The sequence below is a fragment of the Dromaius novaehollandiae genome, chromosome 14 (assembly GCF_036370855.1).
Source record: "Dromaius novaehollandiae isolate bDroNov1 chromosome 14, bDroNov1.hap1, whole genome shotgun sequence".
Classification (NCBI taxonomy): Eukaryota; Metazoa; Chordata; class Aves; order Casuariiformes; family Dromaiidae; genus Dromaius; species Dromaius novaehollandiae.
In genome coordinates this window covers 18,709,887-19,200,438 of record NC_088111.1, presented here as the reverse complement: position 1 = coordinate 19,200,438, position 490,552 = coordinate 18,709,887, and the positions used below count along the sequence as shown (strand labels likewise).

Genomic DNA, 490,552 nt, shown 5'->3' with positions numbered 1-490,552 from the left:
GCCCAGCGCCTCCCACCGCCACAGCCAGCACCCCCAGTGCGGCCCCAGCGCAACCCAGAGCCTCCCACCGCCACAGCCAGCGGCCCCAGTGTTGCCACAGTGCATCCCAGTGCCCCACACCACCACAGCCCACAGCCCCAGTGCATCCCAGTGCCTTCCACCACCACAGTCAGCGGCCCCAGTGCAGCCCAGTGCCTCACACCACTGTCCCAGTGCAGCCCAGTGCCTCCCACCACCATGGTCAGCGGCCCCAGTGTGGCCCCAGTGCATCCCAGTGCCTCCCACTGCCACAGCCAGCGGCCCCAGCACAGCCCAGTGCCCCCAGTGCCTCACACCACCGCAGCCAGCATCCTCTAGCTCAGCCCACTGCCCCAGCGCAGCCCAGCACCCCCAGTTCAGCCCGGCACCTCACACCCATAGCCAGTGTCCCCAGCTTGTCCCCGGCCAACACCTGGTGACCACAGGGCCGGGGTTTCCAGCTCCCCTGCCCCGCCAGGCACACGGGACTTGCACCCAGGTTTGCTGTCTACAAACAACGCGCTCCCCCCGGTTTTGTACGGGAAGGAGCTTCACTCACGCATCTCCCCATGTGCCCACATGCCCCTTAATTTCTTTCATGTCCCCTGGCCTCTTTCAGTCCCTTTTACTCATTCAGTCATTTCAGTCATTATGATCTGACAACTTTACTAAATGCTGGTGGTAAATAGGGCAGAGTCACCCAGGGAGTGTCCCTAATGGCAGGGCTTGTTATTCACTCACAATTTAGACATTAAAGGATCCCCTCGGGAGGCACGCTTTGGAAATCAGGCCTCTCTGCTTCCCGTGCTTGTGGAAAGCCCTGTTTGATCTTGTTTCTCACGTTCCCTCTATGATCTCCGGGCACTTTATGGCCACAGTGTGCGTCACTGATACAATTTGCCATGTGAGCCCTGCAAATTTACACCTTCCTCTGGATTACTAGGTGAAACATTGCTTCCTCTGGCAGCTGTCTCGGTGCATTCGTCTTACCATTCGTCTTTTGTGTTAAACCGAGATCAGAAAGTTATCAGCAATTATTTTAGAGAATGGCCTGGGTTTTGCATGTGAGTTCTTCTGTATTTGATTGCAATACGTAGATATTTGAACACTCTGCACTATCCCTTGTACTCTGCAAGATTCCCATCCCAGGCCTCGCGCGGAGAAACGGGCAGTCAAAGAGCAAAAGGGAGATGAGCACCTGCAGGCAGCTCCGGGCGTAATCCGCACTGCCACGCTCCGCAAGGCAGATAACAATTGAAGCAAAAGTAGGTGTCATTGTGGTGAGAGAGTTGTTTGTTTGAGGGTGATTAAAGAGAAGTCCCATTATCACAGCAGAGCATTCTTCATGTGCCAGCACTGGGCAGCTGTGTTAAAATTTCCCAGTGTGTCCTCTTTGAAGCATAATTTTCATTTTTTAAATAATAAATTACACACACATTTGTCATTTGAAGCTCTAGGAGGCTGTAGCTTAATTAAAACAAAGTTTTGCAAGCCCCTTGAGCACTGGCAGGAAACTAAAGAATAAAACCAGGGTTTAGATTCTCCTTTCAAGATTTACAAAACTCCATCTGCCCCAAATTCTTCAGAGTTAGAGTAAACATATGTGCCACCGTTATACGTTGAAATCACCTTCGAGAGGGAGGCAGTCCCCATGCAGAAGCAGGCACCAGAGGAATGTTATCCTTGAGCTCAGAGAGAGACTGCCATTAACTCAATCACTGGATTTACAGTCAGGGCTCAAGGGAATTATAATCCCATTTTTATAATGAGCAAACATGTCTTTTGCTCGCTTCTGCCCTTTAAAACAAGAGATAAAATCCATTTGTGCCTCTTACAGCCTGAATCTTGAGCAGGAATAGAAAAGACCTATGTTAATACTAAAAATCGCTTTTCTCACATGCCATCTATTTGGGTTGTTCTTCCAGGAGCAGGATGTGGGCGGCCGGAGGGACCTGTGGCCGAGCTGCTGTTCAGGATGCCAATACCCGTGCCAGCCTGGCCTGCTGCTCTTTGCCAGGACTGGCAACATTTTGCAGACTGGTGACAAAGGTTAATTATCTGCCCAAAGGTGCACATCCTGCTACCGATTTATGAATAATAATTCTGAAAAGCAGCAGAAAAAGAGGGAGGCAAGTCAGGTGCATTCTCCCGGAGGACACAGCTTTATAGTCGCTCCCGCAGGCAGAGGAATGACAGTGATCGGGCTGTCCAAGTTACCCCATGGGGCAGCTGGAACCTCAGGGCAGAGGGACTTTGCAGAGAGGCCCGTGTAAGGACAGAAGGGTGACCGTCGCCCTCCCACGTCATGTTGCAGCACGTGGCCATAGGTCTTGCTTCTCCCACAGGCATATTCTTGAAGAGCTCCCACAACTGTCTCCAGTGCAGCGCTGGTCCTAGCCAAGCGGTGAGCTCCTTCTCACAAGCGGCTGTTGCCTTTTGGTTGCTCTGGCTTTTGTGATAGTGCGAGAGTAAGTCTGTGGAGATGAATTAAAATTCAATAAAGATTTCAGAGATGAGCAATCAGATACGAACTAACAGGCCTTCTGTGTGGACATCACTGTGATCCTCGTGCTTGCGCAGACTTTAATCCTCCAGTCACATGGAATCAATGTCCAGGCTAAACAGGGGGCAGCAAAACGGGGAGGAAGGTCCCTGCCTCCTGCCTGGCTGCGTCAGGATCACGGTGACTTCCCTCGGGAGCCGACCGAGTGACCTCTGCTTGAAAGCGCCGTCACTGAGCAGAACTTGGAGCGTAGCCCCGCAGCGGGCAATGCAAGGGGGAGCACTCTGTGGGGGGATGAGGCAAAGACATGTATTTCACAGCAGCAAGATTATTTTCAAGGTAATTTTTCTATGGGAAAATGTAAGTTTTTTACAAACTTTAAGTGCTCAGCTTTACAAATGCAGTTTTTGCAAACTTTAAGTAGCAAGGGGTGATGAGTGCAGTCTCCCTTGACACCTCCGTCCATTTAAGCTGTTTAAACTGCATATTACTTTTTCCTGTGCCCTGGCTGAAGGATTGCTGCCAGCTATCAGAGGTAACTTTTAATTGGAGACTGCTCTGAACCACACCCATGTAGCTGAGCAGAATTAGCTCTGGGTTTTTGGTGGACCACAAGCTCATCTTAATGTGGACATGCACAGCACATATGCTACCCTAGTCTGGACATACTCCAGTCCACACATGATCCAATTCCCTAGAAGGGCTTTCTTCTAAGCAGGATGACCATGTCTGGGGAACATCTTCTGTTGCTGTTGGCAGCATTTGGCGTGAAATGAAGGCACGTCTTGGTGAGGAATCTGGCTTACATGTATCAACCTTCTCAGCACAAACCTGTGGGACTGGGCAGAGAACGCTATCTGACCTCTCTGATTGCACCAGCCAGCTCTCCACGCACCGCTGCCAGCACGCAATGGTGTGTTGCTTCTGTAATTTATCAGGGTGGCAAAGAGATTTACTGGAGCCTGGGCTACATGTGCTGGCAGCAGCGACCATCTCCAAACGGGTATTTCTTTGGCACTTTGCCCAGTTATCTGTGATTACAGACCTATGCTGGTCTTTCCTTTTCCTGTTTGGTTCTTCACCCACCAAGTGTGCCCTGAAGCTGCAAGTCTTTTAGGCTAGGACCAGGTTTTCCCATGCATGTCCAGCATGTAGCACAGTGCACCCCAGCACTGTCTACGTTGCGGGGGACTATTTTACAGCACAAGGGGTCAGTAAGAATTATACAGCTAGAAATGGAAGACTTGCAGTATCAGACATATAGCGATGAAACTTCAGGGAGAGCTCTGTACAAGTGAACTATAGATTTAGGAAACAAATTGCTAGGAAACATCTATGTTGCTATCTGAGGAAGCGACCTGCTCTCAATGCTTCAAGATCTATGGACAGCAGGAAAGCCCACGTGTCTGGCTCGGCTTTCTCACATGCACGTCTATTTTTCTAGGACCATGCTCAATTTCATAAGCTCAGTCTGCATGTATCCATATGAATCATTACTACTGGTGGTGTTATAAGCAAAATTGATTGTGGAATGAGTCCCTAATTCTTTGCAAGAAGCTGGCAAAATGAAGTCCTGGCAGTGCTGAAATGAATGTCAAAATCTCCACTGCTTTGTGCAAAATCAGGGTCTCACTCTGTCAGAGTCCAATACTCTGACCAGGTTGTTTTAGATATTCCACAGGCTGATGTGGAGGGTGTAATGTTTAATATCAGATTTACTTATTTGAAGATATTTGATGCTACACAGGATGCTGATGTAACAGTGATACAGCAAAATACTGAAATTACAATACAAGTGTAAGTTACACCTAGCAAATTACAGCCATTGCAATATACAGTTCAATTACAATGCAAATGTAATTCCCATTACCAGTCTCTATAATACGCTCACCATCATGACGCTGGGCATCCCCAGGCGCTGGGAAGGAATACGTGGGTTGAAACCAGCTCAAGCCCACTGTTCTCTTCAAAGCTGTTTTGTTAGTTGCTCAGTTTTTGTACTCTATGATGGGATAAGCCACATATATGCTCCCCCTGTGCTGCTCTGGCTGACTCACAGAGACATTCATACTCTTTTGATGAACTTGAGAAAAATATTTACACCACCAGTTGATTCACTCAACTGTGATATAGCCAGTTGACCCGTTCAACTGACATAGCCGTTTACCTAAAACACAGGCCACCCTCTGGTCCCCTTTGTGTTGAGATAAATCGAGCTTTCTTTGCAACAGCTGTGGTCAGTCACTTCCTATATTCTGTTAGGAGCCTTACAGGCACATCGCCTTTGCCCATCTCCTCTGAACCTTCTTCCATTGTGGACATTTATTGGTCCATCACACACTCCCGCTCTGAACTACACTGAGCACCTCCCAGCCTGACCCTGGTGCTACCTAGGAATCATTTTGTATGAGTATTGGGCCATGCTGCTGCCACGTGTACTGGAAGTGTATGACCTGCCACTGCAAAACCCAGGGGCCTTGTGTACGCATTTCTGAAGCAAGGAGGCAAACGGAGATTTTTCTGCAAACTTCTCAGTACGTTTGAAATCCACACACTCCTCAGCTTAGTGATGTGTCCTAATACTCTGTCACTGGAATTTTCCAGCATTATCTCGCTGTTCATGTATCAATATGTGTCCAGACAATTTCTTCGGGCCACACAGCCATTACGTTAAGAAGCAAGAAGCTGATAACACCAGCAAACGAGGAGGCCAGTGCACTGACCCTTGCCGAAATAGACGTTGTTTCACAGGGAGATAAGAGTCTCCCACGTCCATGGGTGGGCCTCAGGAGTGACCAATGAGCGTGAACAGCTGCCAAGGTCCGCTCTCCTCTTCCTCTTTATAACCAGGGCTGCGAGGGCAGTTAGCACAAACCTGCTCTGAGCGTTCACTGCAGGGAGCCTGAGACCGCACTCGTTGCACAATGACGCTGACTCAAGCTGAGAAGGCCGCCGTGGTCACCATCTGGGCAAAGGTGGCTCCCCAAGCTGATGCCATTGGGGCAGAATCGCTGGAGAGGTAAGTCACCCAGCATCCCTCCGAAGAGGGTCCCTCATCTAACTTTGCTGTTAAGATGTTTCTTGTGTAAAACTTATACGAATGAGATCACACCGGGAGTTGTGTGAATTAGATTCTGTAAACATCTTAACCACCTCCTTACATGTGCTCAGCCTCTCCGGCAGTGGGGAGCTGACCGGCTCTGCCGACGGTGTGCAGAGCCCTGCGGGATAAGGGCCAAGGCTGCCTGGCTACTGAGCATGTGGTATCAGTGGATTTTGGGCCGCACCATCAGATACTGATGAGGAAGGACCTAGATAAGTCTTGGAGAACAAGCGTTAGGGCAAGTCCTTTAGAATTCAGCAATTGTACAGAAATTGCTGATGAACTCTATGTTATTTAGTATGTAATTTACTGGAATTACATCTTTGCTACTAAATTCTAATAGATAGCCCCAAAGTCTTATGGCAAACCATAATTTTCTATTCAATTCTACAGGTTTCTTTCCCATTATAGCAATTTAGAAGAATTCGTAGCCAGGAGCACTGAGGAGGAATTCAAAGTCATTCATACTCAGTGTCCTGAAATAGGGTTACCACTACTAGGAAATGAACTTAAAGTGGTTTATTGTATGAGTGATGCAATTCCTGTTGCCATATAATCAGCATTAATAGAGGATAGCTGTCCAATGAATTCATCGGATAGTCATGTTTCATTGACCCAGTCGATATATAACAGACCATTAGGAAACAACACAGCTGGACTCTGCATGGAGTATATCACAGAAACAGAATGGGTACAGAAAGAAGCCACTCTAAATACAATAGCTTCTTATTATCACAAGAGGAATGTCCCTTTCAAATCAGCCAAGCTGCTTTTAAGACTATGGAAGTCTCTACTTCTTCCAAAAAAAGTTCACCCAAATTAAGCAAGCTGGCACAAAAGGGAGAATAGTCTGTAAATTGTTCTGAAGCAATTAAGTTAACCAAAGTTATTCAGATGTTATTTATAGATCAATCTAAAGTACTGTGATGCTCTTTCAGAGACTCAGAGTACCACTCATATTGATTCTGGTTCATTCAGCTCAGATTAGTTTGCAGATCCTGCTAACTGGCTGACAGTGTAATACAAGAAATGTAGGTGACAATTTGGGTGCATTATTTATTAATAAAACATTACATTTAAAAAACTTTAGACCGCTGGCTATTCTGTACATACTACAGAAGTGTTTTAAGAGCAAAAACATCGCAGGTCTTAATGCAAGCTTCAAGCCTCCGAAGCTCTGTTACAACAGCTGAATGAGTGTACTGCTGCAACTGGTGGGTTTACAGCATACTTGTCCTGAAGTTCAGGTCCTCCATGCAATTTACACTGCTGAATTTAATTCTCTTGCTCTCCTCCAGGCTTTTCTCCAGCTACCCCCAGACGAAAACCTACTTCCCTCATTTCGATCTGAGCCAAGGTTCTGCTCAGCTTCGTGGTCATGGCTCCAAGGTCCTGAATGCTATTGGGGAAGCTGTGAAGAACATTGATGACATTAGAGGTGCTTTGGCCAAACTCAGCGAGCTGCATGCTTACATCCTTCGGGTGGACCCCGTGAACTTCAAGGTGAGCGAACTCAGACACTTTTAGCGGTGAAAACCGCCAGTCACAAAATTAGAGACCAGAGATCATTTCAGCTAATGGCAGCTCGATCCCTGACTGCACTGTACAGCCTTGTCAACTCATGTTGCTGCTTCACCACCTGGTTATTAACCTGAGATTGGACCCTTTCATGAAAGATCTGGTCTAGCTCAAGCAAAGAACTATTCAGGGAGCTCTTGTGGTCTGTGTTAGACAGACCTGAGCCCCTGCTGCCTTTGTGGTAGTTTATGAATCTTCCTCACAAGTCAGATTATAATATCGCCTTTCTTGAACAAAACCTTAGTAAATTCTAGACAACATTTCCACTTTTCTTGCATTTCCCTTTGGTGAAGGAGGAAGGGACATTTGGAAAGAGGGAGTGGTATCAAGCAATGCCTTTTTCCCTGTGCAAAAGGCAACTCTGCTTCTTCACACTTTAGCATAAGGCAGCAGTGTTAACTGCCTGGGACACGTGTTTGTCATCCCAGAGCAGGCTGGGAGTAAGGTTTGTTACAGATCCCTAGACTGAGGTCTATAACTGATTACAATGGATTTTGTCCTGTTTTCTCTTACAGCTGCTTTCCCACTGTATCCTGTGTTCTGTGGCTGCCCGCTATCCCAGTGAGTTCACCCCAGAAGTTCATGCTGCATGGGACAAATTCCTGTCCAGTGTTTCCTCTGTTCTGACTGAGAAGTACAGATAAATGGCCTTCACAGAGGGTGAGGGATGCTTGTCCATGGCATGCCACAGCTGCCAGGCTTTGGGGTATTCATTCTTCCTACACAGTCCTCTCAAGCCCTCTGTGTAGGGGTTCAGTCATCTGCAAAACCCAATAAATAATTCAACTGTGCACTTTGGTCTCTGTGCTTTCATCTTCACTTGTTCCACCTACACCTCACTGTTCAGCCAGGGGTATTTTGACATCCGTACAAAAGGTGGAGGGGAAAATGCTAAGCTGTGTAAGTTCATGTGCATAGTGGGAGTGACATACCATTGAGAAGAAGCCCAGAACAAGCTAGAGCCCTGTGACTGCTTCTGCTCACTGTGCAGAAGGTGGGTTCACCAGGGATAAGGCTGACCAGGAATCAGTCTTTTACCCTTTTGGGATATTGAATGAATCCAGGCTTTTCATTTGGCCTATCTGGAAAACAGGAGTAAAGTGTATGTTTCCTGTGCTGCTGTCACCTGGAGCTGTCAGTGGGCACTTTGGAAAACCCAGACCAGCCTAACTTGAACATAACCTGCATTGCCATGTGTTGTGATGTGCCCAGAGCCAGGCTGGGTCATCGTTCCTCTAACTGCCCTGGTGCATGCTCCACAGGGTCTAGAGTAGGTAGTTGATATGGTACTTGACATTTTTATTTTTCATGAAAATCTTGGGCTATCATACCTGGTAGAGAGGTTTGGTAAGGGGAAGTCCCCCCTCAGCTTGACATTTCCTAGTTTTATACTGGAACTATGCACGCATTTGAAATTTAGGAATAGTGTTGGCCACTGAAGGTCTCTGTTGATGACATCTGGAAGACCTGAATTCCCAGGGTTTCTCCGGAGAGGGGCAACAGTGAAAAATACAGAACTGAGGGTCACCCTGGGGGGAGCAGAGGGATTGTCCTCAGAACCACAACCGTGATTAATTGGCCAAGGCCCTCCTGTCAACAGCCTGGCTGTCAGCTGATAAAAGCTGTGTGAGCTGTTTCATTCACATCCTTGCTTCCTCTTCCAAAGTTTTTCCAAGACTCTACAGTGATCCATTGTTTCTCCAAGAAAAACACAGTGATTTTTAGAACAGTTTGAAAATGGAAAACCTCTTTGTTTGGGGGTGTGTTCACTACTTAAGTGACCCACATGCTGTGTGCAGGCCAAAGACTGCATTTCTAGGCAAGTTCCCCACACATGTGCAACAAACTGAATGCTCAAGGCAGCTTAGGAGGGATCGATGTCTAAGGACTGAGTGACTCCTATTTCTTTTACTGAGCTATATCCCTGTAGTGAGATATTTTTCAAGTTACATTCATTGCCCATGTGTGTCTTAGAGGACTTTTTCACATGAAAAGGTGGGTGCAAAGTCTTAGACAAGCTTTGATCAACGAGCCCAAATTGGCATTGCATGTTTCTGTCGTCCTCTTAGTTACAAAATACTAATTTTGAGAGCTATATTCATACACAGTTCCTGGAATGCTGAAAAATTTAGGTGCTGTATTTGGGCAGAGGGAAAATACTGCAGCTCTGAAGCTGCCAAATTACTCCCAAACTGTTACAGAAAGTCTACCCCAGCGCTTGCTGGGGCCAACAACTTTCTAATACGTTGTATGTTTGTGGGGTTTCAGGTAACCTGAATGTTTAAATCAACAACTTATATGGCAGGTCAGCATATGATATGTCCCTGATCAAATAACCAAAGGTATACCAGTGACTTCATCCTGGGCCTTAATGAGGAGTGTAACAGCCACCAACCACCACATGCCCTGTGGGATGTCCCTGTGTTTATGGAGAGGCAGGAGCACACCCTGGGATGGGAACAAGGCAACAGATCACGGCTTGGTAAGCGCTGCAGGTGCACACTTGGAAAAAACCACATGCCGAGAAAGGAGGTTCTTCCCCACCCCAGTTTCCCTGGGCTGCTGGAGAAATGGTCTTTCCCATGGCAGATCCCCGGCAGTATCTGAGAGGGCTTGCCACCAGCTTGTCCGCAGCTCCTACTCTGAGGCGCTGGGAACGCGCTGTGGGCAAAGGCAGCCCGTGGCAGGGAGGAGGCCTGAGGACATGCTGGAGGCTGGAGGGCACAAGGGCCAGGGCCACATGTGGGATCCACCGCGACGTGGGTGGCGAGGAGCCACGGAGGGCCTGGGCCCAGCGAAGGCGGAAATGGCAGATCCGCACAGGGATGTCTGAGAAGGGGGCAGCCGGGCCGTGACCACAGCAGTCCTTCGGCACCCACGGCAGGTGCCCGTGCTTGCTGACCCACTGCTGGGGGCAGCGCTGCCAGGCAGCTTCCTCCCACTCCCAGGGCCAGCAGGGCCCTGGTCGGACCCCTCACGGCAGGAGCCAGCCAGGCTGCTGCGGAGGCTCGCAGGCCATGTGCCCCCGGGGCCCTCAGGACTAGGCCGAGCCCCCTCAGGGCTCCTGCAGGGCTGGGCCAGGTCCCCCCAGGCCCCTCAGAGCTGGGCTGGGGCCACCAGGGTCCCCACGGGGCCAGGCCGGGCCACCACAGGGTCCCCTCAGAGCCGGGCCGGGTCCCGCCGGGCCCCTTCAGGGCCAGGCTGGGTCACCACAGGGCCCCCACAAGGCTGGGCCAGGTCCCCCCCAGGCCCCTCAGAGCTGGGCCAGGCCCACCCGGGGCCCCACAGGGCTGGGCCAGGTCCCCCCCAGGCCCCTCAGAGCCGGGCCAGGCCCACCAGGGTCCCCACAGGGCTGGGCCAGGTCCCCTCCAGGCCCCTCAGGGCTGGGCTGGGCCACCACAGGGTTGGGTCAGGTCCCCCCCAGGCCCCTCAGAGCTGGGCTGGGGCCACCAGGGTCCCCACGGGGCTGGGCCGGGCCACCACAAGGTCCGTCTGGGCCCCCTCAGGACGAGGCTGGGCCACCACAGGGCCCCCGCAGCACTGTGCAGCTGCTCCCTGGGCCAGGCGCTGTGGGGCCGCAGCCCCCCGCAGATAAGATAAGGCTGGAGCGGCAGTGGGGCTGGGGGAGGGCGCAGGGTACCGGCCTGGTGCTATAAGGGGGCGGCCCAACGGGCACCTCCACCACAGAGCCCCACACAGCCGCCACACCGCCCTGCCCCGCCAGCCGCCACCATGCTGACCGCTGACGACAGGAAGGTCATCCCGCAGGTCTGGGAGAGGGTGATGGGACACCAGGAAGCCTTTGGAGCCAAGACCCTGGAGAGGTGTGGGCTGCGACCGGTGGCCGGGAGCCCCATGGCAGGCCAGGCTGGGGGAATGCAGACCCACGGGGGGGAAGGGCCAGGGCATGTGGGCCTGGGACCCCCGTGGGGGACGCAGGCCGGGGGCCAGGGGATGCAGAGCCCCCCACGGGTGATACGGGCCCGGCCTCTGCCGGGGGGGATGTGGGCTGGGAGGTGCCATCGCTCTGACCGGCCTCGCTCCGGTAGGATGTTCATGGTCTACCCCCAGACCAAGACCTACTTCCCCCACTTTGACCTGCACCATGGCTCTGACCAGATCCGCAGCCACGGCAAGAAGGTGATGAACGCCCTGGGCAACGCCGTGAAGAACCTGGACAACCTCAGCCAGGCCATGTCCGAGCTCAGCAACCTGCATGCCTACAACCTGCATGTGGATCCCGTCAACTTCAAGGCGAGCCAGGGGCCAGGGCGGGCCAGGGGCCGGGCCGGGGGCCATAGCGGCGGTGCTGAGCCCTGCGTTTGCCTTGCAGCTGCTGTCACAGTGCTTCCAGGTGGTGCTGGCTGTGCACCTGGGCAAGGACTACACCCCCGAGGTCCACTCCGCCTTCGACAAGTTCTTGGCAGCCGTGGCCTCCGTGCCTCCGTGCTGGCTGAGAAGTACAGATGAGGCCCCCGTGCCGCCCGTGCCCACATGCTCAATAAAGATGCCTTTGCCACACCACCGTGTCCGTGTGTGCTGGGGCAGCGCTGGCCGGGGTGGGGGGAGCCCTCGGCAGGTGCCCCAAGCAGGGCCCGGGGGTGGTGCTGGCTGGGGGCTGTCTCCCACCCACCCTGGGGCCCTGTCCGCCTCGTTCTACGGTTGAGGAAGGAGGGGGGCCCTGCCTGGGGCCTGTCCTGCGCCGAACCTGCTCCATCCTGGCCCTGTCCTCAGGCTGGTGGCAGCACCTCAGTGACAGTGGGATGGACCCCAGGCTGTCACCTCGTCATGCCCGTGTCCCGTTGGGGAATGGGAGAGATGAAGGATACGCAAAGCCCAGTTTTGTTCTTGGCAGTCCCTGGATCTTGTTGGTGCTGTTTACCTGGGGGTAGGCTTAGCCCCTCTTGGCCCCAGCTTTTGCAATGAGTGGTTAGGACTTGATTCAGATGCTGTGGGAGCCGAGTGCCTGCATGAGCTCCAAAAGCAATCGGACAAATTCATGCAGCAAAAAAAATGCACCACAGACCATCAAGCACAAATAATACTGTCTCTGGCTCCAGTCCCTGAGCCACAAATCCCTCGTGATTGGCAGGGAAGTGCCCCCCACACCCACCCTGGGTGTCTGCCCTTCCCAGGGCTCCTGGGGTGGGTGGGACCAGGGACAGGCGGAGTCTGCCGCAGGGGCCGCTGGTTTCATGTTTCTGGAGCCTGAATCAAAAAACTCATTGCCTTTAGATCACCGGGAGGTGACGGGTTGTAAGATCCTAAAGCAGCTTTCAGTTTGCTCTAGGCTGTGACAACAGAGAGAGATGAGATAAGAGTTTAAGAGTGAGTGTAAGAGAAGGTGGGTCGGAACAGCACCTATGGGGTCCCGAGCACAGACAGTGGGTGCCGGCTGTCCTGGGACCTCGTGCGCACAGAAGCACAGGCTTGGGGAACTCCTGGGCCATGCTGGCCTCTGCCCTCGCAAGTACACCCATGAATCCACCGTGCTCTTCCTCCATGCTCAGAAGCATCATCTGAGTCCCAGCATATTCATGTACATTTATATCCATTTATTCTTATGCCTTCGGTTTGGAGGGCTCTGCACTTCTGCAGTTTGCCCCACTGATGTTGTCACGCACAGCAAACACGCTGCCCCTGCCGCTGTTTCACCGGCCCAGCTTCTTGGAAGACCAGCCCCCCCCCCCGCCCCGTGCTCTGAACCGGTGCCAGGTTGGGTTGTGCTAATCTCCCCTAAACACAAACGATAAGAACCGTCGGCCCCATGGAGAAAACACAGCGTGAACTGTCCCCCCGCCCGCGCGTGCCAGCTCTAGAAACGACTGGAAGCACTGCAGCCCTCCTCGCCCTCCTCGCCTTCCCCGTCTCCTCGCCTCCCTGACCCTCCTCACTGGGGGCACATGGCTCCCCAAAACCCACCGCGGCCGAGCGCGCCTCCCTTCCCCAGCCTCGAGCTCCTGCTGCAGGCCAGTGTCTGGGTCGGTGCCCAGCACTGCCGTATGTCCCCCGCTCCCGGAGTCGGGGACATCAGCCTCTCTGCAGGGAGCATGTGGTGGTGTGTGCAGGGGCGAGGGCTGGGGCCGTGCCGGACGGCAGCGCGGACAGGCGCAGCGTGTGTGTGCAGGGACAGCGTGTGTGCACAGGGGCTGTGCTGGATGGCAGTGCGGACAGGCGCAGCGTATGTGTACAGGCACAGCGTGTGTGTGCGGGGATGGCGTGTGTGTACAGGGGCTGTGCTGGATGGCAGCGTGGACAAGTGCAGCATGTGTGTACAGGGACAGCGTGTGCACAGGGGCTGTGCGGGATGGCAGTGCAGACAGGCACAGTGTGTGCGTACAGGTGCAGCATGCGTGTGCAGGGACGGTGTGTGCACAGGGGCTGTGCTGGATGGCAGCGTGGACAGGCGCAGTGTGTGTGTGCAGGGACAGCGTGTGTGCACAGGGGCCGTGTGGGATGGCAGTGCAGACAGGCGCAGCGTGTGTGTACAGGCGCAGCGTGTGTGTGCAGGGACAGGGGCTGTGCTGGATGGCAGCGTGGACAGGTGCAGCGTGTGTGTACAGGTGCAGTGTGTGTGCACAGGGGCTGTGCTGGATGGCAGCACGTACAGGCGCAGCGTGTGTGTACAGGCAAAGCGTGTGTGTGCAGGGACATTGTATGTCCACAGGGGCCATGCAGGATGGCAGTGCGTACAGGCGCAGTGTGCGTGTACGAGGACAGCGTGTGTGCACAGGGGCTGTGCTGGATGGCAGCGTGTACAGGCGCAGCGTGTGTGTACAGGTGCAGCGTGTGTGTGCAGGGACAGCATATGTGCACAGGGGCTATGCGGGGTGGCAGTAGGTACAGGCGCAGCGTGTGTGTACAGGCACAGCATGTGTGTGCAGGGACAGCGTGTGTGCACAGGGGCTGTGCTGGATGGCAGCGCGTACAGGCGCAGCGTGTGTGTACAGGCGCAGCACGTGTGTGCAGGGACGGCATATGTGCACAGGGGCCATGCGGGGTGGCAGTAGGTACAGGCGCAGCATGTGTGTACAGGCGCAGCGGGTGTGCACAGGGGCTGTGCAGGACGGCAGTGCGTACAGGCGCAGGGCGGGTGTGCAGGCCGCTGTGCCCCCCGCTCGCAGCGCGGTGCCGGTGCCGAGCGCCGGGAGCTGGCGGCTGCTCTGCCGCCCCGGCCCCGCTCCGGCAGGACACCCCGCCGCGCCGGCGCCGCAGACCCGGGCCCTCCTCCTGCCCCCGGCCCTGCCGGCGGGTCGGGCGCCGCGGCCGGGGCCGGGGCCGGGGCCGGGGCCGGGGCCGGGGCCGGTGGCGACGTCGCCTGGCCGCGGTCCAGCGCCGCCGGGGCGGGCGGGGCCGGGCCGGGGCGGGGGGGGGGGGCCGGGAGGCGGGCGGGGCCCCGGCACTGCATATAAGGGCGGCAGCGGCGGTGGGGGGCACCCGTGCTGGGGGCTGCCAACGCGGAGCTGCAACCATGGTGCTGTCTGCGGCTGACAAGACCAACACGAAGAGCGTCTTCGCCAAGATCGGCCCCCATGCCGAGGAGTATGGAGCTGAGACCCTGGAAAGGCAAGTGTCCGTCCCCGTCTCTGGCTGTCCCCATCCTGCCTGTCCCCGTTTCTGTCCCGTCTGCCCCCATCCTCTCCCGAGCTGCACCTGCCCGTGTCCTAGCCATGCCTGTCCTCACCCCTGCCTTTTCTGTCCCCCTCCCCATCAGCCCTGCTGGTCCTGTCCCACCAGCCCTCACCTTCTCTGCCCTGCAGGCTGTTCACCACCTACCCCCAGACCAAGACCTACTTCCCCCACTTCGACCTGCACCATGGCTCTGCTCAAGTCAAGGCGCATGGCAAGAAGGTGGCAGCTGCCCTGGTTGAGGCTGCCAACCACATTGATGACATCTCTACGGCCCTCTCCAAGCTCAGCGACCTCCATGCCCAAAAGCTCCGCGTGGACCCTGTGAACTTCAAAGTGAGTGTCCGAGAAGGGGCAACCCAGCCTGGTTCTCCTCCAGTCCCATCTCTGTGCTGTCTGACTGCACCCTCCCCTGACTTGCTTGCTCACAATCTCCCTTTGCCTTTCAGCTGCTGGGCCAGTGCTTCCTGGTGGTGGTGGCCATCCATCACCCCTCTCTCCTGACCCCAGAGGTCCACGCCTCCCTGGACAAGTTCCTGTGTGCTGTGGCTAACGTGCTGACTGCCAAATACCGTTAGACAGCACTGCGTCTGGAGCTGGACCCGACTTACCACCAGCCCTCTGACAGCGAGCAGCCAAATGATCTGAAATAAAATCGATTGCATTTGTGCTCCAGCTCTGGTGTCTTGCTCTGATCACTGCCTGTGGGGAAGGACTGAGGACTGGGACGGTTCTGCTCCAGGGCTCTGTGCCTGCCTGCACCCAAACTACTGGTTCCCCCCATGCCAGGTGGGGACACGGAGCAAAGAGGCTCCCAGGCTCTGGGTTTCCTGCCTCGGTGTTGGGGGGGGGGGGGTGTCCGGTAGGTGCACATCTCTTTGCAAGCTGTGGGGTTCCAGGCACAAGCGGAAGGGCATCTCCGGACACTGGCACACGGGAAAGCCTCAGGGAGAGGGGCCAGAGTCTGACGCTTGGCAAGTCCCTACAGCCCCATCCTGCCGAGGCCTTTTCGTCAGAACACCCATCTCAACCTTGGCATCTCTTTTCTGTGGGGGTGGAGAGCCCTGTGCACCTCTTGCCCCCGCTCAGGCTAAATTGCATTCTGAAAGATGGGTCTTGTCCTGCAAGTGCTCGTGGGAGACCATGGGGCACAGGTGACTCCTGGCATCTGTGACCAGCTGCATGGTGGCACAGCAAGGACTCCTGTGAATGCTGAGTCCTGAAGACCTTGCAGTGCAAGGGCAGCTTTCCGAGCATCTCCACAACAACTAGAGAACAGGGCTGTGTGGCACATGTCGAATTTCTTCTCTGTTTCCATCTAACACCGTGTTGCCAGAGTACTGCTCTGGCAGGGGGTCTGGGGTGCTTGCGGAGGGGGCTAGCAGGCCGGGGAGACCAGCGGGCACAGTTTGCCCCAAGGGGAGCCCTCAGGTGCACCTGGCCCAGCCCCAGATCCTGCTCTTTGGACCACGAATCTCAGCTGGGAAGGTAGCGTCAGGGCAGGAAGGAGAGAGCAGGACGCGACGTGGTGCTGGGGTCCGAAAAGCATGCGTGCTCCGCGCAGCCCTCCGCCCTTATCGCGGCCAGCAGCGGGGCTGACCGGCAGCCAGGGCCAGGGGCTGGGGGGGCTGCGGGCAGCTGATAAAGGAGCTGGATGGGCTCCCCTCCAGCCTCGGGGTGTGGTAAGAGACCTCAGCAACAGAGAGTCTCCGGAGGCCAAAAGCCGTCAGGTGCTGAGTAACTGCGCTGTCTCTGCCAGGGCTGGGAGGTGCTCGGCACCGAGGGGAAGGTTCGCGAAAGCCCTCGGGCGGCTGATACAGTGAGCGGGGCGGAGGTTGCCCCGGGCCCCTTCGCTCCCTGGCACACGCATGCTGCAAGGGTCGGCTCCCGTATGAGGCTGGATGGTTGCTCCAGCCCCGTGGCCTCCAGCCCCCCGTCAGCAAAAACACCAGAGGCGGGAGAAGCCAGAACTGACTCTGGAGGGAGACAGGCCTCCAGTCCCCAGGGCCCCCCTGCAAAGCACCAGCCTCAGGCTGTGGGCCCGCACCAGGGGCAAGGCAGAGCCTACTGCACGTGGGCACGGTGAGGAGGGGGAGCAGAGGCTGTTTGGCGCGTCAATGACCAACCTGAACTGCCTGTGTGCTGGGCCTGCTTGGAGCAGCAGCTTGGACTCTAGCGGTCCCTTGCAGCCAATATTATTCACTGAGAGCTGTAGGCACAACTCTGCTTGGCAAAGGGCCTCTGGTGCCTGCGGAGCATGGGGGGAGCAGGCGTGTGATGGGGAAATAGGGCACGCAGGTGTGCCCGGCAGCGGGGACTGGTGCCTAAAGTACCAGTATGAGCCAGCTTCAAACCCGGCGCAGACCTGAGCTGCTCCAGACCCGGCTGCGCAGGACTCTCGCAGTCCTGGGCACGGCAAAGCCACTGCGCGTGTGAGAGCCCGTGTGCGGGGGAGTATATGTGCAAAGAAAGGGATGTGCGTCAGCCCGGACGGGCAGTGTGTGTGTGCACACACGGTGCAAGCGCACAACCGAGCGTGTGCACGCATGCACGGGAGCAGCAGTGCACGTGCCTCGTTTTGTCCTTGGGCAGGGGGAGGCAGTGTGACACAGTGGCCGTGCCCTGGGCCCCAGTGCTTTCCTAGCTGCCATCCGGAAAGCGCAGGGCTCAGACGCCTCCCGGGCTGCGACAAACCTGGCGGAGGAAAGGCCGAGCTCCAAGCAGCGGGGACGCGTTTCGGCACAGACATTTGTCCCTGCCGCCACAAGAGGGAGGCCTCAAGCCGCGGTGTTTTTATCAGGGCCGGGCAGGGGGAGCAGAGCCGTGGGAGCACGGGCAACCCTCAGTGACCAGGGTTTTGCGTGCCCCGGGACACGGTGAGCCAGAGGGGCCAGACATGCTGGGACAGACTGCTGGGAGCTGGCGGAAGGGTTGGCTGCCACGGGGCTGGGCTGATGGCTGGGCAGGTAGGGACGGCGGGGCCCTGCACAGCACTAGCAGCATTAACCATGACCCTCCTGCTGTGGAAACGCACCAAGGGGTTGTCCAGAAGGTTGCCATCCGTAGGAACCGTCCTGAAGTGCCGCTTCACACCAGGAAGTTCTGCAAGGAACCTGTATCAGGAAAAGGTGGTTAGCAGTGCTGGAAAATCAGAAAGCAACCAAAAAAATCCAGCAGGGGCCAACTGCTTCACACGCACGCAAGCACAGGCAGTAAAAACTGTGCAAACGAAGGTCGTCTCCAGCCACATGAAGAAATCAAAGGGTGTTCTTGAAAATGATCCTTTCAGCTTTGATTGAAGTGGGATTTTCAGTTCTCCTCCCTCCTCTAGTGTGTCAGAAGGGTATGCAGTAACTTAGGGTTTTGCTTGTACGTAGAGTTGGACCGGGCAGAGTACATGCTCACCTGGGGTATGGCCTCTGCTCCAGAGCAACCTGTAAAATCTACCAGAAGACTTCATGCACACACAAGCATAAGATGTACACATTCACCTTTTTCCAAGCAAAGAAGCCAAAGGGCATTCAGGTGGTCTGTGGACATCAGTATCTCAATCAAGTTACTTTCTCTTCCGTTTTCTGGATGTGTCAAACATGGGACCAAAAAGTCCTCTCGTCAGCTAGTGTTTGCAGCACAGCCACATCAGCAGAAGTCGTCTCCCTCCTGTGCCCCCAGCGTTTGCTCTTACACAGGTGCTGTCATATTCTTCCACTTCCAGCTGTGCAAAACACACAGCCTGGCACTGTGAGCTAGAACAGGGAGCTGGTCTCATGTAAAGCCCTCTGTTTCCACAGGGCTGGGAGCTCTTTTATGCCACTGCTGCCACAAGGGATCTTGAGCCCCCATAAATAGGCAAGTCATTTTGTTTTCCTTAATAAATATCACTTTGTCCAGCATACCAGTTGGAGGGTGGGAAGACTGTTCTGCGTCTCCAGTTCTAACCTTCCCCTCCATATACTGACAGCATGGACAGTTTAGAGCCCACCGCAGGTGAAGTAGGTGTGGACTCTCCTGCCCCTTGTGTGTCCCTGTTTGCTTTGGGGACACCCCACCCTGTTGGCAGAGGCTTTTGGCTGAAACCAGGGTCTGGAGGTATAAGGCTGATGGGGTGGTCCTCAATGTTCTGCCTTCAGGCCAGAGGACCTGTGCTCTCCTACGAGTGCAGCTCACACGGGCTCTCCCAGGGGTGTAGCTCTACGACCACAGCTCATTGGCTTGCTTTTCCTCCTGGCAGTACTCAGGATTTGGCAATCTTGACATTTTCTAAGCATAGGTCAGGTGACTGTGGCACACGGACGCTGCCCATGCGCAGCAAGATCCTGCAGGAGAAGGTGCATGATTTGCCTTGAAGGCAGGTTTGGGATCGGTAGTCCCACAAGCATTATCACATCGACATAGGATGGGATCTCCACTAAGAGCCAGTGGACTGCATGTACTGAATGCAGTCTGAGGGTGGTATCGGGTGGGTTTGGCAAGTTAGAAGTTTATCTAAAATATCGAGGCTTAGTGGATGGAGACGTTTCCAATGAATGGACTCACTGCAGGGTGGAAAAGAGTGGGATGGGACACTCAGCTTCAGCAAGTCAAGACCACAGAAGGAGCAGAGCAGGATAGTCCCTCCCATGAGAGAGGTCAACACACAAGTGGGAAGAGATGTTTCAACATGGGCTGATGCTCCCCAGCTGGTACATTTAGACCATCGCAGGAGTCTATCTGTTCCAATTTCACTCTAATAACCACCATCGTAAAGCGCTTACAGCACTAAGATGCCCAAACAAGCTGTCAGCAACCATCCAGGAGAACATAGTCCCTAAGTTCACTGCGAGGGTGTAGTCTGTGGCTTTCTGTAGCTCGTTTGTCCCTGAGCTAGTTCTACCTGCCTAGCTGCTTTGGGACATGTAGTCAGGGCAGCACTGGTTGGCTGAAACAGTTCAGGTTAAATATTTACCCCACTTCTTGCCCAGGTTGTTTTTGCAGCATGTTTTGCTGCAGCTCCAGCGTCAGAGGGAGGCAGGGGAGGCAATCTCTGCACTGCCACAGCCGTGGCAGGCTGCAATAGCACCACGCTACACGGGGAAGGTGGACTTTGAGGGCAGAGCCCCCATGACCCAGGCCAGTGCACTGCCCAAGAGGAAGAGAGTTACAGGAGGAAATTTCAGGGGAAGAAGAAAGATGAACATCTTCAGGTGAAGCAAAAGTCCGCTCTGATGTCTCCACTATCTGGAGGCCTTTTCTCTGGAGTAACTGGCATTTCTTGTAAAAGCACAAAACATCTACCTTTAAAAGAGGCCCACAGAACAACCTGATATATTCTTATATGATAGTCACAGAAGAAAGCAGTATCCTAGAGCTTATTTTTACTGAAAGTGGAATTAAAATGACATCAGAAAACAAATTTGACAGTTTTGACTTACCTGATTGCAACAGTTTTGCCAGTCTCTTGAGGGTTCGCAAACAGTTTTGTCCAGGTGGCTTGGATATTACTCATATCAGCATCTGATAAAAAAGTCATGGTCCCTAGGGAATGCTTTTCTGGAAAAGGAGAAGTACAAGTGTGGTTATAAGCTGCTGTCCTTACTTTTGGGGGAAGCCAAGCATCCTAGAGGAGTTTACCAAGCACTTCCCTTTCAAAATGCACCTTGCCATGTAGCAGAGAATGAAGGGGAAGATACAGGATTCATTTCTTGTTGAAAGCTGGTCTCAGGACACCAGCGGAGACATCCTCTAGTTGGAGAAAGATGAAGGAAAATGTCACCTGTTCTGCAAACCATTCTTCTGCATATACATCCCGTATCAGCATCCAATATGCCAATAGCATAACACGTTTGGTACAACCTATCGGCCCTTTGCTGAAAAATGGCTACCCAAGCAGTTTGTCTTTGCACAGTTGGTTATTCTGTCCTGAATGTCAGATCTTCTGTAGTGAACTGATCTTTCCAATTTGTCTAGATGCCTCTGCATTTTAACCAGTACACCGAAGTGCTTGCAGCCCTTCCAACTCAGCCGCATCTGGGAATTTAACTAGCGTATTCTCTAGTATAACGTGTAAGTCATTGATGAAGCAACAGTGAAAAATACTGTTGGATCAAGGACTAGACTTTGTCACAGAAGGAAAATAAACTAATTTGACATGATTTGTTCTTGGCAATAGTAATGGTTGTTGCTCATCTTTTTCTTTGATTGACTGTCCCACCCTTTTTTGTGAATTGAAGTTGGATGTTTTATAGTTCCTTAGTTTCTTCCTTTTATCCTGCTAATGATAATAGACATTATTACCTTGCTTCTGCAGCCCCACCATCCTCCACCACTTCTCAAATATATTGATTGTTTGGAGATGATTTCAATCAGTTATTGAGGTAATGGGGAATTTTTTCAGGCAAACAGTTTGAAAATACAGGAATGAATTAAGTATGTTTTAATCCACTCTTTTCAGAATCTACACACTTTCTCCAATGATTGTTTTGCCAGTTGTGTTAAGGGTTCCATTAAAATCGAAATTTTAGTGAGAGGTGACTCTGTTTTCTGTGACTACTTCTCCTTTCCCCACTGAATCGATGCTTTCCTTGTGGGAAGCCGTTGATGGTTTTCTTTTGGGCTTTTAAGACCCTTGTGAGTTACATCTTGCTTTGTGCCTTGTTCTTTTGACTGCGTGCCTACGTGCTTGTGGGTTTTTTTTAATATTTGTTGTTAATCGGTTTACCTCATCTCCAGTCTGCGGTTCCCTTTTTGTGCCTGAGAGCATAGGATAGTTCCTTCCTGCTCTTCCTCTGCTCTGCTATAGGTTATATTCGGGCCCTTATGTCTTCCTTTCACATAATTTTTACCAGCTCTCAGTTTTTACCAGCTGTGTGAGATGTTTCTTATAGGATCTCACACATCAGACTACTGAACTTGCTGAACTTTGTTTCTTTGAAGTCCAATGCTTTTATTCTGTTGTTCTCTCTCCTTCCTTTTCCAAAAGCCAGGACTGCTCCCAGCTGAGCAGTCACATCAGACACCAGCAACTGCACAGCTGCACAAGTCCCTCCAGACAGAGTAGAACTGATTCAACATTTTTTTTCCTAAAGTAAAAACAAGCAGTAGAGAAACTTAAAACATTGTCTGCTCTCCTTTGCCATCACAAAAAGTTTAGCATGACAAGCAATAGCTTAGAAATACTCGTTGCTGGTCCCCCTCAAAGTTGACCCATTAGGAATCCAGGTCTCCTTCTGCAAGCTCCCGTGACTGGCAAGCCATGAAGTGTGATGAATCTCCTTTCCTCAGAGATGTTCAGGACAGAATCCAGGTCTTGGATCTTATATCTGAGATGAGAAGGAGCAGATCTGTGGTGACGTAATGTTGGTGACAGACTCCTTTCCAGGGCCATCACTGCTATTTTAGAGCCACTCATCAGCTAAGCAGCAGTAAACTTTCCACAACTGCTCTGCACTGCTTTCCTACTTCCTTTGTGTGGCCAACAATGTCTTTTTTTAGTAACTAGATCTAGCCAGATTTCCACTGAGATTGTAACACTAGCAACCCCTTTCATTAAGATGATGATGTTTTTCCATCAGGTCTGCTTGATGCTGTCTCCTGGGAATTGATTAGATTTTTCAATACAGACATGGGAGCTGACTGGAAATGGAAACATTTCTTTCCTGCTAGTTATCCCATCTTCCTACTACCCACCAGCCACCTGAGAAGGTCTGAATGTGGTTAGGGATGAGGAGATGGAGAACACAAATACTGGGTCAGATTATTGGTCCATCTCACCCCATGTTGTCTGCAGCAATAAGATGTGCTATTTAGGGCAGTTGTGCATTCCCCTTGTGCTTCCCCAGCATTCACAGCAGCAGTAATAGCAATTTCAGAGAGTATGTTCCTGCCTATTCCCTCCAGCATCTGTTTATGGACCTGCTGTCCACGAATTTGCTAATCCCTTTATAAACCTGCTGATCCTGTTTATTTCCACAGCGTCCTGTGGCAGCAGGTTCCAGAAGTTCATCCTCCCACATCCTGTAGAAAGTCCCTTTTATCCATTTTAAACTAGTTTCATCAATGCACTGTATCACGAGTATTGCAGGATCTGATGAGCATCAGGTCCACATTCACCTTACCTGCCACTTTCATGATTTTGTAAACTTTGTCCTTTCAGTTCCCTCCTCTCCAGGCTGAAAAATCCCAGCCTTCCCAGGCCCTCCTCATAAGGCAGCTGTCCCGTCCCCTGGATCATCTCAGCTGCCCTTCTCAGGACTCTCTCTAAGTCCACTATGTCCTTAGATTCGAAGGCCAGAACTGCACAGATGTGGGTGCACCAAGCTTTTACAAAGCAGCCAAATGATACCCTCTGTCTTGTCTTCAGAGCCCTTCCTGATGATGTCACCATGCTTTGCTGGCTTTTTGGACTACTTCTGCACTTCAAACATACAATTTTGGTGAATCGTCAATGAGGACTCTAGGATCTCTTTCCTGAGCTGTAACAGCCAGTTCAAGTTCAGCATCTCCTGGTTTAGATCATATTTCCCTAGGTGTGTCACCTTACGTCTGTCTACACTGAAGCTGACCAGCCACTTATTTTTCCATTCATGAATAACATTGAAAGCTGCATGGAGCAGACTTGGGACTGAGAATTAGAAAGCTGTATTTATTTTGCTGCAGATTCTCCAGTTTATATCACTCTCTTTATTGGACTGCATTGAGGGACTATATGGAAGAGCACAGCCGCTCCTAGGAACCAGCTGGTGTCTGGCTTGCTCTATACGGGGCAAGGCAGGGAAGGAGACCCTGCAGTGACTGCCAAATGGGGAGCCGATGGGTGGGAAGGCACCTGAGCCACTGAAAGCACTTCTGTATCATGTTGCTCCATGAATTACAACAGAAAGCCTTTCATCAGTCTCCTGCAGTGATGGCGCAACATCTCACATTTCTGTCTAAAGTTATAGCATGCAATTTTAACTGCAGATTTTTGATCCATCCTCCCAGAACATAGTGCTCTGTTGTACTCTTCCCTTCCAGAACCCTAGCCACAGGGACATCAAGTAGGCAGTGAGCTGCAAGTTAAACACCACTCATCTAGGATCTAGCTGGAGTTGGCCAAAACTTAGGGCTTTCTACCCAGTGACCCCTTTCACGCCTTGTACCAGGACCAGATAAACAGAGGTATGGGAGCAAACTATGCCAGCTCTGTGCTCACCAGAGACCTTTCCATGCAGTCAAGAGGATCACAGCTATCGATTTATGGAAAGGAATGTAGCACAATGTGCATTGCAGATGCTCAGCCAGGAAGCTTTTGTACCTCCTTCAATGGTTGTTTGAGTAGCTGAGTGTCTTTATTGGTAGCAGAAATACATTTATCGAAATTCATGGGTCAGCACTGTCAGCTCTGAGGTCAGTTCTGCAGATCCAGCTTGGACACATCATTGTTACTTATTTTTCCAGATTGTAGATTCAAATGGGGATGCTTTGTAGATGTAGATGCAAATGTAGATGCAAAATGGGGATGCATAGCCCAAATTTCCCTCCAGGTGTGTTTGCAGTCTTGTCAAAAATACACCTTCAAGAGCAAGGTGCTCTCTGCTCCACTTGCGTTTGACTTCCCAAGGAGGGGATGAGTTTGAAGACTCAAAGACCAAATGGCAATAAGCAGAGGTGAATAGCCCTAACCATTACACGGGCTGGCCTGCTGGCACAGGCACCTGCAGTATATCCAGGGTCAGTTGTGTAATCAAATGTTGCAAGACTGCTAGACGGAAACCCTGGTCCCAGTATAGCCATACTCCCTTTGATTTCAGTGTAGACAGAAGGAGCGTTTTAAACGCTGCAGTTTGTGTTGCCACCACAGGAGAAGGCAGATGTCACTGTGGCTGGATTTGCTGTCTGGTTGCAGGTCTCACAGTGATCCATGGGTTGCTATACGCATCCACCAGCCACAGGATATGGAAGCGACCATGCCTGTAGAAGTGGTGGAAACTTCAGCTCCAGCAAGAAGGGTCTACTCTGGAGCGAAGGGAGACTCTCTCTGTGGAAAAGAATATTTCACCCTTCCTGGTTCAAGCTCATCCTTTATTCCAAGACTGCAAGGCCATTTAGCCAAAGGGGAGAGAAAAGAGAGCAGCCCACAGAGCTGCTAAGCCAATGTCAACATTTTAATAATCTCATGTGTTTGTAGCAGCTATGAGTCCAGAGGCAACATGTCCTGTAGCATCCACCACCCCAGACAGTGGTGGAATGCTTTCCTAAGGGAATAGGAGCAGGTCTAAGGAACCCAAGCTGTGGGAAAACAGATATCGTAACATGTTGGTGACCTGATTCTGCATTACATCAGATGAGTTTCAGTTGTCCTTGGGTCTCTCAGTCCTTGACTTTGAATCCCATTGTTAGTCCTCGAGAAGAATAATTATAGGTAGTGACAGTGTTGCAAGAAAGCTATTCATAAGGACTGAGTGATGATGAGCTGATGCCTTTGAAATTGAGTTGAATGCTAAATTAATGTAGAGTGGGAATAAGAGATTTTGTTTGTTCTTATTCCAGAAAAGCAATCTTTGAGCAACATTAGAATTAATTGGAAGAACTCAAGCTTGATGTGGAAGTAGCTTGCCATTCCTTAGAGCAGAAGTTGCAAAATTACTTGACGTTGTTCCAGAGGAATAATAATATCAAAAGGATATTGGGAATAACAAGCTTATGAAAAATGGTGAGGAGAAGGACTAATCAATAAAGAAAGCTTCATGTTCATGAAATGTGTGAGTGAAGTAAGAATAGATAAATCCACCAAGCTGGAGGTAAGCGGATGTTGTAGAATTTAAAAATACCAAATACAGTATCTGTATTTAAAAGAGAGGAGGGAGGAAGTGGAGCAGGTTGCCACAGATCCTTAGCCTCATATCAGTAATATGCAGGGCTTTAGAATAAGATTTTTGAGAAAGGAATGATCAAAGAGATGGTGGTAAATTAGACAACGTGTGTTGGAGGGTTAGCAAAGACAGATCATGCCGCAGGAATTTGATACCTTTCTTTGACAAGAATATGTGGTGGGTCTGTACTTCTCAGTACCAATAAAGAATTGCCATAAAGACATCTGGGGTTCTTGCCCCAGAATTTGTATCTAGGTCAAGATCTCAAAGCTCAGTCATGAGCATATGTTATGACAGCATCAGGTGGTGGTGGGAACATGTGATTTGAACTGAAGAAAATACAAATTAGCAATGAAGTGGGCTTGGGGGAACTTACTGATGGAATCTGACCCTGGAAGTGGTCTTGGAGTTTTTATTAATGACCACATGTGAAAAAAGATGTGGGCACTGTCACAACAGAGGAGGATCAGTATATTACAGGATACCTGTGTGGCCTCAGCAATCAGCATGGTAGAAATGGGATGATATCCTCACCCACAAGAATAAAGGTGAGGAGGAAGCTGATTTTGTCTTTATGGAGTACACATCCCAGAAGGAAAACCTTGAACATCCAAGGATAGTACTGCACAGGAACAAATGGAAATAAACAGGAAGTGAACAAATGTAGGCTCGGAATTAGAAGAATAGCTCCTTCCAATCCTATGCTGCATGTTGTCCAGCTTCTGGGCTGACTTCAATGAAGTCTTCTCATAAATTAGATCAGGAAAGCTATTGATTGCCTAAACTGCTCTGACTGGGCTTCTGGTGATGTCAGAACCCTTAGAAAATGAGTGTGCTCTCAACAGCTCTTCCCCAGGGGATTTTCTTCCAATATTTATTGTATTTACCACAGGTATATCAGGCTTGTGAGAGAAAGAAACAAAGATTTGGGGCTCCTGAAGTCCATTTTCAGTGAGTTTGTGATTGAAACAGGTCTGAACTCCTCGAACAACCAGACTGATCGGGAGATGAGTAGGGTTTTTTTCTGGGAAAGGACTCCAAGACTGTGCTCAGACTGCATGATTCTCCTGGAAAACGCATATACGTCAGAAGGTATCCCAAAGAAAAGATGCGTAAGAGGGAAGATCCCTTTGGAAAAGACCTTGACTCTTCTGAAGACAACCAGAAAAACAGAAAATGAGTCAACTGTTCATATAAAAGCCCCATCTTCTGTAAGTCCTATGAACATAGCAGATGTATAGAACTGAGAAGGTAATGACATATGTAACACGATTTGGACAATCCCTTGTTGGCAGTAAAATGACTTTCTAAAGACAGGTATAAAAACACCTTTCAGACTGAAGAGCTGAGCGTCCTCTTACCCTCTGTCTACTAGTTTACAGCTTCTATGGGAGGATCTCCGCTAGTTTTCTTCTCCTGAATAGGGAGAGCCGGGTCTTTCACTGAACATAATTAAAATCTGTTGATGTTTGGAAATGGACAGTTAAGTGACCCCCAACAATTTAAATTCTGAGCTATAGTACAGTGGGCTGCTACTGTTCAGTTATGCCTGATACCTGTTAATGTTTGTGATTTCACATTAAACCGATCTGTAATTTATATCTTGCTAACTTTCTCTTCACATCATTAAGAAGTAAAAATACAAGGCTACTGTATTCTGTGACAGCAACCTGGTTGCAGCACCGACGATAGAAAAGTGCTTTTCTTTGAAACAAATAGCCTAAAGAATGACATTATTCCATCACCTCTGCTAGAGAAAAACACAGCAAAAATGACCAGGAATTCCACAGAATTGCCAAATAGTGGGGTTACTACGAATAGCTCGTGATTACTAACCACACAAACAAGCAAACTTCAGATGTAGCCCACACAAGGGATGTCCAGGAGTTTTAATGATACACCTGAGAATGGAGAATGTCTCCTGGCCCATTGAAAAAATGAATTTTCTTGTGAATTCTTGACATTCTTTCCTAGACAGAGTGAATGTGAGGGCATATCCTCAATTTAAAGACTAAACCTACCTGTGATAACGGAACAGCAGTGCTTCCACACAGTACATGCTAAGAAAGACATGGAGGCACTGGCCTCAGATCTAGAAAACACAGCCTATAAGGTGTGATTGAGCTGAGGTTGTTCAGTTGGAAAAAACGGGAATCCTCAGTCTTTGTATACGTAAAAAATAACCGCCAAGAGGAGAATAATCCATTTTCCATGCCCATAGTAGCTGGAGCAAGAAATAATGTTCTTAAATTGTATCAGGGAATTAAGGACTAAGAAAAACCTTGTCATGGTTAGGTATGAATCATCAGGAGGTTCCCTGGGGATGTTGGCAGTTTCAGTCATCGAGGGACAGACAAATAGGTGCCACAAGTGACAGCGGTGGAGCTGGTACATTCCTCGGGTGGGGGGAGACATCAGATGCCCCCTGTGGCCTCCTGCCCTGCCTGCTCCCCCAGCTGCTCTGGCGATGGGGCTGCTCCCGGCAGACAGGGCAGAGCGGAGCAGGCAGGGGCTGTCAGGGGCGAGGGGGGTCGGCGTGGAGCAGAGGGGGTTTCACACACCAAGCCTCCGGCACATGAGATTGCAGCTTGCGCTGGGGACAGTAGAGGAGGAAGCATCCTTGCTTCATACTCAGAGGCAACAGGAAACTGCATCTCAGAGAGGAGGAAGGGGTGAACCACAGACAGGTTGCACTGACCAAAGCAGAGCTGCTGCAAGGCAGAGGGGATCACCGCACCGCGCCGGCACCCCCAGCCAGGGATGTGGCAAGCTTCAAACCTTTGGGTTTTTCCAGCATTGCTCCCCTGCCAGGCTGCTCCACCGCCCCAGGGGTGCACGCAGATCCGTGCGGAGGTGCGGGTCAGAGGGATGGGAGCTCTCGCTGCCCTCGCGGCGGCTCAAGCTGGCCTGCGTGTGCGTGGGAAGGTGTCACGAGGATGAACTGGACCTGTGCCTGCATCGGCCTGCGAATGGGCCGGTCTCGCAGGAGCACAGGGCTGCCCCATCCCGGCCCCAGGGCACCGCGGGGGGTCCCCAGGCTGCTGGCAGGTCTCTGTGTCCCAGGGCTCCTCCAGGGCTTGGGAGAGGCCCAGGGTGCTCCCAGGGGGTCTCATGGACCTCCCGGGGTCCTGGGGTGCCAGGGGGGTCTCAGGGCCCTCTCAGGATCCTGTGGAGTCTCTAGGTCTCAGGGACCCTGGGGCCATCCCATGCTCTCGGGGGGCTGCGCAGGCTCCAGGGCTGCCCCACGACCGGGAGGGTCCCAGGCCCTAGACTTGTCCTGGGGCCCTGAGGACCACGGGGGTCCCCAGGCCGCTCCCCCAGGGCCCCGGGGGTCCCTAGGCCGTTCCCGGGTCCCCAGGGCTCCCCCCGGCGCGGCCGCAGCCCCCACGGCTGCCGCAGGGCCCCGGGGCCGGGCGGGCGGGGAGGGACCGGAGCTGCGGGCGCCGGGGCGGGCGGCGGCGGCGCGGGGCGGGGCGGCGGTGGCGGAAGCGGCGGCGGCGGCGGCGGCGATGGGGCTGCGGGGCGGGCGGCGGCGGGCAGCGATGCCGGGATAGGGCGGGCGGGCGGCCATGGCGCGGGGAGCCGGCCCGGCGCCGCGGCTGCTGCTCGCCCTGCTGCCGCCGCTGCTGCAGCTCCTCGCGCTCCCCGCCGGCCGCGGCAACCGCCCCGGCGCCGGTGAGTCCCGGCCGGGCGGGGGAGGGGGGAGCGCTGCGGCGGTCGGGCCGGGAGCCGCCGCGCGGCCGGGGGCTGCGGCGGAGCCGCTGAGGGGGCGCGGAGCGGGCAGGGCCCCCCGAGGCGGGCTCGCTGCCGCCCCGGCCCTCCGCGGTGGCTCGGGCCGCGCGTGGCGGGGCCTCGCCGGGGGGCCGAGGCCTCGCCGGTGGCTCGGGGCAGCCCGGGGGGCTGAAGCAGCGCGTCCCGCCGGGGAAGGTCACCTTCCCGCGGGAGGGCCGGGGCTGCTCGGCCGGGACCCGGCGGCCCTCGGTGCACACGGGCCTGAGGGACCGGCCGGAGCGGCCGGCCAGGCCCGGCGTGGCCTCGTCCCGCTCGGCGCCCGGCTCGCGTGGCAGGCGTCAGCCCGGCGTGGCGGTGCCGCGCTCACTCCGCGGCGATGCGTCGGGACGCGAGCGAGCTTCGTCGGAGGCGCCGAAGGGAGGACGGCGCGTGGAGACGTCTCGGTGCTCCGCCACGCTTCGCCTGGCGCCTGTAAACCCGGCCTGTAAACCCGGCGCTCGGGGCTAGGAGAAAGTGCCTGGGGGGCTGCGGGGGACGCGCAAGGGACGGGGCCGGTGAGGGGGCACTTCTGAAAGCAGGAGCCGGGCTAGGATGGGGCTGCTGGAAACCAGGAGGTGACATCCCCAGGACTGCCGGCTTCCCCAGGACTGCCGGCTTCCCCAGGAGGACGAAGATGTCTGTGGAAAATTCCACAAATTATTGTGGAGGGAGCAGAAACTTCTGCCCGAAGCATGGGCCTGAGAGCTGCTTTAAAACTCTCAGCTCAGTACCAGCGATTGCTTTGAGCTGATGATCTTGATGACCTCTGGAGTAATTTGATGCATAGGGGCTCTATAACTTAAACGTCCTCCCCGCTGTGGCAGAGCGGTGCTCCGGTCCAGCTGTATTAGGTGCTGCAGAGCTACGAAGGAGAGACGTGGCTCGTTCTCCCAGCGAGATCAGGACCTGCACCCGGGCAGAACTTCTGCCCTGTTTGGGGTGATGGTGGTGGCTGTTTTTTGTCTTCAGGATACTTGGAGTATATCAAGGTGCTTGGGCAAGAGCAGACTCCCAAGCGGGCGGGGAGAGGGTCTGTTTGTTTTAATGGAGTGGGGGGCCGCTGTTTGCCATGGTGTGCCCAGAGCTCTGCTGGCGATGTGGCAGAAGCTGTGCTGGGGACCTGTCCAAGGGACATGCCTCCCCCTTGTGAGACCCAGCAGCTGTTTTGACACAGGCTAAAGGAGTGTGGCTTCTGTTCTATTGTAAATGGCCAAACAACCTGCCACATAGCTATGTCTTGTCTTGAGCCAAACTGATCGCTGTCCATGTAGCTTGTCATAGGAGTTTTCATATGCTATATAAGTATCTTTAAAGTTGCTTCTTGGCCTAATCTCTGCACAAGGTTGAGCCTGCTGGGTTTGGAAGTGTTGGCTCTCCCCCTTAATTCCGAAACTCCAGAGAGATCCGAATCTGCTTTTAAATGGGGGCCTCATCCATTTTATGGGAAGCCCAGAAACCAGTGATCAAGGTAGCATTTCTAAAACTACCATGAGGTTAATTTTTGGATGAATGAGTCCAAGCTATTGTAGGTAGTTCTTTATTCTGAAATTCAAAGAATGTGTCTCCTCTGTGCATCTATGTTTCTACCCTGGTCTGTTTGTTTCCTTAAAAAGGCTTCAGTTTTTTGGACAATGTGTTTGGGACTTGCTTGCTCACAGGAGGAGGATATTGTTAAATGTCAAATGGGTATTGTTTCCATTCTCTCCCACTGAGATCTCACCACTCCATTTTTCAATTTTGAAGGCTTATTTAACGTTGTCAGACAGTCAAGTGTGACTTTCCAAGTGGTGCGGTCCTTGAGCACACTGAACAGGGTAGAGACTGAAACACGTACAGAGCACAGCAAATACTACCAAACACTCCCTTAATGCAAACAGGCTGCAGGAACACATGCCTCTCTTCCAGTGACCTGTCTTTCTGGCTTGTCTCTACTGATGTGCAGTTTTATCTCCCTGTAGTATCTCCTTGCCAACCCAGGCTGAAGGTGCTCTGGGAATGAACTTCTCTATTGTCTGGATGCAGGTCTGAAGTGCCAAGCATAGCAAAGCCTGTGAGCAGGGGCTTGACAGATCATCTCTAAGTCAAGCTGTTTGTGACTGGACTTTGTCCACACTGGTATTTTGTTGGTATAACCACAGCTGTTGTGCTAATCTAGTCAACTGCTACAGGGTGTGGTTTATCATGCTCATCAGGAGTGATCAGCACTCCTGATCAGCACTCCTCATCACTTGGCTTCTTTAACTTTGCAGTCTGCCTGCCCTCTTTTTCCCAGAAAGAAATACTTCAGCTTCCTCTGGTGTTTCAGCCTGACCCTTTGAGGGGAGACCTTCTGGATGGGTGCTAACTCTGCATATTGGCCATGCAGAGCCTGACAGCCGGTGGGAGCAGAGCAGGTTGTGTCACGGGCAGGCACTGGCAGAAAAGCTTATCCCTGCTCAGGTTGTCTGATACAACCCTCCCTGAGCAGTGCCAGTGCTTTCCCGACTCTAATCAGTCTTTGTGTCTGTATCTGCCTTTCTCTTGTGCCTGTGGCTTTCCAGAAGCGAACATGCATGCAGTGTGCATGCGGAGCACAGCTGAGTGTATAGAAGGTGCTGGTTAAAAACTGCAGTTCTTTGCTGTCTCCGCTCTTGTCTGTGGTATCCCACACACTGCACTGGCATTACAGCCAAACAGCGTTTGCTTGAAAAGCCCCTGTTGTAGTATCTGCTCTTTGCTGGCGTGGATAGACTTGGGGACCACAGCTGGACTGCTGTTGTCACTGTGTAAGGACTCTGCCCGCATGTTGTGCTTTGCCCTGTAAGTAGACTTCTTGCTGTCCCACACTGGGGGTTCAGCCTTCCTGTGTGACCTCCTGCAGCTCTAAGCACTGCTCTGTCTGCTGGACCCCGTGGATGTGGGGCTGAAGCAGTACATGCACCAAGGGGGCTCTGGCGTTCTGCAGGCATGTGCTTTTCCTCAAAGAGTGAATTCTCCTATTGCCTTGTATATTGGCAGCAGAGAAGACTCTGTGGCTGGTATTTCTTGCTTGTCTGCTTCCTCCTTTCTTTGTTAGGTTTGCAACATGCCTGGAGGCTTTAGCTTGGTAATTTGCCAGGAAATTAAACCCATTATTACCCTTCCTGTCTCTTTGCAGTGCCCTGGGTACAGGCCACCATGCTTCCTGCTTTGGGGCACAAATCATAGTTCTTGCTAGGATTAGCTTCCTCTTGGCACCAAAAGTGCCTCCCAAGGCACACGCTCTGATCCTGCCTGAGGACTGTTTTCCCCCCTGCTCTGGCACCCTACTCCAACTCAGTTGGGTCCTGCGCGTTTCCACACAACCTTGAGCAGTATCAGATGGAGGGAAGTTAAACAGCGCTGGCTGGTCAAAATGAGGAATCTGAATTTGAAAGCTACCAGACTTTCTCCCTGTTGGGGGGATTGTAGAGTAGAAAGGAGCATCTGTAGGGACTGGGTAGAGATGCAAAGACGTATTCTCCCATCTCCTTGCTGAGTGTTGGGAGCTATGTCTTCTGGTGGGCAGAATGGCTTAGGCTCCACTGTCTCACTTAATTTAGTGCAATTTTGCCCCCTTCCTAAGCCTGGCATGATGTTTCTTTTCTCTCCCTGACTTGTAGTCTGGTTGGTTTCTTGCTGACACCAAATGACACTACTATAATTTTGCAAGTGAAATTATGTGGAGGCTGGGGCTGATCTGTAGGTACAGCTGGGGACAGGGATGGATGGAGGGTCTAGTTAGTCCTGATGGTACTTTGTTTGAATGACCGTTGTCCTCTTGCATGAGCTTGCAGCCTACCCTAGGCCTGTTGTCACCATTCAAATGGCCTTCCTTCCACGGAGGAAAATCTTCAAACTTTGGAAGGTGCACCTGAAAACTAAGTTAGGTTTGCAGCATGTGGGTTTTTGTCATCTTGCATGTCACAGAAAGACAGTGTGTTGCGCAATACCTGTGTCCCGAGCCACATAAAAGTGATAACATCAGCCCATGCCCCCAGCAGAAAGGAACAGGACACAGCTCTTGTCTATCAGCACCATAAACTGCTGGTGAATTCCCCATGTGGAGCCCAAAGGCCTGTGCACCCTCCTCGTCCCACCCCAGCCACCTGCCATGTGCTACTAGGGCCCCAGGTTCTGGGACTGTGCTGCTGCTTTCTCCACCATGTTTTCTTGTGCCATCAACTTTTCCTCCTGGTGTTTTTCTCCTCCCCAGTCTCTCAGGGTGACCTGTCATCTTCAGAGCACATCTCAGAGAGTGTAGCTGAGGCAGTTTTTCATGCTCTCTGGCTCCGAGTGACAGTTTGGCAGTAGGAATGTGGACAGTTCTGGCTGCTCTGTCCTAACTTGTTGCTCAGGAGAAACACAGACAATCACAAGTATTTAGTGGGATTGGGATGAGAAATCAGAGACACAAAAGGGCTCCTCTCCAGTGACTTAAAACTTCTGTGTGCTTCTGTAGGTGGATTTAGCCCTGTGACCTGCCCCCTGCAGTCACCCCAGCTATTGCTGTGCTCTCTGCTTTTCAGACTCGCTGTATGTCTCTGAGTACTTCTCTCAGAGCGCACAGAAGCTGTCCTTCTACAGCTGGTATGGGAATGCCAAGCTCTTCCACTTCCACGTGCCAGAAGACACTGTGCTGCTTCGCTGGCTCCTGCAAGCATCCAGGGGGAAAGGACCTGAGTGTACCAGCATGGAGGTCACAGTGTACGTATATCTCTGCCCTTGCTTGCACAGGTGGCCTTTCCTGCCCTTCTCTGGTCCTTTGTTGCTCACCATTGCAGATATTTCTTTGGAGGAGGCTATGTGTCTGCTCCCCAGTTGCGGCAGGCATCGTTTCTTAGTGTCGTACTAGCATTAGATCCCTGGATTTAAACAAGTAGGAGCGTTTCATGTTCATGTTACTGTTGGATCTGGGGGATGTCGATCAGATGTGATGTCTAAGAGATTCCTTAGAAACGCTGCAGAGAGCTTCACAATGAGACTAGTGTTGCTGGTCCTGAGCAAAGGTGGTTTTGGCCCTTCCTGTCTCTGATAGGATCCTGTGCATGGTGCCAGAGGATGTGGCAGAATGGCAAGGGGCTTGAGAGGTCCCAGGCTGACCAGAGACAGGGATAAACTCCCCTGTGCAGAGTTGCCAGAGAGACTGGGAGCATTCCTTTGAGGAGTGTGAACTGTGTGCACAGCAGAGATAAGAAAGGAATGCTGAGTCCTAGTGACACAAGAACATTAGAAGGTGGCAAATTCAATGCCAGTGAATCAAACGTTGCCCAAAGCAGTAATTGAGTTGTTGGAGCCTTTGAGACCAAGAACTTACAAGGGTGGGAGGGTGAATGCTGATGTGGAGAGTGAGACTTTGAGCTGTATCTTGTGAGGGTTCCAAGTTTCCTGGGAAGGTCATTTCCTTGGAGATACTTTGATCTTTTGGAGAACTTGTGGGTTTGGGACCTGCTACGCAGGGGTCTTGAGAGCAGCTGAACTTTGCTGGTTGGCTTGTGCTTCAGCTGGTCTTTCCTGGGTACAGCCCTATGCTCTTTGCTGCTCCAGATCAGCCTGGAACAGATCTGCTTCCCGGAAGCATTGCCAATAGTTTGGAGATGTGAGGAACGAGGCAAGAGCTAAATGATAACGTAAGAAAATATTGCGAAGATCAGTCCAGCTAAGTTCAGGTGGGTTATTAACACATCACCTGTAATGTTTGCTTGCTGGACCTGTTATGTCCCTTGTTCTGTTGCAGCACTCTAGTCACCTGGAAATGGAACAAATTACATACCAAATTGGCTGCCCAAATAAATATCCCCTGTATTGCTTAGCTAACTGCTTTTCTAGTATTTTCGGGCTGCTTGTCTTGAGAGCAGAAGTACCTGTGTATTAAAGTCGGTCCCATGAGCCTTCCATGGTAAGTGTCTTTTTAGACCGTCTGCCCTCCTTAAGGGAGGAAATGGCAGAGATGCAGATCTTAGCTATAAAAAGAAAGCTCTTAATTGACGGTTTAGCCTAGCTGGCTATATGGGGAATTTGTTGATGGCTTAAAGGAGGAAGAAAAAAAGTCTTGCGACTGGAGATTAACCTTAGTAAGCACTGTGGAAGTTTGCTTTCAGGCTTGATGGAACCATGTAAATCCTTATCTTAATAAGCAGGCAAGTTAAACAAATCTCTAAATAAATCCAAAATAAACTAATACCAGCCAGTTCTCTCAGTTTTCAGATGAAAATGATGGTCTGTGCTCCACTTGAAAATGTGGGTTGTTCCCAACCTGCTCCCTTTCTCACCTCAGACCAGCCTGGCTGTCCACTGATGAATTTGTATCCCAGTTTATTTTGCAGGAGGTATTTGCATCCCTTGATTTACTTGCATCCTGGTTTCTCTGCAGGCACTTTCGCTATGGAGCCCCACCTGTCATTAATCCACTGAGCACTCGTTTTCCTGCCAATGCAACCGTCCGTCCTTCCTATAACATAAGCATGACTCTGAGCAGTGCTGTGCAGAACAACACCTTCGTGAACATTACCGCTCCTGCTGCAGGAGACTGGTTCATCGCTGCGCATCTCCCTGAGGCTGCTGGCAGAATTGAAGTGAAGGTGAGGGCCATGGCGTGGGTCTCGGTCAGCGTACTCTGTCTGGTGTTGTCTCGTCATACCTGACCACTCTGTTCTCCCCTCTTGCAGGGTTTCTCCACCCCATGCACCTATATGTTTCAGCCAGATATGTTTGTGCTTAGACTCATTGATATGCCTGTTCTGGAGCCTGGTGTTGCCATGCCACAAACCGTCGTCTCACCTGCTAAACCACTGCATGTCAAGTGAGTGAGAGCAGCGGCTGGAAGGGCTTGGGGCCAGAGGTGGGGGTCAGATTTCCTGCTGGTGCTGTTTAGGATAAGCCACTGTTTCTGCCCTAGGCTGGACTGTGCTCTGGAGCTCAGGTCTCTGAAACTCTTTAACAAGCTCTTTGCAGTAGAGGGATAGGGTTTGTATGGGGACACATGAGAGGGCGCTGCTCTGACTCCTTCCGGGTAGTCTTAGAGGTTTAACTGCAGGAATGTATTTGTTGTTAAAGACACTACCCTTGGGCAGGATTTTGACAACACAAACCAGGGCAATCTAGTTCTTGCCACAAAGCCCCTGGGACTCTGTGGTGGGTCGTGGCTGGCTTGTGTTCACAGTATGAGTTGTGTAAGTTGCTGGTTCCTCTTCCTGCAGGGTCTTTGTTCCCAAGTACACCGCCAGGATGTGGTTTGAGCTGCGGAGCTGCGTGACAAGTGAGCAGAAAGTAGGCACTGTGCGGGTAGTGCTGGGCTCAATCACACTGCCACAGTCTTTCCAGAGGATCCTTACCTGCACAGGGAATGTAAACTGCAGCCTGGGCCTGGATTCACCCCCCTGGGAGAAGTGGCTGCAGATCATGGTGGAGAACCTTGGCACTGCCAATGCCGATGCATCTGTGGAGATGGTGGCTTCTTTCACAGGTAGGTTTCTACTTTCTGCAGCCCCATGGGAAGGACCGCAGGGAGCTTTATGCCTCTCTTGGGCCTTTGGGTGGTTGTCATCTGTGACTTGCATTCCCCAGCATGCTGGTTGTCTGGGCATAACCTTCAGGGCTGGGGTCTAGTTGTTGCTTTGGGATCAAATGTGTAGCTTCCAATATTCATTGAAGAGGGATAGTCCCTGGAGCTGCCTGTTTTGGAAATTCCCTAAAAAGTTCAGGCTCTCTGAGCCACTGATATTTTCCAAAGGCTGTTTGGGTAGCAGTGGCTGGCTTAAAATTTGGTAGGGAAAATAGTTTTGGGTAGAAGTGCCAGACTCTATTGATGTGTTGACTATTGATTGGCTTGTCAGTAAGTGGGCTGCAGGCTGGAAACCATCTCTTGGAGGTTTAGTTGGGGTTATGTCTTGGGCTGTAGTGAGGGAATGGCACCATTTCATATGCCTCAGGAGCTCACAAGGTCCTTGTGGCCATGGTAGCCACCTTTGCATCCTCTTATATGGATTTTATCATGATCCCTGTTTGACTTTTGGAGATTTACATTTGTGAAATTGTGCTGACCTGTGGAATCTCACCAACTAGGTAAATCTTTAGAAGTTTTCTTCTGCTAGGGGTTCTGCTATCTCCCCCTCCAAGCAGAGCCTCATCCCTGGCCTAGCAGTAGCAGTGGAGATGTTAGAGGGGAGGACGCATCAGTGGCAGAGGCATTAGAGCCTCTGAGAGTGCTGGGCAGGCTCCAGCAGTGGGACTCCAAGTGTCACATCTGGCTTCAGTGGTCACGGTTTTATGGTTTGTGCCAATAGCTGGTGTCAAGTTAGTTCACCTCTTCTGCTCAGCCTTGCGTACCCAGGTCTGGTGAACTGCTGGAGCCTTTTATGGAGCCGCTGGTTATGGGACAGTAGGTGCTGAGCCCTCACACTGTTAGTGGCTAGTGAGTATTCCCTGCCTGCTGGGTATGCTGATGTTATGATGCAGTGTTCAGCCCTTCTCTTGTTCTCCTTCTGCTTCCCAGTTGCTTTTCTGCAGCTTCAGGTTGTTTCCACCCACTGTAGCAGTTCTCTGGCTCTTATCAGTGTTCTGGGCTGTGGATGGTGATGCTAGAGTTTGCCTGCAAAGATGGTACCCTTTGGGGGCTATTGCCAGTACTGCAATGCCTGAGCCAGCTGAAATAGCCCCCAGTTTGCACTGTCACTTGGAGGTCTGGAGTCGCTGCGGCCTTGCCCAGATGAGATTGAGTTGTGCCTTTTCTTAACCAAGCAAGACGCTCCGGCACAGCAAGTTTCTGGGAGCTGGGATGGTGCTTCCCCTTACAGCTCCGTGAGCTGGGGCCCAGCAGGGCTGCAGTTTGCAGGAGCACCTTGTCTCTCGGCTCACCCTGCCTCTGAGCAGTGCCAGTCCTGGCTGCGCTGACTCCTCTTTTTTCTTTCTTTTTTTTTTTTTTTTCCCCCTCCCTCCCCTCACAGCTTGCAGACCGGGAAGTACCAGCTCATTCCTCAACTTCAGCAGTCTGAACCAGACCCAGACTGGTCCCAGACCAGGTAAAACAGGAACAGCAGGGAGCCCCGCTCTGCCCGCAGGAGAGGCTTCACGCAACACATCCAACCAGAGGAGTTTCTGTCTCCAGAATCAGCCTGTCGTTCGTGAGGACCTGGACGTTGTGTCTGTGCGATACAGGCTCTTGAATGGTCCCAGCGTGCCTGTGTACTCCATCTTCCCCACCCTCCTCCTCCTCGGTTTGAATACTGGCATGGACAGCGGAGGTTCCCTTGTGGTGAATCTCCTGCTTAACAAGGTGCAGTAGGCTTATTTATATGACTTCCTTCTCTTAGTGGGGCTGGTGTCTGTCCCTGCTCTCAGCTAGCTTGTCAGCAAATTACGGGGCTTGTAGGTACCAGTGGGGCTATTTCCCTTTCCTTTCTGCTGTCAAAAAGCACTCTGGGCTTTTTCTAGCCATATCTAGCATGTCCCACTTGCCAGTTCTGATTCAAATGCCGTAGCTCACTGGCATGTCATGGTGATGATGCAGAGGAGAGGAACTGGAAAGCAGCCATCTCACCATCTCCTCCATCAGAGCCTGGAGCCTTGCCACCAGGAGAGGAGACTGATCAGGGAAACCCAGGGACGTTGCTGCCTGAGTCACTGATACTCAGACTCCTTCAGTGACATGTGGAAATTAGTTTCCCTGAAATCCTGACTAATGAAGTTTACCACATGAGATAGGTAGTGCTTCCCTGAGGGCCGGAGCAGGGTCACCATGTGCTTGTGCAGAAGCAGTGAGCTAGTGTGAACACCCCGGCTGGGGGCACATCTGCCCACGCAGTCCCACCGGGAGAATGTCTCTCCCTGCCTTTCAGCAAGCACGTAATGCAGTGATGGCGCAGGCTGAGGTGGGTGCGGGTTTGCCCAGAAAGAGCTGGCGAGTTGTTGGTTGACCTTGATCTGCAGGATTTAATGCCACCTGCTGCTTCTGTAGGGCCTGGATAGCAATGGAGATGAGGGGTGTGGAGGGGGGGGTGATGCTGAGGCACTCTTTGACCTGGGATGCTTTTCTCTTTGCACAGACGTCTCTGAGCCTGGCCAATGCCACTGTGTTAGCGTGTGTGAGCGCTGCTTCACCAGTGCTGTCCCTCAATACCACGCAGAACTGCAGCACAGGTATGAGAGCCACTGGCACCCACTGCCAGCCCGGCTATACTGTGTCAGGACTTTGCTTTCAGGTTTCACAAGCTGTTAGCTGGCTCAGGTCCCTTGGGAGGGTGTCCAGGTGAGGCTGATTTTTGGCATAAGTCCTCCTGAGATCTTGACCACTCAGTTCTGGTACCTCTGCAGGAGTTGCTGGCATGCAGATGCTAGTCTGGGACCAGGAGTCAGCCTCCACCAAAGGAAGGTCTGGTTCCCAACTCTGGTTTGAGATGGTCAAGGCCTTGCTGGTGTGCAGAGAAGCTGAACTCTGTTGGAGGACTAAACCAGCAAACAGTGGCTGTTCCATGTGCTTTATGCGCTCGTGGGCTTTCTAGACAGGTACTGAGTGCTGAGCTGACAGGAAGAACAAGGGTCTCTGAGAGCAGGGATCCTCTCCATCACCCTCAGTGCCTTGCAGGGATGAGAGCAAGGGGCTGTAGGAGTACCCAGTCCCTTTGGAGCTGGTTCGGCCTGGGATTGCCGCAGGTCCTTCTCCCCCTGTCCTGGCATATAACAATACCTTCTTTTCTTGAAGCTTTTTTCCAGGGTTACCCTCTGAGCGTGAGCTCGTCCTCCTCGGAAGCGATGCTGATCGTTCTTTACCCAGAGACCAATGACTGGTTCCTTTCTCTGCAGCTTATCTGCCCAAAGGGCCAGGGGTGAGTCTCATGTGTCATTTGGTCTTGGAGCTGGCTCAGAGCACTCTACCTCCAGGTCCTGCTGCCCTTGACTAACGTGAGCAAAACCAAACCCCTGTCCCTGGTGTCCTGCCTTGTGCTATGGGGTCCTTTCACCTGGCAGCAGCGAAGCTGTGGCTGCAGAGCTAGACCTTGGGGGGAAGCAAGCAGGTGAGAGTGCCAACTTGCTTTCCTGTGGCCCTCAAGCAGCTTTTCTGGTGCTGAGCTGGCATTTCTCATGCTGACTGCATGTGGGTGACAGAGCCTGTCACTTGCCTGGATGAGTTCCCACTTATCCAGATGGATTTTGAGGTGATAAATTGGAAAGAGCTGTACTGTAAATGAAAATGCTGCTGATACATTTCAAAGACTTCTTGAAGGAGTAGGTAGCTGTGCTCATGGTCCAGCAGTCTGTCTTCCTTGTGACGCTTCTGTGTAAGCGGCTAAGTGTGCTCTGTAAAACAGCACTTGCAAACGCTGGGTCTGAGGAGCAGTCATGGTTACCTGAGTCTGTTTTGGGGGTCTGAGGAAGAGCTAGGGTCTGTCTGCATACAGGTTTGGCCCGCTGAGTGGAGAGGGAGCCGACTCTGTGTCTTAGCTCTGCCTCCAGCCTCTCAGGAGGGATGAAGCAGATCCACTGCTGGCTGTAGTGAGAGGATCCCTATGCCAAAATGGCAGGAAGCTTTTGTGCACGTGAGTGGCTTGACTGCAGGGCACAGCAAGGCCAGGCAGTCTCAGACCCTCCAGAGCAGAGCGTTCCCTCAGCACAAGGCTGCCCGTGCAGGCCAGGTACCAACACGGCCTCCTCTTGTTGCAGTGAATGTAACAACGCAGAAGCCAAAGTGACCATCTTAGCATACCTCACCCCCTGCTTCAATGACTGTGGGCTATATGGACAGTGCAGTCTTCTGAGAAGACATGGCTACCTCTATGCTGGCTGCAGCTGTAAAGCTGGTGAGTGCATTTTCCTAGGAGCCCTTGGCATTTGCTCCAAGGGGAGGCCACGTCCTTCTGTGCTGTAGTGCAGGTGGGGAACCCTGGGACCTGCCCTGGCTGCCAGGCGCAGCGTGGAGTTGCGGCTCCAGCCCCAAGAGCCCTCCGCAGCCATGGTGCTCGCAGCCCTTTGTGGGCAGGCAGCGTTGATTGTTTCACATCCAACTTTGAGTCCCGTGGGGCTTGGAGAGGTGCTTTTGAGCATCCCTGAAGAGGTCAGGAGGCCAGCACGGTTGCCTGAAAGTGTCAGAGCAAGGGCCTTTCAGGGCAATTTATTACATAGGGTCCTGCTGCAGGATGTGGTGAAGCTGGGCTGGCAGTCCCTGTGTGTGCTTTGCTGTGGTGCTTTGTCTCCTGCCACAAGCCAATACACAAACCAACCCTTGTATTCGGAGATACCCCTGAAGGAGGAATGTCTGTGTTAGCTGCTAATTGTATTAGTGGAATGAGAAGACTGCGGGGGGGGGGGGGGGGGCGGGGGTCACTAGCATAGGGGAGATGATAGCTGCACTGAGCTCGGACGGGTACTTGCACCTCTTCTCGGCAGAAGGGCAAGGCCAGTGTGGTTCTCCGTTGCTTTGGTCTCAATCCAGGATGTCACTGCGGTCTGCTGCAGTCCTGTGCCTGGGCTGGTAGTGAGATAGAGAACAGCATCTGATTTCCCCGAGGTGTGTCAGGTTCTGGGAAGCACAGAGCAGCCCAGGGGAAAAGGTGAATGAGGCTGAGGACAGCTTTCTGCTGAATCACTGAGAGCAAAATGCCCTGCCTCTGTATCCGTGACCCAGAAATACACTGGGAGAGCAGTCTGCTGTGGGCTCTGCCTGGCAGAGAGCAAGAAGAGGAGAGACAGAGCTGTTAGGTATCCAGCTGTTGTTTTCAGCAGCACTGTAACAGGATGGATGCTACTTTTAACTGGGCTTGTTGAATGCAGAGTGTCTGCACCAAAAAAAAGGGAAAAAAGCTTTGTGCCTATAGAAGACTGTCTCAGCTCAGTCCCTGGTATCCAGTCAACAGGCTAAGAACTGGCCCTACTGTCAAGGCTCATGCATTACCCTCTAGGAAGTTTTCACTTCCACCTGTCCTGTGCAGACCTGAATGTCACTCTGATGGATTGTTACTCTTCTGAGAAGTCCTCCAGATGTCTCCTGTGTAGATCTAAGCAGATGTAGGTACTTCCCCAAGTGCCCCAAGAGCAGGGTCCTGTCAGGATTAGGAGCGCTAAGGAACTCCCAATCACTAATTCTTCTCCTAGAATTGGCTACAGAGTGGGAACATCATCCACATTGTGTGAGTAAGTGCAAGGGGTCAGTACTGAGGCCGATACCATTCAGCTTCTCCAATGACCAACACATTCATGGATGACACCAAATGGGGGAGTTGATTGCTGTGGCAGAGGGCAGGCCTGACGTTCAGCAGGACCTCAACAGACTGAAGAAAGGGCCTGCCAAAAACCTTATCTATTTCATCAAATTCCTACATCTGGGACAGAACAACACTGCATCAGCACAGGCTGAGGAAAGGCCAGCTGGGAGTAGCTCTGCAGAAAAGGACCTCTTAATGGTCAACAGCAGGTTTGGTACAAGTCGGCAGAGTGTCTACGGCCCCTGTGGCCGCGAAGGTCAGCTTGCACCCTGAGCTGCTTTGGCCAAGGCATAGCCAGAAGGCTGAGGGAAGTGATTACTCAGCACTCATGAGGCTCTGTCTGGGACTTTTGGGGCCCCCCTGTACAAGAGAAATATTGACAAACTGGAGAGCCCAGCAAAGGGCTGCTGCAGTGGTTGGGGCCAGAGCCCAGGGCCTGGGAGGAGAGGCTGAGGTAGCTGGTTTGGTCACCTTGCAGAAGAGGAGGTGGAGGACAGCACCTTGTGCTGCCCACAGGGATTACAGGGACTCTGGAGCCAGGCTCTTCTCAGATGGCCATGGGGAAAAGGCAGGAGGCCATGGACACAGGCTGCCACAAGGAAAACTTCAGCCAAATATAAGGAAATGGATTTTCCCCATCAGAGTTGGTCAGTTTTGCACATTATCCAGAGAGGTGATAGGAGCTCCATCCTTAGATATTTTGAAAACTCAGCTGCTCAAGGCCTGGAATAACCTGATCTGGCTTTGCAGTCAGCCCTGCTCAGAGCAAGAGGTGGGACAGGAGGCCAGTGACTTCCTCCATGTTGTGGATCATTCTCTCCTTGGTTCCTGGGATCTGTAGGGATCTTCCCCTGCAGTATCTTGCACCCAGCTTAGAGCATTATCCCAAGTAGCTGAGTCCCAAACACTTGATGCCAGCAAGTAGCATGTGTGTGTTGAGTTATTACGGGGGTGGAAAGCAAGTGCTAGCCTGGGCAGGCCCATGTTGTACATTCAATGGCCTCTGCTACATGGGAATTACCTGGAAGACTTTCTCAGATCTTGGACTGGGCTCTGCAGGGGTTCCCTCAAGGTTTAGGAGTCTGGGCCAGTGACTTTCTGCAGCAGAGCATGCAGTGGGTAACAAGAGTGTCCTGAGGACAGGAGTGTGAGTGGCTGATGGAGCAGATGGGCAAGAGGGGCTGTGGCACCAGAGCTCATTAGTCAGTGAGAGCAAACGGCAAAGCTATTAAAATTGCCTGCTCTGTATAGATACAGGTTGGGTTATTGGGGAAGATGAATGCTTGTGGGTGAACTGCCCTGAACATTGGACCCTTGGTGGGCTCCCAAGGTGGTAGGCGAGTCCATCCTTCCTTGTTCTAGTGTGCTGCCTTCTGGAGCAGGGGAAGGGAGGCCTGGGCATAGTCCTGTGATGTGATTTGCTGCTTGTGAGGAGTCCCAGCTTCTGCTGGGTGCTGTGGGAGGACAAGCAGGGCATGCAACACACACAGGCCTCTCTGCTCTGCAGGTTGGAGTGGGTGGAGCTGCACGGATGATACCAAGGCCCAGTCTGTCAGTGTGCAAAACCTGGCCACCCTTCTGCTCACACTGAGTAACCTTATGTTCCTGCCAGCAATCATGGTTGCTGTCTATCGCTACTGCCTGGTGGAGGCCTCCGTCTACACCTACACCATGTTCTTCTCCACGGTAGGAATTGCCTTTTGTCAGTTCCCCTGACAGCACCAACTGCGCTCTCCCCTGAGTGTCAGGAAGCGAGTCCTGCCTGCTTGGACTGAGGTCCTTGGTGGAGTGGTCCCATCCTGGAGCTCTATGAGGAGCTTCTGGGATCACTGAGTGAGCACCCCTATGGATATGTCCTGCGCCTGTCCTGCTCCTGCTCAACAGGAGTGTTATTTTCACTGGGCTCTTCCTGCTTCTGCTGTGGGTGCTTGCATTTGGGGTCAGGCCTCTGGGGAGCTGAGATGGGGTTGGAGCTCTATGCACCTTCATTGCTCCACGCTCTAATGCGTGTAGCATTCTCTGGGACCCAGGATTGCACCCAGGCAGCTGCATTGGCTGGAGCACACTGCCCTCTCTTCCTGAACGGGAGTGAGCTGCTGTCTGTGGGACCCTGGATATACCCAGGGGCTCCTTGTCACATTAGACATATATGGCGTTGCTGACTCCTCAGAGGACCAGGATTGAGCTGAGGGATGCTGTCCTAGGAGCTCTCAGCCTGCTGCTGTGAGGGTGCAGGTTGATGGTTGCTCTCCAGCTGCTTTCCACAGTGCTGTGGTAGTTTGAAGCTTTATGGAGACACTTCCAGGAGGGATCCTGGCTACCGTGGGCTTAGCTCTTCTGCATCTCCTTCCTGGAAAGCTGTGTGGTGCTGCTGGATTCATGCTAGCCTTTGCTCTTGTTCCTGGCTCTAGTTCTACCATGCGTGTGACCAGCCGGGCGTTGCTGTGTTGTGCATTATGGACTATGACACACTACAGTACTGTGACTTCTTGGGTTCCGTGGTGTCCATCTGGGTGACGATCCTGTGCATGTCCCGGGTGAAGAAGATTCTGAAATACGTGAGTGGTGGGTCTTTGCCGCAGGTAACCCGGAGCTGCAGGGCCGCCCAGGCCTGAGCCAGCCAAGCCGCAGGCAGCTCTGCTGTGCCCTCTCGTGGCAGCACTTCCATAGCACAGTCTGTACAGTGGCTCCTCCTGTGCTGCCTCCAAGGTAGCCCTGCTCCCTAGGCAGCCCTCCTTGCCTTCCAAACACTGTTTGTCACCTAGTGCTGCCCTGATTTTTAAACCGGAGGGTTGTTTTGTCCCAAGACTTTGGCCCACAGCCTGCATGCTTGCTGGGACTGGGCCTAAAGAGGGTGAGGGGGAAGATTTGTGGGTCCTCCAGTTTCTCATGCTGAAGGTGCTGCTCCTGAGCCATGCAGGCAGGGCTGGGCAGCTGGGAGATGAGGTTCTGCCTACCTTAAGCCTTTGGCATCGCTGGCTGTGCTCTGGCAGCAGATCAGATCCTGATGTTAGTGGTGCTGTCTCACCTGCAGGTCCTTTTCATCTTGGGGACTCTCTTCATTGCCATGTCTCTGCAGCTGGACCGCAGAGGAGTGTGGAACATGATGGGTCCCTGCCTCTTTGCCCTCATCATCATGATTGCAGCGTGGGTGAGTAACGGGAGCCAAGCAGGACCTGCTGCCCCTTATTCCCCCTCCAGAGAACAGCGGTCACAGAGTGGGCCCCAGACACCAGCCCATCCATATCCATGGGTTGATCTCCTTGGAATGCCCCAGTGGAGGAAGAGCAGGGCAAGGAATTTACCTTCCATCTCTCTGGTAGCTGAGAAAAACCCTGGTTACAAGTCTCAGCAGGGTCCAGCTGCTGCAGCTCCCATTCAATGTGCACCTGTGGCTATAGTGTCATGCCGGAGTGGTTGGCTGTTGACTATGGCATCAGCGTTGCCCTCTGTGCTGGGCATTGGTGCCACAGCTGGATATGGGGCCTTGCGCACAAGAGATGGGCCCAAGGCAGGGGGAAGGCTGAATTTCCCTGGAGATAGCAAGCATACCTTCTTGCTGTGAGGACTGGCTGGTTGACAGGTGCTCCGAGGTCAAGCAGCGCTGCCTATTTCCCCAACGTAAGCTTGTGGCTGGCTGCTTTTACCCTTCTCTACTCTCACACCTTCAGGTTTACCATGGAGTGAAGCGCAGACACTGCTACCCCTCCTCGTGGAAGCGCTGGGTTTTCTACCTCCTACCAGGGATCACCTTGGCTTTCATCGCCATCTCAGTATATGCATTCATGGAAACCAATGAAAACTATTACTACACCCACAGCATTTGGCATATGCTGGTGGCCAGCAGTGTCGCCTTCCTGCTCCCACCTCGGGACAAGCATAAGAAGCCCTGGGCCTGGTCACAGAAGCTCACCTGCCGCTATCAGATCTGCCAGAACGACCGCGAGGAGCTGTATGCTGTGACCTGAGCTGCTTGGCTCCAGGTCACAGAGACGAAGGGTTAGTCAGGTTGCTCTTTGCCTGACCAGCCTGGGCTGCCCCTCCGTCGCACTTTGGCAATCCTGTCACATGCTCGTTCACTGGCCAGGACAGTGCAGTAGCTGGACTTGGATTTAAAGAGGCAGAAGGTGGGCTTGTCTTATGAAGACAAGTTGGAGCTCTCTGCTTTTCTGCTGAGACTGAACAGGCTCTTCATGGTTCTAAATGAAGGAATGGTCTGTCCCCCACCTCTCCTGTGGCCCTGGGGGGACTTGCCACCCCTTCTTCCCCTCGTGCTGTGTCTGCGAGGCTGAGGCATGGCCTGCTCTGCGCTGGAGCCAGGACTTTGGCCGTTGGGCTCTTCCCTGCACCTGCTCTCCTGGCAGAGGGCTGTGGGACAGGGATTTCTCCTGCTGTCCTTCTCTCAGAATTTGCTTTGCTAAGGGAACAGGTTTCCCCTGTGCCTGACCTGGAGGCAAATGCTGCCGAGTACCCTTGGTGCTGATGGGGATGGGTGGGAGCTGGTTTCAGTATGCACTGAAAACATTGCTGTCTCCGATGTGAGACTGGAGCCTCTCCTGAAACAGGTGGTGCTGCTCTTACCTAGCCCTGATTCTGGAGGGGATTCATAAGGCTGGGACTTGGGCCTGGATTCAGGATCAGACTTGATAGGAATGTGGGGGTGGGGGGGGATGAAGCATGGGCATGTGCAAGAGGCATTGGCAGCATCTGTCCCAGACCTGCAAAATATGCAGCAGTGCAGGGTTTAAATTAAGTTTTATTTCGGCCCTCTTAGCTCATCTGGAGGGAACCAGGCTGCTGCCCTGTGCCCCTTTTCTTGATGTTCAGGTACTCGTTGTCTTCCTTCCTTCCCTGGCTTAGGCAAATGTGCAGCTCTGCCGCAGCAACGTAGGTGGCAAAATCGCTCAGGACTCCAGCCAGGTTGATAATGTGCTGCGGCACTTCTCTTGCAAGGGAAGTGGATAAAGCTGCCCCTGACTCCTGCCTCTTTGGACAGCAGCAGCTCGCTGTATGCCCACGTTTGGCGGAGATCAGGCTGGGCAGACTTGGAATCTGGGGCCCTGGAGCAGCTCTGGCCTCAAGGCATGCAACAAATCTTGCAATAGTCTGAACACGGCGTGGTCTTACAGTGGATTTGTTAATGTGCGCTTCAAACCTGTGCTTCACCCCAGCATATCCCCTGTGCTTTGCATCCAGCATCACATCCAAGCTGTGCGTCCGCTGCTCTCAAGCTGCTGTGGCTCACAGGCATGGGATCTCTGTGCTCCCTGCTTGTTCCACGCTGACTGTGAAGCTGGTGCCTGGCACAGCCGAAGGTCTGTGGTGAGATGAGCACTGTGGATGCATGCAACGGCGAACGTGGGGCTGCTGGACACACCCACACCTGGCAGTGGGGAATTCTGTGTGGTTAGGCTGACTTGAAGGATTTAGAGCAAGTGCCTGTTGCCGTGTCTGTGACTCTTTTGGGAAGGATTGTTTGCAAGCTCTTCCTGATCCTCCATGCTTATGTGGGTGAAGTCCGAGCAGACCACCCTGCAGGGCCCAGGAAGGAGGGGGAATCTCTATAGACCATGACGAACCAGTGTCTAAACGAACGTGAGTGCCTTGCATGGAGGCTGGATGTGCTGTGGATTTGGGGCTGATCTCAGGCCATTGCAGTGTCCCAGTCAAGCAAAGAGCATCTCCACTGGCTCCTGAGGTAGCTCTAGTCTCCTTTGGGGCATCTGTCTCACCTTGGCCTTACTGGAGGGCGCACAGACATACATGATGCTGTATGCAAAGCACAGGGAATGCACTTGGGATAGTAGTCTTTGCCCATCCTCATTATATAGATAAGGGCTCAAATGCATTGCTCCTTGCTTGTTTATTCTGGCTGTGGTGGGTAGTCGAGGGAGGACAGCTTAGGCCTGGAGGAAGCTCTCCTTGCTAGGCCAGAGCTGAGATGCTGGTGTCCTACCTCCAGCTGTATCCTCCCGTTACAGCTCTCAGCCTGACTCTCATTGCAGGCTGACTCATTTCCACATAACCGTGACCCCAGTCATTGCTGCAGAGCCTCCTACTTTGGGATCAGAAACTTGGTAGCAAATACTGCATGTGTGTCTTCTGGCTATGAGAGTAAAAGCCAGGGTTTGCACCTTTAGCTGCGAGGGGAGTGTTTTGGATGTGAATAACAGTGCTTAATCTCTTTCCTTGGGGAGAGTGACTGTTCACCCCAGCAAAGCGCAGTATATTGCTCGTATACAGTCTAGCCTGTGCTGCTGCTAGCTTGTCCGTGGAGCCCCTGCTCAGATTGCTTTTGGGAGGAAAGAGCTATTAATGAAGGAGATGCCTCCTAGTTTATAGGAAATGGACTTACTTCTCTGCTTTGAAAAATGTCCAGCATTCTGCTCCGCTCTGCGCTTTAACCTTGTCTTGCAGTTAATCCAACCTCTGCCTAATTTGAAGTTTTCCTCAAACTACAGGCTGCAGGCACTCAGGGCCGTGTCTTCTCTGTCTCCCTCTGCTTCCTCTACGCACCCGTGTTTTGGTTTTTTTTAATTGGATGCAAGAGGAGCGAACGGCACTTGCTTGCACCCAGCCGAAGGCTCGTTCCCTTGTGTATCTGTCACTGTGAGGCACGGCGCGATGCCAGGAAGGGGTGGCGGCAGCTCGCGCCTCCGTTGTTCCCCGCAGTGCGGAGACGGGGGGTTTATACGGAGATGGTGTCTTGTCACCCGGTGGCTTTTTCCACTGGGTTTCGTTTTGCTGCTAGTGGTCGAGGGCCGTGACTCCGGCGGCGCGGCTCGCCCCGGTTGGGTTTGGACCACGGGAGGGGTGGACGTGGCGCACTCTGGGATTCCTTGAACTTTTATCACTTTTAGGCACTTTTCCCCGTTGGGTTTGAACCAAGCACTTTGGCCTTTGGCGGATGACAGTAAAACACTCGCAACGGTGTCGTCCACGCCGTGCTGCAGTTAGAGCCAGGGTGCTGCGTATCGACTAACTAAAGCAATAATTAGTCCTCAGGCCTTTTCCCATCCGGTTTTCAATACTGTGAAGCAGACGAAGCTTTGGGATAATACATCCCTATAACTTGACTATTTCTGTTTGTTTAAATTCTGCTTTTAATTCCCCATGCTACGATTGGACATAATTTTAGCGGGGGAGGGGGGGAGATTTTTGTGAATTACTGCAGGTTAAAATCGGAGCAAATGCCAGCGTCCTAAAAAGGGTTTGTTTTTCTTTGCTGTTAATACTTTGTGATTATTTTATACAGTCAATTTTAAAGCTTACGATTTTATAATTTAATAAATGTAATAGTATTTAAGGGCAAGCTCAGATTGTGCTCTTAGGGTGCTTGGATTTTATTTTTATAGAGTCAGGGCCCAGAAAGCAAATAAAAAGCTAACGCAGGCTCTGGTCTCTCGGCTCTGTGGGGCGGCGGCGGGGGAGGCGAACGCGCGCTCGGCGCGGCCCCTGTCGGCCGCCGTCGCGACGGCGTCTCCGCCAGCCAATGCAGAGGCGGCTCTGGGTCGCCTTCCGGCCGCGGCGGCCGCCGGGAGCGGAAGCGGAAGCGGCCGGGGCGGCGGGGCGGGCGATGCCGCTGCACGCCGTCCCGCCGCGGCTCTGGGCCGCGCTGCGGCTGCGCGAGGGCATCTGCGCGCGGCTGCCCGCGCACTACCTGGCAGCGCTGCAGGACGACACGCCGCCCACGCCCGTGCACTGGCGGCCGCTGGGCGTGCGCTACCGGCGGCACCCGCGCACCGGGCAGCGCGAGCGCGTGCAGGACGTGCCGGTGCCGGTGCACCTGCCGCGCGCCGCCCACGAGGGGCTCTGGGGCGGCGAGGGCTGGATCCGCGGCTTCCGCTACGCCCGCAACGACAAGGTGAGCGCCCCTCCCCCTCCCCGCCGCGCTGCGGGGCTGAGCCCTGGCTCGGCCCCAGGGCTGCCCGGTCTGGCGGCGCCGGTGCCGTGACCGGCCGTTCCCGCCCAGCTCTCTACCCGACTGCCGAAGACGTGGAAGCCGCAGCTCTTCAGCCGCCAGTTCTACAGCGAGATCCTCGACACCACGATGACCATCACCGTCACCATGCGGACGCTGGACCTCATCGACGAGGCTTTCGGCTTTGACTTCTACATCCTGAAGGCAAGAGCGTGCCGCGGGGCGCCCCGGGGCCCCCTGGCCGGCTCACGGGGCTGCCGGCAGCGCTCCGTGCCTCGGGTCGGCAAACGTCGCCCTGGCTCGGCACACACGGGCGTCTGCTGCCATCGGTGTATTAGTGCAGCCCTAAAGTTTCCAGCCTTTAATACATTCTTAATTTAAGCAGCTCAGCATTACAGATCAGAATCGCGGTCAATTAGCTGCAAAAAAAAAATCTGGGGGATCTTTTCCCCCTTAAAGCGTGGATAGATTGCGTGCGTTGTCTCCGTGCTGGTAGGCTCTTGGCTGCCTAGCAGCTGGCCTGTTAGAGATGCATGTCAACAGCAGACTTTATCCCTCCAGACCCCAAAGGCAGATATGGGCTCAAAGCTCGGTATGGATCTGAAGCGAACAATGTTGCTGCGACTTGCGCGGAAGGATCCTAAGCTGCATCCTGATGACCCAGCCAGAAGAGAGGCGATTTATCATAAGTATCGGGTGGGTAGCTGACCTGCGGTTCGGGCTCCGGTATGTATGCCGATCTTAGCCGGCTGTCCGGATTGATTATGTCCTATTCGTCCTGTGCAAGCTTCATGCTCCTGTTCTTAGGGTTAAGGGTGTTGGTGGAGAAGACCTGAAAGTTACTTGTCAGGTTTTTGTTTCTCTGTGGGCTGCAGATTTCACTACTGATCAGTTAGGAAGACAAAAGCTCCTCTTTTTGGTGTGAACCAGGTCACTGAGGGTCTGCAATAAGCATTAGTAAGAGCTGGCCCTCCCAATAGCAGGGGGCATTTCTAGTGACACTGCAGTGAGAAGGCCCGATTGCTTTTATGTGATTGTTTAATTTTGTGCATCTGCTGAAACAAGCATAGAAACAAGGTTAGCATCCACAGCCTGCAGGGTCGTGCAGAGAAGCTGCCACAGAGCTATAAAAAGAAGAGGAATAGCAACATACACGAATGATCAGAGAAAGGAAGGCCCTTGCAAAGAGAAAAAGAGAAAAGTGAACTTTGGCTGCCAAAAAATGGGATAAGCAAGGAAACAGTGTTTAAGTCTTTTGGCTGTAGTGCTCTTCCTACTTGATCCTGTGTCTGTGTGATTTGGTCCTAGAGAAGATGTGTGTGTTAGTCACCTGGAGAGATTAAACAACCAGTTTCTTCTTCTGTCACAGGAATTTGTGATTCCAGAAGAGGAAGCTGAATGGGTTGGCCTGAGTTTAGAAGAAGCGATAGAAAAACAGAGGCTTTTAGAAAAAAAGGTGAGTTTCTGAGGCAGTGCTTGTCCTGTGGACACAGCAGTGTTCTTAGTTGCATCAGGCTGCGTATCCAGTTGATCTTCTAAGCTGCCCAAGCACTCCTTATCAACAGATGCAGTGCTCCAGAATCCCTGAGCTGCCTCAGGAATTTGAGCATGTGAAACACAGGCTGGGTTAAAGTGCATTGTAAAGCCAGATCTCCCAAAGGGGGGAGGGATTTTTAGTGGGGGTGGCTCATACTTTTTCCCCTGTTGCATGACCATCTTTGTGTTTGGTTGCCTTCTGTTTTACTGCTTGTGCTTTGGGACACAGGGATGCAAGTTCAGGGCTCACTGCTGCTCGCTAGCTGGTGAGAAGCAGTAATGCCGAGCAGAGAGCACGCCAGGTGGCTGCTGAGGCAAAAGGGCTTCCTGACAGGGACAGGGTCCCTTGGTGATGCTCCCCCTCGTCTTTTAGCTCTTATTGCAGCTGCAGCAGGAACAGAGATCAGGATTGCCAAATGCATGAGGTGACGCCGGGCACCTGAACCTTGTGGGGCTCCAGCTTCTCGAAGGAGTGTATTCTCCCTGTGTGCCTCAATACAGCTCTGATGTAGTGCAACGTGAGAAGGGAGGCAAGCCTTTTTAGATGGAAAGGGATTACTGGGAGTCGTTGCTGATTCTCATCTACAGGCAACACTGGGTAAAACTGATCAAAGTCCCAAGCAGATTCCTATAATCTTTGAAATTACAGGCTGGTCAGCAGCTGTATATGCAGGAGTAGCACAGCATGTTGCTTTGTTCAGCCACTGAAACAACCTGGCCCCTCTTCCTCTGAGTTTGACTGTCAGCACCCTGTGGCGCTGGCTCCCTGGGCTGACTGCGTGCAGGGGAAAGGGCTCTTGTCTTGAGAGGAGCAAAGATGTTTGTGAGTCTCACCGGCATCGGAGACCACAGACAGGGTCCCAGGGGTGCTCTTTCTTCCCACCCTTGTAACTGGTACTTCCCATTAGCCCTTACCAGGCTGTAGACTGGTTGAGCGATATGTGCTTTAGTAGTGCAGGTGTGTGAGTATGGGTTGTTGCAGTCGGGACACCCTGCTATCTTTATTCACTACTAGACTTTATACCTTGCTGCTGCTCAAGTTCAGTCCTTTCAACTAGCTTATCCTCCACTTTCTTCCAGGACCCTGTCCCACTCTTTAAAGTGTATGCTGAAGAGCTTGTCAACCAACTGAAAGAAGAGGCACTTCAGAAGAAGTAGAAGAAAAGAAATCTTTGAAGCAACACTCCGCTGCAGATCAAGCTGTGGGGTTCAGTGAGTCTTCTGTTGGAGCCATGCTTGTGTGGAGAGGGCCGCATTGATGCATGTGCTCCCAGGAGCGTGTTGCAGTTATCAAAGTCCAACAGTAGCAGCTTTTATTCAATGAGGTACCGTTCCTGTTGGTTGAGAAAAGAATTTCTGCCCTGTGGCTTCTGAAGGTGTTCGTATAAGACTGACTTAATGTGGTTCTTCCTGCCTGTGCAAATAGTTGACTGCTGTTTAGAGCTTGATCCCTGATATAAAACAAAATATGAATATTTGGAATACCAGTAAACTTTCCTCTGTTATTCACTGCTCATTATATATGTTACAGCACGGGCTGCAAGACTTAGTGGTGGTGTAACTTAGCTCAGGGCCCCAGGCCCCCTTCCGCAGGAGAGAGATTGTTCTGCCTTGAAAGCACGGCCCCGAACCGCTGGCCACAGGCAGGTGCCTGCCGGCAGGTGGGGCTGAGCTCCCCGCTCACAGCCGCAGCCTGTGTACAGCTCGCTCTAACCCCTCGCGTTCCAGTTCTGTTCCTGTTTCAAGTTCATGATTTTTAAACCCTGTACTGATAAAAATTTAATTGAGATGGGCATTCAAGCCTTTGCTCTTGTTTGGCAACAAGAGACCGAAGAGCTCAAAGAGCACTTACCATAATTACATGCGGGTGAACAGCACTGTGAATCTTTCTGGCGTCTTCTGTAAAGCTCCATGGTCCTCTCTGCAGTGGGTTTCAGGGTGGAGAGAAAGCAGGCTGTGCTCCCTTTCCCTTCAGTGCAGGGTCAGGGAAAAGCGCAGCACTTGCAGGATGTGCCTTGTGTAAGCCTCCTCTCTCTGGACTGCTGCTGGCTCCCAAAGGAGACTTCTTAACAATGTCTTGGGGGGAGACATGCTTCCCCTCTCCAGCATGTAAGACTGAAAGTACCATCTTGTTTTTTCAGCCAAAAGATCCGTGATGAGAGAGGACCTGAGCTTGTAGAGCAGCATGTGGCTGGTCTGCTCTGCAGTGAAATGTGGGATCACAGGGGAGCAGAAATTCTCTGCATTTATTCTGCCTTAAAGGTTTGGGAGAGGTGTGCTGCAGAGAGGTGACTGCTGGGTAGGCACAGAGCGGCTGTAGGGCAGTGCTAGATGTTGGGGAGGAGGGAGGTGGTAGAGGGGGACACTACTTAAATGGTGGCATTTCATGAAGAACAGGAGACTTCTCTGCAGCTGTCTGGTCTCGGAGCAGGATGGAGCCCTGGCAAGAGGTGTTTGAGCCAGCAGGTGAGTGTGGCACGGCTGTGCAGTGCCTGACCGGCAGCGGTGGTGTGCTGGGGGCTGCCAGACTGGGGCTGTGTTGTCTCTTCCTGCAGCCCAGAACGTGGGCACAGAAGGCTCAGCGCTGCAGGAGAGAAGCAGGGTGGCAGAAGCTGGGGTGTTTCCAGCCTGCCTGCGTGTCCAAGCTCTGGCAAGTCAAGGTTCCCAAGAGCAAACTTGCACAGAAGGTCACATTTGCCTAATTAATGATTCTTAGCTGGGCCAACAGAATGACATTTGGTTACCTTCTCACTCTTCTGCAGCTGAGCTGAGTGGGAAGCTGCTGCCCAGCTCCTCAGGGATCCTGACACTCTGCCCTGGTTAGAGATAATTAGCTGGGACAAGCTCCTTGTTGACAGCTCTGCTCATCATTAGGGCTAGCACAGCTCATGCATTTTAATGCAGCTTTGAGCGAAGCTCCAGACTGTGGCTCTGCCCCGGCCCCTTTCTGTAGCTTTACTAGAATCTGCCAGTTCTGCTGCCTGTGTGGGTCTGACCTCTTTGTGCAGCTATAGCAGTGCATATTTGACCCCTGCCTGGATCCTGGCATCTCAACCCTATTGGGGACCCCCTAGTGCCTCACAGCTCCATGTTGGGGGGGGGGGGGGACTGTTTGGGATGGCTGAGAGGGTGATTATCAGCTCCTCCTTCTCTTTGCTCAGGGCTATACCCTAGCTGTGAAATATTCTCCTCCAGTTCTGTGCTGCCTCTGTCTCTTGGGGGAGAGCTTCAGCTGCATGACTTCCCCAGCTGGAGTGCTGGCTCTTGCCTGCTCTCGAAGTTGGCTCCGTTCATCAGTGCTTCTCATTATGTGTGCCTGTTCTGCAGGATTTGTTGGCTTAGGAAGGTTTAGTAGGTAGCAAAGGAGAGGGGATAAAGGATGCGAGATCAAACCAGGCTGCAGTGAGGCCCAGGTGGCTTTCAAGAAGACCTGTGCCCCAGGAAGGGGGCAGTGATCCTGTCTGCTGGGGCCGAGGGCTAGTGCAGGGCTAGCAAAGTGCACTCTGCAAAAGTGCAATAGGCGCTGCGGGAGCGATGGGTGCTGTGGGGAAGGGATTGAGCACATGGTTAATCCTTTTTCTCCCTGGCTTTTGACTGAGAAGGGTCCCCTCCATCCTCTCATCCTGCCTTCACTGTGAAACCTCCTTGCTCCTTTCCCTACACCCAAGTCTGATGCAGCTGGGAGCTTCCCCTGAGTCCTCCTTCTCCTGGGGTGGGCCAGTTTTGGGAACCTCATCTTCAGCCTTGGCACACTCTGGCTCTCCCTGCAACTGAGGTCCAGAGGTTTGACCTCCCAAAGGGACAGCAGGGCTGTGCCAGCATGGGCTGGCATGGGGGCTGGTGTGCTCTGCCCTTGTGTTTGGCCAGGACAGAGCTCCTGGGGCTTGGCAGGCTGAGGATGGAGGGTTACTCCGAGTCTGAGCAATGCTGCTGAGCACACAACATGGAGATACTCTCTCCTAACTTGAAGAAGGATGGAAACTCTACTTGCAACAGCAGGAATGTTGCAGCTTCAGAGAAGTCAAGTCCATGGTTACAGAGCCACGACCATGCAGGGCTGGCTCACACTTTTGCCAGGCAGAATAGCAAATATCCTGGGGCTAGGGAAGGAGCCCCTCTCCAGGCTTTCGTGTATTGTGGTCAATGACACTCACAGTTTTGAGGTTGTGGAGGGGTAGCTCAAGGCCCAATGTTCGCCTTGTTCTGGTTTTATGCTTGTTTTGCAGCTCTGAGCCCAAATCAAGAGCTTGGCTCTGCTTGGCTGGAGAGACCATGGTGGTTTGTTTTGTCTGTCTAGGGGGGGCTCAGTCTGGCAGATCAAGTTTTTTCACTGCTTTAAGAGGGGGAATTGGAGGAGCTGGTAATCTGTCATGTCAGCAATGTGTCTTGTGGCTGCAAGATCCCAGGAAGCTGCAAATGCCTCGGAACCCTTCCCAAGGTCGCCTTGAATTTGGCAGCTTAAGACAAGGCTGAGGGAGCAGAGGAGGCAGCTTCTGGTGTCCCCAGAGTACCTATTGATGGCACTTTGAAATTGGAAGGTGTCTCTTGCCTCATGGAGCTGGGGGTCTTTGTGGGTGGCACAAAGAGAGGGGATGGTGGCTGTGGTGTCTCCAGGTCCTGAGGAGCACCGTTTCCTTGAGCCTGGTCTCCTTCCCTGTGAGAGCAGCAGCTGCCCCCTTGCTTCCCTGCTGCTACCCATGCTCTTCACGGTGTCCCCGAAGGACTGCTCTCTCTGGCCAGCCAGAGCCATGGGGTACGCCAGCGAGCCGCGGGCCAGGCAGGGCTGTCACGGTTCATTGTGATCTCTCAGACTTGCAGGACAGCGTACTGCATGAAACAAGCTATTTTTAAAAGCTCATTAGATTTTAAAAAAACAAAAAAAAAAAAAAGCAAACAAGGCGTTAATCCCTTCTCTATAGACCAGCCTAAATTGTTAATTCTCTAGTTCCTTCATTCACTAATTTTCTAATTTGTGTGCTCATAAGCGAAATAGTTACCTAAGCAGTGGTGAGGGTGCCCATCGTTCCTCCTTTGTCGCGATGGGGGTGTCCCCTGAATTGCACTGGGAAGCATGAGTGCTGGAGCAGCCACCTGCTGCTGGATCTGCTTCAAAGGCTGTTTGGGTGAGCTGATGTATTTGTACCTTCCAGCTCAGAAGTTTGCTCTATGCCATCCCTCTTGGTCATTTCAGTTACTGGAGAACTTTCTTAAGACCAAAACTCTTTGGAATTATCAGGTGTTAACAAGCAGCTCCTTACAAAACTGCAAGGATAGTAGACCTCGTTATTTCTGTCCTTGAGTGTCTGGCGTACGTGTTGCTCTTGCTTCAGCCTAGCAGCGTTGCTCCCAGCAGACACCAGGCCTTAGCATGAGCTGTGTGTTAGTCCCAAAGCCTGAGCAGGAGTCGAGTGAGCACAAGGGCTCACACACTGAACATCTCGTGAGCCTCCAAGCACAGTGCAGCTCAGTCATGGCACGTGCCTCTGGCCCATGCCTGCTGCCTCCAGCCACTGCTTTGGGACAGGCTGAGCTCACGGCCTTCCATGTGGCTGGTGTCCTGATCTCTGTTGTGCTGGGGCTGCTGTGATCCTGCAGCCAGCCAGTCCAGAGAGTGGAGATGGCAGAAGGGACAAGCACAGACCTCAACGTCAGGGAGGGGAGCGTTTACATGCTGACGGGACCATGACAGCTCAAATACAGCCCTTCTTTGGATCAGTTTTCCAAAGCTGCCAGTGGTTGAACCTCTTTGCAGGGCTGCTTCTGTAGCAGCTGGCATGTCTTTCAGCGTTTTGGTGTCTGTAGCAAGGATGCTGGCCAGAATTTGGCTCTCCTGGGTGCTGAGCGCCTTACAGCAACAGCAGACCTGGAGCAGAATGGGCTGGGAACCAGGCTCCAGGGTGCCACTGCCTGCCTGACTGGACCTTGCTTGCTCTGCAACTCTAACCACTATTTTTGTTTTTTCATGAGCTTTTGTTGGCCAAAGCCACTCCAGAAGGTTTTGCATGGGAGACCGAGGCATAGCAGGGATCTACTTTTCAGAAGGGGGAGCAGCAAAAATGATTTTGGCAAAGCAGAAGTAAATGGAAAAACCTCAAGGCAAACTGGGGGGAGGAGTGGGGGGAAAGCTTTGTGCCAGTGCAATTCCTGGGCAAGACAGCTGCTAGCTGGCATCTTGACTGCATAATCACTGGTTCATTTTATTTTTCTGTGCAGCGATTGCAGCCAGCACTGGGCGGATTTATGGCAAAGCAGGAAAATGAGGCTAGTCATCCAAACCAAACCCCAGCGCTCTGCCTGAGGCTTGCCTGCGAGCCTGGCGTTCAGTCAGCCATTGCGGATAAGCATTGCTCAGCAGTGGATCTGTAAGCACCAAAAAGGGAAGGTGTTGGGGCTACCTTTGCACCGGGGCTCCCGATGCTCTGCAAGGACACGCGCTGCAGCTCTGCCAGGCCGACAGAGGGACTTGGTGACATCCCGAGGGCTGCTGGCCTTGCAGAATCGCTGCTGGGGGAGGCCAGCTTGAAGGCCTTCTGCCACAAGTGCATCCGATGCTGACAGCCCTTCCCAGACCAGCCCTCCAGTGCCACCTCAGCTCAGAGGAAGGCACAAAGCGGTATGTCCCCCACCCAAAGCAGGGCAGCCCGGGAAGGGGCGACCCCCATCCCCAGTTCCCTGGCCAAGTGGAGCCAGCCAACTGCCCAGCCCAGCCGAGCCAACGTGGTTCAAATGCAGAAGCAGGGAAGTGGTAGTGGCAGATGATAGAACAAATGACAACGGCTAGAAGTTGGGGCCTGAGAAGCTCAGGTTGGACATCAGAAAGATCTTCCCCCAGAGGGTGCTGCAGCCCAGGGACAGGTCAGCTGAGAGGGGGATCTCTGGTCTTGGAGGCTTTAAAGGTGCAGCTGGGCAAAGCCATATCACCCTGATCTACCGTTGGGAAGAGCCCTGCTCCAAGTGGGGCATTGGAGTAGTGACCTCCAGGGTCCCTGTACCAGCTCTGTAGGCACCTCTAAGTGCCCCTTGCATTAGCAGGAGACAGAAGCACTCATGGGATGCGGAGGTGCCCAGCTCAGCTGGCCCTGCTGCCAGGGTGTTGTGTGTTCTGCATTGGAGACTGTGCTGGGGAAAAGCGGTGCTCAGAAGTCACTGCGCAGAAAATAGTTACAGAAAACAGCCTCCAAATGTTAGCAGTGGCCACGGAGATGCACACGGATGGATATCAGCCACCATCACTGGGAATTCAGAAGGTCATTCTGCTGCTGAACAGTTCCTGTTGAATTTATTCCTAAGGTAACGTAACATGCAGTTTTCTTTAATAGTCCCAGAAAAGCCCCCGCTGCAAACATGAAGATGCTCCATGAAATGTAAGTATGAAATTTAGCCCCATGTACTGATTATCAAGAGGGCTAGGTATTAGATGGCTGGAGTAATCATCCTCAAAACCAACCCTGCAAAACCCAATAATGCAGAGAAAAAGATTAACTGGGTAAAGCCCCCAAACTGGAAAAGCCTGGGTTAAGGTGGTTGAACTAACTCTGCCTTTTAGCAATACCAGGAAACATGCCCAGGCTTTGCAGTTGTGAATTCCCAAATTAGTTTAAGCTGGTACCTTAAAGCAACTTTACATTTTTCTTTGTCTCTCTTGTGACTCCTAGCAAGCTGTGTCACTTACCCGAAGGATAGCTTGAGGTTAAGGCCACATTTCTTAACAAAGTTGTTCTCTTACCCATTTTAATTCCTGAATTAAACAGTATTTTACTTGCAAACTTCCAACAAACCCATCTGTACTCCAAGACTAAAATGTTTTGCAAGCATTAACAAAAACAGCACATCCCTGCCTTTCTCAAAGGTCTCAAAGGTGAGCCTGTGTTTTCACTCCTGGCTTTGAGGCTCTCACTTTGGAGTATCCACTGGTGGTACTGCAAAGGGACTTGAGTTTCAGGAGTGCTGTGAAGCTGTTCTCTGGACATGCCTCCTTTCTGTATGACTGATTGTGAGCCCAGAGTCAGCGTGGGTGAAAATGTAGCCTGAAAGTCATCCCTCATCCCATGGTGTTTATCAAAAACAGAGGAGATTTAGAAACTTACTGGGCAATTCCAGCAAACTCGCTTCAAGTATTGCCGTCTTGTTTGCTTTCAAATTAACAGGGCCATTGTTCAGACTAAATTCCCACCCAAAAGCTGGCCCTGGATGCCAAGGCCTCTTTGTTGTGGCTAAGGGGAATGTGGACTGTGCCGACCCTGACAGCTTTGCATTCTGCTTGGGATTTGCGTCATAGCGTTTAGATGGATACGCCAGCAAACGTGGATGTGGCTGAGCTTGTGAGTAGCCTCTATGATGAATCGCTCTGGATTTTCAGGATCAAGATGGCCTAGGGGGAGAGGCTGAGGGTGCGGGTTTGGTCGCCCTGCAGAAAAGGAGGCAGAGTGGGATCGAACCGCATCTTGTGCTGCCCACGGGGTTACAAGGTTGGACATCAGAGACGGGCTCATCGCAGAGGGAAGGGCAAGAGGCCATGGGCAGCAACAAGGGAAACCCTGGTTGGACATAAAGAAAGGACTCCTCCCCGGGAGAGCGGTGCAGACAGGGACAGGGTCTGGAGAGGTGGTGGGACCTCCATCCTTGGAGATTTCTGGAACTCGACTGGGCAAGGCCCTGAGCAACCTGTTCTAGCTTTGCAGTCAGCCCAGCTCAGAGCAGGAGGTTGGACTGAAGACCTCCAGAGGTCCTTTCAACCTAAACTTTTCTGTGATTTGGTCCCTTGAGCTCATCCACCTGTGAAGCTCCCTGTAAAACCGTCATCAGCCTGAGAAGGGGTTTAACAGTAAAGAAATGGGGAAGACCAGCTAGCCTGTGCTGGCTGGAGGGGAAGGTCCCTGTTTGGGAAGGAGGAGAGGGAGCTTGTAGCAGCCCTGCTCAGTCCCCTCCTACAGGGTCTGGGAGGGCTGCCGTCCTGCTTGAATCTTCTGCAGGCATGTGCTGTGCTCCTTCTCCCACCTACCCAAGGAAATGGTTCACGTGGCCAAACCACTGCCTCTAGGAGAAGTGGCTGCAGGCAGGGATGGCTGGATGGACATGTTGACCACAGGCTGGATCACCAGGAGCCTGAAGCAGTGGAGGCTGCTGGACAAATCTGTCCAGCCCTGGGTATGCCCGTGGCCCTGCTGGCATCACCAAATTAAGTCTGCGCTGATCGACGTGGCTGTCTGCCCTCCCACTGCTCCAGCGTGTGCCATCTGTCTGCACTTGTCATCTCTGCTGCTCCTACCACCATGGGCTGAGCTGGACCCGGGATGCTGGGCGTGCGGAGCTGGAGTGGCTACATGGAGCTGTCCCGATCCACGACTCCTGCTGCATGTAACGAGCCCAAGCTGGACTCCTCGGCTGCGAGGAGGAAGGGCCGGAGGGGTGCGAGGGGCAGCCCCGTGCTAGCCAGGAACCAGCCGCAGGCACCTTTGCTTGAGTGGACTCTGCCGTTCTGTGCGCATTTTTATTGCAGGCGTTTGCTAGGCAGCTGTCACCATGGTAACACTTAAAATGGTGCCGTTTCAGTCCAGTTAGAGCACTGACAAATGCAGAAACAGCATTTCTGAGATGGGAGTAGGGCTCGGCCGACAGACAGACGTGGCACCCAGAGATGCGGCTGCTGGTGAAAGGTCCTCACAAGAGCCAGTACCCCTGGGGATTCCCGAGGCGGCATGGAGGTGGCGTAGGGAGCTCACGGGATGGGAAGTGCTAGGGGAAAAGGAGCAGCTGCAAAGAGGACTTTTCCAGCAGTGCTCCTAGCATGGATGGGGCTGGGACAGCAGAGCTTGGGGATCAGGCCAGCAAGCACGGTCAAGGTGTAAGTCATCTAGGGATCAAGGAGACCAAGAGTCCCTGGAATGGGCTGTGCAAAGCCGGCGTCCATGTCTGCAGGCCGACCTCAGGGTCTGAGGAAGCTCAGGGCAGTACGACAGATGAGGCATGGATGGCCTGACCTGGCGTGGGGTGGTGCCAGAAAATGGGGCAGGCATCTTGTGGACCTGCATTTTTGCCATTGCCTGTATTTGGCCACCTACGCTGCAGAGCCATCCAGGGCCACGCTGGTGTTCTGTAGCTATTGATGGATTATTCTTCCATGAAAGCAGCAGTCTGTTTCTTTTTGTAAGGGCAACTCTCTGTTGTGAACCTAAATCCTTTTCCCGGTACTAACAGCTGGTTCAGGGCCCAGCAGGGGCTCTGTGTACAGTTAGGCTGGATTTTTCCCATGTCCTTTACTCTGCCTTTATGAAGGCTGAATTTTACCTACTGTTTAATCCTCCAGGCAGTACTGTGGGATCCTTTTGAAGCTCTTCCTAGCCAGCCCTCATCTTCTTGCCCTCAGCAAGCTGGTATCTTCAGCAAGCTTTATCAACTTGCCACCAACCACCTGAGGAGCACAGGGCTAAGTGCTTGGCACTTAGCACAAAGCGCTAACCCCCTTCGGGGCTTCCCTGGGGACTTCAGGTCGCAGAAAAATGTGCTCTCTTTGTTTTAACCAATTATTGATTCCCGTGGGAAGTTGCCTCTCAGCTCAAGAAAACAGTTTTCTTAAGCCCTGTTTGATGAACAGCCATCACAAATGTGACTGGAGACTCGGGAAGACCTTACCAGCTGCCTCTTGCCTGCCCAGCAGAGAAGTCCTGTGAGTCGAGAGACCTGCCCTCCCTTTACAAAAGCCATCTGACTTACAAGCCATCACAATCTATGTGTCTGCTCATTTTAATCTTTAGGGTATTGTCCATCAGACTCCTTGGTAGGAACTCCTGACTTGCTGGTCTCTACCTCTTCTGGGGCTCTAAAAAACAGGTGCCACAAAAGCCGCTGCGTTGTCCTGTGCTACAAGGACAGTTTTAAGCTAGAGGCTCCCTACAGCATTTTGACTATATCATCTGTGTGCTCCTCTGTGCCCTTGGGCGGACACCATCTGATCCGGGAGACTTGTTACTGCTCATCCAGTTAATTTGTACTTCATGTGTCTCCACACAACCTTTGCAGCTCACATCTGCTGGGTCTGCGAAGGACTCTGGCTGGCTTTCTGCCCCGGGGTGTTTGAAAGAGGAGTTACTGTTAGCTCTCACGTATACCTCTGGATATTTGCCCTAGGAGATTCCTGTTGCTTAGAGGCAGAAGGGAGTGTAACATGATTTAGTATAAGCCTTCTTCATGAAGCCAAAGGCCTGTAGCTATTTTTGAGACTGGTTGATAACTTGAGTTTGGTTAAAGCCTTCCTTCTGGAAAGCCATTCATGGATTTGGGGGCACTTTGGAGCATTTCAAATGATGGAAAGTCTTTATTCCTAACTTTAATCTGCCTTACTCTGACTCCAGGAATTAGTCTTGCCACGCTTTGGCTGCCAGAGTACGGCCTCTCAGTAGCTGATATTTTCTCCTGTTTTTCGTGTTGCAACCTCTCAGTCTATTTGGCAGCTACACTGAATTTCACGTCTCGCTGCAAGTCTGTGATTTTTTTTTTTTCTTTTCATTAGTTTTTCTACTGCTAGTTTTAAAAAGTGGGACCAGAACTATGGGTGAAGACGGCTACGGGTGGAGTTGCCTCCCGGACTGCTGGGTGTCAGCATGGACCTGCTGCTCAGGCAAGCTGGACCGTCCTGCAAGGCTCCCCATCTCCCTCATGATTTACCACTTCACAAAGCTGGTGTTCAAGTTTACCTTGAGCTGCTGTTAGCGTTGTTGGCCCGCTACCTCTGTTGCAGAATCAGATGAAAAAATATCACTGTTTTTCATACTTGCCAGTGGTAACATGTTTGGGAGACCGGGCAGTGAACCAGGTTTGGTCCCTTTAATGTCTGCTCCGTTCATTTTGTACAGAGGTGTTTTTAGATCAAATTGGAGTTCAGTACAATGTCAAACACTGATGAAAGCAAAGCATGTCTGTGTGTGAAAGTGGTGGTCTAACAGTACCCCAGGAGCGCTGGGCGGAAGGGACCCGGGAGGTCTCCAGTCCAGCCTCCCGCTTGGGACAGGACTGCCACCACCACTGGCTCAGGATGGTCGTGGTTTTGTCTAACCAAGTCCTTGCCTACAGCCACAGCATGAGCCCTCTTCAACAGCATCTCCCCTTCAGGGTCAGTGTATCGGGGAGCTCTGACGCCAGCTTCCTTAGGACTTGCCCGTGCAAATTATCTGGACCGTCAGCAGGTTTAGGGGTGTTCCTCCTCGCTAGTGCATGGCAGTGCATTTCTTTATCCTCCTGTGATATGAACGCTCTGTCTCAATTCTTTAGAGAACAGATAGACTGATTATTTCTGGGGGGAGGGTTGTGTCATTATTAATGCCTTTTTTCCATCTTTATCCAGGAACAGACCTAAATCACTATGCACATTCCTTTTACTGTAGAGACTCCTCCTTTTTCTCAGTTGGATTTTCCATGGTGCCTTTATTTTCCCACATCTATTTATAGTGCATCAGGTTTCCCTTGATGGTGGCCTGATTCAGCTCTCATTCCTCAGTGGTGACCCCAGTGCCATTCCCCGCAGCCAGTCCAGAGCCAGTTTTGCACCCAGGCCAGAGCCGGGTGCTCCAGCTGTGGGTGCTCCTCCCTGGGGAAGCTGCCCAACACGGCACAAGGAGGCAGAAGTCCGGCCGGGACAGGCGGTGGCTGCGTAACCAGCTCCAGGCACAGGCTTTCCCTGCAGTTTTGGCCTCACTTGAGTCTGGCCCTTTCTCTGGGAGGAGCTCCACTGAGCTCAGCTGCAGAGAGATGAACGTCATCCTGCATTTTCATTTTCCACTGATGCACAAGAATTTGTTGGCTTTCTGCAGAGGTGAAGGGAGGTTTGCAGCAGAGGACGGTGATGCTGTTAGAGCTCTGTGGAGCTGGGAGATCCTTGGGCTGAGGTGAGGCAAGCCACATTTGCTGGGCAGTGGGTAAGAAATCCAGTGTCCCCAGTCTCAGATCTGGGAAAAAGATAATTCCTTTATTTCTCTCCTGACTCTACCGGAGATTTCAAAGTCAGATCTGATTGTTGGGCCACAGCGTGAGCCATTTGCTTATAACCCCTGAGAGCGTGTAAATGCAAGAAGGCCTAGCAGATAAAGTATCTGCCTTCTGTCTTTAATTAATTGTGTTTTGATGTGTAAGCAATTTTGAAACAGATTTCCAAAGGCCGTCTTTCAGGTCTGACTGGTTGTAAGAGTAGCCAGGGAAACAGAGACTTAGCTAGTGAAAAAGCACCTTTGCAACAGCCTTTGGGGTCTGGATCCTCTAACAGGTCTTAATCACCCCGACCCGAGGCCTCCCCATGCACCCTCTAACGCTTCTAGCCCAGCACCCCGGCTCCAAATAATCTCACTCGGGGAAATCAAGAACAAGCTAACAGCACGCGTGCACCAGGCAGGGCAGGGAAGCGCTGTCGCCGCAGACCTCTGTTTCTCTCCACGCAGAGATAGCAACGTTGGACGCCAACCCAGCTATTGCTTCCCTCGTGGCTGGGGATCTGCTGTGTTGCCTTTGGGCACCTCGGAGGAGGAGAGGGAGCAAATGGGGCACATCGCCTATGTGACTACCTCTAAAAGATTGGTTAAAACCTGGGGGAATGTAGGTGCTGGGCTAACTGGCTTCCCGGGGTGACGAAAGCCCAGCCGAGCAGTCTTTGGGATGCTCAGAGCTAGGCTTCACTGCAGTACAGAGTGGGAAATGTCTGTAAAAGACCCATTTCTCCTGCTCAGCTCCCCGCCCTCTATTAATACTACGTTCCTCCCACCCATTATGAAGTTGTCCTTGTTTTCTGCAGGATGTACTGTAGTAAAAGGAGAATTAGGGCCTACTTGGGACTCCAGGGAAGGTGCTTCACCTTCCTGGGGCGGGCTTGCTTGTGTGGTGAGGCATTTCTCCGCAATGGTGTGCGAGGGGGAGAAGGTGCACAGGTCCCTTGCGGGGCTGGGACCAGACCCCGGAGGTCCCCGCAGCAGAGGCAGCCCCAAGGGCAGGATGCGCGGCAGGGTCCCAAGCGGCGCGCGGCAGGGGATGACGGCAGCTCGCGGCCATCCGGGCGGCCAGGGAGGTGCACGGGTGCTGGGAGTCGCCTGGAGGGGAAAGGGAAGGCGCGTGGTGGGACACGGAGATGAGGGTGTGCAAATGGGCACGGTGAGCTGCAGCGGCAGCAGATGCAGAGCAGGGCCAGGGCTGGCACGTTGCGCGAGGCTAAAACCATGACGGCTCCCATCCTCGGAGCTGGGAAGTTGCCATGGGAACAGACAGAGGATGCTTGGGAAGCAGGACAGGCGGCGGTGCCGGGAGGTCAGCGGCGGCTCTGCCAGCGCGGCGCTAATGGCGTCGGCGCGTGCGGCTGGGTCTCTGCATGGTGCTGGGCTGAGCAGCTCCAAACGCAGGCGGACGGCGCTCTGCGACGGGTGCAGGAGCTGGGGGAGCCCCCAGGCCACACAGTTGCCTGGAAAGGACCGACTTGCTTTCATCAGAAAGACTTGAGTGAGAAATCCTGTTTCATCCAAGCCCCAAAGCACTGCATGTAGAAACTGCATTTAAAATAGAGGAAGAGGGAGAAGGTGGAAGTCAGAAAGCAGCTGCTGATGTGAGCGGAGTGCGTGCAGACCCGCAGCAAGAGGCCGTGCAGACCCGCAGCAAGAGGCCGGGCTGGGTCACGCGGAGGCTGCCAGCTCCAGGGGTCTCAGCATCTGTGCGGCGCTGCCGAAACTGCGCTTTGCAGAGCCAGAGAGGTCTGCTCCCTGCTCCAGAGAGTGCCCAGCCGTGACGCAGCGAGTGGATTTAAAGGAGGCCTGGGCAGTAATACCGCTTAGTGTGTTCGTGTGTGTGGAGGACCCAGTGCCCCCTTAGCTCCCCTTGCCTTTCCCGGGGCTGAGCCGTGTGCTTAAGCGCTCTGCTGAGCTGGGGCCAAGAGGTGCCGTGCGCGCAGCTGGACGGCGTGTTTGTTTAAGCCAACCCTCCCGGGCTGCCTGTTTACCCTGGTGTGGGTGGCAGGAGTCCTGACGTCAATGCCTCCTTTCATCTCCCCACGCTCCCCGCGAAGTGCGTGCTCCAGGTGCGCTCGCCCACACCCACGAGGCAGCCTCTTTCCCCGGCAGGCCTGCCTGGCTCGCCAGGAGCCCGGACAAGCAGTCCCGGCTGCGGCTGCTCCCTGCAGCGTCCTGGAGCTCGCTGCGGACCGGGGCTGGCGGCAGGGGTGGCACGCAGCTCCTGATCTGCAGGGCGTCCCTCTCAACCCTGCTTTCCTTGTGGTTCTTTGCCCTCGTCCCTTGCCCGCCTGGCAGGTTGGATTGTCTCTTGCTCTCTTCTGGGGGTGCTTCTCCAGGGACTCGTTCTCGGGGCAGGGAGAGCATCTGTGGCTCATGGGCATTTTAGAAACCGTCTGCACTGGTTGCTTGTTAGCATTGCTCATCCTTTGGGCCGTGTTCTCGGGAAGCCCCTCTTCCCTGCTCTGCCCGGCTGGGGCAAAACTGGAGAAGCTCTCTGAGTCCAGCTGAGAGAGGGGCCAGGAAAGGCCAGCTCCAGGCTGGTGCTGCTGCCCAGTCCTGCCATTCCCCATCCTCCTCACCCATTTCTCAATGGATACCCCACGCTAGCTGAGCACCAGCAAGCTCTTTCGCAGGAGGACACAGTCTTCTCTGCACGCGCTGGGAGGGGAGATACAGTACAGGTACAGGTTTGGGAGCAGGTGACTTCCCAGTGGCACTGTGTCCTAGCCACAGCTCCCAGCCATGGCCCCTGTCTGAGCCAAGGAGATGCTGCTCAGGGCAGTGGGTGTCCAGGACATGGCAGAGCATTTCTGTCTGGTGATTCTGATACAATCGGGTTTCAAAAATGAGCCAAAATTCTCATTATTCCTTGGCCACAGTTCAAAAAAACGGCAGCAGCTTCCCCACCCAGGCTCCCGGCTGCACTGCGTGCTGCCTCAGACCTCGCCGGCGGGTCCTCGTGTGGCCACACGTCCCCCGTGGCCGGGGAGCTACCTCCTCTCTGCTCTTTGGCCCATGCCTGGCACGGACCGTCCTTATGCCCTTCTCTGCGGTGTTCTCCTGGCCTCCCCTAACCACGCCTGACGTTCAGTTTGCTTTTGGGCCAGGCCTGAGCACTCCATGGAGCTGCCTGTTGCAGCTCCCGCGGTAGCTCAGGGCTGGATGGAAACAGCTCAGAGCCCAGTGTTTCACATGTGAAGCTAGGACTGTTTTTCCCCGCAAGCATCGCTTTTCATTTATCTGCAGTGAATTTTGCTGGCCCGCTTATTGCCCAGTCCCTCTGCATCGTGTGGTCCTTCCGCAGTTCTTCACAGCCGACCTCATCCTTCAACCCTGAGTAGCTCAGTATCACCAACAAACTTTCTCGCCTCCTTCTCCCACCCCATTCCAGGGCACCCACAAACGTGTTGAACAGGGCAAGTCCTAAACAGCTCCTGGGCACTCTCTGGTGAGCTCTCTCCACTGTGAGAACTGGCTGCTTCCCTCTCCTCTCTGAGCACTACCATCTACCACTGTCTTATGAGAGGATCACCCTTTTTCCCAGAAGCTGCCTCATTTACCTGCAAGCCTTTGATGATGATATTGTCACAAGCCTTTTGCAAACCCAAGATGGCTGTATTGCCTCTATCACCCTTACCTGTGTTGCTGCTGATTCCTTCAAAGAAGTCAACCACTCTTAGGAGACAGGACTTTGCTTTACAAGTCATCCGATTTTTCCCAGATACGTCATATTTCCTTGGGTGTCCATTAATTCTGTTTTTCAGTAGCATTTCTGCTAACTTGCTGGTACAGATGTCAGATTTAGTGGCCTGCAGCTCCCTGGATCTTCCTTTAAAAGGAAAATTGGCATTGTGTTTGCCAGGCTCCAACCCACAGTTTCTAGGGAGAGGGCATATGTGACTGTTCCTAGGTCAGTTGGTTTATCCTCCAGTTCCTTCAGAAGCGTTGGTGACACTGTCTGGCCCTGTGACTCCTTACTGCTTACTCTCCAGCTTGTTTCACAGCAGTTCCCCACGGAGCAGTGCAGGAATCCCTCTGGTTTCTTCCACCAAAGCAAGGAATTCATGCAGCATCTCTGCTAACCTCTGAGTGCTCCTTTCATAGCCTGAGCTTCCCTTCATCCTACAGACTCCCTGATGGACTTCTTGCCCTGGATGACTTTAAAGGAGGATTTTGCAGATGATCTTGGATTCCTTTTCCTAGCTCTTTGCCTCAAAATACTTTTTTTTTTTTTTTTTTTTTTTTTTTTTTTTGCCTCACTATTATGTATTTAAATTTAATCTGTCCTGGCTCCTCATTTATAAATACACAATGCACCACATGAACCCAGCTGAATCGCTTTAGTGAGTGCTGGGAGCTGTGAGAGCGCTGTCTGGGGCTGCCAGAAGACCTCTCTTTCTGCCTTCGCTGCTGTTACGGGGAAGGGAGCTCTCTGGTTGTAGCCCAGAGCCCTGCAGCATGGGCAGCGTGACCTCTGGGGACCGCGGGGAGAGAGCGGAGCCGACTTGTCAGGCAGCACAGGGGACCTGCCCAGATTTGCCAGCTGGGGCCCGGCCTGGAGCCAAGGCTGAATCTCAGTGGGCAAAATACTTTGGATGCCAGGTCTCAGCTCAGCGCGTGCCTGGCTGCAGGCTGAGCGCCTGCGGGAGCTGGAGAGCTGCTCATTCAGTGCGAAAGGCTGGGAATTTATTCCTGCTGAGACCTCATCACTGCGCACAGAGAAGCCAGTTTAACGTGTTTTGCACGTATGTACAGCCAATTGCAGAGAAATCCTGGTGATACGAGGGAGACTGAAAGATGCAGTAGGTGCAGCCTGGTCTGTGTGGGAAGTTTGACAGTGTGCCTAGGGTCCTAGATGGAGAGAGATACAACCCACAGCTGGAAACAGATTTTCCCTGTAGTTGACCCATGTAGCTTCTCTTTTTGATTCTCAGTGAGATGATTAGCTCTTCTCCCTCTATGCTGTACACAGAGATTATTATATAGCTTATCAGAAAAAAATGGCATGTGAAAGAGGAAAGGAGCACTTCTTCTGGACAAAAAACACACTAGAGTAATTCCTTGTCATTGCACAGCAGTAACACTGTGGTTGCTCCTTTGGCTATAGCTAATACAGCTCAGAAAAGGAGGAGAGCTGCAGTTCTTCAGGTTTTACCATCTCTCTTCTGCAATGCAAAGGCCACATGCAGCCTCTTGTACCTGATCTCTGCCAAAGCAGCAGTGCCAGTCGCTCGCACACTGCACGGCACTGACAGCTCCTCCCATGCCTTCTCTTGGATGATGCTGTGGCACTTTATGGATCTGGGATGATGCTCGCTGGCTACGGAGATCCCCTCGTTGTCGTCCTGCAAGGCCTCTGCGGATGGCTCAGCAGGTCGTGAACATGGGAGCGTCGCAGAGGCCTCTCCGCTGGAGTCTGCCTTCTGCTCCATGTCCAGTCCGCGTTCAGCCCACCCTGCTCCTGCCTTGCACTGGTCTTAGCCCTTAATGTTTCCCAGGATCTTTCCAGTGCTTAGATTCTCCCTAAGACCTCTTTTCTCTTTTTTTTTTTTCCCCTCTTGTATTATTTGGATATCAATTATCAGAGGTGCGGGCAGAAAAAAGCTGTGAGCCTCATGCAGGCATCTCAGATGACGAGGCTGAACTAGATGCCAGTTCAGCATTCTTTGGCTGAAGAATCCGTTCCTAGACTGTGAGAGCTGGGCCAGAGCCACGCTCCTGTTTGCCTCTCTTCCCCTCGGGGACCTCTCAGGGTGTTACTTGTGGGACCCACGCAACCACAAGCATGGATCTTGCTCCTCTGCCCCCAAGGCCGTGTGGCCACCTTCATTCCAAGCTCTTGGATCTTGCAACGAGGCTCCTCCACAGCTAATTGCATTGTCTAGCCCTGCTTTCATCAATGCTAAACACCCTCCTGGAGCCACCGTTCCCTACAACCACCGAGGACTACCCAGGAAGAAGCAGCGCCTGATCTGAGCTCAGCCCAAAGGCATTGGTGGGCTCAGAGGCAGACCGGGTGCTCCACCGCAGCCCAACACCTTGACACCCCGGCCTCGAAGGAAGAGCGGTAAGCAAGAAAGACAGAGGTATGAACGGCCCCACACAGCGCCTGCGCTGCTGTTGGGTCGCGCCGAGCTGGGAGAGGGCTGACCGACCCGCTGGCGGCAGTGCCCGCAGCCCCCCGGGAGAGGGGCTGCTCTGCGGCTCGCCGGGCCGGCTCAGTCCCTTCCTGAGCCACGTTTGGGTTCCCTGGGGCGAGCGACAGCTTCCCCACCCAGAGAGGAGCTGTGCGAAGGGCCAGGCTGGCGGCTGGGCAGAAACCCAACGCAAGGTGGATATGAATTGCTAATACCAGCAGCAGCCGTGGGGAAGGAGGGCGGAGGCGGTGGGGGAAGCATTTGGCCCCGTCCTCTTTCTCCAGACGAGCTGGTGTGAAATCCACATGAAAGGCAAAGGCGCCTGCTTGCAGCCTCGCAACAAGAGCCCGCCGTGCCCAGACCCTCCTCCCGCCCCAGCCGCCGGCCTCCCGGCCCCGCGCGGCGGCAGGGCGCCTGGCTGCGGGATGCCGCGCGTCCCCCCCGGAGCCAAGCGGCTCCTCGGAGGAGAAGGAGGGTGGCGAGGGCTGTACGATGGTGCGGAAAAGCACCGGCATCGAGTCATTGTGCGACCGGCTGCGGCGGTAGCGGTAGGAGCAGCTAGCGGGGGAAGGCTGGCTGGGGGGAGACAGCCGCTTTCTGCAACAGTGTTCAAAGAGTTTTGCTTAAGTGTTGCTGCTCTTTAGGGCTTCCTCCAAAAAAAGAAAGGAAAGCGAAATCTTTCCGTGCGGGATGAAAGCGGCCTGTCTTGACTATTTACCCAGCAATTATAAGTAAATCGGTGGTGCCTAAAGGGGCTGGTTGCCATAGTTACGATAGGATTGGAAGGACCATCATTTGGTCCTGGCCGCAGCCAATCAGGCTGAGAAGCCAAAGCTGCAATATAAAGTAAAGATTCCCATCTTCCAGCCACACAGTTGCCAAGAAAGGGAAATAGGTTCAAGAGTCTTGGAAAGTGCTCCGGACAGCAAGCAGGGCGGCTGCTCCCGTCATGGCGGACTGCGAACACCCGGCAGGAGCGCGACGCAGCGGGGCAGGCAGGTGAGAAATCCCAACTCTCCCCATCTCCCGCTTATTGTTCTCCTTCGCCACGGCCCCCTCCGCCGCCCCACCCCACCCTCGGCCACCACCGACCCCCTCGCCCCAGCCCCGAAACCCACAATGAAACCCCCTTCGGGCAAGAGACAAAGGGAGCGGTACGGCAAAATGCTCCACCATTCTCCCCAAATTGTTATCGTAGGCCTTTCAAATCAAATTTCGCAAAGCAGCTTCATCAAAGGCCCCCGGCTGAGAGACGCAAGCCCCATATTCCTGCCGCCCACATGGCCCCCCCCGTCCCCGCCACCAGGTCTTGGATGGTGCGACAATCGCACACAAAGTCAGCGCGGCTTGAAAAGTGTGTTTGCAAAAAAAAAAAAAGAAAGGAAGGAAAAAAAAAAAGCAAGCGAGAAAGAGCGGTGCCTAAATTGATCATAGTCTCCAAATCTCATTACTCGAGACTTCTGAGGACGGATATTTCCAAAGGCTGCTATTAAAGACTTGTAAATGGAGCCCCTTTATGAGATCAAAGCCCAAGGGCCAGGACACAGGGGTGTGCGGTTGCTGTTGTGATGGCTAGAGGAGGGGGCGAGCGGCGGCAGAGCCGCAGGATGGTGGGGGGGAGCGTTCCTCCCCTGCTGCTGCTGCCCTCCATGTTTCCGAGTGTCGCTGCTGCCGCTGCGTGACCCATCTTGCAATGGATACTGCGAATGTGATGTCAGGCAGGGACGGCGGCGAGAGCCGAACGCAACCCTGGCGGAGCGGCTGCGACGGAGGCGAGCAACTCCATCGGCTCGCGGCGCTGGGCTGGGGGAAGAGAGAGAGAGAGTTGAGAAACTTGAGTAGCTCCGTTCCAAAATTGGTTATTAATAAATGAGCTTATTCCAGGTGGGACCTCTTAGGACATCTTGAATTGCAGATCAGCTGGCTGCTCTGGTCAGCGGGCTGAGAGATGCTTTCTTAGCGGTTGAGTCTACTCCGTTGGGTTGCTTTTCCTCCCAAAGTTGCGGCATCTCGGAGCCTTGCGGGCCACGAGCAGAAGGGACGAGGACAAAGGGAGGTGAACAGAAGTTGTGCTACTTTCCTCTCCCGCTGCCTCCCTTCAGATACGGGCTTATTTCTGTTGTCAGTGACAAATTCAGCGCTAGGCAGTATTCCCACCACCACCACCACCAGCACACAGGCTCCCCATCATATTCATGGAAAGCAAACTCACAGATGGTAAAATAACAGAGTCGTGTAGGTTTCAAAGAGACCTTCTATGTCAATTGTTATATTATTAGGTAAACTCTAAGAAGAAAATCTTTTAATCCACTGTGGCTAATCCAGTCCACTTTTGTTGGCCAGGACATATTCAGCATCAACAAAAGGCTCTGGCCGACGGACACCGGCATACATAATGTATTTATAACTGCTAGGCAGCAGAAAGAGACACTTCTTGGGCCAGCAGCAGGGGCCGGAGTGGAGGATTTGCCAGACTTTTATCAGTTTTATTTTCATTTCAAAGAATCCGACTGATATTTACACTGTGCCGCTCACCAGGCAAAGCACAAAGAGGGCAGGGAAGTTCCCAGCTCCGGCCCTGCCGCGCTGCCTGGGGAGGGCTCGGCCCGGCTCCCCTTGGGAACCCGTGCCACTCTCCTCCGGTCGGGGCTGTGGCCAACGGTAGCTGCTGGCCACGGCTCGGCTGCGCCGGCGGCAGGCGAGTGGGAGCTACCGCCCGCGAGAGCAAGGGAAGGTGGTGGTGAAATCTGCCAGGCTTCGCCTAGGTGCACGTGGGGCCGAGAGGCCCCCGCACGGCTCGGCCCTGAGGAGCCTGGGCCACCCCAAGAGCTGAGGATGAAGCTCTTGGGACAGAGAGCACCTGCCCTTGCTGGGGAGGGAGCGCTCCAGAAGAAGTAGGAAGGTTTTCTGGTTCCTAAGAAGCTTTTCTGTGCTGATGACTGCACCGTGCTGACGGCAGAGGGGTTGTAAGGGCCGCCTTGCCGCCGTGTCCGGGTTTAGGGTGACCGTTCCCATGGGGGCAGGCTGTGGGAGCAGAGAGGCTGCTGGGAGACGGTGGCTGCCGTAGCCAGGGTGGCTCCCCCCAAGCAGCCACCCGGGGCTCCCAGGGCCGGCTGGGATTTACACGCTGGTTTCACTTTGAAAATGTTGTTACTCTGGGCCTGGGGGGTGACCTTCCCACAGGGACACGGGATATAAGCGAATGTGGGAAAAGAAATGTCCAGCACCACTGATGGCAGGCACGAAACACGGGAAGGCTGAGAGGCCCTTGGAGCCTGTGCGATGCCACTGTGGAAGCCAGCCGAGGTGACGCGAGGTGCATGGACAGAAGTTCAAACCCTGGGGTTCAAACCCTGGGCATTTCAGCAGAGACAAGAGCCAAAGAACCTAAAAAATAAGTACTAATAACAGCAGTGGGGGGCAAGAGGGACATGAGCAGGGACCAAGCAGCCAAAGATACGCCAAATGTGGCTCTTTCAGCATGAGGAAGGTGGGGAGCTGGGCAGAGACTGAGCTGGGCAATGGGACGTGCCAGAGACAGCACACAGGACAAGTCAGTGGTTTGAACGCCAGAGGCAAGAGGGAGATGCTGGTCAGCCAAGACCTTCAGGCCACAGCTATGGACCATCCTGAGAAATGGGCTTCCTGGAGGAGGCGGTGTTAGAGCAGAGTCGCCCAGGCTGAGCAGGGGGCTCCCGCAGGTGCTGAAGGAGCAGAGGCCAACGTGCTGGCAAACGCCACGCCAGCCCCGGCCGGGGCAGCAGTCAGTGTGTCACCGCAAACCTGTTGTGTGGCCCAGAGCTGGGCCCCGTGCCCAGCAGTGCCAATGGGAATCCACTTGCTCCCCTGGGAAACTTGCATCCTTCAGATCCAGGGCTGGAGAGCGGCAGGGCATGGATGCGTAGGGGCGTGCGGTACGTCACTCGCTGCCAAATATGGTCTGACGGGGATGCGTGTTCTGCAGGGCCGGAAGGAAAGCCTCATCACGAGGACAGGTCCATGGGTTGAAACAATAGTTGAAAATGACTGTGAAATGCCTGGCTCAATGGATGTTCCTCAGGGGCCTCCTGGCAGTGGGATGAAGGACAGAGCTGAGAAGAGGACCCCTCTCCTGAGAGTGGACTAGGGGGTCACCGCATCCCCAAATGCTGCCAGAGGTGGGCACAGGGCGTTCAGCCACTGGGGGAGAGACAAGCAGGCTAACACTGATGTGCAATAAGGTTGCTGCGTTCAGCCTTGGTGTGATGAGCGTGAGCCTGGGGTGATGCTGAGGGGCAAGGGGCTCTCCTAGCACCGGTCTGGCGGTGGGGCGGCTCCCAGCCACACGCACTCCTGGTAGCAATAACGACGCCTTACGGCAGTGGACAGGCAGAGCCATGTAACTAGCCCAGGGAGTGGTGGAGCTAAGGAGGTACAGCTTCCCACAGCACTGGGTGTCATTGCTTTGTTACTGCAAGCCCTGACTAAAGTTTTTCCTGAGCCAGCCAGCCACAGCCTTGTCTGTGTGGATCCCCTGGCACGGCCGTTCCCTCACGGGAGGCAGTGACTCTTCTCTCCCCCCATACTCAGCCTTCATGACACTTGTAGGTACTTTGTGTCCCTCAAATCTATAGTCCTCTGTCAAATTTGGTTAAACTAGCCAATGCTCAGAAGTTTTTGCAGGGAACAGAGTAAGAATGACATGAACACATGCATGTAGCATGATTAAGCACACAGCAGCGAGTCCCTGGGCCTGGTAGTCTGTCCTGAGACCCGCGAAGGGAGCTGAGGGGTGGTGTTCAAAGACATGGAGCCCAGCATTGAGAGCAGCTGCTCTTCCAAAGGCCGGAGCGTAACAGCCGCACCTCAGCTTGGTGAGCCTTGCTGCTGAACGTGGCGCTTTGCTCTAACCATCATCGTGGCATCACCAAAACACCTGCCAGCTCTACATAGTATTACCCATAGAGGTCCAACGAGGACGGGATCTTGCCAGGCTGGACTGGTCACTTGGAGCTACTCGGACAAACCAGGCCCATGGCAGCTGCAGGCGAAGGCTGCCACGTGCAGCTCAATGTGCCAAAAGTGCCTTGGGAGGCAGCAACAGTCTTCATGAAGAGACACACAAGGAGCAGAAACCGCCTGGAGGACAAGAGATGAGAATTTGGGCTGACTCATCCGTTTTCCTCAGGCAGAAACTTAACAGCAGGGGCCTCGGGGGTTGCCCAAGGCTCTGGACAGCTATTTAATATGTTGACATTACTATGTTGAATGTGGACTGAGCTAAATAGGCCAAGTTAAGGATGTCTAGTGTTACAGACCTAAAAATACCTCTCCATTCAGGAAAGGGAGACATGGGCCTCTTCTGTAGGCACCTCCACCCAGCGTCCCAGTGGGTGGGCTGGGGGACGGCTTGCAGCATGGGCTGAAGGTGTTGTGGGATGACGCCCCACGGGACAGCCATCTCTAGACACAGCCTGCAGATGCTCACCCTACCTCGCAGTCCTGAGAGTTCAGAAGCACAGGGAGAATAATCAAAGGCCTGACAACTTTCTCTGTGAGACATTCTCCATGGCATGTGCTGGGCCACTGTGGAAGCTGCTGCTGCAGGAAGATACTAAGTACAAGATCTGGCAAGATCAGGTATTGTACGTCCACAACCCCATGATTTCTCATGCTTCATCTAACTTAACTATAAAGGACCAGGATGAAACATAGGAGGACAGATTTGCTCACATTTGCCTGCCGTGGGCTCTCGTATCTTCTCCCGTAGCACCTGAGGCTGGTGATGATGCCAGCCAACACATGTCAGTTGAAGGGCTTCTGGCAGAGGTGAAGCATTAGTGAGAGAAGGCCCACCAGGATGGTCAGAGAGCAGGGAATGTGTCCTCTGAGAGAAGACTAGGAGAGCTAAACTCACCCAGACTAGAAAAGCCAAGGTTGTAAGGGACTGGATTGCTGTCTGCTCCCACCCAGCAGCCACCGCAGAGGGAGAAGAGCTCTGTAGACTGAAGGAAGCTGCTGGCACAAACATGAATGGTGTGAAGTGGCTGCAGATAGTCAAGCTAGAAACTGGAAGGTCGCTCCAGCCCTGCAGAGCAGGGAGGGACTAGAGCAGCCTCCCATCCTGACATGGACAGAAGCCAAAGTGCTAGGAAGCTGGACTACTTTATGGAAGACAGTCCAAATCCTGGTGCCTGCAGGAGGAGAATGAATACATCAGACCAAGAGATGCCTGCCTGTCCTGTCACTTATGGTCTCAGCCAAGCGTTTCTTGTTTTCTCTTCTGGGAGAGAGAAGGAAATGGGATGCTAATGATTGCTAACTCATGCCTCTCCTTGTTACCAACTGTCCTGTCCTAGAGAGGCCTTAACAAGCTCAGGCTCTTGCTTCCTCAGTTGCTCTTGAGCCCCAAGTGGCCCTTCTCTGTTTCTCTTTTGTAATAAAGCTGGAATGGTTTGTTGGGAGCTAGATTTGGAGGTGATGCAAGCTTGGTGAGTTTACCAGCAGCATTCAGACCACTGCATTTCATCTGCCCACCATGGCTTGAGAAGGGAAGGGGATTTTAGGAGTGAGGCAACCTGGGATTTCACATTGGAACGGAGATATGGAGTGGTGAGCGCCAGTGGAAAGGGGCTGTTGGTAGAAGTAGTGCCAGTGGAAGGGAGATCTGGAAGCCTGGCATCTGACATTCTGCGCTGTCACGAGAGTGAGGGCAGTTCAGCCCTGGCTTTGGACCATGTCTTCGACTCCTCCAAGGGTGGAAATCCCCACCACTTCTCTACGTTTCCTCTCAAAGTGACCTATTTTGTGAGCATTGTTTCCTGTTCTGTGTCAGTACAACTCCAACACTCTTCACATTTGTTCACTGGAAGTGAGAAAGCCTTGAGAAGAGTCAATGCCCAGATGATCTCCCTGGAAGAACTGAGATGAGGTTAAGTCCATGGCTTGATCTAAGAGCAGTATTGCATTGGACCTGGGTCTGTGCCACCCTTTGTGAATGGACTCAGAGCTCACCATCTCCCCTGGATGTGACCATGAATGCTGACCAAAATCCAGGAGACTTTTCTCACAGAAACAAATATGCTTTTGGGAAAAAAAGAATTGTAGAGGAGTGTGTGAAAATTTGAGATTTTTTGCCCAACAATATTTTGCCAGAAAATTGCTGGACAGGTGTAGCACAGAGTCGCTGACCATTGATTCCTCTAATCTGCTATATCTTCTTTGCATGAACCTTGGCGACCATGGTGATTGTAGGAGCAATCACCCAGATTGCTGTCCTGACCTCCCACTCCCAGCCCAGGCCGCTCCCAGCACCCACCCTTCCCACTCGACATACAGGCAGAGGTGCCCAGTGCAGCCATTGCCCTGACCACAGACCCTGCTTGAAGGAACTCTTCCACCTACCCCAACCTCAGGTGAGATGAAAGCCAAATTGGAGGCACCATCTCCAATTGCAGCACCCAGTACAGCCCAGAGGAGTTTCACTACCATCTCCTCAGGAAGTTCATGCAAAGGTGGGTGCCCAGGCCTGCGGCAAAGGTAAGACGTGTCACATGAGGAGGCTGTGTTTGAGCTGGGGCAGAGCTGCGAGTGCTTCCTTTGGGACAGATAGTATCCTGCGCACATTAGGAGAGCAGGGACAAAACTGACTCAACTCCCTGCAGCTGCTCACGGCTCAAGAAAGACAGCGCTCAGATGGGGCTGTGGTGCCCAGGTACCTCTGCTAGTCAAGACCCTGAAGAGTGGAGCTAGCACAGCTCAAAGTCCACAGAAAGTAGAGGATGGTCCCCAAAATTCAAGTTCAGCCTGAGCTGGACTTGCACTGGGGCAGGAGCAGGGCATCGGTAAAGCCAGTAAATAAAAGCCAGCACCTTGTGCTGATTTGCACAAGAGACCTCACAGCCCTGCCAGCAGGATGTTGAGCCCTGAGACCCACGGTGCCCGGTGACCAGCCCTCTGTGCTGCCATCCTAGCCAGAGCTGCTGTGGAGGAGGCCACAGCACCTGCCCTGCATATGCAGGGAGCGTGCAGCCAGGCACCCGGGACAGGCGCCGCGGCACGAGCAGCCCGGTATCCAACAGGAGGCTGCGGGGCCAGAGGCAGAGCCGGAGGCACTTCCCAGCCCAGCTGCTGGGCTCGGCACAGGCAGCCACGTGAGCGCCTTCACCTACTTCCATAGATACATGAATAAATGGCAGCTCCTGAGCCCCTGCTGGCATGGGAGAACGCATTCGACTTGCAGACCCCTGAGATGGGGCCAACCCGCAGCGCGGTGGCTGTTTCTAGTGCCCAGTGAAGGAGAGAGCCTACTTCACTGCAAGGTCTGTCTTCAGACCTCCCCCCCACCCAGGCGCCCAGTCCCATGGGTCTCTGCTGGTGCTCCCCTTGTCAGGGCCCCAGAGTGACCCGCTGCTGCCCGCTCAGGCAGCCTCGGCTCACGGCCACCTGGCACACTGGGCCCCTCCGCTGCCCTGATGGTCTGCAAATCTTTAGCCAGGCAGAAAACAACGGGCCTTCTCACCACATCTCTTTGTACTTTCACTCCTCAGCTTTCTCTGCAGAAAGAAGCAGATAATCTCCGTGGTCACTCCTGGGCCAGGGCTGGCCTCACGGCTCCTCAGACTGGGACCTCAGCTGGTGTCCATCAGGGCAGAGCCTTTTCTGTAGCTGCTTCCCAGAGACTTCCGAACAGCCCATGGGATGGTGGCACGTAAGACCTGTCCCTGCTCAGCAGTGGGCCTCTGGCTGGGTGTCCCAGAGCTCTGGCCATCCAGGGAGGTTTATGAGGTTCAGAGTCCTTGTGCTGATATGAAGACTTAAAACTGGCCAGAATGGATGTGGGAGGAGGGACTAAGTGCTTTACTACAACACAAGTAAGTGAGGTGTGGGCTTTGTAGAGGCTGAGCAATACATAATACAGGGTAGGCAAAGTGAAAATGCTCCTGCTCATACAGTCTTGACGTGCTGTGACCTGCTAGAACCTCCTTAGACCAGAAGAAAGGAACATCACAAAAAAGCTTTCCTTTCCTGGAGGGTGGTGCAGCCTTTGGGCTAGCTGCCAGAAGTGGGGGAGCTCCAGCCTTGGAGGCCTTCAAGACTTGTCTGTGCCAAGTCCCGGCTGCCCCGATCAGGTGCCTGTGATGGCCTCGTTGTGAGCAGGCGGCTGTGCCAGCAGCACTGAGGTCCCCTCATCAGCGTGGCTGGGAGGGTCTTCTGATCGCTGGGGAGATGGGCACAAGACGGGTTGCTCTGAGGAAGGGCCACCTCAGAAAAATGGAGGGCAATTCCTGATGGAGGCTGGAACAAGAACTTCGGGGAAGGTTTTGGAGGTGCTGCCGGAAAGCAGAATGTTCAGAAAGCCCAGAAAGGTCTGGTGGAGGCAGGGGATCCCAGCAGGGATAGGGAGAGGCCCCAGGAAGGGCTAGCAGGGCTGTGTTACCAGAGAGCTGTTAGAGCAGGGAGTTCCCAAAAGTGTCCTTGCAGGAGCGGGGTTCCCCCAGCCAGGACTGGCTTGCTTCCCCCAGCCTGGACCCCTCAGCACAGCACATCAGGCCACAGAAGAGCCCAGCAAGTGCTCCTGGTCAGCAGGCCGTGACTTCCCGGGAGCACAGTTGTGCTGCCTGCAGGTAGCTGGCCCCTGGGGAGCCCATTACCAGCAATTAACTGCACATGGCTTCCCAGCCTGGCTCCTGGCTGGCCTGAGTCACTTCTCTGGGTGACCGGCTCTCTCAGAGGAATAGCTGTGGCATTTAATGAAGGACCTGAGGCTCCCACTGCACAGCCCTGCCTGGCCAGAGGGTCCGGAGCCATCAGCACCTTCCCCATCAGTTCCTTCCTCCCAGCCAAAGTCATAACAACATCCTGTGCAAATTAGATCCTTGCTCTGCCCAGGCTTATAGGCATGAGGAAGTGAGGAGTCCCCCTCTGAAGGAGAAATAAGGGGTACCAGGTCTTGCCTGTGGCCTCATCCTGCTCATATGCCATGGGGTGATAGCCCCTCTGCCCAGGTCTACCAGGCCTCAGGACAGTGGGCTGGGAGGGCTTTGTGCTGCCTAGGCCTGGGGTTATTCTCCAGCCGGCACTCCCCAGGGCAGGACAGCCCAATGAGCAGAGCCTGGGGACAGATGTGCCACCCTTGAGCTCAGCTGAAAACTTAGTGCTGCCTGTGGGAAGGGGCAGCCTGGACACGGCTGCAGGGACTGTGAAGCCCCAGTTTACGAGAGCTGCTTGAGGAAGGACCAGGACATGAGCTCTGGTGCATCCCTGTGCAACCAACCAGCACTTCTTCTGGGGGAACTACATTTGTAGGAGGAGCTATGGGAGCAGGGGAGATGGACATCTCCATGGTCACCCCAGGGTCATCACCTGGACAGCCTCATGGGGGCTGTGGTGCTGTCCCTCTGCCAGGACAGTTCTTAAGGCTGGGGATGGTTGCTGTGGCCAAGCAGCTGAGCCAAACATCCTAGGAAAGTGGCAGAGCGCAGACCTGCAACAGCCAGAACAGATCAGTTCTGCCAAACTGCAGTGCTTGAGATACCACCCAGGCCTGCTGCTCAAGGGTTGAAGAAGCCAGGTTATTTTCTTAAGAAAGTGTGACAAACATCTGATATTCTCCTTAATTATGAGGCTGAGAGATTTAAGTTTTCTTTCCCTTTTTCAAGAAGATGATGAGTCTTCTGGCAGTCTTGTCATGGTCCTTGTGCCTCGATGACCTCACCATCCGTTGCCTGGTGGACTGGTTGCACCAGCCAAGGTCTGTGGGACATTTACTGCTTGACACTGGATAGACCCACTACAGACGGACTGAGGAGTCAAGAAGCAAATAGAGACATGCAAAGCCCTGTGAATGCCATGAGTAATACAGACAATGTTATTTCTGCATCCAGTCAAAGGATTTCTAAGGGTGTTCGGCAACCCCATGGAGAACTAGCAACCCAAACCACAGCAGACCTTCCAACCAGCCCCACAGCAATGAAATACTTATTCATGACAGACTTCCAGTATGCATCTACTGCAGACCCTTCCCCAGGCATCTACATGATCAAAACTGGTGGGCACAGCAAGTGCCATTGGGAGATGCTACTCAGCCATGCCCCCGCTCTGCCCTCAACCCTCTGCCGCTGAGCCATCCCACGCCCCTGAGCCAGCTGGTGCCTGCAGGAATGCGGTGCCTTCCCGGAGCAGACAGCCTGGGGACTCCGGATATGATCAGCTTCCAAAGTCCCAGGGGCCTGTGATAGAGCTATCCTCGGGAAGTTTACCAGTCCACTCCGGCCCATTACAAGGCCATTTGCAAGCGAGCACTGCAGAGCTGCAAGGTCACTTGGGATAGATCCAGCTCGGGGCTGAGCTCCAACCTCCGCCTGCAGAAGTGGGTGCAGTCAGGGTGTGCGGCAGACTGAGACAGTGGGGACAGCCTCACTCAGCCCCTCACATGCTCTCCAGCCCCCAGGCTTCCTCGTTTGCTGAAGACCTGCAGGGAAGACCACAAGATGTGATCCCCAAAGCCGCTGAGATGACAGCTGCACCCCCAGCGTGGGATGAGCCTGTGGTTGAGTGGCAATGCGTCTGGGGACGTGCCCATCAGCTCCCCATGCCAGCTGGCACAGAAACGTGCTGTCAGCCACAGCAGGCAGAAACCTGCAGCACTTCCAGATGGCGATGGCTTTTGGCAGACACCTCTCCACCAGGAGCCAGCCTCTCCCACTGCATGGGTCCTCTGCTAAGGGGTCCCATTTCAAAGCCTGCTGTTTGGGTTTCCTCTCCACCAAAGAGCATTTCGTGAGACACGAGACATTGCTCAGTGCATCCTGTTTGCAGGCTGGCTGTCCTTGCTGAGCGCTGTGATGCTCCCAGAAGATGCACTTATCCTCGACATGAGCAAGCACGTGCTCATGGATTGCACAATTGCCACTGTCATTAAACAGCTTGAGAAGTAGACAGGGACAGCACCCACAGAACAGGCTGAGCCTACCGGCCTCACTAGAAGGGAGTAGGGTCTGGGCCTGGTTGACCTTGGCTGACGCTATCGCCTCTGGAGGAAAGGCCATGCCCCTGCGTGAGGCTGGTCAGACAGCAGCATTTGATGTGATCATCTTTGCCCCACTCCACGTGTGGCTATTTTAGACCTGAGTTAACCAGCCACAACTTCAGCTGCCATTGTAACTTTGTGGGCTGGGAGCTCTCCTGGAAAAGGACAACAGCAAGTTCAGACCTGTGTTATACATGTCACAGACACAGGCAGTGTGCACAGATAAAACTATTTCCAGAGTTTGTCCTAGGTGCATTAGTGTTTCTGAGGTTTCCTTGCAAGCCTCACCATATCCATCAAGGCTGACCATAAACCCATGGGATGCTATCTGGACTCACAACAAATCAAAATTGCTTAATACAGAGCTCACTTAGTCTTCTGTATCTCTGGGAAGAACCTTGTCAAAGCAGATGCACTGTCAGCAAGCCTCATGCCAGAGACAGGCAAGACCTGAAGAAATAGCAATGTGCATCCAGCTGGTAATAACTTGGTCACCAGGTACTGGCCAGAAGCAGGCTAAAACATGGTCAGCAGACCTTACTTATTGCAAAAATCTTTTGCTAGCTCCCTGGGAACTGCAGGAGAGCTATTCCTCCAGGATGGGTGAGCCAGGCATACTGGGGACAAGCACTTATTCTCCAAGCTGGACTGCTGATAGTGATCACATGAAAATGTTCAGGCTGAAAATCTCCAAAGGCTGTATGACAGACATCAAGGCACCATTGAACACTCAGCTTCCTTTTGCCAGCCAGCCCAGTGACCACATCTAAGCCAGAAGATCTTGCCCAGTATTGCTGAATAGATCTTCAAGAGCGGAGAAACCAACATTACCAGTAATGCTCTTGACAGCAGCCTCCAGGCCAACTGGTCTGGATCACTGATGGATGGATAAAGGAGATGCACCTCTCTCGCCAAGATCAAACATGCTGAATTAGCATGGACTGCTCTGTGGCAACCATACAGGCAGGGAGCAGCTGTCTGAACCTAGCTGTTGAGGATGTGAGAGCCGCAACCAAGCCGGCAGCCAGACCCCACGTTCCCTCCTGTGGATGATGCCCTCAGTGTGCCCGCCTGGTCCCATCGCAGAGACAGCAGAGTGACAGCCGTGGCAGCAGAGTGAGCAATGCCCTGGAGCAGGTGGGTGAACCCAAGGCACGCAGTGGGGACTTTGGGACCTGGGATAGGAATAGCCTCCCCCATGCTACTGCTTCCTCCCACCCCGAGATGGGGCAAATGCCCCAGCTCTGCGATGTGAGATCATTTCCATAGCGATAACCATTCCAGGGTCCCTGTGCATGGAGACAAGGCAGTCACAGCATGGATCAGGGCTGTGCAGATGCTTCAGGGTAGGCACAGTGGAGAGCTGAGCACCCCAGGTCTGGTGTTCCCAGGATGCCCGGCCTCCCCTGCCAGCCCTCCACGGGATTTGGGGAAGGTGAGCTTGAGCGGCTTCCTGGCACCCCCAGTCTTTGTTGGCCTGGAGACTGGCTGCAAACTGGCTCCAAGCCACGGCCAATACCTTCATGGGACGTGCTTTTTGGGCAGGGGTGCCAGGCCACTTTGCTCCTGTTTAGAGGCAGGAGGCAGAGCAGAGCCTGCTCCGGACATGTCCATCCCATGAAGGACCAAGATCCCAAGTGTATCCTTCAGAGCACTGCTCTTCCCTGGCTGCAAGCCACCGCAAGCTGTCGGAGTGCGGCCCCCTCCCACAAGCAGGGGCTGCAGGGCATCCCTGCATGACCCAGTTCCCTTACAGGTGTCTCCTGGGCAGGGGGGGCCCAGTGGTGTCTGTCCCTGCTCCTGACAGCCACGTCCAGGCGTCCGTGCTCGCAGGGCGAACGGAGCGTGTCCATCTGGCCATCACCAGACGTAGCTCTGCTGCCACCGCTGGGAACTGCAGCCCCAGGACCCGCTGGGGATGAGCTGACACCTCTTCCCTCTGCAGAACGGCACTGCTGGCACACGGATGGATGGCATCCCAGCCCCGGCCACCGGAGAAGAGCGGCGCACCGGCAGCCTGGAGCAGCAGCTGCGGGGGCCAGGCCCGGCGTGGACCCCTAAGGTGGGTGCGAGAAGATGTGTCGGGGTAAGACATTGCCCAGGATTGCCTGCCTTTACCGGCCAGAGCTGTTCCGTACAGTGGCTGTTGTTTGGGATGTCTGGAGGTCAGGAATCCCCGCTGATTATGGGAGAATCTCTAGCAGAGCTGGTCGATCAAACTGGAGGAGTAGGCAGGTCTGCGTATCTCCGGGTGTCCTAGGTCTGGCAAGAGTCTCATAGTCTGTTTCTGTGTCAAACTGGAAAACTCTTCCCAAAAACGCAACACGTAGGGCCACGTGGAGGGGCTGCGGAGGGGTGCCAGAGCACTGCACTCCCCCAGCGCCTGCATCCGCTCATACCCTCCTTTCCTGCGTGACCACTCACGGCTTCTCGCACAGGCTCCGTGCCCTGCTCTGCACCTGGGCACGGCTCGAGCGCGGGTTGCATCCTCCCCCTCTCCCGGCCCACTGCCCGAGGGGCGCAGGGTGCGGGGCGCAGGGTGACGACAGCTGGTCTCATGCTCCCACACTGAGCGAGGTGCCCGAGAAGCTGGATTTGCTCCCAGCTGCGGGAGTTCTGGTCAGGTCTGCAGCAGGACCCACGAGCGAGTGTCTGGGACAGGCAGGTTCGCCTCAACACGGCCAAGTGTACGAGGGTGCTGATCAGGGGTGCGGGCACAGCTGCCGGGGGGATCTTTGGGACTGTCCAAAATTCCCACCTGGAGCCTCCTGCACCAGTGAGTAGGGTTTGTCAGGCGTGGGCTACGGGGTCAGCAAAGCCCGTCGTTTCTAGTAAATCCATCGTCTCAGATCAGTCCGTGCTCTCATCTGGGCAGGGACAAGTTGGCAGGCCCTGGAGCACCACTGGACACCAGCACAGGCTTGATAAAAATCTCACTTGTAGCTTCAGTTCCATAGCTTTTGCCACAGGTTTTATGCAACCTCTAAGACATCGTTAGACACATCATCAATTACGGATGATTTTCTAAAAGAAGGAGACTGCACCTACCCCAAAGCATCATCACTGTGAGAGAGAAATAGTTGATAGGTTATTGATGGGCTGCCATCATCTTCTTTTCGGTGTGAGAAAATGATAGGAATCACCAATAATCCGTAGACATATACTGCTTTATGGGCTCTAGTTTTCCAAACCTGGGCAAAACTGGGATCAAAAATTGAGGGAGAGAAAAACCTTTAGGCAGAAAGATGGGAAGGGAGCCCAGGAGTTACCTGAGACAGCTTATCTGGAAGCTGCAAGGAGACAAACCCATTTGAAGACACTGGGTTTTAATGCAGCCAAAGGTAAAGGAATCAGAGGTGGACAGGTCACTCTAAAGGGGCGTATTAGCCATTACTGGTATTAGCTATTATTTTTGTTACTAAAGGTGCACGAGCAAGCAGAGAAGAGCTGCCAGAGAACTGTTGTGACTCACCCTGGCAGCTAAACCGGAGGAAAATGAGGAGGATCAGGAAAGTTTAGCCCAAAAGTATAGCCCAGAGCCCAGCTATGTCTTGGTGTTTTTAGAGGTTGAAAGTGAGAGAGCGGAGCCTCAGGATGATTTGAAAGCTGGAAAAGAGTCTGGTGGCAAGAAAGTCAAAGGGTGTTAAGTGGTCAGCTACTCTGACGTATGCTCTGAAATGATGTCGTGAGGTTGTCCACAGTCTTTATGGGGGAGAACACCAGGGCTGGGGCCTCCTTAATCCAGCAGAGCAGGACAAGGCAGAGCCAGGGGAAGGATGTAGAAGCTGGGGCAGTCACACAGAGAAATACCGAGCCAGGGATGGCTCCAGAGGCTTGAGGCGAAACAAGACCCCGGGGGAGAGCAGAGCCAGCTGCCAGGACAGGGCAGGGGCTCTGGGTGATGTGCAGCAGGGCTTGCTTAGGCTGACAGTTGCCTTGGGGGGTGATGGTGAACTGGGAAACTGGGATCATTTTGCTGCAGGAGAGGGGGAAGGACCCAGCGCCCCAGGGAAGCCAGGCTGAGGACGCGACTGCCCGCAGCACCCCGCCCTCCCAGCAGGCAGTTCCCAGCTCTCAGCTGCGATGCTCAGGAAGTGCTGACACCATGAACGCGAGGCATGGAGATGCGGTGGGGTCCCAGCATGAAGCTTTCGCCCTCCAGTATGTCCCAGCACTAGCAGGAGTGAAGGCAGGAGGTCGATGTCCTCCGGGATGGGGCAGCATCTCCCACCCTGGCAGGACATCACCTCTGGACGTCCAAGCTGTGACACAGCCCTCGGTGCAGGCAGGGCACCTGCAGCCAGAGGAGCTGGTGCTGTCTCCGTATCAGCTCGGGAGGGAGGCCAGGGACCCCGGTGCGAAGGAGGGGGATGGGGACGGAGGAGGCCCAAGTCCCACGGCCTTCCCACCTGTCTGGCATCGCAGGCTCGTGGGTGGCCTCTATAAACAAGCAGCACGAAAGCAAAAAGGCATAAGCTCTTCTTTTTAAGAAAGGGCTCATAGACAGGGTTTGCTGTTCAGTGAGGCCAGCCCTGTCCAAGAAGGGGTGGCTGCTCTGTATAGTCTTGAATCATCTTGCTCTACCCTTTCACCGTGTTTCTGGTTTTGCGACTGGGAGCCAGACTCTGCACCCAGCTGGAACAAATCTTTATTCTGTTTCACCCTTACGTTTGCCTATCACTGGAGGCAAATTCAAGGCAGGCTGACATGTGTGGGTGCTTTTGTCTCTTCTGAGGCGTTGAATCCAGATCAGGCTCCCAGGGGCCTGCCCCACAAGCCAAGATGCAGGGACTCAGAAAGCAGCTTCTGCTGCATTGCAGATGCCTCCGAAGGACCGGCGCTGCCGGGGCTGGAGACACGTCTTTAGACCAGTGCTTCCTGCAAGAAGGAATGCCACGCATGTTCAAACCAGCATCGCCTGGTTCGCGTACCCTTGCTACCTGCACAGGAGGCTACTCCATCTCTCCGTGCATCCATGCATAGAGGCTGCTTCATCTCTGCCTGCCCTGTGGGGCAGGAGCTGCTTTCCAGCTCCCAGATGGACCATATCCATGGCCACTTCTCAGTGTTTGTTCTCATGCCAGCTGCCTTCTGTGGCTCTGGTGCCGCTGGGTCGCAGATGTCTCCCGCCCAGCTGAGCTCTTCAGGGTGCCCTTGGTTCCCTGAGTCCAGGCTGACTCTGCTGCCCTGCAGCAGCACGGCAGCTGTATCCCAGCTGAGTGCTTCCAAGGTCTTGTGTCACGTCGCTAATACTTTGTTCTTGACTGCTAATACATTTTACTGCTCCTCTTCTGCATGTGTCATCTTGCCTGTGGTTCAGGAAATAGCTATAAGCCACCACTTCCACCCCGGGTCATCCCTTCCTGACACGTGTCCATCTCAACGCTCTCTCTGCCACTGCTGCTCATGTGGCCAACCCTGACATCTGCCCCATAAGTGACTGTACTTCAGGTGTAACAGAAAGATGTGGTAAGCAGGGAGTCCCTCTGAGGGTGAGCTGCTCTTGGCCTTTGCCAGGGATTGGTTTAAGACCTCTGGATTCCTGTCTCTCAAGCTTTCAAGCCACCTGAGTGGCCAGATTTAGGCCCATGGGGGTTTCAGCCCTCTTCATATGACTTCTTGCTTAGAGCCTGTGGTTCTCCCAGGCTTTCTCCATCATGTTTCCTGATGGGACCCATCACGCATCATGCACTGCGCTGAGCAACTCCAGCCCAGCTCACACCTGGCAGCACAGAGGCCCATCACGAACCTGGCTTGGCACTTCTGTCCATGTCACTTCGGATCAGTAGAGCCCAAAAGGGCCCTGAAAAGCTCCGATGGATGGTCTTCATTTTGCATAATGGCAATGTCTGAGTCCATTTCCCAATTCTGGAACATTTCTGGGCAGCTTCTTGTCCTGATTCCCAAACACTCATGCGTTGGTGGGATGCAGACCCAGATAGGGTTGCAGACAGTGTGGGGGAGGAATGTTTGAAGAGAGTTGTTATGCTTAGGTGTCTGTCAAGCAGCTTCAGAGTACTTCTATTTGTCCCCCAGTTTGAAAGAGTTTTGCTTTTATAAAACCTAAATTTGGCACTAGCAATGACCTTGTAGGATCCCTTTAAATTGCAGCCAAAGGTTGAACAGCACCATCTAGTGCACTTCACACTGAAAATGCCCGTGCTGTGGAGGGACACCGGCTCTCCGGCACATTGCAGATTGCACGCCTCTGGGACTAGAAGGGTAGGCTGGATGTTAATGTGCCATTAGCTGTCAAACACAAGCACAGCGTCCAGCCCACCATGCTTTGGGGGAGCCAGGCAGTGGGGGAGATTAAACCCAGGCTCCACAGACACGTGCCTAACGATGTGACATTTGATCCTTGCATCCAGCCCAGCCATGGCTGGTTCTCCCGGGAGGATTTGTGCAACTGCCCAGCACAGTGTGAACTGCTGCCTTAGGGTCACTGTGAAGAACAGATTTATTTGAGGTGAATATTGTCCATGCTGAAGCTGAATTTACTGCTCTCAATCTCTGTAGAAGTGCATCTTGAAAACTTGAGATGCCAAAGCCAACTAGAAGGGAAATAATGATACTACCAGAAAACATCACTGTGCAGCTCAGACGGATCTGAGTTAATGGCTAGCAGTGAGGCTCTATGGATCTCACAGCACAGGCTTTGCGTGTACAGTGTTGGGATGCTGGGATATAACCCCAAGCCCCTTAGAATAAAGCAGGGGTGAAAGCAGCTCCTTATGCATCCCTAGCATTTGCTGAGAGTGAAAGCTTAGCCAGCAGGCAAGATGTGTGGTCCTGCCACTGCACCCCTCTCCCATTCACCCCACAAACTGCTTGCCTGCAGCACTCACAGTTTGTGGCCCTTCACAGCAGAAATTAATGTGTGCCAGGAGCTAGGAAATATATGGCATCTCATGCTTGCATTGGGGCCAGCTGTGGCTGCAGCCTTAAACCAGATCCGTTCATGCTGTATGATTCACCAAAACACTGGTGGTCTCTTGGCCAGTTTCACTTCTAAAGCCCTGTAACAAAAACATCCTTCTGATAAAAGCTGCAGCCTTGCTTGCGTTTGCTGCCAGTACTATCCCCTAGGATGATCAGCAATCCAAAGGTCACTGGCCCAGGACCTGTCGACGGTGCATCCATGATGTTCTCTGTGCAGAAGCTGTTGCTCTGCACCAGGCCTACAGACATTTCACCACTTCAGGGCACGCCGCGGTGACCCAGCCCCAGCAGAGCCCTCCCTGGGATCACTGCTCTCTGCAGGCTGGGGGAACGGTCCATGGGGCCCTGCACTCTAAGGTCCCTTGAGCCCAGAGACCCCCTTGCCTGTTTTTGCCCTGGGTCTTGCTGACATGTTTTCCAGGGCAGGCTCTCTGCTGCTTTGTCTTTGCACAGCCTTTGCTCCCAGGGCCGTACGGAGACTTCAACAAAACAACAAACACAGCGTGCAGTTCTCTGCTTAGTTTCCCTGCCAGTCTGATGCAGTCTTTTGGCTTGGAGAGCTATTTGCTGAGTGGTCACAACACATAACCTGTTTAATCATATAGTGCTTCCCTATTTCCCTCTTTTTCTCTGTCAGTCTCTGCTCTGAGTCAGGCTTCTTCAACCATGCATGGTCGTGGATATCAGCTGGACTCCTCCTCCTGCTAAAACATGCCCATCTCTTCCACCTTCTAGTCCGTGCATCCCCTGTCCTCACCGTGGCTCCACAGCTCTCTCTCACGCTCTGGTTTACAGGCTAGTGTCAACATTTCAGTCCATCTGTTCTGCATTTGGGAAGTTCTCGCTCCCCATTTCGCGGAGGGAGCAGGAAGGGATGAAGTGTCCTGAGGTCTGGCCACTCCCTTGGGTGAAGGTGTCACCTGAGGGGATGACAATTCAGCTTTGTGGTTGGTTACCCTCCCTGGTCTGGCAGAGTTGTGATGTGGCCTTGGCAGCAACTGGTGACTTCCATGTACTGGCTGAAGGTCCATGTGGCATTTCCTTACGACTTTGTAATTCCGCCGATCCCCAATTGCTACAGAGGAGCACTAGCGTTTACTCACTGGAGCACTCCTTCAGCGGGGTTGTGCTCACTAAGCAGGCAGTGTGACACTTAAATGCCCAACAGCGGGCAGAACCTGAGTTTTACCTGCAAACCCAAACAATCCCATCATTAACAGGGTGAAATCACATGAAGTGGAGGAGGAGGTGGTCACCACTGCTACTAGAAAATGCATGCAGGAAAGTATTGATCCCGTTTGACAGAGAAGTTGTAAGGAAAGCTGGCAGATTTAGAAGGGCTTTTGTTTTCATGGACTGGGGATGCTTTCTGGATGCTGTAATCTTGCAGAAGTATGAGGCAGGACCACATTAAAAAGCTGATTAAGACAGGAGAAATGGACAGTTTTGGCTGACTGGCCTTTACCCTTTCAGACAGCAGGGGAAAGCAGAGGAAACACTGAAAGATCTTGCAGTCTGGTTTCTCCTTCCTGTAGCCAGTGACTTTTGATTTGGTTCTTCACTCTTTCGATAGTCACAGATAAATTTGGAAGTAGGGAATGTTGGCCCCAGGCAAAACAAAGGGACTGGGCTCCTTTGTGTGGGTGTATAAATCTGTGAAAAGCAGCAAGGTGACTCCAGAGGGAGCCCATGGCTCTCATCCTTCCCCTGAGGCCAGTTAGAGAAACAGAAAATGAAAGCAGAAGGGGCACAGAGAGGGCTTGACATGAGCATGGAGGGACTTCACCTCTTGCAGCATGCAAAGAGGAGGCTGCCTGGCTGCATCTCACCAGCCTGCATAGGTAGGTGCAGAGGGCCTGATCCAGGTGTGCATGGAAAGCGCTAAATCACCTGGGCTGGGAAGCATCCCCCTCTGAATTTCTGGCTGCTCTCAGAAAAGCAACATCTTGACAAGCTGCACAGCCCTTCCTTCAGCAGTAACTCCCCAGGACAAGCCAAATTCTGCATGATGCCAGCAGAAACCATCTAGCTCCACAGAGACAGGAGACCACTGGGGAGGACGGACCTAGAGGAAATGATAAATTAGGGCTGTGGGGTGATCTAGCCAGAGCACGATGACAGCGTTGTGACCAGAGGAAGCAAGAGGCGTTGAGATGCTGCAGCTGGGTTGTGCAGCCTTCACACTGCCAGGCAAGCCGCCCACTGCCCATGGGGGTGCGAGGCTCCCCACGGTGAAGGGAAATCACTGCCCGTTGGGCCACTGGAGTGCGACTGATTCCTGCCTGTCACAGCGTAGCGCATGCAGAAAGCAGCCTGCAGGCTTTCTTCCAAAGCAGCAGCTGCAGAGACTGTAGCAAAAGCTTTGGTGCAATGGAAGAGCACATCTGAGTGCACAGCACCAACTGTGTGCAATGGAGAGGAAAAGCCTGCGTTTGCTGTCTGCATCTGAAACTGGTGCCTCATTGGAGCAGGGCAGAGCTGGCTGCCGTTTCTAGGGACGTGAGGACTGAGAGCGTGTAGCAATCCTGCACTGCTGAAAGGGACCCGCTGGCAAAAGATTTGGTAGCAAGTGAGAAAGTCACTCTTGCCCAGCAACAAGCCTTCTGCATGGCTATAACCTCCGGGGCCCTGGCTGCCCCTTCTTCTGTGAAGTGTGGGTAAAACCTCCTGCCTGCCCTGCAGCTGCCGTCAGTGCCTCAGAGAACCTCACGGGAGCAGTCGGCAAGCCATCCCCAGCGGGACTGGGATGGTGGAAGTCACCAGATGGGGGAAACATGGCTGGGAGGTGGCTGGTGCAGAGCACATTCCTGCCAGATGGTGCTGTGGGGTCACTGGCCATCCCCATGCCGTCCCCTGGCAGTAAATCAGCATCTGAGGATGAGAATGGAGTCAGAAACAGGCACCTCACCTCCACCCCACGCAGCCCAGCCACGTGCCCTATATGTCGCACAGATGCAGCATCCGGCCAGCTCCAATGTCATTCCCCTCCGACTCTCACACGGCACGTGCCGTCAGCCTCTGGCTAACGAAGTCCTGCCAGCATTTCTCTTGCTACTCCCAGGTCCAGCCAGGCCCCGAGGAGCAGCAGGCAGTGGAGGCTAAGGGGAGGGATGCCAGGACCCAGCATGCATGCCCAGCCCGGGTACCTCAGACACGTGCAGCCTGTTGTATTCAACCTTGTCATCCCCCGCTCGCCACTGCCCTTTGCCTTTGGGAGTCTCTTCCAGTGACGTGCACGGAGAAACCTGGGTATGGTTTCTCATGTGAATTCAGTTCTGGCCAGGAATTCTTGCTGGGCCTTTCTCTGAGAGATGAAAAGCCCTCTAATACCTGATAGTCTCTCACCCATGAAGCTGCTTAAGCACTGTAATCGGGGCACCTCTTAGGCTCCTTTGAACTAGTTAAAGAGGCTGCCTTTCCCAGGCATCTCAGTGCAAAACGTTTTCTCTAGAGACTGGGATCCTTTCTGACTCTTCTCTGCCTGTGCTCTAATTTTTCAGCCTCCTTTCTCAAATACAGACACTGGAACTGGGCAAGCTTTGAGTTCCCATCTCACTGGTGTCCTAGATACCTAAAACCATCCTGCTCCTCACTGCTCCCCCACTTGTACATCCAAGGCTGGCCTGACTCCTTCTGCTGCAGCATCAATCCCCCCATCCTGGTCAGGACTTCCCAGGGGAGCTCCTGCTCCTACGCTTCCCCTCTGTCTCCGAAAGTCTTTTCTGAATCGTTCCTTTCCAGAGTGTGTTTTTCCGTTAGAAGCAGCAGCCTGCATTCTGCGCTCCTAAGAAGTATCATTTTGCGCCTGTGCACATTCAAACACACTTTATTTGCCTGGACTCAGCTCATGAAGTTTTCTACAGCTGGCTTGACCTCGTCCATGTCTCCTGCCCCTCTCGTTTTCCTGGCCCCTGCATTTTTCTCAGCAGGGCTTTTTAATCTATTTCTAGACCATTGATGAAAATGCTGAATAGCATTGGGCTTCACATCAAACTCCGCGGACACCCACTGAGAGTGCTCCCATTCTGCAAGGATTCCCCATTGATGGCTGTTGGTTTGCCAGCTCCCAGTCCCTTTAAGGTGTCTCTCTTGATGTTGTATTGTGCTAATTTTTAATCAGAATACTATATGGATTAAGTCACATGCCTGAACAGAGTCCAGGTCTATTATTCCTATGCCATAACCTTTATCAGCCGAACTTGTAATCTCTTCAAAGGATGACATCAGAGTTTGACAAGAGCTATTTTCCAGAAACCAAGCTGATTGCATTAATTATATTCCCATCCTTTAATTCTTTACCAGCTGAATCCCCCATCAGCTTTTCCATTATTATGCCTAGATCAGTGTTGCACTGTTACATGTAAATCAGCTACTAGCATCATTCACATGAAAGAGCGCAAGGAACGGCACCATCCTGCTGGGCTCTCCTGCAGGGCAGGGGAGGGGAGCACTCCCGGCTGCGGTACATTTTTGTGCATTTCGGAAAGCTGAAAAAAGTGTTGTACGTTCCAGAAAGTGTCCCCTGAAATGCATGAGCACAAAACACAAACGTGAGCAAGTGTAAGGTACACACAGAAGAGTAACGCTGATTAAAGTCAGAAGCCGATCCTTATTGGGAGTCTTTCTGAGCTGCTTCTGCTTTCCAGAGGACTGTCTCGTGGCCTGTTTGCTTGTTTAGCTTCTGGGATCGCACCGAGGGGTCTGCCCTGCTCAGTCCCAGGGCTCTGACTGTATCATCACTTTGCAAGGCAGAAACAGGCTTCGGATTTCCCTGCAGTAGGAGTTCCCTGAACTCTTGTTCACTCTTTGCATGTGGTAATCTCTTTTTTTTCCTTTTTGCAATGCCACCCAGCCCTCCCACACAGGAAAGCGTTGCAGTCTATGTGTTGGGGTATCACTCCTGGCCCAGAGCTCCCTCTAAGCAACCACTTCTGGGGAAGGCAGATCCCCTCCACCTTTTCTCGGGAAGAGTCTCCATGTTGTTCCAGCCATTTCGGTCTGTACAGTGCCACCTCTCGGCGACTTCTCTTGTCTAGCTAGCTGCAGACATGCGGGGCTCCGCAGAGAAGCAGCAGATGCACCAGCTGTTTCCAGCTCAGCTCTAGCTGTTTGACCAGGCAAAAGCCACCCACAGAGCAGTTATCTGCACTCCTCCATCCCTCAGCCCACAGATGCAGGTCTCTTCTAGGAAGACCTCAAATAAAGATTAACCATTAAATCCCACCTCCTAGCAGAAGGGGCCTAGGAGTAGCACGGAGCCAGCTTTGAGGATCACTGCCATTTCCTTTCCAAGATGAACAGAGTTCTTTTGCCAGATGTAGCTGTGCAGCAGAACAGCAGGTCTCCAAAGCGTGAGTCCCTCCCAGGCTGTGTTCTGGTCAGGATGCTTAAAAAAGCTCTCCTGGGCTTATTTTGTCCAGAAAATGCAGAAGAAAAAGGAGGTGTAATTCCATGCTCCTTTCCTGCCTCTGGAGCTGCTCAGCCTTTGAGTAACGCAGCAGCTCAGTTGGGGCTCGCCTGGGCTTTCCCAAGGCAGCAGAGGCCGTGGGCATGCCAGAGTCCCGTCCCCTCTCAGCTACCTGCAGCGGGAAGGAGAAGTTATGCCTGAGGTCACCCTAGCGACACGGGCTGTTCCTGGACTGGGATATCCAGAGGGCACACTGCCACCCTGACCACGTCAGCCTGTCCGTCTCAGTCCACGTGCTGGGCCGTTCACGTGGGCTGTGCCCCGGCGGGGCCTTTGATGTCTCCCATGCCTCCTCGGTCCCCGTCTCGCCCCCTAAAGCAGCACGGCGCAGGGCCTCAAGGAGCGCCGACCCTCCCGGCAGCTCGGCAGGGCTCACGAGGCCAAACCGCCGGGCTGTGCCAGGCACGCCGCCCTCCGCCTTGCCAGCGCGCTTGTCCCCCTGAGCACTGACGGGCGCCCAGACCACGTGCCCTCCCCCCATGGAAAGCTGTTGTGCGTTTCTCCTTGGACACTGATGGTCCCCAGAAACGACCGTGTGGTCGCTGCGGCTTGGTCTGGGGTGGTGAGGCCACCCAGCCTGCCGGGCACACACCGGGCGGCACCCCGGGGACGGCAGGGCTCGGGGACGGGGGGTCAGTGGGCCCCGCACCCCCCAGGGGACAGGAGGGACAGCAGGGCTCAGGGACGGCGGGTCGGCAGGGCCCGGGCGACGGCGAGGCTTGGGGACGGAGGGCCACCAGGCCCCTGCGCGCCGGGGCGACGGCGAGGCTTGGGGACGGAGGGCCACCAGGCCCCTGCGCGCCGGGGCGATGGTGGGCCTGGTGTGGTTGGCGCCCCGGGGGTCACTAGGCCCCACGCGCGCTCTGGGGACGATGCGGACGGCAGGGCTCGCGGACGGCGCGGCCTCGTCGGCTCCCCGAGCAACGGCGGGGAGAGCAGGGCCGTGCGTCCGCCGGCCGCTGGGCCCGCGTGGGCCAGGGTGACGGCCCCGCTCCGCCACGGCAGGCCCCGGCGCGGCCCGGCGCGGCCTCCCGGACAGCGCAGGCAGCCAGCGGGGCCCTGTCACGGGCCCCAGCGGGGCCTGCGCCGGGGGGGCCGCCGCGGCGCCGGGGAGGGCGCGGACAGGCGGCGGGGCCGGGGCCGAGCCCGCGCGGCGCCTCCCCCGCGGCCGGCCGGGCCCGCTCCGCCCTCGCCCCCGCCCCCGCCCCCGCGGCCGGGCGGCGGAGCGCGGCGCGGCGCGGCGCGGCGCGGGCTGGCGGCGCGGCCCAGGCCCGCAGTACCGGGCGGGGGCGCGGGGGGCGCGGCTGAGCCGCTCTCTGCCGGCGCTGCGAGGCAGCGGCGCAGGCGGAGCGGTGCGGGGCTCGCTGCTCTCCGTGTCGCCGCCAGAGCCAGCGGCCGCGGCCATGGGCGTCCCGGGCCGCCCGCTTTGTGCCGCCGCCGCCGAGTCGCCGCCGCCGCCGCCGCCCGCCGCCCCGGGCCGCCGCCGCCGCCGCTGCTGAGCCGCATGGGCCGGGCCCCGCGCCGCCGCCGCCGCTGCTCCGTGCGGGTGAGTGAGCGGAGGGGAGGCGGCCCCGCGCCCAGGCCCTGCGCCGAGGCCGCGCCGGGAGGCCGCCGCCGCTAGGCCGCCGGGGCGCGGGGGGCGGGCGCTGCGGCCGGCGGCCCCTGCTGCCGGCGGCCCCGGGCCGCGCCGCGCGGGGCGGCCGGGAGCGGCGCCGGGGCCGGGGCCGGGGCGGGCGGCAGGCCCCGCCGCTCGCCCGCCGCGAAGTTGCCCGGCGGCGGCCGGTGCGGCGCCGCGCCGCTCGGGGCAGAGCCCTGTCAGCCTCGGGGCTGCGCCCGCCGCCGCGGCGCGCTGCGGGACCCCGCGGGCAGGGCAGCTGGGAGCGGGGCGGCGGGGTGGACGCGGCCGCGGGGCGCCGGCTGCCGCCGCCTCCTCCTCCTCCTCCTCCTCCTCCTCCTCCTCCTCCTCCCCCCGCGCGGCGGCGCGCAACAACGAGCCGCGCGGCCGCGGGGCGGGGAGCGCGCGGCGCCCGCCCGCAGCGCCCGGGCCGCGGAGCCCGCAGCGGCCTGGCCCCGGCGCCCAGGGCAGCGGCCGGGCGGCGCGGAGCGGGGCCTGCCCGGGGCGCCCGCTCGGGCCGGGCGCCGGCGGTGACAGCGGCTGGGGGCGGCGGGGCCGGGGCGCGGGCGGCCCGTGTGACCGCTCCGACGGGGCGTCTCGGTCCTGGCGACAGGCGGGTTGGCTGCGGGGCAGCCGCGGCGCTGCGGAGGGGGCGGCTTTCGGCTCGGCCGAGGAGAGGGAAGGGGGGAAATGGCAAAGCATCCAGAAGATGCGTTCATGTGGGTGGGGTGAGCCCGGAGAGAGGCTGAGCCGAAGCGCGTCTTGGCTGGTGCGTCTGCACGCGCGGCGGAGCGAAGCCGGCGCGGGGAGCGCTCTGCTCTGCAGGCAGCGGAGCCGTGCGGCGCGCGGGGTCTGAGGCCGACGGTGCTCTGCGGAACAAAACTTCTGCTACTGCCTTTAAATGATTAAGTGGCTTTCCCTGGACAGCTACTTTGGCGGCTAGGCAGTGTCCTCCCCGGCTCTTCCTCCTTCCCCCGCCTTCCCTCCTCCATGTTGACTCGTGACTCTTCTTTTTAAAAAGTTACGTTTGGTCGAGTTGCCTGCTTGAGACGGTTTTCTCCTCTTCGTTCGATGGCCTGAAATTTTCTCAGGCGCATAGCACACGACGTTTGCTAGCGCAGATGAACCCTCGCTACGCGGCCTCCCTGTGAAACGCCGTGCCAGAGCTGCGATCCTGTAGGAACATGCCCATTAGAGGCAAGAATGTGGCTCGGATGCCCAGAATATCGGGGTCAACGTTGCGTTCGGATTCCCCTAGCGCTAGACAAGACCATGCAGTGTATCTCCAAAATGCAAGAATTTGAGAGGAATTTCACGTTGTTATGTTGCTTGATTGTATGGAGAGCCACCTGTGCTTGGTCCAGTTATGGACTCGGTTTCAGTACTCTTTGGATATTCTGCCAGAGTATTTTTCACAAGCCTTAAATTTCTGCCTGGCGATGAGAATTTACTAAATTTGTAGGCAGATAAAAAACATATTACCTTAGCGTGACTTACTACAGCTGCTATTCAGATAGACTCTGCAGGTAAAGTTAGTGTCCAGTTTGGGAGGCTCAGAGCTTTGTCATTGACTTTGTTGAAAAAGAAGATTTAATACAGTCATGCAAAGCAAAATTAGCGGCTTGTAACCTTGGAGTGTTTATTTGCAGTAACACTTGATTTTTTTCTCATCTGTTTCAGCAGAACAAACGTGTTCACGTTGGAGCTACAAATATTGGTGTTTTGAGATTGCAGCTCTTCTCCCACGGTTCCTGTGCAAGCAAGTGCCATAAAAATGAATGTCCAGGGGAAAGGCTTCCCTTTGGACCTCGGAGGAAGCTTCACGGAAGATGCTCCGAGGCCACCAGTTCCTGGTGAGGAAGGTGAACTCGTGTCCACAGATCCAAGGCCAATTAGCCATGGTTTCTACTCCAGTAAAAGTGATGTCGTTAGAAATGAGATGTCCACAGCAACGCCAAGGCGCTCGGATTTGGATTTGGGGTACGAGCCGGAGGGGAGTGCTTCGCCAACTCCACCCTACTTGAAGTGGGCCGAGTCGCTGCACTCCTTGCTGGATGATCAAGATGGTATCAATCTCTTCAGGACTTTCCTGAAACAGGAGGACTGTGCAGATCTGCTGGACTTCTGGTTTGCCTGCAGCGGCTTCAGGAAGCTGGAGCCGTGCGTGTCTAATGAGGAGAAAAGACTCAAACTGGCAAAAGCCATTTACAAAAAATACATTCTCGACAACAATGGAATTGTGTCCCGGCAGATCAAGCCAGCCACAAAAAGCTTCATAAAAGACTGTGTCATGAAACTGCAGATTGACCCTGACATGTTTGACCAGGCCCAAACTGAGATTCAGTGCATGATAGAAGACAATACCTACCCTTTATTCCTTAAGTCGGATATTTATTTGGAATACACAAGGACAGGTGGGGAAAGTCCAAAAATCTATAGCGATCCGAGCTCGGGGTCTGGGACAGGGAAAGGGCTGCCTGGTTATCTGCCTACTCTGAACGAGGACGAGGAGTGGAAGTGCGACCAAGACGCGGAGCCGGAGGCCGGCAGAGACTCTGCCCCCTCGAGCAGGCTCACCCAGAAGCTGCTTTTGGAGACCGCGACCCAGCGGGCCACGTCGACTCGGCGGTACAGCGAGGGCAGAGAGTTCAGGTACGTGAGCGCACCGTTTTGTGTGCCGCCTCCGTGGAGCGGATCGGGGAGCTGTTGTGAATTTGGAGGTGCCGGGCCACAGGGGCCGTTCGGCAGTCGCTGATGCTCGGGAGCGGGCAAGCATCGGTGTCGGGACGGGATGACGCTGCGGCGACGCTTTGTTGGAGTGCAGCTTTATTTCGATATGGTCGCAAATTATTTTAAGGTTGTTTTTGCTGTTGCTGTTTGATTCCCGTGAATCTCCCCGGCAGCGCGTTTCCCACCCTCGGATGCCGCTGCTGAGCGCGGTCTGGCTGCGGGGCTTGGTGCGGAGCTATCGGCCGCGGCAGCCCTCCCGCGTGCGCTGGGCGAGCGGAGGAGCTCCGCTTTCCGGCTGGCTTTGAGCCTGCCGTGGCGGGAGGTCAGCGTTCAGTTATAGGAAGGCAGATGAATGCAGCTCGTGGTAAAAGTTCACCCTGTAAATACACAAGGAAATGGTCGGGATGAGCCACAACTGGAGGCTGCCGGAAGCGTGCGGGGAATACCCTAACGTCCGTAATACTCGTACGGGTCAAACGGGGTTCAGAGCGCTCCCTGGGAACGGTGTCGCTTTGCACTCGGGAGAGTCCTGACAGTGAATCCTAGCAGTGTTGAAGCAGGAATTGCTAAATCCAGCTAAAACCTTTCCACTTTAAAGCTTTTCTGTTCATCAAAAGAATAGCTTTTTTTTCCCCCCCCTTGGCTCGATGAGCTGCCGTGTTTTGCAGGCTGTTTTCTCCTGGGTCCCCCACCCACTTGCAGCCACCATGGATTTTGAAACTTGCTGAGAGCTCAGTTAAAATTCCAGACAATTAACTTAGCAGGGAGTTCGCTGGGATCAATAAGTGCATGTGTGTGTGTCTAACCCTCGCTGAATCAACAGGACACGGCCAGGACACATTCCTCCTTTTTAAAAATAAAATCTCCTTGTTTTAAGACCCGCTTAGGCTAAAATCTGACACTCTGCGAAGATTACGAAATGAAGGAGCTGAACTGTCCTCTTCAAAGGCGCCTGTCTCATGAAAAGCATTTCTGTGTTTAATCTCCCTCAGCCGTCCCTTTAGGCTGGCAGCTGGAAACGCATCCCGCCCCGTGCAAGGTCTCGGCACATTGCAGATGGTGAAATGTTTTCGTTTTGATTCTTGTTTTCTTATAGATTTTTGAGAAGGAGATGTTGCATGTGAAACTCTGAAAACAGGGGACTTCATGTGAACTCCTGCTGTTTTAATCAGGAGCCTGAAAAACAAAATCCCGTGGTCCTGGGACTTTCCTGCGGAGTTAATAAAAACCTTGAATGTTTCTTGAAGTGCGTTTTCACTGAGCGATTGGGTAGTTGCTATAAGCGAAGGATTAGGAAAGTCTACGATTTAAGTATCTTTTTATTTAAGCAATAATGGCTTTAAGATGGAAAACGACTTACTTGAGATGGAGTTGTGTTCAGCTTCCTTCCTAAAGCAGGTAGCAGAAACCCTCTTGGAATCCTGTGCTTCTCGGGTCAGATTTCAGGAAAAAATGCAGTTTACCCATTATCTGAGTATGTCGCTGCCAGATTTTAAAATGGTTAAGAAATGAGCTATGAAATAGCAGTATTTTGGAATGCAGTTCCTCAGTTTCAGGCATTTTCATATGAGGTTGGAAAAAGATGAAATAACTCTTCACCCAGGGATGGAGATCAGAAAAAACGTATTGCTGGGGATTCGTTGTGTCCACCAGCCTGTCCTTGCGGCTACAGACCCTCCATCGACCTGTCGGGTAGGGAGGCAGGGAAATGCGTACCGCCGTCACCAGAGCAGGAGTCATTTCCGAGCCTGGAGTAAGCAAAGATAAGCATTTATTTTCTTTTTAACGTTGGTATGTCAACTGTGGTAGCGTCCGGAGCGCGACCATGGAAGATGCTGCTCAATTGTAACGATCGCTGCATTTTTTATTCTAAAAATCTGCTGAGATGCTGATTTAAGAAGCGATTGTTTGTCTTTGTGCAGCAGCTGATGGTTGAACTGCAGCGCTTCCAGGAAATAGCTGGTTTGAATAGGCTGGTTTTTAAACTCTAGCATCTTTATCCTGCAAATATTTTATTTGTTGACTTTCTCGGGTGAGTAAGTGCCTCGGAAGCCAGTGGAGCTACTCGTAGCAAGGAGCAATAGCTGCGTGTAGCGTTTGAAAAGCTGGGTCTCAAGTCATCCTGCAAATTTCCACAAACTTTACTTTTTTGCGTGCACGCATGTAAGAATTTCTCATTTCTTTTCTGGAGGGAATGTTGAAATAAGCTGGTTTGCATTATATCCAAAGGCCTGTTTAATCTTCTCAAGATTTAACTTCTCTTCCTTGGCTTCCATGGAGACTCTAAATAGAGAGGAATCTGAGCACATGCAATAGAAGTATTGCTCTGTTAGCAAACGAGCATCTTGAACCAGCTCCAAATATGTGCAGCAGAAAGTTCATAAATCTCAAAGCGTTCGCTCCGCTCTTATGAGGGTAAATGTAAAAAACTGCTCAGACTGCAGAAGACAACCCATTATTAACGGGGGCTGTTTTGAAGGTGTGCAAATATGCATGTATGTGCGCGAATATCCTGGAGTAAAACCCCATCACTGTTACCCACTGTGTTTTTGTGTGCGTAGGAAAAGGCCAATAGTCATTATAGTTCGGCTCCTGCAAATTAATTGGGCATTGGTTATGGATCAGTGAACTTCAAAGAGGGTAACCCCCAAAGATCTGGCGCATTAACTCGCCGCTTCCGAAACCGATACTAACGTGGCAGCGAGTGCGGCTAAATCTTTCATTAACCTCCTTTGGACACTCGGGCGTTGGATTTTTTGGGGTAGGAAGAGCAGAAATTAAACATGCGCCTCGGAACTACTCTGCAGCCCAAATTTTCTAGCACTCCAGTAAAACATGCTTGCTTTAAAAATGCAGAAATCTGTCACTGGTTTGTGAAAATGTCACATCACAGTTGTTTCTGCGAAGGTCTCCTCTGCCATCTTTTTTGCTTTAGATTGGAGAGGGTTCTGCCTTCCCTCCCCCAAACCTCCACTCAGAGCTTTGAGGGACAGAGCCCACAGGCATTGCCTTGCTTCCTTTCCATGGTGGAAACCAAGAAGCATCTGTGGTGGTGTGTGTGGACAGCTCTGGTTTCTTCTCTTCCAAAAAGCCAAGCTAGTACGTTTTGTTTGGCTCTGCCCGTTATTTTGCTTTTTGACCCCTGCACTTCCACAAAGACAACCTGTTAAGCACAAAAACTGGAGGAGGGTCATGAATGGACACATGGCAGTAGGTGAAGTCTCCAGTCACTGGACAGTGAGGACTGTTGCAGTGGGAGCTGAGAAAAGACAATTTGATAGCCACGGATGGAGAAGCTTCTGAATGGTAGCCGGCTCCCTTGATCTACATCTTCTGCTTTGTTTTCTAAAGGCAGCTGGCTACATGATCTAAGCCTTGGCTTCCACAGTGCTGAGTTGACCACGCTCAGGGCTTTTCAGAAGTGCTGATGGTTCAAAACAGAAGGACAGATAGTGTGGTTCTCCACTGGTGCTTGGGAGGAATCACCAGGATGGTCTTTATGCTTGTGCCCACACACTGGCAGTGTCTTTGGGCACGCACGAAGGTAACTCTCATCCAAACGTACAGCCTGTACCTTTTCATAGCAGGCTCCTCTGCAGAGAGAAAGCAAGGAGAGAAACCACTGAGGGAGGTTTTAGGAGGATGTGACAACCTGTAGCGTGAGACTCGTTTCAAACCTGGCTCAGTGAGAACTGTAACCCTGAGGAGAAATTAGGGAACAGTTCAGGGAAGGTGTGGAATCTCTCCAGTGCTTTGGCAACATAAATGGCCTTGCCACCAGAAATGTCAGAAGTTGGGTTCCCATCAAGAAAAAGCTGAAATTTGTTTGGCAGACCTGATTTTAAAGCTTGCAGTTCACAGTTGAATCCTACGTTGCTCACTTCTTACTGAAAACTATGTAGTGAAGGACTTGGTGTTAATTGTAGCAAACAGGTGGAAACCTGTGGATGCAAAATCACAAAAGCTAGTGCAGGTGCATTCTGAGTTTAGACAATTTAAGGCATGTGTTACTGTCTCATCAGCACTTGCTTAAATTGAAGCAGCAGCCTGTGCTTTGAACTAGGCTATTGGAACTTCAAGAGAAGTCGATTGCTGGAAAAAGCTGTACTAAATACTGTACCTGTAAGCAGAGGGAGAAAGAAGAGACTTTTGGACTCAACTGAGGGAACTTGTGAGGCTGGTGGCGTAGGGCCTGGGTGTAACTGATGTCCTTTTTGTGCCGGGGCAGAAGACCAGAGCGGTGGGTTGTGAGGGACAGTTAGAGCGCGGTGGTGGGAGTTATATCTGACCTTAGCAGCACGGCATTCAAGCACTGTCGTTAATCAGAGTTTGAAAGTTGGAGGTCTGGATCCAAAGGCCATATTTAGAGATACTGTGGAAGAAGCCAGGAGTGCTGTCCACCATCTCAGCCTGTCTGGCATGGCATTTTTCTGTCTTGCCCCTTGTTCCGTCATCTTTTCTTTTGCCTCCTTATTCTGTTGCAGAGCCGTGCTTCATGATCGTTTTGGGAAACGCGACTGATACCCCAGTGGCATTTGCTTGGTCAGAGGTGCGTGCTGCAGGTGGCCTAGGAAACGTGCTTGAGTGTTCGGTTTTTAACGTAGATGAAGTTTCAGTGGCTTGGGAGAAGCCTACCTGAGAAACCATCTCTTTTCCTATCTCGTGCAGTGGCTGGGTTGCTGGAGGTCCTGATGGTAGCGCGTCTTGTGCGTAGCAAGCGGGATGACCAGTGCGTTACGCCGGGTTGAGAAGGCTACGACCTGAAACAGCACGTTTGTGTCTGCTTTCTAGGTGTGCTGGGTCTCGGTTGGTTTTGCTTGGTCTCCGGGAATGGAGGGGCTGATGCAGGGAGCAGTATTTGCATCCATTTAAAATCGTTTTAATACTAGGTTAACAGTTCCTAAACTTTTTTCTTCCAGTTGTGACCCTGCATTTTGGCCAATAATTTTGTGCAGCTTGAAATACTAGCTCATGACTTGGCTTAAATTAAAGCCGCTGGGCCCGTAACACCACTTGTAATCGATACGACCCTATTTGGAGTCCGCTCGGTTTGCAGAGCAGTGGCTATTTCCAAATGAAAATAAGTCGTAATACAGTAGTTTTGGTTCTGCATTGTTCTTGAGAGAAATTACCAGCAGGGTGAGGTAGGCTCTGATGCTAATGGCACTAACTGCTAATTTTGTGGTCCTACGTGGCTTGAGCGCTGCAAGATATACAAGGCAAAGAGTGATGGTGTTTGCGCCCAGAAGTTAGGCCAGTTTTTCTCAAATACATTGTTAAGCCGATGAACTTTCTGCACAGAAATGCTTACATTAACAGTGTAAAGTATTTATGCTGGCGTTTGCCAAGTTTTAAAATGGATTTTATTGGAAGAATACCTTTTGTGCCCATTGCTTTGCCTCTCCACAAATCAAGATGAAGTAGTGGTGTATTTGTTGTTTGGATATGGATCAGTACTTTGGCTTCTTTTTAAAGACAGGTAATTAAGCTTCTAGGGCTTTGATGAATGAGGAGAGTTTCCCCCACCTCCCCCCAGCAAATGACTGCTGTACATTGTTAGAATCAAGGTTTACTTGGATTACAAAACCTGTTCTTTTTAAAGAATGGAATTGCTCTGATCATTGCAAACCAATTTCAGTCTGATTTGGTCATCCTAGCGTCCTTCAGCTCATTAACAGTAATTAAATTCGCGCTTATCACAAATAAGGCACACAGTGTGCTGGGCTCCACCAAGAGTCAAGGGGAGTTGTAGCCCCCTTTTCTTGGTGCTGGTGAGGCCACGCCAGCAATACTGGATCTCCTGCTAGATCCCCAAAAGCGAGAAGGATGTTGAGAAGCTGAAGCGGAGCAGAAGCCAGCAGAGAGCTCCCGAGGTGTCGGTGGGGTAGAGCGCATGGCTTTCCGAGGAGGAGTGAAGGGAGCTGGGCTTGCTTAGTCTGGTGTAACCTAATAGGAGCATCCAGTGATTTAAATGGCAGTTATAAATACGATGGGGCCAAATTCTTCCTAGGAGTCGTAGATGATATAAGAAGCAGCAGCAGCCACAGATTGCAGCTGGGGGTTGGGGAGGGGTCAGGTTGGACGCTGGGGGGAAAAAAGTCTTCTTGAATGTGGTGCAGCCCTGGAAGAGGTCCTCAGCGAGGAGGGAGCACCATCCTTGGAGGGCTTCACAGCTCACTCGGGCAGAGTCATGGCCGATGTGGTGGTGGTGGTCCTCCAAGGAAGAGGGGTCCCTTCCAGCCAACTCTTCAAGGATTCCCCGAATTTCAGAAATCATCAGTGACTGTGCAGCAAACTCCTTGGTAAAGAGAGCCTTGACTTGCATATGTTTTGTGTGGTTTTAAAAATGTAATTTTGCTTTTTCTTGCCTAATTTTATAAATGTTTTAATCCAAACTTTTAGATTTTTTTTATTTAGGTATGTATATTGCAGTGATGACACAAATCATGAAATACAGCATTTTGAAAATCAGGTTGGAAGTCGGGCTGTTTTGAGTTGTGCTCGGTTGGAGGAAGAGCTGGGCACTAAAAAGCCAGATGAGAACTGAGCCCAGCCCAGGAAGCTGCGCTGGGTGGGCCCGGGAGGTGGGCCACGTGATTGCACCTTGGTTTTGGTCTGCAGTTCAGCTTTAACTTTGCTCTGTGTTTTAAGCGTTTCTTTGTTGTAGCTGTAATGGGCTAATCCCTTGAATAGTTAGTTACTATTGGACATTTTAAAAATGACTGCCTCTTGAATTGGTTCTCTTTAATGGTCTCTTAGATCCTGGATTTATTAACAGTTGAGGCAGGCTGCAAAGCCTCGTTGTGCCAGGTTTTCATGGAGGGAAAAGACTGAGAAGGTTGGGGGAGCGGTGGGGGAACATCTAGTACGTGCCGGCCTTGTGCTATAGTCGTTGGCTTCCCACCCACGTCCAAGATACTTAAATAGATGGATCCGTGCTAGTGCGAGGCAGAAGGTCAAGGCCGCACCGAGCCATTAGAGCTGCTGCTTCCTCACTTTACACTTTGGAGCTGGGAAAATGGAGATACCTGAATGTCCTGTGATACTCCAGCCCCTGCTGTCGCCTCTGCTTGGGGTCCCGGCCCGTCCGCCTGCCCCCTTCCCGTGCACCTACGCTGCCGTAGGCCCTGTCTGCTGTGGGGCCGTTCCGGCGGGCGTTTAACCTCCCGTCTCCCTGGGGCCTGCTGTGGGTTTTGTCCGGTTCCCTGCACCTTCCCAAGCCGGGCGGGAAGCGCTCTCCGCCTGCTGCGTTCAACAGCTGCCTGCTGGAGCGTGCTGCAGCCACGGCGCGTCTCTAGGTCCAGGGCTTCGGAAGGTCCCCGACGGGTCACGGCGCTGGGGCTATCCGGTGTGGGGCTAGCCACGCCGTTACCCTGCGTTTAAAAATAAAACACTGGCCTAATTTCATTAGAATCGGTGGAGAAATCTGGTTTCCAAAGTGACTGTATGTGTGGAGCAGAAAATTGCTATTTAAAAAAGCTCAGAAGGGAGATGCTGATACCCTAAATCAGTTCCTGGAAGTATCATTGGATTATTAGGTTCATCCTTAAATCCATTAAGCAAATTACAGTTAATCAGTCAAATAAAAGAAGAAAGATCCGTTCAAGGCCCTGTCTTTTGAGCCACATGTAGAGGCTGTAGTAATATTTTAATTTTCCGTCTGTCAGTGGATGTATTGAATCACTCCACTTCCTTATGTGGAGGATTTGAAATTAGAAACTGAGGTTAATTATCTGCATTAAATGGAATATGCGGACGCCACAAAAGCAAAAACCTTCACAATTTGGTATGGTCTGTTAAGCTAGGCAGCCCGCTTCGGTGCGGAGAGGGGTTATTTTTCCTGGTTTTGTTCCGTTTGAAGGGTTTTAGTCACAGTAATTGAAATGATTAAAAAGTCAAATTGCTCGTGAATATAAATCTGAGCATCCTTCTGAAAAGACCCGACACTTGGTGGGAGCAGCGGCTGGGCTGCGGGACCGCCTTGCTGCGCCGTGCCTTCGGCGCCTGCCTTGTTCTGCGGCTTGCGGGAAAATTTGCACGCGTTTCTCCGCTCTTTGCGCGTGGGTGAGGCCGCTTGTCCTTGGCGGCTTCGTTATCCGTCTCTCCCGTGCCCGGGGACTGCCGTGGCGGCCCTGTTTATTTAGTGGTCGTGATCTGGAAGTGAAACGGTACCGGAGGAGAGCTGCGCTTTTGAGCGTATCAGATACGAAACGAGCCCGACACCAGCAATCCTAACGCCAGTAATTAGCTAATTACTGCCTGCTTAGCTTGAAAGCAGAGCTCTGTCGCTTTGGAGTCTGCAGAAAAGACAAAGCTGTTGTAGATACGCCGGCTCTGCGCAGCGATCGCCGTTTCGGGGATGGTTTCTTGGTCGAACCGTTGGGTTTTGTGCTGCTGCTGCAGTCCGGGTGGCTCGGTTTCGAGCTGCTCTCTGTTGACAAGTAACTTGTCGCCGCACGTGAATCTTTGGAAGCAACAGCAAGAAGCTGTCCAGGGTCTTAGTCAGCACCTTTCGGTGGCTGTTGTTGGTTTGGTTGGGTTTTTTTTTTTTTTTCTGCATGCTTTGAGTGAAATTTGAGAGGAAGAGTCACATGCAGTGAGTTTCATAGGCGTTTTAAAATGTTTTAAGTTACGGAGCAAATTGCTTCTGTCTTGCTGATAAAAGCACCGTACGCTGTTCTCTTAACTTGTCTCCTATCTGGAATTTGTTGCAGCTCTAAGGGTCAAAGAGCTTCGCAAAGTCGGGGGCTGCCGTGTGCGTCGCTGCGCTTTGGGGGCAGAGAGGGCTCTTGGCTGACGCAGTGAGACCCCAGCATAGATCCGAATTCCTGGTTTGTCATCCGGGCTTTTCAGTAAAGGTCCAACCCTTTGGAGATGAACCTCTCCTTCCTCCCCCTTTGCAGTGTCGGGGAGTGAGCTGTGAGCTGGTTTTTCTGAAGTCGCGCTCAGAAATTAGGTTGTAGCAGGTTGTGCAGAAAAGTGGAGCCATCGTTATGCCTGGTCCTCGTCCAAGTTCTTCTCTGTTGTAAGCGAGCGATGGGCGTAAGTGGAGCTGTTGTAGTTTTAAGTCCAGTTATCCCAATTCTTTAAAACCTGTGTGGAAATTGGATTTTACCTTTGAAGACTCCAGAGTACCATTTTGTGGTAAGATTTGGAATTATTTGGTCCTCTGGGCCTGTCCTTTAGGTACCAGCTTTTAGAACATCCTTATCTTATTTTGGTCAAAAACAGCACGGAGGGGGAAAGCCATAGCTAGAGGAAAAGCCATCTTTGACGTGCCCTGCTGAGACCCAATGGTTAGCACCAGGACCTCGTGGTAGTTCCCCGAGCTGCCTCCAGGACTAATGAGCAGAAGGTACCGTGTTTTATTTTTGCTTCTACCCCCACCCTTACATACTCCCAGGCCCATCATGGGGAGGAGAGTCTCAGTCCTCTCCCTCTCCCCATTTTCCTTTTTTGTCTTTCTCTTTTTCTGTAGGTTTAGTTTTTTGGCCTTTTAGCTCTCATGTGTGTTCAGACACGTGCCATTGCTGGAAGAAGGAAACCAGAGTGGGGAGGTGGGACTGCCTTTTTGGTCAGCAGGCCACATTTAGACTGGCTTAGCTGTGCTGGAAAACCATGCCTGTAGTGTTCAGCAGTTTCACCCTTTTGCATCATAAATTTAGCCATTTTCATGGCTGGCAATCAGCTTTTATGACTGGTGGAGACTTATCTGGAGGAGTGGCTTCCTTGTTCTGCCATCGCTGGTAGCCTGGTCCAGGCGGTTACTTTGGGACCTCAGAGCAGCAAACGTGTTCACGTGGGATCGTTTGATAGCTGAGGACCTCTCGGGGCTTTCAGAGGCAAGGTACAAATCAGAGCCAAGTGCGGTAGATTGCGTTGCAGAAAGACTGCTGAAGACTAGCAGGTAGGATCCATATGGATAGGAAGGAGAAAGCTTGGTGAGGCTGTATCCTGCTAGCAGCTTTGCTTAGCTTTGTCCTGGCTCTGCCTCACTGGAGTAGAAGCTGTAAAGCCGTTTGGCAGCAGACATGCGAGCGAGTCCTGGACTGAAGTGACTGTTGCCCTCGAGGATACCAAAAGAGGAATCAACAAATAGAAATTATTCTATTAGCGGGGGCAAAGTTCACAGGTTAACCGTCATGTCAAATCAATGAAATGGAGGCTTGATCTCCTGCACAAGGGCTTTATTGTATATAAATAAGAGGGCCAACGCGAAGGCACCAAGCTCTTGCGCTGTAACATTTGCAGCAGGCTGAAGAAAAGGAAGTTCTGTGCGGATTCCAGCACGAAATGCCTCCGTAGGACATGAGCCTCCTTCCTACTTCAAATGATTATAAAACATGACCTTGAATCCTTGTTCTCCTCCCCCTGGTTCTACCCAGATCAAATTTCTACAGGGCCTTTTTGTTTTGTTTATTTTTATTTTTTTAAATAAAAGGTTAGGGTCCTTTGCTGAGAAGCCTTGTCTTTGCATTTTTAATTCACAGCCCATGTGACTGTCAAAATGTCAGTGGAAATGGGAAGTGTTCCTTCCTGAGCCACCAAATGAAGCCCTCGGGTACGCTTGCAGCCTCAGGTGTGCATAGCGTGTGCCCCCTCAGGTCTGCCAGCGCTCGACTGAGACCGTCACCCCCGAGTCCTCGGTTGCTTGGTCCTGGTCTCTGCCAGGAAGAGACGAGGGCAGAAACCTTCTCCTTTGTGATAGAACTATTTATATTTAATGTGTCTCTGAACGTCAGCACATCCGAGGATGATATTTTGCTTTTTGCTCTTGAGAAAAGCTGCTTTGAAAATGCTTCCTTGACTGTCTTTTCTTCAGCTCTGGCTAACCCTTGAATGAATGGATCAGCTTGAAACAAGATGGAAACGGGCAGCAAAGGACGTGCGCATGTGTCACTGTTGTGTAGGATTTATCACGCCGTAAAATAGTGTCATGTGTTTCCCCTCCAGATATATGCAGTGAAGCATGTAACCTGGGGGCGATTTGAATGCTGCTGGCTGGGAAGATTAGCCCAGCTGGAGGCATTTGAGAAGGCAGGGCTTCCTGCTGCCCACGAGTGGTGGTTCTGGTTCTTCCCCAACATGGGAAAAGCCTATAACAGGCTAGAGGAGATCCATAAACTTTCATTCTTCTGAAGAAAGCAAACTTTCCAAACGCACATGGGAAAAACTTTCCTTTTGTAATCCTTGAGATAACAGGTCACGCAGCTTCACCCAGTGGTTCTTGCACAATGACTTGTGGTCAGGCTGAAGTGTCTATTTTAGAAAGGCATCCAAGGGATGGGAGGTCATGCAGCATTTTTGTTATCTCTTCCGGTGGTTAGCAACTCTCACTGTTAGCAGTTTGTTCCTTGTTGCCTGCTTCCATTTTCTTTCAAGTTTTCTAGCTGCTGGGTTTTCTGATGTCTTTGCTCAGTTAGGGACTCCAAATACCTTTGCATGTTTGAAAAAACCTCCTGAATGGGTGTGAATATTCTCCCAAAGTGGCAGAAGCTTTGTTATGGAAAGCCCTTTGGTTTTATTAGACTTTTCAACCCTCCAGTCGACTGTTAAACAAGCCTTAGCTTGTCATGGTTGACAAACCTTAACTCTGGTCTCAGACTTAACCTACCAGTTTAAAAGGCAGTATTCTTTTGTTGGCAGGTTTCTGGGTGGGGACCATTGGGCTTCTAAGGGAAATTAACTTGTGGCCTCTCTTTCCCCCTCCCACCCCAAATAAATTAAGTGTTATGTTAAGTGTTATGTTAACTGTTCTGTCACTTCTGTACACCAAAAGGAACTCTCAGCCTATGGTTTAGGACCTGGGCTTTCTGCTACCCAAACTACTTTGACAAGCACTGAGAGCCCACGTAGACGGGAATGTGTAATTATGAAAAAAAAACAGCTGCATGATCGGTGTCAGCAACTGAAGATAAAATGTAGAAAGTTTGGAGAGTGATTCATCCGTAATTATTCAAAAAACACATTGAATTTATTCTTAAGCTTTGGAGAAGAATTCTTGCAAGCCTGGCATTTGCCGCCTGTGATGTTTATACACCTGAGCAAATGCCTGTCTCAGCAGTTTGCTCATGTCGAGCGCTGCAGATCTAAATCCCTTCAAAGGTAAACCCAGCACACCTTTGTCTCTGCTGGGGTTTCTTTCTTTAAAGCTTTCGCTGGTGAGGTTCAACCAGTCGTGGCAGTGGCTGAACACTAGGACAGGCAGGACTCTGGCTCACACCGTTTTCATAACTGTTTCGTGCAGATTTTGCTCTGCGTAGATTTAGGCGGCACGACGGCAAGGATTTCAGCAGCCGGCTGATGCAAATGCACTGATACGGCCAGCGGAGAGGTCGTAGTAGTGTGTGGGGAGGGAGAAGCTTCATGTGCCCGCAGCCACTGTAGCCAAGTTATCAGTCATGCCTGCTCTCCTCTTTTTTTTTTTACGTCCTTTCTGCAATGTCTGTTGTTGTGAAGACGGTAGTGGCCAGGGGAGGAAGTTCCCTGTACAGTCTCCATGGGATGCAGCCGCCTGGTCACTATGTTTTATACTGATTTTAGAGGTGTTGGAAGGTACAATGCTTTTCAGCATGGAATATCACTGCAGATGCTGGTGCTTCTTCCCCAGCTGGGCAAAAGTCAGTATTTTAACTTTCAGCCCTCTCGTATTCAAGAGACGCTGGTCTGCCCAGAGAGGCCTTTTTCAAATGCTTCTCTTCGTCTGTGGTTGAAGAGAAGTTGGAAACGTGCTACACTAAACTGGCCGAAAGTTGTTGGCGGTCATTGCTGGTTTTCGTGCTAACGCAGCGCTCCGTCCGACTCGCCAGCCCAGGTGAGCGCTCGGCCGGGCAGGGCGCTTGCCCACGTGGCCGGGGAGGGCAGCTTGCCTTGGATCAGCCCAAAGCACAGTGGGCGTCACTGCCGAGCAACGCCTCGCGGTTTCTCAGATTCGGGGTGCGTTTTTTCTCTAGCAAGATACACGTGTCATCTGCGTGGTGTAGTTTGCACCGGCTTTCAGTTTGTTCCAGTGCAGCAGGGCAAAGAGAGGACCTCCGAGACTGACATCTCGAGTTTTTGGCAGGTGAGAAGGTCCAGTGCTTTGCACTGCAACTAAGGGCCTGGAGAGCAAGAGGATTAACTCTGCATCGGTGTGAGGCAAGTGCCGTCTCACCAGGACGGAGTTTTGGTTCCGGTAACACTTCTCTTCCAGCAACACTTCTCTTCCAGCAACATTTCCTCCTCTTTTGTAGGTCAGCTGACATCCCATCCTTAAAGCCCAAATTGAAGCGGTGCCTCTGTTGGATCCCAGCTCTCGTCAGGAGTAGGAATTACAGAGAAATGGCTAGGAGCAACAGTATGAACTTAAGGAGATGGGAAACACTAGCAGTAAGTGGGAAGGTGTGCATCTCTGACCCAGACATCACCGAGGTGGCCTGACGGGGACTGGGGGCAGTTCACCAGTCAAGCTGCACTGCCCTATCAAGCTTCTCAGCTGGAAGACATGAACAAATTTGGGGAAGGTCTAAACTCCAGGAGCAGCAGTGCATGTTTTAGCCCCTCTCTTGCTAAGCCCTGCAGCCTGCACCTGCACTTGTAGTCAAAAGTTAAAGGAGGCTTTTCTGATCCTGCAGCAGTCCTTGGAGAAAAGTCAGTTGGTCCCATTTTGACATATTTTTCTTTCAGGATACAGAAAGGAAAATTCTGCATTTCTAGAAAGCCAGCTGTCCCTTGCAAACACCTTCGACTTGGGTTTGTTGCTTTCAGCCAGGGTGAGGTGGCTTGTTGGGGCTGTAGTGAGTGAACTGACATCCCACCAGTTCTGTAGTGAAGATACTGGCCTTGCATGCTGGCCTCCAGTGCCTTCCCACAGTGCTTCCACGTGCTCAGAAGGGCAGATGCCTCCTACAGCTGTTTGGATTTGCCTTCCCAGCAATAAGATACATTCGAGAAGCAGCACCAGTGAAGGTCAGAGCATGAGCAGTGGCTTGGACTTACCAAGGTGATCCAGGTTTTGGTCCCTGGTAGGGATGTCCCAGGTCAGCTCTGCAAGGATTGCTGTCTTTCTCACCTTGTGTAGGCTCTTCTGCTTGGAGCTATCAACCACATTGCTAGCAGCCAAGCTACAAGTAACCCTTTCTCCTTGTTAATTGCTCACTGCGGCTTGGCACCAGCAATGTCAGAAACCCTCCCAGGTAGCCCATCTTGGGCTGTGAACTTGGGTGTAGTGCGTTGCCTCAGGTGGTATGGAGTGGGATAATGCTCTCACTTCCCAGCTTTGGAAATCATCCTGGAAGCCTGAGCTGAAGAAAGAGGGTGGGACTGCAGCCAAACCTCTTTTTCCAGATGGGACAGTAGTGGCAGGAACACCTGCTGTCCACAAAGGTGTTGCCAAGCCACAGCAAGCAATTAGCGGGGAAGAAAGATGTGCTTCCTTTAAAATTTGAATTTTATATATGGTTGGGTTTTTTTTAATTAAATATACATATGTTGATATGCCAAGCAGGCAAAATCCGGAAAGAGCAAGCATCTAAAATTAGGTAATTTGGGTAGTTAGCAAGTTAATAATAAAACAGTTTGTTAAATGGGATTATATTCCGTCCTGAGCAACGGCGTTTATAACATCGGGGTACTCTGCCTTTGGCACAGAGAACAAGCAGTGCAGTCTTTGTTGCAACTGAACGGTCGGAAGGTGTTTTTCTAACCATATTGTTTCCTATGCAGTTATGCTGGAAACAGTTTGAAAATACAATTTTCATCCTTTGGAGGGTCAGCTGTTAGTACTGTGAATCTAACCTGTATTAGATTCAACAGCCGACCCTCTGGGCTTCAAAAAGGCTTTCAGAAGCTCTCCCTTTCATGCAGGCAACCCTTCTGCTCCAATTCCCTCCTCTCAGTTGACGTTCCAGCTATGATTTACATTTCTAGTAGCCTGCTGGTTTTCACCGTTTGCTGCCTTGGCACTCGGTGTATCAGTTCCCTGGGTGTCAGGGTTTTCCGAGAGTGAATTTAGAAACAGAGGGGCAGGATTTCAGAAAACCAGCTATTAGAAGGAAACAACTAAACTTGACTAATGTCATTCCAAAATCTAGCGTGGTAATATAAATACTGGCTCTTGAGGCTCTGCACTAATTCTGTTGGCTTCCCCTTCTGAACGTGGTGGAAACCTCTGCCTTTGGGTTTGGAGCATCACAAACTCAAGTCACAGTGCTGGGCTCAGGCTGGGGCAGCGCCTCACGAGAGAGAGAAGACAACATTTCCCTTGTCTTAAAGAGATTACAGCCAAAGTTTTACACCAGAGATGATGGGGCTTGAGGTGCTCATAGGAGATGTTTTCTGCGTTCTGTTAGGAGAACTTTTGGTGGGTCCATCAACTACAGATAGGATAAATGATAGATTAAAAAAATCACCAGGCTCTTTGTGTTAGCCTCTTTCCACTACCTTTGGTCCCTCTATCCTTCTGTCACCTCCTAGCCGATGTTTTGTCATTTGGGCAGGGAGCACACTGGGTCTCGCTACTGTCCATTTATTGGAAACTGCAGCCTGGTCCTTCCTCGCCTTGGCCTCGCGTGGGATTGAGTTCGTATTTGGCCTCTGCCTGGCTAACGCTGACTGCTCACAGGCCTGTCTCTGCACTTCTAATCCTTTCAACATAACGACGTTGACAATTAGTGACCAAAAAAGCCTGCTGGAAAGTAAAGCAGTTTTTATTTACAGCGTGCCTTTGAGAACAAAACCGATTCCTGGGTTTGGACAGGAGGTCTGCTTTGTTGGTTAGGTTCCTCTGAAACCTGCCGTTGCGACGGTTCTCTGGAACCTGTCTGTCCGCATTGGCCGTCCCAACACACAAAACTGCCGACAGGGAGTGCAGAGACGTGCTTATTTGGCTGATTGCCCTGTGCGATTAAGGGAACTTGTGTGCTTGCCTCGCTGACGTGACCCCAGCGCAGTTTTGCGTTGAGCCCCGGGAGCAGCCTTGAGGACAGCCGTGTGTCAGCTGAGGGGCTCCTGGGCCTGTCGCTGTACGTGTTGAGCAGATGTGGGGGCTCCAGGTGTGGCAGGTCCTTTTCCAGTGGTGAGGTGAATGTGGAGGTGTGGAGCATCAGAGTGTAGCACAGTAGTAGCGAAGGAGAGGAGGACGGTGGGCAGATACCACCTATATCTGCTGTTGCAACCTGCAGTGGCTCAGAAGCTGGACAGCGTTAAGCGGAGAGCTGAGAGGCAGCGGTCCTTGGGTGGCTGTGATGAGGTGGGCAGCGTGGGGTTGGAGAGGGGGAACGTGTGGCAGAAGAGCAGGGAGATACTGTCCGGGTTTGAAGAATCAGGAAGAGGTGGTGCTGCTGTTGGCTGGGAGCTTTGATGATCTGCTGACCCTGAGAGCTGGCAGAAACTGGTTAAGGCCTGAGTGCCCTATGAGTTCTTAAGAAGTGCTTTATTAGCTCTGTGCTATTCTTCATATCTCCAGCTTCCCCTGTAGACAGAACAGGCATGCATCGTTCCTTGGAGACAAGTATGTCCCGTTCACTTTCACGTACGTGCTGGCTTTCCTTGCCTTGATCCAGTCCTTCCTTCTTGCTCTTCCCTCGGCCCCTATTACGCTAGATCGACGATCTCATCATGCTTGTATCATAATTTTACCCCTCTCCCCAGATTTTCTTGAAGCACTTATGCTCTCAGTGAATATGTCAGCCACAGCCACCTTGCCTGGTGTTGCCAATAGCCCTGCTTCAAGCAGGAGGTTGAACTGGAGGCCTCCAGAGGTCCCTTCCAACCAGTACTTCTGTGATTTTACAGTTCTTGGTTAAAACTGCACATCTTAAGGATTTTGTCAGCTCTTATGCAATGAGTTCTGCGGAAATTTGTATTCTTATACAGGTGACGACATAATGGCACTGACTGCTAGAGTGATGGTCAGGAGCTAGGGAGCCGTCCTTGGAAAGGATCAGAAAATACAATGTGAAAGCCCTGCTCTAAGATAGTAGCACCGTTCCAGCAGCCCAAGTCACATGAACAAGAAAAAGCATTCAAACAAAATAATTTGCGTTGAATGTGAGGAATGAAGCTGCTATACCATAACAATAATCTGTGCTAAATTGTATCCTTGTCAATCTCTCCTCCTCTCCGTGTATTTTTAAAAATTCCTGTCTAAAAGGTTAAGCTTTAAAAGTGAAAAAGATATGTTTCCTTTCCTTTTTATCATTTCATGGTTTTTAATTTGCTGTTTGATCCTGGTTCTCTCATTTACTGCATGGGTGATACAATATTGGAGAGTAAGTGACTGTTTTTTAAAAACTTTAAGGCTAAAATCAAATTACTTAGCATTGAAATAAAGCATATTTTCAAATAATAGAAATAGAAGAAATGGAAAATTTTGTTGTTTAGACTTGGTATGCAAGTTAGGATCCTCCTGTATCTCTTTAAAAATCTGATATAAAATGTCTTCATCTGGTAGTGAATTTTTCTGTACAGTATGGCAACCAGAGTTTATGAATCTTACCTCTGAGGCCAGCAAAGGTAGGACTGGGCTGAATAAATGCACCATTTTTAGAAATCCGTAGTGATATGTTCCAGGAACTCCTGCAGTTCAGCTCTTCGGAACTGAGTTTGAAGGTTTTAAGCATAGATAGGGAAATATGTCATCTGTGTAAATTACTCTAAATTACCTGCAATTTGTTGGGAGTTGCCATTTCTAAGTGCTTATTGCAACTCTAGATATTTGAGGAAGCTTTTGATTATCCTGAGCTTGTAAAAAGTAATAGGCTCTTTCTTAATTGTTGTCCTCTGTGAAGTATAATTACCTGTAATGTATAGCTTTTTATTTGTCAATGCCGCAAACAGGAAATCAAGAAGGTCTGATTGAGATAAGTTTGGGGACTCCACCATAGCTTGTCATTGCATCAGGTGACTTGCAAGAGTCAAATACCGTATTTATATTGAGATTGGTCTCTGGTATAGTGTGCTGGAGGCCTTCAAAAAATTCTGGAAACCCTCAATATCTGCATGTCTTACTGCACAGAAGAATGGCTTGGGCTTCCCTTAAACACTTTCTCTTTGAACAGCTACCATTTTTGGAGCAAGGTAGTGGCATCTTTTATTCTGGTGTATCGCATGACGTTTCCAGGGGAATAAGCTGAATAGGAATTAACAGCTTAAATGCAGTTGATCAGAAGATGTTGTAGAGCTTGCTGACGTTCATGAACACTGTAGGGGAGAGTAAGTTCTTGAAGGAACTTGAAGGAAGTTGATAGATTTAAAGAATCGCTACTATCACTGGTGTTCGATGATACATGGCTGTGTAGCGTGGACAGAGAATAGGGCTTGAATTTGCCATATCTAGCTGGGTCTGCTGGAGTCCAAAAGTCTGTCTTATCCCAAGCCAATGTAGCACCGGGCTGCTCTTGACCAAACCCCCGTGGCATTGGTCTAGGACCAGGGCATGTGCTGGAAATACGTCTGTTGGGCAGGGCGCTCAGTGCTGAGACTGGCTTTGGTTAGGTGGGTATGTGGCATGGCCAAGGTCTACCTGTAAAACTGCTTCTCACCAGGTTCACGTTGTCCCGCGTGAGCGACGTGTGTGTGGTCACTTGTGCCGAAGCTTTCGTAGCTCTTTCCCAACGAGCTGCGGGAGGATGTGTCTGTCCTCCTTGGGCCATTGCGTGAGGACATCGGAGCTGACTCAAACATCGTCAAGGATTTTTTTGTTGTTCTGGGGTTTTGTTTGTTTGTTTGTTTTGTTTGCTAGAGCAGCAGTGATAGGAATGTCAGGTCGGCTACTTTCACCTCTTTTTGTCTGCAGCCGGGCTTGGCTGTGCTGAGCCAAAGTGTAACTCTGGGGACTTGTGGAGTGACTTGGTAACGTAGATAGACACAGCCATTCAGGGGCTTTACTTTCGGAGAAATGAGTAAGGGGGCAGAGGGGTGTACGGGGAAAGTTAAAAGCCCTCTCACTCTCTGCTGAAGCCCTGGTGGAAGCAGAGCCAGGACAGGCTGTTTTACGAATGGCTCTGCTCCCATTTCTGAAGGTTTCCAGAACATGTTTTTTCTTTGGTTTTCTATACGTGTGTGTGTGTGTGTTTTCCTTAAATGCAGTCTGCAGGTTTAAAAATCCTTCTCCTTGCGTCCCTAGAGCATGAATTAAAAGCAGGAGCTGCAGGAGAGCGACCTGCAGAAAGGCGTGGGCAATTCTGCAGTTCAACAGCAACAGTGCAAGCTTCCTTTGAGGAACATCTTCAGAACAAAACCCCTAAAACACCCCCCCACACACCCTTCGCTGCAAACGTGGAACTGTTAAGGTTTATTTTTGGTGTTTCGGTGCCCTCCCAGAGCGCCGATGCAGACCCGTTCTCGGGAAGGCGGTGAGTCAGCTCGCCCAGCAGCGGCTCTGATAGCTGTACGGAGTGACCTTGGAGTCTGTCTAGTCACTGCTGGGGCTTGGCTGGAGCGCCGGGGGCTCCGCCGGGCAGGCTGCGGCACCTCCTGCCAGCCTCCGAGATCAAACGCTGCGAGTCAGGCCCCAGAAAATCGTGATAGGGCCCAAATTAATTAAAGTTGGGGTTTTTTTTAAAAAAAAAGAAAGGACAACAACAACAGGAAACTGTTTTTTAGTGTGAGAGTGATAAAGATGCAAACACGCAGCCGCGTGCACGGTACCTGCCAGCTCGTGTGTCATTGCAGGCTGACTTTTCACGCAGCTCTCGGGCTGCTCCGGTGGAAATTTTGCTCTGCTCTGCAGCAATGGATCCACCAACTTTCTCTGGTCTCGATATGCCCTCATTTCTCACCTTTCCTTTCTGTGAAACAGAGCTGGAAAACAAACATTCGGCAAACACACCTCACTCTTGCATATCCTACCTTCTGGTTGTTTTTCAATTAAAAATATATGCGAGCCATTCTAAGAGCAATTTTAGTTCGTTTTATTTTTGTGTCATTCTGATCATCCGTCTCTCATATAAGCTAGCCAGCGATACAGGTAGCTGCTTTTTAATCCTTGGCATAATTTTCTGAACGAGTTAAAAGAGCGTTGGTGGTGTAGCCGGCCGGTGGCTTTGCTGTCTCCTGCGTGGGACTTCGCCACCTCCGTGCAGGGCGGCGGAAGGCAAGGGGAGCTGGGAGAGGAGCCGTCGGAGAGGCAGAAGCCTGCAAGGCGGTGCAAAGCGCGGCAATGCCGGGGCGGCGGACCTCCCAATGGCTTTCTCCCAGCTTTTGCCGTCTCCTTTTCCCACGGTGTGGCTTGCACTCCAGAGCAAGGGGAACCACGTCCTTGAAGCCCACCGCTTCCAATGCAGCTTTGCCTAGGAACCAAACCTTGAAAATAGTGGGGATGCGGGACCGCGTCCTCCTAATGCAGGAACTCCTCATGCGGCGCTGATACCCTGTGACGAGGGATGAATTTCTGAGAGCTGGTGCTCGCCCTTGGGCCAGAGAGGGTTACAGCGAGCCCTGGCAGCCTGGACCTTTACTTTGGTCTATTAAACGCAAGTGCCACACACTTTGATACTGCAGGCCATTCCGCCCCGAGCCTTCTCCAGGTGCTTTGGAAACGTGGTATTCGCCTCCCGTCTCACCCGGCACAAGGAGCCAGCCAATTTTCGGCATAACGCACAATCTCAACTATTTTATTGCTTAATTTAGGCCATAAAGTCCCTTTGATGTGTTGTGTAATGCAACGTTCATTCTGAAAAAGTGGGTGGAGTAGCTTTATGGTATTATAAAAATAAATAAAATGCCTGGCAGGATTTTGAAACCACATGGTCATTCCTCCTCTATCCACAGATAAGTTGATTGTTGAGAGAGAAATCTTGCTTAATATCTAACTTTGGGTGATTTATTTCCCCAGAGCCCTTTCATCTCTAGCATGTATTGGGTTATCTGTGACTTCTAATCTGATTGTTTTAAGTGTGATCAAAGAAACCAGGAGAATGCACTTTATTTTCCCACTGTATGAATAGAATGCTGTTTGTACAGTGCATTACATCACCTGTTCCTGCTGTTCCTGAATTGTGCACCAAGTGTTTGTGGTATAAATAGCCTACATAATAGACTTGTCGGGGGTGATGAAATTTGTTCCACTCGCCGAGTAAAACAGAGTTAACTAAATGAATACTCTCTTCACACCCAACTCTACCTCCGCGTGCAGCAGCACGGGCTGGAGATGTTTTAAATAACTTGCCTGTGTGCTGCGTTTAGGTGGAATTGGGCGGCGCGGAGGAGCTGTGCCGAAAACCTCGCGGGAGATTGCAGGCCGGCGGGGAGATTCTTGTCACTGAGATTGCTGGCATTCTTTCCAGGCTATGCAAAGAAAGACTTTTTGGCCTTCTGTAGTAGTAGTGGCGGTGGTGTTATAGCTGTGACGGTCCGAGGGTAGGAGAGAGGCAGGTTGTGCAGGGCGAGGCGATGGCTGTTACTGCACAGCCTCCGTGGTGCCAGGCTCCCCGCCTTTGGGAGGCACTTGCTGCTGTCCCGTCCCGGAGAAATACCTACGTTTGAAGCAGTTTGTGAAAGCCTGGAGGAATTAGGTCCCTGCTCTTTGCCGGGTGCCCGGGGCGGCGGAGCAGCGCGGGGGAGCCTGCCCGGCCGCCGCTGCAGGATGCGAGCTTTGCGTTTCCCACCCATGGCACCTCGGGCTGCAAAGCCTGAGCGTTGTCTGACGGTGGGACAAACGCCGTGCAGCGGCCAGGCTGGCTTTTGGGTGGCTTTTGAGTATCCCGTGATAGTTGGCTAGATGAAAGGGGGCCTAGGCAGCATCGCTGCTTTTGCTCCGAGCCCCTGGCCGCCTCCCAGAAACCGCGCGTGCGAAATCCCGCACGTGCTCGGCGGAGGGAGCTTGTTCAGGGAAAGGACAGAAATAACCAGTTATCAGCGGCTGAATTTGGTTTTGCACAAAATGACGGCTCGCTCTGACCTTTCAGCTCTGGCTCCTAGCGAAGGCCTTGGAGACGAGCCTGGGAATTACACTTCTCACTGCTGCTTTGTCTGAAAAATCATGAATTTAATAAAGTGAATTTTTCTGACACGTTAGTGCTTTACCACCATGTAACCTCAGCGTTTCATGGAGGACACTTGTCTTTCTCTCAGGCAAACTTCACTGCGTCTCCTCTTGCTGACCTCGCTGTGGGTGCGAACCGTCTCTCCCGAATTATCTCCCTGCTTAACACATTCAACGGGAAACATTTGTTCTCAGCCTGTGTTTGACTTTCAGTTTGTTGCTTCTCTTAGGCTTGAAGAAGCGTACGAGGGCGCGAAAGCTTGCTCGCTGGTTTTGCCAAGCTCTATGTATTGGCCTGATAATAATAATAATAAAAAAACAATCTCTCCTTACTGACCTTGTCTTGACACACCTACAGGCCCTGGTGAAAATCCCACCCTGGGTAAATAGCTCCCATTTTTATTCAGAGGAGACCTGCCATGCACCAGAGGGTCAGGTGAAGTCGTTTGGGAGATAAGTGGCCGTTTTATCTTAAGCAATTAGCCCTTAGCGTTCATTTAAATTTTCTAATCGCATTGCAAAGCCGCCTTGTGCAGCGTGTGCTCGCCGTCGGGAATACCAAACTCGCAAAAAATGCCCAAAACCCATCTTGAGCTTGGAGAGTGGCACAAAAAGTGAGGCCAAGGGGACTTTGGGGGCACGGGCGGTGCCCGGTGCCCTGTCCCGTGCCACCGTGGTCGCGGGGAAGCAGAAAGGCAAATCTGAGTTTGCTCCTTGGTGCCGCGCTCATCTCCGTGCGATGCCGGGAGCTCTCTTTATCAGGGTAAAACGAGCCCCGCTGTGACATGTTTACGGGGAATTGCAGGAAAAGGAGTTTGTCTTTCTCCCTTAAAAGCGGTGCAGTGCCAGCATGGGGTCGAGTAAGTCTTTAAAAGTGTCACCGCGGGGTGCTGGACAGTGGGAACAACTGCGCGGTTCACTGGTGGTGTCCTCCTCGCTGCTGGTTGGAGCTGCGACGGGGCATCCTCCCTCTGGAGACCCGGGCTCGGCGGCGCCTCGCTCGCCTCCAGGGCGTGTTGCGAAGGTTGCCTTGGCCGAAACATTTTCCAGCCGTTGAAGAACAGCATCTTTGTTGGTGAAGTTGTAGCTTCAGAGCCAGGAGGAGTCCAGTTAGACTCAATGGGTTGGTAGACACACGGAGCAGCGCTGAAACCAGTGCATCCCTTTGAGTTTTTGGGGTATTATGATTTAAATCTGCGTGCTGCTCCTCCCGAAACAGAAATACTCTGTTTCAGTTTGTTACAGTACTTCTTCCCTCTCTCCCCCCTCAACTGTCTTATGCAAAAGCACTTCACACCTTGCTTCACAAGCGCCCAGCGGTGTGAATTACAGTTGCTGTAATTAATCTGCGTTTGTGGGCCTGGCCCTGGGCAGACAGGCAGAGTTTGCAGGGCTGGCAGTTAGGAAGAGCAAAGGAAGAGCAAAGTCTGATCTGGGAGAAGATTAGGAATTCTTTGACAAAGAAAGCTGGGAACGGTGCCTTATCGGCGCCTTATCGTTTGTAACTGTATCCTGTGGCAAATCTCTGATTTCAGCCATTGGCAGTACATAGATGGTTCCTCATGCTATGTTTAAAGGAGCATCGTCTCTGCTCACCTGCCGAGTTGTTTTTCAAAGCAAAGAGTTAAAACTGGCTTAGGCATAAACCAAGACCAGGGCATCTCCCGATCCTGAAGACTCTGCAGGGATGGCTGTTGCAAGGAGGAGATTAAACACCCAGCGTGCCCTTCTCCACGCTTGTTGCCTGATGTTCTGCTCATCTGCTCCCATCTCTCGGCAAACCGAGCGGCGTAAATACTGCTCCTCACCCAGCCCCTGCTGCAAGTGAAGCGGGGAGGGAGGCAGGAGGCCAAGCAGGCGGCTTCAGAAGCGGGAAGGAAGACCACCTTCCTCTAACGGCAGCTGCCTCGCGGAGCCCCGGGAGCGCCGAGCCCCAGCCCCGCCAGAGCGGGATTTACATCCCGGCGCGCTCAGCCAGCGTGTCGTGGCAGGCTTCCCCGAGCAGCAGCTTCCACTTCCCTCTTTTGGTGCCTATTGCTTTGTGATCTGGGGAGCTGGAATCCGCGCTCAGAGCTGAAGCATGGTTAGCATTCGGTTCTGACACCACGCGTTTGGGTTTTTTATTTCCTTTCGGATAGATTGCTCTGAGTCTGAGCACGTCTTCGCCTGAACGCCTTAAGGGGTCTTCTGCTCTCCTGTGCCCCGCGCACTTGGGCGTTGAGCGGTGCAAGACCGTCCCATTAAGTTTGAATAGAGCTGCAAAGCGCTGGCTGGGGCTGAATCAGGCAGAGAGTCACTTGGTCGCAGGGAGGTTCCCAAAGAAGGGGAGGCTGGCTGAGTGCTGGTGGTTTAGATTGAGCCGTTTAACGAGCAGCATCAGGAATATGTTACGTTCTCAATTATTGTGATTTTAATCTGGTGTGTTAATAACATGAGGCCCTTCAGATGAAAATGTATTTCCAAGTTGCTTTAAGTGTTTGCTGGCGTAGCAAGTTGGGGACATGTGTGAAATAAAGGGCCATCCGATTAACTGCTATTGTTCTCCTAATTCACCCCCCCCATTTGGGCCACTCTGCCTGAATGGCTTTGTGTTTGCTAATAACATCCTGCTCTGTTCCCTGCAACATGTTCGGCCCGTCCCAGCTAGTCAGCAGCAGTAAAACCTTGCTTTATAGGTTTACAGTGTTACCTTCTTGACGATGGCTTCTTTTAGGGGCACCAGCGCTTCCAGGACTGGCCTCAGCACGGCGCGCTTGGGAGCACAGCGGCAGCTTCGAGAACCGCTGTCGTCCCGTGTTTCCGACATGCATATTTGTCCTTTCTTGCGGCGGTTGGGGCTCTTGCTCCCCGCTTGGCTTGCTCACGAGTGTCTGTCTCCTCCCCTGAAGGGTGCCGTGTTAGCGGTGGGGGTATTGGAGAAGGAGCAGAAATGTGCTCCTTGGCGAGGAGGTGGAGGACACAGTCAAGTGAAGTTCGAACAAGCCCGAGCTGCCTCCAGGGCTGGCTCTGAGAGGGCCGGGGCGGCCGCGACACCCGATGGCCTGTTTCTCTGCTGGGCTTTGGGGGACCCAGAGAGGCTGCGGCAAGAGCTCTGCTGGCACTGCCTGAGCCGAGGAGAGCTCCTACCAGCCTGACGGTTTCTTCGGCAGCCCGCAAGACGGAGGGATGAAAAGCAACTTTCTGCCTTAGCGCAGCAGCTCAGAAGGGGCTGCTCTTGGCAGCTGGCTGGCAGTGGTCCTCCAGGAACCACATCCGAGCTGGGGAGGGGGAATCAGTATGCAGAGCCATTGCTCCCCTTCCTTGGCACATTGTTTTTTAAGGGCTGTAGGATGGAGAGGATTAGGCCAAGTTCTTCAGGGGAGGGGAACAGCCAGCAGGGGATGGCTGGTCATTTTTGTTCCTTTTGTGGCGCAAACAATCTCTCCCTTACTTCTCATAGGGGCTCATGAGCCTTTGTAATGTTTATTAGGCTGAAAGATTTGGAGACCTCTGGTCTAGATAGCTCTCCAACTGAGAAGAGGAATTTAGGTACTTGTGACAGTGTAGCCAAAGACATTACAATAAATATTTGGGAGATTTTAGTGTTTGGCATTTGTCAAGAATGGTTTAACAGAATGAAATCTTTAGTGGAAAAGCTGAAAGTCCAGCTGAAATGACAAAGATGTGCCTGGGTTGGCGTTGGCACATCTTCCACACTTCAGGGATTAGAAAGAATTGTGTAATAGCAGTGTAATGATCTGCAGAATTGGCTCATTTAAACTTCAGCTGCTTTTGTTTAGGAGATGGTCTTAAAATCAGAAACTGGGTCAAAATCTTCTCTTGCTCTAGAAGTAAAAGTCCCACACATTTCAAACTTCTGTTTGAACAGATTTCTTTCTTACCTCTGTTCGACCAGCCCTGCTTGGCTGATTTTCAGCCAGGTGGAGGACATTGGCCTGCTTGTATGAGAAAGTGGTATTAATCAGGATCCAAAAAGATTTTGAAGGATCAAAAGGACGACCAACACATTCTCTATCAGTTAATTTATTCTCAAATAGTCAGGACAGTGACAGCCAAGGGATTTTTCAGGTTTTCAGACTAGTGTGACCCTTTCCCTCAAACCAAGTAGCTCTACTTATCTCCTCCTGATTGGCTTACTGTCCCCAAACCTCCCTAGGACTGATGAAAATGTCTCCTCTCTAGGACTAGCAGTTGAGTAGACACCATTCAGGTGGTATATTCACTGCTCTGGATCTTTATCATATTTTCAGTGATGTTCAAAGTCAGAGTTTTATCACTTCATGAAGTTGCCTTGAACTACTGGGGAGACAGCTGTTCCTTGGCAGACGTCTTCCTCAGCAGTGTCGTTTGTCCTGAGCAATGAAACCAGAGTCTTCATGGACAGTGTCCTGAGGAACAGCACAGAGCTCACTTGACAGCTTTTCTGTGCCTGGGACTCTGTCTCCAATAGAGCTGCAGTGGCCACGTATCTCCTCTTTCACAGCAAACAGTAACACCCCATTATTCTGTTTATTCCTCCCTCCCACCCCCACCAATCTTACGTAAGCAAAAGTGTTTTCCAAAGGCTACTCTGCTGTCAGTCCCACATCTGGTATTTTTCTTCCTCCTGTGTTTTCCTTTAGCCAGTCCTTCATTCTTACTCTGTCTTCAAGAGCTTAATCCTCCTGTCCAGAAAAAGTCCACAGAATTAAGTCTCTTCCTCTTGGTGTTCTTCTGCAGGGTTCCTCCAAGACTGGTGTAGGTGAAAGAACCCACTGTTTTATGGGAGCAAAGACGTGGGACTTAGACACCTTATAAAAACGCTGCATCCTTTTGGGTGCCGACTGCATTTGCAACAGTAAATGCAGATGCTTATCGCTGGTCCTAGGGGCTGTTGCTCACCGACGTGAGGCCTCCTGAGCTCCTTGGGTTGGCCCCAGTCAAGGAAATCTGCACGTATTGCTTTGTCCCAACCTGTTCCCTAACCTTTCCCAGAGAATAAACCCTGGGGTTTATTAGCAAGGTTAGTGTCAGGAAATAGCTGCTTGGGAAGGGCCTCCTTGCTACTGTAGAAACAGCCCAATTAATTACTCTGATTGCTCATCTGAACTGAGGTAGGCTTCCAGTGGTGTGGGAGCAATTGCAAAGGTGAAAATTTGGAGGTCAGAACTTCTGGTAAGAGGTTTTGTGCCTGCAGCAGGCAGTCCCACCAGGCAGGCAGCCTGCTGCCCACGGCTGGTGATGAAGCAATCCCACATGTGGAGCATCTCCGTCAGGCGGCCACAGTGGAATTCCTAAGTTCATTTATTGTTTGCTTAAAGCTGCACAGCAAATGCATGTCTGCAGAAAACGTACAGACATCTGCTATTGTCTTAAGCAGCGAAGATGACAGCGTTGAGCAGCTGCCGCAATAGCACCCAGTTGCGTTGTTCACAAACAAAGCAGTCTCTATATCTGCTCGCTTATTCAAGGAATTAATTTTACGTTGTCCTGTGGATATATATGTAGCTCTGAAAGATCAGTCCTAGAGTAAGAACCTCTAGCAATACTGTTCTTCCCTGGTGCGACAAGGTCCCAGCAGCGTAAGGTGGGACACAGGTCTCTCTTCCATCGCATCATGTCATGCAAGAGATTCTCACAACTGTAAATGCAAATTTGCAGGCTCAGACATTGATGTCTTGGGCTCCTGCATGTTTTGATTAATTCAGCCACGTTTTTCACACGCAGGTTTGGGGATGGGTACTTTCATCAACTTTGTGATCAAAATTTATGCCAAGGATGTTATGACTCATGTTACAGACTCACTTGTAGTTTTGAAAGAGAGGAGTTAATAACAATCTTAAAATATCACTCATTTACTATACAGGCAGAGCTGGCCCCAGTGACTGTAGTCATGCTTGCCTAACACTTCCCATTATATAAAACTTTGTTCAGGTGGCTCATATCTTCATCAGACTATGTTGTTCAGTACTCTTCTCCACTGAGATGCTGCCTAAGGCTGAATTCTTTTGGCAAATTCTAGCAAAAACAGAGGGGGAGGAAATTACATTGTGTTGCTCATGTCAGAGTCTCACAATTGGCTTTTCATTGATAACCTTCCAGCTTTCATGCTTCGAAGCAGGCGTGTATCATTTGGCAAGCGGGTTGCTGGGGGTGGGAGGGGCGGTGCTAACGTGAACGTACCTTTTGCTGTCCGTGTGAGAATCTACCCAAGTTTGGCTAATTTATGAGCTTCTGAAAATTGCACAAGCTCTTGGGTAGGTGGTTAGAAGTTGGCAGCCAGAATCTCTGAAAACTCTTTGGTCTGAAGATGCCCATGGCCAAGACTTCAGAGACTGAACGCTGCAATTCCCGTTGCTGCTGCTCCTGATTCTGGAGACGCTCATCGACCCCTGGGTGAGCCGGGTCTCCTCACTAATCGTCTGGAAAAGTCATTCAGCGAAAAAAGGCTTTTTGAGGAAGGGGTAAGGAGAGCAAGATCTTCCTGCAGCAAGCTGCTGACCTTGGGAACCAGCAAGAGGTGAGGCTGTAGAGAGTGTTGCAACTGGAAAGGGGTTTTCACATGCTCTCAGGGATTTTCGGATGCTGTAGCTAAAGCTGCCAGTTCAGCCTTAATTCAGCTCCATTATGCAGAAGAAAAACACTGCTTACGTGGTCTGCTGCATCTGCGTGTCTGTCACTTCGTCTGCATCCTCTCATAAAAAATTGTAACCCACTGACTAGTTTCTGCCAGTTTGATGACAGGGTAAAAATGTGTTTTGTGCAAATGAAGCACAGGTTAGAGGAGAGAAACCCTGTTCCCCACTGAGGGGAAAGCCTCTCAGCTGACCTTAACTGCGCTGCTTGAACCCGTGGAGCTACCCAGCAGAGAGGTCCTGGGAATCGTTTGCCCCTTATTAAAGATGGGGTGGTCCAGGTCTGATGCGTGGTGCTATCACATGGAGTTTCACAGCTTTTTCTACTCTCGCAGCTGCTTTTTGATGTAACTATACACTCTTTTTCTTTATGATTCTCGGTTAGCTCAGCACATGGGATGGCGAGTGCCAGGGGAACTAACAAACATCAGGTAGGAAAGGTGTGCGGGGCACCTGTCTTGCCTCTTGCCTGGTTAAAAAGACTTGCAGTGAGAAGGGCAGAAGAACACAAGCAGAAAAATGCAGGTGCATCCATGCTTATCTCCGCCAGAGAGCTCCTGTAAGGCAGCTTTTCTCAATGGGAGAAAATTATTGTGCATTTCTTGTTTTTTCCATGCTCAGTGTCAGACCCCGGATCGGATTTGCTGATGTGCTGAGCATGCATCAAGGCAGAAGTCTTTAAAAGAAAAAAAAAAAAAAGGCAAGCTGAGTATTTTGCCCAGAGTATTTCAAATTGTGCATCCAAAATTTGAGAAAATTTTGATTATTTCAACGTTGCAGTTGACTTCATATACATAAGAGAATAATAGCATTTCCTTCCTCCAGAGTAACATCGTAAATAAATGATACACTTATGAAAAGTGCCATAAAAAAAATCTCCAGCAAAGTGAATAATGCTGCATTCAGCGTAAGGTTGGGATGATGTAGGCGAGATAAGGTACAAAGAGGGGGAAAAGACAAATACCAACCCGTTTATCCTGTGCCCTGAATAGGCGAAGTTCTGCAGAACTAACGCAGGATGAGTAATAGATAGCACGTAGGTACAGGGGTATGACACAGAGGGGGGGATAGAAGACAATTTTTTCAAAACTGTAGGTTGCTTTTTCCCTGTTGTCTTAAGGAGAAAAGCATTTAAACAGAGAAAACATTATCCTACCCCTGTATGTGCAGTATGGCGCACATGCATTGTGTCGCAGATGGTGTATTGTGTTGCGTGAGTGGGCTCCGGATACAGGCTGTAATTGAAACTTCTTGCTGCAGTTGAGGCATTTAGAAGATCTCTTCTCCATGTAGACTTTTCTGCTGGCTCTTGCCACAGTCTTGCCGTTATTCAGAGCACTTTGAGTCTCTACCCGTCTTCCCGTTTTGGCTAATTGTCACAGTGTCTTCAGGGCCTCTTTCTGCTGTTGAATTTGGTTGAACGACAGCAAATAGCCTGTGCTCAGAAATTTTTGAGGGAGTAAGAAGAGATCAACGGAAGCACACGAAGGTTGATCACCTAGCCTTGTGTCTTTAAAAAACTGAGGTAAGAAATTCAGCTTTTGCCTGAGCAGTGGCTAATTTATTTAGAACAAAAAGCACATCGCTTGCATTGTCACTTATTTTTCTTAAATGGAACCGTCAACTCTTTTTCGTTGCATAAAGATGGATAGGAATGGCAGGAGAGTTCAAGCAGCTCTTTTACAGCGCTTTAAATGGACATTGTACTTCATATATATCCTCACAATAATGTATACCAGATGAAAAGATACTGTGGAATTTGTGTAATAAAGGTAAAAACTCATATATCTGCCTGTTCTAATGGATGAGAACCAAAACAGAAAAATCCTGTAAGGCAAAAATAAAAACAAACCCCAACATAGTTCTTAAAATTAAGTTTCCCTTGCTGTAAAGTGCGCCAAGAAATAACAAGCAGAGGACTTCCCCGATCCCTGAGCTATCGAGGGTAGCCCAGTAACAGGATGGAGCGCGTATAAACCTCCCAACAGCTTCCGTAACTGTCTCGCACCAGCATCGAAGGAATCTCGTCTCCCCTCTGGCCTGCGGTTTAGCTCGACCTTCTGGTATCGCAGTGTCCCAGGAGCTTCCTTGGTAGCGCCTGTGCAGCTCGTGTGTGGGCAGCACTTTTTTTTCCTTGCTTTCTTTAGCCTTTTTTCATGGTATTTTACTGTCTGTTTAAATGAGGTGGACTGGTTCATGCACCGTGACCTGTGCAGTGAATGCCTCCGGAGACGCTGTCCAGTCGAGGAGTGGGGCAAGCCTACCAGGAGCCCTCTAGCTACGGTCAGGGTCTGTGCAGCAAATAAGGATTTCTAAGTCGCGCGCGCGGGCTGGTGTCAGATGTTGGCAGGCTGCAGATCTCGATCTTTCTCGCTGCAGAATCCTTTGCTCGTGATTTGCTGGTCAGCCGATGAGTTTAGACCCCTGTTTGTAGAAGTACAACTGTAAGAAATTGGAAACCGAATCCGCTGGTATTATTCATTTGTAAATCTGATTTTGTATCATCTGAATGCAGGGATGGTTTGGCTTCCAAGTCTTGGCAGAGATGTGGGGTTAGGTGGCTGTCCCAAAACTAGTACTGTGAATGAAGATTTCATTCTGGACTACGTAAAGGAAAGTTACTGTAGTCCTTATTTAAAAGGAAATCTGTCTATAACGTCTTCAGATGATTAACTTCCCTCTATATGCCTATTTTGTGGTGGACAGCAGCAAGTTATTTGCTGTTAATATCTGCTAAACTCTTAAATATATTTCTAGGAAAGGAAAGATCTTTCTAACTGTATCCATCTCCATTAGATCAAATTTCTATGTCATTCATTTCTTCTGGTATTCTTACTATAGCTCTTCTGGGGACTTGTCATTGCTGTCAACCTCTAATGGACCTTGCAAAAAGGGTAGTGTAGCTGAACCCACCTTGATCCCTCCCAACCACTGCATCATATTCGCTACAGCAGTTCCAGTTGAGGAAGATTATGGGCTCCCAATAGAGACCCGAAGACTGGGTTACGATTTGTGTGTTTACTGCAATGCTGACATTTCTTCAGAGTCGAGCAGTAAATGATAGAGCAAGTTTAAAAGCTTTTTGCAGCTTGCCAGTATATTGTTGTCGATCTAACCTACACATGATCCCATAAGTGTCCTTTGTCAAGTACCCTTCGATGACCGCATTTGGGAGCTTGTGAGACTCCAGGGAGCTGCTACAGAAGCTCTACTTCATGGAGATATACATCCAAGACCTACTTACCTGTCATGGTTGCAGACAGCTGATGTTTATGAACTCTTGTTCATTATAAAGGACTGACTGCTTCTGTTGGGGGGACCTTCTTTCCTGCCCCATTTTGGTCTAATGGTCTCTTGACTTTAAACTTAAATGTTTTCCTTAGATGCAATTGAAGTTAAATAAGGCTTTGCAGGAGCTTTTAATGTGAAGGATTGAAACATCTTTGTGAAGGTCCTTTTGGTCTACTGAGTTATTTTTTCATGTGCTGCCAAAATCTGATCCCACTTCTTGACCTTTAATATACACTGAGAGGGAAGATTAGGATGTTTCTAATCAGCTGAATCTTCTCTCTAGGAGAGCTATTAAATTCTGACTCTCTCAGCTTTATCTGTGCCAGGTTTACCAGCCCTCTGTGTTTCTGGTTTTCTTATCAGCTGGGGTCAGAGTTTGGTCACCTCAAAGGTTCTTGTTCAATTGGGGGAATTTCTTGGTTTCTTTCTGTAGGAGTTAAGACACCAGTGAGTGATTGGGCTTTGGTGTGGCAGACCTTATTCAGTGAAATAAGGCCTTTTTTTGGTGTGGGCTTATTGCTAGGAGTTCCTCAGGAATCCCATCTGCTTTTTCATTAGTAGATCTTTGTCACAGCTCTTGGGGACCAAAGCTGGGTTGCTCTGAGGGACTAAGTCAGGTGCCTCATAATGTCCAAAATATTACATCACCCAGTTACTTCCACCACCCAAATTTGTAATTTCATGAAAACAGCAGGTTTGTTGGCAATAAATTGGTAATGATTATTGAGTTTCTTTCCATTGTTTTGATGAGGATTAAAGTAGGACTGCTCAGTCTGTGGTAAGTACCAGCCCAGTGGTACAAGCAAGCAGTTTAATGTCTAATTTGCAGCTCGTCTTTGTAAAACGGGGCCCACTTGAGTTGAATCTCTTCCCCATTGGTTTCAGCCATCAGCTACACCACTGTTCTGGTTTGAGCATCGGAAAATTTATCCCTGAAAGGAATATGGACAACAGATTGCATTTGGGGTTTTTGCCCTCCTGAAAAGTTTTGATGATGTAAGGAAGGACTGAGCTGATACCATCTTAATTCCGCTTTGATTCCAGTGGCTCCTGTTCCCCAGTGTGGGCCACCTACCTGTAGGTGTTCCTACCCACCCCGCATATTCTTGAACACTTGCATAGCGGAGATCAGGTCCCCAGATACCTAGCAGACAGTTAAAGCCTGTATGAGTACATAGGAAGGAGGGGAAATGGGCTGAAGTCATTGGCCAAAGCTGGATGTCGTGTTCCCATCCACAAGCTCATTCTTATCCTGCCCGCCCTGGTCTAAGTTACTGAGCTTGCGGAGAAATCCGCTCATAATTTTTTTTTTTCTCGTAAGCCCTTTCTTGTCGAGCAGGATTTTGGCAAAGCCTAGTTTCGGCACTGGAGAATCCCCAATTAAGCCTGCTTATACCAGGCCTCCTCAGATCTTTCTTTGGAAGGAGCAGGGAAGAGGAAATACTTTCCATTTCGTAGAAGCGTGGACAAACAATGTTACTTCAGACAGTGAAAAAAAAGCAGCAGACAGAATTACAGCACTGAATTCTGCTCGCCAAAAGCATGCGCTCGTCTTTATTCAATAATTCCTGGAACACAGTGTTCTTATTGTATTGCTCTTGCTTTCTGCCTGGGCCCCGAGTCGGACTCAGAGAGGCACTGACTCACTCCGCGTAGCGCCCTGTCCTCCTTCTCCCTGCTCTTTCGTTGCCTGGCCCGAGAGCTCGGACAGCGCATAGCCCGACTGAAATGCTCGTGACTTTGGAATTAAAACAGCCTCAAATGCATCTCGGACTCGCTCCCTCGCGTGACGTTAGGTAAATGTTGCTTTCTTGAAAACCTGGATCCCGTTAGAAAGGTTCCCGCTGTCTGGAAAACAAAGTGCTTGCTTGCCTGGTTTAGTCATTAAGTGAATTTGTGGTTTGGTTGAGACAAAAAATAATGAAGAAAAGCTGTTGAAATCCCAGGATTAATTTGATAGTTTGCAGGCAGTGGTGTTTTTAAGTGGAGTTGCTGTCGTCTTTAGGTTATGAGCAGACCCAGGTATAAGCCCAGGCTTCCCCTTGTTCTTTGAGCCTCAGAGAAGGCCGTTTGGAGTCATTTGTTTCACAAAGGCCCTTTTGGGTCTTGCTGAGCTGCTGGGCCAGATGGGCGATGCTCCGGGGTGGAAGCCGTGCCGGGGGGTGTCTGCGAAGCCTGCCCAGGGCTGCAGGTCTGGGAGATGCTTTCGGCTGTTTATTCCGTCTGCGGAGGAAGCCTCCTCCTCTGAAGCTGAGGTGGGAGGAACGGAGGGACGGCTGCTCTGCTCGCTTGGCGTGGTCTGGAAGGCTTTGAACGTTTGAGGGGTTCGGTGGTATTCTTACATCTGCACCGGCATGGTTGCACGTTGCTCTCCGTTGCCCGTTCTGGGAGGAAATGCTTGCCGTACAACACCTTTACATCTCCTAGCTGCCTTGCATGCGTTCCTGGGGAAGAGAAACCCCTGGGCAAACGCACGGGATCCCCTGCAGAGCCCCCCGTGACTCTCTGTGGAGGGTCTCCTGCCTCTGCCTGTCCTGCATTACCAGAGTATCTGGGAGAATCACCGGGCCGAGCAGAGAAGCGGCAGCAGGCAGTGCTCTCTGAAACGGCTCGTGTGTTTGTTCGTCCACTTAAACACATAGATATCATTTTGCCGTATTAAGCATAAATGTGATTTCACCCCGCAAAGCCAATTAGCGAAGGGGAACTGTCTCACCTATCCAGCTGTTGCAGAATTTTCCTCGGCTCTTGGTTTAAGTTGGGGGAAAGGAGACCATGCCGTATTGTCAGCTTTCTGTGCCTGTGTTGGCTCTTGAGGCAACTTCTTCTGGCATCTTGGGTGTGGATGCTCAGCACGTCCCAGTCTGAGCTCAGTTCTGTCCCTTCCAAGGCAACGTTAAAGACGCTGATGCTCCTATGGCGTGTTGTCTGACAAAGGCCACGGCATGGAGGTGAGCGTTGCTCATCGGTGGGAGCGATACACCCTGGGCATCTGCGATACACATTTGGCATTGCTGGTTATGCTCTGTTTTTAGTAACTTTTTAAGATGCTGCAAAGGCCCTTTTGAAGGATTGATGGAGCCAGGCTGCTCCAAAGCAGTAAGACTCTGTCAAATCACATATTGCCTCATTTTCATGATGGGTCAGATTAAATTAACGCAGGCAAATAACTGTCCTGCATACTTTATAGAAAGCTTCCCAATCAAATGTCAACCTTTCATAATGCACTGGGATTTGTATGAATCATTGCACAGAGGCCTGGTTTTTAGAAAAGCTGAGGGATGGTGTAAGTTCGGACTCGCATGTTGAAATGAGCCTAAGCAGATACCCATTACTGTTAGAAAGATATAGAACAAAATGTTCTGCTACTTTCGCTTTATTCCAGGAAGATGATTTAAGCAGTCCTGGTAAACGATGTGCAGACAGTGTGTTGCCCATAATTTGGCTTTCATTTTAATTCATTTCTTGTGTATTGAATTATTAAGTAAATGAGATTTCTGGTCTGATTCTAGGGAAGATGTGCCTGGTTTTTAGGAAGGACTTGACTTTTGTGGCAGCAAAACTGGATTTTTACAGTTCTGATTTAAAAATATATCTGTAGACAGACTAGGGAATTCTACTGGGGTGGGTAAGACTGTGCACAGCCTTGCCTCCGTCAAAACGAAGGTATTGGTGGGCTCATTTGTAGAAGCATGGTCGGATGAAATCTTGAAGGACTTATTCTCCAGTTTCCACAGATTGCCGTAGTCGCATCCCAGTGTCTGAAAGCCTTTCTTAAGAAAGTTGTATTGGTGGTAATGTCAATACAGCCCAAGTATTTAGTCCATCAAGACTGTATTTGCCTGGCAGGGTTGGACACTGAGTGCTTTGGTGTCAGGGATGCTGTCTGTGGTTACGTAGTTATGCCATAGTGTGGGACCATCCTTTCTGATGACTCGATTCAAGGAGCAGTGGTCAAATGGAAGATTCCTCCAAGGGGAGAATTACTGGAATGGTTCTGAGCTGTTTGGGATTTTCCTTCCTGTATTTCAACTTCCTGCATAGATGCTCACAAAATCTAGGTCATTTTTCTCGCCTACCCTTCTGTATCCTGTGACCTAAATCACTAGTGTCAATGGATGCATCTTCTGTAACCTCAGTCCCGAGGAGCAGTATGTGCTTGGTAAATGCATAGGAGTTAAAAATTGGAAACTCAGATTGGTAGATCCTGTGTTTAGGTTTTGTAACTGTACTTTAATGCTCAGCAATAATTACTGAAGCTCCCCATAAAATAATCTCAGCATACGCCTAAAATGGAATTGAATGCCTTAGAATATAAGAGGATATGAGCCCTTATCTGAACTTTTAGTTAAGTTTTTATTTATTTCAATTCTTCCTCCAGTGTGGGAGGATGAATAAGTACGGAAAAAGATACAGATTTGCAAAGGCAAGGAGTGCTAAAGAGTGTCTTTTTTTTCCTTCTTCAGCTTTCAAAAGCCAGACAGTAATCATAAATTCCCTGATAGCTGGAGCATGCAGAAGTCATCTTTAAGCCTACAAGTGACAAGCTGCTGTTGCTTTTCAAACTTTAGATTTCATTTTCTGTAAGACACAACTTTGATCTGATTTCTTTGTAATGCTCTGCACTACGCTTGGGCTGCTGTGCTCAGACTGCAGAGCTCCAGGTTAACTTTCTTGGAGAGAGCCATCTGGAGACCTCAAAGAACAGATTAACTTGTCCAGAATTTATGTGATCTTTGAAGAAGCTGCCCTTGCCTAGAACACATGTGATTAGCTTGACATTGACAGTGATAAAGTCGAAATGCACAGCAGTGTCTGAGTACCCGGAGTAATTGGGAAGAGTTTTAAGTGGAGCAACCCTGAGGATTTGCAATCAAATTATGAGCTAAATCCCCAATTGTAACCTCTTGACTAGACTCTCTGAGTCTTTAGTGCAGGTTAAATCCAGGAAGGAGTAAAGGTTTTTAGCTTTGCTTCTTCGTAGACATTTCACCCTTAGCTCCAAAACATACCAGTGGCGATTTATTGGAGAATGCTGTGAATGCTTTGGGATATTTCTAATAGTTTTATGCCCAATTCAGTGCAACCTTTGGTGGTGGTTGATGGTACCATGGACCAGAAACTGAAACTTTTCCGATCAGTTGGTAGATTAAGGTAATCACTTCAACTCAGACGTCCCCGTAGATATTATTCTAATCTCTTGTTTAAAGGTGACCCTGCCACTTGGACGTTGTTGTCAGCTAATTGACGGCATGTGCTGTTTAAATATGCTTAGGGGATTTGCTTCAGATCACACATCATAAGCGAACGTGAGTGCTTTTTAATTTGATTGACTGGCTGTGATAATGAAATGCGGTATTGCATGAAGGATGTGACAGTTACCCACTTGTTGGGAGCTGCAAGTATAGCAAGTAAGAGAGCTCTGTTTGAGTGTGTCTTGCCAACCAGAGACTCGGCAAGCCATCGTTTTGAGATCTTGGGGGGGGGCATGGACATAACTTGTTCAATGGAAAAAATTAATTTTTTTCACACTGAATAAATGGGAGATGTTAAAATGATTAGAGGAAAGGATCTCTCAGCATTAGGCTGCATCCTCCCAATCATGAAGGCAAAATGACCAGAGAAACCCAAATAAGTGTAATGCTTGTGCTGGTTTTCTCCTGCAAATGTAGTTCTGGGCAGAGTAATCTTCTTTAGAAACACAGGACTTTAAAAGCTTAAACTGACTTGTTAGAAGTTGGTGTGAGAAAGCAGGGTGGGAACACAGAGGGTCAATAACTGGATCTGACTGAACTGCTGCGCTTCACTGGTGTGTGGTCTCTGGACCCTGCTTTAGGGACAGCTCACCTTGACCTCAGCCCACCAAAAGAGAGAAGTAGGAATTGTATCCCACCATGAGGCTTCCTCAATGATGTGGAGGAAGGAGGGTATCTCAGCAGCTAGACCTGCTGCGAGCTTCTTGTTCGGTGTGATGAGAGTTTGGGGCGTCCTTCCCCCAGACTTACCCCAGTCCCTACTTTTCCTACTGCTCAGAGCTTTTCAAGGCAACTCGTGAGGTGTGGGCGTCCATCAGCTGCCTTGTGGCTCAAGCTGTCTAGAAAGTGGAATTTCCCTCATGTTAAAAAAGAGCTGCTCCCCCAAATAACCGCAAGTTCAAAGTACATCATGGGAGGAAATACTCTGAAAGCACTGTTTAGAGCGAACCTAAGCAGAATGCCTTGGCTTTTTGTGGTTGTCAGCTCTATGAACCATTTTCTCATGGATTTACTAATCTAGTTTCTCAAAACAGCTGCTTCCTTGATTGCACAGGAATTGGGAGGTGCCTAGCCACGCTGCCGAGGAGTTTGGAGATGCACTCCTCTGAGTCAGGCAGGTGGGGGATCTTGGCAGGAGGATGATTGCCAGCCTACCTGGTTTCCATCACAATCACCGTGTTCAATTATTTGAGTCAACATTTTCTTCCAGAAAAGCGTTCTGTCATAAAAATTCAGCTCTAGAGCCAGAGAAGATGGTAGCAATGAAATGAGTTAATTCGATCAGCTTCCCTGCTAGAGTGGGAGCTGCCAGCAGACTTGGGAAGACCGTATTTCACTGGCCTGCAGTTAGAACATTGTGCAGCTTGTTCTCTGCAATGACAGTTTAAATTCTGCAGAATAGAAGTGCTTAGAGGCCTTTTATCTCCAAGGAAGTTTCCTACTTGCTTTAGGTGTTTTATTTCCATGTTTGATTAGAAATATCAGTGAAGAAGATAGGGAGCTGCTGAGAACCGACGGGAGTGCCCTGTGGGTTTGGCACTGCGGACAGGAGCTGTGAAGTCTTTTGTGCAGGGTGGATGGTGATGGTGATGGTGGAACCCTTTCCCAGGTAGCCCTGCCTTTCTTCTCAGAGCCAAGAGTAGCGTGTCTGGCAGAAATTTGCCACTTTGCATCTTTGATTTAAAATCGAAGTAGCCATCCGTGTGGAACTGTGTGAAGGAGAGAGGGGATCCCAGGAAAAATGTCTTCAGGGAATTGCAGCACAGTGGGAATTCTGGCTAGTCTGTGTCTTCTCTCCACTTGCCCTGGCCTCTCTTCTCTCATCTGTTGAAGCTTCAGGGTCTGACAGTGCTAATGTCGTATGTGCTGTTCTGGGTTTGAGAAGTGGGAAATTAAGCTTCATATAGGGATGAAATATAGTTAAGAGAATATGCAAAATAAGCTCTGAGCAGGTAGAAGGAAGCCCTAAGGAGATGTTTCCTCATTTCCTACAACAGTTTTGGCCCTTGTCAGTACTATCAGACTCAACAGTGATCAGTGGAGGGCTTTATCCAAAGTAAAGGCAGCTGGTCAGATTGACTTAGGTCACTATGATCTCTATTATACTTGTTCCATATGCGGTTGTTTTGAGGGCTGAGCAGCTGAGATCCACAGAGAAGAAATGCAGCTTTATTTTTGTGCCATATCCGTGTGAAATGTTCTGTGTTCATTTCAGAAACATGCACTGCACTAGGGGTATAAAAGACATTGCGGAAGTCTGCAGGCATTTGTGTGAAGTCTAACTTTAAATGCTCACCTTTCCTTTTATTGACCTCATCCCCACGTAGAGCCCGGTATGTGAGGTTTTCAGCTGACATTTCAAATCGCTCTGAGTGTCTCTGTATCCCTTTTACAGCCGCCTCCCCTCCCAGATCAGAAGTGACCAGGTTTTTGCTAGACTCCACGTTCCTTTAATGTTTTCTTACTAATAGATGTTGAAAGTGTTCTTCAGAGGCACGGCACAAAACATTCAAATAGTGATATGAGCCAGCTGAAGAGAGTTGTCAGGGAGAGGGAACATTAAGAGAAGGATTGAATACAGATGGATTCCTCAAAAGTAATGTAACCTGTTATGATTGCTTTGAAATCCTATACCCTTTCCCTGTACTTATGCTTACCAAAAGTTTACATTTGCATTGATGCATTAGAGGCAGAGCTAAAATGTAAGTAATCCCTGTTGTATACATGCTTTAAGCGTGTAATTTTAGCTAAATACGACAGTTGTGACCGAAGTCTTTCCTGTGTTCTGGGAGGCAAGTTCACAGCCCTGTGCGGTTCGGTAGGGGAGTTCTTGCATCTCGGATGCTCTGGAAAGGAGAGGAGCCATACGGCTCCCATCTGGTCGGTGTTACCTGGTGAATTCCTTTCGCCATCTCAGGTTCATACCCGGTGAACTCTTAAACTGCTCTGCGACGGTGGCGTGGGGAAAGAACTGCTTTATTTTTTCCCTGTATCAGAACCATGTGTGTCTCAGTTCTGCTTTGGGTTGTTTTCCTAGTGAAAAGCACAGGGATATGGCTCTGATCACCTCCCGGGACTGTTCTTGTGCACACGTGCATCCGATCTTCTGCACCAGACCTTTCGAGCTAGGGTGAGAAAGAGGGGAGGGAATGGGAGGCTGCAAGACCCGACGAGCAAAGGGAGCCTCCCATTCCTTCCCCAGGTCGCTTCATCTTCAGGACTCAAAGTTGGGAAAAGCCATGATGATGTTTCAGAGCTCAGAGTGTGGCAGAATGGGAAATCGCCCCTGGGAGCTCAGCCGGAGCCGCTACCTCCATGCAGGCGTGACACCGCTTGCCTTGCCTTGGTAAAAAGTGCTGGTGCTGCTGGGCTTGGAAGCATGCCCTCACTCCTTCCCTGCTGTCCGAGACCTCCACCGGGGTCTGGCAGGGGAAAGCACTGGACAGCAAGCCTCTCTGAAGGGGAGACGAACAGAGCCATGCTAAGGAACCTTATCTTATGAAGCACATGGTCTTCTGAGGGTTAGGAGGCGATGCCCCCTCCGCGTCCAGGCTGAACACGTCGTGGTGACGTGGCTCGCCAGGGACGCTTCCCTCAGCCAGGAGCTGCTGCTGGAGACTCGGGAGCGTCCTTCGTGCCGCAGGGAGCGTGCTCGGGAAGCACCCGGAGACTCGGGCTGTCGTTCCCCCACACTTGCAAGGTCATCAGGCTGCGAGCTCCAGCTGCGGGCCCAGGCTCCCCGGCCCGGACTGCACGTTCCCACCGCCTGGCCTGCGCTGGTGGGGTGGGGAGCCTGGGACGGACGGTGAGCGGACAAGGCTGACCCAGACGTGAGGGCAGTGATGACGAGCAATTTTCCACCACGCAGGTGCTCCTGAAAAGCTCCAGAAAGCAGGAACAGCAGAGCTTAGTTCCCATGCAGGTGCACTGAACACGGGCTCCAATCTTGCCATTTACAAAAAGTGAAGGTAACAGAGGGTTATAATGATTAAAAATCCCACAAGGTTTTGTTTACTTCTTGAAGCACAGTACATAGGAAGTATTGCCATATCAGCAGGACTAAATCTGGGGAGATTGGAGGTGTTTTCCTTCTCTTCTGCATGATCAGCTGATAAAAATGAGAAATCGATGAGTCTGTGCATTTTCTTCTGTATATTGTAAGTCATCTGCTGTGCTTTATTAATACCCTGCTAGAATAACCCACTCCACTTCCAGAGTGGCCGGGCAAAAGGTCCACTCGAAGGTGGTGTTACATTTTAATTGGGTTATCCAAAAAGCATCCTCTCTTTGCCCGCAGGGAAGGCCTGACCTATCCATCATTCGCACCTCAATTTAAGAGGTTATATCTGCCTCCATCGCGCAACTGTCATATCAAATTTGACAGGAGGGTTACACTGCACAGCGCTCCTTTAATATTCAGAACTGACCATTATGCAAGGGAAGAAGTGGAGAATGGGGTGGTGGTAAGATTTTGACTTATTATACCTTGCTTTTTAGGGCAACCTTGTTCAAATTATTTCCAGCCTTAAATATTTGCCCTAGAAATCTGTTCTGAAATCTGACGGACTATAGAAATGAGGATGCTCCGTCACATGTTTAAAGTAACAGTCGGAAAGTTTGCATGCTGGAAAATGTTCGTGGTAAGAGTCTTTAACCAGTCAACGCTGTATCATACTGGACAGTGGAGAAGCTTCTTAAGACGCCCTTTGCTTATGACAGTAGTGAAAAACCTCAGGTGACTCAGCTTAGGATGCTCTTTACACCACCCTTGCGCTATGCTGAGCTCAATCACGCAAGGAGAAGTAGCTTGGTGCTTTTGCTGTTTTGGGGCAAGTGAAGTATTAGTTTTCTTTTTGTCAGAATAAAAGAGTGCATTTGTTTCTCACTGACCCCCTAATGAACCTAAAGCAACATGATTTTTCATGGTGACCTGTGAGCACGCTGCCTTCTCTTTAGCTTCCATGACCTCTTGTAGTACAAAGAAAATAGTATGTTGTGGTTTCTAGAAGCGTAAGGGCATGGGGAATAGGAGCTACGCAAGCAGTTTATTAGCTGCTGGCTATAGCCTTGCTTAATTCGGTTTTGAAAATACTTTGCTAAACCTCGTCCTTGGGCCCCTAGTTCCATTTCATGAACAGCTTCTGTAAACCTCTGCCTCACGTGGGTTGTCTGCTAATTCCAGCTCATGTAGTGGCTGCTGTGAAGCAATCGGCAGCTGTTATCAGTGGATGGTTATCCCATGTTCATACTCTGTAAAAAATATGATGCCAGTTTTTCCCTTTGCTGGTGTTGTGCCTCTTCCTTATCTCCAGTCCTTCGGTCCGCATGTTTCTCTCGCGTTTCCCCTCATCCTGTCTAAACGTAAACTCCTCAGGGCAGGGACTGTTTTTTAGGTAGGGCTTTGACCGCTGCTCTAGAGCCAGCAAAGCGTTTCAGAGCAGAGCTGAGGAGCACAGATGGCCTGATGCGTCCTCCTCGGAGGTGCGCTTGGCCAGGCTCCATGACGAGCCGTGTGAGCTGGGTGCCAGTTACTGCATTACTAAATATGAGATTACGCTGGTGAGCTGCATGATCTGAATTAAAACAGGATTCCGATTTTCAGAGCCAGTAACAGACCTTGGAAAACACATCAACTCATCAACTTTAAGATGTCTTGCAAGCGTGGATGGCTGCTTTTAATTTCGTCTGTGCTGCTCTTCATGCAGAGGGGTAGTCAGGGAGCGCGTGGGCTTAAATGATGCCGTGTTACTGTGCCAGCGTGAACCTTTCAGCTTGTGCATCTTTCTGGCAAATTACAAAATGATTTGTACTAACAGTAAGATGAAGGTGACTGTGTGGTGCGACTGTGCTGAGGTGTAACAGAGTCAGAGGCGTGTTGGCAGCAGTCGCTTTTCTATGCCAGTGGTAGTGCCAGCATTAAGGAGCCACTTGCCCACTTGTTTCACGAGCTGCTGCACTGTTAATCCAGGTCTCCTTCTGTGCAAGGAGCTGTCTTCCCACGCTAATCCATGCGGGTGGCCTCTCTTCCTGCTGTTTTCTTTAAGAGAAGAAGGTTGGCCTGCTTGCTTATTTACTTGAATAACCTGCCTGCAAGACAAGGTATGTGGTTGTGCACGAAGATCCATGGCCAGATTGTCTGTTGGGAAAAGTTGTGCAATTAGACAGTTCTTGCTGATGGAATTTGCAAGTGTTTCATGTACCCAAGTGTGACGTTTGAGGTCTGCTTTAGATTCTTGGCTGTAAGCAACAACCATTTCTTCCTTTATCTCCCTTGCTTGGCAAACATGCTGGAGCAGGGTGAAGAGGGATAAAAAACCAAGCGTAGAATGGGTAAGCCATGCTACATCCGTCACAATCAGAAAAGTAGAATGAAGCCTGTTTTGACCAGGAAAGATGCTGTCTCATTACCTAGATACTGCTCTTAGATGTCCTGCCTTCCTCATAAAATGACAGTGCTAAGCACTTAGCCAAGGTACAGTAAGTCGTGAACGTGAATTGGATGACTTCTGTATAGGTTTGCACCCTCTCTTTCTTCAACTCTATCAATATCATCTTCATTACTCCATGAATCCCCTTTTGCTTCCGGTTATGAGTAAAACTGTTCGCTTAGTATGAACATAGTCATAGGACAGAGTCGTCCTGCCCAGTGATGCAGAGAACCCAGTCGCAGTAGGGTCAAGGTTGTGTCCTTTTAATTTGACTCTGTTTCCTTTTTCTTCCAGGCATGGGTCATGGAGAGAGCCCGTTAACCCTTACTATGTCAACACGGGATATGCCCTGGCACCGGCCACCAGTGCCAATGACAGCGAGCAGCAGAGCATGTCCAGTGATGCAGATACGATGTCACTGACAGACAGCAGTGTGTAAGTAACTTCGATTTGATGTAACAGTACCTGGGATGTAGACTGCTTCTTTCTTAATGGTGGTGCTGGTTTTGTGTTTGTCCGGGGGAGGCACTGACAGAGACGGTGCTGGGAGAATATCTGACTAGACCAAGGTCGTGGTCATTCTAGCGTTCTTTCTGAGCGCTGTTGCTTTGTCATTGTGCGGGCTGCTCTGACTTGTCGTCTTGGGAACATTTGCAACGTCAAATGCTTTGAGTGGGCTAAAATAAATGATGCTTGGCAGGAGTTCCTGCAGTGTTTCTTGCCAGGTGCAAATGGATGTGAGCTCTCTTTGCGTTCCTCCCCGTCAGGATGAATCAGATGGCAATCCAGTCAAGACTTGTGCTGTTGCTCTTTTCTCTGTCTTTTATCTTTCCAAAGTTCCCACTTGCCCCTGAAAAACACAGTATTTGGGTGGCTGATTACTGAATGAAGGCCGCATGAAGAGTTCCAGTAAGCGCTTTGCTGGAATACAGCTCCGGAAACTTCTCAGACTTCTTATCCAAAGCTGAGGTAGAACTCATCTGCAGTTGTACCTCTGCATTCAGTTATCCTCATTTTGCATGATGGATCACAAGATTAAGCTGGGTTAGGACAGTACCTACGACTGAGGAGACTTGGGCTCACCTCCAGGCCCCTCACAGTAGCGTTCCAGTGTTGCATTAGTTTTTCAGTGCCTCGGGCCTGTCTGGAAATAGCTTTTCCTCCAAAGTGTGCTGTAATGGGGAATGTTACGCAAGGAAATACCAGATTCTTTCTCTTGGTCTGTGTAATAGAAAAGCTAAGTAGATTGAGATGCCTTTGAACGCAGAAGATAATTTGACTAAGCCTCTGTAGCTGCTCTGTAGGATGCCAGTGAAAGTGTATTCAAAAAGAAAAGAACATCAGCCCCCTGGAAGCTGTTCATCCAGAGCTTGCAGAGGGTCCTGCTGACCTGCTGTCACTTCTGTAAGCATGTGCCAGCGTGGACTGTGCTGGGGGAGTGGATGTGCAGCGTGGATGTTCTGGGGATGGGGTGTATAGGTCTTGGGGGTGAGGTAGGATGCTTCAGATGATAATTCCAGTCCAGGCTGTGCTCTGCTGCTTGTTGGCTTGTTATCACAAATCTGGAGATGCACTACCTGTACACATCGTGGCAAGAGGGGATGGTACAGACTGGTGCACTGTCATTTATTCCCATCCAGTTCATCTCCTCAGATGTTTTCCCGCAAGTTCCTACATAACTGAAGCAATTACCTGTGGCCTTAATGGATTCAGAACTGTTCAGGAACTGAACCTGGGGAATCTCCACATCATGCTTAGGCCTATATGTCTGCTGCAGCCTCCTCCCTCTGCCGCAGTTATAGCAGATACCTTGCATCATGGCCCGATGAAAGCTGTAAGACAAGCCAATATGTCCATCCTTTTAGCACTGAAGAAACTAAAATACGCAAGGAGATTCATTCCAGTCTTCCTTTTTGTGGTGCATTAAGTTCCTTCCAAGCTGCTGGAATTGCAAAGCATCCATTCCCTTTCCATGGGCTTGGATTCCTCTCACACCTTGCAGACATTTATGAGACGTAATCACCTGTGACTGCTGTCACAGTGTGGTAGGGGAGCCGAAGTCTCAAGCTGTTTTTACTCTACGTCTGCTGTGAAGGACTCCTTCCTAAGTAGTTTTTTGCTAGTAGCGGTGAACGTGCAACTCTCAACCTATGGAGCCCCCCAGCAGTGTGTTTCCCAGGAAATACGGTGTTTCAGGATTTGTCAGATCACCCCAAAGCTGTTTTAATACCAAGTGAGAGTTCAAGGCATTCTTTCCCAAGTGGGGACCTCTTATTTGGCAAAGCCCTCCTTCTCTGTCATTCACGTGTGTGGAAATGCCCCCTTGGGAATTTTTTGTAACCCTGAAATCTCAAGTGTTAATTTAGATGGAGCATCCAAATTTTAAGCTTTCTACAAATACAAAACCTTGTGCTGCAGTAGAAGCTTTGAATGTATAGAGGTCTTTCAACTCACCCCAGACATCCTAGACAGTGACAACATCTGATGTGCCCCTTCATTTGGTTTGTGCCTGTTCTTTCTTGACAGATGTGGTGTGAAGGTGAGCAGAATTGCACCAGCTTAGAGAAGCTTAAGGGCCTGTTTTTCTGTAACATATAACTTTCCACCTAATTATTAGACTGCTAAGTGAGGAAAAAATACAGCTTCTGCAATTGTCCACCCTGCCTGGAAGTACCTTTGATTCACAGCTACTGTTGCAGCGTAACAGTGCGCACTTGGCACAGCAGGAAACTTCAGAAAGTTCAGCGGTGGTTTGTAGGAGAAGCTGGGGTATCTGTGTCTACCCATACCTGCCTTGTGGGCTCACTGGAAGGTGTTCCCAGCATGATTCCAGTTGGACCTAACTTTAAGGTTGGCCTTGCTTTGTCTGTGGGGGGAGGCTGACTAAAGCCCTCCGGAGGTCTCTTCCAACCTAAATTATTCTATGATTCTTTGAGACTAATACGGCCTTTCCTTGCAGAACTAGGCCTTCTGGGGAGCAATAAGAGGTCATCATCTCACTGTCAGGCAGATGCACACAACTACATAAAAATTCCAGGTCATCTATGTCCGGGTCATATGTCTTGTGTTACCCATCTGCAAAACTCTAGTGGTGCAGAGACTGGGGACAATACGTTTGCCGTATGCTGCATGAATAAACATTCACTTCTATGAGGAAATTACCACATTTTTGAAATCTATATCAGAAATATCTGAAAATCCTGATAGTTTCGTCTCTTGGGAGCCGGCAACTCTAAGTTAGCACAAGAGATTCATCACAGAGCTGGAATTTGCAGGGTAAAGCCATTCATCTGTGCACTACCAGCAGCCATACTCAGTATCCAGACTTCTCTGATGAGCAAAAGCCCCAGATGCCTACAGGGGATCGTCTTTGCAGGACTCTCTGTGCCTTTCTGCTGATTCTCAGGATGACACAGGGATTTTGACAGATGACCTTTCTAAAGATACTGTTTGGCATTCCATCCCTTAAACAATTTCCTATCCGTAACAGCACATAATGTGGGTTAGATACTAGCCTGGCTCTTGCCTGTACAAGTGTCAGTGAAATAAATAGCTCCTGTAAATTCAGGATATTCTTCTGCTGAAGAGGAAGCTACCCATAATTAATAATTAACTCAGTTGAGGAGATTCTCCATATTTGCAGTTTAACAAATTCTCAGTCCAGAAAAACCCCCAGAGGATATCAAGTCACTTTTTCTCATAGGAGAAACTGGTAAATCTCTTCCTTCAGCTATGAAGGCTGCCTTCACCAGAGCACAAGCAACACATACAGCCTATCTTCCTAAGGGCTGCCTGGAATAACTCACTAAGTTCTGTCATGGTCTATGCCCTAGGCATAGCTTGCCACGCCAGAGACCAAAGGTAGAAATACTGTTCTGCACCTGGTGTGGCCAAGTCAATAGGAGCTCTGCGGTCCTTCACCCAAACTTGGCAGTCGTCTTTATGTCAGGGTCCGTTCTGACATACCTGGAGAACAGAAAATGTTGGGCAGCTTTGGAGTAGCTGATTTGGGACAGGGTATCTTCTGGCTTTGCTGAGGTGCTTCTGAATATCACACAGAGCATTTTACTTCCCTGAGTTATTTTCCTCTTGATTTCTTTGCTGCCAAATTCGGCTCAGGCTGCAGTTGTTTCTCAATATGATCAGTGCCTGAGCAGTTCTGTTTCGTGTCTGGTCACCACTGCACTTTTATACAACTGCTACCCAGGAGCCCCCTCCAAACCTTTTTTTGCTTTTTCTAGTTAACACCCTCATGACAGAGCCCTGCATCTCACCCACAAGACAACTTCCTTAAAGATGGTCTGCAGAGAAAGAAAAAAATGGGTTATGGGATTTTTTTTTTTTTTTTTGATGTTGTTGCATCTCTGTGATGAAAAAAGATTTAGGGGAAAATACTCTGTTTGCTCTGCTTTTTAGTAGTGCAAATGCAAAGTGTCTTTCTGTAGAGCAGAAAGCCTTTGATTCTTCAAGCGAAAGATGACAGGTTTACAGAATTAGGAGACCGTTTTATTAACAGCAATGCTGTAAACACGAAGTCCTCCAAGAGGCTCGTTTAGAGTCGTTGTGAATGTCAGGAGCTGTCAGACCTCATGGGAGAAACATTCCACCTGTGTCCTGGGTGTCCTTAATGGGTGCTGCCCAGCACGTTACAGCAGTTCGCCACCTCCCCTTGGTTAATACAGCGAGCTGGTGAATCCCTGATGTGGCTGCAGATATTCAGGAGAGCTGATAGAGCAACCTGTCTGGCCAGTTTTGAGCACTGTTTCTCCTCCGCACAGCGTCCGTGTGCCCGCTCCCTGGTGAGCAGACATGGGCCGGGAGGTCAGGGAGCTCTTGGCCCCCGCAGTACTTGTGCAGCAGGTCTGCCGCTCACGCTCTGTGCCCAGGGCGTAAAGGGTGGTGAATCCCCTCGCTTCAGACCCCTTTTATCCCAAGTCATGCATCTTGGTCCGAGGTGGAGCACTTCTGATATTTCTGTTGCCCTCTCTTACCAGGTTCATAGATAGTTGGGGTGGGATTTTTGGTCTTATAAGTTGTGGTTAATGGCATCCCTTAACTTTCATTAGCTGCACGAAGTGTTTAGTTTTGCCTTGCTCACATGACTTGCCTTGCTAATGAAGACTATGGCCATGCTTCAGAGTCCTCTAACCATTCCTGCCTTCCCAGGAGCTCTAGGCATCCAATACTGCCTTTCCTGTAATGGCCCATCCCTAACACTGGATATTACTGCACAGGAGATTCTTACACTTCATGAGAAAGAACAGTTTGTCAGTCTTACCCTTTTTACCCTTTCGAATTAGGGGTTTTGTTTTTGTTTTTACCACTTCCCAGCTCTGGCTTGCTCAGAAGGTTTCTTTATGAGGCTTGGGTTGGAGGAGGCATTTGCAACCTGCAGTTGTGGATCGGATGTCAGGATGTCACACATACCTTATCCATCTCAGGTTGCAAAATGGAGGCTGCAGACCCTGGCTGAAGTGTCGTGGGAGAAGGAGGATGCCCCTGGGACCGAAAACTGTGGAGAAACACTGATTTAAAGGCTCAGTTTGATACAAATCCAGCTGCCTTGCCAACATCCTTCTGCTATTCTTCATTTTCATCATCTGAGATGGAGCCGCAGTCTGAAGCTAGTAGGGGTCATATAACTTGTTATCAGAGGAGACAGATGCAAGAACTCTTTAAAATCTTCTTAGCTTTTAGTGCTTCCTTTTCCACGGGTCCAGTGGGCTCATGGGGTTGCACTGATAGTTATACCTGTTGTATCTTTTATGCTGAAGTTCTTCATCCTCCCAATTTTTATTTCAGTAGCTGTAATTAATTCCTTTCACAGGCAGAATAATTTCTGTTTGACCATGCTGTGCATTCTTTATTCCTTGCTCCTTTTTCCTTTAGGCGTTTTATCCCTTCTTTGCCCACATAGGCTGCTTCCAGGACTTTAATTACTACTGATATGTGCTCTACCTTCTGCTAATAACTAGCCCAATCTCAGTAGTTCATTTTAACTAAGTCTCAAAAATCATAAGAGTGAACCTGTGATCTTTCTTTTTGTGCATCTCAAACTGGATGCATGCAGATTTATCCCCAAATTATGATTCTGGACATACAGCCTTGACCTTTGGCTCATAAAAACTCTGTCTGCATTCAACATTTGCTCTTCATTATGTTGTTTAAAACTCCAGTACCAGATTTTGTTCCATTTTTACATGGCATTGCTGAACCTATCTGCCTCCTGCGTTTCAAAGGAATTTCTGCAGAATTGCTCAAGGCAGCAAAAATGAAGAACAACCAGACGCAAGTTAAAGAAGGGACTCCTGCTGCTTGACAAGACTTGCATGTCTTAGTGCTTTGAATTTAGGCCTCCTCTAAGGAAAATGGCAATAAAAGCCTCATTTGCTGATGAGCGAGGTTCTTCTCTGTGTACGCTGTTTACATATAGCAGTCAAGCTCAATAATGAAGAAATGTAGCTTCTCGTCAAAGGCAGGGCATGAATGGGGTGTGATTCCGCGGCGGAAACCTCTGTGACCCTCCATCAGAGGAGAACGTTTCCGGACAATGCGGATGCAAACACGGGCTAATTGCGGAGAGCCCCGGAGTGCTTACAGCAAGCTGAGAAAGCACGCGGGCGCACAAAGAGCATGGCTTGATGCGAGCCATGATCTGCTGGTGTTAGCCAGCTCAAGCCGGAGGAGGAGGTAAAAACACGCGAGCGCAGTATTCAGTCGCTTAGACTTTGATACAGTGCAGTTGTCACCAGCACCCTTCCAAGCTCTGGTGGTCTCCTCGTCGTGGCAAAACAGGTTTTGGAAGTGCAGTTCCTCCGCCGGGCTGTGCATATGCGTGGAAAATTGCTAGCAAAAACCTGCACGATGTTTTCGTATCATTTCCTTCTGAGCTAGGGCAAGCGGTGTCAAGAGGACAGGGTTTGCAAACAGCACCCAACCCACCTAAGAGTTTTTGAAAGTCCTTTCTGTGGTACCACGTACAACCACATGAAGGCTAACTTTCAACAGGACGTCTTTCCAGGCACTGGCAAATATTATTTTAATGTGCTGAATTTATGTAACAAGTGTGTTGGTCTCTGTTGCTTGAGGAGTCATGTTTTTGAGTAGCTTAAAAAACACAGCTCTTAAATGCCGCCCTCCACTGCTTATTTTTCAGTCTTCCTGTGTCATACGAATCCCTCTGCCCTTGTAGGCAAAACAGTCCTCTCTGTGGAAAACTGTTTTTATAATCTGAAGAGCAGCTGTGTTGTTTTAGCTGTTGGATGTGGAGGCGAGGTCTAGAGAGGACATCAGGAAACGATGGTAGCCCGCGCTAGCCCTGGTGGGACACGGTGGCCACCGAGGCCTGCAGCCGGTGGCTCGGGTTTTGTGCTCCCCGGTGAGCCCTTGGGATGTGCCTCAGGCTACCAGTGACATTCACTCTGTATCTCTAGGAATCGGAAGCTCCTTGCTTGGAGCACCGTGAAGATCTCTATCTTGTGCCCTTTTAGTGGAAAAAAATCTCCGTACCAGTAGCATCTTTCCTAAGGGGAGGGGACGGGCTGCGGCGCAGGAGGGGAGTGGTTGTCCCAGCAGAGATATCAAGGGAGGCGAAGGCAAATCGAGGTGCGGCGTCGAGGGGCAGAAGTTGAAAGGCCTTAAATCACCGCGTGGATGCTCCCATTCAGAAGCAGAAACGCCTCAAGTGGATATAGCGGCTCTCTTCCGCGAGGGCTCGCAGCGGTAAACAAGAAGCAACGTCTCCTTCTCAGCCCAGGGTTGTAGACCACCTAGATAACCATCCTCCCTCCTCTGTGCGTCCTGGCTCGTCTTTGGCTGGTGGACAGGCGTCAGGAGCCCTCGCTGCGGAAGGCCTCGGTGGGAGCCAGCTCCGGGCCACCGGCGTGGGGCAGTCATTTCGCAGGCCAGAAGGGTCCTTCTTCCTGAAGCCCTTCCCAAGCCCTGGCAGATGGCGTGCGATGCCTCGGCCGTAGCTCGGCTGGGCGGCTTGGCCGTCGTGCCGCCCCGCAGGCGCCAGGCCTCTCGTTGGCCGGGCCGCTTCGCTCGGAGGCACGGGCCGAAAATCGCGGCTTACCCCAGATCCGTTTCCTGCCTTTCCCGCGGCCGGGGATGCGGGATGACCTTGACTCCCGCCGTACTTAAGCAGGTTTAACAGCTTTTTAAGTTAGCAGGGCCCCAACAGCAACGTTCGGCACGGTGGTTGGATTTGGAGGCCTGCGGCAGAGGAGCCCCGAAGGCGCTCGTTAGCAGCGTACAGCCCAACCTCCGTCCGTCCGTCTGTCTGTCCCGTTGCAGGTCAGTGCCAGGAGCAGCGGAAGCCGCTGTGTCCCCAAAATCGCCGCCCGGTGACGTTAGCGTTAAAGAAGTGGTAGAAACTCCCTGGCTCCCCCCGTTGCGTTTCAGCGCCGAGCTCGCTGGCACCAAGCAAAATCACACGGTGAAACGAGTCGATACAGTGCTGCAAAGTTTTATTTTAAAAGCAGATGTGCTCGAAAAAATAGCTTTTTTTTCTTTTATTATTATTTCTCTATCTATTGAAAATATCTCAAAGCAAGTTACCTGACAAAGGAAAACAAAAGTGCGGTATTGGTTTTTCCTACCCCCCCTCGCCCCCCCCCGCCATCTATTGAATAAGGTTTTGTCGGGATAAAATTAAAGTGCTTATCTTTGAATTTGCTTCCTCTGGTTGAGTTGGCACGGCGCATTGAACGGAGGAATGCTCCAAGTTCAGAGGTGGCATTGGGGAATCTAGTTAAAATGACATCAAAGGCAGCACAGCGGGGCTGAACATGTGTTTGAAGCCGGATAGATTAGAGGCCATTATCAGCCTTTCGCTACTGTGCTCTGAACAAAAGTCGCTCTTTCCGCTGGGACGGCGGCTGCAGAGAATTAAAAAAAAATAAAATGAAAAATAAAATAAAAAATAAAAATTGCGCCTTCCCCTAGAAAGCCACTTTTCCGCGGCAATATCTGTGCCGCTTTAATGCGCGAGTGGTGTTCTGCTACCTGGGTTTTTTGTGCGGCGATTAAGCTGAAGTCTTGTTTACCGATTCTCACCAGAAATCACTAAAATCGTGCTGCAGCGAAAGCCTATTCCGTAAAACTTAGCGCTTGTTTGGTTGCCGTCCGTTCTGGGAAAAAGGCTACGTCTTGGCGCGGCAAAACTGTTTAACCGTTGTGACTCCAAGTTATTTTTCAAACGGAGGTTCATCATTAAAGAAAATGAAGCCTCCTAATGAAAGCTATCGTAATCGCCCGTTGTTATGGCAACGCTTTGGAAAATTGCTCTGCTCTTGTAAAGTGTCATTGACTTGGTGCTGCGGAGGTGATGTTCTCCCGTTTGCTCTTCCTCCTCCCACATTACCTGCAGCCCGCAGTCAGAGCTGTAATTAGCCTAATTTTTCTGTTTTGACATTTATTTTCCTGCTGAAAAGCATTTAATCAATCACTTTTTTTATTTTATTATAATGGTACTTGATTTTTGACTGCCTGGGTTACTAGGTGGAATTGCATTCATACGATGTAGTTTGGTCACAAGAGCAACCCGGTGGCAGCTCGGTCCGTGCCCGTCCTGTGAGGGTCATGTTTGCAAAAGAGAACCGATCTCAGATCGGTGTTTGTTAGGCTGGAGGTTTTCAGGCAAAAAAAAACATGGCAAATTGTGTTTTCCTTGCCAAATAGCATGCGAGGCAGATGCTGAAAGTCTGCTAATGTGAGCTGGTTTACCTGTTTTGTTTATGTTATCTAGAAGCAACTGCATGTGTTTGGGTTTTTTTAAGGTGATAAAGACCTTTGGCTTGTGTAAATGTGTCATCGGTGTAAGACGTGGTGGGACTGGATCATTTGCACTATTCAGAACGGTGCAAGGTCGCCTGCTCACTGGGATGAAAAGGCTGGAAGGAGGCAGCGTATATGCATGGAAGATGCTTGGTATTTGCAGCAAACTAAGCCGCTACATTAATTTCCTCAAGTGTCATTGCACAGACTTGCAAAGCAGTTACTTTTACTGAATCGGGAGAATCTGTATAATAAAAAAGGAAAACTGCAAAGCCATAAGCTCCGGGAGGGCATTTGTTTTTGCACTCGTTGATTTTTCTCAAAACAACCCAGTTTCACTAGGATGTGAGCCTGTTTCCTGTATCTCATAACTGAGCTCCACTTCAGTTCATGGGATATAAGCAGTAGGGATGCAATGGTGAAAACAAAAATGTTTTTTCCCTAAAGTTACTCTCAGGCAACAGCGATTTGCCATTGGCAGTGGTTGGCAAAGCCCGATAGCTCCAACCCCTCCAACACTGGCTTGTTGGGAGCCGACACGCACCCAAAAGCCCATAATTTCTGGCTGAGCTAGAGGTTGCCTTAAGAACAGTGGAGTCTGCCCCTTTGCTTTGATAAGCCATTCGAGAAGTTGTCAGGCTCACTTAAAAATATATATACACCTTGTTCCCCGACTGAATTCCCCTTGGTGTAGATGCTCCCGCTCCTCCTCCCCCTCCCAGCCTGCCCTGTGGTTTACTGTGCACATTGCCTTCTCTTTTATAGAGAGCAGCCAAGTATAAAAGGTACCAGGATGCAATCCAAGTCCTCCTCCCTGCCCTGTGCCTCGGGCAGGGGCTGCCGGAGCCCTGCCTCGCGCTGCTCCCGGGGGATGCCGTGTAAGTGCTTCCCCTCGGCGAAAAGCAGAGCGCCGGGACCGCCGCGAGCACCGTTGCCCGCCCCGGTTTCTCGTGCTCCGGTGCGCTTGCCCTGGGTGGGTGAAGCCTTTCTCAAACGCAAAGAGATCTCCTACCTGCCTCTCTGCAGCGTTGAGGCGTAAAGGTACGTTGTGGTCGGAGGCCGCCTGAGGAGAGGCACTAAAGCGGGCTGTGTTGTTGTTTTGTTCTGGCAGAGATGGGATCCCACCGTACAGACTCCGCAAGCAGCATCGCAGAGAGATGCAGGAAAGTGCCAAAGCAAATGGACGTGTGCCACTACCTCACATTCCTGTAAGTAGCAGCATCTCCTTTTGCAAAAGTGAATACGCAGAATCTGTAAGATCCCTATCGTACCTTTGCTGTGCTTGCTCACGCGTCTGTTTAACCTTCCTTAGCCCCGTATTGTCTGGGGATGTTTTAAGACAGAAATCTGCTGCGCTAAGGAAAGGTCTGTAAGAGGGAGGAAGGTTTGGTAGCCTTCTTCCAAACTTTTGGTGTTGACCATCAAGGGATGTCCAAAGCAGGTAACTTTTCTTACCTGGTCGGGCAGGAGTCAGCTGTTTCTCTGGGGTAGATTGGATGTGTCAGCTGGTTCGGGCAGCTGGCGTCTGCCTGCAAGCGGGTTTTATGCCGTTGGGTGAGCTGGAGAGATGTGGGGAAGGTGTAGGAGGCCACCAGGCATGGAGGGTGACGCAGCTTTCAGCCAACGTCAGCTAGGGAGAAATTCGACTGCCCCAAGCCATGCTCGGGGTGGCAGAAGGGAACTGTAACTGGTTCTGGAGGACGCCGCAAAGCCCGCGGGGGAATACGGGGCAGGAAAGCGGAGAAGGTGCAGATACAAGTGTTTCTGGTTGTCTGATCCTGCCTCCTCGGTTGCTTCAGATAAGCAAACTGCTTTTGGGAGATGAGCATGGCCGTTAGGGCTCTGCAGCACCATCTGCAGCTCCACTTATTCTCCTAAGTATTTTTCTTTCTGTGCAAAGCTACAGGTGACATTTAATATCTAGCAGGGAATAAAGGTGCTTCTTTACTCTTTGGACAGCTGGACTGCAGCACAAATCAAATAGAAAAAACACATCCATCTGCTTTTTGCAGAAGTGGCCTCAAACTTGACGCAGCTGTTCTTGTCGTGCCCACTCGAAGCAGCACAATACAAGCAGAAATACACCCTTGTTTTAATCTGATTAAAAAAAAAAAAGCAAAGAACCCCACCAACCTTTGTTTTGCCTTTTAAATTAGATTATTTTCCTTAGATTTAAGAAGGTCTCCTGCGCTTTGATCACTGGGTTGACAATAAAAGCCCTGGCTGTGGACGCTCGCTAGCCATCTTTGCTCAGTCACCTCTCTTTTCACACAGTTGCTTTCACAGTGTGGTTGCTGTCGAAAAGACTGGCTGGGCTCCTTTTTATTCCACTTGATGCAGTTTTCACTGTAAGCATTGCTTTGTTAGAGTTGCAGTTTGAAAGCTTGGCCTTTATTTTTTTGTTGTTGTTGTTGTTGCCGTTACTGAACAGTGGGAACTACTGATTGAATATTCTCTGACTTCAAAGCTTGTCAGTGGCTTTACCTTTTGGATAAAAATAATAGTGGCTTTCTGTTGATGGTGTGTGCTGGCAGTGCCTCAATGAACTGCAGGTTATAAACTCGGCGTATGGAGCATGAAATATGTATAGTGAGCTCTGCTTTAACGAACTTCCATCTGCCAAACATTTCTTTTGTTGGAATGAGTAAGTGTCATTCCAGCAGCAGTTCCTTGCAGCCTAATTAGTTTTACTTAGCATTAAATTTTATCTACTTTTTTGGAAACCGGTTTAAAAAAGGAAAAATAAAAACCACAAGCTTTAAATTGGCCACCTGCTGCTTATAAATGTTTATATTGTCCTACTTATCTACATGGTCTGTTAGAACTACATATTCCTCCTAAACTACACACAGGCGCTTCACAAGGATTTTTGTGTGAAACATCCAGTGTTCCCATTAGATTTTGTGCTGTAAGTTTAAGTCCCAGGGAAGAAGGCATCTTGACGCCTGTTTATATGGGAGCGGAGAACTGAGAAGTCAAGTTACTTCTAGTCTTTCTCCAGGGAATAAAAGTTTGGTTCAGACACTGTGGCACCTCCTGCCAGCCAATTACTGACACAGAATTGGCATCGACTTCAGAGAGCCACTGCTCTGCCCTCGCTTATCAATCAGCCAAGAAAGGGAAGGTAATTAGACAATATGTTTTGACAACACCAGTGTGAAATGTTATAAAGTTAGTCTTTTAAAATCACCTCTAACTGCAAGTTTATTGAATTAAACTTACCCAATTAGCCAGGAGCCATGCAAATGTTTCTTCAAGTGCCACTTCCCAAAGCCAGTTGTTAGCTATGGGCTGCATGATATCCTAGCGCACTATTAGCTGCTTGGACCTGATGATTAGCATATTTTAAAATATGTAGCAATGACCAAACTGTAACCTTTGAGTGAAGGTCTTTACGGACTACATATCTAACTGGTATAGTCAGAGCTGATACTGATAGCGCTTGCAGAATGCGTGGCATATTTTGCTTGTGATAGTGGAGAACCTCCTACTACCAAAAAGTCATTTCAGAAGTCTTTCAGAGAACTTACCGCTCACTTACAAGTGAGTTGTAGGGCTATTATGCAAAATACTGATAGAGCTCATATTGTTTTTAATAGCACTTTTAGTTAGGTGTAGAAGCTATAAACTGTAGTGATTTTATGGTCATAGGAGATTGCCCACTAGTTTCAATGGCCTTGCTGCTTCCGAACAACGAAACCATGCTTTAGTTGTGTCGGATGCCCCGCTGTGCAGCAGTAGGTCTTGGTGCATGGCCAGCGGTATTCTGCAAATTCTACGCAGTATATACAAATGCTGTAAGTTTGGAAAAGTTGTGTTTTTCCAAGTGGCTCCTTGCCCAGGAATGCAGTGGCTGAAGGCCTCCAGCAAGCCAGGAGACCTTCTTTTTGTGCCTCTCCCAGGAATCCTATTAGACAGCAGGCAAATGTTGTTTTTGATGTTCCATCTTGCTCTTGGTTTTGAGCAGACTCTTGGAGCAACCATTATAAGGAAAGAGTAGACGAATTCCCAAAAGAAGAGGGTGAAAGCACAGAGAATGTCAAGGCCTTACCTGTGCTGTTGTACTGTTTTCCCCACTGCTCAGTCCTGAGTGGATGCCCTGCAGCCAGGTAACAGCAGGACTGTGTTAGATGTCTGCCCCTGGACCTGGCATTCATCAGGCTACGTTGGGAAATCAGCACTCCAGCAAAAGTTCCCAGGAAAACTCAAGCTCTTCACCCAGAATGTTGGGGGGGTTTTCTTCAATGACATAAAGAAGCCATTTTGTGATGTTCTTGCTGTAGCTTGATCATCAGCTGGATGCTCTCCTATCCTTCCCTAGAATCGCAGAAGTGGCAGCTCTTTACACTGTTCCTTTATGAGAAGAGAAAAGGTAGAAAAAGCAGAAGAGTCAGTCAGGCTGTTTACTCAACTTTCCCAGAAGGTCTTAGCCAGGATGTCCTGTACGCAGAGATGACTTCCAAAGTGTTCTTCAGTGGAACAGAAAATTTGGAGTCACGGTGCAACGCTGTGAGTGAGTGCTGAACAGGCATTCTGGAAGAGCCTTGGGCTCGTGCTGCCAGGATAACTACAGCTGTATGCACTTTCTGCACCTCTGAGTTGGTAACCTGTTCAGAATTCCCTTCAGCCATTTTATGGCTTTTTTCCGCAAATGCCTTGCAGCAGCAGGACTTCTGGCTAATCCCTGAATGCCATTAGAGGGATGCTGAAATCCAGCTATCCACCAGCTCTGCCACAGGAGTGAGTGGAATGGAAACACTATTTACCCTTTAAAACCAAATGTTGCTTGGAATACGTTAATCTGGGAAATGTAGAGGTTCAGAAGTTCGTTACTCTTGGGCTCCCTAGCTTGCCGCCTCCATTTCATCTGCAAGAATGACTTTTGGTCTAACATCAGCTACTCAAGCAACATGGAGCCATCAAACCTGTAGAAGGAAGAGACCTTTGGGATTTACCAGCACACTCTTCTTTGGCCCAGTCAGATCAGCCAGAAATCATTCAGCCCAATTCATGGATCCCTAAGGCTGATTAGAGACCTCTACCCAATTATAGCATTGGAAAATGTATTGTTTCATCTTAGAACTGAAGTTTATTCTCCCCAAGGGGAACCTACAAGCTGCCGTGAGAGTCTTCCCTTTCAGCCTTTTTAGTTCCAGGTATTATATAGATCATAGTAAAAATGCTGTCCCTGTGACAAGACTGAAGAAATGGCATAAACTAGGTTGGGAAGAAAGGGCGAGGAAGGACAAGGTAACAACAAAGAGCACAAAACATCAAAGGTCCCAGCTTTCAACCTTGCAGACAGACGTGCAGGGCATTGCTTGAGAGCTCATTCTGTTGAACCAGCTTTGAACACTGAGCTTGCAACTTTATTGTGTTCCTTCTCCTCACTATGGAAGAGAGAAACTCACCTGATCCTTCAAGGAAGATAGCTGGACAGACCTAGTTTTCCCAAGGGAGTACATTAGGATGCCAGTGTGTTCTGATGTGGAACTTGCTCCTCAAAGCACAGTTTCTCAGAGAAGATGATACCCATCAAAACCCAAGTCCTGCGTCTGCTTCATGGAGCAAAATCCATGCAATCCCCACTCCATTAGCTCCAAAAAAAGAGGGGGAAAATACAATAGCAGATGCTAAATGGAAGTACTGGAGAGCTTATATATCTAGCATATTTTTAGCAGGCTGCTTCTTCCCAAATGTGCCAGACCTTCAGGCACTTCACATGTCAAGGACAGTGAACCAGAAGAGGCACAATGTTCTGGTAATAGGTGCCCCAAGAAATCCTTCCTCACAGCTGTCACTAGGAAAGATTAGTCCAACCAGACCAGCTCAAGCTGTTTTCTTTCTTGCCAGCCAACGTGGCATTCAGCCTCCCATCCACTGTTCCCTTTAACCTCCCCAACTTGTCGTTTGCTTCTGGACCGACCCCATCTGAATTAGTGGCAGCCTCATTAGATAGAACAACTATTCCTAAAAATGAAGTGATTCCTTTCAAAATTGTTGACCCAGAATGGCCAGAGATCTCACTCTGGTCCAGACAGGAGGGCACGAGTCTTCCAAAAACAGTAGCGAGTGTTGGACCCATCAGCTCTTGGAAAATGCTGCACCCTTTACTTGGAACAAAAGCATTTTGGAGCCATTCTGATTTTAAAACAATAAACAGCTTATTTATGACTTTCTTGGCAGGGCTCAGTATCCCTTCAGGGAGACGAGGGCAGATTCAAAGCACTGAAGTGCTGAAAGATCCTCCTCTGTGCAAAAGCTCAGCCTGGCTGGTTTTTGGTGGAGCAAATCTCCGTTCCTAAGTCAGGCCTGTCATTTGATAAAAGTTTCTCGAGCCATTTGTTGTCTGAAGCCTTCTGAACCAAATCAGTGCGGTCCATGTTTGCTGTCCAAGGATGTCAGAGAGCACTTAGCGGTTATCTCTGTTGTTTGCATGCATTATTCCCCAGTACTACAAGTTTCTTGGGGAGTTCTGTGTAGCTCATCCTTTGAGCTAGGAATTAAGTGAGGCCCATGGAGATACCCCAGTTGCATCCATAATGCACGTTCTGCTTGCCAGAGTCCTGCAAGCCACCGTTACAGATCCACAGCAGAACAACACAGGTTGTGTGTGTCACTCTCCATGGACTAGAGTGAGGTTTATTTCAGTCAGATTGAACTCAAATGGTCAGGGAGACAGTCACGGGGACTGCTTCCTAGCAGGGACTGCACCAGGGAAGAGTTGCACCCTGGGTCTTTCACCCTTGAATGTGCTGCTGTAGGACGTCAGCAAGCTGTTGTGCTGCGTGGAGAGCCCCAAGGGCAGGATAGTGGGATTTGCAGATACAGGGGTTTATCAAAGAGAGGAAGACTAGTTCATCAAAAAGACTCTTAGGCTTGATTTTTTTAATTTCTGTAGTTTAGTTTCTATTACTTACAGCCTTTCAGAGGCTGCGGATAAATGTGCTGAAGTATTTGTTGTGGAAGAGCAAAGTCATGTAGAGCTCCCTAGATATAGTAGTAACCCTGAATGTCTTCAGATGCTTGTTAGGAATGAAGCTGTGCTCCTTAGGCATTGCTGGATCTGGAAGGAGCTGCCTTATTTTAACAGGAATTAAACATGCACATTAACAGACTTAGACCTTTCTACCTGCCGCAGCTGCTGGCTGGGTGCTTGGGATACCCTTTTTATTTTGGGATGTTGCATTGCATCAAAGGCTGTGAAAATAGAGGGAAATTCTTTCCTGGTCCTGCTTTTCCGTGGAAGCTGCAGCAGCAGGTGCCATGGAGAGATTCTGCACGTTGGACTTGCAAAGTTTCTAACGGAGCGGTCCCTGCTCCTGAACAGGTCTTAGTGCTGCTGCCGTATAAACAACCGCAGGGAAAGTTGGCAAGTCTGAGGTGGCAGGAGGCAATGAGCACATCACCCGGCTCGTTGCTACTTGTCAGGTGAGAGATTTCTTTCATCGAGAATTGCTGGCATTACCTCACAAAATAGACAGTGTTCGTGTTTTTGGGCCCGCTTTCTGATGAAAGCAGACTCTCTTAGGCAGAAGAGTCCTTCCTCATGGATATCTGAGGAATGAGGAAATATCACTTGTATCTCAGAAGTCTTCCCAATATATAGCAGTGAGGGGACAGGATCTGTCAGGTCCTACAATGTGACTGCGTGCAGCAGGGGCCCATTCCTGAACTACGCAAAGTCCAGGTGCTGGGATGCTAAGCATGTCACTTTGGTTCTTAATGCCAGTATTTCAAGACTAAACTCCATAAGCTCCATAACTCTTTCTTTCAGTTCTCATTACTGAGCGTTCTTTGCTTGGTGCACGTCCCCCTTCCACGCACACAGCTTCCTCCCCGATTTCCTGCTCTCTAGCATTACTCCCCATCTTTGCTATCGCAGTTATTGCAAATGTTGCTCTTAGTGGCCAGTTCCTCGTTACCTGGTTATTCCTAAGAGCCTTTCTCAGCAGCTTTGTTTGACTATTGAGTTATCGAATGCAAGTCTCTGTTTTCGCTCACAGACTTGCTTTCTATCACTCACCGATTCTCAGCAGCGTTGTGCACGGGAGGCAGGCTCTGCCTCTTCTGACAGTGTTGCCGTGGCACTCGCATGTCCCATGGCGTTTCCAGCCCCCTGATAGTGCCTTGCCTCCCCAAAAGTGAGAGGAGAAAAATGCAAGCGTATCCCAAGCCGTCGTGCACCTCCAGAGTCTGCTCGGTATTTAGGAGGCCTATTTTTAGTCCTTTAAATAAAGGACTAGGAAGGGAGGAAGGGACCTTTTAAGGTTATCCTCAGAGGGCCAGCAAATCAAGATCTCCGCACAGTTGCACTCCGTGATTTTGTATCTTGGGCAGTCGCTTGCCCGGGAAGTACGGCGCGACCCCCCTGCCCGTGAGGCTGCGGTTACCTCTCCGGAAGGGGCAGATGCGGAGAGCGGAACGGTAGGAAAGCGTAATCCGGCCCCAGCTGCGCCCGGCCCTTCTGGATGACTAGGACTGTCTGTTACTTCTCAGCACGTCCAGGCTTGTCCCCTGTTGCTTGTTGAAACAGGGCCTGCTTTGATCTCGAGGGAGGAACGGGCGCCGTGCTGAAACCCAGCCGCAGCGCTCCACGCTCCGCAGCTGCGCCGTGAGACACGCAGAAGTGCAGGGGAACGGCCGTTCCGCGGGGCAGGCGGCGTCACCCTGCCGAAGGGAACGCTGCGCCCTTCGCCGCCCCGGGCCCTCGGCTGGGGCAGATCCCGCATCGTGCAGGACCAGGGCCCTTTACGCTGGCATTTCAGCCACGCTGTCATTAACCTCGTTCGGAAGAGGCTGGTTCCTGTTGCAAAGTGCTGTTTGGAGCTCTGGGTTTGGTGGGACGAACAGCCCGGCTGGAAGCGTTGTGATGAGGGCCCGAGGAGAAAAGTTTGCTGCAGGCGGAGGATGCACGAGAGGATGACTTTTGAAGGAGAACTCCCTTCAAGTGGGCCACGCTTGGAGGACGGGACTGACTTGGAAGCCACATCTTGCAGAGAGCGAGAAGGTCCAGCCAAGCAGGTACAGCTCCAGCCATGGTAGGATGGGAGCTGAAGCAAGCCAGGCTGGTCTTTTGCTGGAGCTCCTGTGACACTGTGGTCCTGATTTTACCTTTGGAGAGCCTGGGTGCTGCAGAGTTGCAGAGCAAGCTGCCGTACAGGAATATCGGCAGGTAGCAAGGAGCGTAAAACCTGGCAGAGGTTCACACATATCTCGTCAGCCTTTCCCAGTGCTTGGTGCACGTAGGGTGATTCTGGCATGCACTTGCCATCCTGCTCTCTCCATGTTGGCCCCAAAAGATCCCTGTCAGCTTGTAGAATTGCTTTGAATCTGTCTTCCAATATTTTTCCTCCCTCGTAATATCTTTCCCATATTTTTGCTTCTACCATCCTTTTCCTCCAAAGGCATCTAACTGCCAACAGTATTTTTCTTGTCTGAGCCCAAACAGGGGTTGGATTTTCTATAGCTCCACAGAGAAATTGTCTTTGTGTCTTGCCCTCGCTCTTGTTATCTGGGTTATTGTCCTCCTAGTTAGCTATGGACACCGCTTCGGACGGGGGGAAGGAGACGGCTTGTTTTGGGCTGTCGCCTTTGGCAGCGGTCCCAGTTCTGTTGGGTTCAGTGCTGACTGGATAACGTCCTATCAAGTGTGGTGTGTCACAGAAGGCTCGGGGCAGACAGGCCTTTCGCCTGCAGAACTACATCATGTCCACAAAAATCCCCCGGGACAATGCAGTCCAGCACCATGCAGGGTGGAAGAGACGATAGCAGCAAGCATTGAAATTGAGATTTGTTGGCAGGGTTTGTTGAATTTTGTTCTCGGTGAACAAAGAAGCATTGCTTTAAGCTGAGACCTCAGCAACTTGGGTGCCATAAAAGATGTCTTCAGCTTCTCGGTGACATAAGTTAGGATGCTTTTTCCATTATTTTTCTTCCCCCTGCCTTCCAGTTGGCAGAGAGAGAAAAACAGTATGACTTGCACGCTTTTGCAAGTTTTGAGGCAGAGCATTATTTTAGTCTTCTGCGCAAGTCTCAGCTGATTCAGGGTTTGCACAAAAAAAGCGATTGGAAAAATCGCATGGTCTCTAATCCTCCTTTAAAGATCCCAAGCTAGATGTCTGTTTCTGGTGCTGCATTTGTTCGTCCGTTATGAATTATCTCGTGTCTTCGTATTTAATTTTATCTCTGGTCGTATAAAGTCTGTATTTCTGTCATGTTGGTATTGAAATATTTGAATGCAGGTTTTTACACTATTAAGTTTTCCATATTTTTTTCTTCTGAAAGAAATTTTTATCTCTGCTGTGTCATTTTAATTTTTCTACTAGCAGAAGCAACAAAATAGTACAGAAAGGATAAAAATGAGGAGAAAAAAAAATACAGTGGCTGTAAGCTTGATGCTTCACTACAGAAACTTCTTGTGCCAGAGTGCAGGAATTTAGGGGCAATGTAACTGAGTGTAAGGAACTGAGAGTGCCCTTGAACTATATAAATTTGTTTGTTCACGCAGAGCAAACAGAAAATTAGTATCTCCATGCTTGTAAGGTTGCCAGAGGTTGCTGTATTGATAAAGCAAGCAGGGAACCTTTGCCTGTCTCTGAAGAAAGCTAGATGCAATCCTGCCGTGGTTGGATATTAGTAAGAGAGGAGGCTTTGTGGGAACAGTCGCCTTTCATGGCTGGGGTAAGCTGGAGCAGAAGCTGGGAGATGGAGGAAAGCAAGATTTCCTGGAAGTGCCAGGGTTTCCACTCCTCTCAGCTGCTGCGGGCTAGCCTCGCAGTGACTGGCAGGCATACACGGCTTCACCTACACTAAGCAGCCTATATTTAAGTAAGAATTCTCTTTTCTATGGAAGTGAAAACATCCCAGCTGTAAGGTCATGATATTTCAGAGGTTTGCCCATATGTCCTTTTCCAGCCCTTTGAAACCGAGACACTTTGTTGACCAGGTATATGTTTTGAGGAAGAAAGGCATATACATTCAAAATTGGATTTTGGTGCTGGAAGACCTTGCTGACTGTGGCTGTAGAAACCTTTTCCCTTACTGAGGTGGTGTATGAGCTGGTGTTGGACACGGGAGCTGGTGGTGGTCCTGGGCTGTACCTCTGTTTGCCGGCCTGTCCACCCTGAGTGCCCTGCTGGAACGGCTGGCATTCCCAGTTATTTAAGAGTCCAAAATAAATGCGTGATTTGCATGCACCCATGTTTTGCTAACCCTGCTCTGTTTTTCCTCCAGCGTACATACCGAATGCCAAAGGATATCCACGTTGAACCAGAGAAGTTTGCTGCGGAGCTGATCAATCGTTTGGAGGAAGTACAAAAGGAACGTGAAGCAGAGGAAAAATTAGAGGAGCGCCTTAAACGCGTTCGAGCGGTTAGTAATCTCCTCGCCTCCCATAGCAGCTTGGAAATCCATTTCCGCACTGTGCCTGTGGGGATCCCTCAGCTGCCGTCCGAGCGCACCGGGGGATCGCTTTGCTGCTGCAGCAGCCGCGTGCATCACCTACGCAGGGGCTCCCGGAGACTCCGCATCCCACCGGGAGCCTCCAGGGCGCCATTCCCACCCATCCGTGCAGGGCTTGTGAGCTCTGTCGCTCCCTCCTTGCTGTAAGACACCAGTTATGGCACAGCAGTGCCCATTTCTGTCACCAGTTAGGGCCCTATGTGCTCCCGTCATCCTCTTTGCCATGGCAAGGGCTCTGTGCACCCTCCTGTTCCCCTCCATCACAGGCTTTGTATGCAGTCCCTCGCACGCAAGGATGGAGTCTGTGTAACACAGCGATTCTCCTGCCCCTCCAGGCTACAATGTATGTTCAGATCACTCCATCTATGGAGATTTTGTGTGATCCCTCTTTCCCCTGCGGTCGGTGAACAGATGGCGAGCGTTGCACTTGGAGGTGTCTGTCTGTGTGTGCCAGCAGGCCATTTCTGCCAAAACCCAAAGGGTTCTTGCCCATCAGTGCCTAGAAAACCTGGAGTTGATCAGGTGTAGCATCCAAAAATCCTCTAGTGCGCAGAGAAATGCAATAACTACATGGGTGGCCAGGGAATCTCAGCCCATGGCACTGCATGGTATACTTGGTAGGTCGGCCAAGGGAGGCCTGCAAGGCCCGAGCTCCTGGCAAGCTCCAAAAGGGAGAGAATGATGTATCGGTCATCTTGTATTACTTGCGCGAGACACCCTGTTCAGCAGTATTCATGCTGTATCTTTTCTTCTGAGACAGTGTCTCACAGAATGTGCGTATCGTGTGCAGGGGAAACAGGAGAGTTTTCTGGGGACATCGCAGTGTTACTGAACATCACAAATGTCAGTGTAATTAGAGCCCTATGTGAAAAGGCTGTGGTCTATCTGTGCTGCCCCAGCCAGGAGGTGAAGGCTCTTGTGCATGTAATCCGCAGCTCGCCCTTCCCGAAGAGGGAGGTGGTTTTGATTATCTCAGCTAGCTCCGTGCTTTTAGAGAAGCTGAGTTTCTGGGGCTGCAGTGCAGACCCTTCAGCCCTGTTGAAACATTTTTAAATGTTCCTCTAGTAGCTGCTTAACCAGTGAAAAGCTGTGGGTTGGAGCGTTGCTTTAAATGGCACTGCAGAGAAGCGGGGAAGGCAGGATAATCTGCAAGCTTTGCTCCAGCTCCAAGCATCACCCAGCAAACTCGCTGCGCTTCTGCGCTCAGGGTCTAGCCAGAGAAGACAAGCTAGGTGCTAGTTTGTGTTTTGATTCCTGTTCTTCTGGAATCGGTCCGTTTTCCTCTGGTACGTAGTGCTTTCTCAACAAAGCCAATCAGACCGGCAGCTTTCCCTGCTGATACGGCCCTGCAGCACTCCTCCTCCTCCTCCTCTTCCTCTTCCTCCTCCTGTGTCTGCATTGCTGCCCCCACCTGTACCAGACAACACTAGCCCAGCCCTCTGCCTCCTTGCAGAAGCTGCCAGTAGCAATACCATAAAATCAGCAAATACCTACGTGCCAGAGAATAAATTTAAGTCTGTTTAAACACATTTTTGTGTGACTTAATCTGTTTTTAAGCCCAGGACTCCCACTAATGCTGTATATTAAACCTCTTTGCTGTCTCCAGAGTATATTTCATTGACTGGCTGGCATGTGGCATTAGCCATTCAGAAAAACCCCGAGTAAGCAATTGTAGCTTTTTTTAGGTCAGCACTTAAGGTGCAGGAGCTGCTGGTATCAGCAGGAGGAGAGCTTGGATCCTGATGCATCGCAGGTTTTTTTCCGTGACCTGAGCACCGGGGCTGCAGGATAACCTCTCACCGCCTTTGCGTGGCTGGCTGAGCAGCGGCACGGGCGAAACCGTGAGGCGTTGGTCACACAAAGCGGTTACCAGCTTAGCAGAGAGGCTGCAGATGTTTTGCGCAAGCTAGGAAAAAAATGGGTTTTCTCCCCCCTACTGAGCTGCCTGCGGGTTCCCTTTCGAGGCTGCGTCGTGCAGTCAAGACAAGAGACGGTTGCTCTGCAGCCAATGATTTTTCCTGAAAAGACTGTCTTTTTGAGAAGACCCAAACTCTGAATTCAGGAATTCCTCTGCGCTCTGGGGGAGAGCTGGGAGGATGCACGTGTTCCCTCACCGTGTTTTCAGCCACTTCAGCCCCGCGTCCGTGCGTGGCAGCTGCAGTATCACATCACACAGATAGTTCTGTCTCGCTCTGAGCTTCGTGATTTTGAAATGAGCCGAGCATATCATCGGGGGAGCAAAGCCAAGCTGGGAATCCCACTGTTTGAGTATAAAGCATGGCCCAGCTAGCGAGGGAGCTTGTTTACGTGATGATTGAAAATGCAGTCGTGTTTAAGGGAGCTGTTTTGGCCCACCAAGAAGTAATAATCTGCTAGGTGGCATTGGCAGGAGGCAGAGCGGGGTTTAAAGCAGGGCATTGCTCACGCGTAGCGTGTTTCAGCCGCCTCATTCACAGGGAAGGCCTTGCCGAAGAGTAAAAATAGCTCGCCAGACAGTCAGCAGAGTTTAGGCGTACATCGTTCGCCGCCTTTGCGAGCCGATGGGAGACGTTGCCGACGATCCGATGTCAACCAAGCACCATCTAGCGGCTGCGGCACCCGCGCTTCCCCGGCGGCGGGGAGGGCCCTGCGGCCGCCTCGGGCACCGTCCTCCCGCCCCGGCTCTGCCACCGCCGCGGATCCCCGTGCGGCTCCCCTGCGTGCCATGCGGCCGTTCCTCGCAGCAGCAGTTTGCAGGTATTTGCCAGGGAAGGAGGCTTGGTGCCTAACCAGCTGCGAAGCCCTGCTCTCATCCTTTGAGCTGGAAACAGTTAGAAATGAGCTTGGTGTAAAAACTCCCCAAACGCCAGGGTCATTTTGTAAAAGCATAGAAAATGTTAGGCAAAACATTAGAAAATAGCTGATTGCAGGCATGCAGCAATGTACTTTGAGCATTTATTTAACCGTTATTCCCTGCCGTGCTAATTTAGGCACCTATTTTTGCAAAAGGTGGTTAGAGATTTTCAGAGGCAGGCGGTGAGCGCAGCGTACTGGTGTTCGTGTGGGCACGCGCCTGCGGCTACGAGAACGCTTCCGTGCAAAAAGTGTGCTCTACGGTCCAGTTTGCAGACACCTGCCCCAAACTCCTCACCCCGTCCGGCGTGGGAAGGCTCCTTCCCCAGCCTGGCATGCTGGCAAACCCAGCAATGCTGCCTTAGGGCGATGCTGTCTCCCCTTTTTTCCAGCTGTGCCAGCCGCAGGCCGTCACCTGCCAGGTGAAACGGCCGGGCGAGCGGAGGGGCTGGGCACAGAGCTTGCTCAGGTTGGTCGGGGCAGGTCGGGCTCGGAGGGGAAGGCTGCTGTGGTATTGCCAGGCGTAGACGCAGATCAAGCGATTTGGGCAAGGAGACTCAAAGGGAGGAGAAGAACCCATCCTGCTTCGGTGCAAGAGTTAACCTCCAAGCTCCTCTTTCTTCTGGATGTCCTAGGCAGGTGGTGACGTCTCTGTCGCATCCCATTAACGGCCTCGTGCAGAAGCGGTGCCTCCTGGTACGAGGCGCCGGGTTGCAGTGCCGTTGCCCGCTTTGTGCCGCAGCCTCTGTGCACTTTGCAGGGCACCAGCCCGTGTGATGGAGCTGAGCCTTGAATCTGCCCAAACCACGGGCCTGTGTTATAATCCCAGCTCGCCCTGACCCTGCCCTGCACACTACCTCATTTTCTCACTGCAGACTAACCAGAGAGGAAAGATTCAGCAGAACTGGTATCTGCAGAAGACTTGAACCGGTAGCTGCTGCCCTGCTGTAGGGGACAGGACAGCTTGGGATGGGCACCTGGTTTCTTCTGTTCAGCTGCCCTTTTCTCACCTCTGTGACTTTCCTGCTCCATGGGAGGCTGCGACATAAAGCCAGCCGCCCCCAGAGCTTCCCTGCGCACCCCCACCCAAGCAGCCCTTGCTCCTGCCTGGGGCCAGCTCTGGGCAGCTCTGCTGGATCTGCGGCTCAGTGACATGCGTGGGCTGAGCCAAGGCAAACAGAGGCAGCCTCTTCTTCCCTTAGCCCACCTTGATCTCAATCCCTGAGCAAATAAGGTCCCCAGTTATTTGCAAAATCAGGTTCTAGGAAGCCAGAGGAGCTCCTAAACCTCCAGCAGCCCTTTGGCCCAACAGTGGCAGGTTTGCCGTGTGCACACGAGTTCTGCCCAGCTGCCGCACCGCAGCGCTGTCCCAGCCCTGCTCTCTGAGCAGACAGTGGACACTGCTCTTCAGGGATATTCGTCAGGATCCAGATCTAGCCCTGCAGGTACTGCTTGATATTTAAACCTAAGAGTTCTCCAGAATGTAGGTACCAGCCCTCAATACCTCCAAAGCGTCGAGCGCGTCATTGGGTTACCATAAACTGCTCATATTCACCCCAGCGTTTCAGATTTAGTCAGTGTGAGATTCACCTTTTCTTTTACCTGAACTACCTGCCCAGGGATGGCATTTGATAGGCTGCAGAGCTGTGGCTGTAGAGGAAAGATACCTCTGAAGGTCTTAGGAGCAATTCATTAGAGTGGTTTGTCCCCTCCAGAAAGGGCCATCATGTCGCAGCTCAAGTCCCACCTCTTGCCCAGCGATGCGATGTCACCTTGGTCAATCACTGGGATCACTGTCCTACTGGATCAGCCTCGTTCCGACTCCTGCCAAAACGGGCCACAAGGCTGAGCTCGTTCCAAGTAGCTGTTGGCCCCTTGAGACAGGTTCATGTTGCACTGGGGCAGGAGAACGTGCAGTTGTCTGTCATGCTCAGCACCTCGTCTCATCTGCTGGGTTCAGTATGTGACCCCATAAGCTGTTCCCCAAAACTGCTTTCCCAGACAGTTGTCAGGCTGGTGGTGATAGCCGTAGAGTCCAAGGGACCGTGGCTGCCGGCTGTGTGCCGGGGAGCGAAGGGCAGTGGAGATGGAGGATGCAGCTGGGAAAGGACCTCAGTGAGGCAGGAGAGGAGCAGCGGGAAGAGGAACGCGGGCTGGGTCAAGGCGAGCGGCGCGCCGGCCGGGAGCAGAGGCCGTGGCTCGCGGCAGCCCCTGAGCCATGCCACCGGCGTACCAACAGGCCCGGGGCGGGCGCGCGGCCGGGTCCCGCAGCTCCTGGCAGCTGGCGGTGCTCCCGCGGGCTGCCCGCCCCATCTCCAAGCCCATCCTAGCGTTTTGCTCTGGGGCTTTGCGGCAGTGCGCCCCAGGGCAGGACTGCTGGCCGCCGGTGCTTGCGGCGCCTCTGCCTGCTCCGCTTTCAGAGGCTGGTGTTACCCCCGCTTCGGTCTGAAACCCCCAGGTGTGCCACTGGGGGGAAATCTGCTGTTTGTTTTCTTGCTCTGCAGTTGGCAGCTGAGACTTTAAAGCTGGTTAGCAAGTGATGGATGATGACATCTGACGGGCAAAGCTGGCGGGAGTCAGTGTTTCCTAGCAGATACATTTATCTGACGGGGCAGAGCTAACCCATCCTGCAAACGATTTCTTTACTGTGCCAAAGGAGGAAAAAAAGAGCAGGATTAAAAGACTTGCTGGAATCCTACTTATGTAATTAAAAAAATAGGAATCCTGACTTCCAATAAAGAAACTTCATAAATATCTGAGTTTACGTTGGAGAGCAAAACAGTTTGTCAGCATCAAAACTGTGGCTGTCAGCATGGAGGAGTTTTATTCTTCCTGGCAAGGACTTAAAAGTCGTTAACAACAGCATGTCCTAGACCGTTGTGAACTACAAGAACAAGCAGTTAGCTACAGTCCATTTCTTTATCTGCGTGAAGTGTTTCATTGTAGCCTTAGCATGCCTGGGAGAAATCAATGTTTGATTTTCAAAGCCACTCAGGCTGCTGTCGACCTTCAGTTGCATATTCCTCTGACAAGCCCGTTGTTTGCCTTGCTTTGTGCAACAGTCGTTCACACGAGAAAATCCCCTGGTCTCTCCCGACTCAAGAGCTGGTTTGCTGCGTAGCCTGTAATTTTGTGCTTTATCTGATGAGCTTTGATGTGATGCCTCACCGAAGGCCTGTAGGAAGTTGCACGGGTAGTGCGGTGAGTTGTGCTTCCTTTGCTGGTTGTTGCAGAACTGTCTTCAAGGGTCTTGGTGAGCTTTTTAGCAAGGCTCTCCCCCTTCATAAATCCAATCAAGTTATTACACTTATCAGAAAGCTACATCTGTAAATCTTGTTGGTGATGCAAGGGCTGCGTGTCAGTGGTTGCCTCACTCTGCTGGTAATTCACTGAGGCCCTGGCTTAGGATGACTTGGCAGGCAGGTACGGAGATGCTGGAGCGCAGCTCTCCTTGGCAGCAGGAAGGCAACAGCCCCGAGCTGGGACTGGGCAGGTTCAGGGTTGACATTAGGAAATAAACTTTCCCCAGGAGGGAGGTGCAGCCTGGGACAGGTCATCAGAGATGGAGGTGAGTCTCCATCCTTGAAGGTTTTCAAGACCTGGCTGGACAAAGCCATCGCTGACCTGTTCTAGAGTTGGTGATGGTCCCGCTGCAAGCAGGAGGTGGGACTGGAGTCCCCCAGAGGCCCCTTCCAGCACACTGCTGCCATTCAATGATTGTCCTCCTGTTTTCTTCCAGGAAGAAGAAGGTGAGGATGCAGATATTTCTTCTGGTCCCTCAGTCATTAGCCACAAGATGCCTTCCGCCCAAACCTTTCATCACTTTGCTCCTCGTTACTCTGAGATGGGCTGTGCTGGGATGCAGATGAGAGATGCGCACGAGGAGAACCCAGAAAGCATCCTCGACGAACATGTACAGCGTGTGATGAAAACGCCAGGCTGTCAGTCTCCAGGACCTGGCCGCCACTCTCCTAAGCCACGGTCCCCAGAAAGCGGCCACTTAGGGAAGCTGTCAGGGACGCTAGGAACGATTCCTCCAGGGCATGGCAAGCATGCAACAAAATCAGGAATGAAACTGGATGCAGCTAATTTATACCACCATAAACACGTCTACCACCACATCCATCACCACAGCGTGATGAAACCAAAAGAGCAGATTGAGGCCGAGGCCACTCAGAGAGTGCAGAACAGCTTTGCGTGGAACGTAGATTCACATAACTATGCAACAAAGTCACGAAACTACACTGAAAACTTGGGCATGGCCCCTGTCCCCATGGACTCTTTAGGCTACAGGTGAGTCAAGGCAGCACCCCACAGGAGTCCCAGAGCTATTGCTTCTGTAGGAAGCTCATTCATAAACAGGCTGTAGCATACAAATGAAACAGGGTTGCTGAACCATGTTTTCTCCTGGAAGTCTATGCTGGGACATGTTTCAAGGGTCTCTCACCACCCTTCCCCTTCAGAAACGAGTATGCCCCCAGTAACCCTTGTAAACTGCTTTCCGTCTCTGTGATCTGGTGCTGAAAAGACATCCTCTAACCGGGATTTTTAATGGCCTTGGTTGTAAGGTAGCTCTTCTGCTCCTTCGAGCAGCAGAAAACTTAGAAATTGCAGGTGCTGGTCTACTGCCCTGTGCGATGGCAGTTGACAAATATAGGGTTGCATCTCAGGGTCTGGGTAACAGAAACCGGTGTCATAAGGTCACATGAGAGGCCAAATTAGGCCTTGCTTCTATTGCAAGGCCTAGTTCATTTGCCAGAATGGTTCCTTTTTCTTCCTAATAAAGTGATAGACACTGTGGTGCTACTGTGGCATACTGTCCCAAGGGGACATTCTCAGTGGCAGGGCTGCATCCATGGCACTCTCTGCCCAGGAAAGAGAGTCCCATGGACACTGTCTCACTGCCTGGTGGGCTTTTGTCAGTCTTTCCTTAGCCATTTGAGTGCCTCTGTCTCCTGTCTTTGTGCTGAGGGGAGAGGGCGAAGCTCATTCTCTGCTGCAGTGGGTTTTGCTCGTTCTGTTATTGAATTACTGCAAAGGTGAGAGCAGCTGCAGAGGCTCAGGGCTACCTTGAGTAATGAATGGTGATGATGAACATATGGAGCAGCTGCAGCGGAGAGATGTGTTCATGTTTGAGCTCAGCTAGCTCCTGAGGGCATGTTATTTTGGGGCCAGGCTTTGCAGTGGGTGGGTATTTTGTGAAGGCAGGGGAGCCAAAGCAAACCACTTCCCAGGCAGGCAGAGGAGGGAAGCACTTACAGCTGCTACGTTTGTACAGGGAAAGGATCGAGATACATGGCTGTGGCCTTCTGAGAAGGGACAGGGAAGCTTCGGTTCCCCAGCAGAGCATTACCATGGCCATGCTGGGTCATCCCAAAGCCCACCTAGGCCTGGGACTTTTCTCCAGCAGTGATTACAGCACAAGCTTAAGGAGAATGTAAGAGGGCATATTCAGAGCTGTCCTTCCTCTGGCACAAACTCCCCGTTCCTGGCAGTCCGCAGGTTAGGAACTTCCTCAGCCTTTTGCATCTGGACAGGCTTGTTCAGCAGGCAGTGGTCTCTTGCAGTGGCTTGTCTTGTTCCTTTTTGAACCCAGCTAGACTGCTGGCCTCCGCAGCACCCCGCCGTTATGCCTGCGGGTTGATGAAGTGCTGTAGAAAAAGGCACCTTTTGTTCGCAGTGAACCTGCTGCTGGAGAATTTTGTTTGATTCCCACTAGTTTCCTGCATGGTGAGAAGCTGAGAATAATTGTTTGCCCTGATTTTTTAGGTCTGTAGTATCTCCCTGGTCAGGCTGTTTCCCAAACTAAATAGTTCTTACCTGCTTAGTCCTCCCTCTACAGAAGTCATCCCACATCTCTGCCCTTGTGGTCTCTGTTCTGAGTCCCGCTGTGGCTGTACGGGGTGCGCTGGCCAGAGCCGCACGCGGTATTCAGGACGAGGGCAAGCACGGGGATAACAGTGTTTCCTCGTTTGTTCTCAGGTAGTTTCGTAGTAATTCTTACCGTTCAGCTTGGCCCACCCTGCTGCACTGGGGTGTTGCTTTCAAAGAACCTGCCAGGAACCTACGGTCTTGTTTCTGCCCAGCAAAGCTGATCTGGGGTCTGTTACTGCCTTTGTGGTGTTAAGGTTGTCCTTCCTGTGTGTGTTAGTTAGCAGGCAGAAGTGACGCAGAGAGGGCCTACAGAGCAGAGCGGGTGGGCGGTGGGGATGTCGGGCTCAGGTGGCTTTGCTGGCTGCAGCAACGGCAGGCCAGCGTGGGCTCCCGCGTGGCCTCGCAGGCACGTGGCTGCCTGGCTGCGCCGCTGGGCATGGAGGTATGTGTCTTGGCAAGGAGAGATGGGTCCTTCTAAGAGCTGTTGTTGCAGCTGTAAACGTAGCCAGAGACTGTCAGCAACTGCCTGATTTCCGTCTATCTGTTGTCTGAGGTGGCTGCATTTCCCAGTGGGCTCAGCTGGGAGCCTGCAGAAGTCAGTGCCCTGCTGCTGATCTTCTACCATGGCTTGAAGCATCAGTTCAAACCATGGCAAGAAGCAAATGCTGGGCATGGCAGAACAGCGGTTTGGGGTACTAGCAAACTGGTGATCTGATCTGGGGCGGGGAATGGAAGGGGCTCAGATGAGAGCAGTGGTCTGATGTGGAGTGGCAGATGATGGATTACGGCACCAGGATGGACCTTACGCCCTGAGCATGTTACCACGTTAGAGCAAATTGTTGAGGGTATAATACAATCCTTCATGTGGCAGGAGATCTGTTGGGCTTTTTACCACGTTGCCATGGCTCATTTGGCCAGCGGAGAAGGTCCCTTTCTCTGCAGGTGACTGGACAGAGACAGCCTGATGTTCCTAGGTCTGGACAGTCTTGCTCTTAGCCTCAGCTGTGGCGTGGTTGGTTTGAGCTGTGGTAGAGCCAGGGCGCATCAGGCCAGGAAGGCTGTAGAAGGCAGCCAGGGCCACGTCTGCGTTGCAGATAGCACCAGATCCCAGCAGGGCTGAGTACGTCTAGAGATAGAGATGTCCATACTCTGCCACAGTCCGTGGTGGTTTGGTTTAGGCAAAGCGCTAATATCTCAAGCTTTGTTCTTGCAGTGGGAAAGCAAGTCTGCTCTCAAAAAGAAATGTTAAGAAGACCGATTCAGGGAAAAGTGATGGTGCCAACTATGAGATGCCAGGATCTCCTGAAGACGTGGAGAGAAACCAGAAGATCCTTCAGTGGATCATAGAAGGAGAGAAGGAGATCAGCAGGCATAAGAAAACAAACCATGGGTAAGGGCTGGCAGAGTAAGGAGTCTTCGCACTGTTTTATTGCATCCCCTGCATAAGGCATGTGTTTCTAGACTGTACAGTGGTCTGCCTTGTTCCTGGAGATCTCGGGAAGACAAGAATCCACCAGGCACGAGGGTTTAGGTCCTTTGGGGACCTGAGAATTGCTCAGGGGCTGTAAGGGTAATAATCAGTTTTTTCTGAAGGCTGAATTGTGGCTGTGGGGGGAGGTTGAAGCCCCAGGAAAAGTTCACAAATTGCTGCTGTGGTTACTAGGTGGATAACATAGCACACGGTAGGCAGTAATTTTGCTTTAGGCATTTGCCGTATGTAAATGCCTGCTACTCCTGCAAGGCGTAGATAGAAACATAGGATCTGCCGCTCTGGAGCCATTGGTCCTGAGTAAGCGGTTTAGCATGGCACAGGCAAGGAGGACCAGGTTGCCCCGAGTTTCGGCTTATTGGGAGCATCCTCTGGGATGGACTTGCCTGCCTAGAGTGAAGCCAAAGACGTGGCTGTCTCAGGAATCTCTCTGTAGTCAAGCAGATCTCCTGTGGGCATGGATCCTTAATCGCAGTCTGGTCAGCTCTCTGGCAAAAAGCAGTGTTTGCCAGGGTGTCGGTGACGAGAGGGATCTGGGTTCTCACTCTAAGTGATGCAGCTACGATAGTGGCTGAAGTGGCTAAGTGGTGAAAGCGCTGTTGGTTTTTTCTTCTGCTCCACGGTAGTGCCCGGGAGAGGTTGCACTGCAGGCAACTGGGGACCGAGTGCCAGGGCCACGGGCAGTGCCAGGCACCCGTGAAATCGCACGGCACCCTCTGCAGCTGGAGCTGGGGAAGGAGGAGCACATCTGTGTAGCATCTGTTTCCCTCAGAGATGTTGAGCTGTAGCTCACTGAGGGGCTTACAGCTTGGGAACGGTGGCATCCCACACTGACGGGTCTTCTGGGGCATCCTGCTGGGTGAATTTTGCAAATATTTGAATTGCCTTTTGTTGGTTTTATTTCTATACATCACGCATTTCATGAGAGTCCTTAAACAAGTGTCTGGTCTTTATGTTGGGTTTGGGTTGGTCACCCTGACATCTCAGCAAAATGCCAGAATAGGCAGTGGCTTGCTGCCTTGAAATCTTCTCTAGAGGTACCGCTGGCTGGATGGTGTTCCCCTCTCTCCCTTGGAAATTGCAGCACATCCATGCTGTAAGAAGCTTCCCAAGGGTGACTGAGTAACCCCGTGTCCAGCTGCAGAAGACCTAGGTCCGTCTAGGAGCGACTGTGCGGGTGTGAAGAGGCTTGGTGGTTCATGAAAAACATTTGTGTTTGTAGCTCTTCAGGTGCTAAGAAGCAGCTGTCCCATGACATGGTCCGACCCCTCTCCATTGAGCGACCTGTTGCTGTGCATCCGTGGGTCAGTGCCCAGCTACGGAACGTCGTCCAGCCTTCTCATCCCTTCATCCAAGATCCTACCATGCCGCCCAATCCAGCCCCCAACCCTCTCACCCAGCTGGAAGAAGCTCGCAGGAGGTTGGAGGAGGAGGAAAAAAGGGCTGGAAAGCTACCCCTTAAACAAAGGTATGGAGATATGGTCTGATTGCTCATGGGAGGCAGGGGGGACACCACTCTGAAGGTGCGGAGCTGGGGGAGATGTCCACCATGCTCTGCTCTGGTTTCCAGCTTCCAGGGCCAACTGGATGTAGGCATGTGCAGAGAGGTGCGAGACATCTTCCCCAGTCCCTCTGACATGGCCTCTCATGATCATGCAAATGCCAGAACCCACCTGGTGGTTGCTGGACAGAGAGGCTAGAAATGCGCCTGTTTGTTGTGCCAAAAGCGTGGAGTAGGGGCTGTTGAGAGCTTCCAAAGGAGCTGGTCAAGTGGAGCCGTCTAGAAGGGGCACCTGATGGGGCAGCTCTCTCCTGCGGTACTGGCCAGCCGCCAGCCTGCTGGAGCTTCCTTGTCCTTCCCTTAGGGCTGACTTGGTTGGTGCAGTGGCAGAGCTTGCGAGGCTGCAGCAAAATGAAGTGCAGAAGAAGAATATGTATTTTGTTCCGTATCTACATCTCCTGCAGTCTGCTGGCAAAGGCTGCTTGTGGCCCCTAGCTAGGAACACTGCGGTCCAGTCCTGCCGTTGCAGAATTGACTCACTTCATGTCCATATCCAAGTCACTTAATCGTTTTGTGACTCAGCTTAATGCCTGTTGCAGAGCTAAGTCTCCTGCTCCTGCATTGCCTTTCAGGGAGGATGGGGAGACCATTCAGTGCTTGCAAGGCACGTGCAGCGCTCAGGTGAAAAGCATTTTGGAAGTGCAAGATAATTAATGTTAACTGCTAAAAGCTCCTTGTTGACTTTGAATACCTTTCACAATGGGAATTGCATGTAGCCACTCCAGCGCTTTATAGCCGTGTTCTGAAAACTTGCAATTTTGGAGTGTGCCACTTAAAAACACAAATGTAATTTTAAAAAGAAGCTCTTTCAATTGCTGAGCTCCAGTTATTTTTGCTTGCACTGACCATATAGCAGACTTCTGCGTACTTATGTCAGAGCATTGATTGAAAGCCAGGTAATTAGAGGGCTCTCCCCAGTCAGGTTAAGCTACATTTATTTGAGCTACCTGTCAGTTGGTGTAATTGGGTTGGAATTATTAGTGAAGTCGTTTATAGTCATATTAAACTCATGTACTCTCCCCAGAAATGTCTAGATGCAGATGCACACTTTGGAAACATTAGCTGGTGCTGTTTGCATATATAATTAATGCTACTAATAATAATTGGGCAAGTGTTGTAGAAACCCTGTGGCATTGCGGTAAGTGCCCTGCGAACCAGCGGGAGAACAGGCTGAGCACTCAGCCGTGCGCCCAGCGCTGGGCTGCTCTGTTCTCGCACTCACGCGGCCTCCTCGCAAGGGCTGGCGGCTTTCCCGATGGCGCAGGGATCCCGCCGACCTGCAAGGGAGCAGCGTTCGGCAGGAGGGAGCTGCTAGGGAAAAGCAAATGTGCCCGTCTCCAGGAGCCCCCGAGACTGGACGCAGCGGTCCCCAGGGAGCCAAGGACCGCTGGACGTTGAAATCGCTCTGCCGCGTTTTGGCAGGATTCGGTGCTGCCGCTGAAGCATGCCTGAGCGAGCACCTTTTTAGAGAGCTCCTGTTGTGGCTAGCGCAGGAGCGTGCCTGAAAATACGCTTCGGGCAGCCCTGTTGTGAGAGGGCCTGCCCAAAGCCGGCTGGGGAGCAAAGGAGAAGCGGAGAGGGGAGCCCACCTGGGAAAAAAAAAGTTTATTTCAGTAGGGAGCTTCTGAGAGCTCTGGGAAATTGGAGTCTGTGCCCAGGTTTGTCAGCAGCCGTGGGGAAGCGAGGAGACCGTCAGCACACTCCCAGCAGCAGGGGAGATGGAGGTGAGCCTGGAGGTGGCCTGGAGGTGGCCTGGAGGCCCAGGGTCACCCTGGCCGCGGGAGGAGGATCCAACAGACCAGCTTTGTGCAGCCCAGCTGGCCTCACCAGCACGTTACCTTGCCCATGAGCTGGCTCTCCCTTGGCCTCAGAGCCCTCTGCAGCAGCGTCCTTCCCCCTGCTTAACTGCTTGCTGCTTTAGACGGGGGTCTCAGCAGCCCCTCTTCCACCTCAGCACTGCCCCATTAGAAATGAAGGAGGCATCTGCAACATCTATATTGGGTGTCATAAATCCTCTTCCAGAAACCACACTTCTGTTGCAGAGCAAGCCCTTCTCTCCCTTTTCCACGGCCTTTGTGGGGGCATTGAGCTTCAAGATATCTACCTAATTGCATGCTAGGAAGTACTGCAAGATTGTGTCGTATACGCAACGACCTGTGGATCCCGTGTGCCTGCTGCATTCGTGGAGACCCCTGTCCCAGTGGCTGTCAGTTTTTTTGGATGCACAGCCAGTTTTTGAGGCAGTTCCTGTAGCCCAGCGGCACAGTTCACCTCTGTTCCCAGCTGCATGGAGTAGTACCAGCTCTTCAAAAAGATTTTTACAAGCAGCAAAAGACTTTTCTAAACTCTCCAGCAAAAAATGTTAGCGTGAACTTGGTTTAGAATTAATTTGGCTGTGCCAAACTTGGAAGAGGAGAAGAGCTGGACACTGGGTTATCTCCCGAGTTAGCCCCTGCCTGTTGTATCTCGGCTTTTCCGAAGCTCTTTAGCCCCAGTGCTGATTTGGGATGAGCCTCCCCTGTGCTGAGCACGTCACCTCTGCATCACAACTGGGTCATATTCAAGCTCTAGCAGTGTGCAGCCAGATTTAGTTTCACGATGACATATCAGCTGCTGCATTATATGGGTAGAGAATCATAAGTGATAGTGAAGTACAGATGCAATAAGTCAAATCAGTACTGCGCTAAACCTCTGTTTTGTTCTCAGATAACATTTCATGCTCGTGACAAATGTAGCAAAGGGAGTTGATCCCAGGATGGGGAATATAGTGTTACTTGTCTGTATTTCTGCAAACAGCCCTAGTGAGGACCCAGGAGACTGGTGCAGGTGGAAGCTTTCAATGAGTATGCTCTGAGGGCAGTTCTGAGGCACATCTCAGACACTATCTGATGAAACAGCGCACTTAACGGTAGCCCATCTGGGTAAGAAATGGTCTCAGGAGATGATGAAAGCAGAGACAGTTGTGTTGTCTTGCTCTCCTGAAAGGAATACTTGAAAAATTACATTTTCAGTGATTCCTTATTCATCAGCCCGTTAGAAATCTGCTGCTGCGGTTCTGGACGCGCGTGTAATTTGTGAATGTGGGATGCTCCTGAGAGACAATGTTCCTTTCTAAAGAAGGCTTTAGCCCTTTAGATCTTGCTCCATCACTAGGTCATGTCCCTTGGGAGCTGCTCCCAGTTGAGTGCTTCGTTATTGTGTGCTTTGAGTAGTCAGAGCCCTCCTCTTGCCACTAGTGAGTTGGAGAAAATGGATCATGCCTGATTCTGCAGCATCCTCTTCTCCAATGTGCCCTGTCCCTTCTGCTGTGTGACAGGAGAAAAGGGAAGGTTGGCAGCTGTGTCCAGCCTCAAGATTGTTCTTCATGCACGTCCAAGAGGTTACCAGCCTGCTGATGCGGTCAGGCTAGCTTTTATTCCAGTGCTGCGTGGTGCCAGCTCTCTTTGGCATGGCTCTTTCTGTGCCACTGCACTTTGTGTCTCCTCTGGGAACTGTGATTTGACCATGGACAGAATCACAGAAGGCCTTTGGTGGGACAGGACCTCTGGAGGTCTCGAGTTCAGCCTCCTGCTCTCAGCAGGGCTGACTGCAAAGCTAGAGCAGGTTGCTCAGGGCCTTGCCCTGTCAAGTTCTGGAGATCTCCAAGGATGGAGGTCCCACCACCTCTCCAGACCCTGTCCCAGGGCTGCACCACTCTCCCAGGGAGGAGTCCTTTCTTTATGTCCAACCAGGGTTTCTTCTGTCGCTGCCTGTGGCTTCCTGCCCTTCCCTCTGAGATGAGCCCAGCTCCGGGGTCCTTGTAACCCCTTGGGCAGCACAAGGTGTGATTCAATCCCCCTCTGCCTCCTTTTCTGCAGGGTGACCCAACCTGCACCCTCAGCCTCTCCTCTCCAGCCCCAGCCATTGCAGCCGCCCTTTGCTGGGCTCCCTGCAGTTCCTCTGCGTCTCCCCTGTACTGCGAGGTCCCAAACCAGCCACACTATGCCAGATGTGGCCTCACGCGTGCCAGGGAGAGGGGGAAGTCGCTTCCCTCGACCCGCTGGCGGTGCTTGTGCTAATGCAGCCCGCGGTGGAGCTGGCCTTCTGCAGAGCACACTGCCGACTCGCGTCCGGCGGAGGTGCTCCCGGGTGCTGCTCCTCGGCCTGCGCTGGTGCACGGCATTTTTCTGCCCCAGGGATTTGGAGGCACAGCATTCATCGCTGCTTTCATTTACGGCAAAAGCAGGAGGATCCATAAACGGGTTTTTGGTTTTAACCCTAGTCCTGTAAGCTGTGCCCCCCCGAGCCTGGGGGAAAGGTGATACATAGGAGCTAGCATTAGCATGTTCGGAAAGGGCCTTTCTTTATTCAATTACGCAGCAGGAGGAGGAAGGCCCTTGGCAGTAGTCCTCCTCTCGCTTCTAACCATGGTGGTACAGCTGCAGGTTTGGGGGGCTCAAGGCATTTGTCGTAGTGGATGGGCATTTGTGACCCCAGAAAAGACCAAGTTCTCTCCGTCTCCTAAAGCGAGCAAGGACTTGCTCACCCAACAGCCCTGTGGGAAAACAGAGCGAGTGTTTCCGTGCCCTGTGTAAGGTGCGTAGTTGTGTCCCCAGGACCCTCTGTGCTAGGTCCCTTGGGCACATAAGCAGCTGTCTCGTAATCGTGACTTGTTTCTAGCAGTATCAAGAGAAGCTTAGGGACTTAGAGGTTTTCCAAACCCCTTCAATTAATTTCTGGCAGATAGGGTTCACAGAACTTGCCTGAATTTATGACCCATTTTTCCTTTAAATGCATGACTTTTTTTCCAAGGATGATTCAATTTCTTAATGTTTTTCTAGCTAAAGGGCATCCTGTGCTTTGATATGGGGATGAGAGAGGTTCTGAAAGCTCTTCTGGCACCAGGAGCGGACCCTCGCGTCGTGGGATGCTGCATCTTCTCCAGAGCTCTCCCTGGCACAGCAGGCACCCACAACGTTGTTCAGTTGAACTTTAGACCTCTCGCAGCTTTAGGAAGCAGTGAAAGGTTTTTCCCTGGTCTTGGTTGCTGATGTTTATGTGGGCATGCCATTAAAAAGGTGCTCTGCCTGCAAGCCAATGTTTAAAGGTTAGGGTCACAGTCATTTCCAAAACTGCGATTAGCTCATGTGCTTGGCAAGCTCTGTTTTTATAGCAACTTTCCAGTCATATAAATACAAAATCATCATTTTTATCCAGTATGGTTTTTTAAATAATTTTTAAAGCTGCCAAATTTGCTTTATGTGATTTTGAAAGAGAAGGCTGCCTCTGGCTAAGACCACACATGCCAAATTACGAATTTGTGTAGGCTGCTCAGATGTTTGTGCAGCATTTACAGTACCCCAGATGAAAGGCACTACAGAAGTGCAAAGTACCATTATTTTTATTATTGCTACTTTTGTCTACCTCTGAAAATGGGGTTAGGACTGGGCTGAGACTTTCAGCCTAGTGATGGCACCACATAGCATGGTGCCACAGTGTGTGGGCTGGAAGCAGAGACTAGACCAAGCATCCCGAGAGTCAGGAAAACACAAGAGAGATTTTAAATCTGTTCACCGTGGTTTTGAGAATGGCATCTGCCTTCCAAAATCCCACACGCAGAATGACCAGGGAGTTTGCTAGCCAGAAGAAGTCTAACCAGGCCTTGCCACCCAGACTGGACAGGATGGGACGGGCAGCGAAGCCTCCAGGACACGTCCCGCCGCTCAGCTGCTCTGCATGGAGATGGGAACACCTTCCTCTCTGCTCCGAATTTGAGGTGTCTCCTGCATTACATAGCAATCAGGAGTCCCTGGAGAGCAGAAACGGTCCTGTCTGCACAGCCCTTCGAATGTAGGTCAACGAAAAGCTGTGCAGAGCTATTTTGACCACCGTGGCAGTAATCCAGAGCCGTCTGAGTCAGAGCTTGCGCTATGGTCTTTCCCGGCTCAGTTATGGCTGTGTCCTGGGGAGCAAATCTGTGGGCGCTGTCAAGAAGCGGTTGCCTTGTTTCACATGAAAGGCAGTTTCTTTTCCCACCTTGTGTCTCAGTGGATACAAAGGCATCCGCTGCAGACCAAACCCACCTCGTTCCCCTGCGAGCAGTTACTGAAACGCTGCCGGGACTGAGGTCCAAGTGGCCAGCCTGGGCTCAGTGGAGCCCCGGATAGTCTGTCTGCACTGGGAGCGGTGCTGATGGTGATGAGGGTTTGCTGCCATGAGCCTGTGCTGCTACTGGAGGGGCTGTCCCCACTCAAAACCTGTCTGGGGGACCAGTTTCTTAAGCATGAGGTGGTTTAACTAGAACTTGTGCCCTCCTGGCAGCTGCGGTCTGGCTCTCAGCCAGGCTTTGCAAGTGCCATTTGCTCTTCCGCCAGCCTTAGTGTGCAGACACATGCCAAGAGAGCGGTGGTCTGAGTAACCGGTGCTTCCTGAGGGCGCTGGATGTGCTTTCGGCACCTCCAGCCAAGGAGCCCCGGGCACTGTGCAGATACAGGCTCTCCAGGCTGCCCACCCGGGCCGGCAGGTCTGCGCATACTGTCAAAGAGGCTCATGGCTCCTTGGATGCGTTCTTCCTCCCTCCCACCAACCGGTTCACTTCACAGCCAGCGCCAGACGCTGGAAGGGACAGGCCAACCCCACCATCCGCCACCGCTGATGGAACCTGAGCTGCGGCCCAACACCCAGAGCAGCATCCAGCACCAGCGATGGTGCTGAGCCGGGTTGAGGGCTGTGCGGTGGCACTGAGCAGGTCACTTGTGTTTTTGCACGGCAGGTTGAAGCCCCAGAAGAGACCAGGCAGCGGCACATCCCAGCCATGCGAGAACATCGTGGTCGCTTACTACTTCTGCGGAGAGCCGATCCCTTACCGCACCCTTGTCAAGGGGCGAGTGGTGACACTGGGACAGTTCAAGGAGCTGCTGACCAAGAAAGGGAACTACAGGTAAGGGTTGTTCCCCACACGCAGCGCGGTACTGGCTGGACCATCGGGGACCTCCAGCAGGTACTGCTGCTGGCCATGATGGAGGTGCTGTGTGGTGGTCGCAGCAGGCAAGCATGGTGGAGGTAGGTCAGCAGGGCTCCTGGAGGTCCAGATGTCCTTCTAGGAAGGCTGCCTCGTGACCCCGGGAGGGCTCCAACATGAATTAGGCACCACAGCGAAGGCACCTGCTTGCTGGGAGAGCTTCCTGCACTTGAGAAAAATAAGTCCAGAAGTGTGCTGGGATCTAATTTTAAATAAGGGCAGGAGCCTTAACTGGAGCAGGAATCCTGCCCGTGTCATGGAAGCAGGCTTGTCTTTGGTTTTGGATGCTGTTTCGGTTGTTGAAGGGGCTGGATACAGGGACATGGGAGATTGGGTTTTATACCAGAAATGTTCTTCATTACAGTTTGGACCTTAAATAGAAGCTGCTGAATTGCTCTGCAGGTCCCCAGTGGGGTCCTGGGCTGGTGATGAGCAGCATCTGTCTGTGCTCAGTGACGCTGGGATTGCCAGAAGAGGATTTAGCAGGGGAGCCCTCACAACTTCCAGAGCCATTCCAGCTCCTCCCAAACTTTCCTCCAGCGAGGATGGGGAGGTTGGGCTCTGCCAGAGTCCCAAAGTGGCCATCTGCATAGCAGCCAGGCATGATGTGTAGCTCTCCAAGTAACCGTTTTCAAGCTGGAGATGCCTTGGGAAGGTCTGCCTAAAAACACTTCAGGGCTCCATCAACATGGTCATCTCCATCCACTGCTTTTGAGAGAGCTGTGAACGCGTTTGCATTTAGGGCTTGTGCTCCTGAATGTGGCAGCATTAATCCTGACCTCTGTGTCTCTGGTTTTACAGGTATTACTTTAAGAAAGTGAGTGATGAGTTCGACTGCGGCGTGGTCTTCGAGGAGGTGCGGGAGGATGACACCATTCTGCCCATCTTCGAAGAGAAGATCATCGGGAAGGTGGAAAAGATCGATTAGGCCCCGAGGCTGCAACGCCGCAAGGAAAGGACTGTGAAAGACTCTGGGACCGGAGGAGCAGGTCGGGGGCGGATGCTGGCGGTGCTACTCCAGCGGCACCGGGCCACCCCGGGGCTCTTCGCGAGGACCTGGGCAAGCTCCATGTTGCCAGTGGAAGTCGTTTCACCCCACGAACCTGCCAGTGGGAGCCCTGTCCCGGGTTCCCTCTCCATACCGAATATAAGTGTAATGTAGCATTGTACAGTGCATTAGAAAGTGTAATATGACCTTGTTTACTAAAGCTGCATATTTTTGATATATTGTAATAAAAGGAAAATATTTCCAATGTCACAGTGCTCTTATGTAAATGTGAAACATACAGGTACTGCAGAACTCGCCCAAAGTGTGCAGCCATCCGTCAAACCCAGCGTGCTCCTCGCTTTCACGTCACCCTTCCCCGTCCCCTCCGCGCGGATGGCTTCTCACCGCCGCTGCTGCGCGCCGGGGCAGAGCGCGCCCTCCCAGCGAGCCGCTGTCCCCCGCGCGGACGTGGAGGTCACCACTCTGCTCCCAAGGGGCCCGCCGCTGCTTCTCCAGCTTGCCTCTGAGGATCCCCGAGCCATTTCGAGAAGTCGGTCTCTCCCGTCGCTGGCAGGCTTGGCTCCTGGACCTGGTAGGATGGTTTTTTTCCTGAGCTTTCTTGCAACCGAGTAAACACTGGAGGGGAAGAAGCATCTCTGCCGGCTCTCTGTGCCCGGGGGCTTCCCATGGTCCCTCTCGCAGAGCCGCGGGGGCCGGCGTGACGGGCAGCCAGCTGTGCAGGGAGCCCCGCGGGTGCAGGCTGCGAGCGGGTCCCGGCTCCTGCTCGGTGCTGCGTGGCCGGGGCGGCAGGCTGAGCGCTGGGCTGTCCCGGGCGCTGCTCCTGGGTGATGGTGGCACCCAGCACGTCAGCATCCCGGGAGGGCCCTGCTGCTCCACGGGGCCCTGGTGTCGGCCTGCTGGTGCTGAGATCAGGCTTCGGTCGGGGGGGGGGGGGGGGGGTCTCTCCAGGAGAAACGTAGTGGGGGAGGGACCCGATGAGACGGGTGTAGTCTGAGGACAAAACCCCTCTTTTTGGCAATCCTGGGGAGCTTCTGTGCCTTGGCGAGGCACCTGGAGGGCCCTGCAGCCCCCCACCCCATGCCCGTGGCAGAGGGAGCTATCGGTGCCACTTCGGGGGGTGTTTGTAGTCACCCAGGCAGCAGGGGTGCACGTGGGACCTGGGACACCTCCCGTGTGCCCTGCCTGCTGTTCCCCCGGCATCCCCGGTCCCCGCCGGCTCGTGCAGGGCCACCAGCCCCTCACCCGCCCATGGGGGCCCCTCACCTCCGCGTTTCGGGGGCTGCCGTGAGGGCCGAGCGGGGTCTCAGCTCAGCCTGTTGTACATGTCACCGAGTGCCTTTTAACCACGGTTCTGTGACCTGCCTGTCACTGCGTGAGGGCCAGCAAAATCTGCAATCGTTTTCAGCCAGGGAGCAGCATTATGAGCGTTTTTCCTCCCTCTTTTTTTATTTTTTTTTTTTTCCCCCCCTCTAGTTCTGATCGTGCCGTGTCCACTGAGGTTGCTAACACGCCCGGGATTTCTGCCTCCCCCTTTTTTCTCGGGGGTCCCCTGTAAATATGTACATTGGCCGAGCGCAGCGTCCTCCGGCAGCCCCGCGGCCCCTCCTGCGCGTTCTCCTGTGCTGGCTTGTACAATGATCTTTTCAAAGGCACTTGGATAAAATGGAATAAAACCCCACATCCCAACGGCTGCTGGTTTCTTCCTTCCCCGCAGCGCAGAGCCCTCCAGGCCGGCGGGAGCTGGGCGAGCGTTTGGGCGGCGGGTGGGTGGGTGGGACGGCTGGGGCTCTGCTGGAGCCTGGGGCTTGGGCACGGGTCCGGCCGCGGGCTCTGCCGAGGGCTGACGCGGGGGTGAACGGGCCGCGCTCAGCCCCGCGGGGCCCCGGGAGGCGGTTGAGCTGCCCCCAGCGTCGTGGTGCGAGGTCTGGGGGCAGCAGGCCCAGGGAGAGGGGCCGGGCAGGGGGGTGCCGGTCCCTTGCAGCCGCCCTGTCACCTGCACCATGACAGCCCAGGCCAGGGTCCCGCCACAGCGCAAGGGCTGGCGCTGGCGTCCGCCTCCCCAGCCGCCCGGTGCGAAGGGCCCTGGGCTCCCCACGGCGCCGGCTGCCCCACAGGGCTGCACCGATGAGAGTCGCAGCAGGGCAGGGCTGCGCTGGCCCCGCACCCGCCGGGAGGCAAAGGGACCCCGGCAGGATCCCCCCATGGCCAGGGCCACGGGCTGGGGTGCGCTGGCGGGTCCCTGGGCCTTGCAGCGCCAGGGCAGGGCAAAGGCAGGGTGCCTGGGTCCTGCTGGGAGCGTGCTGAGCCCCAGGGCCCCCGTGGTGGTCCAAGGCAGCCAGCACCTTAGGACAGGCCTAGGGAGGCTGATGGTGCGGAGCAGAGCGCTGCCACGCCACGGCCCGTCGCCCGCAGCCGCAGGCAGGAGACCTGCTGGGTTCAGCAGACAGCGGGGGCTTTGCCCTGCACCCCCCGATGGGCTGACGCCGCCCCCCAGCACAGCCTGCGGGGACCCAGTGCTGCCAAAACCCCCGAGTACCCTGTGCCCCAGCCCAGCACGCCGTGCCACGTCCCCGAGACGGGTGGGCAGCTCGACAAGTGCCATTAACTGCTGTCCTTCAGGCCGGGCAGCACGGACATGCTGGCTCGCTGGGTGAGTGAGGGCCGCTTGCACAGCTGGAGCCACAGCTGGAGACACAGACCAGAGCTTGCATCGTTTCCAGGTCATTTATAGCATGCACTGAGCAGGGTAGGGCTCACAGCTCGTCTCTGGTCTCGGCCGTGCCCGGAGGACTCGGCTCCTCTGTGTCCGTGGCGTTCTTGGGGGTCTCAGGCACCTGGAGAAGGGGGCAGTGAGACGTGGATGGATGGGTGCCCCATCCCTGTCCCATGGGGCAGAGAAGCAGGGTTCGTTCCCACAGGGACCCACTGGGGACCCTCACTGCTGCCCAGCGGAGGGCTGGCGCTTCCCTGGGGCACATGGGGGTCCCCGGGCCTGGGGCAGGGGAACGCTACTAACCACAGGCGGCTCCTCGGGCAGCGTCCCCCTGTTCTCCAGGAACTTGGAGAAGGTCTCCACATCACGGTTGCTCTTGTACTCGATCATCTGGAGCCACAGGAGAGAAGGGAGGGGAGCGGTGATGCCCGGGTCTGATCCCATCCCCTGGGTGCCAAGAGAGCCGGGTGGCCCTGCAGGGAGCCCTGGCTGGGGCGCCTGGCCCTACCTTCCTGCCCGGCCCAGCGGGGAAGTAGTACAGCCTGGGGTAGCCGCGGATGGCGATGTTCTCCATCTCGTTGGCCGTGGCGTCCATCTCGGCGATGACAATGTCCTCGTGGTCCTTGTAGCGCTCGCCCAGCTCCTCCCAGGCAGCAGCCATCTCCTTGCAGTGGCTGCACCACGGCGCATCTGCAGGACATGGGCAATGCCGGAGGGGGGACGTGGTGCAAGGGGCGGCTCCCCGCCCTGCCCACGCCCTGCAGCACCCTGGCAGCGTCCCACTGGCAAGGGGACAGAGCCAGGCTGGCGAGGAGGGAAGAAGCCCAGCAGCGCTGCCGTGGCCCGCGAGGGCCAGGCCGGCCCCGGGCTGCCGCACCGCCACTTACAGAACTTGACAAAGACGTTCTTGGTCTCGTCAAACGCCACCTGCTCGAAGGTCTTCCCCACGAGGACTTTAACCGGCTTCGTGTCCCAGTCCTCGGGGGGCTCCGCGCTCAGCAGATTGGGCTGCAGGGAGAGACAGGATGGCGGGAGCCGGTGGTGAGCGGTGCAGGGGGCTGGTCGTGGCACAAGCGCTTGGGGGCCAGGGCTGGATGGGGCCTTGGGGCCCTGAGCCTGCAGCCCCATCACAGCCAGGCAGTGCTGGGACCAGGTACCAGACACCTCCACACAGCCCCATGGCACCCAGCCCTGGTGATCGCTTCCATTCTGCCTTTTGGACCACCCCTTCCTCTTCTGCCACCATCCCATCGCTGTGAGTCTCCACATTTCTGATACTTTGGGGGGGGGGGTGTCACCTGGCTCCTTTCCCCTAACAACCCCCCAAGACTCTGGTCTGACCACACAGCTGTTGGTAAGCAGGTGGCTGGGGTTCACTGTGCAGCTGCTCTCATTAGGCTTCAGAGTTAACAGCCCGGGGCTGCCTTGGAAAGCACCCTTCTCACCAGCTGGCACTCAGGACTCCCAGACACCCGGCACAGGACGGCCAGGCCTGAGCAGCAGCATCCTCACCTTCACCTTGCCGTCCAGCACAGCCTGGACGAAGGCGCTCACGGCCGAGGCCGAGAAGGCGTCCTCCTCCATCTGGTACTTCCTGTTGGTCTCCATCTTGACGAAGCGCAGGGTGGGGGCATCGGCCGGCGTCAGGCCAAAGAAGGGCAGCACGCCGGCGCCGTACCCGCTCACGTCGACGAGCACGAAGAGGACCTGCACGGGGCGGCACGGGGGGGAGACGGGCAGCGCTGCAGGGCACCGGGGGTGGCGCGGGCCCCGAGCCCGGCACAGGCAGCAGCTCACCTTGCCCCGGAAAGCGGCGGCGGCCTCCCGGAAAGGGCCCTGCAGCTCCAGCTGCGCCGCCTCCGTCTTGTTGAGGAAGAGCAGCATGTGGTGGGGGATTTTGGCGTCGAAGATCCTGTCGGAGGTCTGCAGGGAGGCAGAGGCCAGTGAGGGGCCGGGGGGGCCAGGGCTGGGGCTGGGCCGGGGCTGGGCCAGGCCGCACCTCGCTGGTGAACTCCATGAGCAGCTCCAGGCTGTGCACGCGGATGAAGCGGGACAGCTCGGCCGCGTCGAGGCCCCGCGCTGGGTCCAGGGGGAAATCGGCCCGCTCCTCATCGAACTGCAGAGGCGGAGGGGCTGGGCGAGGCTGCCCGGGACCCCCGCCACGGCCCTCCGCGTCCCCCCCCGGCCCCACGCACCTTCTTGAACACGCAGACGGTGTCGGCGGCGAGCCCGTAGGCCTCGAAGAGCTCAGGCGCCTCAGCGGCACCGAACGCCACGTCCACCAGGTCACCGGCCAGCTCGTAGAACGCCTGGGCGGCTTCGCCCCGCAGGTCCTGCGCGGCCGCCGTGAGCGCCCCGAGCCGCCGGCGTCCCCCGCCCCGGCTGCCCCCGCGCCGCCCGTGCCCACCTTGAAGAAGCCCACCACGGCCACGTCCTGGGCGGTGACGAAGGCGGCGGCAGCAGCGGTGTCCTGCAGCAGCTCGGCGCTGGGGCCGGCGCGCCGCTGCATCCAGCGCACGATGCCCTGGGCGTCCAGCCGGCCTGGGCACGCGGAGCCGGGCCGCCGGCGTCACCGCCAGCCCCCGCTCCCCATCCCCGCCCGCACCGCTGCGTTGCCACCCACCTCCCCCCACCCAGCCACCCGTCCCAGCAGCCCGCGTCCCCCCCACCGCAGGCGCCGCGGCCCTACCGGTGTAGTTGGCGGGGTGCGTGCGGTTGCCGTCGCGGAAGAGCTTGAGCGTGGGGTAGGCGGTGATGCCGAACTCGCGGCTGAGGGCCGCCTGCGCCGGGGCGTCCACCTTGGCCAGCCGCAGCTCCCCGGACTCGTTCCTCAACGTGGCGGCGGCCTGGGCGAACTGGGGGGCCAGGGCCTGGCAGTGCCTGCACCACCGCGCGTCTGCGGGGCACGGAGGCGGTCGGCCACCGCTCTGTCCCTGATGCCCCAGGGTGCCCGGGTACCGCGCGCCGGGCTGGGGGTGTCCCTGTTGCCAGGCACGGGGGGGGGCGTGTCCCCAAGTCTGGGGGCTCCTTGGCTGGCTGGTGGCCATGGGCATGGTATGGCCACGTGAGCCCTGGTGGGCTCCTGAGCACGGCCTGTGCCCCATGTCCCATGTCCCTGGTCTGTGCCTGGTGCCGCTGCCCCATGTCCCGTGCCCCTGCCCCAAGCCCCTGTGCCATGTCGCATGTCTCTTGTGTCGTGCCCTGTGCCCTGGCCCATGCTCCATGTCCCTGCCCCGTGCCCCTGCACCATGCCATGCCCCTGCCCCATGTCCTGTGCCCCTGTCCCACGCCCCATGGCCCTGGCCCATGGCCCATGCCCTGTGCCCCTGGTCCCTGCCCCACGTCTGATGCCCTGTGTCCCTGCACCATGCCATTCTCCTGCCCCATGTCCCTGTGCGCTTGTCCCATGTCCTGTGCCCCTGTCCGATGCCCCAGCCTCATCTCCCACGCCCTTTGCCTCTGGTCCCTGCCTCATGTCTCATGCCCTGTGGCCCAGCTCATGCTCCGTGCCCCACATCCAATGCCCTGTGTCCCTGCACCATGCTATGCTCCTGCCCCATGTCCTGTACCCTTGTCCCATGTCCTGTGCCCCTGAACCATGCCCTGTGCCCCTGGTCCCTGCCCCGTGTCTCATGCCCTGTGCCCCAGCCCATACTCCATGCCCCACGTCTGATGCCCTGTGCCCCTGTACCGTGCCATGCTCCTGGCCCATGGCCTGTGCCCATCCCTTGCCTTGTGCTCTTGCCCTGTGTCCCATGCCCTGTGCCCTTGTCCTGTGTCCCATGTCCTGTGCCCCTGAACCATGCCCTGTACCTCGTCCCATGCCCCTGCCCCATCCCATGCCCTGTGGCCCTGTCCCTTGTCCCATGCCCTGTGCCGTGGCCCACCCCATGCCCTTGCCCCACGGCCAGTGCCTGTGCTCATACACCACGCTCCTCCCCAGCGTCCCATACGCATGTCCCTGCCCCTCCACTGTGCTCCCGGCACTGTACCCCATGCCCGGCCCCCCCTGCCCATGCCCCTGCCCCAGGACCTAACCCAGCCCCCCTATTCCTGCCCTGCACCCCCTGCCCATGTGTGTGCCCCCACCTGCACCCGTGCCCCAGCCGGTACCCCCATCCGTGCCCCCCCCCCCGTCCGTGCCCCCTGCCCCACACGCCGGCACTCACAAAACTCCACCAGCAGCAGCCGGTGCTCGCGCAGCGCCCGGGCAAAGTTGTGCTCGTGGAGCACCAGGACGCCGTCCTCTTCCCCCAGCTCATCCGAGAGCACTTCCTCCACCTCCTCCTCCTCCGCCACCTCCCCGTCCTCCGCCTCGTCCCCCGGCCCCACGCCGGCCCCCCGCGCCGGGCCCAGCCAGGCCAGCGCCAGCACCAAGAGCCAAAGCCGCCGGGCGCCGGAGCCCCGCATGGCGCTGCCTGGGCCGCGGCGGCGCCGGGGGCAGATAAGGGCCCCGGCGCGGGTGGTGCCGGTGCCCAGGGGCTCGTGGCCCTCCGCTACTGGCTGCCGGCACCGCAGATAAGGCGGCGGGAGCAGGTGGCCCTTTTCCAGCGGCGGCGGCGCGGCCCCGGGGCGCGCGGACACACCAGCAGCAGCCAAGTCTGTACGCTTTAATGGCGGCGGAGGAGCGCGGCCCGCGGCTGGGGGCCGGCGCCGGCCCCGCTGGGCTCCACGGCGGCCTCACGGCGCCGCGGTATTAAAAACAAAAATAAATAAACAGCGATTAAAAATAACTTTGGTTGCAAAGCCCGCGGCGCCCGCCGCCCCCCGGCCGCCGCGCGAGGTGTGGGTCAGCCCTCCCAGTCCCGCTCTATGCGCAGGCCCCACTCCCAGCAGAGGTGCTCCGTCTTGTCGTCGTCGGTGACCAGGGAGCGCACGCGGTAGGCGCCCCGCGCCAGGCGGCCCCGCGGCACCTCCTCGCCCGGCGTCACCACCTCGTACTCCTCGGCCCGCGGCGCGTAGCTGCCCACCATGAAGACGTCGCGGTCCACTGGGCGAGAGGGCGAGAGGGCGGGTGGGTGAGCGGGGCCCCGGCGGCTCGGCGCCGGCCCCCCGCGCCCCCACTCACCCGGCCGGCCCCGGCGGTACGTGAGGTGCAGGCACTTCAGGCCGCAGACGATCTCCCTGTTGACCTGCGGGGCAGAGGGCGGGCGCGTGGCGGGCACCGCGGCATGAAGCCCCCCCCCAAACCCCCACCGTGCTGCCCCAGCACCTGGCAGCTTGGTGAGGACTGGCCACCGAGCAGGGGGACAAGGGCGCCGGAGACACCCAAGGTGGCAGGCACCATAGGGTGGCAGGGGCCTCCAGGTGGCAGAGGCACCACAGGGTGGCATGGACCTCCAGGTAGCATGGACCTCAGGGTGACAAGGACCTCCAGGTGATGGAGGCACCATAGGATGGCATGGACCTCAGGGCGGCATGGACCTCTGGGTGGCAAGGACCTCTGGGTGGCAGAGGCACCATAGGGTGGCAGGGGCCTCCAGGTGGCAGAGGCACCACAGGATGACATGGACCTCAGGGTGGCATGGACCTCTGGGTGGCAGAGGCACCATAGCATGGAATGGACCTCCAGGTGGCAGGGACCCTTGGGGAGCAGAGGCCCAGGGTAGCAGGGACCTCCAAGGAGGCCGGCACCAGGGGTGGCAGGCACTTTGGGGCTGCATCAATGCTGGGGAGGGGGGAGGGTGGCAGGGACCATAAGGTTGGCCAGGACCCCCAGGATGGCAGGGCCCCCCAGGACAGCAGAGACCCTAGAGGGACAGGGACCCTGGGGTGGCAGGGACCATGGGGGTGGCAGGTACTGCAGGGCATCAGGGTGCAGGGATGCTGGGTGAAAGGGACCCCGAGACGTGAGGAGCCGCAGGGTGCTGGGTGAGCAGGGCCAGGCCCAGCTCAGCCCGCAGGCGCAGGGCAGCGGGTGCCTGCCTCACCTTGAAGGACACCTTCACCCTGTAGTCCACCCCCTCCTTCAGCACGAAGGACTGGCTCTGCAGCGCCTCCAGGTCACCTACGCAGGGAGAAAGGACTTGTTAGCCCGGTGTCCCTCCCTCCTCCTCCCCAGCACCCACGGGTGCTCTCCCCGCCGCTCACCTGTCAGGTCCATGATCATGGGCCCCGGCGCCTGCTCGCACACCAGGGTGAGCCTCATCACCTGCACGTTGGGCACGCAGGCATCTAGGTGCAAGCGGGAGGGCACAGACCTCACCCACCTGCGCCCGAGCCTGCAGCCTGCGCTGGCATCACGCGGCCCACGAGCACAGCCATCAGCTCCACACATCGGGGCCGTATAGCACCCATACATCCCTGTAACGGCACGCAGGGCCGGGAAGGGTGGGCACAGCTGCTATGGGGAAAAGTTAGGAGCCAGCGAGTGAGGGTGGCTGAGGCTGCCCAAGGAGCGCGGGATGCCCCCGGGGCAGTGGAGGATGGATGCATGGCTGCAGTGTGGAGAAACCATGCATCTGGCACAACCACTGGGGTATTTCAAGGTCGGCCGCGATGCCTATGCTCTCAGCCCTATGCCGGCAGTCAGAGGGGACCAGCACACTGGAGCAGGGGCATCTCAGGCCAGCCCAAACCTGGGCACCAAATCCTTCAGGGTAAGCCCATGTTTAAAAGGGACCAGCCAGGGAAATCTATGGTGTGCTCCTCCATGGGTTCAGAGAGGTCCAAGAGGCTGAGCCTTGGGGATGGGGCGCAGAAGGCACGTGGCAACAGCGACAGCCCTCGAGGCAGGCACTCGCACAAGCCGTATGTCCGGCATCCGTCCCAGGGACCGAAGACACACACAGTGCTGACACACTCGCACCCTGCCAGCTCCCATTCAACCTGCTGGTCCACCTGCACCCACCATTGCACCCCACTGGCCTGATTGCACCCCGCTGACCCAATTGTACCCCACCAGCCCACAGACACCCCACCAGCCCGCTTGCACCTCACCGGACCAATTGCATCCCACTGGGTCACATGCACCCCACCAGGTCACATGCACCCCACCGGCCCGCACAGGGCGCCCGCCTCCCACACCCCGCCAGCCGGCACGCCGGGTGCAGGGCCCACGGAGCACCTCTGCCTGGCCACGGCCATGCAGACACCAAGGCAGCAACCCCAGTCCTCCGCCACCCGCCAGCGCGAGCCCAGGGCGGCTGCGGCGGGTGCTGCGCCACGCCGCGGGACACCGGCAGCCCTGCCGCCCCGGGCTTGCAAGACCCCCGCAGCCGTTCACTCCATCTCTGTCATCCCAATGAATTTCCCGGTCCCTCCGTAACCGTTCCTATGGAAACGGTGCGGTGATCCCGTAACCAAGGCAACCGGGGTCCCCGGGCAGCCATTACCCGTGTCGGCAGGGGGATGCCGGTGTCTCCATGCTGCGAGGGGCGGGGGAGGGACACAGGCAGCACCCACGGGTGATTCCAGCCAGGCCACAGCCCCCCCATGCCGGGGATGCCCGCGGGGCACTGGCGATGCCCGAGCTGCCAGCAGGGGAGCATCGCCCGCCCTGGCCCGGCCCCGCTGCGGCACGGTGCCCGGGTGCCGGCGGGCAGCGCCCGGCCTTACCCACGGCCATGGGAATGGCCCCCAGCAGCGCCTGCTTGTACTTGCGCAGGCTCTCGTCGCCCGGGTCCAGCTGCTGGAGCTCCTGCAGGCTCTTCTTCGCCGGCGTCCTGTACGCCAGGGCCACGTCGGCATCCTCCTCCTCCAGCGACAGCGTCACCCCCTCCTTGTCCGCCATGACATCTGCGGGGGACAGGCAGTGGCAGCCCCCGGGGGCACCGGCTCCGGCATGGGGCAGGTGCCCAGAGGCACCCCGAGCATGCGGGGCAGCGGCGGGCTGGAGGGGGCGGCAGCCCCACGCCGTCCCCCGGCCTGGGGACACCCCCAGGCTGCGTGGACCTGCACGGCTCAGAGCAGGGGTGCAGGGGCACCACTGGCTGCATTTGCACCTGCTCGCGGAGCAAGAGGGGCTCGTGCCTGTGCAGCGCACAGCCCCCGCGCGCTGTGGTGGCCTGCCGGGGCCCTTTTTGCCCAGTCACCCAGAGAGCCCTTGTCACCTCCTGGCACCCCACAACGCGGTGGGGCAGCTGCCAGCCCCATCTGCCACCCCCCAACCGCCAGCAGCGGCAGTTTTACAGGAAAAAGCCAGGACGGGGGCAGCGGTGCCCGAGACAGCAGCTCCGGTGGGTGCCGGGGTGCTGGGGGGTGCAGGGTGGGTGCCACCCACCCCGCTCCCTCCAGCCTGCTGCCCCGAGGGCAAACGCGGCTCTTCCCGAAGGCCTCCGGGGCGCCACGCTGCGCTGGGCTGGGTGGGCAGCCGGGCCCGGGCGCGAAGCGGAGGCCCCGGCAGGTCGCGGCAGCCGCCTGCAACGGCGGCACGCGGGCTCGGCGCAGCCCACGCGTGGCACCGGGCCACCGCTCGCCACGGAGGGGCCGTCGCCCGGCTGCAGCCGGGCCCTGCGGCCACCGCTCCGCGCGGCTCGGCCCCCCGCATCACGCTCACCCGCCGCCCCGCCGGGCTGTCACGCCGCCCGCGGGCACGCGTGGGGCGACGCTCGGCCCCGGCGCCCGGCGCCCCGCTCACCTCGGTAGCACAGCGCCAGCCAGAGCAGCTCCAGCAGCTGCCCGCCGGCCTCGCACACGTCCAGGCCGAGCATGGCCGCGCCGAGCGCCGCCGGGGCCGCCCCGGTGCCCGCTGCTCCCGCCGGCGCTGCGCTGGGCGCGGGGTGCGCTGCGCTCCCCGGCGCGGCCCGGGCGGGGCGGCGGCGGCGGCTGCCCGCAGACGCGGCGGCTCCGCTGCCCGCCCCCGCCCGCCCCCGCCCCTCGGCGCCGGGCGGCTCCAGCCCCGCCGCTCCTGGGCGGCGAGACTGCAGTGAGCTCATCCGCCGCGCGGCCCCGGCGCAGCGCCCTGCCCGCCCGCCCGCCCGCGCCCTGCTGCGCCCGCCGGCACCCTGCCCCGGCCCTGCCTGCACCCTGCCCGCACGCTGCTGCACCCTGCCCCGGCCCTGCCCCGGCCCTGCCTGCACCCTGCCCCGGCCCTGCTGCACCCTGCCCCGGCCCTGCTGCACCCTGCTGCACCCTGCCCCGGCCCTGCCTGCACCCTGCCCCGGCCCTGCCTGCACCCTGCCCGCACGCTGCTGCACCCTGCCCCGGCCCTGCCCCAGCCCTGCCTGCACCCTGCCCCGGCCCTGCTGCACCCTGCCCCGGCCCTGCTGCACCCTGCTGCACCCTGCCCCGGCCCTGCCCGCACCCTGCCCCGACGCTGCTACACCCTGCCCAAAACCTGCTGCACCCTGCCCCAACCCTGCCCCAGCCCTGCTGCACCCTGCCATGCCCTGCCTGCACCCTGCCCCAGCCCTGCTGCACCCTGCCATGCCCTGCCTGCATCCTGCTGCGCCCCACTGCGCCCCGTTGCACCCTGCCCCAGCCCTGCTGCACCCTGCCTGCACCCTGCCCCAACCCTGCTGCACCCTGCCTGCACCCTGCCCAAATATTACTGCTCCCGACTGCATCCTGCTGCACCTTGCCCCAACCCTGCTGCACCCTGCCCCAGCCCTGCCCCAGCCCTGCCTGCAGCCTGCTGCACCCCGCCTGCGCCTGCCCGTACCCTGCCTGCACCCCGCCTGCCCCCGCCTGCCCCCGTGCGCAGCCGTTCCAGCAGGCACGTCTCTTCCCGCCCCTGCCTGCAGCCTCTGGGGCAGCCGGGACCCGCCAGGGCCACCCCGGCGCCCCTCGGCCACCTCCCAGGCCGGGGTGCTGGCGGCCAGCCCTGCCCTGCAACGCGTCCCGGCAGAGCCCGGTGGAGCCCAGGCCGAGCGCCCAGTGCGTGCGTCCCGGCGCGGGCGGGAGCGGGAGCACGACGGGGCCTCCAGCGCCACCAGGTCCCTGCGCGGCCGGCGGAGAGGAGCACCCCGCGCCTCGGGGCGCGCGAGCGGCTCGGCAGGATGCTCCCCTCGCCCGGCTGAGGCCTCCTCCCGCCCGACGCAGCCTTCCCGGCTCTGTCGGGGCCTTTGCGGGTGCAGCGCAGGGGGGCCGGCCCCGTGTGGGTGCCCGTGGGTGCAGTACTGTCCCCGTGTGGGTGCCCGTGGGTGCAGCGCAGGGGACTGACCCCGTGTGGGTGCCCGTGGGTGTAGTACTGTCCCCGTGTGGGTGCCCGTGGGTGCAGCGCAGGGGACTGTCCCCGTGTGGGTGCCCCTGGGTGCAGTACTGGCCCCGTGTGGGTGCCCGTGGGTGCAGCGCAAGGGACTGTCCCCGTGTGGGTGCCCGTGGGTGCAGTACTGGCCCCGTGTGGGTGCCCGTGGGTGCAGCGCAGGGGACTGGCCCCGTGTGGGTGCCCGTGGGTGCAGTACTGTCCCCGTGTGGGTGCCCGTGGGTGCAGCGCAGGGGACTGGCCCCGTGTGGGTGCCCGTGGGTGCAGTACTGGCCCCGTGTGGGTGCCCGTGGGTGCAGCGCAGGGGACTGACCCCGTGTGGGTGCCCGTGGGTGCAGTACTGTCCCCGTGTGGGTGCCCGTGGGTGCAGCGCAGGGGACTGACCCCGTGTGGGTGCCCCTGGGTGCAGTACTGGCCCCGTGTGGGTGCCCGTGGGTGCAGCGCAGGGGACTGACCCCGTGTGGGTGCCCGTGGGTGCAGTACTGGCCCCGTGTGGGTGCCCGTGGGTGCAGCGCAGGGGACTGGCCCCGTGTGGGTGCCCGTGGGTGCAGTACTGTCCCCGTGTGGGTGCCCGTGGGTGCAGCGCAGGGGACTGGCCCCGTGTGGGTGCCCGTGGGTGCAGTACTGGCCCCGTGTGGGTGCCCGTGGGTGCAGCGCAGGGGACTGACCCCGTGTGGGTGCCCGTGGGTGCAGTACTGTCCCCGTGTGGGTGCCCGTGGGTGCAGCGCAGGGGACTGACCCCGTGTGGGTGCCCCTGGGTGCAGTACTGGCCCCGTGTGGGTGCCCGTGGGTGCAGCGCAGGGGACTGACCCCGTGTGGGTGCCCGTGGGTGCAGTACTGGCCCCGTGTGGGTGCCCGTGGGTGCAGCGCAGGGGACTGGCCCCGTGTGGGTGCCCGTGGGTGCAGTACTGGCCCCGTGTGGGTGCCCGTGGGTGCAGCGCAGGGGACTGACCCCGTGTGGGTGCCCCTGGGTGCAGTACTGTCCCCGTGTGGGTGCCCGTGGGTGCAGCGCGAGGGACGGGCCCCGTGTGGGTGCCGGTGGCCCCAGCACCGGGGCTGCCCCCCAGGGGCCCGGCCCGGCCCGTCGGGCGCTGCTCCCGGGGCGGCCTCGGCCCCGCAGCTCGGAGCCGCCCGGGGCCGGGGGGAGGGCGCGGAGCGGAGCGGAGCGCAGCGGGGCAGAGCGCGGGGCCGGCCCGGCGCGGCCAGCGGCAGCCGCGAGGGGGAGCGCGGCGGGCGGGCGCGGGGCGCGGCGGGGCGGGGCGGGCCGGGCCGGGCAGCCGCGGCCCCGGGCGGAGCGGGGCGGCGCGGGGCGCGCTCCCGCCATGACCATCGGCGGCGGCGGCCCCCGCGGCGGGCACCCCCGCCTCCAGATGCCCTGTCTGCGCAAGGTGAGCCGGCACCGCCGGGCGCCCCGGGGCACCGGCACCGGCACCGGCACCGCGGGGGGACCGGGCACCGGCGCCGCCGGGCACCCTGGGGCACGGGAACCGGCAGCGCCGGGCAGCACGGGGGCACCGGGCATCGGCACCGCGGGGGCGCCGGGCACTGGAGCCGCACCGGGCGCCGCGGGGCAGCAGGTACCGGCATCGCACGGGGCCACCGGGCACCGGCCCAGCCAGGGCCCCCGATACCTGCTCGACCCCTCGGCTCGCTGTGCTCCCCGGGCAGCTCGCTCCCCAAAACCGGGGCACCCCACACCTCGCCGTCACCCACTCCAGCACCCGCGGGTGCTCACCGGGGCCAGGCGCAGGGCGCCCCGTGTCCTGCCGTGGGGCACTGGCCTGTCCCCCGGGGGCTGTGGGGCGCCGGGCCGGGTGCTGCACCCCACGGGCACCCAGCTGAGCGTGCCGCCGGCGCTGCACCCCGCAGATGGAGCGGCTGATCGTCAGCATGCAGGACCCGGACGTGGGCATCAAGATGAGGAACCAGCGCTTGCTCATCACCGTCATCCCGCACGCCATGACAGGTGGGTCCCCGCCGCGGCCCCGCTCGGCACCCCGCAGCCGGGAGGCGAAGGCGCGTGGGCACAGTCGGGCCCCACGTGAGCCTCATACCCAGCTTGGGTGCAAGGAGCCAGCGCCCTGGGTGCTCGCAGTCGCCCCGGCCGGGCACCCGAGTGGCGCAAGGTGCCCTGGGGCTGGGCACCTACCAGCACCCAGCTCTCCAGGGCCTCGGCCCCGAGCCGCTCGCCGCACCGCACTCGCAGGCGCTCGGAAATGCAGCTGGGATCAATTATGCATCAGCTGAGCGGGGCGGGCTGGGGCGCGCGCTCGCCGGGCTGGTGGTGGGGCACAGCCCCCCACGTCCCCCCGCCGGGAGCTGCCGGGCCCCGGAGCCTCCCTGCGCCCGGCACGGCCGGAGCCCGTCCCGCCTCGCTGACGCTGCCTGCGGGTCCCAGGGAACGACATTGTGGAGTGGCTCATCCAGAAGTACGGCATCTCCGAGGAGGGTGAGCGCCGGGGGGCTGCAGCGGGATGCTGCTTGCGGCCAGGGGGGGATCCGGGGGGGCTTGGGGGCCCCCAGCTGCTCTGCAGCCCCTGCTCCCGGCCCGCAGAGTCGCTGCACCTGGGCAACCTCATCGTGAAGCACGGTTACATCTACCCCCTCAAAGACCCCCGCAGCCTCGTGCTGCGGCCGGACGAGTCGCCGTACCGCTTCCAGGTGCGTGGCGGGGGCGCGCGGCCCCGGCGGCCCCCACGGCAGCACAGCTCAGCCCGTCCCCGTCTCTCCCCCCTGCAGACCCCCTACTTCTGGACCAGCACCAAGTGGCCAGCCACGGAGCTGGACTACGGTAGGTAGCGCGGTGCCCGGGAGGGCGGTGTGCCGGGCCCCGGCGCCCCAGCCGGCACGCTGCCGCTCCTCTTCCAGCCATCTACCTGGCCAAGAAGAACATCCGCAAGCAGGGCGACCTCATCGAGCACGAGAAGGTGAGCGGAGGCGAGCTGGGGGGGTCCCGGCTCGCCCAGGCGGCCGCGCGGGCTCGTTCTGCCGCCCGGGAGCCGTGGGCACAGAGCTGTGCCCGGCCATGCAACGCCGCCGCCGCTCCCCAGGACAACTACAACCTCCTGCACAAGAGGATCAACCACACGTGGGACTTCGTGGTCATGCAGGCCCGGGAGCAGCTCCGGTGAGCGCGGCCGGGGAAGGGCAGCGGCGGCGGGCGGGCTCCGGGGGCGCGAGCGGGCCGGGGTGCCAGCGCCCGCCCGGGCCCCGCCGCCTTTGCGTGCGCAGGGCGGCCAAACAGCGGCGGAAGGGCGACCGCATCGTCATCGAGTGCCAGGAGCAGGCGTACTGGCTCGTCAACCGCCCCCCGGTGAGGATGGGGCCCCGCGCGGCGGGGGGGGATGGACATGGGGGGCTGCTGGCATGGTGGCGGGGGGAGCAACCTCGGCACCCTGCCCTCACCACGGGGCCCCAAGGAGCCCCGGTGCCCTGGGTGTGGGGCGGGACGCTGGCGTGGGTGGTGGGGGCCGGGGGCGGCCAGCTTGCAGCTCTCCTTGCAGCCAGGAGCCCCCAACGTGCTGGAGCAGGGCCCCGAGCGCAGGAACGGCCACACCAGCCGGGTGCAGCTGGTGAGTGAGTGGGGCCCGCGTGGCCAGCGCTCTCCGCGCCATGGCCGGGGGGTGGCCGGGGGGGTGGCGGGCCCTCCGCCGGGCGCCCCCAGCCAGCTGCACGGCCACCTCCGTGCTAACTGCCGCGTTTTTCTCTCCTCTGCCCTGCGCCCCGCGCCGCCCGCCCACGTAAGTGTCACCGTGGCGGGCACGCGGGGACGGGACGGGGCAGCCGGGCCTGGTGGGGCTGGGGGGGCTCGCTGTGGCCAGACACTTGGGTCCCTGCCCATGGCAGCGCCGCTGGGGACCTGGCGCCCGCTCACCCGGCGCCCTCCATCTCCGCCAGGCCAAGAACATGGACCACTACAAGCGGGAGGTGAGCGGGGCCGGGGCGGGGGGCGGCGGGGGCCCGGCTGCCCCCGGGGTGCTGACGCCCGCCGCCGGCCCCAGATCGAGTACTGCAGGAAAGCCATGGCCAGGACCAGGGTGAAGTCGTCCATCTGCCTGGAGGGGTGAGTCGCGCCGGGCGCGAGGCGAGCCGGGCACCACGGGGCGTTCGGGGACGCGGCACGAGGCCTCTCGCCGCAGGTACCTCAAGTTCAACGAGCAGTACGTGCCCCACGACCCCATCATGTCCGGCTGCCTGCCCAGCAACCCCTGGATCACGGACGACACCACGTACTGGGCCATGAACGCCGCCACGTAAGCACCGGGGGGGCGGCGGCGGCGGTGCCGGGGCGGCGGTGCGGCCCCACGCTGAGCCGCGGCTCTCACCCGCAGGGCGACGACCCCCACCAAGCTGCGCGTGGAGCGCTGGGCCTTCGGCTTCGGCGAGCTCCTCGCTGACCCACTGGGCCGCGCGCAGTTCCTCGACTTCCTCAAGAAGGAGTTCAGCGGTGAGGCACCCCCGCGTCCCCCCCCGGCCATGCCGGCCCTGGCGGTGGCACCGCGGGGCGGGTTTTGCCTGCCGGCCCTGTCCCAGCCCGCGTCTCCCCCCCCCAGCTGAGAACCTGAGCTTCTGGGAGGCGTGCGAGGAGCTGCGCTACGGCGAGCAGTCCCGCATCGCCGCCATCGTGGCCGCCATCTACGAGTGAGTGCCGCCGGGGCGCGGGGCCGAGGGGGCGGCGCGGCCCAGCACGGAGGCCCTCGGCGCCAGCTCCGACTCCCCAGGCAGTTCCTGGCTCCCGGAGCCACGCGCTGGGTGAACATCGACAGCAAGACCATGGAGCGGACGCTGGAGGGCCTCAAGACGCCCCACCGCTACGTGATGGATGACGCCCAGATGCACATCTACATGCTGATGAAGAAGGTGGGCACGGGCGGCGGCGGGGCCGGGCGGCGGGCCGGGTGCCGCGGCCTGACGCCCTGCTCGCCCAGGACTCCTACCCGCGCTTCCTCAAGTCCGAGCTCTACAGGAACCTCCTGGCCGAGGCCGTCATCCCCCCCGAGACCAAGAAGCGGTGAGCGGCAGGGCGGGGGGCACCCGCATGGCGGCAGCCCAGCCCGGCGCTGAGCCGCCCGCCTCCGCAGGGTCTTCCCCTTCATGCGCAAGCAGCGGCACTCCAGCCCCAGCCCGGCCCTGCTGCTGCCCGCTGGCGACGCCGAGGCCAAGGCGGAGGACAAGCCCCGGGGCCCCGCTGCCGCCCCCGTCCCCGAGGAGGAGGGCTAGGGCCTGCCGCCCCGGCTGCCTGCCCCCGGCGGAGGACTCGCGCCGCGAGCTGCGGTGGCACCCGCCTTGGGCCCCCCGAAGCGCCGGGACCCCTCTGCCCGCGCTCGGCCCCAGCACGTCCTTCCCTGTCACTGGACCCTGCCTGCAGTAGCACCGAAGGAGAGAAGCCATATGCCCCACAGCAGCCCCCCGCCGGGGGGGAGGCCGGCCCCGCTGCCCCACGCCACGGCAGCCGGCCCCGAGGCACCCGCAGCCGGGCCGGCTTGGCATGGGGCCGCTCCGTCCCCCCCGCCCCTCGTGCCAGCTCGGTCCACAGAGACAATAAAGGAGCCCGTGGGCACCGTGCGGCGGCTCGCGTGCTTTCGGGGGGTGGCGGGGAGGCCGTGGCAGAGTGGGCACGGGGTGGGTGGGAGGCCCACGCGGCTGTGGGAGCCCCTCTGCGGGCAGAGCTGGGCCCCCCGCGAGCCCACGCGGACCCACATATGGCACACGGGGAGGGCAGCATGGGTCCTTTCAGGCCGGGCCAGAGAAGCCCCCGGGCCATCAGCCACCGAGCCTGAGGGGCACCAGGGCTGGCGGCGGTGCGCAGGGACCCCCGGCCGGCGGCTGAGCTGCTCTCCCGCCCGCATACCCTTAATCTGAGCAGCGGCTGAGCATCTCCCGGCAGGATTATCCCCCCCCAGCGCAGGACCCCAGCTGCAGGGGATTACCGCTGGCGGTTATATAAGCAAGCCGGTGGCTCGTGCCTCGCCTGCGCTCAGCCCCGAGACGAGCCCCCCTCCCGCGCACAGCCCCGGGGAGAGCTGCGCAAGGCCCGGCCCTCGCACGGCGCTGGGGCCCGGCTGCCACGGGGCAGCGACAGATGGTCCTGCGCGCCAGGGGACACCGCGTGCCGCGCGGCTCCCTCCCGCTCGAGCCAAATCCAAGATCCGGGGTGAGATTTTAAGCCGCTGGATTGCGGCAGGAATCCCGGGTGCAAAACCAGGTCACCGAGCCCCAGGCGGGGGGAAGGGACTGGACGGCCCAGCTTTGCTACCTAACCCCGGCTCCGCTTGGCAAGGTCCCCTCTCCCAGCCTGTCACCTCCGCTGCAGCGGCGCAGAGGCACCTCTGGGTGCCGAACAGACCCACGGACAGGGCCCCAGGCACACGGCAAAGCCACCCCGCAGGAGTTGGCAGTTAGAGAGCGGGAACTACCTCTGCTCCGAGTTCAGAGTGGCCAAAGGCGGAAAGGAGCAGGAGATGACCCACACGCACAGCAGCCCCAGGGGCTGCTCGCCCCGTCTTTCTAGCAGCCTGGTGCTCCGCGGCTGGAAGGGAAGAGCAGCCTCTTCCCGCTACGCTTCAATACAGACAAGCCACGCTCCTGCTCAACGCCCCTGGCTCAACCCCAGTTCAGGCAGCTGGTTCAGAGCGTCCCCGGCGAAGCCTCGTCCAGGGTGAGCACCACCACCATTACAGAGGGGAACATCCCACTTCCATCATTTCCATGACAAAGGGGAGGCGTGCGCTTACTTTCCTAAGACCAAAGACAAGCCGCGAGCAGGGAAGCATCACCAGGACACTTGGATACCTCCCAGCAAGGGGGTTTCCTGCCTTCGGGAACGCGAAGGGCTGCCAAAAATCCCCAACTCTTGCTCAGCTGTTCGTTAGCAGCAACGGCAAAAGCAGGGCACCATTTACAAACAATGCAAAAGAGGATTTATTGAAACCATTATGGTTAGACCAAGTCCTATACAGCACAATTTGCAATAAGTTAAAGAACCAAACCAGTCTTAGTGTTAAAAAAACAACACTAATACATAACACAGTGATATATGCCATCATCACCCATCTGAGTTATTGAATCAAGGCACAAAGTCATTCATTAAATACAGCAAAAAAACAATTACACAGGGAATTAAGATGGAAAAAGGACTTGCTTTGTTAAGAGAGTGCTGATTTGGCACTGATGTTTGTAACTGAGCTGCCACAGGGAGATTTGGGTCTCCAAACAACGTGGAAACATAAATGGGCAACTTAAAGCCAGAGAAGCCCCCCGGAGCTAAGAGTGCAGCTCTCCGGAGGGAACCTGTTCAGTGTACCTACCAGAGAGGGTCAGGTCTGCGGAGCGACCTGAGGAGGGAGAGCGCCGAGACAGTGTCATTATAGTAAGAATACAGTCCAGGTAAGTTGTCCCCTGCAATGGGAATTTCAGTGGGATATAATCTGCATCCAGCATGCAAATCCGATTAGCATGCAAGCGCCGGAGCTTCCCCGCAGAGCTCTCGCCGCCACGCTCCCGGCTCTGCCCCAGCCAGCAACCGTACACGGTGCCCAGCTGCACCCACCGTTCATCCCGGCACAGGCTCGGGGCTGGCAGGGCTGCGACGTTTCAGCCCTTTATCATGCTGAGCAAACAGGCAACCTAAGCTGGGGGACGCGGCAGAGGAGCCTGCCTCCACCCCTAGAATCACTCCAAGGAAAGTCTGGGAAGAGGAACAGCAGGGGAAATGCACCGTTTGCAATGCAGGGCACTTTGGGGCTTCTCCAGTGCTCTCCAGGGAGCTTCTCCCAGCTTCCTCCCCCTCCCGGCACAGCCTGGGTGCCCCAGTGCTCTGCTCTGCCTGCGGCACAGCTCTGCAGAGCCCAGCGGGCCCATCGTGCACAGCTCTGCGTGCAGGCAGAGCCACAGGCCGCAGGAGGCAGCGGGGGCAAGTGCATTACTTAGGCGACTATCGGACCGCCTGGAAGCGGGAGGTAAGCGTCCAGTCGGACCACTGATGCTGCATCTGCAGAGGCCGGCAGCAGATGCCGCAGCTCATTTTGCTGCCAGATTTCAAGATGTGCGCACAGACCGAGGTTACAACAGCTGCCTGCGCCAGGAGCTGCCCAGCAGCAGGTCAAAACTCAGTGGATGCCACAGGAGAGGAACCAGTGCCTGGACCCGCACAGCCCTGCACAGGTTTCTTATCTTACAGTATTTCTACACATGCCCTGATTTGAGATAACTCAAGGGAGGAAGGCACCAACTAAATCCTCTCCAGCACCAGCAAAACTTGAGAGAGGGTTTTTTAGGATGCAAACTCCATCAGGTTAAGCCAACTGTCTTCTGTCTGCCTTCTGCTTGCCAGCCAACGTGACACCCAAGCAGCGTATGAACAGGGGCTGTGTCTCACAGTGCAGCTGGTGTGTGGACAGCAGCTCCAGGACCGAACAGCCTATTCCAACTGTTTTCCAGGCTTTGCACGCTGTTTTTGCAGCATGCGCTGGTGCCCGTCAGGAGCAGGGCAGTGCACACATGCCATGCGGAAGATGTCTCCAGGGGAGACATCATCTTCACACAGCAACCTGTCCTAACCAGCAAGACCCATTCCTTTGGACAGCCAGGCTGAAAACTTGCAGAGATCTGCACCCCAGGGTCCTTACCCAGCATCACTTCCACTCCCTGGAAGGCAGACGGGTGGCACAGGGCTGTCCTTGGAGCGGTGCTGCAGAGAGCTTGTGCCATTCCTCCCAGGGGCTCGTGTCTTACAGCATGCCCACCTCCTGGCAGAGGAGAGTCCTTGGAGAAGGCTCCTCAGCAGCTGCAAGGCTGAACAAGCATTTGCAGGACAGCTGGCATTACCATTTGGGTACGGGGCTCCCATGAGTGACATGCCCAGGTCCCAGGAGAGGCTGAAGTGCAATTCTACTCTCAAAAAAAAAAAAAAAAAAAAAAAAAGAGCATCCTAGAGCCCCCACACCTTGAAAGCAGCAGGAAAGTGTCTATACCAACAGGGATCAGCCAGCCTGAGCTCACGGTGGCTTTTATATCACCTATAACCACCTGGGGCAGGGGGAGGTGTTGATGCATTCATCGGGTAGGTGGGAGTCCAGCTCCCTCCGAGGTGCCAATGCTGCAAAGCCTGACTGGAAAGCCAGCGGCACTAAAGTCAGACACAGGTAGGTTTGTGTGACAGTAGAGTGAGGAACGTGGGGCTGTTCTTAGGAGAAAAGGTCGTTTTCTAAGTAGAATGACACTTTAATGCCCTACTGGCCCGGGTAACACCTAGCCACATTGTCAGTCGTCGCTGGGGTCTTTCACGACATACACCCCACTACTACCAAACCCAGGAAAGGGTGACTGCAAATCAGCCTGTGGCCAGGCACCCCTCCAGTAGTCAGGAAAGCTCACTCAGAAAGGTAATTTAACATCACGCATCGAAGCCCCACATCTCCTCACATAAGCACCCAAGAAACAATCAATTCAGGCATCCCCAGCAAGCACGTGTTTTCCTCCAGATACAGGCTGGGTCAGCCTGGCTCTGTGGACACAGAGGGATTGAGAGGAAAGCCCTCTTCCCTGAACTGACAACACTTCAGTGGAGGCCAAGCACTGAAGTCCCCTCAGCTCCAAGGACGGGTGCTCTGGCAGCTGCTCCCACAGCCTGGGTGTACCCAGACACTGGGGGCACCTTCCCACCAGCTGCACTTTGGTTTGCGGATCAAGAAAGGCAGCTTCTCATTCGAAACCATGATCTGGGTTTGCTAAGTGTGCTGCTGCAGAGGAGAGGCAACTTGGAGGATCCTGGGCCGGGGCAGCCTCTCCTGCTCTCAGCACGCTCACACTCGGCTGTGGAATCGCATCCTGTAGAGGCGGTCCCGGATGTACTGCTCGTTGTCCAGAGCCACCTGGCTCAGCCAGATCACCTTGCTCTCAGAGACATCCTCTTTCAGCTTACGCTTCATGAGAGACACAAACCCCGGTTCCTGGCTGGGCTGAGGCCCCCTCAACAACACGTAGCAGGCGTGACGGCTCCGCTCAAACAGCGCGGCTGTAACACAGAGCAGAGGCTTAATGTTGGACACCCTGCCCAGCCTAAGCAAAGGTCTCTGTATTCAGATGACTGGCTACGAGGCCCGACACTGCACCCACAGAGCTCAGGAGGTACCAGTAGATACCAGAAGGCCAGTGTTCGGGAACACTTCCTTGCTGGAGGGCTGGAAGGAGAGGACTTACCATTGAATGCAATTATTTGGTCTGTACTATTGCGGAGCTCCAAGAGGACATTAGTGTAGGAAGGATGGAAGAGATACAGCTTCTGGAGAGCAGCTTTGGATCTCTGTAACCAACAGGACACTGTCAGGACACAGACCCACACGTACCCCAAACAACAGCACCAGGCTCGCCTATTACTTCACGCTTGACAGACTGCATTCAGTGACACTAACCCATGTCTGCCAAACTCATCCTGCCTGATGCCATCAGCGCCAGCGTTGGGATCTTGCTTACTGGCTGGTACCGACCTCCTCTCTACCCATGCTTCCTGCAAATGGCAGGCCTGTCCGCTACGCGCAGGAGACAGATTTTGCCTTAGGGCTGGCTGAGTGAGCAAGGGAAGCACAGTAAGCTCACTTGGTGCTCAGGCATCCTCGCAGACACCAACTGTCACTAACGCTGCCAGCCCTCAGCCCAGCGAGCTCCATCACACAGCTGAGCTATGCACTCAAGGCTGCCAGATACCGCCTTGGAGCACAGAGGGGATATGCACGTGGCCATGGGAGGACACCCGCTGAGGGATCACTGCGTGCAGTACTGCTGCTGAAAGCTCCAGGCCAAGCAGCAGCAATGTCAGAGGTACCGACCCAGCAGCTTCCCACGGCGCTGTGCCAAGGCAGGGCTCCTGGGCAAGCCAGCGACTTTGCTCACTGAGCCGGTAAGTCCTTGTTCTCCACGTAGCTGAGCTGAGGACAACAAAAGCTGGGAATTTCCACTAACAGGGAAGCGGCCAAGGACATCATGAGGATGCCATATAGACCAGACCATGCGCAGAGGTCAGTCTGCTCCTAAGTCAGAAGCACCCCCCACCCAGTGCAGAGGGCTGCAGTATTAGTGCCACAGACAGGGAAAAGGGGGGAGCTCCATCCAGTTCCGGGGCAAGGTCTGGAACACAGCAGCCATTCAGCAGCACTCACTGTTTCATTTCCTGGTATCTGGTATTCCCCCCAGAAGAGGAAGGTGGACCGGTGATCGGCAGTTGAAAGCGTGGCTGGTCCCGGGCTCTCTGCTCTCGAGTTCAGCTTCAGGTCCCACTGGACTGCTCCAGAGCCAGCCTCAACAATCATGACCTAGCAGGGAAGAAAGAAAAGGAACTCGTACCAAAGAGCTCTGCAAGCCGTGGGAAGAAGTCAGTCAGCTGTCTACCCTACATGGCCTATGGGAAGGAGTATCTGCAACATGGCAAGATGAGGTAAAACTTGAAGCTGAGCATCACAGAATTGTTAGGCCTGAGGTGGGCCATGTCAGAGTAGAGTCACAAATTCTGCAGGCTGTATCAGGGGGTTCAAAGCTCTGTCTTTGAAGTCACTTGCTGAGAAGAGAATTAAAGTGTCTTTAAGAATTTGTTGAAAGAGATTCTTTCCCAACCAAAAACTGCTACAACTAGCTGGAGAGAGAGCACATCCTACCAGGCACACCTCAACTCAATGCCTGTTTGGGCTGGGACAGGCAGAGAAAAGGGAAGCTGAAAGGAAGAACTTGCAAACCTTCTTCTTGTTGGGTCCGATTTCACTCTCAAGGACAATACCAAGAACATCGGGTTTGTAGTAACCAAGCAGCGGCTCACTAAGAGAGAGGGAGAGAATGGACAGATCATAACACACCCTGAGAAAGTAGCACCTCAGATGGCTTGGGTCTACCCTGTTCTTTTAGAGCAGCCTGTATCCTCCCACCAGCTCCCCTAGTAAGAGCCTTGACTGCTATAATGTTAGCTTAACCTGGTACCGCTTCCAAATCCTAGCCCAGGCCTAAGAGAGCCATGCTGCAGCAAACACAGAATGAATCAAAGTTTTGGGCTCCTCCATTTGGAAGCGGCACCTGGTACTTGCTAGCAGAGTACACAAAATGCAAAAAGCATGATCCAGATATGAAAATAGAACAGGCTTTTATGTTTTGGATGAAACAATACAATACCATATTGTTACAATACATTGTATACAATACAATATTGAAACAATACAATACAGTGTTATTTCATCCAGCACAGCAATGCTGCTGGGGAACTGAAGATGCCATATGCTACCCACCACAGCTAGCATTACCTCATAATATGGGACACGTTGAGAGTCCACAAGTTCTGAAGATTTTGTCCATTGATCAGCATAGCCATCTCTGACGTTACAATCAAGATGTTCTCTCCTGACCCACCAGGAATTTTTGCCAGGTAGCGAATGTCCCCAGAGCTAAAAAGAACAGAGAAATGACTGGGCTTTCTTGGCTGGAGATGCTGGCTTGTTCTACACAGTAAAAAGTCAGAGGCTCGAGATAAGAAAAGACAAGCTCAGCTGAGAGGCAAAGCACCAGGCTCTGCAGTTGCCACACATTGGATGAACTGTCTGAGGTAGCCTGCACGCAAATTAGAAACCCCAGGCTGCTTTCTGTGAAGCCCTGACGAGGCCATCGACACCAGCCCTCTCACAGAGGCCTGAATATGCTCTTAGGCCAACAGGGACACAGCCAGGAAAGAGCAAAGTCAAAGCAAGCCATCCCGTCAGGAACACCAGTACCCTCCAGTCCACCAACAGCCACGACATAATGCCATACCCGAGAAGGGGTAAGCGGTGTGTTGTGTGGTCGATGTTCTTCTCCCACTGAGGATCTTGCTCAAGGTTGGGAAGCTTCATTTCCATCCCAGTTGCTGCACTGTAGAGATTTTTCAGGGAGTATCCATAGAGAGAGTTTGCTGTGCAAAGAAAGCAAGAACGATGTAGATAAGTTATCCTGCCCTTGCTCTGTACTCTACAAATTTCCAGACCACATCTGAAATGAATCTGACAGATCAACTGTATTTTTAGGGCTTACATCATAGAGCTGTAGTGGTATTTTGACACTCAGGTTTGCTTTAAATGCCTTTATCATCTTATCTGAGTGTTCCACTTGTGATTTAAATGACTACTTAAAACTTTATTTTTTCAAATAAAATTACTATTTAGTGCTAGTCAAGTATGCAAGAAACCTGAATTTAAGCAGAAGGATCCCCTTCTCTTGGCCTTGAATAGCTCTTTCACTAGTTGAAAGCACAGCATAGCTTTTGAGAACTGCAAAATATTCTTTCAGACTACCGCTTAGTAATGACTGATTTCACAGTTACAATCACTCTTTTTGATTAAAATTTCTAAATTTAAATCACAAACAGATTCACACCTGTATAGAAAAGGTAGTAGTAGGAGTCAGGCTTCAGAGCAAGCCTGATATAACGAGCCTTCCCATCCACGTTCAGGCTTCCAGTGGATCCTATCTGTTTGCCATCTTTTCCTGAATGGATGAATGTCTTAATCTGCATAGGAGGAAGAAGGGAGGGAAAACAAAAAACAAAAAAAAACAAGCATTAAAGTTGCATTGCACTGTTACTGCTCAAACTCAAGGTGGTTTCCAAAGCTTCTGAGCAGCTAGTACTGAACAGCAACTGAGCAGGAACAACATAAGCTGAAGATGCAAAGCCTCTCCCTGTTTTGGGAGGAGTGGGTACAGGTTACATGATCCCTCCACTGTGAATACTTTTGCCTAGAAGCAAGTCTGAAAACCATTTCCAGCACAGCCACTTGCCACAAGATTTTACCACCTCTGCCAGCCACCTGTGATCCAGGCTGGGACAGCAAGCCCCATCATCACTAAGGACAGTGAAGATTGATTCCAGCCTAAAGGTGGAGAGGACCTAAAGGCAGAATCAAAGCACCTGATGGAGTAGGGGGAAATTTGGCTTTTCGTAGCACCTGGCATAGCCTGCTGAAAGCACTGTGCTGCTAGACCAGCTAACACAGCTCTGTTTCTCTCCTTGCAGGCCTGAGAAGGGTTGGGAGGACCCACGTTCTAGGCACGCAGGAGCTCTGCTACATATTTTAAGAGCCCTACTCTACTTCTGCTAAAGCTGACAGGAGTCCACGCAGAATTGAAAAGCCAATGGGTTTCTTTATATTCTTTGTGCAGGCACCAGCGCAACAGCATCCATTGTAAACATTTCAGCTGGGAGAACGAAAACTAAAACTAGGATCAGATTTAAATGAATGAGAAACCGTCATGATCTGGGGAGAGCAATGCACACTGGGCAAAAGAGAAACATCAGACCAAGAGAAACTGCATCCACCAGAGATGCCAAGTCAGGCAGGAACCGAGACCCCTTCCTGTTCCTTGAGAGGGAGAAACCGGGAAACAGAAGAAAATCTGCTCTTCTTGAAGTGAATCCGGAGAGTCTGGTGGGAGAAGAAGGGATTGAGCTTGCTGGGGAGAATGAAGGACACAGCTGGAGAGGTAGAGCAACACATCCACCAGCTCTTCCCAACCTCCTGCACTGGGAGGAGACACACACCATCTCTGGATGAACAGCTTCACCTTCCCTCGCAAGCGCTGGTTCAGCAGTTGCCCCAGGACGGTAGCAGCCAATGATATCCATGTAACAAATGAGGATACACAACACAAATAAACAACACCTTACTCACTGCACTGTTTTATAACTCTACGAGCTGCTACAGGCAATGTGTCCTGAAAAAACACCGTTTTTTTCTGGATGCATTTGTGCTGAAGCTCACCGCAGGCAGGGGTCATTCAGACTCGCAGAAAAACAGCCATCTAAACCTCCTGCTATCCAAGCAGACAGACCCTTCCCCACGGACAGCCCAAAGCTCTGCCATTTCAGGAAACAGCAGTATAATCTAATCAGGAAAATTAATGTTCAACCCAAGCCCTTGTTAGCAACAAAGTTAATTCACTTAAGTACTAACCCTCCCTTCCAACGAGACTGTCTTTTTGCAAGCTGCAAAGCTCCATTCGAGCTGCACACATTTTGTGTGTTCTTTCTCAAAAAAAAAAGTGTACTTTTACTTAAGTTGACAGAGCTCTTGCCAAGTCCTCTGGGAAGGAGGGAGGGCGGAGCAGGAGAGTTTCATACCAAGATAGCTAGAAAAGTTAAATGGGAAACAAACTGTAAGGCAGCCTTACAGAACAGAAACTGCATTCAAACATTTCTTGGTGCCTAAGGAAAAAATAAAGTCTTTAGATAACTGGGATAACAAGTAGCAAAAAGCAACAAGGGAAGAAAACAAAAGAGAAATGTAGGAGTAAGAGAGGACAGAATTTCTGATGACTCTGGCAACAACAATGCCTCGGAGAGCAAAACTGAATCTGCTTACAGGGTGCTCTGGTATGAGAGCACAGGGTTCCCACTCCTCTGATCTGACCTGCAGGGAGCCAAAATTTCTGAATGCGTTATGCAGGACAGATTGTGCATGCAGAAGATGCTGCACCACTCAAACACAGATGCAGAACTATTCGTATAAACACACTGTTAAGCTGCATGACATTTCCCCTCTGAGAAAGGGGATAAGCAATACCGGAATAGAGATAAGGCAACAACTGTATCACTAAATGAACCCTAGTTAGAATTAACCAGCACAGTGACACCAGGAAGCAAAGTGGGCAAAGCAGACCATAGGCTCAGATATGAAAGATATCAAAAAGGCCAATAGTTGTACAAAAGCGCTGGCTGCCAGCACTTTAAGTTAAAGTCCCTACACTTTGATGAGACCTAAACCTGCCAGGATTTGTTCAATTCCATTTTTCTGAGTAGAGCCCCAGAAAACTGCAAGCTCATCTTGCCTGGGCTGACTCCACACACAGCCTACAAGCACGTAGTGAGGAGCACAGACTGAAAAGGGGGAGGGAATCCTATCAGGCTGCTTTTTTTTTTTTTTTTTAAGCCATAAAACACTAGCGTTGATTTGGGAGTATATCTCTGCAGGGTGGGAAAGAGCCTACTCCAAACTCGGAGGCTTCTGGGCAGTCCCTCTTAGATGTTGAGAGTGGAATCAAGTAAACATTCCTGCTGTGCCTAGTGGTCTGGCCACAGGGTTTATCATAGCTTTCGAGTGACATACCTTATCTTCTGCGGCAATAAAGATTATCAGGTCCTGAACGCCGTCACTATCCACATCTGGAATCGCTGACAAGGGAGTCAGCACAGTATAATTAGCTCCAAAGTCACTGGACTGTCTCCATTGAACATCCCCTAGAAGACATTGTTATTGGAAAACGTTCACTAACATGCACTTCAGGTTGAAAGGTTTTTAAATGCCCTTCTCCTCAAAGTACTTCGCAGGAGCGAGTCATTTACAGCCCATTAGCACCATAAGCCAATCAAATTTACACTCAACACGGGGTATTTTGTTGTATTTCTGCATTTCGACTAAGTCCCAATATCTAGGATTTCAGCTGATACTGGAAAGTAATCCCAGTTGCCCACACAAATGCATCCTAACATCCCAGGCAAATTCAATCAGCAGGCCACAAAGAACATCTTGCTTCTCCTGGCTGTAGGCTAACAAGCTTCCCAGCATGTTTGTGGCATGGAGAATCCTTTTTTGTGATCTGAAAAAATGACACTGTGTGCTGAAATTTGTGTAGATGCTCCTTTAAGACCATAAAGAAGTTAAATTCTAATCAGAGTATTCCAGCTCCTCCTGCTAAAATGCTTTCCTGGAACTTGACTCCTGCAGATCTTCCCAGTTGACATGGCCGGTCACAATTCAATTATAATCCCTATGCTCTCCCTTCTTTGGAGAAGGGGCACAGCATGTTCAGACAACCTCTTGGGTCTTTCGTGCTTTTTTGGGGTAAATTCAGGTAGCAGGATTTGGGTTTTTTAAACACTGGGGGAAGGGATCTCTTCAACAACTCAAAGTCAGTTTGAGTGGCTTTACTTGGATAAAATCCACCCTGGGCTGCTGGAGATTTTCCAACCACTGACCACATGCAGTGGAATTTGTTGGGGGCAGGGTGGGGGTGATTTATCAGGGTTTTTCTTTTTAAGGGCGACTGAAGGGACTAACTAGGTGCTCACAGAGGAAACGGTTACCCTCCCCTTTAAGCAGTATCACACACCGCAATCATCACTCCAGGAATGCAAAGAAGCATCTGTTCTTTGTCAGGAAGGCGGTTGCACGGCATGCCAAGGAATTTCTATGCTGCCCGCAATAATTTAAGACAGGTTGCATTTCCAGTATGATTCCTCCACAGCTTTCACTGAAACACTGAAAAAGTACTTGGATTTGTTACTATGACAACAGATGTGAACTAGAAGAGTGCCCCTAGGAAATAAGGGGAAGGCAAAGAATCTTACCCCTGCAAAAGGAAGGAGAGCACATAAGTTTTAAATAATTATATCCTGGCTTCCACACAGTCCAAAGCTACGATAGAAAGATCAGGCTGCTGAAATGCGTATTTAAACGCATGTGCCTCTATTCTTTGTTGGTTAGGCAGTGGAAGCAGTTTTTGGAAGAGTGTCTTACTGTTTCAAAAGGAAGTCTGATCTAACAGGAGGGGGTACCAGTGAGGCGGATTCAAAACAAAACATAGGACTTAAGAAGCTTTCATATTCCTAACACAGTCCTCCCGGAGCACGAATGGTGACTCCAGTCCCATCCTGCTCCGTTAACGGAAGACCTGACTACTCTGTCAGACAACCTAGAGTGCTACTGTGCTTCTTTAGAGTCCAAGATTACAGCAAAAGCAGGGCAACATAAGCCAAGATGGAAAGTAGACATGTACCTAGACAGGAAATCTAATCGGGGGTGAAGGGGGTTTTTGTTTGGTCTGGAAGGAATAATAAAAATCGGGACTTAGATGACTGAGTCCAGCTCTTACTTCAAGCAGCTGCAGAGGATGCGAGATTGCTCGCCTCAGACTCGTGGTGGTCCAGCAGCACGCAGAAATGCTGCGCTTCCCCAGCGGGCAGCCGTCGGCAGCCCACAGGCCACCTGAGCCAAAGGCAGCACCTTTAGTATTCGGTCGTGTTTGACTCTTCTCCCAGGTCCTCGCACACTTGTTTAACTAAACAGATGTAAACTCCTGGCATCCACAAGAGTGGATGTGAAGAAGCATTCCCCTTTCTGTTTTCTCTGAACCTATCCCTTTATAAAAGAACCAGGGAGCAATGAAGAACTGAGACAGTAAATCATTCCCTGTTCCTCTTTTCCTATCACTCACAATTTTATAGACACCTCTCTGCCTGTCACATTCTCCACACTGAAGAGTCCTGCTGTAGTCAGTGATTTCTTGCACAGTAGCAATTTCACACATCAGATCATTGTGGCTCCCTTTCTGCTACACCCCTTACGAGACCAGTGAGGACCTGACCTGCTCGCAGGGTTCACAGTGCAGGCTGCTGGCTGGAGGACAAGGTATCAAGAGAAGGTGTCGCAACACACTTATTCCTGGGCTCTTCCTTGGGACTCTGCTTCTGGCTACGGCCGAGATGTAATACTGAGCTACACAGACCTTTGCTTTGACCTGGAACAGCTCATCTTAAGCTTCTGTGTCCCAGTTTGCTTTTAGGATAAACATGCAGGAATGTTAAATATCCTACACAAACAGAAGAACACAATACCTAGAGTTTCTTTCTTGTTTTCTGAGGCCAGTAATTCTGCCAATAAAGAAAGCAAGGTTTAACACAACTTGAATTAATAGAAAAGCGCTAACTTTATAAGCATCTGAAGATCAAAAATACACGCCAGACACTTTCAGATGATAATCTGCTTACCTCTCCCCTTCAGTCTTCCCACGGGCAGAGGCTAAGCAAGCTAAGATCCCTGGAATCTCACCAATTTTCCACGACAGTGAGTGACAGTGAATCATTAACAGTTAAAGATTGTTCTGGCTACTGTTTTCAGCACAATGTGATGAAACTCAGACCTTGCCACCTTAAATACATCTAACAGAACCGGGGAATTTATTCTGATCTGCCCTCCTAACCTCCAGGTAAAGTCAACTGCACTAAGAAACCTCTTTCAACCTAGTTAAAGCCATAACAAAAAGGTAACAAATAAGTCTGCTTCTGGGTTATTCACTTTTCTGTCTGAAGCAGTTTTTTATCTTTTGCTTTTAACTTATCTATGGAGTGCTTTCTTACCGCACTGTTCCTATGACTCGTGGCTTAGCCTGATTCCTTCCCCATATGCTTGTGCTGTTTCTTTATGGTCATCTTTAGCTAAATGTCTTTGGCTCAGGAGCCACACTTCTGTGTTTTGACCTAAAAGCAACTACTCATTACAAGTCTATAAATAGCCTGTTTGAAAGCCTACTGATGAGGGAAAACTGTGCTAAGATATAAAGCAGTCTAGCTATATCCGTGTGTGTGCATGCATGTTTATGTGTATGTCTGTGTTCATTCCATCTATACAGGAAATAAAAAGCAACAGGAACAGTTTTCCTTCATGTTCATTAAAGCTGTACATCTTGCTATCTCTCCCCCAGTTTTTGGAAAAGAGGGGCTGCAGTATCAGACACAGAAGATGGGATCCTAGGCGTGTTTCCAAGGAAGAATGCACATTGTTCATAGCTTTTGCACAAGCAACTGCAAAAATGGAAATGTATTTCAGTCTTCCTCAGAGAGGCAAGTTCAAGGTGTAATCGATGATCACTGCCCTGTCCCTAGAGAAGTACAAGCACTCTTTACTCTCCTCCTCTAGGCAAGATGATGAAGAATCTTTCCATCTGCAGGCACAGACATAAAGAAAGCTTGCCAGGGAAACCATGAAAAATCCTAGGCTAGGGAAATAGACTGGCAAGTTCTTGGAGTTGGTGGTGGTAACTCAAGTACAAACTTATCCCAAGTGCTCTCCTTGATGACTTTTAGATCTTAAATCCCTAGACTGAGAAGCATCTCAGGTTTCTTTCCAACCTGTAAGTGTATAAAGCAACATGCACAGCTAGCAACAGCTTCTCCTATTTCAAAAGCTGTTGAAAAGTTGTTCTTATAATACTGTAACTGGCACGAAGCACAAGAGTCTGGCCTTCGGAACACGCAGGCGGAGAGGACAGGCACTTCTCAAAGGCCCAGCAAATGGCTCTGGCAAGGTTTTCAAGCTGATAAACACCCTGTGCACATCACTCACGTACCAGCACGTCACGCCGATGTTCCTAGCCTCAAAGGTCTGAAGGGCACTAAGTGAGGAAAGCAAGTAACGCCATCCCCTGTATTCCAGCGGGATCCTGCTCGCCACTCACCTGTCTGCTGGTCAACTGCAGTAAGAGACACCGGCTTCCCCACGACTAGGCAACCTGGGCCCTGAGCCCCACCGAGCTGCTTGATGCCACACTCCATCCATTCAACCTCTTCAGCAGCAGGCCTTTCCCAGAGTACGCTGCCATTCGTGCCAGACACAGCAGCGATGAAGGCACACGGAGAAGGCAGACCTGGAGAGAACACATGTCAAAGGGAGCGCTACCTATGTCTACCTTCGGTGCTCTCCACCAGCCCAGTGCTGTGACTTGTCTTCTTCCTCTCCCCACACAGCTAACCCGGTTTTCTCTCCCATTCCCACTGTCTTTCCCCTCGTCCCCATTTCTCCTGTGGCAGAAGCACACAGTGCCTCTAGCTCTGCAGTACAAAGCAGAACCAAAATGATGTGCAACAATCACACATGAGCACCTAACTCAGGACATTTGCCACAGCAGACTCATTCACCAGAACTAAAAAAGAAGAGCCCTCACCACAAGGCCTTCCGTTTCTGAATCAGTTACCTTCATCCAAACAGGATCTGTTGAAGCTGCTGCTGCCATTGCTAGCTTTGAACACAAAGATGACATCTTGCACTTTGTCCTTGTTCACATCTTCTATAGCCAGAAAGTGGTAGGCCACTGTAAAGGAGATCACAAGCTAGATCCTCGTAAAAACGGCCTGAATCAACAACAGGGCTAACTGGAGCAAAACACAAATTCCTAGAGACCTGCTCCCTGCCTCCCTCTGCGACAGTGTCACATCAGGACAAACTGGCTTCTGTACAAAGAACTGCATGTACATGAGTACTAAGGAGCAGAAGTTAATGCCCAAGGCTTTCCTTCATTTGCCATTCCCCAGAGGATTTGTTTTCCCATAGAGCCAAGCATCCAGAATTCAAAAAATGTCAAACAAAGAACTCTGCTCTTGGTGTGGGGTTGCTATTCCCAAAATATAAATAACCCACAGAACATCAAGCTCCAGATAAACCATCTTCCTCCCTCCCAGCTAAAACCAATCTCCTTTAGCTCAAAGTAGCAGAACTTCAGATTTAGGCATTAAAGCACAGAGCTGAGTCCCTGCTGGTGAGCACTATGTCTGCATTCGTAGCAGACATATGTAGCACAACCACTGCACATGAGACTGAAGAAAAGCATTCACAGAAGTGAACACAGAGCTACCAAGGATCAGTACCCAGGTTAAAGAGTCAATTAAAGCAAGCACAAATTTCTGCAATTCATCTCAAAAAGCAAGATGCATTTCCTCTTTACCCTTCCCTTTTAGCCACAGATAATTTAGAAAGTCATACTGATAGACAAAGAATGCCTAACTGTTCCCACACCCAAGCTCAAACTTCAAGGGAATATTTTATAGACCAAACTTCAATAAAGATTTATTTTCAGATAACCTTCCTCACTTTTTCCAAATGAGGCCAGTCTGCTACCTTGTTAGTGCTTCAAGAGCAGCATCTAATTTCTCTGTTAGATCCTGTAAACACCTCCTGGAAGGCCACTTCAATTATGATGGGCCATTGCATATCCAGGTCAGGCATTCACAGTTCTTGCTCCCAAGGGCAGCATCCCTGCAGGCCTGACTCCAGATCACTTTTAGGGAGAGTTCCACAATCAAAATTTATAACACAAAGGAAAAGGACTGTCGGTAAGTATTTCTTCTGCTACAGCAAGCTCACCTGCATTGTCATAGTTTTGGAACCACGTTCGTTCAGAAACAGGCCTCTCTGGGCAAGGAATGACAAACGAGAAAGCGAACACAATTATCAAACACAGAAATAATGAGATGAAGAAGGCAGCAGTGCGCCAGCGGGACAGCTGAGACAGTCGCGATGACTGCTTGCTGCCAACTCTTCTCTCAACAGAGTTTTCATGGTTCTCTTGAGCTTTTACATCCTCATTCTTCAGAGGGTGGATCTCAGCTTCTGAGTCTTTGTTATCCATCACAGCTCATTCATCAGTATTCAGGCACCCTTTTCCCCCTTCACCTACAACATCGGAAAGAGCAGTTAAAATAGATTTTGGAATAGAGCAAAAATGACAAAATATTCTGTCACTACCTGATATTGAAGCTGGAAACATTTAACAGTCGGTAAGGACACGAGTGCATTGTCATACAGCTGCATACAAAGTGACTGTGGTCCTGGAGTTCTCCCCCACGGAGCAAAGGGGAAAGCCTGTGGGATGCAGAAATACCACTGCTGCTTCGGAGGAGGAGGAAATCAGCACTGCTAAGCCTGGAGCATGGACAAAGAAGGCTACAAACTCTCAAGATCTCTATGCTGAAGGGACTGACGTGGTCTGTAGGTCTCTCTCATGAAAGAGACACCAAAAGCTCATTTCGATGAAAAGACTCCTTGCCACTTCCAGTGTATTTCAGTCTGATTCCTGGCTGGATAGGTGAAAGGAAACATCTCACTTTCATATCCTAACACAAAGAAATTCCCTAGCGTATTGAACACAGGAGCTTCCCCACCGGGAAGAGAGAAAGAGAGAAACACCAAAGTATTCCATTTAGGAACAAAGCAAAGGTATTCAACACCATCTCACATGAGAAACCACTTGATATTGTTTTGCAACCCAGTCCCAAAGAAGGCAAGAGCACCATTACTTACCTCCAGGGAGTAAAAAGAGGGCACGACTTGAGACTAAAATTGGCCAAATTGGATTTCATCAGAATGGAAGAGCTAATAACTGCTATTTTAGTTTCTCCTGCTAGAAACCATTATCTCTAATTACTGAAACTGCACTTGGGGAGGACAATTCCCCCTTCCTCCAAATAATGGAATCATTTTTCTTCAGTTTTTCTGATTAGCGTCTTTCTGACACGATAGGCCAGGCTCCTCTCTCCCACTCTGGAGGGCTGTAGCAAGCACAGCAAAGCGCAGAACCTGCATGCAAGGAGGCCCTTATCCAAGAACTTCCTATTGCAGAATGCACAGCCCCAAAACCTTCATCAGTTGGCCCAAAACAAAACAAAACAAAACAAAACCACCCTGCTCCTGGCACTCACATAGGTGATTTCAAAGCAGCAAACTGACAAGCTCTGTCAGAATACCTTGAGCTGCAGCTACAATAACAGGTTTTATTTGGTTGTTAATTTGTTCTGAGAAGGGAAAAAGAAAAAAAAAAGGCAGTCAGGGACAGAAGTCTACAATTCAATGTCCACAGTAATAATAAAAGTCAAATATGTATTTAGTTTTCAGGCCTCTAACAGTGTTCCATTAAAAAAAGGAAGGAAAGAAATAAGGAATACCACATTCCAGTAGCCTTGGGAAAAGCTGCATGACAGTGTGTCATAAGAAGTCATATCGGAGCAAATAAACATGGCAACCAAGCCAACTTTCCATGCCTGCACCCTAACAGTCACATGCCTAGATTATCTGCCTGCACAATCTGCTTCCCCTGTAGAAAGCCGCTTCAAACTCAATCACCAGTACACAATACAGAGGTTGTGCGTTCCAGTCCAGTAACAACAGTACTCCTTGTATCTCCTGTTTTATGCACAAACTCATTTAAGAAGAGATGAGAGTCACCCTTGGGAGGCCAGGTGCCTCCAGGCAGATGCCATACAACCCAAAGTCCCATCTCTCTGGTCTTCAGGGATTCAGCAAGCGCACTGCTGTGCACGGTGCCTGGCCCTGCATCACAAGAGTCCCCACAGAGAACCAAGCAGCAAAGAGCAACCACTAGAAAGCCCCTTACCTGGGGCTGGCTCACACGTGAGCTCCGTTTTGCACTGGACAGCCAAGTTCAGTGAGAGGAATGGAGAGTCCAGCAGGACTTTGCACAGGCATGCAATAAAAGAGCAATTGCTTGCATGTTGAGGGCATCCCACTCCCACCGTGCGGGAGAGCTACAGAGGCCCCTTCTGGGTACAAATCACCAAAGGGCAGCAAAGCTACAGCAATGCAGAAGGTTGAGTGACTCGGACAGTCTGACATGCTGTCAGTCACCTAGCTAACCACATCGTTTATTGGACTTGTAAGGCTGTATTTATGAAGCACTTACTCCAGACTAAGAACACAGGCATTTCTTCTATGACAGTACATCGAGTACAAGATCTCACTCCAGCCAATTTAATTCAAGCTGCACAACACCATGCAAGTTCAATTAAATCGATAATGTAGGAGCCGTGGCTTCTTCCAGAGATCTGCACTCCAAAGACCTCATCTGCCCTTCGTATCAGCCTACCAGCAACAAGAGGCGCAGCTCCATGAGGCTGGGTATTTCAAAACCAACGGCAGCGCTTGATGGAAACTTGACAAGAAAAGTCAGTGGCAGATTCCAAACATAAAAGATGAGGGGAAAAAGCGTTGTGCGTCCAGCCTTCCCACCCCGACCTGGCCACCGTGCCGGTGCGCTGCTTCGTTGTTACAGCGGGGAGCCAGCAGAGCAGCTCTGAGTAGGACAGCCATCAGGAGGAGCTCCCAGTCCTTGAGAAGGTTCAAAGTTCAAGTCCCCAGTCACAGGCTGAGCAAATAATTTACTGCGGTCAGCAACGATAATAATTAATGGAGTCAGCAACAATAATAATTTACTGGAGTCAGCAACGACAGCCTTCACCATCATAGTAGGAGAGAAAGAAAGCAGGAATCGGTTACATGAGCTCACTCCAGGACTTTTCTTGTGATGAGCCAGATGGCTCATGTTGCTCTGACATACCTGTCTTCACCGTGGCAGAGAGACGGCCCTTCTTGCACACTGTGGTAACTACCCGTCTGCAGCACAGGCCGCGACAGGGCAACCCCGACCGGCCTCCCCAAACGGTCACGCTGGAGTATAAAGCTGGGGAACTTCTAGGACAGAGCTGAGTGCTTCCAGCACCTACATTTCTTCCCGAAAACAGTACAGAGCAGCAAACACAATTCTACTCTCCTGGTTCAAAACTGACACCATCTCAACGTTGTACTGAAGGCCTATTTTTACAGCTCATTATAAATCACGCCACCGTCATTTAGAACGGGATGAGAACAATAAAAAACAGTGGTAATTACACTGACAGCCCCAGCAATTCCCCTTCTTTTGCAGGAATGACCCTAGGAGACACTGCTTACAAAGAGCCCTCAATGCCTTTAAAGCAATTCTTTTCTGTTTTCTTTCAGCATTTGAATAACGCCCTTTGCACTCCTGCCAGAGTATATGGAGTGCCAGAACAATGATCAGAGAGGGCAATGGCAGAGACTCAAACATTGCAGGAAATCCCACTGCCGCAGTTGCCAAAGTACATGCTAGCAGCATGTGAAACAGCCTGATCTTTGAACAGCAAAGAAGCCCGGTAATCAGTTTAATCAAGACAAGCAGAAAACGACAGTGTGCATTTTCAGATGATTTTACCCTCCTCCAGCAGCAGACATTTTGTCTCCCTTTCGCAGGAGACACAAAATAATCCACTAACAAGTTCAAAGCGTCCAAACTCCTTGCAGTGAAATACGCAGCAACGGAATCGCCTGTTCCTGCATTATTAACACACACTGCATACACTTGATATTGTAGCTAGCATCAGCTCTCTGCTCAGCAACAGCAGGCCTCACCAAGAGAAGCCGCGGGAGAGAAACTTCCTAAAAAAGGAAATAATAAAAATCCCCACACAACGTACCCAAACGGGCACTGAACGCACACACTCCAGAGAGCGTTCTAGTATGGAAGGGTTTCGCGTCTCATAAAATTTTATTTGCTGGTATATGCTTCCATCCACAACGCAAACCAGGCGGTCTCCAAGCTCTAAAGGCTATTCGTCCCCATCAGTATTAGAAGCTAGGAGCACCCACTGTTCAGCGTGAAGGAGAAACTAAGACTGTCCCTGTCCCACAGTAGCAACAGTGCTTTCAGGACCAACACACGGCTCCTCAGCATAACTCACCTTCACGGGGCACTCGCTTTCCTCTTCTCCCGAAGCTACAACGGAGATTTACAGATTTCCTCTGATCGACCAATCGAACCAGTGAAACTCCTGCAGCAAGCGGTTGACGCCAAACTGCAGCTAAATCTAAAAGACAAGCTATCATTATCGATCAGCTGGAAGTGCTTCAAAGTAAAGAGAACAGCAGAAAATCACCTGTATGAGAACCAGTGAACTGAAACCATTTAAATATCACTGTGACAGAGGGTTTAGCTCATTTTCCATCCATAAGATACTGAACCACAACATTTCTAATTACAGTAATCTCACAAGATGCCGGTTCTTCTGGGAAAATTTCTGGCAATGTATCATACTAGATTTACTGTTCAACATGTTTATATCTTTCATGGAACAGCGAAGTCAGACCAGGACTGGCCATTTTAGAAACCAAACACAGCGTTTGGGTTTTGTTCCTGTTTTTGCTGTTTCAGACCCCTTACAGCTGAAAGGTCTCCTTTTTGTCAGGCAGAAATTTTTGAAGCCATAATCATAGTTTGCAATCAAAAATGGCAAAACAGCTTCCAAATTCCGCTCCGCACAAGACGCAGCGTTCCCTTCACGGCTGTCTTCCCACAAGGAGGCTGCTCAATTTTGATCCAACGCACCACGCGGCACTGCAGCAAACTCCCTGGGCAGCCACCCGCTGCAACACCACCGGGTCAAACTCTTCCCCTTCCTGCAGCCCCGCTTACAAGAGCGTCTAGGCAACAGGAAACATGCACAAAATTTCCCCAAACTCAGGAGATTTTCCTCTCCAGGTGCACTCAGAGTTCACTCCGTTCCTGAGCCTGTAGTTTTGCTGGGTCACTTGCAGCTTGTGACTCTTTCTTGATAGCACGTCACAGCCGCTGGTTTGCAGGGAGAACGGCCCTGAGGAGACCATCCCCTTCTGGCCGCGGGGTGCCCCCCGCTCCTTCCTGCGTCCTTACAGCTTGTTTGTAACAACACGCTTTGTAACGCAGAGCGCACCGCACAGGCGCACAGCCGAAGGCTCAGAGCTGTATTCTGCTGCTGGAGTTGCCTTTTTTTCTCCTCCCCTCACTCTGCCTATTTTGTCTCCATCATCAAACTTCTCTTGAAAACACCAGCTACTTCTTAAACGACACTTAGCCTTCCAGTGCAGACAACTCATGCCAGAGTGCATTCACAGCAAGCGAATTAGAAAACTCTCCAGGATACAAGTAAATGTCATTTCAGAAAATTATATATCTGACATTTTCTAAAAGTCATCTTTTCCAGGGCAGTTTTCACTACAGTCCAGGGTTCAAGTAGAGAGACTTGATCTGTTTAGTTGAGAAAAAAACATGTTCTACTACTCTTTCTACGAGGGCAATAGAAGAGCAAACTCCTCCGAGACGAAGAACAGGATTAAAGCAGCAAAGCTACCCAGGACTGATTACAGGCTAGGGCAAAAATAATTAACAAACAAAACCACGTATCATATATCACCCCAGAACTTCTAAATTGCACTGGATTACTCACCTTTAGCGATTACTGGAGATCCCTTGCATTAACGTTAAAAAGTACTAGTTAGCAATATATTTGTATCTGTAACAGTGACTGTCAGACACATACCCTGTTTATCCACAGGGCTTCCCAGTTTGCATCAAAAGCACAGTGACTTCTCCACACTTCCAGAGAGTTAACACATCAGCAACTCTGGGGAGATCTCCAGTCACAAAAACTCTTTAGAATAAACTGCAGTCATTTCATATAAGTTCATTAAAAAGACCAAAAAGCACATTTTATAAGGTGAGCACTTGTTTGGCACATCGCCGTTTACTGCAAGGGTCACGGACTCCGTGCCGCCCCCCGGTCCTTGCTGCCACGAGCTCGCGAGGCTTACAGCAGCACGAAGCAGTGGTCGTGTTCCACCTGCTGCTGCCTTGACCAGCCCTCCCCAAGAGATCGCTCTTCTCTCCCCCCCGCAAAATTCGAGAGACTGAATTTTTCTGTTTTCTTTTTCCCCCTTCTACTTTTACATCGCAGAAAGATCGCTGACAGGCCCTTCCACCCCCACACCTAGGACCCAGTCGTGCTGAGCCTCCCAACTCCAGCCTCCACACGCAGCCCCTCACAACAGGGCCTGCTTCTGACCTGGCATACAGGAGGGCCGGCTCAAGTTACGCTAGCTGCACATTTGGCTGCCTCTCCCTTTGAAGTCCGTGACTCTCGGTAGCTACCTAAGAAGTTTTCACTTTCCAAAATAAGGGAAAAAGCGTTGAAAGAGAAATAAAATCACAATTTAACATATTAAAATATTTTTCTTTCTGCAAGAAACCCTTTAATTCATGCCTGCAGAGTAAGTTTGCGACTTGCTGGTGAAAAGAGAAACAGGTGTTTGAGACCCCTCTGCAGAAAGAGCATGGAAAGTTTTGTGCTGGGTTCTGTACAGGTGAAGGGGTTTTGTTTTTTGCTGTTGTTTAAGATATAGACCCTCATTTCCAAGTGCTGTGTGTCTCCTTAGGACTCGTATGTGGCCTGTCAGCCACAAAGCATAAACTAACTCAGGTCAAATGGAGGATCAGAGCAACAAGCTACTTCGGCCCAGTCAAAGGCTTTCTAAAAGGCACTAAATTTGTTCCCAGGCTTCTTGACACGGCTTGGAGCAACTTCTCGGGCTGCTTAGCTCAGACAGCAAACCCTCCCCACCGGGGGAACGCGGGGCGGGATGGGGCGCAGCGGGAAGCGTGCAGCAGCTGTGGTCCTTCACGCACAGCGACTGAGCACCACCGCTGCCCCCCGGCACCCGGCTGAAGGCCGCGGCGGCAGAGGCAGGCGCTGGAACGGACCCTCCTGCCAGCGAGCTCCTACTCATCAGCAGCTGCCGGGCGGTGAGGCTAACCGGGGCGCTCACGTCTCGCTTCGGCTGCGGCCTCCCGTTCCAACCCCGCGCGGTTTCTGTCACCGCGGCGCCCGGTTTGGGATCGTTCCTGCTGAGCTACTTCAGGTTTCCTGCGGCAGCACCGGACGCCGCGGCGGCAGCGCAGGCCGCAGAGGCAGTGCCGGTTTCTCCCCCTGCCCAGGCGGGCAGACGCGCAGCGGCCGGACGCTCACACGCGGCGCTGCGGGACCCGCAACGCTGCTGCGTTTAACGCCGGGAGGCGGAGCGCGCCGGGACGGGCCGCGGGAGAGGCGCCTCGCCGTCGGCGCCGGCACCGGGGCGGCTGGAGAGCGACGGGGCCCCGCGGGCTGCCGGGCCCTGGGGAGGGAACGCAGCACCCCGGGAAGCCCGGCCGCGGCGAGCCGCCCGCGGACCACCCTGCCGCCCGCCCCGGCCCGCACACCCCCCCCCCCCCCACCGGGGCCGCCGCCGCCGCACTCACCCCGGCGCCGCTGCAACGCCGCCACTTCCGCCTCCATCCCCGGCGCGGGTGACGACACTTCCGCTCCGCGCAGGAACGCCGCAGCGCTGGGCCCAGCGGCCCGGTTCCCGCCCCCCATCCCGCCCCCCCGGTAAGAACAAGGCAGAGCCGCAGTGCGAGCCACAACACAGATCTTTAATGCGATCAGAGCGCGCGGGAACAGCAGAGGGGGGCGGGGCGCCCCGCGGAGCGCCGCCGCCCCGAGCCCGCGCCCGCCGCCGCCCGGGGGCGTTACAAAACGCTACTTAAAAAGCAGGAGTAGTTGTAAAAACGGAAAGGGAACCGCTAAACATGCACCTAAGACTAACAAACACATCGAGGACAGCGCTGGCACGGCCGGGAGAAAAACAGAATTAAAACCAAAGGAGTTACGCAGGTTCTCAGAGCCTCCGAGAGAGGAACGCGGGGGAACCCCAGCCCCGCACGCTGCCGCGCCGGTATTTACAGACACCGCGCTCCCGCCACGCGGAAGCGTCAGGAGTTACCTGCCCTCATTTCAGATACCTGCCCTCATTTCAGATACCTGCCTCCCTGCGTTAGCGGACAGGCCGGCAGAGCAAGGCCACGCAGCAGCGGCTGGGTCTGCGCCCCGCCAGCTCACAGCTCGGCACACGCTAAGTGCTTCAGTTACACGACAATTCTCACAAAAGATTGATCCTCGGGGTTACCACTGCGACTGGCACAGCAAGAACACCTTCCTCCCCTATCTTAAAATAAATCTAGTTACAAAGAAGCTAGTTACAATATGCAATCCTTCCCACAGTTGTTACTGCGCAGCTGGCTCTCTGCCTGCCAGCTGCAAGCATCAGCAAGAGAAGTGGCACACACCAACACCTGCGCACGCAGTGCCGTCCTGGGCAGCCGCGCTCCTCACACTGCCCTGCCCTCCAGAAGCAGAAGTCTGCTCCGTCTGCAGTAAAAGGTCACCTCTGCCCCTCGACCAGTTTCTGCCTGACTGGCCCTTAAACACGTACACCAACACTTCTTTGCGAGACGGAAAACCCCACCTAGGAAGTTATTTTCCGACCGTGGAGCACACAGTAGATAGACAGACTAGTTGTTGCTGTACTCCTCCATACAAGAAATCAACCCCAGCTTTTCATCTGAGCACAGGCTTTTTAAACCAGGCACCTGTAAAGGTGCTAGGAAGAGACTTGAGCATATCTCAGAAACGTGCCCCAAATGATTTGGTCATCCTTACAAAAGATAAACAATGTCTTCTGAAATGGGGATACTGGGCCAAATTTTGTCTGTCTTCACTTAGCTGGACTAGTGAGGCAATACACAAATGCTGCAGACATAAAATGAGGTTGCTAAGCACTTAAAAAAAAATCTGAATTCCTTTTAACATGTACAAACAGAAGAGAAAAAAACAAATCAAGTTAGAACCAGTGCTACTGATGCTCTCAAACTCCAACTGTGCGAAGGGTCACGGAGATGTTCTGGAAAGGGCATAAGTGTTACAAACATTACAGCAGGTTAGGTTTCCAACCACAGCATTAACTAACTGCCGCATTCATTGGGTCATGACAAACAGTGTGTGAACCACTGGCCTGTATTGAAAACGATCCGTCAGATTTATTTATTCCTACTAAAACAAAATCCTGTTAAACAGTACGTAACTGTGTCTCTACAAACTCACAGCTATCTGCCAAACAATAAAAATTCAAAACTACAAAAGATGAGTTGTATTCAGTAAATATAAATGGGAAATTTAGGCTTTGTGTAGAATGTTTATCAGACTATTTACAGTGCAACACAGATCATTTGAGTTCAGATCTCGCCAGCTTCTCTCTCTTCTGATCTCTTGGAACGAGATTTGCCATTTGTGCTCTCGTGCCGTCTCTCAGAAGAGCTCTTCTCTTTCCTCTCTCTGTCTCGGGACTTTTCTCTTGAAGATCGATCTCTAGAGGATCTGAAGTACAAATTATACCATCACTATAAGCTTCGCAACTAAAAATGTGCAAATATGCATAAAATAGCAAAACCTTTCCTAACAGGGCTGTGACATAATCTTAAGGAAATGTTCCTAGGTGCTGTCATAGCAGGAGTAGTATCACCTGGGATAGAAATGCTGGTCCCTCTACAAGCTTTATGTAACAGATCTCCAAGTTTTGCAGTGCTGAGAGCGTTGCGCAGTCTTTGTCACTCTCTCCTTAGAGTGATCCTTTCATAGCTGCTTCCACAGACCCTTTCTGAGGTGCTCCCTGGGGCCCCTTATTAGTTTACTGGGCCATAATAGAGTGCCTGCAATTTCTTCCTGGTCTATCATTCAGCTCCCATTTGTGTCTTTTAGAGTGTTCTTTGGTTACGTCTGAGCCAGCGGCTTTCCGCTCAAGAACTGCTTTCAAACCACCTATACTCTTTGGATTCCAATGCTTGCTCAGTCCTGGACTTTTGTTACTCTGCGTCTTGACGAGAGTAACATTTGGCAGCATCCTCTGTGCAAAGACAGGATGATCTTTACATTCAGAAGCCAAACCAGGGGCAAATCATTTCACAGCCTATGCAAAGGATAGTTACAGATTTTCATTAGTGCTTCACTGAGTCAGCCCACACAGAATTAATCAGAGGGCTCCTTATTATGTCCAATCTTAAAAGGCAGTTTTCTGTATGATCCATGCCAGCTGTTCAAAACCAGCTTATCATCTGGCAGCCTTCAAAAGGTGTTGGCCTTTTATCATCACTTAACAGCTCTAACCCCTTCAGAACTAGGCAGAAGTCTTGAGAGACCCTGTGCAGCCAGCATATTTTATCCTAGAACTCAGCACACAAGATTTTTCTTTGCAGTTACCAAAAGGGACCTGGCAGGTACCTTAAAGGCTCCAGCTTTCATTCATGTTGATTTTAAAGTTTTGAAATATTGCATACATGACTTATTAAAACCTTACAGCCCTCTGTATCACATCAGCTATTTCATTTTCATTACTTTTGTGTCATTTAACCTGAAGACAACATGAATCTGACCTGATTAACTCTTTTCCCAATCCCACAATTCCTGTTGCCCACAATTCTCCTATGCTGAGATCTACAGATCCCACAACAGTCACTCCATTTCCTTCTAAAAGCTAGACATCAGACCAGCAGGACAATAATGTGAAGTTCATTAATTCCCTAAGTGAAAACAGAAGCTACACTGTTTCAGGAGATTGGGTTTTTCTGTTTGTTCACTTTTTTCTCTCTTTTTTTTTAAAACTGCTCTTCATCTCTCCCCAGTTCTCAGTAATTCTGTGACAGTATGTCGGCTAGCCAATCCCCCTACAATCTCAATGGGCTGATTTGAATGTGTTCAAGGTTTTCGAAGTATTCCCTTACCTGCTCTTTAGTAATAGTTATTACAGGGTCTTCCTCACTTCCTAATTGTCCAAACTTCTTTTCTTTATTTTTCATGTTCAAGACAGATTTAAAAAAGGACTTTAGTATCTCAGCCATCGGAGAATCAACAGTATTCATACACTCCCCCCAACTGTTAACAGACTCTTTTTTTGCAGACCATTATTCCCCTCCCCTTCATCAAGTATCTTTAAAATCTGTTCTTACCCCTTAGCTAGAAGGGGCACAAGACAGTCCACCAACAACAGTAGGTTTGTTTTCAGCACTGTAGTAGAGTGGTGGTGTCTAGTAAGGTGAGACAGTGCTAAAGCACTCTCCTGTTAACTAAGGGCATTAAAAAGAATACTAGATCTATCTTCAGCAAACACCTGGTGATATACTTGTTCCTGGGCTTAGGAGGGCTGTAAGGAAGCACAATGATTCCTTTCAAGTTTGCTAATACTCATACATATACTTGCTCCATCCTTCCTCCAACACAGAGGCAGTTTTGCTGAGTTTCAGAAGAGACTTCACGCCCTTCTTCAGACCAGAGCACTTGTGTAACATGGGACCTCAGGGACAGGGGAATGACATGCCACCTCCTCCTTTCAGCTTTTTCCCCTCCCCTAAACGGACATTTCTAGAGAACTGTCTGTCTCCTGACCAGCCTTCATCTTACCGTAACAGAAGACTCCCTCCAGTTCCCAACTGCACTCCCTTCCCCATGCCAGTACACTCCCCAGTGCTGAGAGAAAGCAGCTGGGAAGCAGAAGATAACCATAGGAACGTAATGTCCAAAGCACCTCCCAGTCACTTGGCTTATACGGACCTGTGGAGGCTGAGTTAGCACAAGCGGGCCTTTGTGCTGCTGCTTCTACAAGAAAATAAACCAGTGGCTTCTCAAGGTTCAGCACTGCGATTCAGAGGACAACAGTTTGACCTCCTAGACTCTCCTCTTGGGCTGGGACCCCACTGTATGGTTACTGCCCTACTGCTCTCATCGAGGCTGTCTACAGACAGCCACTGGGGAATACTGCTTTGCCTCGGGAGTTGGTACTGGGGCCACTACAGCTCCTAGCTTCAGAAACTGGCCATATTCCTGCTCACGCTAAGCGATCAGAGGAGGCTCACTGTATCGTCAAGGACTCCCCTTTTCAGAAGCACTGTGTGAAAAGCATGCGTACTTGTGTTTTGAGCTCCTGTCTCTGGATCCCCGTCGGTGACCTCTGCTGTGGCTGCGGGAACGGCTCCGGTGGCGTCTGTGTCGCTCTCGGGACCTGGAACGAGACTTCCGCCTTTCACGGGAAGCTGATCTCGAGCGCCTCCGCCTCCTCTCCCGAGACCGCGATCTGAAGAGGACAGAGACCATCTCAGACACAGGAGATATGCCAGCACATCAGATCTGCAAACCTGAGCACGCCTCTCAGACGTTCCAGCGTAACACACATCCAGGGCATCAGCACTCACCCCACAGTCACATCTCTGTCAACACAGAAAACGGATCACCCACAGGATGAACACACCCCCTCTTGGGCCTCATCCTACCAACAAAATGCCGGCAGGTAAATTCAAGCTGCTGAGAAGCTTACTAAAAAGCTCTCACCATTAATGTGAGCACACAGCAATGTCTAGAGTGCAGCTACCAGCTGTGTTTCAGTCCAAGTGAGGCTGCATAAGTAGAAGAAGCCAAGCCAAAATAAATGGCACACAAAATTGCCATAACCTGCATGGCAGTCTGCAAAAAAAGAGTCTCCCCGTCAAGTACTGCATTTTAGAAGCTCATTTGTTTCAACCTGTTCTAAAAAGAAAACAAAGGATGCCAATGTACTTGGAAGACAGCAGAGAGAAACGTTTCCAAGTACACTTTCACATAGAGAATATCGATATTACCAATAAGGCAAGCTCTTCACAGAGATGTGGGAGGTTTCAATTTTAAATCTCTGTATTTTTATATCTGAGACATTATATATGCAATAGATATATCTCAGACATTAAATCTGAGATTTACACTTATTATAAAATGCACCAGGCACGTTCTTTGGTTCACACTCGGGGGCACACAGCACTCCTGCCCCTGTCCTGACTGGGCTGGCCAGCAGCAGGTCTTTCTAGCCCTGCTAGGGACGTTAGAAGTAGCACAGCACCATGAAGTGCCCAAGTGGCACCTCCCATTTCTTTCAGAGAGGATGACAAAGAGAGTGGGGTACTGAATGAGCTGCATTATGAGACCCATGAAAAGCTCCTGTAACTAGACAGAAACACAAATAGGCATTTGGGATAACTGCGGGAGAAGTGCACACTCACCTTCGACGATCTCTATTTCTTGATCCAGACCTAAAAAGGAGTGTTCGAGTGAGAGAGGGCATGATAAAGCTGGTGTTTTTTCAATAAGATAATCCATTCACCCTAGCAGCTTCTCACAGAAATGCCACAATACCCAAAGTAACATGTCAGATAAAAAAAGCTTGCCATAAAAACTTTAAAGCATTGTTAGCTTGATTTTTTTTTTTTTTTAATCAAAAACAAAGAACTTTGTAAAAGCAAGCACTAGTTTCTACAGAGCTTGTTGGGGGAACAATTTCTCAATTCCATGCAGAGTTTCCTGTCAGAAGAGGTCCACAAACCAATCCAGTCTCTGATAACACAACCCAACTACGCACCTTTCCAACCTCAAATTTTACTGTGCACATTCAACATGCACTTTTTACCCCCTGCAGTTTAAGATCAACTCTAACATTTTCAAGGGAGAGTGCCACACTACAGCCAGAAAGATGAGCTGGACAGTTGCCAATTTTCTGATTTTCCTTCCTTCAAGGTAGTTATATGTAAAGAAAGGTTTAAGAAAAATACAGTACTTTCTCACTTTTCTCATGTAGGCATTTAGTAGGCATTACATGGAGGTTTCCACTATTTTTCTCTCTTTGGGAAAGATGAGCTAGAAAAAAAAGCGGGAACACAGAAACAAGAGAAGAACTAAGAGATGCACTGAAAATCTTTCATCCCAGGCTTAGAAAGCAACTTTAGAAGTGGGTCTCATAATGCACTGAGGTCCCACCATACTCTCTCTAGTTTCCATTGCTTCAGAGCTCTGGTATGGCGCTTTTAATTCCATTCACAGAAACATTAGCTTCTGTAAATAGTCTGTAAATAACAAAGTCACAACTCTTTCAACTTCTAAAGCACCATTACTCAGTACCACTTAAAATGTCACTGCATGTGGAAGATACACCTTTTTTTTTTCTCTAGAGGCATTTCAAAGCCAGCATACTTTTAGCAGAAACACACCTCCAAACTTCACGCCCAGTCTGAACGGTCTTTCTGGTTTAATTGAAAAGTGGCCAGTCTCTCCGTTTAGTGAGTTTGAGATCCACGCTCTTAACTGCTCTGATCTCCTCACTGCAGACAGACTCACAGGGGATGCAAAAAGAGCTCTGTGGGTGTAACTAGAGATGCAGCTGAGTGATGCACAGACAAAATTAAATAATAAAAAAAGCACAATAGAAAACCATCTATTTTAATCATATCCTTTTAAAACCATACCTGGATAAGACAAGAGTAAGAGAATCACTGTGCACTGACATTCCTTCACAAGGAAATGGGGTTATTCTATATTACAGAAAGGAAAACAAACATCCATAAAGGAATTCAGCTTACAGGATTGTAAACAAGATAGAGCTGAACTTGGAGCCAAGCAAATGAACCATACACTTGGAGTCAGGTGAATGAACCGTAGGCTGAGGCAACACACAACAAGACCACGTGAAGGCAGAGCTGATAAACCAAGAGAGCAAGGCAATAGCCATGCACCTTTTCATGTAACAGAACCTGAGAGCGCAACCGGATCTCCCGTAGACGCCTCGCAGGCAGCTGAATCTGTATTGGTGACTGCAGTTACTCCAAGTGCTCAATGTTCTTCTATTCCTGATCACTTTATTCTGAACCACTGGGGGGCACATCCACATGAAGCCATTTAACATTCCCTGAAAAGCCTGGTCGGCCTTCCGTGACTCCGATCTGTGCAGGAGGATGCACAATAAACTCCTGATAGTCACTCAATAGTGCTGGACTTCCAAACTCAGAAAGTATCCAAAAAACCAGCACCTTCCTTACTGGCCCAAGTCAGTATACAGCAGGACACAGTACAAGACTGCTGTCCTGCAAGCTCAAAGGCTGAGCATATTTTTCTCTTTTGTCCCTGCATCACAGAGGCTTTCACAGAGGCTTACGTTGACTTTCATAACCCATGCTGTCATCCAACTTACTGCAAAGGAAATCCCTTTGGCAGCTCCACCTCGTCTTGTTTGCTGGTGTACTCAAGAGGCAAACACACCAATTCGGACTTCCAAGCACATCACTGCTCCACAGATTTTCAGTCTCAAAGATCACTGGGGAGCCAGCAGTCACCAGCAACACCAAACAATGCAGGACAGAGGACCCATCTTAACTTACCACTATGGGTGACAACACAGTTCACAATCAATTCCTACTTGGGAGTTGCATCTTATTTGACATATTAATTAAGTTTTGAGAGCTAGAGAGTTTCATAAGCAAATCTACAGGTTTCCATCCTGTCACAGTGCTTATAAACCACCAAAGTCTTCTCAAAGTGATACTCTTTCTCTTACACGATAACACAGTGAAGATGCCGCATATGAAAATATCACAAAAACAGGTATGAAGGAAGCATACCTTGGTTCCTTCAAGTATCAAGTTGTGCTTAAGAGAGGCAGTTTAAGAGCTGGAAGAATCTACTGATCAGTTTTTGATGGAAAAACATCCCGTAAGCAGTGCTGCACAGCACCCGCAGCAGAGGGTGGGAACTGAGAAATCTAGGTTCTAGCCCCAGTTCTGGTATAAAGGGTCCATTGGGAAAACTATTTTCTTTCCCTGAATCAGTTTCCCCTCCAAAATGAGACCTTAGGTGACCTCTTCTGTATAGTACTCCAGGTACTAACCCCCCACCCACCCCCAAACCCAAAACACAAACAAAAAAGAAAAAACCTGTTACAAAGCAGCCAGAACAGAAGAGTATACAGATGGCTCCACATGGAGCCAGGTCAAAGGCTGGCGACATGCGAAACCAGCAAGAACTCGCCCTTTAGGACAACGCAATGCAATGCTTAAAACCTTTCATATTTAAAGCACTGGATATTCAAAACTGGTCTTCAAACACCCTTAGCAGATACATCCATGTGTGGGCTACCTGTGAACACTGCAAGTGGCTCCTTAACTCTTAGGAATTGAGATTTTCAAAAAAATGTATGCCACAGGAGGAAAGCAGCAAGCATTCTGGGGAGACACAGACCAAGTAAGAGATCCAGAGCACTCTTCCTGAAGGCAACTCTGCTGGGTTTGGCGAGTTTCACACAGAAATGAGCTCCAGGAGACAGACATACTAAGTCCAAGTTAGAAGTGGTCACGCTATGCCTCAGAAAGAGTCTGCCATGAAGCAGCTGCATTGGAAGATGCTTCTTGTTTCATTTCACCTTCCTCTCCATAGCAAGTCAGATTTACAAATATGACAACAATACATCAGTCCCTTTCAATTAATTCCTGCACTCATCAGCCAGTTCCACATTCTGCAGGTCCCAAATACAACTACATTGCTGCCAAGGCCAGAAAAATGAGACATTCTACAGAAAATGCTGCAGTTGAGAAAAAAGCTGCAGCACGAACTGACACTTTATACAACCTTGGGTAATCCACATGGAGAAAGAATCCATATAGAACGCCCACATCAGAGAAAGCATAACAATTTGGGGCTTACACCTTCATAGATGCCAAAATCACCAAGCCACAGACTGCAGAAAACCAAGCTTCTTTGATTCTGGTACTTGTTTGCTAGCATTTCCAGAAGTCAGCACCATCGTAGAGCATACTGCAGTTTTGTATCTCATATGCCTCAGACACGGATGGTTGGAAAACGTCTTCAGTAAGACTAAGGGTCAGAAAGTGCTCTCCACAGGCAGCAATTTTTTTTTTTGATGCAAAAGTACAAGATTTTGAGTAGAAACACTTGGGGTAGGACTGGGGAATGCTGTGACAATGAGAGCGGCATTCCTACTCCACCACTTCCTCTACCTACCCTTAGCAAATAACCACCTTCCTCACATCAGGCTCATGTTTAACTGAACTGTTTACACACAAGATTCCTGTTCAAAGTAAAGACAGCAAAGGTTTTTCCAGTTCAGCTGGCAAGAGGTAGAAGAGCTTGTCATCTGAATACCGACACTGCAGCCACTCCCACTATTTAAGGATTATACACATATGAGCAAAAGGTGACACTTAAGGTAATAGCCACAAAAAGCAGCCAATCATTAGGACCCCTCAAAGCAGAACATCATAAGGATGTCCTGGAAAGCACTTACGAAAGTTGTTCCAACAGTACGTCACTGTTAACATAGAAAAGTTTCTGAGCAAGAATCATAGCCTGCATTTTCTGCTCAGAGACTAGCTCCATTTTGCTATCATCTTTGACCAGGAAATTTTTTTCATGACCAGTGCCTTTTGAGCAGAGCTAGCACTCATCCTGAACTTTCCCACTCAGATGCACTGGGTGAAGGCATAAAGGGGACTAGACCAATATAGGCCGGAAGACTGCTAGGAACTCACAGAATCACAGAACGGTTGAGGTTGGAAGGGACCTTTAGAGATCATCTAGTCCAGCCCCCTTGCTCAAGCAGGGTCACCTACAGCAGGTTGCCCAGGACCCTGTCCAGACGGTTTTGGAATATGTCCAAGGATGGAGACTCCACAACCTCTCTGGGCAACCTGTTCCAGTGCTCGGTCACCCTCACAGGAAACAAGCTTTTCCTTATGTTCAGATGGAGCTTCCTGTGTTTCAGTTTGTGCCTGTTGCCTCTCGTCCTGTCGCTGGGCACCACTGAAAGGAGTCTGGCTCAGTCTTCTTTAATACCTCCCCTTCAGGTACGTATACCCATCGGTAAGATCCCTCCTCAGCCTTCTCTTCTCTGAGCTAAATAAACCCAGCTCTTTCAGCCTTTTCTCATGAGAGACGTTCTTGCCAAGAACTCTATGCAGCACTCCAGGTATGGCCTCACCAGGGCCGAGCAGAGAGGAAGGATCATCTCCCTCAACCTGCTGGCAACGCTCTGCCTAATGCGGCCCAGGATACCATTGGCCTTCTTGGCCACAAAGGCGCATCGCTGGCTCATGGCCAACTTGGTGTCCACCAGGATCCCCAGCTCCTTCTCTGCAGAACTGCCTTCCAGCAGGTCAGCCCCCAGCCTGTCCTGGTGCATGGGGTTATTCCTCCCCAGGTGCAGGACTCTGCTCTTCCCTTTACTGAACTTCATGAGGTTCCTCTCTGCCCATCTCTCCAGCCTGTCGAGGTCCCTCCAAATGGCAGCACAGCCCTCTGGTGCATCAGCCACTCCTCCAGTTTTGTAGCATCAGCAAACTTGCTGAAGGTGCGCTCTGTCCCTTCCTCCGGGTCACTGATGAATAAGCTGAACAGGAGTGGACCCACTGTTGACCCCTGGGGTACACCACTAGTTAACGGCCTCCAACTAGACTTTGCACCACTGATCACAACCCTCTGAGCTCTGCCATTCAGCCAGTTTTCAGTCCACCTCACTGTCCGCTCACTAGCCCATACTTCCTCAGTTTGCCTTTGAGGATGTTACGGGGAGACAGTGTCAAAAGCCTTACTGAAGTCAAGGTAGACAATATCCACTGCTCTCCCCTTATCTACCCAGCCAGTCATTCCATCATAGAAGGCCATCAGGTTGTTTAAGCATGATTTGCCCTTTGAGAATCCATGCTGACTATTCCTGATCACATTCTTGTCCTTCATGTGCCTGGAAATGGTATCTAGGATTAGCTGCTCCATAACCTTCCGAGGGATCGAGGTGAGACTCACCGGCCTGTGGTTCCCTGGGTCCTCCTTCTGGCCCTCTTTGAAGATTGGAGTGACATTTGCTTTCTTCCAGTCCTGAGGGACCTCTCCCGACTGCCACAGCCTTACAAAGATGACTCCCATCTTTCAGATACACAATGGAGGCTAACACCACAAACACAGTCATTCTAAGGTAGGGGTTTTGTGCATTTGTTTTCATTTTTTTATTACACATTAAGGTGCTCAAACAGCCTCCAGAGCAGGCCCAAAAGTTGATCCAAACACACACACTGCAACAGATGCTGCTTTCCCCTGGCATTCAGATACAAGAAATCAGGCCACTTCAAAGCCAAATTCACAAACCAGTTATCAGCTTTCACTTACCGCCTTCCCATTCTCTCCTCTCGTTCTCTCTCTTCTCTCCGCCTCAAACGATCCTGGTTTCTTTTCTCTTGCTTTTCTGCCACTGTTTTCTAGGAAAAAGTTCACATCATGTTTCAGCCATACAGTAACAGGTCAGAGATCTGCAAGGAGACTATTCAGGTACTAAGACAAAGAACTATTTCACTGCATTTTATTTGCTAGCCAAAAATCTCTGTCAAGGTTCTCATTTCGCTCAAAACTTCACTAACATACATCAGTGCAGGAAGTATCACTCCCAGCTCTGCTTTGAGTGCTTGTGCTCTCTGAGACTAGCCTGTAAGTTTGAGGCGAGGGACTGTCTCACCACAAGTACACACAACATACAATAAAACAGCGCTCCAGCTTTGTGCCACCAATGCGTTGAGGCGCTGACCTCAACATACCGCCTAATGGACAAGGCACAGGAATCACAACCCTCACTGAAGCAGACAAAAGCTCCCTGTTCACGAGCAAGGCCAGTATCACAATTTCCTTACAAAGTGTTCCAAAAAAATTCTTCTCAACACTTCCCCTACTCAAGACTTCTTCACTGACAGCACTATGAGCCTCTTCACTTAAAGCATTTCTCAAAGGGCTTTTCTGTAGTCAAAAAACCCAACACAGTGACAAATTTCAACCCAAAACAATGAGAAAGAGCATTTGTAGTTACTTGTATTTAAGGCGGAAATCACAGCAGTAGTCTGGTTTGACCAATTCTAACAGTATAATTTCGGTTGCACAGAAATTACAGAACAGAACCCAAGATGAGGTTAGGCAAAGCTCCATTTGAAGTTTCAGGGATTCTGAAATTGGAGCAGAAGTTTCTTGGTCTTATACAGGCAGTCTGCAAAGAATTCTGTATGAACTTAAAAGTGTTGAATGTCTTCAAGACTACAAGGAGAAGGTTTAAAACAGCCAGAATTACCCTCAGCTGATCCAGTTTCTCACGAATCTGAATGAAGCCCAAGTGTAATTTGCCTCCAAAGTGATCAGCAAGACGCCTGTCGTTGTCATGGAGACCAAGATATGCAGAACAGACTTCACATACACGCAGCTTCTGCTGTTGGAAACTGGACGCAGGCATTGAATTTCGGTATTCTTCCTGAAGGGACAAAAAACAGCCAATTGTCAGGAACAGCCCCTTACATAGTCACAACCCTCCAGGAAACACCTACAAGGAATTGTCCTGCTGCTTCCAGAGATCAGAAAAGCATCCTCAAGATAAAGGAGGTGCCACACAAAATGCTTCAGGAGTGCAGCTAGCCTGACAGTCTGTCCCTGCAAGTGACTAGTAATCATAAAATTCAGAGGAAGAAACTCCACAGTCAGTACTCTTCAGTAGATAAAGGCTTCTAAAAGCTTTTCTTTGTCTATCACATTCCACTGCCAACTGCTTGCCAGCACATTGATGAAACTGAAAAAGGGAAGCGCTGGTGAAAGAAAAGCAGTAGGAACTGCCCAGCCGTTTGTCACGCACTAGTCTAGTTCAGTCAGCTATTACAAGTCATAGGAGGATCAAAGCCATACCTCCGCCTCTTTCTTTTTGGCTCGGACCTTCTCCACTTCCATCAGGATCTTTTGAGACTCATCAACATTTCCTTCAGCTCCCAGCTGTTCAGCTTTAGCTAGGAGTTTTCCAATGTCTTCATTCAGCTCATGTACTTTCTCCGCCTAAAGAGAATAGTTTGCTTTAAACAAAACAAAAACTTCCGAAAGCTTGCAGGACAACTTTTTTTTCTTTTTTTTAAATAAAGTTGTTTAACAAGAGCAGTTGTTGGAAGCTGACTAGGAATCTCCAACAGTCAAATGGGTCCCAAGAAAAAGGGACCGGTGGGCCAAGTACAGACAAGGCAGTTGGAGATACGTAGCAAAGGGAGAAACTGGACACAGACCGGACATCATCAGTTCTATTGCAGGCAGCGTGGCACATTCCTGGCTTACAGGACAGAAGAGACTATGCAGAACCAGCTTCATAAACGTTTTATATTGGCCTAGTGACGGAAGCTGCCCTGTAAGCTCGAGACAAGGGAACTCCATGTGCACGCACCAAGGAAAAGACAAGAATCATGGGGTGGATTTACTACTCTAAGCTATTCATGGGGTGGATTTACTACTCTAAGCTATTACACTAACATTGAATAGGGGAGAAAAAAACCTATGCACGTTATAGCCATGCTAAAACAACCTATTTTAGAGTTCATGTCTTACCCCATTATGTCTCCCCTCTCTGTACCAATAAGTTTATCACAAAGATGGCTGAAGTAGCATTACAGGACTATGGCTGGAATTCACAGTCTCCCTGGAGCCTAACTCTCCAATATCAGCAGCTTCAGAGACGACACAGAGCCAGTGCTCTTGCCCAGGCTTTCAGGACAAATATTTAACGAGAGGACAATACCTTTGCAGACACTTCAGCACTAATCTCTTCCTGTGTCTCAGCCAGGCGTTTCTTAGCTAGTTCTGTTCTCCTATCACACTCTGCAATGAAGGATTCCAGGTGATCCATAGCCTGCATTTTTAAAACAAAGAATAGTGATGAAAGGTGCTCCCAGTGCCAGGATCTAACTTTGACATCTCCCTGATGCAATCCCTGTACAATGTACAAACAACCTAACGAAGGGATGTTTTAACAAAAGTACGTGACACTTCGTAGAAAAAGTAAAATTTGCTTGTCATCTGTTCAGAACCTGATCCTTTACTCTGACATGCTGTAGGCTGCTCACATAAAGACTACTTTGCACTGGAACTCCACAGCATGAACTACAGGTGCAAAGACAGAAGCACTGGAATAACATAAAAAGGGAAGATAGAATTGTTCTTCCACTTAATTTGTTCCATCATAGAAAGCCAAATCTGGTAAAAGTGAAACAACAGAGCGGGAGGCCTTTAATGTTATATCTCTTTCTGGGACAGGCCACCAGATTACAGTGGCCTGTTACAGAGCAGTAGGTATGGGACGCAAGGAACGCTGGCGGATCCTCAGAGCCACCTGGACTAATGGGGTTGCAAGGACCATAATTACTTTTACACTTTAAAGTCAGCGCCCAGCCAGCATTTGGGAAGGGGCCACACAGTCTTGTCAGATAACAGGTCATCTGTTTAGCTGAAATGCCCATCGAGTTTTGCTGCTCAGCCAAATAACTTCAAGAGGCAGTTTCCACAAGAGTAAAATTTCTCCAAACTTACGTCCAGCTCAAAAAACAGGTCTCTCTCTTTACTTGCAATCTCATAATCTGCTCGCAATGCCAAGTCATGAATCTTTGTACACTCTCCCAGGTCCATACGCTGTTGAAAAATAAAGAAAAATCAATGCAAGAGCCTCCCATTATAGCAACAAGCCCAGATATTAAACTCTTGCCAGTTCTATCACTTCAAAATAAAGGCTCTTTAGGAAGAAGAGCTTCCTTTCAACCTGTCAGTAACAGAAGTAGCCAGAAGGACATGCTCGCTAGAAGCACCTTCTACATGTTTCTGGAGCAACACTAAAACATCCCAACTACTTTAAGCCCAGTCCCACTTCTGCTCTAGCTCACAACATGGCCTCACAAAGAGCTGGGAGGACACAGCATACTGCAGCAGGAACTCCTTCAGCGGGCACCAACACCAAACACCTCACATGATGGAGCTACAGTACCAGCAAAACATAGAGCTTTGTACCCAAAATGTAAAGCTCACATAGAAAAGCACATCTGTGTCAGGAAGAGCCTGGGTAAAATAGTGAAAGATACCAGACAAATCACAAAATACAGAGGGAATGATTACCATCAAGAGGAAAACAGACTTAAGGGAAAAAGGAGCACAGCCAGAAGAAAAGCACAACTCCATGAGCAGCAACAGCAGACTCAAACAGTCAAACCCTACTATCAGCCCCTTCCCATATTCAGCTGCAGCTGGGGATTTTAAAACCTCACCAGCCCAGCAAAGCTAATTGCTACACATAAACCCACAGGTCTCTCTTCTAGATAGAAGAGACTTCTTGAGAGCATCTCCTTTGCCAGAAAGCCCTGACCTGTTCTCCCATTGCAGTGAACGCTATTTAAATTTGTTGTTTTTTTCCCCAACCTAGTAGTTAATAGCCAAAAGAAATGAATTTAATTATGTTCTTAAAACATGGAAATTGCATTTCTGCATTATCAATATTTAACACAGAGCACTTCTCTTATTCCTTAAATAGAAAAAGAACCTAACATTTTGAAAGCCAAAATAACACCAGGCCTAAATGTGAGCCACAGCAAGCTGGAAGAATGACAATGCACATGGCATCACATGAAATAACACCCCAGCCAGTCATCCTCTTCTCTCCCTGCCACCCCCAGTCCCAAAGAGCCCAAAACTGAACACAGCACCACAGATGACAACACACTACAGAGGGGACTACAGTGAAAGCTAAACACAGCTGAATCAGGATCAACCCACAACCCCTGCAAAACGTCCCAAGCCAGAGCTGGGGGTGCCAGGCACACTCACATGAAGCAGCACACTCACACAACAGCAACGGAAGTGGTTAGTAAGACGCAAAGCAACTAAATCAAGCTCCACCAAGCAATGCTTGTGTTTTAAGTAGTTACCTGTGTTATTAACTTTTCTTTTTCAAACAAAAAAACAATTCAGAATGACTTGCCACTATTTATTCTTCCTCATTTTGCTCAGATTTACCAAAAGCCGGAGGCCTCAGGCAGCAGGCTATAGAAACAGACGCTGCATTCAAGGATAGTCCTGTTTGAGCTCTTATAATAGTGGAAATTTAATGCCTACAAAAAAAACGTTACGGTGTTTTCAGAGGTTAGTGTTCATCTTCAGGCAAGCCTCTTCAAAGGATGCTAGAAGGCTACTGTCATTTCACCACAAAAACAACTTTCCACAACATTAGAGCACGATGTGATTTAAATCTTATTTTTATGGTCATTCTAAGTGAGACTCCTTTCCAGTACAGGGAGAAAGGATGACATTTTGTGAAGCTGCCAGAGATTGTAAACATTCTTCTCTGAAACATTCTTGCAAGCTGAAGCATTAGCCTCATTTCAGAGAGGTAAGGAGCTCCAACCCAAAACTTCAGAAGAATCCAGCATGCTCCATATTCCTCTCCTTGCTCTGTTAAAAGGCAGCCAATCTCCCAACCTCTTCCTCTGGGGAGGATATCCAGGCTCTGTCAGCATACAAACCTCAAGTCTTCTTCCAAGGTCTTTGGGATGATCTAGGCGCGTGCAGATTTTCACAGGTATTGCTAACTCCAGGTAAGAGCACCAGCCCTTCCGTTTTCAAAGGATCCTCTTGCCTCAGGAAGACCTATCATCGCATACTTATGCTTTCCAGCTAAGAGATGATCATGACTTACCCTAGTCAATGCCCATGCCTGGTTCATGACATCGTTATAGGTTACCAGATAGGTACCAGAAGAGCCTGAACAAAGATTTAACCCCCTCACACACATGCACACAAGGTTTAATCACTTAGATATCCACTAATAATTAGTCTAGCTCATAATTGCTGAGCAGTCTAAGTTCTGAGTATCCAAGTCTTAGGAACTTTTCTGCTAAACTGCTAACTCACCAGATCTTTTTCCATGAGGAACACTCTTCAAAAGTAAACAGCGCTGCAGAATTTTGCCCAAATAAAGACGGAAAGCACAGATTCCCATGAAACAATTCTTCAGATTTCAGCTCACTGACATCTTCCAGTAGCAGATACAGTAATTAATTCCTTGCATGCAATTTCCCAGTAATATTCTACCTAAACAGCTTTTAGACTCATCTGTCCGCTCATTAGTGGAGCCAACAAATTTGAGAGGATTACCAGCTGATGCCACATCTGAACGTGCTCCAGTCCTTCCACTGACACAAATATGCCCACCGTCTGTTCTAGAGCTAACTTAATACAGATAAGGAGTCCCCAGATAACAGCACATGGATGTACTAAACACTAACTCATGTTCTTCCAGAATTTTCCACCTTTCCCATGGAGCCAACAAGAGAACCACTGTAGCTTATTTAGCAACAAGTTTAGACAGACAACAAGAGCTAAATAGAATATCTTCACCTGGGAATATTAATGTTGCTAGCTCACCACCAGAGTCTGGAAACAAACCGAGGAGCAATCACAGCAAACAGTCCCTGAGTCAGCAGAGCTGATCAGATGTCTAGGAGATTGTTCCTCCCACAGTAAAACAGTTTTCCATTAAGTCCAAAAAAAAGTTAAAAATTCCACCTCTTTAACAGCATCTGAAAACATGCAGAATGGACACCTTATTGCTCCTCTAATTCAGAATTTTGCCACAATGCTTTATTTCTGGGGCCAAAAACAAACAAAAAAAAACATAAGAGCAAGCCAAACTAAAATTCCAGCTCTTGCGACCAGACACCTCAGCCCACCTACTTGAAGCAAACATCAACATGCCTCCTGCAGCTCTCAGGAGTACCCCAGAACTTCATTTAAAGTCTGGGCTCCTTCTCATACTCTGCATCTGAAGGTCAGTGAACGGGACTCCATCACATTTCACTGAACACAGCTACTCCCAGGATCCAGCTTCCTGCTCTTCTCCAGTCAGCCTCCCACTGCTTAGGAGCATCTGCATACATGAAGGATGCAGCACTAACAGTACCGACAGGGGGAAGGATGAATCACGACAATTACCAGAAGGCTTGGAGTACCTCTTGAAGTTTCCATAAAGATCCAAGGTCGTGATTTCTTCGATACACATCCAGAGGTGGATGCTATGCCATCCAGTTGAGGCCGCTTATCTCAGTCTCTGTTAATAGAGACTAAGTTGCTAGTAAAACTGTCTGAGTTCATAGAGAAAGTTTGAGTATTCCAATTAAGTTTCATTCTGTGCCAGTACCACTGACAGCTGAAATGCTGATTCCATTCCAGAAATCACATGTTCTTTCAATGCAGATCTGTGGCACCAGCACATTTTCTTGTCCCCAGGAACAAGCTGATAGCAGCGCAGAGCTCCACGGCCACTCCAAGGGCGCGTGATCATTTAAGAGATCCAAAAGCTCCCTTACACAGAAGCAGTCTTCCCTCCTGCTCCTGCGTGAGAATTCTGAGAGCAAACTCCATGCTGAGAGCAGAGAGACAACTCACTGCAGACAAGTGACAACAGAAGTAAGAGAAACAGCTGTCTCAGTGGGCTTCTACCTGACCCAGGAGACTTCAAACACATCTGAACACCTTACATTTTCTCTGTGCTTTGATGCTAGAGCCAATGGCCCCACTCACCACTAAATATAACCCCTTCAACTCAGCTTCTACCTTCTCCCTGGAAACATGCCAGAAGAGGAAGAAGGCAGGGCCCAAATTTCATTTGAAAGTGCAGGCTGAAAAGCTGCTGTAAAAAAAAAAAAAAAACACACCCTAACCTACATGATGACCTGCGCAGAGGAGGCAGAGGTGATTTAAGCAGCTTTAAAACTCTGAAGTGTAAGTAAGTAAGGTGATATGGAAGCTGATATAGGGATTTCTGGAAAATACATCTAAGCTCCAAATTTCTGCCCTACATCCCTTATGACAGTTTAAAAATATACAGGCTGGTATTCAACCAATCTTACTCTGGAAAAATAACCATTCAGAAGCTGAAGTTTGAGTGCTCAGAGCCAAGGTAGCTTTTGCTAAAGCTCCTTCTACTAGCACTGCCATACGGTCTTGCTCTAGCAGTGATACAATCTAAAGAAAAACTGCCATCCCTTCCCTTTGCTGGTAACCCATTATGTCAAATCCAGCTCTTGAAATAACAAAAGGAAGGGCTATAAATAACTATGGCATCTTTAAATAATTTGGTTAAATGGATGGACAGTGTAAAATACCACAGTATTTAGTGTCAAAGAGTGAGGCTAAAGATGGATTTCAAGTATCCACATTCATCTCCATCCTGCAATTATGCAACACTGCAACAATTAAAAAAGATGTGCAACCTATTCTTTTGAAAGTCAGACTAGATCTTTCATCTGAGGCGCCTAAATAAGATACTTAATCCACAAGATCATTTTTAAAAGCCCGTGTCACCTTCTGCTCACACAGAGAGCATTTAAGCCAAATTTCTGAAAATTAGCTAGCTCTTTCCCCAGAGGGCGGCAGCAGCTAAGGAAGCAGGGAGACGCAACTGTTTTTAACCAGTCAGGCAGAGTGACCTACTGCTCAGCCCAGCTAATTCTAAAGACAAAGTCAGCCTGAGCTGCAACCTGCCATCGGCACTCCAATGCTTCCTGCAGATAAGCGGTAACAACGAAAAAGCTGCTGCTGAGGCAGTTCCGTCGGGAGAACACCACATGCTCTAAAAGGAGACTGAAAAGCTGTGAGGGTTAAGGATTATTCCAGCCAGTGAGAAAAACCTTGCTAACCTGAAGATGTCATGGTGAACTAGAAAGCCCAGGAGAGCAGGGAGCCAGAAGAAGCTATGATCTCGTGACCTCCTCAAGACAAGGTGCAGGCCCAAAACACCTCAAACTGACAAAAGAGAAATAGTCCTGCAACTTCACAAGGGACTGTGAGAGAAGAATGTTTCAAGATAACTCTGGGAACTCCCAACTACATTGGTTTCATACACAGGTCACAGAAACTGAAGTTACATTTCTGCCTGTTCCTAAAGCGTGGAAAGTTTAATCTCTCCCAAGTGGCATCTCTTAGAAGTTACCTATGATGCATGGATTTGTGCTGAAGTGTTTTACCAGCTTCTGTCATACAATAACTCCTTATTACAAAGAATATACTTACTGTTCCTGCCAGGATATCATGAGGACAGCAATCCAGAAGGTGGCTCTTGCAAACACGATCATCTGTGAACTTCACCCTTTGTCTGGTTTCATCTCCTGAAATTCAGTTGTGGTTTTAAATAAGGAGATATTAGAATACTGGTAAGAGTACTAAGATGTTGGTATGATCATTTCACCTCAATATGCAGATTAAAATACTTGGTGTTCCTGCTCCCCGAGATAACTCGAAAAAGCTTAGAGGGCAACAGGATATTCTGGAACATTTATAATTGGCAACAAATACTATTTTAGCATTTATTCATCCAGTACACCATGTTAAACACAGTGTTGGCGAGCCAAACAGCGTCCACAGCCTGTCATCCATATAAAGAGACAGCACAGCCAGAAGAGAAAAAAGGAGACAGTCTGGCTCATAGCCAAAACTTTTATTTTCTTCACTTTTTTAATGTGACGAAGGGGGCAGGAGATATTGAAACCCATGCTATCAGAGGGCCATGAATCGCAAAACAGGGCTGCGCTTGACACTTTACAGGCAACTGCTATTTGCTGATCTGATAATTAAGACATCGGTCCATTTGGTTTGAAAACCAAATACGCAGCGTGCTTTCCAAGGCCGTGCAAAGATGAATCATGTAGGTCTTGGCCTGGAACATGAAGCGTACTTCCCACCCACTTCCCACCCTCGGAAGACAATTTACACTCAGGAGCCACTTAAACAAGACAATATCAGAAAAGCAAAAAAAAAAAAAAAAAGGAAAAAGAAAAAAAAAAGAAACAAAGTTAGTCAATACACACTGCGAGCTCCAACATATACTATACCCATCTGCATTCTTCAAGACCTCAGCTGCAGAATTTTATGCCCACTGTTGAAAAGTTTTAAAGGAAAAGCTTTCTTGCCCACACCTGCAGTAAGGAAGTCAGGGGAATGATACATAAAAGTAAAGGCAAAGTGGCAATGGTATGTGACAATTTTAAAGCTAATCTGTGTATATGACACAGGTATGTGTAATACTAACGTATGAATATAGTTTAGGATTTGCAAGCATCCAGGAATAATGTTGTGTCTACTGAAAATGGTTTTTTTTTTTTCTTTCTAAGCTACACTTTTAAAGTTACTTGTGAAAAAAAAAGCAAACACTTTTTTTTTTTGTTATAACAGCTTTAAAAATTGGTTGTGACTCACGGCTCGATGAACATGAGGCTTTTCTGCAACTCCCTTGCAGATTGATGTAGGCAGGCAAAGATACACTGAACCTTTATAAATAAAATAGAGGGGCCACAATTGTTCAGTTTGTATGAAATAAAAATATGGGAAGCAATTCAAAAGCAACTCAATACACAAAGAAAGAAAAGCACTTATTCACTTACGAAACAAAGTGCAAAGTACCTGAACAGCCCTGCTAATGTGCCAAAGTGAATTTAAGTATTCAGCAAGCCGCAGAAAGAAGATACAAACCGGAGCAGGAATATATTTTGCGCAGGCTGTAACATTTCTCTGCTTGGGCAACAACTACCACGGCTGGCTCCGAGAGGCACACCTACCTACACGCTCCTGCACGCTCGGTGTCGGCTAGGCACAGAGCTTCCCTGCGAGGTTACGGGCGCGAAACCTCTCCGCGGCGGCCGGGGCTCGGCCCGGCCCGGCGGGCTGCCCTCGCGGCGCCTCCCGGGGCTGGGCCCCGCCGGGCTCTCTCTAGGGCCAGGGCCGGGACGGGCCGCTCCGCCGGGCGGGCCTACCCCTACGCTACCGCCTGCCGAGCTCGCTGGGCCGCCCCGAGGCCCGCGGCCGCTCCGCCGGCCGCCGCGGCCCGCCCCGAGCGGCCGCTCCGCTCCGCTGGCGAGGCCAGGCCAGGCCAGGCCAGGCCGAGGCCCGGGGCCGCCCGGCGCGGCGGCGCGGCCTGAGGAGGCGGCGCGGGCGGGCGGAGGCCGATCGCGCGGCAGGTCCGGACCGGAGGCGGCGGCCGGGCCAGGCCGGGCCCCGCGCGGCTGCGGCGGCTGCCAGGCCGCGGCGTTTCCTGCAGGCCCCGCCCGCCCCTACTCACCGTCCCGGGCCGTGCCCATGAGCTGGTCCAGCAGGGCCCGCATCTGGGCCTGGGCCGACATGGCGGGCGCGGGGCCGGGCCGCGGGGCGCGGCGGGCGGGCGGCTGCGGGCGCGGTGGCGGCGACGGCGGCTGCGGACGCGGCGGCGGCGCGCGGCGGGCGCTGGGCGGAAGCAGCCCCTCCCGCCCGCGCGCGGCATGCCGGGACGCGTAGTCCGCCGGGGGCGGGGCGCGCGGCGCCGGGCGCGCGCCGCTCCTGCGCGCGCCCAACGGCCACGGCGCCGGCTGAGGGCGGCTGAGGGCGGCTGAGGGCGGTTGGGGCCGGCCCGCCCCTCCGCCCGCAGCGCTGCTCTCGGTGCCGCGGCCGCGCTCTCCCCCGTACTGCAGTCACAGTCCTTCTGGCGCCACAGTGTCATGGCCGCGGTTATGTCGGTGCCACAGCCCCAGTTGCCCCAGTGCCACAGCCATGCTGGCCCCAGTGCAATGGCCGCACGCATCCTGCTGCTGCAGCGGTGCTGCTCCCCACACGGCGGTCACGCTCCTCCCGGTGCCTCGGCCACGCTCGTCCCCATGCCACTGCCATGCTCAGCCCCTGCCTCAGCCCCTGCCTCAGCGTTGTGCCACCGTGGTGACATGGCTGTGGTCCCCACGCCATTGCCCCGCTTTACTGGCGCTCCCATGGGCAGAGCGCCTCAGGCCGTGGGGCAGCGCCGGGCGAGGGGCGCTGCAGGCTGCGGCCGGGCGGCAGGCGGGGAGAGGAGCAGGGGCTGGCAGCTGGGAGGCCCCGGGGCCACGACGTACGCTGGCACCAGTGCCGTGTCCTGGTGCACGAGTGGGACGCCGCCGGCGGCAGCTGCTGAGGCCTGGAGAGGCACCGGCCATGGGGCTGCCCCATGGCCGCTGCACCGGGCACAGCAGGGCCAGCCCGGCAGCCCATCCCGGTGCTGCGGTGCCCCTCCCGGGCAGTGGCAGGCTGTGTCCCCCCGGCGCGGGGCGAGGGGCCGGTGGCACCGGGGTGCCGGCTGCGACAGCTGCCGCGGCGCACAGGGCGGGCGCCGGGCGGGTGACGTCAGGGCAGCAGATCGCAGGGTGCCCCGCTGCTTATCAGCTCCCGCTCGCCGTGTTTGCCCAGCGGGTGCCCGGGCGGGATGGCTGCTGTTGCCGCCCCAGGGTTGCCAATGTGAATGTTTGGAGAAGGGACGAGGCAGCACCGCGGGGGCACACGGCCACGGCCGCACCACCGCCACCACCACTGTCCGGGCCTGCCGGCTGCGGGGCTGCGCCACACCAGCCCGCGGTGGCTGGGACGGTTCGGCCCCGGTCATTGGGGAGGCTCAGCCCAGAGGGGCCGGGGAGGCTCGGCCCGCGGTGGCAGCAACCGCATGGCCTGCGGTGGCCAGGATGGCTTGGTGGGGCCGCAGCAGGAGCTGCAGTCAGCCCCGAGAGCAAGGCAGGATGCTGCGGAGCAGGGCTGGGTTGTCCCCAAACCCGCTCTGAGTTTCCACCCTCCTGAGATCCCCCAGCAAGGGCCGGGACAGGGCGACAGGGGATGAGCATGCAGCCCAGGTCATCCCGTGCCCCGCTGGCCGTCCTGTGTCCCCCCGCTGTCCCACGGGTGCTCTGCTCTCCTGCTGCCGTGTCTGGCACAAGCACAGAAACGGGGTGCAGCCATCGCTTTGGGGCCCAAGCAATCCTCGTTGCTGATACTGGACCCGGCTGGTTCCTCGCTGCCCTCGTGTGCTGCCCCCGTGACGCAGCCACGGGCCACGCAGGGCAGCCCAGCGCCCCGTCCGTGGTGACGACGCTGCCGTCTCTGGCCCGCGGGGCGGCCGGGGGGCCAGGCTGCGGGGCCGCGGGACCCCCGGGAGGGTTTCAGCCTGGGGAGCGGGCGTGCAGCCGGCCCTGCTGCCGCCGCGGCGGCGCCTGTTTGCACAGGCATAGCTCGATAAGCAGTATGTTCTTCAGAAGATCCTACTCCAGGAGTCAAAATAGCATGAAATTTAATTTTACGCCTATTTGACAAAGCTTGATTTCGCCTCCAATCAGCAGGGAGATAAGAGCCCTCGGTACAAGTGTGCAGGCAGTTTGGCAGCTGGGGCTGCCGATTTAATAGGTGAATCTACAGGAACAACACTTGAAAATCCCCTGGCTAGTGAACCATTAAGGTGAGCCCTGCCTTCCGTCCCCGCGCTCCCTCTCTGCGCCGCTCTCCCGTTGCTGGGTGCTAAAGCAAACCCCAGCTCTGTTTACCGAGTCTACTATTACAATACAGCTACCAAATATTTGCCAGCCGTCAGCTCGCCGCTCCGCTATAAATACTTCAGGCCCAGGTGGAGGGACAGCGAGGGGAAGAGAGGCGCGGGAGCCTATGCATGGCCTGTCGGCAGCGCTGAGGTGAGTGCCGAGCCCCGGAGGAGCCGGGGGCGATGCCCGGTGAGGCCGGCGGGCTCAGCTGGGGCGTTTCTGCTTCGCCGCGCCGGCCCCGGTCCCCCCGCTGCAGCCCGAGGCGAGCGTCCCTGCCGGCGTCCCGCAGCACAGCCCAGCGCAGGGAGGTCGGCACCCAGACCCCCGCCCTGCCGTCCCCCCCGGGGCAACCCCCACCACCTCGCATGTGGGGGTGCATGGGGGGCCCAGGGACAGCAGCCATGCCGGGCATCACGCTCAGCCAGGCAGGAGCAGGAGCAGTCCCCAGAGCCGTTGCTGCCCCAAGGGCCTCTCAAAGCTGGGACCTTTGCCGGGGTGCTGGTGGTCCTGGGCTGCCCTGCAGCGTGCGCAGGGTGGGGGCATCTGTGCGCAGATCATCCGTCCCTTAGTACGGAGGGACCTCATCCAGCTTGGCAAGACCCAGCCATGGCTGGAGCCCGCGAGAGTGGTGCAGGGAGGTGGCAGGATTCGCCCCGCTGCAGGGAAACCCTCGGGGCCGTTGCATGGGCAGGGTGTGGGGCTCAGCGCGCTGGGCTAGCACGGCTGCTCGACCCAGTCACCTCCACGCAGCGCCCCGGAGTGAAGGGGAACATCCTCCCGCCCCGTGGCTCCTGCTGCTCGCCCAGCCCCATCCCAGCCCCATCCCAGCCCCACAGCCGGCACCGCGCGGCCCGGGAGGCAAGCAGCGCCGCGCGGGGCCCCTGCCGGTGCTGGCAGCCCTCAGCCCGCCGTCCCTCGCCCACAGGGTGAGTCGGGGCCCCACGTGCACCGCCATGGCTGCGGGCGTCATCCGGCACCTGGCCGAGCTGCGGCTGCCCTCGCCGTTCCCGCATGCCCTGCTGCTGCCCACGCGCCCCGAGCCCGACTTCCCCGACCTCTCTGAGGAGGAGGAGGAGGAGGAGGAGGACGAGGACGAGGAGGAGGAGGAGGAGGAGGAGGAAGAAGAGGAGGAGGCAGCAGAGGGCACCAGCCGCAGCGGGCAGGAGCTCGCCGGCCCCAGCGACGCGGAGACCACGCTGCGGCTCCTCAAGTTTTCGGAGCTCATCAGCTGCGACATCCAGCGGTATTTCGGGCGGAGGGGCCGGGACGAGGACGCCGAAGGCTGGGGCACCGCTGAGGACTGCCGCTCACCCCGCCGCTCCGGCCGGGAGCTGTACTACGCCGAGCTGCTGCGCGCGGCGCAGAGCGGTGAGCCCCAGGAGGAGGTGGCGCGGGCGCCCGGGGGGCCGCGGGGCTGGCAGCCGGCGGGCGGCCCCGGTGGTGCCCCGCCGCTGGGGCCGCTGGCCGAGCTCTTCGAGTACGGCCTGCACCGGTGCCTCCAGCCCCCGGCGGCGGACGGCAAGACGCAGCGGCTGGAGAGGAAGTACGCCCACATCACCCCCATGCACAAGAGGAAGCTGCCACAATCCTTCTGGAGGGAGCCAGGCCCCGGCCCCGCGCTGCACCCCAGCACCCCCGACTTCAGCGACCTCCTGGCCAACTGGACGGCGGAGCCGGCGCCAGAGCTGCCGGGCGCCGGGCGGGAGCTGCCGCCGGAGCCGGGCCGCCCGGGGCTGGAGGCCGAGCACCTGGGCCTGCTGTGACAGCAGCCAGCCCCAGCCTTTGTGCTCGGCCCACGAGAGCTGGCGTCCCGCAGCGCCCCGGCCCTGCCACGCACCGCCCGGTTAATGATAAACCCTGCCCTTTCCGCGTGGGTCCCGGCGCCAGCTGCGAGGGCACCCGCAGCCCCAGAGCTGGCGGGTCGGAGCCGGCGCTGGGACGAGTGAATAAACGGCTCCTCGCAAGGCGCGAGTGCGTGCGGTGTCCTTCGCCGCCCAGACGGCGCCCGGGACAGCGACGGGGCGCTGGGACCCACGGTGCCGGGCGGGTGCCATGGGATGCCCACCACAGTGGACCCAGGGGGCCTGGGGAGCCCCCCGTGCCCCGCGCGCCCTGCAGAGGGGCCGCCAGCTTTATCTGGCAGCAGGAAGCGGAGGGTAGCGAGGCGACCGGCGGAGCCAACAGCCCGTGTTTACTCTGCAGGCCGGAGCCGGTGAATCCCATTGCCTTATCGCAGCAGCGCGAGGGCAAAGGGTAACGCGGGGCCTCATAAACCGTGCGGCTGCCGGCCCTGGAGACGTGCTGCCCGCCCCGGCGAGCTGGGCTGCACAAGGTGGGCACCCACCGCCACCGCCAACCAGGCCGGCTCGCCCCGCTCCCGGGCACAGCACGGAGGCGGCCGCCTCAGCACACCCTCCGTGCGTTACCAGGGCCCGCCTGAGGCATTTCTCCCCTTGGCGGCTTTGCTCTTTGTCAGCCTCGAAAGGGAAAAGCGCTGGGGAGCAGGCAGTGACCCCAGGCCGGGGCACCCCAGCCCCGCAAAGGGGCCGACAGAGGGAGGGGGGCTCCGGCCACGCAGCCCTCCCACCCAGCACAGGACTCATCCGCCCCAGGGGACGCTGGGCCCCAGCGCTGCCCCTGCCCCAGCACTGGGGGCTGCAGCCAGGCCTTCGGGGCGCACGAGGGAGCAGCCCAGGCGGGTCCCCACGAGGCAGGCGGCAGGAGGGGGGCCGGGACCAGCCCTGGCTGGGGGTGATGGATTGAGGGCCCGACAGGCGCAAACACTGGGGAACAATAAAAGCCGTTGTCTGTCTTCTCCCAGGCAAACACAGCCACCCTTATCTGCAGAAACCCCCTCTCGGGGCTGGCTGGGCCCCGGCCCCGCGCGGCCAGGGCAGGCACAGGGACTGGGAACCAGCCCTGCCCGTGTCCGCGGTGCCCGAGTGGGGGGCCTAGAGGGGCAGCCCTGCTTCTTCAGGGCGGCAACGGTGCCAAGCGCAAGAGACGGGCGACAGGGCAGTAAAAGTACAAACAGGCTTTATTTCAGCACGGAAGTAGGAGACCTCGGCGGAGCCCCCCCAGGCTGCAGCTGACGCCGGGCAGCCCCCCGAGCAGGGAGCAGGCTTGCGCCCGGCCCACGGCACAGCGCTTGGGTGCCCACGCTGCCTCCCCAGGATGCCCAGCAGGTGCCATGGCCAGTGCAGGGGGCAGAGGCCCGGGGGCTGCAGGGACATGCTGGGGGTGGGGGTGGGGGGTCAGGTCCAGGCCCCTGTGGCCCTGGCTGCTCTGCCCTGCACTCTCCCCCCAACCCCAGCTCTAGCCCCGCAGCCTGGGGCAAGGGGGAGGGCATGAGGGCTACGGGCCCCGTCCCCCACCAGGGCCCACGGCCCCACGGCAAGGGGGCAGGGCCTGGGCTACAGCAGACAGACTGGAGCAGAGTTCACTCTTGACCCAAACATGGTGGGAGGGGAGACGCAGCAGGAGAGCTGGGCCTCCTCGAGCAGCAGGCAGGGAGGCACAGGCTCCGGGACTGCCACTGCCACGCGGGCGGGAGGCAGCTCTCCCCTCCCTGCCCCACAGGGCGGCCAAGGGGACCAAGAAAGAGCAGAGGCGGCAGCTGCTGTACCACGGGAGCCCTTTTATTGCACAGCAGAGCAGGGCACGGCCCCCGCCTCCCCCCAGAGGGGCAGAGCGCTCTGCCTGGCCCAGCCAGCGGCAGAAGGGGGAGAGGGGGGACAGGACTCTGCTTCGGCCCCAGCGCAGGCAGGGAGCCTGAGCACATCTCCATCTCTCCCCCTTCCAAGCAGCTGCCTGGTGCCACCTCCAGGGAAGCGCCCAGGGAGGGCTGCGATCCCAGACAGCTCAGGCTGGCAGCGGGTGGGTGGAGGGAAGAGCCGATGCTGGAGGAAAGGTGCCCATGGCAGAGAGAGATGGTGTCCAGCTCAGCAGGGCTCTTCAGCTCCCCCAGGGCACGCTCCAGCCTTGACCCAACTTTTGGCATAGCCTGCATCAGGAGCTAACGGAGCCAACAGTGTATTCAGATCCCTCCGGAAGTACAGGAAGGGGAAAGGAGAAGGCCCGGAGAAGAGAAGCCATTAGAAACAGGAAAAGGGCAACACGCAGGAGAGCCAGGGCAGCACGGCCATGCCGGTGCTCCAGGCACCCCGATGCCCATACTGGCCAGCCCAGCCCTATCCTCGCCTCCAGCAAACTAAGGGTCCTGGTCTCAGAGCGGCCGGGGACCAGCACACAGCTCTGCTGGGCAACAGCGCCCCACGTCACGTCTGTGCCAGCGAGAGCTCCTCCAGTCCTTCCTTCCCCAGCCTGTACCTGGCGAGATCCTTGCGGGTGACCATGCCCACCACCTGCGGGGAGAGGGGACAACATAAGGCCCTGCCACAGCAAGCAGGGAGAGCGTGGGGATGACGCTGGTGTCCCCAGCAGGAGCCCAGGCTGCAGAGGGAGAGAAGGTACCTGCACGTGGTGCCCAGCGGCCCCAGGGACTCACCTCGTTGCGATTGTCCACGACCACCAAGTGCCGCAGGCCCAGGGCCCGGAACAGCTTGAACACCCTCGGCAGCGAGGCCTCCTGCAAGGCAGAGCGGGGCCGCGTGGGCTGCGACATCCCCGACTGGCGCGGGCCGGCCTCCGCGGCCCACCCCCAGCCCCAGGGGAGGCCAGATCCCAGCTGGAGCTCGCTGGGAGCCAGCCCAGGCTGGGCCCCTGAGCGTTACCTGGGGCACCGTGTAGGGCGAGGGGTTCATGAACTCGCTCAGATCAATCATGCACTCGCGCTCATCCTGGGAGACGTGGATCGACTGGATAGGGGGGAACCGTGGGTAGGCGTCCCGGAAATCCTTCAGCTTCAGCCGCCGCTGCACCAGGTTCAGGTTGGCCCTTTCCACAAAAACCTGGGGAAGAGAGAGACCATCAGGGAGCTGGCACTGCCAAGCACCTGCGGCGGCCCCAGCCCCGCCGAGCCAAAGGTGCCGCGAGCCTTGTGGCACGTGACAGCTCGCACCAGGGCAATGCCCCGGAGGGCAGGGGCAGAGAGGGAAGGGGACAGGGACACAGGGCAGACCGAGCATCCAAAGAGGAACAGCCCATTTCCTGTTAACTTGGGGCCTTGAGCCCAGCTTGGCCACAGATATCAGAGGGACACAACCGGGACCCTCTGCCAGCTCCTCCTAACCAAGCCAGGCACCAAAGGGCCTGGGAGAGCAGTGGGGCAGGCACACAGCCCAGCAGCTCCCTCCACAGGGCATCACCCACCTTGTGCTTCAGCAGAACGATGAGCTGGGAGCGCAGGATCAAGCCCCGCAGTCCTGCCACCTGTGACAGAGCACCATGCGTGAAACGGGGCTGCAGAGGGGAGGCAAGCCCTGACCAAACACCCCACAGAGCAGCTGCCTGGGTAGTCTCCAGGCTTTGGCTAGCACTGAAGAGCATAGAGGCCTAGCATCTTCATTGCATGGCCTTCACCCAGGAGATCAAGCCACATCTCCTTGGCTATCTATCGGGGCTCCACTGTCATGAGAGGAGATGCAGCAGGTCACCCGCTGCTCACACCCAACCAGCCCCATCACACCCACTCCCTGGTGCCCAGGCAGTTTGGCAGCACACCACACGCGACACCCGTGGGGTGCCACACCAAGGTCAGCCCTGGCATAGCCAACGCCCAGCTGCATCCCCCCAGCGCCTGGCCCACCTGCGTGGCGTCCGGGTTGCTCTCCACCACGGGGAAACCGTTGTGGTTGGAGGAGGTGTCGCTGAGGATGTCCACGACCGTGCCCACCCGTTCAATCCTCCGCAGGCAGGTGACGGGCGTGCTCATGACCTCCCTGGGGGGAAGGGGTGGCGTTAAACACAGCTCCACAATGCCCCCAAACTCACCCTCCCACACGCAGGCCAGAGCTTGGCTGCCGCAGCCCCGACACCTCCTCACCCTGCACAACCCACCAGGGACCCGGGGAGGGAATTCCTGGTGGGCCGCACTCCTGGCTGGGGAAGGGGCTGGCCTGGTGGCACTGTGGGTCAGCGGGCATCCCACTCTCCGCACGTCACCACCTCCGTTTCCAGCTCACGTCCCTGGCGTGGTCAGAGGTGCCCGGTGCCCAGCAAGGGCAGAAGGACACAACCCCCGAAGTCCCCCAGGCCACCTACCTGGCTGTGAGGGAGTGAGACGTCACCGGGGCCTCCCAGTGCAGGAAGGGCACGCTCTGCAGCTGGATGTGCATGTCGTAGAGGCCCTGCAACGCGAGGCCAGGCTGTCAGGAGGCCTGGAGACGCGCCAAGGGGGGACAGCCAGACAGCAGCCCCCCATCGAGAGGGAGCACACTTGTCCTGGCCCCGGGGTGCCAGGTTCTGCACCCACAGCCTCTCCCTCCCTGCCCTGGGCCTCCCAGGCCTCTGCCAACATCCCCAGTCCTGACCCACAGCCTCCTCATGGTCCTGCCATGCCCCAAATCCCCAACCACAGCCTTTCACCCAGCCCCAGGCTCCTGGTGAGCGCAGCCAGCCCTCACCTCCACAAAGTAGTCTCCCACGATCTTTGCTGTCATCAGCACCAGCATGATGGGGAAGCCGTAGGTGACGTTGCCCGTCGCCTCCATCATGATGACCGTGAGACTCAGCGTCATCCGCACTATCCCACCTGGGAGAGGCGCCCGAGGGGTTGGGGGTTGGGGGGGGCAGAGGGACACGGGGCGAGAGGATAGGGGAGTGCCCAAGGCCCCTCCGTCCCGGCGCAGGGATTTGGGATGGCCCGCACTGAGTGGGCAGCAGGTCTGGCTGCTCCGCGGATGCAGCTCACTGCTCTTGGCTTTGCAGGCAGGAACCAGGGCGCTGAGCACCAGCGACCCACACAGCCCCAGGGAAACGGGGCAGACAGGGGACACCCCAGCCCAAACTGGACCTCAGCCCTGCAGCATCTCCAGCTCTGGGAGCCCTGTGCTGGGCCAGGCACCGCTGCGGGCAAGGACTGGCCCTGACGCCTGGCAGCCTCATTAGGAATATGACAGCCAGGTCGAGCTTTAGCAACACAGCACGGGCTGCATCTCAGCTCTGCGCTGGGGAACCAGAGGCCAGTTTTTCCATGCCGTCTTCCTTACAAAACGAGCAGGAGACGGCCAAGACCCCCAGCATGGGGCAACTCACCCAGCTGTGCGGCGGCTCCCATCAGGGCGTACTTCCCGGGGTCGGCCCAGATCTGAGCACAGGAGAGAGAAGGGGCCGAGTAAGCTGCTGGCTCTGGGATACCCGAGATAACGGGGAAAGCGCCCAGCTCCGAACCCCCCATCCAAGGGCACAGGGAGGGCCTGAGGCCTCCTGCACTGCCCAGCAGCTGGCTGACCTCTGTCCAGACAGAGCAAAGCCCACCGTACTGGGCTCTTCACCAGCTCCGCGCCTGCTCTCCGCACACGTGGCTGGCCCCACGGCAAGGGAGGAGGGCTGGGAGCTGTGTCTCCCACCCAGCGCCCCTTCCCACAAAACACTCACTGAGCCCTTCGTCAGGTAAGACAGGGAGATGCCGAACAGCCTCCCCCAGGCAGCGCCGATCAGCAGGGACGGGATGAAGACCCCCGCGGACACCGTGAGGCCGTACGTCCAGCACGCCAGGAAGAAATACATCAGCGTGAACATGCCCAGGGTCATGGGATTGTAAGAGCCTGGGGCGGGGGAGAGAAGAGGGAGTCAGTGCTGATCCGTTGGTGCTCCAGCATCCCAACGGACGCCGAGCCGGGCTGCAGCCAGCCACGCATGGACAACGGACAGCAGCAGCCCCATGATGCTCATTCCCCGAGGGGAAAGTCCTGCTTATGGGGTGCACCTCCCTCCCAACACCTCCCATAACATCTGCCCCAGCAGTTCCAGCCTTCCAAACCGGCCCTTTGGGTTGCTCCTGCCTCTCTCAGGCTTCCACTCACGCTCAGGAGCATCTGGCCTTCTCCTGGCCACGCCATGCTCACGTTTCCCCAGACCTCACAGCAGCTCCAGCGAACGCAGGCCCACGCTGGCAGGGCAGCGGCCCTCAGTCCTGGCCAACAGCTTAACGCCCAACGGGGCTCGACTGCCACCGTGCTGGTCTCACTGGGTGGAGGTGCGTCTGCTCAGCCCCACCAGCCTTTCCCATAGCAGCGCTGGCACCATCCAAATCCCTCCCATCCCACGGAGGCCGGCATCCACCCTCCTGCCATGGCGTGACCCACCGTGACCCGTCCCCTCCCACTCTGGCGTTTCCCAGCTGCCTGCGAGGCAACACAACCAACTTCAAAGTCCCGCGGGACTGCCAGCGTCAGAGGACAGGGTCAGGAGGACAGGGGTGCTGGTGGGCTGGCAGGGGTCTCCCAGGGGTGTCACAGCCAGTTTTGGAGTCAGCTCAGCAGAGCAGGCCCTGCAGACACCCTCCTTGTCCTGCAGCTCCCATGCTGCCAGATGTGCCATCACGCCACCCAAGTGCGGCAAGACCCTGCCACGCCAGGACTCAGCCTACTGCGATTCTAGGCAGTTCAGTCTCTAGTTTGAATGTGTCCTTTGCAACCTCACCTCGACCAAAGCACTGAGCCAGGAAGGGGCTCGAGTCAAGCCCAGCACTGCAGGGAACAGCCCCGGGACATAGGATGGTTGTCACTGCTCCAACTGGCCAAGCTGCAGTTCTGGGCTATGGGTCTATAAATTTAGAGCTGTCCATCTGTTGCCCACATGCAGACTGGCACGAAACAGAGACTGGCGGCCCAGGAGGCAGAGCACGCATTAGCGTCCCACTGGGTCCGAGGAAAATTGAAGCTCGGACTCTACTCCCTGAGGTACTGGAAGCTAAATCTGATTTCTCGAGCAAATCCAAGCCCCAAAATCCACCTCCACAGCCTGCCCAGATGGCAAAGTCGTTTGGGGGCAAGAAGCCCTACTAAGTAAGAAAACATCCAGGCATATTTCCAGGATGGACTTCAGTTGCTCCCATGCAACTCAGAAACCACAGCTCAAGAACAGGCATGAGCAAAACCGCGTCTTCGTCCATGGGCTCTCCCAGGACTGCAGCCCTTGGGCTGAGCTCACAAGTGGTGGCACCCGTCCTTCCTCCCTCCACTGCAGGAAAGGAGTAGAAGTCTCTGTGGACATCACAGGAAGCAACAGCTTTACTGTTAAAAATCAGGTTTCATTCACCACTACAAAATGGAGAAGCCTGACCACCTCCTGTTTGCAACACTGCACAGACCGGCCCGGGAAGGCACTTGGTTTTACAAAGTTAGGAGCCCTCATGGCGATGACGTTGCCACCTTCACTGCCTCCAAGGCAGGGATGAGCACAGAACAGCTTGGGGCCGTAAAGCCGCTGTACCACGTTGAAGTGAGCATTTGCCCCGCTCAGCAGCCCATCTCCAGCAGTGACCAGTCACTGGTAGTAAGGGAGAAGAGCACAAGCAGCAGGATGTGCACCAAGAGGTCTCCTGAAAAGCCACCAAAGGATCTGCCCTCCCTGAATTCACTGAAGGGCTTTTGGACACTTTTGCAGCCTTTGCAATGTCCTGCTGCAGGGGGTTTTGGACACATGGGCCCTCCCGGAGCTCCTCCTGCACATCCAGCTTGCTGCCCCACACCACAGTGGGCACCCCGTCTTGTTCTCATACCACGAGAAATAGCCACCGGTTTCCTGTTCACCCAGCACAGCGCTTTGCCAGACCCCATCACACCCTCACGGGGCCATGCTGACCTTCCCCCGCCTCGTCCCACTGGCAAAGAGCTAAGAGGGAACTGGTCGGCCAGCACGCTCAAGCCCTGCCCCACTCTGCCCAAATCCGAGGACCCACGGACCTGGGGGATCGTGGAAGAGGTTGACGACGCTCTTCTCGGGCGTGTTGAAGAAGGCAGTGGCCATGGAGTTGTACTCTCCATCAGCACAGAAAAGCTGAGGGGGAAGAAAAGAGAAGCGGAGTCAGGCGGCAGAGCCAGGCTGCCCTGTGGCAGGGAAGGCTGCCAGGCTCGGGGCTCGCTGCCAGCCCCGGAGGGAAGGGGACGGGTGCCAGCAAGGAGGTGATTCCTATGCAGCGAGCGTGCCAGCATCACAGCGTTTCCACCCAGATATTTTGCTGTTGAGGTAGAGAAACGCCAAGTGACACCACAACCCAGGTGAGGCTCACGTCTCGGAGCTGGGCGTTACAGGGAGAAGGAGCCCACAGAAAACTCCAGGATCTGGGACGTTCTTGCTGGGTCAAGGCAAGGACATTACCATAAAGGAGGAAAACTGAATGAAATGGGAACAAAAGAGATGTTTTTTTATGCTCCCAGGCCTGGTAGCTTTAGAGATTTCTTTGCAGCACTAAGTAAAATGCCTCCATCAAGGATCAGGGTCTCCCAGCTCTGGGGCAGCCGTTCTCCAGCACCTCCTACCTGCAGGGGATAGGCTACCGAGCTCCCCTGGATGGGCTGGCAGTCTCTGGAGCAGTAAATCATGACGAACCCCACGGCCGCCGTCACCGCTGCGACCAGCATGGCCTCAACCACCTGGAGGCAGGGCCGGTGGATGTACCTGGGGAGCAAGCAGAGATGTGAGCCCGGCTCTGCCGCAGCAGCACTCAGGAACGCAAGGTGATGGGCTGCAAGCAAATCCCACGGGCCTGAGAGAATCAGAGGGACAGGAGAGGGAGAGGAGCTGCCAGCTCTGGGACAAAGTCATTAAAGCTGGTTCTTTGGGAGGCCCGGGGCTCCTCTACCCGCTCTTAGCTGTGCACAAGCCCTGGCTTTGCTGTGAGCCCGGACCGAGGCACGCTGAGGGAGGAAGCCCATGGCACAGGCTGTCCTGGTGTCTGATGAAACCGTTGTGGGGAGCTGGGGGCCAGAGGTCAGCAGTGAGAGCAGCTTTGCCCAGCCAGCTCCAGCTGACCTGTCCTTCTGTCCTGCACAGAGCCGGGAGGGCAGAGACACCCCTGGCGGGACAGGAACGGTTCCTGTACCCAAAGCTGGGTCTCAGGAAGCCCCCATGAGGAGGGGTGTCCTGGAAGCTGCTGCAGGCCCCTCACCAGCTCTGCTGCCATAGGCAATCCCTTCCCAAGACCACGAGGCCATTCCTAGGGTTTAAAAAGCTGGTACCAAGTAGCAGCAGTGCCAGACTGGGATCCGACAGCTTTAGCAGCTCTCAGAGCTCCGGCAATAACATGGAATAGTCAGTCTGGGCAGCGTTTGCACCTTTGGGTCCTCCAGTCACTGAAGGGAGACACTCAGCATGGTCAGAGCAAAGGTAGGATGCTGAGGACCAAAGCCTTGATTGCAGGCAGCAAGAGGCACGTTGCATCTTTCCCTCCCAGTTTCCAAGGACTGCTGTTTCACACGTTATGCACAAGGTTACAGCCTGGCTCTGGCTGGGAACGCCGCTTCCAGGGAGCGCAGAAGGCTCCAGCCAACCCATTTTGACCAGCTGAGTCACCCACAGGCTCCTACCTGATTCGAAACATCGTTAACCAGTAATTCAGGGCATTGAACAGGGCCCCAAGGATCCCACCTGCAAGGGCAAAAGAGCAAAAACTCAGCACGCAGGCAAAAGCTCAGGGACCAAACGGCTGGATTTGCTGAGCAGCTTTACTCTCGACGCCTCCGGACAGGTCCCCACAGCACTTGCACAGCACCGGGGCAGAGGGAGCAGAAAGCAGCCAGCACCCACGGCCCCAGCACCCGGTGGTCCTGAGGCTGAGCGCAGGTGGCTTTCCCAGCGCACAGGGAGTACGTGGCCCCCCCTCTCCCTTTCCGTAAGGGCCAGGACAGCTCAAGACCCCAGCTCTTTTCTCAGGCCTTTTCTAAAAGCAAGGACCAGCCATGACTGCGACACACAGAGGTTAAGGGATCTCAGGATCTGGATCAGGTCCTTGTAAGCCCCAAGCAGCCTCTGCTCTAGAGCTTAATGGATTTCCCACTCTCCTCAAGAAAATGGATCCAAAAGGTGTTTGCATCCAGACAAGGGACAGAGGAAATTATTCAGACTAATTGAATTGAAAGAGCAGAACTTTCTTACCAACTACTCCCATAAATATGAAGATCGGAATTTCCTGGATCGTGTATCCCATTTTCTGGAAGCAAGACAGACACAGGTTTCAGATCTCCTGGCACATTTGCAGCCAGTCACTGTCTGCTCAGGCAGAATAAGCTTGCGCCAGGGAGCAGCCCAGGGAGCTGCCACAACTGCTCCCCCAGGCAGCCCACAGACCTGCGACACCCTCCCAGCACCCAGCCCAGCAGTGGCTGCAGAACCACCTCTGCTTGCACTCGGTGGGGCCGTGATCTAGCCAGACCCCAGGGCCTGCTAGGGCAAAGCCCAGATTGGCCCTTGGGCAATGTTATAAGTGGGACAGATGGCCCCAGCTGCCCTGGGTTTCTTCTACCCCCCAGAAAAGCCCCCCCAGAGGCATTCCTGTGCCATACCTCATTATCAAACCTGCCAAAGTTGATGAGCCCAGGGCTGGAGAGATCCCAAGCATTGCCGTGGTAGACACTCAGGACAGAGTTCAGAGTGAACGTGGAGATCATGGAAGCAAAGAACTAGAAAAAGATGCGGCCCAGGATCACTGCCAGATGCATCTGGCACTGCTTCCCCACCACACGCCCTCCTCCTTACCCCAAGACACCCCTTGAGGGCCTTGGGCAGGCCAGGGCACTCGGGACGTAGCAGGGACAAGGGGCCACGTTCCTTATGGCACCACACCGGCGAGCTTACAGCAACCAGGGGCTCCCTCCTTTCTTTCGTCTCTCCGCTGCTCTGCAGCGTGGCCCAAGGCAGCTCCCTTGGAAAAGGGGTCAGCAGCCTCAGGAACTGAGATCCGGCTCAGCCAGGTCCAAATTCAGCCTGCAGGCGCCAGGACGCAGAGGGGGATTTGGGATGCCCTGTTCCCCAGGATGCATTAGACAGTCACCCGGCTGGGGCAGGGATGGGAAGAGGCACACAGCTGCTGGGGCATCCGATCCCAAGGGCCAGCACGGCCTGCGTTAAACAGATCAGGCCTTCCTGAACGCCACCACAATGCAGAGGCCTTGAAGGGGCAGAGCTCCTGAGGCTCTGGAGGCAGAGGAAAGGGCCAGTCTGCAGACGCAGTCGGGTCAGGACACCAGAGGCCATCAAATGGGACCCAACGAGCTGTGGGGTTCTTGGGCACGGACACCCAGAGCCTCCAGTTTACTGCTTCTGGTTTCCAGCACTTACGATTCTCCACGTCAGGAACTGGTTCCAGAAGGAAGCCCCTTCCTCCAAGCTGAAGAGGACACCCCCTGCAAACACAAGACAGAAGCACCTTTGCAGCGGGTGCAAGCCACAGGCCCTTGGCTCACAGCACTGGCCGAGACAGCTGCAGCCATCCCAACCCGTGCACCCCATGCTGGCCCAGACCTTACAGGCTCCAGCAAAGGGACCAGCAGTCAGCTGAGCCCACCCTGCCATCAGTGATGTACTGATCACAACAAAGCCCCATCACTGTCCCCCTCCATCCCAGGGAGGTGATATTTGACACCAGAGATGGACAAGCCCCCTCTCCAAGACCTGCATCGTGGGGCAGGATAGCTCATAGCAGGGCCAGGCACTTTGCAGGAGGGCCTGCTGGTTGTTGCCCAACAGCCGAGCAACTGCTTCCCTTCCCAGTCCTGGAGCTGTCAGAGGATGGCAGCACACCCGTTTCAGCCACTTGTGCATTCCTGCCACACATGGTCCGACCTCCCGGGCAAGCATTTAATTCAGAAAGTAAGTGTGGGGCTCTCCTGACCCTGCTCCCTCCTCCCAACCTGCCTGGGAAAAAATACCAGCAGTCCCAGACCCCATCAGACACTTTTTTTTTCCCCTATGAAAACGCTCTCCCCATCTGTACTGCAGAGCACCCGCTGTCACCCTCTCAATCGACCCAGGTTCCTGCAGCTCTCTAGGCAGATCCCTGCAGCTGCCCCCGTGCAAGTGGGAGCAACCTGCTGACGGGACCTGCATGCAGGCACTGTTCAGCATCAGAACAACGGAGACACGTACCCACAGGAGCACCAAATGCAGCCGAGACACCAGCAGCAGCTCCAGCTGAGACAAAGTCCCTCTTTTCTGTGTCTCTGCGGAAGTACTCGAAGATCTGAAATGCCAAAGCAAAGGCAGGTTCAGGTTCAGGGCTGGCCAAAGGCACAAGCTCAGAGCAAGAGGCAGGCTGCCAGGCAGAGCTGGATGGGGTCAGTTCCTAGCACCAGAGGTCTCTCAGGGCAGGTGATGAGCTCACGTTGCCACAGGCCTCCGAGGACGTGGGTAGACCGCATATGACCATGCACCACCAGCATGACCCCAAGGAGCGGCCCAGTTTGGGCATTGATGGTGGCACAGGAGGGGATTCAGGTAGCACTGGCAGGAAACCAGAGCTCCCTTTCTCCATCCAAGAACCCTCCCCAAAGAGGTCAGAGCTCCACTGCCCCTAGCCAGGCTCCAGCATCACCGAGCTGGGGTCCCCAGAAAAGCAACCAGGTCACGTGCTCTGCATGAGCTGGCCCAGAGCCAGCATTTCTGAAGCAGCCGCCATCCCGCTCACTGCGGAGCAAGGGTGGTCCTCAGCTTGTCAGGGAGAGCTGCCAGCTGATGCTCACTTACGCTGGCATTGCAACAAGGAGAGCTGGCTACACAGAGGGAAAACTGCTCCACCAAGCCCCCCTGCTCCTAGGTACAGAGCTCTGCCCGCTCCTCCTTTCCTGAGTTCATACGCCTCAGACAGGCCATGATCTTTCAGGTACCATCATCTGGTGGGCCCCGTGCCGCAGCAGAGGTGAAGGCCCTTTGCTGGAGCTTGCAAGAGCAGTTGGAGCCATGCGGTGCTTGACTCCCCACTGGGGAAGTCCAGAGAGGAGAGCCACAGCAGCTGGAGCACCTGCAGCAGCACAGCCCCTCCACTCTTCCAGACCCACCTTGAAGTCTCGTTTCAAGGACGTGGATCTTCCTTGCGAGATCCCAGCAGCAATCACCGCCCCCGAGTGAATCATGGGTCCTTCCTACAGACAGGAAAGTGGAGTCAGACAGGGGGAGGAGGAAGCCCTGGCTTCCCTGGGCTCCATGGGAAGTTTGAATGCTGCTCACTGGGTACAGCCCTGGAGAAGCTGGATGCCAGCTTTCAGCCACCCAGATGCATGCTAGACTTGGCCCAGCTCTGTCTGTACAGACCTGGCCCAAGAGGATTTCCTTCCAGGAAACACAGACCTTGCATTCTTCCCCTACTTCTTCATTCTAGTGGCAGCTCCTGTGGCCACCTCCTGTTCCCACCAGCAGAGAGGGTAGGGGCTTACAAGGGCTGCTTTTCTACAAATTCAGGAGGTTTCTCAAGCAGCTTAAGACCCCAGCAGGCCAGTAAGATCCAAAGCAGGACACCCCAGGTCCCCCATCTAGCATGTAGGGGGAGAGCCACACGGACAGCCGCAGGCTGCTCTCCTGCCCTCGGCCGAGCCACGTGCCAGCTGGCTCAGTGGCACCACGCGCCCAGCAAGTCAGCTTCCCTGCCCCCTGCGACTGCCCGAGCCCGGCCACGCTGCAGCCACCTGGGCCAGCAGAACAGGGAGTGAAACTGGGAAGTCCCTGCAGGGCCACCAGCCTCCCATCCCCGGTGCAGAGCCGGTGACGCAGGCTGCAGCACGTGCGTCCAGCAGCAGGTACAAGCGTGCCAGCAGCGAGCCGGGGAGCCCTTTGCGCTCCTCACCTTCCCAACCGCCAGGCCTCCAACCACGGAGAGGATCACCCCGCAGACTTTGATCACCAGGGTCTGCAAAACAGCAGGAGACACTGGGCACATTGCAAGGGCAGCAGGAACGTCACGTGCTGCCGCATCGGGACACTAGACCATGCACAGGATGGACTGCAGCAGCCACGGGGGCTGCAAACTAGCCAGAAGAACGGCAGCCAGAAACCCCAGGCAACTTCTGATTCTCAGCCCCACATCAATGCCTGTTGTGACAACTGGGCTGGCCAATGTTCCCACCTGCAGTTTTCTTGGCCAGCCCCTGCTCAGGGCAAAAATTCCCCAAAGCTGCTCTTCCAGCCCCTGCCTGGCACTGAGCACAAGGGCTGCAGGCACCAATGCAGCAAATTAAAGGTTTAACTGGGCAGCACAGGAGTGAACAGCTAGAGATGAGGGCAGCCCAGGCCAGCTCCCATCCCTGCCTTAGCAGGAACACGGAAAGCCCCACAGCACAAGGACACAACATGCTCGGTCCACCCAAGCGGCAGCACCCCCAGAACACATGCATCCCACAAGCTCCCACATCTTACCTTCAGCCGGACAACGTGCGGGATCTTCACACCATTGAGATAGCACTTGATCTGGGGAATGCCACTGCCGGCTGCTACAGGCTGGGGGCACAGGGAGACCATTAGTGGCTGCTAAGTACAGGACAGGGCACTGGGGACCAGCTGATCACATTGTCCCCATCCCTCAGCATGGAGCACACCACACACTTCCTCGGGGAGGATCAAAGACGAGGCTAAAGCCTATCTAAAGGCTCCGGAGATAGGCTTGAGGGAGAGGCTCCCACCACGCTTCTGCAGACATGCTTCCCTTAAGGGCAAACACAGCAGGAATAAGGAGCCAGCTGAGTTCCTGTGGGACACCAGTGTGTCCCCACCACTGCTACCCCTACTACGGTGCCAAGGCAAGAAACTCAGCCCTGTAGAAGACTAACACTTGACAGAAGGAAGACTTCTGCAGGAGAGCAAGGTCAGAGCAGCAAGGAAGATGCTGCTGACTCAGAAAATGGCTCCATATAGAGCAATTGTCCACAGCCCAGCCATAATCTGCCTCCAGAGATCATCAGCCAGTTGCAGAGTTCCTCTGGAACGTGTCTCTGAGGCGCTTTACCAGCCTGCTCTCTGCAAATGCTCACGTACACGCAAAGCGGAGAGGCTGAGCCAGGCCCAAGGCTTGCGTAAACAGACACAGTTTGTAAGAGCTGCGCCTACTTCCAAGGCTCCTTTGCCCCAAGCTGCTGGGGCTGCAAATGAAGGGCAGCACGTCCTGCCAGTTCAACACCTGAGGAGAAACTTTACCCCACGGCTGGAGCCATTTCCCTGTCAACACCAAGGAACTGGAGGTACCAAGAGCCGAATCAGCAGAAATGCTATCGGTGTTGCACCTACCTCTACGTTTTCTGAGATGCCTGACAGCACCCAGGGCAGCTCCAATCATGCCCCAAGGGCAGACTGACCCACACAGCTCCATTCTAGGTGCAGCAGGTTGTGCTGCTGGATTCGGACCCATGCTAGGACACGAAGCTGCTCCCCATGCTGTATAAAGAGCTGGGGCAGGAGGCCCAGGGGCACCCCCACGCTGGCCAGCTCTGAACTCTTACCTCTATGAACGCAACGATAACGGAGCCCACCATCACCACGCTGGCATTCAGGGTCGCCCAGAGCAACAAAGAGAAAGACAGGCCCCCTTTCTCTGTGAACTTGTCAATGTCTGAAGAGATGGCTTAAGGAAAGGGTGGCATCAGCTGGGTAACATCCCTCCCACCGCAACAACACGTCACCAAGGTGCTTCTCAGGCTGCGGCAGACACAGCAGATCCTGCATGCACACTACAGCTGGTCTGCCTGGCTAGAGCTGGGGCTGCTGCAAGGGGTCTCTTCTGCTACTGGGGTGCCCAGACACAGGTCAGCACTGCAAAGCCGCCTGTCCCTGGGCAGCGGGACCCGCACTGGTGTCACCGAACCCATGCAGACAAGCACTTCCCCCTCCCCCAGCATCCCTCTTGCAGCCACCAGGAGTTGAGGACACAAGACATCTCTGCAGCAGACCCATAACTTGCAGGTAGTTAGAGGCCGTGGCTTTGTGCTGCCTGCTGCTCTGCACCCCTGGGCTGGAAGGATACTGTCCTTCACCACACGGTACTTCAGCCCAGCCAGGTTCTCCACCACAATGTCGATGAAGCAGGCGACGAGGCCGGTGAGGATCCCGATCATGGCACAGATGACCCAGCGCTTGATTTCCACTGTCCGGAACGCCTGAGAGAGACGGACGACCGTGAGACACTGCTGCCACACAGCCCAGCCCAGCACACACTGTCCCCAGAGTGTCAAGGTCAACTCAAAACCACCTTGCAACCCTCCCCAACATGAGCCTAAGGGAAGGCAGTTCTCAAAGGAGAACTGCCCCAGTAAAACCAGCATAAACTGACCCAAGATTGCAAAGTTTACCTATCTTAAGCCAGCACCCAGTGCCCTTGCCCCTCTGAGGGATCCCTAAAGAGAAGACATGTTTTTCCAGCTCTTCTGACTTCATCAGGTCTCTCTCTCAGCAGACTCTTCTGTTAAGTTCCTCACTGGAGTATTAACTCCCAGAGCCCTCAGGACAAGAGCTCCCCTAGTTCTGTGCAGCTCTGTGCAGCTCCAGAAGTCCCTGCTCAGCGACCCGCCCCATGAAGCTGGGCAATGTCCCCATGTGCACCTGGACTAATTTCCATTTGAACCTTCCACTTTAGCATGCTGGATTCCTGTGGTAGCTGGCCACCCTGCTCCTGAGGTTTTGTTGCTCATTACAAACTGGTTGTTACTGGTAAACCAAGCACAGCCCAGGTGCTGCTTCCAAGCATGATCTCATTGCAGTGCAGAGAAGCCCACCAGCTGCTCAGGAAGCAGCCAGGCAGCAGAGGAACAGCTTCTTGGGGCTTCATCTCAGCAGGGCCATCTTGCCAGGGGGCTTGTCAGGGTCTGTGAGCAACCAGGTCATGGCCAGACTCACCGCATGGTTTATCCTCCTTTCCTCCTCCAGGAACAGCTGGTTTTCACTGTTGTCATAGTCCAGGCTCTAGTTCAGAAAAGGGAGATGCCATTAGTGTCTACTGGAAGGAATATGTCTGGGCTAGAAGAGAGCTCCCTTGATCCTTTCCTTCCAAAATCTCTTCAAGGGCAGGGATCTTTCAGACCACTTCACACCAGCTCGGCAGCTGTAAGCTACCACGCCGGCTACCCCAGCTGTATCGCCTGCCACTTCTCGGAGGGCAGCTCCCAAGGGGCAAGAGGTGGAGCTGAGGGAGAGAACCGGGCACTCACCTCATACTTGAGCGACAGCAGTTTCTCATTGTGGGGGATCTCGTTGGGATACTGCCGAGGGAGCTCTGTCTCCTAGAAGGCAATGATATTTGGGTTAGGAGAGCCAGGCCCAACCTCTAGATGACCCTCTCCTTGCACCAGGGCTGGTCACTTGCTCCAGCGCCGGAGAAGGTCCCTGATTATTTGAAATGTGAAAGACGCTTGCTGGAGGGGCCTCGGTGCCTCGGTCTGCAACACTCAATCACCAGCTTCTGCAGAGCAGCTGTTAAGTGCAAACCACGTCAGTGCACACGTGTTGGCTGGGCACATCAGCCCTTACCACATCCACATCCAGCCTTTCTGGTTTACTGAAGACGCCCTAACACAAGTCACCCTTCACAAGCACATCCCTGACCAAGAACGAGAGGTGGGAAGGCAGGGAGAAGAGAGCCAAGAGGGAGCGCCCCGTGGTCGGAGCTGCCTGCCTGGCCTGGGAGCAAGCTGCCACTGCTCTGGGCAGCCCTGTCCGCCCCCAGACCCCAGGGATCTGCCTCCCACCTCGGCACCACCCATTCCCACTGCAAGTCAGGGGCCCCAAAGAGCACACCACCAGCTCCAAAACCGCGATTGTTCCTACATCTTCACCTTCCTTCGGCTGCGTTACCTCAATTACTTGAAAGAACAACACTGACTGATGGTAAGTGATGACTGACACCAAGGCAGGAGTCCCATAATGCTGGGACCGTGTTAACACTCAGGACAGGCAGGGAGGACCGCAGAGACACAGGCCCCAGTGCAACCTGGCCAGGAACCAGGATGTGGGACGACCTTCCACCAGCCCCATGCTGATGGCAGATTTAAGCTGCCTGGTTTAAGCCTTCGCACGTGCACCCAGCCCCTGGCAGCCTCCTCCCCAGCCCTGGAGCAGGATGCATCACTATGGGCATCGCAGTCACACGTAAGGCAGAGCAAGGGAACGGGCAGACAGAGGTTTTGCACAGTCAGGTACTAAACACTGCCATTTTAATAAGCTGTTGTTCTGGTGTACTTGGAGTTGCTCCATGCTCCCAGCGGAGGGCAACATTTCACCTCTGCAGGAAATTCCTTCAGCCTAAGGCAAGGAGCTATTTCAAGCAGGCCTGCATTTTTGGGCACGAACCAAATTTTGTTTTCCAAGTGTCTTCAATCATGTAAGCTTTTCCTAGCTCCGAATTAGGGCATTTGCCAAGGCAGCAGGAGGGGCCCCAGTGGCACTGGCATAACATGCCTTTCTCCAGGCACCGCGTTACAACTACAGCCAAAGCTGATCCAACCTTTTCTCCAAGACACTGAAGTAAGACATATTTTACCCCGCGTTAAGATTTTCACAAGAAATATTTAATAAAATTCTCCTTCACATCTGTGCTTCCAACAGCTCCAGAACTAAAGCAGGAGCATCTGTGGAGAAAAGATTTCCAGGCATGTGTCGTGGTGGGGAATAACTTGAGCGTTTCCACAGGAACAAGACATCCCAACTGCCACTTGCCCTGTCCTGGCAGGGAGCACAGCCCAGATGTCCCTCTCCAGCCACTGTCACACTACAATCAAGACCTGCACAGGCTCCAGCCTCCTCTCACGTGGTGCGGGGACACACACAGAGGGGTTTGCTAACCGAGCGTGGCTCCTGCACGAACATGAGGCACAGACACCCCTAAAGGAGTCTGTGTGCTTGCCCTGGATGAACATGGCTGGTCCCACCCTTGCCTTCACAGCTGAGCAGGGACAGTAAGCAGCTTTAAGTTAGTCAGGAGGTCACGCTACAGTAAGGAGGACATCACCCGTCATCCCACCCATTTCTGCATTCAAGTGAAACTGCAGACCTTGGGGCAGGACAAGACTCTGGCGTAGGTACAGCACCTAGCGCTGCTGTGCCAGAGGCTGCTGGGATATGGCTAACCAACACGGCAACGACCAAAGTGCCTCGGCACATGTGGAGAGCGCCTGCATCCCAGCGGAGCTCACGGCAGCAATTCCCTAACTGCACTGCAACCCCAGGCCCACATGAACTGTCAGGTACTAGCAGTCACACTCCCTCTCCAAATGGCTCAGCTAAGCACTGCACCAGCCTCTGGACAAGTCCCGGGTTGAAAACTTTCTGCTTGCTGTCATCTAAGTTGCTCAATCAGCAGACAAGTGCAACGTGAGGAACTTCATCAGAACGACCCGAAATATTCCGGGAGGTCCCGCGCCCCGTTGGCGCTGCAGGACTTTCCACTTGGCACTGCTGCAAGAGGAACTTCCCCGCGGTGGCAGACTGCTGCTGCTGGCCTGGAAAAGCACAGGGGACCGCAATGATTTCAGGTCAACAGAACAGCTAAAGGGGAACCCGTGAAGGTCAAGGCAGAGTGGCAGCAGGCTCCCCATACCCAGCCCAGGAGGAAGTGCTGGCCGGCCTCAGCCACCCATGCTCCACCTACGGTGACAACCCCTTTGGGGCTACTGAGGTTGGCCAGATGAAAACAGAGAGGAAGGTGAAAAATAGAGAGGGCAGTGCCCAGCGGAGAAAGCACAGGGAAGAAGGGAGACCAAGCCAGGCTGAGCTTACTCCCCAGATGTGTCTTTGGTAGCCTCTGAGCCTCCTCCTGCTTCAGAGCTCCGACAAGCCCTTCACACCAGAACAACTCCTCCAGGGTTAAACGTGCCCTTGTGCTTCTGGCCACTGCTTCTCTTCTGCTCTCCCCTGCCAGTACAGGGCCCGGCCCAGCCAGATCTCTGGACGATGCCACAACCACTTGGTCACAGTGGGCACAAGCACTCGGCCTTGAACTGGTGGGAGGAAACACCACAGCGCTCTTCTCCAGGATGGCCACGCAGAAGCCCTTGCAGGACAAGCGGGGGATGCGAGGGGAAAGAGCAGCACTTTGTGCCAGTAATGGAAGAAGGCAAGGGGTCTCCTGCGGGCTGACGCTGCTGCCCCGGGAGCGCTTCCCAGGGGTTACTTCACAGCAGGGAAACTCAGCTACTGCTGTGCCTTTCTGTGCCACTCACCAGCTCACGGACGTCCTCATTGAGATCCACATTGCTCAGCTGCCCAATGCGCAAGAAGGAGGAAGGAGTGAACTAAGAAGAGAAGGGAAAACGAGGTCAATTCGTGGATGCACCATGACCACGCGACTCAGCGAGTCTCCGCAGCAGGAAGGAGCAGGAGTGCTTGGCAGCCGGCTGGCAGGCACACGGGTGCTCGTGCTCTCCCACCTCACGCTGAGCTCCGCCGGGCTGCCCTCGGCCAGAGCCCCCAGAGGGGCAGCACGTGGGAACGGCTGCTCCTGGAGGACACACCAAGGAGCCCGTAGAGCTGTGCAGTCTTGTCACAGCCACGTCAACCCAAACGGGACCTGCTACCTCGAGCTCCCCGGGGAGGGTGCATGAGACAGCAGCAATCTACTGGGGGTTGTGCAAGCTGCTGCAATCTCCTAGCCAGCAGAGCCAGCTCACCCCAGCGAAGGCACCAGCCAGCAGCGGCTCGTTTGGGACCAGCAAGTGGAAGCCCTGAGAGCTGGCGACAGTCAACAACAACCTACTGCCTGGGGACACAGCATCTCGGAGCGGCAGCTGCGCAGTCGGCAAAATGACCCATGCCGAGCAGCACGTTTCATGCTCCCTTGGAAAGCAGCTAGCTTAATTCAGAGACAAATGGCTACGCCGCTCCAAAGCGAGCCCAGACTCCTTGGGCTGAGCAGCCTCTGGCTTTGCAACCCTCAAGAGACCAGAGCCAACAGGCGGCTCCCGTACGATGCAAACGAGGGTCGGTCACTTCTCACCTTCCAGCCGTTGCCTTCTACTTCCCTCAGGTGGGATCTTACGCGCACATGTGTGGACATACACACATACACACAGAGCTGCTGTGCTCGGAGGGAGGGTCCAGACTGCTCTCCAAACCCAGCAACACTGGAAGTTGCTCTACAGGCACTCAGACTTTCAGCTTCTGCCCATAACTGCTGGAACGGAGTGGGCTTTGGCAGGAGGGACAAGAGGACACGGGTGCACCATGCCCAGCCCCATCTCCAGAGCTGGAGCACTGGGAACCACAGCTAGTTTGGGAAGCACCTCCAGGCTGGGGAGATGCTTCCTCCACACTGCACAGAGCTGCATCAGTTTATGCCATCTGCACCCTGTCTTGCCCTTGAACCCAGGCAGAGGCCTGCTCTCTACAACTGCCTGCTGGGATGCTGTTCCAATCAACAGGGTCCTCACACCCACTTACTGTAGGGAGCAGGAGAGAGGTGTGGAAAACCGGGGATCCCAGGAGTTTGGGTTTCTGCCTCTCCATCATCTTCCCCCCACCAAGCTTTCCTGCCCTGGCCAGGAGCTGCATGGGGTGTCTGGAGAACAGAGGGAGAAACCACCCCAAACTGAAAAGGGCATCTCTCCAGTCACCAGCACAACCCCAAACCCACTGGGGCTATTCCTCAGCTTGTGACCAGGCCAGCAAATAAGGGATGGCCCACGGCACGTTTTGCTCTGCCATCCCGTCCGCAGGAGCAGTTCGCGGCCAGGGGAGACGAGTGCATCAACGCTTTGATCTCACTCAAATCTCTCGGCACATCCGGGTCCACAACAACGTCTGGGCCGGCTGCCAGCAAAACACACAAGAGGAAGCAGAGCGCGTTGTTCCAGCGCAGCCTCAGAGACACCAGTGCGTTTCCGAGAGGGGGCCAGCACCGTGCCAAGAAAGAACATTTACTGCTGAGCGTCTCGCCGGGGAGACAGGTTCTCCTTTTGCTGGAGAACACTCAGGGTTGTTACTGGCAGCGCAATTGCATAACACAAGAGTTTTTCACTATTTTGGGTACCTCTTTTAGCTCCCGGCCAACAGAGGCCGTAGCCTGGGCTACGATTGAGCCAGGCTTTAGCTAAGCAGGGCCACAAGAAGTCCCACCAAAACCAGCAATCCAGAGTCTCTTGCCAGCAGCTGAGCTGCCGTCAGCCTTTCACTTCCCTCCCCGCCGCCGCTGTGAAACGTGGGGATGCACAAGGGTGTGAAAGCACAGTCACTAAATACAGCTTAAACACCATTTCTCAACGTTAAGATCTTCCCCTCTGGTGCCTCAGCACCTCCACCTGCCCTCTTCTCCAACTGGAGAACAAATGAGCGCCTGCGAGCAACAGCAGGGTCCTGGCACGTGAGGCTGGGAGGTGGTGAGCCGGCAGCTCCCGATCAAGGCCCTGCTGCGCTAATCGCCCACAAATCCTGGCTGGAACATGCAGGCCAGAGCAGCCTGGAGCCGCACACGTCACCGCCGATGAAGAATACCCCTTTGTGCTTGCAGCCTGACCTATTTTCCCATTTCTCCATCTGTTCCAAGTTCTCATTTGCACTCTGACCAGCAGCTGGGTTTTGCCCCAGCTTCTCAAACTCTTGGCAGTGCCCTTCCGTCCCCAGCAGCCTGACCGGCAGCAGGCAGGACCGTCCCCCAGACGCCCCGAGGCCTGGTCTGGCCTGCCCAGCTCGCATGAAAGACAACAGAGCCGCAGGGCTAAGGAGCAACAGCAGATCTTCCCACAGAGGGGCCAAGCACAGGATGTTCTAAGGGAACAGCCCAGCTCCACAAATTTTGGGCATAGTTTTCCTTAGAGCACGCTGACCTTTGGTTCTGGCCCATCCCGGCTCTACAGTCCCCCTCTAAAGGGGCCGGGTTGAGCCTTTGGAAGGGTCGCCCAGGCTTGGCCGGAGAGGAAGCTGTTGGACCGCCCACGAGAAGCTCGGCTCCTCGATTACATGGTCAGATGCTCTTCCCTTTCCCCTTCTCCCCCCCGAGCTCATGCCTTGCTGGAGCTGCAGCATCACATGCACCAAGCTGGCTTAACGTGGCTTATGCCCTCTCACTTCCCATCGTCCCCTCCAGCCCCTCCCCGCTACCGCAAAGCTGGAGATTAACCTGGGGTGAGAATATCTCCTCCCCAAAGCCTGTCTTAACCCCAGGCCGTTAGTCACATGGCGGACGCTGCTCAGCCTGGCAAAGGATGGCAGGAGCCACTCGCAGCACTGATGTGGGCTCCTACGAGCACACATATGCGAAGCTGTCACCTCCACGAGCGGATGGGGGGAGCAAACAGGGTTTACACAGCCAGGAGCAGAAACTGCCCATTTCAGTGCCTTTAGTGCCCAGCTGCTCCGGGCACACGCAGGAGTCCCAGCCAGGCCTCTAGTTTCCAGGGAACGTACAGAGATCATGGTCCTTGCTCTGAAACTCTGGGAGCAGGGATTTTTCAAGAACCTCCCTCCACTTGCTTTTAGGAAGCGAAAAGATTTGAGGGTCCCATTAGATGCTCACATCCAGGCCAAGATCTAAGCAATCAAAGCAATGAATTCACAAACCTGTCATTCATCCTGTCTTCCCTGCTCACGCCTGGGGCCGAACCTCAGGCAGATCCTTCAGCAAGCGATTCCCACGCCAAGACTTCAGAGGAATCCTTCTGCTAGTCCCAGGAGTGAGCCCATCCTCCACAGCCATACAAGACCCCAGATTCCCCTTTCGCAGTCCTCACATGCACCCGAGGGTCTCAAGGAGACCAAACGCGCTGAACGGGCAACGCACCCACCACCCGTCACCGAGCGCAGAAGGAGCCTCCCGGAGCCACGGCACAGCTGCTCTGTCCCCAGCAGGACACAGCCACACACAGAGGAGAGGGAGCAGCATCTAGACCTGAAGCTGAGCTTCGTTATGAAAGCAAGAGATTTTTAATGCGACACAAAGAAGCCCTGCCCCCCTTTTGCCTAAATCCTGGCCTCAGCCCGGCGTTCAGACTGGCTGCGTCTCGTTTATAGCAGAGGGCTGGCTCCCGTCTCACCCAGCACAGAGATCACGTGCCGGGAGAGCAGGGAAACGCTACTGCCATCAGCACCCACCTTTCATAAAAGGGAAAGGGGGGGAAAGTAAAGACAGTAGGATGCCTGGGCACAGTTCAAAGATTTATTTGGCACATGGATAGCACTACCCTCGTTTGGATGCTTTTCAAACTCAGTTTGAGACAGTCACCGTTCCTGGGCATATACAATGTTGGTGCGACTGTAGCACAATTATCTCTGTGCAACATCACACACCGTTGCCAAAACCCAGAGGATGCAGACGCATTAACAGCTCTCTCCAGTCCTGATCCCACCGACGCCATCTAGGAAGCCTCTCCGCCAGGGAGACTCTGGCTAGCTGAAGCTGCCTCTGACAAAGGTGGATGAGCCAGGATGTTACCCAGCCCTTGCACTCGGCTGTTTGCGCAGTAAAGCCAATTCCTTACTAATTGTGAGCTCTGCAAAGAGATGATTCAAGTCTTGATCTGGGCTACTGGTTGGGTGAATACTGCTTAACACCTTTGTTAATGACCTGGATGATGGGACGGACTGCAGCAAGTTCACTGACAATACCAAAACTGGGGGGAACAGTTGATGTGCTGGAGGCCAGGGCTGCTCTTCTGAGGGCCCTCAACAGGCTGCAGAAATGGGCTGCAGGGAACCTCCCTCCGTTCAGTCAAGGCAAACACAAACTCCCACACCCAGGACCCAGCGTCTAGAAAGCAGCTTTGCTGAAAAGGCCTTGTGGAGGGCCTGGTGGACAAGCTGAGGAGGAGTCAGCAGCGCAGGCCTGCAGCGGAGAAGGTCGACCACCTCCTGGGCCGTGTGAGCATGAGTGCTGCCGGCAGGGCCGGGGAGCGATCCTTCCCCTCCCTTCGGCACTTGTGAGAGCACACCTGGACACTGCGCTGCACAGCAAGAGAGCTTCTGCTTGGATATTAGGGAAAAGCTCTCACCTTGAGGGCGGTCATGCACCAAAACAGAGACCCAGAGAAGGCAGGGCATCTCTATCCCTGGAGATACTCAAATCTCCACTGGATGTTGGCCCCGAGCAACCTGATCTAAGGGACCTACTCTTAGTAGGGGCTAGCTAGAAACCTCCAGAGGCCCCTTCTCACCCTGTGAGTGGGCCCAGCAGCTCTCTCCAAGGGCAAGAGCAGACTCTGGATGAATTGCAGTAAGAAAGAGAAATCTAGCTAATGGCTTTCAACACCAGGTTCTGCTCAGACCCCAAAAGGATCATCCCAGTGATCAGACAGTGATGGTTTAGTCTAGGCCCCAGCACTGCTTTGGAGTAATACAAAAGCACACTGGTAGGGGCAGGGACGCCAGTACAGCTGTCAGTGTCCCAGGGCTTCGCTTTATCTGCTTACAGTAAGCCACAAGGCCTAACTTAAGCAACTGGCCAGTATTTAGCAAATTTGATAAGTCACACCACCATGCTTGATACTGCGATGTGCTTTACTTCCACACAGACCAGCAACAAAGCAAGCCCAGTTTGTGGAGCGGCTTCAATCAAGGCTATCTAAAACACCTGCAGAACAAACACGGTCTGTGTACACAGCAAACGCCTAGCGCCTCACACGCTTCGCTCTGAAGAATCATAAACAGGGACAATTTGACTCAACTTCACAGCTGACTTCCACGTGGATGAGCCAACGAGGCTGTTCCTGCAGGAACATCATCACCCACGCCCAGCGGGCACCGTCTAGGGAGCAGCAGCCCTCCCGCACTCCCTGCCTTACCGTCGCCCTGCTACCGCTAACGGGCTCTGGAAGCACGTGGCTTTCCGTTATCGATGAGATGAAGCATGCAGCACAAACCACATCAAGAGCCCATACCGCACCACATTGCGAAAGGAAGGAGAAGAAGGGAAGGAAGGAAGGTTTCCAGCCCCCAGGCCCTTTTGGCCCCCGGCACCTTTCACACGCATGCATGCGCTGCTCAGCCCCAGGTGGGCAGCAGGATGGCTCCAGCCTGCAAGGCTGCATCGCTGGGTGCTTCATCAGCAGAGGAAGCCCCATCCCCAGCGCAATGACGTATGAGGCAGCCAAGCTGCAGGTCTTTCACAGGCTCCTCTCTCCATCAAGTACGGACGGTTGTGATGGGCTTCAAGCCACGCGGCCATCCCGAAGCAATAGCGCAAAACACACCAAATGCCCAGACATCCCTGAAACGCACAACACTCCCCACAGTGACACCAGGGGAGAACCAGACCCCTCATCTCCAGGCCCACATGGGAGGGAGAAAGCATCCAGTCTCTCACCATGGTGTCGTCACACAGCTGTGATTCTGCTACCAGACTCCTGCCGCAGGGCTGTGTGAAAGCAAGGCCTCTCCTTGCCCTTCGATCCGGCAGCCCCTTCCCAACCAGGGGGATCGGCGCACGCCGTGCCCTCCAGTCCCACCTGCCTTTCTCCAGGCTCCTTTTCCCAGGTGTCGCCTTCTCCTCCCGTGCTCCTCTGCGGAGAAGCAGCTCAAGGTTAAAGTTCTGCTCAGCATCGCTACTCCCCCAGATGATGGGGCACGAAGCAGAAACGACCAGACCAGCTCAGGGAAGCTCCTGCCATCGCCCAAGGTCACCTGCTTTCCGAGGAGCTCGGCTCAAGGCCTGGCGCTCCCCACAGCGCTCAGGCAAGGAGGCACATCCCCTCGTGCTGGTACCCACGGGACGCACAGCCTGCACCCCATCAGCCAGCAAGCAGGCCTTCTCCAACAGACTTCTCCTCTCCCCCCCCTCCCCCCTCCCAAGAATATCTAATCACAGTAAACATGAAAACCCAGCCAGCCTCAAAGGCAGCATTTTATTTCCTGTTGCTTGTATTTAAAGAAAACAAAAACTGGCAACACATACAGACTAAAAATAATCCTGTAGCAGCTAACAGATATGAGCCTCCCATCGCAGTTTCACAACTGCTCAGCAGCAGGCCAAGCATCCGTTACCCGGCTCGGAAAATGCCCTGTCTGCACAGCCCTTTCCAGGCACCCTCCAGAACACGAGCGTTACACCAATTTCAAAATCCATTGACAAGGTATCTTGGCACAAATACACAGCACATCCTTCACAGGCAGTGAAGAAGTAATCTCTTCTGAAAAAAAAAACCCTTAAGCTAATGCTGGAACTTGGCTGCTCTTACTAAAATTGTCCACCCACTTTTCAGCTTGAGAATCAATGTGGCACACGCAGGATTCAGGAACGCGGGAGCAGGGGCAGCCCCCGGGTGCAGACGCACGCCACTCTCGCAGTCCCCGTACAGACGGCCTCTCGCTTCTTGGCACAGTCCAGATGGGCCCAGCAGACGCTATAGGGTCCCGACAAGAGGGGAAGGCTCCAGGGCTCAGCTCCGCTCCCGGCAGGCTGGCGAATGCAGCCCCCGAGCAGAGCGAGTCCTCGGCCGCACAGCTGTAGCATCCCCCCCACAACCACGTTTATCCAGACACACTGTCCTCTTTGACCCTCCACCCACAAGTTCTCGACCTCTTGCAGCAGTTAGCTGGGGAACTAAAGACCCAGGTTTCCTTCTTTCATTTTAAGATCACTTTCATTTCCATTAAATGAGCATGTGAGAAAGGGAAGAAACCCCACTGCTGAGATTTTTCTTCTAATACAATGGCCCCGATTTAACAGTCTCCCACAAGCTAAACAGCTCCAGTCTCTCTCAGTTTCTTCACCAAAGGTGTCCTGCCTTCACTCCTCAGCCTCCCAGCCTCGTCCCCTCGAGCTAGCACACCCCGCGGCACTGCTTTCCTTAACCATGCGAGTGGGCTAACAACTATGGCAAGGTTTCCAGCGACCCCATCCCTTCCTTACACGTTTACAGGGCTGTTTGCGATTCTGAATGGCCACAAACATAGCAAAGGGCTCCATGGAGCTATACAGCATTTCGGTTGGAGGACTGTCGCGGTGGAGGAGCAGCTGGGCCGTGCTGGAAGTGATCTAAATGCTCTGGTAGTGATCGCAGCCACTGCCAGGTTGGCGCCACTGCCTGGAAGCAAGTGTTTTCTGTCCAGCTGTCGGTCATTCCCGCTGTGCGTTCGGAGGCACGGCAAAGCAACGGCAAAGCACGCGCTGTCACGCTTTGCTAAGGAAAACGCCACACGGTGCCTCGTCACCAGCGGCACAGGCGGAGCCTGAACCATCTGCACCGCGAAGGGACGCTGTGACAATAAACAGGCAGATCAGGGGGAACAAGTCTCTCGGCGATCACCACGGTCCCTACCGTGGACGGGCTCAGGCACAGCTTCAGAGCCACCAGCAAAATCACCTTCCTAAGGACCCACAGCCAAGAGATCTAGTTAATCCTTACTTTAACATGCTTGCAGCTTTAGACCTGCAAAATTCCCCACGTCTTTAAAGACAACACGTCCTGTAAAGGTATCAGGTCCTGTTGTACAGATTTTAAAGCTTACTTTTACATCAAAACAGTTGCAACAGTGCAGCCAGCTCTTTCCAGTCAGCCATGCCCATCTCCGACAGAGCTGAATTAGAAGCTTCCAGCCTAATGAATTCAGCATTTCCCTCTAATTAATTTGCTGTTCTGACTTGCCCAAGCAATAAAGCAGCACTGAATCGCGCCCAACCAGACATGCACTAATGGCTGCCAAAGGCGGGTGCTGGCAGCTCTCGTCTACGTTCAGTCCTCCCAGAAAACTTCTCACGGGAAATTCAAGAGGGTCGTTTTGAGGCAGCCCATCTCCCACGTGGCGCTCACACAAAAACGCCCTGTGGACCCAGTCTAACGTCCCCTTCCACAGCCAGCCCAAACTACGGCCCCATTCCAGGCGCCACAGGCCAGGCGAGGCCCTCCAGGCCACCGCTTAGCTCCCGTAACGCGCACCAAGCGCCTCTGCGAGAAACACGCCGTGCTTCAGCTAACCGCATTACACCTGGAGAAGAGACAGCTCCACAGAGCGCATAACCAACAACCTCGAGTTACACCGGAGAGGAGTCATAGGATGAAATTAATTGCCCAAAATTAATTTGTAAGGAGAAGTTGGCATCCCTGTACTCACAGCATAGCCCACCCAGGCTTGCCTTTTGCCAGCACAGCTCCTTGCGTACCGCGCTGTACGAGGGCCAGAAGCTGCAAGCCAACCACCCCCACGCCGGGATGCCTTGCACCGCTGCCGGCACAGCCCAGGGCACCCGAGGCACCCACAGAGGGGGGCACACAGCGACACCCCATCGCAGCACCCAGCCGCATGGGGATCACCGGGCGCCGATGCCACACGGCAGCTGCTGTGCCCCAGCACCCCGCAGCGGGGACCTGCTGGATGAATCAGACCCTCGCGCTCCGTTTCTCCCCCCGCGAGCGACCCGGCACGCTGCAGCCTGCCCCGGGCTCTGCGCCGCTTCTCCCCGCGGCGGGAAGCCTGCTCGGCGCCGCAGCTCTGCCTCCGCCAGGCCGCCGCCTCGGGGGCCCGTCACGGGCTCCGGCCTCGCCCCGGGGCTGCTGGGGCAGCGCGGCCCTCGGCCCCCCCAGGCCCCGCCGGGGAGCGCCGCGCCGGGCCCGCCCAGCGGCCGCCGGTTACGCGTTACCGGAGCACCGGCCCCAGCGGCGCTGCCCCCACCTGCCGGGCGCCGCCCGCCCCGGGGCCGGTGCCGTTGAGCAGCGGGGTGGCCTCGCCCGCGCGCCCCTCCTCGTCGTCGTCCTCGTCGTCGCGGTCGCGGCCGGACCAGGACACCTTCTTGGCGACGTTGGCCATGCGGGGCGGCGGCACCAGCACCGCGCGCGCACCTCCGCCGGCCGCTGCCTCACCGGCCGGTCATGTGACCCGCGGGCGCCGCCGTCACGTGAGCGCGCTACGGCGGCCGCCGCGGGCCGCTCCGCCCCGCGGCACCACGGGAGCTGTAGTCCCGCGCGGGGGTGCAGGCGGGGGGCTGCGGCCGGGGCGCCGTTCGGGGCCGGGGCGGGGACCGAGCCGCCAGGCCCTGCTTGTCCCGGCTGCCCGGGGGCCAGGCAGCAGCTCGGGCCCAGAGACAACTGCTGCCCTGGCCGGAGCAGAGACCGGCGCAGTCGTGACATTAGTGACAGCAGCCGAGGCAGCGAAGGGGGCAGAAAGGCTCCCCAGCCGCCTGCGAGCCCTCCCGGGGGTCAGGAGCTGCAGGAGCCTGGGCAGGGGCGGGCAGACCCCACCTGCGAGCGGCGGGAAACCCCCTGCCCGCCCCCGCTGCCCCCGGCGGGACCCCTCCCCACAGAGATTTTGGAGCACAGCAGAAGCCCCAGCCCTTCTCAGCTGCTCGCATGGACCCGACCCCGCTTGGAGGCCTCGGGCCGGGCGCCAGCCAAGCGCCTCTGCTGAGGACTCATCCCCGCCACCCTCGGGCCAAACGCCCCGGGTCAGGTCACGGAGCCATCTGAGGTGTCCGTCTGGCAGCCGGACAGGAGGAAGGACCGCAGCCGAGGGGAAGCGGCGGCTCTGGCTCACTCCCAGTCACGGGCTTTTCCATGCCGCGACTTCCCTGGCTCTGACTCAGCGGCAGGGACACGCTGGGAGCACCTGCCTGTGACTGAGCCCAGGGCACGTCCCGCGCGGTGCTGAGCCGCTCCCGCCAGCGCCCAGCGCTTGCAGCACGTTGGAGGGAGCCGAAGGTGCTCAGCACCGGCACGGAGCCCGGAGCCCGGGAACAGCATCGGGGCTTCGGGAGGAAGCAGCTTGCGGGGAGCGTGTGCAGACCGGCCGCCCCACCACCTCCCTTTTCTCTCTTTTTTTTAACCCTCCAGGGCTATAAATGGCACCACGAAGGGAGAGACCAGACAAAAATGAGGTTTCCTCTGTGCCCAGAGCTGCTTTAATAGGAGCGATGGGGCTGCACGTTCTCCTCGGGGGCGAGACAGGGGGACATCGTGGCTTGGAAGTGACGGCGCAGCCGCAGCGCCAGCCCAGGCTGCCCGAGGGGACCCCGGCCCACGGCACAACAGTGCTTTCGGCCAGCGCCAGGCCGCTCAGCCCCGTCGCTCGCTGCCACGGCCCCCACGGCCAGACCCGCCGAGCCTGGGGAGAGGCAGCGTCAGGAGCTCTCGGCCGGCTCCCTCGGACGCACGGCTCCCCGGAAGACGTGGCGGCACAACGGGACACGCGGGGCTCTGCTTCGACCTTCCCTCCAACGCAGCTCCAGGGCCTGAGCCCCGTGAGAAGGTCCACGCTGACCTGCTCGTGGCTCTGAGGCTCCGGAGGGCGGTGGAGAGCAGCAGCAGACCACGGACGTGGTCGGCTGAGGCTACCTGCTACGAGAGCTTCTGAGCAGGCCATGCCGCTGCGTGGGGATGAAATCCTGCAAGCTGCACAGGGCTCGCAGTGGCCGATACGGAGCGGGGAGACCATGGAAACTGGGTTACGGCCTTGGAGGGGGGCAGTGCCGTATTTGGGATCAGAAGAGCTTTTGGACAAGCAGCTGAGGCCAGTTATGGACAACACAGGTGCGCTAGGACCAGAGCCGGGGCTCCTGCCTCACCTCCGTTGTGCTCTGCCTGCCAAAATCCCTTTTATTTTTGCTCACCTCCTGTACCCGTGCCACGAAAACATGCTGCCATGTGCTGCCATGTGCTGCCAAGCCACTGTTGTGTTCCCCCCGGAGCTGGTGGCAGCTCCTGTCTGCGGTGGCAAGTGCATGGCGAGAAGGGGCACCGGGAGCTACCTCTGACCGCTGCCTGCACGCATCTCCCCCTCGAGCCAGCCCACGACCGCCGTGGGGATACAACCAGCCCCCGGGGTCCCGTTAACACCATCCTGGCCAGCACAGATACGAGGAATTTATAACTCTCTGTGCCCACCCGCATGCCACAGGAGCGGGCCGGGTTTTCACAAGCAGAGCTCGAGGCGGGCACACTCAACCCTGCGTACCCGGCCCGCAGGGAGGCATCGGCCAGCGCGAGTGGGGGGCCGGCGGAAGCCTTAATCAGGCTGGAGGATGCAGCATATTTGTGTCACCTAACAGGGCACCAGCGAGGCTGTGAGGACAAACACGCCTGGCGCTCTGGCACGGGCTGTGCGAGGTCTGCAGCGATAGCGTCTGCAAGCGATAGGATTTGCAAGCAATAGGGTTTGCAAGCGCTTCCCCCATTTTATAATCGAACTAAAGGCAATGGGGTGCCCTGCAGAGCTTTGCCTCGCTGCCAGCACTGGGCTTTGGACCCGGAGGCTCCCGGCGGCTGAGCCGCGGGCTGGCGGGAGGCAGCCTCCCCCGCGGGCTGGGCGCGAGGAAATCCCTGGACATACCCGTTCCCAGCCGCCCGGGGGCCGGCGGCTGCTCCTGCCGGATCCTGGCCTGGCCAGGGAGCGGCTGTCCCGCAGGCCTTCGCCTGTTCCTCCAGTCTCCGGAGCCGCTCGAGGAAGGGCCTCGCGGGCGGCCCCGGCCCCGGTGCCCGCGCCAGGCTGCCCTGCAGGCGGATGGCGGGGAGGAGCAGGAGTGCAGGCAGCATCCTCCGCGGTGGCACAGTCCGAAAAACGGGTCCAGCCCCGTCGCTCCCCTGCCTGCGGCTGGGCCGGGCTCTCGGCCAGCCGGGGCTGCCTGTCCTCCCACCGCCCTGCCCGGGTCCGGCCCCGCTGAGACGAGATTTGCAGGCGCCTCCCGTGTTCCCCGGCAGCCAAGTTTAACAGCTGCAAGCGGCCGCACCACAGGTGCCCATCACCGCCCCGCTGCCCGCGGCGTGTCCCCGGGGTCCTGCTCCCGGCCCACGCGCCAGGGCTGCGCTGCGGGGCTCGAGGCGCAGGGGAGGAGGGGGCCTGGTGCGGGGGCCCCGGCGCGCAGCCCCAGCCGCGCGGAGCCCGCTGGTGGCGGGACGGGCAGGGTGGGCTGGGCAGGGCAGGGCGGCAGGACGCGGCGGGGCGGGCAGGGCCGGGAGGGCGGGGCGGTGCAGACACAGGGACACTGGGGCAGGGCGGGCAGCACGCGGCCGGGCCGGGCCGGGCAGGGCGGGCAGCACGTGCGCGCCGCGGGGCGGGGCGACCGGGGGCGGGGCGGGGCGGGGGGCGTGACTCGGTCGGCGAAGGGGGCGTGGCTTGGCGGGCGGGGGCGTGGCTGTCGGTCGGGGGAGGGAAGGGGCGTGGCTTGGCGGGCGGGGGCGGGGCTGGCGGGCGGGGGCGGGGCGGTGACGCGCCGCCCGGGGGCCGGCGCTCTAGCCTTGACCCGCCCGGAGGAAGATGGCGGCGACCCTCGCCCGCCGGATCGTCCGGCCAGGTGTGGCCCCGCGCCCGCCCCGCCGCCCGGGCGCCACCGCGCCCGCCCCCCGCCGTGGGGCAGGTCCCTCCTTGTGCCCTTGTCCCCGCCCTGGGCTCGGGTGGCCCCGTGCGTCCCCCTGTCCCCCCCGCCGTGGGTCGGAGTGTCCCCCGTGTCCCCCCTCCGTGGCGCAGAGTCGTCCCCTGTGTCCCCCCGCTGTGGGTGGGGTGTCCTCCATGTCCCCCTGCTCCCCCCATGTCCCCCCTCCGTGGGGCAGGGTTTTCCCCTGTGTCCCCCCGCTGTGGGTCGGGGTGTCCTCCATGTCCCCCTGCTCCCCCCATGTCCCCCCTCCGTGGGGCAGGGTTGTCCCTCATGTCCCCCTGCCCCTCCATGTCCCCTCTCCGTGGGGCAGGGTTGTCCCTCATGTCCCCCTGCCCCCCCATGTCCCCTCTCCATGGGGCAGGGTTGTCCCTCATGTCCCCCTGCCCCCCCATGTCCCCCCTCCGTGGGGCAGGGTTTTCCCCTGTGTTCCCCTGCTGTGGGTCGGGGTGTCCCCCGTGTCGCCCTCCCCACCATGTCCTCCCTCCGTGGGGCAGGGTTGTCCCCCGTGTCCCCCTGCCCCCCATGTCCCCCCTCCATGGTGCAGGATTGTGCCCCGCGCCCCCACCACGGCCGCACAGGACAGTTTGGGGGAGCGCAGCCCCGCACGCCGCACGGGGGAGGCCGGTGGCTGGGCCGCGCGCCCGAGGGCGCTGCCCGTGCCCGGCCCCACCTGCCTGCACTCCCCAGGCGTGCTGCCCCTCTGCAGCCGGCCCCCGGCATGGGGCAGAGCCGCCCCGCGGTCCCCCGGCCTCCTGCTCGCCCAGCGCCGTGCCTTCAGCAACAACAAGATCCTGGTGGAGCTGGACGAGGGCTCAGGTATGGCTGGTGGCACCTCCGCCGGCGTTGCCCTCGCCCCATGGCGCGCTGCGGGGCACGGCCGCGGACCTGTAAATCCCCGTGCCCCCTTCCACACCCGCCCCAACGTGGGTCGAGGTGTCCCGCAGCCCAGCTAGGTTATCATGGCACGCGTGGCCTGGGCATGGAAAGCCTCCACAGCCCCAGGCGTTCCAGATGCAGCTGCTCAGGGCCATCAGAGAGAAGTTTGGGGATGGGACTCTCACCAGCCATGGGCACTTGATGTGGTCGGGTGCCATCTGCATGCCACAGGCAAACACCAGCTGAGAGCAAGGCTTGTCTCTGCCACCTTGGCTTGTCCCCCACCGGTGGACTTGACGCCCCCACCCCCTGCCCCTGCATTGCCTCCCTGCCCGGGGACCCGGCGGAGTGGCAGGCGCTCCTTCGGTGAGCAGCTGTTGGGGATTTCAGTGTCCTGGCTGCCAGGAATAGCTGTCACGGGGCCACGTCCCTGCACTGCACAGAGGGGCCTCTCCCAAACGTTTCCCAGGGGCCTGCTTTGGCTGCCAGGCCCCCAGGCCCATCCTCGCACTGTCCCCAGCCTGGGTGAACAGTCCCCAGCCTGTAGTGGCAGCAGCACAGAGCATACGCACTCAGCTCAGGGGCTTTTGAGGGCCGTTTGGGGTAGGGCAGCGCTGTCTGGGAGGGGATAAGGGGACAGAGTCCTTCCCCCATGTCATGTCCAGCCGGGCAGGGTGGAGTGTTGGCCTTGTCTAGCCAGCCCAGCGAGACAGGGACCTCTGGGCCTTGCCACCCCAAAGGAGGCTGGGTTTGGGGACACCCAGCCTGGCCACCACGCTGTGCAGTGGACACCTGGTCCACAGTGAGTGAGCTGTGGCTTGCAGGCAGATCTGCTTAGAGGCAGTGCCTTGCTTTTGGTCCAGCACTGGGGTCTCTTTGGAGAACAGCCAGATCACTAGAACTAAAAAGATACGATCTGGGGTGACTGGGGAAACAGGAAGGTGGATGAAATTCCCTTGGGTAAGACAGGTGTATGTGTGGTGCGTGCCGTGGTGGCGAGGGGTGTCTGACGCCTCCATGTTTGCCATGGCACAGGTGTAGCCACAATGAAGTTTAAGAGCCCTCCCGTCAACAGCATCAGCCTGGACTTCCTCACCGAGTTTTGCATAAGTCTGGAGAAGCTGGAGAACAACCGGGGCTGCCGGGGCGTGATCTTCACATCCGTACGTGTTGCCCTGGGATCGCGGCGCGAGCTGCAGGGCGGCTTGGCAGGCATGGGTGCTGTTCCCTTGCTCGTGCTCAGTCTCCTGGATCTCTGGTCGGAGGCACAGGAAGGCCAGGACACAGCTCTAATGAGCTCCAGAAGCAGGGCCAGGGGAGGCGTGCAAGGGCTGTGCTCTTTCCTCTGTGGCCTTTTCTAGCGCAAGAACTACAACGAAGCACTGTCACTGCTCATTAAAACCAAATCTGTCCATCTACAAACTTGGCAAATCCCTTGAGATCTTTTGAACTGCTCAAAGGGAGGGACTAGGGGAAGCCAGCGCTCGTCTCCAGGCACGATGTGTGCACAAGGCCATGCCGGAGGTGGGACACGGCAGGTTTTGTGCTGCGTAACAGAGGTACCCACAGAGCGGGTCTGATGATGAGAAATCACGTTCCAAGTACTGGATGATCCAGTCCATGTGAATGCCGAGGAGATCGTTTCAGAACCCCCAGAAGACCCTGGTTTAGGTCAACTTTCCCTTTCCTAGGGGTTCCAGGCCGAGTGCTTAGAGGGTTGAAGAATCATCACTGGGCAGTGACTCCCAGTGATGTTTGTATTTCCCTAATTGCAGGCCATCCCCACAGTCTTCTCGTCTGGCCTGGACATCACCGAGATGTGTGGGAAGAGCACGGAGCGCTATGCCGAGTTCTGGAGAGCTGTGCAGGAGTCGTGGCTCAAGCTCTATGGCTCCAACATGGTGACAGTCGCCGCAGTCAATGCAAGTTCTTTAGAGCTGCCGTCCCAGCTGCGGTCTGACGCTTGCTATGGCTTGTTTTGCACTGTGTGGGCAGGCATTGCCAAAAAATCAGGCTTGTCAGTGCTGAAAGAAGTAGTGCGTTGGGATGTCAGGGCGGCATACGTGTCTGTAGGGTTGGGGCACTGACACGTGGGGACTGGGATGTTGCAGGCTCTGCGTAAGCTGTACGCCTTGCACTGGTGTCACTAGCAGCACCTCAGCTGCAGTGGAGAGCTCACCCAGCGCTCGTGTCCCGCTGGCAGGGGCTCATTCTGCTCACACTTGGGCGGTGCTTTGTGCAGCGAGGACCATATCCTGGCGCAAAAACTCGGCTGGAAATCTGTCCTCTAGGCTGGAGGACAAGGAGGAGGGTTGTAGGCCAGTGTTGAAGCCCAGAGAGGTGTCAGAGTACTGGAGAAGCCGTGCAGTTAGGATAGAGGGAGTCCAAAGGATGCGCGTCATGTGCCCACCTTCTGCTTCCTCACTGATGAGTGTTGTAGGAGTTGCCCAGAGTTGCTTGGCTAATGCATCGCCCTGCTAGCCACAGGGAGGAGATAACGTCGGGCTGTGCAGCGCCACAGATGCTGATCCTCAGCCCTTTGCGCAGCGATGCTTCACACCTGGGTTTTGCAATATGCCTTAAGTCTTAAGGCAATATGTCTTAAGTCCTTTGTTCCCTGAGTTTTGTTCCTCCAATTGTGGTTCTTGCCAGCAGGGAACCATCTGAATGCCATTTGAATCTCAGGGTCTGTAGATGTGTAACTGTTACCTACTTGAGGTCTTATTTTAGTTTTTCAATGCAGTGCCACTTTGGCAGCGCCTGGTTCGGTGTCTGTCAGCAGACCCTCTCTGAAGTGGCTATCACAAGGCAGCCAGGTCTCTGACCAGCCCCCTGTGGGCATACTGTGCAGGGCTAGGGAAGCACCAAGTCATGGCAAAGATGCTCTCAAATTGAAGTTTTACGGGTGGGAGGTGTTACGGAGCCCCTGAACAGAACTATTTTTGTGGCATTTAAGCTTACAGACTCATAAGAGAATGCCTGAACAAATCTCCACTGCAGGGTTTGCAGCCCAACTAGAGAGCAGAACTCAATGGGAACAAATCGAGTAGTCAGATTTTCAGGCTGGGAAAAGGCAAGAAACAAAGAGAATTTAAAAAATGAAAGGATAGACTCTGGTAAAGATATCAGAAATCTTCTTTAGTGGCTGGTTTTCTGTTTCTCACAATCTTGCAAATCAGCTGAGCAGGGACTTGGGGGACATCAGCACTGTCCCTGGCAGCTCCATCACCCTCTGTCTTCCCTGTGCTGGAGGAAACAACAAGGCTGCTGGGGGCAGGATGCCAGGAATGTTTGTAGCTAGAAAATGGGGACTGACCTGGACTCACTCTTTCCTTCCCTTCGGCAGGGATCCAGCCCAGCGGGAGGCTGTCTCCTGGCCTTGTCATGTGACTACAGAATCATGGCCGAGAACCCCAAATTCAGCATCGGCCTGAACGAAGCACAGCTGGGCATTGTGGCTCCCTTCTGGTAGGCCAGTGTCTTTCACTTCTAAGCTCACATGCTGAGTTCATCTTCAAGGGGGTTATTAATAAGTTTTAATTGGTCACAGAGATGTAGTTGTATGTCACCATCCCAAGGGCATGATCAGGTAGTTGCAATTACAGGACACAGCCAGCTCAGCACCTCATTTGTCTGTCTTGTCCTGTACATGTCTGAAACCCTTTCAGGTTGCAGAATGATCTCACGTCTTGTTTTGCAGCCTTCACCAGCAACGACCTCAGTTTCTGACTCTGCAGTCTGCTCAGAAGCTAATACCAGGAGATCTCCATGGTCGAGCTCAGTCTGAGAATATACTTTCCTGGGGGTACCAGCTATGTACCTGCAAAATCCCATAGGTGTAGAGAAGACCTCTCAAAGCAGAAGAACAGTTAATATACTGAGATACAGACCCCTTGGCCTTGGCTGCCCTAGGAGCATGTAAATATACTGTAGGAGAGTAGCTTTCACTTTGTGGCAAGTGGGCCCAGCTGGGACCTGTGCAGTCACAGTAAATAGAATAGCTGTCATTGAAAGGGCAGGGGACTCTGTTAAGGGTAACACTAAAAATGGCTTCACTTGCCAGATTTTGCAAAAAGTGCGTTGCTGGCTTTGCCTCGCTGTGGTCATCGCTGCGGTTTGGAGACCCATGCCCGGGAAGTGTGACCTGGGCATCAAAGCAGAGGCTCTGGCCTGAGCAGTGCTCTTAGCTTTGATGTCTGGGTGCAGCTGCTGCTGGGTGTTTCTTTGCCTGACTGTGGCTCTTCCTCTCCTCTCTTCTAGGTTTAAGGACACGTTTGTGAACGTTGTGGGACACCGAGTTGCTGAACGCTCCCTTCAGCTGGGCAGCCTTCACTCTGCGCCTGAAGCCCACAGGATTGGCCTTGTGGACGAGCTGGTGCCGGAGGAGAAGCTGCAGGACAAGGCTGCAGCCGTTATGGCGCAGTGGCTGGCTCTTCCCGGTAAGACAGGCACCTCCTCCCGCAGACTTCTGCTGCCTTTTGAGGCAGTGATCAACACGGAAGGAGGGATCTGACCTATGTGGGGAGGACAGGAACGAAGGCTGGTGCCTGGAAGCTGCATAACAGTTGTCATTTAAACTGAACGTGCCAATGGCTGGGAGGTAGGAAAGCTCAGCAGAGCCGTCCCGGCAGCCTCAGGCTAACAGGGATGTGCTCACCGATGGGCCTGGGCAGGAGGACAGGGTATGCCGGGTGCGCAAGCCGCTTGGCTGCAGTCCACCTCACTCCACCAGCTCTGCTGAGTCAATCTGGAGGTGCACGAATTCAAGGTGGAAGCCCTGCTGGATCTCTGTGTCTGTTGATGGAGATGTTACCCAGCATATAACCTAATCCTGCTTCGCTGGAAGGAGAGGAATATTGTTGCGGAGCTGAGGGAGCAGAGCCGTGTCCTCTGGGAACAGGCGGGGTGTGAGTACCCGGGTGGCTGGCCACCCTGTGTTTCAGAGATTGGATCTGCTCTTGGCACTGTGCTGCCACGGAGCTGGGGATGGGGCATTCGGACAGACAGCAAATACAAACATCAAGTGCTTGTTTGGACTGCTCCGTGACAAGAAACACCTGATTCCTGGGGCAGGGAGAGGGCTCTCCTCTCCACACACCACAGCCAGATCCGAATTATCCCATCCCGTGCCCCGTCCAAAGCTCTGCAGTGAGGTGCAGCTACTCATCAGTCTTTGGCTCTTCCTTCCATAAAAATCTGAATGAAACTGGGCAGAAATGGACAGGTCCCAGGACTGTTCATTAGTGCCCTACCTGGAAGAGGATCCCTAAACCTCCCTCTGGCCCTTCTGCCCTGGCATAAGACTGAAAACAGTTGGTCCTTGGCCCCTGACAAGGGGTCATGTCTCTGTTCTGCCCTCTCCTGCCTACTAGGAGGCAACATGCAGATCCATCCACAGAGCCAGCGAGAGTCTGTCTGGGTGGATCTGCCTAGAGCGCACGGGTGCTGCGTGGAGGAAGGGAGCCTGGGTTCTCAGTGTGTGTGGTAGGTCATTATCTCACCTGCACTGTTGCAGCACACTGGGAGCGCATGTGCAGCATGAGTGCAACACATTTGTGGCTGCACCGTTGTGCATTGCTGTGTGTGTGAACAGACGTGCGCTCCAGGCTCCATCAGCTGAAGCAGCCAGCGCTGCTCTATCAGCATCCACGTGTCAGTGCCACATATCGCAAGGACAGCTCAGAAACTGCTGTTGGGATGAGCTTGAGGGGACAATGCTGCTGGCTTTTGTACAGGATGTTTGACAGAAGCAGACTGTCTTGCCAGAGGTCAAAAGAGTTGGGCTGGGGGAGCTTAGAGCCAGAGCAGTTTTGCGTAACAGAGAATTTTGTTCAGTAACTGCTGTCCTGAGCCCGGTAATGTGTACTTGGGTGTGGGCTGGGTGTGTTCTGGAGGACACAAAGAGATGGGGAGTGCACAACTCTGTAATTTGTCCTACTAGAGCAGTCATTTCCCCATTGATGGATACAGATCATAATTTATTGTATTAGAATTCATCCAGTTCAGCTTCCAGCTAGTGGGTCTGTCTGATGCCTTTCTTTGCTGGTATAAAGAGCCCTTCAGTGTGCAGTAGCTCCCCTTCTGTGGTGCTTGCACATGGTGACAATGGCCACAAGCTGGTCGCTAATGGTGGGGCCATGCGTGTTCCCCATCCTCGCTCTTCTCTCCACAGACCATGCCCGTCAGCTCACCAAGTCTATGATGAGGAAGTCGGTGCTGGACCGCCTGGTAGCTCACCGGGAGGAAGACATTCAGAACTTCGTCAGCTTCATTACGAAAGAGTCCATCCAGAAGTCGCTTCGCATGTATATGGAGATGCTGAAGAAGAAGAAGAGCTGAGGAGCCAGCCAGCTGAGGCCTGGTCCCAGGAGCTCGCGTGACCCTCTGAAATGCTGCAGTAGCTGTAGACTTTTACAGTGAAGCCCTCTGTACTGCCAGCGATCAGCGACGTGCTGCCTGCTCCTGTGGCCGCCCCCACCACCCCTTCCCGTTCATACCCACACAGTGCCTGACACCACTGCTGCCTTTCCTGCGGGCGGGGAGAGCTGTTTGCTCAGCTCACCCGAGGAACAGAGAGGGAGAGCATCTGACGCCACTGTGGCCTGAGCCCACACGTCTTGGATAGTCTCCCTCCTTTCTAACACCAAATTGTGAAAATGAGATTTGTCAATAAAGCCCTTTTTTGACAAGGCAGGAGATGGATGCTTCATTTCCGAGTCTGTCTCCGGTCACTGCTTCCTGGTGGCAGGGTGGCTCCCTGATGTTGGCCTGTCCCCCAGGCTCCAGTTCCTGACGGGTTGGGAGGGCTCTGCCATGAGCAATGCGGGCTGAGGGGCCCCGGCGCAGCTCGTATCCAGCTGTGACCCTTCTCCAGGCCAGCCTAGGGGCAGCCCGCGTGCAGGACTTGTGGACAGGGCTGCGGTTAGCCCCTTCATGGCAACCGGTCCTGGGAGCTGGAGCTGGGTCGTGGTCTGCAGCAGCTGGAGGAGCTCAGGCCACCAGCTTCACTTCAACCGGGAAATGGTCACTGACTGTCAGGGCCTATAGGAGGGCGAGAGGTGGGGAGGTGTGACGTGAGGGTTCGGCAAGCCCTGAGCCCCTCACGGTACTGATGAGGTGGGCAGGGTGGTGGTGCCTTCCATGCAAGACCCTTCTGCCTGCCTGAGGGGGAATGTGATGTCCCCAGCCCCAGGAAGGTCAACACACAAGGCTCCAGTTTCGGCTCTTCTCACAGAGAGATGCCTAGACATGCTCTGCCCTGTGCACGGGCACTGGCAGCTTGGTGCGCGCCCTCCGAGACCCGGGCTGTCTCAGGAGCTCTGTGCTAAGCTGCTTTGGAAAACAACTGCTTTCTGCTTCGATTGCCGTAAGCCATGGAGTCCTACCCCCAACACGCCTGCTCCCACCTGTGAAAGGCCACAAGAAGGCCCTGTCCCAAGTCTCTTGGCCCACATGCAGAGTCTCCCTGCAGTGACAGGCAATATCCCAAAATCACCCCTCTTTTTCCCACCCATGGGTCCTTCAGCACCCAGAGCTCCAAGTTAGCCGGTCAGGGGCTGGGTGCCACGTCTCGGGAGAGGAGGGTGCCTTATGCAAGGGGCTGCGCACATCCCTGGTGACTTCTTGGGAGCTTGGCACTGCGCAGAGGCAGACGTGCCGCGGAGGGAGGCAGGACGCCCTGCGTCAGGCAGCCCAGCTTGGTGCTGCAGCAGCTTGAACTTCCGAGTTGCTACTGAACTGCAGCTGCTACCTGGCTGCAGCCTGGGGCCCTGTCTAACCTTTAACAAACGCTGGCAACCAGCACGGTCTGGACGTCTTGGCTGTACCTGGGGCTGCCCAGGGCCAGCTCAGCTTTGCTACCTGCTTGAGCCTCTGTTTATCAGCCCGGCTCACCTCCTCCTGCTCCAGCTGGAAAGCGTGCTGGAAATTGTAAACGGTGGCTGAGTTGGGCGCGATGCTTCTCTTCAGCTTGGCGCCGCATACCACGATCCTGGAAGGAAGCAAAGCTCAGTGGGTCCCGCTCTTGCCTCTGCTCCGTGCCTCCCCCATCGCCCCGGGAGAGGCATCACCAGAGCTGCAGGCCGAGGGCTCTGCCCCACGTCCCCATGCGGATGGGGGGCCCCAGGGCGGCGGACCATGCAGGTGGGGAAGGGGGATGCGACGCCGTCTTGGTGGTCACCTGTCATAGGCACAGTTCGACTTCCCCACGGTCGTGTCGGCGCTGTCGGGGAGCAGCCACTTGAAGACGTCGCTGGTGCGCAGGCGGATGGAGGACCAGTCGTCTGGCCTGACGTACGAGCAGTCAGCGTTGAAGTCCCCCAGGAACATGATGTTCTGCGGAAAGGGCACAGCGGAGGGTGGGCACCGGTGGTGTTGGGCTGCTCTCTGCACCCCAATATGAGCCATCCATCCCCCCATCTCTGAGCCCGGGCTTTGCCCTGGAGAGAGATGTAGCACTGAAACGCAGCGGTGAGCCGGAGATGTGCCACCACCACGGGGGTCAGAGCCCGGTTCAGACCAGCCCCAAGCTGGCACAGGTGCTGCTCATGGCCGGAGACTTGGTCTGGGTCCAAAGGGACCTCAGAAGGGTGTCTGTGTCTGTCCTTCAGCCCCTGCCCTGCTCACATCGGTGTCCCACTTGCTGACGATGGCCAGGTAGACGTCGTAGAGCGCGTCGATCTCGGCTGCGGCGGCGTGCGGCGCCGAGTGCAGCGGCACCAGCACGAACTCCTCTGCCTCTGCCGGGGAGAGAGCTGTGAGCTGGCGCGGCCACGGCCCCCGTCACCCACCATGCCATCTCTCCAGGGCCACCCGTGCCCGTCCGACCCGGCCAGGTGGCCCCACTGAGGGGATCGGCCCTGGCTCTCCCCCACGCTCACTCGTGTGGGGCGATGACACCCTCAGGATGAACGGTTCCCGGCTGAAGACGTCCTGGGGGTCCTCGTACTGGTAGGTGTCCACCACAGACACAACCTCCGTCCTGGGGGACCAAGGGGACAGTGACGCTGGGGCTCCGTGTGGCCCGCGAGCATTGCCCTCGGGGTGCTCAGCTCTGCTGTGGTCCATCCTGCCACGGTGGCTTTGGCACCCTGAGCCCCAGCAGGCGATGCAGGGCCGTACTGGCACCCATATCCAGGCCCCCCAGCCCTCCCCCCCTGGGGTGGCCCCGCCGTGGGGCCGGCCCCGTTACCTGTAGATGAAGAGGTACATCTCCTTGTAGTTCTCCCGTCCCAGGGGCCTGCTGATCTCATAGGCATATGGGGACATGGACACACTGCGGGGACGAGACGCGATGGCAGGACCGTGACCTGGCTGGCGCGGCGCTGCCTGCCCGCTCCTGGGGTGGCCGGTCCCACGCTCCCCTGGCCACCATGGCTGCGGGGTGGCACCGGCCGGTCCCACTGCCGCCGGTCCCCAGCCCGCTGTAGCCTGCCCGCGAGGTGACACGGGCTGCAGTGGCTCCAAGCCACCCTGCTGTCCCCGCCGTGCCATGCCATGGTGGCAGCTCAGAAACACTTGACACCTTTAAACAAGACAGCGGTGACCTCTGCCCCAGGCGTGCTGTCACCCAAAACTGGGTCACCTCCACCGGTGGAGCAATTTGGTGGCTGCGGTCACTCTCTGACCCCGTGCAGAGCTCGGAGCAGCCCCGGCGCCCTGCGGGGACCCGCACCCCGGGGCAGAGCCGTGTCCGTGTGTCCTGCTGGCCAGTTTGGGGCTGGCCAGGGCGGGCTTGCTGGGTTTTCAAGCTGCCACCCATGGGTGACCGTGAGGCCCCTGTGCCACCGGGCCAGGCCAGTGAAGGGTTCATACAGCCCCATCGCACCCCTCACCTCCCTCTTTCCAGCCTGAAGAGCTGATCCGCTTCCCGCTGGGAGCCCGTCCCCACCTGTAATCACCTCCTTGCCCTTCCCTGCGCCTTTTCCCGTTCGGCTGGTTCCCCCGCTCCTCTCCGAGCCGAGAGAGAGCTGCCAGGGCTGCCAGCTGCCCGCCCCCAGCCCGGCCGTCACCACCCGCCAGCGGCTCTGCAAACGCGGCTTAATCCAAACCCTCGCTCGCACCGGTTTGCCCGGGGCACAGGCCAGACCTCCCGATGCGCACCCCAAAACCGGAGCCGCATCTCTCCCCTGCGATTCCCGGGGACGAGCCTGGCCTCAGCGCATCCCTCGGGCCCCGGCGGTCGGGGCTGCTCGTGCTGTTGGCTCATTTTAAAATCTCATCCGCCAACGGGTCAAACCACCGAGGAGCTCGGGGCCAAGGCCCCCGCCAGCGAGCCCCGCCGCCCGGCCACGGGGATGCTGGTGAGTCGCCTGCTCCCACCGTGCTCCGGGAAGGGTTTCGTATCGATCCCCAGCCTCTGCTCTGGCCTGTCTTGTGGCGTTTTTAAGATTTAGCTTGCCAGAGTTTTGGTCCTTTTCAGTTTTCTGTATTTAGACGCGACTTCACCTTTGGGAAGGTGCTGTGCTGCTAACCCCCCCCTTCTGCCCGGGGCTGCTCACAGTGGCTTTTTTGGTAGCCAGCGCCTGCCTCCGCCCTAACGCTTCAGCTCCTGGCTACCTGCAGGCATTTAGGCTGCTCCTTTTCATCTCTTTTACCTAGTTTCAGTGTTTTCCTCTTATTTCCCTTTTTGGAAAAAAACACCGCACTTTTTGGCTTTTATTGCTCAAGCAGCTTTGTTTCCTCCCTAACTCGGAAATGCAAAGCCACGTGGTGTCTGGGTCGCTTGTGACAGTTGACTTGTTTGCTCTGAGCTGAAGCTTTCTCACTGCTCCTCCACGGGCGCAGCTCACGCCGCCCCTACAGCACTGGTACCCTGGCCGGGGCATGATCCTGACCTCCAGCCACCAGCCAAGGGACACCAAGGGACAGGGCCACCACCCTCCCAGGCCACGTCGCAGAGCCCCGGTCCCGCTCGTACCTGTTCAGCTGGTCCATGAGCTCGGTGACGGCGCTGAGGTCCGAGTCCCGCACCTCCTGCACCAGGGCAATGTCGTAGCGGCTGAGGATCTGCGGGGACGGGAACCGCGGCCACGGTGAGGAGCAGCCCGGGGCTGGCTTGGGGCCACCGCGGGTGCTGGGGGGGCACCCGGGATGGGGCCACCCACTCCTGGCTGGAGACCCCAGTGCCAGCACCTGGTCCAGCACCCGCTGGTCTCATCCCTGCGCGTCTTTCAGTGATGGGAACAAATGCCCCCATGGAGGGACCGTGGGGTGGCCCTGCCCCAGGACCTTGCTTGTGTCCCCCAGGGCATCTCCAGTACAGGGACACCGTCCCGGCCCACAGTCTCATCCCTGCGTGTCTCCGAGCATTTCCCGTCTGCCCCAGCGTGTGCAGCCCGTCCCCATCGGCAACGTGGACCCGGCGCGGGGCATACTCACGTCAACGACGATGTCTGCAACGCTCTGGTCGGACATCTTGCTGTCACCGAACGCCTGGACGTTGAAGGCGCCGATCCGCAGCGTGGCAGCCGCGTGCGGCAGGAGGGCCACGGCCAGCAGGGACAGCGCCAGCGGCACCGTGCCCGTCCTGCCCGGGAGGGACCCCGAGCCGCGGGGACGTGGGGGTAGGAGCTGCATTCCCACGTCTCAGCCTGGGAGGTTGAGCAGGGCTTGGGAAACCGCTTCCAACTTGGGGATAGAGCAAAAACTTAGGGCACACAGGAACCGGCAGCCCCCAGCACTGTCCCCAGGTCCTGTCCCCTCAAGGCGCTCACTGCCCGTGCCATCGCCGGGATTAGGTGCACCAGGTTTGCAGGGCCCCATCATCGAAGAAGAAGGGAGGGGACCTGTCCGGGGCCATGCAATAAATCAGCTGCCAAGCTGTGAGAGACCCCAGGAGCCCTGATTCCCTGGCACCGCTTTAAGCACCAGGCAATACTCGATAAAGCACACTCGTGGTGTGGAGATCCGAGCCCGGCCGTGTCACACCGGTGAAGCCTGTGGAGCTGGCCCAGGCTGTTTGCCGGGTCCCTAGTCCCAGAGGGAAAGAAGCTGGGGCTGGCTCAGCTCCCGCCACCACGATGGAGCGTGGCTGGAGGTGAGGCCGCGCTGGAGGATTAACCCTCCTCCTCCTCCTCCTCCTGAGCCGCTCACTCAGGGCTCTCCCAGCTTGGGTGGCCAAGGGGGACACCCTCTCCCAGCCATGCCGTGTCCTGCTGGGGACGAGGCCAGAGATCTCCAGGGCCTCGGGTTCACTCCTCTCCTAGCTCTCATCCCCCAGGGCCGTCTCTGTCCAATGCAAATCCCAGTCTTCAGCGCCTTCACCCCCGCGTAATTTTGCAGCCTTAACTTGTCCTCTCCTGACCCACCTCTGCACTTGCTGCTTCCCGAAGCTAGGTGCCTGCTGGGGTTTCCATGCTGGGTTTGCACCCCTCAACAGTCAGGCTGAGGAATTTAGGAAGGCACCAGCTAAGCCTAATTCCTCCAGTGTCTCGGCCAAACCATGAGCACTGGTCTGCTTTCCCAGCGGTGACCATCTGCGCCATGGAGACAACCCCGATCTCAGCCATGCATCGGTCTCAATGCAGCTGTGAAACGCCCTGCCGGGAACCCAACGCCCAAACCAAAAACTCCTCACAGGCTTCCAGCCCGGTCCTTACCGTGCCGAGGTGTGGAGCGAGCAGGCTGGCGCGGAGCGAGGAGCAGTTCTGCCCTCCCGGCGTCCGCTCCAGCTGTTTTATTCCAGCCGAGGTGTCAGCGAAGCAGGATGAGCTGGACGCCCCGTGGATGTTTTGACGCAGCATTTGGGTGCCTTCCTATGTTGGGAAACCACCACCTACACCTTGGCAGGGTGGGGCCAGTGTAACCACCCCGAACATGAGCTGTAACGACTGCCAGGCGGGGAGGAAACCTGCCGTGTGCATCCCGGGGACATCCCAGAGGAGCCGCGAGGCCAGGGCAAGCCGGGAGCGAGAGCAAAGCAGTGAGCATGAGGCAGGCTGGGAGAACTGGCCTCCGGCACGGGGCCGTCAGGGACACAAGGAGAGCGCTGGTGTCACGTGCTGTTCCCCAGCGTGAGGACAGGCCAGCCGGCGCGGAGTTGGATGGTCAGCTGCGGCAGTGCGGCCAAGCGGGAGGCTGCGGCTGTGCTGGAGGAGCACATGGGTCTCGGGGTTGCTGCAGCTGGAGATGTTCTCCCAGCTGGGGTGGAAGGAATGGAAAAGGGAGCACAGCAAAAAGCAGCCACCGCATGCAAGAGCCAGAGCCCCCAAGCACCTCCCAGGGTGGGGGCAGAGGGATTTTGATGCTGCACCCCCCACGGGGAGCACAGCCACCCGCACGGCAGGCGCCCGCGTCGCACCGCAGCTGGCCATCCCCGCCAAAGGCGTTCGACCGGGTCGAGCAGACCTCGCAGCCCGCTCCGCACGGGGCTCCGTACGTTGGCTCCTTGGGACGTGTGCCAGGTTCATCCCGCGTGCCACGGGGCTGAACCCGCGGCCACAGCGGCTGCCGGCCATGTGGACGGAGCCTGGGCACGGCTGCCCAGTGCCCGCACCAAGGCACGTGATGCCAGCCAGGCAGCAAAAGCTAATGGCCTTAACAACGGTGATTCAGCCCTTTACGAGTTTCTCAGTAGATGGGGTCATTAGAAGGGAAACTAGGACAGAAGGAAATGACACGTCGTCGGGGTCAAGCAGGCTGAGCCCGCGGTGGCCCAGCGAGCCCCCACGCAACGAGCCGGCTGCAGACCCATGAAGTAGCTCTAGCAGCGGCCCAAAACCACCCTGATGGGCTTCCACAACCGCCTCAGCTGCCGCCCTGGCGGTGCTCAGCGTGAGCAGTGCAGCGGGATGGCGTTTCACCCCGCACAGGATCCGGCCCCCACAGTCCCAACCAGGGGCCAGGGCCCCGTCGCAGCCGAGCGCAGGAGGTGCCCAGCTAGATGTGGCCCCGGGGCCAGGGTGATGGCTGCTCTTGCCGGGGCTTGTCGGGTTCACGCACACGTAGCCGGGCTGAGCATCCTCGCGGCCCGTCATGGGATGACTCCAGGTATCCTCAGACGCATTTGCACATTCTTGGAGGATTGCTAAACTCCTGGTTTCCACAGTCCCTGCTGGGCAGCTCATGGTCCAATTCCGCTTGGGAAAGGCGTTTCCTCTTCATTCCCCCATTGCCCTTTCCTCTGGAGCTGGTGCCCATGGTGCCAGGACAGAGGGGGAGATGGCCCCTGCGTCAGCTCGCCTGGCCTCGCCGCGGTGCAGGCGCAGCCACCCCGGGGCTCACTGGTGCAGCGCGTCCTGGTGGGGCCCAAAAACCCAGGGGCCATGCGGATGGGCCTTGCCCTCGGCACCGGAGCTTGCGGCACCCTGCCCACCAGGCGCCCAGGGCAGCCCCAGCCCGGGGAACGGCACCCGGCGCCTCTGCGCAGCACCCCGAGGCCCGGGGTGACTCGCACGGTTTCGGTGGAGCTTGTGCGTGGCCCCAGGGTCTCTCCACTTCTCATCTTCTCGTTGCGACATCCCCGGTCACCCGCCAGACACGCATTGCAACAAGCCTCCAACCGCGGGGTGCGGCGGCCGCCGTGCTGGGGGGCACCCAGCCTGGCCAGGAGGCACCCCACGCTCCCGAGCCGGGCGGGAGGCCCCGTGCCGCTGTGCCGGCAGCTGACTCACGGCCCCCATCCCACCACCGCCGCTGCGTCGCTGCGTGCATCATCTGCCCCTCCCCGGCAAACGCCCCGGAGCTGCCAGGCTCCCGCAGGGATGCCGGCCCCGGCGGCTCGGGGAGGTGGGGAAGGAGCCGTGTGCACCCTCCAAGGCTGAGCTGTGCTGGAGCCACCCTGGACCTTCCTTCGGCCGAGCATCCCTCCCCACTGGCCGGGCCACCCCACCAGGGCAGCCACGTTGTCCGGCTTGCTGGGTGCTGCCCAGCCGGGGCGGAGGCGGGTGGCTCTGGGGTGTCGGCACGTCTCCTTTCCCTCCGGAGCATCCCGTTGCCCTGCTCCCTCGTGATGCTGAAGGTGCCGGGGATGCAGCTCATTCCGGGCAGGCAGGACGGGAGGGGATGGGCTGAAGGGCAGGGAAGGGCTGGGACACCCATAGCAGCCCGCGGCCTCCCTGGGCTGTGCCCATCACCAGGGCGCAGGGGCTGGCGGACGCTCCGGCCGGGGCAGCACGCGGCCACCGAGCACCCACCAGCGGAAGCGCAGCGCCCGCAAGGGGCTTTCCTTCGGAAAATGTCCTCCTGCCCTTGGGATGTCGCCCCGAAATGCAGTGTGGCCGGTGCCCTCAGCGGCGGGGAGACCCTGGAGCCAGGTCTGCAGGGCGCGAGCGATGCCACGGCCGCTCGTCCCTCCGGCTGGCTGCGCGGAGAGGCCGTGGCCGCGGCTGCCCCTCCACCCTCCCCGCCGCCTCGCCTCCATCTAAAACACGTGCAACCCCCCGCACCGCTCCCCGCCGCGGCGCCTCGACGAGGAGGCCTGGCTTTCCCTGCGGCAGCACCGCGTTTAACCAGGAGCCCCCGAAACAGGGAACGCAGCTTAAAACCACAAGCTCTGGGCTGCGTTTAGCACTTCAGCCTTGTTCCCTTGCAGACCGAGCCTGAGCAAGTCAGAGCCCGAATCTCCCTCCGAAGCTGCACGGGCTGAAAACGAGCTATTCTTTTAATGACAGTCGAGAGCATCCCCAGGCCCCAAGACCCCAGAGGACCAGCCCTTCAGAGAGACGCCTCGCAGCAGGTCTTCAAGCAGGTGTGAAGCTCCGCCGGCTGCACAGGTCACCGGTGGTGGGCTCACTTTTGCAGCACAGGCCCCCGGGCGCCGCGCGTGCAGCACCGTGCACACCGTGGGCACGTGCCGGGCTCGGCGGCAGCGCTGGGGGCGTCCGGGGGGGCATGTGTGTGCCAGGGCCATGCCAGTCGGTGTCCGAGCAGGGGGGGCGTCAGCGGGCTTTAAGTGTCACCTCCACTGGGAAATGGTCACTGACAGCCAATGCCTGAATGTGGGGAAAAGCAGAGGGGTGGCTTCGCTCGGCCGGGCATCACGGCTCCCAGCCCGACGTTGGGGCCAGTCCCCAAAATACGTGGGCCCACGGTCCGTGTCTGCGCCGGGGACGGCGGCCGCTCACTCACGTCCTTGTACTGCAGCTGGAAAATCTCCTGGAAGTTGTTGACGGCGGCGGAGCTGGGCTCGACGGCGCTGGTCAGCGCGGAGCCGCAGGCGACGATGCTGCGGGGGCACCGGGGGGGTGAGCGCCCCGCACCGCCCCCCACCCAGCCCCGCGCGCCGCCGCGGGCCCTCACCGGTCGTAGGCGCAGTTGGTGAGCGTCACCGTGGTGTCGGCGCTGTCGGGGATGAGCCACTCGCAGGCCTCGAGGGCGCGCAGGCGGATGGCCGACCAGGCAGATGACGGGACGTAGGAGCAGGCGGCGTTGAAGTCACCCAGGAAGAGGACGTCCTGCGGGGCAGCGCCGCGTCGGGTCCGCCGGGGCGGTCGCGGGGCCCCCGCGGAGGCTGTGCGGACCGGGGCGAGGGCCACCGAGCCGCGGCACCACTCGCTCCCAGTCTCCCCGAACGGACACCCGCCGGCTCCCCAGGCCGCGGTGGCCCTCGGGCTCTCGCCATGGGGTGGCTGACTTGGCGCTGGAGCGGATGAGGAGCGTGCAGGTGTTTCCTGCTGCCGACGCTGCTCCGGGGCAGAAACCTCATCCTCTTCAGCCCTTTGCAGGGTGCCCACGGGGTAGGGAGAGACCTTACGGGGCAGCAATCGCTGTCCCAAAATCTTGCAGGGCAGAAGGAAACCCACCTGGACCTCCCCGGCCTGGGCGACCGAGCCCCAGCACTGGAGCCATCGGAGCTGGCCAGGAGCTCTGTGCCGGCTCCGTGCCTTTGCCGGGGCGGCATCAGCCCTGACGGCGCGAGAGGTCTCCCGCAGGACGCGTCCGTCAGAGGCTGGGTGCCGGGATGTGCCGGGGCCCCGCGAGCCGCGGCCCGGCTGGGAGGCGTGTGGCCCGCCCCGCTCTCCCGGGAAGGGAGCCCACGGTCTCCCGCCGCGCTGCGACGCTGCTTACGCTAGTCGCCCACTGGCTGATGACGTCCGTGTAGACGTCGTAGAGCGCGTCGATCTCGGCCACCGCGTTGTTGGGGTTCGCGTGCAGGGGCACCAGCACAAACTCCTCCACCTCTGCCGGAGAGCAGCTGTGAGCCCCACGCCACCAGCGCGCTGCGCCAGGGCCTGGGGAGGGAGCAGAAACCCCCACGGGGGCCACCACGGGCCAAAGCCCAGCAGCCGGCCAGGAAAAGCTTCCAAACAAAAACCGGGCATTTGTTTTATGCAGCCTGCCTGTCTTCAAGGCCTGAATTTCTCTGCTGTGGGGACCTGCTTCCCTTGATGCGTGTTTGGGGTTTTCTTCCTGTTTGCCATTGCCTTTTTGAAGTCCCCATGACTTTGGGAAGAAGACAGCGGGTGGAAGGAGACATGGGCGCATGGGAGCGTGGCATAGGGAGCTGCCATGGGGAGGCTGGGAGAGATGGCACGTGGTGGGAGATGGCACGTGATGGGAGAAGGCACATGGTGGGAGATGGCACATGGTGGGAGATGGCACTGCTGTGCTGGGCAGGTATCCAGGATCCCTGGTACCCATGGGTGGGAGAAGGGCCCACAGCAGTGAATGACCCCAGCAGAGCCCCTGAGCTGGGGTTCAGGCTGATCCAGGGGTGCAAAATCTGCTCCTGACGTGGCAGGTCAGCTTTGGCTCTGGCAGCCCCCCTCAGTCCAGCACGGAGGGGGCCCTGGGCCACGCTCGGCGCTGGCAGGGGTGAAGCCACACCAAGTCCAGGAGCCAGGCCTGCTCCGAGGCCGAGCACAGCTCCCAAACACTTCGTGCAGCCTTGGCGGCTGCTTCCCGCTCCGCCCAGAGGTGCCGGCAGCCCGGCAGACACTCTCCGGCACCAGGGCAGCAGTAAGCGGTGTCAGCACACTTCCAGGTGCCGGCTCTGCTTACGTGTGTAGGGTGAGGAAACCTTCGCGATGAAGGGCTCCCTGCTGAAGACAGCCCCGCTGTTGTCGTAGTAGTAGCTTTCCAGCACGGAGACCATGCCCAACCTGGGGGAGAAGAGCGGCACCACTCCCACTGCAGCTGGGGCACCAAAGGTGCTCCCCACCCTGGATCACCTTTGGAAGTCACCAGTGGGGACAGCAGCCAACGCCGGGGACATCGGACCCTGGCTGCACCCCTCCCCTGCTGCCAGCCCTTACCTGTAGATGAAGAGATACTGCTCCTTGTAGGTGCTCTGACCCAGGGGCTTGCTGACCAAGAAGCTGTATGGGTGCGGTGACACGCTAGGAGCGAGACAGGGAGAGGTAAGGGAAGGCCCACCATTTCCTCTGGCTCCCACAGGACGCCAAGCAACTCGGCAAGTTGTCCCCAGGCACGGTGGCCATCCGAACCGGAACTGCCCTGGAGCAGCAGGACATTGGCCAGGCTCTGCCACGGGGCCACATTTGCAGGCACCCACCATGCACCCACCACCCGCTCCCGTCAGGGTCACCTGTTGAGCTGGTCCATCAGCTTCTGCACAGCGCTCAGGTCAGTATCCCGGACCTCCTGCACCAAGATGATGTCGTACTCCGACACGATCTGGGGATACAAGCTCAGTGCCATTCACCTGCAGCCAGGAGCTGCTTACAGGGGCACCCATGGGTGCCTGCACCAAGCTGCAGCAGCAGCAGGAGACCCAAGAGTGCAGGAAGGGTGCTCCCCAGCAGGTTCTGGGTTTCTTCTGGCTTGTCAAGGGCAGGGGCCCTGGGGCAGCATGGGGCTCTCTAACACCCCTCTGCTTCCCACCCATAATCCCAGCCTGCTCTGAGTGAGGACCCCGGGCAGCGTCCAGCACCACCTGCCCTCAGCCAGGGGCCAAGGCTGCAGTGGGCAGGTAGGTGGGGAGGGCAAGAATGGGTGGGTGGATGCATGGCTGGATGGGCGGGTGGGCACGTAAACACGTAAGTGGATGAGTGGATGGATGGATGTGGGTGAGTGGATGGACTGAGGGATGGATGGACAGTTGGGTGGATGGGTAAGTGGGTAGATGACTGGGTCAGTGGATGGGCAATTGGATGGGTGGGTGGATGAGTGGGTGGGTGGAAGGATAGGTGGATGGACAAGTTGCCAGCAGAAAGCTGGTGTCCAAGTGCCCTGAGCTAGCTGTTTCCCAGAGACCAGGGAGCAGCCAGGACTGCTCCTCTCCCTGCCAGCACTCACAGCAACGATGATATCTGCAACAGTCTTGTTGGACATCTTGCTGTCCCCAAACGTCTTGATGTTGAAGGCACCAATCTTCAGCGTGGCAGCCACATGCAGCAGGAGAGCTGCAGCCAGCAGCGCCAGCGCCAGCTTTGCAGCCCCCATCCTGAGTGCAGAGGGGCAGGAATGGGCTTAGCCCACGGGGCTGGCGGGGGATTTGGCACAGATGATGACAGTGGCTGGGGGATTCCCACTTGCCGTACTAGTTGCACAGGGAGGCATGATGGCTTCTGCCATGGGCAGTGGCCAAGGTCATCTCCTCCGTGCTGGGGAGCTGGGGTACTGCGGTACCCCTTGGAGGCCGGGTCAGCCCAGCCTCGCAGACCTCCCTCCTCGGTGGAGAACCCTGGAGTGGAGGGCCCAGCTCTGCTCAGGTGTGAACCCACGAGCACCCCGCCGCCACCCCGAGATGTGACTGGGGCAGGATTTGGTCCCAAGCAGAGCTCTGCAATGGAAGTGCTCCCTGAAGGTCACACATGAACGCTCTCCCACATTATAACCCATTTGCTGTGCACTTTTTTTGCCCATCTTCCAGGGAGCCACCTACCCCCAGGAGCCCACTCATACCATCCGAGACGGTGCACCCTCGTCCACCCATCTGGCTCCAGCCCCAGACGGGTGATCAGAAAGCCCAGTCCTACGGGTGCCAGCCTTCCTGCCTGCCCGGCCCCTCGGCCACGGCCTCCCAGGACGGGGTACCTGCATGCTGCCCCACCACCACGCTGCCCGCAGCCACCTCTCTTGGCTTGGGGCAGATGGGACCAGCCTTGGACAAGTGCTCCAGGGAAAAAGGGAGCTATTGGCCCAACGGGACCCCTTCCAGCCCCAGTGCCCAGGGATTGGAGGAGACTGATGCCGAGCAGGGCTTTCTCGGGGCATCTCCCTCGCTGGAGCGAGCCCCCACGGGAGCCCCTTCCCTCCGCCTCGCCGTGGGGCTGCCGCAGCAGCAGGCAGGTCCCAACCCTGCAGCACCTGGTGCCCGGCAGCGCTTGCAGGAAAGAGCTGCCCTTCAACAGCCCATGGCTGCCCGGCCTCCCCCTTCCCCGGCTTTCAGTCACTGAGGTGTGGAAAGACGCGAATCCGGCACAGGAATCTGTCCCGCGTCCCAGTGCCTGCACGATGGGGACAGCCACCACTGCGGGGGAACCTGATGGGCTTCCCCTGCGACTCCCCGGCAGCTCTCATCTCGGCGGGGAGGCCCTGAAGTCCCCTGCCTTGGGTCTGTCCCCCCATCTCGGGGCTGCATTGGGACAGAGACCCACAAAACCCTGCGGCTGCTGTGCCCTGCCCCGGCAGCATCCCGGATGCATCCCCGGCACCTTCCTCGCCCAGGCCGGATTCCCACGGGAAGCCCCCCGACGCAGCGCGGCCGCTTCTGCCCGCGGGAAAATGCATCGGGGAAGTATTTCGCATGGTGCTGAGCTCCCCGGGGGAATGTTTCACCAAATCCTTCCCAGAGTGTTGCCTTTGGACACTGCCCAAGCGCGCGCGTCCCAAGCACCGAGCTCCCCGGGGTGCGCAGGCGGGGGCAGAGGGGGGCAGAGGCTCGGGCTGGCCGTCCAAAGGCACAGTTGCCCTCAAAGCGCTGGAGATGTCTGTTTTTTCAAGGTGGAGCAGCTGGTTGAATAAAAGCGCCCAATTTTCCCCGCTCGCTCGCCTGTCTCCTCGCTTTGGTAACGCTCAAACCATAACAATGCTACGGTTTGGCAATGCTACGAACTACGCAGCAACGGGACGAGTCCTCCGGCCTCCCAGAGGACACAGCAGCCTCCACAGGCTCCTAGATAATGCACAGGGCACGCGTGCGTGTGGGTATACACGCACAGGGACGAGCAGGTGATGCTAGCCCGCCTACAGCCAAGGACGTGGGTCGTGGGACGAGACACCTGGAGAGGCATCTCAGCGAGAATAATCCGAGCTCCGGGGAATCACCCTGCAGAAATGAGATCTCCGTGCCTACGAGGGAAAGGGGACCGTGACGTACCTTTGGCGTCGTCCTTGCTCTCTGGACGAGGAAGGACGAGCTGCACCCGCATTTATGGGGAGGGGTGAACTCCCTTCGCCAAGCTGTCACCCAGCCAATGAGCGCGCAAGGCCTCGAGCTCCATATGGCCGTTTTCAGCAAAAGCAAAGGTTTATTCAGTGAAAAAAATAGTTCTTCCAATCAGTGCCAATAACCGTGTCTCCAGCCATGGGTCCAGCACAAGGCCAAGTGCTTGGATCAATAAAAATGCTGACAAAGACTTCCAAGGGCATGAACGGGTCCCGCAAACTACTCAAGGATAACAGCAAACTCCAAAACACCAGCGCGTCGGTCTCCCTGCCGGGAAGGCCCTTGCCCAGCAGCTTTCGCTCTGAGCTGCTGCCAGATGAGAAAAGCCCCATCACTCGTAGCCTGCTTGGATTTTTTTTTTGCAAAAGCATTTATTTGACTGGCACCAAGCATTTCCCTTCCAGCACCCCAAACACTTTTGACGAGATGGTTTCCAGCATTCATGCTGTGGCTGGCGGCAGAGGTGGCCCTGAGTCTGCCGCAGACCTGGCGGTGCCGCTGGGGAGGAGGACGGGGCCATGGACATCCCTGCAGGCCTGGCAGCAAGTCCTCGCCTCGCTGCGGGTGGGCTGGGAGGTGTTGCCCCTGGTGGGGCTGCCGTCCGCTGCCTTTGGGGCCGAGGCCGAGGCCAGCAGCCGGCCCTGCAAGCCGGGAGCAGCTCTGAGCAGGGCCACATCCAAGCAGGACACCTGGTAGGTCTGAACTTCAAATGTGAAGCTAATCAGAGCTGGGAATCCCCCAAAATGAAGATGAGAGTCAGGCAAGAGCATCTCCAGGCTCTAGCGGGCATCGCTTGGCCTCCGCAGTGCAGGGTCGGGGTAGACATCTCCCTGCCCTGCAGCCTGTTCCCAAACCGTCACTGGGAGCTGGCACTGGTCAACCAGGAGAAGAGGTGTCCCCAAGGCAGACCTGCCCCAAGGTGCCTGCTCGGGGAGCAGCCTCCCCGGGCGCTGGCTGGCCCCAGCCCCTTGCGCCTCCAGAGCCGGCGGGGCACGGGGGGGCCCCGCAGTCCTGCGGTCGCAGAGCTGCTCCTGGCCACCACGGGGGGACAGTCCCCTCCGCCACGGGCCTCCCTCGCCGCCGGCCTCTGTCCCCGTGCTGCTCCGCCCGCCCAGCCCAGCCCCACGCCCGGCCCCAGCTGCTGGCCCCGCGCGGCTTCCCACCGCCTCGTCCCCTGCCACCTGCCCTGCTTTACGACCCCCGCGCGTCCCGGCCTTGAGAGGCAGCTGCCCGCTTTCCCAAAAGGGCCGCGCGGGGTCTTCCCAGGGCACAGCACTCGGTGGGGGTGCGGGATGAGGCCGGTGGTGCGCGGGGGCAGCGGGGGGGTCTGCAACCCCTTGTGCCCTTGGAGCATCCCCCGTGCAGTGCCCCCAGCGTGGGGGATACAGAGGGCTGGGGGGCACCCTGTCCCCCTCCTGCCCTGCGGGTCCCACGGGCCAGGCGAGGGGACCAGCCCCCTGGGTGGGCGTGAGCCACCTGCGGGCCAGCCGCGGCCCCCCCCACCGCACAGCCCCCCGAGCCCCCTGCCCCGGGGCCAGGCCCCCAGCAGGACTGGGCCGAGCTCTTGCCCCCTCCAGGGCCAAATCCCAGCCGTGTCAGGGCCGGGCCTGCACCCCCCACGCCGCAGGCAGGGGCCAGGCCGGGCTTCTGCAGTAGGGCTGAGACCCCCAGGATCGGCCCTGGGGCCACACCAAGAGCTGGGACCCTCAGGATCAGCCCCGGGGCCAGACCCACACCCAGGGCCGGGACCCCCTGGATCAGCCCCGGGGCCAGGCCCACACGAGGGGCTGAGACCCCCAGGATCGGCCCCGGGGCCAGACGCACACCCAGGACCGGGACCCCCAGGATCAGCCCCGGGGCCAGTCCCCGCGGCACAGCCGAGCCCCGCGGCTCGGCCCCAGGCCCGGTGCCGGTGCCGGTGCCGGTGCCGGCGCGGGAGCAGCCCCCCGCCGTTGCGGGCCTGCCGCGGCGGGGCGGGCGGGGCCGCCAGGGAGCGCTGCGCGGAGCGGGCGCCACCTCGCTCGTTTTGGCCGCCGCGGGCCTCCGTAGCGGTCGCCCTCTGCGCGCCTGGGCGGCGGTGGGAGGCCGCGCCGCGCGAGCGGGCCGCGCCGGGCCGGAGCGGAGCGGGGGGCGGCGGGGAGGGCGCGGCGGGGGCAGGCGGAGCGGGTGCGCTGCCCGGCGGGGCCCGTGCGCAGCGCGGCGGGGCGGGCGGGCTGGCGGCGCGGGCGGGCGCCGTGCCGCGGGCGGGCGCCATGAGCGACATCCGGCACTCGCTGCTGCGGCGCGACGCGCTGAGCGCCGCCAAGGAGGTGCTCTACCACCTCGACATCTACTTCAGCAGCCAGCTGCAGAGCGCCCCGCTGCCGCTCGTCGACAAGGGCCCCGCCGAGCTGCTCGAGGAGTTCCTCTTCCAGGTGCCCAAGGAGCGCGGCGCCCCGCCCAAGGTGGGCCCGGGCCCGGGGGCCGGACGCGGCCGCTGGGGAGTGCTGGGGGCTGAGGTCGGCGGGGGGAGCAGGTCAACCCCCGGGGACGCCGTGGGGTGTTGGGAGATGGGCTGGGGGCCTGGGGAGGGGCGCTGGGGGCCGAGGCCGCGGGGGACTGCCCGCAGGCCTCCCGTGCTGCTGCCGGGCTGCGTCAGGGTTTCCAGGGTGCAGGGCCGGGTGCGAGCTGGGGATCAGCGGGAGAGCAGCGGTCAGAAACCATTGCTGCTGGGGGACATAGCGGGTGCACAGGACTGGGGCCCAGTGGGCTGCAGGCCCGGGATTTCACCCCCTAGCTGCCTGGCAGTGCTCTCAGCAGTGTTATTTGGAGGGGGAAGAAGTATTTTTCACCCCAGTCTTGTTACAGGCCTTATCTTTCAGTTCACAGACAGTGTTTGGTTGTACAGCAAGCACCAGGCTTGTATAGCACGCAGTGCAGAAGTCTAGTGCTTTTTTGTGTACCTCGCCAAATGCGGTGGTTGCTTAGGAAGCTTGTATATGTGCCCAGTGCCCAAGAGAGGCTCAGAGATTGTGGAGAGGTGGTAGAGAAGGTCAGGTGTGCAGGCTGCAGTCTAGGCAGCGTTTCTAACGCTTCTGGGAAGCTCTCAGCCTTTGCTGTTCCTGTCTTTCACAAAAGCAACTCTTGGTTTTTTAAGAGCTCTGGTATATTTTGCAGCTTTGCTTCTGTTTTCTTTCAGAGATTAAATTCACTTCAGGAACTTCAGCTCCTTGAGATCATGTGCAATTATTTCCAAGAACAAACCAAGGATTCAGTCCGGCAGATCATTTTCTCGTCTCTCTTCAGCCCTCAAGGAAACAAAGCAGATGACAGCAGGATGGCTTTGCTGGGAAAGCTGGTTTCCATGGCAGTTGCCGTGTGCAGAGTTCCTGTTCTGGAGTGTGCTGCCTTCTGGCTGCAGGTACCGCTTTTGTGCAAACAGGGCAAGCTCCAGGAAGGAATGGGGGAGCGTGTCACAACTGTTAGCAGGTGAACTGTGTCACCTAAGGATCGGTGACAGCTGGCTGGAGTCAGCTGCTGTTCTGTGGCAATTTAAGCCAATGTAACAGCTGGCTGCTGCAGCTGTGTTCACCCCACATCTGTGCTCGTGTTCATTCCTTTGCTCCAGCATTAGGCAGAGCTTTTGCCAATTCGTTTGCCTGCTATGTGGGCAGGAGACAGGTCTTTTTGTCTGCCTGTCTGTTGAAAGGGATCAGGGGATGGTTTGACACGGGAAACAGGAGGTGAGATGAGACCATGGCAGTTCATGGTCACATTGCCCGAAGAAGTGGACTGTGAACTTTGGGAAATAAAGTGTGCTCAATGTGCAAACTTGGGCAGGGCAGAAGAGACGGTGTTTGTCTCTCTGTTGAGATTTGGGCAAGTACCCGTGCCTGTCTTCCATGAATGCAGTACTTCTGGGCTCTCTTCTGTCTCCCTGAAGGATGTCCCCTCCTTACCCCACACAGGTTCCCCACTGTGGACCTTGGGAAGTGCATCTTTGCTGCTGCTTCCCTCATGGAATGTGCACAATTCGGCTGTTTTACAGCAGAACGGGAAGAGCAAAAAGACTGTGCTGGGAGCAGAGGGTGGTAGAAAGGAGACCTTACTGTTTCTGTGGGATCCTTTCTTTCCCATCTGGCGAGGGTTGGTAGAAGAGGAGAGGATGTAACCTGGTAGCAGAAGAGGGTGCAGTTTTTGCAGAACAGAGCTCATAACTGACTTGAGGGTTGGACAGAATTTTTACATATTAAAAATGTAACTCATAGGCAGGGATGCGGCTCAGCTAGTAAAATGTTTCCTTCTAGTGAAAAAGTTGATATCAGAGGTTTTATTTTTAAATTACAATTATATCCTCAACTTGAAATGTCACCATCTATTTTAATACTGTGGGATAGTGACTGTTCCTGAGTGGGTCTTTTATATGCTAAGAGAGAGAGTGTGCTCACATTTTGGGAAAGTGGAAACACAAATGCTGAAACAGCAAAGTGGATGGATGACATGGGCAGGCGCGATGTTTGGGCAAATGAAACTTTAAAGTCGGCTCTCTAGAACTTTCTGTGATTTGGTTTACACTGCTTTTCTTTGTGTGTTATCCTGCATCCCTGCAGCGTACCCCCGCTGTGTACTGTGTGAGGCTTGCTCGGGCTTTGGTTGATGACTACTGCAACTTGGTGCCAGGGTCCATCCAAACATTGAAACAGATATTCAGCGCCAGTCCTCGCTTCTGCTGCCAGTTCATTACATCAGTCACAGCTCTGTACGACCTCTCTTCAGGTAAAATGTTTCCAGGCTACTCTCTCAAAATAAGTGGTACAGTATCATGCAACGTGAATTAACTGTTGAATTCTAAAGACACTTGTTACCATATAACTATTGCCAGAAGCATCTTGGGGTATATGACTGTTACATCAGCTGTCACTGGGGTGAGAATAAAAATAACACCCAGTGGCTGAAGATAGAGTCTTTATTAAAGAAGCAACCATGTAACACAAACAGCAACATCCTCCACAAAGGACAAAGGGTCCTTATTGACTGAGAAACTCAAGGCGTGAAAGCTGGTCTGCCTGGGCTGGAAGTTCCACCTTCCTGTTGAGTGCCAGCTACCCAGCAGATAGACTCAGGGCTGTCTGTCAATCCAGGTCCTCCCAAAAAGGTGAAAAACGTAAATTCTGAATGTTCTCTGTTGAACAGGAATAAGAAATGCAATCAGCTGGTTGTGCAGACCTCCAGTGCACCCTTTCACTGTGTCCATGACCAGCTGTTGATATGACCTGCCTCCAGGTGTTGTTGCCCAAAGAGTGGAAGCATGTGTATGTGTGCAAAATACGATTGATTTACCTTTACTTGCTGAGAGAGAACTTGTGATAGCCTAAGGAACAACCACGCACTAAATGCCAGCTTCCCACTTCATTCAAAAAGGCAAATACTATTTGTGGGAGATAAAGGGAGTGTGTTGCACAGCCTTCTGCAGATAAACAGCTTGGCATTAGTGGGAGAGAGGTCCAGGCTTAGACTTTTTTTTTTTCTTTAAGTGCTTGGTAGCGCTTGTAGCATAATCTTTCTCAATATTTTATATACATGTTGTGTAGCCATTTGAAAGTTCATCCAACTAATTAAAAGACCTGTCAACAAGGAGGTTATAAGAAGTAATTTTTTTTTCCAATTCCTGGACTTCATTGAGATGTTACTGGTTGTACAAGAAAAGGACATTTTCTGTGCTATGTAATTGGGCAGTCTCCGCCATGTTCAGAGAACAGACAGGATTTCGTCACACAGTCTGTATCTATGGTAGTCAGAAGTTTCAGAGAAGGTAAAAACCAGAAAGTGCTGACCCTGGACTGGGTGATTCTGTAGTCCAACTGACTTTTCCCTGTAAGTCATTTCCACCACCAGGTCAAGGTACAAAAGAACTGTGACTCGGTCAGTTCAGTGCTCTGTCCTTTACTGACTTGTACGTGATTCACAACAAAGATAGCGTGCCGAGTCTGGGTAGTCTGCCACCGTGACAGAATGACACACGATTACTGCGAAGTAAATATTTCTGTTGAGACTGATCAAGCTTCAGTTCATGAGCAACTTTTGCTTCTTAGCTGAAACTTTACATAATCCTATAATCCTTTGCCAGTTATGTGATAGTGTTGTCAAGTTAAGTTTTTCCACAAGACGTGCTCATTTACGTGTGTCTTAACAAAAATTAGTTGAATGATTGGGCGGAAGACATGCCAACGAGTTTTGCCTGTTTGCTTTCCCTTCGTACTTTCTCTGGCAAGAGATAAATAGAGACCAAGTTTAGAGGAAGAGTGAGCAGGTGATGGGTGGGAGAGGAAGGAAATGACGAAAGAAGCTTTGTTGTGAAAGGGGTTAAACGTTGAAATGTGGTGAAGTCTTCAGAATTGGTGAAGAAGATGAAGCTGACAAGAATATGGTTATCTCTGGGCAAAAGAACATCTACTGTTGGTGTCTTGAAAAAAACAGCAAAGTTGGGGAGGTTCTGAAATTCAGTTGTGCCAGTGCAGGAAGTGTACGGGTAAGGGATTCGTGACAAAACCACTGTCCTGCGCTTGAGCAAAGAAAGGGCTCTGCTTACTGAGCAATGTCTTTCTTATCTTCAGATGACCTCATCCCTCCTTCGGATCTGCTCGAGTTGATTGTTTCCTGGATCTTTGAAGACCCCCGCTTGATCCTCATTACCTTTCTAAACACTCCTATTGCAGCCAACCTGCCCATAGGGTTTTTAGAGCTTACCCCACTCACTGGACTGATCCGTTGGTGTGTGAAGGCCCCCTTGGCTTATAAAAGGAAGAAGAAAGCCTCTCTCTCCAATGGACACCCTCCCAGCAAAATTGCCAAGGACTCGGCTGCAGGAGATGACAGAGACTGCCATCAGCTGTATTCAAAACTGCATTTAAGTGTCCTGCAGGTTCTTATGATGCTTCAGGGGCACTTAACAGAGAAGAACCTCTATGGGCGCCTGGGGCTAGTACCCTTTGACCACGTGGTTCCACTTGTTGAGGAGATTAACAGACTCTCTGATGAACTAAATCCTCTCAATGCGTCCAAAGAGATCGAACTGGCTCTAGACAGACTGGCTCAGGCTTTGCAGGTGGCCATGGCGTCAGGAGCACTGCTGTGCACCAGAGGTAAGTTGCTGAGCAGGGCTGGCACAGAGCCTGGCAGGAGACTCTTCCTCCAGTGCGTGGGTGGATGTCTGGAGAGGGAGCTTTGGGGTGAGGGGAGTAAAGATCAGCGTGTTGATAGCAGAAGTAGTAGTTTGCTGCTATTAGGAAGAGGTATTAGAGTGACCTGCAGGAAATACTTCAGGAGAAAGACCTGGATGGGGGAGTAAGAAAGGATAAATCATTGATGCAATTGACTGTAGAAAATCGGTTGGTTTGCAAAGCTGGAGAAGAATTGACCTTCTTCCTTGCAGTGTGTGGAAGGGGTTTATTTCTGGGCATCTGACATGGGATTACATTTGACCTCCTTGGGGCCCATACAAAATCGGGAATGTTATGGTTGATGTCAACACAAAGAGAGAAAGACTTTGTTGCCTGCTTTGATCCCTCGGTAAATCAGACATGATCTCAGTTATCTGGTCCTGAACTGCAGTGTCTCCAAGCTGACCTGCTCTGTGGGGTCCTGCTGTGGTCATGCGTTAGAGACCTGCATTCTCCTCCGAACTCTCCCTGTTTTGAAAAAGCAATTCTGAGAGCAGCCACTGGCAAGCAAAGGACAAACGTGTCCCATGGAACAGCAGAAGCTGTCCCACTGTGCACATCGAAAGCTTAATTTCTTTTCCTGCCGGCTCTGCAAGCTTTCTCTGGAGCATGAAAGGTGATGCCCAGGAGCCAGAGAGACTCTACTCTGGGTAAGGTTGTACAGTCTCAGTGTCCAGCACAGCTGTACTGGCTACCTAGGGCAGTGTTGTGGCCTGGAACCAGAGGCAGCAGCAGACTGTTATAATTCATAAGCTAGAGTGCTCTGCTAGGTGTGTGAAGCCTGCGGTTCTTCACGTTTTCTTCGTTAAAACTGCCTGGACCAGCTTTTAACAGATACAGGAAATTATACGTGTATCTTCCTTTAGCTCTGAGCAGGGGTGGAGCTTGCTCCCGTCTGCCTAAATTTGCTCTCCAGGACAGCCACTTTCCTCCAAAGCAGTTTGGGGCAGGAAGTTGCTTGTAGCTATTTAAAAAGCATTGTTTAATTGTGTTTCAATTCGACTCATCTCTGAGTTTGCCTGAGCTGGAAGAGAGACATGAAGTAGACGATGAGGTGGGTGTGTTAGACAAGGAATCACAAAAGCAAACCAAAGCTCCGTTTATCTGGAACTTCTGGGCTTTCATTTCTCCTTTAATGAGACTGTGTTGTGTGTACATCTTTATTTGAACTTAGTAAAGAAACCTGTTCCTGTAGCTTTCGTTGGTCTTTCCTGTTTCCAGGAACAGTTCTCTCTGAAAGACCTGCAGAAATCAAAAGGGGAAGCATCTCAGCACAACAGAGTCAGGCAGACCTACTGTTTTCTTGAAACAAACTGTATTGAAAACAGACAACTCTTAGCACAGCAGTGAAAGGCTTAAGGTGTCCTAACAGTCCAGGACTTCTGATGTCTCATCATCTCCTGCCTGTGGAGAGCAGCCTCTGCCTAAGCAGATGCCTGAGGCTTTTGCTCTGGCTGGAGCAGTGCTGCCAAATCTCCATGTTTTCCTTTCTCTTCTTTCATTCAGGACCTCTGTGTGTAGTAAGAACAGGCAGAAAAGTGGAGTCTTTTGAGTTGATGGCTTCTTTAAGCTATGTTGTTCTCCAGCTATTCACTTGGTCCATTCTGAGCACTTGCTCTTATTGTAGAAGTGGAGAGTAGTTCAATATAAGTAGCAGCTGAAATACCAGTTAATTGTATTTTGGGAGTAGGTTTATCTACAAAAGTAGGAGCTTGGTCTCAAGCTATTCGTGAAAGGACTCAAGCAATGGGAAGTGTTTTGAGTAGTGCTTTTGGTAAATACTTTGTGTGTGTTTATATTTATATATATATATGTATATTTATATATATAATATGTATCTCTGAAAGTCCACTGAAAGGAATATTTGTCATTGCATGGGACCAAGGCAGAGATGGGAACAGCTCCCAAAGGAGTGAGGCATACAAGTATTGCCAAGAAATGTCCTGGAAAAGAAACTAAGATGGGGATAAAAGGAGCAGTGCAATTTTTTTTGGTAGACCTTGATAATAAACAAACTTTCTTATACTAACACTCTTTCTAATAATAAAAAAAAGTCTGTTAGGTAAGGTTTGCCTTGCTTTTGACATGATGCCTTTCTAATCGTAAATGCCGTATTCTTTGGGCAGTGCTAATCGTAAATGCCATATTCTTTTGGCCACACCTTGTATTGCGTACATCTTTCTACTTATTGATGGATCTGTTTTCCTGTGGCTAGATCACTTAGCTATTTTGCTGACAGTCAGCTGAGTCCCAGTTCTCAGTGCTGTAGATTCTGACAATCATCTTGTCTGAACTATTTCCAAATTCTGGAGCTCTTCTGTTATCTGGGGAGTTCTGCAGCATCTAATGCTTCATACGGCAGATCAAGCGGTGATTTTAAGTGCAGTGAGTTGGGACCTGTTGTTTCCCTTGGCAGCAGCTTTATGTTAAGTATGGCAGTGGTTGCAGTGAGGGTGTGCCAGCTGCAGTCACAGGTGGGCAGGGCTGTGTTTAACCTGCTGCAAATTCTGTACAAGCCTTGGTCTGCCTTGAAATGAAGCTGCTTTTCCAACGTGACTGTGTAAGTTAAATGCAGAGCGTATAATAAAGTGTCAAGTGCAAAAAGGTGAGGTAATAGCTGGTGAGACAGAGAAGCATGTTGTCTCCTACCAAAGTTGTCCTCCTGAGAATGGTGTTCTGGATCTACTGATCAATGAGGCTTTTTCAGTAATCTCACTTTCCTAGAAAGGAGAACAGAGAGGTAAATTGTTGAATTTCTGCTTTATGCTTATTATGTCTTCTGTTCTCTTTCAGATGACTTGAGAACTGTATGCTCCAGGCTACCACATAACAAGTAAGAGACCTTTCTATAGCTCTATTCATATTCCGAGACATCTACTTAAGGGCTGTCAAGACAAAATCCATGTGAAAATACGTATTTACTTATGGAAGTTGGCCTTTATTCAGACACAGTTTTAAGCTCAGTATGAAGATAAAGGTGGCAGATAGTACTGGTCACTTCTTGCCTTGAGCTCTGTGGAGCTCCTAGTCCTGCAGGCTGGAGGCTTCCAGTGACTCCCTCAACATAGACGGTTTTGCCCAGCCTGTGTCAGAACAAATGAATAGAAGAGGAAAATGGAATTACAGCTTGCAAAACTACCCAAAGTTGTCCCATCCCAGGTTGTTCACTTATTGTACCTGACCCTCAGCTTAACTGCACTTTGCTTCTTACCTTTTATCCTTACCAAATTTCTAGTCTTAATATTAACTAGAAATGTTCCAATATGGTTGTCTAAAACTGGCTTCTATATTGGAAAATTATTTACTTTCTAATATTGGTATTTTAACTATGGGCTTAACACAGCTTGTTGGAAACTCTAGTTGTGGCAAAGGCTTCATGTAGATTAAATCCTGTCCCCTCAAGAATCATTTGTGCTCTGAGGACTCCTGCTTTTTTTGCAGATGGAGACACTTGATGAATCCGTTTTACTGGTGTGCGGCTAGGGCTTTCCTCTGCCAGTACAAGGGATGCTCTGGAGAGGGAACTTGTAGCTGCTGTCTCCAGGTGGAAGTGGGGTGCTGGCAGATTTGAAGAGCTGGCCCTCATTCCTCTTGAAGAGCCCAGATAGCTACCCTGAGCTCAGTGTGAGCTAACTTGCCTGGCTTTTTGGGCCGGCAGCCCTCATGTACGCGAAGCCCCAGGCTGGCAGGACGATGGTTGCCTGCGCTGGAACAAGCTAATTGAGCTCTTCAGTGCAGCCCATGCCTATTTTTCTAACACTGAACAGCCATGACCAAAAGAGCATTACTGCAGCAAAAGCAGGACAAAAATTCAGCTAAAAAAGCTCTTGAGGAGAATTTCCTCCCCCAAAAGCCAGATTCTGTGCAGTCTGTGGTCTCTGTGCTGATGCGCGTGTTGTGAGAAGTTGCACCCAGCTTGATGTTTCATGTTTTGACATGTGGTTCGTGAGGAGCAGAGAAATAGGAACATTCAAAAGCAGGCTAGTTGCCTTTGGAAGGACAGAAGCTGCCAGATCTCATTTCTGCCAGAAGCAGTGTTTTTTAATAAAAAGGCAGAAGATGAGGCCCATTTAAGTGAGAAATTGTTGCAAAGTAAAAATGAACTTAAAACACTTAAAAAGGAACAAGACTTTAAGGAAAGAAAACCTTAGCAGACATCCACCATCTGCCTGAGCACAGAGACTGATACTCATCGCTCTGTGCTTGCTCCTCTTATTTGTGTGCTTTTGACGTATCCACAAATGAACGGTGGTTTAACCCAACAGCTCTTTCAAAACCTGAATTGTCGCATGATTTGAAATGTGGTTGGCATCGTGAACTCTCACTGTTTCTGGTTCCTCCAGCATGAGCTATCAAGGCCATTGCTCAGGCACTGGAAGCAGGGACATGATCTTTCTGCCTGGGTTCCTCACTAGCAGCAAGGCTTGATTCCAAGAGCTGCGGGCCTTCTGGGGACGGCTTCGTAGTCTTCCCAGACAGGTACTCCAAAGTATCTGTCCCTTAGTTAAGTGGTACCAGAGCTTGCTGTTCCCTGCTGAACTAGAAAGCGAGTCCCACTAGCTGTCGGTTACTTTGAGAGGTGCCTTGTTGCAAAGAGCAACTGTGCTTTAAAAAAAACCAGTCTGCGGGAAGCTGCAGGGAGCATAATTGAATCACTGTCCACTTGCCTGTCAACACTGGTAATGAATTGTCTGAAGAATCAGTCCCTTGTGGGCTACAGAGAGCCACTACAAAAGCCTTCTCGAAATAATGCTTATGACTGTCTGAATTTCTCTTCACAGCCTGCTCCAGCTGGTGATTTCGGGTCCAGTACAACAGCCAACCCATGGCGCTCTGCCACCAGGATTTTATCCTCATATCCATACTCCTCCTCTGGGCTATCCTGCGCATGCAGCACACCCTGCGTTACCTGCACACCCGGCGCACCCGGCGCTCCCGGCTCACCCCGTACAAACGTTTATACCGGGAATGACATTCCCGTACAGACCTATTCGCTAAAAATTAGACTGTAAAATGTAACCAGTTTCCCTTAGCTTCAGGAAGCCTCGCAGAGGAAACAAAATGTTCCAGGAACCACATTCTTCCTCTTCGGTCTAAAGCTGAGCCGTGCCTGCGTTGAGGGATCAGCCCTTCACGAGCAGCGGAGACGCACACCGGTAGGCTGCACTCGCTTTGAGTGCGCGATGCAAATACGAAGGCAGATCGTATGGATGAAAGGAGGGGCCTGGAAACAGGCAACAAAAACTCCAAACCTCTGGAGAGCGTGGAATTTTTTAACCCACTTTGTTTCGTTTAATCAACCAAGAATGTTACATTTCTTGAACATGTTTTTTTTTTTTTTTGAGTAGCCCCTGTCTGTTTACTGCATGGTGAAACCAGATAATCTGGCTCTACACGTAAGAGGGCCAGAAGGAAAGCCATAAGATTTTCAAGCTAGTCCACTCCAGCCTGTCCATTTCTCTGTAAATGTTTGTGTCTATAGCTACAGAGTATGTGTACACTGTATATTTTTGGAACACAAATGTTTGCTTCAGAAGCACAAACTAGAGTAAAACAGCACTTCCTATTAAAGGAAATTATTTCAGAAGTGTGAAACAATTTTGCCCCTTTATGCTTCAAATAGGGATTAGAAGGTCCAGCTTGTTAGGCCTGTGCTAGGGAGGGAGCGTAATTCCTTTACGGCACAAATATCCTTTCATCCTACAGGCTTTTGAAACGTCCTCTTAACGCACCCCAATCAGTAAGTTTGGGAAGCTTAGGGGTGAGATCCGGCAGGTTTATCTAACGCTATCTGGCAGAAACGGTCGAAGGCTTCTGCAGCGTGCCAGCCGCTGCTAGGCAAGGCACAGCCGCGCACCGAAGCGTCCTCGGAAACGTGGCAGAACTGCTGGTGTCACTACAGGAAAATATGCAGTCCAGCCCCTTTAGTTGAGCTCTTTTCTGTCCTTTTATCCATGCTGCGATTCTCTGAGCCCCTTCTGCAGGGTACAAAAGCAAGGAAGAAGATCCATTCTCTGTGTCAGTCACTTATTACAAAGACTTCAAATGCCGATGCGACTTCGGTCGCCTGCTTGCTGCAATCGCGGGGCAAGTTAGTTGGTGGCTGTGACTTGGAGAGTGTCGTTTGCGTGAAACGGCTGGAAAGGAATCTGCCTTTCCCTGGAAAGGGAAGGGGAATCGCTCTGTAGAGCTGAACAGCAAGGAGAACCCTTAAAAACGTGTAGTTTCAGGATTAGAGTAATTACTAGTGAGCATCCAGGAGTGTGAAAAGCTGTCTCAGTGCCTCTTCCCATGTATTATTTTGGGAAACTGCATGAAGTGGTGAAGAGCAGGTTGTGACACTGATATGTTACCGAATTCCATGTTGTTTGCCCAGCTTTTGTACTCAAGGATGGATCTCTACCTTAAAATTTTGCATTTAATTAAAAACTTTGATTTTTTTCTTTTGAATTTTGCTCCCTTCCTTGAAGCGTTTGGGGTCGTCGCTGTTTCGTAACCTTCCTTCGCTTTGGAGCCTCCAGGCTGCCGGCGCCGCGACGGCTCTTCCTGTCCGCTGTGGTAGCCGGCGTAACTACGTCCGTTCCCAGCGGGAGCGGGGCTCCTGGCCGTTCCCAACGGGAGCGGGGCTCCTGGCTCGGCCGCTGCTGGGGGAGGAAGGCGAACGGCACCGGGGCCGCGGCTCGGTCCTGGCCGCCCCTGCGAGCGCCGTGATGGGGAGCAGACGGGGAAGGAGTTAACGGGGTGGAAGCGGCAGGCGATGCCGCGGGAGCCCCTCGGAAACGCCTCACGCCGTGCTCCCCTTCCTTCCCGGTAGAGGTGCGAGGAGCTGGGCGCTGCCGCACCGGGCACCGGTTACCGGTGCCTGCGCTGGGGGGGGGCGGCCTGGGGCCGGTAGCGGGCGCGGCAGCGGGGCTGGACGCCCGGGGCCCGCCCCGGGGAGCCCGTACGGGCAAAGCCCGGCCCGGTGCCCGCCCCGGGGGCGCGCGCGGCTCCCCTCCCGCAGCCCCGGGTCGGCACGTGCGCGCCGCGGCCACGTGGCCGACGGGGGCGGGGCTCCCCGCCGGGGGGCGGAGCTCGCCGCCGGCGCGCGCCCCCCTCTGCGCAAGCGCCGCCGGCGCTCGTCACGTGCCGGGCGCGCAGCCTATGGGGAGCCGCGGTGTTGCGGGGTGCGCGGGAGGAAGCGTCCGCCGCGGTCCCGGCCCGCTCCCGGCCCTCTCGGCGGCCCGGCATGCGCTGAGCGCCCCCGCCCCTGCCGCAGCGCGCCCGCCCGGCGGCCGCCGCCCCTCCGAGGTGAGAGCCGGGGCCCGTCCCGGGGAAGGAGGCCGGGGTCGCCAGGGTCGCGGTGGCGGCCCCGGGCCGGGCTCTGGCAGCGCTGAGGCCTCCCGGGCCGGGCCGGGGCGGGTGGCGGAGGCGGCGTGGCCGCGGGAGGGTGGCGGAGGCGGGCTGGGCCGCGCTGGGGCTGCGCGGGGCGCCGTCGCTCTCCCCGCCCGGGCCGCCGCTCCGCGGCCTGGCCCTCCGTTCTGCCGCTGCCGGCTGCGGCGCGTGTTCCTGCCGCGAGCGGCTCGTCCCAGCCTAGCCGGGCCCGAGCTGGTGTTTCCTGGCGTTGCCCCGTGAGTCAGGCCCTGGCGGGGCAGATGTCCCGACGTAGGGGCGGGACGGCCCCTTCTGTTATGTGGGGTTTCTTAGTGCCTGAGTTTAACGTGGCAACTGTGTAAGTGCCTGTTTGGAAAACAACATAATTACGTTGGCATAACTGTGTCCCTTGGGCTATTAAAAAAAATCCAAACTCCAGCTGAAGTCAGTTTGCTGGCACTGCTCTGTGCGAGGATGCGGCTGTGCCAACAGAAGAGAATGGTTTTGGGCCTCGGTGGAGACTTAGAAGGTCCCACAGCTATGCTTACAGCCCATTCCTTCGCTTGGCGTGCTCTGCATTAGGGGGCTCAGCCAACTGGGTAGTGTAAATAGCGCATTTCAATTTTCTTTCTTTATAGCAGAGTTTTCCTTAGGAGGACTGGAAATACTCCCCGCCTCACTAAATCTAGCTACTTCTTTCCTTGTGCGGAAACTGCTTTTGCTCTCCAGGCTGCTCTGCTCTCTCTTTGCAGCCTGATGCTGGGATCGTGGTTGAAAAATCACCCCAGCTGGCTCAAAACTATTTAACAGTTCACAGCAAGACAACGCTTTTCTGTGCTTTGCCTTACACAAGTACTGTGTCCATTTGAACCTGCCTGTAGAGTCTTAGCGGAGAGAAACTAATTGGTCAGCTCTGTATCTAAGCAGGGTAACAGCTGAATATTTTTGCAGACTGTGTCATGAGGTCTTTAATCACAGCTTATTAAACTAATCTCCAAATGTTGTCCAGAGGACAGTACTCCAGTGGCACAGTGCTCCCTGCCAGCTGTTAGGGAACGGTCACAGCGGGCTCAGGCAGAAGCCTGCTGCCCTGTTCAATTCCTTGGGGCACAGGCAAATGAGGTGCACGGCGGTGGATTACGCGTGTGCTATCTGCATGACAAAAATAGCAGCTCTGACCACCCTAAATACTAAAAGTGTTGCGTCTTTCTGTGTCATATGAGAATTGCTATGACTGATATCCATTAGGCGATGGAGTACTGACTGTTTCAGCCTCTTCTCTTCCTCGTTAAGCAGCAGTGTGAATGTGTAACGTGCAGGTGTCACCAAGCCCTCTGGTAACGGAAATGTCTGTGAGTAACAGGGGTACGATTACAGTTACAGCGTGTGCAATGCTACATAACAGCCTGTTTTTTCACCGTAGAGCGCTTAGGCTCTTACTAAAGCTGCGTATTTTCCTCCTCTCGCAGAGGTGGGCGGTTGTATTTGACTCAATTTGAATGGGCGTCGATTTACCATAGGGGTTGCTGTGTCCAGTCCAATCGTGACTGAACTGAAATATAAATCTTTGACATTCAATTGTGATTACAGATGTCAAATGCTTGTGACTCTCGTCTCCTGTGGTAAGCCGTTCAAACATTTAATTATGTTTGGTACACTGAGTTTGAACTTTCTTAACCTGCTTTTTATCTGTTGTCGTTCGTTCTGCCTGTGTCTGTTATACTAAAGCACCTCTCAGTATCAGATAGCTTGTGCTAGACGTACATGCTTAAGGCTCATGGTAAGGTCTCCTCTGAACTTTGGCCATTCGCTGCAGCTATTCTCCCTGCTGCTGAGAACTGTGTGGATTATTTTATTGATAGATATATAGAGTTAAGAAACCTTTATATTATAAAGGACAGCCGCACTAGCTCAGACCAAAGGCTTTCCAGACTGCTGTCCTGTTTTGTCCTCTCTGCTTATTCTGATGATTCCCAGTATCCTATTTTGACTGCTGCTGAGCAACAAACTAATGTTCTCAGGGAGCTATCTGTGAGAACTTGGGTTTTTTCCTCGCGATGGTTAACACAAACTGGAATTGTTTGCTTTTCTCCAGCGTGCATTCCTTTTTACCCACAAACATACAGACTTTATCTGTCTCTTCTTTTTTTTCCCCCTCTTTTGGCATCCTAAGAGTCTTTTACAGCTGTGAACAGCTTCAGATTTTACAGTCCTGAAAAATCTGTGTCTTATCCCAAAAGCATCATGAGTAAATTGTGTTGCATATCCATTTGTTTGTTCTTCCATCTAGTTTTTGTGATCCGTTGCCCAAATAATAACTAGTAATATCTCCTTATCCATTTGGTTTGAGCTTCGTTTACTTTCTTTTAGTCCATCAGGGACTCTCCCTTTATCCCACAACAGTTTAGGTTCCACAAAAGCCTTTATGGGTATGCTTCTGGTAGCTTTTTGGGGAATCCTAGCATGCTGTATTTTTTTAAATAAGTCACTTAACTGTAATAGATTTCTTAGAAGTGATCTTCTTTTAATGAAGCAGGTGACTCTCTCCCAGCATGTCGTAATCGAAGTATGAACCCTCTTCATTTACAAGATAACCCTGGAATAGCTTCAAAATGATTAACGGTAGGACAGTGCCTGGTTCCAGGCTATTTTTAAGTAGATAGTTTTAATCTTGCAGGTTAGAAAAGCAGTTTTGTTATGTCTTGTAAGTTGGTGCTTTAATTAGTCTCTATATGCCTGGTAGCAAAGGAGGAAACATACAGTAGTGTGTTGAGCAGTATTCTGATACATTGTTTTGTTGTTTAAAATAGCTGCTGCTGTTTCTCTCCCTCAGCTGGTTGCTTGAGCTGCTAAAAACAAGTTGGCTCAATATGTGTGAGTAACAGCAAGGTTGCCGAGAAACTGCTCCTTTATGAATGCCACCAAAAAAAGAAAATGTGACGTTGTTAATTTTTGTTTCTTTCCTAAACCATGAGTGGTATTGTCATGTCCTTTGGTATCTAGGATAGCCTAAGATGTCATGAAATATTGTGGGAACTGCCAGTGGAATTCAGAAAAATGATCTTTTATAGCTGGAAGCTGAAAGAGGCTTCAAATTAACATGTATATTTAATTTTGTTAATGAAGTCTAGTACTTGTTTTCACATCTGTTATCTCTTCCCTGGTAAAGGCTTGTCTTCGTACGTATGTGGTTTGGTTTTTTGCTTTGTTTTTTGTTTCTTTCAGTGCTATGAATATCAGTAGTGGGGCAATATAATCTGATACATTAGTCAGTCAGTGCTGGAATTTCAGCCTGTTGTTTGATGCGAACTGAAGCTGGTGCTGTCACCCAAAAAGCCATCCCCTCTCTGTCTCCTTTCAGCCTTTCCTCCCCGCTGTCTCCCCTCTCCTCGCCCAAGTCATTTCCCAGCATAATTTATGGGGTGAGCGGGAGCCGATGAAACCGTGGCTGTGAGGACCGACTCTTGATGCCAGTGCTGATGCAGATACCTGTTGAACTGCAGTTTTAGTGCACGCTTGGGGACTTCCCTGCGAGTAGCTTGCGGAGCTGCTTCGGGAGTCCTCGCGGCCATGCCTTCCTGCTTGTCGCAGGCGTGCTCTGGCGGAGGCGGCGTTCAGCGACGCACTTGACTTTCTCCTGGTAACTTGGTGGTGTTGGCTGCTGTTAATGCTTCGTTCTTCTGATGTTGAGCTCTTAAAGAAGCGATTGGCACCAGTTGTTCAGCATAATGGCAAATAAAGTTCTCTCTTGTCTGGGCACCTCCTCAATAAACTCGAGTTAAACGCTTAGTCTTTATTAGATGAGCATCGCTCCTGTTTTTCTGTGTGTGGTTGTGTATGTATTTTGGTGTGTGTCTGTCTGTCTGTCTTTAACGCCAGTCAGTGTGCCATGTGTCATAAATGCAGCGTGTTGCAAACAGGCTTAGTCTGATGTCTTCCACGGCTTCCCTGCCACACACCCCCTGTCCCCTTTGCAGAAAGGTGGGAACTGGAGTCAGTCAGTTTTCACACATGAGCTTTTAAATCAGTCTTGAGTTTCTCCTTTTAACCTGGTCACTGGGCGTGTAAGAGCAGATATCGATGCAAGAATCCATGTTAAATGGTACTAGCTTAAAGCAATAGCAAAGCTTTTTGGTGTTGAACCAGTCTCTACTGCTAGAAGACCCATGTGAGGAAGAAAGAGCCATGTTGGCTCAAATTTAGAAATGCAGGGTCTGGGAGCACAGAGAGGATGGGGAGCATGTCTGCCAAGCAGAGAGAGAATGTTCTTTTCTGGCTCCTCGGGTGTGTGGTGTTTTGTGCGGGGCTTTTTTGTTTCGTCTTGGTTGGTTTTGGCACCTTGTTTGCAATAGTCTCTTAAAAAAAGAAATTACTTGTTAGTGTCTCCTGTAATGGTGTGTGCAGAGTGACTAGGTCTTACTGATAGCTGCGTGTTGCTGCTCAGTGATGAAGACAGTGTCTGGGAAACGGAGGCAGGTTCACAGTTTTCTTATCCCAGCGTTAGTGCTGCACGGGGTTGAAATTCTAGCTGCTTTTTCTAGTTGCTGTATACATATACATGTATGCATGTTTGTATACACGTATAGCTGCTTATTGTAATTCTGGAATGGCAGTGGGCCTGCGTACATGGCGAGGAGTTTGGGGTTCTGTTTTCTTTTTCCTTTTTCCTTTTCTCTTGGTGAAATAGCTGCCTATTGGAAACTTGCTGTCTTCAGCATTTGCCAAATATTAAATCTCTCCACTAGCTAGTTCTTGTCGTAAATGTGGCTTTACTGCGACCCTTCGGTTTTAACTCCCTGCAGCGTGACTGTCGCAAAGCAGATTTTCCTTTCCGTGTCTTAGCAAGAAAAGATTTAACAGCAAAACCCTCTTAGTGATTCTTGTTCACCGTTCCCTGGAGGAGCTGCTGTATCTGGGGCAGCAAAGAGCTGTGCCTTTTGCAGCATGCTTTAAAGACGCTTTATTCTCATACCAGCTTCAGCGAAACCCACAGCTTCAGTAATGTAACCAGAGCTACAGGGTAGAAGAGGAGTCCGGAATGTGACTTGCACTCCAAAGATTAATATTTCTTCTGCTGGAAGGTTAATAAATCAAACTCCACGTGTGCAGAGGATCAGGGATATAAGTATAACAGGATTTCACTAACAGTAAGTGTTTTCATTTCAAATAAATGGCCACCACTGGCTGTGCAGGTAGAATTGCCTTTTGCCTGCTTGTTTCTTAATATCTTTCTGGTGGCTGTTTGAAGTTCTGATTCTTTGTGGCAGGAGGCCAAAGTGTTAATAACTGCGATTCTGTGTACTTGGCTTTCAGGGTTATAGTCCAGGTGCTGTGGTGTGTACGCCTCAGTTTGGGCACGGTGCAAAAATGAAGTTGAGAGCTGGGGACAAGGCGTGAACGTTGTCTGCAGAATTTCAGCGCTGGGGAAGGACTGGCCCGGAGGAGAACCTCTTGGAGAAGGGCTGAGTGCCAGCGTGGGTTTTCCCGGGCTGTGCGTGATACCGCTGCCTTCGTGGCCTGAACTGATTTACTGTAGAGGAGGGTTCAGGCACTGACAAACTCCTTTCTCTATTAAAATATCCACTAGGGAAGCTCGTTAGTGCTTCGGGGCACGCTTCTGAGGCGAGTGGGCTCTGCATGCTGGGTGCTGGACTAACGGTGTATCTTAAAGATGTGATAGCCTGGGAGATCTTGCAAGGCGAGCGAGGTGAGAAGGGCAGTTCTGTGCATGGAGATAAGCTGTTACTGAAGCGATATAAATGCGAAGGAGCACAAAGTCTAGAGCTAATGCATGTAACCGCGTGGCAAGTGGTGTATGAGGGGCTCTTAGGCCAAGTGCTTATGGTTTTGGTAGAAATCAGACAAATGTAATCCCTAGATCAAAAGGACTGTGGGCTATTGTCGGATGACATAAGCTTCAGCACCCGAGCCTGTTCCAGCCATATTATTACATAATTTTACGCCTTGGTCTGAAAATAAGTGGTTATGTCCTGGATTTGCCTTTAAAACAATCTCTCTCTTGCTCCAAACATCAGTTTCAGCTAATCTGGGAAGTTAAGTGAAGGCATTGCATCATATAGGATGCAATGGCTGCTGTAAGAATCAAGGTGGAAGTAGCACTGTTATATTTGTGGCTGTGAATGCCAGGCTGTAACGAGTTTGCATACTATATTGGAAACAGAACCAGATCATCTGGGTTTTCTGTATTTATTGCTTGTCCCAAGCGAGTCTGAATGTGATTTGTAGAAGGAGCAGAAGCATTATGTGAAATAGATAAAGGGAGTGCAATGAACACCTAACAGCGAGTGGATATGCCTGTATTGCATTCGTGGAAGAGGTGATTGCATGAATGTAGAGAGCATGTTTAATACCTGAACTTTCTAGTTTAAAGTCACGACTTACCCAGGGAAGGCAGGGCTGTGCAGCTTGTGTGTGCGGGTGAGAGCCACTTTTGATCTCAGTTTCAGGAATGTCTCCAGTAAGCTATCATAAAGATATTATCTGTTTTACCTCTTATTAAAGGAGAAACAAAAGAAATCCATCTTAATAAGTTCCTTTATTTTGCAGTAAATAGGGAGAGGAAAATACTCCAAAGAAACGTCATTGGTAAGTGTGTTAATAGGCCCTAAAGAACTAATTTCACAGCTGAAAGTCATTTTGATTCAAGTTCATGTCTGGATTTCTGACACATTATACTGCAGATAGAAGGCAGAGCTCTGATAATCCTTTGGGGACTCTTCCTGCAGCACTTTTGTCTTAGTAATATCTCTTGATCGTCATCAGGATCTTCCTTAGGTGTTACAGGAGCAGAGACATTCGCTCCTGCACCACCTGTGTCCGGTGGGATTCTGCCGCTGGGGATGCGTCTGAACTTGACGCTGTTGTGCTGGAGAAGGAGACCACCCTACAGCATCACTGCCTTTGGGTGGACAAAGATCTAGTCTGGGCTCAACGAGTGAAGAGATTTGCTCTTCACTGAGATGGCACTGTGGTCCTGAGCTACCTGATCCAAGTTGGATTAAACCAGGTGATCTCCAGAGGGTCCTTCTAACCTAAATTTTTTGGTTCTGTGATGAGACTTGAGTAGTATTTAGGTATCTAATTCACAATGGGAACAAGTACCTAAATATATATTTTTTGAATTTAGCTCCTGTTGCTTTGATAAAGTTGCCTTAAATTCTAGAATTGCCTCTTGGAGATTCTTAATAGTGAGTTCATAATGTTTTCAAATGCAATAGCAATTTTATTGTATTAAATAAAAGGAGCTTGATAACAGGGATATCTGTGTGGAACATTCCCTGCGAGACCGGTAACCTAAAAATGCAGTAAGCTCAAAATGAAATGCAGGAGGGAAATCTGTACTGCTTTGTCAGATTTAGACCTTCGGCTGGCTCAAATTGAATGGTTTAATGTAAATCAAATCCCCAGTGCCAGATGGTGCAGGGTAGAGACGCTCGTAGCTGTGAGAATTCTTGCTGGCTCTCGAAGCAATACTCCCCAGGCAATAGCAAAGTTCACGTCTGTTTTGAATACCGTGTTGCTCAGGCACAGCTAACGCGCTCCTATCCCGCATTTGGGTGAGCTCTTAAAACTCTGTCGGGGCTTTGCCTGCTGCTGTTTATTTGCAGTAGAGAGGATGCCAGATGTCATAAACTTCTTTTTTTTCTTCTTCTTTCCTGGAAATGTTATCTTGCTTGGATTTGACGACTGTCCATACAGAAGTCGCGGGTTTGGTAGCAGGACTGGAGCAGTAGCTCTGAGGAGGTTACCAGTCACCAGGAGATCCTGGTGGGGCTCGTTCTGCATGCCTGCAAATCTTCCACAAAGTGGAAGCCGTTCCGGGCTTGTGCCAAGCAGATGGTCTGCTCGTGTAAAACGCAGCTACTGTGCACACATCCGTCCCTGAAATTCCGCACGAGGCAGAGAGGGACGTGAGCCGAGGAATCGAGGCAGGGCTGGCTCGCGTGGCCCCTGCACCGAGCAGCCTGGCTTAGCGTCGCTGCGGGTCCTCAGGTTTGGCCCGTGCGTGGCATGTGCTTGGTAGCTGTCTGGGAGAGCGCAATCTTTTCCATCGGTGGCACTACAGCAGATAATCCTTAATAATCTAGCTGGCCTGTGCTTGAAGAAAATGCTTTGAGTTCTGGAAAGTGAAAATCTTCAGCCCGAATAAATGAGGCTCTGCACCACTGACTGATTGAGGTGCGTATGATAACGGAGTGGGCTGTGACGTGTGGCTCAGGATAGTATCTCCTGAAGTGTAGGACTGCCTCATAAAAATTCGCTAGTCTGCCAGTACTTTGTTTTTCTTTACTGTTTCATGCAGATTTGCTTCTTTCTGCTCAGGATGAGTTGATTTTAAATTAGCGTTTAAATCGCAAAGTAGAAGATTTTAATGGACTTCAATCTACTTTTGGTTTTGCAAGTGAAGAAAAGATTCCTTCTCTTTGGTTTTTGTGCAAACATGAAATATATTTGAAGTCAACACATCCCTTACCTGAAGCTACACGTGTATGCTTCTAGTTAATCTTTGTTTAGCATAAGTAATTTTAAGTCTTAAATTACCTTGTTCTTATTCTGCCAGAAAATGTAGTGATACTTGTTACTAGATGACAAACTTTTTGTCTGTGTTTTTTTTTTTTTTTGTGGTTTTATCTGGGTAGAAATTGGAGTCCATGTAAAAATTCATTTAAAAGCAACAGCTTATTATTCTTCATTGCTCAAATCCAAAAACTCATTTATGTAGCATGCGCAAGGCAAGAGCAGTGTTGAAACATGGCCAGCAGTGCTAAAGAAAGGAAATCTTCACCTGCTGAATCGCTTGGCCAGGGTTTTGAAGGTATGGAAGGGCTTGAGGGTTTTTTCAAAAGCATTTAAGCAGCTTTCTGCCAAATTACGATAAGCATCAGGCTTACCTTGCATTTGAACACCCGGTTGGGTTAAGAATACTGATCTGCATGGAGACCTGAATTTCTCTAGAAAAATGGTATTTGTAGATTGTTTATCCTACCTGTTACACAAGGGTTCGAAGAGGGAAAGAAAATCTGCTCTTTCGGAAAAAAACTGAATTGGGGCTTTTTTTAGCTGTAAATCATCTAGTTCAAATAAACTGTCTTCTCTGCAGCTGCTAGTGAACCTAAACTCAAGATAAACTTTGCACAGTAGAAACTGGAAGTACTAGCAGTAGAAATATCGCTGTGTGTACTCTATTTGTTGTGCAAAGTGAACACTGATAAGTGGTGGAGTTCTTGTTGTCGCTTTAGCTGATGTGGAAAACTCAAGGCTTCTGCGATTTTCAGACAGAATTCTAAAATAATATTCATTAATTCATTAAAACCAGGGCTTGTTGATGCAAAATACTTCATGTTTTTAAGCAGTAAGTTTAGGCCTTATGACGTGTTTTTAATTTCAAATTGTATGTTAAACTGGCTTATCTCTTCAGTAACGTACTTACTGGTTTTATCCATCCTGCTTCCATTGCTGCCCCTGTTCTGCTCCGTTACGGTATGTTTGGGAGCCCGAACTCGGTGGCAGCGGTCGGCTGCTACTTCTGCTGTCCTGCCGCGGGGTTTCTCTAACTGTGCTGGTGATGTGGAGGCCACGCAGCGTATATACAGAAGACAAACCCAACTTGCGACGGCTATAAGAGAGGCAAGGCATATCGTCTTGTTTGGCACCAAGGAGTTGGATCTGGAAGAAACTCTCTGAAAACTGCTAAATATTTTTAAGGAGTATTTGATGGGTTTCTCTGCAACTACCCCATGCACAGAAGACCTATGAACTGCTTCCTTTGATTTGGGGGATTTGATGTGATTTTTTTTAATTATTTTTTTTATTTATTTTGCACTAAATTTGTTTCAGTGAAGCAAGTCAGTAAACTAGTATGGATGCTGAAGATCTTCCTACTCTGCTGTAGTTTCCCTGAAACGTATGTGTTGTAGTCCAACATCTGCGGTTTTAGGTAGAACTGAAGAGAATTAAATGCTCTCGGTTAAAGCCCTCCTCACTGCTAACTTTTGTATTTTGGCAAGGGGTATCCTCAGGGCTTTTTTGAATGTTTAACTTCAGAATTCATTCGTAGACATAAAATGCTGGAGCATTTTATGCTCCATTAAGTGAGCTGCTTCTCCCTTTTCCCGAGTAGGTGTGATTGCTGTGCCTAGTGGGTAGAGGGACTGTAGGTCACGTTAACCATGCCAGCTCCTAGAACATGGCCTTCACGTCAAGAAAAGTCTCTGAAGCCTGAGATGAAGATATTAAATAAGTAATCTTACCTAGGGTTTTCCAAAGTGGATTGAGACCTGCTTCAGTTAAGTGCACGTGGTTGGAGCTTATGTTTTTCTTCACAGCAATCACCACTTCTGCTGCAAAGGTCAGAAAATTTGCTGTATGTCAGAGTGTTGCAGCAGCGAGCAGAATTATGCTACTTCTAAACACAGAGGCGTTTTTAAGGTCTGTTCAGTCGTAGGGTTGTATTTAACACTCCAAATACATCTCTTGTCCTGTAAGTCCAGCGGACTCCAGAAGCGATATTTAAAAATGGAGTTTCTCTTGGCCCCGTCTGCCCTCGCCGTTATGCCCTGGCGACTCACGGTCAGAACTTTGCCAGCAAACGCAGATTAGGTTTTATTTTTACTTAAGTGTTTTGCTGCTGTAATTGTCCTATCGTTGTGACCTCAAGTTCTCCCTGGGGGGAGAAAAGGAAGGAGAGGTTTAGGAATAAATCCTGGTAGCAGCTATGATCACTTTACTAGAGATGCGCACTATAGGCAGAAATTGGTTCATATAGTATATCTCACCTCACTGTGAAGTGCCTTGTTATAAGCTCACTTATTTTCTGCTTGTCAGGAAAACTTGAGACTTTTCGTATGGGTCGTAAGCTTTTATGTGCTGGCATACCGGTCACCTTTGCTGCAGTGTCATCTGCTCCGCTTCCAGCTATCGCTGTCTTTCTAATGAACTGTGCTCTCTCGTGCATGGTTTCGGCCTCAGACCTGTTCTGCAAGGTTAACTATAACCCCAAGTATGGAGGGGGTGGGAGTTTGGGAAGATTAACAGACTGTCGTGTAAAACTAATGTGGAAATTAGCTTACATGAGGTAAATAATGTGTGACTGAAAAATTGCATGTAAAGACAACTTGACTGTGGTGTAGCTGCGTATGCTCTAAAGGAAGCCAGATGGGGCAAAGCGTTGATGTGGGTATCGTGCAAAGGGAACCGCAGAGCATCTGCTCGATGCGACCAGGAGGAAAGGCGTTACAGTGGTACTGCTTGCTAGTCTGGATAGTAATTTCAGTGTTTTCACCATACAAAGGCGATGGCTTCCACCCTCTTTCTCTCCCTTCCCGTCTTTGTGCTCGGCAGCAGCTCTGGCACTCGTCGGACCTTTCCCCTCTCTAAATGTTACTGCAGAGCTCTCCTGGGACCTGGGCCTCTGTCCTGGCCGGGCAGGGAGGTGCTGCTGGAGGCGTCACCAGCAGTGCGCATACTCGGCGCAGGCAGCGCTCTGGGTTTCGGCATGGGTGGTGGTTGCTTCCTCCGAAGCCATCTTCTGGGCACCTCCTTCTCGTTAGCTGCCTCTTCTTATGACTTAGCTTAAGTGTTTTTCATCTGTTAGCAACCCTTCCTCCTGTGTGTTTTGGTTCCTCATAAAAGTAGATGTCCTCCTTCCCTGCAGTTACCCCCTGCAATCTTTTTTGGTTTCTTGAGGGCTACGTGTAAACCAAATGTAGTTTCTGGTGTTTCGGAGAGGGAAGGGGGCCTGGCTTTTATCTCGCCTGCAGGCTGCAGGGACCACCAGTTGTGGAAGGACTAGTGATCATCATCCAACTTGCCTGTGTGAGGATTTGGAGTTCCTCTCAGTCATTAGTCTAAGTGGTGTCACTCCCGTGTCATTGCCTCTTGTACACAATTAATCTCTTAACTTTCTCCTTTTTACTCCCTTCAGGCAGTTATTGCAGATCTGGGGAGTACAGAAGCTTTTTCTGATAAAGCGCTGTCTTTAATTTCAGTTGCCATCTTCTCCCAGTGCAGGTAGCGTGAATAACCTTTCTCCCTGCTGCTTTTCGCGGCTGTATTTTCTCATGATTGGTAGTAGCATGCATCATGTATTTCATTTTCTGCTAAGTGCCAACTTGCTAGCTGTTGTGCAAGCCAACAGATTGGTAGGCAGCTTCAGTAATTACTCTTTAAACTAGTTGTAAAGCACATAAAGTGCCTGAAATATAATCTATTTTTACTGACGTTTTAGTCAGGTTCAGAGGACTGCTGTGTTGCAGGTCACGCGAGCAGACTACTAGCTAGCGTGCTGCTTGTGCAGTCCGGGTGGCTGCTGCTCCCCTCAAAGTCTTGGATGCTCAGACCTGTGCCTCCAAGTAAAGTCTCATGTGCTAAATACATGCTTTTAATGTCTAAATGGCCACAGTATCTCATTTTTTTTCTTTAACTCTGTCATTTACTTCCATTAATGAACACTCTTGACTTCCAGGAACGTACTGCGCAGCTGCAGAGTGCCATGGCAAGAACAACCTCCGCATCCCAGAGCAGCTTTCTGTCTTAGCAATTGCACTGTTGGAGGACGATTTTATGAAGTTGCAGAAACTGTTCTGTCTTTGCAACAAAACATTCCCTCCAGAGATAACAGCTTAAATCAGTTGCAAGTTGTCTTTGGCTTTGATGAATGTTAGTATGCCTCACTCACACCTGCCACAGAAGTCAAATCCGAGCTTGCATCCATGTTTCCCCTAGAGCTTCCTATTCTCCACCATGTCTCAATTATTTTGTCTTAAGCCTTTTGATGACTTCTCGTTCTTGCTGTATGTTATATACTGCAGACATCAAGCTTTGTCTGAAACACCATCCCGAATCCCTGCAGCTTTTAGCAAGTGACTTTGTGCTTCTGCCCTGCTTTTCTCTTTCAGGCAGACGGGCGGGTGGTTCTCCTCGGGGTGCTTCCGTGAAACGCCTCCTGCCCGGTGGCTGCAGGACAGGCTCGGGAGGCTTCTAGTGAGGTGGGAAAGCTGTTTTCCATGATGCTCCCAGCAATAATCACAGTTCTCTCCCATAGTCTGTGGCTTTCTTAGTCTCTGCCCTGGAGAGCTCTTTGTCCGCCTGTGTGGCGCATGGCATGATAGAGCTGGCTTCGGTGCAGTACAGCCACTGTTCCTGTAAATGACGAGCTTCTGCTGGTGGAGCCCGTAGGAGAAGGCATCTTACCCAAAACCAGCTTGGAAGAGCAATTCTTAAAGCGTGCAAGTCTTAAAAGTTGTTTTTCTGCACAGGGAAGTTGAAACACTAGGACTGATGTAGTAACGGTAGGTCTCAGCTCTTACAGCTGCTTAAAGCAGTCAGTTGTTAGGCCTTTTCAGCTGTGTTCATCCAAAATGCATCATTCCCTCCTATTATTTTTTTAATGTGTGTTGGATTTGGATTTCTTCTTTTCTACTGTGTTCTTGAAAATCCCTGACTGGCCGTCAGCCTCGGAGGGTGCTCCGTGCCTCCCGCAGCCTGGTTTCAGCAGCTCGGCAGCTGCGGGCGGCTGGTTTCCGCAGGGGATTTGTGGGGCAGCGTAGCGAGAACGCCGAGCTGCTGCCGCTGCCGCTTCTCCGTGTAATGCGAGCGGGTGCTGAGCTGCTGCTTGGCCTCAAGGGCCTTTGATACGTGTCTCGGAAGAAGGCTTTGGAAGCAGATAACCTTGGTGTTTTCAGATTCTGCTTTGAACAGGTAGACAAAAGTATTTCTCATTCAGTATAGAGTTCAGCAAAGCTCTGGGCAATCTTTGGGTCACTTACGCAGGCGAGCTCTCTCACAGCCTCGCAAGTGTTGCTCTCAGACTTGGCACGTGCGAACAGTGATTGGGAAGGGCTCCTGTTCAGGACTTTCGCTCCGCTAATTACAGTGTGCCACATGGATGTGAGAAGTGCCAAGACTTTGATCTTGAATGTTGGTCTGAATATTTGCGAAGAGCCAGAAGCAGGTCTGCCACCTGAATGTGAAGAAAGCTGACTTGCCTGGGATAGCTTCTCTCCCCATCATCGCAGTTACTAATTTTCTGCCGTTGTTTCTGTGGCAGCAGTGATACGTTGCTGGTAACAGTTGCACAGATCTGTTCTCCCAAAACTCTGTGGCAGGGCACGCTGCCAGGGAGGTGTCCTAAATTTGCTTTAAATGCAAATTAAATGCAATTTAAATGCAAGAGCATCCCTCTCTGGTCACATAGCAGAAAGTGGATGGTGTGAGTCCCTGCTAACATGCCCCATGCTGGGGACGGGGTGTCTGAATTTGGGGGGGGAAGAGGAATTATTAGTTCAAGAAGCGACTCAAATATGAACATGTACGTGTGATTTGGTGGAGGGGGAAGAAGGCTGGCTTGAGCTACAGGATAATGCATAACGCTTGCCTAGCTCTTTGAGGATATAAACTGTTAGATAAACATGAACTAATCCATGCAAGAATGTGTGTCCTGTGCTGACTAAGTTGGCTCTTAGAAACCCCTGGCCCTTCTTTGTCTGCTCGGTAGCAATGAATGTGGCTCTGGTACAGTTGTCCCATCTCTCTCTTGTTTATTAATGCCCAGAGTATTTTAAATGTTTGATTGAGTAAGGGTGCTGACTTACAGGACACTTAAATGTTTCAAAAATAATAAAAGTCATGACGCGGTAGAATACTGCCATTGCAAACCTGGACGCGGAGCGCTGCCCGCTGATGAAATGACGTGAAGCTTGGAGCTTCACCATGGCCAAAGCTGATCCAGCTGCCCGTTCCTGCTCGTTCCTCCCTCCCTCTAAGCTGACCTTTAGCTTTGCTGAGGTCTTCGGGCATGCAAGCAGCTTGTGTGCCCTCACTGGGAAACCCAAGTGAGGTGGTGCTGGGTTTCTGCTCTGAAATGGCTCTGCAAGGGAGCCAGCGCGAGGGCCGGGGAGGTGCACGTGGCAGGGTGGGACCAGGGGCACCGGCGGTGAGGATGGCCCCACGGCTCGGCCCTTGGGCCCCCACAGCCCGTGGTCTGGCCAGCGCCCCGCGTGGCGGCTGCGCGCTGCTCAGCTGCAGCACGTGAGCTCGGGCTCCCTTCGGGGTCCTCCAGAGCAAAGCTGAAGCGTGCCGAAAGGTCTTCGTTGGCCTCGCGGCGGAGGGCGCGCTTGCTGGCGTGGCCGCTCCTGGTTTAGCGGGTGCGAATTCAGAACTTCAGCCTCAGAGGGGTTGAGCCACTTCTAGCAGTGTAAAATTAGCCTTAAAAGCACCAAGGACTACTCTTTTTCTTTTTCTTCTTTTTTGAGGGATTCAGGTGCTTAAGTCCTTCTGAAACCAGCACTTGGACTGATTGTAAAAGCTGCAAGCTGCTCAGTAAATGTGCAACAGCAATCCTAGAACAGACTGTTTAGTAGCAATGATTCCTTAAGCACTTCTTTGGAGGAGAACAATGATCCGTGTCAAGATACAGATTCTTTCAGATGCTCTCCAGAATGAAATATTTAAGGACCGATCACTGGAACGATAGCCATGTCTCGGAAGGACCTCTTGCTTGAAGAAGCCCACCTTATTTCATCTTTTTCAAGAGCTACAGGAAAACTTCCTCCGAGCTCTTACCTATTGAAGCATTTTGCTATTCCTTTTGCCTGGATGGGAGAAGGGCTGGCAAAGGTTTCTCTGGATGATAGTGAATATTAATTGTGTCCTTCCTCCTCCTGATGCATCGGCTATTTTGACTAGTTCTGAGTTGTGAGCAAACCAGTGGCGGAGCTGCTGCTCCTCACCCTAGGAGATCGGGCATGGGGGGCTAACGCCTCTGTTGGGGCAGACGGATGGGTGGAAGCATCCTATCCATGGAAAGGCTTCACGGAGCATGTGGTGCAGGGAGTGTGCTTAAGTCAAGGCTGAATGTTGTTCTCGTTAGCAGAGCTAATTACCCCCTTTTCAACATCAGTGCTGGAAGACCTGGCATCTGGGGACTTTCATTTCTGAATATTACCATGTTATGTTAACTGGTAGCTGCTTTCAAGGGGATTGCAGAAGAAAGCTACCCTATAGTACCTTCCTACCCTATAGTACCTTCCTACCTCCGACTTTGGGGATGGAACATGGATTTCTGTGGTCTAACCTGTTTTTTCTTAGTGCTATTGTGGAAGCAGATGTTCCCAAATTCTTAGGGAGCAATTGGCACGCTCTGTTCTGTGCGCTGTCAAAGCAGATCAAGCTCAAATCGTTGCTGTGCCTATTCATTTTGTGTGCTGGAGGGAGTGCTAGGAAGCTAACGCAGCTCTTGCACTGAAATTGCTTGAATGGCACATCCAGTCCAGTGAGAGTGTTTAAATCTGTCTGTCATGCTACAGCGATGGTGTGCGTGAATAGCGAGAGGCAGCTGGTGGGGTGGGTCTGGATCTGCCCGTGAGAAGTGCAGTGGTGCTGGGCGAGCTGAGCTTGTGCCAGCCCTGATCCTGCAGGCAGCAGGGCTCCAGGTTGCTGCTCAGGTTAGTTCTGCTGTGTTTTACTCTAGCCCTCTTGAAAACTTGCTTGTATTAGAAAGAACAATTTGCTTGATGCTGAGAATCCCTCTTTGTTTCCTCTTTCCTAACGCACCTTCTCTTCTTGCAGGCGTGAATGACAGAGGAGGTGCCCCCGACTGCGCTTACTGACGTAAACCTGCGTCTTCTCTGCCACGATGACATAGACACAGTGAAACAGCTCTGCGGCGACTGGTTCCCCATAGAGTACGTCACAGGTTTGGGATGCGGGAGGAAGGGGAGCGAGACACAGGTGCTGTGAACCTGCACGGGTACAGTTTGGAGCTGAGACCAAAGGCTCTGCAACTGTCTCCGGACTGTTGCTAAGCTGGCAGCAGGTTGTGAATCTTTTCTGCACTGTGGTGGTGTCCCCATGAACGGCCTGTTGCTGCCTCTCCTGCAGAACCGTAAAGTCATCAGAATATTTCTCTCTGCAGATTTTGGCAGACAAATGGGCTTTGTAATTAAAGGGGTGGATCTGCTATTTGGGAAAGACTGCGAGAGAGAGGAATGGGATTATACCATCAGGAAAAATGACAGTGTCCCTGCGTTTGTGAAATGAAGTCGTGTTCTTGAGCGTGTGCGAAGAAAACACTCTCAGAGCTGACCCAAACCAACAACGAGCTGACTGTTCCTAAGGGACAGTCGTTCTGAGCATCCCAGGAGGAGGGCAAACAGTACGTGCCTGTGTTCTCAGGATTGCTGTTGCTCCCCAAGCACAACGCTGTTCAGTCAGACTTAAGCCTCAAACTGAAGTTTGTGCAAGACACGAACAGGGAGTTTAGTTGAATGGATTGTGTGTGAGTAGTATCTAACTGATGCTGTGCTTCCAGGTAGCCTGGACGGTTAGGTTTGTTCCGTCCCGTGCTGAACCTGGGTGTTACGTGGTTGCCAGGCTCTGAAGAGCATTAGTTGCAGGACATGCCTGGCTGTCCTCAGCTTGGTGTGTCGTCTTCACCCTCTGAAATGGGCCACTGTTGAGACCAGACCTCTGGACAGAGGAATCTTGTACCAAACAAGTCAAAAGCATATCAGTTCTTTCATTTAAAAAATATTCCTGTTTTTCCATTCTCTCACTTAGCATAAACACTTTTTGTGCTAGCCTCTTCCGCAGGCGGAATGGAAAGGGGTCTCCTGCTTTAAGCCCCCTTGTGACGCCTCCTGCTTTGCTGGACCCAGTTCATTTGCATTGTTACCTTTTGAATTTTTTTGTCCTACAGCAGACCTCATGTAGTGGTGGTGTGGCGGGGAATGTAAGCCCTCATGTAGGTGAAGCGGTACACAATATACCTTTCTGTTACTTCTGTGAGGAGGCTGCTGACAGCGCTATTGAACGAAACAGCACTGCCTTCCCCTTCTTCCTGGTTGACTGTTGTCTTTCCTATCTATCAGCACAAGTATTTGTACAGCTGCATGGGAAAAAACAGTTTAGAGACTTGATTTGGATTAAAGTTAAGTGCAGTCTGTCCCAGGTCAGTTCCTCAGGCCTCTCTTCAGTAAAAGTTTGTGCCATAAGCACAGGGATGAGGAGCTTCTCTGGGGGACTGTGATAGCTTTTGGGCTTAAAGCATCTAGGGAAACTGTAGCTTTAGACTTCAAAGAATTTTTTTTTCTTTAGCTTCATCGAGCAGGTTTATAGAGGATTTTAGCAGGGTATAATTAAGATTGCATGAAATTTAACAAACCAGCAAAAGCATTCATAGCTTTTTGAATTTGCAGGGTGTTTTTTAACACAGCACCTGCTGAACCTTCATTTAGGTTTAAATCAGCGTACTGTAGTTTCTCTTTCAGTATCTGCAGAAGAGGGAGGAGAGTTGGAGTCTGGAGGCATAATTTTTGTACCAATATGCAGTATTTTTTTTCCAGTGTGTATCAAATTAATAAGATTCTTAAGCTCTTTAAATGAGTGCAGATGGATCCTGTATTTAAAAGTAGCTCACTAAAGATGGAAGTGAAGGCTCTGGGCAATGAACAGAAAACAAAAATGTGATTGTCTTAGCAAAGCGGGAGACCGTTACATCAGCAGCAGCCTGCGTTGCATCTCAGGTGCAACGGGGAGAAGCCATGCACATGGGATACAGCAGCTGTTTGGTGTTTCCCAGTACCACACAGGAGTTAAGATAGGAAAGGTGAATAATGTACCCACCCCATTTATGGAATAAGTTAAGTTAGTAGCATAGAAAGAGCTTGAGATGGACATATAACTTGACTTTACATCTTTTCAGAAGATAGCCCTTCCAGTAGTACAGCTTCCCGTCCTTAGACTTGTGTGAAATCCATTGGCCTGCAGTTCTGACGGGCATTTAAAGGTGTTGCTGCCCGTTTCCCTGAGGTTGCTTTCCCGTTTTAAGCAGCACTTCGACACAGTGTTTGCTGTAACCCTGCCTGCTCTCGTGGGCTCCGTTTTCTCTAAACGTTCCTGTTTTTTCTTTCTTCCCAGGTACCCTGACTCATGGTACCGAGATATCACTTCCAACAAGAAGTTCTTTTCCCTTGCAGCCACGTATAGAGGCTCCATCGTGGGAATGATAGTAGCAGAGATCAAGAGCAGAACAAAAGTGCATAAAGAGGTAGGGAAACTGTTCCGGTATGAGATGTCCCACCACTTGCCGTGGTCACCTGGAATCTGTTTGGGGTATTTTTCCCCCTTCATCTGGACACTTGTAAGAGCCATCCTGACCTAATCAAAAGACCAAAAACATGCTGATTTCCAGCTAATGGAGCACTGGTGATGAGATATGTGAGAATGTGTGGGCTGCAGGGGTTAGAAACTTCTGCTGAGCAGCCTGTTTCCAGAAAGTCTTTATCTGCTGGGGCAAGGCAGCTGTGGTCTGATGGGAACCTGACTGTCTGAGGCTCCATGGAAAGAGCAGATAATGCAGGCCTGCTCTAAAAGTGACTGTGTAGCAGGCCGCTGTACTCCGCCTGGCTGTTTTCAGTGTACCTGGTCATGGTGGTGACAGAGGAATGCACAGCTGTGGGAGAACAAACCTCCTCCTTTCTTACGTAAGGCTTGAACTTCCTTAGCTGTACTGAGTGAGTCACTCCTGAGGGCTCACTTCCTGCAGAAACCAGAGTGGCCTTCATTTAAATAGTCACTGTTTCAAACGTGAAGCAGAGAGAACCAATCTGCAGAAAGCTCGGGCATTATGGGTAAGAGAGCTTCGAGGCTGGGAGCGAGAGCACAGCATGGCCAGAGGTGAAGAGGAAATGGTTGCTGGAACACTGGGGAGGGAAGTCACCAGTGAGAACAGCCTAGGAAAATAAATAAAACAAAGACAATGCAGAGAGTCCAGTAACTTCTAAATGCCCATCAGTGTTAAGATTATACAGGGAATAATTGGTACTGTTCTCCTTAGGACCTCAGAGTGCTGAGTGGCATGGGTCTCTTCATGCTGGCTATGTCTTCATCTCAAAGCTAAATAATGTCAGAAACTACCTCTTCAGCAGCCTTGTTAACTCCAGCAAAAGGCTCTTGTTCCAACCAACCTGAAATCCAGGGGCTTGTTCAGATATTGAGCTGGGCAGTAGGGCCCATAGGACATGCTCCTTGCCTTCTACAGCAGTACGGACATCTCCATTTGACGTGAAGATCAGCTTGAGCGTGCAGGCAAAAAAGACTGTTGCTGATCTAGAAACCGGCATGCAAGTCCAAAATTGACAATTTGAATCTCTCTGAGGAAATAGCGCAAATATGTTTAATATGTCTAAGTATACAAATAACATACATAGCAAGAAAACCCTAATGATTTGTGTTCTGTGCCTGTAAAGACAATATGAAAGATACCCCCTAGGGGCCATGTTTGTTTCTTTTTGCCCTTCTTCCTGTCCAGAAGTTCCACCTAAGACTGTTCTGTGCAGAGAAGTTTCCCCACTGGCCTTGTTTTAGATGTTCCAGTACAGGATGCTTGCTTTCTCCTCTCCCTCCCCAAGTATCCTACTAAATAACTTGTCATATCTCTACTCAGGATGGAGACATCCTAGCTTCCAATTTTCCTGTGGACACTCAAGTTGCTTACATCTTAAGTCTTGGCGTGGTGAAGGAGTTCAGAAAGCACGGAATAGGTAAGATGCTGCTAAATGACAGCTCTGTTGCTGTGTCTTGTTTGCCATGTGTGGTTAGCAGGCATGACCGAAAGAGCAGCAACATCTCACTCCTGTTCACGCCTGTTGAGACAAGCTTGTCTACGACTTGACCCAGCGATTGGGAAGGTGATACGCTCGCACCCCCCTTGAGCTGTTAATGAAGGTGCACCGAGAACTCTTCATTGATGTTGGCCTGACACAGAATGTGCAGATGTTTCTGGGGAGCGTGGGGCTGTGTCTGTCTTGTTCCCAGGGAATAGCTGAGATTACCGCAAACTTGCATTCCTGCTGCTGTCCTCACCAAGAGTTTCGGAAGAGCTGTTGAGACTGAGACTGACTGAAGCATCAGGTTTGAGCCCGTCCAGTGGGGACAAGCAGGGGGAGCGTATATTCCCTAGCTTCTGTTTTTCTTCCGTGGATATCAGAAGCCTGGCCCCGAGGCAGAAAATGTAGCTGCTTTTAAGCTTTCAATTTAAAAAGATGAAACATGTTTAGGAAAAAGACTAAGGGAACTGGAAAAGAGCGTAATTTGGACTTGATTAAATTTGTCAAGTGCATGTAAAGGTCAGTTCTGAATGCCTGCCGCAACACAGCAATTTTACAACTGTGTGAAAATCCTGCAGTCAGGAGGGTTCCTCTCCCTTTGGAGTAGGATGCTTTATCATCATATAAGTGCCCTTCTGGTACAATTTCAAGTACCGTCTATATCTTTATGAGCCGGATCCACAGAATGAAATAGGCCAGGTTTGGCAGCATGACTCAGTGTTGCACATCTGGCACCTGTTCAGTGGGTGCAGGTGTAACTTCTCTTCCTCAAGTCTTCCCTTTTCCCCTGCTCACACTTACAAAGATACAAACTGATATGATGCATAAAGAAATAAGCAGTGGGAGCACTGTATTTAAAGCTTACATTGAAATGCTGCATCAGAGAGGTTTTCTCTACAAAGCAGAAAATGCTTACAGAGAATAATGTTCAACGAAAGAGGTAATGGGGTCTTTTGTTTGTAAAGTTAAAGCTATTTGGAGTCCCCTTTCAGCTTCCAAATCCTGATCTCCAGCTCTGTCTTGCTGGAATGTTTTCCTTCAGTATCAGTATTTCCTGCCTCCCTTAAATCCAGAGAGTATGTCGCAGTGCGCTCTCGATAAGTCTTTGGACTTGAAGCTGTAGCAAAACAACCTAAAGAAGCTGCAGATGCTTTTTTTGAGAGCTTTCTCTTCTCGAGATTTTTTCTACTTCTGTTTGAAGCTGGAGTCTTTCATGCAGGAATCTTTTCACCCCAGGCACATTTTTAAGCACCGCAGATTTTTTTTTTCCCTCTTTCCTCTCTAGCAGGCCTTAGAAGGCTTTCATTTCTAGCTCTTTGCTATTAAACTAGAGGGCAGTTGAATTAATGTGGGATGTAAGTGGAATATGTCTTAAAAAAATTAAATTGCTCTCCTGTTGTCCTCTCTCGGTGGCTCTTCGTGCTCGGCTGGTGTAAATTCCTACTAAGTATCAAGTAACCATGAGTCAGTGCTGTTGACCTGTGCTCTGAAGTTCTGTGGGTGCTGCTGAAAATCTTACGTGCCCTGTGCTTCTCCTATGGTGACTGTGAAACTGCAGCCTAAATCTCATCTGTGTGTTTTGTACTAGCTAAACTCTTCAGCAGTGCCTGGTGTCATGACACCAGGTGGAAGAAGTAGCTGTGCTGTTTCCTCGGATGGCGGTTACCAGAAATCCCTTCTGTGGTAGTGTAGGTGTGGGCAGGAAGCAAGTCCTGCTGGGTCCTTCTTGCGGTGTTGAGATTGTTCAGATGAACCTCCAGGTCTAGTCTCCTGGGGCTGGAGTATCCTCTGTGCCCTTCTCTGGCTTCTCCTGCTGACACTCGTGGCTGCAGCAGACCCTGGCTGAAGGAGACTTTATGCCTCAGCCCTTCCCCAAGAAGGGATGTTAAAGTCGTACCAATTCTTAGATGTTTTTAGTTTGAGTTCAGCAGAAACAGTGCAGTGACCTGCTTGTGAAATCCTGTTTTAACTCTTTGTAATTTTAAATGGCTTTAAAATAAATAATTATGAGAGAACTGATGCAATTGAAGACTTGCTAGTCTTCCCCAAAACCAAATGGCTCCCAAAGCCAAGAGTTGCTTGGCTGGGGATGGGTATTACTAGCAGATTCCTGTGTCGGCTTGAAGCCCTGCTCACTGGTGAGATGAGATTCGTATCTGAACCACAGAGCACAGCCCTGCTGAGTGTCCTGATGAGGGACCGGGAGAACTGAGTGGGATCTGGGTTCTTTTCTAAGCACGTGCAGCAGTCATTGCTTGAACGGTGGGTGCAGGTGATCCCCCTGGGAGCTGAGCTTGCCTTCCCAGTGACAGCACAGGAAGCTGCACTGATTCTGTTGTTCCTTCCTTTGATAGGATCGCTCTTGCTTGAAAGTTTAAAAGATCATATATCAACGACTGCCCAGGATCACTGCAAAGCCATCTATCTGCATGTCCTCACCACTAACAACACAGCAATAAACTTCTATGAAAACAGAGACTTTAAACAGCACCACTATCTTCCCTATTATTATTCCATAAGAGGGGTCCTCAAAGATGGCTTCACCTACGTTCTCTACATCAACGGTGGACATCCACCCTGGACAATCTTATATCCTTTACCCTTCAGTCTGATTAGTCTGAATGAGCTAAGCAAACACCAAACCATGTTTGGGGTTAGAAATAGCAGTCCAGCAAAGTGTGACCTGGCTAGGTCTGGGGACAGATGCCTGTGCAGATGTGGGCTTAATTGAACTGATTTCCTTGAAGCCAAAAGAAACACAGTATTAGGCTGATTTGGCAGTGGTCCGTTTATGGCCAAACTCCTCCAAGTATTTTCCAAGTCTCTGGGAACAGTTCAGGGAGTCAATGTAGGATGGTACATTGAATCCTAATCTGGGGAAAGTTTGCCAGTGAAAGTGAGCACTGGCGTTTAGCTGAAGTTAGGCAGTCTTTGACTGAGTGGTGCAGAATTTCCCCAGCAGCCTCAGATTTGTCATGTCAGAGAAGCCCTTGGTTCTGTTTGCTGTGGTGGCAGGGTCATCGGTGACCCTGGCCTGGCCTGGGTCTCATCAGGCTCAGCACCTGATGTGGTGAGTTTGACTTCCCAGATTGCCAGAAGAAAGCGGGTGTGTGCCAGCTCTTCCAGTTACATTGAAAAGATCTGAACTTCAGATCCTGGATGTGATCAAGCCCTGTTTTCCATTCAGAAGGGAAGCACCTTGCCTTGAGAGGCAGGCTGAGTAGAAAATGGAGAACAAACCAAATTTAGATGAAACGTTTCTTAATCTTTCCCAGGTTTAGCTAAATGGTCAAAATCTCTCTGGACAGATGATGGACTGCGATCCCACAGTAACTTGCTGTGGAGTGCAAAGCAAACTAGCAGCGACTTAGCTGGGATATTTCCCACACAGTTTGGAGCCAGCGTTCCCAGACTGCGTGCTCTTACGATGCAAAGTGGATCTGCTTTTAATGGAAAGAAGCAGTCAGTTGAGTGTGAGGAGCAAGTCGGTCTAAAAAACTGAGAGGGCAGTTTTCACTGCGTCCCACATGCTCCTTCGAGAGTGCCAGCCCAAAGAGTGTTTTAAGTTATTTCTTTAGTTACGGTATAAATGTCATTGTCCTTAACTGATGGCCACTGACTACCTACAGCACATTGGGTCAACACTAGCCAGCCTGAGCCCCTGTTCAATTCCCCAGCGGATATATCGACAAGCCCAGAGCCTTCTCTGCAGCCTTCTGCCGTGGTCTGGCATTTCTGCCAAGAGCGGCATCGAGTATAGCCGGACAATGTGACTTGATCAGAAGATGCACAGAAAGCAAAGGTAGGCACCGGAGGGAAAGCTCCCTTCCCTCTCCCAGGCCCCACACTGCAGCACCGCAGTGATGGCGTGCCACGTCCTGCGTCCTGGGGCAGCTGAGAGCGTGCTCAAGCGAGGCTCCGCGTGCTCTCGTTGCGCGAGCTGCGGTGTAAGGCGTCTCGGGCAGCGTTGTGCTCTGGTCTCCAGCTGGTCGTCAAACTCCTGTTGGTCCCATGTGGAGGGGATGCAGGGTCTGATCTTGTGCCCAGAGGCTGGCAATAGATTCAGCCTGTTCCTCCTGTCCCTGGCCTTTTTTCCCAGCTCTGTTAAACCAGCTTGAAAGACCCAGCATAAGTCCTCACCCCTTCCCTAGCATGATGTCCAAGCACAGTAACTGAGTGCCCATTTGCTGCTAATTGCATGAAACTTCTCTGATGACAAAGTCTTCAGGACAGCAGCTCCCCAACACATGCTAAGAGACCCCGAGACCCTGTTCCTCCGTGCAATAACAGCTGTTCTGCCTAAAGCAACTACTCTCTTTGTCTTTCTGTCAATTGTAGGATTGTTCTTCCTTTCATCTCCTGAACCATCGGCTCTGCACTGACTCCAGTGATGCTGGCTTTCAGTCAGTGACCCAGCCCTTTGGAAAGGACTCCTTTTTCCACAGATCGACCAAGATTTGGCAGACTTCACGTTTGACTGGCTGCAGCCCTGACTTACCCCTGTGGCCTGGAGTCTGCAAGTGCTACGTGGACAGGCCTGGCTGTCTCGTAAGGCATCCGCCTGTGCCGTAGGCGAGGGCCTTTTGCTGTCACAGGTCTGTGTGCGTGTCGCACCATCCCTGCCACTTCCCTTGCCCCTGGCTGGGTCACTTGTATACGGGATGCAGAGGGCTTCAGTTGCTGCTCCCACACTGTAGCTGCTGAAGGTGATGTGAATGAGGTTAACGAAACTGCACTGTCCAACCATGTAAATGAGCCGTAAGCACCCTGGCAGGCCACTGCCAGCAGGGGAGAGTTGGTCCTAGTCGCAGGGTCAGTGGGAAGCTGGGCGGCCCGAGAGGATCGCTCTGGGTCCTGCTGGGCCAGTGACTGCTGCTGGTGCTTCGTGGCCCCTCGCAGGGGCTCCAGGGAGAGCACCTGCCTCGCGTGAGGGACGACCCCAGCCCCACCGGCCCTTCTGGAGCGACTTAAACAGAAGCATCCAGTTCAGGATGCATCAAGCAGAAGGCAGGGAAAGAAATTGCTGTTTCATAGTGAAATGTATATTATACTGTAGAGATCTTTCTGCCTCTGTCTGAGTTGGGACTCAGCAGGGGAGGGGGCTGGGGATGTAGAGCCATTGCTTCAGCCAGAGCCCTGGGGAGACTTGGTGCAGAGTTGTCCTCTTCCTCTTCCTCCCCTGCATGTGTCTTCCCTTGGCACTGGTGTCAAACTCTTGCCGGATCTTTAGGAATGAGATCTGTGCGCAGATCACTATGGCTTTTATTTGGCTGTTGAAGGAAAGCCACCACTGCTGCTCACTTGTGTGTTTGATGCTGCCACGGGCATGTGCCAGGTGTATCTGCTGCAGGAGGCTCGTGTCCGCCTGGATGCGGGAATCCCTCCCCCGCGGCCAGGTCAGCCTGGTGCGGCTGTCTCAGCTCGGCAGAAGTTAGCATCACTTCTGCACGGGAGGCCCCGGTGTTCCCACGTGCTGCGGCTGCGCTAGGTCCCCTTCCGTGTGCCTCGGAGTGAGGTTAGGTTGCTGCTTTGCTGGTAGAGTGGGGGGTCTTTGCAGGCAAGTGTTGGAGGCACAGGTATAGCTGCTCTTCCAGCTCCTGCTGCAAGTCCCCCCCTGCCCTGGCCAAGGCTCTTTCCCTGCTCAGCACCATGTCACTCACCCCCCCCTCCCCCCCCCCCCCCCGGTGTGCCTGTTTTGAAATTGGGAATCGGGGAGGCTGAAGGTTCAGCCGTTGTGCGCGTGCGGGCATTGCCGGCTCTGGCAGCGGGTGAGCCCGGGGAGCGGGGATGAGAAAAATGCAGGACAGCGTTAGACCTAGAGGGAGAAAGAGAACGTCAAGATCTTGCAGCCCCAATGAGTGTACAAAGTCATTTCAATCTTTGTAGGCCCTTGGGACCGGAGTTAGGCAATAAAAGGATGCAGGAGAACTCGCTGTGAGCGGTACTGTGCTGGCTGCTACGTGAGGAGACTGGGACCAGCTCCCAGCTTTGCCTGCTGCTGCCAGGGAGCTGGCTGTGTGCGCCGTGTCGCTGGGCGCGAGGATGTCTCCGATGCAGCCGGTCCCTTTGAATGCGGCTTCCATGCTGCTGCCCTGCCCGACCTTGCGGCGCTGGCTGCAGGAAGAAGCATCTTGGTCCGGCCCCAGGGGCTGGTGGATGTTGCACTTCAGGAACGTAGTGGGCTGTTCTGGGCGGAGGTGCTGAGCCCTGGTCTGGGGCTAGAACAGGTCTAGTTCAATGGCTGCTCTGACCCAAGGGAAAATGTTTCCCCGTGAGGACAGGCAAGTCCTGCAACAGGGCCCCAGAGAGGTGGGTGACTCTCTGTTTTCGGAGGCCTTTGAGACCCAAGTGGCCAAAGCCCTGAGAAGTCCAGTCCGAGTCTGATGTTGACCCTGCTCAGAGGTGGTTGGACTAGAGGCCTCCTGAGGCCTCTGACAACCTCAATTACTGTTTCTGCTGCAGTTCAGCAATGATGGTGAGGCTGCGCTGGGTGGAGCAGGGCAGCACGTGCTGAAAAGCTGCTCTTGCCACCCTGCGCAGTGCAGGCAGGCCGCCCGTCGGTGCGCTCTGCTGGAGCGTGGGGCTCGAGGGGGACTTGGATGGTTTTTGTGGCAAACAAGCAGTGCAGTGCGGGGAGGGAGCTGCAGGAGGAGACGGGGCTGGCACGCGGCTGCGCGGGGCCGAGCGGTGCTTACGGCTTTGGGGGAGTTGCGGTTGCTGAGGTTTTGGCTGGGACACGGGGAGGAGGGCTGTGGCCCGCAGCTGGGCACTGCGATAGTGCAAGGCGTTTGCAGCCTGGCACTGCCCAAATGGGGGAGTGCCCCCCCCCCCCCCCCCCGCGGGGCTCTGCACCCGCCCGGGGGTGTGAGGCTGTGAACAATACAGGCATTTAGCTCAGCAAAAACCGCAGCTAGTTTTTCTGGTGTAGTGGCCAGCAAAGTGGATCTGGTTGCAAAAGAAGGTGGGGAGGGGCAGCTCTGCAGAGCTCAGGGCTGAGCTTAGCTGCCTGTGGCACTGTGCCGGTGAGCACAGAGCCCCGGTGCTCCTTCAGCAAAAGGGCTCCCTGCCTGCACCGCCCGTTGCTGTGGATTAAGCTGGGTCTAGGATTCCTGATGCTGCTATCTAGTGGGGGTTTTTAATCGAAGCACAAGAACTGGTGCCTGGGCCTGCGTCGCGGGGGTTCACACACAGCAGCGAGAGAGGTGCTGCACTGCTGCCTGTGTCCCCGGGGCCAGGCTTTCTTCAGCTCATCCCTGCGTGTGGCCGAGATCACCAGCAACCCTTCGCCACAGTGCTCGAGCCAGCGTCCATCCGGGCTGACTTCCCTCCCGCAAGAGCCTCTGCCAGGCCCCGGGCAGCGGCTGCCTCCAGCCTTGGCGCTTTAGCAGAGCTCCCGGAGCCGCTGGAGCTGCGCTGGCTCAGCTGGTGCGAGGCGCCCTGGCTGCCTGCCCCTGCCCGGCCACGCTCCAGGGCGCCCGAGCCGGCCGCCAGCCCGCAGCTCTTCCACACGGAGCGGCGGTGGCTTTGCCGAGGCGCTGGCTGGATGGCCCCGGTGGTCCCCACCAGTCACCTGCTGTCCCCAGCCTGTGTGGGGTGGCAGTGGTGGGAGGGGCAGCTCTCAGCTGCAGGGATGCCCTGAAACACTCTTTCAGCCTCATTTCTGTTACCATCTTTTGTTTGTTTCTGGCTTTTGACTGCTTTTTTACTTAAACGTTTCTGTTTGTTTGTAGGGATTTCTTTAGCAGCTGAAGCTCTCTGTCTCCTTTGACACTTAAGTTTCTCTGAACTAGCTGGACCAGAATGCAGCTCTGTTTTGTTCCCTTTTGCCTGGGATTGACACTCCCCCCCCCCCCCCCCCCCCCCCAAAATATCCTGCCTATTGCACAAACTCACTTGACTGCTGCTGTGCTGGAGCAAGGCGTGAGGGGACCGGTGACTGGTGTGTGCTGTCCCTCTTGCCCCCTGTCCTCTGCAGTGTCAGCCCTGTCCTGCCCCACAGCCCCACTGTGCCCTGTTATTTATTGGGGAACATTGTGCTGCCGCTGTCAGCATCACTCTGAATGTCTTCGATTAAACCAAGCCTCTTTTCTGCGTCTTCTGTCACTTTATACAGGAGCCTGGCTTCGGTCTGCTGCTCCGAGCCCTTCCCCTGCCCTTGTGCTGCTTGGGCCCTGGCCGGGGGCTGCCTGAGGCACTCGTGTCCCCCGTCCCCTTGCTGGGGCTGGCAGTGTGTCCCCGCAGTGCACGGGGGCAGAGGCCGATGCTCCTGCCTCAGGCCAGGGCAGAAGGAGGAAGCAGCAAAGGGGAGAGGAAGCGTCTGTGCCTGCCCCTGCCCCTGCCTTCCTGCTGGAGGGCAGCAGCTGCCTGCCGAGGCAGCGCCTCTCCTGCCTGGGCACGCAGCGGTGGGGGGAGGCTGGGGCCCAAGCTGAATCAGCAGCAGCAGCCATGGCACAGCTCTTGCTGGGTGAGTGCTTGCTGCTGCCCCGGCTCAAGGCCAAGGCTCAGCCTAGAGCAATGAGCACAGAGCTGGGGCAGTGGCTGAAACCGGGGGGGGGGCCCTCTGCCAGCACCTGTCCCAGCCAGGGCAGAGCACTTGGGGGGGGGGGGGGGTAACGTAAGGCAAAGCTGGGGCAGCCCCCCCCAGCATCTGCTCCAAACTGCAGTGCAGCAACTGGAACCCGGCTCACTGGCAGCAGCAGAGCCCAGAAAGGGCTCCCAGCAACTGGTTTTTGCTCTGAGAGCAGCCTGACAGCTCCAGACTCATCCTCATCATCACCATCCCCAACCCACCCCAAGGCAGGCTTGGCCCTGAGGGTGGTGAGGTGGAGGAAGGCCACTGTCCCACTACCTGAGACCCCCAAAGCCCTGGCACAGAGAAACCTCGGTTGCCACTGGCCCCTTGACTCCAGCAGCGACTTGAACACGCGATTCTGGCCCCACACTTGGGCCCCACAACCACCCCATGGGAGAGCCACGCATCCCCTGCTTCCCGCCAGGCAGGAGGATGTGCACACAGCTGACGCTCACACAACAGCGCTGCGGCCTCCAAGAAACCCTCCAGCGCTTTGCTGCAGCGCTCAAGAACGATCCCAACTGCACCATAGTCAGCAAAGCCATTTATTCCACTTTCCTGCTCCCACAGATCTCTAGATGCAAACCCACATGAGCGATTCCCCACGCCCCAGAGGGAATTCACTGCTCGCCCGCTGAGGGGACGCCAGCCGCCCCGAGCGGGAGCCCCAGCAGCACGTCCACCTACGCTGGGAGAGGTGCTTAACCAGCAGCCTTGGTCCTCCGCCATGTCCACTGCAAAACACAGCTCTGAGGCACCAAGCGGGGGCATTTAAAAAATAAGGTTTGTTCCTTAAAAATGAAACTGGGACCTGAATTCAGCAGTGTGTCCCTGAAATCAAAGCATAATTCTAAGGCTTCGGCGCCCTCGTGTAAGCACATGAACCCTCGGCGGGGTGGGGGTGGGGGTAGGGAAGGGGCGTTCAAATTGATCTGGGAAGCTCGCTACAGTTTAATGGCCATAAAAATACATAGCTTTCCCCTGCTTGAGACAAATCCAACCCCTCCTGGCTGGACAGTACTACAGTGGAATCACGTGGGCAGCATTTGCAGCCAGCGACTGGTTGGAAAGTTAGAAGAAAGTCTCTAGTCTCCTCACCCATTTTTAATCAATCACAACAAGAGCAGCGTCACTCCATCGGCTCGGTCGCCAGCTGCACGGCCACGGCATCCGCACCAGGCCCAGCCGCCGGCTGCTCCGCCACCTCGGCCACGGCCTGGGCCACCGGCACAGCCGCCTGCTGCTCCGCCTCGACCGGGGCCGCCAGCCGGGCCTCCAGCTGCTCCGCAGGCTCAGCCGCTGCCTGCGCTGCTGCCTGGTTCTCTGCCTTCGCTGCCGCCAGCTCGTTAGCTGCTTTAGCTGGTGCCGCCAGCTCGTTCGCTGGCCTAGCGGCAGGCGCGTTTGCCGGCGCAGCTGTCGCCGCCGCTGCCTGTTCGATCGCCGGCTTTTTTGGCTTCTGCGTGGCAGCCACTGCCTCAGCCAGCTTCTCCTCCGGCACCATGTTCAAGATCTTCAGGGCAAAGAGCAGCTGGAATTTGGCTGTTCCGACGAAGGAGTTCCCCAGGAAGTTTGGCAGCCCGCCCATGCGGTCCTTCTGGGTGTACAGGGGGACACGGACCATGCCCATCACCTGCGAGAGCACAGAGCGCAGCTCAGCAGTGGCCACGGCACCCTCCGCTCACCGCCAGGGCAAGCGGGCACCACGCTCCCCCCCCCCGACACCCCCACGCCATCTCCCCGGTCCCCGGCAGCCCCTGGCCCAGGCCTGCCCTGCCCAGTCTGACCCCGCAGCCTGCCCTTGCCTGCGCCCAGCCCAGCTGAAGCCCCTGCGCTCCCTCCTCTTCCCGCCTGCCCCAGCCCCGCCAGCTGAGTGCTCCCCCTGCCCCACACGCTGTGCCCCACCTGGCCCCGCTCCCCTCCCTGCCCCTCAGGGGGGATCCCGCTGCTCGGCCCCAGCCCCTACCCTGCACTGCTACCCGGGGGGGCCCTACGCTCCCGTCCCTGCCCTGCCTGGGGACACCGCAGCTCACCTACGCGTCCTCAACAACGCCACAACCCAGGGCCAAGTGTCTCCACTCGTGACGCTGCTGAAATCTGCCGTGGGCTACCCGGGCCACCGAGGAGGCCCTAGCTCCACCCCGGGCGCCAGCCCGACCAAGCTCTCGGAAGGAAGCCTGCCTCCTTCCCTGCCTTCGCAAGCCGGGAGGACTCGGGTTACAGCAACGCACCACCACACCAAGGGTCACGACTGCAGCCAAGGCTACTCAGCCCGGCGGAGATGCCCAGCCGATCCAAGACTGAGCTCATCCAGGTGCTTACGCTGAGCACGTAAATAGGGCTCCTCCTTACGAGGGCAGGCGCCAGGAGCCCGCTGCGCTACGGAGCCCTTGCACTGCCCTAGCGAACGGCCGAGCCTCCTAGCGCTGGCGCTACGCGGCGGTGCCCGGCACTCGCCACCAGCAGCTCTCCCTGCGGTGCATTCCCCCGCCCGGCTGCAGAGGACAGCAGCCCAGCAGACCCAGCCGGGGGAGCTGCGTCTGCCCCGGCGCTACCGCTCAGAGCCCTGCCTGGATACCCCACCTCCAGCCCGTGGTCTCGGGAATGCACCGCGCTGATCTCGATGGTGTGCAGCTCTTCCAGGGTCAGCTGCCTGGCGTAGAAGTGTGCCACCACGCGATGTGGCCCCTCTGTCAGGTGCGAGCACAGATAGTCAGCTTCCGTCAGGCGCACACAGCCCAAACCCAAGCCCAGCACCCGATTCAGACCGTCCTCCAGGGACCAGTAACGGCGATCCACGAACCCCCCGGGAAAGCCCAGTAGTCCGTCAAATCGCATCTGCATCTGCAATAGAGGCGCATCGTGTTAATGGGGCGCAGCAGGGAGCCCCAGGAGCCTGGGGAGGGGCGAGGGAGGAGCGGGCGCCCCGCCTGGCGCCGGCCGGCCGCCGCCACAGAGCTCCGCGGGGCCCGCGGTGCTGCGGGGGGCCCCGGCCGCAGCCCTACCAGCTCCAGCGCATCCAGGACCGTTCGCGGACACCGGCTCCGACAGCCCGCGGCGGGGTGGGGCGACGCGGGGCCGCCCCCGGGCCCGCCGCCGCCTCGGACAAGCCTGACCCTAGCGCCCTGCCGCGGGAAGCCCCGGGCGCGCTCGCCTCCCCCGGGGGCCCCGCCGCCCGCCCCGGCCCGGCCCCGCCCGCTCTCCCCGGCCCCGGCCCGCTCTGCCCGGGGACCCGCCCGCCCGCCGCCCGCGCCGCCGCTCACCAGCACGGCGTAGCGCAGCGGGATGCGCCCGAAGAGCATGCCCGGGTTGGGTGCGTACAGCATGGCGTGGCACGAGTGGCTCCAGCCCGGGCCCAGCCGCATCGCCTCGTACCGCGTCAGCGGCTTCAGCTCGGGCACGCCGGGCACGCCGAGCGTGGGCAGCGGCGGCAGCGCGCCCGCCGGCAGCGCCCCCATGGCCGCCATCGCCCCCATGGCCGCCATCGCCTCGCCCGCGCCCGCCGCCAGCCCGCACCGCGCACGCGCCGGCCCCCGGCCGCGCCGCGGGGCGGGGCCCGCCGCGCCGACGGCCACTCGCGGCCAGCCGCGCGCCGCGGGGCCAATCGGCGCGCGGCGGCGCCCGCCAATCACCGCGCCCTTCCTCGTCGGCACGGCCAATGGCGGCGCCGCCTTGCCGACCGGCGGCGGGCAGCCAATCGGAGCGGGCGTTGTTGGCCGCGCTACGCGCCATGTTAGGTAACCGCCGCAATAGGCTCGGCTGCGCCGGCGCCCAATGAGATCAAAGCTGGGGGAGGGCGGGCCGGCCGGCCCACAATGCACCGCGGGGCGCCGGCCGAAGAGCCCGCCGGGAAGGCGGGCAGGGCCGGGCCCGGCCGCGGGGGGGAGGCCGGGGACCGTGACCTGGCCCGGCAGCTCGGGCGGGCCCCGCCGGCCCTGCCCCGCGCTCCCGGCTGCGGGCGGGGCGACACCGCCCCCGCGCACGGCCCGGCCCCGCCTGGCCGTTGGTTGGGGGGGGGGGTCTCCGAGTGCCGCGTCGCCATTGGCTGGCGGCGCGGGGAGCGGGCGGTGCGGCAGCCAATGGGGGAGGGGCGCGCGGGGCCGCACGTGGCTGCGCGGCGGGGCCCCCTCGGCCCCGGCGAGGTGCGGCCTTCCTCCCCCCCCCCCCCCGCTCCCCCAGGCAGCGGCCGGCGGGGCCCAGCCCGCCCCGGGGGCCCACGGAAGGCGCCGGCGGCCCCAAGGAGGTGCGGACTCGCGCTATTGCTGCATGGGTTTATTACTATAAATATAGAAACAGAGGGCATCTGGCCACGAGACGACACGGGACCTCCGCGCCGCCGCGGCGGGCGCAGCCCCCGGCCCGGGACAGGGAGGCCGCAGGGCGCCGGGCTGGGGCGGCCGCCCTGGCGCCAAGCACAGCAAGCGGGAACAAGGCACACAGCAAGGGCACGGCGCTGAGCGACGGCTCGGCCCGGGCGAGCGGCAGCTATGTACAGGGGCAAAGGCTGGGGCGGCGCGGGGAGAAGGGGCCGGGGCCTGCAGGGGCACCCCTCGCCCTGGGGCAGACGCTCCCCGCTGCCCCCAGCCCCGGCGCCCCTTAGGGAGGGGGAGGAGCAGCCCTGGCCCCCCAAGCGCTCGAGGGAGCCAGCGAGGGGGGTGCCAGCCCCGAGCCCTCCCAGGCGAGGGGGAGGCTGCGGGCAGCCCTGCGCCTGGGCCCCGGCTGCCCAGGGCCGAGGAGGAGGGAGGCAGCCGCTGGCCCAGCCGAGAACAAACCCCGTTATAAACAAGCTGGGGGGGCCGGAGGACACAGCCCTCCCCCGGGCAAGGCAGGGAGGGCCGCGGGGCACCAAGCAGCTATGTACAGGGGCAGTGACAGCAAAGGGCTGTGCTTGGTGTGTACAAAATATACAACAGTAGTGTCCTTCGTCTGATTTTCACCCCCCCACCCCACGTAAAAACACAACATCAGCCCCTACCCCCCCCCCCCACGCTGGCAGACGGAGAGTTCTAGAAACATGCACGTCTTCTTAAAAAGCCCGAGGTGGGGCGAGCGCAGGCCCTTGGTGAGGGGCTGCCCAGGCCCCCTCGCCCCGGCCTCACTTCCCCGCGAGCGAGCCGGCCGGCAGCCCCGGGGCGGAGGTGGAGGCCGAGGCTGGGGGCCGGCGGCAGGGGCGGGGAGGGCCGGCCCCGCTCACGAGAGGCTCTGCTCGTCCTCCAGGTGAAGACGCGTCTGCTCGAAGAGGAGGGGCTGCGTGGGGCTGCCGCTGCCAAGGCCTGGGAGCGTCTTGGTGAAGTCAGATGAGCCTGAAGGAGGAGAAAGGGGTTCAGCCCCAACCACCCCTGCCCTCGGGCCACGCTAAGCGTGCGCGGAAGAACCAGGGGGAGCGGAGCCGAGCGTTCCCAGTTGGCCAAGGAGACCAGTACCCCCTACCCTGGCCTAGGTCCCACTGTCCTGCCCTCGATTGAGCCCCACAGGAGATGGGGCTGGAGTGCTGAGGCTGGATTACAAATGCAAGCTCCATCCCCAGCACCTGTGCTAAGACACGGGTTCAGCAAGGGTCAGGGGAGGAAGTGGGAGACAGAGGCGATGCAGAGCCTGGGCCTGGGAGAGGCCTGCTGGGCCGGATAGGACCTGCACAGTCATGGGCCGCAGGAGCTTTCTGCTTTCTGCCGCCTCAGCTGGGGTGCTGGTGCTCAGGGAGCCCTGCGGGGCGCAGGGATGCTGGCGAGGGGAACGGGGAACATGGCCCTTTGCGGCAGGGCCCCAGCTCAGCGAGGTGAGAGCAGGACAGGCCTGGATTGCCTGGCAGCTGGGACCTTTGGGCAGATTTGAAAAGAGGAGCAAAGCCTGAGCCAGCAGTTCAGGCTGGTTGGGTTGCTGCCCCCTCCTTCCCTGCCCCGATGGCCAGGATCAGCCCCACAGGGAGCAGGGCAGGCTGGCACAGCGGCTCACGGCCAGCCTGCCCTCCCGGGAAGGCTCCTGCTCCCACACAAGAGCAACGCGTAAGAAGAACGAGAAGACGTACCAGCTTACTCCTCTATACCAATAGAGCAGGAATCAGGACCCAGTGCTGCCCAAGACAGGAGGAGGAAGGCAGACAGAAAGGGAAGGAGACATTAGAGAGGTACTCAGAACAGACTGCGACTCTACGGAAGAAAACAGGCTGCATGGACAAGTCGGGGCCACACTGAGGCCCAGCGTAGCATCCCGCCGCCGCGCTGCCAGCACTGCCCAATGCCCCACGGTCCCCCCTGGTCTCCCGGAAGCCATCCCGCTTGCTCGCCCTCCCTCGGGCCGAAAGCAGGAGCGGGCTTTTGGCGCTGTGCATGGCACTGGGAAGCGAGTGCAGGAGGGAGCTCGGGCTGGGCTGCGCGGGGGGCACAGCCAGCTGGAGCTCACCCCGCACCTTGCTCAGCGGGGCTGGGGCGCGGGGAGCACCATCCCGGCAGGCACGTGAGGCCCCCCTCCTACAAACAGGACCTCGGTGCCAGCCGGCAGCTGCAGCCCAGAGAGGAGAAAGGAGGAAGGGGGGGAAGGACAGAGACAAAAGGGAACGGGAGGAGGACAGCGGGAGGGCAAGTTACCTCTGCGTTAACCCCATCGCCCACGGCTCCCCGCGGGCAGCACTAGCTCTGCACGCTCAGAGGGAGCAGGAGCTCATGCTCCAGGCAGATGCTTTCCTTTCCCGAGGCACCAAGGAGACAAGGGAGCCCCAGGCGGGGAAGGCGGCCGGCAGGCTCAGGTACACAGCCCGCAAACTCCCCCCAGGCACCTCCACGCCTCTGGCTGGAGCCGCGAGCACAGCGCAGCCCCGTCTCTGGTGCGTCTCCGTCCCCCCCACGACGCGGCCGTTACCTGGCAGGTAGACGTCTACCGGCGGGTCGCTCTCCGACTGCGTCAAGCTCCTGTGCTCACTGCAGCTGCTGTCCTGCAGGACGTCTTCGACGGAGGGAGGACGGCTACCTAGGATCAGCGGAGAGCACAGACCGTGAGTCCCGAGACCAACGCTTTGCAGGGGCCCGCGGCGCCGAGAAGACGTTGAGCTCTTCCACGTGAGGAAGCTCCCAGAGCCCCCGGCCTCGCAGAGGTCTTGGGAGAGCCTGTCAGACTGGCCCAGCTCACAGTGCCAAACGGCACCTCTTCTTATCCAGGCTCACGCCCAAAACGCACCCAGGGCTCCCCTCTCGCCCACCCTCACACCCTCTGGACACCGAGTGCCAGAGGCTCGTCCCAATGACACAAGGCACATCCTGCACACCCAGGACACCACCTCACCAGGGCCGCACTGGTGCGCACGTGGCCATCACCCGCCGGGCAGCACAGGGCACGGGCTGGCCAGGGGACAGCCCATGGCATGAGCAGCTACAGACAACACTGTCCCAGGAGAAGCTGCATCCGCAGCCTGACACTGCTCTCCTGCCATGTCATACGACGCGTGGTGCTGACGATGGTGAACAGCAGCTGCATGAGGAAGTCAGATGTGGCCTTTCCAGCAGAGTTGAAACTCCCCACGCTCCAGGCTCTGAGGTTTTGTCTGGCAGCACCCAAAGGTAACTGCTCTCCCACCCCATCTCTGGGCAGTCTGAGCGTGGAAACATGGTCAACGGGGAGGACAGGAGCCCAGCTCTGCTGCCCCAAACACAGCTACTTGTGCAGAGCTATCAGCAAGGAGCGGCTTGGCAAAGAAACCAGGCAGATCTGTCGATTTTGCTTCCCCGGCAACTCTCTCTGGTGAAATGTGGCAGCTCAGAGAGGTGGATTTCAGGGCCCAGACGTTTCCGAACTTGCATATCCATCACCTTATTGTCCCCTTCCCAACAGGGCAGAGGCAGAGATCAAGCCAAGGCCTGGTCATTTCCAAGGCCAAGTGCAAACTCACCTTGCTGCAGGGATGAGGCCTCCTCGATCTCTTCCCCTGCCATGCTCTGCAAGGAAGGAGAGCACAGTTACTCCTGTGGGCTGGAGGCCTTTGCCGTGGTCTTCTACTCTAGCACTCCCCAGAGAGCTGCACGCAGGGCCAGGGAGGCACTTCAGGGAGGAGACAAGGGGCTCAGCAGTAACACTGCAGCACTGGGGCCCAGGACAGAGGGGTTTTGCAGCTCTGAGATGCGCTGGCAGCAGCCCAACAGCCCTCTGACATCCCCAGTTCCCAAAGACATGTTAGACACGGAGCAGCTGTGTCCTACACCGTGGGGCCCTACAGATAAACGGAGGCAGCTGCCCCTGGGCTGCTTGTGCTCACGGGCCTGTCTGTGCCCCATCACCGGGGAAGCAATGGCTCTTCACGAGGCAGCTGCCACGTCCCAGAACAAACCCATGGACTCGGAGCAGCTCTCCGGCAGGGCACACACCTACCTCTGGAGAGCTGGTCTCCCTCAGGACCAGCTCACCCCCGCTCAGCGCTGGCTGCGAGTCGGAGTCCTCGGAGAGCTTCTCTTCATCCTCCTCGTGGATGGGCGACGAGGGAGACCGTAGTGTGCTGAGGCAAGAGAAACTCCATTTGCAAGCATAGCGCAGGCCGCCTGCCCCAGCACCCCAGGCCTTGGCAGCCTCGGGGTCAGCAACTCGAGCTGTCACTGCCCCTGCCCTGTTCCTCTGCCCAGCCCATCCTCCGCCAGCAGCACAAGCCAACACCCAGGACCAGAAGCTCAAACCGGAGCTAAATTCACCAGAGGCCACCAGTACCCACTACACAGAGAGCGGCAGCAGCATTTCCAGGGCAGAACTGAGCGGTGCAGAGTTCAGGCACAGCAACGCAACTAGGACAAATCCTGCCTTCTCCCGGAAAGCAAGGGGCCCAGCACCCCAGGCTGCTCCTCAGACCTTCAGGGCTCTGGCTCCACTGTGAAGCTTGCTTCCCAGGGGGAAATTTGGAGGACGAAATCATGGAGTAGACGCAGACCTCACTTTGAAATTATGCTGGCAGTCTCGTTGCTGGTCACAGGCGGCACAGGGGCAGGCCCTTAGCCGCACACCACGCACTAAGCGCAGGCACCCTTCCAGGGGCCAAAATAGCCAGGAAGGGTTGCCCAGCCCACGGACACTTGCAGACAGCCACAAGGAGAGGGGTAACCCCAACATCTCAAGGATGCAGCCAGGAGTCACTGCTGGCTCCCTATACATTTAACAGCATTTCAAGAACAGCTCTGACTCCAGGTCCCTACCGAAGTGATGCTGAGGCAATTGTGATGCTCATCTTTCGGCCCCTTTTCCCCCTTCTTCCCATGACAACTTGTGAATCTCTCTTTCATCAGATCTTTGGCTCCAGTTGGGCTCAGGGCTACTAAGCACCTACAACTTCTGCGTGGGAAGACCATGATCCTGTGCCTTCTGGGGCAGCGACCTGCTCCACCTCAGCCCCAGCATGTCCCACAGCCAAACCAACGAACAAGACTGGTGAGGGCAGGCTGGGCTCAGGAAAGCAGAGCCCAAGGACAGGCGGGAGGGATACAGGACATGCAGTCCCGGCTCTCACCTCGACCGTAGTGGGAGGCATTAGGAAGCACCAGCTAACAGGCTGGCTGCACAAAGCTTCCTACACGTCATTGCCATCAAGTTCTCCTGATGCCCCTTTCACTCTAGCCAGGACAAGGCTGCAAACTTCAGCCACCTGGGGCACTGCCGAGCTCTGGGGTGGACTTCTCCCAGCAAGCAATGGCTTGCTGTTGATAAGGAGGTGACAAAACCTAATCAGCAACTGGAACACAGTGAGGAGAACCAGGAACAAACCCAGTTTGATCCAGCTCTGCTTTTCTGGGTGACCCTGCAAGGGTCACATAAAGGGTTACCCGCCCCACAGGATCTACATCCTCCACCACAAAGCCCTGAAATTCAGGTCACTTCTCTCCCCATCCTTCTGTTCCTTGAGAACTCCACGGAAGGCTGAAATCCAACAAAGTTTGGATGTCAAATGCAAATTGAGACACTAATTGCATGGGAAAGTAGAGATTTCCAGAGTCTGGGTGAAATCTCCCTGTTAAAAATGCTCTTTCCCTTCATGACAAACCCAGCTCTAAGGAGAAATGAACTGGTTGCCATAGGCTTAACACTGGGGTGGTGTCTCAAGCCTCTCGCTGGCACAAGGACCTGCTGGCCTCCCACATGACGAGCTAGCAGTGCCATCAACGATGGAAGCAGCCAGAGCCAGAGCCCTCTCTCATCTCCCAGCGCTTGCGGCCGCAAGCCCTCAGGGCTTGCGAGGGGAGCAGGCCCCTGTGTTCCCATGCTAACCTATCTGGAGACTTGCTCCGCTTGCCCTTTTGGTGGCTGCTCTCCACGGCTCTGTCCATCCCGACAAGTGGCCGGCTTGCAGGGGGCATCCCATCCACCACGCCAGAGTAGCTGATCTCTTCATACAGAGGAGCTGACGGGATGGAGGGGGAAACAGAGCGAAGGCCATTCAGAGCTTCCAGCAAGGAAATGGGCTCGTACCCTGGAGGGATGTTGTCAGAGCTCTGTGGGTGAGAAAGAGAGGGGCACATTAAGAAACCCTCGCAAGGCTGAAAAGCCCCTGAGAAGGGGAGGCCCACCTGCAGCCCAGCCCTGCACCTCCCACCCCGCATGTCCAGGCAGCCCATCACCACAGCCGCCTCTCCACGGAGAGCCTCAGCCCCCTTCCCCTGCAACAGCCACCCGTCACCATTCGGGCTGTAACGCTGATGCTCCAGGCAAGTTTCCAGAGCAGCGCTTGAGAGACCAGGCACCTCAGTTAGCTGGGCACCCTGCCTGCCGAACTAAGGAGCTCTTTGGAGAACCAGGTAAGGAGGGTTAAAAAGCAGGCTCCTAACAAAGCTGTTATGAATTACGCTCTAGTCTCCTGCACAAAGTTCCTCCGGTGGTTCAGAGACACTTCTAGGATAACAAGCGCCCCACTTCTGCCTCCAGCCCAGCGCACACAGCAGTCTCACAGCACTGCCAGAGTCACAGAGAGTCTCCAAGGAGCTCAGTATGTGTGCACCACACGAGAGCCGGCCTTTGGTGCCTACAGCTCTTCACTTTGCCCACGGACTCTGTTTCCTCAGCTGTTTATGCAGGTTTTCCACCCAGCTGCCTTTGTGGAAAGACAGCAAAGGGACCACAGAACCACTGACCCCATAGGGAGGGGAGCAAAACTCTGCACTACTTCCCATTCCTTCTGTAATTCACTTAGCTGCCAGCCAAAGGGACCCTTCCAAAGCCATTAAACCAACACTAGTTTAACTCCAAAAATCCCCTGATCATAAGGCTCCAAAACTTAGAGGTAAATGGCATTTATGTTGCCACTCAGTAGGCGATGGGCAGCTCAGCCCAGCCTGCTGCAAACAAAGAGGCAAGACTGCCACGGTCCAGACTCGGATTAACTTAACCTGTCCCAGCACCACATCCTCAGGGAGGCTGTTCCACATTGTACCTAAGGTGGTGTAGCTGCATGCTGCTGCTGGGCCTGGCCACGAAATCCTGCAGCTTCTTCATGTTGGCTCTCACAAGCACATGGCTGCAGGTGAGCCTGCTCAGCAGCCTGCTCTGACACGGCCATTAACCTGGGGGGGAGTCGCTTGCTGAACTGACTCACCCGTGGTCACAGGAACTATCTCTGACATGGGAGGAGAGGATGAGTGGCACCTGGGGCCAAGCATCAACCCACATCCCCCAGGTAATGGCCTTGTAGCACTTAAGTGCTTGTGCAAGGACCATAGCTGGGGACTGCAAGATAACCAAGTCGATGAACAAGGCATCAGTTCACAGGTCCTGCCACTTGTAGGTGCTGGGTTCAAGAGCTGTCTCCACAGAGGCATTTCATTTCCAGGCAGCAGCTTGGAGAAGCCATTTTGTGGACAGAAAAGTCAGGCTCACAGTTGGTACATTGTCTCCTGGCTGTGAAGACCGAGGCTTGAAGGTTCAAAGGCTGCTCGTTCCAGTTTGCTTTGGCAAAAGCTCAGGTTCTGTGGCATGGCTCAAATGCTGGAGAAGGATCTCTCAGTCAGCAGCTAGAGCACCTGGGCTGAAAGTCACCGAAGCTTTCAAACAGTTCTAGAGACACAGCTCCTTCCTGGGACACCTACCACCGCCCCATCCCTGGAGCCCACTGCTCCAGCTGCAGTAGTGCTAGTTGCTGGCTGAGGCTTGCAGAGAGCCACACCAAGCTTGCAGGGTCCTCATTATTCCCAGCCTTGGGGTTTCTCCAGACCTGACAAGTGCAGTAAGCCATGTCCCTCCTCAGCCCAAGCATCCAGGCTGGCTGGAGCAAAAGAAAACTGCAGCCTCCTTGATATGGACAACGACTGTGACTGCAGCTGATGGACTACACCAAGGGAGCACAAACAGACCCTTCCTGGCACACGTGCCTCCCTCACCTTTCATCTTCCCTTCTTCTGGTTCCCCACATTGCCATTCATGCTGTCCCCTAGAGCGCAGTTACAGTAACGCACTCTCTTGCCAATTTGGCAAGTCCCAACACACAAGCTCCCTCTTTCCTCTTCCTGTACAAGCAAAACAGGTCACTGCAGCCAGCGTTCCTGATGCAAGACCTGGTCCAGCTCTGTCCATCATCTATCTCTACATCCCAGCACCAGGGTGGAAACCACAGAGAGAAGTGCCCAAGCCAAACTGCCAAGGGGATGTGACAAGTGTGGGAAAGCTTTGGGTGAGCCATGGGGACAGTGGATGACCCACAGTCCTACAAAGCTATGAAAATATCTTGGCCAGAAACAATATAGCAGCGAGGCTCAGGGCCGAGGGGCTCTGATAGAACTCTGGGCCTGGCAGTCCCCGAGAGCCAACATCCGACCGCTGCAGCGAGCTGCTTCTGCCCCGCCTCCACACGCAAGCCGGGGAGGTTAGTGATCGTCCGTGCAGGCCGTGAGCATCTCACCACTGTGTGGAGACAGTACTTTGAGTGTCGCAGCCCGTGCAGGGGCATGTGTCAAACCCAGCGTGTTAGCAAGCCCTCGTGTACAACGCTTTCACGTGCTAGTGTGACTGCTGGCAAATAATTGCCATAGGAGCCAAATACAACTAAGTCCACTTACTGTTTCCCTTCTAGGTTTCCTGCTGGGCAGGGAGACAGTGTTCACTTTAATGGACTTAAAGGGACACTGTCAAGAGAAAATCATGTTTTAAACAAAGGTTTTTTATGAGGTTAGTAACATGGAAAGACACACAGCATCTCCTTGCCTTGCTCTGGGTGATGGCACCTGCTTCCTCTTGGCACCACGCTCTGCTTGACAACAACCCTTGGGGTCTCTCTCCTGCCCTCTGTCCTAGCCCCCACTGGAGCAGCAGGGTTACAGAGCTGCAGGGGATGGGTGGATAAAAACAGGCTCTTTCCGTGACGACCCCCTTCTGTTCCCACCAAAGCCTGTAAGATGGTCTAGGTGCAGCTCTCCCTCTCCTCACCTGGATCTCGCGTGCCTTGCCAGAGCCAGCTGTGCCACAGCACCGCTCGGGCAGTGAGGATCTGCCCACAGTGCACTGGGACGAGCGACTCAGCCCCGACGCCGAGGGCGCTGCACATGCCACCCCACGCTCTCTCAGCTGCTCACCGAGACCCCCATCATCCAGGGGGACTGGCACGAAGATGTCTTGCTGCTGCCACACTGGGAACCCCAATGCCCAGGGCATTTCAGAGTGTGCTGCCACACAAATTTGAACACAAGCCAAACTGTAATCCGCCATCTGCCCAGCTCCCACCCTGCCAGGCCCAGAATTTGCCACGTTTCTACTGGGACAGGCCCTGAGAAATCTTCCCATACTGAGGTTTCTGTGGAGTTGCTTCCTCCCGGAGGATGGAGGGCACTCGGCTAAAAACAGCCAATTTAATCATTCACAAAAAGAGAGGTCCCGGCTCTCTAGGAGGGTCAAGGAACAAGGCTATCAGGAGGCCTCACTGAGGTCTCAGGGATGCGGGCCGATAGGCCAAGGGACTCATGAGTGCAAGTCTCCTGCTCAGGCCGAGGTCAGTGCTCAGGCCCCAGGCTTCCTGCGCAGCGGTGCAAATTACTCACAGAGTGCTCATCGTGGTCGACAGTCTGCGCCAAGACAGGGCTGAACGACACCGGCGACAGAGCCCCTGGCTTTTTCCTCACAGCTCGGATCTGCAGCAGGGCGCGGAAGGCTAGGAGAGAAAAGCACGCGGGTGACTACATGGCCAAGCGGGACCAGGCTGTGCCGCCTGGGTGCTGGAGATGGAATGAGCTCCCTGTAATGATGCTGCGTGCATGAGGAGCAGGACCGCAGAGCACACCGAAGTCAAGCTCTGAGGTCTGGCTCCTCTAGGCTATCGGTCAAGACAGGGGAGAGACCTGCCAGCAGAAAAGGCCTGGGCATGCATAGCCCTTGCAGAGAACAGGCACTACCTGCCTCGGCACAGTGACACGGAGAGGATGTTCAGGCCTAGGGCTACTCAGTACAGTAAGAAGAGCCACAAGCTCGGTCTTAGGCAGCACACTGCAAGCTACAGGATGGGGGGAGCCTCATGTAAAACCAGGCCTTGGGTTTGTTCAGGCCCCACGTCTCAGCACTGGGCGCAGCTAGAGCTGGGTGTCCTCTCAGCATCACGCCTCCATCAACTGCTCGCTCTCTGACCAGTACCACACTGGTGAGAGGGTCTGCAGCAACTCCGAACCCAGCCAGAAGGTTAACGGCTAAACTCCTTTTTCCAGCACAGCGATCCCCTGGTCCTCCTACCAAAACAGCTTTGATCTCCACTCCCTGCCTACAGCCCTGTTCTCTGTCTGCAGATACTTAATATTGTTACTTCCCTCTGTGCCAAAGACACCCACAAACGAGCCAGACTTCTGTTCTAATACAGCTGTAGGAACTTGCTTGCACGTAAGGAAAAGCCTGAGCATTTCTATTTCTGAATGTACCCCGCTGCTTGCAAGACCAGCTTAGAGCCAGAGGACGCAGGTGCAGATCTGTCCTCTCTGCTTCTGCACTTCCCAGGAGCAGGTTCCCACGAAGCCTGATGTGGGGGCACTTTCCAAACAAATACAGCCTACTGCGCTGCAGCATACAGATGAGATAACGCTGCTCCTATGTTTTAAGTTGTGCTACTTGTAGTCAAAGCTGTCTGGCACTTCCCCTGATAAGATCTTGCTTTCAGGTATTGTATTTTTGCCAAGTCTTGACCGTTTAGACTTATTTTCTCAGGCCAAACACCTGTCTTGGGCTCTTTTTTAATTTCCTAAAAAGCTTCAGTAAGAAATATTCAAATACTTCAGAGCTCAAGCATAGGGTAAAATATGTGATTTGTCTGTTCAAATAAAGATGCAGGCATTTTCTCTAGAGACTCTGTGCTTTGGAGAAAAGACCTGAAATTCAGCAAGCGTTGCCCAAGTGTCAAAAGAGGTATTTGGTTTTTTCTATCTCTTGGGAGCAGAGGAATGCAAGGGTTAAGCAGATCCTCCTAACTCTCCTGGCAGGCAGAGTCCCCTCAGCTTGAAGAGGGAAAGCAATCAGGGCTGTGCACTCAGTGTCTGCCCTGCTGGCCCCCAAGCAGCAGAAAGGCAGAGGGGTCAGGCTGACCCACAAGCAAAGCAGCAGGGAAAGACAGGAACCGGCAGTAGCTCGCGAGGAGTAAGGAGGAGGGACTGGAGATGGCTGCGTCTAACAGACACACAGAAGCGGTCTGAGGTTTTGTTTTAAACCACTGCTCTACAACACCTTCCTCTCCCATCAGAGGCGGTCCCGGGAGGCCGGATCACCATGCTCCTCACAGTCAACAGAGAGCTCAAACCCCACCAGCAAGGCATCACCTTGCTCCAGACAGCGAGGGCCAAATGCGAGAGCTGTTTAGATGGCACTGCCCGGAGCACCTGCAGCCCAGATCCATCCTAGGCAGAGGGCAAACGGCCAGGGAGGCGCTGGGCACTGAGCCACTCTCCCAGGCACTCTTCCTTCCCTGCTTGAGCACAGTTATTTTAGGCATCAGGAGCCTCCAGACGTCAGTCAGAGCAGTAGCACATTTGATGCTGAGCCTCGGAGTGACGTATATAAAATACACGCTCACTCTCACAGCCTGCACTGACTTAACCGGAGCCTGGGAGGGAGAAAGAGGCCCTTTGTTCCCGGGCACATACTCACGCAGCCTGCAGATGGGGCAGTTGTTGGCCTGGTAGCGCAGGGTGTCCGCACAGGAGTTGCACAGACAGAGGTGTCTGCAGGGCAGAATGAGGGTGTCGCGGAGGTCCGAGAGGCAAACCACGCACTCATTGCTGTTGTCACTGTTCTCGTCATCTGAAGGCTGCAACGAGAGGCAAGACTTTGGCATGTGACTAGAAAGGGCCACACAGAATGGCCAGAGGACTCCGGCGCCTGAGATTTCCCACCCAGAGGCCTGCAGGAGAGCTGGCACCCTCTGCCTGCAGCTCTCAGCAGCGGGTTCTCAAGGAGAGCACGCTCCAGCCTACGCAGCTCTGCTACGGATGCTCCTTCCTCCTAGGGCAGAGGGAGGCACCCCCAGGTTCTGCAGCTCCTCTGAACCCCCAATGGAGTGAGTAACTCTCCTGCCACCCTGTCATCACCCCTCTCTTGTGCTGACACAAGTTTTGATGCAGTTGTGGGGAAAGCAGCCTGGGATGCTCACCCGATCACAGCCAGCCTTGGCAAAAGGTCAGTCTGAACCCATTCAATGGAAACCTGCATCATGCTACTCTTCCCATCGCTCAGAGCCCCACAAATTTAAATTAGAGCCACTCAGTTAGCTATTGCTAGGAGGAGAACCTCATGAAGCTCAATAAAACTGAGGGGAAGTGTCCTGCACCTAGGGAGGAATAACCCCATGCCCCAGTACAGGCTGGGGGCTGACCTGCTGCAAAGCAGCTCTGCAGAGAAGGACCTGGGGGTCCTGGTGGACAACAAGTTGGCCATGAGCCAGCAGTGTGCCCTCGTGGCAAAGAAGGCCAATGGCATCCCTGGGCTGCGTTAGGCAGAGCGTTGCCAGCAGGTCGAGGGAAGTGATCTTTCTCCTCTACTCAGCCCTGGTGAGGCCACACCTGGAGTACGTGTTCAGGTCTGGGCTCCCCAGTGTAAGAGAGAGATGGAGCTGCTGGAGCAAGGCCAGCAAAGGGCCACTGAGATGATTAAAGGACTGGAGCATCTCTCCTGTGTGGAAAGGCTGAAAAGAGCTGGGACTGTTCAACCTGGAGAAGACTGAGGGGAGATCTTATCAGTGCATATACATATCTGAAGGGAAGGTGGAGAGGACAGGGTCAGACTCTTCTCAGTGGGGTCCAGTGAAAGGACAAGAGGCAACAGGCACATACTGAAACACAGGGCATTCCAGCTGAATCTAAGGAAAAATTTCTTGACTGGGAGGGTGACTGAGCACTGGAACAGGTTGCCCAGAAAGGCTGTGGAGTCTCCATCCTTGGAGATATTCCCAAACCATCTGGACAGGTTCCTGGGCAACCTACTGTAGATGACCCTGCTTGATCAGGGGGGTTGGACTAGATGATCTTTAAAGGTCCCTTCCAACCTCAACTGTTCTGTGATTCCAAGAAACCCACCCTCCAACCAGGAGAACTCTCTTCACTGACACCAGGGATCCTTACAGTCCCACTGCCGATGCCACTGAAGTTAAGCAGGGGCCCAAAAACTGGTAGCCCAGCACTGGGCACCCTCCATCTTCGTCTGCTCCCATCAGCACCGTTTCACATGGTCCTTTTGGTGTCACGGGGGAACACATGCTATGCCAAGGGCAATCTTAGCATAAACAGCAATATACAGCATCTGCTGCTGCCACATCCACACCCGGTCCGCTGACCATGCCAGCGAAAGGCTGCAAGCCTGCCTGCCTCATCACATGTGCTCCTGATCTATTTTGGGAGGCAGGGAGGGCAGACTTTTTGCTTTCCCATTCACATAGTTTGCTAAGTATACTGGGAAGAACAAAAGAGGCCCCAGGCCCCTTGTCTGATGGGCTGCAATTGTGTGACTGCTGGATCATGAGATTCAGCACAAGACCCTGGAAGACCCAAAGAGAAGCCTTCAGTCCTCTTAAAGGGATCTGGCACAAGCTTTGAGAAGACTTCTCCATCCTGGCCCTTCAGGCGCTACCTGTTGGCACAGGCACGCAGAAATCACAGGGATGCTTCGGGCAGGACAGTGCATTGCTCGGAGAGGAAGCCTGATTTGTCTCGCTCTGTGACTGCTCCTCTGCTTGCAAATCACACACTACACATACGAGAGCAGTCCTGAGTCCAGCACTTGGTACAGCGAGTCAAGCGCTACGCAGCCCAGAGAGCAGCAAAGGGCAGCTCTAGATAAGGCTGAAGCAGGCATGAGACAGGCAATCTGCTTGAAGCTGTGCAGCAAGCCAGGACTCAGCAGGTGCTCCTGCCTAAAGATGGGCAGTTCTTCTAGTTAAGGCATTTTTCATGCACACTCCTTGATGCTAGCAATGCTGTGCTCCCTCCTGCAGGGAATGTGGGCTGCTCCACGGACTCTGGCAAGCCTGGAGAGCTCAGTTCCTTGCAATGCTATGGGAACCTACAGTCCCTTGGTAAAAAGCCCAGGAGAACATGTAGGGAGGCACAGGAGCAAAGCACAGAGATCAGGTGCGACTGCCTTGACTGTGGCGAGGCAGCAAGATGGGGTGGGCACCAGGGGGAAGATTTCAGAAGCATTTGGGATGCAGGGCTCACTTACAGTCAAGGGAACAGGAGATACCCTTGGTCGTGCACACTGGGAAGCACCTAGACTGGACAGCAGCCCCAGGACACCAAGAGCAGCAGATGACAATGGCTCAGGGCTGTCTCTACAAGCTCCAAAACACCCATGGGGCACTGATGTCCTTCTCTCCCAGCAATCCCAGCTCCAGGAGATACCCTCAAAAGCCTCAGGCTATCTGAAAGCATCTCAGCACAACCCACTGACTGCTCTAGACAACCTCAAGGGCCTGATATCTCCGGGCTTCATCAGTAACTAGAGTAATGACACAGACCCAGTGGGCTTTCTGGGATGCATCTCCACATTGCCCTGCCAAATCCTGCAGTTGCACTCATAAGTGGAAGGTGCTGGCTGGAAAACCACAGCTCAGGGAGTAGGAGCCTTCTGAGCACCTTTACCTTGGTCTCTTGGTTGTTTTTGTTCTCGATGCCATAAATCTCCTGAAGCAGATAGCTCACCCGGTCAACCTAGGGAAGAAGACAGCAAGTTAGAGTGCCAGCTGCTCTGCCATCACCATTTCGTGATCATCTCCCTCCCTGTATCAAAGCATGCATGTTACACCAAGGGCCAGTGGCTTCCCTAGAGCTACACGGAAGAGTTACTGGAAACAAACATTGCAAAGGATAGCCAGGAGAACACATCCCTCTTTGCTCAAAAGCAGAGTCCATCCTGTCTGGTCTGAACAGGGAGCCCAACTGGCCACTTCAATCACTATCAAAATCACCTCAAAAACAAGTACACTGCTTGTTTTAGAGATCCAGAGGAAACACATACCCAGAGCTCAAATGAGCCAGAAGCAATCAGCCTTCTATAGTCCCTTCTTTCTGCAAAGCACCGCTTCACTTTAATCAAGCTGAATTTCCACCCATCTTTGTAACCTCAGGGTAGGAGAGACTAGGCACAACCACCATTCCTGTGCCACCAGCTTGTTCCTTGCACATCAACGGCTGCGCTACACTTCCTTATTCGTTACCAGGGAGCATATGGCCAAACTACTGGAGCAAGGAAAACCATCTCCCAGACAAACTGTCCAAACGTTCCTTAACATGAGAAGCATCCAAGGGAAAACACTACACTAGTGCAGCATCAGCTATTACCAAGACCTCCAGGCCCTTGGTGGAGTCTCTAAAAGGGGGTGTGTGGTGGTAGAAAGCATTGCTGGGCCGAGACGGAAGCTGCTTATAGCCCTGGACACTGACTGCATCCCTCTGAACCATGTCTTCATGCAAACCCCAGCAGCTGTCTGCAAACTCCCTGGAGCAGCTGGACTAAAGAAAGGCTGCAGGTTCAGCTCCCAGTGGGACAAGTTTTTAGCTTCCTTTCTGCACTAAGCAGCATTTTCCACTGTCCCATAGCTTAACTAGCGAGTGCAGCATGAGGCTCTCACAGCTGCAATGAGCAGCTCTGCAGGGGTGCACAGAGCTATGGGTCCCTAGGATTTGCTGCTTGCTGCTACATAGCAGCTTCCCCAGAACAGGGTAGGTTCCTCCTCAAAAAATCTTGGAACAGGTGAAAGGGGCTGCAAGGTACCACTCAAACTGACTCATCTCATGATCAGGTCATCTGCAGCGAGTGTCCTTTTGGCACCCTGCTGTGAAACCAAGCTCCTGGGAACCGAGTGTTTCAACAGCTCATCAACTCCAGGAGTTTTGGCATTTCCATTTGTAAGCAGCCTCTCCCCTCTTCTGTCAAGCCAGGTGCTCAGAAGAGCAACAGCCAGGCCATGAGATGTCAGCGCTGCAGAACACACCACGCTGAGACAGGGCAGACGGTAGTTACATCCAGCCTGCTTGCCAGTTTAAAATGCTTCGAGCTGGGACGAGCAGCATTAACAAACTAATTCCAGAGTCTCCTCATGTAAGGCACCATGCAGCTTGCAGACAAGCTGTTCTAGGCCCACATTTCAAGGCAATGAGGTCAGCGGTTGGACTGCTGAGCAAAATCCTCTGCAGTGTCTCACAAGTCACCCAGGAAGTTTGGGAACAATTGGGTGGGAGCAGTGCTTTTACAACTTGACATTTCAGAGAGCGCCTTGTTACGGCATCCTGACTCCTCAGAGGATCGTGGTGCGTGACAGTAAGTGCAGAAGTGGTCAGATCAGAGTCTCTGCAGGATTCTGTGTTCCTTTTACTGCTTGCCTCTAGAAAAACCCCATGAGAAGCTTATGTTCCAAAAAGAAATGGGCGAGCACTGCAACACAGCTCTTGCGAGAAAGACCTCCAAATTTTGTAACACTAAGGGTAAATAAGAAGTAGCAACTGATGGTACATCATAGTGCAGTCCTTCACCTTCATAATTCTCTTACCCATCCCACACCACATCATAGCTCACGAGCTGCTGCTTCTTGCTTACAAAGAGCAAAGAGACTGATGCACACAGAAGCTGTCTAGGAATCCGGAAGGGTTACAGTGGCAAGGAGGGAAAGGCGAAAGAAAAGGGGTTATAGAGAAGCACCTACAATGTTATACAGATGGTTTACTCCAGACATACTCTGTACCCCTGGTCTGTGCTCTTACGGGGGCAGGTGCTATGTTAGCTTCAGTGGTACTGTGTGTTCCTCTAGCAAGAGCTTGCTTCTATTTTAAAAGCCACGGCAGAGAATGTCTAAGCCTTAAAATTCACAACAGCCAAAAAAAAAGAGAAAAGAAAAGAAAAACCCCACAACCAAACACTGAGTGGGAAGGTTACACACTCTGCCAGTAAAGAAAGATGAGCAGGCACTGTTTCACTGTAGGAGTCTGCTAAGCTAACCATATTGTGGTAGGGTGGGAACCGCCCTAGAGGGCACCTCCCAAATGGAGGACCCTCGTGCTGGAAGTCCAGGGTACTAAATGGAGAACCGTACACAAGCACGCGCACTAACCAACGCCGACTGAGAGAGTTCACAGCCATGTCAGCACTGTCATTAAAAAAAAAAAAAGAAAAAAAAGAAAGGCAATAAAAACGAGCTGCTTCTTGTCAGCTCACGAATACAACATTTCTCTCTGATCAGAAGAAAATGTGAAAAAGATACTGCTGGCATCACAGCGCTCTGCTCCCTCGGGCAGCCTTCTCCAGCACAGCGCACCAGCTCTCTCTGCGGTCACGGCGCTTCTGGATGTTCCCATCCCGAACCCTTCGCACACTCTGTCGGCTCTTTTTTGGAACAGTCTCTGTCTATATAAAGAATACTTGGGGGATCTGGACCTACCAGTTAGCCAGGAGATCGTGCTGCAATATAGCCAATTCAGCACCAAGGAAGGAGGAGCGCAGGGAAAGCTGGAACACACAAGGCTCAGAACAGAGGTCAGGTTGGAGCGACAAGCAACTCGCCACAAGCACCAGGATAAAGCTCTGGCTGTGACAGTTAACACTGCTCTCACAGGACATGAGCAAGCCTGAAGGATGGGCTGCAGCTCCCTAGACAGCCCTGGTGAGGCAGACAGTGCATTACTGAACAGTTTGATATTCATGATTATCTGATGCTGTTCAGTGGCTCTTATCTGACCTGGGAATCAGAAGGAACACATCTTGGAGCCAGCAACTTATTCCTGAGTTCTTCAACAAGTATCTAATCAAAGCATCTAACAACCTTCTTGGTCCTAAAAGGCTTTTTAATTCAGCTGAGAAAATCCAAACCATCAATCACTGGAAGCTGAAGTCAGATACATTTAAACCAAAAACACAGCACCCGTCTAAGGGTGAAGGGATCAACCATCTAATGCACTCTGCAGTACGGGATGGGGAGAAAGGGATCTTTGCAGCCTCACCGGATGCCTTCCTAGGACAAATGCTTTGAGCACAATACACGTTCCAGGGTGAAATTCAGGAGCTAGACAAAACTATGGCAATACACAGGAAGCCAGTTTAGATGGCCAGAAGGGCCTCTGACTTCCACCTTGAAAGGTCAAGACTGAAGAACATGCTCTAGCAAATACCAACAATTCACCTTCCTAAAGGCCCATGGCAGGCTGATCCTTTTCCTCAGAGAAAGGAACACTCCCTGTGTACAGAAATACTGGAGCAGGAGGCCAGAGGCATTTCCACAGGAGCAGACTTTGAAAAGAAATATCAACCACCTCCCTATTCCCCCCGCTCGTCTTCTGCAGTCCTGCAACTTTGCTCTAAGCGGGCAGAGGGAAAACCACAGCTCATCATCCAAAAGGCTTCACACTCCTCTCCCATCCGCCTTTTACCCCACACCTCTCCGGGCTCTCGCCCTGCAACAGGCAAGCTGGGCAGCTCACCCCCGAGCTGCAGCACAGCACCAGGGTGCTGGGACCCCGATTTGTGCAGACGTGGCAAGTCCAGGGGAAGTGAACCGTGTGGCTCTCTCCTGCACAAAAAAAACATTCTAAACTCTCCAGAGCAAGAAGTCTGCCCCCTCCGCCCTGTCTACTCTGAGCATCAACTCTGTAACTGCCCAGCTCCAACACAGACAGCTTAGGGGCCTTATCTGAAAGCAGTCTGATCTATTCTAGAGACTGAAACCCATTCACAGCTGCTGCTTTGAAGTGGTCAGTTTAGACCAGCATCAGGAAAGGGCTGTCCATCCTAACATGGTCATCAGACAGGGTAAATACACTGGTCAAAAAAGGCAGCCAATGGTCACAGTGCAAGGCGATTTTTAGAAAATGAAGAAGAGTGCCTCCATCGGCTCGGCTGTACTGGGAGCCAGAACTGGCAACGTGTAAGAAACAGTGCTGGCAAACAGCGAACAGTCCAGACAATATGCTGCAGAGGTGCCCGATGGGGAGAAGAGAACCCAGCAAGCTAGATACCGAGTGATGCACAGAGGAGGGAGAGCCACAGAAAAGACCACACATGGGTAACAGAAGGAGATCGTGAGCTTCAATGTGCATTGACGGGAGTGGAGAAATACAGGGTGCAAAAATACTTTTCCACAGTACCAAGCACAACCCAAAACTTGTCCCTGATAATCACTCCTAGGTGACAACAAAAATATGGCACATTCATGAAAAACAATGAAAAACAGGCCATGGCATGCTATGCATACTACAGCGAGGATAGAAGCCGGTGCAGCAAGGATAGGAAGGGTCAAGCATCCAATCTACAGTGAAGTAATTGCAAGATGTGGGAAGAATCTAGACAAAGAGAGGGAGAATGCTCAGATGTGACAAGATGAGCTCCAGCATTGAAAGGATGACAAGACTACCAAGAGGGAGAGATGCAGGAATGGTGGGAATATGCTAGTCAGGTACTGAACATCAAGCGGTCTCCCAGATCCACTTGACCAGTTTAATCTTACGTTTTACTTTATCTCAGCTCTCTCTCCAAGACATTTTAAGCTGATCTTTGCAGCAGGACCTTTGCCAGATTTCCTTCCAGAAGCTGAAACTCTTGGCGATTTTAGCAGTTTCCATTTGCTTTGTATTTCTCTCTGCACAGGATTGGATGCAACTGCAATCTCGATAAGGCACTGCACAGCTTATGCTCATTGTACAGCATGACGGGCTCAGCTAAAACAACTACAGAGCCCTAACGTTCCCCTGCTTGCCAGTCTCCCTCCTCCCCTTCCCCTCATAAGTGTGTGCAATCTGACACATAAACAACAACTTCAGTGCAAGGCAGTGTCTGTGACTGCTTTCCCAAGTCCCAGGACACTTGCAGGGGACAGGCAAGATAAGCTTAAAGGTCTCATTGGTACCTTCTTCTGGGGGTTGCTCCCAGATTTACCAGCACATGGAAAAAAGACTTCTCCACTCAGATCTCCTGGGACTGCTCCAAAATTACCATCAGCACAAAAAGGAAGTTTGTGCAGGGAAAAGGCCCTACTTTCTCAACATACATGCAAGTGGAAAGCTAGCAGTTTTCAGTTTCCAGGTAGGAGATGGGCTGTCAAACTGGCCTGCAAAGATACCCCTCCACAGCACAAAGCGCAGAACCTGAAGAGGCCAAGCAGTGCCAATGAGCAGATGTGCTTCACATTACTTAATGCATGCAGCACTTAAGCTCACTTATGCAAAACTCCCTTACTTGCACCTATACAGACAGGGAACTAGCATGTCTAGGGTCTCTCCCACTTTTGTTTTCAAGTATCAGGTGCCAGCAAGGAGAATGTACAGGGAAGACTGGATCTGCACACAGCACTTCCCTCCCAGAAGGGCCCAGACAGGCCTGCACCATTGCTCTGCCAGTCCCACGCTGCCATAAGCGTTCCCTCCCGTCTGGCTGTACAACATCTACCTCAACATTAAGCAGCAGGTCCCAGCCTTTGCTTGTGTTGTATCTAAGCAAATGAGGTGAGATCCCAGGCTCTTGGTGAACTAACCTCAAAGCTTCCCACTAGGTGCAGTCAGGCAGCTGTGGGACAGCAACAATGTCTTTAACCGAGCTGTAGAGAAGGAACAGGTACTTACAATCTGCTTCTGCTTTAAAGGCTTCACGGAGAAACTGCCATCAACGTGCTAGCAGGAAAAGAAAAGGAAATGCATTAAATAGATGACACAATTTAAAGAGTAAAACAGATTCATGAACAACAGTTAGCTCTTGCCAGCCAAGGAGGGAGGCACAAACAAAGTTTGTCTGCTGGCTAGAGTCTGAAACAAGTCACACGTGCTCCACATTGCCATCCTCAGAGCCAAGCTGCAGTGACGTCTCCTAGCACCTCATCTGCTCAGTGGCAGCAGGCACAGCTAGAACAATTCTGTATACATCTGCTGTCAAAACTGGTGTTAGGAATACTGTGCTATTTCCATTTTCTCCATCATCCATCAGGGCCAACTAAACTGAACCAAACCAAGTCCTCTGCCAGAATCTACTGGGAGCAGGGAGTAAGATTTAGGGGAAGCTCCGGCAGGCCTTGCTGGTGTGAACAGTTGCAGACACATCTGTTTGCTGGAGGAGTTTCAGAGGAAGGAACAGCATCATTACACCAGAAGACAAAACAGTTCTATTTTCCAGGCAAACACAAACTGCCAAGTTTCTGCCTTTGGAAGAGCTGCAAGGCCAGACCATGCAGTGTCAAGGTTACAATTCTGTTCTTACAGATATATATAAATAGCAAGTTACCAAGGCCTGCTGGTTTGCCTGTCCTCCGCGCACGCTCTGGTGATCAGTAGCGGTGCTGATTAGCAAAGACCAGCTCCGGATTTATGGCCCTGCACTTCAAAAGCTCCAGTTTTTCTAAGGATAGGGAGTATATTTTAGTCACTCTGCCCTGTGACCTTTAATAAAAAGAAGATTTTGATCTTGTTTGTAAGCACTCAACTGGAAGATCAGAAGCAAGAAGTGGCCCCAAAGGACAATGTCTCCCTCTCACAGCACGTGCACTGGAAAAAGAAGCGAAGCACTTTCAACTCTTGAGCTCAGATCTGGACACTGGGCAGCACTGATGCAATGGCCTGATCAGCTTTGGTTGCTTCTCGGTTTTGTTGCATAGCTCGTTCAGTCCTCTGAACACTAAGGGGGCATTTGCCTTCACCTCTGTGTGCCCAGAGAGCTCAGAGCTCCACGCGGCGCACAGAATTTACCTATAATCCTGGAAATCAGGCTTACACAGCTGGAGCAGTTCAAGCCACTTTCCAAACTCATGACAGGGAAATTTCCAAAGCTTCACTTCTGCCCCCATACAAATACATTCCTAATATGCACTGGACCACTCTGCAAGGATTGGCACTACTTTCATCCACAGACTCAGCTGCATCACGATGCGGTCGGGGTTTGCAGCTGCTGGGCCTGAAAGCATTACTGAAATGGAAAACATCAGAACTGCCTTAACCATCTCCAGCCTAACATGCGCCAGGAAATTTCTGGTATCAATCACAGGCTAGGTGCCACTTTTCACAACTGTGGGGACTAAACTTGCTCCACAGGAAGATACCTCAAGGAAAGAGATTTCTATAGGTGCTATTATCAAGTGCTGACCACAGGATGCTAGAACAGTAAGCTGGGACACGTGAGAGCTCTGCTCCCCAACCACAGGGGCTGGGCTTATTGCAACAGCACCAAGTTTGGATACTTGGAGGACAGCAACTAGACATGCTCCTTTTTAAGTACAAACTGCACTGGCATCATCAGATCCAGAACCTAGGCTGAACCCAGTTACTGCCAAAAAAGTCATGATGGCTACAGCCAGGGGATCACAGATGAGTCTTGCAGGTGAGGAAGGTGAACATGCATGGATTACTTCAAAATTAGGCTGTAATATGCAGGAACCTAGAGATCTCATTTATCCCTCTCTCCTCAGAAGTGGCTGATCCTTCCTTCTGCAAGGCTACAGGATCTCTGCCTACAGCACTTTCCCAGCAAGATGACAGATCGGCTCCAAAAGCTACAGCCTTCCCTAAGGCTGCCAGGCTTCCTTAGGACCGACTGTGCTTCCCCGAGACCGACTGTGCTTCCCCTGCCCGCCGACTCAGCTCGCTCCCTCCACGTTATCCACCAGCAGGACCTGGCAGGAACCGAGCAGATCCAGGAACGGAAGCCAGCCAGGGAGGGGGGAATTTCGAACATCACAGCTTTGACGCTGCTCCCTTCCACATGCTCTGCTCCGGCATCTCTTGCTTCATCTCAGCCGGTCACTACAAATGTCACAGGCGCCGGACACATGTCTGCAGTATTCCCACAACCAGACACAACATGGAGCAGTTGCACATCTTGCAACTGTTTTCAGGGTCCAACTACCACAGGAAGAGACTTTCTCAAAGGCTGGGGCATACATCTGGGTTTAGCATCACCACACAGCTGAGGGCCAGCTACATAAACATGCCACCAAAAAGTAGTGGAGCTCAAAGTCTTTATGCAAGATGTATTCTCATTGTTTTAAAGGGCTTGGTCCTAAGTGTAAGCTAAGGCCAAACAACGGTGGAACAGGCTCTGGACACAGCAGATCTGGTTGTGCAGAGGTCATAAGGCTCTGGAAACTGCCCAGCAGCAGTCTCGGTCAACACCCACCACATTCAAACATCACGGGCACCGAGGCACACCCTCTTCCCATGCACAGGAAACACCAGCTACAATTAGCTGACCGACTAGCTCAGGTATAAATTATAATTACAGGCTGCACAGGAGTTGCTGCAAGCAATTATTTATACTATGATAGGGCTTAGGAACTCTAGGGATGGGCCAGGCTCCCAAACTAATGACCCAAGAAATGTTTATATACACAATGACATGGACAGAGGGAAAGGAAAACTCATTTACCTTTTCGAATGCAGCCAGAAGAACATGGGCATGACCTGTCACCTCAACCACCACTAGAAAAAAGAGAAAGAGCAGCTTGCTTAAAGTCTTGAACAAGGCCAGTAGTTTCAAGCATGCTACATCAGAGCGAGGATGTGGGCAACCCCGACTACCCACGGCAGAATTCACCGAGCTTTGAGTCAGAGCACTCCTGCCCTTCACATTTGGCAGCAACTAGGGCAGGGGGAAAGGGCATTTATCAGTAAAAAGCAGCACAAGCATGAAACCACCAAGAGCTGAATTTTAGTCCCCTTATACTTTCTGAACTGCCTCCTGTTCTATTTTCATCTCTTGCAATTTAAAACTTTCTTACTTGCCAACAGTTTGGCTCACAGTCTCACGCTCTCGCGGAGTGAGAGCCGAGCCCTGCTGGACTCCGTGGTGGGCCCTGCATAGACAGACATGCCTTCGTTTACCAGTTTTGGTTATCTTGGGTGCTCCACACTATCCCACTTTGTTTTCAGAGGTTGGAATGGGAAAGTAATACAGAGATTTCAATAGGCTTCTGCTCTCCCTCAAATTCCTGTTTTTAATTATCTGAATTTATCACAGCAAGGGACAAATCCATCTGGTTTAACAGCAGTTGGCAGCCCTTCCAGCCCTGGTACTTATCACTTTGTTTCAGTCTAATCCTACACTCTTATAAAACATTTATTTCTCATGCCATTTTTGGACACTGAAACATCTCTCGCCAGTTCTCTGACGTTTTCCCCAATAAGAAATACCATGTGCTCCCTCTTCCAAATTTGAGGCCTCCCTCTTAATTCAGAAGCCATCAGAAAGGGCTGCCACAGGCTTCTGCACTGCATTCATGGCTCCTTCAGCAAATAAAAACATGGAGGAACACAGGCGCCAGACAGGGGAAACCCAAGGTACAATCCCAAACCCTCCAGCTCAGGACTCAAATTCTGTTCAGCTCCAACTGGTAAAGTCCTTTTGCCTCAATATGCTCAGATTCATCATACTGAAATGGGAGACAGAGGCCTTGGCAGAGCCACTGAAGGAAGGAAAGGTGGGTAACTACCTCACCCAGCCGGTACCTACGAGCACCAGGGTTGCGTCCAGCACACGTGGAAAAGCTGACAGTGACTATTATCAGCTCTAAGCCAGTGACAGCTGAAGGAAGTGACTCCTGTGACACATAAAAGGGATGCGAGCTTGACAGCTTCTTTGGGATCCCCAAAACAGCAGAGACAACAGCAGGAACCATTCACTGGATTCTGCCGTGAAGATCAGGTTTGCCAAGAGCAGGATGTGGGATGAAGACTCCAAGCCTACAGACCTGCTGAATACCCGGGAAGGGTCTTAGCAAGTAGGGTGCAATCAGGAATATAATGGCATGTAGAGAAGAGGGCTAGAAAAGGGGATTCATCTGCTGCCTCCCTGCCAGCCGAGAGCAAGCCTCCTCTAGCTCCCTCCAGAAATGAAATCCAAGTCCCTCACAGCAGTTTTACTAGCCAAGTAACAGATAACAGGCATTGCCTCCCTTCATATCCTGTTCATTCAAGCAGCTTGCATGGCTGCAGCTGTGTGACCACAGGCTGCACAGCATCTTCCCTCCGGATGGCTTCCTGGGGGTTTTACTCGGAGTTACTCCGCTGTCAGGAAGAGACGACTGCTAACACTACAACCTCACGCTCCCCAAGGAATGCAAACAGCGCCTGGCAGAATGCAGTCCAAACCAATGTCACTGACTGCTATTTCAATTTGCCATTCAATTTTATTTAACACAAATAGTTATGGGCCAGCTGTAATTTTCCAGGTGCTCCAAACATACAGGACTGGCTCCTTCCAATACCACCAGTTAAAAAAAAATAATAATTAAAAAAAAACAGAAAACAAAAATACACAATTTCCTCCAATCTCGCCCAAGTGTCACATATTTTTGTACATAATACTTGTATAATATTCTTTCCAGGAGAGGTTTTATAAGTAATTGCCTTTGCGTGTAATTATAATAAATGACAGCACACTATTGGCTACGAGAAGGTATGGTATGTGCATAAATGTATGCTTCCCATGCTGCCTCCTGTTCTATTTTTGGTATTTATAGACCTGCCCAACATTAGGAAGTACAAAGACATTGCCAAAAGTTCAGTAAACAGTGGATGACATTTGACATCTATGGTCAGAAAAATGTTTATCAATATTATTAATAGTGCCTGAGATTGCTAAAAATGGGATGCACTTCAGGAGTAATTTCTTCAGTGTTACTCTATGCTTTATTAGTCACATTTTAAACTGGCTCATCTGGTTGTATTTCACTCTATTTGTAAAATAATGCAATAAATTTCTGGGAATTTTCACAATTACAACCTAAGAAACAGAACACAAGACTGCAATAAACAATACAATCAAGAATGGAGTTTTTCCTCTCTCATTTTTCTTAAATTTTGTACAAAAGTTGCAAAAAACAGAATTGAAATGCTGGCCTTGCTGCCCGCAATGGCCCCCAATTTTAGAGAAAACATGACTTTCTTGTACCCCTTTCACTGCTCAGAATTAATGCAGCCACACAGAGCACAGAAGCACACATTCTCAAAGGGAAATGGTATGCAAGGCGAATGACAATCGAAACATTTACTGGCCGTTCCTCTCCAAAAGAGCAACACACATTCAAAATAATCAACATTATTTCTCATTAAAAAATAAGGCTCTTAATTGTAACCATTCAGTTCCCTTTGGAATAAGCAAGAGAACTTTGAACTGCTGAACAAAGCTGTATTTGGTTGAACAGTGGCCTGAACATTTTAAAGCCATTTCTTTTTCTCCCTGACCATTGCTATTGGAAGGCAAATTCTACAGTTAGCTGGACTTTTTACGGAGAGAGCTTACCCTCAAAGAGGGAGAAGAGGCCACTGCCCTCCTCGCCTTACACAGGGCCAGTGCAAAACCCAAAGCGAGAGGGAGTCATTTGCTCTGATTTGTGCCTAACCCCAGGGGCAGAGGCCAGGAGCTAACCTTAGCTCTCCTAAACACCACTCTAACACTAACTAGCAGGCCATCTTCCCTGTCAAAGTGGAGGCTCTCTTTAAAAGTACTTTTTTGTGCAAGAGTCTGTGGTTAGCTGGGACTTTTTAACAAGTGGGAGTTAAGGTGAATTCCTGAAATATTTTTATTACAGAAAGGCTCCCCAAGCCTCTGCTGCAAGTAAAAGATTTTTGCTGTTGCAGAATGAGACCTGCCCGGACGGAGTCACATAACCCCAAAGCGAGAGCTGGAGAAAGCCTGAGCGAGCACAACGCCTTGCTTACCGTCCCCTTCGTCTACCACCGCTCGGATGACCACCGGGAACACACCACGGTCCAAGTCGAAGTTGAGCTGAAGGAGAGAAACAAGATGAGCTTAGCCGATTCACACCAGGCTTGCCTGAAGACAACGCCTGAGACAGCGTTAACATCATGGCAGTGAAGTCACAAGTTATCAGGCTTTGGCGCACAAGTAGCAGCCCAGGGCTTCTCCCCGTGAAGGCGGTGGGGCTGCACTGCTGCCAACGGGCCCTCTGAGATGGTGGGATTTCAGCAAAGACCACAGCTCAGAGGTTTCCCCATTTTCCTGCTGAAGTAGAGCTTCTGGAAGGGCTCTCCAGCTCCAGTTTCAAAGGAATGCTCTGAACTCCTGATAGAGCAGGAAGACTTAAAATTCAGACACCGACTTTCAAAGGAAATGACAACCTATATACATGGAGATGGCATTAAACAGCAACTGGGGCTAGCAAAGCAAGTATCTCAGTTTGGATTTTATATGGTATTTAATTCTCAATTAACTCACATACCCTACAAATCTCTTAGCTGGACAAGTTTCTCAGAATATAACTAGTGCCATCAATTTTGCTTCGGTATGATAGGATATACTGGCTACAGCACAGCAGTACGCATTTTGCCTCCGACACCACAACCCCTCCCTCCCCCCCCAACTCTTGTATGAAATTGTTGAAGATGCAGAGAAAAATCTGTAAAATTTCAAGCTCACATAACTCTCTCTAAAGAAACACCAAACTGATTTCCATCTTTTGGCATGCCACAAAATTCACGTCCTTGACCTTCTAGCACACTTCATTACAGCACTTCAACAGCTCCAAGCAATCTTATAAACACTAGAAAAATGCAATGCTACAAATATTGTCCTATGCCAGGAGCGGAAGCAGCTCTGGGACCGGATTTCTGGTGTTTTTGTCAATTACTGACATGGTTTTCTTGCCTTATCCCTCCCCAGGAGAGAAAAAGATGTCATTTCACCAGCGTGCTCCAGGTAGGCCATTTTCCCTTTTCCAGTAAAAAATGAGACCCAGAGGTCTCATGGCCCCAGAGGCATGCCACCCACACGCTTTCTAGAAACGACTTCAACTCTCAGCTGCCCAACGAAGTTTGTACACGCATGTATCTGTTCAGACAGGCATATGTGATTGCGAACAGAAAGCACGTGATGGAAGACCTCATGACTTGGCCCCTCCTCTCTCAACCAGCCTTCAAGCCTGAAGGATACCAATTTTCCTCCTTTGTATGGTCTTATATTTTGTTCTTCCTTTAAGCTACCAGAATGCCATTCTCTTTCCAAAACAGCAAAGTAATACAGCAAACAAAAATCTAATTTAGCTTATCAATATTTGCTAGGGGAGATTCATTCAGCCAGTATTTCCCATCTTGCATTTTTGAACTATTCCAGCAGGCCACAAAGAGAAAGCTCATTAAAGACTATTGATTAAAATTTTGCTGAAAGAAGCTCATGCTTTTGCTTTGCTCCCTGCTCTGATTTATTACTGTAAGCCAACAGTTACTTTTTTGTCTCTTTGAAGGGAGAGTCACATCATAGATCTGTGGTTGCTTTATGATAGAAACTTTGACATTCCCAAATGTATGGCCTTTTTCAGGTTCCATTTCACATTCAGTTTTAGGGACCTGAAAATAACTATCTCGATGCAAGCCTTACACTACAGCTTGGAAGCAAACCAGCATATTATGAAGACAAAGTTAAAACATGCATTTTTATAAAGGTTTTTTTTCCACATAACAACCCTACATATTGTTTTCCCTTCTGTTAGCCAGCCAAGAACTGTATCATATGCGAGTATTACAGTGAGCAAAAATATGAACTGAATCTTTTTTGATAACACCAATAATCTGGAAAGCAATCCGAAGCATTTAATTGTACACAGCTGAATGATAACACTCTGCCAGCTGTCAGATAAGAGTGCTGCATTTCGGGTGGACAATCAGGAAGCTTTAGCCATATGAATTTTACTGGACTTGAGAGGAAAAAAACCTACATGTACACAGAGCCAAAAGGGGAGAAGAAACTCCTCTGAAGCACAGTGCTTGTTCTACATTTTCTCTACAACCAGAGCTCCCAGTAACATCTATGAAAGAGATGTGACAGAGGACACAGCAGAATCAAGCGGAGGGAGCCAAAAGCTTACTTTTCCACAGCATCTCTCCCTTTAAGCTGTCAAAAGGACATGACTTTAGTACTCAAGAGCTAAAACCTTGTTGGCAAGAACAAAAGTGAAAACTAAGCTTCTCAATTCTTTAAGAAGAAAGGGATCTGAGCTCCTACTTTCCATCTCTCTCAGATGACAGAAGGGTTTGAAAAGCAGCTCTTCCAGGCTTTTGTAGGTTGAGCTTGTGAAATCATATGTTGGCAGAGAAGCCGGGACATCAGGAGACCAGACTCTGCAGGCTCTTGGAGGGGCATGGTAATTGCCACAGAGTTTGTTAAAGCACCACACTGATTATAGTTATAATTGTAATGTCAAAACAATAGCTATTGAATCTTTTCGAAACCCGTAGAAGATTTTTTTTTTTAATAGACAGAGTTACCTACCAGGCTTCACATACACAATACCCTTATATGGGCTTGGGTTAGGAAATGAGCACAGTATTGATTTTGAGCTGAGAGAGGGGTCCACAGGAACAAGCAATTAGCAGCAGGTACAGAGCAACTCCGCTGCATCAGACATCTCTTACAGCAACTCTGGGCCGAGCCAGGCGAGACCGAGACCTCCCCTGCCCTGTGCCACATGCAGCAGAAGCCCTTGGGCCAGAGTTTAGAGGCTAGAAAAGCAGAGGTAATATCTCCATTGGAATTTTGGAAAGATATCAAAATTAATACAACTCCACGGATCTTGCTGTGTAGTAAAAGCCGCAGAGCTCAATTAAAACCAAACCTTTGTCTGTTTGTAGTTAGAGGTTAAATTAAAAGAAGGAAGGCATTCCCTTATTCAGCAGTAATGCATCAGTGTGAATCTGCCCCAGAGGCGACAGTATCCCCCCACGGCACTGTGCTGCTATAGTTAACAACACAGTACATGGCCCTAAACAGAACAAGACTCTTCCAGAGGACGAGCCAAAAGAAAAAAAGACCAAGACACAGAGTTTCAGAACCTCTAGGGACTCTGTCCCAGGATAACTGGGAAAGATGCAGCAGGAACCGGACAGGGGCACATTATTCCCACAAGCTCTTTGGCTGGCAGGGACTGCCAGGCTGAAAAGCAGCAGGGTCCTCTGGGAACAGCTCCAGTGCCCATCTCTGCAGCCTCCCTCCTGTGCCAGCTGTTGGGATGCCAGCTGGTCAGTGACATCAGTAGTCACTTCTTCGTGTTTTTCTTCGCTCTCTGCCTCATCTACCTGCCAAGTTCCCATGCAACGTTCATACCTGCTCTTCCCACAGCTCTATCAGCCTCACATCAACAAAACACGCCATGGCAGCTGCGAGTGGGAATCTTCCAGCCATGAGCCAGTGACACTAAATGGATGCCTGTGCTTCTGGGACAACGGGGTTGTGGAAAGAAGGAGATGCTAAGGGAAGACTTACCTCATCATCCTTCCAGTCTGAGAAATCAATCTTGAAGGAAGGCAGGGAGAATTGCTGGCTTACCCCTCTCTTGTAATGAACCGTCTCCGACTGCAGAGAGGGATTCTTTGTGCTGTATCTGAATAAAGGGGGGAATAAAAGAAAACTTGCTGTAACAAATGATTGCTCTCTGCTAGGCTCCCATTCATTCGCGCCTGTCTGCCCTTCAGGAATCACAAGTGGCAGCTCTAAGAGGCAGAGCTGGCAGAGGCTGGCAGCCATTCACTGGGGAGACAAAAAGGGAAGGGAAAAGGTCAAGGCAAGACGGTGAGCACAGGGAAGGGAAAGCAGCACGGACAGGCAAGGTCTCATTGGATCCATACTGACCTGCCTGGAAACACTGGGTGGCAAAGGAGTACAGTGGGGTGCGGCAGCCTGGCAAAGGCTAGCTCGCTAAATCCAGGGCCTGGGCAATGCCAGCTTTCAGCCCAGCACACAGGCTTTTTTTCTGCAGGAAACCCAGGAAGAATGAGCAGTATCTAAGAGTGACAACACACAAGGCAACGTGGCGTTGAGAGCTCTCCCATGCCTCCACAGGACAGCTCTGCAACGAGAAAAGCAGCTTGGCATGGCATCATCCTGGCAAGCGAGGACCATTCAAATCCACCCCCTAGCGCTCTCGGCGTCACGTGCCCTCCACAGAGGCGTCACAGGGCTAGCAACACCCGAGAGACGCTCATCCGTCCTCCACGGCAGCCACCTACAACAGGGTCACAATTCTTCTACGGTCGCAAGGCCCAGCGCTGAAAGGCCAGCGCCGCCAGGCAGGGCGAGACATCTCTGAGCATGGGACCACAGTACCAGCCATCTTACAACCCACTCTGGTGTCTCCCCCAAGACGGACATTTCCCTTCCTGCTGACCATCACTCTACGTACAGCGCAATTCACAGTGGGCTCCAGTGGCAAAACAGGATCAAGCAGCCTGCACCCTTTTTTGGAGGGTGATTTCTGATCCGGATTTGCACAGCCTCTCACAATGTTGATTCAGGCACAAGAGAGGAGGCAGCGAACTGCAAGGCAGGGTGGGAACATCTGAAGCTGGTTTTACCACCGAAGCGCCTTTGCGTCACCAGCTACCAGCGGTGTGTTCAGAGTGTGTTGACAGACCGGAGAGAAAGTGAAAGATCCCTTGCCCAATGTGCTTATGCTGCAGAAACAACAAGCCTCCCCCAGCGCACTGACAAGACAGGTCTAGCTCCAGCGCTACAAGAAAGACTTCTACAGCTGGTAGCAGTAATAGGACATTACCCCCTAAGCAGACTAGCCATTACTTCCCAAGCAGAGTTTCACAAAGCAAGACTGGGAGAGCACTGGCCTCCAACCACTGAAAACATCACTGAACAGCTACAAGCTTGAAGCCTTGTTGACTGTTCAAACTTGATTGTCACCTTTCTTATCTACGAGGCTGCCCAGGGACAGGCTTCAGGGACAGGTGTCACATTTGAACCGAGAACTCTAGGCCAAGTTTCTCCTTAATTCAACTCAGGATATCATATAGGATCCCCTGACCACCAGCATCTCAGATTCGGCTGATCACATTTCTCCAAAGCAGCCGGCACAATGGGAACATCTCAGAGAATAACAGGGACAGTGCTTCTGCCAGGCCTGTGAAGACCAGCACACCAGAGGAGACCAAGGCACCTCTTTGACGTGCCAGATTCAGCACAGAGCTCTGTCTAGCACAGCAGTTACCAGAATGTGCATAGATGGAAAGAAATCCTTGTAGAACAGGATTTTGTACCTTTGAGGACATTCAGCTGTTCTGAAATTAGACACAGCTTAAAAGCCGACCAGTACACAAGCGAAGGTTGGAAAGCTCATCTCTGAGTTTGTTTGCCCTAACTGCACTTCACGTAACGGCAGAGCACACCAGGAGGAGATGGTAATACAAAGCTTTTCTGCATCAGAAGGGGTTTCTGTAAGCAAGGAGCAAGAGGACTGGGCAGCTTAATTCTGGACCACAGCAAAGCAGAAACTGGGGGAAAAGCTCAAGTTGGGCAGTCGCTAGCAGTCAGTCAAGAACTGCAGAACGGCACATCACACCAGAGACTCCAGGACGTAATGAAGAAGAGAAGACTAGGCTGGAGGACAACAGAGGTGATTATTAGAGAGGATGTGCCTGAGCCTTAAAACTATAAAGCAGCTGTGGAAACATTACACCCAAGATCCTGGTGATGAAATGATCTGCGTGTGCACAGAGATCTAAAGGGTGAGACAACCACAGTCGCCACTTCCCTGAGGACTGGGAGCACCAGCTCTGCTTCCTGCTAAAAGCAGAACGCAGCTCCTGCTGTGTTTATACAGTAACTGTTCACACATGCTTTCTACCTTGCTTTCAGAGCTTAAGCTACCCAGATCTTCTTTGTAACACTTCTGCTACTACAGCTGCAAGGTATACTTGCTCGTTCTTCGAATGCGCTTTTAGCAACCCAGTCGTTGCACTCCCCACCTGGGCAGGATGGAAAGGCAGGGCACCTTCTCAGACCTGGCTTCTGCGGAGTCCGAAGGAGCACAGCTACAACGTCTGCCTGCTCCAGCTCTGCAGAAGGACACGGTCCCAGCACCTATACGCCCTCCAGTCTATACATCTCTCTGCCTGTTGCCAGTGTGCAACAGTCCATTGAGAAAGTTGGGCCAGTGTTGTTTAATGCAGAAACTTAAAGCACAGTGATTAGGATGCGTTTTGTAGTCAAAGCTGTATAAACCTGGATAACAGAAGATGATAAATACTTATTAATTCCTCTCCAACCCTAGATAAAGAGGGGAAAGCCAGCATAGTTCCAGCACCCAGTGAGAATGCGGACAGCAGAGGTCTTCGAGGCTTATCACGCATCACGAGAACCACGTTAAATTCTGGAAGGCCGTGATGTAGATCAGGATTACACTGTGCACTTTTCTCTTCCTGCCGATGCAGTTGCACTATATTATTTATGACAAAACTTCACCTCAGAGACTGTTCCGAACTATGCCGAAATTCTGCTGCTTTACTAGAAGGTCTCACTCCATCCTTTGCATTTAAAGCATGGTGTGGGAGAGATCAGAATGACAGGTCTTTTATGCGTGAATTACAGAGCAGGCAATTGAGTGAAGTTTTATTTACTGAGTTGTCAAGTCAAGTACAATGAATAGAGTAAGCCTGTATCTAGCTCCTTTTGTGGCTCTCAAAGCTTCCCAGCTCTGCAGAAAGGCACAATTCTCCCTGTGCAGCTGGGAAAGCAGGGGAAGGAAAAATGACTTATCAAAGGTGACAGCAAGTCAAGAAAACGCTGGAAACAAAGTGCAGCAGAAAGAGCACAGGTCAGAGATGGCCTGGATAACAGGCACCACAGCAGTGCTGGGAAAGCGGTATAAATATGCCAGTGCTGAGTGCCAGAAAGGCAGAGGACCTGCACTCGCAGCACCAGAGCAACAGCCTGCTCCAGGAAAGCAAGAAACGCTGTTCCTAAAAGCAACAGGTAGAATGACACTGGTGTAAACCTCTGCTTGTCCACGACACAACTACAAAGGATCAGTCTAATGAGAAACCCTTCCCATGTCCACTTTTCAGCCTTTTCACTTCAAGCAGGTATTTGGAAAAATTCCTGCACCTCACTTTAGGCTGGCAATGAAAAGCACGTTAGTGTCTTCTCATCTGCACAATTTCCCACATCAAGCAGAAGCACCCTCCGAGCCGAAAGCAAGCAACGGGCCCCTAATGAGAGAAGTCACAGAGAAGTCTTAGCAGAAGTAAGGTCAAATAATGTTCTCACCAAATATTTAAGGGAAAATCAGATTATAAGCAACAGTTGTAGGAACTGCTAAGAACAAGACATACCCCCTCCAAAGACACTGATTAAAATGCTCTCAAAGCAGCAGAGAATTTGCATGTTTTGATATCTCTCCAGATCATTCATGTCACTTGACACAAAGGGCATGCCTTTTTAAAGAATCGGGAATCCATGTGCTGCTGGCACACGGTGCTCACACAGTGCCTGAAAAGAGAAATAAACCACATAAATAGACTTTCTGAGCTGAAGAGTCTGACAAAAATATCAAGGAGACTCCCCGAAGTGAACCAAGGGAGCTTTATGGCTCAGACTGCTTGACTGCCTACTCCGCACTGCCAGAAAGCACATCAGACTTGGAATCAGCACCCAGACTGAACGCCTGGAGACCTACAGTCCACAGCCAGCTCCAAGACCATTGAGCATCAGCAGTTTAAGAGCCTGGGGAATGTCCTGGAAGCAGGGATCATCCCAGATTGTCACCAAGATTGATCGTCTTTCAAAGGATCCACTGCCCAAGTGCACACTAGTATCTAAATGATCTTTAACTGTCTTCAGCTCTTCTTGTTGATACCAACAGCATTCACAAGTCTTCTGTCGTCTGCCTATGCTGCTATGTGCTTACAGCAAACAACAGTGGAGAATCTCTGTAGAGGCAAGGAAACATGTGACAGAAAAAGGTAACATCTACTAAGAATAAAGGATATCAGAGAAAAGCTACCTTGCCTTTTCCTGCCAAAAGGCATCTTCCTGAAATCAGGTTATTTGGGCTGCGTTTTTTCAGACTGCACCACGCCAGCTTGCTATCCAGATGGGAGACCTAACAAAACCTCCTTGCAGTCCCTGGAAGCTCAGGGCGATGGAGAAGTGGGACTCTTCCTATTAGGTCAGGACCAAACAGAGATCCCCCCCATTCATGTTTTTTCTTTTTAAACCTGTTTGTTTGCTCAGGTACCACTGACTGCTGTGAGAATCACGAGCAATGCCAGGCACCACACTACTGACTGCAGGAGCAACCCCACTTTGTCCTCAGGATTTATGCATCTCACCTCCTCCTCTGAACTCTTTGACACATCTTTACTCTCACAGAGCAGAGCTTACACTCCACACTCACTGCTTCCTCCCCCATCCCAAACCATTCCACCTCCCAAACCCAGGAGAGAACTGGCAGATGAGAGGCAACTGGAGATGAGAGAGATGAGCGTATCACAACAATTTTGACAGAACAGGAGACAAACCAAAATGATCAACCCAGTCTCACCCCTCCACCATCAGCTGGGAAGCCTGCGCAGAGGAATTCAGCCCATGGCTCAAGCAGGCTCCTCTGCATTTGCCACCCAGACTTGCTTCTGGGGACCTGTCGAGCATAAGTCACTCCCAAGCCACTGGCAGCATGCTGCTGTTTGGGAGCCTCTGGCTAAGCTGAGTTAAGCTGCTGTTGCTCCATGCTCACTGGAGATGCTGCAAGAACGTGTAGGGGTGTTTCCCCTTCTCACTCATCCCTAGATTGGGGAAGTTTTCAACAACTCATGCAGACTTCTTCACTGCTGCCTTCCTCATGCTTAAGAACTGCTTAACTCAGCTCCACTTGGCACTGTGGCTACCTCAAATAGTCAAAAAAACGCGTTGCTGTTACCACAAGCATGCCAAGACCCCTGATTGAGAAGCACCAAGCACAAGAACCGAGGCAACGTGCCACAGAGTTGTGCAGGACACTGTCCAGACCCCATTCCTCAGAGAAAAGCACGTGAGGAAAAGCAGAGTGCACACAGCAACGCTGTCCCAAGGTACCATTTTTGGTTACGAACAGCTGGGAGACAGCCTGCCCTTTGAAGAGCCTGTGGACAACGGTGCTGCCTTCCTCAGTACAACCACACATGCTGAATGGCAACTCGCACTGAACTGAAGACAAGCTAGAGTTATGGAAGAGCCACACAGGAGCTTTAGAGGGTACTCAGAAACCAACTCTTCCATCGCTCCAGGCAGCGATCCAGGGTGGATGTCCCGTGGGCTCCACATCCTCTTACAGGTAGGGAGCCAGTCATGTTCTGTGGATGTTCAAAGGGGCTAGGAGCTGGTGTGGAGCAAGCACACCGGCCTCTTGCTCTTCCATCTGCACATTCCCCTTTCATTTTGGGCCAGAATCTGACAGGTCAGCTTCTGGGGAAGGGGGAAGTTGAACAAGTGTCCCAAATAAAAAAATGCTAAAAAAAAAAAGGCTACCAAAAGGTCATAGTCCTGGGTCTCAGTTAGTCAAGATCCAGTCCAAAGAGACACCCACACAGAGCTTGGAGGTTAACTGGGTGCTAAGATGCTGTATTACAGCACCTGACACCCGCTCCCTTCTCCTCCTCCCCTGCTTTCTCGCAGGACAGAGTTTCCACTTCGGACCAGGAAGAAACAAGCAGCTTATCATGCAACCGAAAACCTGCCATCTGCATCCCGTTCCAACACATGCAAAGGTCTAACTTCAACTGCTGAACTTACTGCAGAAAGAGCTGTGCTCGTGACTCTAATCAACGCTTCAGAGTTGGCCAGTTACACAACAGCTACAGAGAGAGGCAAAAGGGCCAGAACTCTTATTAAAGACAGAGGGTTTGTCTGTTCAATGAGATATACAGAATTTAGCTTTCCAGCATGTGAACTTTACACACTACAGCATTCCCCTGGGGACTGCTGTCTGTATGGATCAAAGCAGGCTTTGGCTGTAAAGACGACTTGTGCCTAGCAGAAAACAGCACTTGCCTCTGATTTCTTCACACAGAAGAAATCTCTCTGCACAAAGGATTCAAATTAATCAGAGCCCACAGCCAAAAGCAGCAAGAGCACCTTTCAAAGGCCCTGAGCAGACAGAGGCTATCAAATAACCGAGGGAATATCCAAGCGCCTCTGTCTCTGCTACGCAAGTTTTAGTGAAAACAGCCCTGCACGGAGCTACACATTTCGTTTGGATTTCATCTGGTGAACCAGCTATTCAAATTTCCATATGCGGACAGAATATATAATCTACTTCAGTGTCATGTCCACTGTCAGCTTAAATGACTGTGGTAGGAAGCTTGCAATGCGCACAGCAGGCATTGCAAAACAAACAGGGAAAGGAGACTTAATAAAACATTCCAGTACACCCATATGTGCATCAGCAACACAAACAATACGGTCCGGCAAGGGACAACGGCTAGCAGAGCAAAACTGACCTATTTTCACTGTGTTTTCACTTTATAATGAGGAAAAAGTTTGGCAACATTACTAGAAGGAGGAAGAGTGCCTCTTTTGTCTGAAGAGCACGTGCAGAGGAAGATCTTTTCCTAAGAACGGACAGTGAAACTCCTATTTCTCGTGTCATGTTTATCACTCGCTCCTCATCTGCCTGGATTGCTCACTTCTTCAGAGTGCTTGGCTGAGTTTTAAACACTTCCAGCTACACGACTGCTTTGCACTTTTCCCCCTGAAGAAACAACCGCTGCTGTCATATTATAACTAAGAAATCTTTCCTGCTAGTCAGCAAGATACCTGCAGCTGGAAAATCCCTGGGGGCTCTCCCAATACTAGTGTGGATCAAGGCTTTTGCCAAAGAAGGAGAAGATACATTCACAGACACACACAAAAACAGAATACAAACACCTTTGTAGCCTCTTCCAAAAATATACCTATCTCTGAAAACAGAGAAATCTAAGGGTACCAGCACATGAACCAGCTCTGCAGGGGAAGGCAGGCTACGAGCTGAAAGCCCTTCAATCATTCTATAGGAACTGCAAAGGAGCACTGTCAGCCCTACAACGGAAATGTGATGCAGAGTATCCTCCCGTTTATCTGGGGAAAATCACGTGCTTATGGGTAGTGGCTACCAAGCAGCCAACGTATAGCTCACATGCCTGCACGCTACAGCAGAGATTCTTATACCACTAAGCTAGGACCCCCCTGGTCACCCATCACCCAACCCTTCTCCTTCACCTCAAATGCCACCAGAACTTCCCTTCTGCACTAGCCTCCATCAGGGCGTTTGCTCCCCGCACGTCCCCCAAGGAGCCACCTCTCCATCTCACAGCCCAGCGCTCCAGAGCCTGCTCCCTAGGCCACCTTGGCCAAGCCTACGTTACCAGCACCGGCTGAGGCAGCAGCGTCCTCATCCCTCTTTCATCCGAGATGGCCGGACCCTTCCTCACCGCGCCTGCTGATCGCCTCTACCACGGGCACGGAGTTGCCTCTCTGGCTAATCTTAAAACCTAGGCAGCATCACACTTTCCGACCGGAAATTCCTCTCGGTTTTGCGGCTGTCGGGTAGCGCTTTGCCTCGGTGGCGCCGAGCAATGCAAGGCCTGGCCTCACAGGTGAGCAGTCAAGCAGCTACCGGGGAGGCCGCAACTAGGCTCTTTTCTGCTTTCTACTCCGCTGAAGGGAAGCTGAAACCAAAGAAAAGGCTAACGCTCGCGCAAGGACAGACAAAGCAGTGCCGCTCCCTCCGAGCCCGTCAGATTTCAGATGAACGCCGAGAGCACGGCCACCGCCAACCGACGATGCGAGCGGAGCCTCAGGGAGGGCTCTGTGCTAAAGCAGCCTGACGGGGCACATGCTGAACGAGGCTGAGGGTGACGGCAGGCTCGAGCTGCTCAGAGGCAGGTCACCCCCAGGTCTGCACCGTTACGGAGACTCTGCACGCACGCAGCACTCTGGTCGCTTTGCTACTTCGGGTAACACACCAGCCGCTCCTCCGAGAACTAATGTGTTTTATTTCAAAGTCTTTAGGCTCGTCACAGGGCACAAGATATTCAGATGGCCAGAGCAGCAGATACCTGCTTCTGCAGGTATCCACGCCGGCATCAGGCAGTGCTGGGTACTTGCCCGAGGCAGGAGGCTGCGCAGGGGGAGGCAGCTGCACCACCGCCAGCAGCCGCACGTTTGCTTTCTCCACACTTTGCTGACCGACTACGGTCGAACAGCGATGGTGGCGCAGCTAATGGCGAAACTCAGAGCTCAGCAGCTCGGGGCAAGAGGCAGACAGCGGTTGGGTGCTCTGCGTTCCCAAGATCTCGGCTGGGAAACAGGACAGCCGAATCAACCTCCCAGCGCAATAACCTGCGACAGTCTGCTGAATGCTCATTTGAGACAGCTTAGTATAGGCAGCACAGGCCTATACTGATAAAAGCCACCAGCTTTTAAACAGAGCCCAAGCAATTCTGCAAGAGGGAAGCGCTTCCCTTCGGTCACAGGGACCAGTTAGTCCTAAAGACAGGCAGGCAACGAGCAAGCCCACGGGAGTGTTGCGGTCCTCAGATGAACAGAGGCTCCACGACAAGCGATGCCTCTACGCCACCGGCGAGCCCCCTCTCCTCCTCCCCCTCCAAATTTCACAAAGGTAACGATATTCCAAGCAGGAGTTTCACGTAAGCAGGAACGCTGATGCTATCAGGATCGTGAGGCAGGTCTTGCAGCAGAGAAGCGAGACTAACTTGTTTAGCACTTTTAAGGAGCCATGCTGCAGGCCAGGTACTAGGAGGAAATTTCTGCCTCTGACAGTGATCCAGAAAGTTTCTCCTGTTTTAGGGATCAGCATCTATTTAAGAGAGTGGAAAAAAAAAAAAAGAGGGTATTTTGTTTTAAAGAAAGTCGTCTTCCCAATCAAGTGCTGGATTCCGCATTAGAAAGAGGTCTGAATGTTTAATTTACATACAGAACAGCTGTTGCACACGCTTGCTCCCTGAATGTAGATTTTGCCACCGACAAAAATAATTGAGAAAACGAAAAACTACCAGCCCAGGCAGGGGGATAATACATTCCAATTAGTGCACTAAAAATGCAGCCCTCTCCATTTAGAGCTCTAAGAATGCAGCCCAGATTTTTTTTTTTCCACCAGAACTTGAAAAGAACAAATCAAAGTAATTATAGCACTGCCCTTTCAGAATTGCTTTGCAAAGCTGAAATCAGAGCTTCAAAAGGTTTTTACTAGCAGCCAGCAAATCCAGAGAAGCCTACTTCAGGCAGCTGCACTAGCCCCAAGACGTGCTTCATGAGCCACTTCCACACGGAAAAATAGCCTGGGTTGAGTTAAAGCAGCTTATAAAGTCTATATTTGTATCTCACTTCCCCCAGCCCTTATTACGTACCACATCTGCATGAAATCAGGATCATGCCTTCCAAAAAGTTCACTGGCTACTGGTGCAGACCCCCGCACCCCATATTTATATAACATTTATGTCCAAGAACTTCAGAGACGGATAGATCATCATTCCTATGTTATGGGGAAATTAAAGTAGGATGTACAAAGTAAAAGGCCAAGTGATGGAAGCAAGAGCAGAATCCAAGTGCTTTGACTTTTAACATAAAGGCTTACCGCACTGATGGGGATTGCTGCCACCCGAACAGAGCAGCACAGTGTCATCAAGTACACTTAGTTAGCACGGTAATGATTGCTGACTACAGATCCTGGTTTCATGCCGAGGTAGTCAGGGTTCATGAACAAAGGCTTCTTCTCAGCCAGCTGAGCAGAGATCCATGTCAATGAACCATGGACAGGGTGGATAAAACACTGCACATTTTAAAAATACTTTTCTTTGAAGTTGAAAATTATGTTAACCTTCAGTAACTCAATCTAGGAATCGTTCAATTTAAATTTAAAAAGTAATCAGGTAGTTCATTTTTTCCTGCATAAGCTTTAAAGAACAGGCAACAGAACTGGTGACAGCCACTGGCTCAGTGCATGGCACCAAATGTCAGTGAACCACAATCGTAAGTGAAGCAGAAGCTGCCTTTTCCTCCTCCAATCCACAAAGAGAGTTCTGAGAGGAGAGCGCTACTAGTTACAGAAGACTGAAAACACTGTGTCCAGGAACAATTACTTCTATTCAATAGCTATAACGTTTCCATTAGACAATCATTATTAAAGGCAAAACTTGTCCTAATAGTCTCCTAAGAGTCCAATATAATGTAGTTTAACCAATATTATTAAACTGCTAGTCTTGGGTTTTTAAGTTGTAATTCAATCCCAACACAGTTTGGTTCAAGATATAGCTTTAAAAAAATCAATCTTGAAAGGAAAGAAATATTTTTCATCATTATAATATAATCAAATGCACAACTAGGAATCTGAATAAATACATTTTAAACTAAATGCATATTTTTGTAGAGTTACGCTCTTTGCAAAAAGAAGCAAAGTCTGATATGAAGTTATACTGAATTGTAAATTGAGAGGTTTAGTTGTTACCAACAAGGGACAAACAAATTCTCCTTCAAGATAAGCTAAAAAGTAAATATGCAAAACAAGATTAAGTCAATAATTTAAAACAGAACTTGCTGATTTAAACAAGAGCTGAAGACTAGCAATGTAAATACATCCACCCTGGCCATAGAGACTCTCCGTTCTCCCCATCAGCCCACAGATGGTTTCCTGTTTAGGTCAAAGACAAGGAATGCTCTGCAGGGCAGCACAGGGGAAACTGGCTACCTGTCCACGTTGTACCTGTATTAGGAAAAGAGGACTTCAATCTCCAAGGCTGCCATTCCAACACCTTCACTAGCACTAAATTCACAGGAAACCTAAGGACCCAAGAGACAGAACATGGAAACTTTATCAGGATTTCTACAGCATCCTCCTCCATACAGCTGTTTGTCAAGAGGTATTTTTCAACTGTTTAAAAGGAGATAAAGTAAAGACAGCCACATATTTCAACAGAAGAAGAAATGAGCCTAAACCAAAACCCTGGATCAGGATATCCTCCAGTTTGGAGAAATGCGCATCTGGATGGGAGCATTGAGCTTGTCTCATTTCTAAAAATAAACTATTCATTGATCATTAGTGGGATGTTTCTACTTTGCCTAGAACTCACAAGTCATTTTATGATTTGCTATATGTATTTCTCCCTCACGAAACCTCTGCAGATCACTTAAAGCATAAGTTTCCCCTCAAATCAAGAGCACCACTGCAGAAGCACCCAGCACTACTTGCACAGAGCTGCTGATCAGCCAAAAACGTGTAGTAAGGGATTCCAAGAGCTTCTGCAGCCTGAAGGTTCATTTACCTATAGAAGAGAAAGAATTCTTTGTCTCCATGGTCACTGGAAGCCTGCAATTACGTACCAGCAGCTCACATGTGTACCTAAATCCCATAGGGAACAGCAAGTTTCAGGCACCCTAACTCTTCCTACAGAGAGGAAACCTTTTGTGGTCTTAAGGGATATAATGCTGACTGGAATAGTTTAAATGTGCTGATCTAGACAGAACTGTATGATAGGTTTCGAAATCTGTCTGGATGCACTATTAGCACAGATGAGGAAGACTGATCCCATGGATCACACTTTGACCATTCTTTCCACAGCTAACCAAAGGTTAATGTGTACCTGCCAGGAAACAAGCAGACAGGGTTTCTGGGCAGTAAATCCCCCTGGCAGCCATCTCACAATAGCCTGTTTTGAGATGGTCATGTACCCCAGACGGGGCTTTGGGTTGGACTCAATTCCACGCAGAGCTGCTATGTAAATCTCAAAGTGGAACTTCACTTTGCTGGGCCATGCTCCCATCACAGGGAACACCCAGAAATCCAGTGAACTGGGTGATCTGGAAAAAACAAAGGTGATATTGGGGAGGGGGTTGCTTTTAACTTCACAGAACATCTCACTGACAAAGCATACAGCTTTGAGTTCCTCTCTCTTGTTGCACACAGAATGGTTTCCCTACACACAAAAAACAAACCAAAAAGGGAACAAGAGAGGAAGGTGGCTATATGGGGGAGGGAAGTGAAAGTAATAGTCAAAGCTATCAGAATACATAAAACAAAACAGAAAAAGATTTCCCTCTTCACCATCTGTTGCAGCACGGCTTTCAGGGGTGATTAACGAGGGATGTTTCAGAGAGGCCCATCACCTGAGAACGCCTGTGCCCCTCCAAGTGCCCGCAAGCCCGGGACTTACACTGCCATGCCACCGACAAACTCCTCCGTAGCTTGGCAGTAGATTGTGATGGCAACGCGGGCATCTGCATCAAATGTGAACTCCAGGCTGTACAGGACTTTCTGCTTCCCATTCTCCTCAGTAGGGCTGTCAACATCATCTTTATACCTGAAAGACAATGCCAGAGAATTAGAACACATATTTATGAAATATTTATTAGTCAGCAAGTTCACTCTGAAAGTCGGGGCAAGAGTACTCCCTTCAATCTAAGTGTCTAGGCAAGCAAGACATCATGGGCTTTCACAATGCCCAGGAGATTTCCATTCTTCCCTCTAAAGAAGGTTCTTCCAAAATTTATCTGAAATTATGAAATTGCAGCAACGCTGTTGAGGTCTCACCCACTCTTGCAGTGCCAGGGCATGGAAAGAGCCAAGAAGCTGAACTCTCAAATGTTGATCCTTTAGGAGGGGAAACATTCTCCCTCCCTTTAAGCGTTCGCATTACGCTCAGTATGTAGGCTAAAAACAATCCTGCATGGGCCCAAAAAATCCAAAGCCTGATTTTTTTTAGCTGTATAAATGAAATAGCGAGGAGTTTCAGATGTCTGACAGGCAAAAGGTGCCTGTAATCCAAAGAACTCCTAAAGCTCAGCAAAAGGTACCTCTAGTGTTATATGGAAGATGATCTTCAGATCACCACTGTGCAGTATTACATTTTCTCCCTATTTCCTGAAAAAAGGCAGACAACAAATCCAGTGAGAGAGGTGGAATGAGACAGGTTCCAGGGCAGTGAGCCACTGGATAAGCAGTGAATTACAGAGTACCAAGAGTGACCAAGGGGACGGACAGAGCCTGGAACAAGCAACCAACACAGCGTACCATGAGAAGAGCTCCCCTGCCTTGAAGCACTCGGTGACAGATAGAAAGGACACAACACAACAGCAGAGCAGAAGCAGATTCTCTCATGTAAATTCAAATCTAATTCTAAATCTAATCCTGTAACTATGGGTACCGCAGTTCACGTGCTGCACGGGACTGGTGAATGCAGCAGGTTGCCTTTCAGCGGTGTGCAACGACACCGGATTTGCTGCCCAGGCCCAGTCTAACATGTCTTCCAGCATTACCTTGACTGCCAGGAGGTCTGGGTCAAAGCCAGACAGCTAAACTGTTCAAAAGAAAGCCTGGCACCATCTCCCACTTCACAGTATCAGTAGGCCTCTCCCTTCATTAAACAGCCTCAAGGAACATGCTGCACTATTGAAAATACTCAGAAATGAGCTAGACATACCTCTATAATTCAAACTAAAAATTGTCACGGGAACCCATATTTACCAAGTCCACCAAGATGCAGTAAGTGCTGCCTGGCTGAGAGGGTTACAGCATGAACTCTGCTTAACAATGCACTGAAGGGGAACAAAATGTTCAGCTTCAGTGATTCAATATAGCAGGTGCAAAAATAAAGTTTAAGAACAGTATAATCAAATACTTAGCATACATACTTGTACTAATGTAACCTCAGTGAATCGGTATCACTATGGCATACACTTGCATTCCTGTCCGGAGGGCTTTCCGAGACCTCTGAACCAGACTTTTGCCAGAGGCTCACCTAGGTCAGAACAGTCAATCGAGCTCAAATACACCCAACACGTTAGGATAAAAGAACAAAATCCAGGAGCTGACTGTCTAAACAGCTGCAGCAACCTGTATACAACAGCCAGAACAGAACGGGATGGTATTTTCACACCTAGGGTAGCGGCACTGGAAAGAATAAGAAACATGGCACTTTGAGGCTGTAAACATGAAACACTCTAGCCAGCCTGCCAGGTTTTCCTGAAGAACATGGGTGTAGCGTCAACATTTTGTGAAGGACTGACCCAAGGAGACAGAAGGCAACAATCCATTCAAGTGTTGTTTGGGCCCAGAGGAAGCAGCAACATCAGCTTCTGCAAATTATCTCTTGCCACCTGCCCTCCGTTGACGCGAGGCAGGCAGCGAAGGACATAGGTTCATAGATCTGTATTTGTTGCATATAGGTAGGTATTAAAATAGAGATGCCTGGCCTATATGTAAGTCAGAGTACCTAGGCTAGAATACATCTGGTAACCACTGGATGGTCACAATAAACTTCCATGCCTGGAGAGAAGTTTTCTGGAAGCTGCATCTGCTACGGAGAAGGAGAGCCAGAGCCCTGTGTGCCTGGAGCAGCGACACTGGAGCAAGGGGCAAAGTACAGGTGTCCGAGAGCTGCCAAGCACGGCAAGCTGCGTACGCACCTCCCTATCGTAACCGGCCTGCCGCTGGGGGCAAATTAACACGTCTGTCCTACAACGAGCTCCGGTGAGAAAAGATTGCACAGGTGGCTATGCCCGCTGGCTGCAGGACCAAGGGACAAGCGAGGACCACTTTGATGCATACTCTGAGAGGCACGGAGACATCTCGTGTTCCACCTTATGGTGCAGGAATGGTGGGATTTAACTTCTGGGGAGGAGCAAGACAAAGCCACGCTCTTTGCATTCCTTCCGTTGCTGCAACGGATGTGGAGGAGGTGCTTCAGGAGCTGACCAGAGCTCTTCTGTGTCCAGCTGCACTTGAAGTTTACAGTGTACATTTAGTGAAGCCTGGCAGTGCTGAGGAGTGGCCACAGACGCATGCACAAATTCAGCACTCGGTGACTGCGCTACGTGTGCCTTCTGGTCAGGCACACAAGTTCATCGCACAGCCAGCACTATCACACACACAGAGCACAAGAGACCGACCACCTCTGAGAACAAATAGCTGATCCAAAGTTACAATGAGAATGGCAAAGCAGGATGACCAAGGGAGCTGAGGCCGCTTGGTCTGACATCAAATCTGGGTAAAACAATGGAAATACTGGAACTTTATGTTTGTCTGTTAAAGAATTAAAAGATAAAAATTATAATTAACAGCAGCCATGACAATTTTACAGAAATACATCTAGCTGAACCTGATCTCGTCCTTTGAAGAGACTAAAAAGTCTGACCAACAACTTAGCAGATATGTAGGATAAATTTTAAGAATCGCTCAACTTAGTATCAAGAGATATTTGGATAAATGCATCACAACAGTGCTTGGGCAGACAATGAATAAAGAACTGGCTGACATCTCAATCAACATTCGTCTTGGGGGGAATCCTGATTAAATCTGGGCTTTCCTAGTTGGACGTTCTGCAAAGATCCGTATGCAGTTTAACGCTGTTCAGCGCCGTGGAGCAGGCGGTCCCAGCACCGCCACCTCCACCAGCATCACTGCCTCCACCGCAGGATGAGCCGTACCAAGGTCAGCCCTGCTGTGCTGAAGAACATGGCCTGCAAGCCTCAACCTTCAGCTGCCATTAAGCCAAGCTGGAGAGGATACAAATCATCTTTTACATGCAAAAAGGGAGAAGGGAAAAGCCTCTAGTCCAGAAAAGCACAAGACCCAATGTGCCCTTGGGGACTGTCAATTAAATTTCCATTTGGGTCTGCATCAGGATAAGATGAAACAGAACAGTGTCGGCAGCAGTGCCATCAGCACTAACGCAGCAGGAGCAACATGAGAAGCCAGGTCATGAGGCAGAGAAAGAGCTGACAGTACTGGGATTTACTGGAACGCAAACCTAGACGTCATCAAGGTGCACGACACTACGCTCCCAAAAGTCCAGCTTTACAGCTCTGCTGGGGAGTACAGGATATGAATCCCAGAAAGCAGAACAGAACTGTACATACTAAAACCTGCTCACTCCCGTATTCACAACAAGCCCTTTCCCAGCGAAAAAGCCACTTCTCATCGGGCTTATGAGAGCACTGTTTATGTGGATTTTTGAAAGGAGACAGAAATACCCTTTCTACCACAAGTCTGGGAATAAAGTAAGATTTTTTTTCTAGAGAAGAAATACATCCTTTGGCTAAAAAGCCAGGCAGCATTCAGAACAGTTTACCAAAGGTTACTTCTGAAGAAACTCTTCCCTCTTTTCTCATTCAGTCAGTTTTAAAATCACAGGTATTGCTCATTAAAAGAAATAATAAATTTTCAGACAAAAACAAATCAAGTTTTGAGTGTTTATGACTCAAATTACTCACATTATGCCACGCTCCCAGAACCACCCTGGCCAAGAGCTGGAGCTGGCCCCCTGCCAGCACTCCAACCCTGCACACGGACTCAGAGAGAGACTCAAGGATCTTGGAGAAACACTCAGCCTGGACATCTGCCCAGCTGCTCCGACCAAAACAAAGCACTGTATGCTATGCTGGGCCCCTGTGCTTCAGGCGTCTGTTTGGAAGAGGGCAGCCACAGGCTCAACTGTTAGCGACTGCATTTAACCCATAACTCACATTTTTGCTGGTGCTGTTTTAGATCTCAGTGTAAAGCAGTGAAAGGTAATAGATCTCCAAGATTATCCAGACCTCCTCCCTCCATGCATGGGACACAGGCCATCTAAACGCATGCAGAACAGCGAGGCTCACGCTGCATCTTGGCAGCAGGAGAAACCTGATGCAGTTTCACTCAAGACCAGTCTTCCTGGCCTGGGATCTGCACCAAAATCAGCTACTTTCTGTCTTTTCCTTGCACAAGAATGCAGAAAGGAATTTGTCTGTAGGGTTTATTGACCTAATACCTTTCACTCATGCTAATGATTCTACGCAAGACCCAAGACCACAGTTTTGTTTACTGCTCTAGTCTGTTCTGTAGAGACGAATACATCACTGGTCCTGTTTGGAAATACGGATTGCCCAGATCTAGGGAAAAGGAGCACTTGAACTACCTGAAAGCACAAAATCACATGGGAACCCTGAACCTTCTGAACATATCTAGCAACAAGGATCTGGGACTCAGGGATTTCTCTAACACCTTACCAAATTCACAATTTGGCTCGGGATGACAGATCACTGGGTTGGGTGGGGGGGGGGAGAGAGAGAAAGTGTTCAGGCAACAATGGTACCTCACAAGACGGAGAGAGTCTTTGCGGATATTCACCAAACTTCTCAGTGTCTTCACAGGCTCATGTGGAGCTGGAGTTACATAGGGAAACTGGAACAAAAAGACAAATAATTATTATTATTATACTAAAACTGTTAGCAGATGTTACCTTAGGTACAATCTACCCAAACCAAGAAACATCCACCTACCTTTAAATATGCTCATTTCAAGAACAACCACAAGCAACAGTAATAGAGAATTTTGTTCATGATAAATCGAGTGGGTTTCAGAGTGCAAATCCTGCTCTGGCCCAGCAACAGTTCATATTGGGAGTACATACTTTAAGAAGGGCACACGCTCTTTCACTACACTCTCAATTTTCAGCCTAGAAAGGCCTGCTCTCACAAGTTTTTACTTCCACTAAAGAAACCACCTCCAGCTTGAACAGAAGAAATGCAGCCCTTTCATGTGTGTTACAGCATGCAACAGTGACCTGACTGCTAATCAGCATGTGGAAGCTCTGGGTTCCCAGAGGAAACCTCTTCTATTCCGAAACAATGGGACAAATGTTCTGGAAAAGAAAAAAAAACAAAGAAAAAAAACAGAGGCAGGGATAGGGAGCTCATTCTATTCTACAGCTAGAGATCTTCCCCCACAGATTGTCCTTTAAGGAAAGGAGGAACAACACTTAAGACTGTCCGTAACCCTCTGCACTGGCCACAGACTCTCCACAGGGAAACACAAAGGAAACTGCTTACTTTGGCAGCTGTAACCTTCACAACTGCAGAGCTGCCCGCTGGATCTCCCATCTGCTCAGGAAAATCCCAAGCTGACACATCCATTCACACAACTGCCAAGTTTGGTAGGTGCTCTGACCGCAATCACAGCCATGCTCCAAGTCACAGCGACAGCACAACGCAAAGACGCAGAGCTACAGGACAGGCTTTCAGGCAGGTTACTCTGAACGTAACCAGCAGCAGAGCCACCTCGTAGCCTAATTAGAGGTGGGCTCCTTCAAACACGAATCCACCAGGAGCTCTGTAGCAGTTCTACACAAGCATGACTAACATGGAGCAGAAGTACCAGGGACGACCAACACACGTCTCCTTATAAAAGGAAAACCTACTGAACAGGTAGCCAAATGCTACTGCAGCTGGACTTCGGGATGGTCCTAGGACACAACCCTTCACCGTTGTCCCCACAGGTTACAGAAACATAATGTTGGGGCAAGATGCAGAGGCTGAAGGAAAACTTGCTGTTTCCTAACCAACATTAGGAAGCTACAGAAGACCCCATGCCACAGCCACAGGACAGGTATGTCCAAAGGCAGTGGAGAATTCACGGGGTAGCATCAACTACTTGCTTTGCAGTTTGACTGCTCAACACCAGGGTTGTTAGCATTGCTGTACACAGAGTGATCAAGACCTCACTTACTCCAGAGTGAGGCCTTGGCCCACTTCCAGAAAGCAGTTTTGCTGCCTTGTGTTCAAGCGTCTTTTCTTGAAGATTAATCAGAGCTGCCAAAGGGCATTAACTTTACATAGGAAGGCTATGTACCACAACAGCCTCCCTCTCTCAAACCTATTTGGCAAACCTCCCACTGTGTTAATAGCATTCTCACCCACTCCCCTCTGCAGAAACGATGCAACTCAGTGCCAGGATGTCTGCAAGAAAACCCAGGCCGAGACATGCAGGCAATTTAACTTTGAGATTGCCAGGCGAGTCCTACAGCCACAGGCACACAGGATAGTTAGGTAACTACTGCATCTTCCGCTTTCGCTGGAACGCTGTGCAGCTGGCAGTCTCACTGCACCACGGCGAAGAAGAGGCCAGCTTTAAGCCACTGTCCTGCATGGGGCCTGTATGCAGCCATGGCAAAGGGTGTTCTGCAAGCATCCCCATACCTGCCCAGGATCATTATGCCCAGAACAATTTCCAAATAAAGTCCCTCCTTCCTAATTTTGTTGTTTATGTGCCCTTTCTGCTGAACTGGAGCTCTCTGGATTCTCAGTTATCCTCCCCTGCAGAGTTCTGTTATCTAAGCGTGGTGCTGCAAAGAGCAATGGCACAGCCTGAGAATAACTCAGAGAGGAGAATATGCTCAAGAAGCCTGCTTGACAACAGCGCAAACTCAAACATCAAGTCATTCTGCTTTGCTTTCCTCTACCTGTAAAACTGGAATAATATTGAACTGCCTCTGAACGCTACTGGCATGAATTAATCAACATTCACGGCTTTTTTTGAAGATGGGAACCATTACATCAATTTTTCTTTTTCATGTATTTGAAGCTGCAGAAGCTGCTAGGAAAATAGCTGGCAAAGCAAGCACCTCTCTCCCCTTTCCTCTCCAGCACTCTGAAAGCATCTCCGAACAGCTCCTCCTCTGTTACCTTTTGGTCTTTCTAAGCAGTTCTAGGTGCAGGAGCAATCCAAGAGAACACTTGCATAAAACCCCCAAGCCAAAACTCTGTCCCTCATATCAGTGCTATCCCCCGTTTGTACCAAAAGAACAAGCCAATCTCTGGAGCAGGCAGCTTTTCACAGCTTCATAAGACATCTGTGAGCCCAAAAGTACCTCCACGTTCCAGCCGGGAAAACTAAAGAAGAGACTTCACGAGAAGCCCACCCAGGCGACAAAACAAACAACGGCCAAGACAGAATGGGTATGTCCACAACAAGTATCAAGGTCTATCTTAACGCTGCCCTAAACCCATACGGATCAATCATTTATATGGAGAACACCACGGACTGAACGTTAGCAGGAATCCAGCCAATGTGTCCAGGAGCCCTATGGAGTTCAGTCTCTGGCAGCAGGTCTGCTTCCCAGCCTCCTCATCTCTGCAGCACGTTTGAAGCTTGCTTAGCCAGGCAAGACTCATGCAGGAAGTCCATCAGAATTAGCCCCACAAATCTGTGCTCCCGAGTCCCTGCCCTTCTTCCCCCACTTCCTTTTCCTTCTGCCCAAAGTGAAAATAAGCCTAGAAAGGGAGAACACCACTTCTCAGAAAACTCTGCTTACATCTGAATAGCTAGCGTGGCCTGCAAGCTATGATACGGGCTGAGGGAAGGTTCCTGCATCTCACACTGGGACAGCTTTCCCCAAGCAGTAAGGGTCCCTTAGCTCTGTGCCTCTGTCCAGTAGAAGCTTCACAGCAAGGTTTCGCAATAGAGACAGGAAAAAAAAAGTGTAAAACTGTCAGAATAGAGGAACTTGCCTGAACAGGTCTATTCCCAAGGAAGTTTAGATCCATGTTCTCCCCAAAAAGGTAGCCCTCGGGGTGAGGTGTGTCAAACTTCTCGCCTCCCATAAAGAAGTGACTTGCAAAGTAGTTTCCTGGAAAAAAAAAACACAAGAAACCAAAGAAATCTACATGAGTACATTCTAGCGAACAGCTGGTTTGTGCAGTTTTTAATTTATAGTGTAGAAGAATGTAAGATGCAGAAAATACTTGCTAGTACACTCCTTCCCTGTACTACCCACGGCCATTGCCAACAGCAGAAGCAGAAAAAAAAATACTAGAATAAGTCATTACAGCAGAGAGAATTCCATTTTAACTTGTATTCTAGAGACAGGGAAAAGCTGGAGTTGGTTCTTCCCAATATTGCTCAATTCAAATGAATTTTTTCCCCCCTTTCTCCAGCTTTAAGTGTGAAGTCTAGTCCCACAAACACCATCTACCTGGTCAACCAGAGAAGGACGCAACTTCTTTCCACTCAACAATCCCGAGCCCTGCGCAGCCACAGGGGGTTCCTTTTGGGCAACGTTTGCTCTCCCTCCCCTCTTTCACTCCCATATTCCAGGGCTGAAACCATATGAAATCTTTACGGTGGGAGCTGGAGACAACGTGCCCAGATGCTGAATTGATTAAACGGAGATGGTTCCGAATGCAGAAACAGAGATGGCTGTAAGAGATAAACCCTGGGGCTGATCAAACTTAACCGCAGCTCAGAAAGCTTCACCACAGACTTGTTTCATTCACCTTCACGGTGATGCAGCGAGGGTACAAATTCCAGGAGACTAAGCGTGCGCAAGATCATTGGGATTCTGGAGCGCAGAATTAACTGGATTAACTGCAAGGTCAAATCGAATCTGATCACTTGTATGAGAGCACTATGGATGTAGCTTCTCTCTGGGAACCAGCCACTTTGGGAAACCACTCTCACATATGGATTTTACAGAGTTACAATTTCAGAGAAATAAGAATCAGGACAGAAGTAAAAAGCCCCATCTGAGCCATTTCCCTTGAAGTTTCAGAGAGGGGATTTTTCACATGCACACGGAAATGCGTGAGCCAAACATGCATTCACTTCTCTAGGTGCAATGAATAGACAGCATAAAGGTTTTTTTTTTAAAAAAAGAGTCCCTACAGAAGCAGTAAATAATCACCTGAAGGGTTATGGAAACATTATTGGGCAGGATTTCAGTCCCTCTAGCTGGGAGCAAGCATGATTTACTCTGAAATGAAAGGGCTTTCAGAAATGGTTCTGCTTTTCCATTCAGGTTTTTTTTTCCTTTATGCTTCGAGAAAGGCTTTTCTTACTCTGCACAGATGGTACAGCTTTAATGACGAGTGTTCTCCACTGCTGAGCTCAGCTTACAAGCAGCCAGATGTTTATGTTATAGAAACACGTCCTCCTTTCCAGATACAACAATCAGCTTCAGCATAGGTCCAGAATCTACCTAGCATCGGGCCCACAGAATAAGCATAACAAAATTGAGGAGCTCGAGATGACCAGGAGCCTTCTCCTCCCCCTCCCCAGGAGCAACAAGATAAAAAACTAATCTCCTAACAGAGTTAGTTTGATATGGACCCCCCCAAATGAGAAATACCACAGTAGTTTACATTATACCAAGGTTCAGAAGAGTCTAAGGAACACTGAGATTCAGGAATTCATTTCACATTTTACGTGGGTCAAGCAGGATTGTGTTTTGGAGTATTTTATCTGATTAGCTGTGAAGAAAACGCCTGTGCAGGATGTCTCGGAATTGCAGCAGCTGCTTATCTGCGATCAGAGTCAGACGGCTTCCTCTTCACTCTGATTTGGTATTCTGCGAATAAGCCATCCCGGGGTTAGATTCACCTCACTAAATCTGTATTTATGTGCCATTCACGTTCATGTCAGCACGCACAAAACCCCCCTGTGCTCCAAGGAAGCTGTAATCATCATGTCACAGCACTCACGCTTCACTCTGCGCTACAAAATAAGAGTGGGGCTTTTTCGTAGAACAGTTCTGCATCCCACCCCCGGGGGACTCGCAGGCCAAGCACGCAGAGATACTCACTGCCCGTTGAAACACAACGCTTTTGGGAGCACAGTTATTTAAAAGAACATCACAAACTAGTCTCGCTATCACCTTGGGATGAAAAGGGAGACAGTCTCGCTCATGGGACTGGAATGACACAGAGGTGCACAACTAGTGTGTCCAAGACACTGCTACATTATCTTTGCTCCATTAGCAATCCCAAAAGCAGTTTTTAACCATTACAAATGGTTAGGATTTCCGACAACTACACACTGCAACACAGCACCATCTATCTAACTGCAAATCAGTACTTCGACTCAGTCTTCAGACCGAAGGCTCCTTACACCATCCTATCAAATCACCTCCTTCAGCATGCAGGAGTTTTTCCCCAGAGGTGCCTCCTTCACAAGCATTCACTAGATCCCACCTTGCTCAGATGGTGACGTTTAACAAAAAGCAGAGCCCGACCTCAGAAGTGTGGGAGGACGTTGACGTTAATACATGCAAGACACTTGGTGGTACAGGCTCCAAAACCATCTCCGGGTACGGGCACTAGGCTGCACGCTGGATCCCGCCCTGGAGAGGAATCCCAAGGCACAACATGAATTCAAGTTTTTCACTTGGCCTTTCCCTCTAAAACGGCCTAAGAAAACACTGACAGCCAGACACAGGCAAACCATGGGACAACCACCACTCCTGCCAAACACCTCCTCCACAGTCAGCGCAAGTCACGGAGAGCACAGGAACCCGGGGCTCCGCCACTGCTGCCACAGATACAAAAGCTGCCGTGAACGCAAGGTCTCGACAGCAAAGCCAATAAACAAGAACTGCAGCAACCTGCCTTGACAAACTCACGATACAGCCCGTAGCAGTTAAGAGAAGATACTTCACTGCGAGATTTCGGAAACCGGCTGCTAGAGTGACACATTATATTTAGAGCTCTCAACAGCAGACCGAAGTTAGGCATTACTCCTCTCAACCACTGTCGCAAGCAACTTTGAGAGTTTGCTCAAACTGGAGACAAAACTTTAAGTAGAAAACATTTGTGCAGTTACCACAACAAGGACTAAAAGGAAAGAGAAAGCCCAAGAGGAACGAATGAGGTTTCCTCTTTCTTCAAATTTAGTTGCCATGTTGTCTTGTTTCCACATCTAGCACAAGATGGATAGGATTTTTAATACCTCCAGAAGGCTTGCATATAAAACCTTCCTATGCACTAAAATCCTGCTGCAGCTCCATCTGTAGACTTTCTTTCCAACTCCATTACCAGCATCGCTTTAGGCTCTCACCCAGGCTGCCGTGGCTCTTGAACCTCATTCCCACACATCTCGCCAGCCTATAAAACATCCCTGACCTACCTTAGGCAGGTGTTGCAAGACCAACTTTTATACAGAGCTCCATAACTGTGAATACAGTAGGAAGCGAAGCACGACTCTCCTTGGCAGAAGGAGAAAAAAAAAAAAAAAAGAAAAGAAAAGGAAAAAAGTCTTTTAATTTACCGTATATAGATCTGGTACAAGCAGAAATCAACTGGGAGAATACGCAGACGCCCTTATGAAGAAATAATCATATACAAATAACCAAGGAGAGAACATGAAAACAAAAGCTAGAGCAAAGAGAAACCGTGTCCTTTAACTAGGTCTTTGCCTTTAACTTTACTCCTCAGAGCAAATCAGCATGAAACACAGGAGACCATTAAATAAAAGAGAATAAGAATGGGTGACACTGCTGAAGGTAACCGAAGGACGATGTAGATGTAACAGGATACTGCTGCGGTGGAAAACTTTACAGTTGCTGGAAAAACACCACTGGAACAACCAGAATGGCAAAGTCTGACTCATTAGTTTGTCTCACGCAAACAAAACTGGATGCTTTGAAGAAGCCTCAGATTCCAGTGACATGGAACAAGCTACTTTGCGTAGCCTAAGACAGGGGTGGGCTTTGTTGTAATAGGCACCAAGCACACTGCTGCAGTCATAATTACTTCTCAAAAAGCAAAAATATTAGTCAAGAGCTCACCTAGCTGAATACTCCGAGTCTAGAAGACCGTCCTTGCTGCACGTAAGGTTTAGGAGGTACGTCTCCGTGCTGAAATGGAGAGCAAGAACTCCCGCTCTCCCACGACCATGAATTGTAACCACGCAATAGCCCTAACCCAGTGGCCCAATCCTGTCACATGCAAACCTAACACGCGGCTGTGATGGAAGAGTGACACACTGCAGGGAGGACCTACAGCAGCCAGGAACACAGCCTTCGCAACACCGGCAGCTAACAGGTTTTTGACCGCTGTCAGGAAGCAAAGCCTTCTGCTGAACACCAGTGACTTTGCAGGTCAACAGGAGGAAGAGGCTAAACTGGCAAAATCATGGGGAAATAAGGAAAAAAAAAGAAAAAAACAAAACCTTCATGGCTGTTACGAAGGTGAGATAAGTCAATGCTTGGAAACTGCCTAATCAGCTCCTGTAGGCATGCAGATACGACCCCTCTTCTCACTTCTCTGCTGCTCTCTTTCCACTCTTCCCTCCTGCCCTCTCACAGGTTGTGGTGACACAGTGACAGATCACACTTTACCCAGCCAGATACCTCCCACCACCAGTCCCAGGTGCCGAGCGATAGACTGACAGCGCGGTCCTACAAACAGCCTGAACCCGTTCGGGCTGAGCCAGCTCTGCAGCTGGGAGAAGCGTCCCTTCCTCGCCCCCTCCCCGTGGTGCCACCATAAGGATCACATGGCAAACCAGAATGTGACTCTGAGCCAAGTTAAATGTAATCCAGCAGCAAAGAGCAATAAAAATGATTGCTCTTGACTCAGGCCTCCAGTCAGGCGCTTGTGGAGAAGCTGGGGGAAGACAGGAACAGAAGGGACCAGGCAAGACCAGGTGGCGGTGGCTGTCACCAGCGGGGCTGGGCTGAAGTCTACAGAGGCACAGCCGGAGTCACGGAGCCACAGCCCCGCTGCGCTCGGCAGGGTGGGCGGGGAACAGGGGCGACGCGCGAAACACAGGGAAGCACTTCTGTTGCGACACGGTGATGGTACCCATGACTCATGAGCTGAGCGCCATGGACAAGATGAGAGACTAGGTACAACTGGGGGTACTCTTCTATTTAAAATTCCTCTTTCTTTGATTACAGCATCATTCCCTAACAAAAACAATAAAAAAGCAGTTGACTTTCAGAGAGGAGTACTCTGCTCTCTTTTTTTTTTTCTCCCAAATATGGCCAGGGTCTGCAATTCTCTTGCAAGAACCTCCTCTGGAGGAGAAAAGCCCTCTCAAGGGCACGTGCACCCTGCCCTGCTCCACACTGCGGATGAGCTCACTGGAACAGGAGACGAGCTGACAGAGGAGCTGCGGAGAACACTGGTGCATTGCTCACTGGTTGCTAAAGCAATAGGGGCATCGTGCACTGAGCCTGCAGGCAAGAACACGGATTATTGTTCTACTGCTTCCGGCACAGGGAAGATCATGACTGTTCCTTGTGATTACCCATTTTTAGCCCATTTTGTGGAAGCACTAATTCTTCTGTACAAACTGACAAGACAAACTGGGCCCTTCTCCAACCCCCTTCCAAGTGGCCTGGCATCAGCAATGCCAGCACAGTCTCCATGAAGCAAACAAGGAAGGTTAAAAGGTACCGGTGAAGAGGCATTAAAGGAGAGCATCGGGTGTCAGCTTACAGCGTTTCAGCAGCCTCATCCCCGCCACGCTGCAGGAGGAGAAATGCGGCTGACCCGCACCCCGACTCTTGGGGGAATAAGCAGGGCATTTTCAGAGAAGGTCTCTTAACTACAAAACTGCAGCCTGTGCTTGCAACAAAGCTGTTAAATGACCTGCCAACACCTAACTGATAACCTTGGTTCATAAGGACCAAGGTAGATTCCACAACACTCTGCTCCACCTTCCACAGAGCGCATGACTGCCACAGCAACAACCACACCAAAAATCAATAAATGAGAACTGAATATTCATCACAGCCCGCTGCAATTCAACAAGGTGCTGTCCCTTGGTATAGTCTGGTAAGTAACTGTATTTCTTTTTATGGGAAGGCTGACATATTGCTTAAATCACAGCCCGGATACCTGCAAGTCACATGTTTATTTCTGTGGAGGACACAACCTCCTTGGAAGGTGCCATAGTTGTTCCAGAACACAAGACTGTGTCCTTCAAAGCGGCGGCACCTGATCAGAGCCGCAGCAGCTTTCCCAGGGACCCACAGCAAGTCAAGATCTGCTTAAACCAGGGGCTTGCAGGGAGAGAACGCACAAGGCGGCAGACGGCCCTCAGCGCTGCACGAGACTCCCACAGACACATAACCTCAGCTAACACTCCTTCACCCACACTTTCACCCGTTTAATGGCGACCCTCTGAGCAGCCAGGACACAGCTGGTGTGTCAGAGTAACGCTTCAGTGTGTACATCCAGCTATATCCATATACCCAAGCACAAAAAACAGCTGATGGAAAAAAACGGCTTCTTCTAGCATGGCAACGAGTAGTAGTAACAGACTTACAGGGAAATTGTCAAGTTAGAAATAATTAGCAATCGTTTAGCCTAAGAACTTTTTGTACTTCTTCCCAGCTTGCTTCGTGAAACATAATCGTACACTCATCTCCGGTCTTCTTGACTTCTAGCCGTCAGATTTTGTGCGAGTCACAGCCAATCTTCCCAGCCCCAAGTCAAACATGTTTAGGATTGTGGGACCAGAAGGGACAGCGTCCTTTGCAAATTGAACAAGCCCCACCTCAGAGAGGGTTTTTTTTGCCATCATAACAACCCTTACTGCTCTGATGTTCAGTAACCTTCTTTGAATTACCAGCTTAAAAGTATTCATGACCTGTTCTTCTGCCCAGACTGCGCTTGAGCTTAAATAGTCTTCTCCCTTCCTGGAGTCAACTGAATCCTTGTTAGAGAAACCTGAAGAAAGCAGAGAGGAAGTTCTAGCCTAAAACCAGTACATTTTCAGAAGGAGCACAGGCAAGTGCAACAGAAAATTCGGCCAAATTAATAAGCATCTAATTGCATCCAAAGCCTATAAAGGAGATGCTCTGCTTTTTTTTTTTCTTTTTACTAACAGCTTCAAAGCATTAGCTGCTCCGTTTTACAAGTGCCATAACTGGACTGCTCTTTGGCAGCATCTAGACCAACAGATCCCTCCTGCAGTGAATGTGACCGTACAAACCAGACCTCCAGCGCACACAGGGTTTTGCCTTGACTAGCACATAAAAGCACATTTGCTCAAACCCAACACCCCATTAAACTCTAGTCAAGGTAATTACAACAGTACAGAGACAACCGGATGATGACTTCAAGGAAGCAGTTTAATACTCATTGCCAATGTTAACAATAATTAATCCAGTCGGTATCTAAAATCATGTCTAAGTGTCAACAGAAACGGGCTGCAAGAAAACTGCTAGCAGAGCGCCATGATACAACAGCCACAGCTTAGAAGCCAGCTTACGTCCACCGAGTCACCTACACAGGGAAAGTCCCCCGGACAGCCCAGAGCCATGCGGAGTCATGGGATGTCCAGCTGCTGCATTCCTAGCAGGGACATCTGTCTTTCCCAGCAGCCCATGAAATCCGTCCTCACCCCCCCAAGAAAGCAGGTTAGCTTTTCTAAGAGAGCGCCAGCACCATGGAAGAATTTTTCTGGGACAGTTTCCTCCCTTCCATCTCCTCAGCCTCACGCTTCCTGCTGAAGGCAGAGCTGCAACAAGACAAGGTGTAATGACCACCGGACTCCACCTGAGGAGATCTGCCAGGCCTCCAGCTGAAAAGGGGGAACCTGGCTCCCTCCACTGCACAGCTCTGAGGACTTCACAGCCAGCAAGTCACGGGACACCTGCGCAGCTCAGGTCCCTGGGAAGAAAGCTGTGTCGCACCCGCTCCTGCGCGCGAGGAGACCCAAAGAACCGGCGCTCCACAGATCCTTCCGGCCTGCCTGGAAAGGCCCTAGCAGAGCACAAACTTGGCAAATGGCTAAGGGAACGAGAAGAGCGCATCTGAATTCCCCGGCGGCTCGTTTAACGCAGAGAGTAAACAAAACCCTTTAAACGAGCTGAGCCAGGCCGGCCCCAGCAGCGGGGCTGAGCGAGGCAGCCGCCAGCCCACCCCCCTCCCGCCGAAGCGCCGCTGCCGGGTCCCCCCGGCGCTGGCGACTTCTCCCCCCGGGAGGCGCGCGCAGGCCACAGCAGCCCGGCGGCCCCGCGGCCAGAACCGCGCCTCAGAGAGCCCGGCAGGGCGGCGGCCCCCACCGCCGGCCCGCGGCCCCGCTCAGCCCCCCCCGCGCAGCAGCGGCCCAGGCCGGCCGGGGCGGCGGAGCGGCGGAGCGGCTCGCGGGCGCGGCGCAGGCGCCCTCCCCGCGGCGCTTACCGGACTTGGGCGGGTAGCGGTAGGCCGAGTTGGCCTGGATGTCGATGTCCTCCACGCCCGCGATGCGCCGGCTGAGCAGGGAGCCCATGGCGGCCGCGGGCAGGGCGGGCGCGCCGGCGACGGAGACAAGTGCGGCGGCGAGCGGCCCGCACCCACGGCGGCGGCGGCGGCGGCGGCGGTGGCGGCGCGGGGCAGGCCGGGAGAGCGAGTCCGCCCGCCCCGCGGCGCGCAGCGGCCGCGCGCCCCGGGACTACAACTCCCGGCAGGCACCGCGGCGGCGCCTACCAACAGCGGCGCCCCTAGGGGGCGGCGCCGCGCCCCATGGGCTCTGCCGGCAGAGGGCGCTGCCCGCGGGGCCCCGGCCAGCCGTCGCCATTGCCCGCGGCCCCAGGCACGAGCCGCGGGCGGCGGGCGGCGGGGCCGGGGCGGGGGCGGGGCCCCTGCGGTCCCCCGGGCTCGTCTCGCTGAGGAAGGTGTCTGCCTGCAGCCGCGCTACGGACCCGCCAGCGTCGCCCCTCTGGGGACTCAGACTCCCGGCTCCGGAGCCTGGGATCCCCGGGGGACGCCAAGGAGCCGAGGTGCGAGACGGCACCGCCGGCACCTCCGACCTGTCGCTGAAACTGGCCCCAGGCGCGGGGCACCGGGGACGGGACGGGCCCGGGCAGACGAGGTGTCGCAGCGAGCCCAGCCCGATGGCGCAGGGGGATTTGGAGATAGCGAGCGATAAGGCGGCGGGTGGAACGCGCTGGCCGTAAACACACACGGAAACGTGCCCGGCTGGAACAAGCAAAGGAGCCCGGGGTGGAAACCTGCTTCCAGTTAGTTACCGTTGGGGCCGCTCCGAGCACGGCAGCTGCAGGATGGCGGGGCCGCATGTGGCACAGGGAGCTGCCAGTGGGAATAAAGCAGAGTCAGGCCTTGCTCTCCCCAGTTTGTATATCCCTGGGAGCATCAGCGCTGTTTTGCACGCACACGTGCTGCCTGCTGTTAGCCTCCCTCCTCGCATCTCCTCCCAGGGAATCCTGGCTCCCGTCAGCCCCAGAAGTTAGGCAGGGACTATTGACCGTTCCCGGGCACAGCTGGGAATCACATGGGAGACGCTTCGAATTCTCAGTGTGCCCGAAATCTGATTTTTCCCCATTGCACCACACCACGTTGTCACGATCTGCCCCTGAGCCCTGGGAAACCAGCCGGCGCCACCTGCAAGCTCCGCTCTGGGTCCGGAGGGCGAGCGGCACCGCGGGAACAACCAGCTTTGCGTTTATTCCCACGGCAGCGGGCTGCACCGGTTCTGGCCTCCACCCGACCGGGCCTGGCAGGCAGCACGGCAGGTATCCATCGGCTGCCCCCTTTTCCTGTAAATAGGACCCCAGATGGGACCTCAGGGGGGACAAGGAAGCTCCGCAGCAGTACTGCCTTCATGCAGGAGCAGGGCTGGGAGCAGGACTCGGTCACAGCCTTAAGGTGACCAAGGGTTAAAGCCAGGGAACTAGAAATGGCCACATCCTACATGCATACCGCAAGAGCTGGGTGAACAGGGACTTGTGCCCTTCATTTTGGGCCCGTTTCCACCCTACCCTGTTGCCTGGCTGACGATGCCGCCGAGCGCGACCCTCAGCAGCAGCGGGCAGGACCAGCAGCAGTGAGGGCAGCTCGTGCCAGCCGTGAAAGCTGCAGCCTGATCTGGCCCACGGAGAAACGTGTCCCTTTGCCAGCACGGGGGAGCAGGACCCAGCGAAGGTCCCCTTCACCGGCCCTCGCACTGGGCCTGGCCTCGCCCAGCACCAACGGGCAAGGCCGGTCTGCAGCTGCACGTCCCAGCCTCTTCCTCTTCCCTCTCCTCCTCTGTGCTTCCTTCTGACAGCAGGAGCCAGGGCACCTTTCGCATTCGGAGGAGAGCCGAGCGATTTAGTTGAAGCTTCCTCCGTGTCCCTGCCATCCTGTCCCTGCAGTCAGAGCCATTTATTACTATGCACGTACAGCACCTGGCACCCGGGGGGACGCCGGCTCTCCTGGGGCTGGTGGTGCTTTGGCCATAACTCGTGCCTGGGCGCTGCCCACGGCATCCCGCAGGCTGCCTGCTGGCGTCCGGAGGGACCGTCTCTCCTTCTCCAGCAGCCTCTCCACGTGGGAGATTCTCACGACAGAAATTGCAGGAAGAGGGAGGAACGGAGCTGTTTGAACTGCCGAGCTGCGTCCGGCCCCCGCAGGCTGCCCAGACGTGCGTCCCGGCTGCTCCCCGCCTGCACGGGGAACTCACAGGGACGCGCCTCGGCGACGGCAACGAGAGCCCAGGTGGAGGCCGGATTCAGACAACCAGCAGCGCCATGAGCAGCCCCGGACCGGGCAGGGTGACTCCCAGGAATCACCCAGAAATCCCCCCAGGTCACCTCAGCCTGCACACCCGCAGCCCGCGCTGCCCGCCGGGGAGCCCGGCACCGCACGGGTTAAGCGGTGGCGAGCCGAGGGCAGAGCGGGTGCCCCGGCAGGCAGCGCGCTGCAGGCAGGGGGGAGCTCAGCACCGCAGTGTGGGGCGCTGGCACGGTCCCGGCATCGGGGCCGCGCGGGGAAGCAGCCGCAGCGGGAGGCTTTTGTTCTGCGCAAAGTCTCCAGCAGCGGGAAGGTCCCTGCAGGCCCTGCACGGCGCTCCGGAGCGCCGAGGAAGCGGCGGGGCCCCTCGGGGGTTGTCAGCTGAGCGGGTTGGGGCCTTTGCAGGAGAACATCTCCCCAGGGGCCCGCGGGGCTCAGCGAGACGCGCGTGACAGACAACTACAATAGCACTGGCATGCCAGGGCCGGGCCCAGCCCTTCCGCCCCAAAGCCCAGGGCCCACCAGCGCCAGAGCTGAGGGGCAGCACCTCCAGCTGACAGCAGGGCCTTTATCCCTGCCCGGCCCAGGGGACGCCGGGCGCTCGCACACACAAAGGCAGGATATTGCACCACTCGCCTCAATTCCTCCGCAGGAGCCGCTGCGTGGGGGAAGGAAAGGCAACGACTCAGGGCCGGGGCAGCTGCCGCGTGGCACCGCGGGGCCCCGAGCCGGTGGCCTTCCTCCCGTGCGGCTGCGCGGGGCGGACAGAGTGGCACTGCGGCTGCAGCTCCGCATGGCCTGGGGCTCGGCTGGCACCGGCGTGGCGCAGGCAGGGCCCAAGGTGCTGAGCGAAGGCTGGGAGCATTGGGCTCGTACTGCAGGTGGAGAAACCGAGGCCCAGGCTCACCAGTTCCGCTGGAGGCCCTGAGCCTGTATTTCCCCCAGCTCTGTGCTCCTGTGCCCAGGACACCTATGCAGAGCAGCGCTGAGGATGCAGAGGGAGGAGGGCCACATTTATTCTGGGTAAAATTCATCTTGGAAAAGCAGAGCCTGGAGCCGTTCACTGGCTTGCTTTGGAGAGGCTGGGTAGAGGAGCAGCACTGGAGAGAAGGGATCCTTCAGCTGTGAGCTGATTGCTCTCGCTGGCTCTCAGGGCTCTCCGCTGCCTCCGTTTGTACGCTCGCTGTCACCGAGGGTTTATGTCCCTGTTGCCCAGATGCAGCTGTTCTTGAGGAGATCACTGCTGCCCTGCAAAATGCAGACCAAGGGGGGCTCTGAAGTTGGACCTCAATTACCAGAGCATAACCCAGGAGTCACTCCAGAGCTTCAGCCTGGTAAAGAGGCAGGGAGACAGGAGGGGCCCTCACCCTACCGCCGTTAACATATTGCTCCAGCTAACACAGAATTCCCCTTCAGAAACCTCCTTGGAAGCCTCTGCCAGGGAAGGCAGTTACGAGCATGCCCGTTTACACAAGGAAATGTGTTTGCCTTCAAATCTTCCACTCGCCAGAGCAGCTCATCCAAAGTCCAGCTGCTCCTGGGTTTATTACCCAGCAAAGCAGCTCGCTTTGTCTCCGCTGCCCCCTCCCCGCTGCTGTCAGTCCTGTTGTTTGCCAGGTACTTGCAGAACAACAAGGTTCAGGAGCCCTGGAGACTACGCACGGAGTTATTTCTGACCAGAAGGAGTGGCGAGCCCATGAACTTTGCCTCCCTAAACGCTGCCCTGCTCCAAAGGGCTGGGAACCCTCCCCGAAGGCCCTGCTGGGCTGCGGCCAACCCTTCCCCCTTCAAAACAAATGGGAAGGCTTCGGAAAACGGCTGCTTGTCTTGAATTCAAGCAATCTTCCGGGAGATTTGTTTTCCCAGCTACATTAACACCTTGCTGGCTATAGACCCCCTCTCACTGCTTTCCCCTTGGGATTGTCTTGACCTTATAAAAAACACCGGGCACTTCTTGACACGTCCTGCTACTGCCGTTGTACAGACGCGGCCTCGCTCCGATTGGGGCAGTGACATACATACAAGCAGGAAAAATCCCGTTGACCACCAGGATCCTCTACGACCTTGAGCACTTTGCATCGTTCCTGGGAGCACTTTGCGCCGTTACTGATGGACACATGGAAGACCGCTACCCGTGGTCAGTTTTGGACCACGCTGAGGCAGTTCATATGTGAGCAGCGGAGACTGCAAATCACTCAGGTCAAACGCATGACCTGCTTGAGCTCCAGCCGTTAATCCTTACGGCTCAGAAATATTTGCAGCCGTACACGAACTGCAGGTGAGCGACAGCGGCGTGAGGGAACCCACTGCTTGTTCCGAGGCTGAGCCCGAAACACCAACACCAATTGCAGGAAAAGCGCCCGGGCTCATTCAGGAAAGGTGGAGGACCCGGGGCCTCTGCAAGCCCTGTGGAGCCGGGCCTGTTTTCTTCGTTTTGCTCCGCCTGCCGTTTTTCCCTTGCTTTATTATCTCCCAGCCATTCGAGGCGAATGTCCATGCCTGCTTATCGTTTCCTGGTACTTAGCAACACCATTGTCCCTCGCGGCACAGCCGAGCAGCCCAGCAGCGCCTGCCTGGCTGCATGCTTTCTTCTGCTATGGTAATGCCCAGCTCTCAAAAGAGCCTTTCATGTCACCAGGAGCCCCCGGCACCTTCCAGAACATTCCCCCACTGCAGCCTCTTGTTTTACATCTTGGCAATTATGTAAATGGCACAGGAACGTGCTTCAGCAGAGGAAGAAATGGAAACAGGCCTGCAGACGGCTTATGCAACTCCCCATCTTTTATTAGCAGCTGTTGCTACCACGGGAGCGTGCCGGAGCCCCGGCCCTGGCGCCGGGACGCGCAGCCTGTCCGAGGCACCGCCATCGCCCCGGACCTCCCGCTACGGTCAGCGAGGCTGCAGCAGCCGCGTCCCACCGGCCTGCCGCGGCGCCAAGGCGGCCACGCGCCGAGGGGCTCTGCCAGGGCCTGAGCCACCCCCAGCCACCGGAGGAGCCGATGGACACCCGGGAGCCTCTCCCGCCGCCGCCCGGTTAAACATTACCCGGGGCCGGGCAGCCGCCGGGGCCAAAGAGCGGCAGTGGCGGCGGCGCCCCCCCGCCCGCAGCGCGGCCGTTGGGGGGGGGGCGCAGCCGTTGCAGGGGGCGCGCGGCCGTTACCCCCTCCCCCGCCACGCGCACGCGCGCGCACCCCAGGCCTGGCGCGAGCCCCGGCCGCTCCCCGCACGTCAACAGGAAACCGCACGCGGCCGACTGTAAACACCGCGAGCCCCCCTCCGCGCCCCCCCGCACGCCCACGTGACCCGCCCCGCCCCAGCCGGGCCTGCCCCCGCCTCCCGTTCATTGGGGGCAGCAGCGTTGTTGACCATATATGGTCAGGTACTACCACACCGCTGGCGGCGATTGGTTCCCCTCGCGAGTCACTCAGCGCGCGTCAGCCCCCGACGCCGTAATGCAAACAAAGCGGGGGCTGCCGGGAGCCGTAGTCCCCGCGGCGGCGGCGTGGGGGGGGCGGCGCGGGCGGCGGGCGGGCGCGAACTACAGCTCCCAGCGGCGCCGCGCGGCCCCGCCCCTCCCCGCCCCCCGCGGCCGTCGGCGGGGCTCGCCGGGCGCCGTGAGTCAGTGCCCAGTAAACATTGGCGTGAGCCGCGCCGGCTCCGCGATGGTGGCGGGGCCGTGAGGGGGGCGGGGGGCGGCGAGCGCGGCGGCGCCGGGCCGGGACCATGGACGAGCTCAAGCACCAGGTGATGATCAACCAGTTCGTGCTGACGGCGGGCTGCGCCGCCGACCAGGCCAAGCAGCTGCTGCAGGCGGCCCACTGGCAGTTCGAGGTGAGGCCGCCGCCGCCGTGCGCGTCCGGGGCCGCGGCGCCCCCCCCCCCCCCCCACACCGCCGCCGCCGCCGCCCGGAGCCGCGGGCACGGCCCGCCTCAGGCGGGACCCGGGCAGGGCCGCCCCGCCCCTCGGGCGCGGCGCTGCCCCCGCGCCGGGGCAGGGGGAGGGAGGGCGCGGGGCGCTGCCTCGCCCGGCGGCTCCCGCAGGCTCGGCGGCTGTCGGGCACCGGCGCGGGGTCGCGCTGAGGGAGCGCTGGCGCGGGGGCGGGCGGCCCTCGCTCCGGGCCGGGCCCGGCTCCGCCGTGACGCGCGGGTGGGCCCGTGGGTGCTGCGCTCGGGGCGCTGAGCCCTCCCCCCCCCCCCCCCCCGGGGGCACCGGGAGCCTCCTCCCGGCGCTCCCCCAGCGCCCGCCCCCTCCCGGCCGGCCCCGGGGCGGCTGGGGGCTGGGAGCCCCGGCGTGGCCATTGCCCCGTCCCTGCCTCCGAGTCTGAATCCCGGGGCAGCTGTGGGAGAGGAGCCTTTGTAGGTCAGAGCTTCCCGAGCCCCACATGGCTTTTGCTCGAAGGCAGCAGCCTCCGTGACTTCGGCAGCAGTCGATGCCACGCATGGGGCTGGGGTCGCAGGCAGGGAGCGCGCCAGCAGCCGTCCGGGGCTTCGCTCCCGCAGAAACCCCTGCGGCGACAGCCCCGGGAGCCACGGGGGGAATGCGGCAGCCGTAGCGAGCAAAGCTCTTTCTAAATAGGGTTTTTTTCCCCCTTACGCAGCCCCAGCAGCTCCCTAGCCTGGAGCTGATGGATTTGACGCTAATGGCACCTTTATAATTGAAGTGCCTGTTTTGTGCTGCAGAAGGAGGTCTGAGTCAGTGTGAGAGCCAGAGATTCGGGTCCCGTTCATCTGCGCGGCTAGGGCAGCTCTCGCTCGGCACGCGGCGCAGCCCTGGTCTCCCAAGGCGTTGCTGGCAGGCCTCGGAGACGTTGCTCGGGGCTCGTTCTGTAACGTGCTGCCTGTCAGATGGATCAGACCTAGAGGCGGCTCATTGCTATGCAATCTGCGTGCAGTTAGGAGATTTCCGGATGCTAAATGGGAGGCCGGCGTTCAGAGCCGAGCTGGGCACGTCCAAGGAGCGAGCGGGTAGGTGCGTGGGGACATGTGGAAAGCCGAGTGGACCCTCCCTCCCGTCCGTCCGTGCCCAGCTGTGTGCCGCACGCCGATTTGTTTAACGGCATGTTCTGCTTAAGGGATCTCTGTTCATGGCGGATACGTTCCTGCGTGTAGCACGCTCTGTTTTATGTTTACTAATACAACTTGACAGCAGCTCTCTGGGACCGATAAAATCTGCTTCCGCCACCTCTGTGCGTGTCATAAAAGAGCTGGGAATGGGTGACAGAAGTTGCTTTTCTTTAAAAAGGCATTTCGCAGAACTTTGCCACCGTTTGGCGAGTTGCACAAGTACAAACAGCCGTCTCCTGCCGGTTTGGCACTCACATGACTCAGAGGAAGCTCAGCTGTAAACAAAGGCGCTGTGATGAGCAGTTACCATGTTCCCACTCACTTTTGGTGAAACGGTCAGATAATTCCCTTTGCAAAATGGCCGCTGGGCATGCCTTCTTCGGGGAGCTGTGCTGGGGAGGGGTTGTCTCCTGCCTCCAGGGCGCTCTCATCTCCTCTTCCTGGATGTGGTATTTGCAGGCTTTTTTTAACTCTGGTGTGGGACCCGTTTGCCGGCTGGCCTGGGTCTGCCGCGGTGGGTATAAATTGGTGGAGTTCAGGCAAGTTTGGTTCTGATTTACCCTGCCTGCTCAGCTTCAAAGCACTGCTCCTGGGGCGCGGGGCGAGTCAGTGCAGCTGCCTTGCGCTGTGAGAATCCGCTGCTCCTGCTCTCCCCCGTGAGCCCGCCGCGAGGAGAGGTGTTCCTCGGCCCCGAACACACCGCGAGGCTGTCAGCGCTCGGCGTGGCAGCTCCGCGACACTGATGCCGAGCGAGCTAGGCAGCCTGGGGACGAGGTGGCAGGAGCGGGGTCCCCCCGGCCCCGCACCCCCGTCTTGGCCGGGACACACTTGGTGCCGCCCGGAGCAGCGGCGTCGTGCCGGCCCTTGGCTGCGCGAGCGCGCTCCCTGCTCCCTCCTCGCGCCAGGGCTGACGGGAGCCGGGGAGGGGGCCGGGGAGCATCGGCAGGAGGGAGAGGGAGGCCATGGCGGGCGAGAGGTTTGTTTGGGAGCCGGGGAAGGCCTGCGCGCCTGCGGACAGACACGTTTGTCTCCGCTTCCTTGGTGGCGAGCCCGCCCCGCTTGCGGAGCTCGGTGGCTTGGCAGCGAGTCCCTGGGCTCCCCCCTTTCCTAATCCGTCCATGAATTCCCAGGTCTGCCCGTTCCCTCCAGGGACCTCGGGCGCAGCAGGAGCTGCCTCACAGCGTAACACTGCAGGCTGCAAAGCTGCTGCCCTGCTGCGAGCAGAGCCTTCTCCCCTCGTGGGGCTGGGACTTGGGGTTTTTTTAAGTGAAACGCGGCCGGGCTTTGGGCTGGTGGGACGCAGACTTTCGGGGGCTGTGTTCCAGTCAGCGCGTCCTCGGGCTCGGCTGGCGTTGGGCTGCGCTGGGACCATTGCGGCCGACGGGGGAGGATGCCGCGTGGGCTGCGGAGGGGTTTTGCTGTGCGCGGAGCGCCCTGCTGGCCCTGGCAGCCGGGGGTTTGCGCTGGGCGGAGGAGGAACGCGATCCAGGGCAGCGCGCGAGCAGGGCAGGAGGCTGGGAAGCTGCTCGAGGGGGACACGCAACTGCCATGGCTGCGGCGCGGGCTGATCAAAGCCCGTGCCCCGTTTCAGGGCCTGGTGAAGCCTTTTATTTTGCAGAGACCTTCTTTCGTCCCCAGGCATGGGGGTAGCTGGTGGGGAGTGTGTGGATTGCCTCCCCAGCTCTCCCACTTGCGACTTCGCTCCCGTCTCGTAGGGCCCCGGGGCAGGCGTCCTCACCGCGCGTTCGGCGCGGCGCCGCAGGCTTTGCCGTGCTCTCGGGACCGGGCTGCGGCGTGCACCAGCGGGAACGGCCGGGCCAGCCCAGCCCGCTGGCAGCGGGCCACTGTGGGTCGGGTGCCAGGGCAGAGGAGGCACCTCGGGGTGTCTCTGGGCGCGTGCTGGCGCCGAGGTCCTGGGCCGCAGGTGCTGGTGCTTGCGGGGCAGCTGGGGAGGCCAGCAGGTACTGCCGCCGTGGCGGGCGCTGAGCAGGCTTGCGGGAGGGCTTTGCAGGGGCTGAGCTGTGCATCGGGCTCCTTCCGAGGCAGAGGAGTATTAATTGGCTTTGCTGTGCACTGATTGCCCCTGGGGCTGCTTGGGAAGAATAGGAAGATGTCAGCTTGCAAAAAAAATCCTTGGTTCCTGCCTTCGCGCTGGCACGGACCGTAGTGTCTCTGCTCAGTTCAGTGAGGTTGTGTCAGGGGAACATGAATGAGCAAGAGGAGGAGCAAGTAGGTGTCTGGCTCTGCTCGTTGCATGCGAGGCTGGATTTCTGCATCCTCTTATGACTGAGGTATTTTTTATGGCACCCCTCTCCTGTTCCTTTGTGGCTGCTCCCGCTGCCCGCAAGCCGTCCGCCCTCCGGCTGTCCCCACGGGCTTCTCCTGGCTCCCCGGCAGGGTCTCTGTGTGACCGGCCTTGTGCAGCGCTCCCTTAATTGTGCGCGGGGAGGATCTTGGCGGCCCAGTCGCCTGCTGAGCGTGGGCAGCCGGTCGGTGCTGGGCTGCCGTGCTCCCAGCCGCTCTGCCGCGCGCCCGGAGCTCTCCCGGGCTTCAGAAGGGGTCGGATGCGACATCCGGACATTCTTCGCGGCAGGCAGAGAAACGCCGCGGCCCGCGTGTGGCCTTGCAAGCTCAGCCCGCAGCCTCCCTCTGTGAAAGAGCCCCCGTGTCCCCTGCCAGGGAGCGCGGGAGCTCGGTTGCGCCGTGCAGGAGCACGGCGTGGGGGAGAGCCCGCTGCCCCCAGCCTCCGCGCTGCCGGCGTGGCTGCGGCCAGGGCTGCGCGAGGCTGAGCTGCGGAGCGGGCTCCTTCTCAAGCAGAAGAGCATTAATTGGCTTTGTAGTGCCCTGATCGCCCCCGGCACCTGTGACGCCGGCTAGAGACCAGGTGGCCCCGGCGGCTTTGGTTACGTGTGCGGCCCCGGAGGCCTGCGTCGCCAAGGGGAGGGGTGCACGGGCCCCTCGTGCGCGTGGGGTGAGGCTGTTGCAGGCGCTGGGCTCCCTTGGGAAGGTGGCAGCCGCTCTCCGAGGTCGGCGGGGTGCAGATGGGGAAACGCGAGGCGCAGGGTGGTGGAGGTGGTGGTGGGCAGAGGAGCCGCTTCTGTCACCCTTGGAAATAGGCAGCTAGAGGGGAGGCCGTGCAGCGTTTTAGACAGAAATGCTTATGGTTACAGTGGGCTCCTTCCATCCAGATTGCGACTTTCATCCTCCGCTTTCCCCCAGGACTGGCAGAGGCGGGTGGGCAGGTTGGGGAGAGAGCCAGCACCTCCTGTGCCCCAGGCTGCCGACCACACGGTCCCATGTACGAGGCCACTTGGAGAACAGGCGCCCAGAGCAGATTTAATCAGCTTATGGTATTTGGCTGTGCCCATGCCTCTGTGCGTGTTGCCCATTCACTTTTCCCCCCGTTCTTATCGCATTCCTTTCTGTCTGAGCGCGTATGCAGGTGTTGACATCGGACCTCACCCAAGGCGAGGGGTGGTGCAGCAGCGGGGGTGTTGCTGTCTCAGAAGAGTCCGTGTCTCCGTCAGCCGTTTCCTTGATCCGTAGACGTGTGCAGGCCTGTTCAGGCCACCCTGATCTCCAGGGCTTCGGAGACCCCCTTCCTGATTTACAGCTGTCCCTGAAATCAAGCGGATCCTCCCACAGGTGCCGAGGGCTCTCTGGGGTCTGAGGCTGGCTGAGGTTTGGTTGTTGTGATAATAAAGACAGAAATGGAGCTACGGTGGGGAAGAGCCTTGCCAGCCAGCTAGGACATGCTCTGAGTTTTGGGACCTACCAACATCCACAGCAGCAATTGCTTCCCCCGCTCAGATGTGGATTATTTTAAGGGTTTTGTTCACAGGACGTAACAGCAGGGTAACATTCCTGGCTGCCACGTGGTCTTGCCAACAGCCTTACACCAACTTAACCATAAACGGTTCACGTGGGTCTCCCGCTCCTTGGTGGTGCTAGCGCAGCCCCTGTCCCATCCCTCCCGGGGCAGGTCACCCGTGGCTTCACCTTTCGGGGCCTGCTGGCCTGGGGTCTTTTGGCAGATGAGTTTCCGTGACAGCAGTGAGCTGGACTGCCTTGCCACCGTTCGTCCTGGCTGCAGGTGTGACGCGGGGGCGTCTGGAGCGTGTGGCTGGGGGCGCCCGGAGAGAGCGGCTGTGTGGCAGAGGCAGGGCTGGGACTGCGGGCGCTGCGGTTGCAGCGGGTTTGTACGAGTGAGATCCACCTCCGCGTCGTCCGAGCTGCTTGGTGACGCCAGTCATCGGCCTGTGGACAGGGAGCAAAGTCCGTGGCGGTGTGGCAGCGTGTGGCTGCAGCCCCGTGCCTTGCGCCCGGCTCCCGGACCTTGCAGGCCGGGCGGCTCTGCTGCGGGGCCGCTCCTGCGGGCGGTCTGCACTGAGCAGGATTTTGTCCTCAAGCCAGACCTGAATTTGAAGTGCTACTTTGAAGCTTCTGTTGAACCTAATCTGAAATGGAATTAAAAACATTGTTTTCTGGGCCTGATTCAACTAAAACCTGCCGCAGAACGTGAGACAACTTCGTCTTTGCGAGTCCTGCATCAGTCCAGCCCCGTTCCCCTGCAGAGCCCTCGCTGGCTCCCCTGCTCCTAGCCCCTCAAACGCAGGCCTGGTTGTCCGCTCTCCCCGCCAGCCCCCGCCTCCGGCGTTCCCTACCTGCCGAACCCCTCGGCCTGCCCAAGCTGGAGCTGCTTATGGCATGTGACATAGTTACCAAATAATCACTGAAGTGAACTGGAAACTAATCAAAATTTCGTCAGTTGTAACTCTCCCCAGCTGAGGGGCAGTTCATTGGTATAGCTGGGGGGCAGAGTCCCCCTCGCTGGCTCTCGTAGCCCAGACCCTGGGGACCTCCCGGCATAAACGTGGTGACCCTGATAACCCCCCGGTAACGATACCCATCTCAGCAGTTCCTGCCCCGCTTCCCCTGCTGGGCTTGGCCTTGGTGTCCCTCCGCTCGCAGTTGCAGAGCATTGCTGTGAGTTGTGAAACGCCTGCCGAGGGCCACCGCAGCAGCGGCTGCGTTTCGGCAACGAGCACGGCGAGCTTATGTGCGCGTGGCCTCGGGCCGGCCTGGTGGAAGCAGGCGACGAGCGCGGCTCGCTTCTCCGGGACGCGGAGCAGCTGTGCGCGGTGCTCCCGCCGGTGGAGGCCGAGGCACCGGGGCTGTTCCCTGCGGTGCTGCGGCTCGTGCCGGCTGCGGGGGCAGGTGGTAGCTGAGCGCGCGGACCAGCCCCCCGGGACCCGCCTTGGCTCGTCTTCCCCGCTCTTCCAGGGGGTGGCTGACACGGATGCGAGACCCCTGGGTGGGCAGCCTGGCCCCGAGTCGGGGGCCGCTCAGCTCTTGCGCCGCGTGGGAGCGCGTCCCGCCCAGCGGCGAGCGGGGTGGGAGCAGGCGTGCGGGCAGGGGCCTTGCAGAGCCTGCCGAGCGCGGGGAGAGGGGGCACCTTGTTTGCACGCCGATGACGACGCCTTCTCCTGCCTTTTTTGCAGACTGCTCTCAGTGCTTTTTTCCAAGAAACAAACATCCCCTACAGCCACCACCATCAGATGGTAAGTGCTCCCGCACCTTTTCGGCGCGGCACCAGCTGGCGGGCGCTTCTGGGCTCTCGCTGGTGGCCAGCCTGCTGCTTCGCAGCTCGGGGCGTGCGGGCAGGGAGACCAGGCTGAGCCCCGTTGTGTGCGGAGGGACGGCGGGTCTGGGGGGGCCCTCGGGGCCCTGCAGAGGGACGGGGGCTTCCCCTCGGAGCGGGACGGTCCAGAAGAGGATGCTTTGGGCACGGCCAACAGTCTAGATCAGCCCCAGCACAGCAGAGAGAGGTCAGGGAGGCCGTGGCGCACAGGACCATCTACGTGCGCACCAGAGCAGCCGAGCGTGCGAACTCCCGTCCCCGCGGGGGCTGGCCTCTGCTACGCCCCGCGTGTGGACACGCAAGAGCACGCAGGGGCACGGCTGCTGCTGGCCTTCAAACCTCGCCTGGCTCTGCCCCTTTAACTCTCGTGCCTGGGCAGCCCGTAATCTGCCCGGGCAGATGTGTCCCAGGGATTTGCTGGCTGCCGTGGCCTCATTTGACTCCCCGAGACAACTGGGGATTTGGAGCGTGCAGCGAGCGCGCGGAGCGGACGCCTGGCGGGGCCGAAGCGCCCCCGAGCGCCACGCCTGCCTGCGGGGCTGGCAAGCCGCAGGTCCCAGGAGGCTGGTGGAGCGGAGGGAGTCTCCGGCTTGGCCAGGCGCAGGAGTGGGCGCCTGGGGGACGGGGGAGCGCTTGCCCAGCGTGGCACACTCCAAATCCCCTGTGTCGACGGGCCTTTCGGAGGAGCCCACGTCCTTGCCTCCCGCCGCCCGGCTGGTGCGCGCTCCCGCGGGGTTTGCTGCTGGGGCTCAGCTGGGGGGGGGAGGCGACACGATGGAGATCCCCCCCAAGCCGGGAACGAGTCGCCTCACCCCGTGCCGGGGCCGCTGCGGCGCTGCTCGGCCCCGGCAGCCCCCGCTGACCGCTCTGTCTCTCCCCGCAGATGTGCACCCCTGCCAACACGCCGGCCACGCCGCCCAACTTCCCCGACACCCTCGCCATGTTCTCCCGCCTCAAGGCCTCCGAGAGCTTCAACAGCAGCAGCCCTGTGGCCTCCATGGCGACTTCGCCGCCGCCCCCAGCCCCGCCGCTGCCCCAGCACGGGGCCTTCAATCCCGCCTGGCCCGCGGCCTCCCCTGGGCAGCAGCAGAGCATGTGGACTCCGGCCCCCCCGGCGCAGCCCGCGGGCTGGCCTGCCGCCGTCTCCCAGCAGGCCACGGCAGAACAGAAGGCTAACGTGACCATGGAGGCAGAGAGATGAGGCTGCGGCAGAGAGTGAACACGGCGGGGACCCCTGCGTATATATATATATATATTTTTCCCCCTCCCCGAAGAGGAGAGGAATTCTACTGCCAGGGCGTCTGGCAGCCACAGAGACACACGAGCAAATAGCTGCCTTGCATGGGTTTGGTTTGAAGTAGTTTTTACTTGTCCTAGAGCTGAGCAGAGCTCCCCAGAGACAGTGGGAGGCTGCATGGGACGCGACACCGGCGCTGGCCTCTGCCTGGGACCCTGCTCCCGGGGGGCTTCTGGGGAGGGAGCACCCCTCTCCTCTCGGGGGACACCGGAGTTTGCATGCGAGTGACGTTGACGGAGGAGGCCTCTTTTTCACGGTCCCCCTCCCTGCCCGCGCAGGCTGGGCCGCCCCGCCACGCAGGACGGATCGCCCCCGAGTGTGTCCCCCCCTCCTCGGCCCCGCATGCCCGGGTCGGACTCGGACGCCCCGCGCGTTTTGTTTCTCGTAAGGGGGAAGAAGAGAGCGAGCGCCGTTTCTGCTCGGCCGCAGCCCCCGCCCCACACGCGCTGCACTCGCCGGTGAGCAGGGCTGGGGGACGCCAACTCCCGGGGAGATGTGGAGCCCCGTGTTTTCTGTGCCCCCGGCTCGCCCCTTGGGGAGCCCCTTGGGATGGGGCGCGGGGCCGCCGGACGGGGCGAGCTGCGAGGAGCCTGCCTGGGCCAGCGCGCCGGCCCCTCGCCCTGCCGGGACGGGTTTGCCCGGGGGCTGTTTGCATGACACAGTGTAACCCCAGAGACTGGGCTCATTTTTAACCCCTCTGTTCTTTTCTCCTGGTGGCTGAAAGTCTACCCAGACGCGCCGCAGCCGCTTGCAATACACGCTCTTCCGCTTTGAACCTGGTGTCTTTGCTTCGTTCGCAGCAGCGGCGGGAAGGCTGGCCTGGGCCTGGGCCTGGGCCTGGGCTGCCGCACGAGCCCCTCTTCAAGTGGCTCTGAGTGCGGGCAGCATCAGAGGGGCTGGCATCTGGGGCTGGCATCTCCTCGCCTCCCGCCTGTAGCTGGGCTGCTCCGAACACCCCATCCCGGCTGCACGGCGACTGTCAGCTGCCTTCGGCCAGGCGCGTGCAGGGCTCGACCCCAGCGGAGCTGGCGCAGCTCTGCCTGCAGTGCTACCACGTTAGCCATGGGCAGCAGTTTGCAGCTGTGCAGCTCTAACCCCTCCGAGCACAGGGGCCAGGCTGGTGGCAGGATTGGTAGCGCGACCCCCACAGATCCCACGGGTCTCGCCGTAACCTGGCTCCCATCCCCGTATCCGTCTGCTTGCCAGTCAGTAATTAATTTCCATCTCTTATTTGTGTTGTTAAAATAAACACTGTATGAGTGATGGTTGCACCGGGGGCCGCATCTCCCTGGCTTCTCAGATGGCCTCGATGGAGGCTGGACAGCAAGGGCTGGAGCTGGGGGCTCGCCTGCGTGGGGTCGTGCCCCAAGGCTGCGTGGCTCAGCCTGTCCCGTGGGGCAGCCCGCACCGGGCCAAGCCAACAGGCCAGGGCCAGCTCCCTCGGCCAGGTCCGAGCCATGTGTCACGGCCGGCACGTGGTGCGTGAGGACTGTGAGGCACAGAGCCCACCAGTGGGGACAGCGGCCCTGGGGAGACACAGGGAGGGGACCTGTCCCTCTCCTCAGAACGCAGGTGAAGCCAGAGGTCACCAAGCACGAAGGTGTTGGAGGGACGGGCGAGAGGACCGCATGGTGCGGCAGCTTGCCTCTGGCTAGCCCAAGCCCACCGGGAGTGGTGGGATCAGAAAATCCAGGGCCAGACCGGAGCGTCGTGGCTGGGCTGCGCATGCTGCATGGCTTTGCCGCCCCGCGTGGGACGCGGCGGTTTGGGCCCGGTCGCTCCCGGCGTGGCTCAGCTCGCCCAGGCCAGGGCTCCGAGGACGCCCCACATAGCCTGGCGTACGCAGGGACCACACGGGGAGGCAGCTGAGCAGGGAGCACCTTTATGGGCCGCGGAGTCGCCCCGCCGCGACGAGCGGCTGCGAGGGAGGTCCCCGAGCACAGCCTGGGCCAAGGGGAAGGAGAGGCCCCGGCAGCATCGCCCCCACCTCTCCAATCCCTGAGGCCAGGCAGGGCCGGGGACGGTCCTCAGGCTGCAGGGCCACCTGTCCCCGGGCAGACCCCCTCTCCCTTGCAGCACAGCCTTGGTGGTCCCGGTCCCCCCGCGCCATTTCCACTTGTGATGGCGGCGGGGGGGGCGAGCTGTGGCCCTCCCCGGCCAGCTCAGACGCCTGCCGCGCTGCCGCCGCCTGGGGCATCCTGCCGCCGGCCTCCCGAGGACGAGGACGGGGCCCTGGCCCGCAGGGCAGCGCCTGCAGGGCAGAAGGACAAACGGTGCCTTCAGGCAGCGCCCCGCGCGGGGCCCGACAGCCCGGTGCCTGCCGCAGCACCCGGAGCGCTCGGGCAGCAGGGCGAGCCCGCGTCCACTGGGACTCACACGAGTACGGGGACACGTAGCGGCTGCCGTACTTGGCAGGATGCGTCTTCTCCGCGGGCTGCCGGGAGGAAGGCTGGAAGGTCTTCATTCCTGCGGGGTGAAGGACGGAGGCATTAGCGCGGTGAGACGCACGGCTGGGCTGTTGGGCAGCCGCCGCCAACCGCTCAGGCCCGAGCGGGGAAGCGAGCCACGGCGCGGGGCTGAGCCGGCAGCGCCAGGCCAGGCACCGCCAACGGGACCCGCTGGCTCCAGCCATCCCGGCGCGAGGTAACACAGCCCCTGGCGCCGCCTCCTTACCTGGGAAGTCCCTTTCCAGGGTGACAGTCCTGTTGGTGGCCCCTGAGCACAGTCTGCCCTTGTACAGCACCCCATTGATGCCCAAAATATCCACTTCCGTCTAGAGGGAAGAACAGCCGGCAGCATCGGATGGGCGCCGAGGCTGCACCCGGCCCGTGGGCTCAGCGGCTTTCCAGTGCACAAGGACGCATGGGGCCGCGCGTCGGGACGCGGGGGGGCCACGCAGGCCCAGGGGCTCACGTTCTCAGCGGTGAAAGCGGTCGGGCCTCCGTAGGGGCACACGGTGGTGAGGGAGCTGGAGGTGGACAGCTGCCCAGCGGGACTCACGGCGCGCTCGTCGCCAGGCCAGTGCTGCTGTGCGACGCCGGGGCCCAGGCTGGCCGCCGCGCTCTCCTCGCCCTCCCTTGGGAGGACAGCGCTGGCCGTCACCCGCCTGCCCGGCCCAGGAGCCCGCTGCTGCCCAGGGCTCGCTGTGGACCCCACACCCCAAAAGGAGAGGGACTCCCGTGGCGGGGCTCGTCCCTCCGCCCCAGTGGGACGGCGGCCTGCAGCGGGCAAGCCGCAGCCCCGGGCAGGTCCAAACCCGCAGCGTCTCCAGCGTATGGGCTGGCAAAGCCGCGGCACCAGCGCACGGCACAGGCCACCGCGGCCGCGCCGGCACCCGCAGGCCCTCACCTCGCCAGCGCCCGGCGCGCCAGGTACTCGTAGCCGTTGGCACTGGCCGGCCGGGGCCAGCCGAGCAGGTTGGCCTTTCGGACGGTCACCAGCTGCCTGGGGACAGGGATGCAAACACCAAGTCGGGCAGTGGCCTCTAGTGGAAACGCGGCGTGGTGGCGTGGTCCCATCGAGCTACTCACGGCCTGGGGGCCATCGTCAGGGGTCTGTCGCAAGAGATGCACTTGACCCGCTCGAAGAGCTGCCTGCAACACAGGGGCGGCCGCTCGGGACATGTCGGCAGCACCTTCCCCCCGCCAGCACGTCAGGGACCTCACGGGGGCCCACGGGTGGCCTGCGCCCGTGTGCAAGTTGGGACAGACGGGGTTTGGGAAGAAGCAACCCCCATCGAGAGACCTCCCCACAGGACGGGATGGGATGGGACAGGACGGCATGGGATGGGATGGAATGTGGTGTAACGGGATGCGACAAAACAGGACGGGACAAGATGGGATGGAATGGGACAGGATGGGATGGGACAAGACAGGATGAGATAAGATGGGAGGGGACAGGACGGGATGGGATAGGACAGGAAAGGACAGAATAGGATGGTACAGGACAGGACAGCGTGGCATGGAATGGGATGGGATGTGGTGTGGTGTAATGGGATGGGACAAGATGGGATAGGGCAGGATGGGACAGGACAGGACAGGACAGGATGGATGGGATGGGATGGGATAGGACAGGATGGGATGGGATGGGATAGGAGAGTACAGGACAGAACAGGATGGGACAGGACGGGATGGGATGGGATAGGACAAGATGGGATGGGATGGGAGAGGACAGGCCAGGCCAGGATGGGATCCAGCATCCCTCACCTCTTAAAGCCAGCGGCACTGTTGGCAGTGAAGGGGGGTCCCTGGCACAGGTACTTCTTGGTGAACTTCCACACCCGCTCCAGCTGCACCCGCAGGGGGTCCAATGCCATGTGGTCCACCTGAGGGAGGAGAACAAGGGGGGACCAGTGGGCTCAGCCCACCCCAACACTGCCTCTGTGGCAAGCCATTTCAGGGGATGCTGCAGCCCTCAAAGGGGCCCTGCGGGCTCGCTAATCCCTGAAGGATGCTGGGAGACACCCTGGGACACGTGCCCAGTCCCAACACATGTACCATTGTCTCTTGGTACCAGCAGAGCGTTCACCCTCCCTGCTCGGCAGCACAAGAGGGGAACCAGGCCCCATTCTGGCCTGGAGCAGGGAGCCCTGAGACCGCCCCCGTCCATCCGTCCCTGCCACCCTTTCTGGGTGGTGAGGCTACCTTGGAGTCCATGTCGCTGACGAGCTTCTCCAGGGCTTTCTGCCAGTCCTGGTCCTGCAGAGACATCTTCTGCAGCAGGTCGTGCATCATCTCGCTCAGCTGGGCTATGGCGCTTTGCAGCTCCTCCTGGCTCACTTTGGTCTCCAGCTCAGCCTTGTCTGCTTTCTAAGGGAGGCAGGGTGCCAGGGCCGTTCCTGCGGCCCCCACCCCTGCCCCTGCCACGCACAGAGCTGCCATCGAGCGGGCCCAGGCTGGGGCAGGGGACAGGAGCTCTGCTACCCGCCAGCCTCCAGCCCCGGGGCCAGGCACGCAGCAGGGCAGGGGTTGTCACTGCAGGTGCAGGGATGGTCCCCATGTCCCCACGCTGTGGGGAAAGGCAGGGTGCCCAGGAGCCAGGGGGCAGATCTTGGGGTGGCTTTTGTAGCTCAGAGAAAGGCCAGTGAGGAGACCCCCTTGGCTCCCATCTCCATGGGGATGAGATACCAAAGAGTCATGGGGCTCAAGGGGCAAATAATAGCACTGCTGCCATCTCAGACACGTGGTGCAGAGGCCCCAGGGCTCTTTGGGGTGTTTCTACTCACAATGTCCATGCCCTGCTCCAGCAGGGCCTTGTCTGCTTTGCTCACGTCCAGACGCTCCACCATCTCGCGCAGGCTCTGCTCATGGGTGATGCATCCGTCACTGAGTGCCAACCACACGCCCCACCACTGCCTGGGGGGCCGCAGCGTCCCACCACCCCCCTCTGAGCCCACTGGCTCATGCCACTCCAGCCCCTGCTCCCCCAGGATGGTCCAGCAGCAAAATCCCAATGTGCCAAGTCTCCCAGGGTTGGCCGGAGCCCTCAGCCTTGCAGGGGAAGCACCACGGCTGAGGGAAGCTCTCCGCTACCACAGCAGAGACTGTGTTTCCAGTCCAGTTTGGACACTAACCACAGCAGGAGCTGCTCTTGGAGCACTGCCAAGCCCGGGGCTGCCTAGGCCATGCTTACCTGGATGTCCTCAGTGTCACTCCAGAGCCGCTCCGCAGTCTCCTGCAGCCTGGTGCACTGCTCCCGCAGCTGCCCCACTTGCTCCAGCACATCCTTGCGGAAGTCCAACGCCTGGGGAGGGCGAAATGCAATCCCTGGTAAGGGCCGTGGCCTGGGTGAAGAGGGACACTGCGGGGGATGTGGGCTCGCAGATGTCTCCAGTGAGGGACTAGCAGGGGGACCCCAGGAGGACGCGGCAGTGTGGCCCGCAGCGAGCAGTGTGCCAGGGCTGCCGCCCCAAGGCCTGCCAGCAGCTCCCACCGAAGCCTTGCAGGCCAGGCACCTTCCCCCCTTCGTCCTCCAGGTGCTTCACATCACTCTGCATCTTCTCCAGTTTGGCAGCTATGTCATCCAAGGTACCGAAGTTGGCTGAAAAAGAACAGCAAAGCTTTACTCCCGGGCTGCTGCTGCGGATGCTGCAGGCTCCAGGCATGGCACTGTCCCCAACCCGGGTGGCTCTGCAGCTGTGGAGGTCTCCTAGCCCTGCCACCAGCCCCAGCGGGCACGGCCAGGGCAAGGGCACTCGTGGGTGCTGGGGGAGAGCCACAGCAGGCAGGTGACCACGGTCCCTGCTAGATGTGTCCCAGCCCTGCTGCGAGCTGGGTAAGGGGACCTTGGAGACCCAGCTGGGATGGCTGAGCCCATCCTGTGCTGTGCCCACCCCATAAGGGCCATGGGGCCCAGGGGCACAGCCCAGCGGTGACCGCCTGCACTCACCGGGCTGCTGCAGCTGGCTCTCGAGGCGGGCGACGCGGGCGCCCATGGCCTCGTGCTGCTCCGGCAGCCAGCTCAGCCTGCGCAGGGCCTGGCGGGCCAGCTCCTGCACGGCCTCCGGGCTGGGCTCCTGGGCACGGGGTTTCTGGAACAAAACAGCTCTGGAGATTTTGGGGAGAACCAAGAACGCTGAGCCGTCCCGGAGCCGAAGGGCACTGACGGCCCCGTGTCTCTGGGGAGCCCCGGCCGGAAGGCGGCTGCCCCACGAGCCGCTGCATCCCGGCAGAGGTGCCCCGCGTCCGGGAGCCTGCGCGAACCTCGCTGGCGAGCGCCTCGCAGAGACTGCTCCAGCGCACCGTGTCGGCCGGCCGGGGCCAGGCGCTCAGCTCCGCGCGCACCTCCGCCTGCGGCCGGGAGAGAAGAGCTGCTGTTTCACACTTCCCCAAACCTTGCCGCCATCTCCAGCAGTGCCCAGCACCATCCTGACCCCGCAGGTGCCCCGGGGCTGGGCGTAAAACTGCCCTGCAGCGAAACCTGTCTTCCTGGGCTCAGCCCTGGGCGCAGAGGGCTGAAAACATCCCCCGCGCACATGCGCCGGGGCAGGACAGCTCCCAGGCCCACCGACCTCATGGACTTTAGCCCGGTGCAGAGACACACATCCAAAATCAAGGGGTAAATCTGCCCCTGTGTGCACGCTGCTGTGTCCCGGGGTGATGCTGCTCTGCCTGCACCACCGGGCAGGTGGGACAAGAGCAGCAGAGGTGGCTGGGGGAAAGCCACCACGCCAGGACACTGTGGGGCAGCAGTGGATGTCCCCTGTGCCAGGGGTCCCTACTCCACCGGCCAGGAGCTTGACCAGAGAGGGACTCCTGTGGGGGAACCTACGGGATCTGTGTCCACAGATCCCATAGGAAGAGCCTCACTAGGCTAGGTCCTCTTCTGGACACATCAGCGCTGCTCAGCTGGGTCCAGGGGAGCCCTCAGGAGGCCTAAACCTGTTTCCCATATAGATTTGCCAAGACCTGACCCTGGGCAGCAGCTTGGGGACAGTCCCAGCTGGTGGGCAGCTGAGTGCCCCTGAGCACCAGGCACTGGAGGGGCTGGCTCGGATCCACTCTGCCTGGTGTCTCCCCACTCACTCACCATTTGGTCCAGGAGGCTCTGCAGGAGGTGGCTGTGCTCATCCAGCCGTCCCAAACGCTCTCGCAGATCCTCCAAGCCAGTCTGTCAAACAGAGGCATCAGCAGGGATCAGCATCGCCAGGGATCGGCGTTGCCAGGGATCGGCATTGGCAGGGATCGGCAGCGGGCAGCCCAGGACGGAGCTGGGCTCTGCAGCTGCAGGCAGCCTCTGTCCAAAGCCCCAGGCTTGTGGGGCAGATCCCACATCTCCCAGCTTAGCTTTGATGTGAGAGGGAGCCTGGGCTTGAGACCTCACTCCCCATCACCCCGTTCCCCCTTGCCGCCCATGCAGGCCCCCCCACGGGAGCCCAACCCTTCTGCTCTCCAACAGCCAACCTGGCTTCCCATATGCACCTTCTGCAAATTGTCCTTCAAGAGCTGCAGCTCCTCCTGGAAGGCCTCGACGGTAGTTTTCAGGGAGCATATGGTGGTGAGCAGCTCCTGCAGCGTGTTGATGGCCTGAGGAATACGAGAGGGCACAGGGAAGCGGGGGCATCAGTGCCAAAGGAAGGATTCATTGCCTGCCCAACACCAGGGCACGTGCTGCCAAACTGCCTGCCCTGGGCCTGCCCTCCTTGGTAAGGAGATGCGTTCATCCCACGGCACAGTTTGATGTTGGCGGACCTTCCTGCTCTCATCCCATGGTGGGAGCACTGCGCTCCCAGGGGTGTCCCCAGCTTGCCCAGGGGACCATCGTGGCATGGGCAGGTGCCAGGCACTGCTACAGGATGGACAACCTCCATCATGCTGACCATGCGCGATGAACAGCGCCCAGGACGGAGGGGATCCCACTGCCTAGGAGAGGGGGATGAAGGCTAACGCCAGAGCTCTGCCAGTGTCCGCACGCGAGGAGGTGGCACGTTCAAAGTCCTTCCCAAGCACAGGCAGCCCAGCAGAAGGCTCTGCCCACAAAGGATCCCCAAAACACTTTTGCAAAGGGATTCCTTCCCGCAGGCACTGATGCACAAACCTGTGCATCTCCTGCTGCTACCCTGCACCATCGTCTGTGGGGGGTCTGGCCCATTTTGGCTGAAACCCATCCCTCCATGAAACCAAACCAGCCAGGCCAGCTCCTGCAGTCACGCTGACGAAAGGGGTCACGCCGAGCTAGCGTGACGGGGAAGCGGCTGCCGCAGGGCTTGGGCAGCCTTGCAGGCTCGGGTGGCCTTGCCGCAGTGCTTGGATCAGGCCTCCTGCCCTGCGGCATGCAAGCGCTTCTCGTGCCAGCTGCGGTGTGACGCCAGCCTGCACCCCCGGACAGTGTCCGGCTTTGCTGCACGAGCAATTTGTGGTTCAGCTTGTGCTGCTGGGTCTGTACCAGGCTCCGGGTCCACAGAGGAGGATTATCCCAGCCAAGATGCTCTTACCCAGCCGTGCTGGCGGAGAGAAGCGAGGCTGAGCAGCACATGGCAAAGACGCGGGTTTAGGAGTGTCTCCGGGATACAGGAGTAAGTCCCAGAGCAGCTGCCATGGCATCGGCCACGTCTGTCCAGCCCGTGACCATGCCGAAGGAGTGGGGCAGCTCCCACTCAGCTCTCCCAAAGAGAAACAAAGGGTGCCCAAGGGGACCGGCAGCCCAGCTCCAGGCTCTTCACCCCAGCAAAGTGCTGTCCCCTTTGCTCCATAGCTGTTCTCAAAGCCAAGGTCATGAAAATGTGAGATGGGACCAGCCCCAGGTCTCAGAAGAGATGAAAAGATGTCTTGGTTTTCTGCTCCAGGCCAGCCCCGTGCGGCCTGCGGAGAAGTCGGCAGTCCAGCCGGCGCTGCAGAAAGCAGCCTGGACTCCGGCCCCTCTCCAAGCCGGGCAGGGAGCACAGTGACCGCAGCTGAGATATCTTTGTGCTGCAACCCGTGGCTCGAGTGAGGAGGACAGTGCTGTTTTCACACGTTACAGTTCTGACTCACAGTCTAAACATCGACAGCCAAATAAATTGAACCTGCGGCATGTGAACATCTCCTAAGGGATCCTGACTTGGCGTGGGGACAGCTGCCTGCGGGACACCACCACTGCCGCCCGCAGCTCAGCCGCTCACAGTAACGCAGGGAAGAGGTGAGAAAAGGAGCACGTTTTGGGCGCCACGGCCCTGCCAGGTGAGTGGAGGGCTGTGTGCTCCAGCCAGCGCCATCCCAGCCCCAGGTCCCAGGCCCAGTGCAGGGAGCTGCTGGGGTATCCAGCACGGGGGCTGCACAGGCACAGGATGGGGACGGGAGGGACAGGCGCTGGCCCCCAGCGACGGAGTACGGCAAAGTGCCCTGCTCAGAGCCTGGTCTCTGGAGAGTGACCCTTGCTGGGATGCAGGATGGGACCCAAGGGACCTAAATCTCAAGAGAAAATATCACTAGAACCTCCGTGGCAGGTGAGAAATGACCAAACCCACCTTTGGTCAGCAGCAGTGTTAAAATACTACTCTTTAATGAGTCTCAGGGAAGGAGCTAGGCCCATGTCAGCCAGACCATGGGTGCAAAAACACGCCTCAGTGCTTCGGCGACCTCCCCAGCACTATGGGAGAGGATACACATGTGGGCAGGTCACTGCGTAGGGCAGGTCATTACGTAGGGCAGGACACTGCGTAGGGCAGCACGCTGGGCCAGATGGCACATAAGTGAGCCAATGGGCCGGCCTGCAGCGTCACCAGACACAGGGACACTCCAGAGGACAGGTTTCTCACCTTTGTCACTCCCTCTTCATTCGTTTCTACCTTCTTCTTCAGCTGCATCATTTGCCACATGTCAGCGGCCGGCTTGCCTGGGGCCTGGCTGTGGGCCAGCAGCTCCGCGGTGGACGGGGGCCCGTTGAGGCGGCTCAGCTGGCTCTCAACCCTCCCCAGCCGCTGCTGCATCTCGTGGAAGAGGGAGCAGCTCTTCCCCTCGGCAGTCGCCCCGGCAGCCTTCGCCACGGCCACGCCAGCGGCGGGCTTCAGAAGCTCCCTCTCGTCCTCGGAGACCTCCGCCGTGGCGTCCCGCAGGTGGAGGTGCTCCAGGATGCCGTGCAGCAGGACGTGGAGGGCGTTGAAGTTGACGCTGCCAACGTCGGGCGTGCCGATGGCGATGTCCGCCAGCTCTGCCAGCGTCATGGAGAAGCTCATTTCGCCTTTGGTCTCTTTGGGCTGCCGGAAGCGCTCGGGTCCCGTTGTCGTAGGGATGGCCGACAACACGGCCCCGGTCACGGCTGGCTTGGCGGGGCACGGCTCCCGCTGGCCTCCCGCCAGGAGCTCCTGCGCGTTGCCAGGAAAGCCGGGCGGCGTGGCGGGCCGCGAGGTGCAGGGCCACGGCCGCTCTGCCTGCCGCGGCGCCCGGCCCGGGGCAGCGGGCTGAGGTCACAGCGGCCGTTGCCGGGAGGTGGCCCTGGCGTTCTGCCCCCGGCGCGGGATGGGGCAACCCACGGGCCCTGGCGCGGGCCTGGCCGGGCCCAGGCGTCCCCGGGAGAGCGCTGGCTCAGTGCCCAGAATGCCGCGAGGGTAATCGTACTGCACCGGCGTTGCTGCTCTCCTGCTGCGGCAGGCGGAAACCGCCTGTGGCCGCTCTCTCCGGCGCCCGTGCAGCCCTCGGGCCCTGGCAACTTGTGTCCCAGCTTTAAGTCCTCCCCAGCGCCGGTGACCCAGGGGAGCCGCTGCCCCGGCCGGGGCCACCCGGGAGCCTCATGCCGGGGTTCGCCTGGGCCTTGTCCGACTCGGGCCCCCCAGGAGGCCGCGGGGCTGCCCGGCGCGTGGCCAGGCCCGGCGGAGCAGTGTGGGGCGCGGGCGGGCGCAGCGGGGCGGGGAAGGACGGGAGCTGCCGCCCGGGGTGCCCCGCTTGCGGCCTCACGCGCCCGGGGAGCGCAGGCGAGGAGGGGGCGACGCAGCGGGGAGCCCAGGCCGGGCACTGCCCTGCGCGGCACCCGCGGCCCTTTCCGCAGTGTAGCTTTACTGCGAGGGGGGCAGCGAGCGAGCCGGGCCCGGGCTGCGGCCCTCCCCGAGGCCTCGGGCCTGCGCGGGGTCCCCTGCGGCCTCGGGGCGGCGGTGGGCGGTGCCAGCAGGCCGCGGGGCCGGGCCCGCCCCGCCTCGGCCCCGCCTCGGCCCGGCCCCGCGCCGCTCCGCTCCGCCCCGCGGCAGGTGCCGCAGCCGCCGCCGGGAGCCGGCAGCCGGTAGGGGCCTCTCGCGGCCGGGGCCGGGGCCGGGGCGGGCAGGGCCTGCGGCCTCCGCGCCGGCGGCCCCGGGGAGCGGCGGCGCCGGGGGAGGCCGGGCCGGGCCGGGCCGACTGCCCGCGCGGGCCGGGGCCTGCGGTGGCGCCTGGCCCCGGGCGGGGGGAGGCGGCGGCCGGGGGCGGCGGCAGCTTTGGGGGTAAAACGCGGCGCGGGATCGGCGCGACCGCATAAAAAACGGGGAACCTTCCCCCCCGCCCCCCCCCGGCGGCGGCTCCCTGTGGAGGAGCCGCTTCTCGCAGGCCGAGGGGAGGCTCCGCTCCCGCCCGTGGCCGTGCCCATGGCCGTGCCCGTGGCCGCAGGCTGCGGGGTGCTGGCGGCGCCCTAGCGCGGGCGGCACGGACGGACGGACGGACGGACGGGGACGCGCCGGCGGCAGCGGGCGACGTTCGGTGGGGCGAAGCGCCAGGCCGCGCGCTGGCCCGGAGGAAGGGCTCCCGCCGCAAGCGAGCGCCCGGCCGCCGCCGCTGCCCGCTGGCCGAGGGGAGGGCGGCAGGGAGAGGCAGCCGCGGTCCGTTGCCCCGCCAGGTCCCCGGCCGAGGAGGGAGCCCGGCCCCGGCACGAGCGCGCGGCCCTCCCGTCATCGCTGCTCGGGGAAGGTGGGCTTGGGCCGGAGCTGCCCCGTCGGCTCCCTTTGTCCGGCAGGACGGACAGCGACGATGATGATGACGATGCTGCTGCCTGTCAAGGCAGCGGCGGTGTGAGCGCTGCGTAGCGAGGAGCCGTTCCGGCTAACGGATGGTGCTGCACACCGGCAAATCCCGGTGAATGAACTAGCCGGAGGCTGGAAGGCCTTTAACCATCAGAGCAGTGAGATCTTGGTCGCGGCCCCCGAGGGAACTGGAGAGGCAAAACCGCAGCAGCTTTTAAAGCCACGTTGCCTTGCTTGGTGCAGTGACAGGGATGTCACGACGGGTGCCAACATGAGGGATTGGGCTGGAGACCCTGGAGGCGCCTCCGGGTGCGGCGGGGTGGGAGCAGGGCTGGGACGGGCACCGTCACGCCGGCGTCCTCTGGATCACCCACGCAGCCCCGCTCGTGGCTGCGCTTCCGCGGAGGCCCCGCAGCAGAGGTGCTGCCCCGTGGCGCGTGGTGACAGGCGCGGGGCCTCGCAGAGCTCGGACAAACTGCCGCCAGCAGTTCACCTTGTCTTCTAGCGAAGGGCTTTAAGCTCTGCCTCCCCAAACACCTCTCCCAGCACGGTTTTCGGTATCGTATTAAAAACAAGCTCTGACGCTGCCGGGCAGACCTTCTGCACCAGGCGCAGAAAAGAGAGGTGTCAAGTGTCGTTACCGCACCCGTAATTAAGAGCTCCGTGCTTTCCTTGAGACGGAAGCTCGCTCGGAGACTGGCACCTGGCACCAGCCAGAACTTGCGGGTAGCCGCCTTGCAGGCTGTGTCTAAAATACCAGCTGGCAGACGAGATCGGCGGGGCACGTGCACCTGAGGACCCAGAGCTCTCGCTCCAGATATGCCTGGGACAGTCGAGAGAGAGGGAGCTGCTTTTTCCGAAGTAGTAGTGCTATTATATGGTCCTACATTTGCTTTCTGATAATTGCTGTAATCAGGAGAGAATATCTTGGATCGTAAAGAAGCTAGTTCTTAAAATCCCTTTTTAATAGCTGTTTTTATCGGGCCTGTAGCAGGGCCACGCGCTCCTTGTGTTGGTGTTACTACAGGTGCGTACGCGTGCTGCATGTATGGAAGTACGGTGCTAGCTTTTTCAATGCGCAGGCACGCTGACTTCATCTTTGTGTCAAGCCGAGGAAAAGATTGATGGCTGCCAGGTGGGAAAAGGAGGAAATAGTATTTGAGTAATATGGAGATTAAAATAATGCTGAAGACAGCAGGCGTGAACAGCATACTTGCACGCTTCTCAACAGGTACACCAGCTTCGGAGGAAAACATCAAACCAGCAGCGGTGCGAAGCTGCTCCCCGCGCTGATCTGCTGCAAACAGGGAGGACGAGAGAGGTGGAAAACAAAAAATTGCAGATGTGAGAAATGAGCCGGGGTCTCCTGTGCAAATCAAGCAATATGATTGTTATATATTGCTATTAGTGAGGGGCCTTCGTATTAGCGGTAATGTTTTCTTTACCTTAGATGGTGATTTTACAGCCCTGAACACGTCTACATGGACAGGGTTCACGTAGACATTCCCACCTGTGGATGTCCCCAAGCCGCCTTTGATAGCCAGTCTCTTAATTTGGAAAGAAAACCCTCCTTATCTTGCCCTAACAGGCTAGCTACCTATGAGTGTTTTTTGGAAGGGGTGTTTTTGGAAGGAGTGTTCTTGCTTTAAGTTAACACACTTAATTGTTTTCTGTTGCATTTATTTTCCATCTTACAACCATAAATTCCATCTTACTGTAGCACGTGGCCGTCCCATGTTGTACCTATATTTCGTCTTTATTTACTTGTGGCTGTGCGTGGCCACGGTGGAAAAGAATCTTATTTTAAATTTGAACTGTGAGAGCCTGTTTGGTTCAGGATGTTTTCTTGAGCTTTTGTCCGGGAGTTGGCAGCAAGGCAGGTCCCGCTGCTGGGAACGGGTTACGTCTCCGGGAGCCGCCTTGGCGGGGTGCGTTTCCCTGCCGTGGCCGGGACCTGCAGGGAGAGGCTCTTCCGCCACGGGGGAGCGGTGAGTTAGACTCTCCGAGCTTCCCCCGTAGTTTCATACTGGCTCTCTGAACAAAATAATCTATTCTAGAAGCAAACGGGCTTTGCAGAAGGGAAAAATCACGGCGGTCTGGGATCCTGCAGCATGTGCATCTCCCTGCTGGGATCCCGAGAAAGTGAACTGCAGGTTTTTTTACAAACGTATCCTGAAGCAGAATTATTTTGCTGGAGAAATACAGCCCCCTCCGTAGTTTGTGAGGAGTAGCTGAATAATTGGATTAGAAATCAGCCGTCGTTGCTCAGAAATCCCTCGCGCTCCCTTTCTAAGCCCCGCAGCTGGCAGAGGAGGTATAATCTTTTAGCTCATGGGTGAATGCACAAGCTTACTCTCCTGCGGAGAATTATTTTAAAAATGGATTTCGTTTCGGTCGCAGAACAAAGATTGTCACGTTGGACGTGAAACTTAACCGTGGCTTGGCCTTCCAGGGGGCTGGAGGAGCCGTGCCGGGGCTGGCTGCGAAACGGGAGCGCCGGGAAGAGCTGGCTTGTGCAGACCCTTGCTGCAGCCTGTGAGGCCTTGTGCTGTGGGGATGGCAATGCAAAGCATCAGGGCGTAAGTCGGGAGCGGTTTGCGTCGGGGTGCCGGCACGCTGCGAGCAGGCGTCGTGGTGCGAGGCTGGTGCCTGGGAGCATGGGCAGCTCTGCCTAACGCAGCCAGGGCTAAATTCGCCTCTCTCGAGCGGAGAAGGGGGTGCGACTGCTTTTTATAGCAGTACCATGTGTTCGCAGGGCTTTTAAAAATAAAGGTTAATATGTTCTGGATTGGCTTGGTAGCGTCTCTGAGACCCAGGGCAGCTGCTGTCCGTGTTGTCACTCTTTCCCTTTTGTTTGTTCGGGTTTTTTTCCCCCGAATTGCCGTGACTCAGCCCATCCCTGCTGCCCTCTGAGCTTGCTGCTTTCTGCACAGGCTGTGCTTGGGACAGCGGTTCCTTGCTGGTAGGAACAAGGGGAGCGTTGTGTTGGTTTGGTTTTTTTCCTCTGGCCGATCGTAACGTCCTGCTTTCCTCTGAGCTTTGCCTTGTTCCCTGATGGCTGCAGCAGCCTAAACTGATGTTCTCCATGTAGGGCCCGGCCTTACCCCCGTACCAAAGGGACCCTCCGGGGATGATTCGGGCTGTGATCCTTGTCTCGCACCTGCTTCTCCCGTGCAGCGGGACAGTGGCGACGCTCCTGAGAGCGCGGAGAGTTGTTACAGCTGTGTAATGCTTTAAAACCCGTCTTTTAGCCTCTCTGACCCCGAGGCCTCTGCCACGCGTGGCTTTTCCGTGCTGTGCCTCGCGAGCGGTGCAGGCAGGGGAGGATCCCTTCGCAACGCCGCGACGGACGAGCGCAGCGCGTTGGCAATACGGCGGTCTCCGTCGCGGGGCTGAGAGAGGGCGGCTCCTGTTCGGCTCGGATGGCCAAGCGCGGTTCCGGACGCGTGCCACCCCCGCGCGTAACGTCACGAGTCAGGGGAAAACGTGAGCGAGGATTTGAAAACGACAAAAAGCAGCTTTCTGGCACCTTAACTAGTTACCCCCCTCTGCCCGTGGACTGCAGAGGCTGGCGATGGGGAGGGCGCGCTGGGATTAGTGCATCGGAAAGGATTTCAAAGAGACTAACACGGCTCCTCGCTGCCGAGGGCTCTGGGCTTTCTTCCGAAGTTTGTTCCTCTGGGGAAAGCCGCCCGCCGGGGCCGGTCGTGTTCCCGGGCCAGGTTTGCTGGCTGCCAGGCTTGCTACGCTGGTGTGGAAGTGAAGGTGGTATCTAATATCTAACAATCTTCGCTGGGTTTTAGCTTTATTAAGAGCAGAGCTCCTTCTGTCAAGACTTAGTTGAGAGTATGTGCGTGTGGGGAGTAGCCCGAGATATTGTCGATTTTGCTTTTAAAATACGGTTGGCTTTTATTAAAAAAACAGAGATGTTTTGTGTTTTCTCCAAGTCCGTGGTTACCAAAAGCAATTGCTCAGACAAAAGCACCGGAGAACTCGAAATACAAGGGCTACGCTCCTCCTTAGCCACCCCTCCGCATTTTTGGAAACGCTGGCTTGTTGTTAAGCCAACCAAGATAAAAGCTTTTCTGTGTGAGAAAGCGCCGAGAACATCCCCTGCCAGATTAAATTAGCCTTTCTGAGAATAACTTAGCTGTTGTGATGTAGACAGGCCCGGCGCTCTGCAGCTGTGAGACCCGCTCGTGCTGGCACCCGCTGCAGATAACTTACATGATGGACGCAAAAGCTGCGCTCAGGGTAGTGCTGTTAGCGTAGGATGGAGAGCAGAGGAAGGCAATAGCAGGAGGAGTTCCAGTTCCTCCAAAATCTCAGTATAGTCTTTGAGCAAGAGAGTGGCAGTGGGGTTTGAAACCCTTTCCCTCACCATCAAAAAAATCAGCTGTCCCCCAGGGCTTCCTGTAGCTCTCAGAGATGTCACCTGGAGCATGTTCGTCTTTCAGGACTGGAGGTTCCCCCAAAGTCTTTTGCTTTGAGCTGCAGGCACAGTTATTTTAGCCACACTCATTTTTCCAAAGTGCCACCGTTCAGGACACACTGGCTCGGTGGAGAGCTCACTTTCGAGCTGGCTGCTGGGATGTGCTGATGAGAGAGAAGGGTTTGCTGCTTGTTTAGCGTCGTGGATGTGGGAGCTGTTCTGTTCGTCAGGCCCAGGAGATGCTTTCGGTGCTGAATGCTCCAGAGCAGCTGGGAGATAAATGTAATTTAATGTAATTCATGTAACTGGATTGTAATTCTATGTAATTGAATTTTCACCAGTCTCTCCTGCTCTGAGAGTAGTGACCCAGGTTTAGGACTCTTCTGCTCCAGAGACTCTTAGAAAACCTTCTGACCAACAAAGCTTTTAATCTTAAAGTAAAGCAGTGAGGCGTCAACTTGGCAGAGAGGCAGATGAAAGATTTAGAAAAACTTAAAATAGACTTGAGGAAGTGTGTTGGGACTATTAGAGATGCTTTAAATTCAGTTGCTGCGTCTAGATTTTCAGCCAGAGGTCTTCTGCTTTCTTTGTCCGCAGTCGTGGTGTGGCTCGTGTGCGCGTGTGCCAGAACTGGGACGGTGGCTGGAGCTGTGGCCTGGAGAGGTACGGGGACGTCAGCGCTCTTCCTTCGCCCTTGTTTTCAGGGAGCGTTCGGCGCTGCGTGCCCGGTTGCCAGCGTTGCTGAAGTTGGCCAGCTGATCTGTATTTTGGGCAGGTACTGGTCGGATCCACTTACGTTTAAGCGAACGAGGATGAGGAGGTGGCTGCGCGTGTCTTAGCTGCCTCCGCTGGCGGGACGGCCGTGTATTGCCTTGAGCGAGCAGCAGCGGCAAATTAGGGTCACGGGGAAGCAGCTTTTGGCTTGATCCGCGGGACAGGTACGTAGCAAGGGGCTCCGTGCTGTCATTCGACAGCTAGTGGCGGAGTTTCGGGGAAGGGGTCATGAGACCATTGGCAGAAATTGGGTGCTGCAAGCTGAAACCAAAATGACAAAATATTTAGGAATCAAAATGAGTGTCCTGGGCTGGAAAGTCAGTGCAGTCTAGCAGGTCTGGCTAGACCGAGAGGGAGAAATGGGGCCGGGAGGAACTGTATGACTCGGGGCCGATCCCTGTGCTCCAGCCGAGCCGTTGCAGTACTGTTGGAGATGGCCCAGCACTGGATGGACACACTCGGTGGCTTTTGATTAACCAGCAATTTCCCCATCTTGAGCTGGGACATTGCAGTGTGTCCGTGAGCAGCCCAGATGAACCGAGTTTGGGAGCAGAGAAGTGCATGGTACCATCCTCCCATCAAACTGCCAGAGGGAGAGAAAACCTGCCGCTAGCAGGGCCCTGGGTCTCCCACAGAGACTTTCCAGTCTGGACTGCTGCCTCCCTCGCTAAAACGGGAAGCTCTGGTCGCACTGTGGGAGCAAGAAGCTGAACGTGGTGATGTGAGTGGTCTCAGCACAGCGAGGTTCCTGCCAGTGCCTGTTTCCAGATGTGCGCAGGTCCTCCTTGTTAGTGGTAGGACGCAGGAGACATCTCAGATTTTACACGTGTGCTCGTGCTTTAACCCCAAACCACGTGTCTTTGCAAAGAATAAGCCATGACTTTAAATAATATTGAGCGACTTGGAGCATTTCTCAGTCATTCTCAGGAAAACCAGCAAGGTGACACTGTACCTGTTAAATCTGAATGTCAGCAGTGTCTCTGGTGCCAAGGCAGGGTTATTTGTGGGGAGAGAGATGCTAATGCTGTTAGAGACTGGAGCTGCTTGTGCAGCAAGCTGGTACTGCGCCCTGGGTAAGAAAACATCCGTATTTTGACATGCGTTTTGTACATCTCTTGGAAGGGAAATGGGTCTGGAATCACCATCAGTGTATTCACAGTTATTTCATTGTGTTCGTAGGCTCTTGGGCTCTGATTAATTCTGAAGCTGAAATGCAGCTACGTCTCCCCTAAAGTGCTGGTTCGGTATGCCTCTGATTTGCTCCTCTCCTGCAGCTTAGTGTGGTACTTAATGGAAGTCACGCAGCTAATCAGTTTGATTCAGAAAGTGATGTAGCCATATTATTTGACTTTCTCTCAAAAAAATTCAGCAGAATGAGGTAACAATGGGCAAATGGGGTGGGTAAGGGAATAAAATACATGAAATATTGTTTGGGGAAGGAAATTTAAAAAATCTTGAATTGCACCGGGCGAAGTAGTCAGTAATCATTCTGTATTCATTTGCTCCGTGTGAGAATTAGGAGGCGCCCAGTGAAAAGGGCAGGCAGCAGACTGCAGCAGCAGGAGACGTTTTCCTACCTGTCACTAAAAAGCAGCCCTCGCCCCTGCGGTACGTGGCAGAGCGCAGAGAGCTGCTGGGCTGTACGGAGATCAGGGTGGTCCCCGATCTCTGAAACACCAGTGTTGGGGGTGAGAGAGCCTGACGGAGGGGTCGTTTTGTCTTTGCTTTCTTCCTCCGCTCGTCCTTCAGCATCCGTTACGGGTTGCCATCAGAGATGAGATTCAGAGCTGTGGCTGCCTTAAATGCAAGGGGCCTGCTGGGCGTCTGTCCGGTCTCCGCTTGGACTTTTATTGCAGTTAAGTTTTGTGAGCTGGGGATTTTGTTTCTTTGTTTAAAGAAGCAATTATTCTTGTGGCCTAGTTAGCATTTGGTGTTACGTCAAATCGTGGTAGTACTGGAGTGGAGCTCGGTTGCAGGTTATGGGAGTATGCTAGGAAGCGAATGTTCGAAAGGATGACGTGATGCAGTGCTCATCCGCTCAGGGTAAAAATTAGGTGGATGTACTGGACTTGCAGGTCAGCCACTGAAATCCCTGGGTGTTTTCCTGGGGATGTTATCAGGCATTAGAGGGGGCCGTGTGTGCGCTTCGGTGAAAGCCTCGCTGCCCAGCTCTGCTGGCTGCCGGGGAAGTGGCCTGCAGCACCCTCCTGGTCTTACCTGAGCCTTCCTGGAGCAGACCGCTAAGGAGCAGAGGAGCTCAGGTTCGTCTTTAGTGTTTCTTTTACTTCGGATCAGTGCATCCCTGAGAGCACCCGGCACGTTATAGTCTCTCTTTCGTTATGAGGCCAGGTCACCGGCTGATAATGTCTAAAGAGAAGGTAGCCCTGAGTGGGAGGGTGGGTTTTGTTCTCCAGGCAGTCTAGCCGCAGCATGCTCCCTGCCTGCTCAGGAAACTGTTTGTTGGAGGGATAAATACAGCTGCTCGGGTGGCCCAGAGTGCTCTGTGCGTGCCCAGGCCGCCCCTGGAGCCGCGACGTGTGAAAAGGCTGGAGCCCGGTTCCCGGGAGGGGCTGCCGCAGCCTGGGACAACGGCTCCTCGCTCGCCGCTGGCTCGCGGGCTCCCTCGCAGCCCCTCTCGGTGCCGGCGGCGTTGAGCTCTGCGGAGCCGGGGACGCTTGCTGCAGCTGCGTGCGCTGCAGCTCGGACACCCGCAGCACAGAGCAGAGCTCGCCGCGTGCCTTCTGTTCGCTTCGGCTGGTTTTGCTTTAAATGTTCAGGTTAACCAGGTCCTGGCGATGCCAACACCGGTGTCGGTGCCGAGAGCCAAGCCCGTCCGAGAGCCAAGCCCGTCGGAGGCGAAGAGCCCTGGAGAGAGCCCCGCGGCGCAGCAGGTCCTCCCAGGCGCTCCTCCCCGCCCGTAACCCTTTGTGGGTGTTGCAGATAAACCATCCTCGCCTTGAACAGGGAGATTTTGGGTCGGGTTTTCCTGACGTCCACACAGAGGAGCTGCGAGAAGCAGTAATCTGAATTTCTGGCTGAGGACAGCTGAGCCCGGGCTGCCTGGGAGATTATCTGACTGCTTTGGATTTAATCCTCTGGGAAATCCTGCTTTGGACACAACACCTGGCTTTCAGCAAGGATCCTGCTCTTACTGAATTTGCCTGCTGGGTTACCCCGGCACGTGGAGGTCCAAGGGTTTGTCCAGGGTCCCAAGGTAGGGTGACTGGAATGGGGGCTGCTCCTGCAGAGTCGCGTGCGGCAGAGCAGCGTGGGGAGCTTCGGCCGGCGGACGTAGCTGGACTGCTGAGGTGAACCACGGTCTCCTCCTGGGCACGCGAGCCTCCGTTTTCGAGTACGGCTTTGCCAGCAGAGCTCTGCGTCCTGCACCGAGGGAAGAGCCTGGCCCTGGGGCAGGGAGCAGTTTCCTGCGGCTGAAACCTGCCTGCAGAAGCGTGGGAGAGATCTGCCGTCCTGCAGCAGCCTGGCTGCGCCCGCGCGGGGGGTTTTCCCTCCGAGGTGGTGAGCGAGCACGTGGCTCGTGGCTCGCGCTGGGGAAAGGCGGCTGAGTCACGCAGGAAGAGAGCGGGCCTTTCCCTTAGCCCGTGACCCGCGTTTCGGTGCGTGCGGGAGGCCTGCGCACTCCTGCCGTTCCGCCCGTGACCTGGGAGGGTGAATTTATGAGGCACCGCTAGGGTTAAGGGGGGGTGACGGAGGGGACGCGCGCTGCTTGGTCCAGCGCTGTCAGCGTATCCCCTCCCTAAGGAGGCTGCCGCGCTCTGCTGCGTTTGTCGCTTCCCTCCTGGCTCCGGGGAGACGTCCGCAGGCTGGAGACAGCAGACGCGCCTGGGAAGGGCGAAGGCGGAGGAGGCGGTTTGACTCACTCACATAGAAAAAATCTTCTGTTCTGCAGAAGACACCAGGCAGGAGTAACCACTGGAGCTGCTTTTACAGCCGGGATTTTTGCTGTAGTTCCTTTCGAGGTAAGAGCCGTCGGCTGCAGCTCGCGGTGGCACTGCCAGGAGCGGGGGGAGCCGAGCCATGACCCCGCGAGCGGGCACGCACGCGGAGGGGCAGCGGTGGCGGCTTGCTCCGCGGCTCGGGTGTAACGCAAGAGCAGCAGGACCAGGCTGGGGATGCTCCGAGGCTGACTGTGATCGCCACGGCGAGGACGTGGCTCCGGCCACCTCTCATCCAGCAGTGCTCAGTGCAGAGACTCTCCTCGCTGCTCTTAAAGCCCTTTCGAGGGGTAACATGCTTTCCATCAAATGACATTTTTCTAGCATCTCATCTGCCTTTTGTGCTCATACCCAGCACGTGTGTCTGTCTTCTTATTCCCAGTATTCTCTCCTTTAAATCTTCAAACAGCAGGTAAATACTTTCTTTTTCTTTTTTTTGTCCAAGTGTTTTCCTAGCAGACAGCGTAAGATGCCTGCCAGACGAGGCTGAGCAGCGGCAGCGGCCTGTCTGAAGGACCATGCCCAGCTGAGTCCCAGCTTTGTCGGCCTTTATCAGTGTTTGATTTCTACGAGACCTTGCCGTTGAACTCTTCCAAGAGATTTTCTGGCTGTGCAGCCCTGTCTCTGGAGCAGCTAGAGGCCCTGGGGTGGGAGGAGGAGGTGGTGGCAGCCACAGCACTGGTCCAAGGGAAGGAAGCTGGCCTCCCTGAGGGAGGGAGCCCTGTTCACTCAGAGCTCTCAGCTTCGCTTTTAAAGAGGTTTTTACAAAAGCCTGGAAGCTGAAATTTGTGTCTATGTTTGATGTGCAAAGAAACTGAAAGTGGTCGCATCCTTTTGTTTATTCATTTTAATCTTAGTGTGCTTTTTCCTCTTAGAAAGATCAGAAGTTAGTTTTTGTGGAGGAAGATCTCCAAAAACGTGTGTGGGGGGCTTTTGAAGGTCTGACGTTACCGATCATGGCTGAGGATTAGCAAAGCCCGCTTCCTGTCGCCGTGGCTAGAGCCGCGGCCCAGGTAGGCCGTACAAAGCCAAAGCACCGCGCCTCTCCCGTTGTCACACGCAGAAGGAGCAAGGACAGCGCAGACCGCGTCTCCGCTCGTTGGAGTGGTCCTCAGAAGAGCTGCGCTGCGAGGCCGGCTCAGAGCTGCTCAGCCCGGCGCCGTCAGGGTTTCGCGGGGGTCAGACCTGCCCGCGGTCCGGTCCCTCCTTTGGTTTGTCTCATCCGCGGTGGCTTCGTATGGGAGAAGGCGGCTCGAAGCACACGCAGCTTCCGCCTGGCCAGAGCGCGGGGTTCACAGAGCCAGTGTCCGGGTCTCCAAGCAGTGCAGCCTAACGGGCAGCAGCTCGATTTAGGGCCGAAGCTGCCCTTTTTGTGGCATGGTATTTCCAATGCGCTGAGCTGGTTGGTGGCTGTGCTTGTGGGGCACGTTATCAGAGGCTCAGCTGGCACCCGTGCTGGTGGCACAGCGTTACCTGCTGCCTGGTCCCGCCGCACGCCGTGCTTTAGTTGATTTTGGCGAGTGCTGCCCACCAGACCTGTCGCAGGAGCAGGTCTGCCCGGCAGACCTTGCCTCTTGCCCTGTTTGAAACCCAGACTGTGTCTGCAGTGAGCCTGCGCGACTGGACAGAGGGGCAAATACAGCCAGCGGGGAAAATGTGCTGTGCGTGAGAGAGGTGTTTTGGGGAGCTGAGAACAAACCTGGACCCTAACGCGTCCGTGCACTTCCCTCATCGCCTCTGGGAGCAGCTGGCAGAGCTTTGTGGTTGCCAGTTGTGGATGTATCAGTAATGGGCACCGTAGGGAAGCTTGCGGTATCGATCACCAGGAAATCTGGAGCCTTGCTTGCTGAAGAAGCCTTGCGTTTAAGCACGCAGGGCCGTGCGCGCTGTCCTGCTTGCCCCGCGGCTGTGCTCGCTGCTGTAGAGAAGCTTTGGACAGGGCTCTCCGGCTGGGAGTTAACCCCGGGTCTGGGACGATATCCAAAGGGACCTGTGGACACAGGCTGGCTCTTCTCCTTGCCCAAAAGCTGCCTCCAACAGCACCCTGGGCCGATCAGGTAGAGGAGAGCCAGCCATAGGGGAGGACGCGTGGATCACCCACGAAGGCCACGAGCTCCCAGGACGGTGGAGGAGGACCAGGCGTGTCCCCGTAGAGCCGCAGGGCAGTGCCGCTGGAGCAGCGAGGCCCGGCACAATCTGCCGCGCTGTCCATCCTGCGGCAGCACGTGGCGGGGAGCGTGCCGGCCCAGGCTCTCCTTCGGCGGGAGACGTGTGCCGTGGCCACGCAGCTGAGCACCGCTTCGGGTCTCCGCCGCGGCGGTCCTGGACTCGAGGGAGGGAGCAGGTTTGCGTTCAAAACGCAGTGCAGAAATACCCCGCAAGGGTTTGGTGTGTTCAGTCTAGCAAAATGAAGGCTGAGTCAGGATATAATGGCAGTTTGCAGATAGCAGGGAGTGAAGGAAAGCTGTTCAGGCACAAGAACAGATGGTTATAATCTGGCTACAAATAAACCTAGGCTAGAAACTGGGATTCCTACCCAGCAAAGCAGTGAGGGCCTGGAATGGGCGTCCCACGGGAGCAGCAGGAGCAGGATGACCAACGTGCTGCTGGCATGTGAAGGGAAGTTTTGATGTGTTGTCCCCAAAGAGGGAAGGGACGGGATGATCCAGCAGGTCCCCTCTGTCCTCTGATCCTTGCTGTGCTTGGTTTGTCATGCTGCCGGCCCATGGGTGCCCTCTTTTTGTCCCCTGGTTTTCACCAGGGCAGCATTTCCAAGGATGGTGTGGTGGTTTGATCTGCTGTATTTAATCTGCAAAGTAGAGGAGCCGGGTGATTTGACCAGCAGAAGCTGTACTCTATTCTGCCACTTTAGAAGAATTAATCTGCATTTTTTCCTGGAAATAGCATCTCTTCTGTCCCTCCTCCTACTGGTAACCAACTCCTTTTGAGTTTCACGATCACGAGATGGCTCCTTGCTCCCAAAGGACCTGCACTAGACATTTGCAGTTCCATCAGATCTTGAACTTAAGTCCTGGTGAACTTAGCCTGAACTATCTGTAAAGCTGTTTTGTTCCTAGGTGTGCAGTTTCGGGGGGGGGGGGTTGTTCCAGTAAGGCCCAGTGTGGAGGCAGTTTCAGCAGGCTGGAGGGGCTGTCACTGGGAGTGTCTCTTCTTCCGTAAAAACCACTTGTTTCATCTGAGCTGCTTTTATGGGATAGAAATGCATTGGCGTTGCAGCTTGAATAAACCAACGTGGTTAAAGTAGGTTGGCTTTCTAGTACGGGCTGGTGCTTTACACCCCGGTGAGAGCAGCTGCTCTCCCTGCTCCCGTTCCCCGCGTAGATGCTGCTCACAGAAATGCCGGTTCTCCGCAGGGGTCTTGCGGAGGAGCTCCAGAGCGAGAGCGGCCCTGGCACCGCCGTGGGGATGTGCGTGCTTCGCTTCGGCCAGGTTGCTTCGGAGTGGGAGCACTGCAGGGGCTTTTGTACCAGCGCTGAGTGATGTTCTGGGCTGGCTCCCATCCGGCGCCAGCCGGGCCGGAGAAGGGGATCCTTGTGCCCTCGGGCTCCCCGTGGAGTTCCCTAGCAGAAATAGCCGGAAGCTGGTTTTGTGCTTCTTGCGTAAAGATAAAAGAAAGCACAGGCGAAACAGCTTCTGAGAGGCTTAAAAGCCTCAGGCTTTCTTCTCCTTCCAAGAAGGGCACAGGCCAGCGTCTTGCTCTTCAGGGAGCGCTCTTAATAAGTGCGCAGGATATCGCATTAGGAGTGACTGAGTCTGCTAAGACCGAGCAGAACAGCTCTGCAGACCGTGAGTGTCCTTCCTTCCGCGCAGCGTGTGCTCGGCTCTGAGGTCTCCTGACCCGTCGCCCTCGTGGCTGCCTTTTCCCGCTGATCAGGGTGGCCCGTGCTTCCTGCAGCGTGCTCGAGCCCAGGTGGGGACGAGTCCTTCCATCCAGGGGCTCCGTCCATCACTGAATAGCTTCACGCACACCGGAATAAGCCTGGCTTGCCCTTTCGGCCGTGGCCCTGGCCCCCCCGGGTTCAGCTGCGTTGGAGTGAACATCTCAGCTCCGCGACGAGTTGGGATGTCTCTGCTGCAGGTTAGGGCTGGGGGCGGTGTCCTTGGGAAACGCACGGCGCTGCCCTTTCCCGAGCCAAAGGACTTGCTCTGGGCACGCGCTGCTCTCCTGCCCCGGGTGGCACTGCCTCGGCCGCGGAGGCTGGGCAGGCCTGGGCTGGGGCGGCGCGGAGGACTTAGCACCTGGGCGGCTGCTGGAAACGTCCCTTTCGAATGTTTCAAGGCAGACGTAATGCAACGCTTCCCGGACGGTCTGATCTTTATCTCCACAAGCTGGTAAACAGGAGAAGGCTGCTCTGAGGAGGAAAGCTGAGGCCTGCGCTGCTGCTGCGTGAGTGGTGTTCCTAGGGGCGACGAGTGGAGGATGTGGGCGGCGTTGTCCCTTAGTCTCTTGGGTTGCCTCTTGGGTTTTCTCGCTAGCGGCTTAGATGATTACTGGGTGAGAAAGGCCTGGGTGTATTGAAAGCAGTGATCAGAAAGCAGCATCTGAGTGGTAATGGGAGATGTGTTAGATTACAAAAGCCATGGGCTCGGCTGGCCTGCGAGGCGAAGAAAAGCTCTCTGGGGGATCACTGTCTCTGGGCTCATCCGGGAACCCCGGCAAGCACGGAGAAGAGCAGGTCCAAGGCACTGAGGTGCCTGTGTATGCGGGCTGGGTTGGTTGCCTACTCTCAGAAGAATAAGTCCTCTTTTTCCTTACACCCTGGCGAAGCTAAAAAGAGCACAGCTCAATTTGTAGCATTGTAGGTCACTGAAGGAGAATGATGGCTCTGCAGTGCTTGGCACTTCGAGTACCGGCTGCTTTCCTCAGCCTGGAAGTGCTCTGTGCAGCGACAGCTCTGCTGTAAACATTACAGGGACCATCCCTCCTTTCCCCTCGGCTTTTAAGGAAGGAATTTGGGAGGGAAGCAGGAGGAAGACGACTCCCCAGCTGCCACAGTACTGCACTTTGAAGCTGGGTGTCTGGAACATATCACTGAAGACCTCTGAGAAGAAACGTTGGTCATTAAATACAGACGTCCTGGGGAGACCATATGGCCATCTGGGCTTTGCTCGGTTCCCGGGGGTGTCGGCAAGCTTCTCCACGACTGACAACTCGTGATCATGCTCCTCGATAGACTTGTGATTTCGTGCCACCTTGCAGGAGGCTGCTCGGAGAGACAGACAGGGCAGGCTGGAAAAGCAAACAGCTCGGGGGGAGAGCGATCTTACTGCCTGTGCTCGCTGGAGCCTTGTCTTCGCCCGGCCGAGCAGCTGCAGAGGGAGGTGGTTGTGCGCCGCGGGCACCTCCCCGTCTCCACGCTTCGTGCCGTCGAGCAGCGTCTCCCGGGCTTGCTGGCCGTGCCTGGCGGTGACGGGGCAGCAGTGCCCGCTCTGGTCTTCTCCTGGTCTCCAGGGCCACCCTGGCTCTGCCCCGGCACAGCCTGCGGGAAGAAGGGCTTTTGCTGGGGTGGTTGCGGCCTGGATGTGTTTTCCCTGCTCAGTCGGGGCTGCCGGAGCTGGCTGAAAAGGCGCCGTGCAGCCAGCGCCGTCCTCCGCGAGCGCCCCGACCTGCCCGTAGCGAGATCAGGACAAGCGCGGGCACATCTGGCCCTTTGGGGACGAAGGCGGGGGATTGGGGTCGCCGTGCTCCGGCCCCGAGGGGAGCTCCTGGCGCTGCTCCCCCGGGCGCTGACAGCAGTGTCACCGTGTCCCCGGCCCCATGCCTCCTGGCAGCCTGCCGGAGCACAGCGTGAGCAGCCTCTCGTCTCTGTTTCCCAGTTTGGTCACGTCCTACCAGGCGTAACTGAGCCAGAGGAACCAGGGAAGTCGGGTCTCTGGATGTCGTTGCGCCTCCCTGGAGATCGGAGCGAACGGCCGGCTCCGTTCCCCGACGTGTCCCCTCCTTGGCCTGCTGCTGCAGCCAGGACACGGCTCGAGGAGCGCTCGCGAGCGTGCCCAGGGCTCAGCCCTTGGTGGCACCAGGGCCTGCTGGCCGTCGCCTCTGCAAGCCTTCCTGCCCACTGCCTTTCTGTACCCAGCCGCCGGCTCGGCTTCCCTGCACACGGGGTTTGTAGCAGTGCAGTGGCAACGTGGCCGTCCGTCAGCGGCAGGTGAGGCTGTGCTGGCCGTGCGCCCGGTGCCGTCACCTGCCGCGCTTGGGGCTGAGTCCCTTCGCGCTCGACCAGGGCCGGGGGAGTGGCTGGGTGCCCCTGGCCCTGTGCAAGCCCCGCTCTGCGCAGCCGTGGCTCTGGTTCACCCTGTCCCCTGGCAGGAGTTGCTGGGGGCGAGGTGAATCCCCCTGGCCCTGGGCACGTGGCCTCCGTCCTGCCGAGGCTGGGCGGTCGTGCCTGCCATTGGGGGCCACGTGTGAGAACCGGCTCCCAACCAGCGCCACTGTCCCCTTGAGCGATCCCAGGAGCGGATGGGTTTGGCTTGGTGGCTAAGACTGCTCTGTCGCAGTGGCTCCTCTAACTCACTTGCTCTCTTCTTTCCAACAGCTTTGGTGGGATAAGACGGCTTCCAAACTACGTGGCTTAGAAGAATTATTGCTTTCTTAGCTCTGTCGAAGCCTCCGAGCTCATTGCTACAAGGAAGAGAAAGGTAAATTTTCTGATGCTTAAAGCTGGTCTCCTCCTAACTCAATGAGCCTATTTAGAGATGCTCTCTCTGAATTTGCTCCTTCCCCACAAAGTTTATGCTTGAGGTTCAATGGAGAGATGTCCTGCCTCCCCTTCCAGGGCAGGTTTGCCTGGTTGGTATCGGGGGAGCCTGTAGTCAGCTTGGGCATCTCGTTCCTATTTTTGGTCCTGCATGGTGCAGCTGAGGCCCTTGGTAGAGTGGCTTCCATCCCAGTAACACCCAAGCACGTGGGAAATGATTTCGAGAACTGCACTGGTGACCTGCTGTTGCACCAGCCGTGGTCTTTACAGGGGAAATGCCGCAGAGCCAGCTGAAAGATGTGTCTCACAGCCTGAGGCTGGTGCTGTGGGGTTGTGCCACCTCAGTCACCTGCCACCTCACTCCAGCTGGCCCTGCGCGGCTCTGCGCAGGTGCCGCGGTGGAGTCAAAGGCCGGCATCTTCTCCAAGGGCTTCTTTCCTCGCAGGGCGGCCCTGAGCAATGTCAAACGACCCGCCGCCGCCCTACCCGGGAGGCCCCTCGGCACCGCTGATAGAAGAGAAGCACGGCCCGCCCCCCGCGACAGGTACCCGGGGTGGACCCTCCGCGACGGGGGACCCTCTGCTCCGGCCGGATCCGGGGGGCATTGCTGAGCGGGCTGGAGCAGGGAGCGCGCGGTTTCCCTGGGAATGCCCCAGCCACGGCCTGTTCCTGCAGCTCTGCCCTGCCGTGTGCAGCACGCTGGGGAGGCTGCTGGGACGCCGGCTCTGGCCCTCCCCGATAGCTCTCCAGGGAGGCCGGGGGACAAGAGGAGAGAAGTGTCCCCGACCCAAAGCCTGGCTCTGCTCTCTGCTGGGGGTAACGTGTGGCCAATTTGGGGCTCTTGTGACCCTGGGGACAAGAGTCTGGGCTGCTCTGCTGGGCAGCTGGTTCTCATGAGTGTCCTAGAGACACTGCTGGGCGCAGAGGCACCTCACCCCTCTCCCGTCCCTGTCCCCGTGTGCTGTATGTCCCCCTCCCTGCGGTGCTCACCCCCATCCTCCCCATTTCTCAGGCTGCTCAGCTTAGCCACCGTCTCCCCACAAGCAGCTGCCGCCTCCTGCCCTGGCTGCTGACTCTGGGTTTCCTTTCAGATGGCGTCGCCCCTGCCGTGGGCCAGCCCCAGGGGGTTCCCGTCCCCCCGCCTGAATTTGGGCCCCCTCCCTACGAGCCGCCCTCGCAGCCGGGCTTCGTGCCCCCCCACATGCCCACAGACAGCTCCGGGCCCTACGTGCCGCCTGGTGAGTACGGGCGGGCTGGGCGCAGGCGGGAGCGGCGGTGGGCGACGAGGGCCAGGGGATGGGGCTGCTGTTGGAGGCTTGCAGCCCGGCTCCTCGGGGAGAGGGGACAGCCAGGACCGCGCGTGCGGAGGACGCGTGGCAGAGGTGGCCGCCCCCAAGCCTTTAAACAAGGCCGTGGTGCGGCACCAGGGTGAGCATCTGGCCTCTCCTGCCCCGCACGGAGGTTGTCACCTGTGCCCATCTCTCGTTCACAGCCGGTTTTTACCCGCACCCGGGGCCTTACCCGCCCATGGGCTACCACCCTGCCCCGGGCCACTACCCCGCTCCTGGCGGCCACACAGCGACCGTGCTTGTCCCGTCGGGGACTGCCACCACCACGGTGACCGTGCTGCAGGGAGAGATCTTCCAGGGCGCCCCGGTGCAGACGGTGTGTCCCCACTGCCAGCAAGCCATCACCACCAAGGTCACCTACGAGATCGGGTTCATGAGCTTCCTTCTCGGCTTCCTCTGCTGCTTCGTCGGGTAGGTGCTGCGAGCGGAGGGCTGGGGCCCTCCCCGCCCCCCCCCCCCCCCCCGGCCAGCTGATGACAGCCGCCCTGCAGCCGTTCTCGCTCTGCACCAGGCCCCGGTGGCCCTGTGGCTGCACTGTGCAGAGCTGGCCAAGCTGTTGGGCATGGCCGGGGGTGGGGGGGGGAGAGACGTCTCCCCAGCCCATGGCGCTTGCGAGGGCTGGTGGGGCTGCCATGTGTGCTGAACCATTACTGGGACTGCATGTGGCTTCCTAGGCTGGTCTCCGGTGTGGGGAAGTGATGGTGGCACCTCAAGGGCTGCCAGCCAGCTGTGGAGCCACTGGGCTCAGCGGGCCTCAGCGCAGGAGCCGTCTGCCCTACCGCACCAAGACGGAGCTGCAGCGTGCCGCGGTCTCTCCTCTCCTTGCAGCCAAGGGCTGGCAGGGATGGGGACTGCTGGAGGGGAAGGGGCATTTGTCCCAGACCCTTGCTCCTGTGGTGGAGGTAGGCTAGGGCTCATCCCTCGTGTTTCTCACCAGGCTTTCCCCTCCCTCAACGTGTTTCAGGATTACTGGAGCGAATCCAGCAAAGGGCTACTAGAAGGATGAAGGGACTGGAGCGGCTCCCGTGCGAGGAAAGGCTGAGCGAGCTGGGACTGTTCAGCCTGGAGACAAGAAGGCTTGGGTGGGGGGGCTTATCAATGTGTACAAGTATCTGATGAAGGGGTGTAAAGAGGACAAGGCCAGACTCATCTCAGTGGTGCCCAGCAACAGAATGAGCGGCAATGGGCACAAACTGAAACATTGGACGTTCTGTCTGACTATAAGGAAGAAAAAAAAAAAAACTTTTTTTTTTTTTCTTTTTCCTGTGAGGCTGACTGAATGGGCTGCCTAGAGAGGCTGTGGCATCTCCATCCTTGGAGACAGCTACTAAAAAACAGTCTGGACAGGGTCCTGGGTAACTTGCTCTGGGTGACCCTGCTTGGGCAGGGTTGGACTAGATGCGCTCTAAAGGCCCCTTCCAACCTCCATCAGTCTGTACTTACCCTTGCAACAACAGCAGCATGGTTGCAAGGGGCAGGATGCTTTGTGCTGCCTTTCACAGCAGAGCAGGCCATGGTGGCCTCCCAGAGGCACGTACTCACCACTCAACCCCTCTGGCCCTGGCGCTACCCCAAACCGTGGACTGGCTCTGGGGTGCTCAGGCTCACGGCTCTTTGCATCTCCCTCTGCTCCAGGTGTGATCTCTGCTGCTGCCTGATTCCTTGCCTGTTTGATGACTTCAAGGACGTGACACACACGTGTCCCAACTGCAAGGCCTATATCTACACGTACAAGCGCATGTGCTAACAGCACCCCGGGAGCCCGAGCCACTGGAATGACACCAGCCCCTCTCCTGCCGCCATCCTCGTCTATGCGTGTGCAACACTCCTTCGCTTAAACCTCTGGTGGTGTGTATGTTTGTGCCCCCGCCCCGACCCCCTCGCAGCGCTGTGACCACCTTCCCCGGGCTCCGGGCGTTGCTGTGAACGGGTCGCGTAGGGACGCTGGCACGGGTGCACAGAGGCTGCGGGAGGAGGCCCCATGTTGAGCGGCCTCCTGCAGCTACGGGCGCAGGAGCAAGGCCACACGCCTTATGCCCACGCCAGGGCACCCGGCTCGTGTGGAGCGACCTGGCAGCGTGCCGAGGCTGCTGCACACTCCCGCCCCTCACCACGTCTCCCTGGGCGGTGGGTTGGGCCTGCCTGCGAGGATGAGGAGGCAGCTGCACAGGCAGGGAGCCACCGCGGGCAGGCGGGCGTGCTGTGCCCAGGCACGTGCTCGCTCCTGGTCGCCTGCTGCGCAGCGCGGGGAAAGGGGGAGCACGGGGTGCACTGGGGCACCACCACCACCACCTCAGCTGTGCCCCCTTCGGAAGGGGCCTGGTGGAGGCTCAGTGTGACAGACCTCCTTCGGGAGGCAGAGGGGTTAGTGCCACGCATGGGTCCCCCGCTGCCGGCTCGGGGCCAGCTCAGCACAGCCCACGCGCAGCGCTGCTTCCCAAACAGGCACCCAGAGCCGCCTCCGCGGCGCAGGGCGGGACCACAGCGCTGCACCCTTGACCAGCACATCTGTCCTGCCGGAGCAGCCCTCGCGCCTGGCGGCCACTGCTGCTCAAGCTGCATGCGCCTCCTCCCAGCCCCTGCAGCTGCCGTGGCTGTTTCGGGGAGGGAAACTCCCTCGCTGTCTCTCACCCACCCTACAAACCATGAGCAAAAACGCATCCAGTGTTGCTACACGCACCCAGCACCGTAGAGTAGAGGGCTTTGTTACCCAGCCATGGCTGGCTCATCCTCTAAAACAGCTCTGGGGTAGCTAGACCCCTGCCCACCCACCCCAGAGCCCTCTCCCTTCCTCTCGCGAGCCCAGCAGGAGCTGGGGGCACCCACCCGACAGCACCCGCCCTGCAGTTACCACCGATGCACCTGATGGAGGGTCCTTGTTGCATGTGGGTCTAGGGGATTGTTTTTAATCTCACCTCATTGAGGCAAAAGGAGCAGGGCAAAGCAAGCAGTGAACCACGCTGCCAGCAGCACTGTGCCAGATGAAGGCGAGGGGACCCAGGAGCCATTTTTCAGCATCTCTCCGGCAGCTCCTCTGCCTTCCTTTCGCACCCTGCTCCTGCAGCCCAGGCAGCTGGAGCAAGCAGGCCCCACAGCAGAGCAGAGGGGCTCTGCATAAGCAGGTTTGCAAATGGTCTGGCCTGCACAGGCAGCTGCTGTTTGCTTGGACGTGAAACTGTGGCACTCATCCCACTGTCTGTATGTAAATAAATAAATAACAGATCCTGAGCTCAGTGTACAGCTTTTCTTCTCACCCTACTCCAGCCCCTCTGCAGGGCTGAGGATAAGGAGCAATTTCATGGGCAAGGGCACAGGGGTACCAAGCAGCTGCCCCAGGCCAGGGCAGGGCCTGGGTTTAGAGGCAGAGGTGGGCAGCAGGCCCTGCTCCAAGGGCTCAGCCAAAGAGGAAAAATACTGCTCCATGGCTGGGCTGGAGGGAGGCAGAAGGAGGCATGTGGTACCAAGGCCCAGCACTGCAAGGAGGCAGCTCTTTGTGTGGCACAGGACATTTTACCTGCCTCAGGGGCCAGTTTAGGCTCCTGAGATGATTAAGGGACTGGAACATCCCTCATATGAGGGAAGGCAGAGAAAACTGGGACTCTTCAGCATGGAGAAGATGTGGGGGGGGGGGGGGGAAATCTTATTAATGCATATAAATATACTATCAGGTGAGTGTAAAGAGGACAGGGCCAGACTCTTTTCAGTAGGGCCCAGTGACAGGAGAAGAAGTAACAGGCATAAACTGAAACACAGGACATTCCATCAGAACACAGGGAAAAGGCTCTTTTTGACTGTGAGGGTGACTGAGCACTGGAACAGGTTGCCCAGAGCAGTTGTGGAGCCTCCAGCCTTGCAGATATTCAAAAGCCACATGGAAGAGGTCCTGGGCAACATGCTCTAGGTGACCTTGCTTGAGCAGAGGCATGGGACTAGATGATCTCTAGAAGTCTCTTGCAACTTTAAGCATTCTGTGATTCCAGGTGAAGCATCTCCTCCCCCCACAGCTGGGGCAGAGCAGGTGAGATGTGCAGCAGCCCCTCAGCTGGCAGGAAGGGCACAGGGGCTCAGAGGCAGAAGGGCAGGAGCATCCTGTCACAGCCCCTGGCCTCAAAGAGGACAGAAGGCATAAGGGCCAAGGCACATGCAGTGACAATGCCTGGCTTAACCAGACCCCATAAGGAGGAGCAGCAGGCACTTACTACAGCTTTTTTCCCCACAGGAGCTGGGGGGAAAGTGTCTCTGGGGAAGCAGCATGGTTCAGTCTGACAGGGGAGTCAGAAGGAGATGAGTAGAACAGTGTGGGAGGTTTTTTAAAATCCATTATCCTGCCTTCCACATGTCCCATATGCACCTATGCCATAGCACAGCTCGCTTGTTTTCTCCCACATAATGATGCACTTTTGGCTTTCCCCTGCTGCAGCATAGCAACTTTTTATTCCAGTCAAGGCTTCAGCAAAATCACTGTTGCACAATAAACATGTCACCTTCATACCCCCACACACACATTTGGTCCCACCCCTCATCCAGGGAGCACAGCCCTCCCTCTAACCATCCTATAAGAGGGTACAGTCCTTCCCCCAGCACAAGTTACACTTGGTCCCCAGGCCACCGGAACAAGCAATACATTCCTTCTCTGAACCAAGAGCCCTGTGGCATAGCCACTGCAGCACAGCCACTGCAGCAGCACAGTACCTCTGCCCCAGTTTCTCATGATAAGAAACAGTGCTCTTTGAAAAGACTGATGATTCCTGCCCTGGGCTGCAGCCCAGGGCAGGAAACTCCCTGTGGAGACCACTTCCAAGGAGGAGATAGAAAGCCAAGCACATGAAGCCTTTGCCAGTACAGGACAAGCCATCCATAGCCTTACAAGTTGTCCCAGCCTGAAGAGAGCAGTGCTGACCTGGAATCCTCATACCCACTCACCAACTCAACTCTGTACACTAGTTAGCTAAGACATGATATTACAGTGCTTGTATTACTGGTGTGCAGAAAGTCCTGGACAGTCCCTTGGATTCTGTTTATTGTCTTACTTGCACCCTGCAGTCAACTCCACCAGTAGCAGGTGAACAGTCTGAAGAAGGACAGGGTGCCCCTCTCCTTTCACCACCATCGAGAGCTGCAGGCTGCTCTTCCCATCACATTACGTACCATGCTGCAGCTCCTGCGGCCACAGCAACACAAGCTGCGAGGATCAGCTGCACTAGCGGCTGCTTCGCCAAGGTCATGGCAGCGTGATAGGGACAGCCAGGTCCTGCCTTGCCAGCTAGAACACAGAAAGTGCCATTAGTGCTGCAGCATAGATAGAGCAAAGGATTGGCAACTCTGTCATTGCCCCAAACCTACCCAGTTTGTCTGCATAGTAAGGGCATTTGCGTAGGTCTCCTTTTCCATCATGGACTGGGATGCTTCCATCTTGGGCTTCTTCTGTTAGTGACATGCCAATCTTGTCCAATTCATCAAATATCTGAAAGTAGTCACAGTGAGTGCATGAGGCAGGCAAAGCTACACAGCTTTCACTCAGATCAGTGGAAGATCTGGAGAACAGGAAGTCATTTCTACCTCCAGCCACCCAGACAGCAAGCAGAGCAATTGCTTCTACTTCAGAAAGCCTTGCAGGCAGACACCTGGTGAGAGCTAGCACACGCTAGGCCTCTGCAAAGGCACAGCCCATACAAGGAGCATCTCAGGTTAGACCTCTGTGCCCAGGAGACAGACATGGCATGGCCCTGCTGCTTGCCTTCCAGGCTGCTGTGGATGCAAGATGAGGCAATGAGCTCTTGTTTCCCTGCTGCCAGACCTTCTCTAGGAAATCGCTGCTCCTGTTCACAGGAGCAGCCCCCTCCAGCTTCACTGCCGGGGGCTTCTGTAAGGATCCTGACACAGAGCAGCCTACTACACCCCCATCACATTTCTGACCAGCTTAAACCACAAAGACCTGCTATAGGCACAGATTAAAACTTCAGTCCAGTAACTGAGACTGTGCCCCTCCTCCCAGAGCAGGAAACAGCTCAGTCATTTCATGCAAGATAAAGGTAGTATGGGAAGAAACAGAGGCCATGGGCTACAGACCTTTTGGCCCACTGGGCAAAATCTCAGATCACCAGGTGAGACAGGAGATACACTATAACCAGGAAGGGGCATTGTTAAGATGACAGCACAAGAGCAGGCATCTAGGCTAAAGTGGTTTGAAACTGTCTCACAGTGAGAGCTCTGCTCTTGCCATTGCTTTAGAGCCACCCAGCCCATGGGAATTTTGCAGTCCAGGATGTCTCAGTTCAGTCCAAATCAAAGGCTCAGGTATAGCATTGGTGTGTGGAGAGGAATTTCTGCCCAATACTTGTCAGGTGTCCAGAAGGTAGCAAAAGAAAGAGCTATTCAGACCAGAATCCCACACAAGACAAAGGCAGAATCCTGCTGCCCCCCAGTGAAGGGGACTCTGGTGGTCTCAGACCCAAACCACTTTTCCCAGATAAGCAGTTTGACTGCATTAACCTGGGCCCAGGAGCTGGTGTAGCAGCACCTACAGGTATAGTGACTCAAGGGATTTAGTACCTGTAGGTTAAGTCCAAAGGCCCTGTTGGCTTCTTCCACAATCCTTTCCTTAGTGTTCTTGTCCAAGTCCAGAACATTCATCCTTGCTCTGTAGAGCTGCTTGAACTGTTGTGCATTGGAAATGTTTTCAAATACATAGAATTGGATCCCTTCCTCAGTACTGGGCAGCTTCAGGGCCCTCTGGGCTACCTTCTTCAGCACCTGGCCACCTGAGAGGTCCCCCATGTAGCGTACATAAGCATGGGCCACTAGCAACTCTGGCTCATGCTGCCCCACGTGACGGATTCTGTCCACATAATGCTTAGTTGCTTCTGAATACTGGATCTTCTCTTTCCAGTCTTCTCCATACAAATATTCTACATCTCTGACCAATGCTTCTCTCCGATGGAGCTCTAGAGGGAAATACAGAGGGGCAAAGACTGGGTTGTCTTTATTGCGATCCATTTCCTCTTCCAGAGCAGAGTACGTGAAGTAGAGTGCCACAGTAGCCAGCTGCAGACAAAGCACAGCTAACATGAGAAGTTAACTCACTCAATCTGTACATCACACCTTCTGTGCCCTGGGACTACTCCTCCCCAGTATGGAGTTTGGGTCCACAGAGAGGAAACCCCAGGGCTCTGCGCAAAACCAGCCTGGAGAGCCCATAGCAAACCTGTATCGCCCAAAGGACCAGAGGCTCTTCTCCACCTAGTTCCATAACAACATCGCCTACAGAGCATGGGCTGAGAATTACTGGTCTGACATTGCTGTCTGCATGCTCTGGGCCTTCTATCAGCTTGAGAGCAAGGCACAGGGACTGAGTTCACCCAAGAGGTACAAGTAGCACCAATACTCTAGTGCCATAGGAGACTACTGCATATGGCCCAAGACCTTCAGGATCAGACAGTGCTGCTCAGACCCAAAAATCCCATCTCTTCTGTACAGATTAAATAGCAATATGACCTGACAGCTGTGAAAGCAAGACCAATCTCCAGGGGTTTGAATTAGCACCATAAGCCAGCCAGGATTTTATCCCTTTGAGACTGCTCATGCCACCAGTATCTTTACTGCAGCCACAGCTGCCCATCCTTGAGCAGTCAGCAGATGTGCAGCCAGAAGCCTAGCACCTACACCTAAAGCTAACCTGTGCTAGGCCAGCATGCTCCTCACCATCCTGGTTCTCAGCTGCAGGACACACTGCATGGGATCCCCTGACGAGTTTTGACTGCTAGAAACCCACCCTCAACACACACACACACACCCCAGTGGTGCTCAGCTTCAGTAAGTCTTCAGTCTGCATCAGTCATCAGATATGTCAGCAAAGGGCTTCTCCATCAAGAAAGCAGAGCAGCACTCACCTTGAAAAGCTCCTTCTTGATCTTTCCTTTCAGAAAGTCTTTGACAAACTGACAGTTCTCTGCACGATCATGGGATTCCTTCGTCCCCTCCTTCAGCAGCTCTGAGAGGTCGGTGGGACTGCAGGCAAAACAAGAGAGCTCCAGCAAACTTTCATGTGCAGCACCAAGTTGGTCTCTGCTGTACTTTGAGGACCCCCTGCTCCCTCAATCTCAGGCACAGTTTGGAGTGGGCACACAGGGACAGGCAGCCTGTCCCAGGCACCTCACATGGTTGCCAGAAGCTCTCAGGGAGACATAAGGCCAGGCCCACAGGCTAGAACTGGCATCAGGAAGAAGCAACAGGACAGCAGCAGTCAGAGGCTCCTTCTGCACATGCAGGTACTCATCTGCCAACCACACTTGCCATTTAAGAGGCTTGGTGCTTACCAGGGGCTCAGATGCAGAATGCTGAAGCAATTGCCAAGGATCCTTTGATCCTTGGACCATTACTTTTGCTGCTCATCCATACAAGCCTCAACAATAACATCAAAGGAGGCCTTGATCATATCAAGAGCCACCACAGGGGCAGTGGTAAAGGGCACAGGAGCCTTGCTGGCACTCATCCTGGAGAGGGAGAAAGGCTCACACAGCAGCAGATGCACACACAGGCAAGACCTTGGCTTTTATGATCAGGGTATCAAGGATGGTCAACTGCTGGGGAGAGATGGAATCCAAATGATGAAACAGGACAACACCATCTTTGAAAAGCTTGTTTGTCTTAAATTACACTGCTTTGGGAGATTTCTATAAGTTCTCCTAAGACCTCTGACTACAGCCACTGCACCTACCTGGAGTTTGGCACAGAGTTACCAACACCTACACTCACATGAGATTATGCCACATCACAGCTTACATAGTTCTCTTGACTGTGGCTTGCTGTCGATGGTGTGTTCACATTAATTGTGAAAATGGACTTTGAACACTAGACTCATGTCAACTAGCCTATCTAGGCATTTTGAGAAGCACCCTGCTCTCACCCATTTTCAAATCTGAAGCTTTTGCTTTTAGAGCATATTTCAGCAAGTGCATGGGGAAAAAACCAAGTACACCATGTTCACCTGCACACAGCTATTCATTGTATGGATGTACAGTTGAACAACTCTTGTACCTTTGAAGGAATACGTGAAATAACTGTTGTTTAAGACATCATGTTATAGCATCAGTTCCAGTCTCTGTAGGAACAGATGCAATGACATATTCCCCTCAAGTGCTGAGCAGCCCCAGGCCCAGCCAGCCAGGTTCTTGCCTCAGCTTATTCAAGCAGTTCCACATCCACTTTTCAGTTCAGTCCCACAGACATTACAAAGGCTACAGAGGGACATAACAGAGTAAGGAGATTATAGAACTTGATTTTACCAGTGTTTGAATTTGTCTTTTAAACTAGTGTCTGGGGAAGAGATTCTTGCATAAACCTTTGGGTATTCTGCAAAGGCAAGAGATGCAGCTCACTAGAGCAGAGTTCACCTCTCAAGTCATTTTTCAAAGTAAGTAGCTGCTATCACATGAGACACTGTCCAGCAAGCCATGAAAGGCTGGCTAACCTTGGCCAAGAAGGGATAAACATGATTGCCAAATGGTCAAAGCATTTCTGAAATGTGAATTCAATGGCACAGACAGGGAAGCAGCTCCCTGTTGTGAACCTCAGCCAGAGGCTTCTTTCCCATCCCTCCCACCTTTCCTGTGGACTTTACTACATAGAAACTGGATTTGGCAACACACCCATTTCAGTCACCTATTAGTGTCACTCACTCCTTTACAGATGAGGAAAAGGTTCACTCTCTTGCCTGGGGACTTTCCTGTCTTGCCCAGGATGGGATCTGTGCCATGTTGTAAGACAGGGCCAGCAGGACTCACCTGACATTGGCATCTTCCGTTTCCTCATAGTGTAAGTTTTCCCCTTTGTCTCCCCTCTCTGAGCCCTCCATAATTGATGACATGGCTCTGCAGCCCTGGCCAGGTCACGGCTGGAGACTAGGCAACCTGAAAGGCAAAATTAAAGAGGAGTCTTAGAGGGAAAGCTACCTTACCAGGGGGATTGGATAGGTAGGAAGTGCAGAGCAGTCTCAAAGAGAGCCTCAGAGTTGCATCACCACACAGGGTGGCAAGGAACAGCCCCTTGCCATCCCCACTGTACACCAAAGCACTTGCAAGCGAGTCTTGCTTGTTCAGCTCATCTCATCACCCAAAAGAGCATCACAGCACTAACACCCAGCTCACAAAATGTCACCCTCAGAGGAGACCTACAATACCTGAAGCAGCCTGAATAGGGTTTCCCACTTCAGGATGGGCCCTGGCTGAAGAGGACCAGAGACTGCCATGGTAGTAATCTGCACTGAAATTGTGAGCAAGCTGCCTTTCACTGGTGCTGCCAACTCTCTCCTCCAGCATGAGACTCAGAAGAATAACTGCAAAGGGGAGCACCTCTCCTGCAGAGATGCAGTTTCAACCAGCTTCACTCCTGCAGCAGTATGGAGCCTCCCCAGAAGGCTGCAGCAGTGAATCAGAGCAGCTAAGCTCTGAAGGCAGACAGCTTACAGGAGAAACCAAAGTCTCCCCTACAGCAGTGTATTTGAAGAGGAAATTGCAAAAAGGGAGCAGATTCTACAGCTCTGCCTTTCCTGGGCTGTGCTCCGTGAGAAGGCAAAGCAGATACTGCTGTCTAAACAGAGTGAGCTGCAGAGAATACTCCTGCTACCACCGCTCAAACAACCTTCTCCTGCCTAACAGGTTTTACTTCAAACCCCAGAAGTGGCTGGGATCTTCCCCACCAATTTGAAAAGGAAAAACCTCCTCCTCAGATGTGGCAGGATGTGCAAGAAGCTTCCAGATCCCAGAGCAAGACACCTGGCTTATACCAGGTGGACCCTCTAGTTAAGCCATAAATCCAGCAACTGCATCTATAAAATGGAGCCAGTAATCAGCTTTGTGCTGAGCGACACCACCAATTTACAGGCGAGCACTGAACCGAGCTTCTTGCTGGTGCTTCAGAACGAGCTTGCTATAAAGGAGCCATCCCTCACGCTCCCCCCGCTCCAGCTCAGGTCTCCCTAGGTGGGCTGCATCTGCAGACACCGCTCAGCCCATGTTTGGAGGCTGGGAGAACAGTAAACAAGATAAGGAGCTGACACCATGCCAAGCTGGCTCGCACGGCGCCACGGTTAGCAGATCAGTCACTGGCTCCCAGCACAATGTGCTAACGCAGAAGAGCACCAGTTATAAATTAACTGCCCTCCAGGTCTCCACATCAGGGCTTCTAATCCTCTGGGTTTTCCACCACTCTCGCTGCCCTCAGCACCGCTGCAGAGAAGCGCCCTGCAGGGCCAGAGCACACATCCCCAGGGGCAGTACAGCACGTCCGCCGACTCGGGCCCAGCACCCACTTTTGGGAGCACAATACCAGGGTGGAGGCGTCGCCTGTGATCACGCAGTGTTTGGGCTCAACAGGAAGGAGCCTCCCTCAAGTGGGAACTCTGATGAGGATTTTACAGGACCAAGGCATTTAATGATGCAAGCTAGCCTGGTTCAGCAGCAAGACTTGTTAGAGGTGACAACTGCACAACCCCACTCCACCTCCCTACAGGGCAGCACAGCACAGCCTCGGCATCCTTGGGATAGGGAAGTTCAGGGCAGGATTACACAGCTTGTCCACAGGGACAAGGGCTCAGAGATATCTGAGGAAACCAAGCTTAGGTGCTATACGGTCTCTGATCAGAGACTCTGGAGCAGCAAACATCTTTACTCTAGAATAGCTACTGGGTCAGCAAACAATAGCTACCTCCACACACTACAGAGCTTCAGTCATGCTTCGACTGTCGGGAAGTACCCACCTCGAGGAAGGGAAATCAAGGCAGAGAAGCTAAACGACCTGCCCAGGTGCAGGCAGAAGTCTGCCATGGGCACAACCAGGAGCAGCCTGCTTGTCCTGCAGCACAGCAAGGCAGCCAGACTCCCACCACCACAGGCGTGCAGGGCTTCATGACACCTGGCTTGCTGTTCAGCTTACTTCAGGCCTGGCTCTGCTCAAGAGATGCAAATTCCAAACTTAAACTAGATGAACTAGTTCTGATTTGTCCTATACTCCCAGAGAGCTGGGATCCTGGAGATAGGACATGCTACTGCTGTGGATACAGATGAGCAGTGAGACTATAGCTATGAAGGGCACTTCAGCATTGCTCATCCTTTGGAGGGGGCACATAGGTAGAAGATAAATCCAACACAAAGGAATTCACCAGATCAGAAACAGCAGTAATTAAGAGCAATAATTGTTAGAGGCTCCCAGCAGCCAAACACACATAGCATGGCTCCTGAGGTCATCTTTGCACAAGACAGCAGGTCTGCTAGCTTACCTCTCAGAGCCTTCACACCTGCACCCGAGAACCACATCTCAGCACATCTGTATTTAGCAGCACTCACCAATGCTGGAGCTTTGCTCTGCATGTTCTCCACAGGGCACACGACAGAAGTATTTATCTAAAGCTGTCAGTGCTGTAGAGGCACAACTGATCAGGACTGAGTTTTGCCCAAGTCGTACTGGCCTGTGCTGGAAGAAGCAGGTAGCAGGCAAAGTCTCATTTAAGGACTCTGATGCGCTCTAGGACTTGCATGTTCCAGGATTCATTTTTGGGGGAGGGAAAGAGGAGGAAGAGAGGGGAGGTGGGAAAGTACGGGTGAAGGCTCTGCTTGACATCCTATTCTCTACAGCAGTATGTGGGACAGTGACAATAGCAGCCCCTACAGCCTAAGGTTAGGGTGGTATAAACACAAGAAAATATAGAAGCTAAGATTTTTCCTGATAGTCTCCAGTACAGACATCTCCCTGATGAGCTGTGAATTCAAGAGACAAGTCAGCACAAGTCAAAACCTTATCCTTTTCAGTGCTAGGATAGGGCATGAAAACTTGGAAGGGAAACAAAAGGTACTATAGCTCTCACACCACTATAGACTATGGCTTTTACTCAAAAATCAGCAACTGAAATCCCAAGACGGTCACTGGTCAGAACACTGGTTTCTTGGGGTATCTGCTCTTCTGAAAGAGGCAGTGTCCTACACACCGAAAGGGAAGTTCACGCAGCGCTGGCCTTTGCTTCGTAGGCTGGAACGTCACTGCATTTGCTACAAGGAGCTCTGCTCGTCAACACCCTGGCCGATGTTCAGAGTAAACACATGCCTCTCCAGGGCCTGACAGCAGCCTGCGCAGGGGGGATCCAACAGGATCAGGAGAGCAGAGCTGGAGAAATGGAGCAAAGGCTTGTTATGGAACACCTGAGCACTACAGGCTTTTCTAGTAATGGTTTTCAAGCCCTCCTAGAAACTCCCCCGTTCTCATCTAGTCAGCAGTTAGTTTTCCTTACACATGTTTGCATAACTTTGCATTCATGGCTGTACTTCTCAGTATAGGAGGATATCCGAGACACTCCAATAACCCCTAGCTTTTTGAAAGGCATAAAAGGAGACACTGATGCAGCAGGGAAGCAACAGCCTGCAAGTGCTAGCTTTGCCTGGGCACTCTCAGCAGCTCAACAACTCACAGAGCATTTACCCAATATAGAGTTCATGCTCACTGTTACGCTAGTGTGCTGCTTCAAGGCGTTAGTTTTGCAAGTGTTAGAGTAAGGGTGTAAGCTGCACAAGCAGCAGCACACAGCTGGACCTACCCGAACATCCCTGCAGCAGAGACAAGACCCAGACCTCCAAGCTTAGCAGCTTGGAGAGCTATCTCAAACGTGGCTCAGCAATAACAGTAGAGCTTCACATCCCCTCCTCCTCCCGGAATATCTGGCACAGGCTGCTGCTGGAAATCAAGATCCATAGCACAAATTACTGTTTTCCCCGACGCTGCTCATTCACCCCTGATCCCAGGTGAACTTAAGACTTGCTCTGTCCAGACACAGCATAAACATATGCAGTACCTCAAGTCTCAGGCACTTACTTCCAGCCTAGAAGTCGGCCTAGAAGTCTGTTTTCTCACGCTGGCTAGGAGAACAGCGCGGGGGGCAGGTTAGTCGGTCGGGGCTGGCTCCCTGGGGAGGGATGAGCACACAGAACACACCCAAGAGCCCCGGTGCCATGAGCCGAGCCAGCCCCGGCCCTGCCTCCCCCGGTGCCATCCCACGGGGAGGCTGTGCGCAGCCAGCTGTGCCCGGGACACCCCCGCGCAGGGCCGGGAACAGGCGCTCACAGCTGGCGGGGGCAGCGCAGCGCTGGGTACGAGCGCTTCAGTGGGACGGCTGCTCCCCGGAACGACGGCGGCGTGGGGACAGCGAGAGGCCTCGGAGGCTCATCCTCCAGGCTCCTCGCAAGATCGCAGCCCGGGACTCCTGTGCCCGCGGATCTCGGTGCCCTCCGCGAGCAGCGGTAATCACCGCGGCGGTAACAGGCACCTGGTCGGACCCGCTTCCTCGGGCCCGCGCTGCCGTGCGGAAACCGGCCCGTGGGAGCGGCGGGACGAGAGCAGCGAGGCCCCGCGAGCGCCGGCCTGGCGCAGGGCCGCGGCGCGGCTAGTCCCGAGCGCGCAGCGCTGCTGCGGAGCCGCAACGGCCCCAGGCGCGTGTCAGGCCGCCCGCCCGCCCGCAGCGCCCGGCCCTGCGGCACAGAGACGGCGACCGCGGCGCCTGAGCCTGCGGCCCCGGGGCAGGGCCGGAGAGGGGCCGGAGTCATCACGACAGCGCCGGCCCGGGCGGGGAGGGGACCGACAGGGTCAGAGCTGGGCCCGGAGGAGCGCCCGGCGGGCCGGGGACACGGCGCTCGGGGAAGGGGGGGGGACGAGAGTCGGTCCCGGGCCGCCTCTGCCCTCGCTTTCCGCGGCGGCAGCGGCCCGGCGCCGCTCTCACGCAGGGGCCCGCAGCGACGCGCGTTTCCCGGTCGCGGGGACGGATAACGCACGAGTCGCGAGGGGAGGCGGAGAACCAGGCCCCGCCACCCGCCCTACGCCAGCAGCGACCCTGCCGGGGCGCCGGAGCCGCCGCCGCCCGGGGCCGGCCCCGCGCCCCGCCGCACTGCCATGGAGACGCGCCGCCGCCCGCCCTCACTCACTCACCCGCCGCCGCCGCCCGCGCTCTGCCCCGCGGCGCGAAACAAAAGGGCCCGGCGGCCGCCGGTGATTTATTCGGGAGGCGGTGGCGACGCGGCGAATCAGGACGCCCGACGCCACGCGCCGGCGCCTCCGATTGGGGCAGGCGGCAGGGACGTCACAGGGGAGCGTTCGCCCCCGCCCCGCCTCGCCGCGCCTTCGGCCAATGGCGGCCCGGCCGCTGCTGGAGGCCCCGCCCCGGGGTGGCCGGCGCGTGGCAGCGCGCAGGCGCAGATGTGGCGGGGGCGGGGGGCGGTGCCGCCCGGTGGGGCGTCCGCGGGGGGCGCCCCGGCCCGGCCGCTGCCGTTGCGCGCTCGGGTGAACGGAAACGTCGTGAACGGCTGCTTAAAGCGCAGGGCAGGCGCGGTCCGTGGGCACAGCCGGCGGCGGCGGCCGGGGCAGGCGCGGAGGGCCGCGAACCCCAGCGTGCGCCCGGCCCCCGGCGCCGAGCGGAGCCGGGAGTCAAAGCGCTGGCGCGTCCGTGGCCCGGCTCGCCGGAGCGCCGCGGTCCCCGGCGCGGACACGCGCCTTCCCGCCGGGAGCTGCGCTCGGAGCTGCCCTGGCCTCGGCTCGGCTGCACGAGCCCGGCGGCAGGGCTGGAGCCTGAGAAAACGAGGAGGATGTTCAAAACATGACCGGAGTCACCGCGAGGAGCTTCCTCTCCTGAAAACAGTCAGCGCTCCTGGCACGTTCAGCGCAGACCTAACGTACAGCCGGGGAGATTTGGGGTGTTTTAGGAGAAAGCAGGGAGAGTTCAGTCACCGGCTTTCAGCGCTCAGGGCACAGAGGCGTGCTGGGCCCCCCGCGCACAGCACGTGTCCCGCTACCATCCTGGCAGCCCCAACAGCTCTAATCGCCAGCCCGTTTCTGCGCCAGCCCTGTCCCGCGTGGACGCGAGCCATCCCACCAAAGAAATGCCCTGTGCAACTGTCCCATCCATTTTTCCTCCCTCCTGCGCAGGAGGGGCAGCGGGTGTAGCGTTGCCTTCGTGCCCAGGCTTTGCCACGCGCCTTGCCTGGCACGTGATGCTTCAGTGCCTGCTCTCGCCCGCGGCCTAGCTATGCTTCTGAATTCGGAGTCAGGCTTCACGTCCCCCCCTTCCCCGCTGGAGTTTTGTAATTTCCTGCCTGTATATCCAGTGGCCGCAGGCACCGCGGAGTCATTTTTCTGCCGCTGCTCCTATCTATTGCCTGTATAACCCTACAGTCTGCCTGTAGCGTTTGTAGAGCTGAGAAAGCGTCTCAATTCCCCAGTCAGTCTGGGGCTATTTCACTGTTTTACTCTGTGTGGAAGCAGCAGGAGTGGCAAGGCGCTGAGCGGCTCCCGGGCAGCGCTTGCTCTGCCCCTGCGCGAGATTAACTTGCTCCACAAGAAACGCGAAACTGCTCTACGGTGAGGATTCAGCTCGGGGTACAGGAGCCAGTAGTAAAACTGGAGGCAGGAGAAAGTCGTCCGTGCTCTGCGCTCCGGTTCACACAGCATGCAGGGCAGAGGGCTTTATGAAACACCACAGTAGTGGACTTACAGCTCCTACCAGATCAGGCAGGTATTCTGGCCAGTAAGGGCACAAACGCGACAGCCTGCACCAAGGCAAGCGGCTGATTTTACAGTGAGTGTCTAGGGGCTGAGGCTCAGTGGCCTTAGCTACAAAGCCAGAATCTCCAAGGAGAAATGTGGAAAGTGGGTCAGCAGAGCATCAGGGAGAGACGGTTTAGTCTTTAGGCAGAGATACAGTAGGAAACAAGCATGTCGCAGAAAAGTAAAACCGTGAACACAACTGGGGCATCACATGAAAACCAAAAGTCGGACAGCTCCTGGCCAGGCCGTCAGTGAGCTCCTCTGGCTGCTCTATTTTAGAGAGAAAGAATAAATCATTCAATGAATTTCTCATGTAAAACAGCATCAGCAGAGAGGCGGAAGCGTTTGTGCATCCAGCCTTTCAGACAGGAGCTTCCCCGACATGTTAACCTGGCCCATCAGAACAAAATTCGCTATTGTTGTTATTGCCACGTTCTTCCTTTGGTGGGTTTGACTTGACAACCCAGGCAGCAGCTCCATTCCTTCGCTGTCCTTGGTGTCAGACCAGTACTCGGCACACGTGCTGTCATCATCAGCACACAGACACAAATACTGCTCGGGTTTTACGCTCCCACCTCTGCAGAGTGGCCGTGTAGTAGCTGGGTGAGCCTGGCCCCTGTTCAGCTGCTGGGCAGAGGCTGGGCTTGTTTTGTCCCTCCTTCATGACCCCTGAGCACCCCCATTTCTATACACTGCTTTTAAGGGAAGAGGGTGACCTAAACCACTGTCCAGCCCTGGGATGTTTGCCTGCTGCTACTGACCCTGGTGGAAGAGAGTCCACGAGGGATGGAGCGACACCCTCCAAAATGCTCACTGCCACCTCCTCCGTGGTGACCCTTGTGCCCAGGTGCTCCAGTACTGACACCGCTGCCCAGGCCAAGCCTGGCAGATCTCTTGGCCTTAGCTGGCGCTGGAGGGTTTTTAGACTGGGCAGCAGTTCACCAGCCAGCCAGATACCACAAAGTACTAAGCTGCAGGGAGCTGGCTATTGTGGTGTCTTCCTAAGAATAAATTGGGTATCTCCGGTGTGAGGAGAGTGATACTGCAGCTCAAACCCATCATCTGGTATCATGCAACTTCCTCCATAAATATAGGAGTCTCTTGCAAGGATGGGTTAGGGCATATTGCACAGGAAGCAGAGCCATAAACTATGCTGTATACGGCTCCTAGCAAACGCTCACCACGAGGCTCAGGGATTCAGGCAGCACACGGAGCCCTGCTCTGTACCACACACCCTGTATAAGGCAGTGTTCCCAGTTACTGCCAGCTGCTGATGTTCAAAAGCACCAATGTCTAAAGGCTGCAGAGAGGTCAAGCACTGCTGCTGAGTGAAAAGAACTATACAGGAGTCTGCTTGTGGCGTCAAAACAGCTGGGAAAAATGGGGAAAATGCTGTTTTTTAAAAGGTTTTATTTGGACATTTTAGAAATAGTTAAGTCTCATTAATGTACAATTCACTTCTTACTTCCAATGTTTTCAGAAGGAACATTCAATTCCCACATGGAAAAACAAAAACGATCCTCAAACCTGTAACGCCAGGAAGCCTGTCCGCACGGTTTCTGGAGAAAGAGGCTGGCTCCTCCAAGCAGAAACCCAGTGAGCAGCAGTAGCACAAATTGAGCAACTGTGCGGATGCAGTTCCCACAGAGGCCTCCAGCCACTACCAAGGTGGGCATCAAGTATTACACCTTGCACAGCGATCGCCAGCAGCGCTGCTGGCTCCCCCCCAGAGGGGGGGACTAAGGCCTCAGACTGACTCTGCCGTGCTGTGACCGAGCGTGCCGTGGGACGCAGCCTGGGTGGGAAAACAGCAGCGGGGAGTTGAGGCGTACCAGGCTTACAGTGTCTCTGTGCCGCAGGCACAGACCAACCACAGCCTGGAGTAGGTAATTCAAAGCCTCTAAACAAAGCAGTAGCAGGAAGGGAATGCGAGAGCTTTCATTTTTCTAATTAGTGCTTTGCATGCTCTCAGATGGTCCATTTAGTTCCCTCTGTAAATTGTCTGAAACACTGTGCGCACAGAGAGAAGGCAAGATATTTCCCCTCTCTTAAACACACCACCAAACATCTTCCAGCCTTGTCAAACTACTTTGTTCCTCTTCCATTCCCATGAGCTATCCCTCTGAACACCACCTCCTTCCTCTGCTTTGTCACACACTCTTCCCCAGACTCCCAGTGCAGCTCCTTGCACCGCCCCTCCTCTTCTTCCATCTCTACCTTTTAGGACTCATTCTCCCAAAAAGATACTGCTTTCGCCCTCCAAAAGCAGGGTGGTTATTAGACTGAAAGGAGAGAGACCCTGGGCTTCGCTTTCCCAGGGATGCTCACAGGGTATCGGACACAGCTGCTCCCCACACTCACCCCTCCTAGGGCTCCTCTCCCCTGTGGATCTGCTGGTGCCGGAGGAGCGCAGAGCTCACGGTGAAGCCCTTCCCACAACTGGCACAGGCGTAGGGGCGCTCCCCGGTGTGGATCCGCCGGTGCTGGATGAGGTGGGCGCTCTGCCGAAAGCTGTCGCCACAGTCGGCGCAGGCGTAGGGCCGCTCCCCTGTGTGGACCCTGTGGTGCCGGAGCAGGGCCGACCTCCAGAGGAAGCTCTTCCCGCACTCGGTGCACTCGTAGGGGCGCTCGCCCGTGTGGAAGCGGCGGTGCTGGATGAGGTGGGAGCTCACAGTGAAGCTCTTCCCGCACTCGGTGCACCCGTAGGGGCGCTCACCCAAGTGGAACCGCCGGTGCTGGATGAGGGCAGAACTCACCGTGAAGCTCTTCCCGCACTCGGAGCACTCGTACGGCTTCTCCCCCGTGTGGACCCGCTGGTGCTTCATGAGCTCGGAGCTCTGGCTGAAGCTCTTGCCGCACGCCGCGCACTCGTAGGGTTTCTCCCCCGTGTGGACCCTCTGGTGTCGCGTCAGGGCTGAGCTCACGCTGAAGCTCTTCCCGCAGTCGCTGCACTCAAACGGTTTCTCCCCCGTGTGCACTCGCTGGTGCTGGACCAGCTGTGAGTTCCCAGAGAAGCTCTTTCCACACTCGGCACACTTGTAGGGCTTCTCCCCCGTGTGCGTTATCTGGTGCCGGATCAGCTTCGAGCTCATGCTGAAGCTTTTTCCGCACTCGGAGCACTTGTAGGGTCTCTCCCCTGTGTGGATTCTCTGGTGCTGGATGAGATGCGATCGCTGCCGGAAGCTCTCCCCGCACTCGGCACAGCCAAAGGGTTTCTCTCCGGTGTGGATTCTCCGGTGCTGGACCAGGTTGGAGCTCACCCGGAAGCTCTTCCCACAGTCTCCACATATTGTCAGCCTCCCCGCAGCAGGACTTCTTTGCTGGCTGGTGTCTGGCAGCCTCCTGAAACTTTTCCCACATAGCGTCACTCTGCTTTGCCTCTTCCCCAGGGGAGTTCTCTGAACCCTTTCTGACCTGCGTGGGTGAACTGGATCCTGCTCAGGACTCTGGGAACTGTTCTCCTTGGAGAGTCTCGAGAGTAAATCTTCTGGCTCCACTGGCTGAGGAATGCCCTGGTGGGGATTTTCGTCTTTCTTGCTCACAGTCCCATCCTCAGCTGCAATAAAATGAGAATACAGAGAGGAGTTATGGGCAGCAAAGGAAACTTTGTGCAGGGCAGATCAAAAATGGATAAATGCTGGAACTTCAGTAGACTGATATTAAGTATAAAAACTCCTGATATTTCCTTCCTACTCAGGGTATTTTGCTGCGTTACAGGAACAAGCCCTGGAAGGAGCTCCACATGCTTTGTAATAGGTGGAATCTACCAGAATTAACTGGAACCAACTTTATGTTATTAATTTGTCAAATCAAAACCACAGTGAAATTTCAGCTCTGGCTCCCCATTTCGATACATACAAGACTGTTTACTGATGACTAATGAGGTACAGACAGTCCACAGAGAGAAATTCAGAAGGCCTCCACCAGCAAGCCTGAGCAGCATAGTTAGCACTGCAGGAAGGGGAGGTAGATGCTGCTTTACCCTCTAAGGACACAAGCAGCGAACAACGCGCAGTCCCTGCTCCACAGCAGTCAGTCCAGATTGTTACTAACTTTGCCACAAACAGCATGAAGCAAGTCTTGAGCTCCTGCCAGAAGAGCAGCCAATTCTGCCTTTAGGTCCCCTCCTTTTGACATCACAGATGATCCCAGATAAGGAATCCTGCCTTCCGCACGCAAGGTCAAAGCTTGTAACTCACAGCGACTGTTGAGGCAGTGCCTGTAAATAAGAAAGGATGGCTTGTGGGGCAGAGCAAGCATACCACGTCTCTGTTCCTTTGCTGAATCAGATTCTCAGTTAAAACAGATGTTAGAGAGGTATAAAGTCTCCTTCAATGCAGACCAGACATTCCAAATAACTACAGTGAAGATCACGTAAGGTAAGACATGCTCTTCTTCCTGGGAGGACTCATTGGCACAGTGCCCATTTCTGATGTGTGGGCAGCAGTGCTCCATCTAAAACATGGACAGAAGGTCCTCATGACCACTGACCGGGCTGCGGCTGTCACCCCTGCATGTCATCAGGCTGCCTGGTTCAGGGTGTGAGGGCTCCTTGCACTGGTTTGGCCACCGCATTGCAAGAAGAGGGATATTTGAAGTGTGCAGAAAAAACAGCTGATCTCTTGTATAGTGAGGGCTGATATCAGGAACTAAGCGCAAGTTTGTTGTTTGGTAAGAGATCACAGAGCACTGCGTGACCCATGCTGATGAGCTTTGAGAAAATGGCTTATCAAGAGGAAGGAGGAAGGGAGGGATTGTTTGAAGCATGTGCCAGTCAAATGGTCCCAAGACACCTCAAGTAACATTGGTAATCTGGAGAGTAAGAGGATGAAGAAAACTTAAACACACCTCTACAGAGGGACAGCCTGTCTAGGGCTGTCCTTCTAGGACTCTAGAAATGGCAGAGGTGGGAGTATACTCTGTGTAGAAATAGCAAGATCTCAGCAAATGGGATTCATATAGAGCTAGTGGAAAGTCTAGGAAGTTTTAATACAAGCCTATTGCCCAGGTTTGGGGGAGAGGAGTCTCTAAAGGTTGAGGTCATGCTGGGCTCTGTAACGTTCTCCACTTGTTTTCGTAGGCTTCCCCATAGAGGGCCTCCTGCTCTGTCAAAAGATCCACTGTAACGTATAGAGCAAACTCAACAAGCGGAACATAGTCAGCCAGTTCCCACAGCATTAGAAGTAAAGGTTTTGAGCTCAAAAGGAAAAGACAACTACTATTCCAGAATACTCTATCTGGAAGTGTTATTAAAAGTTAAGCTGAAAGTCAGGGAAGGGCCATAAAGAACTGTCTCATTCAGTGGAAGGTTACTTGGATTACAAAAGATGCAACCTTTATGCTGTGACTTGTGCTGCAGGTGTTGGAGAGAGAGAGAAAGAGAGAGAGAAAAAATGAACAGAGAAGCCCTAAGGCGTGAGACATGCAGGGCACTCGGAGAGCAGAAGAAAAGTAACTTACCGTTTCCACCAGTGCAGAACAAATCCATTGGGAAAGGCACTGTTGGTGAAATATGGGTTCAAGGGCCAAGCCCACTAGAGATTCTCTGTGGGTGGTTCCAGATTATACACTGAGGAAATCCGATAAATGTGAAACATGAAAAAAGTGCATGTCAGTGGAAGTAACACTAGCTAAATAGTTATCACTGCCTCCTAGGGCGTAGGAAATGAACAAATTACCTGTCCCCTCATTCACATTAAGTCTCTCAGAAGCATAAACTTTATGAATCTACATTGCACAGTCAATGCTAGGTCAGTAGAAAGCTTTGCCAAGACAAGATGCTTGCAAGATGCTTCTTGGGTATTTACACAAAGCAGCAACTCCTTCCAGCACACTGCTGCAATGTGGTTTGATGAGCAATCCTAATCGGTCTGAAAACACGTGCCCCCAGTGTCACCATGGGCTTTGCTGTCAGTGGAGAAATGTAACTCTTTGCAGGCTTACTGAGGGCTTATGCACTAAATCACTGGCAAGACAGGACCTGTGAAGCATGCACCCTTCTGCTGTCAGGGAAGGGCAAATAGATGCCAGAGGGATGTACGTGGGAGGAAGCAATGGCAACATACACCTCTGGAGAAAGGCATCGCATCCAAGTTTTAAGACCAGTCAATCAGGCTAATAGATTTCCAGACAATCTCTAAAGACTATATGGACTTTCAGGGGAGAAGGATGACTTGCTGTTGACTATGTGTAGGCCAAAAGTACAGAACAGGTTGAGGACTAAAGCCACAGGCATGGAGACCTCCAGACTTTTTTCCCCCGTAGTGGGGTAGACATGTATGCTTTGTATACTTAAAGATTCAATTGCTACCTCCTCATTCTCTGAAAACTGTATCTTCTAAAATAAACAGGTAACATATACCAATACCGTGGGATTGATGTACGAACCATAGGCGCTTCCAGTGGTCTGGCAGAGTCACAATAAGGAAGTACATGCCTTGGAAGAGGAGAGTCACTCCTGAACCTTAAGAAGGCAATAAAGGAAGGAATGTCTAGAATTTCCACCCAGACTGACACACATAGGTATTTAATCTTCCTCTTTCTAATCGGTATAAGAAAACACCATGATATGATTTCACAGTGAACTCCTGAGATACCTTTCACAGCAGTTTGGTGTGGCAGTGATTCCAGTTCTTCCCTCAGCTAGTTTTCATTAAAATGGTCCCTTGAGAGGAACAGAAACTGGAACTTTGCTATTCACCATGGAGGCATTTCCATTTGTCTGCAGTTACTCCCATTCAGGCCTGGAGGAAAAGAGAAAGGTGATATCCAAAGACAGGATAAGAAAAGGACATCTCTGGCAGACTGGCACAAAGCTCTTGACCTGTATGTCAAACTTACTGAGTAGATGATGGAGCTAGAGACGTTGTAGTGTTGCTGTTGTGCCCAAAGAGATATCCTTCGCTTACCCTGGCTTGGGTACTTGCACAGAATTTCTTTCATACCTAAAGGAATCTTCAAAGTACACAAGAATTAAGTCTTTATGGTGTTATGTACTTCTTTGGGAATGTCAGAAGTTTCACGCTTCTTATTACAGTGATTACCGCCATGGCTCAAGCTCTCATCTATGAAACTTCCACAACCATTTTTGTTACTTCTGACAAACCAGCTACTTCTGTTACTGATCATCTTCTCTGGCATCCTAGGCAAGTTGAGTGTAAAGGGTACGATCAAAATCATGATGCCTGGAACTCACTGAAGGCATTTTGACTGGAAAGAGCATAAGGGTGTGACCTCTCTCTTACAAGGTGAGAGAGGGAGCCACTCCTAGACATGCTCTGTCTCACAGCAGTGGGGAGAATACAGTGATGGCCTCTAACACTGAAATCAGAGCTAATGGAAAAGAAACCGATGAGAACTATTAAAGATTAGACACTGCCATCACAAGTAAGACTCAGACTGTTGGAGGACAGTAGAGCATGCTGGGGAGGCACCACTGTATGCTTATCTCATCCCCTTCCCTGGCACCCGCTTGTAACCAACCCATGAGATGGGGCTCTGAGCTACATGGACCTGCAGTCTATCCCAGTAGAGATGTTCACACAAATTCACAACATAGCTGGACTGCTGAGTGTGGTATCTCGCCACTGGGGGACTGGGAGGTGGCTGATGCAATGCTCACCTTTACGAAGGGCTCGAGGAGAGATCCAGGGACCAGCAAGCCCAACAGCCATTCCAAGCAAATGAACAGAAGCCAGAATAAGATAAAGTTAATGGGCATATGGCCAAAGAGGGCACACTGGGAAAGAGTTGGCATGACCTTTGAAAAGGGATGTCTCACCTCACAAACCTCTTGGAGTTCTTCAGAGGTGTCACCCGTTTCAGCAGAAGAGAGGTCTGGAGTCCAAAGGCATTCCCAAAAGACATTTTGTCCTTCACCAAAACTGTTGAAGAAACTAAGCTGCCACAGGATGAGAGACCCTAAATAAACTGGCAAAGGAGGGAAAGAGGAATTGGAAACATCTGATGATGATTCTGTTACTGTGAATTAGAGAGACAAGAGCTGACTGTAAAGAACCTGGCAGCCTTAGGACACTGACTGACCAGGAGACAGGGGAATGACAGGTAAGTTCATCACACACAAACGTAAAGACCTGCAGAGAGGAAAAGCCTCTATACCTTGCATGTATACCAGGATGGGCCTAGAATGTTCTTGGTATCACTCAGGAATAGCATCTTGGAGTTAAAACAGACTGATGAAAACCACAGCTCCAGGGCAAACAAAAAAGCTTGTCAGATATTAGAGATTGTTGGGAAAAGAATAGAGGATAAAATATAATGTAATTCTGCCTGCTGCTCAAACCCACGGTAAGTCTACATCCTGAATGCAGCGTGCAAGGTGGGGATAGCTCCCTCAACTCAGAAATATTAATAGCGCTGAAAAAGATACAGAAAGGTTTGGATGACCAGGTTTGGAGCAGCTTCTGTATGGGAAATGATTCAACAGGCTGTTCAGCCCAGAAAAGGTACAGCTGATGGGGGATATCATAGAGATCTATAAGAATAAGAATGGCCTGTAGAGGGTGGGCAGAGATCTGTCCTGCACTATTTATTCCAAAACAAGAACTATGGGCATCAAGCAAACTACTAGAAGGCAGCTTCAAAGCAGAGGTAGTTCCTCACAAAACAGCTAAGTAAGCTGCAGAACTACTCACTGCAAGTTAGCCTGGATGCTAAAACATCCACAGATTCAGACAGCAATAAAACACACAGAGGGTTATGAAATATCAACACATCACATCTGCCTCAGGAGTTTCTGAAGCCACAGAAGACTTAGAGCTGAGGAAACATACAGGGAAACACCACTGCTTCGTCGCGCTGTTTGTCTGCTCTTCTCTGGGTAGCCAGTACTGGCCATTGTCACGCTAAGCTAGGTGGACTTTGGTCTGATCCAGCACAGCCACTCTTGTGGGATTTGGGGATGCAGGAACTCTGTTCTTCTCACAGACGACTGCGCAGGGCCCTTACCTGGACAGGCGCTATTCAGAACCGTCTTTCCCGGGTAGGCCTGGAGATGGGAGAACCACAGTTCTTCCTTCTGCTCCATGTGGGAGATCATGTCCAGCTTGAGTCCAGGAGATCCTGCTCAGGGAGGAGAAATGAGAAAGGTCAGGCTAGCTGTACCGTTTCACGGAGGGCTGCTATCGAGAGGGGCTCTTCCAGACTTGGGGTCCAGAAACTAGCAAGTCTTGGCCAAAACGATACGCAGAGGCGGCAGCTGGGTGGCGCCCGCTGCCCGTCCCACACGGCTGCCCGAGGGCCCCTGAACCCGCGGGGCTCGCCTCAAACGGCGGGACGCTTCGAAGCACCCCCGCGGACCCCGGGGGGCGAACCAGCGCAGCGGCTGCGGGGGGGAACCGGCGGTGCAGGAGGGCTCGCCGGGGCCGCGGAGCGGGGCCTGACCGGGGCCGGGAGCTCGCCAAGGCGCGGCGGCCGCCGGGGTGCGGGCCTCGCCCGCGGGCAGCCCCGCGACAGCGGCTCCGAGCGGCCGGCTCGGCTCCCCGCGGCGGCGGCGGCGGTTACCTGCTCTCGGCCGGGGTCAGCGCGCCCCCGCGGGCGAGGCCGGGCCGGGCCGGGCGGCCGCCGGGAGCCGGCGCCTTCCCGGGGAGGCCGGGCGGCGGCGGGCGGCACGTGTGACGGCGGCGGCCAATGGCGGGCGGCGCCCGCGGCCCGCGAGGGCGGCCCAAGATGGCGGCCCAAGATGACGGCGCGGAGCTGCGGGTGATGTGGTGCGCGGCGAGACGCGGCGGCTGCGACGCTCCGGGCGCAGGCGGAGGGTTTCTCGCCGCTGCGGCGCCTCCGGTGCCGGGGCAGGCCGGGGCTCACCCGGAGCCCTCCTGCCCCTTCCCCGGGGCAGCTCCCTGAACCCCTCCACCGCGGTCCGGATGCTGTGAAACCCGTCCTGGCACGCATATTACTGCCAAATAAGAAACCTAAGTTCATCACTTAAATAACACGACTACCCACCCTTGTCAGAAACGCCACTATTGTACATGATTGCCCAGAAGGCGCAAATGAGAGAGAACTGACATCTCAGGTCACAGACACTTTCTGCTGAGCTAGTTCTGACCCTTCTTCAGAAGAAGGGACAAGGTTCTCCATGCTCCAGGACCCCTCCGAAATCTCAGGGAAACAAGCCAAGGCAGCAGAGACCTCTCCTGGGAGGCAGCCAGGAGGGCTCTGGGGCCCTGGAGAACGGGCACCACAGGAGCACATCAGACACAAACAATGGCTGGAGCAATATGCAAGAGAAGAGTTAACACGTTCGCACAGTTTAAGGCCAGACGACACCATGACCGTATTTATTCCGAGCCCCCGGGAGCCTCAGTGTTACCTAGCCTGGGCCTTGCTTGCCTGCGCACCCAGAGGCTGAGTGGCCCGGCCTCGCTCCCCAGCCCTCTCCTCGGGCGAAGGCGGAGCTGAACCCCACCGAGCCTGGCCAAAGCCAACAGGAATCTGACTGGCCTGGAGCTGCCAAAGGCTCCACCAGGGAGAAAGCCCCTAGATGGGCACGAGAGCCTCCTCTATACCTCAAAGCCTGAACTGAGTTTAGCGGTAAGAAAAGTCAGTGGTGGGAAAACATTCAGAGTCTGGCCCAACCTTTGCTTGGAAGACACCAACCAGTCACAAAAATGACAACAGAAAGAAACCAAATTAGTGACTGGAAGCTGCTAGTAAGCCTCTGGCTGTCAGCGAGCAAGTGTGCATCCCTGCATACACCCTGCAGGGGAGCAGGGGAAGATGCACTCAGGTCTGTCCTACCTTGTTTGGGAGACTCTGACTGGCCATGGACAGCGGCTTTGACCACACTAGGAAATTGAGGTAAATCACACATGATGGGGAGGGAAGACACACATGCAAGGCTTGGTTTTGGTCTTTGGTGATCTCCAAACTGGCAGAGAGATGAGTCTCTGTTGGAATATACAATCAGGCACTGCAACACAGCGGCTGTGCAGTGCTCAGAGGATCAGATGAGTTGATCCACAGGTAGCTAACAGCTTTTCTGCCAAAACACTTGCTATGTGCAAAGGCAATACTTCACAATCTTATAGTGCTTGCTTTGGCATGGCTGAGACACACCTGGTTTCCAGCCTTCTTCCTCTCAGAGTCTGGAGCATGCCAAAGCCCAGCAAGGTGCTCCCAGGAAACCTAGCCCAAACATCTTGCACTTCATGGTGCAAATGCTGAACAAAGCAGCACAGTTTTTCTCCAGCCAAGGACAACTTCCTTCAACAAAAGAAAAAGGTCCATAAGTCAAACTTTCAGCATAATGCAGCACAAGATCCCCAGTCCCACAGATGGCCTCTATTTCTAAAGTTCCCCCAAGCCTGACCTATCACCAAGCTTCAAGAAGATCCAGCAAGATCCAGGAAGAAAAAGCTGCCCAGCAGCTGTCACTCCCCTTGGACTCTAAGATCTCACCTCCTCAGGGACTAGGCCTGGCTCTGGTATCACCACAGTGGTACATACATAAAGAAAAATCACTCATGGCAAGAGATATTAGCTGCAGCAAAAGCAGTTCAAGGTACGTTGCTCATATGCAGAGCATATACATACTGGGATTTTGGGCAATGAAGGGGGAAAAGTATTTTTGCCCTCTATGCTCTAGGCATCAATTTCAAGGAGGTGCAGGGCTCCTGTTTACTGCCCTGGAGAAGGCAAAAAGTGTCCATGCTCTAACCCCATGCATCCCCAGCATGGAGTACGTGTGGCCAATAAATCTAAGCCCTGACTACTGCACACAGCTCCCTGCTCAGCAGGGAACAAGACAGACCAACATTGCCCACAGAGCACAGAAGAGATGCAACAAACTTGAATAAATAATAGCAGCACAGAGTGGGGCAGTAGAGGAGATCCTCCCTCCATCTGGGCTCATGCTATGATGCCAGGGTGACTCCTCACTCCAGCTCCCCCCCCCCCCCCCCAAGCAATGTCCGGGTGACTTCTCACTCCAGCTCCCATAAACAGAGTCAAAAAGTCAGCAGGAAAGTCTGTGCGACTCTCCCTCGCAGCTGCTGCTGGGGTGGGTTGTTCCTGCCGGGAGGCAGACACCGGGCAGCGCGGGAGCAACTGGTCTCAGGCTGAGGCTGCCCGGGCAGGAAACAGCACCAGCCATGGACTGAACGTAGCTGGGTACTCATCACCTCTTCCAGATGCTGCCTCCCTTTCCATCGCTTCTCCCGCCTGCACCTCTGGCCAGGGACCAGGCTCTGTTGCCTTTAAAAGAAATTTTATACGGGAATGTTTTAAGCTGCCACTAAAAAGCAAACAAGTGCATTTGAAATGTATTTCTAGAACACCTCTAGTCTCCTTGAAGGACTGTAAGGACTGCTCTTGTATTTAGCCCTTCGGTACCTAAACTTTAGCACTGTAAGCATAATATTTGGGGTTTGTTGGCCCAGTAGAAAGGGAAGGCACAACAGTCATTACCCTACGTTTAACAGTATTCAGAAGTTTTTAATTAAGTTGGTCCCTACATGGGTCTTGGCCATGGCAGACACCAGGGGGATGGATTACATCCAGTTAAGAAATGCCAAGAGAGATAGGGTGTCTTCTAGAGTGAGTGGACACAGAACTGCGCCTGTACAAGAAAAATAACTCTCTTGCCAGATGCAAGATTATTATATAAACATATGTAGCATAGCTATTCAAAATAAACCTTTTGAGACTATTTTTGTAAGTAGGAAATGTGATAATGCACAAAACAACAGGCTGGCAGCTGCAAAAGTGTGCCCTAGTAGTATCCGTGGCCAATCACACAGATCATCTGGTTGCCACAGCCCATTTAGAAGCAGTGTTTTCCGAAGCTCATTCAGAGCTCATCTGGTGCGTCTTGGTAAGACAAAAGCTATATGCATTGCCAATAACGTATTTGCTACTTTTTAACTTAGAGAACAATTAAAATCTTAGATGAAAAGGATCTTTTCTTGCAGCCATGGAAATGTTAAAGCAAACAAATATCAAAATATTTGTGATAGCTGTTACTACAGAGTTGGAAATAATTACAGGAATAATTACAGAGACAATGAATTTTCCAAGACAGAAATGAGTCTGCGTTAGGAACATAGGAAACAGAGAAATATATACAGATCAAACTGACTGATAACATGTCATCACTGGCAGATGGCAACATCAGCGTTGGCTGGAAGAGACACTCTTTGCTTACAGATTAATGGAGCATGCGAACGAATAATTGCTTTCTGATAATCTGCAGTGTATGTCAGATACGTCATTGTGATCTCGAAGGCTGTAAAGATTTTAAACCTTTTTTCCTCTTCTGAGAGAAGTATTGGAATTACCAAAGACATTTCATTTTGCCAGCTTCAGCCACAAGGACAGTGAGACGAGACTCTGCAAAATGTTATCTCCAAACCCTGACAGCACAGGTGTTTAAAATTATTTTTCTGCATTAGGCAGGCTGTCCAGTTGCAAGGCTTAAGGATGACAGAGAGGAGGATGGAGATGCTTTCAGTGACTAATATTCTGTTTTTTTCTTAACATGCTACGAAGTTTCTTATGCTGCAAGTGCTATTAGTTGAACAATTGTAATTTGTATGCACTGAAGTGTGACACTGCATTTGTTGAAGGTTAAGATATAATAATTGATTGCAAAAATCTTTGATCATAAATATAAATCTTACTTAAAAATACAGCAGAGAAGCTGGAAAGGGATCTTGCTTATTTTCACATATTAAGACTGGTAAGTATGACTGAAACTTTTGATGTGTATGA

At 54.1% G+C, this 490,552-nt stretch overlaps 25 protein-coding genes and 2 long non-coding RNA genes across 59 annotated transcripts; 15 read left to right on the top strand and 12 right to left on the bottom strand.

The window, feature by feature from the left end:
- Positions 1-5,393: 5,393 nt before the first annotated feature.
- LOC112987708 (hemoglobin subunit pi) lies at positions 5,394-7,993 on the top strand. The gene is made up of 3 exons (XM_026107704.2): positions 5,394-5,540; positions 6,923-7,127; positions 7,718-7,993. Exons 1-3 carry the CDS (start codon positions 5,446-5,448, stop codon positions 7,844-7,846), a joined length of 429 nt encoding a protein of 142 aa, XP_025963489.1. The 5' UTR covers positions 5,394-5,445; the 3' UTR covers positions 7,847-7,993.
- A 2,941-nt stretch (positions 7,994-10,934) lies between these two features.
- Positions 10,935-11,672, top strand: LOC112987707 (hemoglobin subunit alpha-2-like). The gene is given in 4 exon segments (XM_026107703.2): positions 10,935-11,026; positions 11,252-11,456; positions 11,536-11,640; positions 11,643-11,672. Coding segments are annotated over 4 exon segments (432 nt in total).
- Positions 11,673-14,613: 2,941 nt separating this feature from the next.
- LOC112987706 (hemoglobin subunit alpha) lies at positions 14,614-15,506 on the top strand. The gene is made up of 3 exons (XM_026107701.2): positions 14,614-14,768; positions 14,963-15,167; positions 15,281-15,506. The coding sequence occupies exons 1-3, from the start codon at positions 14,674-14,676 to the stop codon at positions 15,407-15,409; spliced, it is 429 nt and encodes a 142-aa protein (XP_025963486.1). The 5' UTR covers positions 14,614-14,673; the 3' UTR covers positions 15,410-15,506.
- Positions 15,507-29,141: 13,635 nt separating this feature from the next.
- Positions 29,142-50,016, top strand: PGAP6 (post-GPI attachment to proteins 6). 3 transcript variants are annotated; one of them, XM_064520574.1, is made up of 13 exons: positions 29,142-29,335; positions 33,958-34,135; positions 35,802-36,009; positions 36,097-36,230; positions 36,628-36,893; positions 38,374-38,702; positions 39,472-39,565; positions 40,128-40,251; positions 41,087-41,223; positions 44,132-44,310; positions 45,036-45,182; positions 45,659-45,775; positions 46,296-50,016. In XM_064520574.1, the coding sequence occupies exons 1-13, from the start codon at positions 29,230-29,232 to the stop codon at positions 46,590-46,592; spliced, it is 2,316 nt and encodes a 771-aa protein (XP_064376644.1). In that variant the 5' UTR covers positions 29,142-29,229; the 3' UTR covers positions 46,593-50,016. The 3 variants fall into 3 exon arrangements, with proteins under 3 accessions (XP_064376644.1, XP_025963520.1, XP_025963521.1); XM_026107735.2 differs by lacking the exon at positions 29,142-29,335 and adding an exon at positions 29,958-30,899; XM_026107736.2 differs by lacking the exons at positions 29,142-29,335; positions 33,958-34,135 and adding an exon at positions 34,157-35,097.
- Positions 50,017-50,130: 114 nt separating this feature from the next.
- MRPL28 (mitochondrial ribosomal protein L28) lies at positions 50,131-53,586 on the top strand. Its single transcript, XM_026107772.2, has 5 exons — positions 50,131-50,488; positions 50,597-50,749; positions 51,107-51,241; positions 51,915-52,001; positions 53,162-53,586. The coding sequence occupies exons 1-5, from the start codon at positions 50,201-50,203 to the stop codon at positions 53,237-53,239; spliced, it is 741 nt and encodes a 246-aa protein (XP_025963557.2). The 5' UTR covers positions 50,131-50,200; the 3' UTR covers positions 53,240-53,586.
- Positions 53,587-82,688: 29,102 nt separating this feature from the next.
- Positions 82,689-85,267, top strand: LOC135329894 (uncharacterized). Its single transcript, XR_010391527.1, has 2 exons — positions 82,689-84,342; positions 85,151-85,267. It is a non-coding gene; the product is annotated as an uncharacterized LOC135329894 (long non-coding RNA).
- Positions 85,268-96,896: 11,629 nt separating this feature from the next.
- AXIN1 (axin 1) lies at positions 96,897-184,765 on the top strand. 5 transcript variants are annotated; one of them, XM_064520577.1, is made up of 10 exons: positions 96,897-97,160; positions 98,913-99,881; positions 143,806-143,946; positions 154,400-154,496; positions 164,524-164,661; positions 171,323-171,876; positions 174,671-174,847; positions 176,169-176,414; positions 183,259-183,426; positions 184,309-184,765. In XM_064520577.1, exons 2-10 carry the CDS (start codon positions 99,004-99,006, stop codon positions 184,433-184,435), a joined length of 2,526 nt encoding a protein of 841 aa, XP_064376647.1. In that variant the 5' UTR covers positions 96,897-97,160; positions 98,913-99,003; the 3' UTR covers positions 184,436-184,765. The 5 variants fall into 5 exon arrangements, with proteins under 5 accessions (XP_064376647.1, XP_064376645.1, XP_064376649.1 ...); XM_064520575.1 differs by having other exon boundaries at positions 98,910-99,881; XM_064520576.1 differs by lacking the exon at positions 96,897-97,160 and adding an exon at positions 97,969-98,426.
- A 2,460-nt stretch (positions 184,766-187,225) lies between these two features.
- Positions 187,226-191,654, bottom strand: PDIA2 (protein disulfide isomerase family A member 2). Its single transcript, XM_064520580.1, has 11 exons — positions 191,399-191,654; positions 189,919-190,125; positions 189,637-189,770; positions 189,425-189,562; positions 189,229-189,345; positions 189,027-189,152; positions 188,742-188,936; positions 188,117-188,237; positions 187,738-187,919; positions 187,533-187,619; positions 187,226-187,350 (listed from the first exon to the last, which is right to left on the bottom strand). The coding sequence occupies exons 1-11, from the start codon at positions 191,637-191,639 to the stop codon at positions 187,270-187,272; spliced, it is 1,629 nt and encodes a 542-aa protein (XP_064376650.1). The 5' UTR covers positions 191,640-191,654; the 3' UTR covers positions 187,226-187,269.
- A 171-nt stretch (positions 191,655-191,825) lies between these two features.
- Positions 191,826-196,120, bottom strand: ARHGDIG (Rho GDP dissociation inhibitor gamma). Its single transcript, XM_064520581.1, has 6 exons — positions 195,808-196,120; positions 194,787-194,966; positions 193,320-193,403; positions 193,160-193,236; positions 192,298-192,361; positions 191,826-192,219 (listed from the first exon to the last, which is right to left on the bottom strand). The coding sequence occupies exons 1-6, from the start codon at positions 196,103-196,105 to the stop codon at positions 192,020-192,022; spliced, it is 903 nt and encodes a 300-aa protein (XP_064376651.1). The 5' UTR covers positions 196,106-196,120; the 3' UTR covers positions 191,826-192,019.
- Positions 196,121-198,627: 2,507 nt separating this feature from the next.
- RGS11 (regulator of G protein signaling 11) lies at positions 198,628-202,938 on the top strand. Of its 4 annotated transcripts, none has more exons than XM_064520572.1 (17): positions 198,628-198,761; positions 199,243-199,339; positions 199,772-199,822; positions 199,928-200,034; positions 200,113-200,164; positions 200,242-200,300; positions 200,424-200,500; positions 200,605-200,686; positions 200,877-200,945; positions 201,277-201,300; positions 201,375-201,436; positions 201,513-201,626; positions 201,705-201,820; positions 201,927-202,014; positions 202,095-202,233; positions 202,302-202,384; positions 202,455-202,938. In XM_064520572.1, the coding sequence occupies exons 1-17, from the start codon at positions 198,696-198,698 to the stop codon at positions 202,591-202,593; spliced, it is 1,425 nt and encodes a 474-aa protein (XP_064376642.1). In that variant the 5' UTR covers positions 198,628-198,695; the 3' UTR covers positions 202,594-202,938. The 4 variants fall into 4 exon arrangements, with proteins under 4 accessions (XP_064376642.1, XP_064376641.1, XP_064376643.1 ...); XM_064520571.1 differs by having other exon boundaries at positions 201,271-201,300; XM_026107699.2 differs by lacking the exon at positions 198,628-198,761 and adding an exon at positions 198,899-198,950 and having other exon boundaries at positions 201,271-201,300.
- A 1,332-nt stretch (positions 202,939-204,270) lies between these two features.
- On the bottom strand, positions 204,271-226,940 carry FAM234A (family with sequence similarity 234 member A). Of its 5 annotated transcripts, XM_064520565.1 has the most exons (13): positions 226,840-226,940; positions 223,475-223,600; positions 219,291-219,599; positions 218,125-218,241; positions 217,609-217,797; positions 213,483-213,613; positions 210,757-210,889; positions 210,157-210,295; positions 209,655-209,795; positions 209,100-209,178; positions 208,530-208,682; positions 207,574-207,676; positions 204,271-207,388 (listed from the first exon to the last, which is right to left on the bottom strand). In XM_064520565.1, exons 3-13 carry the CDS (start codon positions 219,553-219,555, stop codon positions 207,177-207,179), a joined length of 1,662 nt encoding a protein of 553 aa, XP_064376635.1. In that variant the 5' UTR covers positions 219,556-219,599; positions 223,475-223,600; positions 226,840-226,940; the 3' UTR covers positions 204,271-207,176. The 5 variants fall into 5 exon arrangements, with proteins under 5 accessions (XP_064376635.1, XP_064376634.1, XP_025963508.2 ...); XM_064520564.1 differs by lacking the exon at positions 223,475-223,600; XM_026107723.2 differs by lacking the exons at positions 223,475-223,600; positions 226,840-226,940 and adding an exon at positions 222,277-222,589.
- Positions 226,941-226,992: 52 nt separating this feature from the next.
- On the bottom strand, positions 226,993-249,406 carry LUC7L (LUC7 like). Of its 5 annotated transcripts, none has more exons than XM_064520570.1 (11): positions 249,201-249,406; positions 248,342-248,412; positions 247,160-247,254; positions 241,637-241,735; positions 240,849-240,959; positions 239,978-240,121; positions 239,376-239,552; positions 238,433-238,521; positions 232,495-232,524; positions 231,375-231,539; positions 226,993-228,793 (listed from the first exon to the last, which is right to left on the bottom strand). In XM_064520570.1, exons 4-11 carry the CDS (start codon positions 241,730-241,732, stop codon positions 228,652-228,654), a joined length of 954 nt encoding a protein of 317 aa, XP_064376640.1. In that variant the 5' UTR covers positions 241,733-241,735; positions 247,160-247,254; positions 248,342-248,412; positions 249,201-249,406; the 3' UTR covers positions 226,993-228,651. The 5 variants fall into 5 exon arrangements, with proteins under 5 accessions (XP_064376640.1, XP_064376636.1, XP_064376637.1 ...); XM_064520568.1 differs by lacking the exon at positions 248,342-248,412 and adding an exon at positions 230,194-230,255 and having other exon boundaries at positions 228,556-228,793; positions 249,201-249,359; XM_064520566.1 differs by lacking the exon at positions 248,342-248,412 and having other exon boundaries at positions 249,201-249,358.
- Positions 249,407-251,213: 1,807 nt separating this feature from the next.
- PERCC1 (proline and glutamate rich with coiled coil 1) lies at positions 251,214-253,806 on the top strand. The gene is made up of 2 exons (XM_026107769.2): positions 251,214-251,592; positions 252,368-253,806. Exons 1-2 carry the CDS (start codon positions 251,567-251,569, stop codon positions 253,203-253,205), a joined length of 864 nt encoding a protein of 287 aa, XP_025963554.2. The 5' UTR covers positions 251,214-251,566; the 3' UTR covers positions 253,206-253,806.
- Positions 253,807-254,461: 655 nt separating this feature from the next.
- Positions 254,462-283,076, bottom strand: CLCN7 (chloride voltage-gated channel 7). 2 transcript variants are annotated; one of them, XM_064520562.1, is made up of 25 exons: positions 282,847-283,076; positions 273,474-273,545; positions 270,468-270,539; positions 270,157-270,222; positions 269,288-269,420; positions 268,767-268,876; positions 267,691-267,771; positions 267,122-267,184; positions 266,340-266,423; positions 265,432-265,525; positions 264,625-264,689; positions 263,850-263,966; positions 263,443-263,497; positions 262,875-262,935; positions 261,828-261,966; positions 261,252-261,345; positions 258,940-259,109; positions 258,598-258,649; positions 257,967-258,094; positions 257,605-257,690; positions 257,150-257,282; positions 256,714-256,773; positions 256,176-256,352; positions 255,950-256,030; positions 254,462-255,806 (listed from the first exon to the last, which is right to left on the bottom strand). In XM_064520562.1, exons 1-25 carry the CDS (start codon positions 282,979-282,981, stop codon positions 255,720-255,722), a joined length of 2,415 nt encoding a protein of 804 aa, XP_064376632.1. In that variant the 5' UTR covers positions 282,982-283,076; the 3' UTR covers positions 254,462-255,719. The 2 variants fall into 2 exon arrangements, with proteins under 2 accessions (XP_064376632.1, XP_064376633.1); XM_064520563.1 differs by lacking the exon at positions 273,474-273,545.
- Positions 283,077-286,330: 3,254 nt separating this feature from the next.
- On the top strand, positions 286,331-294,106 carry ECI1 (enoyl-CoA delta isomerase 1). Its single transcript, XM_064520561.1, has 7 exons — positions 286,331-286,456; positions 287,225-287,353; positions 288,449-288,576; positions 289,189-289,335; positions 290,760-290,881; positions 291,674-291,852; positions 293,586-294,106. The coding sequence occupies exons 1-7, from the start codon at positions 286,420-286,422 to the stop codon at positions 293,750-293,752; spliced, it is 909 nt and encodes a 302-aa protein (XP_064376631.1). The 5' UTR covers positions 286,331-286,419; the 3' UTR covers positions 293,753-294,106.
- A 297-nt stretch (positions 294,107-294,403) lies between these two features.
- On the bottom strand, positions 294,404-298,990 carry LOC112987739 (deoxyribonuclease-1-like 2). Its single transcript, XM_026107767.2, has 8 exons — positions 298,793-298,990; positions 298,332-298,420; positions 296,604-296,687; positions 296,293-296,393; positions 296,039-296,151; positions 295,593-295,747; positions 295,307-295,403; positions 294,404-294,454 (listed from the first exon to the last, which is right to left on the bottom strand). Exons 1-8 carry the CDS (start codon positions 298,988-298,990, stop codon positions 294,404-294,406), a joined length of 888 nt encoding a protein of 295 aa, XP_025963552.2.
- A 4,006-nt stretch (positions 298,991-302,996) lies between these two features.
- On the bottom strand, positions 302,997-306,784 carry LOC112987734 (deoxyribonuclease-1-like). Its single transcript, XM_026107761.2, has 8 exons — positions 306,611-306,784; positions 305,901-305,989; positions 305,608-305,691; positions 305,354-305,454; positions 304,421-304,533; positions 303,653-303,807; positions 303,482-303,578; positions 302,997-303,345 (listed from the first exon to the last, which is right to left on the bottom strand). Exons 1-8 carry the CDS (start codon positions 306,755-306,757, stop codon positions 303,292-303,294), a joined length of 840 nt encoding a protein of 279 aa, XP_025963546.2. The 5' UTR covers positions 306,758-306,784; the 3' UTR covers positions 302,997-303,291.
- A 3,927-nt stretch (positions 306,785-310,711) lies between these two features.
- Positions 310,712-322,354, top strand: INTS15 (integrator complex subunit 15). Of its 2 annotated transcripts, none has more exons than XM_064520560.1 (6): positions 310,712-311,119; positions 311,884-312,105; positions 313,295-313,460; positions 315,299-315,826; positions 318,698-318,737; positions 320,686-322,354. In XM_064520560.1, the coding sequence occupies exons 1-6, from the start codon at positions 310,958-310,960 to the stop codon at positions 320,900-320,902; spliced, it is 1,335 nt and encodes a 444-aa protein (XP_064376630.1). In that variant the 5' UTR covers positions 310,712-310,957; the 3' UTR covers positions 320,903-322,354. The 2 variants fall into 2 exon arrangements, with proteins under 2 accessions (XP_064376630.1, XP_025963551.2); XM_026107766.2 differs by having other exon boundaries at positions 310,713-311,149.
- A 670-nt stretch (positions 322,355-323,024) lies between these two features.
- NAA60 (N-alpha-acetyltransferase 60, NatF catalytic subunit) lies at positions 323,025-351,977 on the top strand. The gene is made up of 7 exons (XM_064520558.1): positions 323,025-323,194; positions 339,845-339,960; positions 342,194-342,323; positions 343,722-343,818; positions 346,239-346,473; positions 347,501-347,686; positions 348,223-351,977. Exons 2-6 carry the CDS (start codon positions 339,851-339,853, stop codon positions 347,655-347,657), a joined length of 729 nt encoding a protein of 242 aa, XP_064376628.1. The 5' UTR covers positions 323,025-323,194; positions 339,845-339,850; the 3' UTR covers positions 347,658-347,686; positions 348,223-351,977.
- On the top strand, positions 323,967-327,029 carry LOC135329893 (uncharacterized). The gene is made up of 3 exons (XR_010391526.1): positions 323,967-324,879; positions 325,791-325,879; positions 326,619-327,029. It is a non-coding gene; the product is annotated as an uncharacterized LOC135329893 (long non-coding RNA).
- Positions 351,978-352,987: 1,010 nt separating the features above from the next.
- NUDT16L1 (nudix hydrolase 16 like 1) lies at positions 352,988-356,001 on the bottom strand. Its single transcript, XM_064520557.1, has 3 exons — positions 355,717-356,001; positions 355,037-355,297; positions 352,988-354,086 (listed from the first exon to the last, which is right to left on the bottom strand). The coding sequence occupies exons 1-3, from the start codon at positions 355,936-355,938 to the stop codon at positions 353,586-353,588; spliced, it is 984 nt and encodes a 327-aa protein (XP_064376627.1). The 5' UTR covers positions 355,939-356,001; the 3' UTR covers positions 352,988-353,585.
- A 1,423-nt stretch (positions 356,002-357,424) lies between these two features.
- On the bottom strand, positions 357,425-416,520 carry MGRN1 (mahogunin ring finger 1). Of its 4 annotated transcripts, XM_064520554.1 has the most exons (18): positions 416,309-416,513; positions 407,909-408,027; positions 404,716-404,804; positions 399,799-399,945; positions 387,095-387,212; positions 383,539-383,605; positions 380,246-380,298; positions 377,461-377,508; positions 371,500-371,568; positions 368,516-368,675; positions 366,436-366,545; positions 365,461-365,526; positions 362,684-362,907; positions 360,809-360,932; positions 360,333-360,378; positions 359,309-359,416; positions 358,479-358,523; positions 357,425-357,756 (listed from the first exon to the last, which is right to left on the bottom strand). In XM_064520554.1, exons 1-17 carry the CDS (start codon positions 416,394-416,396, stop codon positions 358,483-358,485), a joined length of 1,677 nt encoding a protein of 558 aa, XP_064376624.1. In that variant the 5' UTR covers positions 416,397-416,513; the 3' UTR covers positions 357,425-357,756; positions 358,479-358,482. The 4 variants fall into 4 exon arrangements, with proteins under 4 accessions (XP_064376624.1, XP_064376626.1, XP_064376625.1 ...); XM_064520556.1 differs by lacking the exon at positions 358,479-358,523 and having other exon boundaries at positions 416,309-416,520; XM_064520555.1 differs by lacking the exon at positions 365,461-365,526.
- Positions 416,521-422,165: 5,645 nt separating this feature from the next.
- On the top strand, positions 422,166-431,394 carry UBALD1 (UBA like domain containing 1). Its single transcript, XM_064520552.1, has 3 exons — positions 422,166-422,449; positions 429,183-429,242; positions 430,206-431,394. The coding sequence occupies exons 1-3, from the start codon at positions 422,342-422,344 to the stop codon at positions 430,521-430,523; spliced, it is 486 nt and encodes a 161-aa protein (XP_064376622.1). The 5' UTR covers positions 422,166-422,341; the 3' UTR covers positions 430,524-431,394.
- Positions 431,395-432,485: 1,091 nt separating this feature from the next.
- Positions 432,486-442,185, bottom strand: C14H16orf96 (chromosome 14 C16orf96 homolog). The gene is made up of 16 exons (XM_026107762.2): positions 440,854-442,185; positions 438,539-438,643; positions 438,147-438,227; positions 437,321-437,407; positions 437,007-437,148; positions 436,573-436,658; positions 436,251-436,361; positions 435,844-435,918; positions 435,263-435,427; positions 434,825-434,943; positions 434,150-434,212; positions 433,968-434,063; positions 433,533-433,695; positions 433,293-433,392; positions 432,996-433,085; positions 432,486-432,870 (listed from the first exon to the last, which is right to left on the bottom strand). Exons 1-16 carry the CDS (start codon positions 441,268-441,270, stop codon positions 432,782-432,784), a joined length of 1,989 nt encoding a protein of 662 aa, XP_025963547.2. The 5' UTR covers positions 441,271-442,185; the 3' UTR covers positions 432,486-432,781.
- A 57-nt stretch (positions 442,186-442,242) lies between these two features.
- Positions 442,243-463,474, top strand: CDIP1 (cell death inducing p53 target 1). 8 transcript variants are annotated; one of them, XM_064520548.1, is made up of 7 exons: positions 449,654-451,839; positions 452,133-452,202; positions 458,736-458,838; positions 459,343-459,441; positions 459,989-460,135; positions 460,390-460,657; positions 461,882-463,474. In XM_064520548.1, the coding sequence occupies exons 4-7, from the start codon at positions 459,357-459,359 to the stop codon at positions 461,991-461,993; spliced, it is 612 nt and encodes a 203-aa protein (XP_064376618.1). In that variant the 5' UTR covers positions 449,654-451,839; positions 452,133-452,202; positions 458,736-458,838; positions 459,343-459,356; the 3' UTR covers positions 461,994-463,474. The 8 variants fall into 8 exon arrangements, with proteins under 8 accessions (XP_064376620.1, XP_064376621.1, XP_025963540.2 ...); XM_026107753.2 differs by lacking the exons at positions 449,654-451,839; positions 452,133-452,202 and adding exons at positions 456,023-456,277; positions 456,479-456,586; XM_064520550.1 differs by lacking the exons at positions 449,654-451,839; positions 452,133-452,202 and adding an exon at positions 442,243-442,307.
- A 1,187-nt stretch (positions 463,475-464,661) lies between these two features.
- On the bottom strand, positions 464,662-475,345 carry HMOX2 (heme oxygenase 2). 3 transcript variants are annotated; one of them, XM_064520547.1, is made up of 7 exons: positions 475,211-475,228; positions 473,829-473,965; positions 470,029-470,154; positions 468,136-468,253; positions 466,799-467,290; positions 465,590-465,710; positions 464,662-465,509 (listed from the first exon to the last, which is right to left on the bottom strand). In XM_064520547.1, exons 3-7 carry the CDS (start codon positions 470,109-470,111, stop codon positions 465,382-465,384), a joined length of 942 nt encoding a protein of 313 aa, XP_064376617.1. In that variant the 5' UTR covers positions 470,112-470,154; positions 473,829-473,965; positions 475,211-475,228; the 3' UTR covers positions 464,662-465,381. The 3 variants fall into 3 exon arrangements, with proteins under 3 accessions (XP_064376617.1, XP_064376615.1, XP_064376616.1); XM_064520545.1 differs by lacking the exon at positions 473,829-473,965 and having other exon boundaries at positions 475,211-475,345; XM_064520546.1 differs by lacking the exons at positions 473,829-473,965; positions 475,211-475,228 and adding an exon at positions 473,226-473,367.
- A 2,869-nt stretch (positions 475,346-478,214) lies between these two features.
- On the bottom strand, positions 478,215-486,484 carry LOC112987716 (zinc finger protein 501-like). Of its 2 annotated transcripts, XM_064520544.1 has the most exons (4): positions 486,344-486,484; positions 485,789-485,902; positions 479,578-480,377; positions 478,215-479,472 (listed from the first exon to the last, which is right to left on the bottom strand). In XM_064520544.1, the coding sequence occupies exons 2-4, from the start codon at positions 485,877-485,879 to the stop codon at positions 479,188-479,190; spliced, it is 1,176 nt and encodes a 391-aa protein (XP_064376614.1). In that variant the 5' UTR covers positions 485,880-485,902; positions 486,344-486,484; the 3' UTR covers positions 478,215-479,187. The 2 variants fall into 2 exon arrangements, with proteins under 2 accessions (XP_064376614.1, XP_064376613.1); XM_064520543.1 differs by having other exon boundaries at positions 478,215-480,377.
- Positions 486,485-490,552: the final 4,068 nt, after the last annotated feature.

Excerpts from the sequence above, each read along its gene's own strand:
- PDIA2 (XM_064520580.1), bottom strand. The coding sequence starts at position 191,639 with ATGCGGGGCTCCGGCGCCCGGCGGCTTTGGCTCTTGGTGCTGGCGCTG. Across the intron at positions 190,126-191,398 it reads GCTGCTGCTGGTGGAGTTTT|ACGCGCGGTGGTGCAGGCAC; the intron begins GTGAGTGCCGGC and ends CGTGCCCCGCAG. Across the intron at positions 189,771-189,918 it reads GCACCCCGCCAACTACACCG|GCCGGCTGGACGCCCAGGGC; the intron begins GTAGGGCCGCGG and ends CCGCGTGCCCAG.
- PERCC1 (XM_026107769.2), top strand. The coding sequence starts at position 251,567 with ATGCATGGCCTGTCGGCAGCGCTGAG. Across the intron at positions 251,593-252,367 it reads GGCCTGTCGGCAGCGCTGAG|GGTGAGTCGGGGCCCCACGT; the intron begins GTGAGTGCCGAG and ends CCTCGCCCACAG.
- LOC112987708 (XM_026107704.2), top strand. The coding sequence starts at position 5,446 with ATGACGCTGACTCAAGCTGAGAAGGCCGCCGTGGTCACCATCTGGGCA. Across the intron at positions 5,541-6,922 it reads GGGGCAGAATCGCTGGAGAG|GCTTTTCTCCAGCTACCCCC; the intron begins GTAAGTCACCCA and ends GCTCTCCTCCAG. Across the intron at positions 7,128-7,717 it reads TGGACCCCGTGAACTTCAAG|CTGCTTTCCCACTGTATCCT; the intron begins GTGAGCGAACTC and ends TTTCTCTTACAG.
- LOC112987716 (XM_064520543.1), bottom strand. The coding sequence starts at position 485,879 with ATGATCTCCCACATGGAGCAGAAGGAAGAACTGTGGTTCTCCCATCTC. Across the intron at positions 480,378-485,788 it reads TCTGAATAGCGCCTGTCCAG|CTGAGGATGGGACTGTGAGC; the intron begins GTAAGGGCCCTG and ends ATTTTATTGCAG.
- C14H16orf96 (XM_026107762.2), bottom strand. The coding sequence starts at position 441,270 with ATGAGCTTCTCCATGACGCTGGCAGAGCTGGCGGACATCGCCATCGGC. Across the intron at positions 436,659-437,006 it reads GAGCCAGCTGCAGCAGCCCG|CCAACTTCGGTACCTTGGAT; the intron begins GTGAGTGCAGGC and ends GTTCTTTTTCAG. Across the intron at positions 435,428-435,843 it reads TGGAGCAGGGCATGGACATT|AAAGCAGACAAGGCTGAGCT; the intron begins GTGAGTAGAAAC and ends TGCCTCCCTTAG.
- UBALD1 (XM_064520552.1), top strand. The coding sequence starts at position 422,342 with ATGGACGAGCTCAAGCACCAGGTGATGATCAACCAGTTCGTGCTGACG. Across the intron at positions 422,450-429,182 it reads CGGCCCACTGGCAGTTCGAG|ACTGCTCTCAGTGCTTTTTT; the intron begins GTGAGGCCGCCG and ends CCTTTTTTGCAG. Across the intron at positions 429,243-430,205 it reads ACAGCCACCACCATCAGATG|ATGTGCACCCCTGCCAACAC; the intron begins GTAAGTGCTCCC and ends CTCTCCCCGCAG.
- MGRN1 (XM_064520556.1), bottom strand. The coding sequence starts at position 416,396 with ATGGGCTCCCTGCTCAGCCGGCGCATCGCGGGCGTGGAGGACATCGAC. Across the intron at positions 380,299-383,538 it reads GGTGGTAGACGAAGGGGACG|TGGTGGTTGAGGTGACAGGT; the intron begins GTAAGCAAGGCG and ends TCTTTTTTCTAG. Across the intron at positions 359,417-360,332 it reads GGCCTCATCCCTGCAGCAAG|GTAGCCGTCCTCCCTCCGTC; the intron begins GTGAGTTTGCAC and ends CGCTGATCCTAG.
- LOC112987734 (XM_026107761.2), bottom strand. The coding sequence starts at position 306,757 with ATGGGGGCTGCAAAGCTGGCGCTGGCGCTGCTGGCTGCAGCTCTCCTG. Across the intron at positions 303,579-303,652 it reads ACCAACTGCGCCTACGACCG|CATCGTCGCCTGCGGCTCCG; the intron begins GTGAGGGCCCGC and ends GTGCCCCCGCAG. Across the intron at positions 303,346-303,481 it reads TCCAGCTGCAGTACAAGGAC|GCATTGGCTGTCAGTGACCA; the intron begins GTGAGTGAGCGG and ends CCCCACATTCAG.
- MRPL28 (XM_026107772.2), top strand. The coding sequence starts at position 50,201 with ATGCCGCTGCACGCCGTCCCGCCGCGGCTCTGGGCCGCGCTGCGGCTG. Across the intron at positions 51,242-51,914 it reads CGATTTATCATAAGTATCGG|GAATTTGTGATTCCAGAAGA; the intron begins GTGGGTAGCTGA and ends CTTCTGTCACAG. Across the intron at positions 52,002-53,161 it reads AGAGGCTTTTAGAAAAAAAG|GACCCTGTCCCACTCTTTAA; the intron begins GTGAGTTTCTGA and ends ACTTTCTTCCAG.
- FAM234A (XM_064520565.1), bottom strand. The coding sequence starts at position 219,555 with ATGGATAACAAAGACTCAGAAGCTGAGATCCACCCTCTGAAGAATGAG. Across the intron at positions 218,242-219,290 it reads CCAAAACTATGACAATGCAG|TGGCCTACCACTTTCTGGCT; the intron begins GTGAGCTTGCTG and ends TCTCCTTTACAG. Across the intron at positions 207,389-207,573 it reads CCAAATAATTGCATTCAATG|CCGCGCTGTTTGAGCGGAGC; the intron begins GTAAGTCCTCTC and ends TCTGTGTTACAG.
- LUC7L (XM_064520566.1), bottom strand. The coding sequence starts at position 249,261 with ATGTCGGCCCAGGCCCAGATGCGGGCCCTGCTGGACCAGCTCATGGGC. Across the intron at positions 240,960-241,636 it reads ACCTGTTTTTTGAGCTGGAC|GCTATGGATCACCTGGAATC; the intron begins GTAAGTTTGGAG and ends TTAAAAATGCAG. Across the intron at positions 240,122-240,848 it reads GTGCTGAAGTGTCTGCAAAG|GCGGAGAAAGTACATGAGCT; the intron begins GTATTGTCCTCT and ends TATTCTCTTTAG.
- NAA60 (XM_064520558.1), top strand. The coding sequence starts at position 339,851 with ATGACAGAGGAGGTGCCCCCGACTGCGCTTACTGACGTAAACCTGCGT. Across the intron at positions 339,961-342,193 it reads GGCGACTGGTTCCCCATAGA|GTACCCTGACTCATGGTACC; the intron begins GTACGTCACAGG and ends CTTTCTTCCCAG. Across the intron at positions 346,474-347,500 it reads CATCCACCCTGGACAATCTT|TGACTACCTACAGCACATTG; the intron begins ATATCCTTTACC and ends ACTGATGGCCAC.
- CLCN7 (XM_064520562.1), bottom strand. The coding sequence starts at position 282,981 with ATGGCCAACGTCGCCAAGAAGGTGTCCTGGTCCGGCCGCGACCGCGAC. Across the intron at positions 262,936-263,442 it reads CATATTTATGGGAGTAGTTG|GTGGGATCCTTGGGGCCCTG; the intron begins GTAAGAAAGTTC and ends TTGCCCTTGCAG. Across the intron at positions 257,283-257,604 it reads TCTCACTCCCTCACAGCCAG|GGAGGTCATGAGCACGCCCG; the intron begins GTAGGTGGCCTG and ends CCTTCCCCCCAG.
- RGS11 (XM_064520571.1), top strand. The coding sequence starts at position 198,696 with ATGACCATCGGCGGCGGCGGCCCCCGCGGCGGGCACCCCCGCCTCCAG. Across the intron at positions 200,301-200,423 it reads ACCTCATCGAGCACGAGAAG|GACAACTACAACCTCCTGCA; the intron begins GTGAGCGGAGGC and ends GCCGCTCCCCAG. Across the intron at positions 200,946-201,270 it reads ACACCAGCCGGGTGCAGCTG|GCCAAGAACATGGACCACTA; the intron begins GTGAGTGAGTGG and ends CATCTCCGCCAG.
- ARHGDIG (XM_064520581.1), bottom strand. The coding sequence starts at position 196,105 with ATGAGCTCACTGCAGTCTCGCCGCCCAGGAGCGGCGGGGCTGGAGCCG. Across the intron at positions 194,967-195,807 it reads GCTGGCGCTGTGCTACCGAG|ATGTCATGGCGGACAAGGAG; the intron begins GTGAGCGGGGCG and ends TGTCCCCCGCAG. Across the intron at positions 192,362-193,159 it reads GGGTGAAGGTGTCCTTCAAG|GTCAACAGGGAGATCGTCTG; the intron begins GTGAGGCAGGCA and ends TCTGCCCCGCAG.
- PGAP6 (XM_064520574.1), top strand. The coding sequence starts at position 29,230 with ATGGCGCGGGGAGCCGGCCCGGCGCCGCGGCTGCTGCTCGCCCTGCTG. Across the intron at positions 38,703-39,471 it reads TGAATCTCCTGCTTAACAAG|ACGTCTCTGAGCCTGGCCAA; the intron begins GTGCAGTAGGCT and ends CTCTTTGCACAG. Across the intron at positions 45,183-45,658 it reads TGAAGAAGATTCTGAAATAC|GTCCTTTTCATCTTGGGGAC; the intron begins GTGAGTGGTGGG and ends TCTCACCTGCAG.
- HMOX2 (XM_064520545.1), bottom strand. The coding sequence starts at position 470,111 with ATGTCATCAATTATGGAGGGCTCAGAGAGGGGAGACAAAGGGGAAAAC. Across the intron at positions 468,254-470,028 it reads ACGGAAGATGCCAATGTCAG|TCCCACCGACCTCTCAGAGC; the intron begins GTGAGTCCTGCT and ends TTTTGCCTGCAG. Across the intron at positions 465,711-466,798 it reads CCTTTGGACTTAACCTACAG|ATATTTGATGAATTGGACAA; the intron begins GTACTAAATCCC and ends GACTACTTTCAG.
- ECI1 (XM_064520561.1), top strand. The coding sequence starts at position 286,420 with ATGGCGGCGACCCTCGCCCGCCGGATCGTCCGGCCAG. Across the intron at positions 289,336-290,759 it reads TGACAGTCGCCGCAGTCAAT|GGATCCAGCCCAGCGGGAGG; the intron begins GCAAGTTCTTTA and ends TCCCTTCGGCAG. Across the intron at positions 291,853-293,585 it reads GCAGTGGCTGGCTCTTCCCG|ACCATGCCCGTCAGCTCACC; the intron begins GTAAGACAGGCA and ends TTCTCTCCACAG.
- AXIN1 (XM_064520577.1), top strand. The coding sequence starts at position 99,004 with ATGAATGTCCAGGGGAAAGGCTTCCCTTTGGACCTCGGAGGAAGCTTC. Across the intron at positions 143,947-154,399 it reads TCACTGACAGACAGCAGTGT|AGATGGGATCCCACCGTACA; the intron begins GTAAGTAACTTC and ends TTGTTCTGGCAG. Across the intron at positions 174,848-176,168 it reads CATAAGAAAACAAACCATGG|CTCTTCAGGTGCTAAGAAGC; the intron begins GTAAGGGCTGGC and ends TTGTGTTTGTAG.
- LOC112987706 (XM_026107701.2), top strand. The coding sequence starts at position 14,674 with ATGGTGCTGTCTGCGGCTGACAAGACCAACACGAAGAGCGTCTTCGCC. Across the intron at positions 14,769-14,962 it reads GGAGCTGAGACCCTGGAAAG|GCTGTTCACCACCTACCCCC; the intron begins GCAAGTGTCCGT and ends TCTGCCCTGCAG. Across the intron at positions 15,168-15,280 it reads TGGACCCTGTGAACTTCAAA|CTGCTGGGCCAGTGCTTCCT; the intron begins GTGAGTGTCCGA and ends TTTGCCTTTCAG.
- CDIP1 (XM_064520550.1), top strand. The coding sequence starts at position 459,357 with ATGTCAAACGACCCGCCGCCGCCCTACCCGGGAGGCCCCTCGGCACCG. Across the intron at positions 460,136-460,389 it reads CGGGCCCTACGTGCCGCCTG|CCGGTTTTTACCCGCACCCG; the intron begins GTGAGTACGGGC and ends TCTCGTTCACAG. Across the intron at positions 460,658-461,881 it reads TTCCTCTGCTGCTTCGTCGG|GTGTGATCTCTGCTGCTGCC; the intron begins GTAGGTGCTGCG and ends CCTCTGCTCCAG.
- NUDT16L1 (XM_064520557.1), bottom strand. The coding sequence starts at position 355,938 with ATGGCGGCCATGGGGGCGATGGCGGCCATGGGGGCGCTGCCGGCGGGC. Across the intron at positions 355,298-355,716 it reads CGCTGCGCTACGCCGTGCTG|ATGCAGATGCGATTTGACGG; the intron begins GTGAGCGGCGGC and ends CCTCTATTGCAG. Across the intron at positions 354,087-355,036 it reads CCCGAGACCACGGGCTGGAG|GTGATGGGCATGGTCCGTGT; the intron begins GTGGGGTATCCA and ends GTGCTCTCGCAG.
- LOC112987739 (XM_026107767.2), bottom strand. The coding sequence starts at position 298,990 with ATGCAGCTCCTACCCCCACGTCCCCGCGGCTCGGGGTCCCTCCCGGGC. Across the intron at positions 298,421-298,792 it reads TTGCAGACATCGTCGTTGAC|ATCCTCAGCCGCTACGACAT; the intron begins GTGAGTATGCCC and ends CCGTCCCCGCAG. Across the intron at positions 296,394-296,603 it reads ATGTACCTCTTCATCTACAG|GACGGAGGTTGTGTCTGTGG; the intron begins GTAACGGGGCCG and ends TTGGTCCCCCAG.
- INTS15 (XM_026107766.2), top strand. The coding sequence starts at position 310,958 with ATGAGCGACATCCGGCACTCGCTGCTGCGGCGCGACGCGCTGAGCGCC. Across the intron at positions 315,827-318,697 it reads AGCACTGCTGTGCACCAGAG|ATGACTTGAGAACTGTATGC; the intron begins GTAAGTTGCTGA and ends GTTCTCTTTCAG. Across the intron at positions 318,738-320,685 it reads TCCAGGCTACCACATAACAA|CCTGCTCCAGCTGGTGATTT; the intron begins GTAAGAGACCTT and ends TTCTCTTCACAG.